At 42.1% G+C, this 576716-nt stretch overlaps 8 protein-coding genes, 2 long non-coding RNA genes, 1 other non-coding gene and 1 pseudogene across 25 annotated transcripts in view; 8 read left to right on the plus strand and 4 right to left on the minus strand.

The window, feature by feature from the left end:
• The first annotated feature begins 2316 nt into the window (after positions 1-2316).
• WWC1 (WW and C2 domain containing 1) lies at positions 2317-158502 on the plus strand. Of its 2 annotated transcripts, none has more exons than XM_069590031.1 (23): positions 2317-3002; positions 79130-79239; positions 87050-87253; positions 98099-98175; positions 99758-99837; positions 106654-106783; positions 108268-108414; positions 109579-109652; positions 114384-114626; positions 121987-122076; positions 122805-123340; positions 126365-126473; positions 126813-126893; positions 127544-127630; positions 128447-128639; positions 134322-134474; positions 135208-135299; positions 143118-143238; positions 144526-144690; positions 151145-151237; positions 153931-154164; positions 156492-156613; positions 157719-158502. In XM_069590031.1, the coding sequence occupies exons 1-23, from the start codon at positions 2884-2886 to the stop codon at positions 157783-157785; spliced, it is 3327 nt and encodes a 1108-aa protein (XP_069446132.1). In that variant the 5' UTR covers positions 2317-2883; the 3' UTR covers positions 157786-158502. The 2 variants fall into 2 exon arrangements, with proteins under 2 accessions (XP_069446132.1, XP_069446133.1); XM_069590032.1 differs by lacking the exon at positions 2317-3002 and adding an exon at positions 20526-20701.
• On the plus strand, positions 59239-59310 carry TRNAW-CCA (transfer RNA tryptophan (anticodon CCA)). The gene has a single exon. It is a non-coding gene; the product is annotated as a tRNA-Trp (tRNA).
• Positions 158503-168039: 9537 nt separating the features above from the next.
• RARS1 (arginyl-tRNA synthetase 1) lies at positions 168040-196788 on the plus strand. Its single transcript, XM_069590047.1, has 15 exons — positions 168040-168144; positions 169506-169640; positions 172576-172764; positions 173849-173957; positions 174501-174601; positions 177047-177168; positions 178779-178899; positions 180626-180755; positions 181746-181850; positions 185309-185487; positions 185867-185976; positions 190058-190163; positions 195210-195382; positions 195521-195768; positions 196568-196788. The coding sequence occupies exons 1-15, from the start codon at positions 168100-168102 to the stop codon at positions 196675-196677; spliced, it is 1983 nt and encodes a 660-aa protein (XP_069446148.1). The 5' UTR covers positions 168040-168099; the 3' UTR covers positions 196678-196788.
• LOC138440480 (uncharacterized) lies at positions 169935-227929 on the minus strand. The gene is made up of 2 exons (XR_011257044.1): positions 227345-227929; positions 169935-171894 (listed from the first exon to the last, which is right to left on the minus strand). It is a non-coding gene; the product is annotated as an uncharacterized lncRNA (long non-coding RNA).
• On the minus strand, positions 174683-176912 carry LOC138440614 (large ribosomal subunit protein eL20 pseudogene; annotated as a pseudogene).
• On the plus strand, positions 209237-210563 carry FBLL1 (fibrillarin like 1). The gene has a single exon (XM_069590051.1). The coding sequence runs from the start codon at positions 209479-209481 to the stop codon at positions 210475-210477; it is 999 nt and encodes a 332-aa protein (XP_069446152.1). The 5' UTR covers positions 209237-209478; the 3' UTR covers positions 210478-210563.
• Positions 226661-289819, plus strand: ZFYVE16 (zinc finger FYVE-type containing 16). Of its 11 annotated transcripts, none has more exons than XM_069590036.1 (20): positions 226726-227171; positions 230208-230331; positions 245246-245354; positions 245982-248245; positions 250060-250156; positions 252911-253072; positions 256358-256500; positions 256622-256744; positions 258326-258701; positions 259889-260011; positions 263685-263840; positions 265233-265457; positions 268395-268477; positions 270895-270999; positions 271367-271514; positions 272667-272747; positions 279789-279951; positions 281517-281622; positions 282530-282697; positions 287881-289819. In XM_069590036.1, the coding sequence occupies exons 3-20, from the start codon at positions 245285-245287 to the stop codon at positions 288043-288045; spliced, it is 4758 nt and encodes a 1585-aa protein (XP_069446137.1). In that variant the 5' UTR covers positions 226726-227171; positions 230208-230331; positions 245246-245284; the 3' UTR covers positions 288046-289819. The 11 variants fall into 11 exon arrangements, with proteins under 11 accessions (XP_069446135.1, XP_069446134.1, XP_069446140.1 ...); XM_069590035.1 differs by having other exon boundaries at positions 226959-227451; XM_069590034.1 differs by lacking the exon at positions 230208-230331 and having other exon boundaries at positions 226661-227451.
• Positions 289820-295094: 5275 nt separating this feature from the next.
• Positions 295095-329581, plus strand: FAM151B (family with sequence similarity 151 member B). 2 transcript variants are annotated; one of them, XM_069590049.1, is made up of 6 exons: positions 295095-297222; positions 302066-302191; positions 312575-312740; positions 319434-319651; positions 322007-322142; positions 327532-329581. In XM_069590049.1, exons 1-6 carry the CDS (start codon positions 297198-297200, stop codon positions 327689-327691), a joined length of 831 nt encoding a protein of 276 aa, XP_069446150.1. In that variant the 5' UTR covers positions 295095-297197; the 3' UTR covers positions 327692-329581. The 2 variants fall into 2 exon arrangements, with proteins under 2 accessions (XP_069446150.1, XP_069446149.1); XM_069590048.1 differs by having other exon boundaries at positions 297058-297222; positions 312557-312740.
• A 13760-nt stretch (positions 329582-343341) lies between these two features.
• Positions 343342-355437, minus strand: ANKRD34B (ankyrin repeat domain 34B). 2 transcript variants are annotated; one of them, XM_069592907.1, is made up of 3 exons: positions 355297-355358; positions 353062-353144; positions 343342-345181 (listed from the first exon to the last, which is right to left on the minus strand). In XM_069592907.1, exon 3 carries the CDS (start codon positions 345157-345159, stop codon positions 343621-343623), a length of 1539 nt encoding a protein of 512 aa, XP_069449008.1. In that variant the 5' UTR covers positions 345160-345181; positions 353062-353144; positions 355297-355358; the 3' UTR covers positions 343342-343620. The 2 variants fall into 2 exon arrangements, 1 of the variants encoding a protein (XP_069449008.1); XR_011257446.1 differs by lacking the exon at positions 343342-345181 and having other exon boundaries at positions 353062-353147; positions 355297-355437.
• Positions 355438-395990: 40553 nt separating this feature from the next.
• LOC138440481 (uncharacterized) lies at positions 395991-397358 on the plus strand. Its single transcript, XR_011257045.1, has 2 exons — positions 395991-396273; positions 396552-397358. It is a non-coding gene; the product is annotated as an uncharacterized lncRNA (long non-coding RNA).
• A 384-nt stretch (positions 397359-397742) lies between these two features.
• Positions 397743-413099, minus strand: DHFR (dihydrofolate reductase). The gene is made up of 6 exons (XM_069590052.1): positions 412498-413099; positions 412079-412128; positions 409464-409569; positions 405264-405390; positions 402878-402993; positions 397743-399168 (listed from the first exon to the last, which is right to left on the minus strand). Exons 1-6 carry the CDS (start codon positions 412581-412583, stop codon positions 399090-399092), a joined length of 564 nt encoding a protein of 187 aa, XP_069446153.1. The 5' UTR covers positions 412584-413099; the 3' UTR covers positions 397743-399089.
• The window catches only part of MSH3 (mutS homolog 3), a 194903-nt gene continuing 30552 nt past the window's right edge, over positions 412366-576716 (plus strand). The window contains exons 1-20 of one of the 2 annotated variants that reach the window (XM_069590046.1): positions 412366-413055; positions 414782-414899; positions 424579-424799; positions 426088-426294; positions 428534-428650; positions 429056-429173; positions 430994-431139; positions 434354-434520; positions 462612-462724; positions 465522-465636; positions 471109-471193; positions 474285-474394; positions 504098-504230; positions 516655-516842; positions 517715-517883; positions 529887-529951; positions 532826-532942; positions 538822-538929; positions 547514-547625; positions 566945-567102. In XM_069590046.1, coding sequence (XP_069446147.1) covers positions 412852-413055; positions 414782-414899; positions 424579-424799; positions 426088-426294; positions 428534-428650; positions 429056-429173; positions 430994-431139; positions 434354-434520; positions 462612-462724; positions 465522-465636; positions 471109-471193; positions 474285-474394; positions 504098-504230; positions 516655-516842; positions 517715-517883; positions 529887-529951; positions 532826-532942; positions 538822-538929; positions 547514-547625; positions 566945-567102 — 2771 coding nt within the window. In that variant the 5' untranslated portion in view covers positions 412366-412851. Of the gene's footprint in view, positions 413059-414781; positions 414900-424578; positions 424800-426087; positions 426295-428533; positions 428651-429055; positions 429174-430993; positions 431140-434353; positions 434521-462611; positions 462725-465521; positions 465637-471108; positions 471194-474284; positions 474395-504097; positions 504231-516654; positions 516843-517714; positions 517884-529886; positions 529952-532825; positions 532943-538821; positions 538930-547513; positions 547626-566944; positions 567103-576716 lie in introns of both variants that reach the window. The other variant, XM_069590045.1, reaches the window with a different exon arrangement.

The following is a 576716-nucleotide window of genomic DNA, read 5'->3' on the forward strand; positions in this document are numbered from 1 at the left end:
AGGGCATGGTGTTCTATCTATGGCACTAGGAGAACCCAGCAATGATGGCATACAGTGAAATGTCAAGCCCCCTACATTTCTCATCTGTAGCCCTTACAACAAGCCCTACAGAGTCTATATGATTACGGTATCCTTCAGACCTAAGACTGAAAATTTGATCAAGTTAGTCAAGGTCACACAGTTAGAAAAGAGGGAGAATTTAAGACCCAAACAGACTGATTCCAGAGCTTTAGCTTCTCAGCCAAATAATGATGAAGCAAGCATCCAAAGAGACAAGCAGTCATCAGCATCTGTAATATTCCAGACTCAGACCCTGGGTAGGTTCAGGAGTTTCAGAGTAATTAAACCTAAAGAAAGAATAGGTTAATGGTGGAGAGCATGAGTACTGAAGTCAGACCTAGGTTCACTTATTTGCTTTGTATCCCTGGTCAACAATATAGCATTTTGGAGCATCAGTTTTCTCATCATGGAAACGGGTATAATAAGTAGCATTCCTTTATTCCAGAGTGGTGGTGTGAGCTTATGTGAGATCATGCTTGTGAAGCAGCTAGCACAATGTTGGCTTTAATTCTGAGCTATTGCCCTCATTGGTAGTTTCCCCAGTAGTTCAGACAGTAAAGCGTCTGCCTACAACGCGGGAGACCCGGGTTTGATCCCTGGATTGGAAAGATCCGCTGGAGAAGGAAATGGCAACCCACTCTGGTATTCATGCCTGGCAAATCCCATGGACGGAGGAGCCCGGTAGGCTATAGTCCATGGGGTTGCCAAGAGTCGGACACGACTCAGTGACTTCACTTTCACTTTTCATTGTCCTCATCAGGGCTTCCCTGGTGGCTCAGAGGGTAAAGCATCTGCCTGTAATGAGGGAGACTGAGGTTTGATCCCTGGGTTGGGAAGATCCCCTGGAGAGGGAAATGGCAACCTACTCCAGTTCCCTTGCCTGGAAAATTCCATGGACGGAGGAGCCTGGTAGGCTGTAGTCCATGGGGCTGCAAAGAGTCGGACACGACTCAGTGACCTCATGCATGCACAAACACATTGCCCTCATCACTAATGGGAGTATTTTGCACCCAGCGAAGTTGAGGAGTGAGTTGTAGAGGGCTGTGGGAATCTCCCCATAAGAAGCAGTAGGGTGAACTCCTACTTCTAGGTATTCTGAGGCCAGCCTGAGGTCTGTGTTTCTGGACTTTTGTGCATGGCATCTATGGAATGAGGGAGGGAGGGAAAGGTCAAATACTGAGTCAATGGGCCTGGCTTTAGGGAAGTAACTGGCTTAACAGAAGGCATCTGGAGGTGAGGAGATGCCACCATAAGTCTTCTGTACCAAGAGCAGAGGAGACCAGAAACATGGGATTCTCCCCTATGCTCAGCACACCCTGGCCCATACAGCACAGGACACTGGCTCCTCTGGGAGGCTGTGGGACTCAGACAAAGGATACAGCAGGCTGGGCTTCATCCCTGCAGTCCAGCTCCCTGCTATACATCCAGGGCAAAAAAAAAAAAAAAAAAAAAGTTAAAGACATTCAGGAGACACAGACAGCTGATTAACTGTAATTAAATAATCACAAATTTTTGATTTCTCAAGAAATATTGATTTTTAAAAGTTCTCATTTTTTAAACATGGAATTTTGCTTTGTTTGCTTCCTTCTTTTTCATAACCCCTATCCCCCCAAAGCCATGACAGATCAATTAATATCTCGAAGAGGACAGGTGAAGCTGCCTGGAACAGGTTACATATTCAATTTAATGAACAACAACATCATAACTATTACAAAGGGCCACCTCGACACCCACTGGAGGTCCTTGGGGGCTGAGGGCAGGAGATGGATGCCTAGCACTCTTCACTTTAGGGACCCGGGGAAGAGCCAGTTACACTTGCAAGTACGAGGGGTGGGGGGATGGGTGAAACAACGCGCGGAAAGAATAGAATAAGAGGGAGACAGATGGTGTGTGTGTTGGGGGAAGGGATCAGAGATCCTGGAAAACTTATGTTCCCCTATTTGCAAGAATGTTTCCATTTAACCACTTCTTGCCTGACTCCTGATTCTACAAGAGAGAAGCCGGGAGTTATAAGATTGGGGACACCTGTGCCAAGAACTCGGCCGCTCTGGGTGGAGACAGCCTGGAGCGCCGGGAAGCCGAGGCAGAGCGGGGCTTGCTCGCGCCTCCCGGGGCTCCAGCCTGGGTCCGGGACCCAGGTGAAGGGCGGGCTCCCATTCCTCCCGGCAGGAGCCGCGAAGGGGCGGCCGGCAGTTGGGACTGTCCCACGAGGGGGCGCGTCTCGGGCCCTAGGACCCGCCCTCGCGGCGCTGGGCGCGGGGAGGGGACGCGGGAACCCTGGCGCCCGGCGCTCCGCCTCCAGTTTCCGGGGCAGCGCGGTTACCTGCACAGCCCGAGCCGCACCTGGCGCAGGCAGGAGTCGCAAACCAAGCGAGCGCTGAACGGCGGAGGGAGAGCGGGGACAGCACCCGGCTCGGGGGAGCGAGAGGCGGCGGCGGCGGCGGTGTGGAGGCTGCAGGGCGCCGCGCGCCGCGGAGGAGGACAGGCGGCAGCTGCGCTTGGCTCGCTCTGCCCCGCCGGCCGGGCGCGCACCCGGGCCCGCACCGCGCCGCTGCGGGCGCACATGGCAGCGTGAGAGGCCGGCGGCCGGAGGAGCGGGAGGCGCCGGGCCGGGGCCGCAGGGCCGCATGGACAGCGCCGCCACCCCGGCCGGCCCTCACTAGGGGCCCCCCAGCCCGCGGGCGCCACCTTCCCTCCCCACCACCGCGACCATGGTGCCTCGGCGGCCGCCCGAGCCGAGAGAAACCGGCCGGAGCCGCTGAGCCGGGGGGCCCCCGTGGCGGCCGGGAGCTGCATGGGGGAGCGCGGGCCGCGCTCGAGACGATGCCCCGGCCGGAGCTGCCCCTGCCGGAGGGCTGGGAGGAGGCGCGCGACTTCGACGGCAAGGTCTACTACATAGACCACACGAGCCGCACCACCAGCTGGATCGACCCGCGGGACAGGTAGGATTCCGCGTGCACCCTCATCCCGCTCCTGCCCCGGGGGCCACAAGCCGGGACGGGGCGGCGACCCTGGGAGCTCTGCGGGCCTCTTGCGCTGTCTTCCGTGTGCCCCCCACCCCCGTGCCCTTCCGGACCGCCGGCTCCCGCCGGGCGGGCAGCTGGGAGGAGGGGTCGGCCGGTGAGTTGGCCCAGGCTACCCCCTCACCCCGCGCTGTCCTCTGAGGGGGACTCAGCCCCCCGCCGGCACCTGCCGGGAGTTTTGACCTTAAGCTCTAGCCCCGCCTCCCGCCGTTCCCCTCCCCCTTAGTTAGGTCCGGCGGGGGCTGGGGGAGCGATCTAGCCGAGTGATGCTGGGGCTTCCCGGGGAGGCTTTCCCCAGCGTTGGGGGGGGGGGGAGGGGGGATGGGAAAGCATCTGGTTTGGAGGGGGTGGTAGGCACCCAGGACTCAGCGGGAGGCTGCTGGAGGAAGGACACTGCGTCCCGGGGAAGGCAGCCCAGGGTGTGAATTTTGACAGGTGCCTCCCAGGCTCGGAGAGACGGGCGCAGCGGCGTTCTGGGGGCCGGGAGGCCGACAGTGGGAAGGAGAGGAAGGAGCGGGGGAGGGCTGATCGGGGAGACTGGTTCCCCAGGAATCTCACGGCAACTTGGAAGCTGTTAGGATGTAGATGGAGGTGAGAGGCCGCCGCAAAGCCCTGCCCATCGCCTCTTCTCCTCCCCGCCTTCCTCTCCTCTGGGGACGGGGGTTCCTCAGTGCTGCACCAGCGCGTCCTGACCTTGGTGGGCACCACGCCGGTTGGAGCACCGGATTTTTTTTTTTTTTTTTTTTGCTGAGGCAGGTGGCGTGTGAGATGGCTGGTGTGGCTCTTAAGCATCCAGACTTTCTCCTGGTTTTGGCTGCTTGGCAATTTTTTTGCACACAGCACCTTCTCTCCATGAATATCCTGGGGGGGGGGAGGGGGAAGGACCACCCTCTGGGACCGCTGGTTGTCCTTTGCTGTCATCTCTGTGGTCAGTGTCCCAGGAATGCGGAGTTTTCACCTGGTAATTGTGACCTTGGGTGTCAGGTGCTTGTAAAGCAATGAAGCTAAATTGTTTGGCTGGGGTGGGAATGGAGGTTCCAGAAGTCTAGGATGGGGTGTGTAATCAAGATGAGAGTTGAGAAAAAGAAAAAGCAAGAAAGAAAATGTGAGCTGAGATTGCTCATAGTTTCTGTGAGCACTTTGATTCATTCATTCAGCATGGACTGGGTGTCCTCTCTGAGTTCAGTACTATGCTGAACGTCTCATCAATTTAATCCGAAAGAGACGTTTTTAATGCTGAAGAGCTCAGGTCCCACGGGCAAGCTGCTTTAACTTCTGAGCCTCAGTTTGCCTGTTTGTCAGACAAATGATTTGCTTGGAAGGGCAAGGGTGATAGTGGAACTCTTGAAAGTGGAAGGGATATGGAAGGTCAGGGCCCAGCTCCCATTTTCAAACATGAGACAAACTTTGAGATCCTGAGGTAGGATGTGCTTGGGGATTTTGATCTTCTCACCACTCTACCTTTTGCCAAATTCTCTGCCTGCTCTGAAGTTCTAGCCTCCACAGTCCCTTGTCCTCGCCTAAAACAGACACAAGTTCAAGTTTGTGTGTCCTCCCCCATTTTAGGTCCCAGCAGCTACGGGGCCCAGTGTGCTGTCAGCAGTTGAGTGTAGAGGGCATTGCTAACTCACCCCAGATCCTGAATCTGGGAACTTCTCTGGGGCACTGAGAGGATAACACAGCTGCCGAAATCTGCTTAAGGAGCGGTCATTCATTACCCTTGGAAGAGGGCAAGCAGTATAGCTTCCATGGAAAACTGACTTGGCTACGGCATAATTTCCCGAATTTCAGTATTATGTAGACCACCTTTTTTGCTGTATCACCTGTGTTATTGCTGACTTAATACTTGACACTGAATCAACCCAATCTGAATTTTTTTTAGCCACTTTTGCAAATGGGAAACTAGCAATATCTATTGCTCCAAAGAGAAAGGAACCTTTAAAAAGTACAGTGGAAGGGGGGAAAAGGTGCCTTTCTGTTTGAACTCACTCCTGTGGCCAGTCCACGGCTCCAGCAACAGGCCTCCGCAGCCTGTGTTTTTAGGCAGATTGGCAAGCAATGGAGAGGAATTAAAAAGATAACTGGCGCTTAAGGAACTGCTCACTTTCTCCGCCTTGCTGTTCACTGGTTTTACCCTGTGCCTTTGTATCTCCGGTCAGCCCACCTGCATCGGCCTGGGCTGGGGCCCCTGATCTTGGGACGCTGAGGGTTTCTGAGCTCACTCTTGCAGTGAGCCAACTTTGAATATTTGGGGAAACAGCTGAACAGAGGGCATCCACCTCTGCCTCCCTGGAATTCCCTGCCGCACACCCCAGAAGAGAGTTCGACCTCACTCTATCTGTGTGGCCTCAGGCAAATCTCCTGACCTCTCTGAGGTGCAAGCGCTCCTTTGGTGAGAGATAAAAGTTGATGAGATGGTCTCTGAGGCCCCCTGCCAGTTCTCAAATATGATCTCATGGACTCCGCTTTGGCCTTACCTTATCCCCTGTGATTCCATGGTAGAATTGGGAGGAGGGCGGTAGGCAGGAAGGTGAGGGAGCTGTAAGGAGGAGGAAAAAAATGAGCAAAGCTAAAAAAGAGCCAGACTTCTTTGGGGTGGTGGGGTTTGGTGGGGGTGGGGGGGAATTCTGCCAGGGTGGTTATATCTCTGCAGCTGGTTAATGCTATGAAACAAAATATCACATAAAAGAAAAAAGATTCTGCTGGGTGTGTGTCTGTATGTCTGTGTGTGCATGCATTTGTCTTTTTCTTTTTCTTATCTGAATCAAGGAGATATGCCTGCCCATTCCCCTGAATTTAAAAGAAGTAAGTCAAATGGTCCTTCAGTTAGAAAAGTGATTTCTTAGCCACCGAGAACAAAATAGCGTCTCGGGTTACCAACCCTGAAGAATGTCTTGGCACATTCTTCCCTCCGGGCCTGAGCTGTTTTGTGTGTGTCCGCCATGGAGGCTGCTGGGGGTAGGGAATCCAGTTTTCAGCTTCCCCTTTCACCAGGGGGTTGGAAGAGCAGCCAGGCAGCCAGCCTTGCCAACTCTCTCCCCTTCTCACCCAGGGGAAGACTGGGAGGCCGAAATTCCTGAGGACGGTTGTCCCAACAACCAGAGAGGGGCCAGTGGGCAGCTCGGGGCCCTGCCGACTGGGCCAAAGGCTCCGCCAAGCTCCGCGGGCTCCTCCCGAGGTAGGGCTGGTCTTAGAAGGTGCCAAGTCCATGGGGAATCAGGTGCTGTGGATCTGGCCATGGAGCAGTACTCCTTCAGCAGAATAACCCCAGATTCTTCTGGAAGCTTCCAGTCAAGGGCCAGCACTCCGGGTATATTTAACTTAGTGGTATGCAACAACAAATGCACTGATTGTTCTCTGAGGAAGAATGGATTGTTGGAACTGGCCCTGCCAGAGAAGGTTCCTGAAGCCTAATTCCCGCTCCTTGGTGTGTGTGTGTTGGGGGAGGGGGGGACTGTGTTCAGACTCTTCACCTGGGAGCTCTGTGGGAACAGTTTCTGTGTCTGTGTGAGCAGTGCTGGAGGCCCACGTGGCTGGCAGGCCTTGTTGAGAGAACCCAGCAACTTCTCTCATGATATGCAGAGGAATTTTTGCCAACCCTGTTATTACAGGAACAATTCATAGTTTAAGATGTTGGGCTTTACAGCAGGCAAAAGATCTTAATCTCCTTCTGGTCACAAACCCTTAGAAGCTTCCAACAGAGGTTAAGGACGTTTCTCGAAGAAAAGCATGAACAGGGCTTTTGGCACATCATTTCAGGGGGTTCACCGACCCCAGATTCATAACCCCTGCCATGGATTAGCTTAGAAACTGCTCATCACTACCTGTATGCCCTCCTGTTTAGCTGAGACCTAATGATTGAGCACTGACTGTATTCGGGCAGTCTGCTGAGCACTTTACATGGAGGATTTCTTTTAATCCCCCTAACAACCCTGGGAGTAGATTATCTACCTGAGAAACCTCGAGGCTTAGGGGGCCTAAGTTCGGAGAAAACCACTCAGCTTCTGAGGAGCTGAGATGTGATTGTGAGGCGTGTCGACTCAGAACCCACATTTCTGACCACTCAGCTGCCTGGAATCCCTTGCAGAATCAAAAACCTCTGCTCTACTGCCTAAGGAATTCAGCCTTGGGGAATGGAGCCCGGACAGGCATGATTTCACTTACCTGGTGCCATTCTGGTGTGGCCAGGCCACAGTTATTCAGAGAGCAGTGTAGAAAATGGGAAGAGGGGACTTCCCTAGTGGTCCAGTGGTTAAGATTCTGCACATCCACTGCAGGGGTTGTAGGTTCAATCCCTGGTTGGGGAACTAAGGTCCTACAAGCCACATGGCGGGACCAAAAATAAACAAATAGATAAAAAACAAAAGAAAATGGAAAGAGTCTTTGAATCCTGACATCTTTGATCTGCTGCTTATTACCTGATTGACCTTGGCAAGTTATGTATTCTCTCTGAGCCTCAGTTTTGTCTTCTTTAGGATGGGATGATATACATCAGCTGTCAAGAGGCATTTTGAGCATGAAATAAGTTAAATTGGGCAGGGAAACTATCACAGAGCCTCATATAACAGTAGACTCTTGGGAATGTCAAATCTTTTAGCTTTTACAAGGAGGTCAGTAAAGAATCTGCCTGCAATGCAGGATCTTCCAGGGTAGGCAATACACTCCAGTATTCTTGCCTGGGAAATCCCATGGACAGAGGAGCCCAGTCAGTGAGGTCACAAAGAGTCGGACTGACTAAGCGACTAACACTTTCACCTAGAAAATACTTAAGTCAAATGGAGACCAAGTCTCCATCCAGTTCTGTTCAGTTCAGTCATTCAGTCGTGTCTGACTCTTTGCGACCCCATGAACTACAGCACGCCAGGCTTCCCTGTCCATTACCAACTCCTGGAGTCCACCTAAACCCATGTCCATCGAGTTGGTGATGCCACCCAACCATCTCGTCCTCTGTCATCCCCTCCTCCCACCTTCAATCTTTCCCAGCATCAGGGTCTTTTCAAATGAGTCAGCTCTTTGCATTAGGTGGCCAAAGTATTGAGTTTCAGCTTCAACATCAGTCCTTCCAATGAACACCCAGGACTGATCTCTTTTAAGATGGACTGGTTTGATCTCCTTGCAGTCCAAGAGACTCTCAAGAGTCTTCTCCAACACCAACAGTTCAAAAGCATCAATTCTTCGGTGATCAGCTTTCTTTATAGTCCAACTCTCACATCCATACATGACTACTGGAAAAACCATAGCTTTGACTAGATGGGCCTTTGTTGGTAAAGTAATGTCTCTACTTTTTAAAATGCTGTCTAGGTTGGTCATAGCTTTTCTTCCAAGGAGTAAGCATCATTTAATTTCATGGCTGCAATCACCATCTGCAGTGATTTTGGAGCCACCCGAAATAAAGTCTCTCACTGTTTCCATTGTTGCCCCATCTATTTGACATGAAGTGATGGGCCCAGGTGCCATGATCTTCGTTTTCTGAATGTTTGAGTTTTAAGCCAACTTTTCCACTCTCCTCTTTCACTTTCATCCAGAGACTCTTTAGTTCCTCTTTGTTTTCTGCCTTAAGGGTGGTGTCATCTGTGTATCTGAGGTTCCAAATTGGGAAAGGAGTACATCAACACTGTATATTGTTACCTTGTTTATTTAACTTATATGCAGAATACGTCATGCGAAATGCTGGGCTGGATGAAACACAACCTGGAATCAAGATTGCCGGGAGAAATATCAATAGCCTCCAGCTCTGTAGCAGTTTGCAACTGGTATGAACCTTTCTGGCCATGTCTAGCCCTCTCATTTCACTTGATGAAACTGAAACCAATGTCTTGCCCCAGGTTGCACAGCAAATGTCAACCTGAGTCTCTGGTGAAAAGTGAAAGTCGCATCCAACTCTTTGTGACCCCATGGACTATACAGCCCATGGAATTCTCCAGGCCAGAATACTGGAGTGGGTAGCCTTTCCCTTCTCCAGGGGATCTTTCCAACCCAGGGATCGAACCCAGGGATCAAACCCAGGTCTCCTGCATTGCGGGCGGATTCTTTACCAGCTGAGCCACAAGGGAAGCCCAAGAATACTGGAGTAGGTAGCATACCCCTTTTCCAGGGGATCTTCCCGACCCAGGAATTGAACCCGGGTCTCCTGCATTGCAGGCGGATTCTTTACCAACTGAGCTACCAGGAAAAGGTCTACTTTCTTCTTTCTCTTATGTAAACTTTTCCTTGAAAACCAGACCCCGTTTCTTCTCATTCACTGTAATAATTTGAGAGTATTTTATGCTTGTGGTTTATCCTCTGTAATCCTTTTTGGCTATGCTGATGACCAGCAAGTTTCTTTCATAGCGTCACAATCATGTGTGAGTTGTGTCATAGGAATGTGTTATGTGTCGAGCAAAGTACAGCAATTGCAAGTGCACTACTATTTTTATAATCAATTTAAATAGATTTAAGGTTATTGTCTGACTAATGTCACTTTCCACCAGTTTACATTCTGACATGCTTTCTTAAGCGGGAATTATAACCAGCCTGCCAGGGAATTTACCCAAAGCCTCTATTCTCCATGCTTCTGCTCTTAATGATCCACTAATACCTTTAGTTTGGGCCTTTACAATTATGAGAGGGCTTTTCTTCTCTTTCCAAGGCCTGAATTTATGATCTACACGTCTCGTGGGCATCTGCAGTGCATGGGAGTATCTTATGCCATTCATTAAGAAAGAAATAAGGTTAAAAGGCACTAGTCTAGCTAACAGGAAGAAGTAAGAGGCTTTAGAACCCACAGATGAATAATAATAAATGTTAATATGTACCCTGGGCTGCACGCAAAGTGTTTTATATTATGATCTCATTTAATCCTTTTGCCAACCATATAAGGTAAATAGTGTTGGTCACTCCATCTTCAGATAAGGAAACAGAGACTTAGAAAGGTTATGAATTTGTATTTGCTCAAGGTCACCACCACTAGGGGATGCACCCAGGATTGGGGCCCAGGTGGTTGAACTCCTGAATCCACACTTGGATTGTGCTGTGCTTAGTCGCTCAGTTGTGTCTGACTCTTTGCCACCCCATGGGCTGTAGCCTGCCAGGCTCCTCTGTCCATGGGGATTTTTCCAGGCAGGAATACTGGAGGGGTTGCCATGGCCTCCTCATTGTAGTCATTTTAGAACTCCAGATGCCCTGTCAACAAACTGGGCTGGAAGGTTACCATTCACTCCTAAAATGAGGCCAGCCTGCTGTGGATCTCAGGGAAAGATGCTGGCAAGGAGGCTTGATCAGAAAACCCAGTGAAATCCACATGGTGGCTTGGGACGCCAGCGGGCACAAAGGCTACCCTCTGGGAGCTGCCAGCCAACCAGAGCTCTGGGAGGGAGGGAGAGAACAGAGACGGAGGCAGGGAAACTCTGAAGGATGCAGTCAGTGTGTGGAGTTCAAAGCCATTCCCAAATTGCTTGGGTAAATGCTCCCAACAGCCAGGGATTTAGTAACCACTAAGGCAGCTCTTTCCTGTTATTGCCCCTCCTGCTTTTGGCCTTGACAAACTGACCTGATTCCCCACTCCCCTGGGAGCCCGGGGAGCCTTGCAACACCGCCCTTTTGAAGAGAGGAGAGTCAGGTTGCCTTAGTTACTGGGAAGGTTGGAACGCTAAGCTCAGGTGCACAGAAGGAGAGACGAGGCTAGAATAAGTGGGAGTTGGAAGGTGGCCGGCCTGCTGCTGCAGAAGCCTTGGTCAGATTTTGGCAGCATCTGCAGGGGTGCCAACTTCACAGCACTCGCCTGTCCATGCTGAGCATGCCTGGAGCTCTCTCTCCAGCCACATCTGCCTTTAGGCGATGACGATCTGCCCCCAGCTCAGTGAGGGGCCCAGGATAAGAGAAGCCCCCTTCCCTTGGGGAAATGGCCTGGGTAGCATCTCCTTCTGCTTCCGCTTGGATAGGGCAGAGGGCTGGATAGGGGCTGAGTCTGGGTGAAAAATACATGCCCTGCCTCTCCCAGCACAGAGGGTCCAGCCCGCCAGCCACACACCCTTAGGTGGAACAGCTAGAGGCTCTGGTTGCTGCTGCTGACAAGCTTCTCAGCTGCCCTGGATCCCTGTTTCAGACTGAGATAAAAGAAGAGAAAACTCAGAAACTGGATACAGTGGCGTTTTGTTATTTAACCTTCACCAGCGGGCCATTAAGCCTCTGGCTCCTGAGCAGCAAAGCTCCTGCCAAAATAACGGGGCCGGGGCAGGGGGTGGTGGGGGCATTCACTGTTGCTGTGTGGGAAGAACATAGAAAATTCTATAAAGATGCTGGACCAGGGAGAGGGGGTGGAGAAGAGAGCAGGGGCGGGGGGAAAGGACTAGTGCAGTGGGTTACATCCCTGCTCCACCACCCCCGCCCCCTCGCTTCTTCAGTGCTTCTACCCATGACATCTCACCACTGCAAAGAAACGGGATCTTTCAGTTTCAAATGTCTGCCAAAGAAAAAGGACCGAGGCTTAAGTTCTCCTTCAATGGTCGGCCAGGAAAAAAAAAAATGAAGCTGCATCAAGATTAGGGACACCTTTGTTGGCTTTTTTTCTTCCCCTGCTCCATTCATCACTCTCTGGCAGCCAAGACACCAGGCCAGCGGCAGCTGCTGACTTTCCCCAGCCGGCTGCCTGCTGTTGCTGGGCCCGGTTTGATGGTAGCCCGGGTGTCCCCAAGCTGGCTTCCTCCTCACCCAGTGGCAGTTACTTGTTGGGTTTGTCTCTGGGCTGCCCTTAGGATCCACTGACTGGTGCCTGACTAGAGAGGATAAAATATCAAGATCCGGGCATCAGGTGGCTGTTAGGATGAGATGACCCCGGGACAGCCTTCTGATCCTGCATCTGTCGTGGTTTTTCTTGGATAGTTAGGGCTTTGTGAGCGTGGCACTGTGTAGTCCAGGAATTTCTTCCACGTACATTTGTATCATAACTGGTCCCTGGCGATCGCAATGATAATGGTTATATTTAGTCATCTTTATCTAGTACCTGGCATGTGCCAAGCACAGTCTTTTGCACATAGTATTTTTCTGACTTAATGGAGAAACTGAGGTTAAGAATGGCCAAGGGACAAATTCAAGGTTGCACAGGTAGAAAGGGGCAGAGCTGGAATCTGAATCTAGGTCTGTCTGATTACAGAGCCTTACTTTTTGCACCACTGCAACCTTTTCAGTGCATTTGGAGAGAGGAAGGGAAGAGGGGAGGAGAGCAAAGGAAAAGGGAGCTTTTTAGCTATGGAGATAACACACCTGTTAGCATATATACCTTTTTCACTAAGGAGGAAAATGTTTGTGTGGCTCCAACGCAATGCTGGTTTGACATATCGCACAGTTCCCTGCAGTGGATAAGGTCTCCATAAGGATCTCCAGACACTATCAAGTCAAGTCCTGCCTCTGTCATTTCCAGGTAGTAGGTCACCTTGAACAAATCCCTTCTCAACTGTGTAAAGCACAGGTAAGAGGAGGGCTTACCTACCCCCCGAGGGTTGTGGGTAGAGGAAAGGCGGGTCTTACCCAGTGCCTGCTACACACCAGATTTTCACATGGGAGCTGGGACTAGTTAGGCGAGTTTACCCTTCTTTACCTTGGTAGAGGAACAAGAACCATTGTCACCTCCTTTCCAATTCAAGTTTCTTCCTGCTGAACCAGGGTTCACTTGAGCCACGTTGACATCAGAGTTTGCAAACCACCTTGGGGCACTCACTGTATAAATAAACCAATAAATTCTTTTTCCCCTGGTCTTATCAGAGGCAAGCCCTTCTTTGGAATTTCTGGAGTGAAGTGACTCTTGCCAGGGAGCTGGCACCAGGGCGGTGTGTGAGGCAGGGGTAGTGAATCGCAGTGGTCACGGCTGAGCAAAAACGGCTGCTGTGGGAACTGGGGTGGGGAGGAGGGGCGCGTCTCTGGAATTCGCTGATAACTGCTTTGATATCCTGGTCCTTCACTGAGGCTTCCCCGTGCCCTGCTGACGAGCCGTTTGAGAACCTGCTGATTTTAGCGTGGAGGTAGCACAGAAGGGCATTGGTATTTATCGCGTCCCACCCAGCTTGGGGTTGGCCATTCATTCAGCAGGTATTTATTGAGTGCCTGCTGGGCTTCTGGCTCCGTTGCCCTAGCCGAGGATCAGAGCAAAGTCCCTGTTACAGTGGGGTGTACCCTCGGGTGAGGGAGATGGGCAAACAGTTAAACAGGCAAATTACATTATGACCAGGGGCTTGGTATTTGCTACAGTTTGACCCATCTCGGGAAGGTGGAAGGATGACCCTGTCTTAGACACCAGTTGGTAGTTGTGGTGTGAGCTTAGATTTGGATCTGAGAGACCTTTGTGGCTTCCATAGATAGGGTGTTACCCAGAGCCAATGAGGATGAGCTGGTCACCTGGCTAAGTGCTAGGAATGCAAGGGTAATGCAAGACTGTGTCCAGCTCATAACATTTACTACAAATTAGAGAGAAACTGTCATCAGTCTGTGCAAATATAAATCCCAGGCTCTCTGAACCTTGGTTTCTTTCCTCTCCTGTTTCATCTGGACTCAGTTTAAAAATATTTATGGAGCGCCTGTAAATGGATAGAGTATCTGAAATATTCTGGACATTGTTCCAGCACTGGGGATTTAGCAGTGATTAAGCCAACAAAACTCCTGTCTTCATGGAGTTTGCATTCTAGAGCAGTGGTCGTCATATTTGGGGAAGCCTCAGAATCACCTTGAGGACTTGTTAACCCCAATCCCACCTCTACACTCCCATTGCTGCCCCTAGTTTGAGTCAGCTGTTAGTTAGTCACTAGGTTGTTGTGACTCTTTTGCGACCCCATGGACTATATCCCTCCAGGCTCCTCTGTCCTTGGGACTTCTCAGACAAGAATACTAGAGTGGGTTGCCATTTCCTTCTCCGGGGGTCTTCCTGAACCAAGGATAGAACCTGCGTCTTCTGCATTGCAGGAGGATTCTTTACTGCTGCTAAGGGGCCCGGAAATTTGAGTTTCCAATAGGCTATACTGCTGGTTTGTGCCCTGTGCTTTGCACACCACAAACAGTTGATTTATTGACTCCTCAACAGTAACCTGGAAGTGGGGAGAGTAGGGGAGCACCATCTCAATCCCTGTTTCACAAACAGGGAACCGAAGAAGGCAGATGAGGTAGCTTGGCCCTCCTTTTTATGCTAAGTGGGCTAAAGAAAGTAACTTCAGGAGCAAGCCCTATTTACCTGTATCCCTACGATGCTACGAGCAGTTTTGTTCTGGTTCTTTTGACCCGAAGCCTCAGTGGTGGCACAGCCCAATAGAGTTTTCTCCTACATTGTGAAATACAGCACAGGGAAGCAAGAGGGCTGAGCAGATCCAGGGAGGACATTTTCTTTATCCGAGAATATGTGGAGTCACATATCCATGGTCACAGAGAGGAGCAGAGGAAACAGTCTTCCTGTTCCTCCCTGGGCTGAGCCAAGGTACCTGTGCCAAGCAGCTCTCCTATCCAAAGTGTAGAAAGTGCAGGGGCAGGGAAGAGGCAAGGTCCACTCCCCCCCCACCCCCAACCATCTCAGCCTTGTCAATGGCTAGTTCACCAATCTTGGTTAAGCCCCGGAAAGCCTCTTGAGGCTCAGTTTCTTCACTGACAAGATGGGAATACTGTAGAACCTACCTTGTAGGCTTGGTCAGAATCAAATTCAATGTCACCGTCTGTATAGTTCTAAGTACGGAGATTAAGGTCTCCTTGATAGCTTTATCTATAATTTGGTAATTTCTGCTCAGTTCATGTATTTTGAGAACCAGAATTTTTTTGGACATAAGCCATTTCTCATTTCTCTGGAAAAAAACGGATCATACTTAAGCATATACACATCTTACTGGTCAACAAAGACTGGGAGGGGTATCTTAATAGTTCAGAACATTTCAAACCAGCTTGAGTGGTTTATTCCCACTGCTGATATGAAACAAATATTTGCCAGCTGCTAGTGGAGGACTCTGGGTGTTCCTTCAGCCTCCTGACTGGTCACCAGGCTTGTCAGTCAGTCAGTCAGTTCAGTTGCTCAGTCGTGTCCGACTCTTTGCAACCCCATGAACCATAGCATGCCAGGCCTCCCTGTCCATCACCAACTCCCAGAGTCCACCCAAACCCACGTCCATCGAGTCGGTGATGCCATCCAGCCATCTCATCCTCTGTCGTCCCCTTCTCCTCCTGCCCTCAATCTTTCCCAGCATCAGGGTCTTCTCAAATGAGTCAGCTCTTCGCATGAGGTGGCCAAAGTATTGGAGTTTCAGCTTCAACATCAGTCCTTCCAATGAACACCCAGGACTGATCTCCTTTAGGATGGACTGGTTGGATCTCCTTGCAGTCCAAGGGACTCTCAAGAGTCTTCTCCAACACCACAGTTCAAAAGCATCAATTGTTTGGTGCTTAGCTTTCTTTATAGTCCAACTCTCACATCCATACATGACCACAAGAAAAACCATAGCCTTGACTAGACGGACCTTTGTTGGCAAAGTAATGTCTCTGCTTTTGAATATGCTATCTAGGTTGGTCATAACTTTCCTTCCAAGGAGTAAGCATCTTTTAATTTCATGGCTGCAATCACCATCTGCTGTGATTTTGGAGCCCCCCAAAATAAAGTCTGACACTGTTTCCCCATCTATTTCCCATGAAGTGATGGGACCAGATGCCATGATCTTCGTTTTCTGAATGTTGAGCTTTAAGCCAACTTTTTCACTCTCCTCTTTCACTTTCATCAAGAGGCTCTTTAGTTCTTCTTCACTTTCTGCCACAAGGGTGGTGTCATCTGCATATCTGAGGTTATTGATATTTCTCTCAGCAGTCTTGACTCCAGCTTGTGCTTCCTCCAGCCCAGCATTTCTCATGATGTACTCTGCCCAGGCCTGAGTGATTCTCAAAATGTGGTCCCCAGTCAGGACATCAGCTTCACCTGGGAACTTGTTAGATCTGCAGACTCTCCTGTCCCATCTTGGACCTACTAATCAGACACTGAGGGGGGGGGGAGGGGGGAGGGGGGGAGGGGGGAGGGGGAGGCGGGTGATTGGGAGCCCTGGGAGCTGTCTTTCAAGGAGCATCCCAGGGGACTCTGCTGCCCCCTGAAGTCTGGAAACTACTGGCTGAACATTTGTAGCCAGAATGCTGTAAGGTATTTTGTGCGTGGTCACTGGCAAAATCTGGCCAGGTTTGAAGAGCCTGCCGAGTATGGGTAGATGCAGCCCGTTGAAATGGTCATCAGCCTGAGAACATTTTTATATCAACCCCTAAACTCTTATTTCTTCTTAAAAATATTTATTTGTATATTTGGCTATGCCACGTCTTAGTAGTGGCCTGTGGGATCTAGTTCCCTGACTAGGGATTGAACTTGGGCCCCTCTTAGCCACTGGATCATCAGAGAAGTCCCCCCACATGCTTATTGTCCGAGCGGGACCTCTGCATTTCTTGCGCCAGGTGTCACCGTCACTTGACATGTTTGCATCAAGATTCAGCTCACATTCCCCTGTCCCTGGTGGTGATCAGCATCTTTGCTTTGCCTTCCTCACAGACCATTGTGCCCAAGGGAGCCCCATCTCTTGTTACTTCAGCGTGAAAGACTTATCAGGAAATCAGATTCCCCTCGGACACTTTGGTGTCTGAAGGGCCTATGGGCTTGGACTGCAGCATTCTTGCTTGCCCAGTGGCACATCCATCAGGATGTTTGGGGTTCCCTGGAAGTCAGTTGGGTCGTCTCAGGTCTGAAGTGGCTCCAGCTGTGCATGAATTACCTTCCACTTCTGTTGCATGTTGGCTAGAATGGAGAACAAAGAATGTATTACCTTGGTTTGTTTCATTCCTGGTGAGAATGGTGCTAAGAAGCAGGCACAGCAGTGACCAAAGACAGACATCATTCCTCGTGAAGCTTGTAGACACGTAATGAGAACATGAACCAGATCCTTACAGGTCGGGAAAATAAAGAGGATGTGGCGTTCAAAAATAATAGGCCTTGTAAATGACGCCACACGTCAAGTTATAGATTTTAAAAGTTCTGTAGTCAGAAAAACTGTTTGCTTTTAGCTTTAAGTAAAAAAAAAAAAAAAAAAAGATGGATCACTATTCAACTGAGTTTTCTTAATTCTAGTCCGAAGAGCACGGCACTCACTGTAGTGGCAACAAGAGGTGCTTTTCTTTCTTTCTTTCTTTTTTTTTTTTTTTTGAATGAAAGGTTCTTTCAATTCTTTAGCACTTTACAGTTTTCAAAGGTTTCACACATGTGGTTTCATATGGTCCCCTAATAACCCTCGCTTCCTACATTGTCCGTCTCTTCTTCCCTCTCCCTGCTTGTAACTACTAGTTTATTCTGTATACCTGCGAGTCTGCTTCTTTTTGGTTTTATTCACTAGTCTGTTGTATTTTTTTAGATTTCACATGTGAGTGATATCATCATTCTTTCTTTGTCTGACTTAATTCACTTAGCATAATGCCCTCTAAGTCCATCCATGTTGCTGCATATAGTAAAATTTCATTCTTTTTTGTGGCTGAGTGGTAATCCATTGTACATATATATCACGTTTTCTTTATTCCTCTGTTGATGGGCCTTTGATACCATCCTAAGTTTAAGAAGCGATGATCAATAGACTTGTCCCAAATCATTCTAGAGACTCAACCAGGACTAGAATCCCTTCAGCCTCTCCCCATAACCTGGCCTACTTCTCAGTCCTCACATCCAAAACATTTCTTCCTTTCTTCAGGCCTCTATGGACGTTCCTAGTGCTCAGGTGTTCTCTTTCCAAGAGTAAGTCTTCAGTCTGACCAAAGTTCCAGAAGTGTCAGCAGGCGACATGCATGGCACCTTCCTTGACCTCCCTGTAGCATCTAGCGGTGTTGCCAACTTCTGCCTTTACGGTGGTCTTTCTCATCCCTTAGCTTCTCCCTAGTGGTGGCCTGTGTCCCCAAGCCTTCCACCACCTCCTGTGCAGTGAAACCTCCGGTGCCCAGTTTCCTGCTGGATATCACTTCTCTGCCCAGACAAGCATTTCAAACTACCGTGGATCTAAAGTTGAATCTAGTCTCTGACTCAACCAATGGCTTTGCCCACTGGGGTCCATCAAAGCCACCCACCGGTGTCTACTGAAACCCCTCCTTCACACAGGCCACACCCACTGGTGGCCATTGAAACCACGCCCACCTTGTCCTTTGAAGGGCCACCTCCCTCACTGGCCACTCGGGATACCACTTGCTTCATGAAACCTTCATCATGTGCCATCTCCCCCTGCTGCTCTGCTGGAGGGAATCTACTTTAAGTCAGGCCTGTTCTAGTCAAAAGCAGCAGAGGCCCACATGACATGGCTCCAAGAAAGAGGCTACTGTGAGATTAGAGGTTTCGCTGGAATTTAAGGAAGGTCATAGCGACCCCCACCACCGGACTGGTGGGAGCTATAGCTGGAGTCCGTGAAAAACAGTGCCCCTCCTGTCACAACTCCAACCCCCCACCCACCCCTAGAGTTATGGTTTCTACCATAACTACCTCCTGAAACCTTTATACAGACTATACAAATCTAAAGTTTGTTCATACATTCGTAAACCACGTTATGAGTTAGTTCTGCTTCGTACTTGCTGTGTGACCCCCAAGCAAGCTACTTAATCTGTGTGAGCCTCAGTTTCCTCTATACAAATAAGGCTAAGAGTAATAAAATAATAGCTCAGATTTTATTGAGTGCCAAGCCCCTCGCTAAGTGCTTTACATTTATTGGCTCAATTAACTATCACACTAACTTTCTGAGGGAGGTACTATTACTATCCTCTTTATAGATGAGGGCGTGGAGGCACAGAGAGGATAAGTAATTTGCCTGAGGTCACACAGCTAGAAAGTCTGGAAGCTAAGATTCAAGCTCAGGCTCTCTGGCCCCAGAGCTCCTGCTATTAGATTGCCATTCATTGTGAGGGTTACTGTGAGAATTACAGCACAAATTCTCTTATTTAGGACACACAGCCCAGGGCAAGGCCCAGAACAATTACTAAAGAATGCTAACAGTCATGACATCATCACAGCATTAGCTTGCAGGTGACCCATCTGACCTTCACAGCGCCAGCCAGTCTCGTAATTCTCCACCTCAGCAACCACAGCTAACTCCGTGTCCCCAGTTCAGATTCTTGCGAGACACTCATTTGGAAAGATGACAGAGCCAGCCTTGAACTGGGCTCATCTGGTTACAAGGAACCGCATCAGGGTGCAGGGGTCATGTACCCCCCACGGGAGCTGTCCACTCAGGTGAGCCTGTGGGCAGCTGGCACCCCGAGGCTGTGCTTTCTCAGAACCCCCCAGAGTCCATTTTTTTGGAATGCGGTGGCAGTTCGAGGACCCAGTGGTTACTCTGAGCACATGCTCGATTCTGAGCCCCACTTCTGGCCTCATCCCCCTTGTGACAAGTTCCCATTCATTAGTGTGACCCTGACTTGTGCTTCTGGAAGTGGGGACTGTGGACCAGCACACCAGCATCTCCTGGGAGCTGGTTAGAGACGCAGACTCTCAGGCTCCACCTCAGACCCCTTTTTGACAAGATTCCCAGTGGTCCTTCCACAGGTTAATGTTTGAGTAGCACTGGCCGGTCAACACAACTGATGTTTGCATAGCCCTGTTTTATTCTTTTGTTCTGTAGCTGACTCTGCCTCCAGACACAGATAGCAGGTAGTATCAGTAAGCAGTGGGTTCTCACATCCAGATATAAACACCACCAAGGACTAGGAGCTTCTCAGCCTGATCCTGGAACTCCACTTGGGATAAGGGATCGAAGCTGGATCCGGAAATGGGGGTGGGAGAGGTCCCAATGGAAAGAGGATCACACCTGCTGAGAAAAAGGCCTTGAGAGAAGGTCTTGAGCCTGCAGCATGCCCACTAGCAGGGTCAGAGGTCAGAGCCGATGCAGGCTATAGGGCAGTCCACCACTGTGGCCCCCAGGGGGCAAGGGACAGTCAGAAGATGGGAACTTTGGTGGCAGGGGCAGTGTCCTTTGGCTGTAACAAGGAATGAGGAGGTGGCCTGGCAGGCAGCTGGCAGAAACCACAGAGGCAGGATTCCAGCCCTTAGACAACAGTGGCAAGAGCAAGTCAAGGAGGTCTGGGTCCCAGAGAAGCTTCCCGGGCAGGCGCATGAGCCAGCGAAATAGATGACAAGTTCCGCGCAACTCTGTCCCTGGAACTATCTTTGAACAGGGTGAGATACTGCCATGTAGGGACTAGCAGAAACAGTGCGGATGGCCAAAACTGGGGGCCAACTGAGCCAGGGCCCATCACCCCCTCCACACACATTTCCCCCGACCCCCCGACCCACCCGGTGCGGCCCTGGTCCCAGCCAGGGGCAGCCTGAGTGGGGTGGCGCTGGGGCTGGAGAAGGCAGTCTTCTTGAAGGGCCCCCAGGGGTGGGAGGGGCAGGGAGCCAGCCTATGGCTACAGAGAAGTCTGTACAAGGCCGCTGAGGACTGCCTCACCTTCCTGGCAGGAGAGTGGCGGGGAGGTGTGGCAGGATCCCAGAGGGCTTTCCCATCGCCGCTCCCTGACCCAGCTTCACCTGTGGACAGCGTTCCTGCCTAAGCGTGGACCTTGCCCTGGCGCATTCCTGAGATAACCGCCCACCAGCGTCCTGGGAGCACAGTGCCCAGTGCCTCCGGGTGAGCGAGGCCCCTGACGCCCTCCCTGCATTCATTTCCAGTTTGTTGGATGTTGTCTGTGTGTCTGTGTAAGATGACTGAAGAACGAGTCATTAGTGAGCTGTCCAAAGTCCCTTTGGGGACATTCCAGAAAAATGAACCAATATCCCATCAAAGCCATGGATGCAGCATTCCTTCAAAGCAGAGTTTCTCAGAGTGTGGTCCACAAATCTCCCTGCCTTACGCCCCTGTGAAGCTTATAAAACCCAGATTCCTGGGCCCCCACCTGAAAACAACTGAATTCGAATCTCAGTGAGGTTTCCCAAAATTTGCATTCTTAATAGGCTCCCCCAGCCAATTCTAATCCACCTTAAACTTGAAAACTTGAAAACCTCTCCTCCTACCGCCCTGTGAGGCACTTTCTTTCCTTTGCATAAACCAGATCCTCTCTCTGCCTGCTGGTGGTACTCCCTTCCTGTGCTGCTATACCCAGATGTGGGGTCACCTCTTCCTGGGAGCCCACCTTGCTATCTTTGTCCCAGATCATCTAGGGGGGCCATTGTGCCCCCTTCTAACATGGCTCTTGCCACATCGGTGTCATTTTTTTCATATCTGTGTTCTCTAATGAATGATAAAGCACTCTGTCAAATCTCCTAGGCTCAACACAAAGTTGTGTACATAATTAGGACTAATAAATGCCTGAATATACGTGAAGGCAGCTGAGAGGGATTGATGAAGCCACAGAGCAGAGGGTGAAGTCAACGCTTCCCAATAGCAAGCTGCCGCATTCCGATTCTCCTCTCAGTCAATCTGAAGTCCTCAGTTAAGTTTTGGAGCCAGAGAACAAGTATTGGACCCAAGGAGAGCGCAGGGGCTGGCCTGGGGCACAGCCCACCCGTGTGGGCCTGAGGTGTCCCCAGTGGAAGCCTAGCTCCCTATCTACATTTTAGAAAAACTCCAGCAGGTTAAAAAGAAAGGGAGGGGGGTGATGCAGAAGAAAAACGACTCAAGGATGGTTCGCCAGCCCCAAGCCTGACCCCAAACCCCAGACCTCTAGAATGTTCAACACCCCCTCGCCTTGTCAGGCAGGGCGGGTCAAAGAATAGATCTATCAGACCATGAAACGCCCAAGAGTCAGTCCTTTCCCCCAGCCTTTCTCAGAGATCACTACCACGGTTTTCAGTGTGAGGCTCCAAACTGCCATTTGCCAAACTGGGAAATGTCGACCCAGCAGAAATTGCACAAAGATAGGAGAAGCCCGGGACCGGCTGCTTTCATGGAGTCGGTGAAGGGAGAGCCGGGCACCTGTGAGCTGAAGAATGTGGCTCATCTCCTCGCTCTGAAAAACAAAATGCATTTCCTTATTTTTAACAACTTGAGCACCACGAAAACCTGCTTTACCAGTCCAGGGCACCTCCTCTGATCTCTGCCTTTCTGTGTATATGTGGGGTAGGGAGGGGAACAGGGTGGCTTTGGAAAAAGGCCTGGCCTGGTGAGACTCTAGGGTCAGCCCAGACGGCTGTGACCTCAGCCCTGGAGGCACGGTCCAGTCGGAACTTTCTTTGAAGGGAAAGGATTGGCTGAATTGTAGGTGACTGGGCAGAGCAGCTGAGGGGGAGCACCCAGTGTTAACTGTGGGCTCTCGGAATACTTCAGACAGTTGCCGATGAGACACGGAGGATTTTCTGCCATATCAGTCAACAAAGATGTCCAGTCGTCAGCAATTGCGTCCCTCAAGTGTGAGCCGTTGAACCCTAAGGGGACACAGAAAGGAAAAGAATATCTGCCGTCTGGCAGCCATCAGACTATGGCCATTCCCTTCGGTGAGCCCCGAGGAAGCTCAGGATGTGAAAAATACAAGATACTGGCCCCAGATAGCCGGGATGCACATCAAAGGAATGGTTTCGTGTGCACCTCAGCCCAGATTCTTGCATCTTCCCTTGTGAAAAGCACTCAATTCCTTAATCTGGGTTATCTGGTTTTCTTTAGTTAACAATAATCTTTCAACATTCAGACTACCTGTTCCTTGTCATAGAGCTTCTATATAACCTGGCTTCTCTCCTCACTTCATGCAGAAGTTCTCTCAGGGTTACTTGAGCTGTCGTCCTCCGGGCTTGAAGTCCTAAAAATTCCCGCCGAATGAAACATTACTCTCAACTTTTAGGTGGTAAATATTTTTTTAAGTCGACACTGAAATTCCATGAGGGCATCAGTATGATAGGATTTTTAGGCCATTACTGAATTTCTTTCATACTTTTAAAAGAATGTTATTTATCTATTTGGCTGCACTGCGTCTAATTGCGGCACACAGGATCTTCTGTCTCCCTGTGGCATGAGGAATCTTTTGTCAAGGCATGCGAACTCAGTTGCAGCGTGTGGGATCTAGTTCCCTGAGCATGGATCGAACCCAGCCCCCCTGCATTGGGAGCACAGAGTCTTAGCCACTGGACCACCAAGGAAGTCCCAGAAGGATGTTATTTCTGAATCCCCTCTCTGTCTCTTCTCATCTCCTCAGATTACACTGGGATAGCTTCCAGGAAGAAGACAGGATGATGTTACTGTTTGTTCACATTCAAAAAATGATACAAGTTCAAAAATCTTGTTTGATGCTGCAGGAATCGCTACACCTGCCGCTCCAGCTGGAGGTTGTGACGGCTGCCATTTACTAAGGAATTTCACTGATTGACTTGTGCCTCCCTTCCCGAGGAGGCAGCTAAGGCCCAGAGAGGCTAGGGGATTTATCAAGGTCACACAGCAAGTTGGCGAGAGATTTTAATGCAGGCATTGTGACTGCACAGCCCCAGGTGCTTGTCATTGCTTCGTGGTTGTTTCATTGAGGTCATTGGTGCTTGGGGATGTAACATCACTAATCATTTCTCCACCATTTCTCAGAGCATCTTGTGTACACGTCCTGGTTAGAGGGTTAGTTAAGCTCTCACACTCTCCAGGGAGCAGTGGCTAAACTCCTTGCCTCCTTCCTAGAGTCCATAGGCAGTCAGATCCCATAGACCCTAACTGGTAGGGTGGTGAGGATGGGAGACCTGTGCCTGTGGCTGGGGGAGCCAGCAGCCATGTCATGATGACCCACAGGCCACATGCTCCCTGTCACTTCCCAGGTACCCTCCACCTCCCAGCACCTCCTCTCCTGTCTCTCTCTTTGCCACCTGCCCTCCAGGGTTTGACAGCTGTTTGGAAAGGTGAGCACAGAGAACTTTTCAGAGAGAATCCAGTTCTCCCAGTGTCCTGGTAGCCTAGCTCACTCAAGAGAAAGAGAAAGAAAAGCAGGATTGTGTGGGAGCGAGAGCCAAGTGTATGGGAACAACTTAGACCCGATTGTTCATCATCCTAGAAGAAGGTCTGTCTCCCGAACATCCCCATTTGCAGTCAGGGGTGCCACCTGCCTTTGTGAGGGGCCACGCCATGCTGAGTGATGTGTTATCGGTGCAATGCAATAGCCCAATGACATCATGAAATCCAGCTTTGGGAGAGAACATGTTCACAGGCAAGAATACAGCGATGAGGAGATGGAAGGGCCTGGTTACCTGGTATAATCCAGGTTTATTGTATAACCCCGAGTTTATCGGCCCCTTGTTCCTGTTCTCTTTGACATAGAATGATTTTTTTTTTTTTTTAGACTTTCTGATTAACAATCAGTAGTTTAAGCCTGCTAATCACCTCTTTAGCTTGGCATGTGAAACAAGGAAAAGCCATGGCTTGTAATCTGTTCTCTCAGGTCCAGAAATTCAAGTGTTGTCAGCCCCAATTTTTTTTTTCAAAAACTAGACTATTATTCAGGATAATTCTTATCATAATTATAATAAACATTCTGAGGTTTGTTATGTAGAGATTTGTTTTAGTTCACTTAAAGTTTTTTTTTCTTATTCTTTTTTTTCCAAAAGTTTTCTTTTTCAACTGCGTAAAGCATACATAACAAAATGTCTCATTTTAACCATTTTTAAGTTCAGGGGCCGTACGTACATTCCATCGCTGTGTAGCCATCACTACCATCGGTCTCCAGAACTCCTTTCCTTCTTGTAAAACTGAAACTCTATCCCCATTAAACACTAACTCCCCCCTTCTCTTCTCTCCCCCAGTCCCTGGCAACCACCTGGCAACCACCATTCTACTTTCTGCCTTCACTGCTCTAGGTACCTCATGTGAATGAACTCATACAGGATTCTTCCTTTTGTGACCAGCTTATTTCACTTAGCATAATGTCCTCCAGGTCCATCCATCCTGTGTGTGTGCGCGCGCACGCATTGTGCTCAGTTGTGTCCGACTGTTTGCGATCTCATGGACTGTAGCCCGCCAGGCTCCTCTGTCCATGGAATTTTCCAAGCAAGAATACTGGAGTGGGTTGCCATTTCCTTCTCCAGAGGATCTTCCCGACCCAGGGATCGAACCCGGGTCTCTTGCCTCTCCTGCCTTGGCAGGCAGATTCTTTCCCACTGCACGCTGTAGCATATGTCAGAATGTCCTTCCTTTTGAAGGCTGAATGCTATTCTGTTGTATGTTTACACCATGTTTTGTTTATCCAGGCATTTATTCATGGACACTCTTTCACCTTTCGATCAGCATGAATGATGCCACTATAAATATGGGTGTGCAAATGCCTGCTTTGCATACTTGCCTGCGCATCCTGCGTGTGCGCACCCAGAAGTGGAACTGTCGGATCGTATGGTGGCTCTAGTTTTCATTCTCTGAGGGACTGCCACACGTTTCTCCGCAGTGGCTCACCGTTTTCCACTCCGGCCGGCAGTGTTCAGGGTTCCAGTGTCTCCATACCCTCACCAACACAATTGTTAGTGTCCATTTTGGTTTTGGTTTTGATAGTAGCCATCCTAATGGGTGTGACATGGTATCTCGTGGTTGTGATTTGCATTTCCCTGATGATTAGTGATGCTGAGCATCTACACAGATATTGCTTTAAAAAACTAACTTCTCCTATCATTTCAAGACTGTGCCTGCTTAGTCACTCAGGCAGATTCTTTACCTGTAGCCCACCTGGCTCCTCTGTCTATGGGATTCTCCAGGCAAGAATACTGGAGTGGGTTACCATTCCCCTCTCCAGGGGATCTTCCCAACCTAGGAATTGAACCGGGGTCTCCCACGTTGCGGGCAGATTCTTTACTACCTGAACCACCAGGAAAGCCCAGTATTTCAAGGCTAAAGGCAGTAAAATGTACAGTTCAAGCGCTGAATCTGAGAAGCCGTGCTGCCTGCTTTAATGCTGGCTCCACATCTTTCTGACCGTAACCGCAGGTCGCTTGCAGTATGTCTCTCTGCTTCAGTTTCTCATCTGTGAAATGGGGTGATCAGCAAGCTGTCTCTCAGGGCTGCTGGGAGGATTCTGTGATCTAATACCCATCAGTCTCATGGGAAGTGCGAGCCTGGCTGAAGGTGTCTGCTGAGTGCTGGGCTTCGTTGCTCTGAGTGAAGAGCAGCATCTGTCGCTCATCCCTCCTCCAGGGCTGGTTTTCCTCTCTGCCTAGTCTTTTCCAAGTGGGAGCCTTGGGAGTCTGAGGGGAGATGGCAGCTGGAATTTGAGGTTGGGCATGTCAGGGGGAAATCCATCCTGGAACTCGGCAGCATCTGGTTTTAAGAGTAAGTGTTTGCAGATCTGGAGGCCAGGAAATGGGACTGTTCCTGGGAATCCAGTGCAAAGGTAGCTGCTCTGGTTCCTTCGGCCAAGAGCTATTAGAGCTGATAACCATGTGGACGAGGAATGGCTCCTCGCCGCCTTGAAGTAAGGCAGCTGCCTAAGGGTTTGTATTGCTGCATGTGTCCTCGTGGTGTACCCAGACCACCTGGAGAACTGTCCGCAGATATACATACTTAGTCCTCCCCGGGTTTTGGGCCTCCTTGCGGTGCCCCACCCACACGACATCAGCCTCCTCCCAGAGAGATTAGGGCTTCACCTGTCCCTGGGGTAAATTCCAGGAGTGTCAGAAGGCCCCTGGGTTCCGCTTCCCAGGACAGATCTCTGACTTGGTCACTCAGCCCAAGGGAAGGAGTCATGGGAAAGTAATACTCATCTCTGAGCCTTCTCTGAAGCCTAACCCAGCTTCCTTAGGAAACACACTGAAGGATGGGGGGCTTCCACCTCTCCTGCTAGTTTACCTGGTTAACTCCTTCTCAGGGCCCAGCTTCTAACATCAGTTCCTTAAGGGGTCATCCTCTTACTCCCCAAGTGGGGCCAGTGTTCACATTTCCTCACAGAGCAGAATTCTTTCCCTTGAAAGCAAAGGTTCAATTATTATTAGTTAAGATCTCACCTTTTTTTCTGTTTAATGTCGGCCTTGGAGTTTTCTAGACCAGCTATTCTTAAAGTCGGTTCCCTGAAGGTCCCCAAGATTCTCTCAGAAGGTATGCAAAGTCAAAACTTCATAATAATCCAAAGAAGTCATCTGCCTTTTTAGCTTTCCACCTGTCACGAGAGGACTATGATGTTTCCTGGAGGCAACATGGCATGCTGTTTTACAACAGACTGATGCAAAAGCAGCTCTTAAGACCCAATTGTCTTCTGTTATTATTTGTTTAGTTGCTCAATTGTGTCCAACTCTTTGCGACCCCATGGACTGAAGCCCGCCAGGCTCCTCTGTCCATGGGATTCTCCAGGCAAGAATACTGGAGTGGGTTGCCATTTCATTCTCCAGCGGATCTTCCCAACCCAGGGATCGAAGTCAGGTCTTCAGCATTACAGGCCAATTCTTTACCATCTGAGCCATCAAGGAAGCCCTTGTCTTCTGTTAAATCATACATTTAAAAGATTTGCAAAAATGTGAAATAATGACACTCTTCTCACAATGTGGGAGAGGGGAGCTTGGAGAATATAAGAATCTGATTTGTGTTAACGTATGATAGGTTTATTATTTTTATTTTCAAAGAAATTAATATTTTCAAGTTTTCCCTGTTTTCAATTCTAGTATAATACATACTGATCAATAAAACCCATATAGGGACTTCCCTGGTGGTCTCAGTGGCAAAGACTCTGTGCTGTCAAGCCAGGGGCCTGGGTTCAATCTCTGGCCGGGGAACTAGATTCCAATGCCACAACTAAGAGTTTGCAATATGCAACTAAAGATCCCAAATGCTGCAATGAAGATCAAAGACCCTGCCTGCTGCAGCTAAAATCCAGCACAGCCAAATCAACAAATGCATAAATTAATACTTTTTTTTTTAACCCATATAAACAGGGGGAGCCTGGTGGGCTGCCGTCTATGCGGTTGCACAGAGTCGGACACGACTGAAGTGACTTAGTAGTAGTAGTAAACAACAACTCTTTGGAGTCCTCAAGTTTTAAGAATGTGAAGGGATCCTGAGACCAAAAGGTTTGAGTGAGAATCGCTGGCCTAAACAGGGATCAGAAACTTTCTTCCGTTAGGGACTAGAGGACCATACCCTCTCTGTCTTAACTGTTCGATTCTGTAGCATGAAAGTGACCATAGATAATGTGTATATAAATAGGCATGGCTGTGTCCCAAAGAAAACACTCTTCATAGAAACAAGCATGAGTGAGTCTGGCCCATGGGCCATATTTTGCCCTCTTCTGCTTGAGACCATAAGCTCCAAAATGCCAGGAACCACACCTAACCAGTGAATTGCTTGATCCGCAACACCTAGTACAGGGCCTACTACTTAGTAGATGCTTAGGGATTGTAACAGAAATAGTATTTAGTGGCTGGTCATCCAAGTGAAAAATAAGTGACTTATTGAATTTAATAACGTCAAGGTATGTAGGTCTTGACTTCTTTAGCACATTATTTAAAAAAAAAAAAAAATCAAGAGGCAGGCCAGTTAGGGCCAGAGTGATGGCTCCAGGGACCCAGGTTCCTTGTACCTTTCTGGTACCCCACTCTTAGCATGTGACTTCCTTCATTAAACTCACCTCATGGCCCAACCAAACTTAAGGACCCTCAAGAGATTAAGCTGATCTGCCAATAAATGAACTGCCCATCAGAACAAAACTTAACATTCTTTAAAAAAAAGAACATAAAATCCAGATATTTGTCAACTTCACATTTAGAGGGTCTAACATCTAATAGAAAAGGTACTAGACTTCAGGAAACATGATAGAGACCCAGGAATGGCAGAGTTGTTGACGTTAGTGGAAAATGAATTTAAAATACTTATTACAGATATGTTTAAGGATTTTTAAGGAAAATAAGTCAGTAGGGAAATGGAACCAAATAACGATTCTAGATGAAAATGACAATATCTGAAATGAAAACTTCACTAGATGGATTTAACAGTTGATCAGATACTACAGGAAGAAAGATCATTGAACGTGAACTCAGAGCCACAGGAGCTATCCAAACTGAATCACAGAAAGGAAAAAAAAAAAAGTTGAAAAAAAAGTGGTCAGAACCTCAGTGATCTGTGAGATGTTATTAATCAGTCTAACAAATGTATATTTAGATTCCCAAAAGGAAAGGAGAGAGAATGAAAAAGAAAATACGCTTGAAGACATAATGGCTGAAAATTTCCAAATCTGGTGAAAAATATTGACCCATGGATCCAAGAAGCTCAGTGAACCCTAAAGCTCAATAATCATGTGGAAAATTAAACGTAGATACGTTGTAGTCACCTTGCTGAAAATGCAAGAGAAAGAGGAAAATCTCCCAGAGGATAAAAAGATACTGGATGTAGGAGAACAGTAAGAACTATTGTTCTCTTATCAGAAACAATGCATGCCAAAAATTAATTGAATAATAACTCTAAGGTGCTGAGATATGGAAAAACAGCTGGTCTGCAATTCTATATCAACAAAAGCATCCTTTAAAAATGAGAGTAAAGTCAAAACCTTTGTTTTCAGATAAAGGCTGAGAGAATTTCTCACCAGCAGACTTACACAATAAAAAATGTCAAAAGAAATTCTTCAGGCTGAAAGAAAATGCTATCAGATGGAAACTTGGATCTACATGAGAAATTAAGAGCACCAGAAATATAAAAGACTTAAATTTTTTTCCCTTAATTTCTTTAAAAGATAATTGTCTGTTTAAAGCAAACATGATAGTATTATTTTTATTGAAGCAGGAAAAGAGAATGAAGAGACAGATAAAACAAATAGAAAACAACTGGTTAGCTAGTAGACTTTAGTCTAGCTGTATTAATTATTCATTAAAAATAAACAGGCTAAACAGGCCAGTTAAAAGATATTGTCAGGCGGTGGGAAAAAAACAAGACTGCAGCTTACAGCCTGCCTACAATAGATGCACTTTGATATTAATACACAGGTAGGTTAAAAGTAAAAGGATGGGGACTTCCCTGGTGCTCCAGTGGTAAAGAATCCACCTGCAGTGCAGGAGATGTGGTTCAGTCCCTGGTTGGGGAACTAGGCTCCTGCACACCATGGGGCCGCTAAGCCTGTGCACTGCACCTAGAAAATCTGTGTGCCTCAACGAAAGATCCTGCGTGCCTCAACTAAGACCCTACGCAGCCAAATAAATACATATCTTTTTTAACAAAGAAAGAAACTTTCCAAGGGAAGCCAGTTTGCCAACCACTGGGGCTTTGTTCCTCTTGTGATTTCCTTGGTATTTAAGAGGTGTGCAGATCCTAGAAAGCCTGAACCAACTGTTTTGAGCTTTTGTTGCTGTTGTTTAGTTGCTGAGTCATGTCCAACTCTTTTGTAGCCCACCAGGCTCCTCTGTCCGTGGGATTCTCCAGGCAAGACTGCTGGAGTGGGTAGCTGTTCCTTTCTCAAGAGGATCTTTCCGACCCAGGTCTTCTGTGTTGCGGGCAGATTACCATCTGAGCCGATAGACTGTACTAAAATAAATATTTTTTTAATAATGTTTATAAAAAAGGTAAAAAGATGGAAAAGGTATAATATACAGATACTAATCAGAAGAAAGCTGGAATGGCTATAATGGTGGCACACAGAGTATACGCAAAATGGGAGAATTAGCAGAAAGAGAGAGCTTTTATAATAACAAACCCATTCATCAGAAAGACATAATAATCCTAGATGTGTACACACGTAATAGTTGAGTTCAAAATACACGCATAAGTAAGTGACTGGGTCCAGCAGAGCAAGTCTGCTGGCTCTTCGCAAGGGGAAGGGCTGATGGAGACACTCCCTCATTCCCGGCCTGTCTCCTCCGAGTCAGTGATGGGACAGAAGTGGGCAGGAGCAGGCTGACTCCACAGCCGGTTCTGCACTCAGCCTGGTGCGCACGTGTGTCTCTCGGATGCCTCTGAGAATGCAGGCCTGGGGCTCTCCCCCTGGGAGTCCCTGCAGAGAGTTCCCACAGGCTCCTTCACCTCTTCTTGCCATAAAGAGTTTTCTGGAACCTGCTGACCTCACATGGGATGCCAGCCAGACCTAGAGGCCTTGCACCTGAGGTTGGAGAGGACTGGGGTCCTGGAGTGATGGATGGGGTCAGGCTTGGTCATGGGGAATGAAAAGGGGCTGAGTCAGCACCAGGTGGGGCAGGGGACAGGATTAAGGGAATTTTTCAGCAATAACGAAATGTTGCCTGGAAGGGGAGGAGGAGGAGGTTTCCAGATAGGGTGTGCCTGGCTGGCAAAGAAATTGCATCATTTTCAGTCCCATTTGCTGACAGTCCAGCGATAATTTTTCTCTTTCCCTCTCTTTCCCTTCCCTCTCCTTCCCTTTCTTCCTTCCTTTCAAACTTTAAAAAAACAATTGTGGCAAAGTACACAAAATATAAAATTTATCATCTTAAACATTTTCAGGGTACAGTTCAGGGGCATTAAGTATTATACATTCACATCGTTAGGCAACCATCACCTCCATCCATCTCCAGAATTCTCTCCATCTTGCAAAGCTGACTCTCTGTACCCATGGAAACATTAGCTCCTCATTCTAGCCGCTGGCTTCCACCATTCGACTTTCTGTCTGTGTGAATCTGACTCTACTAGATATTCTTACAAGTGGAATCATGCGGTATTTGTGCTTTGACGACTGGCTATGTCACCCAACATTATGCCCTCCAGGTCCATCCATGCTGTAACCTGTATCAGAATCACCTTTTTGAAGGCTGAGTAATATTCCACTGTATGCACATATCGCATGTCTCTTATCCATTTATCTGTCAGTGGACGCTGGACTTGCTTCCGCCTCTGGGCTATTGTAAATATTGCTGCTCTGAACATGAGTAGACAGCAATGATTCCTTTTTGTGTAATTTTGCTTTGTGTTAAGGTAATGAGGTGAAGGCAGGGATAGAGGTTAGTGGTTCAGGAAATTCCCTGGCAGTCCAGTGGCTGGGATGCTTCCACTGGAGAGGGTGTAGTTTCGATCCCTGGTTAGGGAACTAAGACCCCAAGTGCAGTGTGATGTAACCAAAATATAGAAAAAAATAAAAAAATTCAACACCGTTTCCCCCTCCTTACCCTATCTTCTTTAAAAAGAAAAATAAGAAATTAGTGGTTCAGAACACTTGACAGCCCTATTTCATACCGGGAACTTAGAACAAAAATGCGCACCCTAGAGAGTCTAGCCCCGCGAATCTGTTTATTTGATGGTGCAGAGCTGCTGACACTTTTTGCTAGTTGAGGGCTTTAAAGTCCATGCCCACTCTTCCAGCAGTCCTTTGCGCTTTGTGGTCCCTGTGGTCACAGTTAAGGTGTCATGTCTTGCTTTGGCTATTGTAACAGGATGGCCAGGTTCCAAGATTATTTTCCCGCAACTCATGTTGCAACTACTTCTGGAATTTTGTTCCGCAGGGTTTTCCAGAACAAATTGCTACCCTTCTCAGAAACTTCTTGTGGTTCTCCAGCACCCATAGAAAACCCCAAAACTTCTTAGCATGACTCAGGGCCCCACTACCCTTCCGAGGCCCTTCCCCTCTCCCTTCTTCCATTTCCCTCATTTATTGATTGGTCTATTTGTTCATCCTGTGACCTGTATTTTAGAATGTTTCCAATGTGCATGTCTTATGTTGACACATTGAAATGATGTGTTAAAGGGCCCAGTACACAGGAAGTGCTGGAATGTTTCTGATGAATGAGTTTCACCTGGCGTCTTATTAGCTCTTCAGGGATAACCTTGTGCGGTAAATTGTCTCATTCCCCAATCGACTAACCAGGAAATTGAGCTTCAGAACTGTTGAGAAATGAATTGCAATGTTGGTCCTTGAATTGAATTCAGAATCAGAACCATGCCGTTCCTCTGAGAAAGACTGTGGCTTTATGAGATCCTGGAAAGCCCAAGGCAGCAAGAATAAGGGTACTCAGGGGCTCTGGGTGCATTCTTTCACTAAGTAAAGATGAATTTTTCCTGGGGTTGAGTTTACCTGAAGAACCATGAGAGGTCAGTGCTTGTAGACATCCGCTTAGTGAAAGCCTGAGTATAAAATCGCCTAGTGGAGCATTAAGTCGGCTGCTTTTCCAACTTTGGAAGGATATATAAAGAGAATATAAGCTCATGTTGGAAAGAATATGCTTCTCCCTTTATAGGGAACCCGGGAGTAAGGAAAAGTCTTACCAAAATAGATTGCATTCATGCTGGTAAAATTCTGAACGCTCAGCTGGATGGGTGAGGAAGTTGGAGCAAGTGGGTGGATGCTGACTCCTTCCTCCAGTGGGGCCCCCTGCAGACATGCTGCAGCTGAGGACAGAAGAGAAATCAGAAACACCCACGGAGAGTTGGGGTGGGGGGGATGTTGAGGCACTTGCTCAAGGTCACTCAGCTAAAAAACTGCTGAACTGGGCCATCCACAATTTAGGAATCTAGGTCCAGTGGTTCTGGTGTTTCATGCAGGCTGCTTTTAATCCATGTCTTCCAGTTAGAGGTCTGTAGTACAGTGCAAAGAACACGGGCTTTTGAGCATCACTTGCAGTCTTGGCCAGGTGAGCCAGCTTCAATGCCCTCACCTGCAGGGCATATATAAGAACCCTTATACCCTGAGTAGCGTTGAGGACCAGAGAGCAGTCAGGTTAAGTAGCTGGCAGGTGCCTAGGACAGAGTCAGTTGTTAATGCTGCTGTTTCCTGGTGATTTCATGCTTCATCTGCCCTTCCTTTGCTTGATGTTTATGACCATCACCTGGGTCTGCCTCATGTGGTCAAGATTCTTGGTTGATTACACCTTCGATGTGTGCTCGCTAAAGGAATAAAAGGTTCTGATTGGATACAAAGGCCAAACAAGTGCAGCCTCCTTGCTTTTCTTGGTAGCACTTTTTCAGTGGTCACACCAGGCAGTCGTGGGGTGGGGTAGGTATAGGGAATTTTCTCACTTCCTTTCCCCCCAAAGTATCTGCATGACCTCATGTTTGCCAAGGCATTTGGCGCTAACTCCGTCAGCTCAGCCAGCATCCACCCTGGGCTGGCCGTGCCCCAACCCCTCGCCCACCTCCAGTAAACCAGACATGCCTCATTGAGAGCATCAGGCTTGTCTGGAGCGAGCAGGTGTACCTCAGGCCCCTTCCTGCCTAGGAAATTGCCTTGCCTTTGGCTCCCCCTTCATAGGGTACCCTTTTCTTCTTCCCTCCTTGGTGGTATCTTAGGAAGAAAGTCCTACCCTAGAGTTTCCAGGAAGCCACTTGATTGATAACTCCATTTACCCTGGAGCAGAGGGACCCATAGTTCTGAGTTATGCTCAGAATTTACCACGTGCTGACGTCAAGGCCCAAGTGAAAAATTGAGAGGGTCTGGTTATGCAGAGTGCCTGTCAGACACGCTGGAGAAGGTTTTGAGGTCTCTTATTTTATATATATTTTAAAAGGGATCCTTCTTTTGAGACAGAACTTCAAAGGAAACATTCCAGGCCACACTTCCTTTTGGTAAATCTTAACCAGTGTAAATGTTTGCTTTGTGTTGTAAATCCTAGGAGGTGAGGTGGAGGTGGGGAGGAATTTCAGAAGCAGGTGTCCTGCCAGCCAAAGTTAAAACTTAATCTGCTCTTTAGGGTGTTTGGGGAGACGGGTGGCTGCGGAGCAGAGCATTTATAATTAACGAGCCATGCTAATGAACAGGGATTTGGAGACAGAAACTTTTTGCCAAGTTGTGCAAATTCCTGGACTTTGTGCCTGTGGTCCCCTGGAAAGGGAGAGAGTTTAGGAAAGCAGGACTCACAGGTGGAAACATCTGCTGGGGAGGTCAGTGAATGAATATGGGAGGAACAGGGCAAAACAGGTTAAAAGGGTAGAAAGATAAAGGGGAAGGTGAAATGATATGGAGCCATAATTGTTAATAACTAGCATAGTAGCTCAGTTGGTAAAGAATCTGCCTGCAATGCAGGAGACCCGGGTTTGATCCCTCGGTTGGGAAGTACCCCAGAGAAGGAAATGGCAGCCCACCCCAGTACTCTTTCTTTCCTGGAGAATCCCATGAACAGAGAACCCTGGTGGGCTACAGTCCATGGGATCCCAAAGAGTTGGACACAACTGTGCAACTAACTTTCTTTCTTTCTTCTTTGGTTGAAATGTCAATTCTTCCAACAGTTATTAAAAGAAGTATCCACTTTCCTGCCACTCCTGCCAAGTCCCCCTCACCACACACAGGAACATAATACACTGAACAGGAGGGTCTGGGGAATTGGCCTGGGACCCACACAAGGGCTTCCCTTGTGGCTCAGCTGGTAAAGAATCTGTCTGCAATGTGGGAGACCTGGGTTCAATCCCTGGGTTGGGAAGATCCCCTGGAGAAGGGAAAGGCTACCCACTCCAATATTCTGGCCTGGAGAATTCCTTGGACTGTATAGTCCATGGGGTCACAAGGAGTTGGACACGACCGAGTTATCTCCACATTCTCCAGGAAAAAGACTTCAATTTGCTGCTTTAAATCTGGGGTGGGAGGGAGTTTGGGGGAGAATGGATACATGTATCTGTATAACTGAGTTCCTTTGCTGTCCATCTGAAACTGTCACAACACTGTTAATCGGTTATACTCCAATACAAAATAAAAAGTTGAAAAACAAAGGCCAATTTGCTGCCTAAGATATACCCCCTTGGAAGAAGCCCTTGAAAACCCAGGCCATTGTGTGGAAGGAGGCCACGTGTACCTTGTACAACTTGGGCAAAGGCATTCACCTTCTCCTGAACTCAGTCCTCCTGTCAGTGAAATGGAGAGCTGCTGACATGTGCAGAGCCATGAGGATTCATGATGATTGTGGGTGTTTGCTCCAGCATTGAGTAATCATGATTGCTACCCTCACCGCTGCAGAGTCCATCCTGCGGGTGGGGGATGTGCTGGAGAGGGTGGCTTAGCCGGAGAGGCTTCTGGGGACCTCCCTCCACCTCCCCGTGCGCGCACACTCCCTGAGACCCCTTTTGCCTTTCTCTTTCCTCTGTTCCTCTAGAAGGAGTTGGGGCTGGTAGGGAGGGAGAGGGACAGAGCACAGGGGGAAGGGTGCCGTGAGGTTGTTGGCAGGCAGCAGCTGGTTTGGGGGACTACAGGGCTCTGCAGTTCCGTAAGAGGAAGATGGGGAAAGAATGGGGTCCCATCCTGGTCTTCTCCCCAAAGCTGCTGAGTCCTCACTAACTCTAGGAAGCAGCTGGTGCCTCCAGAATCCTGTACCTCCAATCCCTCCCTGCTTCCCCCAGAGCCTGCAGTTGACCTCAAGGCAGAGCTGCCAGGAAGTGAGCTGGGTGACTCACTGCCTTCCCTAGTTTGGGGCCATCAGAACCCCTTCTCCCACACGGGGGGGGGGGGGGGGGAGGGTCATGCGTCAAACCACAGCTTTGCCCCTTCCTCGTTTAGCCTTGAGCCTGAGAGCAACCAGGAAGCGGACTAAACATCTCACGCTGGGCGCTGCCTAGTAAGCTGCGGAGCATCCACACAGTGGGGCACCTACAGTTAACAGTGAGACAGAGCTATGTGTGCTGTTATGGAAGGAATTCCAGGATGTATGGTTCAGCAGACTGCAAGATTCAGAAAAGTATATTTTGTGTTTAAAAATGGGGTTAAAGATACACATCCATGTGTAGTTGAGTCTTATAGAGGGGCTCCAAGGCATCATGTATTCCACAGAAACACTGGGCCCACACAGGGTAAAAACACAGCACTGTACGTAAAATAGGTAACTGATAGCACCTATTGTAGAGCACAGGGATCTCTACTCAATACTCTATAATGGTCTCTATGGGGAAAGAATGTAAAAAAGAGTAGGTGTATGTATACGGATAACTGATTCACTTTGCCATATGCCTGAAACTTAATATTGTAAATCAATTACACTCCAATGCAAATTTTAAAAATCAAATTATTGAGAACCCCTGCCCTGCCCCCCAGAATAGCCGCAGGTCCAGCATCACCTTTCGAGCATCACTGCCTTGGAACCACTTTGTATTCCTACAGCCTCACCTTTCCCACTTCACTCAGTTCCCTGCCTGACTCATGTTGTAATCTGAGTTTGAGAAAAAGTGGAGGGAGCTTGCGCAGGCACCTGCACCGCAGTGTGGTCCATCTGTTCCAAGAATGGCTTATTTTTGTTTGCTTTACAAAAACAAAATGTTAACATCTTCAAACGTTAACATGTTGCCGCCTTCAAATTGGGGATGAATCTCAGAAATGTTGGCGTGGTCATTGCCGACACGTGCAGAAGCTCTACTTTTCCTATCAATGTAGCTGGTACCATGACTCCTCTGTTTCAGCCCCAAACCATTTAAGACCTCTTGTGGATGGGCCCTTGTTCTTATCAAAAAATCTGTCTTTGACATCGTCTGGTAAAATCACGAAAGCATCAGAACCCAAACTCAGGGTAATTTTCTGTAGCTTGGAAGAAGAGCAGAGGCATTAGCAGACAGTGCCCAGCACTAACAATGGCGCCATGAGGAGGCCACAGGCGCAGGTGGCCCAGAGCTCAGGAGGGTTCAGTCTATCAGTCCCTGAGCTAACATCATTTGCTTGCGTTTTTCCTTTCGTGTATGGAAAGGAGAGCCATATAATTAAGTCCACATCTGAAGAAGCTAAATGAGCGTTTTTAATACATATAAAGTAAACATTCCGAGATAAAGTGGTGGGACCATAGTTGACTGGCGGTGCATTTCTTTCTTTGCTGTTTACATAATAAAACTTTTGTTAATGAGGCTTGCTCTCTTAGGTGTGATGCGGTCAAGTGGACGTGTGTTGTGTGTTTGCTGGGTACACACACATGCTGGTATGTCGATGAAAATATTTCTGGAAGCACATTCAGGAAATCTTTCTTTGAATTGAGGATAATTGACATACAACATATGTTTTAGGTGTACAACATAGTGACTCAATATTTGTGTCTATTGCAAAATGATCACCACAGTAAATCTAGTTAACATCTATCTCCTACATAATTTTTTTTTTACATGTGATGAAGACTTTTAAGTTCTACTATCACAACTACTGTATATAAAATAGATAAACAAGTACTTACTGTATAGCACAGGGAACTATATTTAATGTCTTATAATAACCTACAGTGGAAAAGAATATGTATTTCTATATGTATAGCTGAATCACTTTGCTGTACACCAAACTAACACATTGTAAGTCAACTATGTCAATTAAAAAAATGAAGATCTAGTCTTCAGTTCAGTCGCTCAGTTGTGTCCAACTCTTTGTGACCCCATGAATCGCAGCACGCCAGGCCTCCCTGTCCATCACCAACTCCCAGAGTTCACTCAGACTCATGCCCATGGAGTTAGTGATGCCATCCAGCCATCTCATCCTCTGTCGTCCCCTTCTCCTCCTGCCCCCAATCCCTCCCAGCATCAGGGTCTTTTCCAATGAGTCAACTCTTCGCATGAGGTGGCCAAAGTACTGGAGTTTCAGCTTTAGCATCATTCCTTCCAAAGAAATCCCAGGGCTGATCTCCTTCAGAATGGACTGGTTGGATCTGCTTGCAGTCCAAGGGACTCTCAAGAGTCTTCTCCAACACCACAGTTCAAAAGCATCAATTCTTCGGCGCTCAGCCTTCTTCACAGTCCAGCTCTCACATCCATACATGACCACAGGAAAAACCATAGCCTTGACTAGACGGACCTTAGTCGGCAAAGTAACGTCTCTGCTTTTGAATATGCTATCTAGGTTGGTCATAACTTTTCTTCCAAGGAGTAAGTGTCTTTTAATTTCATGGCTGCAGTCACCATCTGCAGTGATTTTGGAGCCCCCAAAAATAAAATCTGACACTGTTTCCCCATCTCTTTTCCATGAAGTGATGGGACCGGATGCCATGATCTTCGTTTTCTGAATGTTGAGCTTTAAGCCAACTTTTTCACTCTCCACTTTCACTTTCATCAAGAGGCTTAGCAACTTTCAAATATACAATATGGTATTGTTACCTATAGTCACCATGCTGTACATTATTTCCTGTGACTGTTTCATTTTATAACTGGAAGCTTGTACCTTTTGACTCCCTTTACCCAATTAGTCCTCCTGCCCCCACCTCAGGCAACTACCGATCTGTTGTCTACACGTGTATAACTGGGAAGGAAATCTTAACTTTCCTGTTATTTGGGGGGCTTGCATTCATGGGTGAGGAGGGGAAAGGTTTTCGTTTCCTGTGTTCGCAGGTTGTTTTGTTTTAATACTTTCACTATATTTTCTCTGGCTTTTTTAGTTTTGTTAATTTTTTTTTTTTTTTTTAACTAGCAGTACCTCTGAAGTCTCAAGGCCCATCTCAGACCTTCTGACCTCCTGATCTCTGGGGATGGGACCTCAGGGGCGGGGGAGACAGCCAGGTTCAGTTATCCATCTAACCAGGCTAAAAGCCAGTATTTCCCCCTACCTCCAAGTCAGGAGATCAAGCATCCCCTGAGGCTCATCAGGGTTTCAGAGAAATCACTAATTAACTAACTTGTTGCCTTTCCCTTCTGTCTTCCCCCTTGCTTCCTCAGATGTTTTTTGAGCACCTCTCCTGTGTATAGCCTCAAATAGGCTTCTACAGACTCTCTCCTTCCAGACTTCCTTGTAGAGCTGGAGAGGGATGTTCATTTTGCACTAGAGGTGCCTGCAAAACGTGTTTGTCATTACGATCCTTGCCGTCTCTCTAGAGCCTTTCAGTCTGAGGATGTGCCTCAGACTTAGGTGCCTCAGGTGCTGGGACCCCCACCGCCCCGGCCCCTGCCCCCAGTGTGGAGGCTTCTCCTCCCTGGAGTGATCCTGATGCATGGATGGCCAGGGCAGGTTCATCAGTTATCAGATTCCAAATGCCTGGCAGTGCCTCTGTGATCTTTGCAACCCAGAGAGGCTGCTCTGATGTGATGTCAGTCTAGAAGGACTAGAAGGAGATCAATGCTGGTGTGGCTGCCAGGGCTTTCCAGAAAGAGAGGGACATGGAGGAAGAGGACAGCCCCTCCCCCACCTGCACAGCCCCCAGCTCCCCCTCCCCCGCATTAGCCCAGGTCCATCATTTTGCAGACTTGGACACTGCTACTATAGTTCCCAAACTGATATATCTGCTTCTCTCCCCTCCTTACTCCACTGTCCAAGATAATCTTAATATATAATATATATATAATGTAATCTATAATTTTTTATAGAAACTCAGTCTGCTCATGCCATCCCTGCATTAAAAGCATTTTGGTGTGGACTTCCCTGGTGGCCCAGTGATTAGGGCCCTGAGCTCCAAATGCAGAGGGTCCCCGGTCGGGGAAGATCTAGCATGCTGCATGACACAGCCAAAAATAAAAACAAATGGAAAGAAACAAGACACGCTGATGCTCTACCATGCATGGCACATGGAACAAAAGTCTGACCCTGATTTTGCCTCTCCTGCCCCCTCCTGCTCCCCTCCACCCCGCCTTGTACTCTGACCACAGATATGCCAAGGCCTGGCGACTCTGCATTACTTGCAAGCACTAGTCCCTCTACTCGGACTCTTCTTCCCTCCTCACTTCACCTTTTAATGCCTGCTTACCCTTCGGCTCTCTCCTTAATTGTCACTTACTCAAAGGAGCCTCCTCTAACATTGCTGAGTAGTTCAGACCCCCATAGACAGTCATCGACTCATGCCACTGCATGCTACAGCTTCATAGACCTGCTCACAGTATTTGTGTGACTGACTGTCTTCTCTGAGGCGCTTGCAAGCTCCCCGAGGGCAAGGGGTCAGGCTGCGTTTCTATAGAACTCCATCCTCAGTGCCTGGCCCTGATGAGCTCTGAACACACGTGTGGAACAAATGAATGGCTGACCCTCCTGCTACGCGGTGATGCTTCTCCCAAGAGCCAGTGGCTGGCCCCGCCCCCAGCAGGATGTGACCGAGGAGGCTGATTGGTGGGATGGAATGCGACAGGTCCCTCTGGTATCCTGGATACGTGAGAGGGTGGGAATGTAAACTGGGCCCAGAGGCTGCATTCTTGAAATTTCACTTCAGCCCAGGAGGAGCCTGCAGGGAAGTGAACCTGACCTTGAAGTTCTTGCTTGTATTTTTTTTTGCCCCCTCTCGCTTAAAAGAGGCAATCATGCAACACATTCTTTCTAAGGGAGCTGCGAGGTGGGAGCTTTTAAGTCACGCTCCATTCATCACCCAGAACTACTTCTTTCTGGTACAGGCGTGCCTTCCAAGACTTATTGGCCTTGCACAGCCTGGAGGAGGTAAGGTTGCAGGAGCATACTCCCTGGGCACTTGCAGAACATCTAGCTGCAGTTTCCCAAACGAGATATCACAGACGCTTAAAAAAAAAAAAGCAGGCTGATAACAATGGCAGGTGTTTGCTGTCCCCAGGAAATGTGCTAAGCACTTCGCCTGCTTCATTTCATCTGGTCCTCCCAGCACACCTGTAAGCGAGAGATTATTATGCCAGTTAAACAGATGAGGAATTAGGTCTCAAAGAATTGAAAGACCTGCCTTCGTCCACACAGGTGGGTGTGGAAGTGCCCGTATGCGAACACAGCTTTGTGTAGGAGCTTCCACGCCTCTGTTCTAATGCCTGTGCTGTCTCCAAGTTGCAGCTAGCACCTGGCCAGGTATAGGTATAGTCTTCCTAGTACTTCACATCCATTCACCTAACTTCACAAAACTTGACGAGGAAGATATGATCACTCGCACTTCTCCAATTACTTAGCTGAGGCTTAGAGAACTTCATCAGGCAACAGAACCAGGATTCAAACCCAGTTCCATCCACCTGCGAAGTCCTTGATTTCCTGCCCCTAGGGGACCTGGGAAGTCTGTATGTCTTAGATCAGATCACTTTGCCTCTCTCCGCTCCTCAGTTTCATCATCTTTAAACAAGGACATTGAACTCGCGTCAGGGGTTTTCAAACACTGTTTAGTCATGGAGCCCTATCTTCAGATGGAATCTTGCATTGAATCCCGGCGTGTGAACTCTTAGTTGTGGCATGTGGGATCTACTTCCCTAACCGGGTATGGAACCAGGGCCCCTTGCATTGGGAACATGGAGTCTTAGCCACTGGACCACCCAGGAAGTCTTACCCCGTATATTCTTATGTGTGGCGGTAAACAGCCCTGCTGAGTATCCGAACACCCTGCTGTCAAACCATATGGCACTTGAGATGAATGGTTTTTATCTTTACTTTTGACTTCCGTCTTTCAACAGCTACATCAGTGATTCGTAACTAGAGAAGATTTTGACAGCTCTTCCCACCTGTCCCGGGGAACGTTTGGCAATGTCCAGGGACATTTTTGGTTGTCACAGCTGTGAGTGTGCCTCTAATGGCTAGAAACCAGGGATGCTTCCAAGCATCCTATAATGCACAAAGCAATTCTTCCCATACCATGAAGAGATATCTGGGCCCAGATGTCAGCAGAGGCTCCAGGTGAAGGCCAAAGTCAAGAAACCCTGTTTAGAAGGATGGTAATGATGACCCTATATGCAATAAGTTAAAAGGGACACAGACATAAAGAACAGACTTTTGGACCCTGTGGGAGAAGGCGAGGGTGGGATGATTTGAGAGAATAGCATTGAAACATGTATATTACCATATGTGAAACAGGTCACCAGTCCTAGTTCGATGCATGAAACAGGGCACTCAAAACCAGTGCTCTGGGACACCCCTGAGGGATGGGATGGGGAGGGAGGTGGGGGGGGGGGTTCAGGATGGGGACACATGTACACCCGTGGCTGATTCATGTCATTGTATGGCAAAAACCACTACAATATTGTAAAGTAATTAGCCTCCAATTAAAATAAATTAATTTAAAAAATTAAAGAAACCCTGAAATCTATGTTAAGCACCCATGATGTAGGCCTGGTCCCTGCCCACATGGATCAGGTAGTCTAGTGTGCGTCATGGGGAATTTAGGGGTGGGGAACAGGGATTAAATGACCAAACAAAGAAACAGGCATATAACTGCCCATTGTTGTAAGTTCTGGGAAGAAAATAAAATGGTGCCCTGGTGGAGAATTAATAGGGGGACCTAATTAAGATGGCTCTGGTCAGATAAGCCCTCCCTGGGAAGGACAGTTAAATTGGGGTCTGGAGACCCAGGACCTAGCCAAGCAGAGAGAGGAGGAGTGATTCCTGAAGTGATCTGAAATGTGCAGGGTGGCAGAGTAGAGGGAGCCTTGGACAAAGTGGCAGGAGCTGGAGGAGGCTGGGGAGCCAGCCAGGAGGGGTCTTCACACCTGGGCAAGAGGGGGGTGGATTTCATTCTAAACACAGTGAGAAGCTGTGGAAAGCCTGTAACAGGGAAGTGGCATGCTCTTGTTTATTTCTCTAAGATTTATAAAGTGTGAATTGGAAAGGATTTTTCCAGTTTTAAAAATGTTGAGGGACTCCCCTGATCCAGTGGTTAAGACTTTGCCTTTCAATGCAGGGGGCGAGAGTTCAATCCCTGGTTGGGGAGCTGAAATCCCACCTGCTCTGTGGCCAAAACACCAAAACATAAAACAGGAACAATATTGTAGAAAAATTCAATAAAGGCTTTAAAAAAGTGTTGAGAGGTGCTAAGAAACTGATCCTGGGCCTCGGAAGGTCCAAGGGCTGCAAGGAATCCTTGACCAGAGTGGCTGGGCAGGTGTAAAGACAGCTGGAGTTACACGAACAGAGATGCTGTGAGAGCGGGGGGAGCAGAGCAGGTCCACCGGGCCCCTGGCAGAGACCAGACTCCCCCAAACAGAGGGCTGGGGCTGGGGCGGAGGGCCCTGCCCCACAGCTAGCTGCCTACAGGGGAGAAGGCGCGAGCGAGTAGCTCTGAGGGCCTGCAGGGCTCTCATCTGAAGTCAGTGCTGTTAGTTTTTGCCAAGTGGCTTCCCACTTCAAGTTCAGGGAACCCCAGGGTTTGGGGAGCCTTGCTCTGTCTGTATGTGATGGTGTAGCACATGGGTTTTGCCTGCTTCTGGTGCTTGCCAGCCACGTAAGGTGAATTACTTAATCTCTGCGAGCCTCAGTTTCTTCATCTGTAAAGTGTGTGAGCATTTTCTTAAACTGAGCTGTGAGGTTGAAACAATGTACTCTTGGTAAAGTGCTTAGCATATAATCAAGGTTTAATGAGTATTAGTTACTGCAGTTAGTTTAGGTAACACTTTCACAAGTAATACATTTAATCACCTAAACAATACTATGATAGTATCTATGATTTTTTTTAAACAGCTTTACCAAGATATAATTCAAATGCCATGCAGTTCAGCCATTTAAAGTGTGCAATTAAATGACTTTTAAAGTGTTCATAGAGTTCTGCAACCATCACCGAGTCGCTTTAGAACATTTTTTATCACTCCAAAAAGAAACCCAGCTTCCCTTAGTGATCACCCCATCAATTTCTTCCCACCCTTTCTCCAAGCCTGGGCAGCCACTAATTTACTTTCTGTCTCTACAGATTTATCTATTTTGGACATTCCATATAAATAGAACCATATGTGGATTCTTGTGTCTTATTTCTTTCACTTAAAGTTTTCAAAGGTTCATTCAAATTGTTAAATCCTGTGTCAGTGCTTAATTCTTTTTATTGCCAAATGATATTCCTCTGTTTGGATTTACATTTATCCATTCATCAGTTGATAGCTAGTTGGTTATTTCAACATTTTGTCTATTATGAATAATGCTGCTATGAATATTCATTTACAAGCTTTGGGGTGTATATAAGTTTGAATTTATTTTGGATATGCGGTAGGTCCTACCCCTTTTCTTTGGCTCTCCTGGGTCTCTGTTGCAGCCCGCAGGCTTTCCCTAGTTGCAGGGTGTGGGCTCTCTGGTTGTTGCACGTGGGCTTGGTTGCTCTGCAGTACGTGGGATCTTAGTTCCCAGACCAGGAGTAGAACCTGTGTTCCCTGCATCGGAAAGTGGATTGTTAACCACTGGACCACCAGGGAAGTCCCTGGTAGGTACCACTCTTACCTCATTTTACAAGTAAGGAAACTGAGGCCTGGAAAGGTTAAGTCACTTGCCTAGGCCCCACAGCTAGGGTATAACAGAGCTGCAACCAGAATTCAGGCACCCGAGCCCCAGAGGAAGCTCCATGGAGAGCTTCCTATGTAGCAACGACTATGAAAGGAGCCAGGAGAGCGAGAGAGACCAGGAGAACAAAGCGGACAGACACACCTCTGCCCTTATGAAGCTTACTGGGAGACCGCAGTGCAATAAAGCAAAGATGCACAGAGCAGCTAGTGTGACAGCTGGCACAGTGGAGTTCCGGGTTCTGGTGGGTGGGCTGGCAGGCCCTGGGATGTGTCCTTGCTGGGGGTTAAGGCTAAGGCTGCATGCCCTCATAGGCTGAGAGCTGCAGGAGGCAGAGGTGCTAACCAGGCAGAGATGGAGGGAAGGGAAGGGCAGCCTTGAATGGGTGCAAGCCCTCCAGGGTAGGGCCAGTTGAGCATATATCCTTCAGAGGCCAGGCATTTACTTAGCTTTTATTTAGCCCTCTTAGTCAGCTCAGGGCTCCATGGATGTCAAGTCCCAGGGACAGTGCTGACTGAGAAAACTCCCTCCAGCTCAAGCACCAGGCGTGAACACATCCCGCTGTCGGATAGTACTGCTGTCTCACTCAGTCGGGGAGACCCAGATTTCAGTCCCCACCTCTCATCTGAAACATCAAAAGGCTGAGATGCTTCAGATCTAAACCTGGGGTGGTGGTTTTCATCTCCTCCTCTCCCAATAACTGTCCTTTCACGTGGGGGAGAAGAGCCATTCCTCTTCAAAGGGGTCCAGGGGTCATGTGCTGATGAGAACTGGGTTGGGGAAAAAAGAACTTGTCAGTCACCAGATAAATACGCCTGCTGAGGGTTTGGCCAACCAGGTCCCCCCCAACCCCTTCTTAAGTGAGCCGAGAAGAAAACGGGTGACTCACTCACAGGCGGCAGAAGAAAGCCCTTGTCCTCTCTTACTCCTTTTTTCCAGGTGGGCAGAGATTACGTGGGATTAGTTAACTGTGACCACCAGGCTCATTCATAGCCCCACTGCTCCCTGCCAGGGTCGGACTCCAACCTGTGTAATGGGAGGAAGTCCTGGAGGAGGCCATGGCAACCCACTCCAGTATTCTTGCCTGGAGAATCCAGGGACAGAGGAGCCTGGTGGGCTATATTCCACGGGGTCACAAAGAGCTGGACCCAACTGAGCCACTAAGACTAACTGATGGGAGGAAGCAGCTCCCTGTTCCCAGGGCACTGGATCCAAGTGCTTCATCAGACTATGGAAGGGACCCCTCTGCATGAGGGCGTGTCGGTGGAGGCGAGTGGGGAACCGTGGGGGTCTGCTGTGAGCGACTTTCAGATGTGGGGAAGATCAGACGCAGCTCCAGTCCAGCTGGCCTGCTTTTCCTCTGAATTGTGTGGAGCCGAGGAAGGGAGAGGGGAAACAGATCATGCTAATAGTTTCTAGGGCTGATGGAGCTCAACCAGGGCACAGATCTTGGAGGGGAGAATCACTGAGCCAGACTCAGGGCATCAGTAGCTGAGCAGGCACGTGGCAGGCACTCGGTGGGGTCTGAGTCACAGTTTTAGGGACTGAGGGTGAACCCCAGAGGCAGATGCCACAGGCCCTGCCTCAGAGGTTCTTGCAGTTCAGCCAGTGATGCACAAAGTAAAATTAGGTATGGGCTTCAGTTTGTGCTGACAGGTTCAGGCAGAAGGAGATTCCCGGAGACTTAGTGGAGGCACTGAAAGTTGCACAGCTTCTGAAAAGGCTAACCCTGATGTGGTTGCCGGCAGGCCAAGGGTTTGGGGAAGGCTTTCAGAGGTCAAGACACTGAGGCAGGAAAGGGACACAGGGACCAGATTCTGCTGCAGGGAGGAGGGGCCTCTGGAAGAACTCAAAAGGGTAGATGAGGAAAAGCCCAAGAAACTCAGCTAAGGAAACCAGTGAGGGATGGGAAGCCGAGAACAAGTGGGTGCAGGCGTGGCCAAGAGCTGACCATGCTGTGCATGGATCGAGGGCACTGTGTGGAGCCCCTGAGCACTGCCGCCCTCTGGACAGTCAGGCTTATTCAGGTGCCCGCTGCCAAGAACCCGTGCCCCGGGCCAGGCAAGAAGCAACGGCGTTTCAGTTCCAATGCTGAGCAATTTCTCCCTGTTGTACCCTCCAAGGAATGACTGGTTCTCTTGTTCTGTGAACAAGGGGCCCTGCATGTACCTCCCACTGCAGGGATGAGACTCCTGTCCCTGACTTGCCCAATCTTAATCCCCTCTTCTGCTTGCACAAACCTGTAGTCATGGTTTTGAAGGTCATGGAGCCCCCTTGATAGGGGACATAGAAATACCTTCTTGGTGGAGAGGCCTAACATTTATCGAGTGCTGTCATCTGCCCGGCACGTGGCTGTGGTCATGATCAGCCTCTGTGCTTTGAGCTTTTGCTACGAAGCTAGCACGGGGCTCACTGTATGTCTCATGTTATCTCATATGCTTTTCAAACAGGTGTGAGTGTTGATCCCCATTTCATAGATGAGAAAAACTGAGCCTCCCAGGGGGCAGTAACTTTCCCAAGGTCACAGAGCCAAGGTGCTTGTTAGCAGCAGCACACAACTGGTTGCAAAGATGTTGGTGACCAGGTGTGTTTCTTCCTCGTCCTCAGAGGTTTTGCCAGCACCCAAACAGAAGACTCAGTCTTCCACTGGTGGGCATTTCTTAATAATTCATGTGCTTCTCCTTTGGCATAGCTAGGAATCTGAGAACACTGCTACCTTTGCCTGCAAGTGGCTTGCAAGGCCCCTGCGTCCTAAGCATTTCCTTTCTTAACATATATATTTTATTGAAGTATAGTTGACTTACAATGTTTCAGGTGTACAGCAAGGTGATTCAGTTATACATGTACACATATATTATTTTTCAGATTATTTTCCACTCTAGGTTATTACAAGATACTGACTATACGTCCCTGTGCTATACAGTAAACATCTGTTGCTTGTGACATATCTATTTTTTAAAATTAGAAATCTGACGTTGTATTCACACCAAGTCAAGCAAGTGGAATCAAAGTGTCATAAATTTCTTAGGCAAAAATTCACAAGTTTTCTAAAATATATACATTATACATACTGTTTTTACATATGTATACAAAAGTTTTTCTACTATGCCTGTTAAAGGCTTGAGAAAGAACATAAAAAAAAACAACAGAGATGGAAAAATTGGAGAACAGGAACTAAATGAAATGGGAGCACTGAATATGAAATAGAAAAAGTGAAACAACCTAGAGAAAAGTAAAAGGTCATTGTAGAGTCCAGTTGTTTTTAAACATGGCTGCTCATTAGAAACACAGCTGGAGCTTTGGAGGAAAAAAAAAGCAATACCTGGGCATTTGTATTTTTCAAAAAATTCCAAGGTAATTCTGATAAGCATTTGAATTAGAGCTCCTCTGGTTCTTTTTTTTTTCTTCCACCTGGAACAGTCCCTATAAAGCAGTGGCAATGTGTTCATTGTCACTGTTCTGCTTTAAGACTTTGGGCTGTTTCTGTGAAAGGAAAGGAGATATGTCTGGGTGTTCTAAAGCAGATAGTTTCTCAAAAGACTTCTCTGGCCTGAAACACTGTTCATTAGCCAGCAGAATTTTCACTTGTCCTTCTAAGTTTGCGAGAACCAGGTGTCATGTGGGAAAGAATAAGAGGTTTAAAGCTGGATTTTCATCCTGAAGCTGTCACCGGTGAGTTAGGGGACCTCGAGCATGTTCTTTTGATCTAAACCTCCATTTCTCACGAGTAATGTGAGTGTTATTTTTGCCTGGCACAGTGTTCCTGTTGGTCAAGGTGAGATTGTAGGAGTGATCCGTTTTGTAAACTGTGAAGTGGGTATATGCGTGTGGAGTACCAGGACCCAGTTTACTTTGTTTCTGGGGTTCTGGAAGGCATTCGATGAGACAGTTGATGGGAAAGTTCTCTGAAGAGTGAGGCGCTCTCTGCCTCTCTGAGGCTATGAGATTATTGCTCAGCTCTTGGCGATGGGTCTCCCATGGCAGGAGGTCAGCAGGGCTTGACATAGGAGCACAGGGATTCCTAGTTCAAGGAGAGATTTCACTTAGAAGAGAAACTACTTAAAACAGAGATTAAATTTATAGTGGATATTGAGGGGGAAAGATTTTAGTAGGTCTTTATTTGGACAAAAAACAAACAGTCTGGACCATAAGTGGATTTTATGTTGTGGTTAACAAAATTTAAGTTGCAGCTGCAACCATGCCCCAGTTCTTAGTACAAATAAAGTGTTGATTTATTTTTTATGTAATTGTTTCGACATGGTTAACAATAGCTATAAGGCACAGCTTTCTCCTCCCATTTAACTTTCCCGGCAGATGTATAAGAAAGCTCATTTTTGCAAAATATTGGTAAGAGCTCCAGCAATTTCCCAAGAGTCTCATCAGATCCCTATTGTCATCCAAGCTCTCCTGTTCTGAAGAACCTGTTGGATATTCCCCTTCTTCATCCTGCTGGATATTCCGCTCACTTGTTAACCCAGGGACTTTGCCATTCCTTGGGTGTAACTCTGCTAGTTCTTCCAAATCCCTTTCACTGACGTCATGAAATGCTGCATTATTCAGAATAGTAGTTATTTCCCCTTCAGATGCTGTGTGGTATATTTGCATCACTTTGTCAACATCCAACTAACCCAGTAGGTTGCTGACTTGAAATGTTAAGGTCTGTGCTGGACACGGATGTTAGGTGGGGAGTGATATTTGAGTAGGGACTGATTTTATAAGTGCTCAGTTCCTGGGTTAAATGTTCAGATCATGATGACTCTTGCTTCCCAAATTGGCCTTCTACATACCCTGCCCTATGCTGTGCTCCATCATGTCCAACTCTTTGCAACCCCATGGACTGTAGCTTCCCAAGCTTTTCTGCCCATGGAATTTCCCAGGTGAGAATACTGGAGTGGGTTGCCATTTCCTCCTCCAGGGGATCTTCCTGACCCAGGAATTGAACCCACATCTCTTGTGTCTCCTGCACTGGCAGGCTGGTTCTTTACCACTGAGCCACCTGAGAAGCCCCTCTGTGTGCAGATATTGAGATAATATCCAGTTTCTCATGATTAAGAGTGTGGGCTGTGGAGTCAGAGCACTTGTATCTTTGGGGCGGGGGGTGCTGCGCCACATGGCATGTGGGATCTTAGTTCCCCAACCAGGGACTAAACGTGTGCTCTCTGCAGTGGAGCACAGAGGCTTAACCACTGGACTGCCAGACATGTGCCCAGCATTTGAGTTAAAATCTCAGTATTTACTGGTATAATTTGTGTGACCTTTGACAAGATCATCGTCAGAGTCTCAGTTTTTCCCACCTATGTAAAAGGACAATGTTATAACCCCTAACTCATAGGGTTTTTAATGAAGCTAAAACGAGATAGTTAAGGTAAGGAGCTTGGTTTAGTGCCTGGAGTTTACTGTAGGTGTTGCTGTTATTACCGAGTACTGCTGTTCATGATTTTCACCAGAATTTTTTTACTCATCTGTGGCTGAGTTTTCCCATGGAGCTGCATGCAGTTCACAACGTTAATGACACTCCACATCCAAGTCCAGGGTCTAACGTAAACAAGGTTACAGCAGAAAGGAGAACCACCTCAAGGTTGGGAACAAGAGTATTGCCAGCATTCAGGACTCTGTGGTGTGAGAGACTATCCCAACAGCACCTTGGCAGGGAGAAATGACTGACCCATCTCTTAATAGAACCCCGTGGCCAAGGGAGGCACACACCTTCAAGAGCCTTGGACCTGAAGGCTTAGATGCCACCACCCTGACTCTCCAGTTCCCTTCCTGAAATTAATCAGGTAGGTGCCTTGTGTCCTTTGTAAGCAGAAAGGAAAAGGGCATGGGAAGGACAAGTTCTAGTGGACTGATACCATCAGGGCTCCAGTTAGGCTAGGAATCTATATTTTGGAGGTGCAGAAACACTGCAAAGAGGCAGCACACACACCTTGCATGCCATGGGCATGCCCGGAATCCTTGTCGTGAGAATCAATATACCCAGAATGCACTGGAATTCCTCCTGTTTGGCTCTGAGCAAAGGAATTCAGCTGGCTTCAAAGGGCTTCGTTTTCCCATTGTTGAGAAACCTGTGCAGCAAGTTAGAATTAGTTAAAATGCTGGGGACCTCCCATGGCCTAGGTTTGCTATGCTTTTCAAGTGACTGTTCCATAAATTGGTGGTGGTTTAGAAGTGATTGCCAAACGCACCTAATTTTTTTAACGTGACAATGGATGGTGAGTCCCTCTAAAAGGATTTTAGCGGTGCCGTGTGGTTAAGTCAGACACTATGTCTCTCCTGGCCCCAAATGCTTTTCCTTTGACTGGGGGGCACTGGCCACACATTCTAAATGTTCATGGGAGTCCCAGGGCAGCAGCAATAGGGAGTGGAGATGTAGGGTAAGAGGTGCTGTGCAGAGTGCTTGGATCTGTGACACTGGGCTTATGTTCAGAGTGCTCCTTCCTCTCCTGATGGGGTCCTCTGAAATCACCCCCAGGCATTGATCATTACCCCCAGTTCGCTGGACCAGCTACTGAGTGACAAGGGTCCTCCCTAAGGGCCAAGGCCAAGTCCTCCCTAGGTCAGATGGTAGCTTTGGAGCCCTGGGCTGAGCATTGTTTCCTGGGACCTGGGATGCGGGGAGTTCTTGATTTAACAGGTTTGAGCCACGCTCCCTCTGGGGCAGAGGGAAGCAGTTCCACGGGGACTGCATATTCAGCCCACCATGTTGGGGTACTTTCCCAACTTCCCATTTGCCTCCCCCAGTGCCCACCTTTGTCTTGCCTGGAGAGGGAGCCTAGACTTGAGTGCCCCGGATTCCAGGGTCTCCATACACCTTTTGTTGAGATGCTACTGATGAGATAAAGGTCCTGTGAAGTCCTTGCACACTCTGTTGGGACCTGTTTGTGGGTCCCCTGCTAAAGTAGATCTAAAAACCCCCTTTTTGCCATGCTGTCATTTTGTGGCCTGATTTGAACATAGGCTTCATTTCCCCAAGTACACCCTCCACTCAAGCATCAAGGCAGGGCAAAGGAATCCACATGGGACTCCATTTCTTTTATTAGCCTGGGTGAAATCTGATGGCGATTTTTCAGTAAAGTCATTGCCAAGCAAAATCAGTCCCCAGATCAAATCCCTATATATGCATAGTCACCATACACTCCAGCCTCACTCTGGGCACTGTCTGCTGGGGATATTGCAGCGGTCTGAACTGTCCTGGCGCCTACCCCTGGGGAGGTCACCATCTCCAGGGGAACACTGTGAGTCACTGAAATTCAGGCTGGGATCTAACCTGGTCTGGAGCGTCAGAGGAGTGATGTTCAGGCAGTGGTGACTTAAGCATTCAACATACCTCTCACCAGAGAGTCTTGAGCGCCTGCTGTATCCAGGCATGGTGCAGACACATGGCAAGCCTGAGCTCCTTTATCCTCATGAGTGAGGTCCTCCTGTCGCCACATGGGACAGACGGGCGGTGCTGTAATGAAGGGATGGGTGCCGGGCACACTCAGGACTGCAGGGCTGGTCCTGAGCAGAAAGGATGTGACTGCGCTGTTGGGATGGGGTCGGGGGGAGGGTGCTGCTCAGGGAGACCCAAGCCGTCACCGTCACCCCCTCTCTTGTCTTCCTGCCAAGGAGGGGCACGTCCCCAGGATGTTTGCAGGCTTTATTCCGCCTGGGCACTTACCCAGGTTCCTTTAATCCACGGCCGGATGGGAAGAGCTGCTGGCATTGCTGGCAGAGGGAAGGGCCTCGCAGCTTTGTCCCTCTCATGGAGTACACCTCTCAGCAAGTTCCGGGGTGGGGTGGGAGCTTGGCTGGGAGCACAGGCCAGCCTTTATCCCACCTCGACGTCAGATGGCCAGAGGAGAGCGTCGCCGACTTGCCAGCCAGGGGTGACAGCCATCACAAACAAGGGCTTCTCCAAGGAGGAAATAGCAGAGGCTCCCCCGGAGAGCTGGGCGCTGGGAGGATGGAGGAGGAATTGCCTGGTTAGGGTCCACTTGGGAAACACAAAGAAAGACAGAACTGACCCACTCAGGAAAGGGCCCTTCCTGAAGGTGGCCTGGAAGGAATCTGGTTGGGAGAGGGGCTGGAGGTGACTAGTCCCCAAACTTCAGTTTGGATTCTTTGCTTGGGGATGTGGGAAGGAATTTCTTTCCTGGTGGAAGGTTCCTGAGTAGTCTGAAAATTCTAATAGCTAACGAGCCTCAACTGTTTCCCAAATGCCAGACCTAATGACCAACCCAGACAGTGTATTGAAAAGCAGAAACATCACTTTGCCAACAAAGGTCTGTATAGTCAAAGCTATGGTTTTTCCAGTGAAAGTGAAAGTGAAGTCAGCCAGTTGTGTCCGACTCTTTGTGACCCCATGGACTGTAGCCTATCAGGCTCCTCTGTCCATGGGATTTTCCAGGCAAGAGTGCTGAAGTGGATTGCCATTTCCTTCTCCAGGGGATCTTCCCGACCCAGGAATCGAACCTGGGTCTCCCGCATTGTAGGCAGACGCTTTACCGTCTGAGCCATCAGGGAAGCCCTGTGGTTTTTCCAGTAGTCATGTACAAATTTGAGAGTTGGACCATAAAGAAGGCTGAATGCTGAAGAATTGATGTTTTCAAACTGTGGTGCTGGAGAAGACTCTTGAGAGTCCCTTGGACAGCAAAGAGATCAAACCAGTCAATCCTAAAGGAAATCAACCCTGGATATTTATTGGAAGGACTGATGCTGAAGCTAAGGCTTCAATACTTTGGCCACCTGATGCAAAGAGCTGACTCACTGGAAAAGACCCTGCTGCTGGGAAAGATTGAAGGCAGGGTAAGAAGGGGGCAACAGAGGATGAGATGGTTGGATGGCATTATCAACTCAGTGAACATGAGTTTGAGCAAACTCAAGAGATGGTGAAGGACAGGGAAGCCTGGCGTGCTGCAGTCTATGGGGTTGCAAAGAGTCAGACATGACTGAGCGACTGCCCAGTATTATATATTCTGTGTCCTGTGAGCCTCCCAGTCCTCCCATGAGGGGGGGACTACTGTTATTCCCATTTTACAGAGAAAACTGAGGTATGGAGAGGCTAACAGACATGACCTGAGTTCTAGGACTGGTGACTGGAGCAATGAGCTGGCTCCTCCTCTCAGCTCTACCATCGAGTGACCATAGCCAAGTCACTTTCACTCCCTCTGTCGTTTTCCTCTTCTCCACAGTGGGAGGCCCGGACATGATGCTTTCTAAAAGCCCTTTTGCTTCTGAGGCCCCATGACTGTCACAGGGCCCTGCAGAGTCATTCATTCACTCACAGAGGGCAGGTGCTCTTAGCCGCCTAGGTTTCTGGCACCCCTGCCCAGGTCTTCCCATGCACACCTGTTTCTGAGCCAGCCTCCTGACCGCTCCTTCTGTATACAGCATCTCCTACCTTACAAAACTGGGGAGGTGTTTTGCTTTTTTTTAAAAAAATATGTATTTGGCTGCACCAGGTCTTAGTTTAGCTGTGGCATGTGGGATCCAGTTCCCTGACCAGAGATCTAACCTGGGCCTCCTGCATTGGGCGAGCAGAATCTTAGCCACTGGACCACCAGGGAAGTCCCTAGGGAGGATATTATTTTCATTTTGTTTGCTCTGGTTTAAATGTTTTCCAACATGAAGCTCAAAGACCCCCTTTTCCTCTTCTCTGTAAAAGCTTGCTGCCTCCCATTCCACTCTGCCAAGCAGCCTTGCCCCCAGCACAGGCCTGTAGCTCAAGGAGTGTGACCGCTGCCCCCACCCCCCACCCCCCACCCCCGCAGCCACCGCCGGATTTAACTGGCTCTTCTTTCCTTTGCTTCTGTTTGCAGACAGAAGGCAGAGCAGGGAGTGGGGTTGACAACCTCCTACCCACTGGGCCAGGCTCTTCCAAACCCTCCTGCTTTTGGAAGAGTTGGTCTGGACCAGGAGCTGCACCAGCCCTAACTCGGTGACCAGAAGCATCCTCCCTAGTGCCTTTGCTTCCTCAAAGCAGTAGTCAACATTTAACCTGCAGAAAGGACACAGGCCCCATCTTGCAAGCCCCTCCAAATGTCAGCTCTTCACCTGTGCTGCTTAATACCTGCTTCTCCAGGTCGGTCTTCCAGGAGGTGGTGGCCCTCAGCCGCGCTGGACATTAAATACTATAGGGGTGGATTTGGGATGTACTGGGAAGGTCCAGGAGGAGAGGCTGTCAGCTCCAAGGCTCCGGTACTGCCCTCAGGTCTTGGGTTCTATCTGTCTCCTGACTGCATTTGCTACCCTCTTGACTTCCTTGTCAGTTTCCACATGACGGGCTTCTAGGATTCAAGACAAGTACAAAAAGAATCTTCTTCCTTCATGGCTCAGACAGAAGTCCTGGGATCTAATCATACTGGCTCATAAAGAAGGGTCACTTGCCTGCCTCTGAACCAGGAGTCAACATTCAGGGGCATAGAATGGGGTTTGGTCAGGCCCACATCAAATGTCTATCTCTAGAGCTCGGCTGAAATCAACTCCCCAACTAAGTACACGGACTAAGAATCCTGGAGAGGTGATTTCCCCAGGAAATTTGCAATACACCCACTAAAAAGGCAGAAATGGGTGCCTGGTGGTAAAGCTCCCACTGTCCTCCATGCCTTCCCCTGGGGGTTCCCAGGGCCTGGTCCTTAAGGAGGCTTCCTACATGGAGATGGGCACCTGGACAGAAGCTGAGAGTTCTCTTCTGGACTGACTTTCCCACGTCCCCTGATACCTCCTTTCCAGCAAATGCTCTCCTCTCATCCACTCAAAGACGAATCCTCTCTGGCCAAGGACAGAACAGGAGGTAGGGAAGTAGAGGAGAGCCTGTCATTATGATCATTCACTCATCCATTCTCTCATTCTTCTGCCCGTCGGATTTCTCAACTATTCGCTCAACACATGTTTGTTAACATCTAAGACATCTCAGGCACCAAGTTCAATCGGGGTTTCTCAAACTACAGTCATGAGCCTGCTGTCTTTCTAGTTTGCCGTTCACATAGGTGTGCTCTCTGCCGTTTCCCACTTCTCAATTGTTGGCAAAAGCCAATGGAAGCAAAATTATGTTATCAGTCCCTAGCTGATAGGTTTGAACCTGTACCTGATCTCTTTTTCTTAAAAGGGAAGCTTGCCAGGTATTGGAGTTGTGAAAGACACTGTATCATCAGACTGAGACTCTATCTTTTAAAAATTTTTTTGGAATATAGTTGCTTTACAATATTGTGTTACTTTCTACTGTACAGCAAAGTGAATCAACTATACATATACGAATATCTCCTCTTTTTTTAGATTTCCTTCCCATTTAGGTTACCACCAAGCACTGAATAGAGTTTCCTGAGCTATACAGCAGGTTCCCATTAGTTATCTGCTTTATACATAGAAGTATATATATGTCAATCCCAATCTCCCAGTTCATCCCCCCCCGCCCCCGCCCTTGATGTCTGTAAGTTTGCTCTCTGCAAATTAGTTCCTCTGTACCATTTTTCTAGAGTGCACATGTAAGTGATACTATATGATACTTGTTTTTCTTTCTGACTTACTTCACTCTGTGTGACAGTCTCTAGGTCCATCCATGTCTCTGCAAATGACACTGTTTTTTTTTTCTTTTTTATGGCTGAGTAATATTCCATTGTCTTCTTTATCCATTCCTCTGACAATGGACATTTAGGTCACTTCCATGTCCTGTTTATTGTCAATAGGGCTGCAGTGAACATTGGGATGCATGTATCTTTTTGAATTGTGGTATTCTCAGAGTATATGCCCTGGAAGGGGATTGCTGAGTCATATGGTAGCTCTTTGAGGCTCTATTCTAGATCAGTTCTGGAAAACTGAAAGAGGATTGACAAGGAGTTCACCTTCTCACTGAAAGAGCTGTTGCCTAGTCCTGCCTTTTATGTATGCCACATAACACTGTCCTGTGTGCCACCGAAAAGCATCATATTCACATGGGAAAAGTGAAATACTGGTGGACTTCAGAAGGGAATCCAATGCAAACTGTGCCCTGAAGCAAATTCCAGTCTAGTGGGAGAGAGGGCAGGTACAAAGCAAAGTGCTCCAAGGCAGGGCGTGACAGAAGGAGGGGTTCAGGTGATGTGCTGTGGGAGCTGAGAAGAGGGTGTGCCCCTAGGAGTCTGGGGAGGATTCTCACCCCCAGAGAAGGGGGCGGGACATCGCGGGCGGGGGGGTGGGGGGCAGGGGCTGGAGAGCAGCATGGAGGCCCACCCACAGGCGTGCTATGCCTGCGTCCGGTGCCACCTGGCCGGTCGTGTGTCCTGTCTGAGTTTGTCCTGATCCTAATGGTGCTGTTTATCAGCTCTCCCCTCACAGCTGAGACCAGGGTATCTGCCCAGTGACTTGCTCTTTCCTGCATGCTCTCCCCAGGACACCCGGGCTTGCTCCACATGCTCTGCCCAGGCGTTCTGGAGGGGCCGCTGGTGCACGTGCTCTGCCCAGGCGTTCTGGAGGTGCTGCTGGTGTAGCTACAGGAGCCCCTGTGGGTTCAGACCCCGCAGCTGTGGCTTCCCAGGGCCCCTCTGTCCCGTGCGTTGGGGTCATCCGAGTACCCACCTCGGAGGCTAGCTGGCAACGTAGAATGAGACAATGCTCACAAAGCGCTGAGCACATGGTCTGGCACAGGCAAGCACTCAATAAACATTACCCAACACGGCTTGAAAAATAACATTCCAGATGCACTTACAGTGGAGACACGGTTGGCCTCCCATTCCTATTGCTTCCTGACTCTGGGACCCTAAGCAAGATAACCTCCTTGAGCCTCATTTTCATCATCTGACAAATGGGATATTCTCCCAGCCACTGAAATAACATTTATTTCAGAGAACCACACAGTATCCCTTGGCAGATATTTCCTTTGACCAGGCCTTACCTGGGTTTTGGGTTTATCTGGTGATTGCTTAAGTATCACTCATTGAGCTCCAGCTTGATTCCTGAGTCTTCCAGACTTTTTTTTTTCTGATTGTCAAAATAACTTTGCAAGGTATTCATATTTTCACTCCCTGATTTACTCATTGGTGTTATGAATGGCCCGGGTTCAGCTCTGCTGCCTTCCTGCTGTAGAACCTCAAGTAACTGGCTCTAGGTCTTCATGCCTCAACTTCCATCTAAAATACAGACAATAATCCTTAATGACACCGAATAGTATCTTCTCACTGGATTGCTGGGAGAATTAAACTGAGTTCGCACTTGGAGCTCATAGGTCAACACCTGCCAGACAGTTATGCTGTATTAATGAGAACTGTTGTTATTATGATGGAGGTGACTGACTTACCAGTGGATCAGTGAGTTAACTTACACTTGAATCCAGGCCTGTGGGCTCTGACAGCCACGCCCCATCCATTCCGTCAGCAGCCTCGCTCCCATGTGGAAACCCTTCTGAGTGTTTTGGGCCCTTCTAGAGGGCTCAGGGCAGCCCCCGCTGAGCGGCCTCTCACCCCTGGGGCACCGCAGGTGCACCTCTGCGGGAATGCTCACCTCCCTCACCAGCCTTTCCTCCTCCTCCCTGGGCTTCCCTAGAGCAGCCCCGTGACCAGCCTGGCTCTTCCTTCTAGAATTTTCTTCCAGACCCTAAGGTAGGTCTTGCCCTTTGCAGGTGAACTCCTTAAGTAAAGAGACAAGATGCTATTGATGTGCAAACATGCGACAGCCTTGTTCTTGGCATCACGCTGCTCTGACTTTGCTCCATCTTTCCAGCCCAAAGAATTAGGGCTGCTGCACCTCCCCTACAGAAGCCTCCTGGCCTGGGGGCTGTTCCTCTTTAGCTGTGTGCCCTCGGGCCAGCCTTTGTTTCCTCTGCTGCGCTGCCTGTCTCATTGTGAAGGCTGAAGATCTACTCTGTTATTTACTTGTGCCTACTCCAAGTGCTGCCCTTCAGGACCCAGGCTACTTCCTGCTTCCTTTTGGGAACCTCCTTGGAGCTGCCAGCCTGCAGGGCTCTTCTTTCTTTGAATCCTGTGGCCCCTTTCATGAAAGTTTCATTTTAAACAATGTCTTCGTTGTTTTCATGCCTTCATATATATTATTGTGCTTGAATGAACATTTGTGTTTATTTCCAGCTGGCTGTAAGTTCATATCCCTGGAGGAGGGCATGGCAACTCACTCCAGTATTCTTGTCTGGAGAATCCCATGGACAGAGGAGCCCAGGGGGCTATAGTCCATGGGGTCGCCAAAAGTTGGACATGACTGAAGCGACTTAGCACAACACACACGTAAGATCATATACAGTATTCAGTGCTGGGCACATAATAACTGTGTAAAAGGTATTTTACACACATTAGTTCAGGCTCCTCCAAAGGCTAATGTGTTTTCTTCTGTTTTTTCAATATCAATACCACCAGCTTCCCTGGTGGCTCAGAGGTTAAAGCGTCTGCCTCCAATGCAGGAGACCTGGGTTCGATCCCTGGGTTGGGAAGATCCCCTGGAGAAGGAAATGGTAACCTACTCCAGTATTCTTGCCTGGAGAATCCCATGGACGGAGAAGCCTAGTAGGCTACAGTCCGCAGGGTCACAAAGAGTCGGACATGACTGAGAGACTTCACCTTCACCGTCGAGGAGACATAAGTCAGGGTTCATTGTTGAATCCTTTTACGTTGGTTTGCTTGTTCTCTAGGGAAAAGTAACATTTCAACTATTTCAATAAATTTCTGAAATATATTTTAGCTTGTGCACTCAGTTACTCCGTCATGTCAGACTCTTTGCAACCCCATTGATTATAGCCCCAGGTGGCAATAGTGGTGAAGAACCTGCGTGCCAGTGCAGGAGACATAAGAAACATGGGTTCGATCCTTGGGTCAGAAAGATCCCCTGGAGAAGGAAATGGCAACCTGTTCCAGTGTCCTTGCCTGGAGAATCCCAGGGACAGAAGAGCCTGGTGAGCTTCGGTCCATGGGGTTGCAAAGAGTTGGGCAGGACTGAAGCGAAGTAGTATGCACACAGACTATAGCCCGCCAGGTTCCTCTGTCCATGGAATTTTCTAGGCAAGAAGACTAGAGTTGGTTGCCATTTCCTACCCCAGGGTATCTTCCCAACCCAGGGATCAAACCCACGTCTCTTGTGTCTCTTGCACTGACAGGTGAATTATTTACCACTGCACCACCTGGGAAGCCCTACTTTAAAAAAAAAAACAACACATTCTTTCCTCCATCCTGTGAGAGCCCAGGGTATGCCCAACATGAGCAGTAGGTACAGAAATAAACCACAATTCCTGAAGTCTATAGGACCCTCAGGTATTCATCATGGACCCAGTTCAAGGATCTGACTTCTGCCAGTCCACAGAGAGATGTTTCCAGAGGCCCATGTCATCCCCTCCATCAGCGAGTTTCTCCCTCATACGCTGTTCTGGCCCCCTGTCAGTTCAAAGCCTTCTCAAAGAGGGTTCTCGGGCCTGTTCTTGGGCAATTTCCAGTTTGCTATGGGCTGTGCGAAGGGCATTGAGGTTCATGGGTAAACCTCTAACACCCTGGAGTGGGCCCTTGTGCTTGGAGGCCCTGGACTCTGCTGGAGTCCCGGTGCTGGCTTGGTAAGTGTTGGGCTCAGGGACTGTGCCTCTGGAGGGAGGGTAAAGGAAAACAAAGACAAAAAAATAAACTCGAAACCTTTCCCCTTGGGGAGAAAGGGGTACTCACAAGTCCTCTGTCTCATTCATTCAGCAGACAATAGGGCCATCAGCTAACTCTGCTCCACCTTAGGGAGCCAGTGGTGAGCACAGACTGGCTCTGTGGGAGTGGGACAGACAGACAGTCAACAAGGCTGCCTGGGAAGGCATCTTAGAGATGGTATTATGGCTGAGAGCTGATGGACAGAAGGCAACAGCCATGCGAACAGTGGGCAAACAGTGGACAGACTGTGGACAGGGACAGGCAGTGGCATCCTGGGCAGAGGGAGCTGTGTGAGCTGAGGCTGAGGGGTGGGAATTAGGCTGTTGAGTTCCAGGAACTGAATAAGGCTGGAGAGATAGGCAGGGGGCTGGGCCACAGCCAAAGTTAGGGTTTCTTTCTAGTTTGGGTTTCTTTCTAGTTTGGGTGGCCAGACTTTCTAGGGATTGAAGCAGTAGACGGACAAGGTTGGACTTCTTTGGAGTTTTCTATGGGGTAAAGGGTGAGCAGGAAGGAGGCAGTAGAAGAACTGAGGAAGCCAAAGCTGGAGGAGTGAGGAATGGGGACTGCAGTGTAGGAAGGGCAGAGGCAGGGGGTGGGTGGGGAGCTAAGGGCCAGACGAAAGAGGGACAGCAAGAAGGTGATGGTTTCCTTGGAGACCCCAAAGAGAACAAATGGGCGCCATCTGGGGACTTTCGGAAATCCAGCTGCCGAAGGATTGTGGTCATGGACTACTAGGTCATGGACTGTGAAAAGCTCGAAACTCAAGGATGAGTGTCCCCATCCGTGTAAGACATGGAGAGTGAGCCAGAAGGGAAGGAGCCTGGTTCTTCCACTGGTACATGTGTGCATGCGTGTTAAGACACTTCAGTTGTACCCACCTCTTTGAGACCCTGCCAGGCTCCTCTGTCCATGGGATTCTCCAGGCAAGAATACTGGAGTGGGTCGCCACGCCCTCCTCCAGGGAATCTTCCCGACCCAGGGATTGAACCCAGGCCTCCCACATTGCAGGCAGATTGTTTCTCATCTGAGCCACCAGGGAAGCCCTCTTCCACTGATACTAGACCCAAATATGTTCTTTTTCCACCACGAAATCTTGCCGCATGATTTCTACTGATCAGACTTGTTAAATAGCTTAAAAAGCATATTTCTTGGAAGGCTTCACTCAGGAGAAAAAGTAGAGAGAAGCGATGGAGTGCATACTTCATGAGCCCTGTTCTGTGCAGAATGGTGGGGAGCCAGCTGTGTGCAGCCTGCAGAGGTGAAGAATCTGGCACAAGATCTCACAAGTGGGGACCCAAGCCTCTGTGGTCCCCAAACCCTTGCCCGCTCCCCTGACCTAATTAAGGCTCTGGGCCACTCTGTGTTGATGTCTGTGGAAAAGTAGTTGAAGTGCTTGAGTATCAGGCAAGGGTCTTCTAAGTCAGCTGATGGGAACATTCCCAGGCCACCCCCCGCTCCGCCCCTCACCCACCCACCCCCCGCTCTGACCTGGGGAGCTTGTGTAGTGATGGAGTCAGCAGAGGCTCCTGAACAGCCAGTCCTCAGAGATAATCCCCAAGGGTTGTTTCCGCCCCCGAGGGTCACCTCCTCCTCCCAGGACTTCTGAGCAGAGCCCTCCAAGGCCTGCACGTGTCAGGGGCAATTCCACTTCTGCATGGTGATGATTACGCTAGCGAGAGTGGCAGGGAGTAGGAGGCGAGCCCCCCTCCGCTACCCAGGGGGTAATCCACGGCCCGGGAGAAGGAGAATTGCCCGTTGCCACGCGTCTCCAGCTACCAGCTGGGAACGAGCGGAGGGAGCTATGCAACAGTTCAGGGTGGAGGGGACTGAGCGGTGGGCCAGGTCCAGTCCCGGCACAAACCAGGGTCTTGGGAGCCCTGTCGGCTGAGGAGCGGCTCTGAGTGATGGTTTGCTCCTTCGTAAAACGGAGGAATAGTCAAGACAATAATGATGCTGCTTTTGTGATGGTTATTTGAGAATCAAATAGGGTCAAGAATGCAAAGGCACTCTGAGGACCAGCTCACAAATTCTTTTGTTGAGTCAAGCCTGACTTGGAACCTGGCGAACCTCGCTCTGAACCCTGCGGGGAATTCCCAGGAACCATTTCCCTCTTCTTGCTCTTTTGTAAGTACATTTATTCACTCAGTGAACATTCCCTCAGTGTCTACTCATGTAAGATGCTGAGGTTACGGCGATGAGTAAGACACCGCTCAGATCCTCATGAAACTTCTGGAAGTGGTGGATATATAAACAGACAAAGAAGTACATATATTGTTTAAAAAGGAGGGGGCAGTGGGGAAGGGAGGGAAAGAGGGTGGAAGGAAGGAGTGTTCTGGGCAGAAGGAACAGCGATGACAAAGGCACGGATCACATGAAATAGCGTGCAGTTTGCACTGGGTGATCTGGGAGTTGTGTCCTTACCAGCAGCAGCAGGAAGCTGCTACCATTTTTTCCTCGGCCAGAACATTCTCGGGGCAGAGAGACTGGGGTGAGGGTTGTTTTAGCAGCCCCTGCTGCTGAGTATTCTAACCATGGTCTTATCACAGGTTGTGGCCTGATCTCTATCAACTTTCTATTCGACACACAAAATATTCCAAGCTGCCCCCTGTTTATTATCCTCTACTAGGAAATGGCAACCCACTCCAGTGTTCTTGCCTGGAGAATCCCAGGGACAAGGGAGCTTGGTGGGCTGCTGTCTATGGGGTCGCACAGAGTCAGACACGACTGAAGCGACTTAGCAGTAGGAGCCCTCCTCCAGCGAAACTTCCTTTGGGGTGATTGGTAATGGTTCGTTTTTTTCCCAAGGTTCTTCATACCCAGGTGTTGGCAGGGAGAGTATCTAGTAATGATTTTCCCATATCCTCAGGGCCTTTCCCATCAGTCTCTAGACGAGCTCCCAGGCTGGTCCCTTCTGGGGTCTCCAGCTTTAGAGAGGAGACCCAGGAGGCAGCCTCTGTTTCTCCCCTGGCAGATAGACTACGGCTGTGCTGGGGTGACTCATTGGCTTCCATGCTGCTTCATGGCCCCACTTTTTCTTTTCAAAAAATATTTGTTTGACTGTGCCGGGTCTGAGTTTTGGCATGTGGGATCTAGTTCCCTGACCAGGGGTCAAACCAGGGCCCCTACATTGGGAGTGCAGAGAAGTGACCCCGCTTCTACACAGGAATCACAAAACTACCATTTAGGCTTGTCTTCATTCACTATTTTAGTGCTTTCCTATACTCTGAACTTCTCTATAAGAGGAAAATTAGGATTCATTTTCAAATGACTTTTTTTATAAAGAGGGAGTAAGAGGTTCTGGATAGCGGGGCTGAAAAATATACTTGGTGGTTTGGGGTTTTTTGCCTTATCACTGGTTATGAAAGCAGCAAAAACAAATGAACAAACCAACCAACCCCAACCCCATCCCCACCAGTGAAAGGCAAACACTGTCAACATCTTGGCGTTTTTCCTTTTTAGGTGCAGGCAGGTAAGATTACGCTGCACGCACAGTTTTGTATCCTGCTTTTAATTTCTTTTCAATTCTGTACTATAAGCCTTCTCCCTTTTATCATTCAGAATGCTTCCTGAGCATATATTTCAAACAACTACTTGAATGATTGTAACCGAAATTTTCTACCTGTTCATTCCCTACGGATGTTGAGGCTGTGCACATTTTTTCCCTCCTATGATAACTAATGTTGCCTTGAGCATCTTTGAGTGTAAATCTTCCCGCCTGGGTCGGGTCAGAACAGCAGCTGGTCACTGGAGCATTTGTGCATTTGTCTTTAAGACAGCGGGTTAAGTTTGTAAGTTTTTAAAAGGCCCCTTGTCTTTTAGGAACTGGGTGCTTCTGACTGCTCCTGTCCTTTGTCAGCTGTGACTTCTGCTCCTGGGTTGTCTAAACTTTTAGAAGTTTGTCTAAAAACTTTGACTGAAAACTTGTTCTCTTTATCTTCCCCAGACAACCACCCCCTCTCTCATAGCCTCACCCACAGCATTCCTAATAGCCATTCCTAATATTTGTAGCCAGGGCAAAAATAGCCCCCTAATTTTCCCTTCTTACTAGACTTTATAGTTTAAAGCTATAGAGGGTAGTTTTCAATTCCATGGTGTTTTAAAAACTCCTTCTGTCCTCCCAATTATGTAGAGTCACTATCTCCACTCACTTTCTGAGTCATAGTTAAGTCCTGAATCCAAATTCTCAGTCATTCTCTTAACATCTCTCTCTAAGGCTCCATGTACTCATGTGTACGATGGGAGATCATCATGGGAACCACTTAACTGGACTGTTATCAGAATTGAGTGACAAGTAGCTCGTGTAAAGTACTGTGTGTTAGTATTCTTTAAAAGCTTTGACTTGCTAAAGGGTCAAAACAGGAGCATGCAAATCATCTCTGCGATGCTCGATTTTTGGGACAAAATGGTACCATGAAATGTCAAACCTGGAAGGATCAGTTAAGATGGAGCTCATATCCCTGCTTTCATTGATGGGGAAGCTGAGGCCCACAGAGGGGAAGGGACTGGTCCAAGGTCTCCTGCATGGGTATAAGGTATGAGATCACAGCACTGCTTCTATGATCAGGCAGCAGGAGGGGACTGATGGCTTCAGAGCCCAGACAGAGCCCCTCCACCAAGCCTGGGGGACTCCTCCTTTATGTCCAGACCTTGGGTGGGCTCAGAGTGATGCACAACTAATTGTCCGGATCCCACCCATTGCCTCCTGAGTCCCCAAATCAACCCCAGAGCAGCTGGGAAGCTTGTGAAGTATTAGAAACACTGTGTGCATTCTCTCTTGTTCTGCACAGGTGATTGCCTGTGACTCACTCCCCATGCCATATGTGCTTGTGTGACCACACACACACACACACACCCCTCTTGAGCCAATTGGAAATTCATATATTCTCCCCTGGCACGGGAGCTGAAGGTGTCTGCCAACCTGTGGGTTTCTTTTCCATGTGGTTCACCATCTGGAGTAGCCACCTGGCCTCTTTGTGGAGGACACGCGTGTGTGTACGTGTGTGTGTGCGTGTGTGTGCGTGCACACACATGCGCACACACTCGCTCGGCGCCCATGTCGCAGGGCAGGGTATTGTGTCCCCTCTCTGTGCTTGAACGGCTGAATGAACAAGAGCAAGAGAACCATAGCACAGAGGACAGTGCCCAGAAGTCATCCTGGCAGCGTGAATGAATAATTCATATTGTATCTGCTGCTTTCCAAGGCTTCCCAAAATAGCTATTTTAATTGCTTATTTGTTTCGCTGCTGACTTTAATTCAGCCGCCTTCAGCTCTGAAGGCGCCTTCCTCCTCTGGTGTTGAACGCTGACTCGCAGGTAGGGCTTCCCTTCAGGGAACAAGGGTTTATTTTCTTCTTTAGAAGGAAACGCTAGGAGGAAAACATAAACCCTTCCAGTTGTACTTTTCAGAGGTGAAAACCATTTTCTCTTCAACTCCTGTGCAGAGCTCCCTTGTAATCAGCCACCGTGGGCCTCTGCGGTCTTGGAGAATAAAGAAATAGCAGTCAGGTGGACAGGCGAGGCGAGCTTCTGGGCTGGGTCCACCAGCCGCTGTGATGTAGTCAGCAAACACTTGGGCATCTGCAGGTTCTGAGATCCTTAGACATGGCCCGGCTATGCCGCCGTGTGCTTCCCCCACCGCAGCATCTAGGGAAGGTATTAGGAAGGCCCTGCCTGCTTGCATGAATAACCTGGGCCTGCCCTGCTTCTACAGCCCATAGAGTAGTAGCGGGTGCAACGCCGTGTCCTCTGCGGGGCTCTGGCACAATTCCTTCAGTGTGAAAGGCATGGCTCAGCTTTGAAAGGGCTTCTGCTGGTGGTCCTAGGGGAATGAGAAGGGGGATTGGGAGACTGCGATTGGCGTGTGTACACTGCTATGTGTACAGCACAGAAAACTCTGGCTAGTGCTCTGGTGACCTCAGTGGGAAGGAAGTTTAAAAAAAGAGGGGTCATATGTATACGTATGACTGATTCACTTTGCTATCTAACTAACACAAGATTGTAAAGCAACTATGTGCATTTTGCTCAGTCAGTCATGTCTGACTTTGTGACCCCATGGACTGTAGCCCACCAGGCTCCTCTGTCCATGGGATTCTCCAGGCAAGAATACTGGAGTGGGTTGCCATTTCCTCCTCTAGGAGATCTTCCCAACCCAGGGATCAAACCCATGTCTCCTGCAGCTCCTGCATTGGCAGGCAGATTCATTACCACTGAGCCATTATACACCAATAAAAATTCACTAAAAAAGCGAAGAATAAAGTTTCTGAAATTATGAGATAGGGGATGTGGTACACTAGTGGGTCCTGAGTAGGGTGCTGGGACCAGAAGCATCGTTATCCCCTGGGAGCAAGTTGGGAATGCAGATTTTCAGTGCGTCCCAGATTCAGAAACTCTGGGTCACAGCTCTCTATGAAGCTCTGTGTGAGTTAACAAGCCCTCACTCTCCAGGGGATTGTGTTGCAGCTCAAGGCTGAGAATCACTGCTGTATACAACAAGGGGGTGTCAGAAGGAGTGTTCAGAGAACAAGTACCTATGAACCAGGGGATCGAGGAGAGTCAGAAAACCTGGGTGCCAGGAGGAACCATTCCTCTGTGGCTGTGTGACCTTGGACAAGTCCTCAGGTCACAGTGTTAGAAGCCCAGTACTGAAAGGTCCCTTAGTGATCAATCACTGTGTCATCACCTCATGATGGGAATGGAGTGAGGAAGGGACTTAGCCACAGTCACTCAGTGGCAGAGCTGAGGCTTGAAGCCAGTTAGATTTGCCCCTTGACAAACTGAGTGTCCCAGCATGTACCAGCTTGCCTCCCTATGCCTCAGTTTCCACATCTGTAAAATGGAGCTAATAATAGTATTTAGATTATTTTAAACAAGATAATATGTAGCATCAAAACATCAAATATGGGATTTTCTTTTATTTTTTTTTCTTACAACAGTGTTGAGGAATTATTAAAGCACACCAACTTGTATGTATTTAAAGAGTGTAATTTGATGACTTTTGACAGGCACACATACATCCATGAGCCTGTTTTCATAATCAGTATAACAACTATTCCCATCACCCTCAAAACTTTCTTTGTGCCTTTAACCCCTCTCTCCCTCTACCTATCCCCAGGCAATTACTGATCTGCTTTCTGTCCTTATAGGTTGGTTTGTATTTTCCAGAATTTTACATACATGGAATTGTACAGAATAGTCTCTCTCCCCCGCTGGTTTCTTTTGCCCAATATGTTTCTGAAATTCATCTGTGTTATTGTTTGTGCTAATAGTTTGTTCCTTTGTATTACTGAGTAACATTCCAGCGTACACTGAGTAACATTCCAGTGTACACGTGTACTGATCTATGTATCCATTCCCCTCTTGATGGACTTTTGGACTGTTTCCAGCTTGGGGTTGTTAACACTAATCAACTTAGCACTGATTTTAAGATGTACCATTATTTTATCTTAGTGAAGAAAGGAAAAATGCTGCCATTTAAATTATGGCCCAATGTTTTAAAATTAACTAGAATGTTTATTTCATACTTCTCAAATCTTTCAGATTTTTTTAAAACTCACATACTGCTTTTTTCATACAAAAATAAAAAGGAATCCCTAAAAAAAGGTAAAACTCGAGTGTTCCTAATCCATTTTCTCACTTTGAATCAAATTCTTTGGAGTCATTTTTTAACTCAGAATTATTGATGTCTGTGCTTCTGATATCCTTGTCCTCGATGCCCTTGAGCGTTGGTGATGCAGCCTTGTTAAAGGACCCACAGAGCAGCTCAAAAGCTGTGGTGCTGGGCTCTGTGGCCAGCAAGGCAACTATGCAGAGGGAGCCTCCCTTGCACGCCTGCTTTGGGAATGTTGCTAAACATGTCTGTTCACTGCCTCCTCCACCCTTCCCCACAACCATGTGGTTCCTAGGGGTTAAAAGTGCTCCACTGTTTTCTCTGGGATTTCATCCCAAGCCTGTGACACCTTTGATGTCTGTGCACACATGGGCAGTGACAGCTCCATCAGGACCGCAGCCTGGTTGACACTGTTGAAAGATGTCCGCAGTGCTCACACACATCCCAGTCTCAGAGATGCTAAAATGTATTTTAAAATGTGCAGCTTAGAATCACTGAGACAGAGTCTGTGTGTGCGATCCTGAACTGTGTCTGTACTTTGTAAACACTCAGGGAGATTTAGCTTGTATTATCATTATTACATGACACTGAAACATCAGTTTCCTGGTAGTCAAATAAGGGTGGCTCTATCTGCCTCACAGAAATGTTGTGAAGATAAAAGGCTTGATTTATTTCACTTAGAACACATGGTCCAGTAAGATGTTTTGTTTCATTGCAGCCTCACAATGCCCTTGACTTTGAGGACTGGCGAGATAAAGGGGGCCTTAGAAACAGGACATTTCGACTCCTTTGTTTTGCAGATGGGAAGCCCAGAGAGGGTCGGTGCTTTGACTAAGGGCCTGGTTCATCTAGTGGCCACATCAGGATTGAAACCCAGATCCCCTTCCAATGCTCTGCCTAAACTATGTAGTCATGGAATGAGCCACAGATCAGGATCCCAGAGAACCCTTCACGGCCATTTCTATTTCTGGAAGGACCAGCTCCTCAGGCTGCATGGCTGGGGTGAGGGTCAGAACTCAAGGAACAGGAAGGGCCAGATTCCGGGGAAGGGTGGCGGTGGCCTTTGTCCTTTGAACTGGAAGCTCCTGGATAGACCAGCACCTGGGAGGACCCCTTGGACACCCAGTTCTTGAGACTAGAAAAGGGCAAAGCTGGGGGTTGAGTGCCCTCAGGGCCCTACATTCATAAAGGAGGAGCTCTTGTGGCTTCCCTGGCAAGGGTGAATATGGTTTGATCCCTAGTCAGGGAGCTAAGATCTTGCAAAAAATTTAAAAACATCAAAAAGGAAGAGCTCTGCATGCCTGCCCAGCATCATATGCCAAGCGCTCTGCTGACTTGTTCCCAGGTACTAACTCATTCAACACTACTAGAGCCCTGTGAGCAGATTCTCTTGACTGCTTTATTTTAGACCTATGGGGAAACAGGCTTAGAACTGGAGAAGGAACGCCTAAGATTATATGGCTAAGGAGGATGGAACTGGGAATTCCATTTGGTTCTCTTGGCCTTTTCTATAGGGCCAGAACCTCTTTAGCCTAATTCCCAATTTGGAAATGAGTGGAGTTGGAGAAGCTGGATGAGGGGTGAGCATGTATGCCCAGTGCTTTGTTCAAGAGAATTGCCCTTCAGTGAGGAAGCAAGCAAGATGAAGGGCCCATGTCCCAGCCTTATCTATCCATGAATGGGAACTCCATAGTTTAACATGGGCTCTGGCCCAGCGATCATTCTCCTTTGAGTATAATAGGGCAATACTACCAATAGCTGTTTCTTGAGGGCTGTTCAGGTGATCACTGCATCTCAAATGGAGCTAAACTCAGCACCAGGCTGACTCTATCTCTTGGTGTCACGAGTGATGCAGGCCTGAGGTTGGTCCCCAGGTTTTAGTCTCAGCCTTGCTGCTGGGTCCTTGGGCAGCTCAGGTCTTTCTCTCTGTGCTTCAGTTTTCTCACCAATGAAACAAGGATTTGACTTGTCAGATCCCAGATATCACATTCAGTTTTAGCATTCTTTAATACTCCTGCATCAGGCACCTCATTTGAACAGCAGTGAAAATAACAATGTGTTGCTGACATTTGTTGAGCACACACTGTGTACCAAAGTGCTGTTTCATCCATTAGCTCATCTAATCCTCAGAGAACACTGTAAGGTGGGTCTGAATGGCGTTGGTATGAAGTCCAAGTGAGTCAATATATGTACAGGGCTTAGAACAATTCCTGGCACAGAATGCGTGCTCCATCAGTATGTTATTATTTCTCTTGTTCTGCAAGTGTGAAAACTGAGCCCAAGAGAGTTTAAGTATCTTGCCCAAGGTCACTGGCAGTCAAAGCCCAGAGAGTCTGGCTCTAAAGTACTCCTAATGACTTCTCTGTGCTGTTTCTTGTTGGGTTTGCTGGGTGGAATGGTGGTAGAGAATCCTCCTGCAATGCAGGAGACACAGGAGGTTCGAGTTTGATTCCTGGGTTGGAAAGATCCCCAGGAGAAGAAAATGGCAACCCACTCCAGTATTCTTGCCTGGAAAATCCCATAGACAGGGGAGCCTGCTGGTCTAGTCCATGGGGTTGCAAAGAGTCAGACACAACTTAGCAACTGAGCACGCACATAGGCTGCCTCTTGATAAAACAAGATGCAGGAGAAACACGTTAGAGAGCAGAGGGGGCTGTGTGCAACTAGTGAGGGGCTGACTTCAAAAGGCAGGCTAATTCCATTCTTAAAAGTGCAACATTATAGTAGACAAGCAAACATATCTATAGGCCAGACTTGGCTCTGCTAACCCGTAATTTGCTTCTCAGAATCTTAATCTTAAATTCCAGCAAGTGAGATTTGGAGGAATAGCACAGTCACCACCGTGTCAGTGAGCTGGAGGGTGTCTGGGCATGAGTAGGCAGAGAGGCATGGGGATGGAGGCGAAGGAAGGAAACAGACCCAAGGCTGGGGTGCATGATCCCAAGAACTCAGTGAGGGGTAGGGCAGAGTGAAGGCTAGATTTATCAGGGGGAGGTGAGCCACTGGTTTGTTGAAGCCTGGGTTGAAGACTAGAGCGGGTAGGGGGAACAGTCTGGAACCTCCCCTCCCCATAGAATTCCAGGAATGGGAGGGAGTGTCCAGAGCAAGAAAGCGTCTGGATAAACCAGCCCAACCAAAGGAGGGAAGGAAGGAAGTCTGGGGGTAGGATAACCAGAATGTCAAGACAGGTGTCTGGGGAGTAGAGGGAGGGAGGGGTTTAAGAGAAAGAGAACTTGGAAATTGCTGGTGTGAATGCTTTCTTTGGAGTACACAATTTGAGAGCCAAAGCCAATCCACCTGTCACCTCAACTTTCTCTGGTTTAATTTCCAAAAAACCAGGGAGTTTAATCAACCCCAGCTCCTCTAGGGAGGGAGGTGGTGGAATACAGTTCAGGATTTAACGGCTATTAGCATGGACAGGTTTTTGCCTCATCGTAGAAAGGAATATAAAACCTCTCAGGGAACTCTACTCTAGTGCTATGTGGTGACCTAAATGGGAAGGAAATTAAAAAATGAGGGGATATGTGTACACATATAGCTGATTCACTTTGCTGCACAGTAGAAATGAACACGGCATTATAAAGCAAATACACTCCCCCAAAAAGTTAATTTTAGAAAAGGATGTAAAACCTAACTGGTAAGAAAGTGAATGTGGGTGGAGCCCTGTGTGCCCAGGGCTCAGCATAGCTCATTTTAACCAGGTAGTCACTCTGAGTATCCGCACTCTACAGATGAAGAAGCAGGTTCAGGCAAGTTAGGGGTTCATGCCCAACGGGACAGAGTGAGTAAGTGAGGCCGCCTGCCTTGCAACCCAGGTGGCTGACTCTAGAGCTTGTGAGTTTTAACCACCACTCATATCTCTTGAGATGAAAAATGGGGACAGCGATGATGAGAATGGTGATAGCAAGCATATCCAACAAACTGAAGGTGAAAGATAACACAATTCTCACAGCGGGGAGGACGGAAGTCTCTCCGCTGTTCACGTTAACAGCCCACATTTACTGAGGGCTTATTACATGCCAGGCCCTGTACCAAGCACTTTGCATGGGTTGTGTCATTTGATTCCCACAACACCCTTATGAGATTGGACCTTCTAAGTTTCACAGAGAAGGAAACTCCTAACAAGGTTAGGTGACACGCCTGTGGCTGTGGAAGAGGCAGGGTGTGGGTTTCACCCCAGCATCAGTTCCTCAGCCTTGGTGGGAAGCAGCTACCCTGCCTCTTAATTAGCCCTGGAGCTGACCACCGTCCTCCGTGGACTGCTTCCTTCTTCCAGCCTCCCCTGACTACGCCCCGTCCTCTCAGTCTCTCCCTTCTCCCACCCCTTTGCTCTTTCACATGTGTACAGCGGACCTGGCATCTTTTTGTTTTAAAATTAATTCATTTTTATTTTTGGCTAAGCTGGGTTTTGGTTACTGCAAGGGCCTTTCTCTGGTTGTGGCGAGTGGGGGCTACTCTCCCGTTGCTTCTCATTACAGTGGCTTCTTCCATTGTGGACCAGGGCTGTAGGGCACGCTGCTGCTGCTGCTAAGTCACTTCAGTCGTGTCCGACTCTGTGTGACCCCATAGACGGCAGCCCACCAGGCTCCCCTGTCCCTGGGATTCTCCAGGCAAGAACACTGGAGTGGGTTGCCATTTCCTTCTCTAATGCATGAAAGTGAAAAGTGAAAGGGAAGTCGCCCAGTCGTGTCTGACTCTTCGCAACCCCATGGACCGCAGCCTACCAGGCTCCTCTGTCCATGGGATTTTCCAGGCAAGAGTACTGGAGTGGGGTGCCATCGCCTTCTCTGGAGGGCACGCAGGCTTCAATAGTTGCGGCACGTGGGTTCAGTAGTTGCAGCTCCCTGGTTCTAGAGCACAGGCTCAGTAGTTGTGGCCTATGAGCTTAGCTGCTCTGTGGTAGGTGGGATCTTCCTGGATCAGAGATTGAACCCTTGTTTCCTGCCTTGGCAGGCAGACTCTTTACCACTGAGTGGCCAGGGATGCCTATGACCTAGCATCTTATTATTAACTATCTCTGCATCCTCTCATTGCCCATGGTTCGCAGCCTAAGGTAGCATAACCACCATACATACTGTCACAGGGATAAGCTACTCCCTGCTTTAAGGGTAAGCCTCAGCTGCTTGGCCAGGCCCTTTGCTCTCGAAGGCAGAAACAAGGCTTATTCAAATGTCTGAGCTCTGGTCGTGCCTAGCATGGGGCCAGGCTATTGTGTCCAGGGAATAAATTCTTGTTGCTTGGAGGACTGATGGAAAGCAGAGAGAAAGGAGATGAGGATAGGGTGACTCAGAGAGCCTCTCTGGGCCACCCTCTGCAGCTCAACACTAGGATGGCTCTCAAAGTCTTAACAGGGACCCCAAAGTCCTAAAAACCCAGCATCTGCCCCTGTCTATCTCTACTCCATCACTTATGACGTATGTGGCTCACATGTGGCTTTCTTTTCTGTTCTTCACATCAACATCATCCCACCCCAAAGCCTTTGTACTGGCTGTTCCTGATGCTTCCCACCATCTGGTCGCCCCTCCAAGATTACCTCCTCCGAGAAGCCTCCCTTGATTGCCCCAACCTACCCCACCATTCTACTTAATCCCACTACCCTGTTGTATTTTTCTGAACAGCATGAATCTCTGAAATGATCCTGTGGATTCACTTTCTGGTTGGGATGTCTCCCTGCCGGGGGTGTAAGGGCAGGGTCCTTTTGTCTACTTCTGTAGCTGGAAGTTTGCTCAGATTCTGCTGTGGTTCATGTGCTCAGCCCTCCTAACCAACTATGAGACAGTGATTACTTTCATCCCCAGATTTGTTTAAGGAATGAATGAAGGTGTTTGAACCAAATGGAATTCAAAGAAGAAAGGAGAGCTTCAAAGATTGCACTTTCGTCCAGCCACCCCAGCCTTGCAGGTGTGGAAGTCGAGGGTCTGCGTGGCCTGGGGCTCTGCCGCAGTCCGGAGATGGCTGCATCTCCTCAGGAGCTGTGCAGTCCTGAGCTATGGGAACCATGCGTGTGAAACACCCCAGGGCGGGAAGAGCTGGCCTGGCCATTGTGCCTGGGGTTGAGAGGAGAGGTTCAGCTGAAAGTTTGGACAGTTCTTGGCATGTGGTCCTCAGGGCCCTTTAGAAAGCGATCCCTCCCAGCTGGCCCTGGCGAGAGCCCGGTCGGGGGCCAGCCTCATGCTGGCTGGCCATAAAGAGGTTACTGTGGGAAGCATTCAGATTGCTCGGGAAGCACTAGGAACATGAAAGATATGCTACGCGTTCTTCAGGCCCAAGAGAATCACCACCCAGTGTTAGACTTGGCAGAAGGCTTTCCGCTCCTCTGAGCTGCCTCCTTAGAAAAGACGCACTGTCTGAATACCGAATGCCAGCCAGTCGTGGGGACATGGAGCTGGACAGAGGACAGGGGCCCGCGTTCCCGGACAGGTAATCCCACACAGCCCTACCTGTCTCCAAGGCAACACATCCGGGCCCCTTCTTCCAGGAGAGCCTGTTGTGAAACATTCAGGAATGTTTGTGTTCCTCCAGAGATTGGTAATTAAGAAGAGGCAGAACTGGTTCTCTCTTGGTGCCCTCCCTCACTCCCCCTCACCCCTTCAGCATTTGGGTCATTTGATTTCACAATCTGGGTTTTCAGCAGCCCAGGACTTGGAGCCTGGAGGCAGGGACCGCACCAGACAGGGTTGGTGTGAATCATGTCATCAGAGGACGGGGGCTGTGAGTTGCAGGCAAGCCCCCAAGTCCAGGCTGCGTCTGAAAGCAGACATCTCTTCCCAGCTCACATTCTTGGCACTTGCCCAGGGGGAAACACTGCAGGCCAGAGGAGCACCCACAGTTTCCCAGAGGGGACTGGTTTAAATGGACAGTTCCTGTCTCTGGGATGAGGGGTGGGTGCACATGTATATATACATGTGTGTGTGTGTATTTAAATCCTTATACAGCTAAAAATACTTCTCTTCATCCTGATTCTCTGAATGACACGTCCCTGCACACTGAATAATTCATCCCCCTCTTGGCATTTGTTCCAGAGAAGCTTGCTGTCCAGATTTCTTGTAAGTTGTGTAGTCTTCCAATAGAAGCTTTTCTCTTTCCCATGGAAGAGCTGTAGGAGTCAAGATGTCAGGCCTCTGCTTTTTTCTCCATGATCACTTTTAAGGGAAGCCCGAATATCAAACCCAAAGCCTTCCTGTCTCCCCTTGCCCCCTCTGGATAACACTGGATCCTCTTGATTCCTCTTCTTTATACCTGTTGAGCACAATGTCCATGTTTACCATAAGCGGGAATCAGCGTTTCAGCTTTGGTAGGAGATCCAGTGTCAGGTACATGACTGATGCTTGTAGCTAACATTTATTTCAGGTCTGACTTTTTGATGTCCAAGGCTGGAACAAGCAGTAAAGTTCATGGTTTTCTGGAAAAGTGATGCATTTTGGTGTTTTAGACCTGCCTCTCCTCCCTCAATCTCCAGCCTCACACAGAGAGCTCAGTGAATCCCTTGTTACAATGACTTTAGAACAACTAATCGTCTGTCTTTTCATGAAGCCGTTGTGCATTATCCAAATATATTGAGTAGCTTTGCACCGAGACGTAGAAAACTGAAGGTGTAAGCAGGCTGCAGCTCAGGTGCCTTCTGCCTGCTTCCGATTTTCCCCCAGCCCAGCTTTGACATCTGTATCTCAGGCATAGCTTCCAGATCATCCTGAGACTCCCTTGGTCTTGTCAGTTTTTATTAGCAAAGCTCAGGTTCTGGAGTGAGGCGGTGGGGCTTCAGATTATACCTCTGGTGTTTTCCAGCTGCAAGATGTTGGGTGTGTTTTCTCACTGGTCAAATAGAGGAAAAACACCTGCTGCCTAGAAAGGGAACAAACTTGTTTTCTAGGCCGTGATTTAGCCATCATTAACTATTTTGATTACAGTTGAGATAGAAATATTACAGAGAAACTAATTTTAAAAAGCTTAAAAAGAAAAAAATTAAATTGTTAAAATCCCTCTACCAGGATAGCATTTTAATGTGTATCTTTCCAGCTTCTCTTCTACAAACGCACACAAATTGCAGGCAAAAATACTGTATTAAAACAAGATCCTAAAGCGTTTCTTGTTCAACAATGTCATTTTTCTCACAGTATGTTAAGAACATTCTTCCATGTTAGCAAAATATAAAACACACCATTATTTTTTGTTCTTAGATATTCATTGTCGTATTCACTCATTCCACAAATATTTATTGATCACCGTGGGGGACATAAGATTCTATTGCTTAAATGCACCATTGATGAAATCATTTAATTCATCCCCACGGAAGATTTTTGTTTATCTTTTTCGCCTGCCCTGGGTTTTCATTGTGGCACGTGGGCTTAATTGCCCCATAGCATGTGGGATCTTAGTTCCCCAACCAGGGATCAAACCCGTGTCCCCTGCATTGGAAGGTGGACTTTTATCCACTGGGCCACCAGGAAAGTTCTCCTTCCTCTCCTCCCCACCTCACCCCCACTCCGCCCCAATCCTGGGAGGGGGGAAAGAATTTTGATCCACTCATGGATTCAGGGAGCTGTGGAGAGGGAATATATCTTTGTCTTCTTGGTTTTCTGGGTTGCAAAGTGTAAATAACAAGATTCCTATCTTCATCACCAGGCTGGTAGGTAGGGCTTCTCAGGGCTGCACCCAAGGAAAGGAATGAACCAGAAGGTTCTGACTGTGGTTGGCCCAAGCACTCCTGTTCCCTCCCCAGATATATCTGTCCTCTGTAAGAGAGTCACTTGCTGTGACACAGGGTAGGCCTGTGTGCAGAGTTTTCCTTCAGAGACCCTTTCAGTAATGTGTTAGGTGAAATGACGTTGGATGAGATTTCACTGTTGGTCACTGGTCTTCATTCTCCATAAGGAAGTGGGAATGAACCATTTTACAGGAGTTTAAGGAGGAGGAGGAACTGAGGAACGTGGTCTCTTGCTTCTGAAGTCTTGGGGTGGGCAGGGCTTTCCGGCTAGTGGCGGATTGCGCCGAAGACAACTCTTTAGAAACTTTATCCAGGTTGGCATAAGTGCTCCCAAATGAAGGGCCTTCTGGCCTAAATAAATCACCTGTGTCTTCCCCATCTCTTCGCTTTTTACTCTTAAGACAGTGGCTTGAAATTTTCCATGGGGCTCAGCTGAAGATGTCAACTTTCAAGGGAACCGTTTGATTCACAGCAAGGGCTCTGAAGGCAGAGTGCCTTGCTTGAATATCATTGGTGTAGCCATTGAGAGTGTTATTTCATCTTTCTCTTCGTCTCTGTTTCCCCTTCTGGGAAGTGGAGAAGAATGTTCTTTCAGCATTCATTCGCACCAGGATCTAAATGTTTTTACAATCATGACTTTATTTAACCTGACAACTTGGAGAGTTATTATCCCCACATTTTAGATAAAAATACTGAGGCTCAGAGAGGGACACTTAAGTTACCATACTTAAACAGATAATAAGTGATGCCTACTGAATCCTAATTAGACAGGGCTTAGTCTATTTTATATCATATAGACCTCTGCCTCATCCTTGTCTCCCATAATACAGCAGTATGATTAACAGAGCTTTGGTGCTATCCACTCCTTCAGTCGGTAGCTGTGTTCTCAGTCTACCAGACCCCGGATGTATAGTGGCATGTGAACACACTAGGTCCGTCCACCAGGGGCTCTTTCACTGTTTCTTTTTTCCCCACGCATTTTGCTTTTCTTTCTTTTTAAAAAATTTATTTGGCTGTGCTGGGTCTTAGTTGCAGCAGACAGGATCTAGTTCCCTGACCAGGACGGGACCTGGGTCCCCGGCATTGGGAGCACAGAGTCTTAGCCACTGGACCACCAGGGAAGTCTCAGCACATATTTTGCTTTCAGCTTAATTTGGGGTGGGTTTAAGAGAGGAGGAGATTGCATGGGCTAGGAGAGTCATCTCCTATGGCTTGGAGGGAAGCTCTTGACCAGGAATTCTAGACCCCATCCCACTCATCTTTCCTCCTGTTGCATTGTATCTCAGTTTGCCAGTCTGTCGAAAGAGTGTTGAAGCACAACAGTCTTCCAGAAGTGGGAGGGGGCGGGAACAGACAGGAGAGGGAGAAGATTGTTGTTGTTCAGTTGCTAAGTTGTGTCCAACTTTTTGCAACCCTGTGGACTGCAGCACGCCAGGGAGAATATTATGTTTGTGTATTTTAGGCAGATGCAGTGATGGGGAGAAACTAACCGGGCCATCCAAAGTGGCCACTCAGGCTGACCTCAGTGTTTCCAGATTCCCTGCATGCTGGCTAAAGTGCTGGACCAAGGGCTTGTGATGTTTTTGAGCCTTGACAAACCTTCATCTGTTTAGTTGGGTGGTCTGTCTATCTTACATAGTCGCCGAGACTGAGTGGTTACCACCACCTCACTCCCCATTTGGGAAGTCCCAATATGGGGACTTTGAGGGTGGTTATGGCTAAAAAATCAGTTTGGCCTGGATTGTAGAGAGGACAGCAGTGGGTACAGGCATTTGGGAACCAGCCCAGGAAGCAAAAAAAAAAAAACCAAAAAACTGCGTTTGGCCAAACTCACAGGGAGGGAACATCTGTTCTTCTAGATGCTGCAGCGAGCTAGCTTTTCAGAGGGGAAATAGGTAAGACAAACATGGACAGAGCCTGAAGGACAGCTGGGGCTGGAGTGGGCGAAGTGCCCTGTGAGTGGAGAAGCCAGAGAGAGATTTGAGTCTGAGTCCAGAAGTCAGGCTCGACCTTCGAGCCCTTCCCTGTGACCCCTCACTCAGAGACGTAGCAGTGAGGCCCAGAGAAGGCAGGCGACTCGCTCGGAATCCCTTCCCAGTTGGTGGCAAAGTTGGCACCAGAGCAGATTCCCTGCCTCCCTCCCAGGTGACCTTATCCTGTTGCTCCGATACGCGTTCATCTTCCTGGGGATGACGGGGCCGGGGCGCAGAGCTTCTGCATCTGGTGGGCCAGCCCAGAGGGGCAGGGAGGCTATAAGCAGCCATGAATGCAGCTTTCTGGGGACCATAGGCTGACGGAGTCTTTTTCTCCTCTCCCTTGCCAGGTACACCAAACCGCTCACCTTCGCTGACTGCATTAGTGACGAGCTGCCACTGGGATGGGAAGAGGCGTACGACCCACAGGTCGGGGATTACTTCATAGACCACAACACCAGTAAGTCCCCTCCACCCATCCCTCCACCTCCTGGCCAGCCCCCACGTCTGGAAGAACTACCAGCAGGGGCTTGTGAAGCCAGATTGTGTTTTGTTTCACACAGAGTTGGATAGAGATGTCAGTGTAGATATAGATAGATAATGTATGCTCATATATAAATAACAGTTTAGAAGAGTTTTAAATAGAATCTAGAACTCTGTGTCTCACAACCCATCTCCCCAATTTTACAGAAGTAACCACTGCTAGCCATTTCTTGTGTATCTCTCCAGAAACTTCCCAGTCATGTGTGCATACATATATATATATATTTTTTTAACATATATTGATTTCCACAGGGCTTCCCTGGTGGCTCAGATGGTAAATAATCTGCCTGTAATGCAGGAAACCTGGGTTTGGTCTCTGGGTTGGGAAGATCCCCTGGAGAAGGGGATGACTACCCACTCTAGTGTTCTTGCCTGGAGAATTCCATAGACAGAGGAGCCTGGCAGGCTACAGTCCATGGGGTCATAGAGAATCAAACATGACTGAGCAACTGACACTTTCACTTTCATTGATTTCTATGCACCATACGTAAAATAGATGGCCAGTGGGAATTTGCCATATGAGTCAGGAAGCTCAAAACGGTGCTCTGTGACAACCTAGAGGGCAGGGATGGTGGGAGGGAGGTTCATGCGTACACATTGTTTTCATAGAAGGTAGATGTGTCTGTGTCGTCCCCAGATTATTTTTTAGCAGCCACTGCCCCTGAAGCAAGTCCCCAGCAGCATACAGCATGTGTCTATAATGGTCTGAGTGATGTATGTATGTATCTCCAGCCCATCACACCAGTCAGCCCACTTTCATTTTGTATCTGTGGTCCAGATATCCTGATCCAGAATGAAGATTCCTAGCGTCTTTGTCTCTGGGACTTTGATGGAAGTATAGGTTAAGAAGGGGAGAAGCATATTGTCTGACAGGTGGAAGAACCCAGGTTGAGGTCTTCCAGGCAGGGAGAGTTGATGCGTTCTTGGGCCTCATCCACTGTGCACCTTTTTGGCCAAGACTATTCTTGTCCTTGGGAATTTGCTGCCCTATTTGTTCATGTATAATAGAGGAAAGAGGATTTTTCTGTCTCGATCTCAGCCTTCTGAACTGTGGGATTCCTCTTGTCCTTTCAGGCAAGAGGAGAATGGAATGCAGTGGCACATGTCTGAAGGTTGAGATTAGGGCGCTGAATCCTAGTAGCCCTTGTTTCCTGAGCATGCACTCTGTGCCATGTCCTGGACAAGGCACTTGATTAGGCATCATCTCATGCAATCCTCGCAACACCCCCATGGGATGCTAGGATGATTATGTGTGCGTGCGCAGTCATGTCCAACTCTTTGTGACCCCATGGACTATAGCCTGCCAGAAGGGAAAGAGCCTGGTTCTTCCACTGGTGCGTCTGTGTGCGTGCGAAGACTCTTCAGTTGTACCCAACTCTTTGAGACCCTGCCAGGCTCCTCTGTCCATGGGATTTTCCAGGCAAGAGTACTGGAGTGGGATGCCATTTCCTACTCTAGGGGCTCTTCCCTACCCAGGGATTGAACCTGAGTCTCTTGCATTGGAGGCAGATTCTTTACCATTGGTGCCACCTGGGAAGCACTAGGATGATTAAGTCTGTCTTATGAATGGAACTTAGAGATAGAAATTGACTGCGCAACTCTCAGAGTCAAAGCATGGCAGGGCTGGGATTTGAACTCGTCCTGGGAGTGGAATTAGGCTTCTCCATCCACTTCCTCTTCTGGGTTTCTGTGGCACCTGGTCAAATCTCTGCTGTGCCCCTCACCATTCTGTAGTATAACCATTTACCTGTCAGGGCAGGTTCCCCAGACTTTTTGCCTGGCAAGGCACATTGTAGGTGTGTGTTTGACCTTTGCTACGTAGAAAAGGTTATATGTGCATGAATGCATGGCTAAATAAATGGATGAGTGAGCAGACATGGCACCAAAGCAGAGGAGCGTTTCTGAGAGACAGCTAATGGCACTGATTGCATTGTTGGGGGTAGCAAAGGTTTTTATTAGCACTCATGATTGCGTATTGGGGAATGAGAAGTAAATGTGCCTAATTGAGTGTGTATGGGGAAGGAGGCTAATGCTTGGAGGACTGCATGGTATACTGGGTTAAACACTGATGTACAGGAACCCTCACTAGTCCTTTCCTGTCTCTAACTGCTGAGTGAATCCCCCTCATGGAAATCTGATGGCAGGAGTGGGATTTTCTGGTGCTTCTAGGAGTCGTTGAAGAGATGGAAAGTGTGTCATGCAATGGTAGAGTGTATTCTTGAGCGGATGGCAGCAGAAATGGGGGTGTGTATAGGAAGGTGAGTAAATGAAAACCACAAAAGGAAGAATTCTCTCTGGTAGTTTTGCCAGCAGTCAGGCTGCAGGGTTTCCTTCGGCTGAAAGGTGCTCTTATTGGATGGAGGGTACCACTTCTAGAGGACGGAGCCAGTGATACAAATGGTGGTGTGCACAAGGCCCACTCATTCAGAGCTGTGGACTCGGACCAATCCTCTGTGAGTGACTGCAGTTATGGTTTTGTCTTGTTTAGTAATTTTATTTGTTTATTTTGGGCTGTGCTGGGTCTTCATTGCTGCAGGGGCTGCTCTCTAGTTGTGGTGAACAGGGGCTCCTCCCTACCTGTGGTGAGCAGGCTTCTCATTGAGGTGGCTTCTCTTGTTGCGGAGCACAGACTCTAGCATACAGGCTTCAGTAGCTGCACGCAGCTCCTGGGCTCCAGAGCACAGGCTCGATAGCTATGGCACATGGGCTTAGTTGCCCCGTGGCATGTGGGGTCTTCCTGGACCAGGAATCAAGCCTGTGTCCCCTGCACTGGCAGGCAGGTTCTTTACCACTGAACCACCAGGGAAAGCCCCTGAAGTTACTGTTATAGAGTTATAGACACGATAGAATTGAACAACAAATTAAATCCACCATCAAGCGTTCATTCATTCAGCAAATATTTATCGACCTCCTACAATGTTCTAGGCACTGTACTGGGAGCATGGGGTACATGAGAGTGCAAGATGGCAATGATCCGATCCTTGCCTTCATAGAGCTTTCATTTTGGCAGAAGCAGCAGAAGATAAACAGAAAAAGTAAGCCAATTGTGTAGTGTATTTTTAAATTCTCAGGGTTATGAGAAAAGGGAGAAGCAGAGCGTGGGGCTGAGGTGTGGTGTGTGTGTTTGTGGGTGGCACGGGAGGGACAATGTTGAGAAAATGCTCTCTGAGCTAAGACTTGAAGGAGGTGGGGGGAGTGTTTCAAGTAGAGAGGGTTGATCGAGCGAAAATGCCAATGTGTGATCACATTTTGCTTCTCAAGGCGTGACAGGGAGGCAGGTGTGCATTTAGCAGAATTTGTGAGGAAGTGGGGAGGAGGGCATCAGGCCAGGTGGTAGCAGGGCCTGGATGGGGCAGTGACCCACCTGAAGGGCTCAAGCTTTTATTCCACGTGATGGGAGCCATTGAAGATCCCCTAGAGGAGGAAATGGCAACCCATTCCAGTATCTTTGCCTGGAGAATCCCATGGACAGAGGAGCCTAGTGGGCTACAGTCCATAGGGTCACCAAGAGTCAGACATGACTGAAGTGACTTGGCATGGAGAATTTTAAAACAGACGCATGGTGTGATCTGTTTTGTGTCTTAAAAATGGTCATTCTGGCTGCTTTGCTGAGAGTAGACAATGGAACAAGCATGGACATAGGGAAACTTGTGAAAGAATGTCGCAGTAGTCCAGGTGACAAAGGACAGTGGCCCGGACCAAGGCTATAGTGGTGGAGGTGGTGAGAAGTGGCCTGAGGCTGGAGGAAGCCAACAAGGCTTCCCGATAGATTACATGTGGGGTGTGGAAGAAAAGGAATGAAGGAGCCTCTCCGAGCAGGTGACAGGATGGAGTTGCCATCCATTGGATGGAGAAAGCTGCAAGAGGAGTGATGTGTTTAGGAAGGAAGAACAAGGGTTTGCTGTGATGGGTCACATCTTCCATGCCTGTTATCCATCTGAGAGGAGATGTTGGTCAGTTTAATGTAAGAATCAGGTGTTTGGAAAAGAGAACTGGGCTGAAGGTTGGCATTTGGGAGCTGTTGGCATAAAGAGAGTACTCATTTATTTATTAAATATTTATTTGTTAATTTGTGGGCATTTATTTCTCAAATTTACAATGATTGTAGCTTCATGTTCTGGCATTGGTTGTATTTATCATGATTAGATGGTTTTAATCAGTGATCAAATTGTGTTTTCTGTTTTCTCTTCACCCTATGTCATGAATATTTGAGAGATGCTACACAGTCTTCATATTTGCCATTTTTAATGTATCAAACAGATGCATCAATACATTGTGACACATAAAATGAGTGTAGCATAATACCCCTTTCAACTGACCTTTTGGGTTCTTTCCATTTGTTTGTTATAAAAAATAACACTGGAGGGAGAGTCTTTAAGCATATTGCTTTATTCTTCTGTGATCCTTTCCTGGAGTCGCACTCCAAATGTAGGATCGCCAAGTGAAAGGTTGTGGACGCTTGTGAGACTTCTGGTAGCTCTTCCTAGTTTGATAATATTTCTAAAAGATCGAGTCAATCTGTATTACTACAAGCAATGAGAGTACTGTTTTCCTCATGCCTTGATCAGTATATGACTAATTTCACTTCTTTACTTTTGATACATTCATCACAGGTTTAAACTGTTACTTCATTGTGTTTCATTTGCATTCCTTTGCAGAGCAACAAGGTTGGAATTTCTCCAGATGTTCAGCTGTTTTTAAGACAATTGTAATTCAAGCCCTTGGAGAATTCAGTAGTGTTAGTCACATGGGTGCTCGTGTGGTACATGTAGAAAGCAGGCGTGTGGTGGGGTGAGGAGTATGTGAAGCCCGTGAACTGTGAGCTGTATGGAGAGGGAGCGGTGTATTTGTAGGTAGAGGTTTGGGTCCTGGGGGAGGAAGGAGGACTGGGTCTCAATGATGGTTGTATTCAATCAATTAAATGTTTGTTGGAAGTAGCTACCTTTTGGGGAGAGAGCGAATGAAGGGGAAGGGGATGAAGGAATGATTTTGTATGGAGCTGATTTTGTGACACGCTGAATGATTCAGCTATGTCCATGTTTAATAAAAACAAGAACTGAAAAATAGTTGACCAAGGACTTCCCTGGTGGTCCGGTGGTTGGGAATCTGCCCTGCAGAGCAGGGGACACGAGTTCAATCTCTGGTGGGGGAACTAGGATCCCACATGCCGTGGAGCAGCTAAGCCCACGTGCCACACTGAGCCCTCAAGCCAGAGTTAGAGAGTCTGTGCCCACAGCGAAAGATCCCACATGATGTAGCCAAGAGCTGACACAGCTAGATAAATAAACAAGGAAATAAATAGTCAACCAAGGGGGTCTCTAAGAACCTGCCCTGGTGTAAAGTTATCTATTCTGGTGAGATGGAAGTTAAGGAAGGAGAGTGAGCATAGCAGGGGCTGGGCGTGGGAGGATGTCCTCTGAGTGTGATTAGTTCAGGACAAACAGGCCATTTTCACACCTTGTTTTCTTTCCCAGAAAAAGGGAGGAGGAGAGCTTGCAGAATAGCTATTCACAGATAATTCAAACACTGGCCTCAGTGAATAGTGTTGGCTTTACTCTCACCGTTGTTTGTTTACTTTACCTGGGTGCAAGTGCTCTTCAGCTTCCAGGGAAGCAGTGAGGCGGGGCCCCTTACTCTCTTTAAAAATCAGAAAAGTAGATTCAGAGAGGCTAAGCAACCTGCCCATTGTAACACAGTGACCACTGGCAGGCGTGAGAACGTGGCCCTGCTACCTCTGTGATCATTCTCCCAGTCTCTTCTTTCTTTCACTGGAAATGCTCACTGGGGCCTATAAGTGACTGAGAGTGAAAGGACCTGTGAGAGGAGGCTCTAACTCAGTTCCCCAGGAGCCAGACACAGGACATTAGTGAAAGACGCAGATAGATTGTGGACCCGTGGTGGCCAAATCTTCTGAATGTTCAAGAAAAACCAGAGATCAAGATTGTAATGTATAAATCTCCTTGTTAATCTAGAAAAATGGTATGATGAACCTATTTGCAGGACAGAAAGAGGCCAAGGTGCAGATTTGTGGACCCAGTAGGGGAAGGAGAGCTCGGGATGAATTGAGAGAGTGGCACTGACGTGTGTACACTACCGGGTGTAGAATAGACAGCTAGTGTGAAGCGGCTGAATAGCGCAGGGAGCTCAGCTCAGTGCTCTGTGATGACCTGGAGTGTGGGGGTGGGAGTTGACAGGAGGCTCAAGAGGGAGGGGTTATATGTATACATATACCTGATCCGAAAAGAGTTGGACACAACTGAGCAACTAACGCTGAAAACCTGATTCACTTCATTGTACAGCAGAGGCTAACACGATATTATAAAACAATTATGTTCCAATGTTAAAAAATTAAACATGAATTTTAAAAAATCTCCTTATTTTTATATGCCAGTAATCAATTCAAAATTACTAAAGTTGTTTGGGCTAAGCAAAACTTACCTGCAAGCTGAATTTACCATATGGCTGTGATTATATAATTTCTGGAGTGTCAGTCGTCCCATACCCCACCTTCCAGCTGGGAAATGACTGAGGAGTTGGCAGTCAATGGGCATTGATTCTTTGACATTAACATTGCTTTGACCTTTTCCATATCTGCTCAGCTGCCAGCTACCCTTTTAAAAACATTTTTTTTGTCCTATTACTTTTTTCTAAATTATCACTGTGTATTTTTATTGGATACATAATTTAAAAAAATAAAAAAGAATGAAGAAAAAGCATCCTACCAACAAGACATATCTGCTGTTGATAATTTGCTGTTTCCTCGTAATCTGTTTGAGAATGTACATATGTATTTTGATAAATACAAAACTATTTATGCAATTTTGCACCCAGTTGTTATTATTGTTTAGTTGCTAAATTATCTCCAGTTCTGTTGAGACCTCAGTACTTACATCCATCCTTTTTTTCATTGTAAGCACCTTTCTGGTTTTTTTTTTTTCCCCAAAGACATTATTTTTTAATGGCTGTTTTAATGTATTGTGTAAATATAGCATATGTATTTGAGCAGGAATTTCTTGTGTGACCTTGAGCAAGTCACTTAACTTCTTTATGTCTCAGTTTTCTCTTTTGTTTAACCAGAGTAATAAAAGAATTTCCTCTATAGAGTTAATGTGAGGATTAGAGGAGTAAATAGATACAAAGTAAATGAAATAGTGCTTGGCATAGAGTAAACATTAAATAAGTGCTTGTTTATGATGAAGATGATTTTATACAAATGCATCTTTGCCTGAATTTATTACTTTTTGTAATAAATTACTGTGGGAGGATTTATTGGATGAAGGGTATTAACATTTTAAGTCTCTTGATTTTCGTTGCCAGATAGCCCTTTAGGAAGGCTGTTCTAATTTACATACTGTGTGGACACAGTACGTCTATACATCTTTTGAAATATCAGTTATTTTATTTCCCTTTACTATTTACCAAAATGAGTGACTTTAACTATCTGTAATATTGTTGAACCTCTCTGTCTTACGTTAGAATTCATATCTGTTCATTCTGGCTATTCTCTGAGTAACTGCAGGTTTGGAAATTGATCCTGGTTTTTTGTGTATGTTTGTTTGCTTAATCCAAATGAAGATTCTCTGCTATTCAAAAGGCAAGTTTAACCCATTTACATTTATTGTGATTTTATATTTATTATACTTTTTGTTCTCTGGTAGATTCTATAGGCCACCAACTCAACAGACATTTTTGAGGTGCTAATCTAGGATCTCTGGGGTCTGTTCCAGAAACCACTCAGATTGAGGATCCTCGGGTTCAATGGCGGAGGGAGCAGGAGCACATGCTGAAGGATTACCTGGTGGTGGCCCAGGAGGCCCTGAGTGCACAAAAGGAGATCTACCAGGTGAAGCAGCAGCGCTTGGAGCTTGCACAGCAGGAGTACCAGCAGCTGCACGCCGTCTGGGAGCACAAGCTTGGCTCCCAGGTCAGCTGTGAGTACCTCCCACCACCAGTACCCCCACCAGCATGACCTCAAGGAAGAGGAAACGGACACACTGAGTCCTGCATGTGTGGCCTCTCGATGCTTCTCAGATCTACCTGGGTTCTTTCCTCTCCACTCCTTGTACAGACCACCACCCTTTTCCTGCTCCTGCTTGTGCTTTGCTATGATTCATCTGCCATTTTCATTCCATTTCCTTTCATTCATTTTTCATCTCAGAATGCCAGTTGACTTACCTGTCTCCTTATTTGAAGCCCTTTAGTGGCTGGGGGAAGCGGGGGTAGTTTTTGATTAATGTACAGAGTTTCAGTTTGGAAAGATGAAGATGTTTTGGAGGTGGATGGTGTTGATGGCTGCACAACAGTGTAAATGTATATAAGGCCTCTGAAATATATAGTTTGAAATGGTTAAAGTGGTAAATTTTATGTTATGTGTATTTTTTCGCATCACTCTTTCCATGGCTTACACAGACCCATGTGATCAGACTCCTGCCAGCCACTCCCACCTCCACTGATGCTCCCGGTCACTAGGATCTAGATGTGCTAAGCACACCCATTCTGCTCCCTAGCCTGCCCTGCACCTTTCTACCTCGGGGCTTCTGTCCTTGCTGCTCCCCTGCCTAGAAAAATTTTCTATTGATCCATTTGCACGGCTGGCTCCTTCTCACCCTTCCAGTCGTCTCCTCTGAGAGGCTTGCCTCTGAAAACTCCATCCTCAGATGCCCTTCCCCAGCATTAGCCTCTGTAATGGCTGTTTATTTTGTTCATAGCACTATCACAGTACATCTGCTTATACATCTGTTGGTATTTCCTAGTGGAGGAAATTTCCTGTTTCCCTTGTTCACCCTCATATCTGCAGGAGGAGAACAGGCACCCCAGTCCTTCATTCTCAGTGTAGGGAAATGCCAGATCCGTAGCTCTCAAAGAGCCCATTGACCTTTTCTGATGTTTTGGGGTTTGGGGTTTTTTTTTTTTTTTTGGGTCTTCTGCCACTATTTTTAATAGCTAATCCTTTTCTATGTTTACTGAGTGTTTACTAAATGCTCACCTACAGTCTGAATATGTTATTTCAGTTAATTCTCATAACAGTTCTGTGGGGGAGCACAATTAATATCTTCCTGTAACAGATGAAAAATCTGCAGATTAGAGAAGACTAATAGCATACCCAGGGTCTTACAGCTGGTAAGAGATGATAAGTTACAAACACAATTCTCTCCCCTAACATCTGCAGTTTGGGCCAAGGGGCCAGCTTTAAGCCATGGTGTCAGGGTTTTCATGCCTTGGCTGGGTAACCAAACACTCCCCCTGTGTGAAGGCCCCACTGTGAGAAATTTGGTCTGGGACGAGGACAGTGAGTAGGTTACTCAATGTCCCAACCCTGCCCTTTTCCTTGGCAACTCAGGGAAAAACTCAGAATCTCAGATTATAGAAAAGAACTGCATTATACTCATTAGCTGTTTCTAGGTCAAATAATGTCCTAGAGACCATCATGAGGGTTTTAGCACTTAATCTGTCTTAATCAGCTGGGACTGCCATAACAAATTACCACAGACCAGGTGGCTTTAACCACAGACACTTATTTTCCCACAGTTGTGGCAGCTAGAATCCTGAGATCAGGGTGTCAGCACAGCTGGGTTCTGGTGGGACCCTCTTCCCACCTTCTCACTGTGTCTTCACATGGCAGAGAGAAGAGAAAACAACAAGCTCTGTGCTGTCTCTTATAAGACCACTAATCCTATCATGAGGGCCCCATCCCTATAACCTCATCTAACCTTAATTACCTCCCAAAGGCCCCCTTCTCCAAATACTATTACAATAGGGGTTAGGACTTCAATATATGAATTTCCAGGGAACACAATTTAGTCCATGGCATTATTTTTACCAGAACCCTGGAGGGAGATGTTAATATCCCTAGTGAAATTCAGATTCAAAGAGATTTTTTTTTTTCGTTCTGTAGTCTGAAATAGTGACAAATGTATAGAAAAACAGACCTTCCTATTTTGGAGGTCAGGATGTATACAGGGACCCCAAGTATCACACCCTGAATAACTTACTAACTTTGGGGGGTAAAATGTATTTTTTATATTGAAGAACTGCAGCCACAGCCATCTTACACAGGGGTTAAATTAGCATCACCAATAATGAGACAAACTGACATTGTATACTTTCTGTTGTGATGCAATAAAAAAACATCACTGAGGATTCTTGACAAAAAATGTTTACTCTCAATCGAATTCATGAAGAAACAACCAGACAAATCCATACTGCACAGTATCCTACAAGATAATTACCCTACACACTTTCAAAAAATAGTGCTGTGAGAAAAAAGCAGAAAGAGGGGCAATGTTGCAGATTACAAAATGAAAAAAGTCTAGGGAGGCATAAGTGCAATGAAGTGTTTGCACCTTGGCTAGACCATGGATGGAGGGGAAAGCAGCCATAAAGATATTCTCAGGCAATTGGAAGATTTTCTTAGATATAATAATGACTTTGTAACTGTGTAGGAGAATGTCCTGTTCCTAAGACATTCACGTGACATCATGTCTGCAACTTAATTCCAAAAAAATCCGGGGTGGTGAGGGCAGTGGGCGTGGGGATGGTAAATGAAAAAACTATGATGTCAGTCTAAGTGAGGTCAATGACTCATTGATGGTTTTGGATATGGGATGGGTTTTTCCCAATAATCATTTATTGAGGGATTTTATGATCCAGGCAGGCATCCGACTGAGAGAATAAGAGTGAAGGGTGGGATAGACAGAACAGATGTGGGGAAATGCTAAAAGTTGGTAGATCTAGATGAAGGATCTATCAATATTCATCACATTATGCTTTCAAATTTCCAGTAGATACAAAGGTTTCAAAATAAAAATTTAGGGTGGGGAAAAGAGCCAAGTGGCAGCAGTGACACATTCTTAGTGGGAGCTGTCCTGTGTGTTGTGGATATTTAACAGCATTCCTGGTCTCTGCCTATAGCGTCTCCCACCCAGGGTTGCGATAACCAAAAATGAGTGCAGACACTGCCCCAGGGTGGGCTAAATTGCCCCCATCCAGAAACCACTGGTCTAGGTAAATCACTTAGCACAATTCCCTTAGAATGTATTAAAAGCTCAATAAATATTCTTTTGATAAGAAATACATTACATAATCTTTTGAGAACGTGGACTCTGTAGCTGGACTGCTGGGGTCCGGCCCAGGATATGCAACTTCCTAGCTGTTCAACTTTGTACAAGTGATGCTGCTTCTCTCTGCATGAAGTTTTTCATCTGTAAAATTGACAGGGACTTCCCTGTGGTTAAGACTCTGTGCTTCCAATGCAGAGGGCAGGAGTTTGATCCCTGGTTGGGGAACTAAGATCCCACATGCTGTGTGGTATGGCCAAAAATAAGTATAAAACTGACATAATAATAGTGTTACCTTCCACAAGTGTGTTTGCACTTGGAATACTAGTTATCACATTCTTAAACTCACAATAGATAATATCAATATTTATTTGATATCAATTCATTGGCATTGAAATGACCACGATTTTTAACCAATCCCTGGAACCAGTAAGAATAGAAGTGAAGTGAAGTCACTCAGTCGTGTCCGACTCTTTGCGACCCCATAGACTGCAGCCTGCCAGGCTTCTCTGTCCATGGGATTTTCCAGGTAATAGTACTGGAGTGGATTGACATTTCCTTCTCAAGGGGATCTTCCCAACCCAGGGCTCAAACCCGGGTCTCCCACATTGTAGACAGAGGCTTTACCGTCTGAGCCGCCAGGGAAGTCCAGTAAGAAGACAATTCCTTATAGAAAGTAATTAAGGCAGTCCTATCATATGACTCATATGACTTAAGAGCTACTACTGAGTGCTCCATCAGGTTCAAAGACACCATCATTTTGAATGTTAAAGAAGAAATCAATAGATAGCTAGTGGGAAGCTGCTGTATAGCATGGGGAGCTCAGCTCTGTGACCTGTGATGACCTAGAGGGGTGGAATATGGGGATGGGAGGGAGGCTCAAGAGGGAGGAGATATATGTATGTTATAGCTGATTCACGTTGTTGTACAGCAGAAATGAACACAACATTGTAAAGCAATTATCCTCCAATTAAAAATGTTTAAAAAAGAGAATCATCTCAGATCACTAGTTCTAAGATACAGATCAGCAAGGGATGGGGGGTGTCCCTCAGCCCAAGCATCCTAGTGAAACAGGCATGACCCAAGGCTCCTCATGACTTTCTTAGGGTTTGACAAGCCAGGTTTGCCTTCCAAGTCAAGCTCTCTGGCAAGTTGATAGACCGGTGAGGTCACATGCCTCCCTCTAACGCAGATGGCCTGTCAGGGCTTGTGAGAGTTTTGCCACCTGGCCTCGACTGCTGTAGGGCTTGGCTACAGGTAGGGCTCTGCCTTGGGGATGGAGGCTTTGTTGTCATCACTGGTACAGTTTCCCACCCCGTGGGGAATGACAGAGAATTCTCATTTAACATGCATCTATTGAATTTCTGCAGGGCAATATGGTGGCCACTGTACATATGTTGTTTCAAATAACCGTGCTACACACACACAATCTTACAAGATACTGTTGTTCCCATTTTACAGATAAGAAAACTGAGGCCTAGAGAGAAGCATCTGACTTCAAAACCAATTCTCTTAATTTAACCCAAGTCAGCCAGTCAAATTCTAAGGTTTGAGGGCTGCACTGGGGTTCTTCCATCCTCTGAAAGATGAGAGCTCAGGACAGCTGGGTTCTTTGGGACCTCACCATGCTCCTTCCTCCTCCAGGCCTTGGTTTCCCATTTGGAAAATCAGTCATTGGGCGCCTTGCTGCTAAAAATGCCAGTTGAACCACCTACGTGCTTTCACTCATTCCTGAAACTAAGAAAATATCAGATAAGAGATTTTTAAGGCATATATGCACAAGGACAGGGAGACTTGGAGGAAAAGGCAGCAATAAAATGTGGAGACTTAAAGGTGGAAGGACAGATAGCAACCTACCCGATAGACCAGAGAAAAGAGGAATTGGGCTGACAGTGAGAAAAAACAGGCCTCTGGTCTACCTGGAGCACGTGCAAAAGCGTCAGGAATTGGAGGCAGTGGCTGTCTCTGTGGAATGGGAATGAAGTTAGGAGGCCCCCAAAGAAGACCAGAGGAAAGTTGTTTCTGAGACACAGACCACGAGATCTCTTCCCCAAATCAGCAAGACCCAGGCCAGTGCCCATCTCCAACCTGATGGAAAATTGGAGGTTTATTTTTAGGAGAGAGTAAAACAGAGTCTCTGGACCACAGGATACCAGGCAAGTTCAAAACTGAGGTGCACCATACTGAAAACATGGTATTCGAGTGAACATGAACTTTAGGATTGAGCCCCAGCCAGCATGTACCACTTGACTCCCAGAAGAGTACCAGGCTATTGCCTGCCAGGCTGGACAGTAGAAGAATCTGGGGAATCTGAGTCTCTTCTTTTCAGAGAAAAGGGATATGAACAGAAAAGGTGAGATTTCCCTAGTGGCCCAGTGGCTCAGAAGCTACCTGCCAATGCAGAGGACATGGGTTCGATCCCTGGTCCGGGAAGATCCCACATGGCGGGGAGCAGCTAAACCCATGCGCCACAACTAGAGAAGCCCGCGAGCCCTAGAGTTTGTGTTCGCAGCAGGAGAAGCCGCCGCAATGAACAGGCCGAGCACCACAACTAGGGAGTAGCCCCCTGCTTGCCACAACCAGAGAACAGCCCAACAGCAACAAAGACCCAGCACAGCCAAAAGTAAGTAAATCAACAATATTAAAAATAAAGAGAAAAGTTGTAAAAACACTGACTGTGAGGATTCTTGGATGAAACAGTCCAGATAAATCCTATATGCCACACAACCCACAGTGAATCATGTAACCTATCTCCAACAAACCCTGCTCCAGCCAGCTTTTTGGGTCCCTGGTTTAAGTGTGAGCTGACGGCTGGGTTTCTGGACATCTATGGAAAGCCTCTTACATGAACAGTAGAGATGAAACAAACACCTGGCAGTGGGGAGGCCTTGTAGGAAATGGAGAGAGTGCGTGGGGAAGAAAACATGGAGAAAAGCTCACAACCGTGAAAGTAAAACAGGATGCTACATTTTATAAATAGGAGCGTGCAGAGAGCACAGAAGAGCCTTTGGAAATTGAACTACGAGAGTAGAAATGAAAAATCCACAGGAAGCCTGGAAGATAAAACTGAGGAAGTTTTCTAAAAAGCAGAACAAAAATACAATGAGATGGAAAAATAGCATCAGGCCAAGAACTCTATCCGAGTAATGAAAGCTCCAGATAGAGCAGAAGAAACAGAGGGAGAGAAGCATCAGTGACATAATTTAGAAAAATTTCCCAGAACTGATAGAGGAGATTGAAAGCGCTCAGTGAGCACCCAACACAGAGGATAAAAGTTAACTCACACCAAAGACATATCATTGTGCCACTTCAAACACTGGGAACGATTCGAGATTCTAAAAGCTTTCAGAGAGGAGAAACTAGGTCACACAAAAATGATCAGGACTCAGAATAGCTCCTGGCTTCTCAGTAGTAACACTGGAAATCTAAAAGACAATGGAGCAATGCCTTCAAACATTTAAGGAAAATAACTTCTGCCCCAGAATTCTATATCCAGCAAAACTACCCTTTAATCATGGATGTTGTCGCTGTTGTTCAGTTGCGAAGTCATGTCTGACTCTACACGCATGTTTTCCAGAAGTGTTATTTCCTTCATGCTTCCTTTCTCAGGAGGTTCCTGGAAGCGATATTCTACCAAAATGAGGAGGTAATCACAGGGGGGAAGACATGGAATTTAGGAAGGAGGAGAGAGGGAGGCAGTGGAGGTGGTGGTGGTGGGGGGTGTCCCAGGATGCCAGCCAAGCAGGGAGAATACAGACACACACCCAGCAAGACAGAGCCCAAGAAAGGAACTCAGGGAGAGGAGACTTAGATAACTGGCTGAGTGTGAGGTTGCTCAGTGATAAATTTGGGGAAAGTAAGCACACCTGCTGGGAGGGATTGAGGGCAGGAGGAGAAGGGGATGACAGAGGATGAGATGGCTGGATGGCATCACCGACTCGATGGACATGAGTTTGAGTGAACTCCGGGAGTTGGTGATGGACAGGGAGGCCTGGCGTGCTGCGATTCATGGGGTCACAAAGAGTCAGACACGACTGAGCGACTGAACTGAACTGATGCACACCTAAAAATGATAATTATTAACTTTAAGAAAAGTAACCCCAAAAATGTGCTGGAAAGAAAAAGTAAGCAAAGTTGGCTACATGCCTGGGCCCTGAATAGTGTTTACAGAGTAAGAGTAATACAAACACTGAAGGTGTCTCTGGCCAGAGTTATCTGTAAGGAAGATGAGGAGCTGAGAGGGGGTGCCCTGTGTAGGGTAGGGGTTGGGAAAGGGAGTGAGCCTAACCCTCCATCCTCCAGAGAGAAATGAATACATGATGCCTAAAACAGAAAAAAAAAAAAATCAAGAAACAGTGATGCTTGCATATTATCAAACACACAGGGTTGGATGCCCAAGAAACTGGCTGAACCCGCTGAAATGGTTCCTTTTTTGCTAGTGAGATAAGCGGATTGGGGAATGCTCTTTTTTTATAGCAAATCTGGGATGTGTAAAATATGTAGCATTTTATATAGACTGTTAGAGTATTCATACATAACTTGAATAAAAACTAAAAATTAAAAACTAGAAAAAGATGTGATCTTAAAGGCAATCTCTACGGTCCTGTTTGAATATGAGATTCTTTTGTTGTGAGTAACTGGGGGGACCCGGACACAGAAAGGAAGCTCATGACCTGTTTCTTGATTGGAGTGCTGGTCTTGATTGGAGTGCTGGTCACTTGAGTGTGTTTCTTTTGTGAAAGTCCACCAAGCTGCACACATACGATGTGTGCGCTTTTCCATTCCTATATGTGCTTTTTTACTTCAACAAAAAGATAGCTTAAAAAATAACAAGCCACATCCTATTTCTGCAGCTTTGGACAGAAACAGTACATGTCACAGTGATTCTCGAGGGTGATAATTCCAGCCCCTGGTGGCCCCTTGGCAGAGTCTCATCCTTCTCAGGTTCTCCCTTGAGGGTTTCTGAGTGTTCCCTTGGAAGAACTCCTGCCTTCCACAATCTGCCCTGGCAGCACTGGTCTCCACAGCCACCCTCTGTTGTTAGGGTCAGGACTGGCCGTGTTTCATGGGCTCTCCCAGGCTGCTACCACGCTCCCCTTAATACTTCCCCCGGTGAAGGCCAAGCCCAGCAGCTTGGGTAAACAGGCTGGTTGCAGGATCGGGTGCTCACAGAACAGGCACACTTCTTTTTCGGTGTATCTTGTTTCCTCACTGATGACGCTCATCTTTACACCATGTTTTTACTAACCATCAGTGGGTAACAAAGATTGTCAATGACCTTAAAATTTTGTCCGGAAGTGACTATCTGGGCAATTGCCTAAGTCAGTGTTTCCAGCTTTGTATCCAACCAGGTCTCTCCCTTGAAACTCCCAGTTCCAGCGGAGTTAAAGGAGTTAGCGCACAGTAAGTGAAAGCGTCAAACTGGCAACAAAATATGTATTCCTGTTCCATGCTCACAACAAGGGCTGTGCGGTCCTTCCTATCCAGGTGTTCCTGCCACTCATCTCTTCTGAGAAAGTCCAGGCTCAGTCACCGTCATCCTCATCATCACCATCATTCCAAACTCAGCAGCGCGAAATGCTGCCCATGGTGCAGGACATCTTGTCAGTTTCTACACAGAACAGTTTTATTTCTCAGACTTCCCAGTGTTTCATCTTAACTTTCCTAAAGCCTAATCAGAGGTTTCCCCGGTGGTGGAGTGGTAAAGAATCCACCTGCCAATGCAGGAGATGCAAGAGGTGTGGTTTTGTTCCCTGGGTCGGGAAGATCCCCTGGACAATGAAATGGCAACCTACTCCAGTGTTCTTGCCTGAGAAATCCCACAGACAGAGGCACCTGGTGGGCTTCAGTCCATGTGGTCACGAAGAGTTGGATGCAACTGATCACACACTGCACAAGCATAATCAAAAGGTCCCCCTGGTGGTTCAGATAGTAAAGAATCTGCCACAGGTTCAATCCCTGGGTCTGGGAAGATCCCCTGGAGAAGGGAATGGCAACCCACTCCAATATTCTTGCCTAGGAAATCCCGTAGACAGAGGAGCCTGGCAGGCTACAGTCAGTGGGGTCACAAAAGAGCAGGACACGATTTAGCAACTAAACAACAGCAGCAAATCAAAAGATCCACTCCAGTATTTAAACCAGGTCCAAAGAGCAGAGCAGCAGCCCCTTCATGACTGTTCCTTCCAACTCCACACACTGAAAATTGCCCGCAATCTCCAAATAAGCCTCTTTAGCCTCAGAAGAATCCAGGTCCCAGCAAGTGACGTTAAACAGAAAGGGGAGGTGATGAAATTGCTCAGACCATAAGATTAAGGACTCAGGAGAAACACTTCTCTGGCCTTTTCCTGAACAGTGCCTGTCCCTTTCCTGAACAGTGGGGTTGTGTTTAAAGACACCACGAGTCGTACACAGGGCCCATTTTCCTCTTCAGATCAGCAGGTAGGAAACTCAGAGCCAGGTCTGTGGCAGCGGCGGGTCAGAAATGGGACCTCATGGCATGCAGTGAGCCCAGCTTCACGCCACTGGCTCCTCACTCTCGCTGTTCATTTATTTCATTTTCCTTCCTTTTAGATGGATCACTCTGTGTCCTTTTTTGTAAGCCTTAAAATCCTTTATCAAGACACAAAGAAATTCTATTTTTAAAATGCACTAAGATTACAGCTGCAGGCATACCTCGTTTTATTGCACTTCACAGAGACTGTGGATTTTACAAATTGAAGGTTTGCGGCAACCTGGCGTTGTCAGATGATGGTTAGCTTTCTTTAGCAATAAAGTATTTTTTTTTATTAAAGTATGTACATTTTTTAAGGCATAATGCTATTGCACATTTCATAGATTGCAATAGTGTAAACATAGCTTTTATAGGCACTGGGAAACAAAAAAATTCTTGTGATTCACTTTATTGTGATAAACCATTTCTTTCGATAATCCCTTTATTATGGGAGTCTGGAACCAAACCCAAAATATCTCTGAGGTATACCTGTGCATGATAGAACTGTAGGTAAACACTGAAAGGTAACTTGAAGAGAAGATAATTGTATTAGGATGATAGGGTTACAGGTAATTTATTTTCCTTTTCAAATGTACATTAATATTATAAAGTACATTAAATGATATTTTTAGTAACTTCTGATTAGAAAATTATGTTTGTGTTAGAAATTGTAGAAAAGATAGAAAAATACAAAGATGAAAATTAATTTTATTCATCAACCATATCTCTAAATGTAAATATTATCTTTCTTGTCTCCTTCCACATATGTGTGTGTGTGTATGTGTTACCTCTGTATATTTTCAAACTTATTCTTTCTTTGTAGTTTTTCGTAAATTACTATTTTTTATTTAACTGTAAGTTTTGGGCATCTCCTGAATATTTAGTATCCTTTTACACCATCATTTATTTGTTTGCTTGTTTTTGCCATGCACATAGCATGCAGAATCTTCATTCCTCCACCAGAGACCAAACCCGCACCCCTGCAATGGAAGTGCAGAATCTTCACCAAGTGGACCACCAAGGAAGTCCCTCCACCATCGTTTTAAATCACTTATGTTGTACAGTCCTCACTTTATATGTATACCCTATTTATTTAACAAATTCCCCTTTGTTGGGCATTTAGGTTGTTCACTAATAGCCATTCCTTTCTGGGTTTATCTAGATGGCCAAGTAAGCCAACTTGACCAAAATATGTTTCATCTACAGAATTCCTTTTTCTCTTTTTGCAGTGGTCTCTGGTTCGTCATCCAGCTCTAAGTATGACCCTGAGATTCTAAAAGCTGAAATTGCCACAGCAAAATCCCGGGTAGGTCTTCTCTGCTTATGCTATTGATGGGGGTCCCTGAGGCAGCTCTTGGCTACTAGCCTACCCACAAGACCAGAGTAGATGCTTCCACCAGGCAGTGGCAGCTGGTAACGAGTGGTGCTGACTAACGAGACCCTACATAACAACAGCAGGAGCTGTAGTAGCCCTCGTTTTACTAATAGCAGTGTTGATAGCAGCTACCCTTTCGCAGGCAATCACTCTAACCAGGCGTAGTGCTAAATGCTTCATGAGTAATACCTCATGCCCTCGCGATAACCCTGTGAAATAGCCACTGCCACTATCTGCATTTTAAAGATGAGCCAACAGAGGCTTGGCGGGATTAAGTAACTTGCTCAAGGTCGCAGTGGACTCAGGCTTCCCCCAAATTTCTTCATGGAAGGTGCTCTCTTCCTAACCACTGTGTGTTCTGCGTTATCATATTTAATTACTTCCTGATTACCTTAGGGGACAGATAGTTTTATTCCCCCTTTACTGATGTGGAGACTGACTGAAGAGCAGCACTTAAATGACCTGCTCAAGGTGAAGTCAGTGCTGTGAACATGGGTTTACTACAAAGTCAGATGCCCATGAGAGAATGTGAAAGGGGAGAAGCGGCTGGAGATGAGGCAGCAGGGGCTGTGTAGCCTAGAAGGGTCTGTCTTATCTAAAGGGTAGTGGGATTTTAGCTCTGTGCTCTTGTGCCCATGCTGGAACGTGGGCTCTGCATTGGCACATCTTCAAGTATTTTCATAAAAGAACTGTGTATCTAGGCCTAGTATACGAAATAGTTCAATATTTAATTATTAGCAACTCATTTTTAAATTTATTTATTTATTTATTTTTGGCTGTGCTGGTCTGAGTGGGCTTTCCTGTAGTTGCAGCGAACGGGGCTACACTTTAGTGGTGGTACACGGGCTACTCAGTTGTGGGGCTGCTCTTGTTGCAGAGCATGAGCTCTAGGGTGGACGGGCTTCGGTTACTGTGGCACGTGGGCTCAGGAGCTGTACTTCCCAGGCTCTAGGGTGCAGGCTCGATAGCTGTGGTATACGGGCTTAGTCGTTCCCTGTGTCTCCTGGCTTTGGCAGGTGGATACTTTACCAAAGTAAAGCAAGCCAAAGCATTTCGGCAGACTGAAGCTGGCTCCCCGGCCAGGGCGTGCATATAAAGTTACTACGTTGCCTCTCTGCTCCCTGCACTACACTAGCGAATCCAGTACCTGCTTTAAGTAATGCCCAGCCCAGGAAATTGCCATTATCTTCATCCTTCAGAAACAGGAAGGGGAGGCTCACAGAGGCAATGGCATGGCTTGAGAGAAGCCAGCCAGGCGTGAGAGAAGCCAGCCAGCTAGTCAGGGGGAAGGCCAGACTCTAGCCCAGGTCAGCCAGGTCCTGTCGACTTCCTGTTTCCGCAGAGCAAGGGCTGGCTGAGAATGACCTACAGGACCACCAGACTGGGAGGCCGACCCCAGCAACATCAGTGAGGGGTACCCAGGGGATGTTGACCTGAGTCATTAGGCAGGGCCAGTTGGGGGCTCTGGGGTCATATCAGCCTCTGACCCTCTGTGTGGTCTTCTGCCATCCAGGTTAACAAGCTGAAGAGAGAGATGGCTCACCTCCAGCAGGAGCTACAGTTCAAAGAGCGTGGCTTTCAGACACTGAAGAAGTAAGTCTGCCTGGTGGTGCAGGCTATGGGGATCCCCCTCAGCTGTGCTCTCCTCCCATCCTCTCTGCCCCCCTCTCCTTCATCTTCTTTCCACCCTCCTTGAAACGAGGCTTTCTAATCGTTCAGTTCCAGTTCTATTCTACTGAAGACCATTCCCCAAGGTTGAGGTTTAGGAAGAGAAAAGGGGACTCATTTCCGATTCAGGTTCTCACGGTCCTCTGAATTCCAGAAGTCATTAAAGTCTGTTCCATTCAGTTGAGTTTTGCCAGCCACAGAAATGAGTATCACCGGGCATGTCTATGCACCTGACTCCTCCCCTCCTGTAGATGGGGGAGAATCTGATACGCACGCGGACAAAACCAGCTCTTTCCACGGCCCCTCGAAGTGAACAATGACCCTGGCTTGTACGCTCCCAGAAGAAACAAGGATCCCTTCCACAACAAACGGGTTTCTAGAAGAGTGGGCTCCATGCTATGCACACTGCCCTTTGGAGGTGGCTGAAGAGATTTCCAGAACTTTGACCGAATGTAGTTTTCACTTCTAGAAGCTGACTTGCAGCCACGAACATGCAGTTCTCTTGTTTCCTTAGAGAAGATGTGCTCCTTGTCACTTTTATGATTATACTAACAGGGATTTATTGAGCAGGTAGTCCTTGCCAGGGAGCACTTCCAGTGTTTCTATCTGGGTGACCCTCATGACAACTCTGTAAGGAATGTGCTGTTAGCTGATTCCATTGAATAGATGGGAAACTAAAGCCCCTAGTCCATGTTCCTGAGTGTTAGCTTATTGTTGTTTTTAAACCACTCATATCACTGAGACTGTGGCTTGAGTCATGTTCAGTATGTGTGATGAGCTCATGGGACAGTCATTACAGTGCCTCATAGCCCTCCTGGAAGCTCCAAAGAGGACGGTCAGTAGATATCTCTGTTCTAAGGGCTATCTGCTTAGATTCCCAGTGAGGTCACCTGTACGCAGACAGCATCTTCTCTAGACACTACTGTCTCACTCTCCTTGACTGTACCTTCTCTTCATTCTCCAGACCTCAAACCACTCTCACTACTCTCTGCCACAGCCCCAAGCCTTTGGGTGTTTATCTCCAAGCCCTATGAATCGAGGGGAGTTGTTCAGTTCAGTTCAGTCACTCAGTCGTGTCTGATTCTGAAACCCATGGACTGCAGCACGCCAGGCTTCCCTGTCCATCACCAACTCCCTGTCCATCACCAGCTCCCAGAGTTTACTCAGACTCATGGCCTGTCAGTGATGCCATCCAACCATCTCATTCTCTGGTGTCCCCTTCTCCTCCCACCTTCAATCTTTCCCAGCATCAGGGTATTTTCAAGTGAGTCAGTTCTTCACATCAGGTGGCCAAAGTATTGGAGTTTCAGCTTCAACATCAGTCCTTCCAATGAACACTCAGGATTGATCTCCTTTAGGATGGACTGGTTGGATCTCCTTGCAGTCCAAGGGACTCTCAAGAGTCCTGTCCAACACCACAAATCAAAAGCATCAATTCTTTGGCGCTCAGCTTTCTTTATAGTCCAGCTCTCGAGGGGAGTTGACCACAGGGGCTGGTGGGTTCCTATTCACATACCCCCACTCCCCAGACCCCTGTTGTCCAGATGAGCCACCAGGATATAAGGCAACATGGCTGTGTGTTATAGACTGCATAGAGTGCCTTTTTGTGTTATGTGTGTGGCTTTGTGTTTATATAGATATATATTGTTTAGGTGTGTATCTATACATAGGCCAGTCCTGCCTCTCAAGCCGGTTTCTAGTCTCATCAGGACAAGAGGCTGCGCTTTATGCTTCTTGGTAGTCTCCAGTGGTGCCAAGGGCAGCCAGGGGCAGTAATGTGAGTTCAGAAAATTCCTGTAAAGCAAATAGCCTCATGAGTCTTCCAAGGCAGTGGAGCAGGTTCTGAGCACATAGTTTAAGGGAGCACATACTCACTCTCAGAGCAGGGGTCCTCCCCCTTCTTTCCCTTCTTCCCCTCCCCCCTTCCTCCAATGCCTGCCTCACCATGGTCCCCCCCCACCCCACCCCACCCCCGCTCCCCCAACTCCTAGGTGCTCTGGAGCTTCTGGTTAAAACACTTCCCATTATTCTCTGAGCCACCACAAACCTGTTTTACCACTTTGTCACCCTGTAGCAGCAGTGATCATTCTTGTTGCTTGGTAAGCTGAGGCTGAAACCCCAAGGACAAGACTCCTTTTCTCCCCCTTCCTCAGCCTGCCCACCCCCACCCCTTTGATATCAGGCCCAGATAAGGCCTCTCGGGGCTCCTGGGCCGGAAGCCACCCCCGTGTTCCCTGTGGAGGAAGGTTTCTGCTCTGATGCGCACCTTGGCAGACAGCGTTAGGAATGTCGCTGCCAGGGGTGGATGGCCTGGGCTCGAATCTTAGTTCCCAGGGAACATGAAAAAGTGTTTTGCTTCATCCCCTTGAGCTTCTGTTTCTTTATCTGAAAAATAGGGTATTGTAAATATTGAACTGGAAAATCCACGTCAAGCGCGTGACCGTACCTGGCACGTAGGGAAAACCTGGTGAGCTGAAGGGGGTGGTGACCTCTAGATAGTTGGCTGTTTGGACTTGGAAGGAACTCACATGAACTGTGCCTTCGCCCTGGGCACCAGTCGCCTCCTTCCATTGTCTCTACTCAAGCAACTTTTATTCTGCTTCCCTTTATAGGCCAGGGTACTTGATGGGGCTGTAAATAGACCCGAGCTCAAGAGTGTTGGAGCTAGACCTGGGACTCTTGGGTTTTGAAACTCATGTCCTTATACCTGCCTTCCTGGCATCATCCCAGATAAACCCCCCCAGACCCCGAAAAGATCAGGCCCCTTTCCCTCTCCCAAGGGACTGCATTCAGTGCCCACTGGGGAACTGTCCAGTCACTTCTTAGCATCCTCTCTGTGGAACCTGGAGGAAGCTAAAACTCATTTGGTTCATGGTCAGCAAGGGGCTTCCCAGGGGGCACCAGTGGTAAAGAACCCGCCAATGCAGGAGGCACAAGGGACACGGATTCAGTCCCTGGGTCAGGAAGATCCCCTGGAGGAGGGCATGGCAACCCAGTCCAGAATTCTCACCTGGAGAATCCCATGACCAGAGGAGCCTGGTGGGCTACAGTTCATGGTGTCACAGCATCAGACACGACTGAAGTGACTTAGCACACACACATGGTCAGCAAACCCAATTTTAAAAAGAAAAAAAGATTGCTGAGGATGGAAGCAGACCTCTCAGAAAAGACTAAAATGAAAAATCAGGACCAAAGCCAGGGATTTGGCCCCGTCAGCTGCCTTGAGCCCTTGTAAATGAGGAAGACTAGGTATACCATCCCTGGGGGCGGTGGGCAAGACAGCATCTCTCTGCTGGTCCCCAGAGCCACCCTGCCCAGTGAGAATTGGCTGGACAAGACCCAGAGGAGCTGGCTACCACCAGAGCCTTTGCCCTGCTTCTCTGTGGCTGCTGGGTGTGACTGTCTCAAGTGCTTAGAGAAAAGACAGCCGTGTAATTTGGAAATCCTAAAACACACGCGTCCCGCTCCCCACCCCTCCCAGGACATACACACCCTCTCCTTCCCACCAACCACACAACTTTTCTTTCCCTAAAAAAAAAAAAGGATTCATTCACTGAGTACATAATGGTAACCCTTTGTTCTGCTCCCCCCACTCCCCAGTCCCTGAGAGTCCGAGTTCCTCTCTGGAGCCAAATTCCAGAGCCTGGGTTGCTAAGGCCCCTGAGAGCAGTCAGGTAGAAGAAGCCATGTGAGGCACCCGAGGCCCTGAAGACAGACCACTTCTGTCTCTTCCTGCTGAGGATTCAAAGCCACCCTCATCTGGTTGGCAGGGGACAGCTGGGCACAGCCCCTTGCCCAGAGCCCCCAGCCCCTGGCCAGGTTCAGACAATACAACATCTCCCCTGACCCCCTTTCCATTTGGGACAGGGCCACCTCCGGCCCCAGGACATTCAGCTCTAGGGGGAGCCTTCTCTCCGCCAAGCATGGTGGTCAGGCCTCTGCTGGGAAAGCTCCCTGTAGGTGAAGTTTTCAAACTCGATCTGAGAACAGTCTTAGACGACCTGGCAGGCTCACCCAGGCCCAAGTCCTCGAAAGGCATAGACAGGCTATTTTTAGCAGGGAGACATAACTGGGGCTTTGTCTTCCTCCTCCAAGGAGGCTGCAGGGATGGGGCCATGAGACAAGTCTCCTTACCACTCCCCGCTTGCAGACAAGGAGGCCAGGGTGAGAACCTGTGATTCCCCACACAAGTTATTTTTAGCCCAGGACACTTCGGCCTCTAGAAGGCCAGAAAAGCATGCCTTGGAGTGGTTTCTCATCCTGAAATAATGGGTTTGTGGTGTTCCCTCAGACTACAAAACTTCCTTTTCTTCACTGGGCACTGAAACCTCCTCCCTGGCTTTTGATGAAAGTGTGAAGCAGTTAAAATTTCTCTCTGTGCTCTCTCTGAGCCTTGTCCACAGCACAGCTCTCCTTTTCCAAGAGGGCTGGGCCCACCACCAATAGGATTCGTTTGACCTTCAGAAAATGGCCTCATGCCCCTTCACCTCCGTCTTCCTCCATCAAAATGAACCTGTGTGTAGGGCCTGGATGAGCCGGCAGACTCCCCAGCCTGAAAGTATTATAACCCGTCACATTTGTCTCATACTTCCTAACTCCCCACCTCATGTTCCAACCTTATCCCTCTTAACATGGCTCACAGCTTGGTGAACATGGGCGAGGCATATGGCATTATCCAGGTTCTTTTCAGAGGAGGAGGCTGAGGCTCCGTGTGCACAAGGGCCATCCCCAAGGTCATGCTACTAAGTGGTAGCAAGGGGTTTCTTCATCCTTCTAACCTTTCCTTCGTGTGGCCCTTAACTTCCACAAATGCTTTTTTAATTATTATTATTATACTTTTAAAAACAGTAGACTTATTTATTTACCTTTGGCTATGTTGGGTCTTTGTCGCTTCACTGGCTCTTCCATTTCGGTGGCAAGCAGGGGCTACTTTCTAGTTGCAGTGCCCAGGCTTCCCATTGCAGGGGCTTCTCTTGCTGCGGAGCACAGGCTCTGGGGCGCCTGGGCTTCAGCAGTTGCAGCTCCTGGACTCTAGAATGCAGGCTCAGTAGTTGCAGCATGTGGGCTTAGTGGCTCCGTGGCACGTGGGATCTTCCCAGACCCGAGAGTGGACCCACGCCTCCTGCACTGGCAGGTGGATTCTTTACCACTGAGCCACCAGAGAAGCCCAGCAAATGCTTGTTAAAGGCTGTGGTTCCGCCCAGCGGTGACTTTGCTCCTCCCATCCAAGGGACGTTAGGTAAAGTATGGAGACATGTTTTTGGTTGTCACAACTCAAGGTCCAGATGCTGCTAGCATCTAGTGGGCAGATGCCAGGGGTGCTACTGAACATCCTGCAACGCACAGGACAGCCCCGACAGCAAAGAATGATCCCGCCCCAAGAATCCGGAGGTTGAGAGACCTGAGTTAAGGAACACGAAAAGATGCTCAACATCGCTCATCTTCAGGGAAATGTGAAAGTATCACCTCACACCAGTCAGAGTGGTCATCGTCAGAAAGAACACAAAACAAATGTTTGGGAGGATGTGGAAAAAGGGGAATCCTTGTACACTGCTGGTGGGAATGTAAACTGGTACAGCCACGATGGAGAACAGTATGAAGATTTCTCAAAAAACTAAAAATAGAGCTACCACCTGACCTAGTAGTTCCTCTCCTGGATATATATCTAAACATCACTAACTGAAAAAGATACACACACCCCAGTGCTCATAGCAACAGTGTTTACCATTACTAAGATAGGGAAGCAATCTAAGTATCCATCAACAGATAAATGATAAGGAAGACGCGGTACATACATACAATGGAATATTAGTCATAGAAAAGAATAAAAGTTTGCCATTTGCAATGACACCAATGGACTTGGCATTATGCTAAGTGAAATAAGTCCAACAGAGAAAGACAAATCCTATGATATCACTTACATGTGAAATCTAAACCATACAACAGACTTTTGAGCATAACAAGAAAGAAGCAGATTCACAGGTATAGAGAACAAACTGTGGTGTCCAGTGGGGAAAAGGAAGGGGGAAGGGACGTATAGGGGTAGAGGGCAAAAGGCATTATTATGAGATTATATGAAATCATGTGTGTGAGTGAACCCTTTTGAAAATTGTAAAGCACTATAGAATTGAAAGACTTTCATTCAGTAAAATAATGTTAAAAGGGGGAGAAATAAGGGACTACCCTGGTGGTCCAATGGCTAAGACTTTATACTCCCAGTGCAGGGACCTGGGTTCTGTCTCTGGTCGGGGAACTAGATCCCACATGCCTCAACTAAGACCCAGTTCTGCCAAATAAATAAATATCTGGGAAAGAAGATCACATTAAAAAAAAAAAGTGTGGCTCTGTGCTATGTAATAAAACTACTCAAACATATTCAAGATTATCAGATGATACTACCACATAAATTATTGATTATAACACAGCATACCAAGTGCAGTGTCAAGCTCTACAAGATATGTCATGAGAACATCTAGCCCAGCCTGGAGACCCAGGGAGATGATCAGGGAAGGCTTCCACTAAGAGCTGACTTCAAGAATGGTGTTGCTTCTGCAGCCTAACACTGACATTTGCAGTCTGACAGGGACCTTTTGTGCTTTATCCAATAGCAGGACCTGAGGAAGAAGGGACAGCGAGGAGACTTCTTTCAGGACTAAAGCACTGTGGTCTGTGTTTTTTCCCTGGGGGAACCCCATCCATCACCCTATTTTCGTCTGACCTTTCCCCTTGACTGTCTCCTAGAATCGATAAGAAGATGTCAGATGCTCAGGGCAGCTACAAACTGGATGAAGCTCAGGCTGTCCTGAGAGAAACAAAAGCCATCAAAAAGGCCATCACCTGTGGAGAAAAGGAAAAGCAAGATCTCATTAAGGTACAAGACCTCCCAGTGACGGGGGCCCCATCCCCGTTTCTCCCAAGCACCTTTCTGTGCCAGGCAGGACTCAGGTGGGCTGTTTCCATATGCTGCCAGATCCCTGAGTTCAGAGAAGAGACTGGAGGTTCAGAAGCATGAAGTGACTTGCCTAAGGTCACACAGCCAGTGTCAGTGGCAGAGCCAGAACAGAAGCCCTCTGGTCAAGATTAAAGGTCACATCCTGGCCACCAGCTCTAGCTGTCTGCTTTATAGAACCAAATGGTGGGAGCTGGCTTCAGCATCACTAACCTTGGCATCAAAATGTAGCATCCTTGTAAGCATTTCATTGCGTGTTCCGACTCTGTGCTGGGAACCGACAAATGGTGATAGCTGTGATGTACTGTGCCAGGCAGTTGTGCCAAGCACTTGGCCCACACCATGCCTCACTTTCCCCTTATATCAGTGCTAAATTATCCCCAGCATACAGCAAAAGACTGCACAGATCAGAGAGTAGGCACTAGAGCCAAGATTCAACCCCGTCAACACCTAACTCAGAAGCCCATGACTTGATGAGGGAAGCTTTACACTCTGTGATAAACAGAATAATTTCAAAGCTCCTATCAGGACCGCAGCCCAGCGAAAACACTGAAACCGGGCATTAGTGGACAGCGAGGCATGTTCCATTCATGCTTAACAGCTAAGCATGCTTAGCAACACCAAGCTTAGTGTGCCAAGCCTTAAGTCAGATAGACCAGGACCAGATCCTGGCTCAGTCAGTTGCCAGCTTCTCCACATAACAGCTCACTCATGGATAAAATGGGGGTGCACACGTGCCTGCTCAGTCACTTCAGTCGTGTCCAACTGTTTGCAACCCTATAGACTGTAGCCCATCAGGCTTCTCTGTCCATGGGATTCTCTAAAGCAAGAATACTTGAGTGGGTTGCCCTGCCCTTCTCCAGGGATTCTTCCTAACCCAGGGATCAAACCCGGGTTTCACTGCAGGAGATTCTTTACCACTGAGCCGCCACCGGGGAAGCCCCAGGTGGGGATAATCACAGGTTATTCCTCGGAAGATTGCGGTCAGGATTAAATAAGATCATGGTAAAATGGACAGTTATTAAGTATTGACTAAACCAGCGCTTTACACTGGTCATCTTATCTAAACAATATGATAGTCAATACGATAGTCAATGGGATAGTTATTCCCATTTTGCAGGAAAAGAAACTGAGGCACAGAGAGGTTAATCAACAAGAGCACACAGCTAGGAAGTGGCAGAGCACTGAATCCTGACTCAAGACTGTGCAGCTCCGAAGCCATTGTCCACACTGGTTTCTCCCCTGTAAAGGGCCCAGCGCAGTGCCTGGCACCTAGTTGATACCCACCCACTGGTAGCTGTTTACAGAAGTGGGGTGTCAGGGCCCCTAGTAGATTCCTAGAGAGTGACAGACCCAGAGCACCCTCCATGGAGGGGGTGTTGCTAAGCCTGCCCTCCCTGCTTCAGAGCCTCGCCATGCTGAAGGACGGCTTCCGCACCGACAGAGGCTCCCACTCCGACCTGTGGTCCAGCAGCAGCTCTCTGGAGAGTTCGGGTTTCCCACTGCCGAAACAGTACCTGGATGTGAGCTCCCAGACGGACATCTCAGGAAGTGTGAGTACACCGCACACGCCACCGGGGCCCCAAGAAACAGAGTACCCTTCTTGTTACTTGCCTGAGAGCCCAGGGCACTCTCTGAACCTGGGTGCTGCCCCAGCCTTCTCTTGCAGACCTCTTGGCCTCCGGATGACATGAGATGATGATGTGGAGGGGTAGCCAGCTCGGACTTGCTGGTCCCAGGAATGCATCTCTAGGTGCTGCACAGAAAGCATGTTTCAAGGGTCTTTCTCAGGTTTCCCTGTGCTGATGAGCAGTGCCATTCTGTTTCCCTCTCACCAGCTGAGAAGTGGAAGATAGTTCCCTCCTGTTCACCCCAGAACAATGCACGTGGCTTTCAGACAGCTGCTCACCTCCCAGTTCAAAAGCTCAGCCCTGGTTAGAGTAATGAATAGTGCAAGTGCTGTCCAGACATCGCTCCTGAAAGTCTCAGAGCAGGACTGACCCAGGGCAATCCATAACTTAGAAGAGCTTTTGTTTTCTTGGAGCAGGTGACATTGAACGAACGAGCCTCCATGCCTAAATGCTCTTCTATGTGGTCTCTACAGTCGTATTCCCACTTGTGAGGAGAAGCTCCATTCATGTCTGATGGGGTGAGCCTCACAGTTTTTTGATAGACTGGCATGGCCAATGGGGCTGCCTCCTCCATCCTCACACCACCCATTGTCCAGCCACAAGCCACCTGTGGTGAAGCATTTGTGAAGGAACCGTGTGCCTTCTTCCAAGCTCTAGGATGCTCTTGTCCCTCGCTGTTACACTGCTGGCTGCAGGCTCCCTGAGTACGGTGGAGCCCTCCCCAGGGCGCCCAGAGTGGCTTTCTCGTGTGGTGGCGGTGCCTATTTCCTCCTGGCCAGCTGTCCGCCACGCTCCTGCCACCTGGATGAGCTCCAAGCCTTTTGGGGCTGCAAGATGATATTCCGAGCCCTCGGCTTCTCTTCTTGAAGTGATAAATGTGTGCTTTGGGGGCTCTTCCCAGGCCTGAAGGAAAGAAAATGTTTTTCTCCTAACTAGCTTCCCTGCGATTCACGCAGCCAGCTCAATAATTGGGTACTATTTTTAGCTCCTTCCCACACAAGCTGTCAAGTCTCTCAGGAGCCCCTGAAACCCAGCTCAGCCCTAGCCACCATAACCATGTAATTCCTGACCTGTTCTTTCCTCCAGTTTGGTACCAGCAGCAACAATCAGTTGGCGGAGAAAGTCAGATTGCGCCTTCGATATGAAGAGGCCAAGAGAAGGTAATTAGAGGCTGGAGCCTGGGGGCAGGATGGTCCCACAATAATAACTGGTTGGCCAAAACGTTTGTTCAGGTTTTTCTGTAAGTACTTAAAATCCAAACACATTTTCTGGCCAACTCAGTACTACTGTAGCTTTTCTGCCTCTGTGCCTGCTTTTTGCACATTTCATGATGTTTAATCCTCACGAAGATTGTGAAGGTGAGTATTATCATCTTCATACTTTAGTCTTCTCTGAAATTCTAGAAATGATTGAACCAGGGACACTTAGATAAAGAGTGCAACTATGCTTTGAACCATACTTTAAACCTCAAACCTAGTAATCCTTCCGCTTGCCTGCCTAAAAATCAACCTCTAAAATCAAGGCTTACCAACAATCATGTAAATAGTTGTGTACGAAAGAGCACAACTGGGGCTTTAGCAACAGGATAAAAAGACTACTGATACTACCCATTTCAGTGTCTCCTGCCCAACTGGGAACAAGCTCTTTTTTAAACTGTGTAAACACCAGGAACTTTAGATATTCTGTGACTTCACAGAATCCTAGGCAATTGGGTTCCACTACTGCAAATAATAGTAATCAAAGCTGACATTCTTAGAGAATCTGTAACGGTCCAGACAGTGTACTAAAACATCTGTATACTCATATCTCACTTAATTTTAAAAGCAACCTTATAGCATAGCTTATCTCATATTCTCTCCATGTTAAGAGAAAAGTAAGATCTAAAATGTTTCATGACTTTTCAAGGTAGATTCAGACTTTGAACTGGACAGTCCATGGTCCTCCTATACACTGAGCCTGTATTTCTAAGAAAGAACTCACAATGTCTGATGGTAAATGAAACCAAGCACGTTGCATCCATTCCTCCTTAGGCTACATTGCCCAGCCCATGGACATTCTAAGTCAGGCCAGGGAGAGTATGGTGGTACCCAGCCCTGCCCCTCTACCAACAATGAGTGAGCAGCAGAAACCCTTGGCAGCAATGGCAGGAATCCTGTAGAAATTGGAAGCAAGAAAGGGAATTCATAGGCTTATTGAGCTCCAAAGTGCAGGGGTAATCTAGCTTCGGGCACAGCTGGGTCCAGAGTTTCAAATGATGTTACATAGCCTCAGTCTCCTTTTCTTCTTCCTGCTTGCCTTTGTGTTGACAGGTTTTTCTGTCAAAGCAAAAAATGACCCCTGCTCTTCTAGACTTACATACTGACAGGCTAGCAACCCCAGCAGAAATAGGACCTACCTTCCCCATACAGTTTTACAAAGCTCTGGGCTTCTCATTGGCTTTTTTGGGAGAGCCAGTCATTGTCGCAGGGTGGGAGGAATTGGAATTCTCTGAAGGTCCAGACATGAGTCATGTACCCGACTATAGGAAGGGGACTGAGGTCAGCTCTGTGGGAACCAAGTGACCTGAAAGTATGGGAGGACATGTCTATTTCCCAAAGAAAACTTGGAATATTGTTGACAAAAGAAGCAGAGAGTGGATTTTGTTCAGGTGGGGAAAAACACACCCTGTGCACTGTTTCAGCTCCCCCTAGAGATCCAGCAGAACAGCACGGCTTCCGCTTTGGACAACCACTTCTTGGCCCCTCTGAACTCTGTATATATTCCAGTTTGCAGTGGTGGCTATCTTAGATGATCAGTTACGGAGAAATGAAAGGGCTGGAATCTTTCCTTTAGGGTTGCACCACTAAACTTCTCATTACAGAGCTTTCTGACTCATCTACCTTTATCCAACTTTGTGCCTCCTCTTTCACCTAAAAGTAGTTTAAGGACAAAGAATAAAGTAGCCTGCTGAATGGGGAAGCAAAGGCTGTGGGACTTGAGGCGGGGAGGGTCGGTGGCTGTAAAGCAAGGTCTGATTGCTGCCAAGTTTTGTCATGTGGGCCCTTCTTGGGGATTTCTTCAGATTCTCCTAAGGATGTGTGGCTCAAAGTTAAGGAGCAGACATAGGGAAAGCACCACCAGAAAGTACATTCAAGAAAACATCAATTAGCAACCTAAAAGGGAAGAAAAATTTTAAAAAACCAGGGGATATGTGTATATGTATAGTTGATTCATTTTTCTATATAGCAGAAACTAATGCCACGTTGCAAAGCAACTATACTGAAATTAAAAAAAAAAATTTTTTTAAAGGACTTTCCTGGTGGTCCAGTGGTTAGGACTTTGCCTTTCCAGTGCATTGGGTGCAGCTTTGATCTCTGGCTGGGGAGCTAAGACCCCACATGCCTCTTGGCCAAAAGATAAAACATAGAACAGAAGCAATATTTTAAAAAAAAATTCAATAAAGACTTTTAAAGCATGTTTAGAAAATACAGAGATCGGCTCTGGTGGGTCTAGGACAAAAAAAAAGAAGCATCAGTCACCCCTTCAATGTCCTATGTGTAATAGAGCCCCCACCCCCACCCCCGACTTGGCCATGGCACCTTGTTCTCAAGCAGTTGGCTGGATAACAGCTACAGTTATCCCAAAGCCAGTTTTGGTGGACTGCTGTATATGTGAGTATGGGATTAAGATTAATTCACTCTAAGAGTCCCTGCTGAGACACTTGGCTGCTGCTGCTGCTGCTAAGTCGCTTCAGTCATGTCCGACTCTGTGCGACCCAAGACGGCAGCCCACCAGGCTCCCCTGTCCCTGGGATTCTCCAGGCAAGAACACTGGAGTGGGTTGCCATTTCCTTCTCCAATGCATGAAAAGGAAAAGTGAAAGTGAAGTCGCTCAGTTGTGTCTGACTCTTAGCGACCCCATGGACTGCAGCCTACCAGGCTCCTCCGTCCATGGGATTTTCCAGGCAAGAGTACTGGAGTGGGGTGCCATTGCCTTCTCCGAGAGAGACACTTGGCTGGGAAGAAGCAAATGTATATGTGGTTCTCTGTGAACTTCTCACTACACAGCCTGGAGGTTTCATTTCCAACAATGTTTTTGGTAAAATAAGAATTTGGCCACACTGTTTGCAGGTAAGATTGACCTGAGAGTCTGGAAGCCTGGGACCCCAACAAATACTGGTCGTGTGTATGACCTGCAGTCGTAGGGGAACTGCATCCCCTCTGGCTACCTGTCCCACAGGATTACCATTAGGTCCTGTCCACCCCAGGGTAGGACAGCGAAGGGGCTTCCCTGGTGGCTCAGATGGTAAAGAATCCACCTGCCACGCGGGAGACCTGGGTTCGATCCCTGGGTGGAGAAGATCCCCCTGGAGAAGGGAACGGCTACCCACTCTAGTATTCTTGCCTGGAGAATCCTATGGACAGAGGAGCCTGGTAGTGATAGCTATTAATAAAAACACTTTGCAAAGACTAAATCCTGAAGAATCACATGATTGTTTTTAACTATTTTAGCAATATTCTTAGCAATACTGTGAATTTTAATTTGATCCAATGATAATTATACTGAATATCTATGTAGGGCTTGGCCTTGTATAAAAAGCTCTTTTTTTCTTTTTCAAGTCCTCTTTAAGGGAATGGATTGTTCCAATTTAAAAAATATATATATTACTTTTAAAAGGGTTCATGTACATCTGTGTAAAGAGCTCTTAATGATACGTTTTCATTTGGTCCTCACAACTCACCTCTCAGGTACCACTATCATCCCCACCTTACAGATGAGGATGCGTGTGTGTGTGCTGTGTCGTGTCCGACTCTTTGTGACCCCACGGACTGTAGCCCATCAGCCTCCTCTGTCCCTGGGATTCTCCAGGCAAGAATACTGGAGTGGTTGCCATGGCCTCCTCCAGGGGCTCTTCCCCACCCAGGGACTGAACCTGTGTCTCTCAGGTCTCCTGCATTGGCAGGCAGGTTCTTTACCACTCCTGCCGCTTGGGAAGCCCACAGATGAGGATACTGAGGTTCAAAGCAGTAAAGGGCTCCCAGCTCCTTCCCGTTAACACTTCTTAATGGCCTGCAATGTATCAGGCACTGTGCTAGCAGCTTGTGTTACCTAAATGATTTCTTAAGAAAGTCAGAGCCAAGACTCTAACAGGCAGCCTCTGACCTCAAGTCTGCCGTTGTTCGCAGGGTGCTGCCACTACCCTCTGGACTGAGAAGACCACGGTAGCAATGGCAGTGTTTGCTGTCATCATAGAGGGCCCGTGACTGCCACTGTTTCAGCACTTACATGCCAGACACACACAACACATAACTGTTCATTTTCACACCAATTCTGATGCAGAAGCAACTGTTTTCTTCCATGCAAGGCTCAGGGAGTATGCCCCACATTACACACGTGAGAAGTGGTTAAACCAGGGAGCGAGCACAGTAGCAGCAGAAGCATTCACTGAGTGCTGGTTTAGTGTGTGCCAGATACTGCACTTGGACATTTTATGAATTATGTCCTAAAACCTGCAAACCGTTACCCCACAAGGAAAGGAGGTGTTGTTATTCCCTGCAGAGTGACGAAGCAACTTGCCCAAGGGCACATAGCTAGCGGTCGGAGGCAACTGCCTGGTGATGGATCCACTTCTGTTCTATCGGGCTTCGTGTCCCTCAGGGCAAGGACACTGCCTCTACCCACCATCCCTGCTGAGCCGGGATTGGCATGTGGTAGGCACCGCCTGTGTTCGTTAGATAAAAATCTGTTCTTGAGATCACACGCTGATCAAAAGGAAGCCAGCCAGGGTCAAAGAAGATACTCTGAGAACACCAGTGCTCCTCGGACCGTGTAACCTTGGCAACACAGTCTGTCCCACTGCTCCTGGGTTGCCACTGAGCGCACCGGTCAATGCCCACCCTCTTGGCCCGCAGGATTGCCAACCTGAAGATCCAGCTCGCCAAGCTTGACAGTGAGGCCTGGCCTGGAGTGCTTGACTCTGAGAGGGACCGGCTGATCCTCATCAACGAGAAGGAGGAGCTACTGAAGGAGATGCGCTTCATCAGCCCCCGGAAGTGGACCCAAGGGGAGGTGGAGCAGCTGGAGATGGCCCGCAAGCGGCTGGAGAAGGACCTGCAGGCGGCCCGGGACACCCAGAGCAAGGCGCTGACTGAGAGGTGAGGCTGGGCTGGGGGCATGGGGCCCTTCCCTGCTGCTGGTCATCCTCCAGCCTCGCAGTGAGAGGGACAACCAGGGACGCCCGGGTGCCACTCTGAGAGCACAGTTTAGAGAGCTCATCACTTTCCAGAATAGCAAATCTAGGGAAGTGACTCACCAGCCAACCATCCCAAAATTTTACCAGAGGGAATCACATTACCAAAACGTCTGCTCACATGCAGATTTTCAGAAATTCTCTTCTGAGATAAGCTCTATGTAATTTACAGCGGTTGTTCTCCAGCTTTGTGACAGTGACTCACATATTATTACCGAATAGACAAAAGTTTCACAAAACAGTGTGTAGTCTTTCTGTGTGACAGTCCTCTGTACTTTCTTTCATAATGTGTCTCCCTTCACACCGGTCATGACCCACTAAATTGGTTTTGCCCCGTGCTAAGGAACTGCAGTTTGAAAAACACTGGTTTAGATGGGGCTTACAAACTGAGATACTGATAGGGGTCAAGCAGGTGATATAAATGCCAGAGGCCACTTGGCCATGGGCCATGTTAGACTGCAGTGCACAGACCCCAGGGGTTGTCTGCAGCCTCCAGGAGGTAAGTACAGGCCCCAGGCTGCTAGAGGCCCCATTTTTCAAAAGAGTTCTTTTGATTTTTTTTTTCAATATTGGCAACTAATCCAAAACCATTTTTAACACCCTAGAGGCTAAATTAGCTTCATCTGTGGGCTTGATTTAACATGAAAGCCACTGGTTTACATTCTCCGGTTTAGATTGTACAGTGGAAGTCGCTCATTTGTGTCCGACTCTTTGCGACCCCATAGACAATCCATGGAATTCTCCAGGCCAGAATACTGGAGTGGGTAGCCTTTCCCTTTTCCAGGAGATCTTCCCAATCCAGGGATCAAACCCAGGCCTCCTGCGTTGCAGGCAGATTCTTTACCAGCTGAGCCACAACAGACTTTAATCCTTTGGTATCTCACCAGCCTCCACACCCATACTACACAGAGCATATCTCTGTGTTCACAGAGTCCTACAGGTGGTCCTTCGATCCCCAGCTTCTCCATTCATGCAAGAGATGTTTTGTGGCACATATTTTGCATGCAAGGCAATCTGGAGAATTCAGAAGTGAATAGGTCATGATCTCTGCTCTGATACTCTTAAAGTGTATTCAGTTATTTTCACTGTTTTTTTTTGGCAGCAGACTTTATTGGACAAAGTCCCTGCCCTTAATCTCGTGGACAGAGGAGCCTGTTGTTTAGTCGCTCAGTCGTGTCCAATGTTTCGCCACCCCATGGAATGGACTGTAGCACACCAGGCTTCCCTGTCCTTTACCATCTCCCGGAGCTTGCTCAAACTCATGTCCATTGAGTTGGTGACGTCATCCAACTGTCTCGTCCTCTGTCGTCCCCTTCTCCTCCTGCCTTCAGTCTTTCTCAGCATCAGGGTCTTTTCTAATGAGTCAGCTCTTTGCATCAGGTGGCCAAAGTATTGGAGGTTCAGCTTGAGCCTCAGTCCTCCCAGTGAATATTCAGGAATGAATATTCCTTCCAATGAATATTCAGGAATGTGCAGCATCAGTCCTTCCAATGAATATTCAGAGGAGCCTGGCAAGCTACAGTTCGCAAGAGTCGGACATGTCCTAGTGACTAAACCACCACCACCTGCCCTTAAGGAGCTACAGTTGAAGACGGGCTGTGCTTAGTCGCTCAGCCCTGTCCGACTCTTTGCGTCCCCATGGACTGTAGCCCACCCGGCTCCTCTATCTGGGGGATTCTCCAGGCAAGAATACTGGAGTGGGTTGCCATGCCCTCCTCCAAGGGATCTTCCCAACCCAGGGATCAAACCCAAGTCTCCCACATTGCAAGCAGAGTCGTTACTGTCTGAGCCACCAGGGAAGCCCAGAATTGAAGACAGTGGTTTTCAAACTTGTTGTGGGGTGGACATGGGCAAGAGGGGAAGGGATGAGCAGGGGCATTCCTCTTTCCAGTGTACTCAGAGGCAGAAGCCCAGTTTATAAAGCAGATGAAGCTGGCTGGGCCAGTGGCAGCAGGCCAGGTGTCCTAGGTGCCCAGCTGTGCTCTCTGTATCACCCTGTGATGGGGGCTAGGATGCTTTCAGGGAGCCTCCTCTGTGCTAAGGCACCCTGCTTGCAGCCCCACCCTGGTAACTGTGAGTGAGCTCTATCTGCATATGGCAGGGTGCCAAATGGGTCAAGTTGACCCGCCTCTGCCTGGCCTCCTGTAAGCACATCAAAGAGTCCATTGACTGTCAGTGGTGGGAAATCTTTCCCCACCAAGCCCCTTGTCAGAACTATTCGCAGGGATGTGTCACTTTCCTCACCTTTTCCTTCTCCTGGGAGGAGTGGCTGATTGCTGACACACCACCAGGCAGGTGGGAGGAGGAGGAAAGGGCTTCAGTAGCTGGTGGTTTATAGCCCTAGGAAGCGCCTTCTAGAAATCTCCTTTAGTACCAAGACCCTGCCCTACTTCCCCCATGGCTGTGCAGCTTGGGGACGAGGCCTCTGACATGACACCTTTTGGCCTTTAGTGTCATTTGAAAGAATAAATGGTTAGCCAACCTGAGTAGACCCTTACAGACCTCTGCATGTATCTCCTAATGTGTCTGCCGGTCCTCTGGGTTCCTGACTTGCTCCCAGGCCCTCCAGCTATCACTGGGACGCCCTTAGCTATTCATCATGCTCACAGCAAGCAGCTGAAAAGAACAGATCCGTGACAGCCTTACTCCTTGGTGCGTCAGTAGAAATACCCTTTCTACCACTGACCTTGAGCAAGTCGTTGACCATATGGACTTCAACTGCCTAATATGGGGGCAAAAACAAGATAATTACATTATATACAAATATTTATATATTCTGAAGGCCGGTGGTTAGACCAGATTGTGAACTGAGGCTCTTCTCTAATAATTTCAGTTTCTTGAAATTAGGATTGGATATGCTATTAGAACTCCCTAAAGTGAGTGTTTGTCGCTCAGTCATGTCTGACTCTTTGAGATTCTAGAGCCTGTTGCCCGCCAGGCTCCTCTGTCCATGGGATTCTCCAGGCAAGAATACTGGAGTAGGTTGCCATGCCCTCCTTCAGGGAAACTTCCCCACCCAGAGATCAAACCTGCATCTTAAGAGTCTCCTGCATTGACAGGTGGGTTCTTGACCACTAGTGCCACCCGGGAAACCTATACTGCATGCAAAAGGTACCATTATGTGCCAGGTTCTGTAGCCTACATCGTCTCATCTAAGCCTCCCAGCAACCCTGAGAGTAATCTTCGCTTCATAGATGAGGAAACTGAGGCTCACCCGATATCACCGAGGCACAGAGCCGGGATTACTACCCAGGCTGCTGCCCACTTAGAAGACCTTTTATTGTTGCCTTCAGCAGCATCTTTCAAAGGTCTGACTGCTCTCCTGGAACAGTGAGTTCACACAGCCCCTCCAGGGAAGCCAGAACCTCCAGTCCATGGCAGCTGCTGAGCGGCTGACTCGAGGTCCCAGAGAGGAGGGTGCCCTGGGTCATGCAGAGAGAAGCCAGGGAAAGCCTTGGGAAGGACGGGAATGATGGCTTGAGCCCCTGCAGGAGAGAGAGGAGAAAGCCCACCCATACGTCTTCATCTGTGTTCTTTGCCTCCAGCGCCCTGACTGTCTGCATTCATCTTCTGACTCTCTTGTTCTCTATCTAGGTTTCTTTCTCTTTTTGTCTCTCAGGCATGCATGCTCAGTTGCTAAATTCAAGTCCGACTCTTTGCAACCCCGTGGACTATAGTCCACCAGGCTCCTCTGTCCATAGAATTTTCTAAGCAAACTGGAGTGAGTAGCCGTTTCCTTCTCCAGGGAATCTTCCCAACCTGGGGATTGAACCCATGTCTCTTGTGTTTCCTACTCTGGATTCTTTACCGCTGAGCCTCCAGGGAAGCCATGCTCCACTCTTTCTTCTCTCTCTCTTTAAGTGGGACAGAGGGGACTTCCCAGTGGCTGAGACTCTGGGCTCCCAATGCAGGGACCCTGGTTCGATCCCTGGTCAGGGAACTAGATCCCACATGCCACAACTAAGAGTTTGGATGCTGCAACAAAGATTGAAGATCCCACATGCCACAACTAAGACTTGGCACAGTCAAATAAATTAAATAAATAATTTTTTTTTTTTAAGTGGGACAGAGGATGAAATGGTTGGGTGGTGTCCCTGACTCAATGGACATGAGTTTGAGCAAACTCTGGGAAATAGTGAAGGATGGGGAGGCCTGGTGTGCTGCAGTCCATGGGATCACAAAGAGTCGTGTACGACTTGGTGACTGAACAACAATTGTACTCCTCACCTGCACACAACAGTCTCTCTGTTCAAGGTGGCTTTGATTAGGCCAGAAAGAGACACATCCAGGAATAGCACACCACAGGGCCTGCCAAACCCCAATCAGGAATCGGTGAGAAACACAGACCTCCCCCCAAGACTCCCTGTCCTACCCCTCCTCCCGCCTCCCTTCTTGTGGACCCTCCCCGCCACTCCAGAGAGCTGCAGTGCCTGTTAGAGTGGGGTCTCTACCCCCCCTCCCCCAAGGACCAACTCCCCAGACCTGAGACGCAGCCCAGGCTCTTGCATTTTTAACCAGCACCCCAGGTGCTGAGCTACAGCTTGTGGGGATTCCAGCCCCATCCCCTGGGTCCTCTGTGTGCTTCCACGCTTGATGTGCCCTTGGCCCCCCAGCATGTGCTGAGCATCACACGCAAACGCCATATGGCCACCGAAGCCCGCTGCCTCTGGGAGGTGGCCTCAGCACCTGCATGCTGTTACTGGTGGCAACACCCCTGTGCTTAAGAAGTCCAGGCCACCTGGCTCCCAGTCCCCTAAGCCTGCGGTTGGGCCTCCAGGGGGGCGGAACCTGCGTTTACTTCTAGTGCAAGTGCTGTGGTCTCCTCCCAGAGGAGAGGAAAACAGAGGTAGAAATGGTGACCCCCAGCTGTGCCTTGACCCCCGCCCCCCCCCAAAACCTCACACCCTTTCAAGGTCTTGCTCTTATAGAGGGTCACATTCCACAGTCCTGTCCCTGCCATTGAAAACTGGGCTTTTGTTCATTACTGGCTCCATCTGCCGGCCTGCTGTCTGCCCCCGCCCCCAGCCCCTGGCAGGACTCTGGAATCACAGCGTCAGGGGTTGAACCTTCCAAGAACCATGCCGAGGCCACTGCGCCCGCTGGGCCCATGGTCTTTTCTGTAATTTCACAACCCAGATCCCCAGTGACAGATCCCGCCCGTCTCTCATCACTCTCCAGTTGTGTCTCTGGTCTTCGTGGCAGGGCCTGTGTTGGGGGCCTGGGGTATGTCGGTGGAGGGATGGCATGGCTAGCTTTTCAATGGGAATGAACTCTTTCAGGCCCCAGGCTGGGTTGGCTGTGCTTTGGGAGCAATGAGTCAGTCATTCCTCATCCAGTAGGATGGCATAAGGGGATATGGAGATCCTTCCATGGGAGATTATTTTTTAATTTATTATTTACTTTTTTGGCTGTGCTGGGCCTTCACCGCTGCACCCGGGCTTTCTCGAGTTGCAGTGAACAGGGGCTGCTCTTCGCTTTGGCTTCTCACGTGGGCAGCTTCTCTGTACTCTCGTTGTGGAGCACAAGCTCTGTCTAGAGCCTGGGCTCAGTAGTTGTGGCACACGGACTCAGCTGCTCCACAGCGTGTGTTCTCTTCACAGACCTGTGTCCCCTACATTGGTGGGTGGCTTCTTAACCTCTGGGCCACCAGAGGAGTCCCAGGAGAGATCGAATGTCTGGGTCTTTTCAGGAGAGCAAAGGAGCTTTCCCTGTGTCAACTGGGGAGGAGTCTTCCCTTCAGTGATGCCTTTTCAAACATGTCCATGTTGTGGGTACTGTGCTCGGGGCTGGGAGAGTGAGGCACAGCTCCTGCCTTACAATCCCCAGCTACTGAAGCTACTTGGAAACCGCAGTGTGCCAAAAAGTCACCTGGGATAGGTAATAACGATGTAGATTCCAGGGAATTCCCTGGTGGGCCAATGGTTAGGACTTGGCACTTTCCCTGCTGAGGCCTGGGTTCAATCCCTGGTCAGGGAGCTAAGATCCCACATGCTGAGTGGCTTGGCCAAAAAAAAGAGAGATGCATATTCCTGAGCCCAGGAGTTCCCTGACTGTTCAGTGGTTGGATCTCCACGCTTTCACTACTAAAAGGTTCTGGATTTGATTCCTGGTCAGGGAACTAAAATCCCGCAAGCCACACTGTACCGGCCAAAAAAATAAAAATAAATAAAAACCCAAGGATTTTGCCCTCAGGACAGGAATTGCAGAACTGAGCATTGTTGTCAGCATGCCTGGGCGCAGCAGGCCTTTGCTCCCGGGCCCTGTGATGCTCCATCACACTCACCAGGATCTTCCCCAGGTGCTCTGGAACCGTTCTCTCAAGCTCCTTTGCTGACTGCTTCTTGCCTGTTCAGCCTTGAGATGCTGTTTAGACTCAGAGCTTGGTGGTGGACCCTACCTTTTTTTGTCCCCTTTATATTTTGCCCTAAGATGGTGCATTTGTTTGTTAGGGCTGCCAAACCAGCATACCACACATGAGGTGACTTCAACAACAAAAATGTATTAAATATTTCCGCTGAGTCCTGGAAGCCAGAAGTCCAAAGTCAAGGTGTTAGCAGGGTTGTTTCTTCTGAGGCCTCTCTCTGTGGCTTCTGGGTCTGCACATGGTCCTCTACACATCTTCATGTGGTCTTCTCTCTCTGCACACCTGTGCCCAGCACAGGAAGGGATGGTTGGGTGGAATCTTAACTCTGCCATGAACTCTTTAGCTTTAAGTAAACTATTTAGCTCTAAGAGCCTCAGCCTCCCCATGCATAAAGTGAGATGATAAAATTCTTACCGAGAAGGGTTATTGTGCAAATGATTTAAGGCAGTATCAGGGTTTCCCTGGTGGCTCCTCAGTGAAGAATCTTCCTGCCAATGCAGGAGACACAGGTTCAATCCCTGAATCGGGAAGATCCCCTAGAGGAGGAAATGGCAACCCTCTCCAGTATTCTTGCCTGAGGAATCCCATGGGCAGAGACACCTGGTAGGCTACAGTCTATGGAGTCGCAGAGTCGGACACGACTTAGCGACTAAAGAACGACAACATGAGTTTCCTAGTCAGCCCCTGGTATATAGCAGGCGATGCATATAGCAGTTACTATAACATTGTACATAGAGACCATATCTCTCCAAACATCATAGTATAATGCTCCTAGGATGTTCCCGTGTGTGCGTAGGTCTGTGGACATCTTCAGGAGTACATGCCTGCGATGCTTCTCTCAGGGAGATGGAGGCTGGATCCCCCAGGGCTTCCCCCTCATGTCTTCTTTCACTCCCTTCAGGTTGAAGTTAAACAGTAAGAGGAACCAGCTGGTGAGAGAGCTCGAGGAAGCCACCCGGCAGGTCGCGGCCCTGCACTCCCAGCTGAAGAGGTGAGTGGTGGGCAGGGGGGTAAGTATTCCCCGGGGAATGGCCAGATATGCTTGAGTGCACAGCAGGTCCATGGATGGTCCAGTGGGGCATGTGCTGGGCCAGGTGTGGCCCAGGGCAGGGTCCTTCACCTCCCCAGACCGCAGCCTCCTCAGTCCTGACAGCGCACAGAAGGCCCCAGTCGGGTACTACTGAGTCTCGTTCACATCCCTTACCCCTACCAGCCAACTTGCACAACACAGAGGGGGTCGGCTTCAGGCTGGGGCCTCACTGGGCAGTGTGGGCAGAATTTTATCACAACATTTTGTTTTCATCAGATATTTTTATCAGTTGACAGGGCTTTTCAAATTACACTTAGGATATAAAGGCTCCTTTTGAAGATAACTATGTTAATGTTTAAAAAGTGAGTTGATTTGGAGAAAACTATTAAGCCTCATTACTTGGCATTGAATTCAGTATGGAAAAATAGGAAAATGGAGTGCAGCTGGTGGAGGTTTGAGAAACAGAGGAGGAAGTGGACTCAGAAGGCAGCTGGCTTGGGTTCGAATTCCAGCTCTGCCGGCTCCTAATGACGTGGCCTTCTCTGGATATCCCCTTCAGAGAGGTGGGGGTGCTCGATCCGCCCTGGACACCATCAGGGGGTCCAGTGAAACAGTGTGTCCTGAGTGCTTTCTGGGGGAGCTTCCGGGCGGCCCACCTGCTCAGTGTCCTCTGCTCCCCCCAACCCCAGCCTCTCCGGCAGCATGCAGAGCCTGTCCTCCGGCAGCAGTCCTGGGTCCCTCACGTCCAGCCGGGGCTCCCTGGCCGCCTCCAGCCTGGACTCCTCTGCCTCGGCCAGCTTCACCGACCTCTACTATGACCCGTTCGAGCAGCTGGACTCAGAGCTGCAGAACAAGGTGGAATTCCTGCTCCTGGAGGGGGCCACAGGCTTCCGGCCCTCTGGCTGCATCACCACCATCCACGAGGACGAAGTGGCCAAGACCCAGAGGGCAGAGGGGGGCGGCCGCCTGCAGGCCCTGCGCTCCCTATCGGGCACCCCCAAGTCCATGACCTCCCTGTCCCCCCGGTCCTCGCTCTCCTCCCCATCCCCACCCTGCTCGCCTCTCATCGCTGACCCCCTCCTGGCTGGGGATGCCTTCCTGAGCAACCTGGAGTTTGAAGACCCTGAGCTGAGTGCTGCTCTCTGTGAGCTGAGCCTTGGCAGCAGCACGCGGGAAAGGTACCGGCTGGAGGAACCCGGCCCGGAGGGCAAGCCGCTGGGCCAAGGTAGAGAGCACCGCATCCCAGGAGGGAGGGAGGTGGGACTGTGCTCAGGACCAAGTTCTGACCCCAGTGATAATTGTGACAGCTACGGGCAACAGTTACTGCTTTCTACCTACAGATCTGTACACGGTGTATCGATTTATTCATTCATACAGTAGGTATTTATTACATGTTTACTGTCATCTAGATCCTGTGCAAAGGGTTTTTCCATGGTGGATTCATTCATGCAACAGATATTAAGTACCTATGGAAACTATGTCTTAATGGGTGGACATGGATTCATTCATTCTTTCATTGGACAGATAGGCCATGTGGGTTAGTTAGAGGACACAGTGTGGAGGACAGATAAGGTCCTGGTTCCATGAAGCCTGCATGCAAATGAAGGCACAAATAATAACTGTACGAGCAGATCAGGAGAAAGCACTTAGGAGGAAAATAAAACAGGGTGTGATGGAGCCTTTCAGGTTGGAGTGGGGCTGCCATTTCAGGCTGGGTGGTGAAGGAAGGCGACATCTCAACTGCGACTTGAACAGTGAGAAAGAGCCAGCCTTGAGAGAAGCAAGAGCAAAGTGTCTGAGGCTGAAACAGGGGCTGCAAGAGAGACCAGAGGGAGGGGGTCACCAACAAGGCAGAGAATCAGGCAGAGAACAAATTGTGTAAGGTAAGGAGTTTGCATTTTATGTTAATTGCAGCAAGGATCCATGTGATTGAAGCCAGGGAATGACAAAAGATCACTCCTGTTATGAGGTCAAAAAGGGCGTTGTAGTCTAGACTGAGATTTAGGTCAGAAGCTTCAAAGTAAAAGATGATGCCGATAATGACAGCCAAGGTTTATTAGAAAAATTTTCATCTGTAACAGCAACCACATGATAAATTATAATGGTCAGTATTTATTGGGGTGCATTGATGTGGTGGGAAATGCACTTGATATGGTGAAATAGACTCCTTCTATTATACCTATTTCACAGATGGGGAGACAGAGGCTCAGAGAGGTGCTATTACTTGCCAACATGTGGGGAAGGGGGGACTGGAATCTGGGTTTTTCTGACCCCAGTGCCCAACCTCTTTATCACCACGCTCCCCTTAGGACATGAGGCAGCTCTGTGTATTTATTCCTAAGATACCCCTGACAGTCGCTGACCCCATCTCGCATATGGTATGAAAGTCAGGACTGAGCAGGATGATTTATTGAGTTCAGGTGTACAGTACAGGCACTGTTGCACATATTGATTCATGTATACCTCAAAACGACACTATGAGGTGGGTGTTGATTTTATCCTCATCTTACAGACTGAAAGGTGTGAGACTCAGTGAGGTTAAGTGACTTGTCTGAGGTCAGTGTCACTGCGGTAAGGCAGGAGAGTCAGGACTGGGCTCAGGACCACCTAGTCAGCAAAGGTCTCCTGCCTCTGACCCCCATGAAGCCAGCCAGAAGCTCAACCCCTCTCAGCTCCAGGAATGGGGGCGGGGGCAGCTGCAGCACCCAGGAATATCAGTTCCTTCGTATACAAGGGCCACTGGGAGCAAGGGAGAAGCAACACGATTTCCTGGTTAATTAAGGGCTCTGCTAGGTGCATGCCAGCCACTTCCTTAGAAGAGCCGGGAGATCCCTGGGGCTCCCTCATCAGGAAGGCAGTCTTGCCGAGTCCTCTCAAACAAAAATAAAAACAGGCTTCCTACTGCAGAAGGTGGAAAGCTTCAGAAAATTGTTCCCTGGATAGAAGGGGGTGCAGGCAGAACCTCTAATGAGGCTCAAGAAGGGTTCCCAGTGCTCCCTGTCTAAGGGCTGTGATCAGCTGGATCAGGGATGCTGGGACTCCAGTGGGGTGTGGGGAGTGAACCCTCCCCTACCCCCCCACCCCCACCCTACCCCACCCCCACCCTACAGCGTCAGTGCAGCTTGGGAGCCAGGGACCGCTCACTTCCCAGGCCAGCATTTCTTCATGCCATCTCCAGAAGCCTTGCCAGGCTGAGCTCAGACGCTAAGCAGGTTATGCGATTAGTGCCACTGTTCAGTCAGCAGACAAATTAATCTCCTTAAGTGGTTTCGTGGAGGGTGGAGCGGGGTGGGTCTGAAGGCAGGAGGACTCCAGGGCTGCAGATGTGGGATGCAGTCTGGGAAAGCCACGCCCAGATGGCCCCTTGGCCTCTGCCAGGCTCACGGTCACCATCCCCTAGCCCAGCCAGTGCACCCCCACCCCCACCCCTGTGCCTGGCACACAGCAGGTGCTCAGAAGTGCTGGCCCTGAGGTTGGAACCCCTGAATCTGTCCTCCTTGTGCTGCGTGGAGGTCAGGAGCTGTCCTATTCATCTTGGCAGCTCTGAATTTGGCAGTGGCCCTGGCACACTGTCAGCACCGATTACTTGGGGAGGGAAGGAATGTGCAGCGTGTGCTGAGTCTGAGTCCCGGGTCAGAGACTTCAGAGGGCCTCTGTCAAGGGCAGGAGAGATGAGCTGACTTAGGAGTGCAGTGGGATAGGCAAGTAGGAGAGCCAGTGCTTGAATCCTTCTTCCCCTTCTTGTCCTCCCGCAAGGGCCCAGGGTCTCTGGTATTGTCCCAAGTGTGTAGGAAGTGATCTGGAAGGCATCACTATAGTGATGGGAATGGTAGTCATAGTAACTAAGGATAGCAGTATGGGTTTCTAGGGCACTTCCCCTGCCCCAGTCTCTATACTAAGGATTTGCCTATGTCATCTCCTTGTGTCCTCCCAACAAAGTAGGTGTTATTATCCCCATTTTACAGATAGGGAATGCAGGGCTTAGAGGGAATAAATCAGCGTCCCAGTGTCACAAAGCAGTGTGTGATTTGAACCCCAGTGGTTTGCCTATGGAGTCTGAGATGTTAGACACAGACTCCTCTGCCACCTTTTCCTTCACCCCAAAACATGCAGGACCTTGCTGTAAAGGTCAGAGGTAGTAGGATTTTGGTGTGACCATCTTAAAACAACAGGGGATCCACAGTACCTGTTGGGATGACAGTATCCTGATTTCTGAAGCCCGCCTCTTCCCCCCCGTCTCTTCCTCCAGCTGTGAATACGGCTCAGGGGTGCGGCCTGAAAGTGGCCTGTGTCTCTGCTGCTGTGTCAGATGAATCCGTGGCCGGGGACAGTGGTGTGTATGAGGCTTCCGTGCAGAGGTGGGTCCCTGAGTCCCGGGCCCCCTCCAGCGTATGGGAGGAACTCACAGGAGGGTGGGGGCCTAGAGATACTTCATGTCTGGGAGACTGCTGATTTCCCCGAGTGCCGTCAAGGGGTGTGTGGCCAGGGAGCAAGTACTGGGGAAAGAGCAGCCCCCTTGAGAGAGGGATCTAAAGTCTTTGTGGGCAGGGTCCACAGGGAGGCTCAGCAGACCCAAACCTTCCTCCTCGAGAATGCTGCTCCCTCCCAGAGAGAACCCTGTCTCTGGAAAATGACTTTGGCCCCAGGTCACTGCAGACCAGCCTGACCCTCTCTGTCTTCCCTGTGTTGCCTTCCAGGGTGGGTGTCTCGGAAGCCGCTGCTTTCGACAGTGATGAATCAGAAGCAGTGGGTGCCACCCGGGTTCAGATCGCCCTGAAGTAAGTGGCAGGGAGGGCGGGGCAGAGCGGTGTGGTCTGCACTGGGTCCCCTCCTCCCCCTTCTGCAGTGTGTCCAGCATTTACCCTCCTCCAGAACCAGCAGGCCCCACTGACAGCTGTGGGCTCCTAACTAAAGGTGGGGGTCTCTTTCTATGCCTCCCAGCTCCCCATTTCACAAAAGAGAAAAAAACAGGGTTTGAAGACTGTACCTTGCTCGGTGTCACTGAGCTGGGCAGGGGCCAAGCCGGGCAGGGACCGAGACCACCTGCCTCTTGGTGGGTTTGGTCATCATCGTTACTACAGCTTTTTTCTTATCATCTCATCTGGACTGAAGTCAACCCCTCGGGGGCTACAGCCTAGATTTCCTGTTGTTGCTCATCTCTTGATGGGGAATGGTCTTGATTATTTTTAAATAGGATTTCATTGCCTACATTTAGCTCTCAGGAAATTTTACACAACCTCTGGCTTCCCTTTAAAAAATCAGACTGACAGCTCTGGACCTGTGTCCCTGCAAGGTGGCAAACACTGGGTCAGTGATCTCCAGCTCACCACGGTCCCAGAGCCGTCAGCAGCTCCGTCCGTGATGATTAAGGGAGAGAGAAATAAATGTGTTACCAACAGGTGCTCTGTATGCCCCCTTTTCATTTCAGGTATGATGAGAAGAATAAGCAGTTTGCAATATTCATCATCCAGCTGAGCAACCTTTCTGCTTTGTTGCTGCAGCAAGACCAGAAAGTGTGAGTGTGTAGCTGATGGACTGTGTATCATCCTCTCGCCCTCTGCGTCCATCCCAGGGGACACTCTCCTTTCTGCCCTGCTCCGACCACGGGCCCCCTAGACCACTGTGGGTGGTTAGTGCAGGTGACCATGAGGCGTGGTCAGGGCCACGAGCGTGGATGCAGGCAGGGTGGCAGACACGCTCAGTCTAAAGAGGAGAGCCCCAGACAGCTTACCATGTGTGTCCTGAGCCCCGACCAGGTGCCAGCACTAAGAATGGGGTGGTAAGCAAACCCCTGTCCTGTGAACTGTAAGCCTGGTGAAGGAGGATGTCACGGCCCCTTTTGTCTGCTCTAAGCGCTAGTGTTTCGTGCAGAAAGAGCCAGGCCTGCCTTTCTCAGGAGCCAATTCCCATCAGCATGATTCTGTGGGCAGGTTGTGATGGGTGTTAACTCTACAGCTAATAATACAGCAGAGACCTGCACTGTTTGCCTCTCGGCTCTGCCTGGTACAGACGGGTTTCTGTTTCATTGAGCTCATCTGCCTCCATGCCCCTCCTTTGCTAGACCGTAGGCCTTGAGGGCAGCAGTATGAGCTTCTGTCTCTGTGGTCTGTACCCGGCCAGCGCCTGGGGCATGACATGTGGGAAGGAGGAAGGCAGGCCCGAAAGTAGGCAAAACAGAAGGCAGACGAGATTGGACACAGCGACTGGGGAAATAACAAACTCTTGTCCTCTGTGGCTTCCTGGGGGATTTGCAGCAGCTGTGTAGCCTAAGGCCTGAGCCCCCGACCCGGGCCGACCTGACCCCGGCTGTCGTGCGTGCCTGCCCCTCTAGGAACATCCGAGCGGCTATCCTTCCGTGCTCCGAGAGCACCACCTGCCTCTTCCGGACCCGGCCCCTGGATGCCGCGGACACCCTGGTGTTCAACGAGGTGTTCTGGGTGTCCATGTCCTACCCAGCCCTACACCAAAAGACCTTAAGAGTTGATGTCTGTACCACCGACAGGTGCCACCTGGAGGAGTGCCTGGTGAGAGCTCTATCTGTCTGTGCAGCCTTCTGTCCTTCTTGATCCACCTTTGCACTTCAGGGAAAAGGCTTGAGGCAAACACAGCTTGTACTAGCCCAGCTCTTCGTGGGTTCTAGGTAGACTTATTGGGAGCAGGGGAGAGAGAGAGCAGGGAGCTCCTTTATCTGCTATGGAATTGCGGGGCCTCATCCCTTCCTTGTGCCTGAAGCTGAGCCACCTGCCTTCCCCACCAGGTGGCCTGAGATGCTTTAATTGTCTCAGTTTCCTTATCTGTAAAACCAGCTAACCCTGACTACTTCATAGGTGGTTCTCTGGAGACTGAATGAAGCGCTCAACCAGCGCCCCTCGAACTTTCAAGTGCACACAAGTTACCTGGTTAAAATGCAGATTCTGATGCATCAAGTCTGGGCAGCAAGATTCTGTATTTCTCTCAAGCTCACAGGCGATGCCGGTGCTGCTGGTCCCTGTAGCAAGGATGTAAAGAAATGAAGTGTGTGCACACACTGGTTCTCACTGGAAATCAGTTCCCATCACCTTCCTGCTCAGCTGGGATTCATAACAGCTTCATTGCCATTTATATTGTTGTTATTATTACTGGCAGTAATGAAACAGCTTGTATGAATTGGATGCAGTTTATATGGTAGGCTCTGAACTGAACTCCATACTTGTATTATTTCTGTTGATCTTCCCTACAAATCTTATAAACTAGGTACCATACTATTATACCAGTGGGGAAACTGAGGCACAAAGAACTTTCTCAAGGTCAGAACAGAGTTAGAATGCAGGCAGGTCCACTCATGTCAGACCCTGGAGTTTTCTCTGGGTCAGCACAGTGCTCCCTGGAGGAACCCAATACATGAGATGGTGACTCAAGGATTTGGTAACCAGAATGGGTGTTGCTGAAGGATAGAGCAGAAAGCTTTTCCTAATCCAGCCTCCAAGAAATCCCCCGGTTGCCTACTGGTTAGGGTTCTGGGCTTTCACTGCCATGACCCAGGTTCAATCCCTGACTGGGGAACAGGGGTCTGCAAGATGCATGGCATGCCCAAAAATATACATCTTTATTTATTTCTATAATATTAAGTCCTATTCTAAAGGATAGAATATAAATTATATACAAAAAAAATCCAGGCTCCTCCAGTGAAGCATTTCCTCAGTCCTGAGCATTCCTAAATGAGAAGAGACTCAACCCTGTTTTATCCTCCTAATTGGAGGCCTTTTATTCCTCCTTCCTAATTGAAGTCTGGCCATTGCTGGTTGCCATGGCAGCAGCCAAAGTGCTCATCCCAGCGTGGCTTGTCTCCATCCATGGCCAACCGGAGCCTCCGTCTCCCATATCCCGTGGGGACGTGGAGTGTCAGGCTGTCGTGTTTCAGTGGCTGGAGGAGGCATGGAAGGGAGACGCGTGGAGGAAGGGCTGTCGGCTGCCACACGCTGCCTCCCCGCACTGCTGAGTTGGTGGCACCCCGGTCTGTTTTGAGCCACGTAACCAGCTGGGCAAGGACAGTAGTACTCATCCTGAGCAGCGTCTGTGTGTCTAGTTCTGGACTAAGAACTTTGAGTGCAGTATCTCATTTAATCCTCACAACAGGGAAGCAATATTAGCATTAGGTCCATTTGGCAGGTAAGGAATCAAGGCCCAGAAAGGCTGATTAACCAGCTCAGGTCATCCAGTAAGTAGGTAGAGAAGTCTGGATTTGAACACAGATTCCAACTTCCTTATGTCGCCATCACACTGTGTGTGTGATCAGTTGTTCAGTCAAGTACAACTCTTCGACCCCATGGACTATAGGCTCCTCTGTTCGTGGAATTTCCCAGGCAAGAATACTGGAGTGGGTGGCCGTTTCCTTCTCTAGGGGCTCTTACCAACCCAGGTATTGAGCCGGTGTCTCCTGCATTGGCAGATGGGTCTTTACCGCTGTGCTACCTGGGAGCCATCACACTGCCCTACTGGATTATGGGTTTGGATGGAATATGTGTCTTGCCCTCCCCAATATCATGGGCAGCAGTTCCACAGTCACTTTATGGTGGTATCTCAGGGTCACAGGCTTTCCAGGCCGGTGCTGATTGCTCACCCTTCAACTGTGCAGCTTCTGTAAAGGTAGCCCATTGCCCAGGCCCACTGATACCCCAGAGCTAACCATTATAACCCTCCCTTGCTCCTTTTTTCACTTTGCCATCCACACTTGGCAAAAGCCTAGCTCTGTCAAAGTGAACTGTCCCCTCCTGTCTGCCCACGCAATTGGAGAAAAATACACACAGCACCAAATTCTCATCCTCTCCTTTCTCCTCACCCTTACTGTCCCTCTGCTGAGGCCCTTGCTTTATACCCAATCCTGGAACAGTAGAAGGAACCAGAAGAGAGCCCCCACAGCTGCCCCTGCCCCATCTTTTGCAGGCTCTGTGGTTCCTCCCAGAGCTCAGGGTGGGCCCTCCGCACTCCCATCCGTGGCCATCCTCGCTCAAGGTCATCATGCCAGCCCTCACCCTTCTGCTCTGTTTTCTGTCTCCAGTTTCCCCTCCTCCACTAGATCGAACTTCTCAATATACCTCTCCATATATATGCTGTTATTAATCCCATGTTGTAAAAAAAAAATTTTTTTTACCCCATTTCTTCCTCCAGCTACTACATTACTTCTTTTGTTTTCTCTGTAGCAACACATGAACGAGGTGTGTATGTTTTCTCTGCATCTCAGACCAACGTGGGCTCTGGCCCTCATCGTTCCACCAAAAATGTGTTCATCAAGGTCATCGGGGGCCTCCTCGTTGCTAAATCCAGTGGCCAGCTCTCTCCGTCCTCGTGTCTCTTGGCCTGTCTGCAGTGTTTGGCTCAGTTGCTCACTCCATCTTCTTCGACATCCTTTGCCCTGACTTGGCTTCCTGGACCACTCGCTCTCTTGGCCACCTTCTCCCATCACTGGCTTCTCTGTCTGTCTGCTCTGTGGATTCTTGCTCATTTTCCTGACCTCTCCCTGTCTGAAGGCCCCAGGGCTCAGGCCTTGCTCTCCTCCCCTTTCCTACTTGCATGCACTGCTTCAATGATCTTGTCCTATCCCGACTTTCAAACACCGTTCCATGTAATAGCGCCATCCTGGGCCTCCCCACTCATCTCAGTGCTGTATGTCCGCTGTCTCTTCCATCTTTTCTTGCATATCCAGTCGGCATCACCAATCATGTGTCCACAGCACACTCCTGAGCTTTCCTTCCATGTCTTCACTGTCTCAGCTGAATGCAACCCCATTCATTCATCCACTGCCCAAGCCAGAGACCACAGGGTTGTCTTGGACCCCTTTCTTCCTCTTGTACCTCATGTTCAGTCCTTCAGGAACTCCTAGCTCCGCCTTCAGAAGATCTCCAGATTCCAGCCACTTCTCCCATGCTCCTGACCACCACCATCTCTCACCTGATAGTTGCAGAATCCCCTCCCGGGTCTCTCTGCTTCTGTTCTTGCCGCCCTTCATCTCTTTCCAACACAGTCGCCAGGGTGATCCTATTAAATCGCAGATGAGTCCATCCAGTTCTTTCCTTAAATCCTTAGGAAGGCTTCTGTCTCCAGCCAGAGTCAACACCTGGGCCTTTGCCTGCTCTCCCCAGGTCCTCTGAGGTCTGCTCCTTGCCATCTCTTGGATTTGATCCCCGAGACTCTTCCTCCAGCCCCCTTGTGCCCCTTGAATATACCCCACACCCCCTTCTCTGGCCTTTCTCACTGCCATCCTTTTCGAATGTAATTCTTTTCTCCTGGACATTGATGGGCAAAAGTCACTCTCTTGCCTCATTCTGTTCTTGGCCCAGATGTCACCTTCTCCGTGAGGACTTCCTTCCACCCTACGTAAAGCCACATTGCCCCCTCCACCCTCTTATCGCCACCTCTGCACTTTGCCTGTATCACCTTCTCTGCAGCACTTTATATCACCTAATATTTCTCCATATCGTAGGTATTAGGGCGCAAGTTATTTTCACATTTTTGTCATCTCTGAAATCAAGATGCAGTGTGTACTAGCTGTCAGGTCATCTTCTAATTGGTAACTATTTTTCTTTCTTAGTGATACATGAAATAATAGTACACTCTATACTTGATGGCATCTTAGACTCTATGAGACACAATATAGAAGTTACTTACTGATTATCTGATTCCCCCAGACTGGAATATAAACTGAGGAGGGCAGGGATTTTTCTCTGCCTTAAATCCCGCTGTGTTCCCAACACCCAGAACAGTGTCTGACACATAGAGGCAACTGGGCAAATGTGTGTGTGTCAAATAAATGATTGAATGAATGCGTTGATGCTGTCGAAGTACATCTGGTTTACTGAGGCAGACCATTCACACCTGTGAGGCAGCCCCAAGTAGTTGTTGTTGTTGAGTCACTCAGTCGTGTCCGACTCTTTGCGACCCCACGGACTGCAGCACGCCAGGCCTCTCTGTCCCTCACCATCTCCTGGAGCTTGCTCAAACCCGTATCCATTGAGTCGGTGATGCCATCCAACCATCCTGTCCTCTGCCATCCCCTTCACCTCTTGCCTTCAACCTTTCCCAGCTTCAGGGTCTTTTGTAATGAGTCGGCTCTTCACATTAGGTGGCCAAAGTATTGGAGCTTCAGCATCAGTCCTTCCAATGAATATTCAGGATTTATTTCCTTTACCATTTGACTGGTTGGATCTCCTTGCAGTCCAAGGGATTCTCAAGAGTCTCCTCCAATACCGCAGTTCAAAAGTATCAGTTCTTCAGCACTCAGCCTTCTTTATGGTCCAACTCTCACATCCATACATGACTACTGGAAAAACCATAGCTTTGACCATACGGACCTTTGTCGGCAAAGTAATCTCTCTGCTTTTTAATATGCTGTCTAAGTTTGTTGATAGCTTTTATTCCAAGGAGCAAGAGTCTTGTAATTTCGTGGCTGCTGTAGACTGTATCTTATTGGAATTAGACTGGATCTTGTTGGACAACTCTCTACATCAGTGCCTAGAAATCTTCCTTATTTTTTGTACATAGCTATGGAATAACTACAGATATAGGTTACAGTTTATTCTCCCAGTCTCCTGTTGCTAGAGCTTTGAGTTGTTTTACATCAGTCTTGGTGATTATCTTTCTCAACTCTAACACCTAAAGCAAAAAACAACATGTGCAACTACCTCAAACTAAAACGCTTCTGCACAGCAGAACTTTCGTTTTCACCAATAAAGTGAAAAGGCAACCTACTGAATGGAAGAAAATATTTGCAAATTGTATATCTGATAAAGAGTTAATCTCTAAACAACCCATGAAAGTACAGTGTTAGTCACTCAGTCGTGTCTGACTCTTTTGCGACCCTGTGGACTATAGCCCACCAGGTTCCTCTGTCCATGGGGATTCTCCAGGCAGAGTACTGGAATGGATGCTCATTCCCTTCTCCAGGGGATCTTCCCAACCCAGAGTTCAAACCTGGGTCTCCCCCCATTAGAGGCAGATTTTTTACCATCTGAGCCATCAGAGAACCCATCCTTAAAATTAACATCTAGATAGATCTTAACCTATACAACTCGGTGAACAAATAAGTCAGTGAATGAGTGAGTTATTAGAAAACAATACCCAGCCATTTCTTCCTCCCAGGAAGCTTCTATCTCACCTGGAGTGGTGTTTTATCTACTTTCCCCAGAATACCTTGTCACTCCCTGCTTCTGCTTTTTTCCCATCCTCCACAGGGAGGCGCCCAGATCAGCCTGGCTGAGGTCTGCCGGTCTGGCGAGAGATCGACTCGCTGGTACAACCTCCTGAGCTACAAATACTTGAAGAAACAGAGCCGGGAGCCCAAACCAGCGGGAGCCATGGCCCCCATCCCAGGGCCTGAAAGCACGGTGAGCTGGACCACAGCTTTGCATCCTTCTCCTATAAAAGGCAGCACCTGGTCGGCTGGAAGGAAAGCCTCTCCCAGAGTTGGAGATGGCTGGACATCAGAGGGGTGTGTGTATGTGTGAGTCACTCAGTCACTCACTGTCTGACTCTGTGCGACCCCATGGACTGTAGCCTGCCAGGCTCCTCTGTCCATGGGATTCTCCAGGAAGAATACTGAAGTGGGTTGCCATTCCCTTCTCCAGGGGAATCTTCCCAACCCAGGGCCTGAACCAGGGTCTCCTGCATTGCAGGCAGATTTTTGTACCCTCTGGGCCAGCAGGGAAGCATGGACATCAGAGGTGGAGTAATTATTAGAGAAGAAACCGAGTCTCAGAGACGTTAAACAATTTCTTGAAGTCACAGAGGCTTTCTCAGTGTGGACACCACTCAGTGGGACAGTCTCCCTGACTACTTGATGATCTCCTTGCAGCTGTAGACCTGTAATTCTGTCTCATGCAAACACTAACCTCATCTTCCAAATTTTGTCCATGTATACAGAGGTTATTTTCAGTAGAACTGCCAGTTAGAAGAACTAGGGACCGTATTTCCAGTTGGTGTAAACTTATGGCAAGATGCTTGCCCACTCTGGTCTTCGGTTTTGCCCTCCATTCACTGGGAGGGTGATAGGGTCTGATTCCTGCCAGGTGGGGCTCTGCCTGCCTTGCACAGAGGACTCATCGGCCTTTGTCTCTGCAGGATGCTGTGTCTGCTCTGTTGGAACAGACAGCCGTGGAGCTGGAGAAGAGGCAGGAGGAAAGGAGCAGCACGCAGACCCTGGAAGACACCTGGTAAGTGAGGGTGCCCCTGGGAACTGACCTGGCTTGGACCTGAGCCAAGGGATGAGATCCCCAGACACCAGGGCAACCAAGAGAAGTGTTCCCTGTGAAAACGAAGATCCTCTCTCAATGGGTCTCTATAGGCAACAAGGCAGTATATAGCCTGGTACGGTGTTTCCCAAGTCCCTTCCCAGTTTGTGATTTTATGTTCTAGCAAGTATTCATACTGGTTCACATGTTAGTGTTTATTGTGATGCACTTACATTTATTTTGGTTTAGAAAAATTCCTAAGAAGCTGTATATTACTAGAAGTGGAAATAAGCATGAAAGTGAAAGTTGCTCAGTCGTGTCTGACACTTAACCCCATGGACTATACAGTCCATGGAATTCTCCAGGCCAGAATACTGGAGTGGGTAGTCTCCAGGGGATCTTCCCAAACCAGGGATCGAACCCAGGTCTTCCGCATTGCAGGCAGATTCTTTACAAGCTGAGCCACAAGGAAGCCCAAGAATATTGGAGTGGGTAGCCTATCCCTTCTCCAGCAGATCTTTCCGACCCAGGAATAGAACTGGGGTCTCTTGCATGCAAGCAGGTCCCTTACCAGCTGAGCCAAAAGGGAAGTGGAAATAAGTATAATTTGCCATAAATTGAAAATTCCTCAGTAAGGAATTGCAATTGGAGAAGGAAATAGCAACCCACTCCAGGGTTCTTGCCTGGAGAATCCCAGGGACGGAGGAGCCTGGCGGGCTACCGTCTATGAGGTCGCACAGAGTTGGACACGACTGAAGTGACTTAGTAGCAGCAGCAGCTAGGAATAGGGAGCAGAAATAACAAGCTTAAACAAGATAGAATTTTACTTCTTTGTTACTTAAAAAAGAAGATTTGGGAAGAGGCAATCCAAGGCTCATCTGTCAGCCCCATGATGTTATTGGGAACCCGGGCTCTTTTTCTTATTCTGTTTTGCTGTCCTTACTGTGTGACCTCCATCATCAAGGCTGCTAAGCACAGAATGGCTGCAGAGTCACCAGCCATCAGGCAGGCATCAGGAAAGAGGAAAGACAACAGAGTCTGCCTGAGTGCCTTTTAACCAACGAGCATTCCTGAAAGTCCCACCCAGCAATTTCCACCTGCTTTTCATGGGCTGAGCTTAGGTACTTGGCCTACCCAGTAGCTAAAGGAAGCTGGGAAATGAGGTCTCTTAGTTGGTATAAAATTCAGGATTCTGTCATTAAGGAAGAATGTCAGAGTGGATACTGAGTAGGTCATGAGCCAAGCCTGCCTTAGAAGATAACTGTGGAAGATTAAATGTAATAAAAATACAACAAGAATGTTAAAATCTACCTGGATATATTGCTTGCCAAGGTTCTAAGACTAAGATCTCTCCTACTGTTAAAAAGGAAGGTCATACCTCCTCTACTTCTGTGTCTCTATTTCTGCTTTGCAAATAAGTTCATCTGTATAGACACAGGCGTAGAGAACAAACGCAAGGATACCAAGGAGGGAAGGGATGGGGGGATGAACTGGGAGATTGGGGTTGACATATATGCTCTGCTGTGTATAGAGTGAATAACTAACGGGAGCCTACTGTATAGCTCAGGGGACTCTACTCAGTGCTCTCTGGTGACCTCAGTGGGAAGGAGATCTGGCTGCAGTCTGTGGGGTGGCAGAGAGTCGGACACGACAGGGTGACTGGACAGCAATAGGTGATACACTTTGCTGTACAGTGGAAATCAACATGAAATTGTAAAGCAACTACACTCCAGCAAAAATTTTAAAGAAGGTCCATGTGTCAGCAATGTTAAAGACATGCTACTGCCCAAGAGAGACGTCCTTGTTGATGTAACCAAGTCTGAAGCAGAAGTGGACAGGACACAGCTTTTCCACTGTGTGATCAGAAACTTTAGTCCCTTGACTCCCCACAGAAAGTCTCATCACACACTTTAGGAAACAGTGATGTAGACTAGGGTTCAAACCGTAGCTTTATCTTTTTTGGTATAACCTTAGGCAATGCATATTTTAACTTTTTATTGCAACATCCTGCACATTCAGAAAAGCTGGTGTGTGTGTCTGGCTCAGTGAATTTTCAGAAGCCAAACTATTACCCATGGGTCCAAACTGAGGAGCATCACCAGCTCTCCGGAAGCGCACACCACATTTCTACCGGTCACTGCCCGCCCCCTCAAGAGCAGCCACTGTTACTCAAGAGAGCCACAAGTCGTTCTGACCCTGTCTGATCCTTGGCTCAAACGTGGGGACATCACACTGACTGTGAAGGATCATCAGAAGAGACTGAAGGATCAGCCACTGATGAAGTGAAAGTGGAACGCTTGTAGTAGACACGCAAGAGACAATAGGGATTCTTATCAGGAAATGGAGGAGGAACACAGCTTAAGTACCAGCTGGAAAGGGAGACAGCAAATCCCATCTCGGAAATGAGCACAGCCTCGGAACCTTGCCATTTGTGCTTAAGTGCATGTGCTCTGAATCCAGACAGATGTGAATTCACAAAATCTCACTCAGCCAACTCCTTGTGGGATCCTAGGTCTGGGTGAGGCCTAAGCATCAGTACATTTAAAGCATCCTGTGGTTAAGACTCCACCTGCCAATGCAGGGGACACGGGTTCGATCCCTAGTCTGGGAAGATTCCTCATGCCCCCGAGCAACTGGGCCTGGGCACCACAAGTACCAAACCTGCTCTCTGAGCCCACAAGTTGCAACTACTGAAACTTGCACACCTAGAAGCTATGCCCCTCAACAAGAGAAGCCACCACATTGAGAAGCCCATGAACCGAAACAAAGAGTAGCCCTTGCTTGCCACAACTAGAGAAAGCCCAACAAAGACCCAGGGCAGTCAAAAACAAATTAATTTGGGGTTGAGGGGGAGAAGCATCCTAGGTAATTCTAAGGTGAAGCCTGGGCTGAGAACCAAGCTCCAAACCCAGTTTCTCCATCTGTGACATAGAGATTTAAGAAATAGCCATTGCACATGGGGTATTTTGTAGACTCTGAAAATTATGCATGGTTAGCCCTTAAAACAGACCCTGACCCACAGACAGCACGCAGTGACTCTTCTGTTACAGCCCTAAATTCTATGTTTGGTCTGACAAGAAGTCTCTCCTTAGTACCTTTTACTCCAGGGGTCAGCAGGTGCTTTCTGGAAAGGGCCAGATAGTAAATGTCTGCTACGCGGGCCAGGCAGGGGCCAGGCAGGTTCTGTTGCATCCACTCAACTCTGCCATCGTGGTGTGACAGCAATCACAGGCAGTACACACACCAGCCAACCATGCCTCTGTCCTTGCACCTTCATTTACGGACACAGAAACTAGAATTTCACATCATTTGCTCATGTCGTGAAATATCACCCTCTTTTTAATCTTTTTTTCCCCCAGCCATTTAAAAATATAAAAACCATTCACAGCCTGGACCTTGGACTGTCCAGAAACAGGATTTGGCCCCTAGGCTGACTCCTCTGTTCCTGTTGTCCTTGACCCTTCCTCCATGTGACGAAGAATAGGGCCAGGTTCCTGAATTCCTGTATGTTCGTTTGCTTTAGGGTTCTCTCTCAACTGTCTCAGTTTCTCTTCTCCGTCCCACCCCCCTGTTGCTCCCCACTCTCCCCTCCCCTCCCTCCCTGCTTCCTCCCGTCTCCCCACTGCCTCTCTCCTTCCTCCCCTTCCTCCTCCTCCCTCCTCCCTCCCCTACCTTTCTCTTCTCCATCTCTTCCCCTCCCTCTTCTCTCTCTCTCCCTCTCCCCCTTTCTCTCTCCCTCTCTTCCCCTCCCTCTGACACTCTGCAAAGGTCCCAATGCCGGAAATCGGCCCAGGACCTGTCTTCCAAAACCCTGGCACAAGATCAGTGGTTTTTCACCAAATTCCAAGCTTGTGTTGAGGCTTTCACACTGTCTCCTAGCAACCACCTTCTGTTCTCTCACCCTTTGTGGCCCCCTCTCTCCCCACCCTTGGCCATTCAAACTTCCCGAGACACTGACTTATAACGAGGGCTGGGAGTCCCTCCCCCCGCCCCCCGAGCTGCTGTGGTAGTGGGGTGGCTCCGTCTGCAGCCGCCTCCCCCACACTAGAGGCTTCTTTTGGTCCTGGAATGTTAACTAGCTCTGCTTTGCCCGTTCAGCTCTGGAGTGGAGGGCTCCGCAGACTGGTCCTCTGTTCTCATCTCCTCTCCTCCCTCCGCACCCAAGGCCCAGTGGAGGATGCCGCTGTTGTTCCCTCCTTTCATTTGTTCGGGTTTCTTTAATGCGTATAATCAGAAGACTTGATCTTTTTTTAAGATCCAGAAACAAAACAAAACTCTCAGAGGATTAGAAAACGCAGGAGAATATAGGGGCTTCCCCGGTGGCTCACCGGTAAAGAATCCGCCTGCAATGCAGGAGCTGCAGGAGATGAGGGTTTGATCCCTGGGTCCGAAGATCCCCTGGAGGAGGAGGAAATGGCAACCCGCTCCAGTATTCTTGCCTGGTAAATCCTATGGACAGAGGAGCTGGCAGGCTACAGTCCATAAGGTCGCAGAGAGCAGGCTACAGTCCATAAGGTCGCAGAGAGTCGGACACACGTGCATGCGGGAGAATATAATCACAATGCTAGAGTGAAAACCCTTGTATTTACCTCCTTGGGAGCTTACGTGTATTTGTCTAGGACAAAGGTTGAGAAGTGGCCTTGCTGGGTCCCAGGGCATGTGTGGTTTATATTTTACGAGGTCCTGCAGCATCCTTCTCAAACAGGATTGTAAATGCTCCCGCCAGCAGTGACTGAGAGTGCCCCTAAAGCTACGTCCTCTCTGATACAATATAATCAAACAGTATTTAATCAAGAACATGTACCTGTTTTTTTTCTAGCAGGTACTGCTGAATTGACTTCACAGTATTCATTGGCTGCTCTAATTAACACTCCCCACAGGGATACACCTTTTTCCCAAACCCTCACTTGATATCAAATACATATTACAAATATCAAATACATATTTTTAAATTTTTATGGATTTTTGGCCACTTTTCCCAAGGGTGAAAAGATGTGTCTGATTATTTTCCTCTTTACAATTGAGGGTTGGTTTTTTTTTTCCCCCTTTCCCGGAAAATATGTCGATCAGCTTCTTAGTCACAAAGAAGAGACTTCCCCAGCAGTTGAGCGCTTCATGGAGCGGGAACCTGGCTGCACCGCTGAGTGGCCTGTGACACTGAGGAGGCCTACTCACTCTCTGAGACAAGAGGGGCTTTCGGTGTTGTTGAAGGGCCTCAGCATGGCACCCGGAGGTCATCGAGGCCATGTTTGAAAAGTGAAAGTGTTAGCTGCTCAGTCCTGTCTGACTCTCTGAGGCCCTATGGACTGTAGCCTGCCAGGCTCCTCTGCCCATGGGATTCTCCAGGCAAGAATACTGGAGTGCGTTGCCATTCCCTTCTCCAGAGAGTCTTCCCGACCCAGGGATGGAACCCACGTCTCCTGCATTACCCTCTGAGCCACCAGGGAAGACTCTGGTATCCATGTTTAGTGGCTCTTTCATGAGTGGATCAAGAGGCAGAGGAGGGAAAGAAGAGGCCCTTCCACAGCGAGAGTCCCCGTCTAAGTGCCAGGGAGGTTTTCAGCACAGGGCTGAAGGTGGAGAGCCAAGATCTGTTTTCCCTGTTGGGAAAATCCTAAGGGAGATTTTGTGTTTATCCACAGTCTCACTGAGCCAGCTAACGAGATGTCAAACTCTCTGCTTTTGGCTGAAATTCCTTCAGCTCTGTATGGAAATACTGCCTCATGCTGATCAGAAGCCTGGCGGTTATGTATGTCTTTGAAAAGTAAAGATGGGAATGGAGATAAATTACTAATTAACAAATGCCATCCATTTGTCACACCAACTCTTTTGAGGCTCAGAGTCTCAGCGGAGAGGATAATTATGAAGAGTATCACCAAAAATAAAGTCTCTTCAACAAATGATGCTGTAACCCCATTGGATATCCATACAGAAAAAAATAAATGTTAGGTGCCATGGACAAAAACTAATCTGAAATGGATCATAGTATTAAACATAAAAGCTGAAACTAAAAAACCTTTAAAAGAAAGTATAAGAGAAATTCTTTGCAGAGACTTCTTAGGTACAACATAAAAAGCACAAAGTGTTAAAGAGGAAAAGGGATAAATTGGACTTTGTCACAATCAAAAACTTCTGTCCTTTGAAAGACACCATTTAGAAGAGGAAAGGCAAGCCACAGACTTGGAGAAAATATTTGCAAAGGATTCCTATCTAGAATATATAATGAACTCTTGCAATTCAGTAATAAAAAGACAACCCATTTTTCAAATGGGCTAAAAATTCTAATGGAAACCTTGCAAAAGAAAATCTGAATGGTCAATGAAATTCTCGACAGGAAAGTACAATTAAAACCACAATAGATATGAGTACTCTTCAGGTGAATGACTAAATTTAAAGATGGATGTTACCAAGTACAGGTGAGGAACCAGAATTCCCATAACATTATTGTGGAAACATAACATGGTATAGCCATGTGGATAAACCAGTTCACCACTTCTTGTCTGACCCAGCAGTTCTGCTCCTGAGTGTGTATACGTATCTTATGGTCTGAATTATGTCTCCCCCAAAATTACAGATACTGAAGCTCTGACCATGCATGAGAATGTGACTGTTTTTGAGGACAGGGTCTTCAGAGCTGATTAGGTTAACACGAGTCTGTTAAAGTTAGGGTGGGCCTTAGTCCAATATGACTGGCGTCCTTCTAAGAGGACACAGAAGAACACCGGGGACGCAGACGCAGAGGGAAGACCACATGGGGACCCAGCATGAAGGTGGCCGTCTATAAGTCACCAGCCTGCCCGCACCTTGTTCTTGACTTTTACTAGCCTCCAGGACCGTGGGAAATAAATTTCTGTTGTTAAAACCACCCAGTCTATGATATTGTGTTATGGCAGCCCTAGCAAACTAATCCCAGAGAAGGCAATGGCACCCCACTCCAGTACTCTTGCCTGGAAAATCCCATGGATGGAGGAGCCTGGTAGGCTGCAGTCCATGGGGTGGCTAAGAGTCGGACACAACTGAGCGACTTCACTTTCACTTTTCACTTTCATGCACTGGAGAAGGAAATGGCAGCCCACTCCAGTGTTCTTGTCTGGATCCCAGGGACGGCGGAGCCTGGTGGGCTGCCGTCTCTGGGGTCGCACAGAGTCGGACATGACTGAAGCGACTTAGCAGCAGCAGCAAACTAATCCAGTGTCTTAAGACAAATGAAATCCTGTTTCTACACAGAGTTGTAGGTGAATATCTACAGAAGCTTTATTCATAATTTCTAAGAAATGGAAGCAATCCATATGTTTATCACCTGATGAGCAAACTGTGGTCCATCCATCCAATGGAAGATGACTCGACAATAAGGAGTAAATTATTGATACTATGCGCCACATGTGATGCTGAGAGAATGAAGCCAGAGACAAAAGAGCATATATCATCTGATTCCATTTCTAAGAAACACAAGAAAGATCAGATTTAATCTTTAGTCATGAAAAGCTGATCAATGATGGGCTGAGGGTGGGGGCAGATTAACTGGGAAAGCATATAAGGGAAACTTTGAAGATAATGGAACATTCTTTTTCTTGAGTGTGGTAATGGTTACATAGGGGAACACAGTGGTCAAAACTCATCAAACATTATAGGAAATGCAGTTTGTTATATGTAAATATACCTCGTTAAAATTGATTTTTTTTTTTTTTTAAGTGTCCTCAATCCAGAAAATGCTTGGAGGCCCTGCCCTGGATGCACTTAAAGGCACATGAGCAGATGAGAATGCGTGCTGTGGGTAATCAAAGTGTCTTGTCATCACAGGAGGTATGAGGAGGGGACAAGTGAGAACGAGGCCGCAGCCGAGGAGGAGGAAGAGGAAGAAGAGGAGGAGGAAGGGGAAGAAGAAGCCTCCCCTGACATGGACGGGTGCCCAGCGATAAAGGTAGGCAGGGCTGGGACATGGGAAGGGCTGTTTTGGGGAAAATAATCCTCAATTATTGAACCCGGGCAGTCAGAAAAGTCTCAGGGCTAAGTCTCATGCCCCGGCATCAGGGGACAGGCTTTCAGAGTGGGGTGACCTGCAGAAGGTTGCATAGGGGTGTCCCTGCCTGGAATTGGAGTCATTTCAGTGACAGAAAATCAGGAGGAGTTGATTGACCCTCTCATCTCTCCCACCCTCTGTGGTTCCCAGTTCTCTGGGCAGACCCCAGGCTGTGCAGTCAGCTGGCCTGGATTCACTGGCTCTGCTCCTACCTAGCTGTGTCACCTTAGACCAATGACCTCATCCCTCTCCAGCCTTGGCTTTCTCATCTCTAAAATGGGCGCAATAATGCCAACCTTGCAGATGGGTGGATTTCAAAGCATGAATTTCTCCATTTGGGTCTACTTGAAGGGCAGTAGGAAAGGGGGTCTAGTTGAGTCACTATCACCTTCTGCTCCCCTGCTGCACTTGGGTGACGTGTTGTAAGAGGCTTCATGCTCCGTAGAGAGAGATCCCCGTATTCTTTCACCTGTGGGACTTCTGGGCGTGTAGTGCATAGGGGTGGAGGCACAGGTTGCACACTGCACAAAGGTGCCTGGCCGCCAGGCAGGGTCAGGGGAGGTAGGGGTATTGGAAAAGAATCTGGGCCTGCCTTCTAACTACTCCACACCAAGAGGAAATCTTGCTGCAGTTTCTCCAGCCAAAAGGGGTGCCTTTTCCAAAAGCACACAAAGGCACTGTTTAGGCTAACCAAGGCTTTTCACTTGGGTGTTGATCTCTACTGGTAATTACTGTGAAAGGACAATAGAAAAGCTGATCACCTAGTTTTTAAAAGACGAGGTTTGCTAGTTGCTTCCATAACTCCAAAAAAAATCTGCAGTTCTTGGCTAGGGCAATGGAAGCCTTGGGTGTGGCTTTGTCAAAATATGGTTGGCACATTATTCTTGAGGGTGTGAGGCCCAGGACATCCGTGCCTGAGGTACCTCTACTGCTTATGTGAGCTTGTTAGGGGACTGAGTCTCTCCCACTGGCCCCAAGCACGGTGTCAGGGAGGACTGGGGGCCGGCATGCGGGGCCTCGGGTGCCATACTGGCCAGGCTGGGTCTGCGGAAGCCCCCGGCTGTGTCTGAGGGCCAGGGGTGAGGTGATTGGAGTGGGGAGCAGCTTCAGTGTTCACCCCGTGAGTCTCAGGGTGGGTGGCTGAGACTCTGGATTCTCCCAGCCTCACACGTGTGACTTCTTCCTTAGGTGGACAAGGAGACCAACACAGAGACCCCAGCCCCATCTCCCACGGTGGTGCGGCCCAAGGACCGGCGGGTGGGCACGCCCTCTCCAGGGCCGTTTCTTCGAGGGAGCACCATCATCCGCTCCAAGACCTTCTCGCCAGGCCCCCAGAGCCAGTACGTGTGCCGGGTAAGCAGCCGCACAGCCGTCCTCCCTAGAGTATCCGCTTCTCGCCCTGCAGCTGAGACCCCTGGGCCTCGCAAGGTTCTGGGTCTAAGTCCTGGTCCCGCCCCTGTTGTCAGTCATTCTTGGCATGTTACACCTGTTTCCTTATGGAGTTAATAGACTAAGTCTATGGGGTTGCTCTAAGGACTGAATTGGCTAAAGCATGGGAAAGGCTCAGTAACCAGTACATGGCCAACGCTTTTATATGTGTGTGTGTCTGTTTACTTACTTATAATATATATATATTTATTTACTTGCTTATTATCTAAATATAATATGTATATATATTTACTTACTTACCCAACCACATGGCACGTGGGATCTCAGTTCCCCAACCAGGGACTAAACCCATGCTCCCTGCTGTGAAAGTGCAGAGTCCTAACCACTAGGCAACCAGGAAATTCGCAGCCAAGGCTGTTTATCAGTTCAATTCAGTCGCTCAGTCGTGTCCGACTCTTTGCGACCCCATGGACTCCAGCATGTCAGGCCTCCCTGTCCATCACCAACTCCCAGAGTTCACCCAAACTCATGTCCATTGAGTCGGTGATGCCATCCAAACATCTCATTCTCTGTCGTTCCCTTCTCCTCCTGCCTTCAATCTTTCCCAACAGCAGGGTGTTTCCCAGTGATAAAGTCTGACACTGTTTCCACTGTTTCCCCATCTATTTGCCATGAAGTGATGGGACCAGATGCCATGATCTTTGTTTTCTGAATGTTGAGCTTTAAGCCAACTTTTTCACTCTCCTCTTTCACTTTCATCAAGAGGCTCTTTAGTTCTTCTTCACTTTCTGCCATAAGGGTGGTGTCATCTGCATATCTGAGGTTATTGATATTTCTCCCAGCAATCTTGATTCCAGCTTGTGCTTCCTCCAGCCCAGCATTTCTCATGATGTACTCTGCATAGAAGTTAAATGAGCAGGGTGACAATATACAGCCTTGATATACTCCTTTTCCTATTTGGAACTGTTTATAATTCCAACCAACTCTCCACTGTTTACGCCCGGCCCTGCCCTTCTGCATCCCTTGCTGAGATCAGACTGACTCTCACCTTCCCTGATGGACAGTTCCTCCCCCTCCAGGGCAATGGCAGCATGCAGCCTGAGGCTGCAAAATAGCAACAGCCCTGGATTACTTAGCCATGGGTTTAGGAGCTTTTGTTCATTGAACTTTTTGGCTACCATTGAAAACTTAAGAAATTCAATTAAAACTAAAATTTTAAATGCAGCCATTTCACTTAAAACTCCAGTTTCTCTGGGAGGGGGACGGGAGACTGTCTGGCCCAAGGGCTACACGTTCTGTCACAGTGATGAGTGGCTGGAGCTCCACAGTGGGGGCCGCTGCCCTCAGAGGAGGGACTGGCGGGCCTTTTCAAGTTCACTGTGGCCTCCACCTGGCCCTCTTTAACCTATTTGACTTGCCGACCTGCTCTTGCAGGCCATGGAAGATTTAGAAGCCATGCGGTGGTCTTGGCTTCCGGATTCCCTTGCCTTCTATCCGTGACCCCCATCTGAGGGGCCAATTGCTGGGGCTATAGAACCAAGACGTTGTTTTGAGGTTCATATTACATGTCGACATCCTTCCTTATCTCTAACCATACAAAATGAGCAAGCAATAACTAGAATAATAAACAGAACCTTCCTGTCTCATGTTCCAGTAAGTTGGGCAGGAGAGGCCCCTGGAACCCACCCCACCTCATCAACCTGACATCCACTTGTCTATTGTTATAGAGGGAGGGGCTATGGGGGGATTCAGCATCTAATATCTGGTATCCAAGGCCTCCAGTTATAAGCTTGAGTGTGTGTGTGTGTGTGTGCTCAGTTACCTGGTTGTGTCCAATTATTTGCATGTTCCTCTATCCATGGGATTCTCCAGGCAAGAATACTAGAGTGGGTTGCCATTTCCTTCTCCAGGGGATCTTCCCAAGCCAGGGATCGAACCTGCATCTCTTGCGTCTCCTGCATTGCAGGCGGATTCTTTACTGCTAAGCCAGTAGTAGTGAAGTTAATTTTTTCATAACGTGACAATTTTACAAATGCACCAGCTACTTTTCAAATTAGTGTCCACCCCAAAACATTCCCTGCAGTACCTCCCAGAAATAACGTAAACCTCTCCTCTCCTCTCTGTGTCGTCTCTACTTAATGTTTGAGCTTGTAAACATCTGAAAAGAAAGTGTGGGTACACATGTAATATAGTTGTGTATCTTGCAAAAGGTACAGGGTTTCCTGCAGTCACTGAGTGTGATTTTAATGCAAGGGACTTCCTGAACCACAAGGGAAGAATCCTGCTTAATCCCAGCTCACAGCTGAGGAAGAGAAAAACCCAATCCATGTTTCAAATGTGAATAACTTGAAGGATTTAGAAAAGCCCTCAGGATAATGGATAATCTGTCTTTGGCAAAATTACCGCCTTTATGAACGTGCAGTGGAAATCAAACACAAAATGAAGGATGTTACTTGTTGGAAAAATCACAGCAAAAGAAATGAATGTTTGATTTATCCTTTGTCATCAGGATTTAGAATGCAGTTGTAATTTTGTCAAATGGAAGATATGAAATATAAAACTTTTGAAAAGTGTTACTCTTTTCCAACTAAAAACTCAAACTTTTACCCCCCAAAGTTTACTATAGAATTCTGGTCTCCTATGTAAATGGATTCACTTTAAATGGCCTTTTCCAGAACTGGCATTCCTGATAACAAAGAGGTCCAGTCCCATTTTTAACATTCAAGCATTTTTAACACAACTAGCACTATGCTGTGGAGAAGGCAATGGCACCCCACTCCAGTACTCTTGCCTGGAGAGTCCCATGGATGGAGGAGCCTGGCAGGCTACAGTCCATGGGGTCACACAGGGTCGGACACGACTGAACGACTTCACTTTCACTTTTCACTTTCCTGCATTGGAGAAGGAAATGGCAACCCACTCCAGTGTTCTTGCCTGGAGAATCCCAGGGACGGGGGAGCCTGGTGGGCTGCTGTCTGTGGGGTCGCACAGGGTCGGACATGACTGAAGCAATTTAGCAGCAGCAGCAGCAGCACTAAGCTGAGCCTGTCCCACATTTTATTACCTGGACCAGTCTCCAACCTCAGGGCTGAAGGTAAAGAAATTCCCAGTCTGCATGGATCACCTGCCACAGGCAAAAAGGGCCTTTATTAGCAAAGATGTGTATTTTTTCTTCTTTTGCTTTCTGACTACACTTCAGCCCAAGCTTATCTGTTTCTGGTAGATTCTCACTTAAGGCTACAGGAAATAGCCAATGGTACAACATCCTAAATTTTTTTTCCTGTCATTTCCCTTAAAACTCTATAGGGGTGTGCAGTCTGTCTCTTGAGATTCAACAGGTAACAATAATGTATCCCTCTGTTTCTCACCCACACAATCCATTCTCAAATTCCCAGCAGGGAATATGTGTCTGTGCTGTGCCCTCTTCTACCTCCAATACACAGCCAGCTCCCTGTCTTCCAGCCTGTGGTTTATAGTGCTCCACTCTAGTACCAAGTCCTATACCGGTCAGGGTTCTTCACAGCAAGCAGCAGAAACAGACCGGGGGCAGTATATGTGGGGAAGAAATGTTTGAACAGGAAAGTGAGTAGTTCACAGATTCATTAGGAGGCTGTAGAAGCGACCTCAGAAATCAGGCAGGAACAAGGTGGGCCAGACCACAGCCAGAATCGCACCATAAGGACAGGCGAGGACACAGTGCTGCTGCAGACCACGGCCCCAGCTGGCCCTGCAGCTGCCTTTGGGGTTCAGCACTGATGCCCCCACCAGACTCCTGACACTGCAGGAGGCCAGGAAAGCTCCAGCTGCTGCTGCTGCCACTGCTCACCACTGATGGCTGCCTCTCCCTGAGAAACCAACAAACGCAGATGCAACCAACCAACCAACCAATGAACACGGCACGGAAGAGAATGGCCTGGCTGAGTCCAGGAGGCCCAGCGACCGAGATTTGGTCCAGCTGACCAGGCTGTGACTCAGAGACCAGGGCGGTTGCATTTAACTCTCATAGTTGAGTCCTGTGCCGGCTTCTAGCTGCAAGGGAGGCCATGAAAGCAAGACTCTGGTACTTTTGCCTCATGAGTGGAAGGTGGGCTTGTCTCCCACTGAGAGTCATAAGAGGATGGAGTTTCATATGCTAATTAGGTTAGCACCACACACACACACCCCCACAAAAAAAATTCCCTGTTTTTCCTGTGTCATCTAATCTCACAAACAGCCCTGCAAGGCAAGTGGCGTTAATCCCATTTCATAGATGCCTCAAGTCAGGGCACTTTGTTGTGAGCACAGTCAATCCCTTCTCCTGGCCTGACACCACATCAAGAGCCCTCTGCCAGGTGTCCCCTCTTTGGTCCTCAGCACAGTCTGCATCACCTGGTGAGCTTCCTGGGCTTGGGCTTCCACTGGACTTTTAAGTCATGAGGGGTGGGGACAGTGTGTTATACTCTCCACAGCTCCCCACAAGCCCTGTGTCTCTGACACCTATGTACTTACCAGCAGCACCGTCACACGTGTCGGTTCGCTCACTTTGACCTGAAGGATACAGTTCTTCCAAAATTCTCATTTTCAAGTAGACCCCTCTGACTTCCAGTTATTTCACCTCTCTGCTCCTCAATCTCCCTCTAATGGAGGAAACAAAAAGGCAACAATATTCTCTACCATGTCTGAGATCAAATGCACTAAAACATCTTTAAGAAAAAAATTCGAGGACTTAAGGTAACTTTCATTGCTCTTTTATAACATGGTCTTTAACACACAAACAACTATGACTTAAGCATCAATCGTCCTGACATGTATTTCTAGTTGGTATGACATATATTCTGGAGTGCCACTTTGGGATCGAAACAATGCAGAATAAAGCCCCCTTCTGAAATGATACCCAGCCAGTCCGTTTGTATGAATCCACTGCAGTCAAGATGGTCCACCCCTCTGTCTTTATATTAGTTTCATCTCTGAGCATTACATGCATCCTGAAGAGGACGTGGCCTTGGATGGGACCTTGAACTCTTGTTCTGATGCTTACCAGCTCTATGGTGTATAAAAGTGTGGTAACCTCTCCCGACCTCAGTCCCCTCACTTAAGATAGTTTGAGGATTAAATGAAACTGTCAGTAAAGCCCATGGTGCATAATAGGGGCTCCATCCATAGGGCTGTTGCTCTGTCTGTCTGTCTGTGTCTGGCCACACCAGACTGTATTTGTGGCGTGTGGGATCTTTACTTGCAGCCTGTGAACTCTCAGGGGCTCCATCCATAGGGCTGTTGCTCTGTCTGTCTGTCTGTGTCTGGCCACACCAGGCTGTAGTTGTGGCGTGCGGGATCTTTACTTGCAGCATGTGAACTCTCAGGTGCAGCACGTGGGATCTAGCTCCCTGACCCAGGATTGAACCCTGGTCCTCCGTGTTGGTAGTGCAGAGGCTTAGCCACTGGACCGCCAGGGAAGTCCCAGTGCGGCTTCTGTTGTTACTGTCGTCTATTTCTCATTCTGGTTGACACTCTGCCTAGTGCAGTAGCTATTTCATCAATGTAGCAGGACTATTAATATCATTATAACTGATAATTATTAATAACCACAAACATGACAGTGTGGACAGCTTCTCAGAGAAGACCCACCTCAGTGAGCTGACAGCTGCCAGAATAAATAGACCCTGGAGCATCAGCCTGTGACGATCCCACTGACCTGGAAATATGACTCCAGAGAGAGACCACCATCTCCCCTCCGTCTCCCATCCTCCCGCTGGGGACACGAACTGTCAGTAGAAAAGCATCCGCTTGACCGTAGCCCTGATCTCTGGCCACAGATGAGGAATGTTAGCCCTCCAGGGAGAGTCCAGATAACTGCAGGGTTGAATGGGTTCTGATGAGGAGAGAGCTGTAACCAGCACAGCCCTCACAGAACCTGTCTGCCCCATCTTCTCCAAGGATACAGTCCTGAGGTCTGGCCTGTGGGCTGCCTTCTCACATATGTATCAGTCTCGACATGGGCTCCATTCGAGCCCTGAAGGTGGGCTTTGTGGGTGACAGGAAAGAGTTGGTGCAAAAAGGCCTTAGCATAGGAGGCCAGGGGGCAGTGTGTCCTGGAGTCATCCGCCAGGCTGCACCAACTCCAACCTTGAGCAAGTCGAGTAGCCCCTCACCCGCCGTCTTCTCATTAGTAAAGTGGTGATGTCCTCTCCCATGGGGCTGTTGGAAGGATGAATGGGGCCCTGTGGTTGGCATACAGGGGCATGCACTGTTGAGGACCCACTCAGTGAGTGCTCACCCAGAGAGAAAAGGAAGGTCAAATGAAACCTGCCTCCTGCATGCAGTCCCCATGGGGAAAACAGAGAGGAAGGACTGGGCTGGGGACCACCACCCTCCTGGCCCCAGTGTGCCTTTTGCATGCACTCGGACCTTCATGAGTGTCCCATGCCTCTTCTTTTTTCAGCTGAACCGAAGTGATAGCGACAGCTCCACCCTGTCCAAGAAGCCACCTTTTGTTCGAAATTCCTTGGAGCGGCGCAGTGTCCGGATGAAGAGGGTAAGACAGTCCCTTTGTTTCCCCAAGCCCCATGTCCTTCAGGCACATCCCCTGACGCCTGACCGTTTCTCCTCAGCCACTGGTTAGAAGAAAGCACTTGAAAGCATGGTGGTATTTGCAAATGGAAGTCGGTGAACTGTAAGGCCTGGGTAGGCACTGGGGAAAATGCCAAGGGGTAAATGTAACATAGTTTTTGTGACCAGTAAGTTAGATCAGGAGTGGGCATACTTGTGTAGAAATCAGAGTCACAAAGAACCAGTCAACCCAAGACGTCACGGCTACCGATGGGAGCTTGCCTCGTGCAGGCCTCTGCTCCCTGTGTTGTCCAACTGATGGAGCAGTTGAAGGTCCCTTGCAACAGCCTCCTTGCGGGAAGAGAGGCCAGGTGCCCCTGCCCCCCAAGCCTCCCCACCGAGAGCTGACCTGGAAGCAAGAAGGTGCGAATGGGACTCAGTCCAGCCGGAAACTCCCAGGGAAGAGGCCCCAAGCTGTCCCTGCAGAGCAACCTGGCCTTTCCTTACAGAGAGCATGGCTGCAGGATGGGGGTTGGCAAGAGGCCTTAGGCCAAGGCCTGACTCCTGCTAGGGACTTTTCACTAGTCAGGGCTGCAGGAGGGGCAGGGGGCCCTCCCCACTGTGGGCTTTCAGTGTAGACTTGACAACAGTTCTGGTGAGCTTACAGAACTAGAAAAAACCCAGGAACCAGAATGTCAGAAAGAGAAGTGGAGAGAACAAAGCAAAAACGCAGAGAAAGGAGAGCATGCTGATAGCCGCATGTAGGGGCAGCCCCTTAGCATCTCTGGCAGGCCTGCTGCTGACCTCCAGCCTTGGGAGTGGTCCTCTGCCTGGCCGTACCCTGCCCCCACAAGTCTCCAGAAAGAACTAGAGACAGCAGGAGCAAGAAGGCACTCCAGAAAAGGCTCCCTCTGGGAAAGGAGAGGGTGCTGGCTGCAGGAGAATGTGGGCATGGCCGCAAGTGACAGGGGGTGCGTCCTCCCCCACCCCATCTGCTGTGGCTGGCTGGCACTCCAGTCCCTGGGGCACCGAGTCACCTTGGGAGCTTGTTGATGATGCAGATTCCCAGGCCGCACTCCCAGGCCGCCTCATCCAGGCAGCTGTGGTGTGGCCCTGGAAGCAGCATTTTTATAGGCTCCTCTTCAGAATTCTGGAGCAGGTGTTCCGTGATCCACTCCTGGAGAAATGACACCGAGGAGCTCCTACTCAGTACCCCCTGCATGTCTTACAACCCCACCACCACCACACACACATCCCCTCCCCCCCCCGCCCCCCCGCCGCAAGGCAAGCCCCACAGAAGTTCCTGCTTCTTCACTTCCTCTTCTGCTCAGCCAAGGGGATGCCTTGCAAAGGGGACCCCTGATAGCTGGTCTGAGCCCATGTTCCCTTCAGGTCCTTTCTATGTCCTGAGGCACAGGGGTGTCCAGAGGCTGGGCCAAGACCCGTGCACACTGCAGACCTTCCTCCACTAGCTGCCTGAGCAATGCATGTTGTGGAGAGGGCCACCAGGCAAGGGCCTGAGAGGACCTCTAGTAGCTGTGAGCAGCCCCTGGTCAGCGGCTGAGTGAGAAAATGCAAGGAAATGAATTCTACCCAGGACCTGAGGGAGCCTGGCTGCAAATCATCCCTTCGTCAAACCCCCGGATAGGGATGCACTCAGTCAGAACCTAGATTTCAGCCTCATGAGACCCTGAGCAGAGGATTCAGCCAACCTGTGTCTGTCTAAACTCCTACCTACTGAAAATGTGGGATAGTGAGTTTGCATTACATTCAGCTGCTAGTTTGTATAATTTGTTATGCAGTAATAGAAAACCAATCCAACGCCCAATAAAGTGATTTTTTAAATGGTATTAATACATAAGACATTAACTATGAGACCTGTCCTCACTTCAGGCTGGCCAGCATGCTTTTAGGAACAGGAAACCACTCAGTGGAGTGGTTCTGTGCTTTTCTAGGGTGACCATTGTCTAGTCTGTGCTTATAAATGAGCAAGGCGGGGAGATCCAGCTGAGTGATCTCGGTGACTCCAGGTCTCACCTGAAGATGCTTTTGCTTAGCTCTGCTGCCCCTGTACTATCATCAGTCATGTCCTGCTCTTCATGACCCCGTGGACTGTAGCCCGCCAGGCTCCTCTGTCCATGGGATTCTCCAGGCAAGAATACTGGAGTCGGTTGCTATTTCCTTTGCTCTGGCCCATGTCCAGTCTCAGAAACTTGTCTGGATATGTTGACGCAGAAAGAGGCAGAGCTCAGGCAGTAGATGGAAGCCAGTGAGAGTAAGGGAAGCAACTGCCTGTAGGGAGTGCGTGGGTGGGATCTGGAGCCAGCTGCTTGGGGTGGAATCTCAGCTTCACTGCTTATAACGTGTGTGATTTAACCTCTGGGAGCCTCATCTGTGCACATGATAACAGTCAGGACCTCATAGGGTTGTGAAAATGAACTCAGGCAATGGAAGTAAAGCACCCAGCACCATGCCTGGGATATAAAAATGCTCACTAATATGAGGGGTAGACCTGGAAAAAATCAAAACAGGCTCCCAGGGGTTGGGCGAGCCTCACTTTTGGAATGGAAGCCCTCTGATGAATGAAGGAGGATAAGCTGACCTCCAGAGCAGGGGAGAGCACAGAGTCAGTGGACCCGGCCTTGTACTAACCGGTCCAAACCATCCCCACCCCCGCAGCCTTCCTCCGTTAAATCCCTGCGCGCTGAGCGCCTGCCACGCACCTCGCTGGACCTCGAATTGGACCTGCAGGCCACCAGGACCTGGCACAGCCAGCTGACTCAGGAGATCTCGGTGCTGAAGGAGCTCAAGGAGCAGCTGGAACAAGCCAAGAGCCACGGGGAGAAGGAGCTGCCGCAGTGGGTGCGGGAGGACGAGCGCTTCCGCCTGCTGCTGAGGATGCTGGAGAAGCGGGTGGGTGGCGAACCGCGGGAACACAGGGCGCGCCGCTGCAAGGGAGGGCGGCGAGGGCCCTGAACGGGTCCTGCAGTTCTGTGACTCATTGAGAGGATGGCGAGGACCCTGAATGGGTCCTGCAGTTCTGTGACTCACTGAGAGTGCTCCCAGAGCCCCTCAAGCTCATCAGCAAAGGAAGCCAGCAATCCCTCCCCCAGGAAGCTTGATTCACTGTTTACTGCTGCCAGGTCCTTTTGCTGCATTCCCGTGTATGTGTGCAAGCCCTTATTACTCGCACGTTTATTCCAGCAGCTGGTCCTTCATCAGGCATATTGGGGGGCACTTTATCTACGCTGGGGCACACACTTGCACAAAGGAAATAAAAACGCTGACCTGCCCTCGTGCCTGCCTACCCAGTCCCACAGAGCACGTTTCTCCAAAGGGGAGAGGAGTGGGTCCTGGCCGGGTTTTATCCTGATGAAGACGCCTGAGGATACAAGCCTGCTGGCGTCTCATCCGTAGCGTAGTGAGCTGGGGAGATCTCAGCGTTGCTCAAGAAAAAAGATACAACCACAAAGGGGCCAGAGCATACGATGAGTTGAATTTGGGTGGCTGCTGCTTTCACACGTGTGTATTTGGGAAGGTCTCACACTGCATGAGACGCCCCCACCCCCAGCCTCCAAAGGCAGCTGTTTTGGCTCCACTACCTAGAGGGGACTCCAGGAGTTGGTGATGGACAGGGAGGCCTGTCGTGCTGTGATTCATGGGGTTGCAAAGAGTCGGACACGACCGAGCGACTGAACTGAACTGACTGACCTAGAGAGGAGGAGACCAGGCGAACTCCCAGGGAAAAAGGGAGCTGGAGAGGGGACCTAGACTTGGAGATGATGTGGCTTGGAGCACCATGAGAAGTCTTGGGTTGGAGAACAAAGCAGCAGGAGTTTGGAGTCTTTTATAGTCCTGGGGTTTAGCACATCTAGACTAGCAGATGTTGGGTGCACTTTTAGGGGGTATAGGTAACAGGCAGGTTCTAAAAGGCTAAAAAAAAAAAAAAGAAAAACCAAACTGCTATTTGAGCTTCATTTAAAACAATTGGATGGGTAAAAATTTGTCTTTGACACCAGTGGGCTCTTAGCTAACAGATCCCAGACTGTGGTGAAGAAATAAAACACCATAGGGTTAACACACAGAGGCCATCTCTGCCTCATTCCTTTCATACCTGCCAGGATGGCTGTCCATGGCAGAAATGACAAGCTTTTGCTAGTTTTCTCTGCACACAGCCAAGCAATGCAAGAGCGCCTTCCAGAGGGTGCCTCACTGGATTGTTGGGAGGGCCATTAGCTAAAATTCCGACTCTCAATTAAGGTGATAACATAAAGCAGGAGGTGGTGCTGGGCTTCCTACGTCTGGACTTGTGGGAGCCTCAAATTGACTCTAGTAAATCAGAAGTTCCCCAAACATTTCTTTCTTTCTTGTTTATTATATCAGAGTTATAATAACAGCATTAAGAGAAAATAGAAAATTAGAGAAAGTTTTAAGGAAGAGAAGGAACTAAATATGTCTCTAATGGTAGCTGTCTATTACATTTATCTTGGAGCTTCCTAGTAGCCAAGGCAAAAAGAGGTAAGCAAACAAGTATATATGTGTCCTGCCTTAAGAAAGCACCTACCAAGAAAACCTGACCTTTCAAATAGTTTTTTTTTTTTATAGTAAATCTATGACTATCTGATGATGGTTCTGTTAAAGAATCATTTAAATGGTATAGCTTCATTAACCAAAATACTGTCTTCATGCTATGTTTTCAAGTATGTAGAACATGGATATTTGAGGGCTCTCTGGTTTGTTCTCTAAAGTGCTTCCTTAGGTTTGTGTCAGGAGGGAAGGATGTATTGGTCCTCAAACCCTTGACCATAATTGCATGATTTGAAATTGGGTTTCTACGATTTCTTAGTTGTTTGCTGTTAAAGCAGTTTTCTAACATGCCTGAGGCTTCGTTTCCACACCTGTAATATAGATTATTATAAAGCCTGCCTTCCTAAGTGGCCCCCAGGAGCAGTGAGGTGACATGCATTTTACCAGGTAGCCCTTGCCGTGTTACTTCTGACAGGTGCACGTAGGTATTCAGTTCCCTGGCCCTGAAAACCTATCCTGTCTGACACATGCTGGGATCACTTCCCCTCATCATCATTCACAATAAAGAGGAACAGGAAGCATCATGGTGCCTGTCTGGTGACCCTCAAACCTTTTAACCACAGTAGACTCCTCGTTTATGCTAGAAGGGTCTCCATGGCTGACCCATTTCTAGAGACCCTAAGTACTCTCTACTACCTCATTCTGCCCTCCAGATGGACCGAGCAGAGCACAAGGGAGAGCTTCAGACAGACAAGATGATGAGGTCGGCCGCCAAGGACGTGCACAGGCTTCGAGGCCAGAGCTGTAAGGAGCCCCCGGAGGTGCAGTCTTTCAGGTCAGCAAATGGGCGCCTGGGCAGCCGGCCTTTCCCTTCCCACCCTGCCCTCCCAGCCTCGGCCTCTTCATCTCAATGCTCCCTGTCCGTACTCCCTGCTGTAGCGGAGCCCCAGCCCTCTGTAGCAGGTGTTCGTCCTCTGCCAGGTCTTCCCCTGTGATCTGTGAGCCCCGTGGTGCTCCCCCCCAGCTGTCTTTATCGGTCCCCACACAACTCGACCTAATTTGTTAGATCCTTTTGTTTAATGGGTGAGCCACCTGCTCCGGCCTTTCCTCTTAGCATTCCCATCACCAGTAACTGCGGAGGATTGGCCGAGGGATAAATCAGCCTGGCAGTGGAAAATGCTTGCTGGGCCTCCCTAGCACTGCCTGCCACCTGCCGGGATCTCGGGGAGATTTCTTCTTGTCACCCTCGGACCCAGGCGTGTCCTGGGCCTCCCCGTTCACAGAGGGTTTTGCATTTAGGTTTGTGCTTTCCTCTCGGAAAAGGTATTCATGTTTGTGTATGTGCTAAAATGCATCCCTTTGAGGAATTTAAAGATGTAAAATATACTGTCATTTGTCTAACCACACTTGGACATCTTTTTATTCTTAATCAGCAGAGAATCTAAAACAGACCACCAGTGGAAATGGCCAAGGGCCCTTTGAGACTTCAGAGGCCCCTGATTGGAACTGGAGGTGGTTGTTCCTGCTGACGTTCCCCCAAGGCAGAGATTCTCAGCCAGGGGTGACTTGAGCCTCCGGGGAGGGTATTGCGCAGTGTCTAGGGACATTTTTGATTGTCAGAACCAGAGGAGGGCTGGCAGAGATGCTTCTGATGTTTTGTGGGTAGAGGCCAGGGATGCTGCTAAAGACCCTACCTGCACAGGATTAGCCCCATAATGAAGAAATTATCCTGCCCATAATATCTATAAAGTGAGGTTGAAAAGCCCTGCTCTAAAGGGATGGCCTGGGACTTGCCCGGTGGTCCAGTGGTTAAAAGTCCACACTCCCACTGCAGGGGCCATGGATTCAATACCTGGTCAGGGAACTAAGATTCCACGTGCCTCATGGTGTGGATGGAAAAAAGGAAAGAGAAATACATAAAGGAATGGCCTTTTTTACAGGGAGAAGATGGCATTTTTCACGCGGCCTAGGATGAATATCCCGACCCTCTCTGCAGATGACGTCTAATCGCCAGAAAAGTATTTGTTTTGTCCCACTGATCACGCTGTGAACCTGGACTGTGGCTAAAGTTATTTATGTGGTCTTATATGAAGGTACCAAGTCACGAGTCCTCTAGCACTCTTGTCCATTTGAAGATAAACAGAATTTTTTAGTTTGGGTTCTATTATTATTAAAAAAACAAAAAACAAAAAAAAGTCAAAAAGACAAAAAAAAACACACAAAAAAAACCAGCATTACAATGACAAGATTGTATAGTTTGTATATTTAGGAATGTATTTTTGAGAAAGAAAATTTAAATGAACTAAAGCAGTATTAAGTTGCTGCTCTTCTTAAAGTTGTTTAGATTTTTTTTTTTGTACAGATCTACCTACTAGAGGTTTCACTGCAATAAGAAGTAATGTTTGAGGGACAGTAATCCTCAAAGGATGTCCTGAAGGTGTCACAGCACAGCTGACCTTTCCTACTTAACGTATTTTGTACAATGTTTTTAAAAAGATGCACGGGAACTGTGCAGGGATTCTGAGGTGCGTCCGTGAATCTTCACGAGCTGTGATGTGTTTTTATGTGGCCGCCTGACGTGGAGCGGGCAGCGTGGGGCTGGCTGGTGACAGGCCTGCCCACGCTGGTCTCATGCCCAGTGAAGCCACTGACACGAGTGAGGGAGGGCTGTGGAGAAAACCCTTCAGTTTCATCTCCATCAATAAAGTGGCCTTTCTGAACAAACGTCCTCACTCGCTTTTTCTCCCCTACCCCTCCCTTCATCAGTGTTCCCCTGGTTTTTGAATCTCCGCTTCCCACTCATTCCCTCCCAACCCATCCCCAGGCCAGGAAAGTTGTGGGGTTTTTTTCCTTTTTGTTCGCTCATGTGCTCATTAAAGGAGCAAATGTCTGCTGAGCGGGGACTGCTGCAGACATCAACGTGTGTGACTTCAACACTCAAGTCACAGAATCTCTTCCTCCTCCCTTCCTCTGAAGTGAGCACTGCAGCTGTCTTCAGAGTAGGTCTCACTACCAGCCGCACCAGAATCTTGGGCCAGCAGACTTCCCTGGGGGTCCAGTGCTTATGAATCCACCTTGCAATACAGGGGACACCGGTTCCATCCCATCCCTCAAAGCAACTAAACCCACGTGCCATAACTACTGAACCCAGGTGCCGCCAGTTGGAGAATCCATGCACCTCAACAAAAGACCTCTCACGAGACAATGAAGATCCCTCATGCTGCAACTAAGAACTGACACAGCCAAATAAGTAAACAAATATATTTTAAAAATACAGAGGTCTTCCCTGGTGGTCCAGCGGTTAAGAATCCATCTGCCAAGGCAGGGGCCATGGGTTCGATCCCTGGTCCAGGAAGATCCCACATTCCTTGGGGCAACTAAGCCCGAGCTCCACAGCTACTAAAACCTATTTGCCCAGAGCCCGTGGTCCACAAGAGAAACCACCGCTCTGAGAAGCCTGCATACCACAGTGAAGAGCAGCCCTGCACTGCTGCTGCTGCTGCTAAGTTGCTTCAGTCGTGTCCGACTCTGTGCGACCCCATAGACAGCAGCCCATCAGGCTCCCCCGTCCCTGGGATTCTCCAGGCAAGAACATGGAGTCGGCTGCCATTTCCTTCTCCAATGCGTGAAAGTGAAGTCGCTCAGTCATGTCCGACTCTTTGCAACCCCATGGACTGCAGCCTACCAGGCTCCTCCATCCATGGGATTTTCCAGGCAAAAGTACTGGAGTGGGTTGCCAGTACTTCGGGTTTGCCTTCTCCGAAAGAGTAGCCCTAGCTCACTGCAATTAGAGAAGACCTGTGCAGCAATAAAGGCCCAGAGCAGCCAAAGATAATAAATTATAATTAAAGAAAATACAGAGGCCTGGACCCCTCTCTCAGCCATCTCTGGATGGCCCAGAGACCTGCTTTTATCCACATCCCCACGTCAGTCTTACACACAGTACAGTTCGAGGAACCCACTGGCCTAATGTGGATGAGACAGAGGTAAAGTGGCACAGCCCCACCCTCTAGCAGAAAGTCACGCAGGGGACAGTAATAGGAGTGACCCTCTCCAGGCCACTGAGGACCACTGCTAGAGAGGTGATAGAGTAGAGAGCCCTCCCCCTTCTTGACTGCAGAGACTCTCCCCCACCTCCTTACTACATTCCTTACCTGGCTGTTCCTTGTGTATTATTCCTTATGTAGGAGGAAACTTTCTGGTGGCTCAGATGGTTGAGAATCTGCCTGCAATGCAGGAGACCTGGGTTCAATCCCTGGATTGGGAAGATACCTCAGAGGAGAGCATGGCAACCCACTCCAGTATTCTTGCCCCGAGAATCCCATGCAAAGAGGAACCTGGCAGGCTACAGTCCATGGGGCTACAAGGAGTGGGATAGGACTGAGTCCAGCAAAGTCCAAAGGGCACTCAAGTACTATGGCAGCAAAGCCTTCCACTTCTATAGGTGTTGGCATGGTCCTGAAGCTTTACTTATTTGTAACTCATTTATCTTTACAGTAGCCCTATCAGGTAGATAGTATCATGATCATTACTATTTTAGATCATTCCAACTTAAGTTACTTGCCCAACATCACACAGCTGGTAAGTGGTATAGCTGGGATTAAACCTAGAGTGTACTCTTAAGACTCCTCACTACAATGACAAGTCGTCTTCACATTTCTGTCCCCACCAGCTAGTTCCCTCCCTGAAGGCATCATATATTGCAGTTTTTCCTGTCTTTCCAGAGATAGGCAATGCATATACAATCTTACACATGTGTTCTTTTTTTCCCACCTGAAAGGACATACTAACCAGACTATTTTAAGCCTTGCCTCTTCTCACTTAGGACGATATCTGTAAGCCATTTCGTTCTTTTTAACAACCACATAGTATTCCGTTGCTTGTTCAAATGAATTGAGGGACATTTATGTTATTGCCAAGTCCTTGCTTTTACAGCATGTAATTACTCTCTTTTCCATTCACTCTTTCAGAAGAGTATGAGAGTATCTGTAGGTTAATTACCGCCTATATTCTTATCTTTTTAACTTTTTAGTTTATATTGGAGTGTACTTGATTAACAATGTTTTGATAGTTGCAGGTGGACAGCAAAGGGGCTCTGCCATACATATTCATGTACCCACTCTCCCCTGAACTCCCCTCCCGTCCAGACTGCCACATAATGTTGAGCAGGGTTCACTGTGCTCTACAGGAGGTCCTTGTTGGTTATATCCATTTTAAATATAGCAGTGTGTATGCATTCATCCCAAACTCCCTAACTGTCCCTTCCCCGTCATCCTTCACCGCCTGGAAACCATAAGTTCATTCTCTACATCTGTGAGTCTGTTTTTGTTCGGTAAATAAGTTTATTTGTATCATTAGTTAGATTCTACATATAAGTGATAACGTATTTGTCTGTCTGATTTCACTTAGTATGATAATCTCCATCCATGTTGCCACAAATGGCATTATTTCATTCTTTTTATGGCTAACTAGTATTTTGTTGTAAGTATGTACCACATTTTCTTTATCCATTCCTGTGTTGATGGACACTGAGGCTCCATGTCTTCTTGCCTGCATTTTTCAAATGCTCCACGTAAAACTGTAAAAGTGCCTCTCAGTCATTTCTTCTCAGTATGTTTGCTGGCTTTATTAGGTGGCCTGAAGATCAAGGATGTCATACGTTATAGGCACTGAACAGAATTCGGTCATTAATGAATGGTAGGGAACGTGTTATATTCTAGTAGAAATTATATTCTTACTATATTCTAGATGCTCCTGGGAATAACTCATGGTAGAAATTTGTCCTACACCACCAGTAAGGCTTCTCCCAGGGCCCTTGGGACTGGTTTTACATTTATCTAGGAGAACATGGTGAGTCATATATTTATAAGACTTCCCAACCATAAATATACATGAAGCTGATCAGAAGTAACAAAATGACCTCAGCTTAACATTATAAAAGTTTTTACCACTTGCATTTACGTAGTTCATGTTTTGGTTTTGAATCTGTGATCATGACGGTATTGGACACCTAGGAGCAGGCATCAGGCCTGTCTTGTGCACCCAGGGCCAGAGCAGTCCTGACAGATGGCAGAGCCTTTGTTTGTTGGGGATTTTTTGAGTTTTGTTTGTTTTTTCAGGGGTTTTTGACCTTTTGACAGGCTGTCTTGATAACCAATGATTTCATGCAGAGTTTTCCAAAGCAAAGTACAGGAAGTACTGTTAGAGGGTACCTCGGTGGATTTTGTATAATTATAGTCATATGTTTATTTTAACTTGGCTATCGAACTCATGAATTCACAGCTACTACTCCTGAGGATGAGGATAAGCAAGCATTTAAGTTCAGAAAGAAATCGATTAAAAGATTGATTTAATTTAATTTCCTATCTTAGGAAATTCCCTGGCAGTCCAGTGGTTAGGATTCTGTGTTTTCACTGTCGAGGGCAGTGGTCGAATCCCGGACAGGGAGCTAAATTCCTGCAAGCCTTGTGGCATTGCCAAAAAAAAAAAATTTTAAAAATCACATAATCAACAAAGAAACTTATCTGACAGTGATTGAGTCAATATGTCTAGAATGGTGCTAGGTATCTGTAAGCTACTCTTCAACAACCACATAAGCATTCCACTAAATGAAATAAATAACTTGAATTAGTTGATGGATATTTATGTTATTGCCAACCCCTTGCTTTTTCACACAGTAAGATGCCTTCCTATTGGCTTAAGGCTGGTGTGACACTGGGCCCACGTGCTATACAAGTGGGAATGGTAAGGGCCAGGGACCCTGGGGCCCTCGATGGCTTCCCCACCATCTCTCTGACAACAGGGGGAAGACAGGGAGAGGCTTTCACCTCCTGCTGGGTCAGAACTTTGTCTTGGTCCCCTCCTCTCCTTTTCAGAAGTCACTCACTCTGTGCTTGGGGCAGTCCTCACTGGGAGCTGGAGGCTAAGAAAGAGGGCCTGCCCCCCTAGAGTTTCAGTATGCTTGGTGCCTGATTTTTTTCACTTTAGAATTTGTTTTCAGTTTCTATATAATTATAGGTATTAAAAAAAAAAAACCTCAGATGCTACAGAAAGATATAAAAGAAGACACCCTACCCTCTGGAATCTACAATTAATAACTGTTAATCAGGTGGTTTCCACTTAAATAATTGACCTTTATTCCCTGTTCATCATCTGCAGGCAAGAGCTGTCCCCTCCCTGCCATAAAGATGAGGAGATTCTGCCACATATTTCCCTTTCTCCTTAGCAACACCTAATTTTTGTTAGTTACATGGTTATTTTTTATGTAGTTTAAAACAGACAGTCCCATTTACATGCTCCTCTGCAATGATCATCCAGCTTCCTATTATGAGTTGATTTGAAAATTAAGAACTGTTAACAGCATTTACAGTGCGATGGTTGAAGTAAATATTATTCACTATGGAAACAAAGTGTGTTGGGTCATTAAACTTTTGTTCCGGGAAGGAAAAGTCAAAGATTCCATCATCTTTTCCTTCCCTATATTACCTTCTTCATTTCTTTCGCTCATGCTTAGTTCATTATTTCTCATTCCCCATGTCTTTATTTTTGGATTCCTAGTCTGAGAGCGAGTTCCATCAGTTCTACCTCCAAAGTGTATCGTGAATCTATCCATTTTATTTTTCCCTGTTACAACTTTGGTTCATTATCCCTCACCAGGATCACTTGCAAACCTTCTGTATTAGTTTGCTAATGATGCCATAAGGGTCTGTCAAAGACTGGGGGGAGGCGGGCAGTGAGGGAGCTTCACCAACAGTTTATTTTCTCACAGTCCTGAAGGCTGCTGCTGCTGCTGCTGCTGCTGCTAAGTCGCTTCAGTTGTGTCTGACTCTGTGCGACCCCATAGACAGCAGCCCACCAGGCTGCCCTGTCCCTGGGATTCTCCAGGCAAGAACACCAGAGTGGGTTGCCATTGCCTTCTCCAATTCATGAAAGTGAAAAGTGAAAGTGAAGTCGCTTAGTCATGTCCGACTCTTCGAGACCTCATGGACTGCAGCCCAGCAGGCTCCTCTGTCCATGGGATTTTCCAGGCAAGAGTACTGGAGTGGGGTGCCACTGCCTTCTCCATCCTGAAGGCTGAAAGTCTGAAACCAAAGGGTCTGCAGGCAAGGATGATTATTTCTGAGGCCATGCCCCTTGACTTATAGATGGCAGTCTTCTCATGTGTCTGTACACAGTCTTCCTTCTGTGTGTGTGTGTGTGCGTGTGTGTGCGCATGTGTGTGTCCTGTCTTATAAGGACACTGAACATATTGGATTAGGCCCCACGCTCACGACCTCATTTAAATTAATTCCCTCTGTAAAAGCTCTGGTGGTGGTTTAGCTGCTAAGTCGTATCTGACTCTTGGGACCCCATGGACTGCAGCCCACCAGGCTCCTCTGTCCCTGGGATTCTCCAGGCAACAATACAACAGTGGGTTGTCATTAACTTCTCCAGGGGATCTTCTCGACCCAGGGATGGAACCCGGGTCTCCTGCATTGCAGGCAGACTCTACCAGTTGAGCTACAAGGGAAGTAAAGGCCCTACCTCCAGATATAGCCACATTCTGAGGTACTAAGGGGTCAGGCCTTTGACATATGGATTGGGGAGAGAATACAATTCACCCTGTAACAGCTCAATTTCCTTTTGAAAGACAGAAATCTGATTTTTCTGCTACCCCATCCAATGGTTCACACTCTACTTAGAACTAAATGAAACCGGCCCCCACCCCCATCGCCTTCACTTACAAATTCCTCTGTGGTTTGGTTTTGCCAATCTTTCCATATCCGCTCACACCCAATCCCTCTTTCTGCTTTCCAGTAAACCTAGTTCCTGTCCGAGACCATTTGCGTTTGCTATTCCCTCTGTCTAGAACCCTGCTGACTGAAGGAAAAAAAAAAAAAAAAACCGGCACGAGGGCTTTCCCTGGTTGCATGCGGCACGCGGGCCTTCCCTGGTTGCATGCGGCACGCGGGCTTTCCCTGGCTGCATGTGGCATGCGGGCTTTCCCTGGCTGCATGTGGCATGCGGGCTTTCTCTAGTTGCAGAAAGCGAGGGCTGCTGTTGGTTGTGGAGGGCAGGCGTCCCACTGTGGCGGCTGCGCTTGTTCCGGAGCGCAGGCTCTTGGCGAGCGCTCCAGTAGTTGTAACACAGGGCTCAGTAGTTGTGGCCCTCGGGCTTAGCTCCTCTGCGGACTGTGAAATCTTCCTGGACCAGGGATTGAACCCATGCTCCTTGAATTGGCAGGCAGATTCTTATCCAATTATACCACCAGGGAAGTCCAGTTTTTAGGTTTTATTTAAACTTTTTTTTTTGGTCGCACGGCATCTTCACTGTGGCATGTGGGCTTAGTTGCCCCCATAGCATCTCAGATCCTAGTTCCCTGACCAGGAACAGAACCTGTGTCCCCTGCATCCTGAGTGCCCTCAGGGTTCACTGTCCAGGGTGGCTGTCCTGTGATGGCAGCTGCAACATTCTTTGCTTACTGATATGGCAGGAAACATTTTTCGTGCACAACCCTCCCATTCATTACATTAAGAAACAGTTTATAAGCAATGTCCTGTGACAAACTGGGTCATATGCAATTCAGGGTGTAGGAAGACATTCTAAGAGGGGTTAGGGCCTGGACACATGAGAAGAATCTATTTACAGATTGTTAATTTTTGTACATTCTTTCCTAAAAACTTTTTGCTTGCAAATTCAGTTATCCGATTCTCTTTTTATAGCTCTCTTTCCACAGAGAAAGGCATAACACTCCTCCCACTGCCCCGGGTGTAAACTAACAGGAACTGAACTAGGTATCCTTTGTCAGGAGGAGATTTTCCTCTACCCTCGAGGTTCTCTGGGCTTCCCTGGTGGCTCAGCTGGTAAAGAATCCGCCTACAAGGCAGAGACCTGGGTTCGATCCCTGGGTTGGGAAGATCCTCTGGAGAAGTGAACGGTCCCCCACTCCAGTATTCTGGCCTGGAGAATTCCACGGACTGTATAGTCCATGGGGTCGCAAAGAGTCGGACACGACTGAGCGACTTTCACTTCACTTCTAGGTTCTTTGAGCTGGCTGGCCTAAGAATTAAATGGACATGAGACAGTTTAGCAGGAGAAATCACAGGAACGTTTAATAATATGTATACACGGGAAAAACTCAGGAAAAATGAGGAACTCCCAAAATGGCCCAAACCCTCACCTTAAATACCACCTTCAGCTAAAGACAAAAGAGGCTATTAGGAGTAATGGTTTGGGAGTTCAGAGAAAAGCAATTCACAAGGAAATAGAAAAGCAAGTGTTGGGTAAGTAAACATTTGAGATAAGTGTGGACTGTGATCTCTAGGCCCTGCCAGGTTTCCCCCAGCACACCTAGCCCATAATCTTTGCAGAGTTCGCTGGAGGTAGCTCTGTGCCAGGAACAGGCCCTTTATCTAAATTCCTTAGGGAGCTGGGGACATCTCTGATGGTCCAGTGGCAAAAACTACATTCTCAATGCAGGGGGCCCAAGTTCAATCCCTGATCAGAGAACTAGATCCCACAGGCCACATCTAATGATCCCACATCCTGCAACCAAGATCTGGCACAGCCAAATAAATAAATATTTTTTAAAAAATAAATAAAATTCTTTAGGCAGCCAGTTCAATTCAGTCACTCAATCGTGTCCAATTCTTTGCCACTCCATGGACTGCAGCACAACAGGCTTCCCTGTCCGTCACCAACTCGCAGAGCTTGCTCAAACTCATCTCCATCAAGTCGGTGACACCGTCCAACTATCTCATCTTCTGTGGTTCCCTTCTCCTCCTGCCTTCAATTTTTCCCAGAATCAGGGTCTTTTCCAAAGAGTCAGTTCTTTACATCAGGTGGCCAAAGTATTGGAGTTTCAGCTTCAGCATCAGTCCTTCCAATGAATATTTAGGACTGATTTCCTTTAGGATAGACTGGTTTGATCTCCTTGCAGTCCAAGAGACTCTCAGAGGCTTCTCCTATACCACAGTTCAAAAGCATCAATTCTTTGGTGCTCAGCTTCTTAGGCAGCTAATGGGGAGGTAAAAAGAAAAACTTCCTGAGTTTCCATTTCATAAAGAATAATCAGCCTAAATAATCACCGAAAAGATACATTTTGAGGTGGCAAATTTTGCTTCTCTACAACTTCAAGAGTTTTCCCTGAGGGTAATCCCTTTAGCACAAAATAAATTTGTTTAGAAGATGGCCCTTTTTCCTGCTTTGTTTCGAAGGTGGACATCTGTCTGTCCATTGATTTGACCATCCACCAATTCATCCATCCTTCCCTCCATCCATTTTTCTCTCTTAGAGAAGTAAAAAGGTATTACAGGAACATATATTAACACTTGTGTTTGGGTTAAAAATTTTTAAAATGAAGTAAAAATGATATGAATTATTTGACTTGACAAAGAGAACTAGCTTTGCCAATTAATATAGTGGAAATTTTTCATAAATTGGATGAGCTAAATTCACAGCTCCACAGTTTTGATGAAAAAACATTAGCACTTATAAAAGAAACAACATGCCAGAAAATAGTTCATCACAACTATTCAAATTTGTGGAAAGAGCTTTCAGATGTCAACTTTTAAAAGTCTATAGGCTAGAGTATGAATTTTAAAAATTCTTATATGGGCCACAGAGGCAAAAATGTTTGGAGACAACTGTTTGAAGCACTGGGGCTCCTGGGAAAAGTGAACAAGACAAAGGCCTCTGGCTTCTCAGAACTTAATCCCAGATTAGCTGTTTAAAATTTTAATTCAAATGTTACCCGCTCAGAGAGACCTTCCCTAAGTCACCCTATCACATTATCTTCATGGCAATTAAAACTGAGATTATTTATTTTTTTGTCTGGTATATCTATTTACTCTAAAATGTAACCTCCATGAAAGCGGGAACCTTGTCGGACTTGTCCAGATGGTGTTCCAGCGCCTGGAATAGTAGTAATGGCATATTAATGTGCATAATAAATGCTATTGGGGAAATTAATTTTGTTGGTTCTGTACCCATTTCACGGAGGGTTAAATGAAGCCCTTCTTAAACGCTGGCTTTAGTTAAGTTCCTCTGTCTAACTCCATTGAGCACAGAGCAGCTCTGGTCGGATTCCCCTCAAATTCTTTGCCGTCCTCCCAACGTGAGACTCTGAAGGCTTGCAGCCCTCATCCAGGCAGAAAATTCCCGGCGAATTTTCCTCGCAGTTTCTCCAGAATTCCACCAGGGGGCAGCAGAGGGGGAGGTAACGACACCCAGCCAGCCAAACGTGGCTGGGCGGGGCTGGGGAAGAAGGGGAGGGGTTCCGCTTCCGAGGGGGCTTACTGCTTCCGCTTCCGGCGACTTGGAGGTTAGGACGCTGACGCGAGGATGGACGCCTTAGTTGCTCATTGCTCCGCGAGGCTGCTGCAGCAGGTAGTACCGCATGGGGCCGGTGGGAAGGTTTGAAAGGGAGGTCCCAGGGCCCGGCTCCCGCCCGGGCAGCACCAAAACAACGGCAGCGAGGCGGGGACCGAACTGCTCCCTTGCGACAGGGGCAGCGGAGTCCCCATACACGGGCCTGCGCTGCCTCGGAAGTTAATGCCCTCCCAGGAACGCTTTCCAAGAGATGGGAGAGGAAGAACCCTGGGTTCCCAGACCCGGGTGACAGTGACGTCCAGCGAGGCGGAGTGTTCCCCTCTCTTTGACACCCGCAAGCCAGCATCTACAGTGGGGCTGGAGCTTGGCGTGTCGAGTCCCGCCTCGACCAGTGCTCGTCCTTCCCCGAACACGCGTGCTCTGTCGGGGGAAGCGCGGGAACACACAAAGAGGAAAGTGGAGGGAGAGCAGGAGCCCTGGGCCCTGTTTGCAGCTCAGCACCCCATTCTGTCCGTGATACTGTGCAAGAGGAATCCTGAGATTCTTCTCAGTCCATGCAGGGGCTGATTATCAAGCTGGGGTTTGCTTCTTGCTTTCAGTATTCGTGGGGAAAGAACTGCAAGAGCTTGTCGAGAATTGACAGTTTCCTTACATTCTAGGTGCAGGTGGGGAAGGGTGGGAGGATGGGGACCGCTTCTTTGCTAAATCCGTCACGAGTTGGTCAAGTAAATTGTCACATTCTTTATTGTTTCGAGTCATATGGCGTTTTTCAGTGTGGGGACATAGGTATACTCTTTGGGTTGTGATAAGAATGGAGATGATTTCTGAAAAGTGTTGAGCTCTGTGCCTGGAACACAGTATGCTCATTTATGGCACACTATGTTTTTTGTCTTTGCTGTAATTATGCCCAGATAAACAGTCAGATTTAAAGTGAGGAATCTCTCCTTGAATAACGCAGTTAGTTAGGTAGCTTTATTTCTTTTGGTAGCTTTATTTCTTTTGAATTGACCTGTCTTTAGTTTTGGGTATTAGAGTAAAACATCTGTTCTAGGACTTAAGACACTGGAAAGAAAGAGAGGATAAAAGGGGAAAGTCCTTTTGTCTCAGAAAAGGCAAAAGCGGAGGGACTTGAACCAAAGAAACAAGCCATCTGAAGGTGATCCCATTGCAGGCTTAACACTCCTGTTCCTCCCCTCCAACACATACAAATACTTTTTTCTTGCCAAGGATAGTATTGGTAATGTCATCAAAAAACTCAGAGAAAAACCACAACTTACCAAAGGCAAAGTCCTTAATTGCTATCACCTCTACCATGCTCAGGTGGAGAGGAGGGGAGATGAGGAAGTAAGTTTATGGTTCAATTTATCACATCTGGGAGTTATCAATCATGATGGACCAAGGTGGCTGTTCTTTCCTAGGAAAAAGAGATTAAGTTTCTGACTGCTGAAATTGATCGGTTGAAAAACTACAGCTGTTCAGAAGCTTCTGCAGATTTGGAGAAGTTGCGGGAAGAAAATTTAAAATTAAAGTATCGACTGAATATCCTTCGAAAAGTGAGTACTCTGGGCTTTGGTTTCATTCTACAATTTAAATTATTGTGTCTTTTTAAAAATCCTTGTTAGCGAAGATACTGAAAGAAATTTGGCAAAAGGACTTAAACCCTGTCCTTTCTCCCTGCATTAGACAAGTTAGGAGTAAGTTGTTGGTGCAGATAATGGAGAAATTGCTGTTTTCTCTCTGGGGCCCTTGAAATGTTTTCATCATACTGATGTTTAGCCAGCTTAATTTTCAGTAATCGCTTATATCAAATCAAAATATTTTTAACTACACCCACAGTCCTTCTCTGCTTTAAGTTGGTTATTTTAGTTTTATTTTTTGTATTTTACAGTGTCATATTTGTGGGAAGGTTCTTTTTCCGTTAGTATTTTGGTACATTTTTTCCCATGAAGCTTGTGTTGTATTGGTTATTTCATGACTTCATAATCTTAACAGTGTTTATTGATTTTGTCAAAAAATTGAGCTTGCTTCCGTTGGGGCTTTAATTTCTTGGCCTGCTTTTCAGGTCTACTGATGACACATCCTGGGCGATGGCCTCACTCCCTTGATTGTTCTGCTCTGTGTGTTCTCTCCTACTTTCAGGCAGGTTGCACTGGCATTGTACCTTTTTTCCAAAGCTTACTCTTATTTATTCATCTTAAACTCGCCTGCCCGACTGCCATGAAGTCTTTTTTTATTGCCTACTGTGATCTCTTATGCTTAAAATAGCTTTGAGTCTTCTAAAATTAAAAAATTCCATTTCCAGGGAATTGTCCCCAAAATATCTCAACCTTTCTGATTACCTCATTCATTCTGCACTTACTTATATTCATTTCTCTATTTATTTCAAGTCGAAACTACTGTTAAATACCTGATATGTGCTGGAAGCTAGGAGGGAAAAGATACAAAAGGAAGTGTATTCTTTTGTTGTTGTTGTTGGAGTGTAATTGCTTTACAACATTGTGTTAGTTTCTCCTTTACAACAGCTGTGAGTCAGCTGTATGTGTACACATACACCCTCTCTCTTGGACCTCCTTCCCCCCCCTCTGATCCTCTGCTACACAACACGTGTTATATCCTTCAAAAAGTGAGTACTCTGGGCTTTGGTTTCATCCTACAATTTAAATTATGGTGTCTTTTAAAAAAATCCTTGTTAGCGAAGATTCTGAAATTTGATAAAAAAAAGTCTCAAACCATCTGTTCCCCCTGCATTACACAAGTTAAGAGTAAGTTGTTGGTGCACATAATGGAGAACTTGAGCTCCCTGCGCTGCGCAGCAGGCTCTCACTAGCTGTTTTACCCATGGAGGTGCGTTTATGTCAACCCTGATCTCCCGGCTTACCCCACCCTCACCATCCCATGCTTGCACGTCCGCTCTCTACCTCTGCTTATCTATTCCTGCCCTGGAACTAGGTTCATTTTTCTAGATCTCACATACGTGCATTATATACAGTATTTGTTTTTCTCTCTCTGACTTACTGCACTCTGTTTGACAGACTTAGATCCATCCACATCTCTACAAATCTCCCATTGAGCTGTCTTTTTTTCCCCAAGATTAAGTCTTCCATTAGTATTTATTAGAATGACAGGTACAGCTTTTCATCAGTGACAATGTTAAGGTTGCTATGTGATGGTGCTCTTGTTACAAAATCACAGATTTTGAGTTATCTCCTGATGCTAATTTTCTTATTAGTTCTGTTGATTTAGGAGAGTTTTTTAGTTTGTTTGTTTGTTTGTTTTGCATAATGTGATGTTTCAGAATGCTTATATTGAATTGTAGCAAAGATGCTTGTACCATATGTAACATTTCTTCACCTCATGGAAGTTAACATTTTAAGGGAGAAGAGAGTATTCACCTTGAATCCTGGCTTTGCTTCTTGCCTTTATCGTTTTTGGCAAGTTAGTTAATCTCTAACCCACAAGGAAATGGTGATAGTAGTCACAAGCTCCATTTTTGTTATGTAGGTGATGTAAGGTAATGCACATCAATAAAGCACTTGACTCCGCTCTTAAATCACTCAGGAGTACTCAGTTCAGTACTGCCCGAATAATAGTTTTCATTATTGTTGCCACTCATGTTACGTATCGACATTTTGGCTGATGGAGACTCATGGTTCGTGTGTAGGCAGCACGTTCATTTGTGTTTCTTCAGGAGCATGTCCGTAGTCGCCAATCGTCTTGATCAGCTGCATGGCGGGTACGGTGCTGGCTCCAGAACTTTCATTGCTTAGTTGCCGTGTCCAACACTTCTGCAGCCACGTGGACTGTCACCTGTCAGGATAGAACCATAAATAAGACACTTTCTTTGCAATCAGAGTACTTGGAGAAATTTCAAACCTGTCCAAAGACAGATAATTTGGAGAAAGTATGAAAAGTGCAATAATGGAGGTAGTTAATTAATTATATACCATCTTAAATGAGTGCATTCCACTTCTGAGAAGGTGAGAAATAGGAAGTACCACGGGGTTATTTAGCAGTAAGACAAAACAATCTGTTACTCTGATACATTAATATTACCCATCTGTATTTTTGACCTGTTTCATTTCATGCTTGAAAGGGTCAGCGTTTTAATGGAGAGATTAAATGTTTTTATTGTTTTTGTCCATAGAGCTTTCAGTTCCAGCATTTGATAGGAAGTTATTTAGGATTGATTTTATATTATTTTCTCAGTGCTTTAGGAAGCTGAGAAAATCATCAGCCCCTTACTCCCTATTGCTGGCTTCTGTAATATTAAATAACTGTAGAAAGAAAGTACATGGGCATTTTTACATGTATGTCTTAGATGCTGTGGGATAGACTTGTCCTATTAATGCTTCTCAGCACATCCTAAATATGAGAGTGTTACACTATGAGTGTGTGTTACCTTTCAGTTTCAAGATACTTGAAGGCTTCTTAAAATATTTGGGCAATTTTTGTATAAAGTTTATTAACATTTACATTCTTTTCTTACAGAGTCTTCAAGCAGAAAGGAACAAACCAACCAAGAATATGATTAACATCAATAGCTGCCTAGAAGAAGTCTTTGGTTGCGCCATTAAGGCTGCCTATCCAGTTTTGGAAAATCCTCCACTGATAGTGACTCCAAGTCAGCAGCCCAAGTTTGGGGACTATCAGTGTAATAGTGCTATGGGCATCTGTCAGGTAATTATATTATTATAAAGCATTCTTTGTGGTTTTATTTTCTTAAGCATTACAGTTATCATTGTGCACGTGCCTGCGTGCTCAGTCATGTCCGTCTCTTTTGCAACCTCATGGACTGTAACCTATCACGCTCCTCTGCCCGTGGGATTTCTCAGGCAAGAATACTGGAGTGCATTACCATTTCCTTCTCCAGGGAGCTTCCTGACTCGGGGATCAAACCATCAGCAGGCAGATGCTTTACCACTGAGCCACCTGGGAAGCCCATAATTATCATTATCATTTACATAAATAATAGAGTGTTGTATCCTCAGTGAAAGCATTTTCCACAGTTCTGAAAAGCTTGAGGAAAGGGAATGTGCGTTTTTAATTTTTTTAAAGTACAAATTTTAATATTTAGATTATATATACTCAGTATTTAAGGAAATAGCTGATACTGTTTTGTTTTGGCACATTTCTCCTTTTGTGTCCAGGATAACTGAGTTATTGTTGAGGGATTAGAAGTTAGCTAATTAGCACCAGCATTCCCATCAAATATTTGATGGAGCTGTGTCTTTGAGATAGGCTTCTGTATTTCATATTCAGTCAGAGGAGTTCCCTGTTTTTAATAGCTAATGTGTTATTAGTTTATTGCCCTTTATTTGGGACTTTTTTGATTTCTTTTCATTGCTGAATAGAAAGGCTTCGTCTAAAGAGATCAGATTTTTTTCTAGATAACTTTTCTGTGTCTGTGCTGGAGTTAAGTTTATAAGGATGCTATTTACTACTCAAATCTGAATATTGCACACTTTGATGATTTGAAAATTAGAAATGTAAATATCCTGGAAATGGGCATTATAACTAAAGTCTTCATTGGGAAGTTCTAGATAGCTGTGGCAGCTCATTCTGGAAAGAGGTCCTTTGGTTGGGCACTTTTCCTTTCCCCCCGGCACTGTTGCTGCTTGACTCTCTCTCTTCACAAGGGCACTGGGCTCTGCTCCTACCTTGTGACGAGTCTTGTGTCGGGTGAGTCTGACGCTTTGTCAGCCATGTGCTTCCTAGGAATTTGCTGAGACCTGTTGTGTAATCAATCATTTCTTTTTTATAGATGCTTAAAACCAAGGAACAGAAAGTTAACCCAAGAGAAATTGCTGAAAACATTGTTAAACACCTCCCAGACAATGAATATATTGAGAAAGTTGAAATTGCTGGTCCTGGTATGTTATAATTACTCTAAAGTAGTCATATTGATTGCTGAGTCCTTTTGAAATAAGAAAACCATTTTAAATATAAACATAAGGTTAAAACTCATGTACTGAGCAAGATGATGAACGCACCTTGGATTGGGAGTTAGGAAACTGCGGTTTTAAACTAGACCTACTCACCTGGTTGTGGATGAGTTACTTTATTGCCCTGTTGCTCAGTTTCTCTTCAGCAAAAAGGAGATAAGTGATGGCAGATATTCTGTGGCAAAATGATCGTTTGTTTTCTGTGAAGAGTTAAACCGTTTGTTGGGAGTGGAGGGGTCGTGCATTCAGTAGGAAGCTTTCAGGAAAGTGGTGAAACTAGATGTAGAAACAGCGAGCTTATAAGAAGGCTCGAGCCAAGGCCCCAGGTGGTTTAGAAGCCGGAAAAGTTTCACCAGAGCCACACTAGGGTTCTGGAGCCAGCATAAGTGAAATTGAGAAGTCCTTTGGGAGTGAGCAATCTTCAAGTTTGGAAGCTGTCTGATTTTTTTTTTCTTCTCTGTTTTTCTTTAGGTTTTATTAATATCCACTTAAGAAAGGGCTTTGTATCACAACAGTTGACCAATCTCTTGGTGAATGGTGTTAAAATACCTGCCATTGGAGAGAACAAAAAGGTATATGTATATATTTTTTGATAGATAGCATAATACATTAGAATTCTATTAGCTGTAGCTAAGAATGGCTTTCACTTTTTATATTGAGATTTAATCATTCATATTTTGAGATTATGAACATAGCTGTGAGGTAACCTTTCCACTGGGTCTTTTTTTTTTTGAAGTATGGGATCTTCTGCCAGCGTTCAGTAGGGGATCTGTAGGAGTTGCTCCACGTGCAGATGTGGTTTTGATGTATTTGTGGGGAGGAAGACGATCTCCATATCTGTAGTTCAGTTCAGTCACTCAGTCGCGTCTGACTCCATGAATCGACCCCATGAATCGCAGCATGCCAGGCCTCTCTGTCCATCACCAACTCCCCGAGTTCACTCAGACTCAGGTCCATCGAGTCAGTGATGCCATCCAGCCATCTCATCCTCTGTCGTCCCCTTCTCCTCCTGCCCCCAATCCCTCCCAGCATCAGAGTCTTTTCCAATGAGTCAGCTCTTCGGATGAGGTGGCCAAAGTACTGGAGTTCCAGCTTTAGCATCATTCCTTCCAAAGAAATCCCAGGGCTGATCTCCTTCAGAATGGACTGGTTGGGTCTCCCTGCAGTCCAAGGGACTCTCAAGAGTCTTCTCCAACACCACAGTTCAAAAGCATCAATTCTTCAGTGCTCAGCCTTCTTCACAGTCCAACTCTCACATCCATACATGACTACTGGAAAAACCATAGCCTTGACTAGATGGACCTTAGTCGGCAAAGTAATGTCTCTGCTTTTGAATATACTATCTAGGTTGGTCATAACTTTCCTTCCAAGGAGTAAGCATCTTTTAATTTCATGGCTGCAGTCACCATCTGCAGTGATTTTGGAGCCCAAAAAAAATAAAGTCTGACCCTGTTTCCCCATCTATTTCTCATGAAGTGATGGAACTGGATGCCATGATCTTCGTTTTCTGAATGTTGAGCTTTAAGCCAACTTTTTCACTCTCCATTTTCACTTTCATCAAGAGGCTTTTTAGTTCCTCTTCACTTTCTGCCATGAGGGTGGTATCATCTGCATATCTGAGGTTATTGATATTTCTCCTGGCAATCTTGATTCCAGCTTCTGTTGCTTCCAGTCCAGCATTTCTCATGATGTACTCTGCTTAGAAGTTAAATAAGCAGGTTGACAATATACAGCCTTGACGTACTCCTTTTCGTATTTGGAACCAGTCTGTTGTTCCATGTCCAGTTCTAACTGTTGCTTCCTGACCTGCATACAGATTTCTCAAGAGGAGGTCAGGTGGTCTGGTATTCCCATCTCTCTCAGAATTTTCCACAGTTTATTGTGATCCACACAGTCAAAGGCTTTGGCATAGTCAATAAAGCAGAAATAGATGTTTTTCTGGAACTCTCTTGCTTTTTCCATGATCCAGCGGATGTTGGCAGTTTGATCTCTGGTTCCTCTGCCTTTTCTAAAACGAACTTGAACATTAGGAATTTCACAGTTCACGAATTGCTGAAGCCTGGCTTGGAGAATTTTGAGCATTACTTAAGTCCCCCTTCCCCTAGGTCTTTTTTTTTTTTTTTTTTTCGGTTTTCCCACTTGAGTTTGATTTGGGTAGACCCGGGGACAGAGAGGGCCTGCACCTAAAAGAAGGTCTTGGGCCTCTTGGTGGCGAAGCGTGGCTTGTGCTGGTGATGGAGGGCCTGGTGCAGCAGTGGGAACCTGATCTTAGAGTCTTGGAACTGCTTGACCGCTGGTTGATGGCACTTGCTGGCTGCCATCTCCTCTGAGTGGGCCCGGGCTCGGTGCCAGTGCCCATGTCTTGGTAGCTCTGGGTGACGGCGCCAGCTGTGGTCAGGCCCCGGCACTCCCGGCCGTGGGTGTCACTGTGGGAGTCACAGTGAAGCCAGATGCCAGAGTTCTTCACCCGCAGGGGAGGTTTCTCGAACACCTGTCCACAGTAGACCATTTTCCCCAAGGATTTCTTCATCGTCTTCAGTGGAGACACAAAAGTACCAGAAGCAGGACTTGGCAACAGCGTGATTAGGCGCAAAAATTCTCATACAATAGAGGGGTGGCATGTGGTGTTTGTGGGTCGGCAGGCAGCACCCCACCATGTTATATTCGCAAAGGGTCCCTGAGGCCTTCGTGGCACTCTGCCCACAATCGCCATCACCCTTGAAAAAGCTCCCCTGGGTCTTAATTGCTATGTGATTTTTGTTTTCATTCCCCAAGGCATTTGAGGTAGCCAGCTGTTATTTATGAGTTGTCTCTGAAATAAAGAAAAGATAACTTATTTAAACAGATTTGATTATTTTTCAATTAATGATGGACAAGTTCCATCAGAAATCCTAACAGTTGAATTAGAATCCAAGCTAATGTTTAAGCCTTGTTTATTATTAAATGTTATTAATGAATGTGTTACCAAAAGAAAATGTTTATACCCCTCTCTAAAAAATCTTTATTATTTATCCCAGGTTATAGTTGACTTTTCCTCTCCCAACATAGCTAAAGAGATGCATGTAGGCCACCTCCGGTCAACAATCATAGGCGAGAGTGTATGCCGCCTCTTTGAGTTCGCAGGATATAACGTGCTGAGGTATGTACTCTTGCCTTTCTTTGAAGATTTCTATAGAAAAGAAAGTTATCACTAGAGAAAGAATCTTTGATTCAATCAGTGATTCTTAAGTGTCTGCTTCATAATGACCCATTAGGCTTTTAAATTATATCTGTGGCCCATCCTCTGGACTAACAGCTATTAAGACTTGGGGTGGGTGTAGAACCAAGGGGAAACCCCCTCATTTGTTGCACAGATATTCCTTGAGTGCCTTCTGTATACTGCTGCTGCTGCTAAGTCTCTTCAGTCGTGTCCAACTCTGTGACCCCATAGACGGCAGCCCACCAGGCTGCCCTGTCCCTGGGATTCTCCAGGCAAGAACACTGGAGTGGGGTGCCATTGCCTTCTCCAAAGCATGAAAGTGAAAAGCGAAAGTGAAGTCACTCAGTCATGCCCGACTCTTAGCGACCCCATGGACTGCAGCCTACCAGGCTCCTCCGCCCATGGGATTTTCCAGGCAAGAGTACTGGAGTGGGGTGCCATTGCCTTCTCCGTCCTGTATACTAGAAGTTTATATTTTAGTGGGAGAGGTAAGCAAGAAACAGATTGTACTGGACCTTGTAGGCCATGGTAGGAAATTGCCGTTTTATTAAATGCAGTGGGAAGCTTTTGGAGAGTCTTAGTAGGGCATATAATCTGATTAGAGATTGCCCTGGTTTCTTTGAATAAACTAGGCAAAAAAGGGAAAAAGGACTATAGTAATTAGAAGTCTGTTTTAATAATCCAGCTAAGAGATGATCTGATGGTTTGAGGTTAGGTGAAAGCAGTGAGGAATGAGAAGTGATTGGATTGATACATTTTGAAGAATTTCGTCCATTGATATTTGGGAACTACTAAATTATACTCAAATAATCGGTTGAAAAGTTACATTTTCATAAAATTATGGTAATGACCAACATTGACCTGGCTGCCACTCTCCCAGTTAACTACGCAATAAACAGATCACAGTCCATTCATAGGAACTTCATTCAGCAAATCCTGTAGGCCAGGTGTTTGCAGGGTCATTACTGGGTATCTAATGACAAACATAACAGACATTGTCTTTGCCTCTCAGACCAGATGAGGAAACACCTCCATAAAAAGAACACTACTAAACGTGATGTGCTGGCACTTAATGTTTGTGGTTCCTAATGGAATTTCAGTTCAGTCACTCAGTCGTGTCCAACTCTTTGCAACCAACCTCATGGACTGCAGCCTGGCAGGCTTCCCTGTTCATGACCAACTCCCAGAGCTTGCTCAGACTCAAGTTCATTGAGTCGGTGATGCCATCCAACCATCTCCCCCTCTATCATCCCCTTTTCCTCCCATCTTCAGTCCTTTGCCAGCATCAGTCTTTTCAAGTGAATCAGTTCCTTGCATCAGGTGGCCAAAGTTTTGGAGTTTCAGCTTGAGCATCAGTCCTTCCAATAAATATTCAGGACTGATTTCCTTTAGGATTGGCTGGTTTGATCTCCTTTCAGTCCAAGGGCCTCTCGGGAGTCTTCTCCAACTCTACAGTTAAAAAGCATCAATTCTTTGGCACTCAGTCGTCTTTATAGTCCAGTTCATGTTTATCATTTTTAAGTGGTTTTATGTTCTGTGTTTGATATTAGATTAAACCATGTAGGAGATTGGGGAACCCAGTTTGGCATGCTCATAGCACACCTGCAAGATAAATTTCCAGATTACCTAACAGTTTCACCTCCCATTGGGGATCTTCAGGCTTTTTATAAGGTTTGGTGCCATTTATTTTTGTATTCTTTGTGTGTCTATCAATTATCATACTTGCTTTCCTTAGGGAGTTTTAAGTGGTATTTGAAGCTATTATGGGGTTAAATAAAAGTTGCTCCATTCTCTCTTCCTCCGTATAGCATGTTTGCTTTTATTGGTGGATGTTAAAAATTTAAATCTACCTCATTACCCATTCTTATAGGAGTTTGTTAGTCAAAATAAATTTTAGTATTTAAAAATTGTGATCTTGCTGTTGTCTTCCTGATTCTGTATATTTTGAAAGCATTATTAAGTATAAACAGTTTTTTAAAGACAAATTTATCATAAACCATAATTTTAAATAAATCACTGTAGTAAGCAGTCTTTGACTCTTTCACTTATCCATATATAAACTTGTTATATCAATTGTGGTTATAATATCATTTTTGTATTGTACCTATTTAAAGTTTTATTATACTCTTTCATGTTACTTTGTGACCATGTCTTATTTTGGAGTTGTGAACCAAAGTGTATGCTCCTTATTATTTGTTTTTTTCCCCCCATTTTGGGGATGCTAGTAAGTAACTTCATGTTTTTACTTGGAGGTTTACTTGTAGGTTATACCTACATGTTTCTACATGTAGGTTTTCTCGTTTTTAAAAGTGTTTTCTTATGATAGAGTCCCAAGAATAGGATTACTGTATTAAATAATATAGTACTTAAAACTTTTCTTGGTTGGTTGGTAATTGGCTTTTTTAGAGGCTTTTTTTATCTTTTGGTATGTATTTTCTAATGAAAAGATTGAAAATTGTGTGCTGATAACAGGTGAAATAGCTGTTATAATCTGCTGGGATTCTGTGCACTGAATACAATGGGCAAATCTATTAATGCCCCAAAATATTTAAAATACTTTGCTGAATTTTAATACCAAGGATAAAAGAAAAACCATATATTAATAGTTTTTAAAACATACAGATCTGTGATTGCAAAGAGATATCTAGAATTTTCATCAGAATGTTATTGCTGGTTAGTTTGGGATAGGGTTAACAATAGTATTTTTTTTTAATAAGCACATATTGCTTTCAAAGTAGATACGAACCAGTGAAAGCAATTTTCTTTTTTTGGTTGCACATGGTCTTTGTTGCTGCACAAGGGCGCTCTCTAGCTGCAACCAGCGGGGTCTCCTCTCTGGTTGCTGTGCCCCGGCTCCTCTTGTTGCAGAGTCCACACTTCAGGCTCTTGGGCCTCAGTAGCCGTGGCGCACAGGCTTAGTTGCCCTATGGCATGTGGCGTCTTCCCAGACCAGGGATCAAACCTGTGTCCTCTGCACTGGCAGGCAGATTTTTATCTACTGTGCCACCAGGGAAGTCCATGGTTTTATTTTTAATTACCCCCCCCCCCAAAAAAATTATTCGGAATGGAAAATAGAGCCTGGAAAATTCAGCCTCATGTGTTAGCTATACATTGTAATTCTTCTGGAACAAGCACTAGTGTGAACTGGAAAGGTAGAGGTAGCATTGTGATCAAATGTTACATTTTTAAGGAAAATTATTTCAGAAGCAATAATTGGATTTTATTAGCATGTTAATATGTAACAACATTCTTTGACTGTTAGGATAGAACACTTGTTCAACAGATCTAAATTTTTACTTCCTCTGGTTTTATTGTGGGATTATTTTATTTTTTAGAAATGTGTTTTATCTAGAAATATGGGGCTGATTGTTTACAAACCTTACCTTTTTAAATATAGGAATCCAAGAAGAGATTTGATACTGAGGAGGAATTTAAGAAGCGAGCATATCAGTGTGTTGTTTTGCTCCAGAGTAAAAATCCAGACATCATAAAAGCTTGGAAACTTATCTGTGATGTCTCCCGCCAAGGTAAGCTTCTGGGCTTTGTTTATTTATCCAGCAAATACTACTGCATGTAGTTTCTTGAGTATTCAGCATTGACTTTGAATGATGTATTAAATTTTCAAGGGCTAACAAATAGATTTTTTTTTTCTTACATATTTTCTGAAATTGAAACTACAAAGAAAGTTTACAACACCTGCACAGGCAGGTGCAAAATTTAATTTCTTTACAAGTCGGGAAAAATTAGTAAGAAAAAAAGTAGAAAGGAAAAAGATGCTATTCATATTAAGCATCCAAAGCTATAAAATCCTTACAAATAAATCTATCCGGAAATGTGTAGGGCTAAAATGAAGGGAAATACACACCAGGGTGGAACAGAATGTTTGGGTAGAGTGTCACGCCGCGTCCCCTAGTTCTCCATACTCATTTGTGGTTCAAGACAGTTCTGAGTGTTCAGACTTGCCAGTGTTATTTGAAAGGTCACTTTGAAGAACAGATGAACATGAATAGCCAGTAGATCTTTGGAAAAGGCTGGTGGCTGTTTTGCCACACGAAGCAGTAAAATGTATTGTGTTACTGTAGGTTATCTTGTGTCACTAATGTGCAGCTAGACAAAAAGATAAATGGTACCAATTAGGAAAAACTGTAAGAAAATTCAGTGAACAGTTGATCTCCAAATAGGAAAGGCTTTTTTTTTTTGCCTTATCGTTTACATTTTCTAAGTACATTTAAAAAAAATTACATGAGGTGTTTCTTTGGAGGGAAAAAATATGTAGACAGGAAAAAAGAAAATAAGTTAGCTGTATTCCTACCCTCTGTTAATAATTTTGATATGTATCTTGCAATATTTTCTTCACATTTTGAAAATGGCAATATGTATATAATATTCTATATCATACATTTTAATGAAATTAATTTTCTTTCAAATGTTTCAATTAATAAATTTCCTTGAAGGTAAGAGGCATGTTTTCTCTTTTTAAATTATACATTCTCTTTATTTTATGACTTTTTCCCTAGAGTTTAATAAAATCTATGAGGCATTGGACATCTCTTTAGTAGAGAGGGGAGAATCCTTCTATCAAGATAAGATGCATGATATTGTAAAGGAATTTGAAGATAGAGGTAAGCACTCTTTTTTTTTTTAACTTGATTATACAAATTTTCAAACATAGGCAAAAGCAGAGAGAATATTATAGTGACATCCCAGCTTCATGCACTTGTCACCAACTTAATTATGAACACAGGCAGACCTTATTATGTCTGTTACCTTCCTATGTACACTGCTTATATTATATAATTTCTTCTATAACTGCTTTGGTTTGTCTCTGAAACAACAGACCCTTCATCCCACCCCAAAACCATGAGAGCATTATCATGATAGCATTATCGCTCCATGACAATTAATACTTCTTTCTTTCTTTTTTTGTTACTTGGCTACCTCAGGTCTTGGTCACATCATGTGGAATCTTTCATTGCAGTGAATGGACTCTTTGTGGCACATGGGCTTCAGTAGTTGCTCTGTGCTCTGGCCTGCTGGCTTAGTTGCTCTGTGACCTGTGGGATCTTAGTTCTTTGACCAGGGATTGGATCCTAGTTCCCTGACCAGGGATTGAACCCATGCCCCTACATTGCAAGGCAGCTTCTTAACCACTGGACCACCAGGGGAAGTCCCAATGATTTCTTAATAGCAAGTCATGAGTTCACATTTCCTAAGCTGATTTCATAATTTTTAATTATAAGTATTTTTTCAGAGCCTGCACATTACATTTGTTTAATATAAAATTTGTTAAGTCATGGGTTTCTCTCCATAGCCCCACACTTTTTTCTCATGTATTATTGAAGAAACTAGGCCATTTGTCTTACAGAGATTTCCATATGGTGTTGTGTGGCATAATTCCTCTATCTGTATTTTCTAAAGAGGCTAGATTAAACTCTGGTTTGTGTTTTCTTTTCTTCACTTGTTTTGTCTTGTTTATTTGTGAGAATGCCACTTTTTAGTTGACTCTCTTGTTACGATGTTAAGATGAACTAGTGGGTTCAGGTGTTGTCAGCCTGATCTACCCTTTAATTTCCCCACTAGACTTTCCTGTGGTGGCTTTAGCAGCTACTGATGGTCATGGCTTGGTTCTGTTATTTTATTAGAGGTTGGGAAATGCAGCATTCTGTCATTTCTTTGTTACCTGGAATTCCCTGTGCAGAACTTGGTCACATAATCGTTTTGGTTAACCAGAAGTACGGTTCATGGGAGGCAAACAGTGTAAATGCTTGGTTCTTTCTTTTTTATTTACCAGTTTTCGGAATAGTAAACTAGTTTCTTAATATCTTCCAGATGTAACAGCTGGATTATTTTTAGCATTATTGTAAATTAGGTTTAATATATTTTATATTTTCCAACTGTTTACCTTTATTTTTTTAATATTCAAATTGTCTTATATTTTGCTAATGGTAGTCTCCAGTGGCTTTCCTTTTTTTCCCCCTCAACCCTTACAGTTTTTGATGGTTTACTTGTTTTCTGGACACAATATTTTAGGATAAGTTTGTACATTTCCTGCCTTAATTGTGGATTCAGCCATTCTTTTAGCCCCAGGGAAGCTTAGTTCCCTGAATGACAAATGATACTTATAATCACATTCTGGAAACTGGGGACCATACTTTTAAGATAAGGACTTTTAAAAAATTGTTTTAACTTGAGATATAGTTGCTTTACAATTAATTTCTGCCTCACAGCAAAGAGACTCCATTAGATATATAAATTTTTTTTTGTATTGTCCATTATTTATCACAGAATATTCATTTTAGTTACCTATGCTATCTGACAGAACCTTGTTTACCCATTCTATTTATAATAGTTTGGAACTGCTAACTCTAGACTCCCTTCCCTCCCTCAGCAACTACAAGCCTGTTCTCTGTGAGTCTGTTTCTGTTTCGTAGATAGATTCATTTGTATCATAGTTTAGAGTCCGCATAGAAATTAGATCATGATATTTGTCTCTGTCTGACTTCACTCAGTATGACAATCTATCCATGTTACTGTTAATGGCATGTCACTCTCTTTTATGGCTGAGTAGTGTTCCGTTGGATGTTTATGCCACGTCATCTTTATCCACTCATCTGTCCATGCATATTTAGGTTGTTTCCATGTCTTGGCTATTACAAATAGTGCTGCTGTGAAGACAGGGGTGCGTGCATCCTTTTGAATTACAGTTTTATCCAGATATATGAGCAGGAATGAGATTGCTGGATCATACAGCAACTCTAGTTTTTGTTTATTGGGGAACCTCCATACTGTTTGCCGTAATGGCTGCACCTGTTTATATTCCTACCAATAATGTAAGAAGGTTCCCTTTTCTCTACATCCTTTCCAGCATTTGTTATTTGTAGACTTAGGTTAAAAAATTTTAATAATGAGAAAAGAAGCTGGCCGTGTTAGTCATGCTAGCAGAAAGGAGGAATTCAACAAAGCAAGGCAAAGCAAGTGTGGGGTCCTTAGAAATGGTTTAGGATATTGGAGGAAAACTGTATTCCTTGCTGTGAGGGGAAGATGAGAATCCAGGTTGTCATAATGTGAGAAACCCTTTAATTATGACATTATTTTGTACTCATAACAAGAAAAGTAATGTCCATTAAAGAAAGAAAAGCACAAGGAAGTTAGTAACTTCCCAAGGTTACATAGCTAATAACTACTAAGTCAAGATTCAAACCTGGGCAGTCTGGCTTCAGAGTTTGTTTTTAACCAGGATTTTATACTGTCTTCACCCTACCAAGCATCAGTTTTCTAAAATGTTTAAAAAGGAAAAAGACAATAGTAATAGTATTTACTGCATAGAGTTATTGTGAAGGTTGAATTTAAGACGCAATATAGTGTTTAGCATATAGTAGCACACACTGAGGAGAAGGATATGGCACCCACTCCAGTACTCTTGCCTGGAAAATCCCATGGATGGAGGGGCCTGGTAGGCTACAGTCCATGGGGTCGTGAAGAGTCAGACATGACTGAGCTACTTCACTTTCATGCACTGGAGAAGGAAATGGCAACCCACTCCAGTGTTCTTGCCTGGAGAATCCCAGGGATAGAGGAGCCTGGTGGGCTGCCATCTATGAGGTCACACAGAGTCAGACACGACTGAAGCGACTTAGCAGCAGCACACTCTGAAATATGGCTGTTTTTACCATCATGTTCCTTATTGTCCCTTCTTGCATCCAAGAATTTTGCCTTTTTCATCATGAGTGTATGAACATGATTTTATTTTTCCATTTCACTAGTCATTCCAGTGCTGAATCCTGCCATGTTTGTGCCCTGAACTCTGTTGTAGCTGTAACTCAAAAACTGTAAATGGATGAATACATTTTAAGAGGTAATGATAGAAATGGCATCTTTCTCCCAAAGGAAGCTATGGCTCCTGCTTGAAAGCAAAGCACAGATTTCCATGTTTTGTGTCTGCTGAGCAGGTGGACGACTCCTCATAGAATCAAATGCTCTATGAAGAGTTTGAGAGCCAGGTGTCGTGTTACTTTGGGAAACTACCAGGAACACTGCCTGGGTGCCCAGACACAGCTTTCTCTTTTTCTTTTTCTTCTAGGATTTGTGCAAGTGGATGATGGCAGAAAGATTGTGTTTGTTCCGGGATGTTCTGTACCATTAACCATAGTAAAATCGGATGGAGGTTATACCTATGATACATCTGACCTGGCTGCCATTAAACAAAGACTGTTTGAGGAAAAAGCAGATATGATCATCTATGTGGTGGACAATGGACAGGTAAGTTTGTACATTTGTATCAACTTGCATTGTCTGTTTGGCGGTAAGGCAGTATGGTGAAGCATTTGGCACTCAAAAACCCTGTAAATTTTCCTCAAAGACAGAAATTCAGAAAAGTGATATGAGAGAGAGAGCAGGGTTTGAATTTGGCCAAACTTGTACACTTCTCAGTTTTCCCACTTGTCTCTGTAAACTAGGAAGGATGTTCCCTTATTCTCATATATAAGGAATAAAGAAGAGCTTCTATAACTTTACTTGCCTTAAAAGGTTAGTGAGTGATTTGAATTTTACAAATCTTTATTCCTAAGTAGAAGAGCTTTAAGTCATTTTTTAAACTAGAAAGCTTAGCAAGTAACTTTCTCTTTCTATTTCTTTATAGTCCTTACACTTCCAGACAATATTTGGTGCTGCTCAAATGATTGGTTGGTATGACCCTGAAGTAATTCGAGTGTCTCATGCTGGATTTGGTGTGGTGCTGGGGGAAGACAAGTAAGTCTGGAAATGTGAAGGTGGTAACAACATACCCGCCCCCAGAATTCTTTAATGGAGATGATGTCATTTGATACCATAGTCTATATATGCTGTAGTATGTACGCAGCCAAGCTGTTTTGTACCTGTGTCTTATCACTGCCAGAGAGTGTAGCCTTTTAGGAAGAATTGAGAAATTTTTACATCTTCCATTTAATATTGTCTTAGGATCACTTAGTTATTTCATTACCACATCATTTTTGATTTGGTGACATGGTCTAAATTCTGCCATCACATAAAAGTGGGTGATGTTTCTAAAAGCTTCATGAAGTAGCTCAAGATGCTTAACACACCAATGTGCAAAAGTCCTAAGTAAGCATATAAAAGGCAGGCTAAGCATATAAAAGGCCTAGCCCCCTACCCAAGTAAATGTCAGGGTATTTACTTTAGATGTAAGGTTACATGCAGACAGAATACCTTAGATCAAACATAATTCTGTATAGCTGTACTTATTTTGTGATTGGAAGACACCTGGTCCTTAAGGTATTCATGGTCCTAAGAAAGTGCTAAAAATCAAATGCATGAGTTGAGTATTGCTTTATAGTGTCTTATTTTCCTGTTTTGTTTTCTTTTGACATTTAGATGATTATTCCTACAATTGGAAGAAAATTATCACATTTACTTTTTATGTCTGATATTTATCACCAGTAGTTATATGTTAGCATTTGTTTACCATGTAATGGCTAGAAGATTTTTTTCTTTTTTTTTTTTTGTTTTGTTTTTATATAATTTATTTTTTTATTGAAGGATGATTGCTTTACAGAATTTTGTTGTTTTCTGTCAAACCTCAACATGAACCAGCCATAGGTATACATATATCCCCTCCCTGTTGAACTTCCTCCCTTCTCCCTCCCCTCTAGGTTGATAGAAAGCCCCTATTTGAGTTTTCTTAGCCATACAGCAAATGCCTGTTGGCTGTGTTACTCTTTCCATACATCTCACCCTCTCCCCATGTCCACAAGTCTAGTCTCTATGTCTGTTTCTCCATTGCTGCCCTGTAAGGAAATTCTTCAGTACCATTTTCCTAGATTCCATATATATGTGTTAGAATACGATATTTATCTTTCTCTTTCTGACTTACTTCACGCTGTATATAGGTTCTAGGTTTATCCACCTCATTAGAACTGACTCAGAGGCGTTCCTTCTTATGGCTGTGTAGTATTCCATTGTGCATATGGACCACAACTTCATGTATTTACCTGTCGATGGACGTCTAGGCTGCTTCCATGTTCCAGCTGTTGTAAACAGTGCTGCAGTGAGCAATGGGATACACGTGTCTTTTTCAGTTTTGGTTTCCCCAGGGTATATGCCTAGGACTGGGATTGCTGGGTCATATGATGGTTTTATTCCTAGTGTTTAAAGGAATCTCCATACCGTCCATACTGGCTGTATCAAATTTACATTTCCACCAACAGTGCAAGAGCATTCCCTTTTCTCCACACCCTCTCCAGCATTTATTGTTTGTAGACTTTTTGATGATGGCCATTCTGACTGGTGTGAGGTAATATCTCATTGTAGTTTTGATTTCTCTAATAATGAATGACGTTGAGCATCTTTTCATGTGTTTGTTAGCCATCTGTATGTCGTCTTTGGAGAAGTGTCTGTTTAGGTCATTTTCCCACTTTTTGATTGGGTTGTTTGTTTTTGTGGTATTGAGTTGTATGAGCTGCTTGTAGATTTTGGAAATTAAACCTTTGTCAGTTGTTTCATTTGCTGCTGTTTTCTTCCATTCTAAGGGTTGTTTTTTCACCTTGCTTATAGTTCCCTTCGCTGTGAAAAGCTTTTAAGTTTAATCAGGTCCCACTTATTTACTTTTGTTTTTATTTCCATTACTCTAAGTAGGTGGGTCATAGAGGATCTTGCTTTGGTTTATGTCATTGAGTGTTCTGCCTGTTTTCCTCTAAGAGTTTTATAGTTTCTGGTCTTACATTTAGCTCTTTAATCCGTTTCGAGTTTATCTTTGTGTGTGGTGTTAGGAAGTGTTCTAATTTAATTCTTTTACATGTAGCTGTCCAGTTTTCCCAGCACCATTTATTGAAGAGGCTGTCTTTGTTCCGTTGTATATTCTTGCCTCCTTTGTCAAAAATAAGGTACCCATAGGTGCATGGGTTTATTTCTGGGCTTTCTGTCTTGTTCGATTGGTCTTTATTTCTGTTTTTGTGCCAGTACCATACTGTCTTGATAACTGTAGCTTTGTAGTATAATCTGAAGTCAGGAAGGTTGATTCCTCCAGCTCCATTCTTCTTTCTCAAGACTGCTTTGACTATTCGGGGTCTTTTGTGTTTCCATATGAATTGTGGAATTTTTTGTTCTAGTTCTGTGAAAAATGTCATTGGTAATTTGATAGGGGTTGCATTGAATCTGTAGACTGCATTTGGTAGTATAGTCATTTTCACAATATCGATTTTTTCTACCCTGGTTGTATTGTTTTAGATATCTGCATTCATATAATTATAGTGTCCTACACCATAAAAAAGAAAAACTATCAGTGATAGCTAGCCAGTGGCATCCTACCATGTCTTAAACATTAATATTAAAATGCTCAAATTCAGACCTCCCTGGTGGTCTAGTGGTTAAGACTCCGAGCTCCCACTACAGGGGCGTGGGGTTCAGTCCCTGGTCAGGGAAGTTACGCGTGCCGTGGAGTGTGGCCAAAAAAGATAAAATGCTCAGATTCTGCCATCTGTTTTTTTAGTGAAGTTTTCTTTTAAGGCTTTTTACAGTAAATAATTTTATCATTATTTTGTCAACTTCCTGTGTATTGAGCACCCACTGTGCATGGCATTGGCTGGGTGCTGCACAGCGTGTACATGAAGATAACATAAAACACGTCCTCTTTCCTGAAGAAGCCTGTCCTCTAAAGCAGAGCAGTTCCCTTTGGAACCTGTTAAAATACACAGGCCAGGCCCTCCCAGAAGAGCTAATGACTTTCTAGGTCTGCAGTGGGTATTAGGCATCTGTTTTTGAAAGCTCTTTTTGATATTCAGCTGTGCATCCCTCTCATTAGAACCACTAGTGAGAGGAGAAGACCCACACACATGAAAAATAAAGATTCAAGGCAGGCACAGGTAGGGAGTAACAGAAAAGACCAGATTTTGCCAAGTGGAGACATTAAGGAAGGCTTTCTTAGCATTTTGCCCAGGCTTTATGATGGGTATCATTTCATCACACAGAAGATTTGGAAGCTGTTGAACTCTCAAGGATGGGCGGCGATGACATAAGGAAAGCCTGGGAAATCATGTGGTTTTGGAATAATAAAGGAATTTAATTCCATAATAAAGGGCAAGATGATCCCTTTTAAAGGCAACTCTGAGCATACAACTTTAACAGGAAGTATCACAGGCACTTTGGCAGACTTTGTGTTCGATAGAAAAGCATACTTCCTTTGTATCATTGTTGGGATTGAACAGTGTTTTTAATTTAAAAGAAAAAAAAGATTAAGTATCTTGCAAACTCATTTAATAGGTAAAATTCAATTTTCATGAGATGTTTTTTAATAGTGCAGTTGCCCAGGGCAGTGCTTATCTGCACTTTTGCCCCATCCACGAAGATTCTGATTTCAGTGGTTATGAATGGGGCCCTGACATCCAGTTTTAAAGTTCTAAGGCTGATTTTAATATGTTCTTAGGGTTGGCTACTGCTAAAAAGGTGGAATTACTAGTTAGGAAAATGCAAGTGAGATTCCAGTTAAGAATTTCCTCCCAAGCAATTCTAGAAGCAAAAGTATTATTAATTAATAAGGCAGAACAACTGACCCAAACTTCGTGTTCAGGAAAATGAACAAATTAACAGATGCCTTCTTTTTTCCCTTTAGGGACTGTATTAAAAATGGATATGTAGAGAATGCTATTAGGAGCCTAGAGCATAGAGTGCTTGGGGCTGAGGGTTACAGATGAGAGATATTTGGAAGTGTCTGCTTTCTTTTGTCGTCCGCCCTGGTTATCAGCTGAATAAGGTGGTGTCAGACCTCAACTTTCAAAGATTTCTAAGTTGCAAGGTCTGCTTCAAAATCTGTTTAATCAGGACATTTAAATTTTATTAGGAAGAAGTTTAAAACACGATCAGGTGAAACAGTGCGCCTCATTGACCTCCTGGAAGAAGGACTGAAACGCTCCATGGACAAATTGAAGGAAAAAGAAAGAGACAAGGTAATCCAAAGACTGACTTGTATATTGTGTAGCGTTTTGTTGTGGTTTTTCATTTTTGTTTTTATTGAGAAAACTGGGAAGGTTTATAAGCAGTCAGTCAACTTCTGACAGGCTTATACCTCAGGTTTATTGCAGTTTGTTTCATGAATTGCTGAGTGTTTATTGTGAAGATATAGTTCTTAGCTATTACAAAAGACCGTGGCCTTTTCTTCCTTTGTTAATGTGGCATAGAATCTCTGCTGCTTCTTGGCAGTTCACCTGTCACTGCTTTGAACCAATGACAGGAGAATACTGAAGACTGAGGCTGTTTGAGTGAATAGCCTACATTAGAGTGTACATCTGCTGAGCTCCTTTCTCTGGGAGCATTTGAAGAGTCGTCATTAGCAGTAAACACCGACCACTCGAGGCTTCCCTTGAGCCCACAGAGTAGGCAACATGATGGCCTTTCATAGCACCCTTAGAAAGGACTGTGGTTGGATTTGTGTGAAATTTGGATGAACTGCATCAAAGTGGGGAAAAAAATTTTTTTTAATATAGAAATAGGTAGAGGTCAGAGATTGAGTCAAAGGATCTTAGGTCTTTTACATTCCAGCAGTCAAATGGAATGAACATAACTACTGTAAACAGAAGAGGAAAACTACAGAAAGAGATACAGAATAGGATTAAATGTAGACATGAATGAGCAAAAAAAAAAAAAAAAAGGTTCTTTGAGGACATACTCTGGTTTGGTTTGGGTAGATCACTGATAATCCAGAGAGCATGAAGGCAGGTTCTCTAAGGGAACATTCTCCCCACCTGTTCCATTTCCATTGTTCGCAAAGTGAAACATGAAATTGTTTTCCATTCTGTTTCCAGTTGGTGGTTGTCAAGTATACCCAGTTGGTATCTCCAGAATGGTTTTGCTATTTAGTCCTGGCCTAGGTATAAGTGGCACAATCAGATGAAAAGTGGAAAATTTAGTCACTAATCAGTTTGTTTAGCCTGCATAGTAACAAAAATGGCTTTAACTCTTTATTTGGCTGTTTCAGCTACTATTTTTTAATCTACATAGAGTAAAATGTAAAGCTTGATGAATTTTTACACACACATATATACATGCTGCTGCTGCTGCTGCTGCTAAGTCGCTTCAGTTGTGTCTGACTCTGTGCGACCCCATAGATGGCAGCCCACCAGGCTCCGCCGTCCCTGGGATTCTCCAGGCAAGAACACTGGAGTGGGTTGCCGTTTCCTTCTCCAGTGCATGAAAGTGAAAAGTGAAGGTGAAGTTGCTCAGTCGTGACCATGCTAACATCAATCAAGTTATATCTCTTCCACCCCAGAAAGTTTCCTGTCACTATAGGTCATTTTTGTTTATTTGAGGACTTTAAATGAAAGCATAAAGTATGTGCTGTTTTCCAGGTATATCAGTAGTTCATTTCTTTTTACTGCTAGATAATAGTAGTAATGTGTTTCTTCAACAGAAGGACATTAGGGTTGTTTCTGTTTGTTGACTGTTACGAATAAGAAGCATTAATAATTTCAGCATTACTGTTCAAGCCACTTGTTGGGTACATGCACTTTTCTCTTGGATGTATATCTAGGAAATTGCCAAGGAGAGGTTACAAATGTTATATATTCCCATCACTAGTACAGTTGTTCCAGTTGCCCTGTATCTTTCCACATAACTGATTTTGTGAGTCTTATTCAATAGCTTTTCTGGTGAATATGTATTAGCATCTCATGGGTTAAAATTTGCATTTCTCTAATGAGTAATTACGTTAACTGTTGCTTATTGGTCATCGGGGTCTCTTCTGAATATGTTCAAGTCTTTTGTGTAGTGTTTGTTTTAGACCATCCCTTTATATTTATCCACATATTTACACTTTGCTGTGAACTTTATTCCTCCTTGCAGTTTCTAATTGCCTAGGTGTGGTTTGGAGAGGGAAGTAGTATTTCCTTCTTTCCTTTATATTTATCTTGCTTAGAGTTGCTGAGTTTTCTGAGGGTTGGGTTTCTCATCAGTTTAGGAAAATTCTCAGTCATATCTCTTCAGACATTGCATCTTTGCCCCATTCTGTTGTAGAATCTAAGTACATATATTATGTTAGAACTTTTGACTGTGTCCCAGAGTGTTTTTCACATTTTTTTTTTCACTTTTCTCCTCTATATGCTTTATTTTGGATATTCTAAATACCTTAGTCATAGTTTTCCATTTTGAAGTAATTTCAGATATAAGAAATTATAAAATAGTACAGAGTACTCCCGTGTCAGCCTCCCCAAATGTTAACATCCTATAGATGTAGTGTGATTTCAAAACCAGGAAATTAACACTGCTATAGTACAGTTCACTAATCTGCAGACCGTAGTCAAATTTTGCCATTGGTCTTTTTCTAGTCCAGGATCACGTGTTGCATTTAGTCTTCATGTCTCCATAGTCTTTTTTAATCTGGGCAGTTCCTTGCTTTTTCTTTCTCTTTCATCATCTTGACACTTTTTGTCAGGCTTTCTGTGGACTGTCCTGCAGCTGGGTTCATCTAGTGTATCTTCGTGATTAAATTCAAGTTACACAGTCTTAGGGAGATAAGTTTCCTTCTCATGTCATTATTTCAGGAGGCACCCGATGTTGATATGTCTCATGATTGTTAACATGAATTTTGATCACTTTTGTTACAGTGATAGTATCAGTTTTCTCCATTGTGAAGTTACTGTTTTTCCTCTTTGTAATTAATAAGTATTCTTTAAACGATTCCAGACTTTTAAAAGCAGTATCATTAATTTTATTTTTGGCTGTGCTGGGTCTTCGTTGTGGTGCGTGGGCTTCTCGTTGCTGTGGTTTCTCTTGTAATGGAGCATGGGCTCTAGGGAGCGTGGGCTTCAGGAGTTGCTGCGCAGCCTGTGGGATCTTCCCGGACCAGGGATCCAACTCATGTCCCCTGCATTAGCAGGCAGATTCTTAGCCACTGAACCACCAGGGAAGCTCCAGTTGCAGTCTTTAAAGCTGCTGTGTTTCTGTTATTTGTATTGTCTTGTTCCCCCTCCCCCTGCCTCACCTCCTTGGTTTTAAGTCATTTCATCTGACGTGGTGGGTGAAAAGTTGTAATAGTTCTAGATAATGTCATCTTCCTAGTTAAGTTTTCTGGCTGACAGCACACAGCTAGTTGTCTTAATGATGTCCTTGTGTTGATGCTGTCTGGAGACTTCAAACAGTTGCTTCATATAATCTATTCAGCTTGTAAGTAGTCTATTCTGGTGGAAGGGGTTAGTCTGCTTCAGGCTGCTGCATCATGTCCAGATCGGAATCCTCACCTACTTACTTGACCTAATAATGCTTCAGAATATGACCCAATCTACCAAGACACTGTTAGTTCTTTTCCAGTTCTTGACAGCCTGTTTTTATTCCAGTTAATTCAGTTCAGTTCTGTCACTCAGTCGTGTCCGACTCTTTGTGACCCCATGAATTGCAGCACGCCAGGCCTCCCTGTCCATCACCATCTCCCGGAGTTCACTCAGACTCAGGTCCATCGAGTCCGTGATGCCATCCAGCCATCTCATCCTCTGTCATCCCCTTCTCCTCCTGACCCCAATCCCTCCCAGCATTAGAGTCTTTTCCAATTAGTCAACTCTTCGCATGAGGTGGCCAAAGTACTGGAGTTTCAGCTGTAGCATCATTCCTTCCAAAGAAATCCCAGGGTTGATCTCCTTCAGAATGGACTGGTTGGATCTCCTTGCAGTCCAAGGGACTCTCAAGAGTCTTCTCCAACACCACAGTTCAAAAGCATCAATTCTTTGGCGCTCAGCCTTCTTCACAGTCCAACTCTCACATCCATACATGACCACAGGAAAAACCATAGCCTTGACTAGACGGACCTTAGTCGGCAAAGTAATGTCTCTGCTTTTCAATATGCTATCTAGGTTGGTCACAACTTTCCTTCCAAGGAGTAAGTGTCTTTTAATTTCATGGCTGCAGTCACCATCTGCAGTGATTTTGGAGCCCCCAAAAATAAAGTCTGACGCTGTTTCCACTGTTTCCCCATCTATTTCCCATGAAGTGATGGGACCGGATGCCATGATCTTCGTTTTCTGAATGTTGAGCTTTAAGCCAACTTTTTCACTCTCCTTTCACTTTCATCATTTTTAGTTCCTCTTCACTTTCTGCCATAAGGGTGGTGTCATCTGCATATCTGAGGTTATTGAGATTTCTCCTGGCAATCTTGATTCCAGCTTCTGTTTCTTCCTGTCCAGCATTTCTCATGATGTACTCTGCATAGAAGTTAAATAAGCAGGGTGACAGTATACAGCCTTGACGTACTCCTTTTCCTATTTGGAACCAGTCTGTTGTTCTATGTCCAGTTCTAACTGTTGCTTCCTGACCTGCATATAGGTTTCTCAAGAGGCAGTTCAGGTGGTCTGGTATTCCCGTCTCTTTCAGAATTTTCCACAGTTTATTGTGATCCACACAGTACCTGACCCTAATTTTGTTTCCTATAACCTACATCAAAATATTCTATGGAATGAAGCAGATAAAAACTAATAAATGGTGCTTTCATTTCATATCTACTGAATATACACTGGGAAAAAAGTATTCAAGCTGACACTTCATAATTTATAACTCAGGTTTCTCATGGAAGCATTCTGTTATGCAGAGCTGTTGAGTTTTATTTCCATATTCCCTTCCCTGTAGATTGGCCTGTTTTCCTACCTCAGTGTTGATGTTCATTGCAGTTCACTGATTAAAGACCGTTAGATGCTCCTTGTGCTGGGTGTGCTGTGCTGAGTCATGTCCAGCTCTGTGCAGCCCCGTGGACTGTAGCCCACTAGGCTCCTCTGTCCATGGGATTCTCCAGGCAAGAATCCTGGACTGGGTAGTCAGTCCCTTCTCCAGGGGATCTTTCTGACCCAGGGGGGCGAACCTGCATCTATTGTATCTCCTGCGTTGGTAGGCGGGTTCTTTACTAACAGCGCCACCTGGGAAGCCCTAGATGCTTCTTACCACCATCTTTTGTCTATGAGATGGTGGAACAAAACAAGGATTGGTAACTTCTGAAGTATTTTTTGTTTTTCCAAAAGGTCTTAACCACAGAGGAATTGAAGGCTGCTCAGACATCTGTTGCTTATGGCTGTATCAAATATGCTGATCTTTCCCATAACCGGCTGAATGACTATATCTTCTCCTTTGACAAAATGCTGGATGACAGAGGAAATACAGCGGCTTACTTGTTGTATGCCTTCACTAGAATCAGGTAATTGGGGTGCAGCATTTTTTGTTTTGAGTCAAATGATGATTTCTAGTTGGGATCAGTCATTCCTTATTACATGTTTTCAACAGAGAAGAATATACTTAACAAAGGGGAATGATGGCTGTTAACCTGATTTTTCAGGTCGATTGCACGTCTGGCCAATATTGATGAAGAGATGCTCCGGAAAGCCGCTCGTGAGACCAAAATCATTTTGGACCATGAGAAAGAATGGAAACTAGGCCGGTGCATTTTGCGGTTCCCTGAGGTTCTGCAGAAGATTCTAGATGACTTACTTCTCCATACTCTGTGTGATTATATCTATGAGCTGGCAACTACTTTCACAGAATTCTATGATAGCTGCTATTGTGTGGAGAAAGATCGGCAGAGTGGTAAGTGGCTCATCCCGTCTTCATATTGGGGATTGGGCACCAACAGAGGCATTCATTTGAGTTAGATGTGGGTAATTTTCAATTTATTTATGGAAACCCCCCACACCCAATTTCCCCCTAGTTACACAGTAATCCATATCATATACAACAGACAGAATTGCACTGGCTCTAATATAAGCATAAATGGAATTCTTAAACAGACTCATTTCCCCACCCTCAGCCACATGGGATGGAACCATAAAACCCCAAAGGAACAATTGGAAGGTCACTAGGAATAGGACATTTCCAACAATAGCAATGTGACTGATAGTCAGAGAGTGAGTCTTTGGGTTCTTGATAATGAAAACTGTCCTTGGAGGAAAAAAATAATACCTCTTTTAGGCTTTTTGTTCTATCATGTTACATAGTTAATGAAATAGACTGAACTAATGATTAATAATACAGCAAGTAGGCATTTCTGAGAGTCATGCTTCAGAACTTAAAATTTCATTAGGAAAAAAAAAATCATTGTGTTTAAAGTTCATTCAGACCATGAAGCCTAGAACAGAATTTAAAAAAAAGAAAAAGATAAAATTACAGTCTAGTAGTGCAGGCTCTATATCTTTTAAATAGATTTCTTGAACAGAACACCTTTATTTCTTAGATTCTCTCTCTACAGTGTAGGTAAAGATGATTCTAGTTAAAGCCCCCAGAACATCTGAGTTAGGCTATTTACTTCTCAATAAAGTCCAGAAATAGCATAGGTTTTTTAACAGTGATTTGTAGAAAAAGTAATTACTCTCTTTCTCTGTATTCTCAGGAGAAGTCCTGAAGGTGAACATGTGGCGTATGCTGCTGTGTGAAGCAGTTGCTGCTGTCATGGCTAAGGGGTTTGATATTCTGGGAATAAAACCTGTCCAGAGAATGTAATCCTCCTAAGGTTTGAACACTGTGTGTTTTCACCAAAGCAGCCATTAGCATTGTTTGCTTTTTTACAATCATGTGGATACAAAAACAAGTAAAAGGAATTTATCAACTATCTATAGAACTTGTGGTTGTCTCTCTCAACTAAACTTCTGAAAAGTACTTTCACTGACTTTAATTAGATAAGGAATCCCATTTATTGAGCCCTAATGTAGTCCCCAAGAACAGAACTTTCACTGCCATTTATTCTGGAGAAACGAATGCTTAATATACATGAATGTTACTGCACTGTGCTGCTTCCAAGGGTCTCCACGCTCAAAGGAGCCATAGATATGATCTTAATGAATTATGACCATAGCTACCATTTACAAACTGGTCTGTACAGCACGGCATAAAGGATACCTTGGGAATAAATATCTAACCAAATAGAGAATAGCAATAAGAAGACAATTACGAAGAAGCCAAGTAGAAGTTCTAGAGGTGAAAAGTATAACTGAAATGAAAGATTTGCTAGAGGGGTCCAACAGCAGATTTGAGCAGATAGAAAAAGGAACTTGGAGGGAGACCAAATTTAAATTATACAATCTGAGAAAGAATTACATCAGTGCTTAGAATGAAATTTTTGAAAAATGAAAAGAGACTAAGATGACCTTTAGGACACCATCAGCATTACCAACATATGTATAACAGGAGTCCCAGGTGAGAGGAGAGAAAGAAGCATAAAATATTTGAAGAAATAATGGCTAAAAATTTCTCAAATTTGATGAAAAATTTTAATGTACATATAGAAGAAGCGTAGTAAACTCCAAGTAGGATAAAAACAAAGCCTTTTTAAAACACGATCTGGAGAGGTAAATTGAAAACTTTGAAAGCAACAAGAAACAAATCACAGTAATTATTTTTTCTAGGAACTGCCACATTTCGCACAGAAGCTCTACCGTTGTACATTCCCACCAACAGTGCACAAGGGTTCCAGTTTTTCTGTTTTTGTCAACACTTGCTGATAGTAGCCATCCTGTTGGGTGTGAGGTGGTATCACAGTTGTGATTCGCATTTTCCTAATTAACATTTTGAAGACCGAAGGAAGGAAATAATAAAGACCAGACTGGAGAGGAATGAAATGGAGAATAGGAAAACAATAGAATCGAAAGAAAATCTGGTTCTAAAGATCAGCAAAATTGACAACCGTTTATAGCTAGACTGGTAAGAAAAAGCTCAAATCACTAAAATCAGAAATCAAAGTGGGACTGTCACTACTAACCTTACATTATAAAATGTGTTATAACTGTACATAGTCTAGTTGCAAGCCAAAAAAATGACAGACTGCATAGGTGAAATTTTAAAAATCTGGAAACAAAATACCAAAGCTGATTGAAGAAGAAATGTAAAATCTGAATAGACCTAAAACAAGAGATTGAGTCAATTATTACCAAAAAAATTGCAGTAAAATTCCAGGGTCAGGTGACTTCTCTGATAAAAAGAATTAACATCAGTTCTCAGACTCTTACAAAAAATAAAGAAGAATCACTACCTAACTCGTTCTATAAGGTCAGAAGCCCAGCATTACTGTGATGTTGAGTTGTTCAGTTGTGTCTGACTGTGACCCCATGGGATTTCCCAGGCAGAAATTCTGGAGTGGGTTGCCATTTCCTTCTCCAGGGAATCCTCTTGACCTAGGAATCAGACCTGGGCCTCCTGCGTTGGCAGGCAGATTCTTTCTGCCACTCAAGGGCTTCCCAGGTGGCACTATGGTAAAGAACCTGCCTGCCAGTGCAGGAGATTCAGAGACTTGGGTTCAATGTCTGGGTCAGGAAGATCCCCTGGAGGAGGGCACAGCAACCCACTCCAGTATACTTGCCTGAAGACCCCAAGGACAGAGGAGCCTGGTGGGCTACAGTCCATAAGGTCGCAGAGCCGGACCCGACTGAAGCAACTTAGCACACATGCATGCACCCTGATACCGAAGCCAAAAACATGGCAAGAGAAGAGAAGCACAGATCCATACCCCTTGTGAATACGAACGACAAAGAAAACCTCAAAAGTACTAGAAATCAAATGGAACAGTTTTAAAAGAATTATATGTTATGAGCAAATCCTCCCACAAATACCTCGAAAATCCATTTACAAATGGATTCTCACAGAACACCCACTAAACACCAATGGACGTCCTCAAACACTGAAAGGATGAGAAAGATCTCCACATGACTGGGCAGGAAGGGGTGGGAGGAGAGAGGAAGTGGGAGGGAGCTGAAGAAGGAACGTTCCCACACCCTAGGAGGACCCCTCAGCTGTGGAGAGAGCTGGGACAGAGAAGGAGCTCCAGTGGCTCACAGGAGGGCCTGGTGGGTAGAGGCAGGCAGGACAGAGGTCCGGGCCACCGCCCTGTGAGCCCAGCCTGACGTGCATCTGCTGGGAAACAGGGTTAGAGGACAGGCCTGGGGAGAGGACGGGTGCTGGCTGCTTGGAGACACCCTGAAGGGGCGGGAGTATGGAACAGCTGAGCAACCAGGGGGGCAAGCCCGGCCCGCCACAGAAGTGAAGCTCCAGCGGTAAGGGGCCCGCTCCAGCCTTTACATCCACACGTCAGCCCCGTCCACCTTGGGCTCCGGGGGCGTGTGCCCCGCCTGGGCAGGCTTGCAGGTCCCACCTCGGGAGCAGACGCCAGCGGGTCTGCTTCCACCGGCCAGAGGTGTGGTGGAAAGCACAGCTGAACACGGAGGGCCTGAGAGACACCCGAACAGAGTGGGTGTCCCGAAGCTGTGGGCTTTGCAGGTGCCTGCACGAGGGGCTGGGCCAGGCCAGGATCTAAGCTGTGGGCTCCCGCGTCAGGCCCAGGTGTGGGACTTCTGCAATCCTGGCTGATGGCCAACACACCCACGGCTGAGGTGGGGCAGAGGGCAGTGCCCGCAACAGTGAACTTTGCGGGGGGAAAGGTGGCACAACAGAGCACACTCCGCAGGGAACAGCTCCAGCAGAGGGACACTCAGCGGCTCCCTTCCAGCGGGAAAGCTCCCGCCCCGTCTACCCCACCGCTCAGAAGCCTATCTGGGGACGTCTGCTCCAACGACTAAAGAGCAGACCCTGCCCCTAGCAGGTGGTGACAACCACGGGGCAAAGAGAAGGCCCCGCTCCACAACCAGGGCAGGGTCTGCTCACCACAACACCAGCCACACCTCCAGTCAAGGGGATTGACAGCCAGTCCACACGAAGAGGCGGCAGCCATCCATACCAAAACAGCCCTCACACCCAAAAGGTTAAACCTACACAGGCTACACAGGGATGTCCCCACATAAACACAGACCTCCAAGACCACAGTAGATAACTGTTTTTCCTAAACTCAGAGCAAGAGAAATATAAGTAAAATGAAAAAGCAGAGGGATCTTTTATATTCCCAAATAGATCAGGAGAACTTCCCTGAAAGAACAAACAATGAAACAGACCTCTTAAGCTTAATAGACACTGAGTTCAAAAAGGGTATAATGAAAATACCGAAGGAATTAAGAAAGGCTATTGGGAGAAATTTGCGTGAAATATTCCCTTGGTATCTCCAATTTTCTTGAAGAGATTTCTAGTCTTTCCCATTCTATTATTTCCCTGTATTTCTTTGCATTGTTCGCTTAAGAAGGCTTTCTGATCTCTCCTTGCTATTCTCTGGAAGATTACTGTAAAAAGGAACTAGAAACTATAAGGAGGAACTGGGAAAAATTAGAAAATTTATCATGAGCAAATGAGACTATCCAGGAATGTAAGGACGGTTCAACATATGAAAATACAGTATACATCATAGTAATCAATTGAGCGTGTGGGAAACCCCCCATGAGCATATCAATACATCGGGAACACGACAGGGAAGTCTGCTTTGGTCTGAAGCTCTAGCCAGGGCAGTTAGGCAAGAAAAAGAACTAAAGGACATTTAGATTCGAAAGGAAGAGGTAACATTCTCTTCTCACAGATTACACGATTTTATATATTTTAAAAATCCCTAAAGAATACACACACATATATACAAAGACAACTAACAGAGCTTGTAAAAGCAACAAGTTTGCAGGACATGAAGTCAAAGTACCAAAGTCAGTTGTATTCCTGTTTTGTTTGTTGTATTGCTTACAACAAACAATACAAAAATTAAGAAATCCATTTGCAATAGCATCAAACAGAATAAAATAATTAGGAATACATTTAGCCAAGGGAGTGTAAGACCTGTACGCTGAAGTAAACTACAAAACGTGGAAAGAAAATTTTTAAATGGCTAAAAAAATGGAACATTTCATATTCATGGTTTGGAAGACTTGTTAAGATGGCATTACTTCTTCCCCAGTTAATCTACAGATTCAGCCTATTCATGATCAGTAGAATCCTAGCTAACTCCTTGGAGAATCTGACAAGCTGATCCTAAAGTTCATATGGAATTGAAAGAGACCCTGATTAGACAAAAGCTTGAAAAAGAACAGTTGGAGAACTCACAATTCCCAATTTCAAAACTTGGTACAAATTAACAGTAAACAAAACAACATGGGACTGGCATTAAGGATAGACACAGATCGATGGAATCGAACTGAGTCCAGAAATAAACCCATATTCTACAGTTAATTGATTTTTCAACAAGCGTACTAAGACCATACAATGGAGAAAAGACATCTTTTCAATAAACGGTGCTGGAATAACTAAATTGTTCTTGTTGTTCAATCACTAGGTCATGTCAACTCTTTGTGACCTCATGGACCATAGCATGCCAAGCTCTTCTGTCCTCCACTGTCTCCCAGGGTTTGCTCAGATTCATGTCCATTGAGTCAGTGATGCTACCTAACCATCTTATCCTCAAACAATTAAATGCAGAAATACCATATAATAATGCTCCTAGGAATATATTCAAGAGACCTGAACACATGCTCACTCAAGAACTTGTATACCTGTTCATAGCACTGCAGCACAAGTCAATATTCATAACAGATAAAAGTAGAAACACCCAAGTGTCTATCAACTGATGAATATATAAATAAAATGTGATAATCTATACAATGAAATATTATTTAGCCATAAAAGGGAATACTGATACATGCCGCAAGATGGAGAAACCTTGAAAACATTATCTAAATGAAAGAAGCCAGACACAAACTGTATGATTACATTTATCTTAAATGTCCAGAATAGGCAAATTCAGAGACAGAAAGGAGATCAGTGGTTGCCAGGGTCTAAAAACAGGGAAAATGGGAAGTGGCTGCTTAGTGGATATATACTTTCTTACAGGGTGATAAAAATGTATTGAATTTAGGTGATGGTAAAGCTGAAACTCCAGTACTTTGGCCACCTCATGAGTTGACTCATTGGAAAAGACTCTAATGGTGGGAGGGATTGGGGTCAGCAGGAAAAGGGGACGACAGAGGATGAGATGGCTGGATGGTATCACCGACTCGATGGATGTGAGTTTGAGTGAACTCTGGGAGATGGTGATGGACAGGGAGGCCTGGCGTGCTGCGATTCATGGAGTCGCAAAAAGTTGGACACGACTGAGCAACTGAACTGAAATGAACTGAACAGTCACTTTAAGAGCTCTCTAGTCTTTCCCTTTCTGTAGTTTTCCTCTATTGCATTGCATTGTTCATGGGAAAAGGCCTTCTTGTCTCTCCTTGCTATTCTCTGGAACTCTGCATTTAGTTGGGTGTACCTTTCTCTTCAAGAAAACTGGAAATATCAAAGGAAAATTTCATCCAAAGATGGGCACAAAAAAGGACAGAAACAGTAAAGACCAATTAGAAGCAGAAGAATTTGGGAATGCATGTAAGAATTAAAGATTTTAAAATTAAAAAAAAAATTAAAAAATTAAAAAAGAAAAAGAAGCAGAAGAAATCAAGAAGAGATGGAATGAATACACAGAAGAACTGTACAAAAAAGATCTCAGCGACCCGGATAACCACGATGGTGTGGCCACTCACCCAGAGGCAGACATTCTGGAGTGTGTAGTCAAGTGAGCCTTAGGAAGCACTGCTGTCAATAAAGCTAGTGGAAGTGATGGAATTCCAGCAGCGCTATTTAAAATCCTAAAAGATGACTATCAAAGTGCTGCACTCAATCAGTCAGCAAATCTGGAAAACCCAGCAGTGGCCACAGGACTGGAAAAGGTCAGTCCTCATCCCAGTTCCCAAGAAGGGTAGTACTAAAGAATGTTCAAACCACCAGATAACTGCACTCATCTCCCAAGCTAATAAGGTTCTGCTCAAAATCCTTCAAGCTAGGCTTCAGCATTATGTGAACTGAGAGCTTCCAGATGTCCAAGCTGGGTTTAGAAAAGGCAAAGGCACCAGAGATCAAATTGCCAACATTCACTGGATAACAGAAAAAGCAAGGGAATTCCAGAAAAACATCTATCTCTGTTTCATTAACTATGCTAAAGCCTTTGACTGTGTGGATCATAACAAACTGTGGAAAACTCTTAAAGAGACAGGAATACCAGACCATCTTACCTGTCTCCTGAGAAACCTATACGCAGGTTAAAAAGCAACAGTTAGAACCCTGTATGGAACAACTGACTGGTTCAGGACTGAGAAAGGAGTATGACAAGGCTGTTTATTTAACTTATACCAGAGCACATCACACGAAATGCCAGGATGAGTTACAAACTGCAATCAAGATTGCCGGGAGAAATATCGACAACCTTAGACATGTGGATGATATCACTCTAATGGCAGGAAGTGAAGAGGAACTGAAGAACCTCCTGATGAGGGTGAAGGAGGAGGATGAAAAAGCCAGCTTAAAGCTAAATATTAAAAAAACTAAGATCATGGCATCCAGCTCCATCACTTCATGGCAAACAGAAGGGGAAAAGGTAGAAGCAGAGACAGATTTCCTCTTCGTGGGCTCTAAAATCACTGCAGATGGTGACCACAGCCTTGAAATTAAAAGACGATTACTTCTTGGCAGGAAAACTGTGACAAACCTAGGCAGTGTGTTAAAAAGCCACTCTTCCGACAAAGTCCATAGAGTCAAGGCTATGGTCTCTCCAGCAGTCACACACGGTTGTGAGAGCTGGATCATAAAGAAGGCAGAGAGCTGAAGAATTGAGGCTTACAAACTGTGGTGCTGGAGAAGACTCCTTAGAGTTGCTTGAACAGCAAGATCAAACCAGTCAATCTTAAAGGAAATCAATCCTGAATACTCATTGGAAGGACTGATGCTGAGGCTGAAGGTCCAATACTTTGGTCACCTGACGCAAACAGCTGACTCATTGAAAAGATCCTGATGCTGGGAAAGATTGAAGGCAGGAGAAGAGGGTGACAGAGGATAAGATGGTTGGATGGCATTACTGGTGCAATGGACATGAACTTGGGCAAACTCTGGGAGATGGTGAGGGACAGGGAGGCCTGGAGTGCTGCAGTCCATGGGGTCGCAAAGAGACACTTTTCTCTAGAGAAAAATCCATGCAGCAACAAAGACCCAGCACAGCCAAAAATAAACAAATAAATAAAATTATATATTAAAAAAGAAGCTGTTACACAGAAGAATATTATTCAGCCATTACAAAGGAACTCTCTGGGGGGACTTCCCTGGTAGTCCAGTGGTTGAGAGTCTGCCTTGCAATGCAGGGGACATGGATTTGATCCCTGGGCTTCCCCGGTAGCTCAGCTGGTAAAGAATCTGCCTGCAATGTGGGAGACCTGGGTTCGACCCCTGGGTTGGGAAAATGCCCCGGAGAAGGGAAAGGCTACCCACTCCAATATTCTGGCCTAGAGAATTCCATGGACTGTATAGTCCAAGGGGTCACAAAGAGTTGGACACGAATGAGCAACTTTCACTTTTCACTTTCAGGGAACTAAGACCCCACACGCAGCAGAGCAACTAAGGCTTCAGAGCCACAAATAGAGGGTCCATGTGCTGCAATGATCCCCTGTGCTGCAACTAAAACCTGATTCAGTCAAATAAATTAATTTTTAAAAAGAACAAAGGAACCCTTGGTTGACACATAATCCAGCAATCTCACTCCTGGGTCTCTATCTAGACAACACTATAATTGGAAAAGATACATGCATCCCTATGTTCACAGCAGCACTGTTCTTAAGAGCCAAGACACGGAAGCAAACTAAACACCAACAGAGGAATGGATAAAGATGTGTAATGGAATACCACTCAGCCATAAAAAAAAGCATGAAATAATGCCACTTACAGCAACACGGATGGATCTAAGAGGTTATCATACTAGTGAAATAAGTCAGAGAGAGAAAGACAAATACCATATGATATCACTTATCTGTGGAATCTAATGTAAGACACAAACAAGCCTATCTACAGAACAGAAACACACAGACATAGCGAACAGGCTTGTGGTTGCCAAGGTGGGTGGGGGTGGGGTGGGGAAGGATTGGGCGTTTGGGATTATAAGATGCAAACTATTGTTTATAGGATGGATAAACAACAAGCTCCTACTGCATGGCACAGGGAACGACATTTAATATCCTATGATATACTGTAATAGGAAAGAATATGAAAAAGAATGTATATATGTGTAACTGAATCACTTTGCTGTATAGCAGAAATCAACACAACATTGTAAATCAACACTTCAATAAAATAAACTGAAAGAAAAAAGAGATGCCAGAGAGCTTATTTTCCCTCCCTACCAGCTAGGGACACAGTGAGAAGGTGGTCATTTGCAAGCCAGAAAGAGACAGCTCTCTTTCTGGTGGTCGACCAGAAACCGACCATCGAACACACTGGCACCCTCATCTTGAACTTCCAGCCTCCAGAACTGTGAGAAAACGTGCTTCACTAGAATAACACTGAATAAGCTTTTTGAGAATTTCTCGAGTGTCAGTCACTAATTCTGTAGGGGGAATGGAGTGAGAGGCGAGCACCTCACCCAGTGAGGTAGTGCGCAAACGTCAATGGAATCCCAACTAAGGGAACTGGACCATTCTCCAAGGCCCAGATACTAAAAGAGACCGTTCTCTTTTTCACTTAACATGCTATATTAGATATGTGATTGGGAATTGAGTACTACTTTGGGTTTTAGTCATGTGTTAGTAAAAAGGTATTACATTTTGCCTTGAAGAATACATTTATATATATGCACACTGAACGGTAAATTTTGTCTGCGATGTTTTGTAGGTACATTGATCCAGGTGTACCAGACTGACATTCTGCAGTAGACACCTGTGGCCAAAGGGTTTCCCATTCACCAACGACCCCACCCAGCAGTTAGGGCATGTGATTAGTCCTGGCCAATGGGCTGTGAGAAGAAATGACTGTGTGAAGCCCTGGGACACAGCACAGAAAAAGGGAAACGAGCTCTCCATGTCGGTTCTTCCCTCGTGGTAGTGTGGTAACAATGGGAACCCTCTTGTTTCTCATGTTACAGCCACAAGATGTTGGTGCTGGGCCTTGCAAGCGACTTTGTAGAACAAACCTTCCATAGATCTTCAATGGACATGAAATGCAGGCAAGCAGGAATAAGCTATTCAGATGTAACTGCAGACCTTTGTCATATTGTGCACCAGAGGGGAACAATATTAATGCTTATTGATGAGAGCTTCGTGTTGCTAACTTGAATGCCTATTTTACCGATAGTACATTTATAGTATCTCCTGATGAGATATGAGGAGTCATATCTTTATGAGTCATGTATTTCGCCCAAGTTCTGTTTTCACAACAAACTTCTGGCTGTATTTGAGATGCAGTGGCCAACTGAAGCAGGTACTGTTGATGCCTAATATTGCCTAGACTCACCTTGGAGCTCACCTGCAGCTGTGGGTGGTAAGCAGCTTCCAGTATGGTTGCAGCTCCCCACTCTGAATGCCAGCTCCTCAACCTGAGGGCTGTGTGAAGCATCAGGGGAATCTGCTGAGCCATGCACAGGAGCAACTCAAAGGATAAGACAGTTAATGCCTCAGAAACGACTCCTGACAATGGGGGAAGGAAGAATGGTGGATGACTGCCCCAGCCTCCCAGCCTGTGCTGGAACAATTCTGAGATGACCTGTATAGCTCTTTAGAGGGTAATCAGAACAATTGAGCTCTAATCATGCACCGTGCTAATCTGCTCAATAATGACTCCTTTCTGGACTTCCCCTGGTGGCCCAGTGATCGAGACTCTTCCTCAACTACCCATGTAGGGGACTTGGGTTTGATCCCTGATGCAGGAAGATTCAATGCGGACAAACGGCCCTTGTGAGAAGAGTAGGAACCTCTAAGCAGAGTGTTTCATGTGAACCATCCAGCTCAGGAACCATACATTGCACTCCCTGACTCCTTGTCCACATTTCAACACACAGACTTCTAGCCCACATTCAGCAGGCATTTTGGCCAGAAGAGAAAACCAGACCTGATGCTGCTATCCATGAATTTGAATTATGAAGACTCCTGGTCCAGGATGAAATGAAAGCTTTGCTGTGTGCACCCTGCCTGACATTTGCCTTAATTTTCAGGAACAATTCGTCTCTAGCTGGACCAAGCATTTAGTCCCACTCATAGAGAGGTCCATTTGTTGCTTACACCACCTACCTACGCCATCTCCCATGGCTCCCTGTTGAGCCCCATTGGTGTTGCTGTCCATGGTTCTGACAGAAAGAGTATGCCTCTGTATTGACACCTGTTTTGCTGTCTGTGGTAATGCCTAATGGTTCTTTTTTATGCTCAGGAAGAGGCAACATTTAAAGAGCAGATTTTTGAGATACAGACTAAAATTCAACTACAAACATGAGATTTTGGCTTTTGTTGATGTATTATAGGGGCTTCCCAGGTAGTACTGTCGAATGAAGGAGACATTAAAGATGTAGGTTTGATCCCTGGGTTCGGAAGATCCTTGATGGAGGACATGGCAAGCCACTCCAGTACTGTTGCCTTGGGAATCCCATGGGCAGAGGAGCCTGGAGGGCTACAGTCCATAGGGTTGAGGCGGACACAACTGAAGTGATTCCGGACAATGTGTTATAAGATTTAGGACTCTGGCCTATGTGTCCCCATTCATGCTGAAGAGTCAATATTTTCTTGTTGTCCCATATTCTCAGAACAGGCTTTAGGATTTAGCACAGCTGATGGAAAAAAGCAGAGCTAAATAGAGAGAAACCAGGGCTGTAGCTTGCAAGCTATTAATCACACCAGGGGAGCCACTATTCCTTTGGCAATCCCTGGCTTGGAACTGTCCTCTTTTTGACTTCCTATGTCCTTTCTAGTAGAAAGTCCTGTGGATTCCATCTCCTAAACAGCTCTTAGGTTAGGTTGCTTCATTTCCTCCACCAACACTTCCATGACAATGAAGATCATTCCAGGACCATCACCACTCCTCTGCTTCTGCTTACCATCACTTCTTGGTGGAATCATCCCTCTAGGATAAAAACTTCCAAGTGGAACAACTAAGTGGAAGTATAGGTGTGTTGTCTAAGGATTTGACAGTTGTACCAAGGAGCATTTCCATCAACCTTGTAAAAGTGGGCCAGAGCCACTTCTAGGTGGCTAAAGCACTACCAGCAATACCGTTCAATTAAAAATTGACCAAAAGATATACTGAGTTGGCCACAAAGTTGATCTGGATTTTCCATGTTACTGAAAAACCCAAATGAACTTTTTGGCTAACCCAGTACACCGAGAAACTAAACAGGGAGTTCTCTGGTGATCTCTGGTTAGGATTCCACTCTTTCACTGCAGTAGCCTGGATGCAATCCCTGGTCAGGAAACTGAGATCCTGCAAGCTGTGCGGTGCGCCCAAAAGTTTTTTTTTTAATTAAAAAAAATGCTAATGCTGGACTTCCCTGGTGACACAGTGGATGGGAATCCACCTGCTAGTGCAGGGCATTCGAGTTCAATCCCTGGTCAGGGAAGATTCCACTTACCTGGGAGCAGCTATACCCACGTGCCACAACTGAGGCCGTGCTCTTAAGAGCAGGTCTGCAGTAGCTACTGATGCCCCCATAGTGTCTAGAGCCTGCGCTCAGCAACCAGAGAAGCCACTGCTCACCGCAACTAGAGAAAGCCCTCGCAAAGCGGCAAAGCAACGAAGACCCAGCACAGCAAAAATAAAATAAACAGTAACTTTAAAAAAGATTTTAAGAAAATGCTAATGCGTATATAGGGCACTTAATACATACCATAGCTGAGGCAACGGTATGCGGTGCTTCAAAACAAACCTTTGAGGCAGGTTCTGCTTTACAGAAGGAATAATGAGACCCAGGGAAGTCAAGACACTTGCTCAAGTTCAGATAAGACGCTCAGAGAAGGTCAGATAAAGCTTTCGGAGACGACACAGCAAGCGAGTGTCAGAGCAGGGACAGAAACCGATGTTTGTCTCCCCCTCTCCTGCCAAGGAGATTCCCCCTTTCTTACACCCTGGAGAACTGCCAGGGGTCCCTGAGAAAGCAGAGCTGGGGAAGGGCGAAAGGGACGCCTAGGGTAGCAGGCAGCTGGAGAGGGCTGGGAAGAGGGCCTTCTGGGGCTACCGGGTCGCCATAGCGAGTGTGATGCAATGACGCCCATCGCTGCGTCAAAGGGCGGCTCCAGGGATGCGGGCACTGCGGCAGAGCCGGTCCCCACCGCCCGCGCCCACCTCGCCCCTGCAGCCTGCCGCGGCTAAGCCAGCAGGCAACCGCTGCTGCTAACCTTCCTCCGGCATCAGGACCACCGCCTGGAACCCCCAGTGACCCCTGAAAACCTCTCTCTGCCACAGGTGACCCCTGACAACCACGCCCAGGTACCGGCGGCCCCTGACAACCACTGCCAGGTACCGGCCGTCCCTGACAACCGCTCCCAGCCATCGGTAACCCCTGACAACCGCCGCCAGCCACCCCCACCCCCCACCCCGGTTCCGGAGCGCCCAGGGCGCACCATGAAGTCGGCGGTGGGCTTGCGTCGTGGCGGGTCTGGCGGCCGTGGGGGTGGCGGCTGGAGCGGAGGGCGCGGGGGCGGAGGCGGAGCGGGCAAGGGAGCCGGAGGCGACGGCGGCGGCCCGGGAGGCAAGGGCGGCTTCGGGGCGCGGACGCGCGGCTTCGGTGGCGGCCGGGGCCGGGGGCGCGGTGGCGGCGGAGGAGACGGCCGGGGGGACCGCGGAGGCGGCGGGCAGCTGCGCGGCGTGGCCAAGAACAAGAACCGCCGCAGGAAGAGCGTTTTGACGGTGTCGGTGGAACCGCACCGGCACGAGGGCGTCTTCATCTACCGCGGGGCGGAGGACGCGCTGGTCACGCTGAACATGGTGCCGGGCCAGTCGGTGTACGGCGAGCGGCGGGTCACGGTGACCGAGGGCGGCGAGAAGCTGGAATACCGCACGTGGAACCCCTTCCGCTCCAAGCTGGCCGCGGCCATCCTGGGCGGGGTCGACCAGATTCACATCAAGCCCAAGTCCAAAGTGCTGTACCTGGGTGCCGCCTCGGGGACCACCGTGTCCCACGTCTCCGACATCATCGGCCCAGACGGCCTGGTCTACGCGGTCGAGTTCTCCCACCGCGCCGGCCGCGATCTCGTCAACGTGGCCAAGAAGCGAACCAACATCATCCCGGTCCTCGAAGATGCGCGGCACCCGCTCAAGTACCGCATGCTTATCGGCATGGTGGACGTGATCTTCGCCGACGTGGCACAGCCGGACCAGTCCCGCATCGTGGCTCTGAACGCCCACACCTTCCTGCGCAACGGGGGCCACTTCCTCATCTCCATCAAGGCCAATTGCATAGACTCCACCGCGTCCGCTGAGGCGGTGTTCGCCTCTGAGGTGAGGAAGCTGCAGCAGGAGAATTTAAAGCCTCAAGAGCAGCTGACTCTGGAGCCCTACGAAAGGGACCACGCCGTGGTGGTCGGGGTCTATCGGCCCCTTCCTAAGAGCGGCGGCAAGTAGCCATCCAGCTCGGGCTGTCCCTGAGATGTGCCCAAGGCTGTACTGTGCTCCGTGTTACCGTACATTTTCTTCGTGCAGTTTTTCTATTAAATGACATAAAGAAACAGTACCCAGGTGTATCAGTGAGGCCACATTGAGTTATCCCCACATCTCCAAATCTGCCAAACCCTAAAATAGCTAAGATACCTGGTGAAAGGGGTCCATCAAGGAGTTATAGCTTGGGGACTGTGCTTCCTCCAGCTAGGCAAAATCCTGACTGTTCAGGGCCCCTCTTCACATGTACTTCCTCATCACAGGGGCTGGGGAAATGAGCTTATAAAATCATCTTTGGAAGGCGGGGGTGGGGGGGCAGGTGGAGCACTTCCTACAATCGACACATCAGGTGACCAAGCCTGACTCCAGGGAGTGGCACTGGGACTAACACCCCATCTGTCTGACTCCAAGCCAGAGTTCTAATCATAATAAATAGTCAATACTTTTCTCTTCAGGCTTCCCTGGTGGCTCACTGTTAAAGAACCCACCTGCCAATGCAGGGGACGTGGGCTCAATCCCTGAGTCTGGAATATCCCCTGGAGAAGGAAATGGCCGTCCAGTTCAGTATTCTTGCCTGGGAAATCCCATGGACAGAGGAGCCTGGTAGGCTACAGTCCATGGGGTTACAAAAGAGTTGGATATTACTAAGCAACTAAACAAGTTTCCTCTTCAAGTAAGACCTTTTGCATTTGCTGGTATGTGTAATGGGGCTTCTTAGGTGACTCAGTGGTAAAGAATCTGCCTGCCAATGCAGGAGACCTGGGTTCAATCCCTGGGTCAGGACCATCCCCTGGAGAAGGGAATGGCAACCCACATGAGTATTCTTGCCTGGAAAATTTCATGGACAGAGGAGCCTAGTAGACTGCAGTCCATGGGGTGGCAAGGAGTTGGACACAACTGCGTGACTGAGCACACAGTATGTATAGTGAGACCGCCAGCCCCAAGATGGCTTTGTTACCATTACCCTTTTACACAAGAGGCAACAGAGCTTCTGAAGGTAAACTGGTTGCTCAAATTTGCACAGCCAGATGGAACTCAATTGCCGGTCTTTGGAGCTCATAATCCATTGCCATTTCTTGTACACCAGTAGGATCTTACCCCTCCCCCACAGGGCCCATGCCAAAGAGACCAGACAAGTCCTAACAAAGACATGGATTAGGACTCTCTTGACCTCTCTATGTTCTTTCTCTCCCTCCTGATGCTACCCTTTACTTTTTTTTGGCCATGCCACGTGGCTGGTGGGAATCTTAGTTCTGTGGCTATGGATTGAACCTGGGCCCTCAGCAGTGAGACTGTGGAGTCTAACCACTGAACCACCAGAGAATTCCCCTTTTCTTAGATTTCAAAATAGTAATACAGGGTATGAAGGTAGGCTGTGAGTCCACCTAACAAAGTATTCCCAGTGCAAGGCGTAACACATTCAAAGTGGCATCACCAAGGGTCTGAGAAATACCAGGAAAATGACTCTCAGAAAGTATCTGTCTCTGAGAGGCAGTTCCTGCAGACCCTGAAGTTCAGTACATCAACTCTGGCTCTCCACACCAGCCCAAAGGGAGCAGGAGAGTGAACAACCCGAGGAGAGCTGTGAATGTTCCAAATCAGGCTTTTAAAATGGCTTTTGTTTATTCATTCACTCATCCTTTCAAGAACTCCCCACTGCCAATTGCTAAAGTCCTGGACATTTCATCCGGGAATGACTGGTCCCTAACACGCCATTTGGAAAGCGGGTCCACCTCCCTAAAGGTGTTCCCGCACAGAGACTATGGGTGGTCTGTGTTTTCTGAGGATACACTTCCTTCACACAGGAAGAAGATAAATCAGATTTGTAAATGGCCACCCCTTCTGCTCCTCCCCTCCACTTCCCTATCACTCACTCACACACACACACACACAAGCTACAATGCAGGGGGGAGAGCTACCGTTCAGATTGTTGGCCAGACTGACTCAGGAAGAAGAGGGTGAATAGAGTAAATGTCTGCAAAATCCCAAACCAGGCGTTTCCATAAACAATGTGAACTCTTCATTAAAACCTTGCAAAGCCAGGATCATTTCTACTTAACAGATGAGGAAACTGCAGTTTGGAGAGATGACATGACTCGCTTCAGATCCTCCAGTGAGACTCACAGCCAGAAACCAAACCCACAGGAGTCTGACTTTTCAGACTTTCTCCAATCCTAAGCTAATGAATTCATGGCTGAGATGAAATCTGGAGGCTGGAAAAAAAAACAAAAACAAAAACAGAGGGGGAAAAAAAAAGAGGACTTCCTTGCTGGTCCGGTGGGTTAAGATTCTATGCTTCTGCTACAGGGGGGACAAGTTCAATCCTTAGTCAGGGAACCCCACATGCTGGGTAGAGTGGCCAAAAATTTTTTTAAAAGTGAGGAAAAACTCTGAGGCTGAGAAGGACTCCCAGGAAACAGGATGATTACTTCCAGAATCTTAAGGGATCCAATCCTTCCTCAGAGTCAGCTCAGCCTCAATAAGGAGCTTTTGGAGCCTCCATACAGGGTTTCTGTCCTTCCAGATTGAGGAGAAGGCAGGGGAACCTTGGCCTCTTTTTTTGGTGTGAGCATTCCCACATAAACACAGACAATTTATAGTTCATGTGTGAAGCTGCTTGACGTGGGACCATCAGTGGAGAAATGGCATTTAAAAAAAAAAAACTCATAAAGAATGTCTCTGAGCTGTAGATGGGTCTCTGGGCCAATGGGATGAGATGGTATATCCCAGGAGAAATATGGGAATAAGGACTAAGGGAATGTAGGGAGGGAAGCTGAAACCTGGTTTTGGAGGATAATGGCAGGAAGGAAGTATGGAACTGCAACTCCCATGGGCGGCAAGGTTCAGGACACAGGTAGCACCTGACTGCTTGGGTCCCCAGAAGGCGTTAAATTTGGGGTGCTTAGGTGTCTGAGACTGTTGAGGCTGTATAACAAAATACCACGGTCTGCGTGGCTTCAATAGACATGTACCTTCTCCCAGTTCTGGAGGCTGGACGTCCAGGGTCAAAGTGTCAGCAGGGTTGGTTTCTGGTGAAGCATCTCACCTAGCTTGTCAAGGGCTGCCTTCTCCCTGGGTCCTCACATGGTCTTTTCTGTGTGTGCACAAGGGAGATGAGAGAGATAGGGGAGGAGGAGGGGATCTCTGGACTCTTCCTCTTTGTAGAAGCACTCCAGCCCTGTCAAACTACAGCTCCACCCTTATGACCTCCTACAACCCTAATTACCTCCAGAAAGTCCCCATCTTCAAATACAGTCACATTTGAGGGTTAGGGCTCCAAGGTTTTAATTTGGGGAAACACAATACAGCCCATAACAGTAGGAACTGGATGGGAACTTTCTGCTAAAATGCCCGTCTTATTGGCTTCTGGGAAATGACTGCGAAAAGCAATGTACAACTGAAGTACCTGTACGGAACGCTGCACATCATCCCTTCCTCCCATCTTTCCTCCTGTTGTGAGTGTAAGATAACTGAGAATTAACAGTTAACATAAAGGCTGTGGGTTGGAACAGTGCTGGTGGCTGGGTGGGGTGGGAGTGGTGGGGAGGGAAATTAGTTGAGCTTCCAAGAGGGATTGGTTTAAGCTGGAAGCTGGGTAGAATCTAATGCTGAGTTTCAGAGAATCAGGAGTGACGAGAGCCATGGTTGAGCCTAGCCCAGCAGATGCAGTGAGGCTGAGGCTGATGCTCAAAGACCAGGTGAGATGGACCCTGAGTCACACAGTGTCAGCAGAAACCGTGGGAAGAACCCACAGACCTCAGCCTTCCACACACCCTCACTATGATGTCCGTCAGCTTCCTCCACCCTGATGCCTCTGGGGATGAAGGGAAGAAGAATGAGGAGGGAGAAAACCTCTGTCCAAAAGGGGCTGTTTTAAGCCAGAAGAAACCAATTTCAAGTGGTAGTTTCCCTCCCAGCTTCAAATTCTCAACCAAGCAAGATGCTTTAACTCCATCTGAGCTGCAGTGAATATGTTTAAATTCTACTACACTCGTATTTATCAACCACTTATGATGTCTCAGGCATAAAGATAAAGCACTTATTTGATTGCAAAGTGTTGTTTTTAAATTAATCACGAGAACAAACATACCAGAAAATACTGAAACGGAAATGTTCAGATTAATGTCGGCTGTAAAATGAATACTGGTGTCGGAACCACTCGAAACGTCTGTGTTGCTGGAGTGAGAGAGCGTGTAAGAGCCCCTGCCCCTTTTCCTTCCCACCCCTGGTTCTGCCCCCACACCCTGAAGGAATGCACACATATGTCTGTAAATAGACTGCTGCTGCTAAGTCGCTTCAGTCGTGTCCGACTCTGTGCAACCCCATAGACAGCAGCCCACCAGGCTCCCCCGTCCCTGGGATTCTCCAGGCAAGAACACTGGAGTGGGGTGCCGTTTCCTTCTCCAATGCACGAAAAGTGAAAAGTGAAAGTGAAACCACTCAGTCATGTCCAACCCTCAGCGACCCCATGGACTGCAGCCTTCTAGGCTCCTCTGTCCATAGGATTTTCCAGGCAAGAGTACTCCCAGCTCTCAAATCCAAGATTTGATCCTGCCCTTCAAACAGCCTCCTTTAAGCCCCTTGGGACTGGAGTTGCAAACTGGGAGGATGGTCCCCTCAGGAGGACTGGCCTGGGGAAGACTTGGCCCCAGTGCATGATCTAGAAGGTGGGGGTGTGGGCTCCTGGGGGCACGGCACTCGGCCACTATGGACTCCTTGCCCTGTGGGCCAAGGTGCAGACAGAGGAAGGCCAGAGTGCAGCCCTCAATATGTGGGGCTCTGGGCTGGGGCCCTGACTGCTCAGATCCAAGAGTGGCCCCTCCACCCAGTTGAATCTGTGTTCCTCCTTAAGGAGGTAAGTCTAACTCTTTCTTCCTAGTAGTCTTTCCTGGCTCTTGGGCTCACAGGAAGTTCCTCCTGATTCACGTTCTGATGGAGACAACATTTATGGTGCACACAGTGTGTTCCAGGTACCTCTAGACACCTTATTTCACTTAATCCTCATAGCATCCCCTGGGAGGCAAGTGTTATCATTCCTGCATCACAGATGAGGAGGCTGAGGGTCAGGAAAGTGACAGGAATCACCCAAGGTGCAACAGAGCTGGAGAATATGAGATCTGGGTTGTTGTGAAGAACTGTATTCTTTCTCTAGGCCAGTGAAATTAAAACCAGGCCCTCTAGGGGAAAGAAGGCCTGACGTCTGTTTTCGGTTAAGTCCCCCAGCTGATTCTACTGTGCGTCCAGGGCTGACATGACTATTTTATCCCATACTGATCTTGCTGTTGATTGGGAAGGGCAGAATAAGGACAGCACTTTGAATCACTAGAAGATGACAGCTTTTCTGCAGGGTCTCTATGACAGGCCAGGACACCCCTTGAGATTCCCAGGAGGAAGAGGGTTGAGGTCTGTGAATGAAGTTACTGGTGTTCCTGCCTCGTTAGCCCCTGACTGAGAACTGCCCGCTAATCTTGTTTGTAAGGAGCTCAGCTGAGCTGGGGGAGAGAGCTGAGCTGTGAGCTGCGGGAGGAGTTCAAAAGGCAAGGAGGCAAAAATGAGACTTTGGTCTTTAATCACTTACTGTGATGGAATGGGCACTCGTGGTAAAGAACCTGCCTGCCAGTGCTGGAGATGTAAGAGACATGGGTTCATTCCCTGGGTCAGGAAGATCCCCTGGAGGGGGACATGACAACCCATTCCAGTATTCTTGCCTAGAGGGCCCTGGTCCACAGGGTCGCAAACAGTCAGACACGACTGAAGTGACTTGCATGCAGTGTGATGGAATAAGCAAGCAGATAAAATGGGAGAAAGCGCCAACTCCTCTGTTCCACATTCCCCCATGGAAAGGCACCCCAGCTGAGTCAGTGGCATCAGAGCTACGTGGGGATGTCTTACTGCTGAAGGCGCCCTGGAACCAAATGCTCCAGCGTTTTATGGATCCTGACGCCTCTGGTGAGGGGATGAGGGGGAAAGGCTCGGAGTGGAAAAGTTTTCAAGATTCTCCCCTTCACGCATAAGGAAGCAGAAGTCCTCAGATAGAAACCTATAAGGGACTTACCTCGTGGTCCAGTGGTTAAGACTGACACTTCCACTGCAGGGGCAAGGATTCAACTCCTGGTTGGGGAACTATAAGATCCCACATGCCACTCACATTAAAACAAAACAATAACAACAACAAAAACATTTTGGAATGAAGGTGACGGATAGGAATAGCCCTGAGTCCTTGACTGCAACCCCCTTCAGAAACAGAAGTTCGCAGGCTGTGCCCCAGGTCTGGCGCAGGAAGGGCAGCTTCCCCCCTAGTCCCACCAGGTATTCTGGGTAAAGCCTTCTTAATTGCCTGTGGTCAGGCCCGAAAAATCAATCACACATTGATCCTTAATCAGAAGCTGATTCTGCAATGCCTATATCCTCATCCAAGCTCTGAATAGTGTTCCCAGTTTTTCCTGTCTCTTGAGCAAAAAATTTGTTTCTTTTTTTACCTTTCTATTTTTCGTTTATTTCTCATGTGTTCCTTTTCCGCTCCCTGGGGGCCAGCAAGCCCCACATCGTCAGCTATGGCTCCAGGCCCACTGCCTCCAGCCGAGCCTCTGCCTGGAGAGCTTGGGTGCCTAAGAATGTTACACAGGAGTTCTTGCTATGAGCAGTAGCTGTTGAGCAAGGCAGAACATGAGAAGAAGAGCTGAGATTGCTTTTATGGAGCACATTTGTCTTTCTTTCTTTTCATGTGACTTTAATCTTCCCCCACTTTTCCTCCCCACTTGTTTGCCCACCTCACTGCCTTTAGGAACCCCAAGTCCAACAATCATTCAACCCCTGAGGACTTCCAACTATCTTGTCTTTTTACCACCCTTTCAACTCCCGTGCTCAAGTCTTCACTTGCCTCTTTACTGACTTCATGGCCTATAGCCACTTCCTTGCTCAATGTTCTGTCCCCGTCTGTCTGTCTGCATTTGTTGGCAAACTGGCCAGTTGTTTTCTGAACTGTCTGTTTCTCATAGTAAATCATCAAATGAAAACAGTTGCCAGTATACGCTACTAACACTCTTTTCCAACTTCTCCTAAGGTCACATATTCAATGCTACGTTACCTACCTTCCAAGTTGTCAGGTGACCAAAGTTACACTTCTTCACAAGATGAATCACCATCCTTCCATCCTCTGATCGCAGTTTCTTTGCCACCTGCTGCCAGTCCCTAATCCAGGGCCTCGAGTTTTATTTAGGTTTCTGTTCAATAGCATTTGCTGCTGGTACCAACATTTATATCAGTTGGGATGGGTATATCAGATGGCTTATGTCATGGTAACAAATGTCCAAAGTCTGTGCCTAAATGACCAATTTGTTTTCTTCCTCGTACTACCTTCGTTATTTTGTGGGAGGAGGTGAGGGAGAATTTTAGAGGGGTGACTAAGTTAATTTTAGTCACTTAGGGATCTAGGCTAAGAGACCAGCCACCATCTTGAATGCTACTGGCTGTCAAGAGAGAAAAGATGGCTCCAGAAGGTCTCAGACCAGCGATTACGTGTTCTAGCCATGACGTGGTAGTTCCAAGCACAAGTCACTCCCTAGTGGGCTAGAACCAGTCATATGAACCTCCTCAACCACAAGGGAGCCATATTGGTTGACAGCTGAAGAAATGAAAGCCTAAATAGTATGATTATAAGCTATAATAATTTTTTTGTCTTAATATGGCATACAGTTTATGGTTTGCTGACAAGCTCATATGTGTTTTAAAATTTCTGTGCCTTCAGATGGATAATAACCAGCTCTGGCTAGTCAAGTACAAGTTACTTGTTTGCTCTGACACTGAAAGAAAAGGAAGATACTGCAAAACAGAATAAAGATCAAATTACAGACAGAGTTTTGGGGATCTGCAACACATGTGATAATTAAAGCCAGCAATAGATGAGTTTGAGAAGGACTTAGAACTGAGCTCTTAGGAGATCCACCGTTTTGTGTTCTGATAGAGGAGATGTACACAAAGCTTCTGGAACAATGTTGTGTCATGAAATCCAAAGGAAGACAGCATTTCAAGAAAGAGGAAGTGTCGGCTTTGCCAAATGCTGAGAAACCAAGGAAGAGGACAGAAAGCACCCAATTAATTTGGCTTCATGGGTCACTGTTAGTGTTTGCAAGAACAGTGAAGTAGTCAGGGACAATCCATTTTAGAGAAGGTTGAAGATTAAAACAGGAGGCGAGGAAGTGAGTCAGTGAGAGCAAACACTCCTAAAAATGTGATGGGGGAAAAAATACAGTGAGGGGCGGAGGGACAGGTTTTGTTTTTTGACTTTGCATTGACAATGTAATTATTAATAGTGAGTCCCAGTGTGGTTGAGAAGTCAGCCTTTATTCTGGAGTTGTAGTTATCATGCAGAGACTGTTCAGATCAATATTATTTGATGAATCTGTGTTTTTGCAAGAAGGGAGCTCCCAATGGCACCATGGTTCAATTAGAATGTGGCAGAAATTGCTATTTCCTCCAAATATCCATTTTCTCAGGCAGGTTAGAATTTTCAGCTAGGCACAGGGCCTCCCAAACTAGAGACAATTTCTCAGTCTCCCTTGTAATTATATATGACCAGGGGAATAAGTCCTAAACAATTCAAATAAGCAAGAGTATCCTGTAGCAGGGCTTCCCAGGTGGCTCAGTGGTAAAGAATCCCCCTGCTAACCAGGAGACGTGAGTTCGATCCCTGAGTCGAGAAGATCCCCTGGAGAAGGAAAGGGCAACCCACTCCAGTATTCTTGCCTGGGAAATCCCATGGACAGAGGAGCCTGGCAGGCTACAGTCCATGGGGCTGCAAAAGAGTAGGACACGACTTAAGTGACTAAACAGCAACAACAACATCCTGTAGCAACTTCAGAGAACCTTCCTTAAGGAACAGCTTACATGAGTCATTTGACCCACTATGTCACTTTCTTCTTCCTTGCCGGTTGAAATATGGACACAATAGTTGGAGCTGAAGAGCCATATTGGACCATGAGATGACCTTGGGAATAGAGGCTACAGTTGACAGAGTAAAAAGCTGCTGCTGCTAAGTCGTTTCAGTCATGTCCAACTCTGTGCGACCCCATAGACGGCAACCCACCAGGCTCTGCCGCCCCTGGGATTCTCCAGGCAAGAACACTGGAGTAGGTTGCCATTTCCTTCTCCAATACATGAAAGTGAAAAGTGAAAGTGAAGTCGCTCAGTTGTGTCCTACTCTTTGCGACCCCATGGACTGCAGCCTACCAGGCTCCTCCGTCCATGGGATTTTCCAGGCAAGCATACTGAAGCTAGAAGAATCCAAAGTCTGTGTTGACTTGATAAAACAGAGTTCTATGGCAGCCCTAGACATCTGTATCTGTTAATGTTACAAAATGTAACATTAGGGCAAATTTTGTTAATGCAAAAGGAAAATAAGCATCTAGTTAAAGCCTTATATTTTGCAGATTTCTAATATCCTTGCTGTGTGCTCTGCTTAGTTGCTCAGTTGTGTCCAACTCTTTGCAACCACCTGGACTATAGCCCGCCAGGCTCCTCTGTCCATGGAATTCTCCAGGCAAGAATACTGGAGTGGGTTGTCATGCCTTCCTCCAGGGGATCTTCCCAACCCAGGGATCAAATCCAGGTCTGCTCTGGGCAGATTCTTTACCATCTGAGCCACCAGGGAAGCCCAAGAATACTGGAGTGGGTAGCCTATCCCTTCTCCAGGGGGTCTCCCCTACCTAGGAAGCATCTCCTGCATTGCAGTTGGATTCTTTATCAGCTGAGCTACCAGGGAAGCCCACTTAGTCAAATCTAAATCTAATGAATATATACAAGGTCACCAATAAAAGTGCAGACTGTAATAAAATTGACAGTCCATCGCTGAGATGAAAACAGATTAAAAGTCACTGAAGAAAATTCTATTTAGGAAAAATAATAGTGTTAATTTAAGACAAAGGATACTGGTCAGGAGGCCTTGATGCTAAGAAGGAAATTAAGAATAGAAGTTTCCCATTTGCAGCAACATGGATGGACTTGGAGAGCATTATGCTAAAGTGAAATAAGTCAGATGGAGAAAGATAAATACTGTATGATATTATCTATATGTGGAACTTAAAATATACATGAACTAGTGAATACTACAAAAAAGAAGCAGACTCATATACAGAGAACAAACTAGTAGTTACTAGTAGGGGGGAACTGAGGTATGGGGGAGTGAAAGGCACAAACTGGTAGGTGTAAGATAGGCTACCGGATGTACTGAACAACACAAGGAATCAAGCCAGTATTTTTAAATAACTATAAATGAAGTGTAACAATTTTTTTCTAAGAAAGAAAAAAATTACAATTTTTAAGTTTTAGAAAATTAAAAAAATATATAAAAATAAACTCGAAGTTGATTACAGATCTAAATGTTGATTACAGATACTATAAAACTGCTAGAGGAAAGCACAGGCAGAACAATCTTTGACATAAATTGCAGCAATTTTTTTGCATCCATCTCTTAAAATAATGGAAATAAAAGCAAAGATAAACAAATGGGACTGAATTAAACTTCAAAGCTTTTGTACCAAAAAGGAAACCATAAAAAACAAAAGGACAACCTGTGGAATGGGAAAAAATATTTGCAATCAATGCGACTGACAAGGGATTAATTTCTCAAATATAAAAAGTTTGTACATCTCAATATCCAAAAAACAAACAATCCAATTAAAACATAGGCAGAAGACCTAAATAGATGTTTCTCCAAAGAAGTCATACAGATGACCAACAGGCACATGAAAAGATGCTCAACATCACTATTAGAGAAATGCAAATCAAAACTACAATGAGGTATTCCTTCACATCAGTCAGAATGACCATCATTAAAAAGTCTACAAATAACAAATGCAGGAGAGGATGTGGAGAAAATGGAACCCTCCTACCCTGTTGACTGGAATGTAAACTGGTGAAGCCACTATGGAAAAGAGTATGGAGCTTCCTTAAGACTCTAAAAATAGAGTAACTATGTGAACCAGCAACCCCATTCCTGGGCATATATCTGGAAAAGACAAAAACACTAATTCAAAGAGATACATACATCCTGATGTTTATACCAGTACTATTTACAATAGTCAAGATATGGAAGCAACCTAAATGACTATCAACAGATGAATGGATAAAGAAGATGTAGTATAAAAATACACAATGGAATATTGCTCAGCCATTAAAAAGAATGAAATACCCCATTTGCAGCAACATGGATGGACCCAGAGATTTCATATGAAGTCAGTCAAAGTCAACTATCATAGGATATCATTTATATGTGGACTTTAAGAAAATGATACAAATGAACTTATTTACAAAAGAGAAATTGACTCACAGACATGGAAAACAAATTTATGGTTACCAAAGGGGAAAGGAGAGAGGATAAATAAAAAAGATAATGAGAAGGAGATGGGAAATGACCATAATAGGAAGAAAATGTCACATGAGGAAATGTGGTCTGATATTATCCAGTTTTCCAAATTTGCTGGCATATTGAGTGCAAAACTTTCACAGCATTATCTTTCAGGATTTGAAATAGCTCAACTGGAATTCCATCATCTCCACTAGCTTTGTTCATAGTGATGCTTCCTAAGGCCCGCTTGACTTCACATTCCAGGATGTCTGGCTCTAGGTGAGTGATCATACCATCGTGATTATCTGGATTGTGAAGATCTTTTTTGTATAGTTCTTCTGTGTATTCTTGCCACCTCTTCTTAAAATCTTCTGCTTCTGTTAGGTCCATACCATATCTGTCCTTTATTGCATATCTGTCCATCTTTGCATGAAATGTTTCCTTGGTATCTCTAATTTTCTTGAACACCTCTCTAGTCTTTCCCATTCTATTTTCCTCTGTTTCTTTGCACTGATCACTTAGGAAGGCTTTCTTATCTCTCCTCGCTATTCTTTGGAACTCTGCATTCAGATGCTTATATCTTTCCTTTTCTCCTTTGCTTTTGGCTTCTCTTCTTTTCACAGATATTTGTAAGCCCTCCGCAGACAGTCATTTTGCTTTTTTGCATTTCTTTTTTTTTTTTTTTTGGAGATAATCTTGCTCCCTGTCTCCTGTACAATATCACGGACCTCCATCCATAGTTCATAAGCACTCTGTCTAATACATCTAGTCCCTTAAATCTATTTCTCACTTCCACTGTATAATCATTAGATATTTGATTTAGGTCATATCTGAATGGTCTAGTGGTTTTCCCTACTTTCTTGAATTTAAGTCTGAATTCGGCAATAAGGAGTTCATGATCTGAGCCACAGTCAGCTCCCAGTCTTGTTTTTGCTGACTGTATAGAGCTTCTCCATCTGTGGCTGCAAAGAATATAATCACTCTGATTTTGGTATTGACCATCTGGTGATGTCCATATGTAGAGTCGTCTCTTGGGTTGTTGGAGGAGGGTGTTTGCTATGACCAGTGTGTTCTCTTGGCAAAACTCTATTAAATCTATGCCCTGCTTCATTCTGTCCTCCAAGGCCAAATTTACCTGTTACTCCAGGTATTTCTTGACTTCCTACTTTGGCATTCCAGTCCCCTCTAATGAAAAGCACATCTTTTGGGGGTGTTAGTTCTAGAAGGTTTGTAGGTCTTCATAGAACTGTTCAACTTCAGCTTCTTCAGCATTACTGTTCAGGGCATAGACTTGGGTTACTGTCTTTTGAATGGTTTGCCTTGGAAACGAACAGAGGTCATTGTATCGTTTTTGAGATTGTATCAGAGTACTGCATTTTGGACTCTTTTGTTGACTATAGTGGCTACTCCATTTCTTCTAAGTGATTCTTGCCCATTGCTGCTGCTGCTAAGTTGCCTCAGTCATCCGACTCTGTGCAACCCCATAGACGGCAGCCCACCCGGCTCCTCTGTCCCTGGGATTCTCCAGGCAAGAACATTGGAGTGGGTTGCCATTTCCTTCTCGAATGCATGCATGCATGCTAAGTTGCTTCAGTCGTGTCTGACTCTGTGCAACCCTATGGACAGCAGCCCAGCAGGCTCCTCTGTCCACAGGATTCTCTAGGCAAGAATACTGGAGTGGGTTGCCATTTCCTTCTCCATTTCCTTACCCACAGTAGTAGTAGATACAATGGTCATCTGAGTTAAATGCACCCATTCCAGTCCATTTCAGTTCACTGATTACTAAAATGTCGATATTCAGTCTTGCCATCACCTGTTTGACCACACATTGGTGAGTAAAATATCCAGGCTAGGAAGACACATGTCATTTCACACAGTTCATCAGTCTGAATCAGTCACCCGGCCCTATTCAACCACAAGGGAACCAGAAGGTACTCTGCCATCACATGTCCAGAAGAGATAAGAACTAGAAATATTTGGCAAAGAATTCTGACCCCCTCAACAGGAAAGCCTGTGTCATGATGTTGAAGCTGTATCAGACTTGAGCTCTGGGCATGACTGTACCATGTATCACCTCTAAGACAGTATCCAAATACAAGTGCTCATCAGTCATTTGGGGTATATTTCTCTCTGATGATTCACAGTCATGCAATATATTATATGCAGAGATTGCATAATGAATAGAAAGTAATTGGTTGGCTCAGTTATGAATTCAGCAATTCTTTTTAAAAGGAATGATTCCATTTTTCCTCTTGGATTATTAAAAAAAAAACTTGGAAAATAATGGAATACTCGAAAGAAGAGGGAGAAATCATCGATAATTTCACCTTCCAAAAATAGAGTTAATATTTTAGTGGAATTTCTTCCAAATTTTTTCTATGTATTTTTAAAAACTAGCTGGCATGGTCACCAAAATGACAACTATTTCTTCATTGGTTCCCTTGTTCTGAATAGCTGATCTAACTGGCCCTAACTAGCCGACAATTTTTTTAAAAGATGTTTCAGCTCTTTTCCTTGTAACACTGGTATTTTAGCATGGCAATATAGCACTTAAATGCTAATCAGTAACTAACCATTGCAGGTCACATTCTGTAATTTGGAGCAATGAATCCATAGTTTAAAAATTGCTTGTTAGTCTCAGACCAGCCATACAACAAGTGAATAATTATAATAGTTATTTTTATATTTTTCTGGTATTTTCTCCACCTAGTTTACTTATGAAAAGGGAACAACTTTGGAAGTTCATATTACAATGAAATTTAAGCCACTTAAAATAATCAAGATTCTAGTTACCTTTCAAAATAATAAAAACTGCTGATGATCCAAGGAATGACTAGTCTAAGGAATAAATTAACCAAATATGTTAGAACTAGGATGATGGCTTTTCCGGAGTCCATTTAAACTAGACTCTTTAGGTGAAAGATAATACATGAAAATATTTCAGTAACTATTACTCAACTTTTTCCAAGGACTCTTCTTCCTTAATATTTTTTCTGGCATTGCATTTGATGTGTAGATTTATTTCAACCAACAAAGAAATGTTGGCCAAGCATCTACACACAGCTCTTGTAATTTTACTATACTGCAGCAATCTTTCAGCTGTTTATGTTAATAAATGAAAGAATAACACAATGGATTGTGAACTTCTTCAGGGAAAAAAATCATAAATTATCCATCTTTATAGTCCTTACAACTCCTAGCAAAATGCACTTTATAGAGGAAACACCCACAAAAAAAAATGTGATACAAAGTACAATCTGTATGTGAAAGGTATTTGAATTTTTGATATATTTTCCTTAGTGTTAGTCATCTAAATCTTTGTATTCTGAAACATATCCTTATAATTTCCAAAAGAAAAGCTACTTAATTAGGTCATGTGAAGATTTCTTGAAATGAGTTTACAAGTAACTTTACAAAATCTTTGTCCTCATTTATATCCCCAACAGGGCATGAGTGCTCATTTCATTCTACGCTCACCAATGGAGTTTACTTACGAAGTAAACAAACTAATTAGATCCACAGGACATGTCTCTTTTGTCTTCTCATTATTAATGAGTTTGAATATTAGTAAAATATGCAGTACACATTTCTTATTTTGTGAATTGACTGTTTATGTCCACACTTTTCCCATTTATCTGTTTAAGGTCTTAGTGTTCTCTATTTCTAGCCTTTGTCCTCACATTGTACAATACACATACTTCTATTTCAAATAGGCACTTGTATACATGCATCTCCGCTGTAAGACTGTTTCTATAAGGGTTCCGTTTAGTTCAGTTCAGTCGCTCAGTCGTGTCCGACTCTTTGCGACCCCATGAATCGCAGCATGCCAGGCCTCCCTGTCCATCACCAACTCCCGGAGTTCACTCCAACTCACGTCCATCGAGTCGGTGATGCCATCCAGCCATCTCATCCTCGGTCATCCCCTTCTCCTCCTGCCCCCAATCCCTCCCAGCATCAGAGTCTTTTCCAGTGAGTCAACTCTTCGCATGAGGTGGCCAAAGTACTGGAGTTTCAGCTTTAGCATCGTTCTTTCCAAAGAAATCCCAGGGTTGATCTCCTTCAGAATGGACTGGTTGGATCTCCTTGCAGTCCAAGGGACTCTCAAGAATCTTCTCCAACACCACAGTTTAAAAGCATCAATTCTTCCGCGCTCAGCCTTCTTCACAGTCCAACTCTCACATCCATACATGACCACAGGAAAAACCATAGCCTTGACTAGACGGACCTTTGTTGGCAAAATAATGTCTCTGCTTTTCAATATGCAGTGACTTTTTATTTATCTGGGAGCAACAGCATACACACAGTAGAGAAAATGCACACTGCACTTCCTAGAATTATTCTTAAGATTAAATGAGATAATCTAAGCAAAGCACTTAAAGCAGTTTTTGTCACAGCAGATGCTCACTAAACTATTTTAAGAAATCAATACGTTTCACTGTTGAGCTAAACCCACACAATTTCATTTCAAAGTTTAGGAAAATCAAGATGAAGTAGCTTTGAAAGATCACAAACTATACGACCAGGTTGTAGATTTGGATCCTGATTCTCAAATCTTTCGCCACCAATTTACATCAGACTGAAATACTCTTGAGATACTAAAGCTCTTGAAATTTCTGAAAGACCAGTATGAATTGTGAAATTTAAAACCTTTTGGCCACCGATGGATTATTTTCCCTAGTCTGTAATACTCTGCACCCACATAGATGTCTTTTCTTCCCTCATTTAAATTTATAGGAAATTGGTGGTGAAAATAGTAAAGCTCAAAGAAACCCAAATATACATCACATGATTGACGTTTACTTCTCCAGATTAGTTAGCTTTTGTTTTCAGACATTAGAGGCAGCTGCTCGCGTGGCCACTGTCAGAAAAGCAGAACTAAAGCAACTCAGAGGCAAAGACAGAGCCGTTGGGAATGGCCAGTCAGCTGGAGGGCTTAAGGCTTGGCAGTGGGTTAGGAGCACTTCTGTTGCTGCCAGGAGGAGGCGGGTGGGGTGGTTGCAAAACTAGTCTGAAGCAAAAAAAAAAAAAAAAAAAAGCGAGGTTTTCCGGGATAACAGCCGCGCCGGGGGCGGGGGCAGCAGGCCGGGTTGGCTGCCCAGCCGGCGGGTGTGTCCAGTACAGGCCGGAGGACGCAGGAGGCTGAGGGTGGGGGGCGGGGGGAGCCGCGTCTAGGTCAGCGAAGGACGAAAGAAGCCGGACAATGACGCCGGTCGCCACCGGATCCCGGCTCGAAGGCCTCTAGTGAGAAACCGGCTCCCCACCTACGGCCGGTCATCCCGGCATTCGCGAGACCCCGGGGCCTCCTCAGGCATTTCCGGTAAGAAGCCCGGGGCCCGGGGCTTAGACCCCTGCATCGCAGCGCGCAGGCGCCTTGCGATACTGGAGGCCGCGGACGCCGAAGGAGGGGGCGTGCGAGTCAGAGGAAAGCCTCTTCTGCGCCTGCGCTTTCTGTTTTACCCGGGTCGCGGAGGATAGGGGTTGGAAACAAACCTTGAGCCGACGTCTAGTACTCCCTGGACTCCGGGCCGGGGCCGCCCTCCACTCCTCCGCGCGGCGTCTCCGTAGGCCATCCGAGAGCTCCGCAGGGGTGTGGGGAGGTAAGAGTTCCCTCTTACAGGCGTCTTGGCTTCTCCTCACTCCTGTTGCCTCACGGAGGGGGCGGGGTGGCCGCTGGTCGCGCTGCGCTGGGCGCTGGGTCTGGCCCTCCTGCGCCTCCAGGGTCCGAGCCTTGGGGCCCCAGGAGTCGTTCCTTTTCCGAGTCCCCTGAAACTGGCTAGGAATTCAGCACCCTCAAACCCAGCGGCCCCCTCGGTAAAGCCTGGAGGGCCGGACCAGGCTAGGGTGGCAATCACGGCGACTGTTTGCCGGGTCCCACCCACTTGGGCCGCCCGGAGTGCTCGGCGCTGCCCCGGGGAGCGACCCCCTGGGGCCGCGGCGGGTGGAGGGAGAAGCGCCCCCCGTACCCCCGGGCCGCTTGTCCAGCCGGGGTTGGGGTGCAGCGCCTCCCGGAGGGGCTGCCGCTCTCCGGAAGAGAGTGGCAGCCTCTGCGCGGAGAGGACTCGGCCCCCGCAGACCGATCTGTCATCACCGCCCGAGCTCTAGCAAAGCCCGTTCCCGCACCCAGGCATTCTTTTTCTCGTCGTTTTAGACCCGAAGGACGCGGCCGTTTTTCTTCCGTCTACGTTTTCTTTTGTATCTTTAAAAATTATAAAAGGTGATCTAACTTTTAAACTGTTAACTTCATTTGTACGACTGTGATTGCCTATTATTATATTCCAGACTGAGGGTGTTCTTGCACCCTCTAGCCCCCACATTTGATAACTATCTTTTTCTTTGACAAAATAGGCAGCTTGTTGATCGATTTAGGTTCCTTAATTTGTTGTTTTGAGCTTGTCTTTTGAATTGGCAGAAGTTCAGTGGTTTGATCTAGTAGAACTGATTTTTCACCTAATTTTTTTCCTTTTTTTCTCCACCGGATATTAAACTGCATGTTTGGTGTAAATATTTTTAAATATTAAAATAAAGGAAAAGGGAAAATAATCAACTATGATTCCACAGTTAAGGGTAATCAACAATAGTTAATTTTTTACCTGAGTCTTTTCCCCATGGCATTTTCTTAATGAAGATATTTTATATACAGTTGGATTACCCACTTTTCTTGCTTAAAATTATATTTTGAGCATTTTCCCATATTTAAAACAAACTTCATAAATATAACTTTATGATTTTGATTACACTACTGCTAACATGAACCAACTATCTTTTGAAATAGTTATATTACAGGTGAAACTAAATTCCCTGTTAACTATCATCCCGTATGCTAGATGATATGAAAGTATCACAGTTTATTTAATCCAGTGGGTCTCAGGTTCCCTTTCTACACTTAAAAATTATCGAGGAGTAATAGAGTTTTGTTTTTCTAATGAAGTATATATACTACTTTAGAAATTGAAACTGAAAATTAAAATTTTTTATTTATTCATTTAAAATTAACAGTAAACCAGTTAAATATATATTAAAAATAATGTTTAAAATAGCTAAAGTATTTTTTTAAATGTTTTAGTTTTTTTTTTTTCATTTTACATATTTTATAGTTCACTTTAACATCTGGAGTTATAGGAGACAGGTAGAATCTCATTTGGTGTGCTGCCTTATTTAAGCTGAAGCATATTAAGAAAATCCACCCTTGCACAGATGAATATTTGGACAGGAAGGCCCTCATCCCCCCAAAAGATTTGGGTTTTTTAGGGGCCCTCAGACCACAGTTTGCAAAAGCTGATTTAATCGTTCTCATACTGATGAGCTGTTAGGTTCTTTGCAGTTTTCACTATTACAAACACTGCAGCATTGAAAGTTCTTTGTAATGGTTTTTTTTTTTTTTTTGTAATGTATTCTTGAGCATAGTACTAGTGTTTCTCTAGAAGCAGAATTGCTAGGTCATAGAGTATGTACCTAAAAAATCTTGATATAAACATCACTTTTGATGTCTACATAATTTTTTGTGTTCTGATGTTGGTGTCTAGATTGTTTTAATTAATGATCTGGCAAAATAGTTTTAGTTGTTTTGAATTATTTTCTTGAATTTATGAAATGAGAATTATTAGATCAAATCTTAGGAATCTTTCTTAGGTCTTTGGTATATATTGTCATATTGTTCCCCTGACTGAGTATACCAGTTTATTTCTTATCATCAGGGTCTGTGATGCTCTTTTTATCAGACCCTTACCAACCATGTGTGCTTCTATTATTAGAAAGATTGTTTTCGGATTTAGTAGGCAGCTAAAGGTATGTATTTTAATTTGTGTTACTTTGATAGTGCAGACTGTACACTGAATTTTTTTCAGAATTTTACTAGTTTGTTCATATTTTTTGCCTGTTTATGGTCCAGTGTCCAAGTGTTTTTCTAAAAGATTGTAATATCTTTTTATATTATAAGGATACATGTTATCATTTTTTGAAGGAAAGGAACAAAATTAACTTTTTTCCTATTTATAGTAGTATATTTTTATTAAAAAATACTATAATGACATATAATATAGATATGAAAAGCTTACATAATCTCAGACACCATTATTAATAGTTTGGTCTTTGCTTCTCTGTATTTTTTTTCATTGTGTCTTTGCTAATACTATTATTTTTTTTTACAACTTATAAAAATGAGTTTGTACTATGCATGAGGTTTTATGATTTGATTTTTTCTTTTTTTGTCTTTTAACATTATATATTGGATATTTTTCTATAGAAGTACATAGAACTCTGGGCAGAGTTCTTTCAGAGTGGCTTTAGGAACACCAGTTGTGACCTTTAGTTATCTGATGTCAGGCTCCTGTCCTCTTCTGTATTCTCTTCCTAGGTGATTTCATCTGTTAACAGCTATGTGCTGCCAATTTCCAAATCTGTATCTCAGACCTCCCTCCTGCATTCCAGATCCTTATATTCAACTACCCATTGGACATCTCCCCCAGGACATTCTCAAGGTACTTCAAACACCAGTCCAAACGTAAACTTGTTTTCCCTCAGTCCTGCTCCTCTTTGTATTGCCCGTTATGATCAGTGGTACTGTCGGCCACCTAGCTGGTCTTACGGCTCAGAGGTTAAAGTGTCTGCCTGCAGTGCGGCAGACCTGTGTTCGATCCCTGGGTCTGAAAGATCCCCTGGAGAAGGCAATGGCAACCCACTCCAGTATTCTTGCCTGGAGAATCCCATGGATGGAGGAGCCTGGTGGGCTACAGTCCACGGGGTCGCAAAGAGTTGGACACGACGGAGCGATTTCACTTCACTTCACTTCACTGCCAGCCACCTACTCACTTGTGATGGCAACCTAGCTAATCCTACCTTTCTCCCTTGTTTTCACTCTCCAAAAGTCACCATTCTTTAGCCACTTTTGTATGTTTCCTTTCTGTCTAATCTGTCTCAGTTCAGGCTCTCATCATCTCTCACTTGAACCATTTTAGGAGCCTCCTTACTGTTGTTTTTTGTTCTCTGACAAATCTTCCATGGTGTTGCCAATTTGGTTTCACTCATGAAGAGATTTTTTAAAATCATTTTTGTAAAACTAAATAGTGTAAGTACTTGTTTGTAAAACTATGTGTACTTAAATAACCAAGTGAGTAAAGGTACTACTTACAACAGGTTATTATGCACATGTAAATAAAATTCCTTAGAATAGGCAGTATATCTTGTATTTGTTTTGTGTCTTCTCTACAAGGTAGATTACTGGCACAATAAATAAATCTTGATTGAAATGGAAGTATGTGCAGTTTAATAACATTTCATGTCAAAAGATTTCAGTATCACACTTCCTTTGTGGCTCAAATGGTAAAGAATCTGCCTGCAGTGCAGGAGACCAGGGTTCAATCCCTGGGTCAGGAAGATCTCCTGGAGAAGGAAATTACAACCCACTCTGGTATTTTGTCTGGAGAATTCTACAGACCGAAGAGCCTGGTCAGATACAGTCCGTGGAGTGGCAAAGAGTTGGACGTGATTGAGCAACTAAGCACACACCCATCATACCTTTTATAAATTATTAGATTATGATTTAATTATCCTACTCTTTTTGTATCTTTTAGGTGCTTTAAAGAACATGGTGCTTAGAAGTACAATGTTATTTAGATAGAAATACTTTGTAAGTAGAAACACTTTATTGAGTATTACTTAATAAATTCTATATTCTTTAAGAAAAATTATCTGGCTTTTTCTAATGAGAGTTGTTTCTTTCAGTTCTGCACTTTATTTTTTTAAATACATTTTGTATTCAAAGTTCCTTTATTACTTTTTGCTGTTTATTTTTAATGTAATATTTATCAAAAGGATACCTGTACATAATTTAAAAAGTCAAGTAATACTACAAGACTTATAATGAAAAACAGCCCTCTGCCCTCATCCTCTCCCATAAATCCCACTCTGCAGAAGCAAAAGCAGAAGCAACTTTTCTAAGTGTTCCTCATCGGAATCACAAACAGAAATAATTTGACTAACTGTTTTCTCAGTTCTGCCAAGGGTGATTTATAACTACAATTGACCCTTGAACAACTCAAGTTTGAACTGCAGGTCCACTTATTCATGGACCTTTATTTTTTTCAGTAGTAAATAAATACTATGGTACTACATGATCCTACTTGGTTGAATACATGGACACAGAGGAATTTCAGACACTGAGGAACTGTGGATATGGAGGGCCAACTGTAAGTTATACACAACTTCATGAAGAGTCAGCTCCTGTAGCCCACTGTTAAAGGGTCAACTGCAGTAACACTAGATGCATAGGAGAGGTGTTAATTCAGTACATAAAGTGGATACCTCAGGGCATTAAGGATTAATTATCTCATAGAACCTTTATCAAGAAATGTTGCCCCATAGTCAGCCATTATTCAACTCTTTTTTCACCTCTAGGTTTTTAAATAACATGCTTTCTTATACAGCTCGCTCTCTCCCCTACTTCATCCTGCTGCTGCTGCTGCTAAGTCGCTTCAGTCGTGTCCCACAAAGTAGACAAACAAGTTTTAGATACTATTTACCAACTTCCTATTACAGAAGATGGGAGTTTAGTTTTGTTATACCAACCTCCACATTTAAACACTGCACTTCTCTCCTTTATGTTTGTATATTATATGTTAATTTTTAGGGGCTTCCCAGGTGGCTCAGTGGTAAAGAATCTGCCTGGCAGTGCGGGAGACAAGGAGCTGCAGGTTCCATCCCCAGGTTGGGATGATCCCTTGGAGGAGGGCATGGCAACCCACTGTAGTATTCTTGCCTGAAAAATCCCATGGACAGAGGAGCCTAGTGGGCTGTAATCCAAAGGGTCCCAAAGAGTTGGACACGACTGAGCACATCGTTTAGCCATGTGAATATTTTGTACAGCTGAGCTAGGTAGTATATTATAATGATATGTTCTTATATAATTTTGTGTTTTTCCTATAGTTAAAATTATCTTGGTTTTTTAATGTATCTTTTTTTATCTTTAATATGTTAACAAACTTTCAGCCAAGACGTAATCTTTTGGTAGATTCACACATATCAGATACTCTGTTTACTTTATAGCGTCTCTTCTGTCACCCTGCCTCCATCTTGATGGGTAGCTCTCTAGACCTGATGCACAGCTGTCTTCCTGAAGTGTCCTTTGATGGTCATCTGTGAATTTCTTTTGTCTCTCACCTGTGGTGGATAGCTTGTTTCCAGGATGTCAGGTCTTTCTTCCCTGGTGTCTATTACCTTCATGTTGGCAAAGTACATTTTCCAGTAGTTCCTGAAAATGACCGAGTGGGAGGCACATTTTGACATACCTACTTCATTGTTTGTGTGCAACGTATGTGCACATGCATTTCCTTACTTTCTGGCATTATAAGATGCTCCATGCTCTTCTTGTATATTTCCTGTCCCAGTCTTAGTATCAGCCATTTCTGTAGGAACCTTGGTTCCTTTTGTTGAAGAAACACACTGGCACTAGTGTGTTTGTTGCCACTAGGATTGTCTTGCTTTTAGGCCCTTTTAGCTGATGGAGCAAGAGATAAATGGGTTTATGATAATAACTATAAATATTACAAGTAAAAAATTATTACAAATGTGTAACCACCTGTGTCCATATTAAGGTGAACATGAGTTTATTCTGATGTCTCCACCTCAAATTTGTTACCATATGGATCATATTCTAGCTTCTTCCCCTTAACTTATCTATAACCTTTAAGAAGAGATGGCAAGAATATACAGAAGAACTGTACAAAAAGGATCTTCACAAACCAGATAATCACAATGGTGTGATCACTCATCTAGAGCCAGACATCCTGGAATGTGAAGTCAAGTGGGCCTCAGAAAGCATCACTATGAACAAAGCTAGTGGAGGTGATGGAATTCCAGTAGAGCTATTTCAAATCCTGAAAGATGATGCTGTGAAAGTGCTGCACTCAATATGCCAGCAAATTTGGAAAACTCAGCAGTGGCCACAGAACTGGAAAAGGTCGGTTTTCATTCCAATCCCAAAGAAAGGCAATGCCAAAGAATGCTCAAACTACCACACAATTACACTCATCTCACACCCTGGTAAAGTAATGCTCAAAATTCTCCCAGCCAGGCTTCAGCAATACATGAACTGAGAACTTCCTGATATTCAAGCTGGTTTTAGAAAAGGCAGAGGAACGAGAGATCAAATTGCCAACATCCGCTGGATCATCGAAAAAGCAAGAGAGTTCCAGAAAAACATCTATTTCTGGTTTATTGACTATGCCAAAGCCTTTGACTGTGTGGATCACAATAAACTGTAGAAAATTCTTCAAGAGATGGGAATACCAGACAACCTAACCTGCCCGTTGAGAAATCTGTATGCAGGTCAGGAAGCAACAGTTAGAACTGAACATGGAACAACAGACTGGTTCCAAATAGGAAAAGGAGTATGTCAAGGCTGTATATTGTCACCCTGCTTATTTAACTTATATGCAGAGTACATCATGAGAAATGCTGGACTGGAAGAAACACAAGCTGGAATCAAGATTGCCAGGAGAAATATCAATCACCTCAGATATGCAGATGACACCACCCTTATGGCAGAAAGTGAAGAGGATCTAAAATGCCTCTTGATGAAAGTGAAAGAGGAGAGTGAAAAAGTTGGCTTAAAGCTCAACATTCAGAAAATGAAGATCATGGCATCCGGTCCCATCACTTCATGGGAAATAGATGGGGAAACAGTAGAAACAGTGTCAGACTTTATTATTTGGGGCTCCAAAATCACTGCAGATGGTGACTGCAGCCATGAAATTAAAAGACGCTTACTCTTTGGAAGAAAAGTTATGACTAACCTAGATAGCATATTCAAAAGCTGAGACATTACTTTGCTGACTAAGGTCCATCTAGTCAAGGCTATGGTTTTTCCTGTGGTCATGTATGGATGTGAGAGTTGGACTGTGAAGAAGGCTGAGCACTGAAGAATTGATGCTTTTGAACTGTGGTGTTGGAGAAGACTCTTGAGAGTCCCTTGGACTGCAAGGAGATCCAACCAGTCCATTCTGAAGGAGATCAGCCCTGGGATTTCTTTGGAAGGAATGATGCTAAAGCTGAAACTCCAATACTTTGGCTACCTCATGCGAAGAGTTGACTCAGTGGAAAAGACTTTGATGCTGGGAGGGACTGGGGGCAGGAGGAGAAGGGGACGACCGAGGATGAGATGGCTGGATGGCATCACTGACTCGATGAACGCGAGTCTGAGTGAACTCTGGGAGTTGGTGATGGACAGGGAGGCCTGGCGTGCTGCAATTCATGGGGTCGCAAAGAGTCGGACACGACTGAGTGACTGAACTGAACTGAACTGAACTTCCTTCTAAAGGTGGGAGACCTTGCTCCCACCATCAGCCATCCATTTATTTAATTTCATTTCTAGCATATGTGTATGTTGGTTTCAGAATTAACCCATACCCCCGTGAGAAACAGTTTTATCAACTAGAGCAGCGGTTCCCAACCTCTGGGTGGTTTGCCCCAGGGACCAGTTTTATGGAAGACAAGTCTTCCATGGACCGGAATGGGGAGGGTGCTTTCAGGATGATTCTAGTGCATTACATTCATTCTGTACTTTATTATTATATCAGCTCTACCGCAGAGGCATTAGATCCCGGAGGTTGGAAATCCCTGAACTAGAGTATAATGCTTGTGTTGCTTTTAGACTCCACTCATTTCCCAAGGTCGAACTTTTATTTTTCCATCCTTTTCAGCATGTTTGTTTTATATATTCATAATGCATTTACACTTTTTTTTTTCCAAATTCTGTGTTCCATCTGAGTTATCCAGCCTTCTAAATATTTTTTAAATTTGCATACATTGAGATTGTTCTTTGTATTATCAAGTTGTATGGGTATTAACAAACACTTAATGTTTTGTATTCACTATTATAGTATTATACAGAATAATTTCACCACTCTAAAAAATCCACTTTGCTTTACCTGTTCAGTCCTCCCCTAGCCCAAAGCACTGGTTCTCACTGATGTATTTACTGTCTCTCTAGTTTTACCCTTTCCAGAATATCATAAAATTAGAAACCTATAGTAGTACATAGATTTTTTTAGACTGACTTCTTTTACTTAGCAATACCCATTTAAAATTCATCCATCTTTTTTGTGGCTTGATTGTATATTTCTTCATATCACTGAATAATATTCCATTGCATGCATGTACCAAGGTTTATTTATCCACTCATTGAAGGACATCTTGGATGCTTACAGGTTTTGGCAGTTATGAGTAACATTGCTATAAACTTTCACATCTAAGTGCTTGTGTGGACATAAATCTTTAAATCAGTTGGATAAATAACTAGTATTACTGTTGCTGGATCATACGGTAAGACAATATTTAGTTTTATAAGAGACCATCAAGGTGTCTTCCAAAGTGACAGTACATGTCACATTCCTAAGTGAAAGTTCTTGCTGCTTGGCATCCTTGGGGCGTTTGGTATTGTCAGGGTTTTTTTTTTAAATTTCAGCCATTGTGATAGATATAAAATGATATCTTCTTATTTTAATCTGTAGTTCTTTAAAGACAAATGGTGTTCAGCATTTTATCATATCCTTGTTTGCAATTTTTATATCTTTTTTTAAATTAAAAAATAGTTTTATTTATTTCCTTTTTGGCTGTGCTGGGTCCATTGCTGGGCAGGCTTTTCTCTAGTTACCGTGAGCGGGGCTCTTTTTTGTGGTGCGTGGGCTTCTCGTTGCAGTGGCTTCTCTGGTTTCAAAATACGGGCCCAGGGCGCGTGGGCTTCAGTGGTTGCGGTGTGTGGGCTCAGTATTTGTGGTTCCTGGGCTCTAGAACATACCCTCAACGGTTGTGGCGCAGACTTAGTCGCTCCATGACATGTGGATCTTTCAAACCAGGGGTCCATCATGTGTCTCCTGCACTAGCAGGTGGATTCTTTACCACTGAGCCTCCAGGGAAGGCTTTTAACTTTTATTTTATATTGGAGTACAATTAACACAGTTGATAATTGTGTTTGTTTTGGGTGTACAGCAGAGTGATTCAGTTATACATATACATGTATCCATTCTTTTTAAAAATCTTTTCCCATTTAGGTTATTACAGAGAATTGAGCAGAGTTCCCTGTGCTATATGTTGTTCAGTCACTCAGTCGTGTCTGACTCTTTGTGACCCCATGGACTGCAGCATGCTAGGCCTCCTTGTCTTTCACCATCTCCCGGAGCTTGCTCATACTCATGTCCATTGAGTTAGTGATGCCATCCACCCCATGTTATCCTCTGTTGCCTCCTTCTCCTCTTGCCCTCAATCTTTCCCAGTAACAGGGTCTTTTCCAATGAGTTGGCTCTGCATCAGGTGGCCGAAGCATTGGAGCTTCAGCATCATTCCTTCCAATGAATATTCAGGATTGATTTCCTTTCTTATTTGGAGATATAGCTGTTCAGAACTCTTGCCCATTTTTAAATTGGATTGTTTATTATCTATTGGGTAAGAAAGCTCATTCTAGGGAAAAACCCAAATGAACTTTTTGGCCAACCCAATAGTTATTGAATTTTAAGAATTTTTGGAGGATTTTAGATACAAGTCCTTTATCAGTTATGTGTTTTGCAACTATTGTCACCCACTCTGTGGCTGGTCTTCTCATTTTCTTAACAGTGTCCTTTTCAGAGCAGATATTTTTAACTTTAATAAGGTCCAGTTACCAGTTTTTCTTTCATGTCTCATGTCATTGGTCATCACCAAACCCAGGGTTTGGGAAGTTTTCAGCTATTATGCTTCAAATATGTTCTCTGCTCCATTCTCTCCTCCTCTCCTGAAACTCCTGTAATGTAAAGTTAGTACATTTAATGTCGTCTCAGAGGTCTCGTAAGTTGTCTTTTTATTTTTTTTCCTTAATTCTTTTTTTTTTCCCCCCCTGTTCAGCTAGAGTGATTTCTGCTACTCTGTCTTCCAGTTCACGGATCTGTTCTTCAGTATCATCCTACTGCTGATTCCTTCCAGTGTATTTTTTTCTTTCAGTTATTGTATTCTTCAACTCTGTTTGGTTCTTTATATTTTCTAATTCTTTGCTAGAAACTAATTTCTCACTGTTCATCTCTTCTTTTACCAAGTGCTTTGAGCATTTTCATGATTATTACCATGAACTCTTTATCAAGTGGGTTGCTTATCTCCACTTGGTTCTTCTTCTGGGGTTTTTATTCCTTCATTTGGGACATACTCCTCTGTTGCCTAATTCTGTGTTTTTGGTAGGTTGGTTACACTTCCTGATCTTGGACTCGTGAAACCTGATGTAGAAGATGTCCTGTGGTGCCCCGCACCCGCTCCCCTCTCATCCCCAGACTTATGTGCTCTAGAGAGCGTACTCTAGGTGGACTGCAGGGGCCCTTCCTTTGTGGTGGGATGGCTGCTGTGGGCACCCTGGTAGGTGTGGCTGACCTCTTCTTTGGTTTGGTTGCCAAGCTCTAAGTAGTGTGAAGGCTGCCAGCTGCTGGTGGGAGGGGCAGGTCCTGGCATGGCTGGCTGTATGGCTTGGGGTGTTCCAATCGTGATGCTGGGCTACTGGTGGACAGGGCTGGGTCATGAGCTGATTGGCCCAGAACTAGTACTGGCTCATTAGTGTGCGAAGCTGGGTCCTGAGGCTGGTGTTGGCCTGCTGGTAGGTGGGGCCGTTTCCTGACATGGGTGGCTTTGAGGTCTGGGATGTCCTGGAGCTGATGCTGGCCTGCTGTTGCTTGGGTCCATATCTTGTGGCTAGTAAGCCAGAATGATGCTTATGATCACAAGTGTCCACATGGTAGAATGAGCTCCTCAAAATCACCGGTGCCAGCATCTGTGTCCCCAGGGTAAGTCCCAGTTGCCTCCTGAAATCAGCAGTGAGTCTGACACAACCTCCTTTCAAATTACTGCTTCTGCCCTGGATCTCAGAGCATGTGTGATTTTGTGTGAACTCGTAAGTCTCTTATTTCTCGCAGTCCTCTGGCTCTCCTGAGTGTAAGCCTAAAGCCTAATGTTTTAGAGGGTTTGTCCTCTGTTGCAGGACCTCCAGGCTCGGAAACTTGCTGTGAGGCTCAGGCTTCTCATTCCTTGGGCAGAACCTCTGCAATCGTTTATGCTGTTTATGGTTCATCCACCCAGGGGTATGTGTCTTGACTATACCATGTCTCTACCTTTCCTGCCCATCTTGTTGTGGGTCCTTCTTTATATTAAGTTATAGAAGATTTTTTCTGCAAGTTCTCGTCAGTGGTTGCTCTTTAAATAGTAATCTTGGGACTTTCTTGGTGGTCCAGTGGCTAAGACCCTGCATTTCCAAAGCAGGGAGCCTGGGTCTGATCCTTGGTCAGGGAACTAGATCCCACATGCTGCAACCAGGTTTGCCCGCAACAACTAAAAGATCCTGCATGCCACAAGAGATCGAAGATAACCACATGCCAGAGCTGAGACCTGGCACAGCCACAATAAATAAATCAATACTTTAAAAATAAGTAGAAATTTTGATGTGTCCATGGAAGGAGCTGTAGGTATTTTGTAGATATTCTTTACCAAATTGAAGAAGTTCCCCTCTAATCATAATTTGCTGAGAGTTTTTATCATGAATGTTGGGTTTTGTCAAATGGTTTTTCTTTTGCATCAGTCAGTATGATTGTTTGATAACTCTTCTTTAGTCTGTTGATGTGGTACATTACATTGATTAATCTTCAGATGTTGAACCCACCGTGTATACCTGGATAAATCCCATTTGGTGGTTGTGTATAATTCAGTTTATGCACTATTGGGTTCAGTTTGGTAATACCTTGTTGTAGATTTTTACTTCTATGTTCATAAGCTACATTGGTCTGCAGTTTCCTTTGCTGTAATGTCTTTATGGTTTGGTGTTACAAGTCATGGTGCTCTTATAGAATGATTCAGGAAGTGTTCCCTCTGCTTCAGTTTTCTGGAGGAAACTTTGGAGAATTGGTATCATTTCTTCATGAAATGTTTGGTAAAATTCACAAGTGAAGCTATCTAGACTTGGTGATTTATTTTGTGGAAGGTTATTAATTATTAATTCAGTTTCGTTAATATATGTAGGACTTTAGGCTAATCTATTTCCCCTTGTATGAATTTTGGTAGTTTGTGTTTTTTAAGAAATTGGTCCATTTCATTGAAATGATCAAGTTTGGGGGTATAGAGTTGTTCATAATATTCCTCTATTTTTAAGTGTCCATGATATCAGTAGTTATGACCCCTCTTTTATTTCTGATGTTGGTAATTTGTATCTCTCTCTTTTTAAAATTAGCCTAGTTTATCAACTTTACTTTTGTAAAGAGTTTTTGTTTTCAGTGATTTTCTTCATTTCTCTATTGTTTTCCTGTTTTTAACTTATTGATTTCTGCTCTAATGTATTTAATTTATCTTTTCTGCTGCCTACTTTGGCCTTAAATTGCTCTTTTTCTGATTTTCCAAGATGGAAGCTTAGCATATGGATTTTTAGATCATTCTCCTTTTTTAATATATACACTAAAACTATTAAAAACTCCTCTAAGCACTGCTTTTACTACAGCCTGTAATCCTCACTTGAATTTTTAGATTTCTGCTATCAATTTCCATGAATACTTTTTTCTTCATATATTCCTTATGTATGGCTTCCTATTGCTGTTTCATAGTTGCATTGCTTTTTTTCTGAGAATGTAAGTTTCTTTGATGTTTTCTTCTTCCTGTATTATCTCTTCCTCCAAGTTCCTTTTATTTCTTTTGGTGTCTGTGTGTTTTCATGTACTTTTGTATATGTATGGTATAACCACAATTTAAAAATGGAGATAGAAGTAATACACTTAAATGAATTAGGATGCCATACCATTGTTACTGAGAATTTTTCTGAACTTTGCCTTGTGCTAGCATAATTAATTGTTCCTTTGAAGATGATCCTTCTGTCTTCAGAATTCAAAGTTTCACTATAGAGTAACTGTGGATTCCTCTTTGCAGTCTGTTGAACCATGTGAGGGTTAGGGATGCTGACCTTCTCTGCTGTTAAAAATTGTTCCATAACCTACAGTCAGTCCTCCGTACCCATGGTTCTTCCATATCCATGATTCCACCAACCCTGATTGTGCAGTGTTACAATATTTACTATTGAAAAAAATCTGCATGTAAGTGAACTGTGTAGTTCATACCCATGTGGTTCAAGGATCAACTGTACTTAGGTTGCTTGGTAATGGGTTCCCTGCATCTGTTGTGTCTTTAATCAGTTCTGGAACTCCTGGCATTATCTTTACAAGCATACTTGTTCCATGCTCTCTAGTCTCCTTGTAGGGCTCCATTCTCATTCTGTCATCCGTGTTTCTTAACTTCTTTTTCATATTTTCTTCTTCCCTATTTCTCTGGGCTTCGTTTGAGGTTATTTCTTCAGATAGGTCTTCAGCTCTTTGATTCTGTATTAAGCTCTGTCTAACCTTTTTAATTCCGTCTTTATGATTTTTTTGAGCCTCGTGTCCCCAGTTTGTGGTGACTATCATCAGTGGCTCTAGTAAAGCGCTCTCATTTGTTGATTGTCTCTTATCTTTCATTTCCCTCTCCTTTTCCTTACTCCAGGCCACCATTCACATGTGTTTAATAATATATATCTTTCTGTTTGTATATTATTGCAAAATTTTTATTGTGTTTTATAAAAGTAACAGTTTGTAACAGGCTGAAAGCTTAAAAACTCATTCACTATCAACTATTTGAGGAACATTGCTGGAAGTGTTCCTCCTTCTGCACTTAGTCTTAATTGCTTTCTTAAGATGTCGTTTAACTTGTCCCTCTATGCTTGAATTTCCTGTAAACATGCAGTTAGTGCTAAAAGCTTGATTAGATTTGGAGTCAGTTACTGTTTTTGTTTTTGAAGGCAAGAATATTTTGTATGTGATTCTGTGTCTTCCACATGAAGCATATAATGTTTGGTTTTTTCACATTTATTGATGGTGAAACAGCTCAACTGGAATTCCATCACCTCCACTAGCTTTGTTCGTAGTGATGCTTTCTAAGGCCCACTTGACTTCACATTCCAAGATGTCTGGCTCTAGATTAGTGATCACATCATCATGATTATCTGGGTCGTGAAGATCTTTTTTTGTACAGTTCTTCCGTGTATTCTTTGCCACCTCTTCTTAATATCTTCTGCTTCTGTTAGGTCCATACCATTTCTGTCCTTTATCGAGCCCATCTTTGCATGAAATGTTCCCTTGGTATCTCTAATTTTCTTGAAGAGATCTCTAGTCTTTCCCATTCTGTTGTTTTCCTCTATTTCTTTGCATTGATTGCTGAAGAAGGCTTTCTTATCTCTTCTTGCTATTCTTTGGAACTCTGCATTCAGATGCTTATATCTTTCCTTTTCTCCTTTGCTTTTCACCTCTCTTTACACAGCTGTTTATAAGGCCTCCCCAGACAGCCATTTTGCTTTTTTGCATTTCTTTTCCATGGGGATGGTCTTGATCCCTGTCTCCGGTCACGAACCTCATTCCATAGTTCATCAGGCACTCTATCTATCAGATCTAGGCCCTTAAATCTATTTCTCACTTCCACTGTATAATCATAAGGGATTTCATTTAGGTCATACCTGAATGGTCTAGCGGTTTTCCCTACTTTCTTCAATTTGAGTCTGAATTTGGTAATAAGGAGTTCATGATCTGAGCCACAGTCAGCTCCTGGTCTTGTTTTTGCAGACTGTGTAGAGCTTCTCCATCTTTGGCTGCAAAGAATATAATCAATCTGATTTCGGTGTTGACCATCTGGTGATGTCCATGTGTAGAGTCTTCTCTTGTGTTGTTAGAAGAGGGTGTTTGCTATGACCAGTGCATTATCTTGGCAAAACTCTATTAGTCTTTGCCCTGCTTCATTTCGCATTCCAAGGCCAAATTTGCCTGTTACTCCAGGTGTTTCTTGACTTCCTACTTTTGCATTCCAGTCCCCTATAATGAAAAGGACATCTTTTTTGGGTGTTAGTTCTAAAAGGTCTTGTACTCAATATGCCAGCAAATTTGGAAAACTCAGCAGTGGCCACAGGACTGGAAAAGGTCAGTTTTCATTCCAATTCCAAAGAAAGGCAATGCAAAAGAATGCTCAAACTACCGCACAATTGCACTCATCTCACATGCTAGTAAAGTAATGCTCAAAATTCTCCAAGCCAGGCTTCAGTAATACATGAGCCGTGAACTCCCTGATGTTCTAGCTGGTTTTAGAAAAGGCAGAGGAACCAGAGATCAAATTGCCAACATCTGCTGGATCATCGAAAAAGCAAGAGATTTCCAGAAAAACATCTATTTCTGGTTTATTGACTATGCCAAAGCCTTTGACTGTGTGGATCACAATAAACTGTGGAAAATTCTGAAAGAGATGGGAATACCAAACCACCTAACCTGCCTCTTGAGAAATCTGTATGCAGGTCAGGAAGCACCAGTTAGAACTGGACATGGAACAACAGACTGGTTCCAAATACGAAAAGGAGTATGTCAAGGCTGAATATTGTCACCCTGCTTATTTAACTTATATGCAGAGTACATCATGAGAATCGCTGGACTGGGAGAAACACAAGCTGGAATCAAGATTGCCAGGAGAAATATCAATCACCTCAGATATGCAGATGACACCACCCTTATGGCAGAAAGTGAAGAGGCGCTAAAAAGCCTCTTGATGAAAGTGAAAGAGGAGAGTGAAAAAGTTGGCTTAAAGCTCAACATTCAGAAAACGAAGATCATGGCATCTGGTCCCATCACTTCATGGGAAATAGATGGGGAAACAGTAGAAACAGTGTCAGACTTTATTTTTTTGGGCTCCAAAATCACTGCAGATGGTGACTGCAGCCATGAAATTAAAAGACGCTTACTCCTTGGAAGAAAAGTTATGACCAACCTAGATAGTATATTTAAAACCAGAGACATTACTTTGCTGACTAAGGTCCATCTAGTCAAGGCTATGGTTTCTCCTGTGGTCATGTATGGATGTGAGAGTTGGACTGTGAAGAAGGCTGAGTGCCAAAGAATTGATGCTTTTGAACTGTGGTGTTGGAGAAGACTCTTGAGAGTCCCTTGGACTGCAAGGAGATCCAACCAGTCCATTCTGAAGGAGATCAGCCCTGGGATTTCTTTGGAAGGAATGATGCTAAAGCTGAAACTCCAATACTTTGGCCACCTCATGCGAAGAGTTGACTCAGTGGAAAAGACTTTGATGCTGGGAGGGATTGGGGTCAGGAGAAGGGGACGACCGAGGATGAGATGGCTGGATGGCATCACGGACTCGATGGACATGAGTCTGAGTGAACTCTGGAGATGGTGATGGACAGGGAGGCCTGGCGTGCTGCGATTCATGGGGTCGCAAAGAGTTGGACACGACTGAGCGACTGAACTGACCTGAACTGATGGTGAAATTGCTGGATTCATATATATTGGCCTGATCCCATATTATAAAGTTTCCCACCAGCCTTTCATCCAACAGTTTTAACATCCATTGATAGCCATTGCCTAGTACATTTATTGCATTAGGGACTATGAAGAGATGATTTTTAAAATGTTAATATCCTTCTGCATTTATCAACTGGAATTCTTATCTAAAGAACTCTTCCTTAGCAGCTATTTTGTTATCCTAAAGTACATTTTGTAAATAAAGTGCAAAATAAATTCTTAGTTCTTTTCTCTTAATATATCAATTTTCAGAGTAATGAGTTACTGCCCTAGCATCCCTCTAGTGAATGGTGGTTTTTGTTTCTGTTTTTAGTATCATTATGATCTCTTGGTGTGTGTGTGTTTTAATCCATTTGATTTGTGGTCAGGCCTCATTTATTTGATGGTCACTTGTTCCATTGAAGCCAGTGGGATCACCTTCAACTTAGCCCCTGTGTTCTTTTATATTGTCTCATTAGTCATTGATAGATTCCTTCAATATCTCTCAGGCTTATTTGGTGTAGTTCCTGCCACAAATCAAAAGTTCATCTACTTTATTCATAAAGTTAATTTTAGCTTTCTTGTACCTCTCTTGTATGCTTATTTTCTGTTTCTTTAATTTCTGCTCTTAGCTTATTTGTTTTCATTCTTTCTTTCCTAGTTTAAGCATCTAAGTCTCTTCGTATCTGTTGAAGTGCCACTTTTACTGATTCTCACAAGTTTATACATGCAGTATATTTTATATTATTTGATACATGGTACTTATAGCTATTTTTAGTTTTCAACTATGAATGCTTTGACCCATGAGTTATCTGGATGAGTGTTTTAAATTTGACAGTAGTTTATGTGTACATGTTATATTGTTAAGAGTTTGTTTTCATGTCATTTTTGTATGTATAGAGGAATTTCCCCAAATATATCACAGGTTCTTCAAAGCAATACTCTTAAATTTTATTTGTGTCTATTCCCTGACTATGTTTCTTGGCATGCAATACATTGAATTAAAGGAATATAAGGAATTAAAGGAACTATCATACTTTGTATTTTTTAGCCACACAAGAATTAAATTCTGAATAAGTCTACAAGTAGAATGGACAGTTATTTTAAAGCAGCAGTCAGTGACTTGGACAGACTTCTCGATGATTTCGAACAGAATCCAGGTTTGTACTATTAATGTAATTTTAAAATGTCAGTAATTAGTACTCTTAGCAAAATATGGTTTCAATTTTGGTCACATGGTTATCTTCTGTAAAACATTCACATATCCCGTTATAATGAATTAGTATATTCTTATACTGAATAGAACCAATAGCCAGACATAGAAATAAGAAAACCAGAAGTTTCTTTCCAGATATAAACTTAGGTAAAAGAAAGACCTTTAAAACCAGCATATGAACCAGCTAAAAGCAACTTGAGAGTTCTTCATAAAGTTGGTATTTCATTACTATGAAAGAGAGTGTTTTCCCCATCTTAGGATGAAGACAAGGAAACTGGTGGGCAGCACAAATAAGTTAGATTGTTTTTCAGCTCTTCCTTAGTCTGGTTTTTATAGTGCAACAGAGTTATTTTAAGTTTCTATCATATTATGACATCTACATAAATAAAGGTAAAAACCCCAAATAGTTTAAATCCAAATAAAAATAATTTCTGAAATTATTGCCATTCTGCAAGAGAGTAATCTATCTCTGGTCTAAAAAAACAAGCTTAGAAGTTGTAGAAACCATAACATCTTTGGAATAGTTTTTATTTGGGTCTCATCACTAACATTGTATTCCTGTTTTAATTAGATGAACAAGATTATCTCCAGGATGCACAAAAGGCATATGATTCTAAGCACTATTCAGTCTCTTCAGAGCTGACTGCCTCACAAGGAACTTCATTGCTACCAAAGGATCAACAGTGCATTAATTGTGTCTCATCAGAAACAGGTTATGAGACAAATCAGATTGCCCTGAGTGAAAAAATACTTGAGGGACTAACTTCTTTACAAAATGAAAAAAATGTAACAGGGCTTGATCTCCTTTCTTCTGTGGATGGCGGCACTTCAGATGAAATCCAGCCTCTGTATATGGGACGGTGTAGTAAACCTGTCTGTGATCTGATAAGTGACATGGGTAATTTAGTTCATGTAACTAATAGTGAAGAAGATATTAAAAAATTATTGCCAGATGACTCGAAGTCTAGTGCAGATTCCTTGACGGGACTGGATTTATCTTCAGTGTCAGAAACTTTCTGTGTGTCTTCAGCAGACCATGGTAATAATGCAGTCAGAGAGGAACAGAGTGATGTCAGCTCTGAATTACAAAACAGAGGAATCAGTGAAACTACAGAATTTGGTGTAAAAGTAGATATAGCACTTTCAGATTCATGTACTTACAATGAAAAAGAAAATTTAGAGGATAAAAAGATCTCTAATCAGTCAGAACCAGTTGTTGATTTTAACATGCCATCTGCTTTGACTCAACAAAGTTCCAAAGTGTTTGATGCCAAAGACCACCCACAGCACAGGAACCAGCCATGTGAATTGGTAAAAGCTGCTGGGTGTTTGGTAAAAGAGGAGGAAGAGATGCCAGTTAAAGCTGCCACAGAATGTTTAAAAGAAGGAGGCAGCACAAGTGCTTTGTCTTGCAGTCTTCCAAAAAATGGAGGTTTATGCTTAAATGATTCAAACTTAAGAGATGAAAATTCCAAGTTACCTGACTTTTCCTTTGAGGAAGATAGGACTGCGGTATTTATAAAAGAATCTGCAAAAGGAGACTCAAGAAATTTAGATCTTAATGATAATAAAGATGTAATCCAAGATTCTGCTTCAGCTTTACATGTTTCAAGTGAAAATGCATATTCCTCATTGTCCTGTCTTCCAGTACCTGGGTCTTTGTGTGGATCTTTAATTGACAGTAAAGGTCATGGTGATTTTTTACCCCAGAATGAAAATAAAGACAATGCACAGAATCCAGTGACTGTACATGAAGAAATACAGAAGAAGGTTACTTCAGGTAGGGAATCTTTGAAGGAGACTGATATTTTGAAACAGGATAAATGTAAAAACATACTTCATCAGCCATTAACTGAAAAGATGGGAGATAGAAAGGTAGATTCTAACCAGATGGTAATTAGAGTTGAATCTATGGATTACCCTAATAACAGCAGTTCTTATACAGCTGCAGAGTCTCAAATAGAGCTTTCTGGTGCTAGTGCCCCAGAATCTCCTGATCATTGTGAAGGTCTTACTTTTTCAAGCAGTGATATTGATGGACAAGACTTAGATTACTTTAACATTGATGAAGGCATGAAAAGTGGCACACCAATTAGTGATGCTGAACTTGATGCCTTTCTCACTGAACAGTATCTTCAGACGAGTAACATAAAATCATTTGAAGAAAATATAAGTGATGCAGAATCTCAAATGAATCAGGTAGATATGAAAGGCCTAGATGATGGAAATATTGATAATATATATTTTGATGCTGAAGCAGGAGCTACTGGGGAAAGTCCTGGTATTAATATGACTTGTGAAACAATTGATAAACAGAATACAGCTGAAAATGGTAGCCTTTCTTTAGGCGAAAAAAGTACAGTTGAACAAGGTTTATCTAGCAGTAAGTCTGAGATTACGAATGAATTATCAGTCTCTGATAGTAACAGTCAATCTGTTCATGTTGGAGGGGCCAGGCCTAAGCAATTGTTTAGTGTTCCATCAAGAACAAGGAGTTCAAAGGAACCAAATAAACTGGATGTTCCAAATATGCCTGAAAGTAAACCCAGGACAGCAAATACCATTGTTCCAGCCACTTGTACTGCAGATTCTGTGACTGATCCTCAGGTTAGCTTCGATTCTAATTACATTGATATAGAAAGTAATTTTGAAGGTGGGTCCAGTTTTGTAACTGCAAATGAAGACTCTCTTCCTGCAAACACTTGCAAAGATGGCCTTGTTTTGGGCCAGAAACAACCTACTTGGGTTCCTGATTCAGAAGCTCCGAATTGTATGAACTGCAAAGTCAAATTTACTTTTACGAAACGGAGACATCATTGCCGAGCATGTGGAAAAGTAAGCTATTAAAATGTTTGTCTTTTATTCTTTTGAGGCATTTTAAATGAAATATTATGTGACAGAATAACTGATTCATAGATAATTAAAAGATTCAGTTAATTTAAAATTGTTTTTCGTTTATGTGGAAACATATAAAGCCCTGCCATTTTTATAGATGAGGTTTGAATAAATATCACACAGTCATGGGTATTACATACTGGGAAATGAGGAACACTAATTTTTGTGAAATCAAACAATATGTGTCATTTTCTCCCTGACATTGACACATCAGATGTACGGAATTCAGTTAAATTCCAGTTTATCCTTGAATACTTATTTCAGGACTATTCTGCAAGCTAGTGTTACGCCTGATACCTGAGGTAAACACTGAGAAAAAAAGCAGATTGACTTGCACGAGGTTCAGAACACTGAAGATGACTTCATTTGTGTTCTGTCTTGTCTGTGAATTCTAAGGCTTGCCTATAGAAATGACATTGCATTTTTTCCCCAGCATTTTCAGCTTTTCTTTAGTTGCAGCAAGTAGGGGCTACTCTTTAGTTGCAGTGTGCAGGCTTCTCACTGCAGTGATTTCTCTTGCTGTGGCTCGTGGGCTCCAGGGTACTCAGGCTTCAGTAGTTGCAGCCCATGGGCTTAATAGTTGCAACTCACAGGCTCTAGAGCACAGGCTTAAGAGTTGTGGCACACGGGCTTAGTAGCTCTGCAGCATGTGGGGTCCTCCTGGATCAGGGGTGGAACCTGTGTCTCCTGCATTGGCCAGCAGATTCTTTACCACTGAGCCACCGGTGTGTGTGTGTGTTAGTCGCTCAGTGGTGTCCAACTCTTTGTGACCCGACGGACTATAGCCCCCCAGGCTTCTCTGTCCGTGGAATTCTCCAGGCAAGAATACTGGAGTGGACTGCCATTCCCTTCTCCAAATGTAAACCAGCTGCTGCTAAGTCGCTTCCGTTGCGTCCAACTCTGTGTGACCCCATAGACGGCAGCCCACCAGGCTCCTTTGTCCCTGGGATTCTCCAGGCAAGAACACTGGAGTGGGTTGCCATTTCCTTCTCCACCAGGGAAGCCCTCTATTTTTGTTGTTTGTTACAGTTGATTTACAATATTATGAAAGTTTCAAGTATACAACATAGTGGTTCCCAATTTTAAAAGATTATACTCCATTTGTAGTTATTATAAAATACTGGCTATATTTCCTGTGCTATACAACATATCCTTGTAGTTTATCTTATACTTGTTAGTTTGTGCCTTTTAATCCTCTACCCCTGTCTTGCCCTTCCCCACTTTCCTCAGTGGTAGCCACTAGTTTGTTCTCTATAAATCTGAGTCTGTTTCTCTTTTGAATAACATTCTACTTTTAAAAGTTAAAGGAAAAAAAAAAAAGGAAGGAGACTTCCCTGACAATCCAGTGGTTAAGACTGTACTTCCACTGCATGGAGTCTGGGTTTGATCCCTGATTGGGATTCAAAGATCTCACATACAATGCAGCACAGCGAAAAAGTTAAAAAAAAAAAAAAGGTGGGGGGGGGGGAGTTGTAAAGGATGACAGAAAGCTTTTAAAATTGTGAACTTATTAATTAAGAAAGTTTTTTTTCCTTCTAATTAGCGTAATTGATTTAAAGGAATTCTCATCAGTAATTTTAAATTGTAGAAACCTTATTTAAGTAAAACAATAAAAATAAAAAGAATCATTTTAATAATTACCTATGACTACGATCATTAGAAAAATTGTCATGTAATCAGAAAACTGGTGTTTGCCTCAAGTAGGTATAACCATGCTTGAAACAAAATCAAATTTGCTATTTTATTCTCTTTAGGTATTTTGCGGTGTCTGTTGTAATAGGAAGTGTAAATTACAGTATCTAGAGAAGGAGGCAAGAGTATGTGTAGTCTGCTATGAGACTATTAGTAAAGGTGAGTATTAACCTGACATATCTTCTTCCAGTAATTGAATATATCTTAAAAACAACTAGATTGTGACAAAGATAAACTTCTTTATTTTCTTAAGGCGAGGACCTAGTGTTGACTTATCTGGCTTAGTTGGGACATCCCAAGGCTTGGTTTCTCTTCTTTTTGTTCCACTCTCACAATTATTACTACCAGTCTGGAAAGGAAGCATTCAGTTTCTGGAATGGCAGTTCATTAACTTTTAACAGGTACCAAGTCCCTAAATGCTGCATTTCATCTGCTGTTTGTTTTTGTCACCATCATTGTCATCCTCATCATCTTAATCTAAGCATTTATAGAATATCTAGCAGTAAATATTATCCAATCTTATATATTAATAGCATAAGGCAAGGTAACAGTTCCCACCTTATAGAAAATTACAACCTACATTGGGAATGAAAGCTAAGGTAGTAATATTTATAATTTTTATATAAATTCATAGGACTGTTACACTATTTGTACAGTTTCATCTTTTACATATTTCTTTCCTTTCTCAGTTTTATAATTTTGTTTGTACGTTTAGCTAGTTTACTGTTATCAGCAAAAATCTTGGTGGTCTTACTTTAGCTCTCACAGTTGTGTATGTGTCTATATATGTGTATGTTTGTTTTTTTCTTCAAATACACTTTTGTTCTTTTGAGTACTTCTTGGCATTTTTAAAGATTTGTTGACAGTTTAATTCCCAGCAAATATTACTTGGGACTTTTAAGACCAGACCTGTGCACTAGCTCAGGTACTGCTTCCTGTTAGCCAGGAGAATAAATACCTGATAATAATTTGTTTTTCTCTTTTGAATGAAGATAAATTTTTTCAGCAATTCTTCAAAAAGCTCTGATGTGAGTCTGTTAGCCTGAGGTAAGCTGCTTTACTCCCTGCTGTTGACCTCTGCTCTGGAAGATAATAGAGTGTAAATCTTTTAATATTTCCATAGTACCACCAGTCTTTATGAAGACTTTAAGTACTTATATCTTTTGCTTATGCCATTTCAGTAGCCTTTAAGACTACTGCTGGTGAAAAAAAAAAAAAAAGACTACTGCTGGTGCTGTTAGCCAAGCAATCTGCTAGAATTAAGAAATCTTAGAGCAAGCTCCAACATGATTATCTCTCCCCGGTTAAAAATAAAGCAGCCATGAAGATTTGAAACATTCTTTGAGTGGACAAGTCAGATATTTAGGTGAACATTAGAACATATTCTGACTCTAAGGATCCAGGAGAGAAGATACAGTCATTAAAGAAACCAGCTAGGAAACTGAGATCAAGCATTGGTTTATTAAAGAAAATATTTTGAATGGATTTGTTTATTTAGATATCTGTTTTATTTATTCTGTTTTGATATAACATGTAATTTCATTTGTAGCTCTGTTTATCATTAATTTATACACCACAAGAAAACATAAATAAATTACTTTAACACCAACGTTAGGGTTGAAAATAGTAGACATGATCATTTAAAATAATGTTACTAATAGGAGGTAAATGACTCAAGGACTCTTTTAAGACAAATTCCAGGAAGAAGAGAAGATAGTTTTGTTATAGACTAGATAATGAGGAAGTGCTAAAACTGTAAGTTTTAAAGAAGCATGCATGTGAGTGCCATTACATAAACTTAGGGCAGGTTGGAAATTACTTTGAAACTCTGGTATTATGTTTGGATTTTTTTGGTTAGTGGAAGTCATTGCATGAGGGTGCGAATTCAGTGGCGCTTGAAGGGGTTATTGCAGCAGTGGCAGCATTTGTAGCAGATCAGTTTGGAGAAATGCTTACGGGAGAGCTGCCAGTGCTCTTCCATGTTGTTGGGATGAAAAATCATTCAGCAGTGTTCAGGCACTGTTCTGTGCTTTGGAGATCCAGGTGAAAACAAAACACATTTCCTGTTCTTATGGAACTTTTTGATCTCATAGAGCTTATGAATGTGGGGAGTGATGGATAGGATAGCAAAGAGAATATCAGATGGTGATAATATTCTAAATAAAAATAAAAGAGTGTGAGAGGGATAGATGGTAACAGATTTAGGGGCAAGAGGTGGTTATTTTAAAAGGTGGTAAGAATAAGGGTTTATGATACTATGATATGTTAAGCAGAGACTTGAAGGAGATAAGAGAATAAAGCTATATGGAAAAATATGCCAGGCAGAGAGAACAGTAACAGCAAAGACCCTAACCTAGAAGAGTGCTTGCTTCACTGTTGAAGAACAAGGAGGCCTCAGTGGCTGTATCATGATGAGTAAGTAGGATATTAGTGAGAAATGATATCAGCTAACTAGGAAAGCAGAGGCAGGATTAATAGAATGTAGACTAAGACAGGGTCTTGTGGGCCACTGTAACAACTTAAATTTTCATTTTAGTAGGGAAGCCATTAAAGGATTTTAAGCAGAAGAATAATGTGATACGATTTATGTCTTAAAAGAATCACTAGGAACTATACTGGAAATTGACTCTAAGGGTACAAGGGCAAAAACAGATGGTCATATTAAGTAACAATGATTTTCTTCAGTAGATACCAAACATAAGCCAAAATTATATTGAATTAACTAATTGGTATCTTATACTGAAGTAGAATGCTGCCAACTAAAATAAGGAAGTAAGAATATTATCTTTCCCACGTGCCACTTACTGTTTAGCCATTTGATTTCTTTCTCCTTACAACTTGAAAAACAGAATATTTATCTTAACTTACTTTGAAGTTTAAAAACATCTGAGATGAATTTTTTTCCCTTTATAGCTCAGGCATTTGAAAGGATGATGAGTCCAACTGGTTCTAATCTTAAGTCTAATCATTCTGATGAGTGTGCCACCGTCCAGCCTCTTCAGGAGACTCAAACATCAAGTATACCTTCACCTACAACTTTACCAATCTCAGCACTTAAACAACCATGTGTTGAAGGTAACTAGAAGAAAATTCTGTGTCTAATATTAAAGATAAATTATTAAAATAGAAGTTTTCTAGTATTCAGGAATCTAGTGAGAATAGAGAACCTAGACTAGCTGCCAGAAGGAGCTTAATACAGGGAACTGGTTAGAAGGGTATGTATGTTAGAAGGGCAGAAGAACAAAACGGGCATGCTCAAGTGACGCTCAAGGGTGGAAAAAAAGCTATGACAAACCTAGACAACGTATTAAAAAGCAGAGACGGTACTTTGCCAGCAAAGATCCATCTAGTCAAAGCTGTGGTTTTTCCAGTAGTCATGTATGGATGTGAGAGTTGGACTATAACGAAAGCTGAGCACCGAAGAACTGATGCTTTTGAACTGTGGTGTTGGAGAAGACTCTTGAAAGTCCCTTGGACTGCAAGCAGATCAAATCAAACCAGTCAATCCTAAAGGAAAGCAGTCCTGAATATTCATTGGAAGGACTGATGCTGAAGCTGAAACTCCAATACTTTGTCCACCTGATGCGAAGAGCCAACTCATTGGAAAAGACCCTGATACTGGGAGAGATTGAAGGCGGGAGGAGAAAAGGACGACAGAAGATGAGATGGTTGGATGGCATCACCGACTCAATGGACATGAGTTTGGGCAAACTCATGGAAATGGTGAGGAACAGGGAGGCCTGGTGTGCTGCAGTCCATGGGGTCTCAAAGAGTCAGACACAACTGAGTGACTGAACAAGTGACTCAGAGAATAGTAAGTGCAGGAAGCAGCTGCTATCCCTAGGGTTGGGAGAATGAAAGGGGAGAGTCTGTGTTACTAGAACTCAGTACAGGAATACCAGGAGATGCTTGGTTCTCAGACTTGGTGTTCATGGATTAGGGTACCACATCATGTGGCTGCTGCTGTTGCTTCTAGAGGAACACCAAGTGGCAAATGCTGGGGCCATTGAGGAGCCTCAGGATTGATGTTAAGATGACTGAAGGAGTGTTCCCAGCTTGACTGATTGATTGATGTAAGGAGTACTGAAACTCACGGGACATGTTAGGTATATCTGGTGGTGGTGCTGCTGCAGAGATCCTGGCAGAAACTAGAAACAGAAAGAATTCCCTTCTCTTCCCACCTTTCAGTCTTCAACCAGTGCCTGTGACCAGAACCAACTAGCAAGGGGGTCTGGGAATTGCACTTTTCAGATGTCCAAAGAGTATCAAAGAGCACCATATAGAAGGGTGGGCTTGAATTTGAAAGACAGTGGGTAAATAGTCGGCATGTCTCCCTTTCCTTAAAAATCTATTTTTAAATGTGTATTTCACCACAATAAGAAATGTTTCTTATATCTTCTAAAAAACTTTTAAAGATTTAAAAACCTTTGGGTGCTCTGTTCTTTTTTACAACCTATTGTAGTTTAGGATCTTGAGTAAAACCTGTATAGACTTCTAATTTTCAAATTGAAGTATAGTTGATTTACAATGTTGTGTTAGTTTCAGGTGTATGGTACAGTGATTCAGTTATATATGTATATATATTCTTTTTCAGATTCTTTTCCCTTCAGTTCAGTTCAGTTCAGTTCAGTTCAATCACTCAGTCGTGTCTGACTCTTTGCAACCCCATAAATCGCAGCACGCCAGGCCTCCCTGTCCATCACCAACTCCGGGAGTTCACTCATTCACGTCCATCGAGTCAGTGATGCCATCCAGCCATCTCATCCTCGGTCGTCCCCTTCTCCTCCTGCCCCCAATCCCTCCCAGCATCAGAGTCTTTTCCAATGAGTCAACTCTTCACATGAGGTGGCCAAAGTACTGGAGTTTCAGCTTTAGCATCATTCCTTCCAAAGAAATCCCAGGGTTGATCTCCTTCAGAATGGACTGGTTGGATCTCCATGTAGTCCAAGGGACTCTCAAGAGTCTTCTCCAACACCACAGTTCAAAAGCATCAATTCTTCGGCGCTCAGCCTTCTTCACAGTCCAACTCTCACATCCATACATGACTGATGGAAAAACCATAGCCTTGACTAGACAGACCTTAGTCGGCAAATTAATGTCTCTGCTTTTGAATTTGCTATCTAGGTTGATCATAACTTTTCTTCCAAGGAGTAAGTGTCTTTTAATTTCATGGCTGCAGTCACCATCTGCAGTGATTTTGGAGCCCCAAAAAATAAAGTCTGACATTGTTTCCACTGTTTCCCCATCTGTTTCCCAATATTGAGTGTAGTTCTCTGTGCTGTTCAGTACTGTGTATGGTTTTTAACATAAACTATTAGTCTGTAACGTGCTAGAAGATAACTGATTGTCAGACAAATTCAAGTATTTCTGTCAACTATTTTGAGTTTCACTTCTCTCTCACTTAACAGCTATTTTCTATTTATCATTGTAACTTACATAATGAGGTTCAGCATGTATGGTTATGTATTCTAACTCTAAAAATGATGAGTCTGCTTTTTAAAATATTTATATATTTTCCTATATTGACTTTAAAATTATTATATTATGAAGCATTGCAAATACAAGAAAGATGCCTTTTAAAATATATCCACCCATGTTGCAGAAATTATATATGAGTCCAATTTTTTCACTGTTATTTGTATTATGCTATGGAAAGTTGGTCCTTTTGATGATTGTATGTTCTAAAATCTGGTAGGAATTTTCATAACCTTCCTCCATAGATGCTTTTTAACAAAAGAGAACAGATATTTATGCTGACATCTAGTTATTTCCTCCAAATCTGAGAGGAAAATATTAATTACTATTAAGAAATATAAATTAATTATATTAAAAAATGTAAATATCCAACATTATAAGAACAAAACATGTGCTTCTGTTAGAAGTAGAAATTGACCTCCAATACACAAGTGATCCCATTTCTTTTTTTTTAGATTTTTTTATGCTTCTTTCTTCTGCTCTTCATACTTTTTTTCCTTTGCTTATCTACCATGCTCTGATCTGTTCCATTTTCCCTCCCTGTGCCTTAGTCCCTAAATTTTATTTGGTCTCCATACTCACAAAGTTAGCCTTAATGATAACAGGCTTTAAATCTGCATTCAATGTCCTTAAGGTATAATGTCTCCTGTCTATTCTTTTTCTGACTTCAGGATTCCTAGGGCCAGCCCTGCCTTTGTAGGAATTAGGAAAAAAAGTATTCCAGGTAGATGAATCACAAAAAGCCATTTCTGTAGGCCTTGAAACCCTGAAATGCAGGGCTTGCCAAAAGTTATAAAAAGCTTTTGAAAACTTTTCCTGACCTATTTAATATTAAATCATTGCAATATCAAATTAAAATGCTTTACTTTTTTGAACTGATTCTAGGATTATGCTCCAAAGAACAGAAGAGAGTATGGTTTGCAGATGGTATATTGCCCAATGGTGAAGTTGCAGATACAACAAAATTATCATCTGGAAGTAAAAGATGTTCTGAAGACTTAAGTCCTCTCTTACCCGATATGCCGTTGGTAAGGAATCTAAAGAATGATTTGATAATTTAGTAAAATTTTATTTTATAGGTAATTCCTTGCATGATTATTAGAGTCATTTAGTTGCTAAGTCATATCTGACTCTTTGGTGACCCCACAGACTATCACCTGCCAGGCTTCTCCGTCCATGGGATTTCCCAGGCAAGAATACTGGAGTGGGTTGCCATTTCCTTCTCCAGGGGATGTGCCTGACCCAGGGGTTGAACCTGTACCTTCTGCGTTGGTAGGTGGATATTTTACCACTGAGGCACCAGGGAAGCCCCTGATTTACTAGAGTACTTTTTAAAAAATTCTTTGAGCTTCATTAAATGAGAAACATATGATGTAGTGAATATATTTTAGATTTTATTTTTTAATGTCAGTTTAAGGCAGTGATTCTTAAATTTTTTTTTTTTAATCTCAGGACCCCTTTATGCTCTTAAAAATTATTGAGAACTCAAAAGAACTGTAGATTATGTGGGTTATGTTTATTGATAATTACTGAATTAAAACTGACAAAAATTTTAAATTAATTAAAAATAAACTCATTAATAGTAATAATACTTTTATGAAAAGTTTTAAAAATAAAAGTTTAGTGAGAGGAATAACATTGTTTTATATTTTGTGTGAATTTCTTTAACATCTGGCTTAATAGAAGATAGATTCTTACATCTACTTCTAAATTCAGTCTGTTGTGATATGTTATTTTAGTTAAATTAAATGAAGAAAATCGTGGGACCTCACTGACTTCCTGAAAGGGTGTTGAGATCCCTGGACCACATTTTGAGAACCACTAGTATGGGGAAATAGAACTGAGATTTAGTAAGGCAATTTAGACTAATTTGTTTAATGATTTTCAAACATTCAGTGAAGTATCTGATGGTAGTATATATGTTTATATTTACACAGAGGTTACTAGGTGTTACATAGAAGACATAGAATCCAAACCCACTAAGAACTCTTAATTGTAAAATAGTAATATGCTTACAAAAGCAAGTATGAACATATGAAGTAGAAATCTTGTTTATTCATTAAACAGAGATTTATTGAGCATCTCCTCTGAGCCGGTTACCTGGTTTATCCAGGGTACATACATTAGACAAGATGCACATGTATCCTCTCTTCAAGTTCCCATACCATATAAACTTACGTCGTTTGTCAGTAAGAGTTCAGGAGCTAGGTTTTACAAGGAGCTGTAATTACCAAAATTATGTTCCTTAGCTAGCACCTACCCTCAATCAATATTTTAACAAAATGGAATTTTTACAGAGGCTAGTATTACTTGAGTTCTTAAATAGTTCTCTATTGACTCAGGTTTGGCCAGTCTTAAAAAAAGGGGGGAAGGGGGGCTTAATTGAAGCAGATTTGATGTATAGTTTATTCCAGATGGCTACTGTTGTGGAATATATCTACCATTTTGCTTCCTAACCACTCCCCTCTCTGCCTTCTCCCTTATTCCTCTCCCTTGCCACCTCCCAGCCAGGCTTTTTTGTCTATTAAGAGGAAGAGTGTCTTGGGTTGAATTAATAAACATCCTGACTTTGTGGCATGGAATAGGATCCTGAAGTTCTCCTTGCCTCCTTTTTCCAGACTATAAAATTAAAGTCATACTTACCTGAGCATATAGTAAAGCTAAACCTGTGTACTTGAATTTAGAAGCAAGATGGTACTGTTTCTTGGGAAATTTGGCTTCTAAAGAATTTCTGAGCCCGTTTTGATTTTATTTATTCTTTTTCAAAAGATATCTTTGACTGTCTACAATCAATATTTCACATTTGAGCAGAGACCCTGAACTGATTTGGGCTTTTTCCTCCATATTTCACAGATGGTAAACACAGTGGATCATGCCCATTCTACTCCAGTGGAAAAACCAAACAGTGAGACAGAAGATACAATAAATGAGATAATTCAAAGTCCTATTTCTCAGGTTCCACCTGTGGAAAAACTGCCTACAAACACAGGAACTGAGGGGTTCCCTACATCTGCTGCTTTTACACTAGATGATGATGTTTTTGCAGAAACTGAGGAACCATCAGGTCCCACTGATGTCTTGGTTAACAGCAAGCAACCTGTTGCTTGTAGTTCAGATTATAGGCTATTATGTAGTATTGATGATAATGTTTGCAGTAAGGTTAGTCTTCTACCTGATGATGAGGACAGCTTGCCCCCTCTTCTGGTTACATCTGGAGACAAGGGGTCAGGTAGGAGAGCAGTTATTTACATTTAAAAAGGAGTTTTATTGTTGTTGTTTTTAAAGAAGAATATATCGATGAATTTTGTATCTGATATATGAAATGTATTTTTTTAAACTTACTGTGGTTGAAATATGTATGATGGCATGGAACACTTAGTTTGCAAAAAGTCTTAACTATATAAAAACAATTCTAAAAATATCTGACCTCTTGAGTTGATTTGAATGTGATTCACGTATCTGAGTCCCTAATTTAAAGTCCGGTACAACAGAGAAATTCATAGCCTTTAAGTCTTGTATTAGTTTTGATTCCATATCATTTTTTGTTTTAAAGATGCATAGTGCCTAAAGAAAGGAATATTGGTTTGGATAACAGAAATTTTAGTTCCTCATCTGCTACATAATATACCTATGACTTGAAGCATAATTTAATCTTTTGGGCCTCAGCTTCCTTTGTAAAAGAAGATAATTTAGGTGGTCTCTAAGGACCTTTCTAAGCTGGAGATTCTGTGGCTATCTCCCACCTTGGAATAGTTCCCTAAGAATACATCCGTGTAACTCCAGGCATTATGCTACATCCCACATGAAATGATTACGTTCTGTGCCTGATAGTGTAGGAGAATGAAGCCTAGGATCTCTGTTCTGTAAGAAGGAGCTATTTTCATGATCCTAGTGATAGTGGCAAAAAAATACCGTAAGCCCTGTTCTTTGCATTCCATTGGTATATTTTCCTGTTGATTGTCAAGTTTTTTCTTAGCCACTTATCGCTGACCTAAGGCATGTCACAGCAAGCAGTATATACAGTTTGGGTCTAGACTACTTTTATAGTTGCAAGTTACAGAATTTATAATTGGAGTGACTGGCAGATTGGAATCCACTTTAGAAAACTGTCTTAAAAGCTTAAAGGTGCTGAAATTACATCAGTATGCTGTTTAATCAACATATTTGTGCATAGACTATATATATAATTGATCAGAATTTATATGTATTCTAATATTAATATATTCACATAAATTGAAAAGTAAAAATTAGTAGTATATAACAGTTGTCTGGTTGTTGATTGATTTCATGAGATGTGTTTTTGCTTTTTAACTGGGATCAAGTCATTGGTGGATTTATAAATGTGGCTTTTTTGTGATAGGCATATTTAACAGGAGACATATTTATTCAAATTAATATGTTATTTTCATGTTTTAGTGCCTGTAGTAGAAGAACACCCATCTCATGAACAGATCATTTTGCTTCTTGAAGGCGAAGGTTCTTGTCCTGTTACATTTGTCTTAAATGCTAATCTACTTGTGAATGTCAAGTTAGCATTTTGTAAGTAACGATTTATTTTTCTTTGCCTAATTGGTAAGCAGGATTTCTAAATAATTAATTTGTCAGGTTAAATTTCGATTGATAACTATAAAAAATAAGCAGTATTGGATATTGATTTTTTAGTCAAATATTACATAAATAAATTTTGCAGTTTTACATGCAGTGATTTTTAAAGTAATAGTTTAAAGATTTTTACTCAGTTCAGTCGCTCGGTCATGTCTGACTCTTTGTGACCCCATGGACTGCAGCACACCAGGCCTCCCTGTCCATCACTAACTCCTAGAGCCTACTCAAACTCATGTCCATTGAGTCGGTGATGCCATCCAACCATCTCATCCTCTGTCATCCCCTTCTCTTCCTGCCATCAGTCTTTCCCAGCATCAGGGTCTTTTCAAAAGAATAAATTCTTCACATTAGGTGGCCAAAGTATTGGAATTTCAACTTTAGCATCAGTTCTTCCAATGAATATTCAGGACTGATTTCCTTTAGGATGGACTGGTTGGACTTCCTTGCTGTCGAAGGGACTCTCAAGAGTCTTCTCCAACACCACAGTTCAAAAGCATCAATTCTTCGGTGCTCAACTTTCTTTATACTCCAGCTCTTACATCCATACATGACTACTGGAAAAACCGTAGCTTTGACTAGACAGACATTTGTCAGAAAAGTAATGTCTCTGCTTTTTAATATGCTGTCTAGGTTGGTCATAAGTTTTCTTCCAAGGAGCAAGCGTCTTTTAATTTTATGGCTGCAATCACCATCTGCAGTGATTTTGGAGCCCAAAAACATAAAGTCTGTCACTGTTGCTATTGTTTTCCCATCTATTTGCCATGAAGTGATAGGATGAGATGCCATGACCTTAGTTTTCTGAATGTTGAGTTTTAAGCCAACTTTTTCACTCTCCTCTTTCACTTCTTGAAGAGGCTCTTTAGTTCTTCACTTTCTGCTATAAGGGTTGTGTCATCTGCATATCTGAGGTTATTGATATTTCTCCTGGCAATCTTGATTCCAGCTTGTGCTTCTTCCAGCCCAGCATTTTGCATGATGTACTCTGCATATAAGTTAAATAAGCAGGGTGACAATATACAGCCTTGACGTACTCCTTTTCCTATTTGGAAGCAGTCTGTTGTTCCATGTCCAGTTCTAACTGTTGCTTCTTGACCTGTATGCAGATTTCCCAGGAGGCAGGTCAGGTGGTCTGGTATTCCTGTCTCTTTCAGAATTTTCCACAGTTTGTTGTGATCCAGACAGTCAAAGGCTTTGGCATAGTCAATAAAGCAGAAATAGATGTTTTTTTGGAACTCTCCTGCTTTTTCGATGATCCAGCAGATGTTGGCAGTTTGATCTCTGATTCCTCTGCCTTTTCTAAAACCAGCTTGAACATCTGGAAGTTCACAGTTCATGTACTGTTGAAGACTGGCTAGGAGAATTTTGAGCATTCCTTTGCTAGTGTGTGAGATGAGAACAATTGTGCGGTAGTTTAAGCATTCTTCGATGTTGCATTTCTTTGGGATTAGAATGAAAACTGACCTTTTCCAGTCCTGTGGCCACTGCTGAGTTTTCCAAATTTGCTGGCATATTGAGTACAGCACTTTCACAGCATCATCTTTTAGGGTTTGAAATATCTCAACTGGAATTCCATCACCTCCACTAGCTTTGTTCTTAGTGATGCTTCCTCAGGCCCACGTGACTTCACATTCCAGGATATCTGGCTCTAGGTGAGTGATCACACCATTGTGATTATCTGGGTCATGAAGATCTTTTTTTGTGTAGTTCTTCTGTGTATTCTTGCCACCTCTTAATATCGTCTGCTTCTGTTGGGTCCATACCGTTTCTGTCCTTTATTGAACCCATCTTTGCATGAAATGTTCCCTTGGTAGCTCTAATTTTCTTGAAGAGATCTCTAGTCCTATTCTATTGTTTTCCTGTATTTCTTTGCAGTGATCACCGAGGAAGGCTTTCTTAATCTCTCCTTGGTGTTCTTTGGAACTCTGCATTCAGATGCTTATATCTTTCCTTTTCTCCGTTGTCTTTTGCTGCTCTCCTTTTCTCAGGTATTTGTAAGGCCTCCTCAGACAACCATTTTGCCTTTTTGCATTTCTTTTTCTTGGGGATGGTCTTTATCACTGCCTCCTGTACAATGTCACAAACCTCGGTTCATAGTTCTTCAGGCACTCTGTCTGTCAGATCTAATCCCTTGAATCTGTTTGTCCCTTCCACTGTATAATCATAAGGGATTTTATTTAGGTCATACCTGAATGGTTTAGTGATTTTCCCTACTTTCTTCAATTTGGCAATAAGGGGTTCATGATCTGAGCCACAGTCAGCTCCCAGTCTTGTTTTTGCTGGCTGTATAGAGCTTCTCCATCTTTGGCTGCAAAGAATATAATCAGTCTGATTTCAGTTTTGACCATCTGGTGATGTCCATGTGTAGAGTTGTCTCTTGTGTTGTTTGAAGAGGGTGTTTGCTGTGACCAGTGTGTTCTCTTGGTGAAACTCTATTAAATCTATGTCCTGCTTCATTCCGCATTCCAAGGCCAAATTTGCTTGTTACTCCAGGTGTTTCTTGACTTCCTACTTTTGCATTCCAGTCCCCTCTAATGCAAAGGACATTTTTTATGGGTGTTAGTTCTAGGAGGTCTTGTAGGTTTTCATAGAACTGTTCAACTTCAGCTTCTTTAGCATTACTGCTCCAGTCATAGCCTTGGATTACTGGGATATTGAATGGTTTGCCTTGAAAACAAACAGATCATTCTGTCGTTTTTGAGATTGCGTCCAAGTATTGCATTTTGGATTCTTTTGTTGACTATGATGGCGACTCCATTTCTTCTAAGGGATTCTTGCCCAGAGTAGTAGATGTAATGGTCATCTGAGTTAAATTCACCCATTTCAGTCCACTTCAGTTCACTGATTACAATGTTCACTCTTGCCGTCTCCTGTTTGACCACTTCCAGTTTGCCTTGATTCATGGACCTAGCATTCCAGGTTCCTTGCAATATTGCTCTTTATAGCATAGGACTTTACTTCTATCACCAGTCACATCTACAACTGGATGTTGCTTTTGCTTTGGCTCCGTCTCTTCTTTTCTTTCTGGAGTTATTTCTCCACTGATCTCCAGTAGCGTATTGGGCACCTACCGACTGGGGGAGTTCCCGTGGACCACATTTTGTCAGACATCTCCACCATGACCTGTCCGTCTTGGGCAGCCCTAGAGGGCATGGCTTATAGTTTCATTAGACAAGGTAGACAAGGCTGTTGTCCATGTGATCAGATTGGTTAATTTTCTGTGATTGTGGTTTTCATTCTGTCTGGCTCTGGTGGAGAAGGATAAGAGGCTTATGCCAGCTTCCTGATGGGAGAGACTGAGGGGGAAACTGGATCTTGTTCTGAGGGTGGGGCCATGCTCAGTAAATCTTTAATCCAATTTTCTGTTGATGAGCAGAGCTGTGTTCCCTCCCTGTTATTTGACCTGAGGCCAAAACTATTGAAGTAATCTTACACAGTTACACAAGTCATCTTACACAGTTCAGTTTAAGTTTTGTGAGAACATTGGGGAAATAAGGAGTTTGAAAAGTTGTACTTCATGCAAAGGACAATTAGAAGTTGACATTTTAAAAAAAAATTAAAAAAAAAAAAAGAAGTTGACATTTATAGTTGTATGGTTTTGTCACTTAAGATTCCTCAGACAAATACTGGTACTTCTCAACCAATGGATTGCATGGCTTGGGACAGGCAGAAATTATTATTCTATTGTTATGTTTGCCAAATGAAGATACTATTCCTAAGGACATCTTCAGACTGTTCATCACCATTTATAAGGATGCTCTGAAAGGTACAGTATTTTATTTTTAACTGTTCAGACCAGGGGATGGATAAATGAGGGGCATTTTTGCTTTTAGCAGTGCTAACTGTACTAAAGGTTTATTTTATGAAGAGATTACTGATTACTTAAAAGAGCTTAGTCATCATTTTCAGTCTCCTTAAATCTAGCATTTTATGTAACTAGGGTCTTTATTGTTTTTTTTTTCTATTTTAAAAGGTAAAATATATTTACTTTCTTGATCTTTTTATGCGTCTACACAGTAGTCCCCCTTTATCTGCAGGGGATAAGTTCCAAGACCCCAGTGGCTGCCTAAAACTGGAAATGGTACTGAACCCTATTGTACTATTTTTCTGTAGTATATATATACTATATGAAAAATAGCATATATGTATATATACTATAAATATATATATATGGGTGCTGTGCTTAGTTGCTTAGTTGTGTCTGACTCTTTACGACCCTATGGACTGCAGCCTACCAGGCTCCTCTGTCCACGGAGATTGTCCAGGCAAGAATACTAGAGTGGGTTGTGATGCCTTCCTCCAGTGGATCTTCCCAACCCAGGGATCGAACTCAGGTCTTCTGTATTGCAGGCGGATTTTTTACTGTCTGAGCCACCAGAGACGTCCAAGAATACTGGAGTGGGTAGCCTATCCTGTCTGTTCACAGGAGGGCTTCCCGACCCAGGAATCGAACCAGGGACTCCTGCATTGCAGGCGGATTCTTTATCAGCTGAGCTACTGGGAAAGCCACACACACACCACACACATACTATTTTTTCATACATATCTATGATGAAGTTTAATTTATAAATTAGGCAGAGTAAGAGAACATCTGAATTGCCAACATCACTTCTCTTGTGCCTTGGGGGCAATATTAAAAAAATAAGTGTTACCTGAACAGAAGCACAGTGACTGTTAACAGTTGATCTAATAACAGAGACTACTGCTGAGTGACTAATGGCCTGTAGCATATACAGTGTGAACATGCTGGGCAGATGACCCAAGGTGTGGTTCACATCCCAGTGGGGCAGAGCAAGATAGCAAGAGATTTATGTAATTTTCCAGTTAATATTTTTGGACCACAGTTGACCAGAGGTAACTTAAACCATAGAAAGGCTGTATAAGATTTGGGGAACATGATGACTTTTCACTTGACCTTGAAGTAAGGAGAAAAATTTAAAAACACCTATGGTTAGAAACATTCTCAAATTTTTGTTCACAATTTCCAGTCCTCAGAAATAACTGAACTTTGTGCACACAAGGTATTTAATGCTTCTTCAAGAGTGAGAGTAAGGAAAATATATTGCTTTTCTTTATGAAAGTTTATATTGGGACATTCAGACTCAGACTGCCACTTGAAAACAATTTAAAGTCTTTTTATTAATGATTTTATTTCTAGGAAAATACATAGAAAACTTGGACAGTATTACCTTTACTGAGAGTTTTCTCAGCAGCAAGGATCATGGAGGATTTTTATTTATTACACCTACTTTTCAGAAACTTGATGATCTCCTATTACCAAGTAATCCTTTTCTTTGTGGAATTCTTATCCAGAAGCTAGAGATTCCGTGGGCAAAGGTTTTTCCTATGCGTTTAATGTTGAGATTGGGTGCAGAATATAAAGGTAAGTTTTAGAATAATAAATTATGTAGGTTCATATACTGACTGTAAATAAGAATTTAACATATCATTAAAATGAATTTTTAATGTATTAATGGGACTACTTTTGTTTTGATGTACTTTTAAAATTCTAAAACAGCCCTCCTCTGGTATAAGATTAGTCTAGACAACCTTGATATGTTATGAGTTTCTAGATGTTCCTAATTATTATATTATTAACTTACCTTAAAATTTTTTTTGAACTTCAAAACAAAACACAGAAAACCTTGAAAAGTTTTCTTGAAAGTATTTACTGTAAGGAGTTCATTTTGTTATGTTGCTTATATATTAAGAAGGTAAATCATTGTGCCCCACCCCAATTTGTACATACTATAATGACAGACATAAATGGTTGTGAAGTAATGGTCAAGGCTTATGTATATTTCTAAGGTTCTCTCTAAGCTAAAATAATTTCTGTGTTAAACTTTTTTGAATTCACACTTTTCTTTATCCCTCACAAAAAAGAATAATTTATTTCTTGCATGTAAAGTATATCACATATAAGGAAAATTTAGGCATTTGCTTCTAATTTAATGGATATTTTCTTGGAGGAAAATGAAATGTAGAGAAGTTATAAAAGTGACCATTACTATTTCAAAATGGACAAATTCCATGAAAGAGACATACGTTTAAATCTATTTGGCAAATTTATTAAACTCTAATTTGAGGGGGTGGTCCTTACCATTTAAGATTTAAATACATGATACTATTAAATTGTGTTATAAGAAGTAAAAAATTAACTTTCATCTCAGGTTTTGTACTGTGAACCAAAGAGCTTAAGAGAGAGCATTCTGAGCCACGTGTTTCATCCATTCAGGCTCATGTTTTGTCTCTGATACTAATATTTGAATGTTATTTTTATGGAAAGTTAGGTCAGAATGCTGGCTAATCTTACATCATTATGGAACATAATAATCTATAAATTTGGCCAGTATTTTTGCCAGTATCACTTCTATATACTAAATCTGTTTTTCTTATACTGAAAATAGGAAAATCACAGAGTAATATTTTGAGAGACTTCTCAAAATCTCAGATTGGAACTGGAAAGCTATGATAGCTGTTTCGTGGTAATGAAAAAAATTACCAGTTATACACAGAAGTTAATTAGTCTCTGTTTTCTGAGTTCTTTGTGTCTTGCTGGATTTTAGATAGATCAGCATTTTGATGTTACTGGTGTTCATGCCACTTTAGACTAGAATTTGAAATTGTGGGGTGTGTGTGTATGTGTGTGATTATTTTGTTTTAGAGATAATATACCTATGGAGAAGTTCATGGCAAAAGTTAAGAGTCCCAAGATTAAAGACTGAAAACTGTCTGAAATTAGTAATTTTCCAATAGGAATTTCCTGCACTTTTATGTTGACACTATTTGGAATATCATTAAATGTTGAATTAGATGATTTATAAAGTCCCTTTGTAACTGACAGAATGTCATTCTAAGTTATAACCTTTTGAAGATTAATTTTTTAGGTAAAATTACCTCTATCAAGTTGCAAAGGATGCTCCCTATTCATATAAAATGAAGTAAAAAAATCAGCCTTTACCTTAATCATATTGTTTCCTATTTTAATGTGTTTTACCACTAACTTTTTTCTGTATTCTCTGTCATCCAAATAACTTAGTTGTCATTTTTTAAAACTAAAAAAATATGTTTGTATGTAGCAAAGATGTAAGTTGCCCTTAATTTTTTTTAAGTAGATAATGTCAGGTGTGTTTTCTTAGAATCTTAAGAAAGTACATTTATATAATAGGTATTAAAGAGGTTTATTTAAATCTGAGCTGAGGACTGAAATTCTCAGTTTAACATGTCTGATTTTTACCATCATAGAAATAGTCTTATCTTCCTGTTCTTACTTTCCTTTTCTTCCAGAAGTCCTGCTGCATTGCCACCTAGGTACTTTTCTTTTTTGGTGTGCAGTGTTTATAGTGTCCTAGAGAAAGAGAAAAGTAGTTAGGTGACAGATTCAACGTCACTTCTTTGCACTGTCTTCCTACATGTTCCTTTTATCATGCTGATCCAAGAACTATATCATCCATAAATTAACACAATTGAACATTAATTACAATTGCCTTAAAAATCTTGAATTCTTCATACTTTGTTTTAAATTTTCAGAATGTTTCTTTTTAAATTATGAGAATTTTATAGAGGTCCAGCCAGTTATGGTAATTTTCCAGACATTATAATGTTTGTAAACAACATGTATGATGAAAAGATTAAGTGCTTTGGAATTGGGCAATCCTGGTTACATATCTCTTTTACTAGTTACTAGCTTAGAAACCACAAGCAGGGTTATTAACCTCTGTCTACTTCCCATTTGTAAAGTAAGTGTAGATATACTTGCCTGATTGGGTTGTTAATGCGATTTTTTTTTCTTTTTTCTTTTATTTTTAAATTTTATTTTTTTACTTTACAATACTGTATTGGTTTTGCCATACATTGACAGGAATCCACCACAGGTGTACATGAGTTCCCAACCCTGAACCCCCCTCCCACCTCCCTCCCCATATCATCTCTCTGGGTCATCTCCGTCCACCAGCCCCAAGCATCCTGTATCCTGTATCGAACCTAGACTAGCGATTCGTTTCTTACATGATAGTATACATGTTTCAGTGCCATTCTCCCAAATCATCCCACCCTCTCTCTCTCCCACAGAGTCCAAAAGTCTGTTCTTTACATCTGTGTTGTTAATGCGGTTTAAATAGGAATCTGTATATAGAGGTCCCAGTTCAATGTAGCATCTAGTACATACACAGTATGTGTTAATGTTACCTCTCATTCTGCCCAAAGATCCAAATAAGTGGTATTTGTTCATAAATTTTGAAAAATGAGAATCAACAGTAATAAATTCAAGGCTTCTTTTGTTTTTTGTTGATGGTAATCTGTTTTCTATTCTTATATATAGCGTATCCTGCTCCTTTAACAAGCATCAGAGACCGAAAACCTCTTTTCGGAGAAATAGGACACACTATTATGAACTTACTTGTTGTGAGTAATTGAACTATTTTATCAAGTATTCTTATATTGTTACTTAACAAATTAATTTAGCAATTTTATATATTTATTTTTTTCTCTTTTAATTTGGCATATTTGGTATAATGAAAGTTCATTTATAATAAATCCTAATTTATTTAATATAAATGAGCTTTTTTGATGAAGTAGTTTTAGAACACATTTCTTCATGTATACCTGATTTAGATTGCCTATGATTCATTCAGCTGCAGTGCTTACACATTTAGGTAATGTGAGATTTACACAGTTGTTGAAGTTTTAGCATGGACCTAACAGAAGCAGAAGATCTTAAGAAGAAGTGGCAAGAATACACAGAAGAATTGTGCAAAAAAGATCTTCACGACCCAGATAATCACGATGGTGTGATCACTCACCTAGAGCCAGATATCCTGGAATGTGAAGTCAAGTGGGCCTTAGAAAGCATCTCTACGAACAAAGCTAGTGGAGGTGATGGAATTCCAGTTGAGCTATTTCAAATCCTGAAAGATGATGCTGTGAAAGTGCTGCACTCAATATGCCAGCAAATTTGGAAAACTCAGCAGTGGCCACAGGACTGGAAAAGGTCAGTTTTCATTCCAGTGCCAAAGAATGCTCAAACTACCACACAATTGCACTCATCTCACATGCTAGTAAGGTAATGCTCAAAATTCTCCAAGCCAGGCTTCAGCAATACGTGAACCAAGAACTTCCTGAGCTGGTTTTAGAAAAGGCAGAGGAACCGGAGATCAAATTGCCAACACGCACTGAATTGTGGAAAAAGCAAGAGAGTTCCAGAAAAACATCTATTTCTGGTTTATTGACTATGCCAAAGCCTTTGACTGTGTGGATCACAATCAACTGTGGAACATTCTTCAAGAGATGGAAATACCAGACCACCTGACCTGCCTCTTGAGAAATCTGTATGCAGGTCGAGAAGCAACAGTTAGAACTGGACATGGAACAATAGACTGCTTCCAAATAGAAAAAGGAGTACGTCAAGGCTGTATATTGTCACCCTGCCTATTTAACTTATACAGAGTACCTCATGAGAAACGCTGGACTGGAAGAAACACAAGCTGGAATCAAGATTGCTGGGAGAAATATCAATAACCTCAGATATGCAGATGATACCACCCGTATGGCAGAAAGTGAAGAGGAACTAAAAAGCCTGTTGATGAAAGTGAGAAATTAAAAGACGCTTACTCCTTGGAAGAAAAGTTATGATCAACCTAGATAGCAAATTCAAAAGCAAAGATATTACTTTGCCGACTAAGGTCCGTCTAGTCAGGGCTATGGTTTCTCCTGTGGTCATATGTGGATGTGAGAGTTGGATTGTGAAGAAGGCTGAGCGCCGAAGAATTGATGCTTTTGAACTGTGATGTTGGAGAAGACTCTTGAGAGTCCCTTGGACTGCAAGGAGATCCAACCAGTCCATTCTGAAGGAGATCAACCCTGGGATTTCTTTGGAAGGAATGATGCTAAAGCTGAAACTCCAGTACTTTGGCCACCTCATGCGAAGAGTTGACTCATTGGAAAAGACTCTGATGCTGGGAGGGATTGGGGGCAGGAGGAGAAGGGGACGACAGAGGATAAGATGGCTGGATGGCATCACGGACTCAACGGACGTGAGTCTGAGTGAACTCCAGGAGTTGGTGATGGACAGGGAGGCCTGGCATGCTGCAATTCATGGGGTTGCAAAGAGCTGGACACGACTGAGCGACTGAACTGAACTGTACTGAAGTTTTAGTAAAAGCATAGTCAATCAGTTTGGTGATTTTGAGCAAACTGGCCTAAGTCATCTCATTTTTACTAGGAACTATTGGATTAGATGATTTCTAGTTCCCTTGTACCTCTAATTCCTCTAATTTTGTGTTTACCTTTTATTGTAGAAAAGTATTTCAGTGGACTTGCTTTTATTTATAAATGTTCAGTTAAAAGACCTATTTTGCAAGATGGAAAGAGGAGTGAAAGTGTTAGTCACTCAGTGGTGTCTGATTCTGTGACCCCATGGACTGTAGCCTGCCAGGTTCCTCTGTCCATGGAATTCTCCAGGCAAGAATACTGGGTATCCAGTTCCTTCTCCATGGGATCTTCCCAACCCAGGATTGAACCCAGGTCTCCCACATTGAAGGTAGATTCGTTACCATCTGAGCCACCAGGGACACCCCAAAGAAAAGAGTAGAACACCCTCAAAGACTACAGAGTTATTCCTGAGAATATTTTTTATATTATTATAAAGTAGCTAGAAGGATTAGTTGGTTTGTGAAGTTGGCATTGCTTTCTGGATGGCATTTTGATAGTTGTGTATAACAAGTTTAAAAATCACAGATACTCTTTAAAAAAAGGATTTAATGAATGGGTAAATGTCCATGGATAGTAGTTTCAGTTTTATGAAATATCATTGTTTTATGTAGGACCTTCGAAATTACCAGTATACCTTGCATAATATAGATCAGTTGTTGATTCATATGGAAATGGGGAAGAGCTGCATAAAAATACCTCGGAAAAAATACAGTGATGTAAGTGTAATTACTTTATTCAAGTTTTGAAAATAATATTGAACATTAGATTTGTGTAGAAGTGTGTTAAATTTCTTGTTCTGAATTGGACTAATATATAATGGCAGGAAAAAGTTATTGTTGAAATTTAAGGTTTGCTTCCTAGTAAAGGATATGTTTAATCCTATTTTTTGTTTTTCTTACTATTTTTATCTGTTTTTTAACTGAGGTAATTTTATCTTAGAACATTTGTTTCTGACTTATTCTCAGGGAGTTGTCCAGACTAAAAGCTTGATAAAGGTGGTCAGACATATGACTCTTTGAATTATTGCAACTAATAAAGGCATAAAATGTTAAAAATGTTTCTAAATGAGTATTTTTTCCCTAGGTAATAAAAGTAATAAATTCTTCTAATGAGCATGTCATTAGCATTGGAGCTAGTTTTAGTACAGAAGCAGATTCTCATCTGGTCTGTATACAGAATGATGGGGTTTATCAGACACAGGCCAACAGTGCTACTGGCCATCCTAGAAAAGGTGAGTATTGGTTCCTAGTGTTCATCCATAAAACCATCTCGAGAAATAGAACTCCTTTCAAAGGGGAAATATATATATATATATAGACGTTTTACTTATTTGCTAAATTGATGATGATGAAACATTATGCTTTAAATATTTAGCTGTAGAAACAGAAAAAAATTGCTTCTAATGTGTGTGTGTGTGTTTTATCTTGGGCAACATTAGGTTTAAAGACTTGGAGTACAGTATTTATTTTGATGTCTTCAGGTTTAGTGTGTCTCATATAGTGGGTTCTCTGGAGTGTTTTTGCCAGTGTTTTGCAAGCTCTGCTGCAACACCTATTAGCAGGAAGCACAGGGTAGATAAGTGTAAGAATGAATTATAAAACTCTTAAGTGTCCAGGAATGTAAAAATGATAAAGATTACATTACTCAGCTGAATGGTCTCAATGACTGCTGCGATTACCAAATCCTTGTGATACAGATCCTAACAAATTGAATTAAGTAGAAGTAAGTATTCCATAAAATTAATACATTATTATAAAATAACATTTAAACTAGACATTCTGACTGCTAATAAAATTTTTTCCTCTGTTTATAAAAGTATGTATGCTTATTTGTAGTAAGCTTGGAAAACATGTTTCAAGGAGTAGTAAAAAGTGTGAGATACGGCCTTTGTTGACATTTTAAGATATTTCCTTCTTATATTGATATATATGTTAATTAGATGATTTTATGCTAGATACTTTATATTGTGCCTTTTTTAACATACCATTGACATTATTTTCATTTAAATTAATGTTAAGTTAAAATTTAAGAATTTAACATTTATTTGATAAATACTTATGTAGTACAGAATTCACAAGGTATAAGTATTTACACTGCAAAATCTCCTTTCCTCCCTAGACCCCCAGACTACCCTTTTCCACTCCCTATAGGCAACCAAACCATCATTATCAATTTTTGGTATATCCTTTCGGAGACTTCTTGCTTGTGTGTATATTTAAGCAGTACCCCTGCATACATACACCTTTCTTCCACGTTTTTTTCCCTTGGCTGCACTATGTGGCATGGTGGAACTTCTCTGACTATGCATTTAACAAGTATCATATACCATAAAAAGAGCAGTTTAAAACGTAATTATTATTGTTGTTGTTGTTTTTTAAATCAGTGACAGGTGCAAGTTTTGTGGTATTCAACGGAGCTCTAAAAGCATCTTCAGGATTTCTTGCTAAGTCCAGCATAGTTGAAGGTATGAGTTTCTTCTTTAAGATTGCTATAATGTAAAGATGTTTCCATCTCCTTTTAAAAATGTATTTGATACTTACAAAAGAATATATGTAAGTTACAAAGCATAATACCTCAAACTTACGTGAACCATCAGTCAGCCAAGAACTAGAACATGTCTAATATTCGGGTCTACCTCAAGCCTGACAACTCTGCCTTAACCTGCATTTCTTGTCTGTTTATAGCCTAAAGGTCAGTCTGAGGTGAGAGCTTAGGGTCTTCTCAGGTCTGGTCTTAGCATACACACACCCTGGGCGTGCAGTCAGTATTGCACATGCATGAGGCCTCCTGAACTCCCAGATATATGTTAGAGCCTTTCAAAGTACTTATGGACATCTCATTCCCCAGATTTTCCTGTAAGTGTTTGCTTGGCCTATTGTTTGCCTCTACCATTATCTGCTGCCACAGGCAGCTATGATGTTGATCACTGGCCGCTAATTGTTTTTGACAGATGCTCCCTGAGAAAAGACTTATTTTCCACCAGGCAAGCTTAAGAGTCCAGTCAAATAAAGACGTTGTATACAGAGCCTCCTAGGGAGGAGTCTTCCAGAAACCACCTGACCAGTCAAAAAAATGACAGTTCTCCAGTAATGAAATTTTGAACAGACTGGTTCCAAATAGGAAAAGGAGTACGTTAAGGCTGTATATTGTCAACCTGCTTATTTAACTTATATGCAGAGTACATCATGAGAAACGCTGGGCTGGAAAAAGCACAAGCTGGAATCAAGATTTCCAGGAGAAATATCTATAACCTCAGATATGCAGATGACACCACCCTTATGGCAGAAAGTGAAGAGGAACTAAAGAGCCTCTTGATGAAAGTGAGAGTGGAGAGTGAAAAAGTTGGCTTCAAGCTCAACATTCAGAAAACGAAGCATCCGGTCTCATCACTTCATGGGAAATAGATGGGGAAACAGTGTCAGACTTTATTTTTTGGGGCTCCAAAATCATTGCAGATGGTGACTGCCGCCATGAAATTAAAAGACGCTTACTCCTTAGAAGAAAAATTATGACCAACCTAGATAGCATATTGAAAAGCAGAGACATTACTTTGCCAACAAAGGTCCATTTAGTCAAGGCCATGGTTTTTCCAGTAGTCATGTATGGATGCTAGAGTTGGACTGTGAAGAAAGCTGAGCACGGAAGAATTGATGCTTTTGAACTGTGGTGTTGGAGAAGACTCTTGAGAGTCCCTTGGACTGCAAGGAGATACAACCAGTCGATTCTAAAGGAGATCAGCCCTGGGATTTCTTAGGAGGGAATGATGCTAAAGCTGAAACTCCAGTACTTTGGCCACCTCATGCGAAGAATTGACTCATTGGTAAAGACCCTGATGCTGGGAGGGACTGGGGGCAGGAGGAGAAGGGGACGACAGAGGATGAGATGGCTGGATGGCATCACTGACTCAATGGACGTGAGTCTCAGTGAACTCCGGGAGTTGGTGATGGAAAGGGAGGCCTGGCGTGCTGTAATTCATGGGGTCACAAAGAGTCGGACACGACTGAGCGACTGAACTGAACAGTATAAGAGTGTTTCCTTTTCTTCATACCCTCTCCAGCATTTATTATTTGTAAACTTTTTGATGGTAGCCATTCTGACTGATGTGAGGTGCTATCTCATGGTAGTTTTGATTTGCAGTTCTCATAATTAGCAGTGTTGAGCATCTTTTCATGTGCTTGTTGGCCACCTGTATGTTTTCTTTGGGAAAATTGTCTGTTTAGGTCTTCTGCCCTTTTTTTGATTGGGTTGTTTGTTTGATATTGAGCTGTATGAACTGTTTGTATATTTTGGAAATTAACCTTTGACAGTTGGATCATTTGTAAATATTTTCTCCTGTTCCATTTCATTTTGTTTATGGCTTCCCTGCTGTGCAAAGCTTTTGAATTTGATTAGGTCCTGTTTGTTTATTTTTGCTTTGTTTTCTTTGTCTTGGCAGACTGACCTAAGATGTCTAAGAATGTTTTGCCTGTGTTCTCTCCTAGGATTTTTATAGTGTCATGGCTTATTTAGGTCTTCAAACCACTTTGAGTTTTTTTTTTTTTTTTGTATATGGTGTGAAGGGAGTGTTCTAGTTTCATTGATTTACATGAGGTATCTGGCTTTCACAACACCATGTCTTAAAGAAACTGTCTTTTCTTCATTGTACAGTCTTGCCTCCTTTGTCAAAGATTAATTGACTGTAGGTTGTGTGGGTTTATTTCTAGGCTCCTCTCTTTCGTTCTCTTGATCTGTATATGTGTTTTTGTGCCATTACCATATTGTTTTGATTACTGTAGCTTTATAGTATTGTCTAAAGTCTAGGAGGCTTATATCTCCCGAGATTGTTCTTTTTTCAGGATGTCTTTGGCAATTCTTAGTCTTTTGTGATTCCTTATAAATTTTAGGATTATTTGTTAAAGTTCTGTGAGAAATGTGATGTGTAATTTAATGGGGATCACATTAAATCTGTAGATTGCCTTGAACAGTATGGCCATTTTAACAATATTAATTCTTCCAGTCCAAGAGCATGGAATATCTTTCAGTTTCTTTGAATCATCTTCAGTTTCCTGTATCAATGTTTTATACTTCTCAGTGGATGAGTCTTTCACCTCCTTGGTCAGGTTTATTCACAGGTATTTTTTTTTATGCAGTTTTTAAAGGGATTTTTTTTTTTGACTTTCTGATAGTTCATTGATAGTTTAAGGAAATGCAACATATTTCTGTATGGTCATCTTGTATCCTGATACCTTGTTGAATTTATTTACCAGTCTTAATAGTTTTTGTGTGGAGTTTTTAGGATTTTCTATATTGAGTTTCATGTCATCTGCATATAATGATAATTTTACTTCTTTCCTTCCAATTTTTATACCCTTTATTATTTTTCTTGTATGATTGCTGTGGCTGGGACTTCCAGTACTAAATTGAGTAGAAAGTCAGTGGAAGTCAAAGTCTCTCAGTCGTGTCCAACTCTTTGTGACCCCATGGATATACAGTCCATGGAATTCTCCAGGTCAGAATACTGGAGTGGGTAACTGTTCTCTTCTCCAAGGGATCTGCCCAACCCAGGGATTGAACCCAGGTCTCCCACATTGCAGACAGATTCTTTACCAGCTGAGCCACCAGGGAAGCCCAAGAATACTGGAGTGGGTAGCCTATCCCTTCTCCAGTGGATCTTCCCAACTCAGGAATCGAACCAGGGTCTCCTGCATTGCAGGCAGATTCTTTACGAGCTGAGCTAAAAGGGATGCCCAAAGTCGCTCAGTTGTGTCCAACTCTTTTCCACCCCATGGACTGTATGTAGTCCACCAGGCTCCTCTGTCCATGGGACTTTCTAGGCCAGAATACTGGAATGGGTAGCCATTCCCTTCTCCAAGGGATCTTCCCAACCCAGGGATCAAACACAGGTCTCCCACATTACAGGCGAATTCTTTACCAACTGACTTACCAGGGAAGCCCAAGAATACTGGAGTGGGTAGCATATCCCTTCTCCAGTGTATCTTCCCAACCCAAGAATCAAACCAGGGTCTCCTGCATTGCAGGCAGATTCTTTACCAGCTGAGCTGCCAGGAAAAGCCTGCCAGCTTTGAGTGGAAAAGCCTGGCATATTGAGTAGAAGTTAGGTTTATTCCTAGGTATTTATTTTTCAGCTTTTTTCTTATTGTGAAGGTGGGAGTGACAATTTTCACACTTTTTACATATTGGAGCAGACACCAGAAGTCTTTAGTATTTTTTGTTGGCAGGCTTTCATTTATCTAAAATTGTCTACCTCTCATTTTTCTGAAACTGTTTTTATTTCATTTGCATTTTTAAGGGTATTTTTGCTAGATATAAAATTCTGCTTTGAAAGTCTTATTTTCTTTAAAGATGTCACTTCTCTGTTTTTTGGCCTTCATTGTTTCTAGTGAAGTCAATAATAAGTTCAGTTCAGTTGGTCAGTCGTGTCCGACTCTGCAGCCCCATGGACTGCAGCACACCAAGCCTCCCTGTCTATCACCAATTCCTGGAGTGTACTCAAACTCATAGTCAGTGATGCCATCCAACCATCTCATCCTCTGTTGTCCCCTTCTCCTGCCTTCAGTCTTTCCCAGCATCAGGGTCTTTTCAAATGAGTCAGTTCTTTGCATCAGGTTGCCAAAGTATTGGAGTTTCAGCTTCAGCATAATTTTAAATTTTTTCCTTGTATTTAATGTGCCCTTTTCCTCGTCTGTTTTCAGGATAGCCTCTATTTTTGGTTTTTCACCAGTTTTACTGTGATGTGCCTCAATATTGCTTTCTTTGTATTTATCCTTTTGGGGATTTATTGAGCTCCATATTTGGCGTTTGTTGAGTTCTTTGGATGTGTGTGTCAACACACACACACACACACACACACGTCTTTGATACTCTTTTTTATTTTCCTCTTTTTTCTCTTGGTTCTTCAGATTTGATGATATTTGTTGACCTTTATGTTCTCTGATTCTTTCTTTTGCCATCTTCATTGTACTACTAAACCTGTCCATTAAGGTTTCTATTTCAGTTGGATTATACTTTTAAAGTCCTAGAATTTGGGGGGAGGGTTTCCCAGTTTCTATTTCTCCATTAAGATTATTTAAAAAACTATTCATTTAGCTTATATTTGCTTTTTCATTCTTTGAATGTATTTTCCTTTAGCATTTGAATATATTTTAGAACAGATATTTCAGTAATTAAGGTTTTTTTTGTATTTAATCCAGTGTTTGGGCCATCTTGTGGTTAATTTCAGTTTTTTCAGTTCAGTCGCTCAGTCGTGTCCTACTCTTTTTGACTCCATGGACTACAGCATGCCAGGCTTCCCTGTCCATCACCAACTCCCGGAGCTTACTCAAACTCATGTCCATCAAGTTGGTGATACCATCCAACCATCTCATCTTCTGTGGTCCCCTTCTTCTCCCACCTTCAGTCTTTCCCAGCATCAGGGTCTTTTCCAGTGAAACAGTTCTTCACATCAGGTGGCCAGAGTATTGGAGTTTCAGCTTCAGCATCAGTCCTTCCAGTTTTACAGGGGTTTATAGTGTCCTGTCACTGTCTGGTCATCGATATGCTCAAGAGACTTTAGATTGTTAGCTTTTGCTGAAGAAGGCTTATTTATATTTAAGCTGGCATTTCCATGTCTGTTTACCTTAAGCCTGTGTAGTCTTTATTTTGTATTTTTGTAGCAGATGAGTCTGTGGATATCCTAAGGTATTTACAGTCTGGCAGGAGTCATTTTCAGAATTTCTTTTGCTTGTAGATTTTGTAAGGGCTTTCTCTTGGCTTTGCATAGTTCAGGTTAATGAGGTTCTATTGTCTGTTTTGGTTGGTCTAGACTACCAGTGTTCAAGCTGGTTTTGGAAAAGGCAGAGGAACCAGAGATCAAATTGCCCACATCCACTGGATCATCAAAAGAGCAAGAGACTTCCAGAAAAACATCTATTTCTGCTTTATTGACTATGCCAAAGCCTTTGACTGTGTGTCATAATAAACTGTAGAAAATTCTTCAAGAGATGGGAATACCAGACCACCTCACCTGCCTCTTGAGAAACCCATATGCAGGACAGGAAGAAACAGTTAGAACTGGACGTGGAACAACAGACTGGTTCCAAATAGGAAAAGGAGTACGTCAAGGCTGTATATTGTCACCCTGCTTATTTAACTCCTATGCCGAGTACATTATGAGAAACGCTGGGCTGGAAGAAGCACAAGCTGGAATCAAGATTGCCGGGAGAAATATCAATAATCTCGGATATGCAGATGACATCACCCTTATGGCAGAAAGTGAAGAGGAACTAAAGAGCCTCTTGATGAACATGAAAGAGGAGAGTGAAAAAGTTGGCTTAAAGCTCAACATTCAGAAAACGAAGATCATGGCATCTGGTCCCATTACTTCATGGGAAATAGATGGGGAAACAGTAGAAACAGTGTCAGACTTTATTTTTGGGGGCTCCAAAATCACTGCAGATGGTGATTGCAGCCATGAAATTAAAAGATGCTTACTCCTTGGAAGGAAAGTTATGACCAACCTAGACAGCATATTAAAAAGCAGAGACATTACTTTGCCAACAAAGGTCCATCTAGTCAAGGCTATGGTTTTTCCAGTAGTCATGTATGGATGTGAGAGTTGGACTATAAAGAAAGCTGAGTGCCAAAGAATTGATGCTTTTGAACTGTGGTGATGGAGAAGACTCTTGAGAGTCCCTTGGACTGCAAGGAGATCCAACCAGTCCATCCTAAAGGAGATCAGCCCTGGGTGTTCTTTGGAAGGACTGATGTTGAAGCTGAAACTCCAGTAGTTTGGCCGCCTCATGCGAAGACCTGACTCATTGGAAAAGACCTTGATTCTGGGAACGATTGAGGGCAGGAGGAGGAGGGGATGACAGAGGATGGGATGGTTGGATGGCATCACAGACTCAACGCACATGAGTTTGAGTAAACTCTGGGAATTGATGATGGACAGGGAGGCCTGGCTTGCTGTAGTTCACAGGGTCACAAAGAGTCGGACTCGACTGAGTGACTGAACTGAACTGAACTGAGACTACCAATATCCCCCAACAGTGCTTGAATTCTAGTATCTCTATTCTGTTCCCAACTGTATAATAGCTGTTTTCTGTTGGGCCTCATCTAGGGTCACTTTTGTGTCCTCAGTTCCAGTCCATGGACTCAGAGAGACCCTTGAACACAGTCTGCAGGTGCTCCCCGTTTTAGTGTCTTGACCACAGACTTCAGTCCTCCCTAAACCCTTATCTTTGACCTCTCAGCCCAGAAGGACCATCGTAGGTTTAATGGTAACCGTGCAGAAGTTGTCCTCAGAGAGCTTGGACAGTTGTGGGCTTACATACTGAATATTCCTATAGGAACCATGGTATTGTACTTCCTGTTGTCCAGATATGTTTTCTGACAGAAAACAATCATCAGAATGATTTAAAATGTGATTTAAAACTTGCGTGGAACATATTTTGATAGCAAAGTTTATGGCATAGACATATAAATTTATATTAGTAAAACAAATGTGAAACATAACTCTCATTTTTAGATGGCTTAATGGTACAAATAACTCCAGAGACTATGGATGGCTTGCGGCTAGCTCTACGAGAACAAAAAGACTTTAAAATCACATGTGGGAAAGCTGATGCTGTAGACATGAGAGAATATGTGGACATCTGCTGGGTAGATTCTGAAGAAAAAGGAAACAAAGGGTAGGAATTTTTTGTTATCAAAATGTAACTGATTTGATGGAGGAGAAAGGATAAAACATACTGTTGAGAAAATTAAATATTTTATAAATATAGAATTGTACCATTAATTTAAATGCATATACTTTAGTTACTAAATGCAGTATTTTTTCCAGAAATGTACCTAACCAGGATCATGTGTATTTCTTTATCTAGCATGCTGTAAATTATTAAAGGGTGGTCAGTTTGGGAGGGGGCCAGTGATACAATGTGCATTGTGTAGCACTTTAGGCTTGATGCCAGCTCTGAGAAAGACAAGCTACTTTGTCTGCTGTATGGCACCTTGAGACACATACATATTTTCACCCCAAACTACCTTTTACCAATATGTATTTCTGTGAAATTATTTCACGATTTTTTAAATTAATTTTTTTATTGAGGGATAATTGCTTTATAGAATTTTGTTGTTTTCTGTCAAACCTCAATATGAGTCATCCATAGGTATACATATATCCCCTCCGTTTTCAACTTCCCTCCCATCTCCCTCCCCATCCCGCCCCTCTAGGTTGATACAGAGCCTCTGTTTGAATTTCCAGAGCCAAACAGCTAATTCCTGTTGGCTATCTATTTTACATATGGTAATATATGTTTCCATGTTACTCTTTCCATACATCTCACCCTCCCCTCTATGTCTGTTTCTCCATTGCTGCCCTTTAAATAAATTCTTAAGTACCATTTTTCTAGATTTTGTATACATATGTTAGAATACAATACTTATTTTTCTCTTTCTGACATAGTTCAATCTATATAATAGGTTCTAGGTTCATCCACCTCATTAGGACTGACTCAAATGCATTCCTTTTTATGGCTGAGTAATTCCATTGTGTATATATACCACAACGTTTTCATCCATTCACCTGTCAATGGACATCTAGGTTGCTTCCATGTTCTAGCTATTGTAAATAGTGCTGTAATGAACAGTGGGATACACGTGTCTTTTTCAGTTTTGGTTTCCTCAGGGTGTATGCCTAGGAGTGGGATTGCTGGGTCATATGGTGGTTTTACTCCCACAATCATTTTTTGTAAGTAATGGAATCCTTTGGATGTTTATTCTGTATTACGTTGATCCATTGTAAATACAAACAACTGAATTCAATAATATATGTTTACATTAGAGGCCTTATAGAATATTACTGCCATTCCCTCTTACCCATTTTCTTTCTCTTTTTGGAGACTGGCTAAGGGATCTGGAGCAAAAAAGGAAGAGGGCTAATGCTGAAGGATTCCAAAATAGAGTTTTTGAAATACATGAGATAGCTTTTCTGTTAGGAGACTATTTAAGGTAGTTTAAACCTTAGGTCTGAATTGGGCATTTGAAAAAGTAGATATAATTTGCTACACAATTTAAAAAATCTTGGTAAATGAATGTGAACTACAGTTTTAATTATTTTGTCTATAATTGAGATGTCTTAACTGCTGCTTTAAATTAATAGCTTTCATAATTTTTATCCTTATTCCATTTCTTCAAGTCTTATAATTCACTTCATAGAAAGCACTTTGGTTAATAATTCTATTACTTTTTTCTGCAGTGTTATTAGTTCAGTGGATGGAATGTCATTACAGGGATTTCCAAGTGAAAAAATAAAACTGGAAGCAGATTTTGAAACTGATGAGAAGATTGTAAAGTGTACTGAGGTATCTTGGAAAAATGATCCCTTCTGTTTACATGTTGTATTTGGATATATCTTTGTTAACTTGGAGATTTCACAGTATTCAACCTCTGAATGTTTCAGTGCAGCTTATTACACTTTACATTACACCTTGAGACACACATATCTCCACCCCAGACTGCCTTTTATCCACCAGATCTGTATCCCCATAGGATTATTTCAGTTTACTATATGGTGATACTGCCTGTGAACTCACAGTTAAGTTTTGGCAGCATTGCCATCTTTGTGCAATAACATGTTATTTGACCATAGTGTTTTCATTTTTCTCTTATTTTACAAAAAATGAGATATTTTATAGATATCAGTTTATAATCAGAATTCACATATGGAAGTCATTTTCACTTGTTCCAATTTTTAAAAATATGATTAAAGATAATATGAAACTATTCCCTCCCAGCCTGTTAGTCTACCTGCATATTCCCCCCTCATTCTACCTCTTGGGTCAATCAACGTTACTAATTTCTTAGGTATTTCTGATTTTAGGTATGTACAAGATACAGAAACTATAGAGGATACCAAAATTACAGAATATTATTTCTTTGATCTTAACTTCATTAAGAAGTCTTTATAAGATGGGTATCTTGTAGGATGGACTCATTAATACTCGTCTTTAAACTGAGTTAACAAAGCTTTTGTTGCTACAAGTTAACTTTAGGCAAAAACAGCTAAGTCATTCCTGTATCCCCTAACCTTTTAAGTTTTAAGTTTTTACTTATAGATCAGCCCAAATATGGAGAATGTTCTTAACTAGTGAATTTCATGGCACTAACCTTGGAATTTTATTCATAAAGTTTAATTGAAATTAGCAATTGTATTTTTAAAGCTACTTTTAGTGTTAATCGTGATTTGTTTCCTAATTGAATATATTTCAGGTGTTCTACTTTCTAAAGGACCAGGATTTATCTGTTTCAGCAACTCGTTACCAGTTTGCAAAAGAAATCGCCATGGCTTGCAGTGCCGCACTGTGCCCTCACTTGAAAATTCTAAAGAGTAATGGAATGAATAAAATTGGCCTCAGAGTTTCCATGGACACCGATATGGTGAGACATGTTTTTCTGATATATTTCTGAAATGAATATATCTTATATTAAAATAATCAAAAGTTTCTTAACCTTTTACTTTGGGATGACTGGAAAGAACTAAAATTTGTTGAACATTAATATTTGGTATGTACTTCATGTACATCCATCTCCTTTACTGTCCACAGCAGGGGCCCACAAATTTTTTTTTTTTTTTTTTTGGTTAAAGGCCAGACAGTAAATAATTTAGGCATTGTGGGCTATCTGTTTTCTTTCATATCTACTTAACTCTGCCATTGTAGTGTGAAAGCAGCTATAAACAGTATATAAATAAACTTAGCTGTGTTCCAGTGAAACTTTGTTTTCAAAAACAGTGGGTGGGCCACATTGACTCACAGGCCGTAGCTTACTGATCCCTGCACTACAACATTCCTGCGTGATAAGTAGGTTTTTTTATTTATGCTGGCTAGATTCTATATTTATGTGATTTAAAATCATGAAAGTCTAAAGTGTTAAAAAGGGGGAAATTTCAGTTTTTTCCTCCTGTGTAGGGAAAAACCATTTCTTCCCTACTATTTCTTTCCAGTGTGTCTCTTTTAACTAGTCACAGAAAACACTTGGTCACCAGATGTGTAGAGGCTTTCCCCACCGGTAAGCAATTCTCAGACACAAGCAAGGTATCTTAAGAATTCAACTTAATTTTGACTGATCTACTCAGAGAGGGACTTCCCTGGTGGCTCAGATGGTAAAGAATCTACGTGCAAAGCAGGAGTCGGGTGGCTACCCACTCCAGTATTCTTGCCTGGGAAATCTGGATCACGGACAGAGGAGCCTAGCGGGCTGTGGTCCATGGGGTCGCAGAGTCTGACATGACTGTCACTTTTTTCACCCAGAGGTAGCATCAGAACCTCCAGGTCTTACCAGACTGCCTCCTCCCCTTCTTCATATGCCAGTCACAGCTATCACCTGTGCTTTTGACCAACCAGTTATGGATCGGAAATTCCAATGACCCCCACTCCTCCTTGGGTTTAATTAATTTGCTACATTGGCTCACAGAACGCAGGAAAACATTTTCTTGTGTTTGTCAATTCATTAAAGGATACACAGATGAAGACATACATAGGGCAAGGTCTGGTGGGATCCTAAGCAGGAGTTTCCAGGGATATTATCTCACAAATGTGTGTATATATATATTTGGGGCACCTCATTAAACATTTTCAGAGAGCAGCATTCACACAATTCTCTAATTTAATTGATGACCTCTAGAGGTACTAACTCCAGGCCACAATGTAAACGGTTTTGTTGCAGGAACGCGGACCCTTTCCAGGGCCCGAAACCGGGCTCTTGTCTAACACTCGGAAATGAACTGTCCGGGGAGACACATGTGCTGACAGAGCAAGATATCTTATTGGGAAGGGCAGCCGGGTGGAGAGCAGTAGGGTAAGGGAACCCAGGAGAACTGCTCTGCTGCGTGGCTTGCAGTCTCAGGTTTTATGGTGATGGGATTAGTTTCCAGCGGATCTTTGGCCAGTCATTCTAATTCAGAGTCTTTCCTGGTGGCGCACACATTGCTCAGCCAAGATGGTTGCTAGCGAGAGGGATTCCGGGAAGTGGACAGACATGTGGTGTCTCCTTTAGACCTTTCCCTAACTCTTCTAGTTGGTGGTGGCTTATTAGTTCCGTATTCCTTATCAGGATCTCCTGTCATAAAACAACTCAAGCAAATAGTTACTATGGTGCCTGGCCAGGGTGGGCGGTTTCAATCAGTGTGCTTCCCCTAACAGTTTCAGTAGAGTTGCTGGGATAATAGCCCTGGAAGGACCTCCTACCTGCCCTTGACTCCTAACACTTTAGACGACTTCTATACTCTGCTTCATCCTCCCTTCCTAATCAGGCAATCAAATGTTATCCATTTCTGTGTATTCCTTGTAATTTACATGTATGAGCAAGTAAGTTTGTATGTCCTTTTTGTTCTTTTTTCACTTTTTTAAAAAAGCAGTTCTTTATAAAAAAAAAAGCAGTTCTTTAACTTAATATATCTCAGGGAGATTTCATATAAATTACATACTCTCTTTAAAAGTTGCATAGTAGCTGACTATATAAATGTACCATAATTTATTTAGTTCTTATGCATGTTTAGTATGTACTGCTTGATATTTAAGGTATCCACAATATTTTGCTTTTGCTTAACTGTGAGTATATAACATTCCTGGAACTCCCAGGTCCAAGTGTGTACTCAGTAGATATGACCATATTGTCTCAAATAGAGGTTATGACAATTTATACTTCTGCCACAATTTATGATAGTATTCTCTCACATTCTTATCAAAGCAGCATATAATCAAACTTTCGAACTTTACCAATTTACTAGGTTAAAAATTGGTACTCCAGTAGTATTTTAATGTGCATTTTTAGCTGCTTCCAACATCCAATAATATAGATTTCACTCCAGGTTTTCATTAGAACAGTCAATCTTTTTTTATTTTTTTGGCTCTGCTGTGCAGCATGTGATATCTTAGTTCCCCAACCTGGGATACAGCCCATGTCTCTTGCAGTGGAAGAGTGGAATCTTAACCACTGAACCGCCAGGGAAGTCCAAGAATGGTCAGTCTTCACATGAATAATTTCATATGCTAAAGGTTTGCTTTTCTTCAGGCAGGATGTGTTACAGTTCTTATTGGAAAAAAGAATATTTGAGTAATTACTGTTAATTTTTTTAGTCATATGTATTAAAATATAATTTTCACCAGCAATATTCAATTCAAATATTATTTTACAATAAATTAAAAGTATTTTTAAGCAGATATTTTTAAAAATACCATGGGGTTTTTGCTTAAGTCATATTGATAAGTATTCAGAACCTTGGTCCGCCATGTGTTTTACATGTTCAAAGAGAAGAGACCTACAGTAAAGTAGTGGCAGTTTTATTTTCATAATAAGAGTGGGAGGGACAATTATAATTAATGTAGTAGATGGGAAAATAAAAGAGAATATAAAACATTATTTTATGAATGAAAATATGAAGTATTCAGTTCAGTTCAGTCGATCAGTCGTGTCCAGCTCTTTGCGACCCCATGAATCACGGCACGCCAGGCCTCCCTGTCCATCACCAACTCCCAGAGTTCACTCAACTTGATGTCCATCGAGTCAATGATGCCATCCGGCCACCTCATCCTCTGTCGTCCCCTTTTCCTCCTGCCCCCAATCCCTCCCAGCATTAGTCTTTTCCAATGAGTCAACTCTTCGCATGACGTGGCCAAAGTACTGGAGTTTCAGCTTTAGCATCATTCCTTCCAAAGAAATCCCAGGGTTTATCTCCTTCAAAATGGACTGGTTGGATCTCCTTGCAGTCCAAGGGACTCTCAAGAGTCTTCTCCAACACCACAGTTCAAAAGCATCAATTCTTTGGCACTCAGCTTTCTTCACAGTCCAACTCTAGCATCCATACATGACCACTGGAAAAACCATAGCCTTGACTAGACAGACCTTTGTTAGCAAAGTAATGTCTCTGCTTTTCAATATGCGATTTAGGTTGGTCATAACTTTCTTCCAAAGAGTAAGCGTCTTTTAATTTCATGGCTGCAGTCACCATCTGCAGTGATCTTGGAGCCCAAAAAATAAAGTCTGACACTGTTTCCACTGTTTCCCCATCTATTTCCCGTGAAGTGATGGGACCAGATGCCATGATCTTCGTTTTCTGAATGTTGAGCTTTAAGCCAACTTTTTCGCTCTCCTCTTTCACTTTCATCAAGAGGCTCTTTAGTTCCTCCTCACTTTCTGCCATAAGGGTGGTGTCATCTGCATATCTGAGGTGATTGATATTTCTCCTGGCAGTCTTGATTCCAGCTTGTGCTTCTCCCAGTCCAGCGTTTCTCATGATGTACTCAGCATATAAGTTAAATAAGCAGAGTGACAATATACAGCCTTGACGTACTCCTTTTCCTATTTGGAACCAGTCTGTTGTTCCATGTCCAGTTCTAACTGTTGCTTCCTGACCTGCATATAGGTTTCTCAAGAGGCAGGTGAGGTGGTCTGGTATTCCCATCTCTTGAAGTATTTTCCACTGTTTATTGTGATCCAAACAGTCAAAGGCTTTGGCATAGTCAATAAAGCAGAAATAGATGTTTTTCTGGAAGTCTCTTGCTTTTTCCATGATCCAGCGGATGTGGGCAATTTGATCTCTGATTCCTCTGCCTTTTCTAAAACCAGCTTGAACATCTGGAAGTTCTCTGTTCACGTATTGCTGAAGCCTGGCTGGGAGAATTTTGAGCATTACTTTACTAACATGTGAGATGAGTGCAATTGTGCGGTAGTTTGAGCATTCTTTGGCATTGCCTTTCTTTGGGATTGGAATGAAAACTGACCTTTTCCAGTCCTGTGGCCACTGCTGAGTTTTCCAAATTTGCTGGCATATTGAGTGTAGCACTTTCACAGCATCATCTTTCAGGATTTGAAATAGCTCTACTGGAATTCCATCACCTCCACTAGCTTTGTTCGTAGTGATGCTTTCTGAGGCCCACTTGACTTCACATTCCAGGATATCTGGCTCTAGATGAGTGATCATACCATCGTGAGTATCTTGGTTGTGAAGATCTTTTTTGTACAGTTTTTCTGTGTATTCTTGTCACTTCTTCTTAATATCTTCTGCTTCTGTTAGGTCCATACCATTTCTGTCCTTTTATCAAGCCCATCTTTGCATGAAATGTTCCCTTGGTAGCTCTGATTTTCTTGAAGAGATCTCTAGTCTTCCCCATTACGTTGTTTTCCTCTATTTCTTTGCATTGATCGCTGAGGAAGGCTTTCTTATCTCTTCTTGCTATTCTTTGGAACTCTGCATTCAGATGCTTATATCTTTCCTTTTCTCCTTTGCTTTTCGCTTCTCTTCTTTTCACAGCTATTTGTAAAGCCTCCCCAGACCACCATTTTGCTTTTTTGCATTTCTTTTCCATGGGGATGGTCTTGATCCCTGTCTCCTGTACAGTGTCATGAACCTCAGTCCATAGTTCATCAGGCACTCTATCAGATCTAGTCCCTTAAATCTGTTTCTCACTTCCACTGTATAATCATAAGGGATTTGATTTAGGTATTAACATGCTTAAATAGAATGATACTGTTAAGTAGTTATTTTATATTCATTTGCTGAACTAAAACAAGATTGCTCACTTTGTAGGGTTGACTTACCAAGATATTTTTTTTTTCCCCAGGTTGAATTTCAGGCAGGATCTGAAGGCCGACTTCTTCCTCAGCATTATCTAAATGATCTTGACAGTGCTCTAATCCCTGTGATACATGGTGGGACCTCCAACTCTACTAGTTTACCATTAGAAATAGAATTAGTATTTTTTATTATAGAAAATCTTTTTGAGTGAAAGAACTGAGTTGTATTCTATATTACAAATTGATTTGTTAAAACTAACTCCAGCACTAAGGCTGAAATGCCACAAACACTAAAAGAAAATATGTTTGATGTTTGAAACTTGTAAGCTTTGCTTTTTAGGCAGGAATGATCTTTTAAAAATCATTAGCACAATATTTAAATCTCAAAAGAATGGAAGAGATCCGCAGTTTTTGAAGCTTTACACTTTACAAGTACTGGAAAAGCAAGGATTTCTTTTGTCCTTAAGAAATTTGTAGCATTTACTGTAGTGTTTAAATGCTAAAGCCAAAGTATCTGCACTTTTATGCCAAGAACGATTTTAGTGAAGGCTCCTTTCAGATGCAACCTTATGAGGGAAATACCTGTTTTGTTTATATGCCAGTTAAATGACTGGTTTCTAAAGTCTGTTAAAAATGTATTTCAATGGCACAGACCAGTTTCCAGATCTTACACTTACATGATAATTCTTTGAACAAGGCAGATTAGCTTATTTGTTTAATTGGAGTGGAGACCTACCTCCATGATTAGATAAACAGATTATTTGCATTAAAATCAGAATTTTGCCTTTTTTCTTTTCAAATTATTATTTTATATATATATATGACTTTCCGTTGATTAAATGGGTATTCTTAAAATAATTGTGGGTGCTTCAGGATTTTGTGCTTCTATATTTAAGTATATTGTTTTTATAGCGAGAACATGTGATTTGGTATGTGTTTTATAAATCTTTAATAATTTATAAATAGGTGATATTTTTGTATTGCAGTGCATTATTTTTCCTCCTTTCCTCCCAAAGTATACCACTGTATATACCACTTCTGAGAGTGATTGACGACAGGCCAGATGACCCTTGAAGTAGTCATTATGTAGCAATAAATGAAGCCTGAAACAGGTGTTTTTTTAACTTATCCTTGAAACCTTAGCAGTTTCTTGGCAAGTCTGCATATTTTCATTGACACCAACGTATTAAATATAAATTTAAATGGAACTACTTACTTTTGCATACTTTAAATTCTTTATATGGTAATTATTTTTTATAACAGGATACTACCATAAGTTAAAGTCTGTATTTGAAACTGTTACATAACTTTCTTTACTTCAAATAGCAAAAAAAATTTTAAGTTCATTGTATTAAAAAAATCATATTTTAGTTAAGCCTGTCATTTGTTATATAAAATATAATCATTATTTTAATTTTTTTAAAAAAATTCTTATGTGGAATATATATGTTTTTGTATCAAAAACACTCCAGTGTCTCATGAAAAAGAAACTACACTAAATAGCCCTGTTTTAAGAAAAGTATCTATGAAGCATCTCAACTTGAAGACAAAGTCAGGGTTGTAATAACTCAGGATCTTAGGTCTCAGGCTAGGAAAGACAGAATTTGAATCAGTTTGGTCATATGGTTCCTACTAAATCACATCTGTAGTACTAGCCAAAGACATGGCATGAAGGAAAATATCAGTCTTCTGGAAGTAACTACTTCATAAACAATGTAAAATGTTGCAGATATTAAATAAAATACAACATGTAATAACTTGTGAAATTTGTTGACATCATGTAAGATAAAAACAAATGCATATCAAACTCAGTTTGTTTTCTTTATATATTTGTTGTTTATTTTACAGTATAAGTTAACTGTACAGTCTGTGAATACTGAATTTACTTTAAAATAACCGGAAGGTAGAGGGTTCTTCCCATGATGGGATAGCTTTGGATTTGTTTCCATAAAGTCTTTACATTTAATAAAAATTGGAGTTACTGTATCTTTGGAGGCACTAAGGTATTCTTTGTAGATAGATGTTTCTGAATGCATTTGTCATGTTCTTCATTGATACTTAATTTAAAATTTTAACTTTTTTAAAGATGAAGAAATAGAATGGTTCTTTGTACTCAGTCTGCAATGATCTATTTTTGGTCTCTGCCTTTTAAGAGTACTGTTTTTCTCTGAATTTTGAAATACGAAGTAGAATTTAGCCCATTTGTTTTTTGCAGCCATCTGGCAGACTTTCTGTATCTATATGCTTGCTATACACACAGCACTTTATTAAACTTCATTGATTGAAAGATGAATAAACTAGTTCTTTCCCTCTTGGAGATGAATGTGTAAAGCAGATAATTAACAAAGGAAAAGTAATTTGCTAAAATAGCAATACGACTTTTGAGTAGCTAGTTGGAAAACAATCCAGGAGGATAGCTGTACCCAAAAATGAGAAGGCATGGGCATTAAACTTGCCTTGGCAAGAGTTGAACATCTGAAGAGTAGATAATATGTCAAAACATTGAATTTTCCCTCTAAAGGCAATTTAAAGAGTCTTCTGTGTTGTGTGAATATCTTACCTTATAATTTAATCATAAAAGAAGTAGCCTGACTATGGTGTTTCAACAGCCTAGATTTAAATATTGTTTTATAAGAATACAACTTTTTTTAATAGCAAGCATAACTTTGATAACTTGACTCAAATTTTAAAAGAAAATATCTTGAAATAAACCAGAAACCTCTGAACAATCTTAGGTTTTAATTCTTTTGTGGTTAAAATAATGGTTCATATATAATATATAAACATTAAAAAGTCAGAAATGTTAAAAACTTATCAATATAAGTTTTCCTGCCAACCTTGTATGCATCTGTCTTCTCACTCTGCAACCTCAATAAGAAGTGATTTTTATTACTGTGTATCTTTCCAAGGTTTAGGTACAGTAGAAGCAAATAGGAATATATATTTTTATTTTTTCCTCTCATTTTTTATACAGAATATAGTGTGCTGTTTACAGTGTCATCTCCTCAATTACTTTTGATTTATGTGGCTTCTACTTAGAATCTTAAAAGTTTCACTGCTTCTCAAACCACTAATTGTGGAAAGGCAAGAAGAATATCCATTATTGGGATTATGTTTCAGTTAGGAGGACAATTTTTCTCATAACAAATTTTTGCAAAAATACTTGCAGGGTTATTTTTTATTTGAGCTACATTTAAAACCTGTTTTTTTTTCTCCTATTCAACACTAAGCCTCACCATCTAAATTTATCTTTTACCACTTAATTGACACATTGTTTTTTTGTTTTTTACATCAGATTTTTAGTATGTTTAAATCTCTATAGCCTGTGTTTTGGATTTAGCTTAGCTTGGAATGATACACAATATTTAATACCATTTGGAAAACATCTGCATTCGCATTGAGAAAATTACAGCCATATTTTCATGTTTTTACAAATGAAGAAATAAGTCTAATTCAAGTGCTTTATTATGAACCTCTGAATATAAAGTTGTTTTTTCTTTCCCTTTTGGTAAAATAAGATGCTAGCCAGCCTCCAAAATAGCCCACAGAGATCCCTGCCTGTTGGTATTCACACCCTTGTGTAGTCACTTTCCACATTGTACCACTGTTGGTGTTTGTGACTAATAGAATATGGAAGAAGGGATGGGATGTCATTTCCAATATTATAAGAGTTCTGTGGCTGCCACCTTTGGTGCATTTCTCCCCACCTCTCCCTCCCTGTCTGTCCCTTTCTCTTTCTCCTTCTCTATTAAGTCACTCATTCTTGGGGAAGTCAGCTGCCAGGAAAGTGGAATGGGATCCCTCCAACCCTAGTCAAGACTTCAAATTGCAGCCCCAACCACAATTTGACTGTACCCTCCCAAGGACCACCCAACTAAGCAGTTCTTAGATTTCTGAATCTCAGATATAAATGTCTGGTTTTTGTTGTGATTTTATTTTAATTGGAGGATAATTATTTTACAATATTGTGATGGTTTTTGCTATACATCAGTATGAATCAGCCATAGGTATACATGTGTCCTTCCATCCTGAACCCCGCCTCCCCCTCCCTCCCCACCCTCTCCCCCTAGGTTGTCACAGAGCACCAACTTTGGGTGCCCTGCTTTATGCATCAAACTCACACTGGTTATCTGTTTCAAGTATGGTAATTATATGTTTGAGTACTATTTTCTCAAGTCATCCCACCCTTTCCTTCTCCTACTGTGTCCAAAATGTCTGTTGTTTTAAGCTGCTACATTTTCTGTTGGTTGATTACATAAAGCAACTAATATTAGGTAACTGAAACAAAATACTGATATCTTACAGCAGCTCTAAATGAAAATTTCTAAAAGAAAAAAATTGCTCTGACAAAATTAAGCATAATTCTTATCATTTACGGATTGCATGCCACAAGGAGTATGTGCTAAGTGCAGAAAATACCACGAGAAAAAGTAGGTTTGGCCATGTAGGAACAAAGATGGAACTGTGGGAAAGTTTCTCTTTCTCCAAATTGCTTGTTAGGATATTTAGAGTATGCCTTTGCTAAAAACAACCAAAGCTGATTAAAATACAAAAAGAATCTTAAAACTTCAAAGAGATTTTAAGAGCGCACACAGTGAAAACAAAACACACACACACAAACTGAAAAGGCACATGAGGGAACCAGATTCCAGAAGCAGGAATTAGTAGAAACAGGTAAACTCGTATCATCTTAGATACTAAATTTATGCTTTCTGTGTTTAAAGAAACTGTCAAGTACCTGTAGACAATGGGAAACTAAAAAGTGATGGAGCTAATTTGGGAAATATAAATGTTGCAAGAATATATAAACATTGGTAAATAGGTTTAATGGCAAAATGGAATATGGCCAATTGGAAGGCTTTATAGTCTGGAGTGTAAATCAGTGGGTGGCTCATAATCCCAGCCAGCGGTTTGATCTGTTTCTATGTCAGCTGCCACGTGCTCTGCTTCAAGAGGGGAGCTTGTCTTCTGTGAATTTTTTGTACATAAGTATTTGTTACAGATATCTTAGCAGATGCTTTCTATTTCTCTTGCTTGTGCATATCTTGGCTGGTGTTACAGAAAAATAGTGTAAACATTATTTCCTTACTGGGGAATGAGGGTTTTTTCTTTTTTTTTTTTTTGTGGTGTGTGTGGGTGGGTGGGTAGGGGATGGTTTATGTTGAATGTTTAGTTTTTCTTCTGCACGAAACATCATGTTGTGGGATCTTTAGGAAACTTCATACTGTATGAATAAGAAAATAAAATACTTGAAACTTGAAAACAAAAATCAGGAGAAATTAATCAGAATCACAGGTCATACTTCCACAGTCAGCTCATCTCATTCCACTCCTAGAGGAGGAATACATATAATCTCACCACCTCTACCCAAATTGGGTTAATCAGAACTTATCTTTATACCATTTATTCCTATTTAAATATTTAAATATGTCATCCAAAGCAGCTCCAAACTATCAGGTCAGTGCCCATTTTTCACATTCTAATCTTCATAAAGCCCTGTACATCATCTTTCTTCAATGTATCATGTACCCTTAACACATGAAACCCTTCCTTTGTGGGAACAAAATGAAAATAATCACACATATTTGTTATAAAATTTTCCAAACACTTAAAAGTAGAGGAAATTTTAATAAATTCCATGTACTCTTCCTATAACAATCCTCAGATTCAAAAGTTAATCAAGATTTTCCACTTTTGCTTCATTTATCTTGATTTCTTTGCTGGAGTAGTTTCAAGATAATCTCACACATCATTATCTCATGCCACTTAGTCCACTCGCTGTGCTGTGCTTAGTCATGTCCGCCTCTTTGTGACGCCATGGACTATAGCCCACTAGGCTCCTCTGTCCATGGGGATTCTCCAGATAAGAATACTGGAGTGGGTTGCCATGCCCTCCTCCAGCGGATCTTCCCAACCCAGGGATCAAACCCAGGTCTCCTGCATTGCAGGCAGATTCTTTACATATTCCACTATATAGTTATAAAAAAATGGACAGTGAAGAGTAAATTTGAGCCAGTTACTATAAAAATCTATAAAAATATTGCCCCAATATGGTGATAAACAGGCCACAAAAACTTTTGTACTACAGCTGGTATCTGCTGCTGCTGCTGGTAAGTCGCTTCAGTTGTGTCTGACTCTGTGTGACCCCAGAGATGGGAGCCCACCAGGCTCCCCCGTCCCTGGGATTCTCCAGGCAAGAACACTGGAGTGGGTTGCCATTTCCTTCTCCAATGCATGAAAGTGAAAAGTGAAAGTGAAGTCACTGAGTTGTGGTCATCTCTCAGCGACCCCATGGACTGCAGCCTACCAGGCTCCTCCGTCCATGGGATTTTCCAGGCAAGAGTACTGGAGTGGGGTGCCATTGCCTTCTCTGACAGCTGGTATCTAGAAAGTGAAAAGACAACCTGCGGGACTTCGCTGCTGGTACAGTGGATAAGAATCTGCCTGCCAACGCAGGGGACACAGGTTTGATCCCTGGGTTGAGAAGATTCTGCATGCTGTGGAGTAAGCAAGCCTGTGTACCACAGCTGCTGAGCTCGAGCTCTAGAGCCCTTGAGCTACAACTGAAGCCAGCGTGCCTAGAGCCTATATTCACAATGAGAGAGGCCAGTGCAGTGAGAAGCCTGCACAGCACAACTACAGTAGCCCCTACTCTTTGCAAACTAGAGAAAGCCCACATGCAGCAAAGACCCAGGACAGCCACAAATAAATTACTTTTAAAAAGCCTGTAAAATGGAAGAGAATATTTGTAAATCCTTTCAAATAAATTTTACAGTTCAACAAAATCTCCACAAATAACCTAATTTTTAAAATGTGCAATAGACACTTCTCCATAAAAAATATGTAAAAAGCCAATAAGCACTTGAAAATAGTTCAGCATTATTAGTCACTAGCAATACTCAAAGACCACAATGAGATGTTACTTCATATTAATTTCCATGACTATAATTATATCTAAGTATTGGCGACGATGTGGAGAAATTGGAACCCTCATAATTGCTGGTGGGAATGTAAAATGTCTTATGTAGGTGCTTTGCAAAACAGGCAATTCCTCAAAAAGATAAACAGAGTTATATGAAACAGCAATTCCACTCCTATGTATATTCCTAAGAGAAATACAACCACATATTATACTGCCACACAGAATTTTGTAGAAGAGTGTTTATAGCAGTCAAAATTCACTAGTAGTCAAAAAATGGAAACAATGCAACGGTCCATCCATTAATTGATGAATGGGCAAATAAATGTGGTATATGCTAACAATGAAAATTTATTTGGCCACAAAAAACAATAAAGTACATGCTTCCATAGAGATGAACCTTGAAAACCTGCTAAGTGAAGGAAGCCAGTCACAAAATACTGTATGAGCTCATTTAAATGAAATGTCCAGAACGGGCAAATCCATAGAGCTGGAAAGCAGATTAGTGGGTTCCAAATAGGAAAAGGAGTACGTCAAGGCTGTATATTGTCACCCTGCTTATATAACTTCTATCCCGAGTAGATCATAAGAAATGCTGGGCTGGAAGAAGCACAAGCTGGAATCAAGATTTCCAGGAGAAATATCAATAACGTCAGATATGCAGATGACACCATCCTTATGGCAGAAAGTGAAGAGGAACTAAAAAGCCTCCTGATGAAAGTGAAAGAGGAGAGTGAAAAAGTTGGCTTAAAGCTCAACATTCAGAAAACGAAGATCATGGCATCTGGTCCCATCACTTCATGGGAAAATAGATGGGGAAACAGTGGAAACAGTGTCAGACTTTATTTTTTGGGCTCCAAGATCACTGCAGATGGTGACTGCAGCCATGAAATTAAAAGACGCTTACCCCTTGGAAGAAAAGTTATGACCAACCTAGATAGCATTTTGAAAAGCAGAGACATTACTTTGCCAACAAAGGTCCATCTAGTCAAGGCTATGGTTTTTCCAGTGGTCATGTATGGATGTGAGAGTTGGAGTGTGAAGAAAGCTGAACGCTGAAGAATTGATGCTTTTGAACTGGTGTTGGAGAAGACTCTTGAGAGTCCCTTAGACTGCAAAGAGATCCAACCAGTCCATTCTAAAGATCAGTCCTGGGATTTCTTTGGAAGGAATGATGCTAAAGCTGAAACTCCAGTACTTTGGCCACCTCATGTGAAGAGTTGACTCATTGGAAAAGACCCTGATGCTGGGAGGGATTGGGGGCAGGAGGAGAAGGGGACGCAGAGGATGAGATTGCTGGATGGCATCACTGACTCGATGGACATGAGTTTGAGGGAGTTGGTGATGGACAGGGAGGCTTGGCATGCTGCAGTTCATGTGGTCTCTTAAGAGTCAGACATGACTAAGCAACTGAACTGAGCTGAAAGTTCGGAAGAAAATGGGGAGTGACTGCTTTGGATGATGAAAACGTTCTAAAATTGTGGTGCTGGCTCCACAATGCTATGACTACAGTGAATTGTAAATTGTACCCTTTAAATGTGTAACATTTTGTATCATTAGGAAATGCAGATCAAATACAAGCCAATCAATTATTTCTCCAGAAAGATTTTTCCTTAAGATAAGTGAAGTCATTGAAGTTTAGTGTTCTCTGAAACTCAAGAAATCTTTTGATCTTGAGAAAATCCACCCTAATTGAAGACACAGTGAGATAATTACAACTCGTCTGGACTTAACGTATGTTAAAATCTGAAGAGTTGGGCGAGAAGGACTGCCATTTGTCCTTTGTGTAACGTGTTCTATTTGTTATCCTAATTTTACAATTGACAGAGTACAATTAGTTACAGTACTAGAATACGGCAGTGATACGTTGTTAATTCTCATCAGTCTGATTCCACTGGCGCTTTTTCCAATCCCAGTTTGGTTGTGGAAAGGAGTTAAAGAGGGCAAAGGCGCTGGGTGGGAGACTCTGATAGTATTTCTAATGAAAACCGTCAGCGAGAAGAGGGGAACAGAAAAATTTTGACTTAGCATTTCAGCCTCCTCATGCAGAAACACTCATTTTTATGAAGCTATGATTTCATGTCATTTTTCAGGATATCAAATTAAAAAGAAAAAATATATCGAACTTTGGAAATTCGTACTCCACTGCAGCAACTTAGCGTCTCAACCCAGCCTCCGTCTTCCCTGACGAGACGTTCTACAGAACTACTGTGACTACTTTTCAGAAGAGCAAGTCGCGCGACACTTGGACGCGAACAACAGGACCGCGCACCCGCGAAACTCGAGCTGCAGCCTCTGCGCGTGCGCATTGCTCCTCCGCCGCTTCCGCCTCCGTCTCGCAGGCCACTCCTCTTAGTCTGTCGAGTCGGGTTTTCTCGCCACAGGTGACGGGTCATCAGCGGTGCCCACCCTCGGCGCCTGCGCAGACTGAGGCTCACTGTCACCATGACAGCGACCGCCGGGGGCCCTGGTAAGCGGGGCTCCCCAGGCTCCGAGTCTGAGACCGTGCTCCACACTGTTGGCTTGCAATGAGTGGACATTTTCTCCGGCCCGGTGCCGTAGTTGGGGGCCTTTGAGAGTCTCCTCTGGTGGCACTCCTTCCTATTTTGGATCTTCGTGGTTCGCGTTCTCCACGTGTGCCCATAATCAGCTGGCCTAGAGTCTTGGTTCTCAGTGTGGGCGTTAGCAAAAAGCTTTTGGGGTGTTCAAGAATGGCAAGAATATTGTGCCTTTTTGTAAAGGATTTCTTTTTTTCAAAAGAGCAGTTTTAGTTTCTTAGGAATACTAAGTGACGGACCTGGAGGTTCTCCATTCAGCCCTACCTGACATAGGCTCAGTTGTGTTGGACTCCGCGAACCCATGACCTGGGATCTTGCAGGCAAAATTACCGGAGTGGTTTGCCATTTCCTACTCTAGGGACAAATCCATAGCTTCCCATTATCAGCCTTCCTCTTCAGAGTGGTACTTTTGTTACAACTCTGAGCCTGCCTTGATGTATCACAATCACTCAAAGTCCATAATTTACATTGTTCACTCTTGGTGATGCAGGATCTGTGAGTTTAGACAAATGTATAATGAATGACATGGTCCATGGTAGAGTATCATACAAAATAGTTTCACTGTCCTAAAAATCCTTTGTGCTTTACCTACTTATCTTCTTCCCCCCAACCCCTGAAAATCAGTGATCTTTCTATTGTATCCATAGATTTTTTCCTTTTTTTTTTTTTGGCTTTTCCAGAATGTCATGTAGTTGGAATCATAGAGTACATGGGCTCTCCACATTGGCTTGTTTTCACTTAGTAATGTGTGTTTAAGCTTTCCCCATGTCTTTTATAGCTTGAGAGCTCATTTCTTTTTAGCAAACAATAATTCTGTTGTGTGAGTGAACCACAGTTTATCCATTCATATTCTGAGAGATATCTTGGTTGCTTCCAAGTTTCGGCAGTTGTAAATAAAACTGCTATAAACCTAAGTGTGCTGTAAATAAAACTAGTAAAAACATAAGTGTGCAAGTTATTGTATGAACATAAGTTTTCAACTCCTTTGGGTAAATATCAAGGGGTGATTTCTGGATTGTATGATGGGAATATACTTAGACTTGTAAGAAACCAGCAAGCTTTATTTTAAAGTGGCTATACCATTTTGCATTCCCACACAATGAGTGAAGATTCCTGTTACTCCATATCCTCACCAGCATTTGATATACTAGTGTTCTGGATTTTGGCCATTTTAGTATGTGTGTAGTTTTACCCTGTTGTTTTAATTTGTGTTTGATGAAAAGTGGAGCACCTTTTTATATGGTTGCCATCTATCTTCTTTGTTAAGGTGTCTGTTACGGTCTTTGGCCCCCCCCCTTTTTTTTTTTAATGGGATTGTTTTCTTATTGTTGAGTTTTAAGAGTTCTTTATATATTTAGATTAATACTTTCATCATATATGTTTTTTGCAAATGTTTTCTCCCAGTCTATGGCTTGTCTTTTCATTCTCTTGATGTTATCTTTTGCAGAGCACAAGTGTCTCATTTTAGTGAAGTCCAGCTTATCCATTATTTCTTTCATGGATGGTACCTTTAGTGCTGTATCTAAAAAGTCATTGCTGTACTGAAGGTCATCTATATTTTCTTCTATGTTATCTTGTAGGAGTTTTATAGTTTTGAATTTTACACTTAGATCTGTTATCTATATTGAGTTAATTTTTTTGAAAGTATGAGTTCCGTGTCTAGTATTTTTTTGTGTGTGTGTGTGAAAACAAAAAAGTTTGTTGAAAAGGCTGTCTTTTCCCCCATTGTATTGCCTTTGTGCCTTCATTGAAGATCAGTTACCTCTATTTATGAGGGTCTATTTGCGGGCCTCTCTGTTTTGGTCCTTTGATCTATTTGTTTATTCTTTCACCAAACCAACACTGTCTTAATTGCTGTAGCTTTATAGTAAGTCTTAATGTTGGATAGAGTCATCACTTTGTTCTCCTTCAATATTATATTGACTATTCTGAGTTTTTGCCCTCCACATATGGAGTTTATGCCCGCTACTGGTTTTGGACCAGTTAGTTGATAGCCACAAAATAACTTGGTGGGATTTTGATTGGAATTGCTTGAATCTATAGATTAAGCTGGGAAGAACTGACATCTTGATAATATTGAGTCTTCCTATCCATAAACATGGAATATCTATCCATTTGTTTAATTCTTTGATTTCATTCATCAGAGTACTTATCCTCATGTAGATCTTTACATATTTTGTTAGCTTTATACCAAAGTGTTTTGATTTTGTGGTTTAATGTAAATGGTATTGTGTTTTCAACTTCCACTTACTCATTGCTTTGTAAATAGGAAAACAGTTGACTCTTTTGGGGGGATGTTCTGCACTAGGTCTTCATTGTGACATGCAGACATATAAAACTAACTCTTAAGTAACATTCTGGTTGCATCCATGTTGCTGCAAATGGCATTATTTTGTTCTTTTTATGACTGAGTAGTATTCCATTGTATATATGTACCCCATTTTCTTTGTCCATTCATCTGTCCATGGACATTTAGGTTATTTCTATAACCTGGCTATTGTGACTAGTACTGCTATGAACATAGGATGAATGTTTTTATTCTTGTTTCTTTGTTTGTTTTCTACACCACACAGCATCTTTAGTGGGATCTTTAGTTTCCAACCAATGATCAAACCTGTACCCCCTGCATTGGAAGTGCAGAGTCTTAACCACTGGACTGCCAGGGAAGTCACATATCTCATAAACTTCATTTTTAACAGCCACATCAATTACATATTTTATCATGAGGATAAACTGTGATTTAATTACTTCCCATTGTTGGACATTTCTGTTTTAGCCAATAATTACTGTGCCTTTTTAAGATGCATAAGTTAAACATTTTAAAAATGATGACCATATATTTTCTTTCATCTGAGTCTGAAAGGTCTGTGACTATTGCATATGCTAAAAAGGGACATGTGTGTTTCTATAAGAGACTGCTTAGGGGATAGTGGCTATCACAATTAACTCTCCCCTTTCCTTATTCTGTAACCCAATACACAGAGTGGTCACTAAGTTCCATGAATATTACTTAGAAATTATTTTTATATGCCCTTCCATTCTCTTATGAAATTTTATTTTCTTTCAATGTCTTGTCAGCAGTTTATAATGGCCATCATTAAATTTTTAAACTGTTGTTATATAGAATTAATAAACAATGGAAGACATACTCTTATGCATAGGGAATTTATAGTTATTTGGTAGGTACTTAAATGTTCAAAACAGTGAACAAAAATTGGGGAGGTAAGGTTATAGATAATTCCTACTGTTTTTCAACCTTTTCTCCTTGTTATGGGGGCTTTCCCGGTGGCTCAGACAGTAAAGAATCTGCCTGCAATGCAGGAGACCAGAGTTCGATCCCTGGGTTGGGAAGGTCCCCTGGAGAAGGAAATGGCAACCTCCAGTATTCTTGCCTGGAGAATCCCACGGACAGAAGAGCCTAGTGGCCTACAGTCCAAGGGGTTGCAAAGAGTCGGATACAACTGAGTGACTAACACTTTCTCTTTCAGTGGGATATGGCATTATATGGAGTAGAACTGATTCAAGTATTTTAGTCTTAACTAAATTAACTCACACATTTTAATGCCTAATTAAAAAAAATCTGGTCTGCCAAAAAGTAGTCGAAAGATACAGGAATTATGCATGTTTGTACATGCTAGAGAAATCTAGAAATACTAACTCAGAATTTACTTTTCATAAGTATTGCTGACACTCGTAATCTGAAGGCGAATATGCTTAAATGTTGGGCTTCCCAGGTGGCGCTAGTGGTAAAGAACCTACCTGTCAATGCAGGAGACATAAGAGACAGTGGGTTTGATCCCTGTGTGGGAAAGATCCCCTGGAGGAGAGCATGGCAACCCACTCCAGTATTCTTGCCTGGAGAATCCCATGGACAGAGGAGCCTAATGGACTACAGTCCATAGGGTCGAAAAGAGTCAGACACAACTGACGCGATTTAGCATGCATGCATGCTTAAATGTATAATTTAAAATTCTAATGGTTAATATAAATATAGAATGGAGCCTCAGGTGGAGAGTTTAAGTTCTACAAAATTTTGATGTTTTTAATATAGCTTTGGCTTTACATACATTTTACTTAATTATGGGGCTAGAATTGGAGAAGATACCATGTGAAAATTCCTGCATTAAAATGTCTGCTGCTTAACAGTTTTTTTTTCCTTCCTGCATTTTTCTTTACATGTCTGAGGCTCAGACTATCCTAAATGTTTACTGATTATTACTTACATCATATATAGCATGCATGTGTGTGTACTCAGTTGTGTCCAATTCTTTGTGACCCCATGGACTGTAGCCCACCAGGCTCCTCTGTCCATGGGATCCTCCAGGCAAGAATACTGCAGTGGGTTGCCATTTCCTATTCCACATTTATAGCATATTTATATATAAATATATATATATATCTTTATATTTGTCATATCTGAATGTGTGCTGAGTCGTTTCAGTCATATCTGACTCTTTGTGACCCTATGGACTGTAGCCCACCAGGCTTTCCTGTCCATAGGATTCTCCAGGCAAGAATACTGGAGTGGATTGCCATGCCCTCCTCCAGGGGATCTTCCCTACCCAGGGATCGAACCCTCATCTCTTGCATCTCCTGCATTGGCAAGCAGATTCTTTACCACTAGCGCCACCTGGGAAGCCCATCTTGACTTTTCTCAGTTTTATTGCTTTATTTTTCTCCATCAACATATGCTGTGCCCTTTTTATTAAAAAATACCCTATAAAATTATTTTTTATATCAATGCTGTCATTTTAGGATCTTGGAGTGAAAATATACTGGAATATTTTCTGAGAAATAACCAGATCACAACAGAAGATGGCGCCCAAATCATCTGGTATCATGCAGCTAACCACAAGATGCAAGTGAATGAGGCACTGAGAAGTAAGTCAGTATTCCTTGTACTTGGATGAATTCAATTTGTTTTTAAAAATCTGGTTATATTTGCAGGTACCAGAGTCTTAGATGATTTTAGTGTAAATTCTTGGCTAACGTAAACATTCTTATAAAAGATCTCATTTTATTTACAAAATGAACAAATTTTCCTAATGGAAGAACCTCCTCATTTTCCAGAAATGATTTTCCTTTACTATGCCTTATTTAAAGTTCTCATGTATTATTGCAATTGCTTATATATGCTAAGTTGCTTCAGTCGTGTCTGACTCTGTGTGACCCTGTAGACGGAAGCCCACGAGGCTCCCCGTCCCTGGGATTCTCCAGGCAAGAACACTGGAGTGGGTTGCCATTGCCTTCTCCATTGCTTATATATAGTAGTGATTTAAGTAAAATGTTTAAGATCACGATTGTATGTCACACGTATTTCTGTGTCTTTCACAGCTTGCTCAGGAGAGGCTCAAAAATATTTGTTGAATGGATGAATGAAGCCATTAAATGCTAATTTATAATGCCCTGGGCAGTATTTATGCCTGGGCTAGAAACCAAGCTTTTGGGTTTGCTAACTCCATCTGTAATCTTATGTAGATGAACACTATAGCAGTTTAGTTAGCCTTTTCCTGTGAAGTACCCCTTTTGGCTACAGCAGTGTGGGAGAATGAAGGTGTATCATGAGAGGGATGGGGCATAGCTTGAAGTGCCCTGTTCCAGCAGAAAGATTTTCTTGTAATCTCATGCTGCTGCTGCTGCTAAGTTGCTTCAGTCGTGTCCGACTCTGTGGGACCCCATAGACGGCAGCCCATCAGGCTCCCCCGTCCCTGGGATTCTCCAGGCAAGAACACTGGAGTGGGTTGCCATTTCCTTCTCCAGTGCATGAAAGTGAAGAGTGAAAGTGAAGTCGCTCAGTCGTGTCTGACTCTTAGCAACCCCATGGACTGCAGCCTACCAGGCTCCTCCGTCCATGGGATTTTCCAGGCAAGAGTACTGGAGTCGGGTGCCATTGCCTTCTCCGTGTAATCTCATATTTTATTGTAAAAATCTACAAATTTACTCAATTTACACATCCAACTCAATTGTGTATCTGGATAGTGTATCTGGATAGTTTCTTTTATTGAAAAGATATTATTTTTAGTTGCTTTTCAAAGGGAAGAAATTTGTCTTCTAATATTTAATACCTTATAATTAAAACAGTGCCTAGCACATAATAACCTAACTGTGGTTTTTTCATAAATAAATTTTAGCAGAAGCAATGCTTAAGGAAAACATTGATTAATGGCTTCCTGGAGCTGAAATGAATAGGGGCTGGGGAGTAAATGCTAGTGGGTACAGGTTTTGTTTTGGAATGATAAAATTTTTCTGGAATTAGATGGTGCTAGTGGTTGCACAGGGCTTTCCAGGTGGCTCTAGTGGTAAAGAACGGCACTGCCAGTGCAGGAGGTGTTAGAGAAGTGGACTCAATCCCTGAATCCGGAAGATCCCTGGAGGAGGGCATGGCAACCCACTCCAGTATTCTTGCCTGGAGAATCCCACGGACAGAGGAGCCTGGTGGGCTACAGTCTGTAGCGTTGCAAATAGTCGGACACGACTGAAGTGACTGAGCATGTACGCACGCATGATGGTCACACAACCTTCTGAATATTCTGAAAACCACTAAATGGTATGCTTTAAAAGAGTAATTTTATAGCTTGTGAATTATATATCAATTTTTAAAGATAGAAGAAAATAGGAAGAAATATATCTATTATTTGCAGACAATATAGTTTTATATTTAGAAAATAAAAAGACTTTACAGCTAAATGATTGTAATTCATAAGTTGAGATAGACAGTCTCAACCTTTTTGACAATATAAAAATCAAAGCAGAAAATAAATTGGATTTCTCTGTAACAGCTAAAAATTTAGAAGCAATCTTTAAATTTTATTCTTTGTAATAGTAAATGTAGAAGTCTCAGACCTAGAAATAATTTAATTAAATATGACTACTTCTAGCCTTATTTTAAAAATAATCAATGGAAGTCATTTCCAGTTGCTGGCAGTTTGCTGTTGATCTGGGAATTTTTCATAGGTTACTTAGTTTTCAGATAATATCCTCTTTACTTTCTCCTAGTCAACCAGAACCCCAAGTTTTATACTTTTGGGTGTTCAGTTCAGTTCAGTTCAGTCGCTCAGTCGTGTCCGACTCTTTGCGACCCCATCAAGTCCCTTTTTTCAGTCCTGGCTAATCTTGAAATTTCTTTCAAATACAGAGGAAAGAAAACAGGTTCCTGGAGACATGTATTACACTGCTTCATTTCATTTCTTCCAGAATATTTAAATTTAGTACAACTGTTATTAATGAAGCTGTTTCTGTTTTCATTAATATGTGATATTGGATTTTCAACAATGTCTGTGATTTAAAAAAGCAAAGTACAGGAGGAACAATGTACAAGTGCCATTTGTCGACAAAAGAGTTGCATTGTCAACACAGCTGATCTCAGAATAGGCAAAATTGTTTACAAAAGTTATTACATATAATGTTATTTTTCGTTATAACATTTCTGCATGTAGATTTTTTAAATGTACATTAAAAGAAATGTTGGTTAAAAATAGAAATTATTAAATCTCTTTGAGAATAAAAAATGTAGTTTTTTTAAAAAAACCTTTGTAACTTATTTAGGAAAAGTGTGACTATAGTCACAACTAAATGTATTAGTAAAAATATAGTAAATTGCTGCATTAGGAATGTAAATAGTATAAGCAAGATAGATAACTTTAAATTGATTTCTATAAACATATTTCTTTGAGTTTTGTTTTAGTGTAAGTAGCGTCTGTTTGGGATTTTCTTGTGTAGAAAATCACAAAAAAACCCAAAGCTGTTTTCTATTGTCTGGCTCTTGTCAAAAGTTGGGGCTCCTGTGGTTGGAGTGTTAATCTTGATGTGCAGACTTCTTCCTGTGACTCTCCCTGAGATGGGAAACATGGTGACCAGGCAGTCTCCCAAAGCAGAGGCATACCCTGACCTTCAAAAGCCTTCTACCCAACAGCCATTGGTGGGAGAATAGGGAGAGAGGCTGGGCAACTCACATACATGTCTCCAGGCCAGGCTTCCCTCTCTTCTGAGCACTAGTCTCTCCAACTTCTTATTTGCTGTTTTCACTTAGAGAGTTCTTGTGCATCAACAGAAAATTGGATTAAAGATTCACTGAGCATGACCCCACCCATCAGAACAAGACCCAATTTCCCCCTCAGTAAGTCTCTCCCATCAGGAAGCTTCCATAAGCCTCTTATTCTCATCCAGCACAGGGCAGACAGAATGGAAACCACAATCACAGAAAACTAATCAAACTGATCACATGGACAACAGCCTTGTCTAACTCAATGAAACTATGAGCCATGCCCTGTGGGCCAGCCAAGACAGATGGGTCATGGTGGAGAGTTCTGACAAAACGTGGTCCACTGCAGAAGGGAATGGCAAACCACTTCAGTATTCCTGCCTTGAGAACCCCATGAACAGTATGAAAAGGCAAAAAGACAGGACAGTGAAAGATGAACTCCCCAGGTTGGTAGGTGCCCAATATGCTACTGTAGAACAGTGGAGAAATAGCTCCAGAAAGAATGAAGAGATGGAGGCAAAGCATTTAACAACACCCAGTTGTGGATGTGACTGCTGATGGAAGTAAAGTCTGATGTTGTAAAGAACAATATTGCGTAGGAACCTGGAATGTTAGGTCTATGAATCAAGGCAAATTGGAAGTGGTCAAACAGAAGATTGCAAGAGTGAACATCAACATTTTAGGAATCAGTGAACTAAAATGGACCGGAAGGGGTGAATTTAACTCAGATGACCACTATATCTACTACTGTGGGCAAGAATCCCTTAGAAATGGACTAGCCCTCATAGTTGACAAGAGTCTGAAATGCAGTGGTTGGATGCAGTCTCAAAAACGACAGGGTGACCTCTGTTTGTTTCCAGGGCAAACCATTCAGTATCACAGTAATCCAAGTCTGTGCTCCAACCAGTAATGCTGAAAAAGCTGAAGTTGACGGTTCTATGAAGACCAACACTACCTTTTAGAACTAACACCCAAATAAGATGTCCTTTTCATTATAGGATACTGGAATGCGAAAGTATGAATTCAAGAGATAACTGGAGTAACAGACAAATTTGGCCTTGGAGTACAGAATGAAGCAGAGCAAAGACTAACAGAGTTTTGCCAAGAGAATGCACTGGTCATAGCAAACACCCTCTTCCAACAACACAAGAGGAGACTTTACACACGGACATCACCAGATGGTCAATACTGAAATCGGACTGATTATATTCTTTGCAGCCAAAGATGGAGAAGCTCTATACAGTCAGCAAAAACAAGACTGGGAGCTGACTGTGGCTCAGATCATGAACTCCTTATTGCCAAATTCAGACTGAAATTGAAGAAAGTAGGGAAAACCACTAGACCATTCAGGTATGATCTAAATCAAATCCCTTATGATTATACACTGGAAGTGAGAAATAGATTCAAGAGATTAGATCTGATAGATAGCCTGAAGAACTATGGACGGAGGTTCCTAACATCGTACAGGAGACAGGGATCAAGACCATTCCCAAGGAAAAGAAATGCAAAAAGGCAAAATGGTTGTCTGGGAGGCCTTACAAATAGCTGTGAAAAGAAGAGCAGCAAAAGGCAAAGGAGAAAAGGAAAGATATACCCATCTGAATGCAGAGTTCCAAAGAATAGCAAGGAGAGATAAGAAAGCCTTCCTCAGTGATCAGTGCAAAGAAATAGATGAAAACAATAGAATGGGAAAGACTAGAGAGGTCTTAGAGATACCAAGGGAACATTTCATGCAAAGATGGGCACAATAAAGGAAGAAATGATATGGACCTAACAGAAGCAGAAGATATATAAGAAGAGGTGGCAAGAATACACAGAAGAACTATACAAAAAAGGTCTTCACGACTCAGATAATCACGATGGTGTGATCACTCACCTAGAGCCAGACATCCTGGAATGTGAAGTCAAGCGGGCCTTAGAAAGCATCACTACGAACAAGGCTAGTGGAGTTGATGGAATTCCAGTTAAGCTATTTCAAATCCTAAAAGATAATGCTGTGAAAGTACTGCCCTCAATATGCCAGCAAATTTGGAAAACTCAGCAGGGGCCACAGGACTGAAAAAGGTCAGTTTTTATTCCAGTCCCAAAGAAAGATAATGCCAAAGAATGTTCAAGCTACCACACAATTTCACTCATCTTACATGCTAGTAAAGTAATGCTCAAAATTCTCCAAGCCAGGCTTCAGCAATACGTGAACTGTGAACTTCCAGATGTTCAAGCTGTTTTTAGAAAAGGCAGAGGAACCAAAGATCAGATAGCCAACATCCGTTGAATCATCGAAAAATCAAGAGAGTTCCAGAAAAGCATCTGTTTTATTGATTATGCCAAAGCCTTTGATTGTGTGGGTCACAACAAACTGGAAAATTCTTAAAGAGATGGGAATACCAGACCACCTGACCTGCCTCCTGAGAAATCTGTTTGCAGGTCAGGAAGCAACAGTTAGAACTGGACATGGAACAACAGACTGGTTCCAAATAGGAAAAGGAGTGCGTCAAGGCTGTATATTGTCACCCTGCTTATTTAACTTCTATGCAGAGTACATCATGAGAAATGCCTGGATGAAGCACAAATGGAATTAAGATTGCCGGGAGAAATACCAGTAACCTCAGATATACAGATAATGCCACCCTTATGACAGAAAGTGAAGAAGAACTAAAGAGCCTCTTGATGAAAGTCAAAGAGGAGGGTGAAAAAGTTGGCTTAAAACTCAACATTCAGAAAACTAATCATGGCATCCGGTCCAATCACTTCATGGCAAATAGATGGGGAAACAAGGGAAACAGTGAGAGACTTTATATTTTAGGGCTCCAAAATCACTGCAGATGGTGACTGCAGCCATGAAATTAAAAGACACTTGCTCCTTGAAAAAAGAGTTATGACCAACCTAGACAGCATATTACAAAGCAGAGACATTACTTTGCCAACAAAGGTCTGTCTAGTCAAAGCTATGATTTTTCCAGTAGTCATGTATGGATATGAGAGTTGGACTATAAAGAAAACTGAGCATCAAAGAATTGATGCTTTTCAACTGTGGTGTTGGAGAAGACTCTTGAGCGTCCCTTGGACTGCAAGGAGATCAAACCAGTCAATTCTAAAGGAAATCAGTCCTGAATATTCACTGGAAGGGCTGATGCTGAAGCCGAAGCTCCAATACTTTGGCCACCTGATGTGGAGAACTGACTCGCTAGAGAAGACCCTGATGCTGGGATAGGTTGAAGGAGAGAGGAGAAGGGGACGACAGAGGATGAGATGGTTGGATGGCATCACTGACTCGATGAACATGAGTTTGAGTAGGCTCAGGGAGTGGGTGATGGACAGGGAGGCCTGGCATGCTGCAGTCAATGGGGTCGCAAAGAGTCGGACCCAGCTGAGTGACTGAACTGAACTGAATGTGCATCACATTCTTAATTGTGTCTGCTAACCTGCATTTCCTATGATCCTTCCTCTCTCCGTAAATGGCACCATAATCTGCATATATTCTTAAACCAGTAATCTGGGAGTCATCTATTCTTTGTTTTTTGTTTTTTCTTGTATCTACTCTATTGGACATTATAATTCTATTCCAAAATACATTTTGAATTAGTCCACATCTCTCCATCTCTTTTGTCTTCACCCTAGTCCAAGCCACCGTGATCTGTTACCCTTACTACATAGCTTCCATTCTTATTCTTAAAAGAAACCATCAGGAACATAATTTACATGGAGCCTGAGACTCTTGACACTGCCGTTTAGCGATTTGTTTTTCTAACCCCTAGGAAATGAATGGAGTTGATAAATGGAGAAACTGACTATTACTTTTAAGGAATTCCAAAGCCTATGTATTCCTTTACAACAACACTGATAGACAAGATGGAATGCCTGCGTATGTTATACTAAATACCACTTTGCTGAGAAATCATGTTTGTGTGACTTATAAAATTAGGCAGAAGCTTGACCTATTTCATGTTAAATATAGCTCTCTTTAACTTTTTTTGAGAAACTGCCAAGCTTTTCTGAAGCAGCTGAGTGGGTTCTTATATTTTCACCAGCAAAGTGAATGATGTTTCCAATTTCCGCATGTCCTTGTCAAAATTAGTTATTGTCTGTCTTTTCCATGATGGTCGTCCTAGCATTTGTGAGTTGGTATCTCATTGTAGTTTAGATTTGCATTTCCCTGAAGATTAATGATGTTGAGCATCTCTTCATGCACTTATTGGAAAATCACCTGTATGTGCAGCTGAGCAACTTTTTCAGCCTATTTCCTGCCTGTAGAAATTGGAGAGTTCATAGACTTCTTTTCAAAGTCCTTCAAGTTGGGCTTAAGCAGTATGTAAACTGAGAACTTCCAGATGTACCAGCTGGGTTTAGAAAAGGCAGAGGAACCAGAGATCAAATTGCCAACATTCCTTGGATTATAGAGAAACCAAAGGATTTCCAGAAAAAACATCTACTTCTGCTTCATTGACTACATTAAAGCCTTTGATGGTGTAGATCACAAGAAACTGGAAAATTCTGAAAGAGATGGGAATACCAGACCACCTTACCTGCCTCCTGAGAAACCTGTATGCAGGTCAAGAAGCAACAGTTAGAACCTGTCATGGAACAACAGACCGGTTCCACATTGGGAAAGGAGTATGTCAAGGCTGTATACTGTCACCCTGCTTATTTAACATCTCTGCAGAGTACATCATGTGAAATGCCAGGCTGGATAAATCACAAGCTGGAATCAAGATTGGCAGCAGAAATAACAACCAGATATGCAGCTCATATGACTCTAATTGCAGAAAACAAAGAGGAATGAGAAAACCTCTTGATAAGGGTAAAAGAGGAGAGTGAAAAAGCTGGTAGAACTCACCATTTGAAAAACTAAAATCATGGCAACCAGTCCCATCACTTCATGGTAAGTAGAAGAGGAAAAAGTGGAAGCAGTGACAGATTTTATTTTCTTGAGCTCCAAAATCACTGCAGATGGTGATCGCAGCGATGAAATTAAAAGATGCTTACTTCTTGAAAGGAAAGCTATGCCAAACCTAGACAGTGTATTAAAAAGCAGAGACATCACTGCTGACAAAAGTCCATCTAGTCAAAGCTATGGTTTTTCCCGTAGTCATGTATGGATGTGAGAGTTCCACCGTAAAGAAGACTGAGTACTAAAGAATTGATGCTTTTGAACTGTGGTGTTGTAGAAGACTCTTGAGAGTCCCTTGGACTGGAAGGAGATCAAACCAGTCAATCTTAAAGGAAATCAGTCCTGAATATTCATTGGAAGGACTGATGCTGAAGCTGAAGCTCCAATACTTTGGCCACCTGATGCGAAGAGCTGACTCATTAGAAAAGACTTTGATGCTGGGAAAGGTTGAAGGCAAAAGAAGGGAGTGGCAAAGGATGAGATGGTTAGATAGCATCACTGGCTCAATGGACATGAATTTGAGCAAACTCCAGGCAATAGTGGAGGACAGAGGAGCCTGGCATGCTGCAGTTGATGGGGTTGCAAAGAGTCGGACATGGCTTAGCAACTGAACAACAGCAACAACAGACCTCTTTTCATTTTAACTCTCTCTCTTTGTTCAGGTCCAAGTCTATAACAGCTCTATTAAAAATGTACTGGGATTTTTATATATCAAGTTATAAACCATCCCTTTAGTCAAAAGCCTTACTGCCAAATCTCTTTGAGGCAGGTCTCTCTCTGCTTTGGTTTGCTAGTTAGAGTGCTATGGGATAACACCCTTAAGATTCTATAAATTCTTTTATCTAGCTATATTGGTATCCGAGGCTCCATATTTCTTAGGTCTTAATAAAGTGTCCTGTCGTTGTATCCTTGATTTGGCCTTGATCCTGAGGCTATAGTTTCCTAGCAGCATCCTGGACTTGACTTTTGGACTGAGGCTTTCTCTTCCTTTGAGAATCTTTCGCCAGATGGAGAGAGTGGTTTTATTTTCTAACTCACATGAGTTCTGAGCTGGAAATATTTCCTCTTTATGCTGCTTAAAATCTAAACAGCTAATTATTTGACTCAGCTCTTTCTTCCCATCCTTTATCATAGGAACTAAAAGAAGCCAATTAACGCTTTCAACATTCTGCCTGGAAACCTCCTTAGCTAAATCCACAAATTCATTAGGTATCCTATCTATCTTCCACCAGTTGCTACAAGTGCCAGTGTTGCCAGAAGTTTCACCACGATGTAAAAATAATTTTCTCACTGCTCGTCCAACCTCTGTTGACAGTGCCTTGCTAGAATCTGCTGGATCCCAAAGTCAGTGTCACACATTTCAGTGCCCCGCGTCCAGATAACTATTTCTGCATGTTTTCTATTACTGTGTAATAAATTACCTCCCAAACTTAGTGGCTTCAAATAACAGTGACTTATTTTTGCTGATTTTGTGGGTCAGATAGTGGTTCTTCTCTTCCATGTGGAATAGGATGAGGACATGTTGCTGCACTTGGCTGTTGCTCAACTAGGCCTGGAAATTTTGCAGTGGCCTCACTCACGTGTCAGAGACCTAATGCTGTCTGTCAGGCATGAAGCCTTAGTTTTCTTCTATATGACTTCTCTCTCTCTCTGTGTGTGGTTTCTGAGTCTTCAGAATTCTTACCTGAACTTCTTTACGTGGTAACTGGCTTTCCAGAGGACAGAAGCAGAAGCTGCCAGACCTTTTAAGAGCTAAGCCTAGAACTGACAGTTTTGTTTCCACTTTCTTTTGTTGGTCAAAGCAAGTCACAAAACCAACCCAGACTCAAGGGGAAGAGAAAGAGATGAGAAGATAGATAGCAGGAGTTGTTGTCAGACATCTTTGAAGTTAGTCCACCAAAGCCTGCTAAGTCACACTAGGTGGCTAGTGAAGCTTCTTACCCATTCCAGGGATGTGTGCTTTTACATAGTAGCTAAGCTTTGGGTCAAAGAATTCAATCTATAGCATAGAGTTTCAAACATAAACAAAAAACTTCTGTAGTTTCTAATTTCAGGAAGGAGAAGATAAAAGTACTCTTTGTGTTCTCAGAAGCTTCAACAAATACTTACGAAGCCTCCTCTTGAATACTCACTTTGCTGTGTACTGGGAAGAAATTAAATATTAGGACAACAGTTTGAGTGTGACCTAGGCAAAGATATTTAACTCCTAACCACCTGTTTGCTCATGACTAACAAACAAGGGCAACGTGCAAGGCCTGACATAGTACCTGGCACTTAGTTATTTCTCAGTAAATATTATTTTCTTTCCTCCTTTTTATCTTCCTCAAAAGGATACTGGACATGCCGTCTGCTGTAGTCTCTATTAACACTAACATAGATTCTTTTATGTGGACAGGTACTGCTCATATGATAGAGGCTGATGTCATTCTTCCAAGTGAGAGATCAGAACATGGCCAGCCAATCATGGCCCATCCTCCAGAAATAAACAGTGATAATACATTACAGGAATGGCTGGCTGAAGTTATTAAAAGCAATAAAGGCATAAAGCTGGATTTTAAGAGGTATTTGTACAAACATGTTCAGTCTCCTGGTTGTTATAGAATAACAATAAGGGGAAAAAATCAGTAACTTCATATATTTGTACCTAAGTAACTTTATACTCTAGCTAAACTGAAAATGGAATTGCAAAGTAATATTTTTCAGGAATGGACCAAAGATCCACAGAGTTTTCTGCTAATATTGTTTCTTGGGAACGTTTTGAGGTTAAACTTAAGTTAATTTTTATAAAGGAATTTATCATAACTGACCATTGTAATAATAGAACGGTAAATTTTTTTTCTATGTGAATAACTCCCAATACCTTTTAAAATTTTTAATTGGAGGATAATTCCTTTACAATGTTGTGTTAGTTTCTGCTGTACAATGAAGTGAATAAGCTGTGTGTGTGTGTGTGTGTGTATATATGTATGTATCCCCTCTCTCTTGAACTTCCCTGTCCCCCACCATCCACTCTTCTAGGTCATCACAGGGCACCGAGCTGAGCTCCCTGTGTTACACAGCAGCTTCCCACTAGCTATCTGTTTTGCACATAGTATTCTATATATTTCAGTGTTACTCTCTCAATTTGTCTCACCCTCTTCTTCCCCCACTATGTCCACAAATCCATTTGAAAGAAAGTGGAGTCGCTCAGTCGTGTCCGACTCTTTTCGACTCCATGGACTGTAGCTCGCCAGGTTTCTCCGTCCATGGGGTTTTCCAGGCAAGAGTACTGGAGTGGGTTGCCATTTCCTTCTCCAGAGGATCTTCCCGACCCGGGGATGGAACCCAAGGCTCCTCCTTTATAGGCAGATGCTTTACTGTCTGAGCCACCAGGGAAGTCATTGAGCAATACAAGTTCACAAGTCCAGAGAACAATACATTTAAGATGCTACTTTCACTAAGAAGTAGTCTGAGACAGAGTTGGCAGTAGTTGGGTTAGTTAATACATTTCCTACTTGATTTGTGTTATTATATTTGGGAAATTATTTAGAATTCTTTAATTACTGAAGAGTTTCTTAAAAATAATGTTTTAGAAACATTGATAATGAAGAGAGCAAGATTAAGTATCATTTCCTTCTCTGTGACCATCACAGAAAGTTTTACTTTTGTGGTATTTTGGCAGTGTAAAAATTATAGGTAGAGCCAGGGATTTATTGTGACACCATAAAAGCTCTTCATGAGACCCATGAAGGCAGCTGCTATGAGAATCTAGGATGTGTGGTAAACTTACTTTATCTTTGAACAGTATTTTAAAATTGAATCACCTCAAGAAAAGAATAAGGATTGGAAATCTTATTCATAGGATTTTTAAAAACCTAATAAGTATTTAATCATTAATGCTCAGCGAGCAAAACTTTAGATCTCCTTGCCTTTTCATTTGTTGTGGGGCTAAATATACTAGTAAACCTCTTTATACTGTGAATGAAAGCTATTGTAAGATCTTAAAGCTTTTAGAATGGTGAATAGTCCAACTCCATTTTATTGACAAAGGAACTTAGTCCAACAGAGGTTATGTGACAACAGCTAAACTTGAGAGCTGAGCTAGGACCAGATTCCGGGTTTCCTAGAACCAGTCCAGTGTTCCTTTGATGGTGGTTTAGTCACTCAGTTGTGTCTGACTCTTCGCAACCCCATGAACTATAGCCCACCAGGCTCCTCTGTCCATGGAATTTCCCAGGCAAGAATGCTGGAGTGGTTGCCATTTCCTTCTCTAAGGGATCTTCCCAACCCAGGGATTGAACCAGCATCTCCTGCATTGCAGGTGGTCTCCTACATTACAAGTGGATTCTTTGCCGACTAAGCCACCAGGGACCATGAAATAAAGTATTTAATCCTTAATGCTTGGCAAGCAAAACTTGAGATCTCCTTGTCTTTTCACATGCTCAGTTTTCTTTTTTTTTTTTTAATGTTTACCATTGCCTATAGACTTGTTCTCTATGAAATATATACTTTGACTCCTCACCAGTCAGATCAGCTCATTCATTCCTAAATGCTAGCAGTCACCAGTAAAAGGCTGTGCCACTAGAAAAAGACTGCATGTTTTTTGATCATGCATATTTGAAGGGGAATTAACTTAACTAACAATTATGTAAATACATACTGTGTGTCAGACACAGTTCTAAGAGTAAGAGTGTGCTCAGTCACTCAGTTCTGTCTGATTCATTGTGATCCTAGGGACTGTAGTCTGCCAGGCTCCTCTGTCCATGGGATTTTTCCAGGTGACAACACTGGAGTGGATGCCATTTCTTCCCCCATGGTCTAAGAGCATTGAATGTTAATTCGTTTAATCTTTACAACAGTCCTAAGACATAGGTTCTTCCTATTCTCATCTTCCAGATAAAGGAACAAAGGAATTTATAGATTAATTGGGAGAGAATTGTTATTTTAAATATTTATGCAGTGAGTCTTCCAGGGTAGGAATATAGTATATTATTCTTTGTAGTAAATATTGTATTTTGCTGTTGGGCAAAAGTTTATCCTCAGTCTTTTTTTTTCCCTCCCCAAATATGGTGTTTCCTCCACATTTACTCTTCCAGAAGAATTTTGTAATTATTTTGTAAATTTCCAGAAATTAAAACTTAATTTTTTCCTAAGTAAGATTTTGTGTTTTTCTTAATATAGGTTTTGTTTTTCTTAATGGAAAGGGAAAGTGGTGGTACTATAGTCTTTTGTATTAGTGATAATTAAAACATTTACCTGTAAAAGAATATTAAAATATTAATAGTTAAATATTAAGTTATAATATTTCATTATTAATGGTTAATAATTAAAATATTAAACAGTTAAATATTAAAAATATTAAAAAGTATATTAAAATCTTACTTCATTATGTTCTGTGTCATAGGTCTTTATGTCTAACTGTGCAGTGCTTTGCACGTGGTAGACACCTAATATATGCCATTGCAATGTCAGTTTGGGGGAGAATGTGTTGAGACTAGATATCAGATGGTGAGCCATCGTTGAACAGCCTAATGTCAGTTTACTAAATTGAGAAAGGCTAAGAAGCTTCCTGTTGAATATAAACGGGAAGTTAGTGATTAACCCAACTCCACAGACACCAGATTTCTTAAGAAAGCAGAATCATTTCTAGAAAAGGAGAGGAGGTCAGCTGTGAAACATGTGTGGCTTAGTTTAAGGTTTCCTTCTACTCCACTTCTGAAGAGCAGAACCCCACCGGCACTTAGCTGCTGCGGTGGGACTTGCAGACGAGCCAGCTTTGGAGTAATAGGTATAAGTTACTTAAGTACCTTGTAATAGGTACAGGTAATAGGTAAGCAAGCTTCAGAGTAATAGTACAAGTTGCTTAAGTACCTTGTAATAGGTACAATTCCCTAAAAATGAGGGAATTTTGTAGGAAGTACAGTTGGCCAGATCTCAGAATTGTGGTTTTTAACACAGCGTTGATATCATTCAAGGCAGAAAGCATTTGAGACAGAAATGACAGCATCTATATTAGAATCTGTTAAGGTCCTGCATTAGAGTTTATTAATCCGCTTTAATCTAGGGCCTGAATTTCAGGGGTATAAGAATGAGAAAAAAAGCAGCTTATTACATGGGAGCAGAGTTAAAGAGAGGCTGATTTCCTCTGGTTTTAGTGAACAGTATCCTTGCTCACTAATAAATATGACCCTATAGAAGCAGAAGAGATCAAGAAGAGATGGAAAGAATACACAGAACTGTACAAAAAAAGAGTTTAATGACCCAGCTAATGACGATGGTGTAGTCTCTCACTCAGAGCCAAACATTGTGGAGTATAAAATCAAGTGGGCCTTAGGAAGTGCTGCTGCCAATAAAGTCAGTGGAGATGATGGAATCCCTGCAGAGTTATTTAAAATCCTAAAAGATGATGCTATGGAAGTGCTGCTCTCAATATGTCAGCAAATTTGGAAAACCCAGCAGTGGCCACAGGACTGGAAAATGTCAGTCCTCATCCCAATTCCAAAGAAGGGTAGTACTAAAGAATGTTCAAACCACCAGACAGTTGCACTCATCTCCCATGCTAGTAAGGCTATGCTCAAAATCCTCCAAGCTAGGCTTCAGCATTACATGAACTGAGAGCTTCCAATGTCCATACTGGGTTTAGCAAAGACAGAGGAACCATAGATCAAATTGCCAACATTGCCTGGATCACAGAGAAAGCAAGGGAATTCCAGAAAAATATCTATCTCTGTTTCATTGACTATGCTAAAGTCTTTGACTGTGTATATCATAACAAACTGTGAAAAACTCTTAGAGAGATGGGAATACCAGACCATCTTACCTGTCTCCTGGGAAACCTGTATGTGGGTCAAGAAGCAAAGTTAGAACCCTGTATGGAACAACTGAGTAGTTCGGGATTGAGAAAAGAGTACGAAAAGGCTGTTTATTGTCTCCCTGTTTGTTTAACTTATACACAGAGCACATTATGCAAAATGCCAGGCTGGATGAGTTACAAGCTGGAATCGAGATTGCTGGGAGAAATATCAACAACTTCAGATATGCCGATGATACCACTCTAATGGCAGAAAGTGAAGAGGAATTCTTAAAAGAGTCTCCTGATGAGGGTGAAGGAGGAGAGTGAAAAAGCCAACTTAAAACTAAATATTAAAAAAACAAAGATCCTGGCATCCAGTCCTTTCACTTCATGGAAAATGGAAGGGAAAAGCTGGAAGCAGTGACAGATTTTTTTCTTCTTGGGCTCTAAAATCACTGTGGATGATAACTACAGCCATGAAATTAGAAGACGATTGCTTCTTGGTGGGAAAGCTATGACAAACCTAAAACAGTGTGTGAAAAAGCAAAGACCAAAAAAAAAAGCAAAGACAGCACTTTGCTGACAAAGGTCCATATAGTCAAGGCTATGATCTTTCTAGCAGTCATGTACGGATTTGAGAGCTGAACTATAAAGAAGACAGAGCGCCGAAGAATTGATGCTTTTGAACTGTGGTGCTGGAGAAGACTCTTAAGAATCCCTTGGAAAGCAAGGAGATCAAACCAGTCAATTTTTAAATTATTATTTATTATTATTATTATTTTACTTTACAATATTGTATTGGTTTTGCCATACATCAACATGAATCCACCACGGGTGTACACGTGTTCCCAATCCTGAACCCCCCACCCATCTCCCTCCCCGTACCATCCCTCTGGGTCATCCCAGTGCACCAGCCCCAAGCATCCTGTATCCTGCATCGAACCATGATATTATACATGTTTCAATGTGGCATACACACTGAGGAAACCAGAATTGAAAGAGACATGTGTACCCCAATGTTCATCGCAGCACTGTTTATAATAGCCAGGACATGGAAGCAACCTAGATGTCCATTAGCAGATGAATGGATAAGAAAGCTGTGGTACATATACACAATGGAGTATTACTCAGCCATTAAAACCAGTCAATTTTAAAGGAAATCAACCCTGAATACTCTTTGGAAGAACTGATGCTGAAGCTGAAGCTCCAATACTCTGGTCATCTGATGTGAACAGCTGGCTCATTGGAAAAGACCCTGACGCTGGGAAAGACTGCAAAGGCAGGAAAAGAGGGCAACAGAGGATGAAATCGTTGGATGGCATCACTGATGCAATCGACATGAACTTGGGCAACCTCCGGGAGATGGTGAGGGATAGGGAAGCCTGCTGTGCTGCAGTCCATGGCGTTGCAAAGAGCCAGACATGACTGGCGACTGAACACAGTGAACAGCAATGATGACATTATCAGTTTCTGCTCATAAAGTAGGAAGCCCAAAAGGAGTGAGGGAAGAGTGGTGGAAGCATAGGCAGAAGGACTCCAGTCCATTAAGAGGAAAAGTGGAAGACCCACAAGGGGTGCTGCATGTTCTCCCTCCCAATATCCACCTCCCAGACTCTTAGTCCCCCCAATCATTGTGTTCCTTAAAAGCTAATTTTCTGAGAAATATGCATAGGCCTCAAAGATTCAGAAGCAATTCAAGATTGCATGTACTGTAGTTTTCCAATAAAGTTTGTTTGTATTTTTTAAAAGTAAAAATTATATTGGCGGTTCAAAGCCTTATTATTTCAAAATGTATTCGTCCAAGAAGACGTCAGGAAGTAAAAGGAGTGAAGTTGCTTTTTAGTTTAAAAGTAACTAAAATATAGTTGTCTTGAGTTCTCAGAAAAGATGTTTACAGTAGAGGAGAAAAATGAAGTTTATAAAAGCTTTAAGGAAATATTTTAATGTTACATTTTGCAGTCATTTTTAGAAGTGTGTTTGTGCATCCAGACTCTCACAAGAATACATACAGGGAAAGAGGCTCTTTTTCCCAAGGTCATTAGCCAGTGTTAGAGACATAGTGTCTGAGTGCACTTTGGGTATTTTCATAAACTGGAATTTGCAGGTTGTGAGTATGTTTAATTTTTAAATCCTATTTATACATTCTTTGATGAGTGAATGTTTGTGTCTTTTCTTAAATTGTTTTTATACTGAGTGATCATAATACAGGGTTTTGAAACTTCTATCTACAGGTAGTGGCATTATTCATACATTAATAGAACCTTTTAAGTACCTTCATGAATAATAAGTATAAATCAGTATTTTAAGATATGGCATATGTTAACTTTCCCCTCTGGTGATATCTAATCTTTGATTTTATTTAATTCAAGCATTATGATGTTATACATTTATTATGAATTTGAGAATGTTAAAGCCACTAGTCTAAAAGAACCTTTTACTTTTACTTTAGGAATGTATCTCATTGACAACAAATTGTTTTTAGTTTGGCAGCTGTAGAACCATCCATGATGCTCTTGGAAAATATCAAGAGGTATCTGAAGCGTCCAGTGTGGATTAATGCTGATGTTCTTCCTGGTCCAAATGGAAATAGCAGAGTAGTGGATGCAAAGCCTTTTATAGACACTGTGACATCCTTCTTTCCAGATGTGACATTTTCTCTGGGTTGGACAACAGGATGGCATCCTGAGAAAGTCAATGAAGGTGATAATTTAAAATATGTGTTCCTTTTATACATTCAGATATAAAAATAATACCTTTACTACAAAACCAAAACCATGTTCTATAAATCCAAGAGCCTAATGGAGAGAAAGATCTGGCCCTAAAGATGTGTGTATGACTCTTCCTTCTGTTATTTCAGATCGATCTCATTCACTGGTGACATTTTGTCACCAGGCTTCCACAGAAAATATTTATTTGCAAGGTCTAGAATAACCAAAGCTGCCTCTATACATACTTTAAGCAAATTCTGAGTTGGTCTCTTTGTACTTGTAGAGCATTCTATGCTCTTTTTTTTTCTTTTATTTTGAAGCAAACTCTCTATGTTGGATGAAAGATAAAGAAGTGGTAATAAAATCTTTTTAAGTGATGTAAGGCCAGAAGTAGGCGATGTGTGGTTGAAGAGCATAGATTCTGCTCCCTTGATATTAGACGGTCCTTGAAATGTAGACTGCTAGAAAAGAAGCTTGGTGCCCTCACGCCCTCTAGCTAGACAGAGGGTGTGGGAGGCCACGAGACTTTCCTCTCTGGGAAATTTCTTCTTTTTCTTCATGTACTCTTTTCGATGGACCTGATATTCAGCTTCTTTTTCCTGGATGAAACTTATTATGCTATATGGATTCATCTTTTTCTTCATACATCCCTATTTAATGATTGTCCAGTAAAATCACTAATTAGGGATCCTAAATCAGGGATCCAGTAAAATCAGATGCTCTGGGACACCTGAACACATGGTAAAAATAATTAACCAAGAAGATATTTAGAGTTTATGGAAATGTTAGCCTTTATCTTGTGTTTAGGGCGTTTTAAAATTTACTTATTTGCTATTACTGTCTTTAGATGTAAAGTTTTAAAATCTAACATGAGATCAGAGTAACTGCTATCTGGTTGCGTAGTGACATTTAGGTTATAACCCCTGGGCCAACAATTGATATAATCGAGAGAAAAACAGTATACTTTAAATTTGTTCTATTTTAATTTTCTAATCATTTTATTCGTGTCAGTAAAGGATATAGCCTATAATTCAAAGTGTTTAAAGAAGGTAAACTAGAAACGATTTAATAGCTTCCATACTGCTTCTGATCTCTTTTTAGTCACAGTTTAGTCTAACTCTGACTTTAATCTCAGGCTTGAACTGAATTAAACCATGTCTGGTTCTTTAAGTCATGTTGGTGTTGAATGTTTCCAGGCTACTTTTCCCCTGCTGGCCGATGGTCATTACCACCGTGTGTTTTATCTTCCCTTACTTCTTATGCTACAAATTTTAGGAAAGAGAGTTTATGTTTGTAGTAATGTAAGTAATAGCTTATGTTAGCAGCCCCTTTTTCTAATTAAAAAGATACAATTTTCTAGATTTTAAAAGAAAACAGACCTTTCCCTTCTTTCATGAGGAATTTAGCTGCTATAGGCTTTTAGTAAATTGTTCCTTTACAGACCAATACTTTTTCAACCTACTTTTGATAGAGTTTAGGGGTTATTTTTTAAATATACATTTTTTTTCTGAAGCTGTTTATAAATAGGCAGATATATTTTCCACAATGTCTAAACTTGATTTAAAACAGAAAACACACATATAAAAGCCAATTCAAATACTATTTCTATTTTAGATAAAATGTGTAAGTAATTTGGACTAGCCCCCACATTTTTAAAAAAAATTGAAGTTAATTATTACCTAAATAGCTTGTAAGTACCTAGCAACCATCTTTTTCCTGGAAAGGAAAGCTTAACACAAGTGGAAAATCTAAGTTTATAGAGTATATGAATGATGCAGAGCCTTAGAATTTTAAATTATATATATATAGTGCCAACATTTCCTTTTTTGTACTTGATAGATTAATCAATTCTTTTGTAAGTTTTCAATTTTTTTGCTTGATTTGCTCTTGTTCGCTTGTGACATGACTTTAGATGTAATTTTTTTATCTGCATCCCACTCAAAATATTTTCCTGCATGAAGTGGTATACTACTTTCTCTGAATCCAAATGAAAATTTTAATGAATTACCTATGAATTTACATATTTCATATATAATTTAATTTTTATCCTTTCCTGGTGGCTCAGATGGTAAAGTGTCTGCCTGCAATGCAGGAGACCCGGATTTGATCCCTGGATTGGGAAGATCCCCTGGAGAAGGAAGTGGCAACCCACTCCAGTATTCTTGCCTGGAAAATCCCATGGTCGGAGGAGCCTGATAGGTTACAGTCCATGGACTTTTTCTGAACCCAAATGGAAATTTTAGTGAATTACCTATGAAGTTACATATTCATATATAATTTAATTTTTACTTAATTGACTTTTTAGGATTCTGGTGAGAAAAGTTAAATTTCTTTCTTTTCACTTCAGGTTACAGTTGGACAATGGTGAAAGAGATGGAATATATATGTAACGAGCTAAATCAACCTGTAACATTTCCTGTCAGAGCAGCATTAGTCAGGCAGTCTTGTTCTCAGTTACTTTGGCTGTTGAAGCAATCACACAGGTATGTGTAAGTTTGACAGTGTAGTGTGTACATGTGAGTGTGTGTGAAAGATGAAAACTGATCATACAGACAGTGTGTGTGAGAGAGAGACAGAAGATGGATGCTGATTCTTGTCAGTGCTCAGACTTCCTCCCTGGAATGAAGCTCCTTGATGAATCTTAATATCAGGTCTTTCACCTCTATTCCACACGAAACCTTTTGCCCATAATAGGTACCTAGTTTGTCATTTTTTTCAATATACTACACATTCACAAAAAGTTATAAGTGAATACAATAATTTCCCTTTGAATTCTGTCATAATTCCAAGTCTTTTCCGCATAAAAATTTTGTTATTTTAAAAATTAATTTTTTTTGGCTGTGCAGCTTGTGAGATCTTAGTTCCCTAACCAGAGATTGAATCTGTACCCTCGGCAGTGAAAGTACCAAGTCCTAACCACTGGACTGCCAAGGAATCCCCCAAATTTTGTTATTTTATCCTGTCATAAAAATTTGTTGGACCATGTATTAAATATTATAAAGCTACAGATAGTGAAACAGTTTTGATACTATGTTTTTTAATAGGCTAGTCAATAGGACAGCAGGGAAAGCCCAGAAATAAACTCAGCTCTATCATGGAACTTAGGATAGGAAAAGGCTGGTATTTCAGATCACTGGTGCAAAAGTTCAATAACTTGTATAGGGACAGGCAACACTGTAGGAAAAACAAAGTAAATGACCTTCCTTAATCTTCCTCCAAAATAAATTCCGGATGAATTAAAGACTTGAATGCCAAACAATAAATGCATAAAGAAAACACAATTGATGATTTTTTTTTGTATATGTAGTTTCAGAATGGAGAAGACCCTTCTTATAAGGCACAAAACCCAGAAGCAATAAAAGGAAATTTTGATACATTTGAATACGTAGAAATGAAAAGATTCTGGTAAAACTGCCCTCAACACATATGTTACATGGTTGTAAACAATCCTAACAAGCAAATAATTATCACAAATCATCCAGAAAAGGACCCAGTTTGATAATTCACTATATTTTAGAGAGTAAGAGAAGCATATACCCAAATATTAGAGAAATATCCATATTCCTGTGGGTAGAGTTTTTACTAAATACTTTTTCAGTTTTTAGGAATATAACCCTATTTTCTCACATTATATATTAATAAAATAAATTATATTAGTGTTTTATATATTGAATCATCCACACATCCCTCTTGAGATTTATCATTCTTTTATAGTCTGCTGAATTTTATTGCTAATATTTTAGTTAGAATTTCGGCATTTGAAAGTGAGATTGGTCTGTAGTTTTTTCTTTCTCAGTTTTGGGTATCAATATCATGGGCATTTCATTAGAAAAAAACTAAGGACCTTTCTTTTTTACATTTCCTAAGATGTTAAAAATAACATTCAAATAGCCTGTACTTGAGTTTGAATAAACTCAATGTTGAAACCAACCTGGTGCTTAGTGTTAGAGGCTCAGTCGTGTCTGACTGTTTGTGACCCCATGGATAGTAGCCCACCAGGCTCCTCTGTCCATGAAATTCTCCAGGCAAGAATACTGGAGAGGGTTGCCATTCCCTTCTCCAGGGGATCTTCCCAACCCAGGGATCAAACCTGGGTTTCCAGCATTGCAGGCGGATTCTTCACCATCTGAGCCACCAAAGAATATAAATATGATTTTTATTTTATTTTTCATCGACTGTTTTAAGGGTGACTAACAGTTAGAACTGGACATGGAACAACAGACTGGTTCCAGATAGGAAAAGGAGTACGTCAAGGCTGTATATTGTCACCCTGCTTATTTAACTTCTATGCAGAGTACATCATGAGAAACTCTGGACTGGAAGAAACACAAGCTGGAATCAAGATTGCCAGGAGAAATATCAATAACCTCAGATATGCAGATGACACCACCCTTATGGCAGAAAGTGAAGAGGAACTAAAAAGTCTCTTGATGAAAGTAAAAGAGAGTGAAAAAGTTGGCTTAAAGCTCAACATTCAGAAAATGAAGATCATGGCATCTGGTCCCATCACTCCATGGGAAATAGATGGAGAAACAGTGGAAACAGTGTCAGACTTTATTTTTGGGGGCTCCAAAATCACTGCAGATGGTGATTGCAGTCATGAAATTAAAAGACGCTTACTCCTTGGAAGAAAAGTTATGCCCAACCTAGATAGCATGTTCAAAAGCAGAGACATTACTTTGCCGACGAAGGTCCATCTAGTCAAGGCTATGGTTTTTCCTGTGGTCATGTATGGATGCGAGAGTTGGTCTGTGAAGAAGGCTGAGCACCGAGGAATTGATGCTTTTGAAGTGTGGTGTTGGAGAAGACTCTTGAGAGTCCCTTGGACTGCAAGGAGATCCAACCAGTCCATTCTGAAGGAGATCAACCCTGGGATTTCTTTGGAAGGAATGATGCTAAAGCTGAAACTCCAGTACTTTGGCTACCTCATGCGAAGAGTTGACTCATTGACAAAGACCTTGATCCTGGGAGGGATTGGGGGCAGGAGAAGAAGGGGACGACCAAGGATGAGATGGCTGGATGGCATCACTGACTCGATGGACGTGAGTCTGAGTGAACTCCCGGAGTTGGTGATGGACAGGGAGGCCTGGCGTGCTGCGATTCATGGGATCGCAAAGAGTCGGACACAACTGAGCGACTGAACTGAACTGAACTGTCATAAAAATAATATTAAACCTACACAGAAGTTGCAACATCTCCTTTACCCATGTTCCCAAACTGTTTATCCATTCTTTCTTCCTCTATCCTTCTCTCTCCCCCATCTGCTTTTCTTTTTTTCTGTTTATTTTTCTGTTATGATGTCTCATATCCTGAAGTCCTCCAGTGTAGACTTAACCCACACAAGAATGCACTTCTGTATTTCTACTGTGTAGCCTCCCAACCAGGAAATCAGCATTAAGGCAAAACTGCCCCTATAGTCTCCAGATCCCATTCAAATTTAGCAGCCATTCCAACAATCCTTATTTCCTTGTGGTCTATGAAACTCTCTAAGAACAAGCACTGCGTTTAGTTTGCATCAGTCTCTTTCAAAATTCTTCCTCAATTTTTCCTTTCCTCTCCTACATGTAACAGTCTTAAAGACTACAGGCCCTTTATTATGAAAAATATCCTCAGTCTCAATCAGTTCAGTATTTCCTCATGCTAGATCTCAGGTCTTGCATTCTTGGCAAGCTAATCATGTTCTTGTCCCAATTCCCAAATCAGTCACTTCTTCAAGGATCCCTTCTTGATTATAGTAGCAGGTGGTATTTAGAAAGCAAAATCTGGGATTTTAGTATAATCATTGCTCCTAGAGTATCAATGCTTCCAGGAGTGTTAGGGATAGGAAAGAATTCTTAAGCAAGACACAAAAATCATTAGCCATAAAGGATATGTTTGAGTAATTTGAACACATTAAAATTTGGAAATTCTTGCCATCAAAAAACACCATGAAGAATATGAACAGGTTAGGCAGAGTTGGGGAATATTTTTGTATATCAAAAGGGCTCTAATCAGAATTTATAATGAATTCTGTATTCTACTGTGTGCACATCAGAGTTCATTTATTATTGAATGATATTTGGATTATTTCATGGTTTTGTCTATTGCAAAAATTGGTGGTGTGAACATTCATATATATATATATATATATATGTACATATACATAAATGTGAGCACACACATACATCCTGGTGCAAATGTGCCTAAAGATTATGTAAGGAAGGAATTTCTGGAAATAGAATTTCTAGGTCATAGGGTGTTCATATTTTCAATTTTAGTGGATACTGCTAAACTATTTTCCAAAGAAAATGAATAAACTGTGGCTACATGTTTCAACTTGAATACATTTCACAAAAAATATTCAGCAAAAGATGCAATACCAAAAATATTACATTCCATGATTCCACTTATATGAAATTTATTAACAGGCAAAAATTAAACTGTGTTGTTTAGGATGAATATACAGGTGGTAAAGAAGATGGCAACTGAAAAGTCTAGGTTGTGAGAACTCCCGGGGAGAGGTGAGGCTATGATGGGGCTCTGATATCCAGGTGTCTCCTAAGGTGCTGGCAAGGTTCTTTTCTTGGTTTGTGTTGTGTTACACTGGAGTTCACTTTATAATAATTTGTCAAAATTTATATTTATGCTTTATGCATCTTTTCCTATATGTGTTATTTCACAGTGGAAAGAGCTTTAAAAATGAAACCTGAGAGGTGATTTGAATGAATGCAATTTAAAATACCCTTAGGCAATTTTATTTTTCCTATTTTAGTTTGTATACCATAGTGGGAGGATTAAAAGAGGCAAAATAACACTGGAAAGCTCTTCTTTTAACCTAAATTCATATCTGTCTTTTTATAAGGTTTGTCTCTATGGTGCTTGAATAAAGTAATAAAAATGCCATTTTAGCAAAAATATGTTTTTAGAGTAATTCTTATTTTTTTTCCTGTGTTCCCCACTGTAGTTTAAAATTCTTTTGGGTTCGTCACATAATACTCTTATGGAGCAAAGTCCAAAGTACTTTCCTTTGTTACATTTCCAGAATGATGTTATCATCCTTAAGGACAGTAATGTGTCAGTGTAATAACAAGAATATATATATTGGTTAGACAGTTTTCCCATCTTTAGTAGAACAACTGCTTTGGAGATTTTCTCCTGGAATCTGACATGCTTATGAGGAAAATAAATATGAAAATACTTAAAGAGATTTTCATTTCTCTAAATTCTAATAAGAACAGTGTAATAGTAATGTCACCGGAAGAAATGAAAATATATGATTTAAGTAGCATTTGAATTTCTGAGCATATTCTTACATCCATAATCAATCTGCATATATTATTATTGTTTTTTGACTGCAGAAATAGATCTAGGTTTATTCTCTTTGGCGTTGTTATATCTCATACAGAAACCCCCAGAAGGGATAGCAGGGCCCCTTAGAAGTGGATATGAATGTTGGGAATGTCAGTGACAATTGTATCTCTTCACTGTCCCTTCCAGTCATGCTTTTAACTCTGGCCTGGCTACTGAAGAAACCAGGTTAGAGCTGCGGTTTTGTGTAGGGAACGGATTCCTTGATCAACAACACAATCTCCTCTGTTCTTTTGTCCAAAATTGGGCCTATTTACAGTGCTAACCATTCTGGGTTTCCAAAGTCATATGAGGGTTACCTAATTTAGGCAATAGCGATGTGAATTTTATTCTCTCTAGCCCTTTGATGTTGATGAAGAAATGAAACAGGAAAATACAGTTCCACCAGTGCTAATTAATTTTTCTTCTATGTGAATTTGGGTTAGAGACAAATGAGGGTGACTGTGTTTAGGCTTGTTGGAATTCTTCATCACTGTTTCTTATCCTTCTGTATTAACTATATAATTCTGTTTTGTTTTGATGCAGGTACAGCCTGACCATTTGGACTGGAAAAAATGATAGCTATTCTATTGAAGATTTACTTTTTATTAGAGATCATTTTGACAAAAAACGAGTTTTCTATGACATCTTGGAACCACAAAACCATGAATTTAAACAAGCCATTGGAATCAAAATTAATCTCTAAGATGAAAATTCTGCTAAATTATTTCATGTTTCGCTTTTGCAATCCTTCCTTGTCTGATCTGAATTAATTACCATATAAATTATGATGACTGATTTATGTTCCAGTTCATCAAATCAAAAAATACTTATTGAACGCTTACTCTGTTAGGCCTCTGTCCTTATAATACTGTACCTACCTACAAGATTTGGAAAGAAGAGATTTCATTGGGCCTCATATAATAATGATTTAGGAAAATGAATCTTTAAAAGCATTAATAAAAATATTTTGGTATTTTGAAAATAATGGAAAAAATCCACGTGTCATACAGATACTAAATTACATGTTGGTGTTAGCATTACAGAGATTCCATAAAAATATGCCATCCTCTTTTATTTTCCCTGGAGAACTAATTATTTCAGAGACTACAAAAGAGAAAGAGGGCTTTAAAGACGTTTTTAACTTTCACAGGGTTGAGCAGTTTTCTTATAACAAGATCAAGTCTATTTACTGAAAGCAATGAGGATTAAATTAGGATGTATCTAGAATTTCCTTATTGTTCAGAGCATCCTGACAGCCATATATTAATGTGTTGTTTTGTATTCTTTGTTTTGATCATAGTATCTTATCTAGAGTGAGCAAAATACTATTGGAGAGCAGAATTTTAATCCTGGTAATCTGTTGTTTGTTTTTCAAGATTTTCACCCACACCACCTTGTCCCAGGCCCTTGTCCCACTACTAGAATTTTAAAAATTATTTCCTCATGGCTTCATTCCTCACATTACTCAAAGAAACGCTGGATAATTCTGCTGAAAAAAAAAAAAAACTTTAAAAACACCTCTTTCTTTATGCCAAATCAAAAACCTCTAGGGGCTTCTTAAATTCAACTTCATTGAATTTTACTCTTTCAATACCCTTCCTAATATAGTCCCACTCTAAAAGTTAATTCAGTGTCCTCAGTACAGTGCTTTGTTTCAAAAATGCTTACACCATCAGTAATCTCCAGATTTTACTTTAACGATTACTTTTAACTGACAGTGTTCGCTAATTGTGTCAGACATTGTCGTTATGTCTCCTTAGCTAGACTATGAAGTCCTTCATGGGGAGAGAACATTCTTAATTGTCTTTACAGTATCTGGCATAGTCCTGAGCAAGGTATTCAGAAAAACATGTTGCTTCTTTGATTTATTGAAAAGTACTGTAGCAATGAATGTCCTAAGATATGTAATTTGTCTTTTATCAACCATTTCCCCCCAAGAGAATAAAATAGTGCTGGGCAGAGAAAAGAGCTTGGGTTTTGAATTCAGATAGACTTCCCTTACAGCCCCACTTCTGTCCCTTACTAGCCATGGATTTGAGGAAATATTTAACCTCATTGAATCTTGATTCCTTCCTGTATAAAATGGGGGCAAGGGGCAGGGTGGAGGATGAGGATTCTCTTGTAGGGTTGTTGTGAAGATTAAGGGAGAGTCTTGCAATGGAAGCATGTAGCTCAGTGTTTGTCTCATAGCAAGCGCTCAACAGATAGTCCCTTTTTATTAGACTTACCATGTGATCATACCCATTGTAGATAGATGGCAGTAAGAGATATAACGTGAAACATTGTACACATGCAATACTTAAAGAAAATGATCACATTCTACTTTAAATTTTAGCTACAACTGAATATGCTGCTATTGGTCAAATAGCAACTAAAACTTCACTTTCTATGGTTGTTTGCCAAAAGCAAAAGGTGCAATTTCGTAATTATAAAATTATAACAATTGTAGCAAAGAATAACTCTTTTAAAACTATGGTTAAAAGTATTGTTTACATCATAAATGTTCTAAAATGACCCTGCTTAGCTTTCACAAAAAGAGTTGAATTTATAAATGAACTACATTTAAGTTTAAAATAAAATTCATTTGCCCAGATTATTTTTACTATTTATCTGGTCCTCAATAATATTTTTTAAAGTATTAATCTTAAAGCCAAATGCTTTTGTATTGAGAAATTTATCAACTGAGTGTTATTTAGATTAAGATTTAAAACTATATTTTAAAGTGTTCTTGGGAATAAAAGGGCTTCCCAGGTGACTCACTGGTAAAGAATCCACCTGCCAATTCAGAAGATGCCAGAAATGCTGGTTTGATCCTTGGGTGGGAAAGATAACCTGGAGGAGAAAACAGCAACCTGCTTCAGCATTCTTACCAAGAAAATCCCATGAACAGAGAAGCCTGGTGGGCCACACTTCATGGGGCCCCAAAGAGTCGGACGCAAGGGCACACACAGCAGCAGGAATAAAAATTATATAAGAGAATTATAAAATTTACTCTGTTGAAAGTAAAATTTAAATGGATTATGGTCCATATGGGAAAAAAGGATGACGATTCCTCCTTCACGCCCTACACAGATAATAATTTGAGTTGGATCTTAGGCCTAAAAGAGAAAGCTAAATCTATAAAGCATTTAGAAGAGAATAAAGGAGAATGTTTTCATGACTTAAGGTAATTCTTTCTTTACTTTTTTAAATTTCAGCTTTACTGAGATAAATTGACACATAAAATTGTAAGGTATTATTATTAAATATTTGGTAAGAAGTTCACAGACACAAGTAAATGATTTAGTAACACCTTTTTTTCTCTCCAGATTCTCTGGTTTAATGTATTAAGATCCCATAGCATTCAAATACCGTTTCTCAAGCCTGCAGAGCAATCCTCTCCCTAGAAAATGCTTTTGTACAAGATCCAATTGTTCAAAAAATCAGAGCTTTTAAAAGAAGTGTGCCTTATGGCCCTGTAACAGTGATTTGATTGCTGAGCAACCAGATGCGTACTTATTTATCCAGTGGGAAATTGTTGCAAGTTATTCAGAACAGGTTGTTCATTTGCTTGTTTGTTGGAGCTAGGATTTTAGATTTTTCCTTGTAACTAAAAACAACAACAACAACAACAACAAAAAACAAAACCAGCAACAACTGAAATACCTAGTGAATATATAGAAAAATGTAATATTTCTCATTTTGAACTTTAAGATGGGAGTCTACTTAGTATGAGCTTACTATCTTCCAAGTTCATGAATCAATGCAAGGAACATTGTGTGTTAGAAAGATGAGAATAGTAGTGCTGAAGTACTTTTTAATCTAGAAAATGAGAGTATAATGAATCAGTGAAACCAAGAAGAACTGATCACAGGTCTTGAAGAAGTGGGCAGCATCCGGGAGCGCTTGGCGGCCTCAGCAGCAGGAGTTCAGCGGCCTTGTTCCAACGTCCCACCTCAGAGTCACTCTTCTAGTCTTCACTGTGATTTCCTCGCTGTTCCTCGTACATCTGGACTGCCATGCTTTGGTCCAGAGACCTTAATTTGTTCAGTCACTTGTGTCTTTCATGAGGGAGACATGTACTTTAGGGCTCAGTAGGAACTTGGGTGAGGCCGGTGCGGTGGAGGGAAAAGGGACACCTAATTGATGTTTGATTTCCTGAAGCAGGGCAAATAATTCAGAAATTTCTATCCCAAGGCTCTTATCGTCTAGTAGGGGGAGCAAAAGTGAAAGCGAAGTCAGTCAGTCATGTCCGATTCTTTGTGACCCCATGGACTGTAGCCTATGAGGTTCCTCCATCCATGGAATTTTCCAGGCAAGAGTACTGGACTGGGCTGCCGTTTCCTTCTCCAGGGGATCTCACTGACCCAAGGATTGAACCCAGGTCTCCAGCATTGCAAGCTGTCTGAGCCACCAGGGAAGCTCGAGCTACAAAGGAAGCCCAGTAGGGGGAGAGAGACTTGTAAATAGTATGTTGAATATTTGCTGTAACTCTTGTAATGGAACTATACTCCAGGTTGTGGCAAGAGACAGCAGTCTGTTCTAATTTGGAGAGAATACTTGAGTTGTGTTTAGTAAGATTCACCATGTAGACAGAGGGAATGGCCTTTCTGACAGAAGCACATGAGCAGAGGAACTCTTAAGGAGGAAAACCTTGTTCAGAAAAGTTTTTGTGGAGGCACTAAGGAGTTTGTTCCTTTTCTCTCAAGCTGTAGGAGGCATCATACCATTTTAAGCAGGGATGTGTTATCAGTTTTGAGTGTTACAAAGATGATTCCAGTGGCATGAGAAGGAAAAGGAGATGACGCCTTGAATTAAGGTGGAAGCAGAAGGGGATGGGAAGGCTCAAGACATAGAGGAAAGGTTAAGAAAGAAGAACTTTTAAGACTGTAAACTAGTTGACTGAGAAGTATGGGGGAGAAGGAAGAATCTAATAATACATATTTTGGGCTCGTGTAACAGAGGTTCAGGAGGAGCCACTGACCCAAACAGGACAAGACAGACGATAGATACTGCTATATTTCTCAGTGATTTGTTGACATTGCTACTTGATACCAATTTGGAAAGAAAAATAAAAACCCCATCTTCCTGCCTCTGAACTCACCTCCCATCTATGGTCATACCACACTGAACAGACCCAATCTCATCTGAACTCATCTCCCATTTTGACTTTAGGAAGAATGCTCTTTAATTCAGGTTTCCCAGGTAGCACTGGTGGTAAAGAATCCATCTGCCAGTGCAGGGATGCAAGAGTGGAGGGTTCAATCCTCAGGTCAGGAAGATTCCCTGGAGTAGGAAATGGCAACCCACTCCAGTATTCTTGCCTGGAAAATTCCATGGACAGAGAAGCTGGTGGGCTATAGTCCATGGGCCTGTAAAGAGTTGGATGTGACTGAGCTCTTTAAATCTACCAGTTTCTTAACTACACCCACTCCCCAGTAACTGCTACTTTACTACATATATTTAGATTATGTCATAATTTTAACCAACGAAAGCTACCCCATGGTCTAACCATCAGAGGAGAGAAAACAGGCAAACCTTGGAAACTGCTCACCCAACCGCCTGTCCTCGAAGGGAGGCTCTTTTGTTTCTATGTTTCTGCTTGCAAAAGGAACCAGTCTGACTAAATCAGGCAGTTGAGTTGTTCTGGGTTTGATAGAGATACCAAGGGAACATTTCATGCAAAGATGGGCTCAATAAAGGACAGGAATGGTATGGACCTAACAGAAGCAGAAGATATTAAGAAGAGGTGGCAAGAATACACAGAAGAACAGTACAAAAAAGATCTTCATGACCCAGATAATTACGATGGTGTGATCACTCACCTAGAGCCAGATATCCTGGAATGTGAAGTCAAGTGGGCCTTAGGAAGCATCACTATGAACAAAGCTAGTGGAGGTGATGGAATTCCAGCTGAGCTGTTTCAAATCCTGAAAGATGATGCTGTGAAAGTGCTACACTCAATATGCCAGCAAATTTGGAAAACTCAGCAGTAGCCACAGGACTGGAAAAGGTCAGTTTTCATTCCAATCCCAAAGAAAGGCAATGCCAAAGAATGCTCAAACTACTGCACAATTACACTCATCTCACACGCAAGTAAAGTAATGCTCAAAATTCTCCAAGCCAGGCTTCAGCAATACGTGAACCGTGAACTTCCTGATGTTCAAGCTGGTTTTAGAAAAGGCAAAGGAACCAGAGATCAAATTGCCCACATTCACTGGATCATTGAAAAAGCAAGAGTTCCAGAAAAACATCTATTTCTGCTTTATTGACTATGCCAAAGCCTTTGACTGTGTGGGTCACAAAAAACTGTGGAAAATTCTTCAAGAGATGGGAATACCAGACCACCTAACCTGCCTCTTGAGAAATCTGTATGCAGGTCAGGAAGCAACAGTTAGAACTGGACATGGAACAACAGACTGCTTCCAAATAGGAAAAGGAATGCGTCAAGGCTGTATATTGTCACTGCTTATTTAACTTCTATGCAGAGTACATCATGAGAAACGCTGGGCTGGAAGAAGCACAAGCTGGAATCAAGATTGCCAGGAGAAATATCAATAACGTCAGATATGCAGATGACTCCACCCTTATGGCAGAAAGTGAAGAGGAACTGAAAAGCCTCTTGATGAAAGAGGACAGTGAAAAAGTTGGCCTAAAGCTCAACATTCCGAAAACGAAGATCATGACATCTGGCCCCATCACTTCATCGGAAATAGATGGGGAAACAGTGGAAACAGTGTCAGATTTTATTTTGGGGGGCTCCAAAATCACTGCAGATGGTTATTGCAGCCGTGAAATTTTAAAAGACGCTTACTCCTTGGAAAGAAAGTTATGACCAACCTAGATAGCATATTCAAAAGCAGAGACATTACTTTGCCAACAAAGGTCCATCTAGTCAAGGCTATGGTTTTTCCAGTAGTCATGTATGGATGTGAGAGTTTGACTGTGAAGAAAGCTGAGCACCAAAGAATTGATGCTTTTGAACTGTGGTGTTGGAGAAGACTCTTGAGAGTCCCTTGGACTGCAAGAAGATCCAACCAATCCATTCTGAAGATCAGCCCTGGGATTTCTTTGGAAGGAATGATGCTAAAGCTGAAACTCCAGTACTTTGGCCACCTCATGCGAAGAGTTGACTCATTGGAAGAGACTCTGATGCTGGGAGGGATTGGGGGCAGGAAGAGAAGGGGATGACCGAGGATGAGATGGCTGGATGGCATCATGGACTCAATGGACGTGAGTCTGAATGAACTCTGGGAGTTGGTGATGGACAGGGAGGCCTGGTGTGCTGCGATTCATGGGGTTGCAGAGTCGGATACGACTGAGTGACTGAACTGAACTGATAGAATCTTCATAAAAGCTGGTCATTGCCCCTTTCTTCTTTATCCCTTGTTGGGGTCACATAATGTAGTAAGAATTTAGAAAATTTAATTGAAGTATTTAGTGTGAGAGTCTGTTTCCACTTTGTGAATTCAAGAGCTAATCAAAAAATTCTGAATTAAAGTTGAAGGGTGTGATCTCTTCATAGAGCCTATTGAGCTCTGTCCCTAAGCCAAGGTTTCTATAAGGTCTTTCATGACTTTCCCAGGGCTTTCTCCTGGTGCACATCCTCTGCTAGACTGACTATTTTATGGGTTTGTGTTTTGCCCTCAACTGTGCTGTTGGGGGAGAGGTTATTCATCATTTTTGTATGATACCTGGTCAGAACAGGCCCTTAACAAATGATGGATGAATGGTTGATGGATGACACAAAACCTCAGCAATTCTCTTAGATCAGTGGTTCCTAATGTGTGGCCCACAAACCCCTCAGTGTCCCTAAGATGCTTTTAGAAGGGAGATGAGATCAAAACCATTTGTGAAATTGCCCGTCTCACTGTGTTGACATTTGCACTGATGGCAGAAAAAAGAATGTTAGGTCGAGCCATTGATAGCTGGTGTGCTGTACTTAGTCACTCAGTCGTGTCCAACTCTTTGTGACCTCATGGACGGTAGCCCACCAGGCTCTTCTTGCCCATGGGGCTTCTCCAGGCAAGAATACTGGAGTGGGTTGTCATGCCATCCTCCAGGGGATCTTCCCAACCCAGGAATCAAACCCAGGTCTCCCGCATTGCAGGTGGATTCTTTACTGTGTGAGCCACCAGGAAAGCCCCTAGCATGAATCAAATTCATGGCATCGACTATCAGTCATAATCTCCACTGCCCCACATGTGAAAACAAAAAGAACACAGGAATATCATCGATGATTCAGCAATAATCAGTCATTTCAGTAAATTTTGATCCTGAGTACATATCTTTTTAAGATTCCATGTGATGGAATTGAGGTAGAGTACAGCTCTGTTGTACTGAAGTTTAGGACTTATTTTAAAGAAAAGCCCTTGATGCAAACTGAACCAGCCATTTTTTTCATGGAAAAAATATTTACTTGAAAGGACATCTGACAGCCCAGTTACTTAGTCTTGGGTAATTGGCAGATATTTTCTCAAAAAGGAACAAAGCAAGCTTGTCACTTAAAGGAAAACAACTGACAGTATCTGCCGCCAGTGATAAAACCTGAGGTTTTACACGTAAATCAGAATTTAACTAAACTTGAACCATCGTTGTGAGCTTGACAATTCCCAATACTTAAGGACTTTGATATCAGTGGTGATATTAATAAATGTTATTTCTTTTAATGTTACATACTGCAATGGGTCAACACTTAGAATATCTGCATAACTCAACGAATCATTGTTTTACAAATTACTAGTGCATGATATTATAAGGTCTTGCTTGGATAAGGAATCCATTCAAAGTGCAAGTCAAAGCAGGGAAATTTAATGTAATAAATGAAAATGGTGTGGCTTCAGATTCTATACTACAACTAACTATTTAAGAAACTACCACCTACTCAACAAGTATGAGTACAGTATCAAGAAAGATGATCTACAATTATCTGAAAAGGATATTAAGTTATTCCTTCCTTTTATATATATCTGCATGATGCCATATTTTCCTCATGTTTCCACTAAACATTTTACAACAGACTGAAGCAGAAACACAGTTGAGAATCCAGCTGTTTGCTATTAAGTCGAACATTAAAGAGACTGCAAAAGCATGAAACACTGCCACTCTTCTCACTAAATACATTTTGGAAAATGTAGTTATTTTTCATAAAATATTAATGCTAATGTGTAATGGGTTTGGCATTTTAAAACAATATTTTAAAATGGCCCAGTTTTAAATTTTAATGTAGTAAATATTGATACACATAACCCAGATATACAAAATAACAATGAAAACCATTTGAGGTTCTAATTTTTTATGTTGTAGAGTTCTAAGAACAAAATGTGTGAATGTCTCAAGGTGTTTCATGTGTTCAGCATTTGTGGATAAAAGGTTCATGCCATTTCTGCTTGATAATTCTAGCTTTGTTTCTTAAAGCTGTAAAATCTATGTCAGTCAGTCAGTCATTTCAGTCACTCAGTCGTGTCTACTCTGCGACCCCGTGAACTGAAGCACTCCAGGCCTCCCTGTTCATCACCAACTCCCAGAGTTTACTCAGACTCATGTCCATTTAGTCGGTGATGCCATCCAACCATCTCATCCTCTGTCGTCCCCTTCTTCTCCTGCCCTCAATCTTTCCCAGCATCAGGGTCTTTTCAAATGAGTCTTCGCATCAGGTGGCCAAAGTATTGGAGTTTCAGCTTCAACATCAGTCCTTCCAATGAACACCCAGGACTGATCTTTAGGATGGACTGGTTGGATCTCCTTGCAGTCCAAGGGACTCTCAAAAGTCTTGTCTAACACCACAGTTCAAAAATCATCAATTCTTCAGCACTCAGCATTCTTTACAGTCCAACTCTCACATCCATACGTGACCACTGGAAAAACCATACCCTGGACTAGACGGACCTTCGTTGACAAAGTAATGTCTCTGCTTTTTAATATGCTGTCTAGGTTGGTCATAACTTTCTTTCCAAGGAGAAAGTGTCTTTTAATTTCATGGCTGCAATCACCATCTGCAGTGATTTTGGAGCTCAAAAACATAAAGTCTCTCACTGTTTCCACTGTTTCTCCATTTATTTGCCATGAAGTGATGGGACTAGATGCCATGATCTTTGTTTTCTGAATGTTGAGTTTTAAACCAGCTTTTGCACTCTCCTCTTTCATCAAGAGGCTCCTTAGTTCTTCTTCACTTTCTGTCATAAGGGTGGTGTCGTCTGCATATCTGAGGTTTTGATATTTCTCCCAGCAATCTTGATTCCAGCTTGTGCTTCTTCCAGCCCAGCGTTTCTCATGATGTACTCAGCATAGAAGTTAAATAAGCAGGGTGACAATATACAGCCTTGACGTACTCGTTTCACAATTTGGAACCAGTCTGTTGTTCCATATCCAGTTCTAACTGTTGCTTCCTGACCTGCATATAGGTTTCTCAAGGGGCAGGTGAGGTGGTCTGGTATTCCCATCTCTTGAAGAAAAACCACAGGTTTTTGTGATCCACACAGTCAAAGGCTTTGGCATAGTCAATAAAGCAGAAATAGATGTTTTTCTGGAACTCTGTTGCTCTTTTGATGATCCAGCGGATGTTGGCAATTTGATATCTGATTCCTCTGCCTTTTCTAAAACCAGCTTGAACATCTGGAAGTTCACGGTTCATGTACTGTTTAAGCCTGGCTTGGAGAATTTTGAGTATTACTTTGCTAGCGTGTATTAGTATTACTTTGCTAGATGAGTGTAATTGTGCGGTAGTTTGAGCATTCTTTGGCATTGCCTTTCTTTGTGACTGCAATGAAAACTGACCTTTTCCAGTCCGGTGGCCACTGCTGAGTTTTCCAAATTTGCTGGCATATTGAGTGCAACACTTTCACAGCATCACCTTTTAGGATTTTAAATAGCTCAACTGGAATTCCATCACCTCCACTTGCTTTGTTCATAGTGATGCTTCCTAAGGCCCGCTTGACTTCACTTTCCAGGATATCTGGCTCTAGGTGAGTGATCACACCATTGTGATTATCTTATGAAGATCTTTTTTGTATAGTTCTTCTGTATATTCTTGCCACCTCTTCTTAATATCTTCTGTTTTTGTTAGGTCCATACCATTTCTGTCCTTTATCGAGCCCATCTTTGCATGAAATTTTCCCTTGGTATCTCTAATTTAAATGTATTTTGTGTCTAAACATATTCAATCCTTGAAAAATAGTTTTATTAGTCTTTATTTTTTTATTTCTTGGCCGCACCACTCAGTTGTGGAATCTTAGCTCCCCAGCCAGGGATTGAACTCTGCCATTGGCAGTGAAAGCTCAAAGTCCTAATCACCAGACAATCAGGGAATTCCCTATTAGCCTTTAAATTGAAATATATATACACAAGCAATTTTAAGATTCAAACAGTACAGAAGTATGTTGAAGTTGTTTTTTAGTTAAAGGATGTATAAAATAATGACCCATTTGTAACATTGTAGGGGAAAGAGAATAATTATAACCTTTGTCTTACCAACTTATCAAATGTTTTCTAGTTTTTAAAATTCCCTTATCCTTATATTTATGATAAGCAGTAAAAATGTGAAGTGTGTACTATATGCCAGGCATTGTACTAAAGAACCTCTGTGACATGCTATGATCACTGATAAAGATATTGTCTCCTGATACACTCTTCAAAGCTGAAGCCTTAGGTGTCAAAGCTGCCTTATAACTCTCTTGGCATGAAGCATGAAGTCCTTGTTTTGATGATTATCTTCTTTCTGGACCATATTTTCCATTTTGATCCAACTGATACTGCTTTAGGTACTGTCTTGTTCTGAAACATTTTGGATGTATTAATAGGATCCTACCCAAATTAACTCAAATAACTGAGGCTAGGGAAGAACTTACCATAAGAGAAATATCCAGAAAATTCAGAGAAACGTTGAACACCTAGGTGGCAGGAAGGGCAAAAACTAAGACCACTGTCCTAAGCAACTAAGACAAGGTCCTCAGCAGTGGGAGGTCACAAACTCCAGTGTGCCACAAGACAAATTCAGATTACTGAGAGAAAACTCCCACTGGTTCATCCCAGTTTGTGCCTTTGTTCCTTTGGGTCACTTGTCCATCTTTCATCCAGTTTACTGTCTGGGAGTAAGGGAACCAATGGGATGATATGATACCTTAGGCTGCCCCTTCTAACAGAAGGGCAGAAACAGCCAAGAATGTACCTGGTGGTGTACTCCCATCTCTTCATTCTTGAGAATTCTGATGCCTCAATGCTCCATTTGTGTGTAACTGGGATAACCTACATTTACCACTGGCTAAGAGGAGAGTGAAAAAGTTGGCTTAAAGCTCAACATTCAGAAAACTAAGATCATGGCAACTGGTCCCATCACTTCATGGGAAATAGATGGGGAAACAGTGGAAACAGCGTCAGACTTTTAGGGGGCTCCAAAATCACTGCAGATGGTGACTGCAGCCATGAAATTAAAAGACACTTACTCCTTGGAAGAAAAGTTATTGACCAACCTAGATAGCATATTCAAAAGCAGAGACATTACTTTGCCAACAAAGGTCCATCTAGTCAAGGCTATGGTTTTTCCAGTGGTCATGTTTGGATGCGAGAGTTGGGCTGTGAAGAAAGCTGGGTGCTGAAGAATTGATGCTTTTGAACTGTTTGGAGAAGACTCGAGAGTCCCTTGGACTGCAAGGAGATCCAACCAGTCCATTCTGAAGGAGATGAGCCCTGGGTGTTCTTTGGAAGGAATGATGTTAAAACTGAAACTCCAGTACTTTGGCCACCTCATGCAAAGAGTTGACTCTTTGGAAAAGACTCTGATGCTGGGAGGGATTGAGGGCAGGAGGAAAAGGGGATGACAGAGGATGAGATGGCTGGATGGCATCACCGACTCAATGGATGTCAGTTTGAGTGAACTCCAGGAGATGCTGATGGACAGGGAGGCCTGGCGTGCTGCAATTCGTGGGGTTGCAAAGAGTCAGACACGACTGAGCGACTGAACTGAACTGAACTGATGATAATGCAAGGGGGTCCCCAGTGAATTCCTCATATTCTACCCATATTTATTCCAACCAGTGTCATGAAACCTTTTTCTCCTGTGAAGGAACCAGGAATGATCAGATGGTTATCACAGTTTCCATTTTGGTGGACTGTGATTGAATCCCTTGGTGGAATTGTTCTTCCCTTGAATATCAGATTCCTCATATTTATAGGACCCAAAGCTGTAGGGATAATACAGAATTTTTTTTTTAAGAAATTGAGAAGAGCCTTTTTGAAATGTGTTGCCTGACAATCAAAATTTATATTTATGCCACTAAAGCTAACACTGAATAAACACAAAAATAAAGCTAAGAAGTTGCATGGATGACTGAAATTCAAAAAAGTAATTTCAATCATTAGTTTTCATCTTGTCCCAGTGAATCTAGAATTGTCAATAAGTAAAGCCTTTCTCAAAAAATCTTCAAGGTTGATAAGACTTTGGTGGTTAGTCAATCAAAGGAATCTCTTGTTAAATCTTTGATTAACATCTATCCTCAGCCTATTTCCAAAAGTGACTGTTATCTTCCTAGGATAGGTAAAATATTTGAAATATTTTTGTAACTTCAATTTTCTGGCTTTAGTTGTTTTTCTTAATCTGGAGGATTTGGACCAAGTCAGTCATCAGTCCTTTCAGGATTAAGGTCAGCTGTCTAATCTCAATTGAGTCCCACGGGATGACTTTACAACCAGGCTCAAACAACCTCAGACCCTAAAATGTTCCTAGGATTGACAGAAGACTAAAAACTCTTCCAAATATGGCCAAAAAAGTTTAATACTATTAAATATTATTTTCATGTTGGGATAAGAGTGACAACAAAAGTTATTCTTTCTTAGTTTTCTATTTACTCAAAGAAAATGTATATGGCACAATTTCTTTTCAGATTATGTTAATTTTTATCATTAGTATGTGTACTAAATACTGAAAAGTAAAAAACAGCACTGATACTCAAAATGACATTTAAATCTTTATTGATATCATTTTGGTTATGAACTAATCAAACTACATATTCTTCCAAACTGTATTCTTACAACTTAAAGCCAAGAACTTTTCTCAGTATTAAAACTTCCAAAAAGGGTTGAGTTACCTATAAACATCAGGCACGATTCTAAGTTCTGAACCAAAAAATACTTTTAATGCAATTAATATTTTTCAAAATATTAAATGGAAAACTTCCAGTTTCCATTTATTTTTCAAATAAAAGCCACAAGAAATTAATTACTATGTTATACAACTTGCTTATATCAAGTTATAAAGAAAAGCATCATGTCAATTGCTAGGACCTCAAATTAATACACTTTAATTTTTTTAGGTTCTGTATAGTTTGATTTACTCTTTGTTGTAAAACTGCTAACTTGAAATAAGGACTCTGTATAGACACCATATTTTGAAATCATGTAGCTAATATATCCATAATATTTTATGATAGTAGCATCACATTCATTAATTGTTAGAAATTATTCACAGGTCCTAAATACTAGATGATTAGAATGTCACACTAAGGAAATTACCCTTATTATTCTAATTATATAAATATCTAATAATTATATCTCAGAAATAAAAAGATATTCTTTAATATTGACCAAATACTTAATACATTTTGTAATTAAATTTCTACTGGCTTTCTGTATTTTAGCTAACCTAATATAATCTAATAATCAGTTTTTCTTTTTTACAACAAAGCAAGCATTTAGTTTCTCTTGTGATAAATCCCAAACTTTTTTTTTTGGTTATCTTTAGAAAGACAAGAATATAGTTTGATACAAGAAAACAAGAAATGTTTTTAACAGTTGTATTATCTTGTCATTGGGAATCTACGACTAAGCTTCAAAAAACAATAACAGGGATGAAAAGATACAGAGAAAGAATTCCATAAAATAACATTAAAAAAAAAAAGGCAAAAACTCACTCTAGTAGTTTTGCCTGGAAAATTCCATGGACAGAGGAGTCTGGTGGGCTACAGCCCCTGGGATTGCAGAGTTGGACGTGACTAAGCATGCGCACACTGAACTGAACGGCACTGCACTAAGATATAGTAATAGGTAACCGAACTGCAAGTAGATAAAGCAGTGGATTAACACACTGGAGAAACACGTATCAGAAACATTCATCAGATTCACAAACACCAAAAAGAAGAGAACATCAGCACACAAAGATGAAACTCATCAAACTACAAAAGGAAAAACAAAAATTTTTAAAAAGGAACAAAGAAGAAACAAAAAAATTACCTGGAAAACAAGGTTTACAAAGGCAATAAATACACACCTATCAGTAATGACCTTAAATGTCCATGGATTAAATGCTCCAATTGAAAGATGCAGAGTGGTTGATAGGATAAGAAAACAAGAGCTTTCAATATGCTGCCTACAAATGACCCGTCTGGGGGGAAGGACACACATAAATTTAAAGTAAGGGGATGGAAAAAAGATATTTCTTGCAAATGGAAATGACAAGAAATTGGAGGCAGCAATACTCATTTCAGAAAAAACAGACTTTAAAACAAATGTCATAAAGATAGATAAAGGACATTATATGAGGATTAAAAAAAAAATCTGGATCCACATTGAGTTTATGGACTAAAGAGTTAATATTATTCCAAAATTCCTTCATGTTTTAAAAAAATCAATACTCTATTACACTGTACATATGAAGGCTCATTGAACTATTCTACTTTTGTGTGATTGAAAATGTCCATAATATGAAATAAGAAAAAATGTTCTGTCAACAGCAAATGAACAGAAATGTTCCTTTGACTAATAATCCTATAAATTCAATACTGCAGAAGCTTAGTATCTGGAAGAAGTTTCAGTAAACTCTGTCACAATGTCAAGCAACAAACTAACGTTTTTGTTGTTATAATTTCTTTTCACTGCCTCTAATATTTTATGTATTTTAAATGTATTTTATTCTTGCTTTAGTCTTACTATATTTGCTCTTGGGAAATAGAATAAAAAGCAGAAAAGGTCCTATTAAAAAAAAAAGGCAAAGCAAAAAATAGCACACAAACATTTGGCATAGATTATAACTAGCTTATAAAACTCAGATCTGCCATTTTGACACTGATTAAGCTGACAACACATATTAGCTGCCTTGTCTACTATATTGGTTGACCATTAAAAATATTAATTAGATTGTCACCTACCTGGAGTCAAGATTTTTCAGGAATTAGTTCATTCTTTCTTTGTAGCTTAGGCTTACTGATCATAGAACTTTATAGCTGTTAATGTTTTCTTTTATGATGTTGGCATCATGGCAAATTACAATCTTGAAATGCTTTTTAAAAAATTACTGATTTGAACACAATGTTTCCTAGTAAAATTTTGGCAAAATTGAAAACTCTTAAGTTATCTCCAACATATGTAACCTTCTTTGTTTGCTTATTTTTGTTTAAATTAAAAACTTGGACCACGTAAAGTTTGTTAACTATGGAAGGTTTTTAAAAAAAATTGGTTTAATTTTATTTGAGAGAATCTCTTTTCAAAAATTATCTATTATTTGTATATCTACAGTGCATAGTATGATGGTACACAGTACATTTTGATAACCCCTAACTATTATGAACTATCCAATTAAAAGTTTTAAAAGGATGAACATTTGAATCTTCTAGTTCCGTATTTCTCTGATAAAATGTGAACAAAAATGTATTTTCTAGCCATGTCTTAAAAATTAACTAACTGCTTAATTTGTTCTGTTTGCAATGATTGTCTCCTTAACAACATCTTTTTACTTTTGAATTCTTTGGGGAAAATAGGAACTGTTGGCATAAGCACTTTTTGACCACAAGAAAGAAGGCTGGAAATCTTGTTGCTGACATTGATATCTGATATGGGAGGGTGAGGGTTCACATTTAAGGGTGGCAGGAATCCTGGTCTGGTTTGTGTACTGTTGTGATCTAAAGGGAAAGCTCCTGAACCATGCCTTTCTAAAAGGGCATGAGTTCTCCTGCTCAGGGGACCTGGGGGGATACTCTCCAACAATTCTTTGGACCCTGATAACAAGGAAGAAGATGGCGAGAGAATCTTTTTCTTTCCTATAAGTGCTTTGCCTTCGTCTGAAGCTGCAGGGGTAAGACCAGCTGAGAGCTGGGAATCAGAGCTGTAGTGATTTGCTCCTGAGTTTCTTTTTTGAACTATACTTCTTAGGGTGGAAGCAAATATTGTCTGGTTAGAATCTGGGTCCTGATCCACTGGGATGTCAATGCATTGCTGATTTCCTTCCGAAAAAAATGACTGATGATTTACTTCATCAAATGACATCTTTCTTGAGCTGGCCTGATCAAAGGCTCTTAGCAAATGCGCGGTGTCTTTTACGTCAATACTTTGGTGCCTAGTAATGAATCGCTTGGAAAGTGCCAGCCGGTTGGCTTTGTAAGATAATTCTTCCTCTGGAGTAATATCCTGAAGCTCCTCTTGTAAGGAGGCCACTCTGTGCATTAATAAAGGAGGACTCCTGATCCAGTGAGGAGCCTGAGGGAGCTTGGGCCCATTAGGGGTTAGAGCAGGCTTCCTCACAGGGGAGCCTCGATCCCCAGTATCATCACTGCTTCCTGCAGGCTCCAGATCTTTAAAGCCAAAAAGTGTCGTTTCAGTTTCAGAAGAATGTGAAAGTGGTGATGAGGCTGTTTTTAAGTCTATTTCTGAAGGAGTGGCACAGGTGGCTGGAGTATGACACCCATCCATACCCCCAGGAGGCATATTTAAGTACTGTTTGGTGGTGTGCCTGCCAGAGGGCGATTTTGCTGTCGTTATGATAATGACCTCTTTCCCCTTTGCCTTGCAAGCACTAAGGAGAACTTTCAGGGTCTCTCTATCTTCTGAATTTATAGCATAAACCAGGGCCGAGGAACTAGAATGATCTTGCAAGCTGAGGTCAGCCCCACTCTTTAGGAGCAACGAAACAACTTCAGGACCAGCTTTTTCTAAGCAAGCATGCATTAAGGCAGTTTTCCCAGATTTGTCCTGTATGTTGGGATCAGCATTGTTTTCTAACAGGTACTTAACCATTTTGGCTTTACTGACACTCTGGTGATCAACATGTTTGGTCTTACAAGCAATCATTAAAGGTGTTTCCCCACGGTCATTGCTCTCATTGATGTAGGCGCCGCCTTCCAACAAGAGTCTTGTAAGGCGAAGCCGGCTCTGATGGACCGCTTTAATTAGGGAATTTCCATCACTGGAAATTTCTACACATTCATCCATCTTCAAAAGTCAGAATCAATACCTGGTTATCAAAGAAGATGAAGAACAAAAGATTAGTTGGAATCAATGTCTCAATTTATATTCATGTTGTTATTCACAATTTCTGAAATATGTCTAGGGAAAGAAGACATAAATAAGACTCTTCTTTAATAAATACAGAGCAAAATAGTGAATTGCAAAATTTAAAAATAATTTTAGAATAGTAACAACCTTTAGGGCATTCAAACTAAAATTTACTTTAAAAATCTTCATTGAATATTTATGATATAACACTAGCCTGGTATTTCTCTAAATCCCACATTAACTAAATAATCATCATCTTATTTTCTACTTGGAAAAAACATTTTAAAAATAATATTAAAATGCAAATTTAAGCAAAAAAGCCAAATTTCTGTGTAACTGCAACTGAATCAACTAAAATAGAGCATGTTTATGATAGCTTAATATAAAATACTTCTTAGCATTAAATTACTTAAACATGCTCTTCAATTAAATAGTATAATTAAGATCTAGATTTCCAATTTGAGAGGCATTTTGATGTTTCTTTTAAAGGATGAAAAAATATCTGGACTACAAGATGTTAGAAGAACTGACGTGTCTGACACTGAGATAGGAATGATGAGCATGTGATTATGCATTTTTCTTGATTCCATTATTTAAATCACATACTGACTAGGTTACGGGATTAGCAATGTACTACTGGGTTAAATTTTGACAGCACTCCAAAGGAGTTTTCTAGGCTAAAACAAATGAAGACATGTAGACTTCATAAACATTTTATTGTTATCATTAAAACAGAAAATGATTTATGTTTAATTTATTTAAATCATTTAGATTCAAACTCACTCAACAGATAATTTCATTAGGTGGTAAGAATTATATCTTTATCAAGAGCCAAGGAAATGTTAGTTTTACAACAGTCCTTGAAGCTAGGGATAAAAAGCAAATAAACGTTTATGTAATATTTAAGTCTATTTCATTTAAATTGGTAGCTCTGATAAATTGAGAAGGATTATTTATTCTACTCATTTACTTTTAAGATTAAGGATATTGGACATGAATTTCTATTGGATAGTAAAACAGATAATATATATGACTTCTCAAAAGAAAGAAGAGATGAAGAGAGCAGAAAGAAAGTGAAGAAAAAAGGGATCGACATGTACACAGAAATTAATTCAGTGATAAACAGCTATAAGCTCTTAATATTGTGATGGGCGCTGAGCTATAACGGTACAGGCCCCAGCCCTGAGGAGCTTATACAGCTGTTTGGAACACAGCTGTATATAAAATCATGAGAACACACAGACTTTAACAGTGTGAGGATGGAATGGGGGCTTCACAGAGACCAGCCATTTGAGCTAAGCCTTGCTGACTGTGAAAGAGTTTGGCAGGCAGAAAAAGGGGGAACGGACAAGTAGAGACCACTCCTGTGCAAAGACCTGAAGACTTTAATTAGCACAGTTATTTATCACAGATCAGGCTTTATACCAATACAATAATCAACTTTAGGAAAATACTTCAGCAGATGATTATGTTTAGGGTCATATGGCAGAACAAACACATCTAATTTTTAAACCTGCCTGAAACCCCCTGAAAGTAAAGTTTTGGTTTTGTTTTTTTTTTTTCAGAAAGACATAAACTCACAAAGATAGCAGGAAAAGGACAGAAGATGACAGCAACGTTTTGGAAGCCAGAAAGCAAGCGAGCCAGCCGTAACTGACTCAGCCAACCTGAAAAGGCTGTGTGCCTCGAGTCATCGGGGCAGAGTTGAGAGCTAACCCACGTACACTACAGGATCCTCGGAAGAGGCAACAGTTGGAGGCTCTGGAACTACTAGTGAGCAAGTGGAAAGTACAGCCCTCCTAGAGGGTTAGGAGAAGGACTGTGAGAGAGGCAGTTAGATCCCTGGGACTTGCTACAAGAAGCGTGGTGGTCCTACCTGAAACTTGTTAAATGTGCAAAATCTCAGGCTCCGACCCCAGACCTTCTGAATCAGAGCCTACGGTTCAACTAGATCCCCAGGTGACTTGCATGCACAGTAAAGTTTGAGAAACACTTAGCTACTCCAAGCCACTCGGAGACAGAAGACTGTCATCTCCCACCTCAAAAGATGTCCAGTTTATTCTCCACACACGGTAAAACGGAGAATCTCTGGACTGCGAGACACTGGGTATATCTGAGGACAAGAAAACAGGAGAATAAGTGACTGTATGCTTCTTGTTTAGTCACTAAGTCATGTCCGACTCTTCTATGACCTCATGGAGTGTGGCCTGCCAGGCTCCTCTGTCCATGGGATTTCTCAGGCAGGAATACTGGAACAGGCTGCCATTTCCTTCTCCAAGGGATCTTCCCAGTTCAGGTACTGAACCCTTGCAGACCCACATCTCCTGCACTGCAAGCAGATTCTTTACCACTGCGCAACAACAACGATGGTATGCCTACTGACCATCAATATGAAAGGACTCACAGCACTGCCCCCCTACTCAGCTTCAAGAAGGACCGCAGCCGTATCTTTATTCTTCAGAAGAAAACAGAATAGGCTTCTCTCAAGAATGTGACCTACCAAGGAGAAAATACCTCGAGTACTGATCACGGGATTCTTCAACATGCCGCCCAAATCATCCCACAGGGTGATATAAACGTCACACACATGCTCAAAGCTTCACATTAGCTTTTTAACCCAAGCCCTTTAATCACGAGCCTGCAAACAAAAATGCCTCTTACATTAAAGGTAGAGACCAGAACAAATAGAAAATGTAACCTGGAGAAGTCCAGAAAATGAAAATTTCCAAAACTCATTATCCTCAAAAGGATAAAAAGATACTGTAACCATGAAACAGGGATACCAGTCTATTAAAAAGAATATTCAGAGACCATAAAAAGCTCTCAAAAGATAAAAACATGATACAAACTGCAAAAGTCAATAGAAGGGTTGAATAATAACGTTGATAAAATCTCTAACACAGTCAAGCAAAAAGAATAAAAAGAAAAAAATGAGAAAATTAGAGGACTAGATCAGAAAATCCACGATCCAACTAACAGAAGTTCCTGCTAGAGAAAATCGTGGGGGTGGAGGAATGGGTGAGCAGGAGAGGAAATGATGAATAAGATCAAGACAATTTTCTAGATGTGAAGGACACAAGTTCTTGAATTTAAAGGGCCCAATTAGAACACAGCACAATGGATGAAGACAGACCCTGACCACAGCACATGGTTGTAAATTTCCAGAACACTGAGAACAGAGAAGATTCCACAAGTTTGGAGGCAAGTAAGGGGAGTGGAATGGATAAGTCACCTTGTAGAGGATCAAGAACTACAATGGACCCAGATATATCAACAACAATAATGAGAGACAACAGAGGATATCTTTTTTTTTTTTAATGTGAAGGATAAATGATTCCCAGGTTAGAATTCTCTACTAGCTAAACCACTAGTCAATAATTAGGAATCACTTTCAGTTGAATCCCAATTCACTTTCAAGAATCTACTGAAGAATACTTTCTATCAAGATGAAATGGTGGAACAAGAAAGAAGAAACGAGATCTGGAGATCATCAGAGGAGAAGCAACAAAGATCCCCAGGAAGATGGTGAGATGCCAGGATAATGAATGTGGACAGGCATCCTCTTTGAGATCATACTGCCATTTTACCATCTTGTTAACTTAGGACCAAATGCCCAGGTGAGCCTGACCCCAGTTCTTTACCCAGCTTGCTTTTTCCTCACCATATCTCTGCTCTCCCCTCCATGCTCTGCTTTCTGGGGCAAGCAATGACGCTCATTTCAGCCCTGCTCCAATGTTCTGCTTTGACCTGCTCTGAGATCTGAGGATAAGTCATGGTGTGTGTGTGTTTATGTGTGTGTGTGTGTTAGTTGCTCAGTCATGTCCAACTCTTTGAGACCCTATGGACTATAGCCTGCCAGGCTCCCCTGTCCATGGAATTCTCCAAGCAAGAATACTGGACTGGGTAGCCATGCCCTTCTCTAGGGGATCTTCCTGACCCAGGGATCAAACCTGGGTCTCCTGGACCACAGGCAGATTCTTTACTGTGTGAGCCACCAGAAAGCCATGAACTCAGGAGGAGAAAGACTCAAAACCCACTGCCTTTGGATATCCAGTATCTGGTCGACACTGAAGCCTGCCAGAGGCCTTGTCATGGTAAACCCATGTTTCCCAGGATTCACTCATGACCTTGCCCAGAAGGGCTCTCGTAAACACTCAGGGATGCTGAGCTGAACTGAGATCCAGAGACTGTTCAACTTATCTTCTCCTGAGAACTTTTTGCCATTATTTTGGCAATACTGATCTTCCTTTATTCAACTAATTTGTGCTTGCTACCTAGTTTACCAAAAAATAGTCTACTTAAGGATTATATACAAGTGGGAAACTGGGAAAAAGAAGCAAAGGGAATGATCTACATAATAGTTAAGACCAAGTGACCTCTTGGGAATCAGGAGAATAAATGCACTTTGGGAGGGACACGGAGAGGTTTTTAATATTCACGTGATGTTCTGTCTCTCAACCTGGATGGTGTGTATATAGGTGTCCATTTTATTTTTATTCTTCAAATAGTATATACTTCATATACTCCTCTATACGATACTACTATTCTCTATTGTAAAATGAGACATGTATACAAAGAAGAACATAATATTTATGTAAGAATGTCTCATAATTAAAATTTATAAAGGGCCATATTAGGTTTCAGTTTTCACAACATAAATCACTTTTTGTGGTGTTTTCAATAGTATTTACACCTAGACTTTCAAGGTATTTCAGCTAGTCAGCTCCTATAAACAGTATTCAAAAGGATATACTTATTCATTTCCACTTCAGTTTCATTAATGATGTTAAGCAAAGAACAACCACTCAATATATGTATCTATAAATACAATGAAAGTAATACATAAAATACATCATTTTTGTCCTCTGTGCAACCTTCTAAAAGAGCTATTCCAGAGCCAGATGTACCTGCAACCTAGGAATTTATGGTTGGCTGACAGATTGGGGCCCAATTCAGAGGTCTATTCAGAATGTGAAACATCTGAAAAGAGCTCACATGAGACAGTGATCACAAAAATACCTTCTTTTAGCATTTTTCATATATTTAAATGGATTTAATAAAGCAAAGCGATTTATAGAAATGAGCTGGAACATAATATAAAATATAAAAACTACTCTGTAACTGCCATTCAAGAAGAGGTAATAGTATCAATCATGTAAAAACACCTCTGACCAAAAGTAGCATTTGAGAGAGATATTCAAATGAGAACCAGTTGCCAGATACCAGATTTCAGTATTAAATATAGTTTCTAGTATTGGAGCCAAACCTCTTTTTTTTTTTTTTTTTAAAGTTTTAAAAGAATCTTTTGGAACAACATCCAATTTTTTCACCTATCCTCATGTACAGACCTTTCTTCACAGTGCTAAACCTGGCCACTTCCTGCCATAACTTTCTCTCCCACAGGGAAAGTTTCCCTTTCAATGGGAGAAGAAGGGGAGCTGGCTGGGATGTCTAAGCCAGGCAGTGGTTCCGCCATGGTCCTGTGAAAAGAGAAGATGCTGTGGGCTCCAGGGCTGGAAGTGGCACCACTAGCTGGCGGCAGCTAGCAAGGATGGCTATCATGCGGCTGTAGGCAGATCCCGCCCCTGAGTACTGCCGGCTGTCAAAACAACAAGGCCTAACTTGCTCATTATAAAGACTTCTAAGCTACTGGATCATCGAAAAAGCAAGAAAGTTCGAGAAAAACATCTATTTCTGCTTTATTGACTATGCCAAAGCCTTTGACTGTGTGGATCACAATAAACTGTGGAAAATTCTGAAAGAGATGGGAATACCAGACCACCTGAACTGCCTCTTGAGAAACCTATATGCAGGTCAGGAAGCAACAGTTAGAACTGGACATGGAACAACAGACTGGTTCCAAATAGGAAAAGGAGTAGGTCAAGGCTGTATATTGTCACCCTGCTTATTTAACTTATATGCAGAGTACATCATGAGAAACGCTGGGCTGGAAGAAGCACAAGCTGGAATCAAGATTGCCAGGAGAAATATCAATAACGTCAGATATGCAGATGACTCCACCCTTATGGCAGAAAGTGAAGAGGAACTGAAAAGCCTCTTGATGAAGGTGAAAGAGGAGAGTGAAAAAGTTGGCTTGAAGCTCAACATTCAGAAAACGAAGATCATGGCATCTGGTCCCATCACTTCATGGCAAATAGATGGGGAAACAGCGGAAACAGTATCAGATTTTATTTTTTGGGGCTCCAAAATCACTGCAGACGGTGACTGCAGCCATGAAATTAAAAGACGCTTACTCCTTGGAAGGAAAGTTATGACCAACCTAGACAGCATATTCAAAAGCAGAGACATTACTTTGCCAACTAAGGTCCGTCTAGTTAAGGCTATGGTTTTTCCAGTGGTCATGGACAGATGTGAGAGTTGGACTATAAAGAAAGCTGAGTGCCAAAGAATTGATGCTTTTGAACTGTGGTGTTGGAGAAGACTCTTGAGAGTCCTTTGGACTGCAAGAAGATCCAACCAGTCCATTCTAAAGGAGATAGGCCCTGGGGGTTCTTTGGAAGGAATGATGTTAAACCTGAAACTCCAGTACTTTGGCCACCTCATGCAAAGAGTTGACTCATTGGAAAAGACTCTGATGCTGGGAGGGATTGAGGACAGGACTGTAGCCCCCAGAGGAGCTGTCCACAGGGATTCTCCAGGCAAGAATACTGGAGTAGTTTGCCATTTCCTTCTCCAGGGGATCTTCCCGACCCAAGGATCTAACCCAGGTCTCCTGTATTGCAGGCAGATTCTTTACCAACTAAGCCACTGGGGAAGCCCGCCATATCTCTAACTCACAGGCTATTTAAATAACATAAAACATTTGAAATGTTGTTTTTCTAGAATCTATAAATAATGTTTGCAAACATAAATGGAACTAATAAGTGAACTATGGAATAAGATACCCCTTTAAGGGCATTTTCCTTATAATTTCCAAATACAATAATTTCAGCATTAAAGATATGAGTAACATAAGGTATTAATTATTAAACAGCTGGATAAATTGCTTTTATTTTAAAATTAAATTATCTTTAACAAGGCTCATGATTCATCATGGCATATTTATTCTACTCTTTAACAGCCTCACTCAATCTTCTCCAGGGGATCTTCCCAACCCAGTGATCGAACCCAGGTCTCCTGCATTGCAGGCATATTCTCCACCATCTGAGTCACAAGGATGGTCTCCATCTCCCAAGGCCCTTCTAAAATTACCATTAATTTTTTTTAAAAGATATCTATTCTGAAGAACAAAGAAAACTGAAAGAGGGTAATATCAGATGATCAATTTCAAACATGCTGAGGAGGCAGAGGTGCGGGTGGCATGGTTAACTGCATTAACATAGTAGAAGCTACATTGTAAAGCCCCCCAGGGAGATGGCCCCAGCGAGAAGGGAACCAGTTTACCAGCAGGACCCCGGAAGCTTAGGACATGGAGGTTCCAAATGACACAGAAATTGGCAATGAGGCACAGGGCTGAACATGACAGGATGGTTGGATAGAACAACTGGACCCCCAGAACTTTACACCACCCCAAGTAGACAACCACTCTCCTAGGCAAGAAGTGAAGAGTTGTTCTCTAAACAGTTGGTCAGGAAGGCTTCAGCCTTGGAAGCCACGTGCTGAAAACGGAAGAAACTCAGAGTCTATAGGCTACATGGTGCAATTCCCAGCTCGCCGCCCTGACACCAGGGTACTGGGAGGTAGGAAAAAGAAGTAAAAGGCATTGGATCTCAGAATTATGAGCCCTATTAAAAAATCTCTATAGATAAATGAAGCAATTCAAATCATAACCACATTCGCCCCTCCAGACACCCACTCTAAATGGAAATAGAAAGTTACCTGAAAATGTTATTCAAAATTTCATACTTCACTTATGTCTTTTCTCTCCTTGGATGAGTTTTCTGTCAGCCAGCTGTCAGTTCCTACTAAAGGAAATCAAAGCTATTCAGAGCTACATAAATACCAATAATTTGTTCCACACATCTCTCCCATTTGGAGTCTAGTTTTTTAATTCCCTGTTAAGGAAGACATCCCCACAGTGTTTGTGCAGTTAATCATGTTTCACTGATTATAAATCTGTTAAGTGTTAGGAGTGGATTCTACGCAGGGCAATCCTGTGTGTGTGCATTTTCGCACACACACACACACGCACTCACGCACACAGGACGCAGCCTGCCCTGCAAGGACTGTTGAGCTCTGGCATTTACCTGGTCTGCCCCATTCTGTGCTGAGGTCTGCCCCATTGATGTGGCTGAGAGGGGAAAGGTCAGAGAACTCCCAGAGTTACTTCTCTTACCCTCCTGCTCATCAGGACTTAATAGATGTTCCCATGTTCCTTCTCTTATGTCTCCTTGTATCTTAGATACCGGCTTCCCCCACTTTATCCCCACTTTAGGAATGGGGAAACAGAGGAAAGTAGAGTTCTGTTTTGAGTACCTTATTTGTGTGGTATCTACGGACTTCCCTAGTAGCTCAGCAGTACAGAATCCTCCTGTAATGCAGGAGACGCGGGGTGGGGGTTCAATCCCTGGGTCAGGAAGATCCCCTGGAGGAGGGCATGGCAACTCACGCCAGTGTTCTTGCCTGGAGAATCCCCACGGACAGAGGAACCTGGCAGGTTATGGACCGTAGGGTCGTAAAGAGTCGGACATGACCAAAGTGACTGAGCACGCACAACCTTCATTGCCATCGGGGCCAAGGTGCTTTAGAAGTCATCATGGAGATAACAGGCTTCGTCTTCCCTGTGGCATTTTTCTCCCCAAGCCACCCCTAGTTTTCCTGTCATTCAGGAAGAAATTTTACTTTCCTTTGAGCCTCTTAGTCCACCTCCAAACAGGATCTATGCTTCCTCCCAAAAAGTTATTAATATTTATCTGGCCATGGTGAGGAAGGGCAGCAAGGGGCGGGGGTGGGAGGGGTGTTGGAAATTAACAAATGGGTTTCAAGCAGGAAACTCAGTCCCTCACCTTTGCCCCAGGTTACCCTGTCTTTGTGCTGCGTGCAGGGGACCAGAGCATGCTCAGAGGGGGCAGCAGGCAATGTGTCAAAGCCTGGGGCTCTGTCTCCTCCCAAGTTACCAGCCCTGGAGAAGCTGTTCCTCCGAGCCTCTGTTTCCCCATTCCTAAAGTGGGGATAATATTTACTGACAACGACTGTGAGGGTTTTATAAGATCCTTATATATTTGCCACTTAGGAATTCAATCATGACAGTTTCTTAACGTGCATCACTAAATGTGAATGAATGCTCTGGGCTAGGGGGTCTGAGAATGGGAGCTAATAAGGTGCCTATAACCAACAGGTCCTCCAGCTACTATGGGCCTAACATGGAGAGCTTGCTAATTAGATCCCAGGCTCCACTCCCCATAGGGGGTGCTTCTTGTATACACTTGGAAAAAATCTGCCACAAGCTGGTCCCCCAGTCCCACTTCCTATTAGCTATCAGTCCCTGCCCGAGGCTCCCCACCAGGCTGTCTCCATCATTCTACCTCCAGGGCATCTGAGGCTTAACTCTGCTGCAGGAGCGAAGGGCAGAGACAACTGCCCTGCCTCAGAGTGGACAAAGAGAGCCCACAGGTCTAGAGAAGAGTACAGCCTTGAGTTACAGCAGCCGAGGTACTGGAGGCCTCCTGCCCTACCCTTCCCAGACAGGTCTGAGAAAGTCCAGACTTGCAGTGGGCAACCCAGGCCAGGATGTGGAGGCCAGCTGCACCTGGAATGAGGCAAGCCTGCCTGCCACCAGCAAAATACGTGTCTCCTTCCCTATGCAAGGGAAGGGACAAAGTTAGAACAAAAGACGCCACTGAGATTGTCCCAGGGAACACCATGACTTGCCAGGTAAAGTGTTCTCTGGCACCGGGCTCCTAAGAAATATTTAGAAACGACCCAAGCTGGTAAGGTTTGCTGTCTTTCCCACGCGCACCCTCAAAGGGCTGGTTACTTCTACTACGGCAGGCGACCCCAGGTCTCTGGTGCTGGGCCCTAGGGAAGCTGCACCCCCACACCCCTCTGCAGAACCCTCATCCCCGCCAACCCCGCCTTCCCAGCACACACACATAAAGACATGCAAACCTATACCTCCAAGTCTCAGGGAACCAAGGTGATGGGATTTCCAGGCTGCCGAGGATTCTGGCGGCGTCTTCACAGTCCTCGCGGCCTCCGGAACGGAGTTGTTGCCTCAGTTTTTCCCGAGAGCGGGGAGGGAGCGAGCCCGAGGAGCTGTCGGAGAAGGGCACAGGAAGGTGACTGGGGCGACAGCGTCGGGACACCGATGGGGGCGGGGTGCGCGTTTCGTCTCCTCTGCTCCGAGCCAGGGCACAGCTGGCAGGCTGAGGCGATGGCCATCCACGAGAAGGGGTTCTGACCAGAGTCGCTGCGGAGCTGTCCCCGCACCGCCCGCCCGGGGGACACGGCCCTCCTTCTGGGAAACAGCACGCCCGAGAGGAGAAGCCATTGCCCCTCTGCTGGGGACAGGCGCACCTCTGGACCCCTGTTCTCCGACAAGGGGCCTGGGGTCCTGGTGCCAAAGCTGTATGGCCCCAACAGGCTCGGGGGGCCCGGCGGCCGGCCCCTGTGCGACTCGCATTTGTGAAGACAGCGACTGCAAACGGCTCCGCAGCCCCAGCTAACCCGCGCCCCGCGCCCGGCCCGCACCTCCCACAGCCAGGCGGCCGCAGGCACCTGCGGAGACGCGCCCAAGTCTGCCCCTCCGACCCGCGCGCTCTGGCAGTCGAGCGCGCGCCGTTCCCGCTGCGGCGCCGACCCGCGCCCGCGAGGCCCCTGCCCGAATCCTCTCAGATACCCTGCGGCCGCCGGCTGCCCTCATCACTTCCCCAGCGCTGCAAGGCCGGGAAGGACGCGAAACTCGCTCGCCCGCGGGGTCCGAGCCCGCGCCGCCGCAGAGCCCCCGCCAAGAACGGGCGGGGACTGCGGGAGGCGCGAGTGTGGGTTTGGCGAGTGCGGGTTCCGCGGAGCGCGCCCGGCTCGGCGGGGCAGGGTCTGTGGAAAGGACCCTGCGCTCCGGCGGCCCTCGGTGGGCGCCAGGGCTCCGCAGTGTCAGGGCGCGGGAGATGCCGGCTCCCAGGGCCCAAGTATACCCGGCGGGGCGCACGGAGGCCCTGGGCCCGGGCTGCGCGCTCCACGCCCTCCTCCCGGCAGCCGACACGCAAACCAAAGTTTTCCTAAGTGCAGCCCGCACAGCCGGCGCCGCACACTGACCTGAGACGCGCTGTCGAGTCGGCGGGGCGCCTCCCGCCTTCCCGTTCCGCTCCGACCCTTCGCGCCGGTGGACCCAGGGCGCCGTCCGGGCTGGGATGTTGTCTCCGCTGGCTGCACCGCCGCTCGAGTCGCAGATCCCGGTAGGTGCAGCTCTGTCCCCGACCCCGCTCGGCGGAGAGATGCGGGCAGCGGACCCGGAGCTGCGAAGCGTCGGGGCGGGGGCCGGGAGGCGCGCACCTCGCCAGAAGCCCGGGCTGCGCCTCGTTTCCGCTGGGAGTGACGCGCGGGTTCTGGGCTGTGCTGCAGGTGGGGGCGGCGGGGCCAAAGTCTGTTCCGGCCCCGGGGGCCGAAGTGTGGCCTGTGAAGCCCCGCCTTTTGTCCCCTCGAGTATCCTCCACCCGATATCCTCACACCCCAACCCGGCCACCGCGCTTTGGCTACAGCGATCTTTGGCTCAGAGCAGGGGAGGCAGGGTTTTTTCCACTGCAGGGCGTCGGTCTCCCCGACATAACTGCTCTTGGTTCCCCCTGTCCATATCTGCATCCCTCCTTCTAGTTCGTATCCACACGGCTGGTCCACGCGTCCGTCCCCCACGGGTCTCTCGTCCCCTTTCCCGTCCCTGTCCCCTGTTTTGGTAAAGCCAGAATCTCACTTCAGGTTGAGGCATTCATGGGAGCAGCTGTTCTTTCGTTTTTGTGAGTTTATGACTTGATTCTAGTGTTATCAAAACATTAATACATATTGACGTATATTTTACCTGTGAAGCGACTCTATGGAATTAAAAAGAGACGAATTTTAAGAGAAGCAATGATTTGAAATCATTTATCAGGAATCACCTGGTGGAGAAAGGACCGTGACGGTCTTTTATGGTTGTTCAGATGACATCAGTTAAACATAATTTGTAGTTTAGAGTTCTTAAAGGGGGAAAGTAGGTTTAACTCTGAGCGGATTATTTAGAAAAATAATCTGCTAAAATTGGCCCTTTGGTAAGTATATGTTAAGTTCATAGGTTATTTTAACCTAGAGTTGAGCTCTACGGAGCTGGAGTCCTAGGTTTGGATTGTCCGTTGCCCACATCCATTTGTTTGCGGAAATCAGAGGTCACAGGAAGGGACTGGGCAAATTTGCATGAAGGCACAGGTCTCCTTTCCCCCGTTAAAAAAGTTTTTATTAGTGTATAGTAGATGCTTGGAAAATACCCTGATTCTGGGAAAGATGGAAGGCAGGAGGAGAAGGGGACGACAGAGGATGAAATGGTTGGATGGCATCACCAACTCTATGGACATGAGTTTGAACGAGCTCCAGGGGCTGGTGATGAACAAGGGAGGCCTGGCCTGCTGCTTCCATGGGGTCAAGTAGAGTCAGACACCACTGAGGGACTGACCTGAACTGAACTAAACTGATAGTAAATATTTAATAGGTATGCTTTTCACAGTTTCAATGATTTTACTTATACTAATGCATCATTACGGAGAAGGCAATGGCAACCCACTCCAGTACTCTTGCATGGAAAATCCCATGGATGGAGGAGCCTGGTAGGCTGCAGTCCGTAGGGTCGCGAAAAGTCAGACACGACTGAGTGATTTCACTTTCACGCATTGGAGAAGGCAATGGCAACCCACTCCAGTGTTCTTGTCTGGAGAATCCCGGGAATGGGGGAGCCTGGTGGGCTGGTGTCTATGGGGTTGCATAGAATCGGACACAACTGAAGCGACTTAGCAGCAGCAGCAACGCATCATTAACATCCAGAGACAGACTATTGCCAGTTCTCCAGAAGACTGTCTCTTTTTTTCTCTCTTCTAGGGGGCAGGGTAGTGACTTCAACCAGCGTAGATTACTTTGGCTTATATTTACACTTTATAGCAGTTGAATCATGAAGAATATACTGTTTCTGGCTTCTCTCTCTTAAGACTATGTTGAAGAGGTGCATACTATCTATAGATTTAGCTTGTTCATACTTTTATTTATTTATTCATTTTTGACAAGCAGTACAAGTGAAGAGTCTTAATCACTGGACTGCCAGGGAAGTCCCTAGCTTGTTCCTTCCTTTTGCTGTATAGTATTCCACTGTGTGAATGTCCCTCAGTTCACTCATCTTATTACTGATACACATTGGGGTAATTATTACAGATAATGCTGCTAGGAATGTTATAGCAGATGTCTTTGGTGAACATATATACACATTTCTGGTTGGGTATGTACCTAGGAGTGGAATTGTGAGTCATAAATAGGCATATGTTCAGCTTCTGTAAATATTGCCAAATAGCTTTTCAAAGTAAATTATCTAATTTTCACACCTATCTTATTAGTTTCTTATTGCTGCAGGGGTTCCCGACCTTCAGGATTTAATGCATGATGATCTGAGGTGGAGCTGATGTAATAGAAATAAAGTGCACAATAAATGTAATGTGCTTGAATCATCCCAAAGCTGTTCCCCTCAACCCAGTGCCTGGAAAGACTGTCTTTCAGAAAACCGGTCCCTGGTGCCAAAAAGATTGGGGACCACTGCTGTAAGAGCTAATCCACTTCCTTGCCTTTTCCTCTTTCTCGAGGCGGCCTGCATCCCTTGGCTGGCGGTCACTTCCTCCCTTCACATCTCAGTTTCTCCCTCGACTCCGCTTCCACTGCCGCACAGCTTTGTGTTCCTCTGCTTCCTTCTGTCCTCTTGCTTCACTCTCAGAAAGACTTTTGTGATAATACTGGGCCCACTCAGATAATTCAGAATAATCTCCCATGTCAAGATCCTTAGTTTAATCACATCTTGCAAAGTTCCTTTTGTAACATATTCATAGATTTCAGGGATTAGGATGTGCACCTCTTTGGGAAAGGCATTTTTCAGCCTACTCTACCTGTCATCAGGGTATTAGAACAGATGGAGAGAGGCTGGACTTGAGGAAAGAAGGATAGTGAAGCCTTGGGATACACTTCACACCTCCCTTCGCCTTGGGAGGATTGGTGCTGTTGACTTGGGTACTGTGCCAGGGCTGGTAGGCAGGAGAGGAAGGCTGATGCTAGAACATCACAATCCTGGACCACCAACATGTCTGAGGCAAGAGGCTTTCATACAAGGAATGAGAGTGCAGGTCAGTAGGCCCAATAGTCTGGGCCTGGGTACCTCGCTGAGTGAAAGGTTGGGAAAGGCTGACTCTCCTCTGTGGGATCTGGGAACAGGAAGATAACAATGGAGAACTGATCATATTTTGCACTGTGGTCAAGATCGTGTCAGTGGACAGTGCCCCCAGCCCATGCCATATCCCCGTCCATCATCCAAGCCATGCAGACTGACCTGTTTCGGGGCTGATGGTGGAATTATAGGGACTGACTTCCCATAGTAGGTGAAGTGAGGTGAGGATGAGATGGGGTGAAGAAGAGTCTGTTCATCTAGGCAAGCATGCCCTGCCTTCATTGTAACTTGAATATTAAAAGGTGAAGACTTTAACAGTCAAGGCTTGAGGATGAGAACATATAGTTTCTACCTACTCCTGGTCTCATGTTAGTTCAGCAAGTGCAACTTGAAGGAAATAGGACAGATGTTATAATCTCCACTTTACTGATGAGACCAGCAGGGCTCTGAGAGGCCCTCTAATTTACTCAAGGAGCCTCAGGAATGGAACTAAGAACAGAATGAGTCTTGCAGTTCTTCCTGTTGTCCTTGGTGCTCTTCCACCTCCCTGCTGTGAGAGATTCACTGAGATCCAGAGGTGATGAGAGCCCAGAGGCAGAATTGACCCAAGGTGTGCAAACCAAATTAAACACATTGTATTTTGTGGGTGATAAAATGGGATGATCTGGAATATGAAACATGTTATCTTCATGGTTTTATACCCTTAATAATATGTTTCGATGGGGTTTTAGGAATAAGTAAAAGTAAATGCCTGTGTTTGAAAAGCATCTTGATCCAAAATCCTTCCAACTATTTTCTGCCTCCCAGAAATAAGCTGAACACTTTGGTCCACTGATGGAACCCCTCCAGTTCTCCTCAAAATAGTGGTTTATAATTCACTTACTATCTGTTTAATTCAGATCTCAAGACAGAGAGGAGATGTGTGGTTATTCTGCCATTTTGAGTTAAAAATCCCATGGTTATCATTATCATACTCATCATCATTATTCATAACTATTTCCTTTCTTGAACAGCTGTTTTTCCCCTGGACTTCTTGTCTTTCTTTCCACCATGCCCCTCTCCCCTTAAGCTTTTCTGTCTTGGCTGCTTACTTAAGTTGTTCCAAGTGCTCAAGGATAGTGTCAAGCCTTTGATATCTCCTTTTACTTCACTCTTTTCAAGTTTTAATTGGCTGCTTTCTGCTTGCTGTCCCCTTAGGATTCTGTGATTCTCCTGGATGGTTCTATATCTTTCTTTTTCTTAACTTCCTCTATTTGTTGATACATATCCCCAGTAACTTCCTAGAAAGTATATATGGAAGGTAAATTTTTGAGTTCTTGCATATCTGAAAATGTCTTTATTCTGCCTGAACACTTGTTTGATAATTTTTCTGGGTATAAAAATTTCAAGTTGAAAATGATTGTTCTTCAAAAGTCTGAAAGCATTCTCTGTCTTCTAGTTCCCAGAGTTATTGAGAGAAAATCTGAAGCCATTCGGATTTGCGATCTTTCAGTGGGGATGTTTTCTTCCCTCTCTCTTTACAAATATGCGGCATTTACCCCCCTTTTTTTTTCCTACAGTGGTTTAAATTTCACTATTGTTTGCCTTAATCTGTGTCTATTAATATTTTTATGTAATATTTTAGGTACTTAGTAAGCCCTTTACCTGGGCTTCCTAGGTGGTGCTAGGAAGCCAATGCAGGTAGATGTAAGAGAAGTGGGTTCCATCCTTGGGTTGGGAAGATTCCTTTGGAGGAGGGCATGGCAACCCACTGCAGTATTCTTTCCTGGAGAATCCCATGGATAGAGGAGCCTGGCAGTCTGCAGTCCATAGGGTCCCACAGAGTTGGACACGACTGAAGCGACTTAGCACACGTGCACACACGAGCCCTTTACATCTGGAAACCCATGTTGTTCAGTTCTGGGAAATTTTCTTAGAAAGCAGTTATTAAACGGTGCAGTAAATATTATATGGGCAATTAAGGTGGTAGGAACACTTACTTGATTTTCAACTGTGAAGGCAAAGCACAGAAGACTTCATATGATGGTAGGGAATTCCTTGCCAGCCTAGTGATTAGGACTCTGCACTTTCACTAGCACGGGTACCAGTCAACCCCTGGTGGAGGAATGGAGATCCTACAAGTCATGTAGTGTGGCAAAAAAAAAAAAAAAAAAAAAAAAAAAAATATATATATATATATATATATATAATTTCAGAATAGAAAAACTTTTGTCAACTTTAATAATACAAAAATTACAGATGACAGAGCACAGAGTTAGGAGAAAGTGAGTGAGAAAGCAGAGTGTGGCTGGTGAAAAGACTATGTTTGATTGAACAAGAAATGATAGAGGTACCCACTGGAGACACTTGAAACAGTGATACCTATTAGGGTATCACTAATAGGTACATTAGTGATATACCTATATCCCCTATATCTCCTAATGGGATATTCCCCTGTTAGGGGAAGCTGTGGTAGAATGAGGCTTTAGCACCACGGGGCCAAACCAGGATTGGTGGGAGAGGGCGTAACCTGTTCTGGAGATGGATGAGGGAGCTAGGATTTAAACAGGTAACCTTCCTTGACTATGTTTTCTGCTCATCAGTTCACATTAAAAAAAAAAAAAACTTTTTAAAGGAAAAAAATGTTGGAGATAAGATTCACGTAACATAAAATTAACCATCTTAAAGCCAACAATTCATAGTTTTTGAAAGCCTTAAGTGCTCTGTCTCAGAGCAGTTGTGGGAGACAAAGGACGACAGGCAACACTGTGTGATTGGCTGTGGAGATGGAGGAGTTGGCCGGGGGGCTCCAGAAGCCCTCCCCCCAACCTCCATCCCCAGGTTCCTGGGCCCAGGGGGCTGCTGGGCCCACCAGGAGGGTTGTGGGGGCGTTCTGGATCCAGTTCAGGGAGCATGGAGCTCTCTTCCTCCAGCCTTGACAGCCCGTGGCCCCTGACCTTCTCACCAATACAGGAGAAATATTTAGTTTCAGCTCTTGAGATGCAAATACATTTTTCAAGGCTGTTTTCACTTAAGATTCAAACACACTGAATATAATCTTTGGGGGAGGGTTCTTTTTGGGACAGGAAGGGCTGTAGGAAGACATTAAGCTAAGCTTCTTGTCAGACTGAGCAAAACAGAGCGTGTTTTGCTTCCTCTGTTTATCATTTTCTCCCCCCTGGTTCCTTTCCACTCCTGTCTTCAAGTTTCCCTCTTTGCCCACACTGTCCTAGCACACAGGGAGGCCCCTGGCTGAGCATTCCCTAACATTTTCTAAACCTTAACAGCTGAAAGTAGAGAAAGGCTGCTGTTTCCAAGCTGCCAGCAGTGTTCTGATTCATTTTTGGAGAAAATTGCTTTCCTGTTCTGGGGTGGGGGGTGGGGGGGGGGCGGAATGCTTCTAATGTGCTAAAAAGATAAGAAGTTAGGGCTAACAGCTCCATTTCAGAGTTCATGCTTGAAATCCATGAGCCTTAGACCTGGATGTATTTAGTCTTCCAAAGCCCTGGCTGTCCACAGACAGGTGCCACACACCGTGCCCTACCTAATGGGAGGAAAGAAAAGAGGTCACAAAAGGAGAGCTTCACCATAGTCTTTGAACGTTACCAGTGAAATAGCACAACTCAGATGGGACTTGAACCCACCATCTGTTAATTGAAATCACACACCTGGTCTCAGGACTTATTGAAGCTCAGGTTCTTTATGTCTCAGCACAGAAAGAATTTGGTGAGAGGCAAAATGATAGTTAAGAAGTAGATTTATTAAGAGAGAAACACTCCATAAAGTGTGGGTCCTCTTGGAAGGTGAGAGGCCCGGACATATGAGGTGGTTAGTTTTTATGGGCTTGGTAATTTCATTGGCAAATGAGTGGGAGGAGAAGTCCAACTATTTTGGAGAACGGATGGGGATTTCCAGGATTGAGGCCACCTCCCACTTTTTGGCCTCTTTCCCAGAACTGTCATGGCACCTTTGGGTGTGTCATTTAGCACATGCTGGGAGATCCAACCAATCCATTCTGAAGGAGATCAGCCCTGGGATTTCTTTGGAAGGACTGATGCTGAAGCTGAGGCTTCAATACTTTGGCCACCTCATGCGAAGAGTTGACTTATTGGAAAAGACTCTGATGCTGGGAGGGATTGAGGGCAGGAGGAGAAGGGGACGACAGAGGATGAGATGGCTGGATGGCATCACTGACTCGATGGACGTGAGTCTGAGTGAACTCCGGGAGTTGGTGATGGCCAGGGAGGCCTGGCGTGCTGTGATTCATGGGGTCGCAAATAGTCGGACACGACTGAGCGACTGAACTGAACTGAACTGAACTGAGTGTGTTACAATGAGTGCATAATGAGGCTCAAGGTTTACTGGAATCCAGATCTTTTAATCAGTTATGTTGCATCCTCAAGGGCTAGGTTATTCTTTTTAAAGGTTGTGCCCTGCCCCCTTCCCTTCTGTTTCACCGGGTACCAGTTGAATATGCTTTCTGTCCAATCCTTGGTTCTTAAGCCAGGCTGTCTCTTCCCTGAGGGTAGGAGCTGGGCCTTTGTATTTGCTCCATAAGGAGCAGATGAATGTTTAATATGGCACTTCTGGATTGAAGATTGAGCCCTTCAGAGTTGAGAGGTCCTTCTGCATATTGGCTTCTATGACATTATAAAAAGGCTGGAATCTTCCAAATATTAGAAGATGCCTGTGATTCTTTTCTTGGACTTTGTAAGTGGCTTAGCAAATACAACTGCAGGGGCAGCAGTGCAAAGGGGTCACCCAGTTTCAGGACTACTTCCCCAGAACCTAAGTGGGTAGGTCCAAAACCCTATTATGCAAGTCAGAAGCTCAGGACCATGAGGAGAGGCTGTGCATTGTGACGGGAAAGGTTGACTGCATTGGAGGTAGAGTTGGTATCAGAGCTTGACGCAGAGAGAATGAGCATTGGACTCTGAGAAGAGGATCCAGGGCAGGCATGATAAAGGAGAGGCTAACTGGAGGACCCTTAAAAAGGGGATAATTGACCTAGGGACTTTGGGGCAATCAAACTATGATCTAGATTTAAATACCAGTAAAGACAACAAAGGTCCATCTAGTCAAGGCTATGGTTTTTCCAGTAGTCATGTATGGATGTGAGCGTTGGACTGTGAAGAAAGCTGAGCGCCAAAGAATTGATGCTTTTGAACTGTGGTGTTGGAGAAGACTCTTGAGAGTCCCTTGGACTGCAAGGAGATCCAACCAGTCCATCCTAAAGGAGATCAGCCCTGGGTGTTCTTTGGAAGGACTGATGTTGAAGCTGAAACTCCAATACTTTGGCCACCTCATGCGAAGAGTTGACTCATTGGAAAAGACTCTGATGCTGGGAGGGATCGGGGGCAGGAGGAGAAGGGGACGACAGAGGATGAGATGGCTGGAAGGCATCACCAACTCGATGGACGTGAGTCTGAGTGAACTCCGGGAGTTGGTGATGGACAGGGAGGCCTGGCGTGCTGCGATTCATGGTGTCGCAGAGTCGGACATGACTGAGTGACTGAACTAAACTGAACTGAAGGATAGCTTTGGGCCCAATTCTTATCTCATACAAATCAGGCTATATATATATATATTTTTTTTTTCACATAAAAAGGAAGTCTAAGACTGTTTCCTTCTTTCTTATTTCAGCTTCAGTTTTCATCTCATGACCACAAAATGGCTGCATAACTTCCAAGTATCATGTCCACATTCTAGACCAGAAGAAGGGTAAGGGTTAAAGAACCAAAGATGAATGCCACCTGTATCTCTCCCTTTTGTTTATTTTCTCAGTATAGCAATAGTTTTCCTTGGTGTCTGCCCCAATGATTTCCCCTTACATTTATTAGCTTGAATTAGGTCATACCTCTACTATAAGGAAAGCAAAAAAAAAAAAAAAAAGGGTTTTTTTCTGTCCAAGGATTGGACAGAAAGCATATTCAACTGGTACCTGGTGAAACAGAAGGGAAGGGGGCAGGGCACAAGGGCACAACCTTTTTTTTTTTTTTTTTACCAAGTTCAGGAAACTAGCATAGGTTTTTAGCTGTGGCCTGGACAATCACTTAACCTCTTTGTGTTCTAGTTTCCTTGTCTGTAAACTGGGCACTGGACCATAACCGTGCTTATTTCAGAGGGTTATTTTGAAGATTAAATGATTTAATTTTTTTATAAAGCACACAGAACATAGCACCATTAAAGTGTCTTTTAAAAATAACTATGTATTTAGTTATTTTTGGCTGCACTGGGTCTCCATTGCTGTGTGCAGGCTCTCTCTGGGTTCAGTGAGGGGGCTACTCTCTAGTTGCAGTGGCTGTGCTTCTCACTGGACTGGTTCCTCTTCTTGTGGAGCTCGGGCTCTAGGGTTTGTGGGCTTCAGCATTTGTGGCTCAAGGGCTTTAGAGCACAGGCTTAGTAGTTGTAATACATGAGCTTAGTTGACCCATAGCGTGGGGAATTTTCCTGGACCAGGGGTCAAACTGGTGCCCCTGCATTGTAAGGTGGACCCTTAATCACTGGATCACCAGGAAAGCCCTAAAGTGTTTTTAAAATATATTAAAAGGGAAAAGTATTCACTGGATGGACAGTTAGTAGGGCCCACCATTAAGCATGGCTCTCTTGCATGGTGATTCTCTTTTGTAACAACAGTCTATTGAACATTATAACCTAATATTAGCTGTACTTTGGAGGATTAGGGGAATGGTTGCTGTCCTCACTGGGCATAGGTGCTTGACAACAGCTTCGAAAAGCATTGGAAGGGGATTTGTAGAGAGTGGGGTAAGGGCTAGACTCCTTAAAGTAATGGGACATAACGGCAAGAGTTATGGCAGAGCTGAAGCTTGGCTATAGCTCCATTTCCTGGCTTCCCTTGCAGCTAATGTGGCCACGTGACTAAGTTTTTGCCAGTGGAGAATGAGCAGAAGTGAAGTGTGCATGAGGGAAAACCCTGGCCTCTGGCCTTTGTGCCTTCTCCCATCTGATGGCAGGAAGGGCAGTGACTAGAGTGACTTCGTGAAGACAGCAGAGCTGCTAGGAAGCCTGGATTCCTGAATGACTTCGTGGTACAGAGCTGCCCACTGACCCTAGACTGTTAAATGAGAGAGAAAGAAATTCCTGTTTTGTTTGAACTATTGCATTTTGGATATTCATTTCAGCATTTTACCCTCAAGTAGTAAATTATTTCCATAATTTAAAATAGTATCCATGAAAATATATTTGCTAATAATATGCATAAAATATTTCTAGAAGCGTATTTAGGCTACCCATAGAGGAGGGAACTGAGAGGTTGGGTATTAGTAGTGGGAGGGAATTTTGTCTTCTTTAGTTTCATTCTGACTCCATGTTGTTGTTCAGTCACTCAGTCACATCCAGCTGTTTGTGATTCCGTCGACCACAGCATGTCAGGCTTCCCTGTCCTCCACTGTGTGTAGGAGTTTGCTCAGACTCCTATTGATTAAGTCAGTGATGCCATCCAGCCATCTCATCCTCTGTCTTCCCCTTCTCCTCCTGCCCTCAATCCCTCCCAGCATCAGAGTCTTTTCCAGTGAGTCAGCTCTTCACGTCAGGTGGCCAAAGTATTGAAGCCTCAGCTTCAACATCAGTCCTTCCAATGAATGTTCAGGGTTGGTTTCCTTTAGGATTGACTGGTTTGTTGATCTCCTTGCTGTCCAAGGGACTCTCAAAGTCTTCTCCAGCACCACAGTTTGAAAGCATCAGTTCTTTGGCACTCAGATTATGAGCTCCTTATTGCAAAATTCAGGCTTAAATTGAAGAAAGTAGGGAAAACCACTACCATTCAGGTATGACCTAAATAAAATCTGATTCCTTATCTATTTATAGTTGTTGAAATTTTACCCATATAAATGTAATACTTATTGAAAAAATTAAAATAAAATTAATTCATTAATTAGAAATGTTGATATTGCACCACTGGCCTTTGTGCCAATTCATCACTGATTGGCACTCAACCAGCATGTGACTCCCTCATTCACTAATCCTATGCCCAGGGAAAGGAGAAAGGTGATGAATAAAGCTGGCAGAAAGGAGCAGCTAGGTGAGTTCCTTTTAAAAAAAAATGTTGTTTATTTCTTTGGCTGTGCCAGGTCTTAGTTGTGGCATCCAGGATCTTTAGTTGTGGCGTGTGGGATCTAGTTTCCTGACCAAGATCAAACCTGGGCCCCCTGCGTTGGGAGCATGGAGTCTTAGGCACTGGGCCACCAGGAAAGTCCCCTGGGTGGATTCTTGAATGGAAGGCAGAGCTGTGGCATTTTGCCTGAGTCTCTGGCCAAGACAGTGCATCTGGGCGCCAGCAATTGGACTCCTCACCTCTCATCAGATTGTGCGTTAGTGTGAAGGAGATGGTCACTGCCTGCAGATTAATGTCACTTTCATTTCCTGAGCATCCTATGTCCTGAGATGGTATCTTTTAATAGAGGGCACTCCAGGAGACTCGCTCTGAATTTTTGGCTGCACGAGGAAGGTGACTTTTTATACAATTGAAGCAGAATTCAGTTTCCATCTTTGTAACTTGAGTTGATTTTTCCTGCTTTCTGTATTTTATGTTGGTATGAAAAGATGATTTATTATTTTCCTATTCATGGTTTCCAACAAGACTCCCATTTCAAAGCCAAAAGGAAAAAGACAGTATAATATTGAGTAATTTTCTTCCTGGGGACAAAATGGGGGTTTCTTCATTAGTATGGAGCAAGGGAGGGGCTTGTATAATAGCTCAGAGTTTTCCCAAAATCTAATGAATATTTGAAATTATCATTTTATCCTCATTTTATATTGTATTTTATTGTGCAATGACTCCTTTTATAAACTCTGGCTCCTGGGAAAACACTAACCCTCTTTCCTGGTGGACACTGATGGCATTTTTGCCTGCTAGGCATTCTTTTACTCCGTGTGTTTTTCCCAGGAGGGTTTGTCAGATGAAATATTTGGTAAATTAGTAACAGAAAAGGAGATCAAATAGTTTCAGAGATCACTTTTTCATTATTTGTAAGTTAGAACATCAAAAAATGAATAACTTGATTACTACCAGTTTAATCTTCCCCACTGGTTCTCAGTTGCCCACTAGACTAATCTTTATGCTGGACCCTGAAGGTTCCTCACACAACCTGATACAGCTCCTCCCAGGCTGACTGCCCGAGATCCCCTGAGGGATTCATCTGAAGTCACAGCCAGACAGAGCTGCTGGTTCCTGGGTGCCTGGCCCATGCCTCACCTCTCAGATGCCATCTGGTCATGAAATACTTTCCTCCAATCAGAGGCCACAGCTGCTTCTCCAGGGGACCAGTACCCCCAGCCTCATGTCACAGTTATTGGGTCCATGTTGCATGCCCTTGGATACAGAAAGCAGGTCCTAACCATCTCTGCCTCTCTTGAGCCCCTGGCCCAGAGCTGGGCACATGATAGGTGCTTATCAGTGTGAATTGCACTGAACGGGTAGAGTGCAGCTACAGAAATGAACAGAAGTGTACTCTCTGAGGTTGGCAAACCAGACAAGCCAAGTGTGGCAAGCCGAGTCTTAACCTAGGGCAAGCCCTAACCCTAACCCTAACCCTAACCCTAAGTGTACTCTCTGAGGTTGGCAAACCAGACAAGCCTAGTTGGCAAGCTGAGTCCTCTGCTTTCTCATTTTTTGATAGTTGAAGACAATAAAAAGATGACTATTTCATGACATATGAGATGACATGAAATTCACATTTCAGTGTTCATAAACAAGGTCCTGTTGGAACCCAGGAATCATACCCAAGTTTACACTTGGGTTGTGGCTGCTTTCCTCCTCCCAGGGCAGAGCTGGGTAGTTGCAGCAGTGATCATATGGCCAGCAAAGCCAAAAACATTTACTATCACTTTATAGATAAAGTTTGTCAGCCCCTGCTGTATAAGCTGAGGTCTTTCAACTGGAAGTACACACTTTTGCTCTTTTCCAAATCTGCTATTGTGCTGGGGACATAAATGGTTCCTATTTCCCTGTTGTTTTTGTTAATACTATTTACTATTTTTGAAATCTTCTGAGCAATAGTCCTATGTATGATAAACGAGAAGTATTCAATTCCTGCTAACCTCAAGAACATTCAAGAAAGGTATATTTGGTACATCAAATAAGTACCTGTGATACACAGGTAGGAGGTGGCTCTTTGGAGATAAGATGATAAGTGAGATAAACACAGCCCCTACCTTTGTGTTGCTAATTTTTATGTGGGAAAAAGCTGAAACAAACCCATAACACATTTATGGGTTTTGTTTGTTTGTTTTGGCCATGCTGCCTGTAGGATCTTAGTTCCTTGACCAGGGATTGAACCAGGCAGGCCGTTGACAGTGACAGCACGGAGTCCCAACCACCAGACCGCCAGGGAATTCCCTTATAATACATTGTTTTAATAGAGAGTTCTAAGGTGCTCAGGAAACAGAGAGCAGAATACTATAATAGGTGGCATCAGGGAAGGTTTCTCAGAGGAGGCGACATTTCCAGTGATGCCTGAAGGACAAGTAGATAGCATATCAGTAAAGAACAGAGGGGACTTCTTCATGGAGAGAAACGTACTTCTCATCTATTTCAGCCTTGGTCTTTTGAGGATGGCTGTTACATGCATCCATTCCTATTTCGTAATGACTACATTCTTTGTACAAGAACAAAGGATGGACTGATGTCAGGAGGTACTTTGTGTTCCAAGATAAAGGACTCTGGATTGCTGGCTGCTTATTTCTCTTTAAGGAGGTTTTCTTTGCTTGGCCCCTGAATATCTTAAAAACATAACAAAACCCAAAGGCCTCATATAGGCTGATCCCCTGCGGTTCCTCAGACAGGCTCTCTGAGCTTACCACATATTCTCAGTCCTTGAGCCTGTGGACAAATCTCTCCTCTATTATGCTGGCCTTGGGAGGGGTGCCACTTAATGATAGCCGTCCTGTGCAAGCCTTCCTGCCTTCTTGTTCTTAGGGTGGAAGAACTGTTTTGGAGTCTGAGTGGATTTGTTCTGGAAAGAGACAAGCTCTAGTGTGTCTTCCAATACATGTAGTCTATTATAGATTCCAGGTACCTCAGACATTCCAACTGATGTATAAAACCAGGACAGTGCAACATCTTAGGGAAACTAATATCAGCTCTGTGAAGAACTTTGGGAGAGAACTAAATACCAGACAGTATTATTTTTACTTGAAATCTCAATGGACAGCCTCTATTCAGAATGAAGATGTGTTTTATCTTTTTTTCCTTCTGGTGACTCATTCTTCATTCCAAATACTCATTTTGTCATATAGAGGACCCATTAAATATGAATAGCCAGCCCAATAAATTAGTCAGCATACTGATGAATATGTTTTCATTTACAGGACCAACTACTGATTCACGTAAATCAATAAAGAGACGAAGCAATGCTGGTATAATTAATCAGATGTAAACCTCTCCAAAACATGATTGACCTCTTACATGTGCCTTCAAGATGTGTTACGTTTATAATCATACGTGAGAAAGCTATGTGTCATTTTGCGTTGTTTAGCATCCAAATACCTTTTCTGTTTAGGCAGATCCAAGATGAGTGGAGGCCAGGATCTGGCTTCCCACTCTGGAACCTGAAGCAAAGCAGGTAATCCCCCTTTGAACCCCTTAGACCTGTGTGTGGACATTTGGCCAAGGCTCAGCCAATCAGAGGCTCTTTGGTGAGACTTTGGGTCTTCAGGGAGTGATAATAAGGCTAGAGACAGCCATAGGTCGTTCATAGTGGCTGGATGGACTTGAGTCTTGGGTGTGTTAGGTAGTTAGAATAGGGAACAGGAGTCCAAAATGGCAATGGCTAAAAGACAAGGAAGGGAAAAGCCCTCGAAAATAGAACAAAGGAGGGTCTGAGGACCGGAGTGAGGACCTCAGGTAGAACAAACAGCATTCCTGGCTAGCCCAGTTTACACAGGGCAGGCCCGGGGGAGGAAAAAGCATATAAAAAGAGGAGCCAAAGGGCCGGGGGGCTCTCTCCCCCCCTCGCACACTCGTTCTCTCTCTCTCTCTTTGAGTCTTTTGGGTCGGCATGCCCTCACGCCTTGAGTGAGGATGTATTTTCCTTTTATTTTCTAAATAAAACTGATCTATCTGAGATCTATAACACGGACTGTCCAAGAGCTGTGATGCGCTTTAACGTCTGTCGCTTCAAATCTTTGCTGTGACGAGACAGAACCGAGTAGATTACACTCCCCTGACAGGGATGGTGACAAGTGTTCAGGGAAGAGATGCTGGGGCCCAGCACCCTACGCTTACTGACCCTCTGATGGAATCTTGATTTTGCAACACAGCCCCGAGTTCCTATTTCCAAGGGTGATTCTTCAGTTTCCCTGAAGTTCTTTGGGGTATCAGGTATCTTTCAGGTAAATTTCTTTTCTGTATAAATTAGTCTGTGTTGGTTTTATTATTTGCAGTAACACTGGCTGTATATACTCTATGTGAGAGTACGATACAATGTTTTATTCTGTACCTGGTCCAATTTTGGGCCAGGAAGGATTAATTAAAAAAAACGTTACAGTTGCTTTTAGGGTCCAACTGATAGGAAGGCATGTATTTTACAAAGGATGTTGTTTTCTAACATGTTTTCTCAGTGCATTTAATTGCTGCTCAGCCTTTTAACGGACAAAGGACTGATCAGGGACAGGCCACAGTCTTCAAGAGCCTGACAGAAAGGTAGTGGTATTTTAGAATTCGAAAGCATCTTTGAAACCATCTCATCCAAACCCCTCATTTTGCAAATAAGAAAACTGAGGTTCAAGCTGGCTAAATGATTCACCCCAGATTGCATGGTCAGTTAGTGGACGTGCAGGGGTTATAATCTGACACCATTCCTGGAGGAAAGATGGGCAGGGTAGGGAAGGGAGTGGCAAAGACAAGTATCCAGTTAGCAGAACTGAGATCAAAAAGTGTGTGTAGGTCGCTATAAGCCGTGATGACGCTGGGATTCTTGGCCTCCAGAGGAGAGGAATTTGATCTTGGGGCCAGTGACGAGGCCTGATGGCTCAGAGCTCTTGTGTAATAAAGTTTTATTAAAGTATAAAAGGGATAGAGAAAGCTTCTTACATAGATATCAGAAGGGGGCAGAAAGAGTGTCCCCTTGCTAGTTTTAGCAAGGTGTTATATACCTATGAAGTGAAGTGAAGTCGCTCAGTTGTGTCCGACTCTTTGCGACCCTGTGGACTGTAGCCCACCAGACTCCTCCATCCATGGGATTCTCCAGGCAAGAATCCTGGAGTGGGTTGCCATTTCCTTTTCCAGGGGATCTTCCCGACCCAGGGATCAAACCCAGCTCTCCCACATTGCAGGCAGATGCTTTAACCTCTGAGCCACCAGGGAAGCCCTATATACCTATTAGCAAGCTGCTAATTAGAGAAAGGAAATAGCTCAAAACTGAGAGAGTGGCACCAGCCCCTCACCCACAACATGCATTTTGAGATAGCGTTGGCACAAGGTGAGTCATCCCGGGCCATAAAACAATTGACATGAATCTTGAAGAAAGGCAAGTTTCCAAGCAAATACATAGTTTCATTAACATAGCTTAAGAGAATATTTCCATAAGAAAAACGCATTGGTTAGCTCAAGGTTTGAGAAAAGTTAAGTTCAGGTGGAACCAGGTGTCCTTGTGGCAATATGGAATTTGAAAGGAAACCTCCTTTTAATTTTGTATAGGGAAGGGAAAAAAAAGCCTTGACACTTGCAGTCTGTTTCCTTCCCTTGGGGATCCCTAGCCTTCCTGACTGTTACCCTTTCATTTGGTTACAAGGCCAGTTCAGTTCAGTTCAGTTCAGTCGCTCAGTTGTGTCCGACTCTTTGCGACCCCATGAATCGCAGCATGCCAGGCCTCCCTGTCCATCACCAACTCCCAGAGTTCACTCAAACTCATGTCCATCGAGCCAGAGCAGTCACAAAATCAGGTTACAAAATCAGAGAAAAGTTGAGTAAGTGTTGAGTTGCTGGGGGCATGCCGGGATGGATGGAATGCAGGGAACAGGACAGACTCAGAGACAGGTCCATACCTGAATTTCCTCTCTTGTCCCAGGGATGTGTGGAGAAGGAGCCTAAGCATTTAAGCAGTTTTTCTTTTCCACCCCTGTAGAAACTTGTCACCTTGCTGAAACTCTTGTGATTCCAGCTTCAGCTTCTGGAACTTTGGTCCCTTCTTCATTTGGTCATGATATTGAGAAGCATAGTAGAACTTTACTGCAATTGAACTCGTCACAAGTTGGTGACGCTATCTGGCTATTAGGGAGAATGATTCCTTCAGTTTGAGGTGTTTGCTTTACATGTTGGGCAGATATTACTTGTATGTTCCCCGCTGCCAAAAAAATTAATAAATCATTTCAAAGGACAGAATTTATCTCATTTAGGCTTGAAAATCAGTAATTAAAACTGCTTTCTCAGGCGTTACTACCATGTAGCATGCTTCAATGTTACATTTTTGACAGATGGGATATATTGAAATCTTGATGTGCTTCAGGATAACTCATCTCTTCTGCATACTATTGCCATTTAGAGTTGCTTTTTGTTTATTCTTTGATTTATGCCCAATATAGGTCTTCTTACTAATTTTTTTTTAAGTTATATTGTTGGATGAGCAAAAGTTGTGCAATGGGAAAACAAAACAAAACCTGTCTCCAAACCAAGATGGTGACTCTGTAGGGGATGGAGGTGTCCTGGCACAGAGAAGATTGGAAAACACAAGCAAAACTGGGATAAACTTTTGCGTGGGAAAAGTCCGCTCCAGGAAAAAGAGAGAGTTCAAAGAAGAACTATTTCTGCAAGGCTAAGGCTGTAGCTCCTGCCTGACAAACACGTAGAAGGAAGAAAACTAAGAAATGATCACCTGATTAAGATACAGTATTATTGGGATGGCCAAAAAGTTTGTTTGGGTTTTTCCATAATGTCATATAGAAAAACCTGAATGAACTTCTTGGCCAACCCAATAAAATTTTTTTCTTTTTTTTTAAACTTTGAAAATATTCTGTGAGGATTTTTATATAGCAGTGTAATGAAAATAACTGCTATATTAAGTATTAAAGTAATGTTTAGGTGGTGATAACTAATCATTGAGTAATGAATAATTTTATAGGTTACGGATATAAGTCAAGGATGTGCTATTTCCTAAGGAATGGGGAGGTTAAAAACTAGATAAATTAAGAATTAGTGTCACTTTCAGTTTTGCTTCTAACTCAAAGGAAATCATTTTAAGCATGAAATGTAATAATAGATTATGAGGTTTCATACTACTATCATATAGTCCATGTCGCAAAGTTCTATGGAAAAATACCTACCTGTCAAGATTTCTTGGAAAACAAAATCACTTTTTTTGTGTATGGTTTTCTGGTGACTGAATTTTAAGTGTTCCTTGATCCCAGTAAAATTGATTACGCTTGTGATTAGGTAAGAGAGTTCACCCAGGGTATTACCAAAGTCATATTCTGTGAGAGCAGTTTTCAAGATCTTGTGCAACTGTAATTTGAAAAGAATTGGAAGATGTTCTTGTAGTCCCAGTAGGTTCTGGTATACCACTCTGACCAGCGTTTAGTAAGGAGTTCATTAATCAGTATGGATAGAGTCACCTTGCCACTGGTCAAGTCATTTCTTGGAAGTGGTCTGGATGCATTCTTTCTTCTGGTACCTTCCTTGCTCATTTTGTCCTTTCAGTCCCCTCTTTTCCTCTCTGCTTTTCTAAATTTCATATCTCTTTGGAAACCCCCCTCACATCCTCCATGGAGCCTTGGCCAACCATCCCAACCACCATGGTGTAGCCTTTTTTAGATTCCCTGTGATACTTACATAGTAGCAGTCATTTGGTCTTTAGTTTGTGTGTAGATTATTCTTTATATGCCTTGCCTTCTTAGCAAAATTCTAAGCTTGTTAAGGTCCAGGGTCATGTCTCCAATCTCTGAATCACTGACAGTACCACCTCAACACAGACAATGAGCACTGGATGACTGATCCACAGATCCACTCAACATGATGGTTCTTTTTTTTTTTTTTAAGAGTAATTAAATTTTCTTTTTATTTTTAAATATATTTTTAATTGGAGGATAATTGTTTTACAATGTTGTGTTGGTTTCTGCCATATGACAACATGAATAAGCCATAATTATAAATATATATATATATATATATATTTATCTCCCCATCCCACCTATGGGTTTCTCAGGTGGCACTACTGGTAAAGAATCCACCTGCCAATGCAGGAGATGCTAGAGATGTGGGTTTGATCCCCAGGTCAGAAAGATCCCCTAGAGTAGTAAATGAGACCAGTATTCTTGCCTGGAAAATCCCACAGGCAGAGGAGTCTGGCGGACTAGAGTCCATGGGGCTGCAAAGAGTCGGACATGACCGAGCAGACACACACATCCCGCTACTGGGCATATACCCTGAGAAAACCACAATTGAAAAAGACACATGTACCCCAGTGTTGGTTGCAGCACTATTTGCAATAGGTAGGACATGGAAGCAATCTAGATATCCATCAACAGATGAATGGATAAAGAATATATGGTACATATATACAATAGAGTTTTACTCAGCCATCAAAAAAGAATGAATTTCAGTCAGTTGTAGTGAGTTGGATGAACCCAGAGCCTATTATATGGTGAAGTCAGAAAGAGAAAAATATTGTATATTAATCCATATATATGGAATCTAGAAAAATAGTGCTGATGACCTATTTGCAGGGAAGGAATGGAGATGCAGACATAGAGATGGTTCATTTTAAACTCTGCAGAGAGATGAGACTAGCATGCAGAGAAGAGGGCTGCCTTCAGATTTCCAGCCTAAAAGTCATGCTGGAGTTCATGAGATATCCCCATAGCCTCATAATAAATGCCCCCTTAAGCTTAAGTGCTCATGAAAAAGCTTCATTTGTTTGCTACAGAGACACATGGAACTTACAAAAGGAAATTAGGTCCTGGAATGTAGTTGTAAAAGGCAATGTACAAGTTCTCAGGTGATCTTTGACGACATCACTCTTGGGAGCAGGAAGCTTTGAGAGTCATTGGAAGAAATTCAGTGACTTGGAAACTTTTACTGAGAGTCTTCGGAGTATGGGGCACGATTCTAGGTATGAGTATAGCAGATGCTTTCAGTGCCGCATATCACATCCCCTTGGACCACCTTAGTTTCAGCCAGGTCCCCATTACCTAATAGTGCCTTTGAGATACGTGCCCTTTAAATACTTTTCCTCCTTTCTTGCTTTATTCTCTCATTTCTGCTCCCAAGGATCGCATCCCAAATAAATGACCTGTTCCCAGACCTTATCGAGGGGAAACTTAAACTAAAACAGAGAGATATATAGGATACAGCATTTACATATCAGGGTCTCATAAGTTTAGATGGAGTATTTGGACACACGTTCTTGGAAAATCACAAAATGAAAATAGACAGGTTTCAATTAAATAACACGTAGTACAGGTTCTAATTCTTTATGGTTAATAAAGACTTTATTAATTTTATCAATAATTCTTATAGATCTGATAAATCTAACTAGGGAGATTTGGTTCTTCCAGAATTATTATTTCTTTTGTTATTTTATTAATCTCACATACCGTTGAAGCACTGTTCTTAGCTAAGTATGAAGAGGTGGGATCGGGTACATTTTGTACTGTATTCTTAGTGATCTGTAATTATATCCTGCCATTCAAATGCTATTCTGTTCAACTTTACAGAGCTTAAACATCCCTTAACATTTTACTTCTCCTAATACTAAATGGAACTGGGTCTTCACAAAATTATCTCGGAACATGTCTTGAGAATAATCAAAATGAATCAAAGTTATCATTTTGTACTTGGGACCAATTGTTTTAAAGGAAAAAGAAAAGGAATTTAATTTTTTGTTGCCAAACTAACAATATTAAGAAAAATCTAATGAATAAAAACATCATCAATAGAAACATACTACCAAAACTTGTTGGTTTGATTTTATAGCTTTTTGTGCTCAGCCATACTACAGATATTCTTTTCACACAATTGTAGCAGTCATAAAAATTTATATTCAGTCTTTTATTGAGATAATTTTAGAGCATTAAGAAATCATCTTGAGAGATTTATTAGTTACTTGTAGTTTTCTGTGATTATATACAGTCAGGCAGGCCCTCACTATCAAGGCTATTTTCCTGGTAAGCTTTATGAATCAGCTACTCTGTCTTCTAGTCTCATTTAGATCAGGGAATCTTGGTTTCCATATTTACGAGAGTGGTCTCTACAGAATTCCTCAAAATATCTTTTAAAATGATTTTTTTAAAAGCTTTTAAAATGTTAAATCTTTTTAGCTTTGTTGAAGAGAAATATATATTACGAAAGCAGGGCATTGTTTGGCTTTGCACTTCAGAGTCTGGGCAAGACCCTTCATTACTGCTGCACTTTGATTTTTGCTTTCTTCCAAGCCTTGTGGTTATAGGGACTTAGCATCAGAGACAATGAAAATGTGCCTTACTGTGGGTCTTTAAAATTTATTTTTGCTGTGCTCTCAGTGGCAGTACCTTTTACTATAAACACTCCTGTCCTTCAATTCTAAGAATTTTTATTTGATTATTTCTTTGACAACTTGTTTCTGTCTTCTCTATTTATCAGTCTTCTATTTTTATCCTGTTAATATTGGATTAATCATACATATATAATTTCTCTTCTAGCTTTCATCCCTTTGTCCTTTTTTACTTTTGGTAGGATTTATTTGTATTTGTCTTTCAACTTCATAAGAGATTTTTTTCAATAATAGTATATTTCAAATTTTTATTAATTTGTTTTTAACAACTGAGAAGAGTGTACTTTGTATTCACAGTTGTCAGTAGAATCTAGGCAGCTGGTTGGTATAATGAAAGGTGGTTTCTTTGGCAGTCTGTTGAAGGGAGATGGTGCTAAGGATGTCTGAGCATAGCCTTGGTACATTGATCATTGATTTGTGCCTGTGTTGTATCAGAAAACTATCATCATATACTTTAATTTCCAAGGACTCTTTTTCTGAATATTCTTTTTCTATAGCATCATCCTCTTGTTTCTCAGATATATTATCTTATTTAATCTCTAAGGCTATTAAATGATCCTTTTGAAATTTTCTTCTCTTCATTATTTCCAGTTCATATTTTCCATACCACATTCTCACATTTTGAATCTAATGGAAGAGAGTCTTCAAAAGTGTAAGGAATATCCCCACAGTTTGGCTGATTGGCTCAACTGGGTTATTTTCTTTTTCTTGAACCAGTCACTATGAAGGGTGACTACAGTTTTCCAGTTGATTGGGAGGGGGTCAGTGTTTGGCTCAGTCAGAAGTGAGAGTAAGATAAGAGTGAGCCTTCAAAGAAAACTATGGGGCTGTTATAGGAAAAGAGCAAAGGAATATTGGATGGTCACAAAAATAGCAAATACGCTTAACGTAGCACCTGGCATAGGATTTCCTTTGTTACAACTTGGCCTGGAGCTCAAAAGGTAGTGTCAGAATTCTTGCAGTGATCAACTATTCACAATTTCAAGACAACCCAGTCTATTCCCAGATAATATTGCTTTTTAAAATATTGAGGTTTAGTTGATGTACAGTATTATATAGGTTTCAGATGTACAACATAGTGATTCATATTTTTTAAAGGTTATTTTCCACCTATCGTTACTATAAAATATTGTCTGGAATCAAGATGGCCAGGAGAAATATCAATAACCTCAGATATGCAGACGACACCACCCTTATGGCAGAAAGTGAAGAGGAACTAAAGAGCCTCTTGATGAAAGTAAAAGAGGAGAGTGAAAAAGTTGGCTTAAAGCTCAACATTCAGAAAACAAAGATCATGGCATCTGGTCCCATCACTCCATGGGAAATAGATGGCGAAACAGTGGAAACAGTGTCAGACTTTATTTTTTGGGGCTCCAAAATCACTGCAGATGGTGATTGCAGCCATGAAATTAAAAGACGCTTACTCCTTGGAAGGAAAGTTATGACCAACCTAGATAGTATATTCAAAAGCAGAGACATTACTTTGCCGACTAAGGTCCGTCTAGTCAAGGCTATGGTTTTTCCAGTAGTCATGTATGGATGTGAGAGTTGGACTGTGAAGAAGGCTGAGTGCCAAAAAATTGATGCTTTTGAACTGTGGTGTTGGAGAAGACTCTTGAGAGTCCCTTGGACTGCAAGGAGATCCAACCAGTCCATTCTGAAGGAGATCAACCGTGGGATTTCTTTGGAAGGAATGATGCTGAAGCTGAAACTCCAGTACTTTGGCCACCTCATGCGAAGAGTTGACTCATTGGAAAAGACTCTGATGCTGGGAGGGATTGGGGGCAGGAGGAGAAGGGGACGACAGAGGATGAGATGGCTGGATGGCATCACTGACTCAATGGATGTGAGTCTGAGTGAACTCTGGGAGTTGGTGATGGACAGGGAGGCCTGGCGTGCTGCGGTTCATGGGGTCGCAAAGAGTTGGACACGACTGAGCGACTGAACTGAACTGAACTATATTCCCTGTGCTGTACAATATATCTTTGTAGCTTATTCATTTTATACATAATAATTCAGTTCAGTTCAGTTGCTCAGTCATGTCCGACTCTTTGTGACCCCATGAACCACAGCACGCCAGGCCTCCCTGTCCATCACCAACTCCCAGAGTTCACTCAAATTCATGTCCATCGAATCGATGATGCCATCCAGTCATCTCATCCTCTGTCGTCCCCTTCTCCTCCTGCCCCCAATCCCTCCCAGCATCAGAGTCTTTTCCAATGAGTCAACTCTTCACATGAGGTGGCCAAAGTATTGGAGTTTCAGCTTTAGCATCAGTCCTTCCAATGAACACCCAGGAATGATCTCCTTTAGGATGGACTGGTTGGATCTCCTTGCATTCCAAGGGACTCTCAAGAATCTTCTCCAACACCACAGTTCAAAAAAACAACAGAATGGGAAAGACTAGAGAGCTCTTCAAGAAAACTGGAGATACCAAGGGAACATTTCATGCAAAGTTGGGCTCAATAAAGGACAGAAATGGTATGGACCTAACAGAAGCAGAATATATTAAGAAGAGATGGCAAGAATACACAGAAGAACTGTACAAAAAAGAGCTTCACGACCCAGATAATCACGATGGTGTGATCACTCACCTAGAGCCAGACATCCTGGAATGTGAAGTCAAGTGGGCCTTCGAAAGCATCACTATGAACAAAGCTAGTGGAGGTGATGGAATTCCAGTTGAGCTATTTCAAATCCTGGAAGATGATGCTGGCACTCAATATGCCAGCAACTTTGGAAAACTCAGCAGTGGCCACAGGACTGGAAAAGGTCAGTTTTCAAATGAAATGAATTTCATTTCATTGCCTTTCCCTAAGAAAGGCAATGCAAAGAATGCTCAAACTGCTGCAGAATTGCACTCATCTCACACGCTAGTAAAGTAATGCTCAAAATTCTCCAAGCCAGGCTTCAGCAGTGTGTGAACCATGAACTTCCAGATGTTCAAGCAGGATTTAGAAAAGGCAGAGGAACCAGAGATCAAATTGCCAACATAATAGATAGTACCTCTTTATTCCCTATCCCTAATCTAGCCCCTCTCCTCTCCCCTCTCCCTACTGGTAACCACTGATTTGTTCTCTATATCTGTGAGTCTGTTTCTTTCTTGATATATTTACTAACTTGTTTTATTTTTTTTTAGATTCCACATTAAAGCGATATCATATAATAATTATCTTTCTCTGATTTTTTTCACTTGGCATAATACTCTTCAAGTCCATTCACATTGTTGAAAACTTCATTCTTTTTTATGGTTGAATAATATTCCATTGTATGTATATGTATATATGTATATGGGCTTCCCTCGTGACTCAGATGGTAAAGAATCTGCCTGCAGTGCAGGAGACCTGGGTTCGCTTCCCGGATTGGGAAGATCCCCTGGAGAAGGGAATGGCTGCCCACTCCAGTATTTTGGCTTTGAGAATTCCATGGACAGAGGAGCCTGGCAGCCTAGGGTACATGGGGTTGCAAAGAGTTGAACACAGCTGAGCGACTAACACGTTCACTTTCATGCATGTATGTATCCATTTCTCTGTAGATGGACACTTATGTTGCTTCTGGATGTTGTCAATAGTCAATAATGGGGCCATGAACATTGGAGTGCATATATCTTTTTGAATTAGTGTTTCATTTTCTTTCAGTATGTACCCAGGGTCATATGGTACTTCTATTTTTAGTTTTTTGAGAAACCTCCATACTGTTTTTCACAGTGACTGCCCCAACTAACATTCTTGCCAGCAGTGCATGAAGGTTCATTTTTTTCATATATTTGCCAACATTTGTTATTTCTGTTCTTCTTGATGATAGCCATTCTGACAGGTAAGAGGTGATATCTCATTGTGGTTTTAAGTTGCATTTCTGTAATAATTAATGATGTTGAGCATCTTTTTATGTGCCTGTTGGCAATCTGTATGTCTTTTTTTGGAAAAATATCTATTCAGGTCATCTGCTCATTTTTTAATCAGGTTGTTTGCTTTTTTGATATTGAGTTGTATGGGCTATTTGTATATTTTGGAGAGTAACCGCTTACTGATCACATCATTTGCAAATATCTTCTCTCATTTAGTAGGTTGTCTTTTCATTTTGTCAATGGTTTTCTTTGCAGTGCAAAAGCTTTTAAGTTAAATTAGGCCCCATTTGCTTAGTTTTGCTTTTATTTTCTCTGCTTTAGGAGACAGATCAAAAATATTGCTATGACTTATGTCAAAGAATGTTCCACAGATAACGCTGCTTTTTAAGAAAAAATTTTATACTGCACAAAATCTAGCTTCCTTTAGCTGTAATCCGTGACTCTAGCTCTGCCCTTTGGTGTACCCTTCAATTATGTGAAGACAGCTCTCACCTTCCAGGTCTTTCTTTTCAGAATCAACATCACCTGTTGCTATAGCAATTCCTAATCTGACAGCCTTTTGAATCCTTTCTCCATTTTCAACCCTTTCTTTTTTCCTTTAGGTTTGTGCGTTTTGGAACAGCATGGGTGGCCTAGATTATAGGAGTATTATCATTTAGTAAATTCGATTCAAATTAGTTTCTGCATGTAATTTAAGAATATGTAAAGAGTTTATTTATTCATTCAACATATTCTGCGCTTCTACTGCAATAATTCCAAAACCTTTGTTGCACAAAGGAAACTTAAGAATCCTGACTGAGGCTACACCCCACACCAAAATTGCGCTTTCTGGGGTTGGGGGCTGGAAACTCTGGCACCAGTGGTTTTTTTTTTTTTTTAAGATCCTCAGGTGTTTCTAACGTGTGGCCCAAGCCAGAACCACTGCTCTACTATGCGAGGGACCTCCTTAAACATGCTTCAGGGCTTATAGGTTTCTTTTTTTAATAGCTATTTATTTGTTTGGCTGCACCAGGTCTTAGCTGCAGCATGCAGCAGCTTTTAGTTGTGGCATGTGGGATCTAGTTCCCTGACCTGGGATCAGACCCAGGTCCCCTGGCTACTGGATCACAGGGAAAGTCCTGGTTTTAGATTTCTTTAAGGTATGCTTTTAAGAACATGCATTTGAGATTTATCTTCATTGTTTGCCTCTGGGTAATCTTGTTCACTTTTTGTGGAGGATTATTCATCAAGTCACATCAGAGGAAGCAACCTGGGTTAAAGCAGTGATTTGGCCATGTGTAATTATTGAAGTTTCTGGGAAAAGTGGTTATATTACTCCTAGGTGAAACCATGATTTTTATGTAATTTTCTCAGTTTGATTGATAACTCCTGAAGAATAGTGTCTGAGTTTATTCAACTGACCTCATGCAGCATCCAAAGTAGCATTATGTTCTGGTGGGAACTTAAGAAGAGCTTTTGAGATTATTTTCAACCAAAAAAATGTAGTCTTGTCTTTTATGAGTATGGAGTAGAGGCCATCTGTGTAGCTGCTGTTTTACAGAAAAGCCTTCATTTAGACTGATATTTATTTTGTAATGTGGTAGTAGAAAAAATTCTGAAACATTTGCAGAACAAAGGTTAAGGTCAAACTTTCTCACTGTCATGTTTATAGAGCATAAATCTGCACAGAAAGGGGTAGATTTATTATTTATGTTCTAATACAGTGTCTATTTGTTTAAAATTTCCTATTATATGGAATCTAACATATGACACTAATGAACTTATCTATGAAAAAGAGATTCACAAACATAAAGAACAGACTTGTGGTTGCCAAGGGAGCAGGGAGTGGGGGAGAGATTGGGGTTTGCATTTAGATAGATTAACAGATTAACAGATGCAAACTATTATGTATAAAATTGATAAACAACAAGGTCCTACTGTAGCGCAGGGAACTATATTCAATATCCTGTGATAAATCATAATGGAAAAGAATATGAAAAAGAATGAATATATGTGTATGACTAAATCACATAGCTATACAGTAGAAATTAACACAATATTTATACATCCATAAAAAAGTTTAAATCTCATATTAAAGTAGATTCACCAAGGAAAAAAGGGAAAGAAAGGAGATTGAGAAAAAGGGAGGGAAAATAATCTAGTGGATCTTCATAGGAACCTTCTTTGAACTGTTTCCTGATACTTCCTGACTTCAGAACATTTTCCCCAATTTTTATTTTGAATATTTTCAAACATGTAGAAAAGGTAAAAGAATATTGCAGTAATATCAGTGTATCCTACCATATCCTGAAAGCCGAGAACCAACAGAGCTCATGGCATAGTTCTTGTTCAAAGGTCAGCAGCTTTGAGACCAGAAGAATGGATGTATCAGTTTGAGTCTGAAGGCAGGAAATAAAGGTGCTGCTGCAGTTCAAAGGCAGTCAGGCAGAAAGAATTCTCTTATTTGGAGAAAGGTCAGCTTTTTTGTTCTGGTCTGGCCTTCAACTGATTGGATGAGGCCCACTCACATTAGGGAGAGCAATCTGCTTTACTCTGTTAACCTATTTAAATGTTAATCAGCAACATTGTAAATTAACTATACTCCAAATAAAAATGAATTAAAAACAAATAAATGTTAATCTCAACCAAAAACACCCTCACAGAAACATCCAGAATAAGTTTGACCAAATAACTGGGGACCTTGTGGCTAAGTTGACAAAATTAACTGTCACACCTTGTATTAATTTTCTATTGCTGCACAAAAATGTCCTCACAAATTTAGCACTTTATAACAACATATATCTGTTATCTCACAGTTTTTGCAAGTCAGGATCTTGGCATGGCTTAGCTGAGTCCTGTTCTTACATCTCACAAGGCTGCACAATGTGGTGACCAGGGCTATAGTCTCATCTGAGGCTCCACTGGGGAAGGATCTGCTTCTAAGCTCATTCAGGTTGTTGACAGAATTCAATTCTTTGCAGGGCTCAGTTTCTTTCTGCTGTTGGCTGGAAACCATCCCCATATCCTGGAGGCTACCACAGTTCCTTGCCACGTGGGGCTTCCACCATGGCCACTTGCTTCCTCACAGCTAGCAAGGGAGAGAGAGACTCCACTAAGACAGAAGCTGCAGTCTTATGTAACTTAATCACATTATTATGAACACATAAACGTGGGCATCCTGCACTTTTGCAGTATTTTACTGTCTAGAAGCAAGTCACAGGTCCTGCTCATCGTCAAGGACAGGGAGTCTCACAAGAGGATGAACTCCCGGAGATGGGGATCACGGGAGCCACTCCAGTTGTCCAGCACAACTCTATCTTTAGATTCAAGACTTGTTAATATTTTGCACATCTGCTTTTTGTCCGTCTCTCTCTCTATACATATATAGATACAAATTTATACACATGCATACATTTTTGTTGAACTATTTAAAAATACTTGTCATGATTAACAGTACTCTGTAAATACTCAAACATTTATCTCCTCAGAGTAGTACATTTTAAAATTACTAGCAAGGCTCAGGGGGGTAGAGAATCCATCTGCAGTGCAGGAGACACAGGAGACGTGGGCTTGATCCTTGAATCAGGAAGATCCCTTGGAGGAGGAAATGGTAACCCACTCCAGAATTCTTGCCTGAAAAATCCCATGGACAGAGGAGCCTGATGTACAGTCACGGGGTCACAAAGAGTCAGACACAACTGAGCATGCCATGACCACATCATTATCAAACTGTTTTCAAGAAAATTAACAATAATTTCATTTAATCATTTAATATTCATGTTCAAATTTGCCAATTGTAAAACACATCTTTTGTAAATATTTTAAGACCAAAATTTAATAAGTTTTCATATCGTACATTTGGTTATGTCATTGTAGACTCTGTTAGCCTAGCTCAGTTATGCCACTAAATTTAAAATTTTGAATTATATTGTACATATAGTAGGGGTTCCCAGGTGGTGCTAGCGGTAAAGAACCCATCTGCCAGTGCAGGAGACATAAGAGATGCCAGTTCGATCCCTGGGTCTGGAAGATCCCCTGGAGGAGGGCATGGCAACTCACTTTGTATTGTTGCCTGGAGAATCCCATGGACAGAGGAACCTAGTGGGCTATAGTCCATGGGGTCACAAAGAGTCAGACATGACTGAGGCAACTTAGCATGTATGCATATAGAAAAATATAAAAATCTTTAGATGTTGTACCCTGCTTTATGAAAAAGAAATAAACAGGTATAAAGTTTGGAAAGGAAGAAAGAAAACTGTCTTTACTTACAGGTAGTATGATTGTATACAAGGCAAAACAAAATAATCTGTAAACTATTAGAATAAACAAAATCAGCAAATAAACAAAATCATCAACACCAGAAGATCCCCATCTTCCTGGTGTTCAAATTTAACACCTCTTATGTCTGCTGCACTGGCAGATGGGTTCTTTACCACTAGCACCACCTGGGAAGCCTTACTATATGTACAATATAATTCAAAATTTTTAAATTTAGTGGCATAACTGAGCTAGGCTAACAGAGTCTGTAATGACATAACCAAATGTAATATATGAAAACTTATTAAATCTTGGTTTTAAAATATTCACAAAAGATGTGTTTTACAATTGACCTTGATATAAGGTCACTGCAAAAATAATTTTTATATATAGCAGTAAAAATTCAATTATAATACTATCAAAATGCACAAAATTTCCACAAGTAAGCCTAAAAAAAGATGCAAAAGAGTTGTCCTCTATACTGTGTGTGTGTTAGTTGCTCAGTTGTGTCCAACTTTTTGTGACCCCATGGGGTGTAGCCCACCAGATTCCTCCAACCATGTGATTTTCCAGGGAAGAATACTGGAGTAGGTTGCTATTTCCTTCACAAGGGGATCTTCCTGACCCAGGTATCAAACTCAGGTCTCCTGCATTGCAGGCAGACTCTTTATCATCTGAGCTATCAGTGTATATACAGAAACCATGGTTTGCTTTCAGGGACTAGCATTTGGGTAATTATACTAAAGCTTTCCAAACATACTAAGAAGTATAAAATAGTTGATGAGAAAAATTAAAGAAGACCTAAATAAATGGAAAGATAGTAAGTCTACATAGTTAATCTTTAATAATAATTCCAAATGAAATGGAAATTGACAAGGTGATTCTAAATTTGGGTGGAACTGCAAAGCACCTAGAATAGACAAGGCAGTGCTGAATATGAAACACATTTGGAGTATGTGTAATATAAGATTTCCAGACTTTCTATAAAAGTAGAATAATCAAGACGCTAGAATATTAGCACAAGCAAAGACAAATAAATCGATGCAATAAAACAGAGTCCAGAAATAATATATGCAAACACATACTGTCCCTTGCTAAATGATAAAAACATTGCTACAGTCATGTGGGGGAAAGTATCAATGTTACCTTTTTAATAGGTGGCCTTGGAGCAATGGGGTATTTATATAGAAAATAAAATAAAATTTGACCCCTACTTCAGACCACATACAAAAAGTAACAAGGTAGATCACAGACCTAGATATGTCAAGTGAAACAATAACATTTCTGAAAGAAAACAAAGGAAAAGGTCTTATTGACTTTAGGCAAACAAATGTATCTAAAATAGTAAACAAAAGCAATAACATTAAAAGAAACAAAAACCCCCCTGATATATTTAGCATCATTAAGATAAAGACCATCTGTTCATCAGAAGACACAACTAAGAAAGCATAAAGAAAAGAAAGCCACACATTGAGAAGACAGCTTCAGTGCTTATATTTGACAGCGTTCTCAGAGTTCCAGAATATACAGAACTACTACAAATCACTAAAGTAACAAAATAAAACCCAAGCTTTGAAAAAATGGGCAAAAAAGCATTAACAAGCATCTTACAAAAAAGATAGCCAAATGACTAATAAACATATGAAAAGGTGTTAGACATCATTAGTCATAAGAGAAATGCAAATTAAACCCCAAAGAGATACCATTATTCACTCATCAAAATAGCTAAAATTAAAAAGATGACAAATCCGAGTTGAAGAGGTTATGGAAGTATTAGAATATCTCAAATATCTCATAGATTGCTAGTAAGCAGAAGGTTGGCACAACCGCTTTGGCAAATTGTCTGCCAGTATCTACTAACGCTAAACATAGGCTCACTTGATGACTAGGCAAGTCCACTCTTAGATTTATAACCAAAGAGAAATGAGTACCTGTGTCTACCAAAGATAGGTAGAGGAACTGTTCATAATTCACTGCTTTAGAAACAATCCAAATATTCCCCAACAGGAGAAGAGATAAACATAATGTACTATATATTTAGACAATGGACTATTTCCCAATTTTTAAAAAAACCATTGACACACGCAACAGTCAGGAGGAACCTCGCAGGTGTTATGCTGCAGAAAGGTCTGACACCGAAGCTGGATGGAATCCAGTGTGTGAAAGACTAATCCAGTGTGAGGGGGGTCAGAATAGCGTGTGTGTGTGTGTGTGTGTGTGTGTGTGTGAGTGTGTGTGTGTGTGTGTGTGTGTGTGTGTGTGAGTTTTAGATGGGGAATGGTCATCATGGAACTTTCTGGGGTGTTGAAAATATTCTATATCTTGATCTGGATGGTGGTTACAGGGTGCATATAATTATTAAAAAATCTACTTTACAGTATGTATTAAGATTATTACAGGTTATGTCTTTCATTATGTCTTTCATTTGACTGAGCAAAGTGAAAATTGCTCAGTCGTGTCTGACTCTTTGCAACTCCATGAACCATGGAATTCTCCAGGCCAGAACACTGGAGTGGGTAGCCTTTCCTTTCTCCGGAGGATCTTCCCAACCCAGGGATCAAACTCAGGTCTCCTGCATTGCAGGTGGATTGTTTACCAGCTGAGCCACAAGGGAAGCCCAAGAATACTGGAGTGGGTAGCCTATCCCTTCTCCAGTGGATCTTCCCAGCCTGGGAATCAAACTGGGGTTTCCTGCCTTGCAGGCAGATTCTTTACCAACTGAGCTATCAGGGAAGCCTCACTGAATATATTACACCACAATTTAAAAAAAAAAAAAGAAAGGAAAGAGGAACAGATTTTAAGTTTATGACTGAATTTTCACAAGGTGAGCTGCCCTGATCTCTTCTCATCACTATCCCCCAAGAGTAACCAGAATGCTGACTTCTTACACCATAAATTAGTTTTGTGTGTTTTTGAACTTTATATAAACTGAACTCTGGTATATTGATTCTTCTGTTTCTGTTTCTTTTACTTTTTACATTATATTTGTGAAATTTATTCTTTTGTGTGTAGCCGAAGTTCATTCATTCTTGCTGTATTAGCATTCTAGTGTAGGATTGTACCAAAATTTATCCATGCCACTGTTGATAGACATTTGGGTTATTTCTAATTTATAGCATTGATGTTTTTCAAAGTCTAGTCTGGTTTTGTTTTTAAATGTTCAACACTCTGCTTTTATGATGGGGCTATTTGACTTGTTCCTTTATCCTCTATATTTCTAATAAATTAGAATTTGGGTCTGGTGCTTGATTCAATTCAGATTCAATTTTTTGGCAAAAGACTATATAGGTGTGCTGTGTACTTTGTCCAGTTTTGCTCCATAGGGGTTGTACCAGAGTATGCTGTCAAGCTTTTTGGGTGCAATTTTAATTTTTCTTATTTTTAGTGATGTGAGCAGCTTTTCATATATGTAGGAGCCATTTGTATTTTTCCTGTGCCCTTTTTGTTCTTATCTTTTGAGATTTTCTATCAGTCCTTTGCTTCTTTTCTCCTCTATCTTCAGGACTTTTTATATATTGTAGAGACTGAAACTTTCACAAAAAGTGCTTGATTTCCCAAAGCTCAATAAATCCCTGTGTTTTCTCTTAGTAAGGTCTGTGAATTGTTCTGAGTTTATTCAAGGAGAAATGATGACTTCCCTGGGTCCTTTTCTATTTAAAACTGGAAAGAATGAGATACTCACTTTCATCCCCAGTTATACGTGACCTTGACAGATACTGTATACACTTTACTGCAAATATGTGTTGGTTTGTTCCTTATGTGGGCTTCCTGGTGGCTCAGCTGGTAAAGAATCTGCCTGCAATGAGGGAGACCTGGATTCGAATCCTGGGTTGGGGAGATCCCCTGGAGAAGGGAAAGGCTACCGAAAGGGTACTAACTCCAGTATTCTGGCCTGGAGGTTCCATGGGGTATAGTCATTCCCTGGTATAGATCATGGGGTTGTAAAGAGTTGGACACGACTGAGCGACTTTCACTGACCGACAGGCTGTTCTTTATGTATTTGTGACCCCTTGCCAGCTCTGCCACACAGCTGTCTGTTCTGCATCCCACAGTGCATAAGCACGTGGTCCCTCTCCTCAGAAAAGTCTTGCTCTGTTTCTCTGTATTCACTGGGATTTCAGCCTGGCATGTGAACTGTCTTCACTTATGCATTGAGTTCCTTTCCCTTCACTTAGCTGTGAGCTGGGTTGCTCTTCTGACTCCTTCCTTCTTGCTGCCTCCTCTCCAGGGCCAGCCCCTTACCTCTGCTTTTGAACCCCCAGGGGGATACTCCTTCGTCATCATTTTTCTCTTGTGCTTTTGTCTATCTTCAGTCTTGGCTTCATTGACACCTTTCCTTTCAGCGAACGTATAAGTACATGTTTCTACCCATCATGAATCTTTCCCCAGAATATGTTTGCCAGTACAGTTTCTCATGTCCGTGATGGGAATAGCCAAGTATATTACTATCAGAGCAGTGGAGTTCTAGACTGGGTCATGGCCTTAGGGAGAATAAGAAAGTTTATCACTGTGCCTTTTGGAACCCTAATACTACATAAACCACACACACACACACACACACACACACACACACATACACACACACACACTGGGTCACGGCCTTAGGGAGAATAAGAAAGTTTATCACTGTGCCTTTTGGAACCCTAATACTACATAAACCACACACACACACACACACACACACACACACACACACACAAATGCACGCACGCACACGGTTGAAACTTTGAAACTACAGCTTATCCTTATCCTGGTCCAGATCAAATTCCTGTTTAAGGCAAATGCCACTAATCTTTGTAAGGGAATAATGATTTGTTCTGTCTCTGTCTAGAACATGCTCCTGAATGGTGGGATGGGAGTGAGCTGCTCGTCTTAGGGACGGTGGGGTGGGGTTTTCTTTTGATCACAGTGAGTCTCCCTCACCCCTGCAGACATGGGTCCACCCATGGTCCCCACATGGACCCCCACACTCACACTACACCTTCTCTTGACCCATCATCTCAGATGCTTTCATCTTTTGATGTCTCCACATCTGGATCTCCATCACAGTTTCCTCTATTGAGCAACAGGCTGGAAAATCCAGCTGCAGAGCCTCTCAACATCTCTGCATGTTCAGAGGCACCTCAAACTCCACCTACCCCAGTGGAGGTAGCACCTCCCTTCTTGGTTCCTTTCTGAACTCCTTCTCTGGGGTTTAATGCTCCTCCTCTCCCTAGATGCTCGGGCTAAAACCCCGTCCCGCCCCACTATGAGAGGTGGTTTCATTGAGGGTTTGTTCCTTGCAACTAAGGTTTTGAATGGACATTCACGTCGAAACCCAGGCCTTCTCTCTCTGCCCAGTGCTCCTTCCACAATTTCAGGACTAGGGCCATTGCCTTTGTGCCGATTTTAGCAGAGGGCCATGCAAAAATGGTACATTAATGACAATGAAAAGAGCTGTGATTGTATGAGTGGGAGGAAACAGCCAGTGAGGCGCACCAAATCCCCTCTCAATTTAAGCTAGACTAGTAGGAGGGTCCTGAAACCAGAAACAGGCCTTTGACAGAGTGCTTATTTGTACAACGCGTCTGCCTTATCTCCTCTTTTTGGACCTAAATCACTGTGTTTGCAGCCACCCCCTCCCACCACGTCCACTTGCCGCCCACCTTGCCAGGCAGGTGGGTAGACAGGTGGTCACCTGAGCACGTGGGCTTCTGCCCTTGAAGTCTCAAGGCTGCAGAGTACAAAGAATGCGAGATCATAGTTTCTATCCACGTGTGGCCTTTTGACACACACGCTAATGAATATATTCCAGGTGCAAATTGTTCTTTCCCACGAGCTGTTTCTGCAGGTCTCCAGCGAGACAACTGCTGGTTCCACTTAACAGGGTGACTCAAGGATGGAGCTGAGATGAAGCCTGGCTGTTTTCCTGCCCTCTTCCCTGGCTTTAGAATTTGTGTTGAAAAGTTAAAATACAAAACGCTGAAGCACCCCCCCACACCTGCCTGTGGGGGCAGCAGGCTGCACTCTCCTGGTGGGCGCTCAGTGCTGCTTTTCAAGGGCTGAACGGGCAGGTTGCTGAAGCTGGGCAGTGACAACACAGGCCCAGAGGGGTTCGCTCACCCCTGCGTTTCTCTGAAAAGATGTCTCTACTTGACGATTACCTACCTGGGGGTCATCTTTTGAAACCGGCTGAAAAGAGCTTATTTTATAATCAACATTTCCCAGAAATCACTCACAAGCTACAGGCTATGGAAAGAAACAGAGTTTTGACAAACTGCATTCAGTGCACATATTGTCAAAAGTTTGCGGAGCTGAAGGCCAGCCCTTCGAATATTTTCAGATTTGGTTTTCCAAAGGAATGTTTTTTGAAGCTGCAAATATCTGGAGGCACGGATAAAAAGCAAAAGTGAGATGTTGTGTTGGAGCTGGATTTTCAGGGACAAGGGGCAACTTTTCATAACTATGAAAAGTTATAGTTCACTTTTTATTTTTCATCTAAGCTTGAAACATCATTGAACAATGGAGGAGGTGATAATTAAGACCCAATCATAAATCAAAACTCTCCAATCTGGTTGATATTCCATTTAGACTAACCGCAAACTCTTTAAGAAGAAGCATCCTGGTAGACCAAGTGTGACATTAGTGCTTAAGAAACTGTTGCCTTTATTTCAAAAAGCTCTCTGATGTGTAAAGGAAATAACTGCAAGGGGCATACAGCACAGTCACATTTTCGATTACTCTGATTACTGCGATGCTAAGTGTTCTGCATTAACTTGACCAGGCTGTAGTACTTGGTAATTTAATTAAACATGAATCCAGGTGGTGTTGTAAAGGTATTTTGTAGATACAGTTAACACCCACAATCAGTAGACCTTAAGTAAACGAAACAACCCCTAACAACATGGGTGGGTCAAATGTGATCAGTTGAAGATCTTAGTAGCAAAAGCAGGTTTCTCTTTTTCCTGCCTGATAATTTAAAAAAATTGAAATGTAGTTGATTTACAATGTTTTTTCAGGTATACAGCAAAGTGACTCAGTTACATACATATATAATATTGTATACATATATATATATATACACATACATACATATAGAGATGCGGGTTTCATCCCTGGGTTGAGAAGATCCCCTGGAGGAAGAAATGGCAGCCTGCTCACATATTCTTTTTTTTTGTAAATTATTTTTTATTGAAGGATAATTGCTTTGAGAATTTTGCTGTTTTCTGTCAAACCTCAACATGAATCAGCCATAGGTATACATGTATCCCCTCCCATCTAGGTTGATACAGAGCCCCTGTTTGAGTTTCCTGAGCCATACAGCAAATTCCCATTGGCTACTTTACATATGGTGCTCCTGTATTCTTGCCTGAAAATTTCATGAACCAAGGAGCCTGGTGGGCTACAGTCCATGGGGTTGCAAAGAGTTGGACATAACTGAGCAACTAAGCACAGTGCAGCATATGTATATATACCTACACACACACACAGAGGTTATTACAAGTTATTGAATACAATTTCATGTGCTGTACAGTAGGTCCTTGATGCTTACCTATTTTATGTACAGTAGTTTGTATGTTAACCCTACTTTATCCCCCCTGCTCCTTTCCCCTTTGGAAACCATGTTTTTTTCCTATGTCTGTGAGTTTGTTTCTGTTTTTGGAAATAAGTTCATATATATTTTTAAGATTCCACAAATTGCTATCATATGATATTTGTCTGTCTGTCTGACTTCACTTAGTATGATAATCTCTAGGCTCATTCATGTTGCTGCAGATGGCATTATCTCATTCTTTTTTATGGCTAGTGTTGCACTGTATATATGTACCACATCTTTATCCATTCATCTGTCAGTGGACACTTAGGTTGCTCCTACGTCTTGACTGTTATACAAAGTGCTGCCATGAACAACAAAAGTAGGTTTTTTAGAGAAGAAATTTTGCCTCAAGACTGCAGTGTCGACTGCTGGTTGAATTTCAGCCTGCTGGCCTCCTCTGCAGACTTCAGACTTGTTAGCCTTCACAATTAACTGAGTCAATAACTTAAATCTCCTTATATATATACATACACACATACATACACATACATACATGTATGTATGTATGCTAAGTCGTTTCAGTAGTGTCCGACTCTGTGCAACCCTATGGACGACAGCCTGCCAGGCTCCTCTGTCCATAGGATTCTCCAGGCAAGAATACTGGAGTGGGTTGCCATGCCCTCCTCCAGGGGATCTCCCCGACCCAGAGATTGAACCCATGTCTCTTACAGCTCCTGCGATGGCAGGCAAGTTCTTTACCACTAGCGCCACCTGGAATTGACATATATATTTCTGATTCTATGGAAAATCCAGAGCAATTCAATCACATTGTGTACTTGAGTACTAGCAGTAGTTTTTAAGATAGAAATTCAGAACCATTCAATCTGGATGGACCTTCTTCCTGCTCCTCTGAGTTTGTACTAAGTGAACTGACAGCACTCTTAACTTCAATTCAAATGTGACAAAATGCTGTCTAGGGAAGTGAGACAGATGTTTGGGTTGTCAGGCTGCCTGGAGATACACAAAGAACTCTAGTGGGTAAGAGCCAGCAGAGAGCACTCAGCAAATGAGACCCATAGGCTTTCCACTCATGACTTGAAACAAAGACCTACAAAGGAGTAAGCTTTGAGGATAGAATGTGAAGAAATCTATGCTGTTAAGAGCCTGTTGGGGAAGGACAGGTTTCCTAATCAGATGGAAAAGTCAAACAAGAATATATCCCACAATAGAAGAACACTTTTTACTAAATAGAATGACATAGGCAATGAGAATACAGGTAATATGCAATTAAAATCCAAGCCCAACATGTAATGTTAAACAAAGGCTCTAAATGACAAAATTACCGCCATGTGCAAAGAATGGTATTACTCTTTCCATTCTTTACCAGAGTCATCTAGTCTTTGCCCGTGAATGAGTCAGTTTCCTAAAATACAGAGTTCTTTCCTAAGAAGACCTGCACTCTGCTTACATTTCTCACGACCACTAAAGAACAATTAGCATTAACTCTTTCCAGTCTTCTAGTTTCAAAAAACTCAACGGCCCGTACTAGAAGTGATAGGGATAAAGCGACCAAGTAGGTGAATAAACAGTTAATCCCACTTGGGGATTTTAAGTAAAAAAAAAATATGGGAGACCCTTGTAAGTTAATGATTACTCAAGAAAGCAGGTGTTCTTAACCACAAAACCAAGCAGGCTTGCTTGGTAACAGAACCATGCAACAGAAGCACGGGACAGGCCCCCAAACAGCAAAACAATGGTGGCTTGAGACCCACATCCTGCTATTGAGTTCAATAAGTTAATGATCCCTTGGATATGCTCTCTGCACACATAAAAAACAATAACTTGTGGACCTAGCTTGACCACACAGGAACAAGAAAACCCCCCTGCCCAACCTGGAGGAGGAGCGGATGATGGAATCATGTCTACTCAAGAAAGACAAAGTTCTTCTCCATCTCCTCACTTTTCCTTTGATTATAAAACTATAGCCCAGGAAGTTCTCTGTGCATGGCACTGCCTCACCCATCCTCTTGTAAGCCTCACAAGCATCCTATTCTTATCTCTTTTCCTCTCGCTGAATTCTTTCTGCACTGAGACATAAAGGACTGTGGTACCAGAGCTTTTCGGAGCCCTCTGAAACAACACAAAATGATTTTCGAAGCAAGATGCATCTCCAAACTATTTAAAGATTCAAAAACAGAAAATTGGAGGCGTACGTCAAGTTATAATCCTGATCTTTCTGTCCCTGTCTGGCTAACTGCTCACCCAATCTGTGTGTTTTTTTTTTTTTTTTTTGGTCTTCCAGTTAGACTACATTTCCCAGGGTTCTTGCAGTTGGATGTGGTTATATGACAGTTTTGGTCAGTGGAATGTGGAAGAAAGTCACGTGTAACCAGTTCCTGGACTGCCCTCACGGCCAGACCTCCCACAAGTGATCCTCCATGCTTTTTCCTTTTTGGCAACAATCCTGGAAATGTCTAGTAGAAGACAGACACCACAAGGTGGAATGAACCTGGCTCCCTTTATCACCACCTGGAGAGCTACCAGCTGACCGGAAACACCTGTGTTAGACTTCATCTGAGCACTAAACTTCCATGTGTTAAGTCATTGTGATTAGGGTTTTATCTGCTAAGGCAGTGAATTCTCAATCAACATGGTGAGTGAACAGCATTACTTTCACTTTTAATGTACTGGAGGGGAAGGGCACATGTTTGCTTTAATCTACTGATTGGGAATGTCATTTATAGCAATGTGGTTAATATAATTAAATGCCAAATCAGCCCCAAAGGTGGATGCCACATAGAATTTAAAATTGAATATATGAAAGAAGTGACTTAGCACAGATTTATCAGTTAAAAATAATTTCTCAGAATTTTAACAGCATGGTTCTATTATTTCAGTTTTTCTTTCCTTTTCCTTTTTCCTTCCTTATAGGTATTTCAAATTCAGTAGGTCCACAGCCAAAATCCAGTACCACCAGAAAATCCTGCTACCTCCAACTTTAAAATCTATCCTGAATCAAATTTTTTACTGCACCCAACTCTCCAGTCTGAATTACCATCATTCCTCTCCTGAACCTGTAATTAATTGGTCTTCATGCTGCTATGTATTTTAAAATTGTAAAATACTTTAAACTATCTGTGCCTTTATACTCTTTACTATATAAATTAGTATGAAACTGTACATAATCATAAATATGGAATTGTTTTCAGTGTTTACATTTGCTGGTCCTGAGCATATCATACTTTAGCCACCTGATGTGAAGAACTGACTCACTGGAAGACTCTGATGCTGGTAAAGATTGAGGGCAGGAGAAGGGGACAACAGAGGATGAGATAGTTGGATGGCATCACTGACGCAATGGACATGAGTTTAAGCCCGGGAGTTGGTGATGGACAGGGAAGCCTGCCGTGCTACAGTCCATGGGGTCACAGTCGGACACCAATGAGTGACTGAACTGAACTGAGCATGTCAGCAGCCTTATTGCAAATACCTGGGACTCTGTCTAGTAGTTAGTTGGAGTAGCCCCATCAATGAGTGATGGATAAATCGATAAATACTCCAGCTTTCCTCCCCTCCATTTCCCAGATATTTCAGCAGTACTGAGTTTGTAACCCAGTGGGAACCTGCTTGCTGACCTTGAACTGGCCTTTTTACCTTCCTGGTTTTACTTTTCCACATACGAACTGATGCTTTCTGATATCATCTATCAAATAAATTGGTATTAGTGAGAATACCCCATCTGATGTGTGTGGATGGTACCCTGCTGTAGCTTTAATTTGCATTTCTCCAGTTAGGCAGGGACATCTTTATATATATTTCTGGTCATTTGAGTTTCCTCTTCTCTAATCAGCTTCCTTCTTTTTCGTGTCAGTATCTAAGATCTATAAATTCTGGATTCTAATAGTTTTCTGGTTATGTTCCTTGCAGAGAGCACCACTGTTTTCTTGTGGTTTGTAAGTCTTCCTTAGTATTGGTTCCTATTTTTCTGTGTGATCTGTCTTTTCCCTCTAGGAAGATTTTAGGACATTTCTTTTTACTTCTGATGGCCTGTATCCTAATTTTACTGCTAAACATAAAGGGCTCTATTTATTAAGTCATTTTTTAAATAAAAATGAGCACATAACACTTCAAAAAGTTTAATCACAACAGACATACCTAATGCAGAAAATAACACTCCAAACTGGTACTATCAATAGTTTGCGGCATGCTTTTTCCCACACATTAACATTTATTAAACATTTTGAGTTGATACATAAGTTGCTTCTTAGCAGTTTTTGGCATCTTTCAGTCAATCCTTTTTTTTTTTTTTACTGCTGCAGATGTTACATTTTATAGACATTAAGTAGTTCTTATTAATCAACATTTGGGTTCTTTCCAAGTTTAAAACAAAATTTTGCAACAAATATTCTTGGACCCATCTCTTTGTTCAGGAATAATTTTTAGAAGTGGAAGTTCTGGGTCCAAACCCAGAATATTTTGAATTTTAATTAATACTGCTAACTTACACACTAAAAAGGTTGTACCAATTTATAGGCAGAAAATGCTATATTTTTATATTAGTAATCTAAATCTTTGCTAATAAGATGGGTAAAACATGGTTTAGTTTTCATTTTTTAATTCTGTGATGTTTAGTTTCTAACTTACTAATTTTGGTTTCTAGCAATATTCACTCTCAATTTATTACCTTTTAAAATTTAAGCCATTTTGCATGATTTTAGGTCATCCTTTTTTGTAAAGAGCAGCCACTTCTTGTTCTATCATTGTAACATCCTGTGAAATCTCACTGAAGGTCGGAAACAAAGTTTTTAAAGGTCTCAGACGTTCTCTTAACTCAAAAGGTAGTCTTGTGCCTGTTCATCACTATCCTTGTGGAATGGTCTGAGTGAACAGAATTTTTTTCAGTAGTGTGATCTATATGGAGTAATTCTTAGTCCCTCTTTTGATCTAATTTGATAACTGGATGCTAGTTTTTCTGTTTATTGTCCATTTCTGACCTCTGAACTTACCCCCTAGCTCTACAGGCTCTGGTTTCAACTCTTGCCACCAGGGGACTCTCCCACTTTGGACTGTCTTGATAGATATATTCTACCCTAGGTGGTGCTGGTAACCTATTCCTGGCCCTTAATGGGAATTCAGACAGTTATAGCAAGAAATGTTTTACAAATGGTATCTGATATAGTCTAGTTAAGATTAATGGGGAATATACAACTAGGTAAAAAACAGATAACTCATGAGAACCTACTGTACAGCACACGGAACTCTACTCAGTGCTCTGTGGTGATCTAAGGTAAGGAAATCCAGAAACGGGATATATGTGTATGGATAGCTTATTCACTTTGTTCTACAGCAGAAACTAACACAACATTGTAAAGCAAGTATACTCCAATAATAATTAATAAAAAAAGATTAATAGGGAATAAAAGTACATTGCTTAGAAAGGCTTGAAATAGATCAGAAAACATTTTCACATTAATTGTTCTTTTCATATACTTCAAATTTGTACTTAATGCCTTTTTCCTCCTGGACATCCAAAGGAACACCTGGATATCTGTAAAAGAAAAAGATGTCTAATTAAATATTATGCAAATACATCACACATGCAAACAGTAAGAAAACTTCAAACTCTATAGAAGGTTAGAAAATGAAATGTATAATTCTTCCTTTCCTTCTTACTCCTAATTCTTCACCCCCAAACTAACCACTATTAGCAGTTTGCTTTATCTTTCCACTTTATTATCCAGCTAATATGAAATTTCTTAAGGACGTTTTGTAAGTCTTAAACTTGGTATCAAATTTCTTGTGTGAGCAAAGGGAAAATAAAATTCAACCTTTAGCTGTCAGAGTGGAACTGAAGTTATATGTAATATATGGATATTCTTGATTTCTGTTTAATTAGTAGACACGGCACTGCTCTACTTCCCCACTGTGTGGCTTACTGCAAATCCTTTACTAGAATCACTGTTTATTTTTTCTGTGCCCTAACACTCACTTAGGTTGGTGTTCCCACCAGCTTCTAAGTCAAAACTCAGGCCCTCCTTTGGGTATATACTTAGAAGTGGGATTGCTGGATCATATGGTAGTTCTACGTTTAGTATTTTGAGGAGCCATCATACTGTTTTTCATAGTGGCTGCACCATTTTACATTTCTATCAGTAGTGTGCAAGAGTCCTAATTTCTCCACATCCTTGCCAACACTAACTCTCATTTTTCTGGTAAGTAAGTGACTTAGTAAGTGAAGTCTGGTAAGGCTCTTGAGATAATTGCATTTCCATATTCACTACAACCAAGATATGGAAACTATAGCAACAAATGAATATATAAAGAAAATATGTATACATAAAATAGACTATCATTCAGCTTTCAAAAGAGAAGGCCATCCTGCCATCTGTAACAACATGGATGAACTTGGAGGACATTATGCTAAGTGGAATAAGTCAGTCACGGAAGGACAGTATTGCATGATTCTTCTTAAATGAAAAATCTACAATGGTCAAATTCATGGAAGCAAGAGAGTACAAGGGTGGTTCCCAGGGGTTGGGGGAAGGAGGAAACAGGGAGTAGCTGTTCAAAGGGTATATACAATTTCAGCAGGATAAGTAAGTCCTGGAGATGTTCTGTGTGACACTGTGCCTATAGTTTACAATACTGTATTGTATTGATGAGGGTAAAGGAGCGTGAAAAAGCCAGCTAAAAACTCAATATTAAAAAAAACTAAGATCATGGCATCTGGTCCTATTATATCATGGAAAATAGAAGGGGAAAAGGTGGAAGCTGTAATAGATTTCCTCCTTCTGGGCTCTAAAATTACTGTGGATGGTGACTGCAACCATGAAATTAAAGATGACTGCTTCTTGGCAGGAAAGCTATGACAAACCTAGACAGTGTGTTAAAAAGCAAAGACATCACTTTGCCAACAAAGGTCCGTATAGTCAAGGCTATGGTCTCTCCAGTAGACACAAATGGTTGTGAGAACTGGATCATAAAGAAGGCAGAGTGCTGAAGAATTGAGGCTTTCAAACTGTGGTGCTGGAGAAGACTATAGTCCTTTCGAGAGCAAGGAGATCAAACCAGTCACAACATAGATGACCTTACAAATGGAATACTAAGTTAGAGACTTCACTTTATATGACTCTGTTAATATGAAATATCCAGAATAGGCATATCTATAGAGATAGAAAATAGATTAGTGTTCCCTAGAGCCAAGATGGGAGGGGAATAAAGAGCAGCTGCTAATGTGCACAGGGATTTTTTGGGGTGGTGGCGAAAATGTTCTGAACTTGAGATTGTGGTGATAGCCACAAAACTCTGAATATACTAAAAATCACTGAAGTTTATATTTCGAATGGATGAATGTTGAGATGTGTGAATCATTTCTCAGTAAAGATGTTCATTTTTTTTTTTCTAAGAGTCAAAAAGCCAGCCCTGTATTTAAATTATAAAGAATTCTAAAGGGTCACAGCTTTGTAAGATGTCCGATTCAGAGCAACAGGGTTTAGAAAGGTATTTTAAAGGTATTTAATATGAAGCTGAGTCACACAGTAATTTATTCTTTTTGTTAGTTGCAAAAAAAGAAATGTAAAAAAGAGGGACAGCAGAGATCAGTATCCACAGAAGGTGAGAATCAGCAATCTAAGCAGTACAAAAGAAAATAAAGCTGGGAAAAAGAAACACAGTTTTTAAAAACTGTATATACGGTGGTGGTTTAGTCATAAGTTGTATCCAACTCTTTGCGACTCTGTGAACTGTAGCCTGCCAGGCTCCTCTACCCCGGGATTTCCCAGGCAAGAATACTGGAGTGGGTAGGCCTATCCCTTCTCCAGCAGATTTTCCCAACCCAGGAATTACACTGTGTCTCCTGCATTGCAGGCAGATTCTTCACCAGCTGAGTTACCAGGGAAGCCCCAACTCTAGAAAGCAATATACTTTACTCTAAAGCTTTACAGTAAATATATATATTTTACCCTGCAAAAGTATGACTTAATTGAGACTGGCCCTCATCATCCATTTATACAGACTCTGCTCTGAATGTTGCTTTTAGGAGGAATTTCCAAAATCAAACTTGCACTCAAAGGAAAACTGCTTTCAACTGAGAATGTCTGAAAGAATGTGTTAAGAGCTAGTCTAAAAGTGTTGGTATAATTAATCTACTCTCCATAGCCCACAGCTGAAAAGTGCTTTTAAACTGAAATGTTTAAAATGTTTAAATGTTTAAAACAATCAGTTTCATGCTAAAAGCACAAGTACAGAGTAAATCAAATGTAACCTCCTCTTCCACCTCCACCACTGCTAAGGTCCTTCGTCTTTCACCTGGACTGCTGTAACCGGCCTCCCTCCTTCACTCCTGTCCCTCCAGCCCACTTCCCGTAACAGAACAGTTAAAGTGAAAGTTGCTCAGTGTCTGACTCTTTGCGACCCCATGGACTATACAGTCCATGGATTTCTGCAGGCCAGAATACTAGAGTGAGTACCATTCCCTTCTCCAGGGGATCTTCCAAACCCAGGGATCAAACCCAGGTCTCCCACATTGCAGGCGGATTCTTTACCAGCTGAGCCACAAGAGAAGCCCAAGAATAGTGGAGTGGGTAGCCTACCCCTTCTCCAGAAGAACAGTATCACTCTCTATTCAGAACCCTCTAGCCTCGCCCTTGGTCTGATCCTTCGGGCCCCTCGTCACTCAATGCCCACCGTGGCTTTCAGGTTCAGGGAACACGCCAGGCTTGTTTCTGCCCTCAGGTCTCTTGCACTAGCTACTTTTGGTTTCTGGAATGCTCTTCTCAGGTCTTTGTGTGGCTGGCTTGTTGCTGTTTAGCTCTCAGTGTAGGCATCACCGTTCAGAAAGGACTTCTCAGACTATACAGCATCTACCACATTGCAGTATTTCAATTCACCACACAGCAACTCTTTGGATGCTTACCTGTTATTCACCCCCCTCCTCCTATTATGAAAAATGTGATCTGGAGCATAGTGATAGTACATCACCTGTCTAGGTAAACACTGTATCCCCTAAGGCAGTGGTCTGATCCTGAATAGGCAGAGATCTCACAGAACCAACTAAGGCCGACTCTCTAGATTTCAGCAAAATCATTAAAACCTGTACCTTCCCAAGTGTGTTAAAGCAGATACCCAAAATTCCTATAGCATATGTCTATAAAACACATTACTACCTTGAATTCTATCTGAAGACACACTGTCTTTTTTATAGTTCTTAAGCAGGAAAGCCAAAGTTGCTTCAGACTAATTGATAACATTTTACTTACTCTGGAAGAAGTTTATATTTTTCAAAATCAATTTCTGGGAAAAACACATCACTTTCAAATTCTTGCATGATCCTTGTCACAAATAGTCTAAGATGGCCTGGCTTGTTCATGGCTTCCTTTGAAATAGAACAAAAGGCATTAATTTCCTTATTTATCTGTGTCTAAAGCTATAGAAACTCTAATATTTTTAATTACTTCCAAAGTATACTATAATTATCCTATTCTTCACTTTGGGTCCCTGCTAAGTATGGGTCTCATACTTCACTCTGGGTCTCAGCTAAGTATGACTTAGCTGAGAATGGCCCTAATCATTTATCAATAATTACAAGGGTGAATCAAATATACTCTGGGCTCTAGTTTGCTTGCATAAACTCTTTTTGCATCTAAGCATTCAATCTGTCTTTCATCTTTGGTTGTTTTTTAAGAATTAAAACCCCCAGATTATCTACTTTCCCTCCATGGAAAAAACTTACATATATATATATATATATATGTATATATGGATAAGATAGCAATTTCATGAAACTTTGACTAATGAAAATCCCAAGGGCATACTTAGCACCTTTACATAAAATTTAATAATGTTTCAATTTCTCAGCAGATAGTCACAATGCTAGTAGGTAGCACATTCTGTCTGCTGTTGCCAATGATTGCATTTGGTTTTATGGAGACAGTGGCACTGCCTATAACACTGTTGTTAGTTTCTACAGAAAAAACTTCCCTGGAACAAATATCTTAAAATTTGAATATAAAGTCAGGAGTCAGTCCCAACTGTAGCTCTAGGAAAGCAATAACTCTTGATTTTGAAATAGCTTACAGAGGTAAAAACAAAACAAACCCACAAAACCATATACATATAAATTCAAGTGTTTGTAATCCTTAAGATTCCACCTAAAGGTCATAGAACAAATTTTACTTTTTATTTTCAATACTATGGCTTCCATTAAATCAGTTTTTCTCTTGCCCCAACCAAATCAATTCAACTGTACCAAAAATTAGAAAAATTGAAGGGACTAATCACAGTAGCATTTGAAGATCTATGTCAAAGTTAATGATATTTGTACAAGTATATGTATGACTGAGTCCCTTCACTGTTTACCTGAAACTGCCACAACATTGTTAATTGGCTATACCCAATACAAAATAAAAAGCTCAAAGTTTGGGAAAAAAGTAATAGTTAATGATATTTGGTCCACTGTTTCTGTACAGAGTCAGATGGTAAATATTTTAGGCTTTGTGGGCCATACAGTTTCTTACCTTTGTAGCAAAAGCAGTCATAAACATCAATAAACCAATAGGCATGGCCATGTTCTAATGAAACTCTGTTTACAAAAACAGGCTGGTAGATTTGAATATTCTACAAGTCATTGTGATGTGAAGTAATCCCTAGTGAATTATCACCTAGGGATTCTACTTCTTTATTTATATGCATTTAGATATATCAAATTATATAAATGTATTTAAGTACTTATATCGTTTAGAATACATTTTCAAGTGACTGCAGTATTGAATCATTCAAAATATGATAGACACTGAAGAAAAGAAAGGATTTATTTTCTTAAAAAATTCATACTTGGCCAAAAAGACCAAAGAAAAATGTCCATTTTCCCCCTATTACAAATGGAGGAAATAAAGGTTGTAGAAAGAGGAACACAAAAAACAAGAATTTTTATAATCCCAACTGGGATCTTGGTATACCTCTTCTTTCTAAAATAATTTGTGTTCGTATATTACCACAAGCCACCAAAGGATAGGGGCTGACTTTTTTTTCTCCCCATAAATGTTCATCTTTCATCAATGTTATAAAATTCTATTTATTAACCTCAGCATTTTCTAAAGCTGGAGGTCTTCTGGTATCCAGCAACAGGAATTATTTTCTATTTTACATACTGTCTTCCTTTATGATATGAAATCATGTAACACTTTCTCCCTATCATTTTAAATGAAAACTGTTGAGGGAGTCTTCTGTTTTTAATTAGCTCATATCCACCTAGTCACTATATATCAATGGACAGCCACAGCCTTTTCTCAGTAAGTAACGTATTTATCCTGAAAAACAGATGATAACTCAGTGTCTGCCAGGCACATACGGAACAGTAAACAATGCACACAAATACAGTTCTCAGGCAGGGTTTAGAATGTTTTTAAAATTGGAAACATCAACTATTTTGAATTGAAAATAAATTGGTATAGACCTAAAAACTTATTTTAAAAATTTCATTTAGTTTGTGTGATAGTGTCAAAAAATGAGTAATTCAAACTGACAGTATGTCTAATTTATAGAAATAACATGCTTTGCTCATGGCTTATTTTTTCAAAGTTCAGATGGCAGGGAGGCTGAAAGAGGGTAGACTATTTCTTTATATTCACAGATAATTTTACTTACCTTATAAACAGAACTGCCTCCCACTATCCAAACCATGTCTACTTTATTTGTTAATTCTGGATCTTCAATAAGTTCTAAGGCATCATCCAGACTTTTGGCAAGAAAATGAGCTCCCTTTGGAGGTTCCCTGAGATTAACAGAAAGAATTACACATGATATCTACAAACACCATTCATATTAGTAAAATAATCTGACTAGGAAGCAGTAATTATAAAGTAAAAATCATCATAAACATAAAATCTTTCAATAAAAAGCATTTAGCATCAGTATGGCCCATGGCCAATAATTTAACCCTTATTTGTTTATGTACAGTCCACAATGAATCAAAACCAAAACCACCTGTGATATCGCATGATATGTGTGGAGAAAGATAAGAACAGTGGTTGTTTCTGGAGGGAAGGGGTAAAGATTCACCAGTAAGGGACTTGAGGCAGCTTTCTGGGAGTGACAGTAACGTTCTCTACCTTTGATATGGGGTTATACTGGTGCATGTTGTTGCTGAGTTGCTAAGTCATGTCCGACTCTTTGTGACCTCATCGACTGCAGCACACCACGCTTCCCTGTCTTCCACCATCTCCCGGAGTTTGCTCAAACTCATGTCCATTGAGTCGGTAATGCTATCTAACCATCTTATCCTCTGCTGCCCTCTTCTTTTACCTTCAATCTTTCCCAGCATCAGAGGCATAGGTGCATACATTTGTTAAAATGTAGGAAATGTACACATAAGACAAAAATGCACATTTTGTTGTACATAGTATGTATTTCAAAAGAAAAACTATAAAATAATATTAAACTCTAGTTTTCCAAGTTTATTTATGTTGTAGCAGGTATCAGTAATTCATTCCTTTTATTGTGGAATAATATTCCATAGCATGGATATAGCACATTTTGTTGATCCATTCATCAGTTGATGGACATTTGGGATGTTTCCATTTTTTGGCTGCTATGAATGATGCTGCTTTGAATATCTGTGTACAGGTTCTTATGTAATTATGTTTTCATTTCTCTTGGGTATATATACCAAGGGGTGGGATTGCTGGGGCATATGATGATTCTATGCTTAATGTTTTGAGAAAATACCTGTTTTCCAAATGTGGCTGCATAATATTTCTTTTAAAGCCACAACTGGATTGTCTAGAAAGCTTTGCAAAGGCATTTTTTTCCTATACCTCATTAAGGAAACACTTACCCAAAATGACTAATATCTGGCAGCAAATTTTGGGGCTACTTTGAGGATTCAGTTTCTTTTTACACTGGCGGGGGCAGGGGGCTGGTAAGAAAGTGAATCTATCTAAAAGCTTACATGATTTAGAGATTTACCTGTGTGAATCTCCCCATTTTTATTTAGGACCTAGCAGTGCCTGGCACACAGCAGGTGCTCAGGATATATGTGGAACTGACCACAAGTAGGGAAGCAGAAGGAAGGACAAAAAATAACTCTAAAATTTTTCCCTAACTGGTATCCTTATTTCCTTGGTGTGCTTGGTAATAAAGATTTTAAATTTTCTTTCCGCCTTATTAAAAAAAAAGTGAAAATACACCAATGAATGTTATATATAAATGCATAAGAAAAAACCAAATCCAATCAGATACACCACAGGGGGGTCATAAGGAAGAAATTGGAGATATGCTTCCCCAACTGAAAATCTCCCGCATTGAGATTTATGTTCGTTTTAGCTCAAGCTGGCCATAGATAAACTTCAGTAGTATTCAAGAATATGTTATTAAAGAATCTCTGGGAATGGCAATACAATCAGTGAGTCTCAATGCTACCAAGTAAAGAGATAATCAGAATATCCTTGCAACCAGGAGAGACCAGCATGAATACGGGGGCAGATGGCAAGATGCATTCCCCCACCCAAAGGCGGTCAGTGCAAATATTCTGGTACACTTTCTTTCATGTTTTTAACCTATGCCATTCTAGGAGGGATTTGGGAGAAAATCTATACAAGCCTGAGTCCCCTTAGGCTATAGTTATGCAGTGTTTTTTTCCTTCCCACGGTCTTTGATATATTCACTTGGCTAGGCTACAGTACTCAGTTATTTAGACAGCAATCTAGGTGTTGTTGTGAAGGTATTTTGTAGGTGTCATTAAGGCTGATAATTAGATGACTTTAATTTGGGCCTAGATCTGATAGATAGAGTGCCTGATGAACTATGGAATGAACTATGGAACTATGTTCGTGACATTGTACAGGAGACAAGGATCAAGACCATCCCCATGGAAATGAAATGTAAAAAAGCAAAATGGCGGTCGGGGGAGGCCTTACAAATAGTTGTGAAAAGAAGAGAGGCGAAAAGCAAAGGAGAAAAGGAAAGATAGAAGCATCTGAATGCAGAGTTCCAAAGAATAGCAAGAAGAGATAAGAAAGCCTTCTTCAGCGATCAATGCGAAGAAATAGAGGAAAACAACAGAATGGAAAAGACTTCAAGAAAATTAGAGATACCAAGGGAACATTTCATGCAAAGATGGGCTTGATAAAGGATAGAAATGGTATGGACCTAAAAGAAGCACAAAATATTAACAAGAGGTGGCAAGAATACACAGAAGAACTGTACAAAAAAGAGCTTCACGAACCAGATAATCATGATGATGTGATCACTAATCTAGAGCCAGACATCTTGGAAAGTGAAGTCAAGCGGGCCTTAGAAAGCATCACTACGAACAAAGCTAGTGACATGATGGAATTCCAGTTGAGCTGTTTCAAATCCTGAAAGATGATGCTGTGAAAGTGCTGCACTCAATATGCCAGCAAATTTGGAAAACTCAGCAGTGGCCACAGGACTGGAAAAGGTCAGTTTTCATTCTAATTCCAAAGAAAGGCAATGCAAAAGAATGCTCAAACTACTGCACAATTGCACTCATCTCACATGCTAATAAAGTAATGCTCAAAATTCTCCAAGCTAGGCTTCAGCAATACGTGAACCATGAACTCCCTGATGTTCAAGCTGGTTTTAGAAAAGGCAGAGGAACCAGAGATCAAATTGCCAACATCTGCTGGATCATGGAAAAAGCAAGAGAGTTCCAGAAAAACATCTATTTCTGCTTTATTGACTATGCCAAAGCCTTTGACTGTGTGGATCACAATAAACTGTGGAAAATTCTGACAGAGATGGGAATACCAGACCACCTAACCTGCCTCTTGAGAAATCTGTATGCAGGTCAAGAAGCAACAGTTAGAACTGGACATGGAACAACAGACTGGTTCCAAATAGGAAAAGGAGTACATCAAGGCTATATATTGTCACCCTGCTTATTTAACTTCTATGCAGAGTACATCATGAGAAACGCTGGACTGGAAGAAACACAAGCTGGAATCAAGATTGCTGGGAGAAATATCAATAACCTCAGATATGCAGATGACACCACCCTTATGGCAGAAAGTGAAGAAGAACTAAAAAGCCTCTTGATGAAAGTGAAAGAGGAGAGTGAAAAAGTTGGCTTAAAGCTCAACATTCAGAAAACGAAGATCATGGCATCCGGCCCCATCACTTCATGGAAAATAGATGGGGAAACAGTGGAAACAGTGTCAGACTTTATTTTTTTGGGCTCCAAAATCACTGCAGATGGTGACTGCAGCCATGAAATTAAAAGATGCTTACTCCTTGGAAGAAAAGTTATGACCAACCTAGACAGCATATTCAAAAGCAGAGACATTACTTTGCCAACTAAGGTCCATCTAGTCAAGGCTATGGTTTTTCCTGTGGTCATGTATGGATGTGAGAGTTGGACTGTGAAGAAGGCTGAGCACTGAAGAATTGATGCTTTTGAACTGTGGTGTTGGAGAAGACTCTTGAGAGTCCCTTAGACTGCAAGGAGATCCAACCAGTCCATTCTGAAGATCAACCCTGGGATTTCTTTGGAGGGAATGATGCTAAAGCTGAAACTCCAGTACTTTGGCCACCTACCTCATCGAAGAGTTGACTCATTGGAAACGACTCTGATGCTGGGAGGGATTGGGGGCAGGAGGAGAAGGGGACGACAGAGGATGAGATGGCTGGATGGCATCAGCGACTCGATGGACACGAGTCTGAGTGAACTCCGGGTGTTGGTTATGGACAGGGAGGCCTGGTGTGCTGAGATTCATGAGGTCGCAAAGAGTTGGACACGACTGAGCGACTGAATTGAACTGAACTGAAACCTCTACCATTAAGAAATGGAACACGATTTTCTTGCAGTAAATTTGTTACAGTACTTACTTGAGTTCTCTACTGAGAACTATATTAATTCTGTCCTTTAAAGGTCGATTCTTCTCTGGAATGGAGAACCAGGTCTTCCTACCCATAATCACCAAATTCTGTTTACCTTTAAAATCACATGGAAAGAATAAATATATTTTGGGAGCATATATATATATTTTTATATACTTATACATATATGCATAGATGATGGTCATAGTGACACCTAGTGGATCTGCTTTAAAAATTAAAATTAAAAACAGCTTTACCAAAATTTATCATGTCATCCATTATCTAAATCTAGTAACTATTATTCCCTTTGCCTTTAGCCAATTTATAACCAATATATAGCTTTAATCAACTGTAATCATGTACATTATAGTAGTTAAAAGCAAAGATACTGGGATGAAGTGCTAAAATCGAATGTATTCTGTCATCTACTGAGCTAGTCATGTGTATTTCCTGTGCTTTATTTTCCTTACCTATAAAATGGAGATAACAATGGTTCCTTGTAGAGTTGTTATGGGTATTTAAGACTTATTTATTGTTATGGGCAATTGAGTTCTTAAGGGTATTTAAGTTGTTAGGGGTATTTAAGGGCTTCCCTGGTGGCTCAGATGATAAAGTGGCTGCCTACAATGCAGGAGACCTGGGTTTGATCCCTGGGTTGGGAAGGTCCCCTGGAGAAAGAAATGGTAACCCACTCGAGTACTCTCGCCTGGAAAATCCTATGGACGGAGGAGCCTGGGAGGCTGCAGTCCATGGTGTTGCAAAGAGTCGGACATGACTGAGCTACTTCACTTCTGGTGGCTCAGCTGGTAAAGAATTCGCATGCAATGTGGGAGACCTGGGTTCGATCCCTGGGTTGGGAAGATCCCCTGGAGAAGGGAATGGTACCCACTCTGGTATTCTGGCCTGGAGACAGTCCATGGGGTTGCAAAGAATTGGACATGACTGAGTGACTTTCACATATACACATTATTTATATTTGCATACTTTATAGATTTAAATTACAGTAATTTTTCTTAAATTAGACTTCCCTGGTGGCTCAGATTGTCAATCCCCAGGTGTGGAAGATCCTCTGGAGAAGGAAATGGCAACCCACTCCACTCTTGCTTGGAAAATCTCATGGGAGGAGCCTGGTAGGCTACAGTTCATGGGGTTGCAAAGAGTCGGACACGACTGAGCGACTTTACTTACTTAATTTTTCTTAAAGATAGCTGCTTTATATTCTAAGCAATGAGCTTAAAACATTATCAATTGTGCCTCTATGCTTCTCTTTCAAGTATACTGCTTCTATAAAAACTTTACATATGTAGCTTCCATTTTTGTTTAATTACTTAGGAGGGAAAAACCTTGGGAGCTGCATATCTGGATCAAAGGAACATATACATTTCTGATTTTTGACATGTTCTGAGAGACTATCAAAGGAGTGCATGTGTCTGTTTTCTTGAAGAATCATCATTAGTTCGATTTTTTTCAAAACAAAAACATGAAATTTACAAACTGCAAAAAATTTTATTTTCCTCCAAGAATAAACACCCCCCCCCCCCCGTAATTCAGAGAACCCTTATACAATATGCACTATATTTTCAAGGACAGGACTTTATGTGTTCAATAAGGAGATTATCAACTATTAATGGAGCTAACAGGTGAGGAATTCTGATGAGGAAAATGGCACAGACCTAACAACTAAGGTAGAAGTGATGAATGAAGGACGTAGGGAGACAGCCAAGACATCCTTGGTACCCTTTCATTCATTCATTCATTCAAGAAATACTATATTTACCGAAAACAAGCAAACAGGCAGAGGCTGCTCTTATTAGCAGGCCATACTTAAGATTCTTGACAGCGTTCATGTCAATCCTTTGCCTTAAAGCTCTTGCCATCTTGTCTCCACCAGTGATTCAAGGGCCAAATCCAAGGACCTTTTATCCCTGCCACTACAGTTACGCTGCATCTGCTCCTTTCTGATTTATGGTTGCCCTGTTTACGCTGCTCCTGCTCCTCCAATGAACAAAGATACACTCCTCTTAGGTTTTAAATGGTCCTATCCCTCATGCCCATATTCTTTTCCCTGGTTATCCTCTTCTTGCCAGTGGCTCAGTTCACCTCGTTCCCTGGGCCTGAAGTTGTCTCGAATATCCTACAAGCACTTCAAAATCGTCATCATTAGAGCTGCTCACTATTCCCCATGTCACTCAGACTATCAAACTGGAAATGAGAGTTCATCCTTGCCTTACTGCACCACCTTCAACTTTCGGATCTCCAAATCGAGCATCTTGTAACCCTTTTTTGCCCTTTGTCCTATCCACTGCCATTCAGACATCTTACAGCAGCAGCGATTTCAAAAGCCTCTTCCGTTCTCCTTTGCGAGCACTGACCTCCACAGAAGCCTTTACCTAGCTTCCAATTTTGCCCAATACCTGAATTGTACGCGCCCACATCAAATTTCAAATAAACTTTTTTTTTTTAAGGAATGTTTAATGAGTCTTGGGAACTGTATACACACTGATGTTAAGACAAAAGGTCCAAGACTAACATGAGAAACTTTTCACTTAAGTAAAATTTGCACTGGTAAGCTTCCTCAGGCAAGACCTTTGGCAAACTTGAAGCACTTAAAAATGCCACATTACCTTCTTCTGAAGAGACTGTAGTCATTCTTTGGAAATACTTGAATTCATTCCTACAAGTTAAGAGAAACACGCAGTTCCTCAGAATGTGATCCCATGGGCTTAAGCTCTAAAGCCCTCCGACAAACGGGGCGCTGGTTGCGGGGTGGTGGTGAGGACTTTCAGGGCTGGGATTTTGCTCCCGGGGTAGGAGCCGGGAGTAAAGGTCTAGCCCGGCAGCTGGAGCGGGACGTAAATCAATAACTTGCAGCCAAGCTCCGGAAGCAGAATGAAGCCCAAGCCTAGCTCTCGCCAGCTCAGGTCACGAGACCGATCCCTCCTCCTCCCAGCGTCGGCGCGACGCGTCCCAGCTATCCCGACCAAGGGCCGTTGGCGCCAGCTTCCACTCTCGACCCATCCACCTCCCCGGGCTCAGCAGATACCTGAGTGGTGGCCAGGGCAGGTTCCCGTTCTTGCCGATGCCCATGTTCTGGGACACAGCGACGATGCAGTTTAGCGGACGAACCATGACAGCTGCAGGAAACACTTTCTAGCTATCCGTGAACCGCGGTCTCCGCACAACCAGCTTGGCGCGAAATTTTGGCCGCCCCGCCCCTCCAGCCCTATTTGTGTAGGCGAGACCGCACCCCCGTCCCGCCCCCCGCCCCGGCGCACCGCCGGGTCACGACGTGCTCGCGCCCGCAGACACCCCGGGAACTGCGGCCGCGGGCCCGCGCTCCCGGCTAGGCCCGGCTCTCGGGCTGTTGGCTCTCGGGCTGTTGACTCCCGGCCTTGCGATGTCGCGCCGGAAGCCGGCCTCCGGCGGCGCCGCTCCCGCCAACCCAGCGTCTGCAAGGCAGGCTGTTTTGAGCAGATTCTTCCAGTCTACGGGAAGCCTGAAATCCACCGCATCCCCAGCGGTTGCAGCCGAGAAGGCGGACCCTGACTCTGACTCCGCGGCGCCCCTAGCGTCCACGCTCCCGCCGCAGTTGCAGCCACACGTGGTGGGTTCGGTCCAGGACGGGGCGGGGCAGTCGGGGAGGGCGGGGCCAGATGGGCGGAGGCTGCGCATGTGGGTGGGGCGGGATGAGGCGGGGACTGTGCGCGAGAATCGGCGAGGTGACTGGGCCAGACGGGAAAGGGGCAGGGCTCAGGAAGGAGGCGGTAGGAAGAGGTAGGCCCGCCTCCATCCTAGGTGCCCTTCGAACCGGGCTTCCCTTGTGGCTCAGCTGGTAAAGAATCTTCCTGCAGTGCTGCCTGGGTTCGATCCCTGGGTTGGGAAGATCCTCTGGAGAAGGGAAAGGCTACCCACTCCAGTATTCTGGCCTGGAGAATTCCATGGAGAAGTCCATGGGGTCGCACAGAGTCGGGCACGACTAAGCGACCTTCACTTCACACTTACACTTGAGGTATTAGTTTTGAGGTTACGGTCACACCAACTCTTAATGGCAGCCCTGAGACACAAACTCAGGTCTCCTGACGCCCATTCTGATGAGTAGGGTCAGAGGATACCTCTTTTAATCTCCATTCTACCCGCCCGCCCCCCCCTCCCACCTTTTCTTTCCCCCCTGAATTAAGGGTTGAAGAAGAGCCTTGTTCATTTTAATCTCCATTCTACCCGCCCGCCCCGCCTCCCCCCGGCCCCTCTCCCCCACGGCCCCCCTCCCCCGCCCCGGCCTGAATTGAGGGTTGAAGAAGAGCCTTGTTCATTTGTATTTGTTTAGTTAGGTGACTGGATGAAAACTGGCGTTAAAACAGCCTTGCCCAATGTTTCGGGTGATTACCAGTAAAAGTCATGATTTCTGTGCGGTTCCCTGGTGGCTGTACCTACCCCTTGTGGTTCAGATTATAAAGTCTGATACACGATATGAGTGGATAAAAGTTTCTTGAGACGATACAGATGTGCTAGTCGTTGGGTCCTTCCTGTTGCTTGCCATCCTTTGAGTAAAATAGTTTTGTTGCGTTTTTGACCAGAAACACTGCCACAAAGGAAAACCTAAGGGTGAGCCCTCATTGGGGCTCCCTGGTACAGCATTTCTCGAACTGAAAATGTGGAAGGCAGTTGTAGATTGGCTTTTAAGTAACCCTCCAGGTTTTGAAGCAGGTGACAGCTTGGCTGCTTCAAAATTTTGTTCCCTTCATTTATATTTCTTCTATAGAGGATTGTACCTCTCCTGTCTTTGTTTTTTGACCATAGTGTGCATTTCCATGAATTCACCAAGATTTTATTTTACACCTACTGTTTACAGGTCATTTGGTGAAGGAGCTAAGTTTTTGACAGTTTTTCTGTCAGCATACAGTCCATAATCTTGTGGCATCTTCAGTGGTAAAACAAGCCAAGTTTGGCTATGAAAGAGTTAAATTGCAATGAACATTTCAAAAATGATACCATTCTTTAATTATCTAAATATTAGTTTTTTTTCTTGAAGGTACTCTATTTAACGTAGGTAAGTAGTGTGATTCATAATCTGAGCTAGGACAAGGCTGATTAAGTGAAGAAAATTAGCAGCCTTGGTTCTAATTCTAGGACTGCTTGAGATGCCGAGGCTCGTGACCTGACCTCCTGCTTATCTTTGATGATGGTAGAACAGTTCACCCATAGCTCTAAGTAGACAATTCTATGAAGGGTGGATGGCAAGAACCTACTGTCATTCAGAAGTAAAGTTTAAATTATTTTGCGTACATCAAATTTTGAGAGTAGAGGTGACACAACCTTTTCTAACATAGGTTGCAGAAATTGACAGAAGTAAAAAGAGAGCACTGGAGAGTGATGGGCCTGTTAAAAAGAAAGCGAGGAAAGTCCAAGAAAAGGAAGGAAGTGATTCTGTAACGTCTGGAAACTCTGGTGAGTTCTGGGGCAGTTTTTCTTCGTTCTCACAAGTCATGGCTCTGATATTCTTGTGTTCTGAGGGAAGAGGAGGCTATAGGAGAACTGAGCCATTTTTTTCCTTTGTGGAGAAAGGCTTCCATTGTGCCTAAGCAGATTGGCACCTTCTTAAGTGGTGGTGTGTGGGTAGAAGGTTGGAGAAGTAGGGGTAAAAGCTGGAGTTCTGCAATTTGGCTGTAGTTCTTTCAATTTTCTCTTTTATTGCCTTTAGCAAATTTTGATCTTGATTATAAAAGTAAAACATTCTTATTATAAAATTTTCAAACAATTCAGAAACGTAGAAGGTAGACAGTCAAAGACCTCATAGTCTTTCTTTCAGTAAGCCCTACTGCTGATTTTTGGAGATGCTGTATATTCTTCCAGATTTTTCTACTTATGCACATCTATATGTATAAACATATACCACAAAGTAGTTAACGAATAGTATTTCATAAATTGTAATATACTATATATACTAATTTGCAACAATTTTTCCCCTCTTAGAGCTTTTTGAACAACATTCAGTGTTAGGACGTGTAGATCTAGCCTGTCCTTTTTAATCATGGAGCTGTTTCTTCTGTATGTGAAAAGATTTTGGGTAAAACCACCATTCCTGAGCTCCTGGACTTCTAGCGGAGGTATTGGATACAGATACTTGAGCAAATTTTTCTTTAGTTAAGTGGCCTCAGACAGTTTATGATAGGAGAGGACAGAGAATGCTTCTTTCTTCATTATTCTCACGAAATTATGTAGGGAAAATGAAGTGAAGTGAAGTGAAAGTCACTCAGTTGTGTCTGACTCTTTGTGACCCCATGGGCTGTAGCCTGTCAGGCCCCTCTGTCCATGGAATTCTCTAGGCAAGAATACTGGAGTGGATAGCCATTCCCTTCTCCAGGGAATCTTCCCAACCCAGATCGAACCCAGGTTTCCCGCATTGCTGGCAGATTCTAAACCATCTGAGCCAGCAGGGAGGCCCAAAACAAATGAGTCAAAAACAAAAAAGAAAAGTGTCAGTTTGGTGGATCAAGAAGTAAAATTTGAATTTATGTGTGAAATAACTGTAGAAATGGAGATGCATGATTAAAGTGAAGGATAGGTCTGATGATACCCTTTTCCTCTTCCTACCTGAATGGAGGCGTGACTCGACAGAATTTGCATTTTCCAGGGCTGTCTACTTTTCTTTGCTTCATTACTCTGCATCAGTTCAGTTCAGTTGCTCAGTCGTGTCCGACTCTTTGCGACCCCATGAATTGCAGCACGCCAGGCCTCCCTGTCCATAACCATCTCCCAGAGTTCACCCAAACTCATGTCCATCAAGTCGGTGATGCCATCCAGCCATCTCATCCTCTGTTGTCCCCTTCTCCTCCTGCCCCCAATCCCTCCCAGCATCAGAGTCTTTTCCAATCAGTTAACTCTTCACATGAGGTGGCCAAAGTATTGGAGTTTCAGCTTTAGCATCAGTCCTTCCAATGAACACCTAGGACTGATCTCCTTCAGAATGGACTGGTTGGATCTCCTTGCAGTCCAAGGGACTCTCAAGAGTCTTCTCCAATACCACAGTTCAAAAGCATCAATTCTTGGGCGCTCAGCTTTTTTCCAACTCTCACATCCATACATGACCACTGGAAAAACCATAACCTTGGCTAGACTGACCTTAGTTGGCAAAGTAATGTCTCTGCTTTTGAATATGCTGTCTAGGTCGGTCATAACTTTCCTTCCAAGGAGTAAACGTCTTTTAATTTCATGGCCGCAATCACCATCTGCAGTGATTTTGAAGCCCAAAACATAAAGTCTGACACTGTTTCCACTGTTTCCCCATCTATTTCCCATGAAGTGATGGGACCAGATGCCCTGATCTTCGTTTTCTGAATGTTGAGCTTTAAGCCAACTTTTTCACTCTCCTCTTTTACTTTCATCAAGAGGCTTTTTAGTGCCTCTTCACTTTCTGCCATAAGGGTGGTGTCACCTGCATATCTGAGGTTATTGATATTTCTCCCGGCAGTCTTGATTCCAGCTTGTGCTTCTTCCAGCCCAGCGTTTCTCATGATGTACTCTGCATACAAGTTAAATAAGCAGGGTGACAATATACAGCCTTGATGTACGCCTTTTCCTATTTGGAACCAATCTGTTGTTCCACGTCCAGTTCTAACTGTTGCTTCCTGACCTGCATATAGGTTTCTCAAGAGGCAGGTCAGGTGGTCTGGTATTCCATCTCTTTCAGAATTTTCCACAGTTTATTGTGATCTACACAGTCAAAGGCTTTGGCATAGTCAATAAAGCAGAAATAGATGTTTTTCTGGAACTCTGTTTCTCTTTTCATTACTCTGCATAGACCTGATCTGTTTAGTTTTTCAGTAAAGTCTTCAAGCTGTTAATGAACAGCATCTGTTTGCCTGCTGTTGTTCTGGAGGCTTTTTGTAGTTCTTTTATTGTATCCCTTGTTATTCTCCTTTTATAGAAGAAGAGTTTGTGATATGTGAGGTATGAGGGTTACCACACTTCAGTAACTTACCCTGGCATCCAGGAGAGATGAGGTAGAAATGGGGCATCAGACTTGGAATGTTATGATATAAAACCTTTGTTACTTGGTAAACATTGCTCTCAGGAAGAAGAAAGAGTTTTCACCAGTCAAAAGCTGGGTAATTACTCCACCTCATTTTTTTTTTTTAAGTATCAAAATGATTAAGATATAGTTGCAGGTTATACAGTTTACCCATTTAGCATGTACAGTTCAGTGACTTTTAGTATATTCACAGAAATGTGCAGCGCTCATTAAAGTCAATTTTAGAACATTTTCATCACCCTCAAAGGAAACAGTACCTGGTAGCAGTCACTTCCCATTTTCCCCCAACAGCACTCCTTCAGACCTAAGTAAGCACAGATCTATTTTCTGTCCATAGATTTGCCTATTCTGAACATTTCATATAAATAGAATCTTACAGCATGTGACCTTTTTGTCTGTTGTACCCCTTTCAAAAGTTTTTAAAAAAATTTCTTGTTGTTCATCTTCTTGTGATTTAATTATGTTCTCAGAGGGAGAGGGAGAGGGTGGGATGATTTGGGAGAATGACATTCTAACATGTATACTATCATGTGAATTGAATCGCCAGTCTATGTCTGACGCAGGATGCAGCATGCTTGGGGCTGGTGCATGGGGATGACCCAGAGAGATGTTATGGGGAGGGAGGTGGGAGGGGGGTTCATGTTTGGGAGTGCATGTAAGAATTAAAGATTTTAAAATTTAAAAAATAAAAAACTAAACTAAAAAAAAAAAATTATGTTATTTTATAACAGAGAATTTGGTTAAATTTTAACCAAAACTTTTATTTTATATGGTTAAATTTATATTTTAGCCATTTTAAAGTGTACAGTTCAGTGGTATATACATGTGTGACTACCTTTGAAGATCTCCCCAAATTCAGACTTGCTTTAATTACAGATAAACATAGTGTAGAACGCTGTCTGAAAAGCATTTTGAGAAATACAGATATCCATTATCTTAATGCTATATAAATTTGGACTTTACAAAATCAATTAAGGATACAAAAAAATATAGCTAGGGTATATAATAATAGTATACAATTAAAAAAAAGACCTGGAAAATGTATCAGATATTATGCCTTCAAACTGTACCCAGAAAGTTCAAATTGAAATTTGCCTTCAGTTCAGTTCAGTTCAGTCGCTCAGTTGTGTCCGACTCTTTGCGACCCCATGAATCACAGCACGCCAGGCCTCCCTGTTCATCACGACTCACGTCCATCGAGTCAGTGATGCCATCTAGCCATCTCATCCTCTGTCGTCCCCTTCTCCTCCTGCTCCCAATCCCTCCGAGCGTCAGTCTTTTCCAATGAGTCAACTCTTCGCATGAGGTGGCCAGAGTACTGGAGTTTCAGCTTTAGCATCATTCCTTCCAAAGAACACCCAGGGCTGATCTCGTTCAGAATGGACTGGTTGGATCTCCTTTGCAGTCCAAGGGACTCTCAAGAGTCTTCTCCAACACCACAGTTCAAAAGCATCAATTCTTCAGTGCTCAGCTTTCTTGAAAGTCCAACTCTCACATTCATACATGACCACAGGAAAAACCATAGCCTTGACTAGATGGACCTTAGTCGGCAAAGTAATGTATCTCTGCTTTTGTATATACTATCTAGGTTGGTCATAACTTTTGAATATGCTATCTAGGTTGGTCATAACTTTTGAATATGCTATCTAGGTTGGTCATAACTTTTCTTCATATAATTGCCAGGTTATCCTTGAACCATTTTATAAAAGACATCAATCAGTATTTATAATTATTAAACACTAACATCCTAAAGTTAAAGCTACTTAATAAAAAATTTTTTAAGTAAAATATTTTAAATCAAAGGATAGTTGATTTAGATTGCTAGATTTTGGTGTACAGCAAAGTGATTCAGTTATATATATATGTGTGTATACCTATATATATTTCAGATTACTTTCCTTTATTGGTTATTATATAATATTGAGTATAGTTGCCTTGCTCTACAGTAGGTCCTTCTTATTTATTATATATATAATATATAAAATATATATTATATATATATACACACACACTATATATATATATATATATATATATCTATATATATATATATATATATATATATCTTAGTTTATATCTGCTAATCCCAAACTCCTAATTTATCCAACCCACATCTCCTTTGGTAACCATAAGTTCGTATCTATGTCTGTGAGTCTTGTTTCTTTTTTTGTAAATAAATTCATTTGTACCATATTTTAGATTCCACATATAAGTGATATCATATGATACTTGTCTTTTCTGACTTTCTTCATCAGTATGATAATGTAACCACCTTTGTTGCTGCTAATGGCATTATTTCTTTTTTTTTTTTTTTAATGGCTCAGGATAAAGCTACTTAGCTTTAATGAAAAAAATCAAATTTGTCCATGAAATTAAATATACCATTCCCCAAATTCCCATTTTTGTATTCTCTAATGACTATACTTATTATAGAAGGTAAAAAAATTTGTCCAATGAACTTTCCATGTTTATTTTATACCATTTAAAAAAAAATCACCTGTAGAAGTTTAAAATAACATGCCTCAGTTTGGAATGAATATTTAAACAAAGGCACTGAGATTAAAGACTAAGTTTTTTAATTTAAGAGAAAGTTCTACTGCTTACCTGAGTTTCTGCTGTTAGACAGGATTTGAAACTGGCTCTTAAATTTGTTTATTTTTCTTTTTAAGACCTTATCCTGCTTGACTTGTATATTATTTTTTGTCTGCCTAAGTTTAAATATCTTATTTCCAGCTTAAACACTGTCTTTCCAGACAGTTCTTGACACCCTGAGATCTGTGATGGATTTGTTGTTGTCATTAGTTCTTTATAGATGTTTAAGATATGTAGAGAATTATAAGCTTGATAAATTTCACAAACTGAGGTCACCTCTATATCTCTTAGATCAAGAAGCTGTATTACTAGGACTCCCAGAAATCTCTCTCTGCTCCCTCCCACTGCAGCCCCTTCACCCGACCCAGGATAACCGTTATCTGACTTAGTGTAGAATGGTTTTGCCTGAACGTTGTGTTTAATTTAACCAACTTAAAATATGTTTGTAATATTACAGAGATTTTTCTTATTTTCCTTTTTTTAAGATGAATTATCTGTAAAACAGGTTCTTGTACAGATTTTAAAAAATATGTTTATAATGGCGTATTTATATTTTAGCATCTATTCTGTGCTTCCTTCTAGATTAAAATTCTTCATTTAAAATATAATTCTTCTTCCTCCTTGATCATTCATAACCTGTCTAGAAGAGTAGTCTTGAGGAAAGTAACTATTATGTATTTCCATTTTATGGCACAGAAAATTTAAAGCTCAAACAGTGATTTAAGTGTTAATTTCAATGAAAGATTTTTAGCAAGGAATTTTTGGTCTATTTAATGTCTTGGGACAGCAACCAGTGGCCTTATTTCTAAGGTATATCCTCTTAAGGGGCTCAGAGACTAGTGATAATGCTGCGAAGTCTTAATCTCATATTATGCCAGTTTGATGGCTCATTTCATGGCATCTTCAGAAAACGAGATAGTATAAGTGAAGTTTTAAATATAGGAGCAGAATATAGAGGTTGCTAAGGTTTGTTTGGGTCCTGTTAACTTAAAACAGTAAAAACAACCCAATTATTTTACCAGCAAAATGGCTTTATCTGGGGGGCAGCAGAAAATACAGGACATGCAGCTATAGCAAATAGCATGCAAGTTTGGCAAAGCTAAGGAGGGAAAACTTTATAAAGGAGAAGGGGAAGTTGGGAGGGTTTGTTATAAACAGAAAGTTGATTAGAGGAAATTGGGAGTTCAGAATATAGAGGGTTTTCTTTGAGAAAATCTTCCTCCTCCTGGTGGTAGTAAAGTAGTATCACTTCTGTAGGAGATGCAAGGTAAGTCTCTTCTTGTTGGGATCTGTACTGACACTGTGTGTGCAAGAGAGCTCCCCCTGCTGGCCTCCCAATTCCATTTTCCTTTTAATTTTCATAGTATACTGTACTCACCTGCAGAGACCTGGGTTTGATCCCTGGGTTGGGAAGATCCCCTGGAGAAGGGAACGGCTACCCACTGCAGTGTTCTGGCCTGGAGAATCCCATGGACTATACAGTTGCAAATACTCGGACACGACTGAGTGACTTTCACCCACACACTGTACTCAGGGGCTTCCTTGGTGGCTCAGATGGTATAGAATCCACTTGTCAGTGCAGGAGACACGCAAGATGTGGGTTTGATCGCTCGGTCCGGAAGAGCCTCTGGGGAAGGGAATGGCAACCCACTTGCATATTCTTGCCTGGAGAAGTCCATTGACAGAGGAGTCCAGCAGGCTGCAGTCCGTGGGGTTACAAGGAGTCAGACATGACTAAGCATGCGCACGCACACTGTACTGTTTTTGACCAGTCAGGTGTTTCACAGTGGTTACAGTCTTCCTCAAGCCTAATGGAGGAACTGGGGCCTATATCTATGTCTCCTCTGAGGCATAAGGGTTTTAGAGCTCTTGGGGGCTTTTTATTTGAGAGGGCTTCCATTTAGTTTTTTCCCTTGAGGGCCTTATAAGGTGTAAAGATCTCTCTTAGATATCTGTGAGAAAGGCAATGAAAGATTGTGGCTTTCCTCTGTAAGCTTCATTCTTCCCACAGATAAACGTGTTCATATTTCCTTCTGGTTTTCTTTTAGATGGCTCAAGATATGATGGCCCTAGGAGCATTAGGGAAAAATTATAACTTTGCGTCATTTCTTATGTACCAGTTCTTTCCCTTATTTTATAGTTCAGGAATCATAACGGCTTGATGTAAATGAATAAGGGTGGATGTCTTCTTTCCTGTCTCTTGAGTGGAGGTGTACCCATAAAAGACATTCTAGCCTAAGGATGAAAGATAGCTACACAGAAAAAGGAAAGAACAAATTTTAAGAGATGTGGAAGGGTGGCAGAGAGATTATACAGAAAAACTGGTTCAATCCAGGATCATATCTGAACCAACATAACCTTTCTGAGTTGAGTATGACTCAGGGATGGAGCTTCATGAGGGAATCTTCTCGGCATGATGAGAGTGGAGTAGGGGGCTGGGGAAGGATGGAAGGAAGAGGAAATGGGAAAGTCAGCCATCAAGGAGTCTAACCACATGCATGCTAAGGCCTTGCTGTAGATTCAGCCAAACAGCCTGAAGTTTGTGGAAATCAGGCCATAAACATGGAATTTTGAAAAATATGAACTTTACTTAAAACATAAATAATGTGAAGAAAAGAACAGAATATTCAGTAGTCAGAAGAGTCCCTGGCTCCTTCACTGCAGTTTTTAACACTTCAGTTTCAGATACTATTTTTTTATATAAGTACAATTCTAAGACTTATACCCTACCCCCACCCTGGGAAAGTGTTTTTGTATAGACAGGAGAAAAGTTCTTATATAAAAACTTACAGTATATATCTTTGAAGAGTGATTCAAGTATACGTCCTGGAAAGGGGAGAATAATCGTAAATAAGATGAATATATACATTTGAAAAGAGATTTCAAATATATATTTTTCTAGCTATAAGGTTAACAGGAGACAGGATAAAGCATATGCCTAAAAAGAGGTTTGGAGATAAATATGAGACAATTTAAACTTTTAGAAATAAGTGCAGCACAACTCTTGTCCTCAGAGTATTTTGCTTTAATGGGAAAGGTAAGAGATGATAAAGGCAGTCCCATTTCTTTATTTTTAAAAGTAACTGCCGAATTTTATTGCTCCGAGGGGTAAAAAATGTACTCTGGCATGTATTATTATAAATACCCAATATGTGAATAGTATCCCTTATTTTATGGATTGCTTGCTTCTTAGTAACAACTAATTGGTAGAGTGTGATATGGGCTGTAGAAAGATGTGCTTTTGTTATTGGAACATAGAGGAAAGAAAATATGACTTTTAACTGGGAGAATTAGCAGAGTTTCTTGGAAAAAGTAGTTTTGAGATGGGTCTTGATAAAGTGAGTACAATTTGACATGTGGAAATTGGGGTCCAGGGCATTTCAGGGAGAATTGCATGAGCAAAGCTGTGGAGGCAGGAAGGTAAGTACAGGCTTTTCAGTTTCCCTAGTCAAGAGTCTTCTGTGCTCCTGCCTGGAGGGAGAGCTCTGGCTCCCGGTGTTCTGAGAGCTGGTGAGAAGAGGCTGGTTTCTCCACGTGCAGTAAACCTATATTCCATTATTCTTATGACGCAGGCACAGTACTGCGTCTCACCTGTGCCCGCTTTGGTTTTTCCAGAGAAATTGCCAGTCTTCTGAGGGAGGTGGAAGACAGCTATCCTTGAGCTTGGAGGGGCATAGAGGTGTAAGGATTTCATTTTTGAACCAGTCCTATTTATTTGATTTTACTTTATTTACTTGTTAAACTATTTTATATGGGTGAAAGTGAAGTCGCTCAGTCGTGTCCGACTCTTTGCGACCCTGTGGATTATAGCCCACCAGGCTCCTCTGTCCATGGGATTCTCCAGGCAAGAATATTGGAGTGGGTTGCCATTTCCTTCTCCAGGGGTCTTTCCGACCCAGGGATCGAACCCAGGTCTCCTGTATTGCAGGCAGACGCTTTAACCTCTGAGCCACCAGGGCCAATTAGCAATGTTGTGATAGTTTTAGGTGAGCAGCGAATTGACTCAGCTATACATGTACATGTACATGTATCCATTCTCCCCCAAGCTCCCCTCCCATTCACAGTCCTCTTTGTTTTAGAACCTCCCATTTTTCCATTTCCAGAGCTACTCTTGCTGTGATTCTCGACTCATTTCATTTTTGTTGTGAATAGGATTGATTCTTGGTTTTATATATTTCTGACTTAGGATTTAGCTTTCAGGTGTACTAAATTGGTTATTGGTCATCCATTTTTCCTTCTAGCTTCAGATACTTTGTTTGCGGTTGTCACCTCTTCTTTCTGCCCTATTGTAGTTTTTAATAAGGTTTCAGGACCAAGTGAAATTAGATGTGTGTTTCATTATGCCATCTTCACCCTGAACCCAAGATTTCTTCATTTCTTTATAACTTTATAGTTAGAGTCTTGCCTTAAGTGAGAAGCTCCTTCTGTAAAAATCGTATGCTGATTATGAATTGACATACTGACATAAAATACTGTTGTTATATTTTCGTCTGATTTGCTAAGAGCCCAAGAAACATCTGAGGACCAGGACTGTTTTAAAGTCTCTGGAAAAACTGAAAGAATTCTGCTGCGATTCTGCCCTTCCTCAAAATAGAGTCCAGACAGAACCTCTTCAGAAGAAGTTTGCAGTTCTGCCAAAATGTACTGATTTTGAGGATATCGATCTTCTACGTGCAAAGAATGCTGTTTCTTCTGAAGATTCCAAATCCCAAACTAGCCAAAAGGTATGTGGCTCATATGGATATGCAGTTGCTTAAAATGGTAGGTTCTCAAGTGCCATTAGGTTCTGTGGGTTTACCTGGGGCAGGGGTTCCCAAACCTGGCTGATCATCTAAATCAGCTGAAGGGAGCTTCTGCTTCTTAGTTGTTTTTTTTTAATTCCTGGAGATTCTGATTTACTATTAAGGCAGGATAGATTGGTTTTATTAAAACAACACAAAAGAAAACCTCCCAGCTGATTCTGATATACAGCCTAGGTTATGAGTCACTAATTTGGGAGGGAATTCTTTATTAATAATTAATAGAAGCACAGTTTCTTATAGTCCTTATAGTTTCCATGAGTCTAGAAAATCATGGTAAATAATTTATAGAGATGTTTTGAGGTTTTTAGTTGAAAGCTTGGCTGATATAATAAATAGAAAAGTTAACTAAATACATGGGTTCCTTACTTCTTCTACTGTTTTGTGACTATCAGTGTTTTTCACCATTGCAAAATCAGGGAATTTAACTCTTGATCCATCATTGAAATCTATAACTCAGAATAGTGGTGAAGCCCAGCTTTAAATGAGATCACCTTACTGTAATAATTTCGTATGGTGACAATTGGTTACTGGACTTGTGATCATTTCATAATATATTTGATTGTCAGATCACCATGTTGCACACCTGGAACTAACATATTGTGTGTCAACTGTATGTCAACTAAAAACAATCACCTGGAGAACAGAACTTTGCAAAAAAAATCTATAATCAGAACCCTTTCTCAGAATCATGTTTATTTGGTGTTCATGAAAAGCTGGACTTGGTTATCATTTAAAAGCTCTCATTTTAATGTGTAGCTATGGTTGAGAGCTACTGAATTAAAGAAATAGTTCTTTACTTTTTTTTTGAATCATTTAAATCTAATGAAACTATGGATTCTTTACTCAGAAGAATACTCAGACCAACACAATTTTGTATCTGATTTTCAGAAGTTCCCACTCCTTTCTGCAAAGTCCAGATTCATGAACTAGTCAAAAAAAAAAGTAAATGAAATTGTTTTATTTTAGGCTTTCAAAATTTGTTTAAGATACTAAGTAGTTATCTACTTTGGCTCAATTTTTTAAAGTCATTTACTTTGAAAGAATTCCAAATGTGCAAGAAAATTTGCCTAAATGTACAATATACTCCTGTAAACCTTTCACCTGGATTCACCAATTATTAGCTTTGTGCCAAATTTACATTCTCTCTTTCTCTCTCGAACTATTATTATGGTTAATACTTTTTAAACTATAAAAATCTTTCGGTTGCCAGGACAAGACATTCAGCCATTTTGGACCATCACAAAGGAGTTATGAAAACCTACAGAAAACTTCTGATTCTAAACCATCTAACAAACGGACTAAAAGCATCTACACACCCTTAGAATTACAATACTTAGAAATGAAGCAGCAGCAGAAAGATGCAATTTTGTGTGTGGAATGTGGATATAAGTATAGATTCTTTGGGGAAGATGCCGAGGTAAGTTATTTTCATAGGCATTATTTCATGATTTTCTTGTCCAGCCTTAAATATTTTCCAGTGTTTTCACTTCGCTTTCTGACCTTATGAAAAAGCTAATGTAATCAGTTGCCTTTTAAAAATGCTTTCATTTAAGTGAAGTAAGTGAAAGTTGCTCAGTCGTGTCTGACTTTTTGCAACCCCATGGACTATAGAGTCAATGGAATTTTCCAGGCCAGAATACTGGAGTGGGTAGCCGTGCCCTTCTCCAGGGGATCTTCCCAACCCAGGGATCGGACCCGGGTCGCCTGCATTGCAGGCAGATTCTTTACCAGCTGAGCCTCCAGGGAAGCCCAAGAATACTGGAGTGGGTAGCCTATCCCTTCTCCAGCGGATCTTCCCAACCCAGGAATTGAAAAGGGGTCTCCTGAATTGCAGGTGGATTCTTTATCCCTGAGCCACCAGAGAAGCCCCATTTAAAGCTTTCATTTGAAGTAAACACTACATATAAACAGAAGCAAGCTTGGTGGATGCTAAATTTGTGGAGAAGGAAGTGAGTGGTTCTGATTGGAATGTTCACGCTTATTCTCCATGGTGCTTACCTAGTGTCTTTCATCCATCAAACATGTGAGTATTCCTAATGAAGACTCACACCAAAAAAAACTGAGATGTATGAAATTCTTCTCTTTACCTTTACTTTGGGGCTTCCCTGGTAGCTCAGAGGTTAAAGCGTCTGCCTGCAATGCGGGAGACCTGGGTTCGATCCCTGGGTTGGGAAGATTCCCCTGAAGAAGGAAATGGCAACCCACTCCAGTATTCTTGCCTGGAGAATCCCATGGACAGAGGAGCCTGGTGGGCTACAGTCCACGGGGTCCCAAAGAGTCGGACACGACTGAGCGACTTCACTTTCACTTTACCTTTACTTTATGAATTTTCTTAGCCAGGAACATAGTTACATCTTAAAGGATGGGCACATTAACTCTGCTAGCCTTCCAACCGGAGAAGGCAATGGCGACCCATTCCAGTACTCTTGCCTGGAAAATCCCATGGATGGCGGAGCCTGGTAGGCTGCAGTCCATGGGGTCGCTGAGTCGGACACGACTGAGCAACTTCACTTTCACTTTTCACTTTCATGCACTGGAAAAGGAAATGGCAACCCACTCCAGTGTTCTTGCCTGGAGAATCCCAGGGACGGGGGAGCCTGATGGGCTGCCGTCTATGGGGTTGCACAGAGTCGGACACAACTGAAGTGACTCAGCAGCAGCAGCCTTCCAGCAGGTGTGTGAAGTCTTATAGGTCTCTGTATATCAGTCATTTTGCTATCTTAGTCTAAGTTGTGTTGCTGTTTGTTGAGATGCAAAAGCTTCTTATTGCAGAGGAGCATGGGCTCTTGGCAAGCAGGCTTCAGTAGTTGCAGCACATGGACTCACTAGTTGTGACATCTGGGCCCTAGAGCATAGGCTCAGTAGTTGTGGTGCATGGGCATAGCTGCCCCATGGCATGTGGAATCTTCCCAGACCAGGGATCAAACCCAGGTCCCCTGCGTTGGCAGGAGGACCTCAGCCACTGGACCACCAGGAAAGTCTGCCGTGATGCTGCTTAGAAAGAAGTAGGGAATCAGGTGGTGCTACGTGTTTCCACGTTCCTGTCACTTGTGCGTCATTGATTAGCTAACCAGACCAGGGGGTTTTCTTTTCGCTTTCTCAAAGATGCCCTCTGTCCAGGGAGGTTTATCATTTATGTATACTGTGTAATATCTCCTAATTTTCAATTATTTGCATGTGCTAAGTAGCAGATTCTTATTCCATTACACTCTCATGCTCTCTGTTTTGCACAGGGAAATGTTCAGCACTTTAAAGTTTTGACCAAGGAGCCTGGTAGACTACAGTCCATGGGGTCGCAGAGTCAGACTCGACTGAGCCACTTCGCTAATCCATGATAATCGCTAATAAGGACATAAAAGAAAACGTGTCATATTTTTCCAAGTTGTTCATAGATATAGATGTTGGCCTTTAGTTTAGGCCATGGACACTGTTAAAAAAAAGATGAAACCGTAGGCTTCTGCACAGGGAATGTCTTTTAAACATTTTATTGACCTACCACATAGATAGCTGCTGCTGCTGTGCTGCTAAGTCACTTCAGTCCTGTGCACAAATCCTAAATATATACCTTGGTGGATTTTTAACAAAGTGAACAAATACCACACAGGGAATCTTTAAATAGAAATTTACTGATATATATTAAAAAAATTTTTTTTTAGATTGCAGCCCGGGAGCTCAATATCTATTGCCATTTAGATCACAACTTTATGACAGCAAGCATACCTACTCACCGACTGTTTGTTCACGTACGCCGCCTTGTGGCCAAAGGATATAAGGTCAGCTTTGGCTTCAATTTGTGGGAAAAGGGGGTTGAAGTCTCTTCTGGGAGAGGGAGGCGTTTCTAAGGTGGGAGGCTGAAATTGGTTTTGGAATTGGGCATTTTGGAAAAATTAAAGTTTGTCATAATTATTAGGACTTTATTTTCATGAGTTTTTAACATATTAGATATTTAGGGTAAAAAATTTTTTCAACTGTGTGTTGGAGTGTTTCTTAGTGATTTATCCACACTTGTAAGGTCCTGTGTTAACTTATTACTTAAACTTAGGTCCTACATCTGGATGTTGTGGACTAGTTTGTTATTTTAAATGTTTCAGAATTAAACTTCTAAACTCTAGAAATAATGTCGTCTTAACAAATTTTCCATCATATTTAACATGCAGTGTTTATTACTTTTGTTGAAGGTGGGAGTTGTGAAGCAAACTGAAACAGCTGCTTTAAAGGCCATTGGGGACAACAAAAGTTCACTCTTTTCCCGGAAACTGACTGCTCTTTATACAAAATCTACACTTATTGGAGAAGATATCCTTTTTGAGTAGGAATTTTTTTCTTAAATGTTACAAGGCCTTTGTTTTAAATAACATTTTTAAAAACTGTTATTTGATTGGGTACTTTTTTAAAAAATAAACTTTGTATTTTGTATTGGGATATAGCTGATTAACGGTGTTGTGGTAGTTTCAGGTGAACAGCCAAGGAACTTAGCCATATATATATACGTGTGTTCATTCTCCGCCAAACTCCCCTCCCATCCAGGCTGCCACACAACACAGTGCTGAGTTCCAGGGGTACTATACAATAGGTCCTCGTTGGTTATCCATTTTAGATATAGCAGTCTGTACATGTCCATTCCAAACTATGATCGGGTACGTTTTTGATGAGATGAGGCAGCATGGTTACTTGGACCTTTGATTAGTATGATAACTGAAGAGAGAAGCGTTGGTTTTGGCTAAAAAGAGGCATTTTTCAAATGCCGCAGTTACAGAAGAGGTCATCATATTTTAAGAGAAAAAAAGAGAGCCTGGTAAATGATGACAGCAAGTCAGCAACTGATGTGAAATTACATCTTCCCCAGGCCTGTGTCGTTCGTGGTTAGTTGCTTGGGCTTACAAACTCCTGTGCATCTTCCTAAGTGAGACCTACGAAATAACTTACTAACTTCACAATGTGAAAACTACAAAGTTAACACACAGTTAACTGCTTATAGTAGGCCATCTTCATTAATTGTCAGTGTCATAAGAATTTTACTACTTTTGAAAATGGATTGTAAGCTTTCTCACTTTGTAAGAATCTTCAATATATACGGTGATTGCCCCTCAGTTTTTGGTTATTTATCAGTTCAGTGAGTTACTTGAAACCAAATGATTTTAACAGCAGAGTCATAAAGTTTTGTCAACTTAAAAAAACAAGTAATTACATATAAAATATGATAAGGAAGCGCTTTGTTTACTGTGGGATGGGGTCAGGTCTCTCATAATAAAAGAATGTAGGGATAAAGTCTTAAATGACACTGTTTAACAGTAGTATTTCTGTTATGATTTATTACAGATCTGCTTATTTAGATCTGCTTATTTAGAGTCCTACGTAGCTTCTACCCACATTCTGAAAGCTGTTTTGTTCTGTTAATACCATGAATAGGGAACAGTTATCACTCAGAATGGACCCCAAACTATTAACAACTCTGTATTGTTCTAAGCTGATCAGGCTGTAAGAACTTGGTAATTCTGTTGTTTCTTTTGCCCAAACTTGAGTCTCTTTTTTAAAGCCTGCTTCTAAAACAGCACCCCTTCCCGCTTCTCTTTTACTGTCTCATCAGCTGATGCCCAAAGCGGATGTTCCCAGGCTTACCATGTCCAGAGACAGCTTTCATCCCTGATAATTTATTTAATGGACTTATTACACACACACACACACACGCACACACACACACAAGTATGTTTCTGTTTTCTTTTTTTGTTTTCTCACATTTTAAAAAATATTCTCTTGCTGTGTCTGAGAGTTGTTAGGCACTTAAGCAGGGGGAAGTAATTTACACATTTGTGCTGTGATTTGTGGAATTAAACTTTATGGGATTGTTAAGGATTCAAGGATTATGTTTGGGCTTCCATAGGATCTGAGGTATATTCCAGGCCTTTTGGAAGTGAGAGGATAATAGTTGTCTGTTCTCATGAATCTTACATCTTAGGGAAGATACTGCCTTGTAACTATAATCAGAGTAAATCAGAAGAATGAATGCTGTATGGAAGATTTTGTATAGAGCAAAAATATCCAGGAAAATAAACTATTATTTTAAGGAGGAAAAGCTCATGGGACTGTAGCATTTGTTTTTCCTTAATAATTATTACATGTGAATCCTCTGGTCAAGCTGGATGATGCTGTAAATGTCGATGAGGTAATGACTGATACTTCTACCAGCTATCTTCTGTGTATCTGTGAAAACAAAGAAAACGTTAAAGACAAAAAAAAGGGGAACGTTTCCATTGGAATTGTGGTAAGTACTTTGTAGGTGAAGAACAAATGATATGTTCATGGTATCTTTAAATATGTGTAATGATGTATGGTTTATGAGACTATCTGATGGGTTGTGTCTTCAAGTAATTGTACTAGAAAAGCATTTCCCTGCTGGTTTTATATGTTAAAATATAAATTTTCTTACGTGACTGTTCGGCACTCTGTGCTTTGGAGGGATCCGGGTAGTTTTCTGTCCATGTGCTCTAGTAGTTTACAGCGGAAGACAGGCACAGTGATGGGCATGTCTGCAAACAGTGTTCAGATAGCAGAATGAAACGTTTAAGTCAACACATGCATGGATGACAAAGGCTTTTACAAATTTCCTCTAGATTTGAAGTTAAAGGCAAACAATTATGGGTTTGTCATGGTTAGTTTTAGAGGAAAGGGTAGTTAAGGGTTATAACTGGCCAATTCAAAACTCCATTTTCAATAAACATTAGGAATATTTATAACCGGTATTCCAGGTGAGTATAGTTTGTGAATCATAGTTTTATTGATCTTGCCTTTTGGCAGTTTATGAACAGATCTGCCCATTTAGAGACCTATTTGGACTCTAAATCTTAGACTTAAGTGCCTCTTGGAACTACTGTTAGACTCCATTGTTCTGTTAAGCAGAAGCAGGACTCCTTGCCTAAGTAATAACACATTCTGTTTCTATTTTTGAACTTTTGCAACCAGCTACAATATCAGTAAAAATTCCTACAGCCCAGTTGTCTCCAAAATACCTTTTGATACCTCATTTTGGCTGCATAACTTGGTACTAACTTTGATGTTTGCTTAACAGTAAGCCATTCTCTCTGGGAGTTAGCATTACTGTTGGGGACTCTAAATGATTTTTTTTTTATCCTTGAGAAGCACTTTTTATCTAGCTGCAGGCAATTGAACCTATCTATAAATAGTAAAGTTATTTGCTCTTAAGTTTTAACAGATGTAATGTGCTATTTACTTGGAACTCAGTCTGAGGAGCAGAGCTGATTGTATATACAACTCCTATTTCGTGCTTTTAGAAATACTCTTTGGCATCTTGCCAAAGTGAACATAGTGTATAAACTGGCATGTGAAAGAAATGAGAATTGATAGTTTCCATCTCAGTCATTTTCTTGGGACTTACTCTTTTTTTTTTTTTTTAACTTTGTATTCTTTGTATTTTTAACTTTGCATCGGGTATAGCTGTGTTGTGATCATTTCCAGTGGACAGTAGAGAGCCTCAGCCATACATGTACGCATGTCCATTCTCTCTCAAACTTCCCTCCCACCCAGGCTGCCAGAAACACTGAGCAGAGCTCCGTGTGCCATGCCCAGCTCTTCACTGGATGAGGCCCTCACATTCAGTGTGGCTGAAATGGAGCTCCTCTTCCTGTACCCTGCTCTTGCTGGGTTTTCCCCTGTTGTGATGGGTGTCACTTGTTCCCCAGTCACTACCTAGGAGTCATCCTTTGGATACTGGTAGTTAGTCTGAAATCAAAGGCTTTACTGTTGCAGCGCCAATGCAATCAGACGCTCTATCTATAGACTGCCTGTGGGCTTATCAGTGTCACGTATCACACAGAGTAGCAGGCGTTGCAGGGTTTATGATATAGACCATTTCTCTGATTAAAATAGCAAAGAGGAATTTGGCCAATATACTTATTACTTGAACTCCTGGAAATAGCTTTTGTACAAGTTTGGTTGTAGATTGGGAGATAAACCCAACTGTAGATTGGGTTGTAGATTGGGAGTAGTTTGTATGCTAATGTACTTACAGTTCAGTTATCTGGCCACTAGAGAAGGCCTATGGGCTAGAATTAAGGAACTTCCTTGAGCCAAGAATGAGTGATTAAAAAAAAAAGTCAAGAAAAAAATGCATACATCAAAAATTACCAGTGTGATGTGAGACAGCCCCCCAGGTTAGAAAATATAACACCATTCACAGAAGGGCCCCTTGGCTCCAGAGGTAACCAAAATCCAGACTTCAAGATAATAATTCCCTTGCTTTTTGATCCAATTTTACCACCTTAAGCAGTGTATTCATATAAATATGTTGTATTTACTCCTTTTGGGTCTTGCTTCTATGTTTACCATTTTGTACAAGAGATTTATTTCCATGTGTTACCATAGTAGTTCTTTTGTTGCGACATTGTATTTCATTTTACAGTTTATTCATTCTTCTGTTAAGGGACAAGTGGATTCCTCCCAGTTTTTGCTTGTACAAAGTATACACTATAGACATTTTTGTATTAATGCATGGCTTCTGATATGCACGTGCCTGAGTTTCTTAGCTCAGGGGAGAAATTGCTGAGTTACAGGATATTTTTACAGGATGTTTTCAACTTTCCTAGAAAATGCCAGACTGTTTTTCGAAGACGTTGCGTCAGTTGACTTTCCGCCAGCTGTGTTTGAGTGTAGGGAGGTTATTTTTCCCCCTGTTCACTCATGCAGTCTGTAGCTGGCCCCGTGCCTTTCTTAATTATCAGTAATGAGTAGGAATGTGACTTTTGGAGTCAGACTATGTGAATCTTGCCTCCACCACTGTATCGCCTCTCCACCTATGAGTAAATGACTTAATTTTTTTCTTCTTTTCCAGACTGTAATCTTTTCCAGGTTTTCTTTGCTGTTATTGGCTTGGGGTGATGCAAGTGGCTTTCAGTTCTCATGGTTATTTCCCTGGATAGACTGTGCACATGGGGTTTAGTCAGAGTTTGTTATATTCAATTTTGTTTTTTGCAAAAGATGCACTTTTTATTTATTCATTTTATATAACAAAATAGTAACTTCTCCTTTGGCGGCCAGGGTGCTAGGAGCATATCACTTGTTACTTTTAGCAATAACATCTGCTATATGTATAGCACTTTACAGCTTACAAAGTGTTCATTTGTTTTCTGATTTGACCCTTCCAGTAACTTTGTGAGGGAAGTAACCTGGCTGATTCCCACTTACAGAGGAGGGCCCTGAGGCCCAGGAGGGTTTGGTGACTTGTTATTGTCGCTTCATCTTTTGTTGTATATCCAGGATTTGGCTGGACGCAGGATGTTGATAGCATAGTTTAAATATTGGTGAATCTGACTTCTTATGTAAGAGTCTTGGAAAGCAGACAGGTTTTCAAACACTTTAGAAATTCGAGTACATGCTCTTTACTATTTCCATGTTTATTAATCCTGTGCCATAGTTACAATGGGGAAAGATATATTTTCTGTGCTGTATGTTTTTGTCTTTAGGGAGTACAGCCCGCCACAGGTGAGGTTGTGTTCGACAGTTTCCAGGACTCTGCTTCCCGTTCAGAGCTCGAAACTCGGATACTGTGCCTGCAGCCGGTGGAGCTGCTGCTTCCGTCAGACTTGTCGGAGCAAACAGAGACGCTCATCCACAGGGTCACGGCTATGAGGTGAGTTGGCACATTGCTGGAAAATAATGTGGATTCTGAAACCTAGATCTGATTCCCAAGTGAATGGGTATCAAAGTCGTTAAAAATTGTTTTTATGTATAAAAATATTTCATCATAGTAGCAGAAATTTCAAAAATCAGAAACAGAATTACCTATAATGTCACCTTAATGTAGGCCTTTAGAAGTTTCTCTTTTTAAAGGGGTTTGTGATATTTAATGGTATTATTTGATAAGGAAAGAAGAAGTGAAGTAGCTCAGTCTTGTCAGACTCTTTGCGACCCCATGGACTGTAGCCTACCAGGCTCCTCCGTCCCTGGGATTCTCCAGGCAGGAATACTGGAGTGGGTTGCCATTTCCTTCTCCAGGAGATCTTCCCAACCCAGAGATCAAACCTGGGTCTCCAGTATTGCAGGCAGACGCTTTACCATCTGAGCCATGTCTCTCCTACTAGTAGACAGTTACTTAATGGCAGGGACTGTATCCTATTCATCAGTGGAATCTCAGTATACCTGGTTCCGAGTACACAGCGAGGGTTATGGTATTGTTTAATGAGATTATCTGGTAGCTGATCTTCAGTTTCTGGAGGTAATCATTTCTTGGAAAGTTTATGTAATTTTGGAAATGCCTTATTTTTGCCTCAAGTTTCAATTTGTGGCCAAGTCGAATGTACTAGATCCGTGGTCACTCCTCTTATTGATGAGGCCGTGTGCTAGGCCCCGTGGCCTGTAGAGGAAGATGTGCTTGTGATATGTGTCTGCAGCGTCTATAACCCACCGGGAGAGGAAGATGGGTACAGACCTGACTGGATTCACAAAGCGTGGTGTATGCAGGACAGACGTGAAGGTGCCTGGGTGGGGCGATTCTGCGCTGCTCCCCGAGGAGTTTGGTGGGAAGAGACTGGGAAGTTGGGCTGGGGCTCCAGTGAGGAGGACATTATGTACTGCGGAATTTGGACTTCAGGCAGGTGAGCCCACGAAGATTTATGTTTAATAGGTTGACAAAGCAGTTAGAAGGTCAAACTGAATGATTCAGTGAAGTTCTGTGTGTTTCTTTGTTCTTTGAGTTGAATGTTCCTTTTCCCTTTGACTTAAAATTCTTTCAGAGTAGCTTTCATAATGTGTTTTTCTGATTAGAACACTAATCCATATTCATTCAGGAAAAGTTAAGAGTTATTAAAAAAAAGTCCCATAAACATAATAGTAAGCTGTAACTCAGATAACTACTGTTAAACATTTTGGTATATTATTTCTGTGTATATTTATCCTTTTTCTTGTTGTTTATAAATTTAGATTCATATTGCAAAGTCAGTTTTGTATCTTTTTTTAATTTTTAACTTAAAATTTCCTATGTATTTTTTTCCTTGGTAGCATGGGAAGTGATCACTGAAATAATTTCTGCCAATTGGATAGATGAAAATTTTGCATGAATTCCCTGTATTTTGTTCTTTTAAAAAAATTTTATTTATTTATTTTTTCGTATTTTGTTCTTAATCCTTTTCTGACTGTGTTCAAACTTGAATAATCAAAAGTTAGACAAGTGGACTGATAAGGGATGCTGCATTTGGAGAGCTAGAAAAATTAATAAAATCTCAGAAGTTTTTAAAGATAGTCTTCTAAAACTGTGTTTCCCATATTTTATGTTTTTGATTTTAATTTTCCTTCATAACTGAGTGTATATTTGATTAATTTAGATGTAAGCCTAAAGTTGATCAGTTGAATCAACAGTTTCATTTTTCTGATTTTCATTTATTTTTATAAAACAATAAAGGCAGAATTCAATAAAACATCAAACATTCCACAAAGACATTACCAAAACTGAATTTTTTGGCTGGTAGGCAGCATTGCCTGAGGATGTTCATAAATGTTTACTCATTAGATGAGATTCAAAAGCGATTTGGCATACCAAAGATAGTATGGGTGTCATATGTAGGTTTTACCAAATTTGATAACTGCCTTTGTTTTAATTTGTATTTCTCGGGTAGCACTGGGGGCATGTAATTTTTCCTGTGTTTACTAACCACATGTAATTTTTATTTTACTCACATAATGGACTAAACATAGTCAACAGTTAATCCACATTTTTGTTCAGTCTAAAGCTGATCTATATCTATGGACAGAATGGAGTAATAGACATTCAAAAGCCAAGCAGTGAAACAGTGTGATTCTTGTGACATAGGGTTTGGGTTGAAAAAATTGACTTTCCCCTTAGTGGCTTTGGGTGAATCACTCAATTGTGGTGTTCTTAGGTTTCCTTTTCTTTAAAATAGAAAAAGTAAGAGCATTTATCTCTTAGGATTGTTGTGAAGAGTAAATATAAAAAGTTTATCTAAAGTGCTTGAAGCAGGGCCAGCACAGAAGGCTCTGTATAATGGAAGCTGTTCTTTTTATTCTCCCTGTCGGCCACTGTCTTCTGTAATATTGCCTCTCGTCTACACTCCACTGAAACTCCTATTGGAAGTGTTTTGGAACTCACACTCTACTGTCTGTGCATGGTCCTTTATGGTGTCATCTCCCACTTGCAGCTGTTTCCATATTGGTTTTGCTCCTTGGGGATTTCCTTTTTATTTTGACTCTTGAAAAAACATTTTTGTTTATATTTTAATCACTTTTTCTTTCTATTTTTAGTATACTGCCTAAACCAATTAAATTCTCCATACTTACTGGAACATTCCATTACTTTTATATGTAGAAATATCTCCTTATTCTAACAAGGCTTACATAATTGTTTATATTTTGTTTTAATTTATTATTAATTTTTTTTTTTTACATTTGATGTCTAACTCATTTTCCCTTTGTTTTCCTTAACTGTGTAGGTGTGGTTCTACCTTAATTTCTTTCTGAATGCTAGTGGGTCCACTTTAACATCCATAAAATTTAGCCTTCCTAGCCTTGTTTTTTAAAAAAAGTTAGCAATGGGGATAGGGATGCTTTTAATTAGGGTGTGAAGAACATAGCTTGCCAAAAGTCTGTTTCCTGTTTACTATCAGTAAATAATATAGCATTGAACTGTCAAGGAGAAAAGTTTGTGGGGTTTTTTTTTTTTTGGTATCATCTTTGTTTTAAGTTTCCTGGTGGCTCAGATGGTAAAGCGTCTTGCTTACAATGTGGGAGACTTGGGTTCTATCCCTGGGTCGGGAAGATCCTCTGGAGAAGGAAATGGCACCCCACTCCAGTACTCTTGCGTGGTGGGCTACAGTCTATGGGGTCTCAAAGTGTCAAACACGATTGAGCAACTTCACTTTAAGTAGTGAGGAGTAGTTTCTTGTGTCTCAAATTCAGAATTCATTCTTTTTCTTTCGCTTTAAACCATAAAGTAAAACCAGCAGTTTTTGTCAGTTAATGGTTGATATTTTATTAATACAGATGAAATAATAAAGCTTTGTGAGAAAAACCAGAATGGCTTGAAATTACAGAATATCCATTTTAAGTATGTATTGGGGGGTTTTTGTTTTCTATTTTTATACTTTGACCACAAGAGGGCGCCAAAAGCACTTCATTTATTATGTATTAACCACGTAAACGGAGAAGGCAATGGCACCCCACTCCAGTATTCTTGCCTGGAAAATCCCATGGGCGGAGGAGCCTGGTAGGCTGAGGTCGCTTAAGAGTCGGACACGACTGAGCGACTTCACTTTGACTTTTCACTTTCATGCATTGGAGAAAGAAATGGCAACCCACGCCAGTGTTCTTGCCTGGAGAATCCCAGGGACAGAGGAGCCTGGTAGGAGGCTGTCTATGGGGTCGCACAGAGTCGGACACGACTGAAGCGACTTAGCAGCAGCAGCAGCAGCAAAGATGTAAAGACCACGGAAAGCTTCACTTTCTGTGTGTCTAGGTAAAGACTTAATTACTTTGTATTGTATGATAGTTTGGAATGAATTCTAGTCAAAGGTAGTACAAATATAAAGTTATTATTTCTAAATAATGTTAAACTATTGATTTTTCTTCAGAGTTATCTTTTATAGATAATTTATATAAAATTTTATAGATCATGTCTGTAAAATGTGTTTTTAAGATTTCAGTTTGGTTCTTAGGAAATAAGTCTCAGTCTTACTATCTTGTTATCTTTTCCATTTGTTGTAAGAATGTACACGTTCTTACATTTTCTCTATAGAGAGAAGCAAAGGAAAAACAATGATTTTTAAGCACTGTGTTAACTGCAGTTAAGATCACTTTAGCTTAGGGATATTATATGGTTATAAAAGAAGAAAGCAATAAACAAGTATTAATATTAATGCATTAATTAATATTAATCAGCACATTAATTAATATTTACTAGTTCTCAAAGAAACTGATTTTTAAGGCAAGTCAGATGAACAGAGCAGATGATGGTCGATTTTGAGTACGGTGAGGGAGAGCTTCCTGGGTCCTGGCACAGCCAAGGAAGGCCTGTGGAGGAGGTGGGCTGGGTCGGGGACCTTTGCAGGATTGCGGGGCTTCGAATTGGTAGTGGGGAGGATGGTATGTTGTGTATGTGTGGAAATGACATGAACTATGAGACTCACAGGCTGGAAATATTAGAAGAGGTGTGAAGACAGAGGGGAAACTCTTCTGATTGGAGGAGAACTTTCATGTTGAGAGTAGAGTTGGTGAAAAAGAGAGTCAAGGACCATACGGTCCAGCCACGGGCTGTGGACTCTAGTGGAAGACAGTTGGGTCTCTGGGTAAAGGAATGGAGTGACAGAAAAGAGGCCTCCACGGGAGAGTTGAGTGAAAAGCAACAACAGTTCCCATAAAGGAAGAACGTGTGCAGAGAAAAGGAGGAGACCGAGGAGTTTGGAGCATGTCAGTAGCTGGGAGTGGGGGGAAGAATCGAGAGCTGCAGAGAGGGCGGGGATAAAGAGCCAGTCAGAGAACCAGGAGGAGGCAGGGAGACACGGTTGTAGTCCATCTGCTGCGAATGGTGGGGTCTGTGCTGTGTGTTGATTCTTTTATTTATTTATTTATTTATTTATTTTTTTAATTTTTTTTTTTAATTTTTAGTTTTTTATTTTTTAAATTTTAAAATCTTTAATTCTTACATGCATTCCCAAACATGAACCCCCCTCCCACCTCCCTCCCCAGAACATCTTTCTGGGTCATCCCCATGCACCAGCCCCAAGCATGCTGCATCCTGCGTCAGACATAGACTGGCGATTCAATTCACATGATAGTATACATGTTAGAATGTCATTCTCCCAAATCATCTCACCCTCTCCCTCTCCCTCTGAGTCCAAAAGTCCGTTATACACATCTGTGTCTCTTTCCCTGTCTTGCATACAGGGTCGTCATTGCCATCTTCCTAAATTCCATATATATGTGTTAGTATACTGTATTGGTGTTTTTCTTTCTGGCTTACTTCACTCTGTATAATCGGCTCCAGTTTCATCCATCTCATCAGAACTGATTCAAATGAATTCTTTTTAACTGCTGAGTAATACTCCATTGTGTATATGTACCACAGCTTTCTTATCCATTCATCTGCTGATGGACATCTAGGTTGTTTCCATGTCCTGGCTATTATAAACAGTGCTGCGATGAACATTGGGGTACATGTGTCTCTTTCAATTCTGGTTTCCTCGGTGTGTATGCCCAGAAGTGGGATTGCTGGGTCATAAGGTAGTTCTATTTGCAATTTTTTAAGGAATCTCCACACTGTTCTCCATAGTGGCTGTACTAGTTTGCATTCCCACCAACAGTGTAGGAGGGTTCCCTTTTCTCCACACCCTCTCCAGCATTTATTGCTTGCAGATTTTTGGATCGCAGCCATTCTGACTGGTGTGAAGTGGTACCTCATTGTGGTTTTGATTTGCATTTCTCTAATAATGAGTGATGTTGAGCATCTTTTCATGTGTTTGTTAGCCATTCGTATGTCTTCTTTGGAGAAATGTCTATTTAGTTCTTTGGCCCATTTTTTGATTGGGTCGTTTATTTTTCTGCAGTTGAGCTGCAGAAGTTGCTTGTATATTTTTGAGATTAGTTGTTTACAATATTGACGCTGTTAAAATTTTCTGGAACTGCATGGCATTTAGAAATATATATTTGGCAAAAAACTAACCCTAATCCGTTGATCCCATTTATCAGTCTGGTGAGAAAGGCAGTCTAGGTTCCCCCCTCGGCCTTTGCTAGTATGGATGGGGTCGGATCGTATTTTTTCTGTGGTGTTTGACTGCAGTAGGGTGGTTATTGTCTAAGAATTTTCAATCTTGTTCGGCTAGGCCTTTCCCGCGTGTTTGTCTGGGGAGAGCAGGCTTGTTAGAGCCTTTGTGTGCTCCTGTTGGAGACTGTCAGCTTTTTCACCTCCAAAGCTGCAGTGTATGTGCAAAAGTAAATCCAGGGGGCTCCCCTCCACGCCACTCCTCAGGTTCCCTGCTGGTCTGCTCTCTGCCCGTCTTCCAGAGTTGGCTTCTATTCGTTTTCTGTGTAATGTGCAGGGAATTGTACTTCTGAAGAGAGGGGAAAGAGCGTGTCTGCACTTTCTTCCCAGAGCAGAAGTGCTTCTAGTCAGGATCTTATTCTAAAGATTCTTCTGAGTATGAATGAACATTGCTTCCTGGATATTATCTTAATAAAATAAAATTTTAAAGCCCTGAGATTATGTTAATAATGCCATTGTTCAAATCTTTACTGCAGTTTTGTACATGGGTGAATCTGATTAAGGGAAAAAGAAAACTTTCTTTTCAAATTTTCTCTAATTTATTACTCTTTGGTATCGCCTAAACTTTATGCATGTTAGAATATTTTTAAAAACGCAGCCAATGGGGAAAGTCCACCTTCCATTCCTGGGTGAATTAACAATCTGTGTCTGGAGATCTGCTGCTTGATGAAGGGTAATTGGCCGTATCAGAGGTCAAAAACAAAATAACATATTGGTTGACATCCATTTCGTAACCTCAAAATAGTCAACCGTAAGACTTCCAACTACCAGGACAAGAGTCTGTTCCCATGGGCAGGGGAGCCTTGTGGGCTACCATCCATGGGGTGACAAAGAGTTGGATAGGAGTAAGTGGTAACAGCAACAATAATTTGATTTAATATACTGAGGTTGATGGCATTTCTACAAGCTTGTTTGGGAGCCCCGCACATGATAGCAGCTCAGAAAATTCTTGATGAGTTCTTAGGACTCTTTTCCTCAGCACCGTCATGAGCTCTTTCTCTTAACGTTGTACCTTCAGCTCTGATGAGCTCTTCTTGGCCAGGCTGAGCTGGGCTCTCCATCTCTTGGGAGTGGACATGGGCCCTGGACAGGCTGTACTAGATTGTGTTCTGGATTGCCCCTAGCCCTAACAGGAAGGCTGGGCGGGAGAAGAATGGGTGATCAGTGGATCTGCGTGTTGAACCATGGCCACACTGCAGGGTCAGTCCTTACCTGGGGGGGCCGTTGAGACCAGGGGAGGGCTGAGTATCACCTGGCATCTTTAAGATGGTTTGTGTCCCACTGGGGAGGCCAGCACCTGCCACATCAAGGAGGTGCTTTTTGAACTGTGGTCAGAAGTCATTGGTGGACTATGAAAACTATTTTGTGGGTTACAGTTACCATTAGAAAAAAAATGAAGTACAGTAGTGTAGAGTCAAAGGTAGATGGGTGTGAGGTATGTGATAAGCTAAGAATTGTTTTAGGAAACTTCTTTTTTTAAAAAATTTATTTATTTTAGTTGGAGGCTAATTACTTTACAATATTGTAATGGGTTTTGCCATACATTTACATGAATCAGCCATGGGTGTACATGTGTTCCCCATCATGAATCTCCCTCCCACCTCCCTCCCCATCCCATCCCTCAGGGTCATCCCAGTGCACCAGCCCCGAGCACCCTGTCTCATGCGTCAAACCTGGACTGGCGATCTGTTTCATATATGATAATATACATGTTTCAATGCTATTCTCTCAGATCATCCCACGTCGCCTTCTCCCACAGAGTCCAAAAGACTGTTCTATACATCTGTGTCTCTTTTGCTGTCTCGCATATAGGGTTATTGTTACCATCTTTCTAAATTCCATATGTATATGTTAGTATACTGTATTGGTGTTTTTCTTTCTGGCTTACTTCACTCTGTATAATAGGCTCCAGTATGAAATTTTTCAATTTGCTTATATCCTAATTAATCCTTTAACCCAAGAAAAAGTTGCATCAAAGACAGATTGACTTCTGGTCATGCCAGTTAACAATAAATTAAATAATATAGACAAAACACATTAGCTAAATAATGCTTCCTTTTCCATTCAGCTTCCCAAATGTTTATTGTACAGTTACCATGGATCGATCTTCTTGAGATTAGAAGATCCATGACCTTTGTCCCTTGTGTGTGTTAGTAGCTCAGTCGTGACCGACTCTTTGTGACCCATGGTCTGTAGCTTGCCAGGCTCCTCTGTCCATGGAATTCTTCAGGCAAGAATACTGTTATTGGTCGCCATTCCCTTCTCCAGGGGATCTTCCCAATCCAGAGATTGAGCCTGGGTCTTCCACGTTGTTTACCGTTCTGAGCCACCAGGGACGCCCTTGCCCATTAAAGGCTACCAGTCTATTTGAAAAGCCAGCATATATGCAAATCACTGCAGTACAAAGCAGATTATACAGTGTGTGTGGTAGGAAAGCAAACTAAATACTAACAGAGTACATGAGAGGGCGAGGATAATTCTTTGTGAACCAGCATTCCTTAGAAGGAAAGTTATGACCAACCTAGACAGCATATTAAAAAGCAGAGACATTACTTGGCCAACAAAGATCCGTCTAGTCAAGGCTATGGTTTTTCTAATGGTCATGTATGGATGTGAGAGTTGGACTATAAAGAAAGCTGAGCACCGAAGAACTGATGCTTTTGAACTGTGGTGTTGGAGAAGACTCTTGAGAGTCCCTTGGACTGCAAGGAGATCCAACCAGTCCATCCTAAAGGAGATCAGCTCTGGGATTTCTTTGGAAGGAATAATGCTAAAGCTGAAACTCCAATACTTCGGCTACCTCATGTAAAGAGCTGACTCATTGGAAAAGACCCTGATGCTGGGAAAGATTGAGGGCAGGAGGAGAAGGGGATGCCAGAAGATGAGATGGTTGGATGGCATCATTGACTCGATGGACATGGGTTTGGGTAAACTGCAGGAGTTGGTGATGGACAGGGAGGCCTGGCATGCTGCAGTTCATGGGGTCGCAAAGAATTCGACACGACTAAGCAACTGAACTGAACTGCTTGGTAGAAATATAATGTGAGTCACATATGTAATTAAAAATTTTCTAGCAGCCACATTGAAAAGTAAAAGAAATAGATGTAATTAATTTTTAATAATTTACTTTTTAAATTCAGTATATCCATAATGTCATTTCAGCATGCAGCTCTGTTATATTCTGCTTTCTGTATTAAATCTTTACATTACTTTTTACAAAATTTTCGAAGTACAGTGTGTATTATACACTTCCAGCACATCTTAGTTCCGACCAGCCACATTGCAAGTTCTCAGTGGCTGCATGTGAGTAGTAACTGCTATATTAGACAAATGCAGTTTTTTTGTAGTGTAGGGGGAGCTTCATGCAACACTTAATTAGACATGTGTTGGGGAAATATATTCCACAGTGAGAGAAAAGTTTAAACAAAGATGAAATACGAGTTTGTAAAAAATGTTGGGTGAAGCTCTTACTCTACACCAAGTATATTTGGTGACCATTGCTCATATTAACTCATGTAATCTTCACAACAGCCCTTTGTGGTAATTACTATTATTATATAGTAATCACTATATAATTTATAAAGTACAAATTTGTATATGAGGAAACAGGCGCCGGTGGTCTAGTAGCTACCAAGTGGCATGGTAATGCTTACATGTATCTGTTTGTCTGTCTCCAAAGATCCGGTGTCCCGAACCCAGGATCTGGATCTGTGAGTATGTGAGGTTAAATGACAAAGGGAAGTTAAAATTGCTCCTCAGCTGACTTTAAGGTAGGGAGAGTACCCTAGATTCGGCAGGTGGGCCCAGTGAATCACCAGAGTCCTTTAAATGTGGACGAGGAGGCAGAGGAATCAGAGTGATGTGATGGAAGTGTTTGACCCACTCAGACTGGCTTAGAAGATGGAGGAAGAGGCCAGGAGCCGTGAAGTGTAGACTGCCGCTAGCAACTGGAAAGGGCAAGGAGGTTCTCTTCTCGAGACTTCAGAAAGGAGCTCAGCCCTGCTGATGCCTTGATTTCAGCCCAGTGAGCTCAGTGTTGGAATTCTGACCTACAGAACTGAGGTAATAAATGTATGTTGTTTTAATCCAATAAGTTTTTAGTAATTTGTTACATATTAATAGAAGAGTAATACACTATCATTTTGTGTGGGTACTGGGTAGTCATGCAAACTATTTTACTTCTCGTGGCTTGTAGCTTTAACGAATTTTTTGTTAATTGGTAGCTGGTTACAGAATTAAGTCAAACCATTGCCTCTCTTCCTTGAATGCCCAGTTCCTTTGCTTCCTTTTTCAAACTAGCTGACAGTTGTTTAATATTCTTGACATCGACATAACTTTTACAAGTAGGAATGTAAAAACTAGCTGGCTTCTGACTGAAATATTAGTAGTTTGGAAGCACTTGATAAAATGATTACTGTCCTTTTAAGGCTGAGCAATTCCTACTTGCTAAGTCAGGCAGTCATTGATGTATAAGTTACCTTGTAGGTAAGGATCCTTGGCAGTCTTTTATGTAACTTTTAACTATCAACCCCCAGAGACCACAGAATTTACCTGTGGGTGATTAAATTGAGTAAGACAATTGATTGCTCACCCATACAGAATAAAATCCTATTTCTTCTACCTACTGGAAAACCGTGGGAACAGCCTGGTCTACAGGTTGATTGTCACATTCTGCCTCCTTTCCGCCTACTTATTGCTACGGAGAGAGACAGAACTTAGCCTCTCAACGAGTTTTGTCATTTTCCTGCAGCTGCTGAGGAAAGGGCGTCCTTAGGTTACTGTGTGCTGTGCCCCTAGGGCCCTGTGTACAGTGAAATACATGCCCCTGAAAGAAGAGGCGCTTCTTGTTTGCTTGTTTCGTTTACTTTGTTTCGTTCCCCTCTGTACTGACAAAGGGGACATGTGTTTTTTTCAGTCCGTTATGCCATATACTGCCTTTGTCAAAGTGCTGGTATTTCACAGTACTCTGCAGATACATAGATGAAAAGGATTTTTTAAAAAAGAACAATTCCAGAGTTAATTACTGGCTAAAAGTTGGAAATAGTCATGGGATTCATTCATCCCCTGGGGCCGTGATGATGTGAAGTGTTTGTGGATGTCTTCCCTCTAACTTTAAAAGTAGAAAACTTAAAAATAAATAAATAAATAAATAAAAAGTAGAAAACTTTGACTTTTCCTGCTTGGTGCTGCCTTTGTCCCAGGAGCTTAGTGAGTGCCAGCCTTATCTTCCAGAATTCTCTTTGTGGCTTAGGGAATGTGTGTGATTCTCCAGCATTCCTTCTGAGAGGCTCTAGGCTGTGCTGATTGCTCCTGAGAGAGGACAGGTGCTTTTTGCCTGCTCGGCAATCCTCATCTTATGTCTAAACCTTATTTTTTACACATAAGTAAGGAGATAGTGATGTTGTTTTATAGAGAGAGTTTTAGTTTTCACTTGCATACTCTTCTACTTGATTCGACCTTTTTAAGCAACACGTTATACAAAAAGGTTAAATTAATTGATTTTACCAGAGTTTGAGTTGCAGTGGGCTTCCCTGATAGCTCAGTTGGTAAAGAATCTGCCTGCAATGCAGGAGACCCCGGTTCAATTCCTGGGTCAGGGAGATCCGCTAGAGAAGGGATAGGCTACCCACTTCAGTATTCTTGGGCTTTCCTTGTGGCTCAGCTGGTAAAGAATCTGCCTGCAACGTGGGAGACCTGGGTTCGATCCCTGGGTTGGGAAGATCCCCTGGAGAAGGGAAAGGCTACCCACTCCAGTATTCTGGCCTGGAGAATTCCATGGACTGTATAGTCCATGAAGTTGCAAAGACCACATTTGAGTTGCAAACCCATTGCTTATGTAAGGTAACATGAGGCCAGGAATATGGTGCACTTTCTCCTGTCTGGTCCCTTGTCCCTCTCTCTGGTTGCTCTATGCTGATGGTCATGTTCTAAACATGTCATATATAGTGAGAGATGGCCTGGACCATGGTCTGAGTGTAGAGTCTGGAGCCAAACAGCCTGTGTGTGAATCTTAGCATCTTAGCTTCCCTTTTTTTTTTTTTAAAAAAAAAAGCTATGGATCTTGTTAATCTCTTTTTGGCTCTGTTTCCTTATTCAAAACCAGGTATATAATAATAGAACTTTTCATAAAGTAGTAGTGACGATGAAGTTAGTTAATACAAGTAATGATTTAAAACAGTACTGGAGCCGATTATACAGAGTGAAGTAAGCCAGAAAGAAAAACACCAATACAGTATACTAACACATATATATGGAATTTAGAAAGATGGCAATGACGACCCTGTATGCAAGACAGGAAAAAAGACACAGATGTGTATAACGGACTTTTGGACTCAGAGGGAGAGGGTGGGATGATTTAGGAGAATGGCATTCTAACATGGACACTATCATGTAAGAATTGAATCGCCAGTCTATGTCTGACGCAGGATACAGCATGCTTGGGGCTGGTGCATGGGGATGACCCAGAGAGATGTTATGGGGAGGGAGGTGGGAGGGGGGTTCATGTTTGGGAACGCATGTAAGAATTAAAGATTTTAAAATTAAAAAAAAAAAAAAGATTAAAAGCAAAAAAAAAAAATTTAATTTTATGTATACCTTCATAAAAAAAGAAAACAGTACATAGAACATAGGAAGTGTTCAGTAAGTGTTAGCTCTTTTTTTCATTCTCTGCTTGTTTTCTTTTTCTTTTCTTTTTTTTTTTTTTACCATTCTTAAGTTATTCTTATGTGGTACGCTGGGTTTTCTCCTCATCTATCTTCTAAAATAGCCTGTATTTTCACAGTCTTACGCCTTTATGAAGCTGTCCTACAGTTTTCAGTTGGGGTTCTAACCTTGGTTTACATTGAAGTAATCTGTAGATATTAAGGGCTTCCTTGGTAGCTCAGATGGTAAAGAACCCGCCTGCAGTGCAGGAGACCTGGTTTGTTTGATCCCTGGTTCAGAAACATCACTTGGGAAAAGGGATTGTAGCTATTAGATTCTGATGCCTGTGTCGTTGGTCTGTGCTAGATCTAGGTTGTAGAGGCTTGTGAGACTGGCCAATTAATTATGTTCTCATGGAATTTTCTTTCTGGTTGTTAAAGCCTTGGTAGCTTAAAATCAGCCATGGTGAGCATACTGACACTTTTTAAATTGGTTGCCACAGCATGCCTCTCAGTGTGCTAGGTATTTCAGTGATTTGTTTATAAGCATCTCTGAATTGGTGTTGAGCCTTTCAGTGGGGTTGTGTTATTTTGCTGGGACTGATGAAAGTACCACAAACTGGGTGGCTTAAAAAACAGGAATTTGTTTTACTTCTGGAGGCTAGAAATCTAACATCAGGGTTCCAGCAGGGTTGGTTTCTTCTAAGGGCTGTGAAGCAAGGCTTTCCCAGGCCTCTCCCCTTGGCTTGTAGGTGGCCATCTTCTTCCTATGTTTCTTTATATTGTCTTTCTTTTGTGTGTGTCTCTGTGTCCAGGGGCTTCCTTGGTATCTCAGCAGTAAAGAATCCACCTGTCAGTGCGGGAGATGCTGGTTTGATTCTTGGGTTGTGAAGATCCCCTGGAGAAGGAAATGGCAACCTGCTCCAGTAATCTGGCCTCTGTTGTGGGATTCTCCAGGCAAGCATACCGGAGTGGCTTGCCATGCCCTCCTCCAGAGGGTCTTCATTCCCCAAGCCAGGAGAACGCACATCTCTTGAGTCTCCTGCATTGGCAGGCGGGTTCTTGACCACTTGCCTTGGGCTTCCCTGTGGCTCAACTGGTAAAGAATCCGCCTACAATGTGGGAGGTCTGTGTTTGATCCCTGGGTTGGGAAGCTCCCCTGGAGAAGGGAAAGGCTACCCACTCCAGTATTCTGGCCTGGAGAAGTCCATGGACTGTATAGTCCACGGGGTCGCAAAGAGTAAGACACGAGTGAGCGACTTTCACTTACTTATGTCTGCCACTGGGAAGCCCTGCAGAGTCAGACACGATTTACCAACTGAGCATGAACCTGAGCTGTGTCCAGATTCCCCCCTTTTATAGGGACACCGGTCATTCTGAACGGGGGCCCACCTAATGACATCACTTCAACTTGCTGACCTCTTTGAGCACTCTGTCTCCCAATAAGCTGACATTCTGAAGTACTGGGGTCAGGACTTCCACACTGGGCCTCTAGGAGGACACAGTTCAACCCATAACACACAGCAGGGACCTCGTTTTCTCTTTTTTTCCCATTTATTCCTGTAGTGAAGATTTGTTGCATTGAAAAGGAAACATCAGTTAGTTATTCATTGTACTATGAATTGCAGATTGTCAGCTTGTTGATTTTTTTTCATTTAGGTTTTTTCTTAATTTATTTTTAATTGAAGGATAATTGCTTTACAATATTGTGTTGGTTTCTGCCGTACAACACGTGAATTAGCCATAAGTGTACATATGTTCCCTCCCTTTTGAACCTCCCTCCAAATGTTTTTTTGAAGCAGCCATTTCTGGGGATAATATCAGAGTTTGGTATTCGATGAGGAAAACATTAGTTTAGGAAGATTGCTTGTTTTAGGTTTTCTCAGGCAGGCTTGAGCTTGTTAATGACCTCAAAAGGCATGTGATCTGCGTGAAATTGTCTTGATTTTATGTCTGTCACTGAGAGAATGTTTTTAATCATGCATGAAAAAAATTTGAGGTGACTTTCCACTAATCTGAGATTGTAATGCTGATGAGTCTCTTCAGAATTCTGTAAGATGACTGAGTTCTCAGAAAGTAGGGTTTTGTTTGCTTTTCTTAAAGGCATATAATATCAGATAATGATTTTGTGATTTTTGTGACTGCAAAAAAATGTCTTTCAGTCACAGGAAATGTAAATTAATTTGTAAAAATTTGCTTGGTATTAGGATGATTGTATATATGTAAAATAGTGGTTGACATTTAAACTGTGATCATCTCAAAGCATGTAAATATGGAATGTACTTTTTAAAATTAAATGTTTCTTTTCAAAAAGAAGTTCTTTGCACCATGGTTTTTGCTGAATAAATTCTAGAATTAGGATCTTATTCCAAAAATGTATTTGAAATACACATTTGCATAGGAATTTGTTGGTCTAAATGTTGAGTACAGTTGCTCAGTCGTGTCTCACTCTTTGCAACCCCATGGACTGCAGCACCCCAGGCTTCCCTGTCCATCACCAATTCCCACAGCTTGCTCAAATTCATGTCCATTGCTTTGGTGATGCCATCCAACCATCTCATCCTCTGTCGTCCCCTTCTCCTGTCTTCAGTCTTCCCCAGCATCAGGGTCTTTTCCAATGAGTCAGTTGTTTCCGTCAGGTGGCCAAAGTACTGGAGCTTCAGCTTTAGCATCAGTCCTTCCAATGAATATTCAGGACTGATTTCCTTTAGCATGGACTGGTTGGATCGCCTTACAGTCCAAGGGACTCTCAAGAGTCTTCTCCAACACCGCAGTTCAGTAGCATCAATTCTTTGGCGCTCAGCTTTCTTTATAGTCCAACTCTCTCATCCATACATGACTATTGGAAAAACCATAGCTTTGACTAGACGGACCTTTGTTGGCAAAGTCATGTCTTTGCTTTTTAATATGCTGTCTAGAGGTTGGTCATAGTTTTCCTTCCAAGAGCAAGCCTCTTTTACTTTCATGGCTGCAGTCACCATCTGCAGTGATTTTGGAGCCCAAGAAAATAGTCTCTCACTGTTTCCATTGTTTCCCTGTCTATTTGCCATGAAGTGATGGGACTGGATGCCATGATCTTACTTTTCTGAATGTTGAGCTATAAGCCAACTTTTTCACTCTCCTCTTTCACTTTTATCAAGAGACTCTATAGTTCCTCTTCATTTTCTGTCATAAGGGTGGTGTCATCTGCATATCTGAGGTTATTGATATTTCTCCTGATAGTCTTGATTCCAGCTTGTGCTTCATCCAGCCTGGCATTTCGCATGATGTCCTCTGCATAGAAGTTAAATAAGCAGGGTGACAATATACAGCCTTGACATACTCCTTTTCCTATTTGGAACCAATCTGTTGTTCCATGTCTGGTTCTAACTGTTGCTTCCTGGTCTGCATACAGATTTCTCAGGAGGGAGGTCAGGTGGTTTGGTATTCCCATCTCTTTCAGAATTTTCCACAGTTGATTGTGATCCACACAGTCAAAGGCTTTGGCATAGTCAATAAAGCAGAAGTAGATGTTTTTCTGGAACTCTCTTGCTTTTTCGATGATCCAGTGGATATTGGCAATTTGATCTCTGGTTCCTCTGCCTTTGCTAAAACCAGCTTGAACATCTGGAAGTTCACGGTTCACATATTGCTGGAAGCCTGGCTTGGAGAATTTTGAGCATTACTTTACTAGCATGTGAGATGAGTGCAGTTGTACGTTAGTTTGAGCATTCTTAGGCATTGCATTTCCTTGGGATTGGAATGAAAACTGACCTTTTCCAGTCCTGCGGCCACTGCTGAATTTTCCAAATTTGTTGGCATATTGAGTGCAGCGCTTTCACAGCATCATCTTTTAGGATTTGAAATAGCTCAACTGGAATTCCATGGCCTCTACTAGCTTTGTTCGTAGTGATGCTTCCTAAGGCCAATGTTCAGATTTCTTAATAGAATATTTTCAGCTATAAATTATAATGGCAAATATCAAAACTTTAATTTTTAATCAGCTTTAATTGAGTATAATTTACATGCAATACAGTTTACACAATTTAAGTGTATAAGTCAAATCAATTTTGAAGAAATATATACATCAATGTAACCACTGCCCCAACTAAGATATAGAGCATTTCCCTCTTTTCAGAAAGTTCGCTGTGCCTCTTTGCATTCTTCTCCCTACCTCCTCTTCCTATTCCAGACAAATACTGATCTGGTTAGACTGTTACAGAGTTTCACATAGATGGGCTCATTACAGTATGCATTGTTTTGTGTGCAGCCCCTTATAGCGTAATACCTAGGAGTGTGTCAGTAGTTTGTTCCTTTTTATTGTTCAGTGGTATTTCCACAGAATTTGTTTATCCATTCACTTGTTGAACATTTGAGTGTTTGCCTATTTGCAGTAAAGCTGCTGAGCACATTGATATTCTAGTCTTCTTATGGACATATATTTTCATTTTGGGCTAATACCTAGGAATGGAATCGCTGGGCTGTGTTGGTAAGTATATATTTAACTGTATAAGAAACATAGCCAAACTTTTAATTTTATTTATTTTTGGCTGCACTGGGTCTTTGTTGGTGTGCATGAGTTTTCTCCAGCTGCAGAGAGCAAGAGCTACTTGCTCGTTGTGGCGCACAGGCTTCTTGTTGCCAGGCTTCTCTTATGGACCGTGGGCTCTGGAGCATAGGCTTAGTTGCCTTGCAGCATGTGGAATCTTCCTGGTCCAGGGATCAAATCTGTGTCCCCTGTGTTGGCAGGTGGATTCCTAACCACCGGACCACCAGGGAAGCCCAACCAAACACTTAGTTACCCAATTAATGCTGTCATCAGCTGGATATGAGAATTATAGTTGCCCTATATCTTTGCCAGTCTTTGGTGTTGACATTGTTTCTAACTTTAGCCATTATAGTGAGTGTGAAGTCGTGTCTCATTTTTGGTTTTAACTTACTTTTTCTTTTTTGATCACCAATGATGTTTTCATATGCTTCTTTTGCTTGTTAAAGAAAAAAGAGGGTTGCCCTCCTACCGTATTGGTGGGAATGTAAATTGGTGCAGCCACTATGGAAAACAGTATGGAGATTCCTTAAAAAGCTAAGAATAGAATTGCGGTAAGATCTAGCAGTCCCATTCCTGGGCATACATCTAGAGAAAACTCTCATTTGGAAAGATACATGCTTTTGTTTTTAGCATCACTATTTACAGTAGCCAAGACATGGAAACACCACTAAATGTCTATCAACAGGTGAATGAATAAAGATTTGGTACATATACAGAGTGGAATATTACTCAGCCATAAAAAAGAATGAAATAATGTTATTTATAGCAACACAAATGGACCTAGATTATCAGAGATTATCACCGTAAGTAAAGTCAGTCAGACAGAGAAAAACAGACACCATACGATGCCACTTGTATGGCTGTGCAGTTGCTAAGTTGTGTCCAGTTCTGCACCTCCATGGACTGCAGCATGCCGGACTCCCTGTCCCTCACTATCTCCTGGTGTATGTGTCTGCTCGATCACTCAGTCATGTCTGTCTCTTTATGACCCCCGTGGACTGTAGCCCGCCAGGCTCCCATGTCCATGGGATTTCTGAGGTAAGAATACTGGAGTGGGTTGACATTTCCTTCTCCAAGGGATCTTCCTGATTCAAGGATCAAACTCACATCTCTTTCATCTCCTGCATTGGCAGGTGGATTCTTTACCACAAGCGCCACCTGGGAAGCCCTCACTATCTCCTGGAGTCTGCTCAAGTTCATGTCCATTGAGTTGTTGATGCTGTCTAACCATCTCACCCTCTTGCTCATTATATGTGGAATCTAAAATGTTGTATAAATAAACTTATTTAAAAACAGAGAAAGACTCACAGATGCAGAAAACAAATTTATGTTTACTAAAGGGTGGGAGTGGAAGAGGGATAAATTAGAAGTTTGGGATTAATGGATGCAAACTGCTATATATAAAATAGATAAACAACAAGGTCCTACTGTATAGCACAGGGAACTATATTCAGTATCCTGTAATACACCGTGATGGAGAAGAATATTGGAAAAGATAAGCATATATGTGTGTGAGTGTAGGTACTCAGTCATGTCCGACTCTTTGCAACCCCATGGACTGTAGCCCGCCAGGCTCCTTTGTCCATGAGATTTCCCAGGGAAGAATACTGGAGTAGGTTGCCATTTTTGACTCTAGGGGATCTTCCCAACCCAGCCTGGATCCATGTCTCTTGTGTCTCCTAAATTGGCAGGTGGTTTCCTTACCACTGTGCCACCTCAGTTCAGTTGAGTTGCTCAGTCATGTCTGACTCTTTGTGACCCCATGGACTGCAGCACTCCAGGCCTTCCTGTCCATCACCAACTCCTAGAGTCCACCCAAACCCATGTCCATTGAGTCGGTGATGCCATCCAACCATCTCATCCTCTGTCGTCCCCTTCTCCTCCTGCCCCCAATCTTTCCCAGCATCAGGATCTTTTCCAGTCAGTCAGCTCTTTGCATCAGGTGGCCAAAGTATTGGAGTTTCAGCTTCAACATCAGTCCTTCCAGTGAACACCCAGGACTTATCTCCTTCAGAATGAACTGGTTGGATCTCCTTGCAGTCCAAGGGACTCTCAAAAGTCTTCTCTCAACACCACAGTTCAAAAGCATCAATTCTTCGGTGCTCAGCTTTCTTTATACTCCAACTTTCACATCTATACATGACCACTGGAAAAACTATAGCCTTGACAAGATGGACCTTTGTTGACAAAGTAATGTCTGCTTTTTAATATGCTGTCTAGGTTGGTCATAACTTTCCTTCCAAGGAGTAAGCATCTTTTAATTTCATGGCTGCAGTCACCATCTGCAGTGATTTTGCAGCCCAGAAAAATAAAGTAAGCCACTCTTTTTCCACTGTTTCTCCATCTATTTGCCATGAAGTGATGGGACCGGATGCCAAGATCTTCGTTTTCTGAGTGTTGAGCTTTAAGCCAACTTTTTCACTCTCCACTTTCATTTTCATCAAGAGGCTTTTGAGTTCCTCTTCACTTTCTGCCATAAGGGTGGTGTCATCTGCATATCTGAGGTAATTGATATTTCTCCTGGCCATCTTGATTCCAGCTTGTGCTTTCTCCAGCCCAGCGTTTCTCATGATGTACTCTGCCTATAAGTTAAATAAGCAGGTGACAATATACGGCCTTGATGTACTCCTTTTCCTATTTGGAAGCAGTCTGTTGTTCCATGTCCAGTTCTAACTGTTGCTTCCCGACCTGCATATAGGTTTCTCGAGGCAGGTTAGGTGGTCTGGTATTCCCATCTCTTTCAGAATTTTCTACAGTTTATTGTGATCCACACAGTCAAAGGTTTTGGCATAGCCACCTGGGAAGCCTGAAATCATTTAAATATGCACATATATTCCACTCTTTTTCAGATTCTTTTTCCATATAGGTCATTATAGAGTGTTGATTAGAGTACTCTGTGCTGTACAGTAGGTCCTGATTAGTTATCTATTTTATATATAGTGTGTGTATATCGGAGAAGGTGATGGCACCCTACTCCAGTACTCTTGCCTGGAAAATCCTGTGGACAGAGGAGCCTGGTGGGCTGCAGTCCATGGGGTCGTGAAGAGTCGGACACGACTGAGCGACTTCACTTTCACTTTTCACTTTTCACTTTCATGTATTGGAGAAGGAAATGGCAACCCACTCCAGTGTTCTTGCCTGGAAAATCCCAGGAATGGGGGAGCCTGGTGGGCTGCCGTCTATGGGGCTGCACAGAGTCGGACACGACTGAAGCGACTTAGCAGCAGCAGCAGCAGCAGTGTATATATCGAGGTTATCAGTTTTAGAGTTGAGCAGCTTTTGTTAAATTTTCTAATGCTTAACTTTAAAATTAATCTGTATCTTTTGTTTTCTCATTTTTAAAATAAAAAAAAATTGATTTATTGGGATATAGTTGCTTTACAGTGTTGTTAGTTTCTGCTGTACAATGAAGTGAATCAACTACATGTATATACATATATCCTCCTCCTTGGCTCTCCTTCCCACTCCCACTTCTCATCCCACCTCATCTAGGTCACCACAGAACACCCAGCTAAGCCCCCTGTGCTGAATAGCAGATTCCCACTGGCTATCTATTTTACACATGGTGGTGTGTATATATGTCAATCCCAGTCTCCCAGTTCATCCCATCCCCTGCCTGTCCTGTGTCTCTTCTCTATGTCTGCATCTCTGTTCCTGCCTTGCAAATGGGTTCATCTGTACCATTGTTCTGGCCTCCACATACATGCATTAATATACAATATTTATTTTTCTCTTTCTGGCTCACTTTACTCTGAAGACTGGTGTTTAAGTGACGCTTCAAGTGACTTCTTTTGTTTCTCCCTGTTGAATGAAAATGGTTTGTGTCTATTTTGGAGAGTGGCAGTAGTTCTCTGAAATCCTACCTTAGCTTTTCCTCAGCTTCATCCCTGGAATGAAAAAGGTGCCGTTAGAAACACATCTTGGGAGCTACTGAGAATATTTCTCATTGCTGACGTGTTCTTTCCTTTGCGTCTGTCCTGCCCAATTCCATCTGTTTTTAAAGCTCTCTTTTTTCCCCTTGAGCACATGACTACTGCTATCTTTCATTCTTAAGTAGCAGTGAGAATATTAATAATAATAGCAATAGCTAACAGTAGGTATTAGGTACCTATTCTAAGGGCTTTATATTTATTGACTGAGTTAATCTTCACAAACCCTATGAGGGAGCTACTGTTCTTTTAATACAGATTTCCAGGAAACTGAGGCCTAAGGCTATTAAGTCTAGGTTATTGCACTAGTACGTGGCAGAACTGGGATTTGACCCAGACTTCCTGGTTCTGAAGCACAGGCTCGGAACCACTCCATTATACAGCTTCTCAGGAAAAACACACAGAGAAGCAACCATTCCCTTCCTTCACCTCTGCTGCTTCTGGATTTCAAAAGGAGTAATGTTTTATAGCACAGTTGACATTATTTTGGTTAATATTCCATGAAATTTTCATTCCTTTGTAATGCATATTACGGTTTGTATTTCTCTCTCTGGCAGTAAAGTTCTTGACAAAAAGCATGTGGGCTTCAAACAAAGTAACTTTATTTCTGAAGGTATTACTTTACAAACCTATTTCTGAAGGTATTACTTTACAAACCACAGTCCCGCGGGTCCGGTAGAAAGCACAGGTCATCCTGGCGTGTGGTTATTCTTCTGGGAAAGCTGCTTAGAGGAGGTGAGTCCTGGCTGGCTTGTTAAGTTAGAATGTGTGCAGAGGCCTGCGGCTGTGGTATGTGGAGATGGGTGGTAAAAAGATTCATGATTGGGATAGACTGAAAGATTAAGGAGGTTCTAAAATACTGTTCCATGGGAGTTCATCCTTGGGGAAGATTTCCAGGGTCAGGGAAGAAGAGCTAGTTATGACTGTAGACAGAAATGACACCTCTAGGCCCCTGGACTTTCTGCCCCCTTTTCCTCTCCCTTCATCTTCCCCTTCCCACTGGCTCCCCAACTTTGATCACTCTAATTCTCTTTATTTTCCTAATCTCATTGCAGATAGAAGTGCTTTCCTTCAGGTTAGCAATTTCCAGACAGATTAGCAATTTTTTGATGGCCTGTTGCCTGCCCCCCCCCCCCCCTTAAAGTAAATACTACTGTAAAAGAAAAAGTAAAAACCAGAAGATTTTCTTGGAAAGACATGACTTTAGCTAGTGTAGATGTCTTCCCTTAAAGTAAGATCTCCTATCTTAGTCTTTTGAACAGCAAGCGCAGCTGCCAGCCTTGGTTACTCCCTGGACCTTAGGCCTTCTCTCCGCCTCAGGCCCCATGGGGTTTACACAGTGAGTGAGGAAATTCTCAGTCCTTCCCCTTGCTCCCCAGCTGGGCTGTCCTCTGGGGCCACATCCTAGTGTTTGTTTACCTCAGCTCTTTCTAATCCTGCAGGGGCTTGGCCCTAAACCTGCTTTTACTTCCTAGCCCCCAGCAGTAACTTGGCAAGGGTCCTTCTCGCTCTGCATGGTGGGGAAGGGGGGTCGTCGTGGTCTCTAGAATCTCTGACTTATCCTCTGTCTCCCTCTCAGCTGGGGCTGAAGCAGGCTCACCACCTGAAATCAGACTGGGTTTTTCTCACTTCCATTTGTTGCCATCTTTAAGACGTTCTCTGTGAGATTGTGTCTGCCTCCTTCTCTGGACAGTGAAAGACTCCTTTTTGACTTTTCTAAAACCCTATACTTTCTACTGAGTTCTTGCTGAATTTTTAAAAAGTAGAAAATGAGCATCTTGGTTCACATCAGTGAAAAGCTTGAAGGTAGGCTGGAATTAGGCATGGCTGGGCTTACGAGCTGTCCTTTGTCTCCCACTCTGGTGCTGGCCAACAGCTCGTGTTCCGCAAGGTAGCAGGATGGCGGCAGCCACTCTGTCTCCTGAGCTCCTAGCCGTCCAGGTTCAAGTCCGGGGAGATGGACAGACGTCTTCTGAGAGCTCCTGTGTAAATCCAGTTTCCTTTTTTTCTCTCTTCTTAATAAACAACTAAATTTTTAATAAGTAGTATATTCTAATGGTTCAGAAATTTAAAATTCTTAAAAGAATATGGAATGAAAAGCGTTTCTTCTATCCTGTCCTTTTTATCTTTAAGTAGTTTTCTTTGTCTTGTTATAATGCTTTTGTTCCTGAATTTTACCTTGTCTGATAGCAAAATCTTGTCCCATGCTTTTTTAAAAAATTTGTATTAGCCTAATATATCCATCTGGGCAGTTTTCCCCATCTATCCATTTCTACCCTTTCTGAATTATTTAAAATTTTGTTCCTATTGGTGGTGTTAGAAAGTTTTTCTATCTTGTAATCCAGTCTGAGATTAATTTTCTTTAAATAGGTGAGTTTAACTCACATTTGTTGTCATGGCAGATATATGTGATATTAGCTTGCCTGTATTTAATTTTCTTTTTTTAATATCTTTCAAAGAATCTTTCACTGTGTGGTATGTTTTCCTTGCTTTTTTTCTGGGGTTATTCTGATCTTTTTGTTCTAGTGGTTGTCTTTATAATTTGGCATTATGCCCTCTGTCTTTTAAGAAAATGATGATAGTTCCCTATTATGAGCAGTGATAAAATTAATGAATTTCATCCTAATATGGAGACATCGTAACTATGTTACATGGTCTGTTTTATTTAATCTCAACCTCTATTGCATTCTGTTTCCAGAGGACAGAATTTAATCACTCAGCAAACTTGGAACTCAGTCTGTACGTTATTATCAGTAAATACACTGTCAGAGGAGGCCTTGAGTTTTCCTAGAGTAGATTATCAGCCTTTAACAAGGCTTTTTTAATATATAAAAATGGTAGTTTCCAAAGTCAGCATAGATCATAAAATTGGTAAGCTGACATTTGGTCACATTTACATTATCAAAACCTTTGTAGGTAGTCTGTTACTCAACACCAGAAAATTACCAGTTTTACATCCAAGTTGACTTTAAAAGTTCCTTGGTCTAAAGCTCCCCCTCTTTTTTAGTATAGAGTCCGCGCTTGTTGAGAGTCTTATCACCGCTTAACTTTTCAAATACAGTATATTTGGCAACTGACAGGCATGTAATATACAAAAAGGAATTTTTAAAATTGGAAACTTAAGACAGTCCAGCTTTGCCTACCCCATGTAATGACTGAGACTTGTCGCATGTTGACATTAGTCCTCACATCCAGCCCAGAGGGGTGGTTGCCTCCCCAGGTCCCTGGAGGAACATAGCTTCTGCGGCCTCTTTTCCATTCAGGAGGCTTCAACCCCTGGTCACAAACAGCCTCTTAAGAGGGAGGGAAGATGTTTTTTTGTTTCTGTTTTTTTAAAATCATTTTTAAAGTTCTGTGTCAATTACTTGACTATAGTTGACTTCCATACTGGTTTTTTTTGGTGAATAGATACTGACTGCCCACCTCTAACAGAGCAGCTAAAACATGGACTGCCTTTGGAGAAGATTTACATTTCCACTTTGTACTCAGTCCTGTGATAGTCACTAATATTTTTCATATAGATGAGTGTTTGTGGTCTGCACATTGCCTGTGGATCACCCCCAAAACGCTGCTGAAAATACCCTCTCTCCCCCAGCTTCCTGCTGAATTCAGATTGAACACATTTGGGGTGTAGCACCTGTGCTTTTAAGTTTGTTGCTGGTGTTTCCCACCCAGGTCTTTCCTGGGTGCAGGCTGCAGTTTGAAGAAACCAAGATCGACTGTTCTCTGTTGAATATAGAAATTTTACTAATATCCAGTTTGACAAAATTCTCTGGCTGGATATTACTCTTTATGTATACAGTGTTTCAGGAAGGCTTTTGTTTCGAAGATACAGTGATTTGATTTTGCCATAAAAAGAAAAAAATCTAGGAAACCACAGATTAGAGATTTCACATATAACTCCAACCAGTTTGTGGGGGGGGAAAATGTAGGAGGATATTTAACATACAGATTGCAAAATGCTGAATTTAACACTCTTGTAATGCTTCCATGGAAAGCCTCAAGGATAACTGACAAGTCATTTTTTATCAGATTTAATGGGTTTCTAAATTCTTATCTGCTTCTCGAACAAAATGTTAATTAGAACAGTAATTGAGTTACCAGCTGCCTCGTGTGTTCACTCTAGGAACTTGTACAGAAACATTGTGGGACTCATGTAAGGTCACTCATTGCTCTTTGAGTGGCTAAATAACTTTGCAGCAGGCTTCTAAAAATTCAGGTATTAAGGGTGTCTATAGGAAGATAAAAATTGACAAGAGATTTGCAATAGTTAGTCTGATACTCTCTCCATTGGATTAAGGTGGAAAAATCCTCTTCAGCACCACAGATGGGGGAAAATCCTCCCTTTAAGATTTCTTTCTGAAGCAGCTGATGCCTGTCTAGGTTTATAGTAGAACAGAAAAAGCCTTTGGAGCTAGGTATGCTGGCACAGACATTCTGGGGGAAAAAAACTAAGAAATCAAGTTTATAACTTTATTTAAGCAATACAGAGCATCATTACAAGTATAATATATTCCAGGAATGCAGGGTTCATTCAGCATTAGAAAATAAGAATAATATGAGGTTAAGTGAGAGGAAACCATATGATCATTTTAACACCTGTAAAAAGAATATGAGGTAAGATTCAGTAATCGTTTTACCAAACCTTCGGCTAACAAGTCATTTACTCCAAAACCCACAGCAAATATCATACTTAAGAGTTGAAACTTTGGAAGCATTCCCATTAGCTTCAGTAAGAAACTAAGGATGCCTGTTGGCATTACCATTGTTCAACGTAACCCTGAAGGTCTTAGCTAGTAGTATAATGAGATAGGAAAAAGAAATGAAAAATAGAAAATTTCCTCTTGTGGGTGATATTAATATATACACAGACAATATAAGAAAAAAGTGTTTAGCATAGTTGCTACATATAAGAATTTGGGTTCATATACACCAGTGATAAGCTTTTAGTAAATATAATAGAAGAAAAGATTCCCTTCATAGTATTATTAATCTAAGAGTGAGCTCAACCAAAGATACATATAATATGGAGAAAATAATGGAACAATATTGTTAGATATAAAAGACATAAATAAGTAGAGATCTTATGCCATCTTTAACAGTAGGCTCTCTTAATTTGTTAAGATATCATTTCTCTCTAAATTAGTTCATTGCAATCCAGTCAAAAGCCCAATAAGATTTTTGTGAAACTTGACAAAATGAACCTAAAATTTTAAAGAAAATCAAAAGCCCAGGAGTAGTGAAGACAGTCTTGAAAAACAAGGTGGGGCCTTGCCACAGATATTGATACCAAGCCATGGAAATTACAATAGTATGGCCCTGATACAGAGATAGACAAAAAGATCAGTAGAATAGGATAAAAGCTAGAAACAGTGCCAACACATATATAGAAATGTGGAGGCAGCATTATTAAGTCAGTAGTAAAAGATGGAATGTTTTATAAATGGTGCTTGGTCATTAATTGATGATCATATGGAAAATAAAAGTGTATTTTCAACTTCACACCATCCCCCCAAATAAATTCGGATTAATTAAATTTGAATGACAAATCTTAAAAGTCTACTCAAATATAAGAAATAATTGAAAATATAAAAAGAAGCATGTCTAGCTTTATGTACAAATCTTGGAAATATAGTACTGAGTGCAAAAGCAAGTTGTAGAAGTGTATGTATAATAAAGTATTGCTTATATAAGATTTAAAACATGAAACAATACAGTGTATTGTGTAAAGATGCTAAAATATGTTGTAAAATATAAAAACATACATCGTGAGATACACCAAGTTGATGGTAGCATTTACTTCTAAAAATGGTAGATTAATATGACTGAAGAGGGACGTATGCAGGATACATCTGTATGTATAATTGTTTCAGATAAAAATATTCTAAAGTAACATGGCAAAACATTAACATCAAGTGAATGTACAATAGTAAAGAAATGGTTGCATAAATTATGGCTTTTACATACTATCAGAAATTTTTTTAGCCATTAGAAAGAATGAGTTGTATCTAGGTCAGTTTATATGGAGGGAATTCCAAGAGTTATTACTTAGCAGAGAAAACAAGATACAGGAAAGTTAGTATAAAGCCGCTCCATTTTTATGAAACAGTGTATGTGTGGTATATATGTGTATGACATACTTGTGTATGACCATATTATCATGAAAAAAATGAGAAGGGATTCCTCCTAGGCTGTTACCATGGCTTGGGAGTGAGGTGATTAGGAAAGGAGAAGAGGGAGGGGAAGGGGGAGTCAAGCAAAATCGGAAACGGATGAGACAGTGTACTATCAGCATGGATGGTGATTTGATGACTTTGTTCATTTACTCAGGTGAGCATATATACATACATACATGCATATTTTTAAAGACATGTAGAACCACATAAGTAAAGAGTAGGAGTTGACCTAAGAGGAATTTACTGAATTTGACTGGGGAGGCTCTGGGAGAAGAAATGGACTTAGCACAGAGCCAACCAGACAAGGATGCCTTTTCGAGGAAAGAAATACTCAGTGGTGTGTTCTCTTGTTAGTGGGTTTAAACAAATAATGCAATTGATTGCTTTTCCGTTTTTTCTCTTTCTTGTTTATTAAAGTAACTGACCGTAATTTTAATAAGTTCTTGATAATAGTATGTTTAGAGTGCTCATTATGAGGAGGTGATATAAAATACCAGTAGTTAAAGTAATAGTATTTTATGAAATGTAGACTTTTGACAGGGAAACCTTAGATCTTTTTTTTTTTTTTCATCTTGGGGAAGAATAATGAATGAGTATTTATTTTCATCAGGTCAGGGCCTGAATATAGATAGTTCAAGATTATGTATAATTATTTTTTAAATTTTCGTTTTTTTTCTTTCAGTGTGCGGGATGACAGAATTCGAGTAGAAAGGATGAAGAATGTGTATTTTGAATACAGCCATGCTTTCCAAGAGGTTACAGAATTTTATGCAAAAGATGTAGTCGACATTAAAGGTAAATGTTTTATACATGTTAGCCATATGTCCGCAAATGTAACTGAGTTGAGATTTGGATAAAGGTGCAAGTTTGACTTAAAGGCTAGTGAAAGCTAGGTAGTTATTGATAAACAACTGGAAGAAGCAGAGGAAAGCGTTCACTGTTCTTACACTTATCAGAGGCGTAACTGCAGTTGCTTTTTGTAGTTATGACCATTTTAGTAATGTGTTATTTTTGACGTATTCATGGAGTGTAACAAGTTAATGACTGAGTCATCTTCCTTCTTCCTTCCCTCAAAAGGTGGCCATGATTTTCCTTGCAGTTTTATAAAATGTGTGGATAAATCTCCTAAGGAAGGCTAGCACTTCTAAAAATTAATGCCCAGAATTAAAATATCAGAACATTATTGACAAGGTCTTAGTAGGTTGACTCCATTATTTGTCTAGTTCACGCTTCCTCAGCCAAGTGTCTGATTTGGTCTGCACCCCTCATTCTTGCCAGTCCAGCTTCTGTTAAGATCCGTTTTTATCCTGTTGCAAAGCTTTCGCCCTTGGACCAACCTCCCCAGCTCCCTCTTAGGCATCAGTGTCTTATTGGCATTTTCCCCCCATCCTTTTTAATCTCATGGTGTCTTGGCCAGTGCCAAGGAATCATCAAATTATGCTCAACTAAAGACAAGACTAAGTCATGAAACTATCATAAGCCATTCTTGGCATCCAATTCACCTAGAATCACATAGGACAGAAAATCCAGTTTGCTGGCACAGCACCGTTTCTTTTAGTGGGAGGAGTCCTCTCTGTCTTTGCAGCAGTCCATAGAGCCACTGGGTGCTGAACTTCCCGGCATCCTCTAGTGACAACTCAGCTGCAAAGAAAGCAGGTGGATGCAGGATCTACCCTACAGGAAACCTCAGCTCTTGCTGGAATTTCTCCAAAGGACATACCAAGTTCAAAGAGTCAGTGTACTGAAGGAAGGCCAAAATTCTAGAATCAGGTAATTCCTCTCCTAGTCTGGATGCAATTTCCTGATTTCAGGTCATTTCCGCCATATGCAATGCTACCTCATAACACATTGGCATTTCATCTTTATCAGGTTTCCTGGGGAACGGAGCTGGGCGGTCAAAAGATGAAATTCTCAGTAGAAGAGAAAAGACTTAATTCTTCATTTATACCTTGTTTTTACAAAAAGTTATGTTGAAAGTAATATATTTTATATTACAGATTTGTAGAGAGTATTTTATAATTTTTTCTAAAGGTATTAAATACCTACTGCAAAAAAAAAAAGATTAAAACATAGTTGTGTAGAAGGTAAAAGTCCCCCTTTCAGATTCTTAAGAATTTTTTGATGTATAGGTCTATACATGAACATGCATAATTCCTTATTTTTATTAAATATGACTTTGATTTATTATTTCAACTAATTTTTATTGAATGCCTATTAAAAGCATTGTTCATACTTTAAGAAATTAGACCAAAATTCCTGCCCTTCTGGAGTTTTTTAGTCTAGTGGGAGGAGGTGTACAATAAAATAGTGTTTGAAGGTGATGAGTTCTTTAGAGAAAGGCAGGGAAGGTCTTCGCTGGTAGCTCAGTGGTAAAGGACCCACCTGCCAGTGCAGGTCCTACGAGTTTGATCCCTGGTCTGGGAAGATCCCACATGCTGCAGAGCAACTAAGCCCCTGCACCGCAACTGCTGAGCCTGTACTCTAGAATCCAGGAGCCGCAACTTCTAAGCCCATGTGCCTCAACCCTGGAGCTCGTACTCAGCAACAAGAGAAGCCGTCGCAGTTGAGAAGCCTGTGCCTCACGACGAGTTAGCCCCTGCTTGCAGCAACTAGAGAAAGAGCCCACACAGCAGCAAAGACCCAGCACAGCCAAAAATAAATAAACAAGATTTTAAAAAGAAGAAAGACAGGGAAGAGGTGAATTTTTAAATGTAGTGGTGAAGGAAGACCACACTGAGAAAATGGCAATTGAATGAAGATGGAACAAAGATTAGAGGGGTTAAGGGGGAAAATTATATGGATGAGCGAAGAAAGTTTTTCAGGCAGAAACAACGCTAAGTACAGCATATCTAAGTGCCTGGTGTGTTTAAAGAATGTCAGGGAGCCTGGGTGCTGGTACAGAGTAACTAAGGAAGAGACTATTAGGAGGTAAGCTCAGAGATAAAAGGAGATGGAGAGCAGGTTTTTAGGGACTTTTAGATCCTTATGAGCTTGAGCCACATCTCTCAGTGAGTTGAGTGATGTTGCAGGATTTGAAAGCAAAGTAATCTAATGATATGATGTATATTTTAAAAAGGATTCCTCTGCCTGTTCTGTTAAGAATATCCTGTAGGGCACAGGGATAAAGGTGGGAGACCAGATGGAAAGCTAATGGGAAAGTCCTTCCCAGTAGTAGGTGCATACCAATCTAGAGGTACTGAAATTTATTTATCTATTAATAATACCTTATTGATGTTCAATTAGGTTTTCTGTAATTTTTTACTACTATGAAAGATTTTTCAACTCACTTCCTTGTATACACATCTTTAGCAAGCATTTTGGAGTACTTTTGGGTCAAAGCAGATGAGCGTTTTATACTTTGAAAATACTTGCTCCCTTGCTTTTGAAAAAAGGTTCATCCACCATGAGAAAATTGCCCTTTTTCATACTCTAGGTATTTATAATCTTCTGTATTTTTTCAAAGGATAAGTTTAGAAGTTAAGTGTCTAAATGATTATTTCAATAATTACAAACAAAATTTTATTTCACTTAATGTTTGTTTTAAAAAATGATGAATAATAATTTTAATGAAGGTATCTATTCTGTTTTTTAGATTCTCAAAGTTTTTCTGACATCATTAACTTGGAGAAGCCTGTGATTTGCTCTTTGGCTGCCATAATAAGATACCTCAAAGAGTTTAACTTAGAAAAGGTGCTTTCCAAACCCAAGTAAGTGGTTTCTGAAAATTTTTAAGAAGGGTGGGGTTATATTAAAAAACATTTCTTAAATTGAATTTGGTAAGTACTATACTCAGTTACCTGCTCTTGATGGAACACTGTATTCTGCGGCAAGAGTGACCTGTGTGGTATTGTTGCTGAGGAGTATTAAAAATGTTAGTTGACATAAAAAATTAATAGAAGGCTTAAGAATTGGGTCAGTTTGTATTCATGATTGCTATTGAATATATTTTAGTGTTGAGTACAGGACTGTGCTTTATATTAAAGCACAGTTACTTCACAAGTAGTATTAAGAAGGGGTATTTAAGAGCATTCATAAAACTTCATCTCCTTTCTTATTCTTGATTTCAGTCCTTATTTCACAGACCATAAAGTTGAAGATAAAGAGGACAGCCACTAACATAAACAGCTTTTTAAAAGAGTGATTAACTGTAGAGTTGAGAGATTTAAAAGCTGGCAATTGACCTTCTAAGAAAGTGCTAGCTTAAAAGCTAGTGGGGAAAAAAAGGGTAACAGAGTAATTTTCTTGCCTTTCCATATTTTACCTTTACTGGCCTCTTACCTTTGGCTCTGTGAAGAATTATCCTGTATCATATTCATCCTGGGTAAGTAAGCTGCTTCCTCTTCTGCAGAGATGGAGTGGACAGATAGGAGCTGTCTCAGCTTGCAATGCAGGAGACCCGGGTTTGATCCCTGGGTCGGGAAGATCCCCTGGAGAAGGAAATGGCACCCCACTCCAGTACTCTTGCCTGGAAAATCCCATGGACGAAGGAGCCTGGTAGGCTACAGTCCATGGGGTCACAAAGAGTCGGACACGACTGAGTGACGACACACACCAAGACTGGGAAGTCCTTGTCTTTGTCTATTTTAACCCCACCCCTAAAGCAATGCACTTCTGAGACTTCTACCCAGTGTCCCAAGTATTTTGAGGTATTTCTATTCTCATTTGGAGAAGGCAATGGCAACCTTCTCCAGTACTCTTGCCTGGAAAATCCCATGGACTGAGGAGCCTGGGGTAGGCTGCGGTCCACGGGGTCGTGAAGAGTTGGACATGACTGAGTGACTTCACTTTCACTTTCATGCATTGGAGAAGGAAGTGGCAACCCACTCCAGTGTTCTTGCCTGGAGAATCCCAGGGACGGGGGAGCCTGGTGGGCTGCCGTCCATGGGGTTGCACAGAGTCGGACACAACTGAAGTGACTTAACAGCAGCAGCAGCCATTCTCATTAGTCAGAGAACAAACTATAGCAAGCCACATGTGAACCCTGGTCCTGTTCATCCTACTGTTTCTTATGATCGCATGTGACGTGCTCCACAATTTAGGGATCAGGGCTTGGCCACAGCCTTGAGCACACCCTTCTGCATCTCTCTTGTGTGCATCTCTGGCATTCTGTCTCACAGCTTCAGCTTCCCTTGGTCTCTCCAAGAAGCTAGTCCTAGTGTTTATCTCTTTTTTTCTTCTCTCAGGCACCACAGTTCTATGCTGCCTGATGTTCAACTGCCTGAAAAACAATTTAACATACACACACAAACACACAAATATATACATATGTGTCTGTGTATATATATGTGTGTGTGTGTGTGCATAGGTAATGTGTCCAGTTTTCTAATTGTGGCTAAAGAGCAATGTTCATGCATTTAATCTTTTTATGAATAAAAGCAGGTGAGGTTCCATGATTAAATACCACACAAAAACAACAGAAGTGGGAGATGTATAAAGTAGCAGCAGCTTTCCTAAACAGTGCCTATGTCCTGAAACTTACGGAAAACAAATTGTCACTTAAAAATTAGCAAAGAAAATTGGGAAAAGAACCAAATTGAAAATCCCATATAAAATTATAATAGAAGAGAATGGGGAACAGGATAATATCCTTATAGAAAATAAATGCATACCAGAAAGACATACTCACAGATGAAATAAAAACTATAACCTTCTACTTCAAAATGAGCTAAATGACGTTAAGGAAATGATGCTAAATGTGAAAGAACAAAGGAGAATAGATAAGAAATAGGAAGGCTTTGAAATGAGATGATAAGATTTAAGAATGAACTGTATGTACAGAAAAGATCAATTTAGGAATAAAGAATAAACTAGAAGGAACACAAAAGAATATAAATATAACACTGATATTAAAAACAGATTAACATGGCAAGCCAGATGAGACATTTATCCTTAGAAAACCTTACATCAGGCTTGACTCTTGACTGGCATCTGGGAATTGCGTTTGGGGCTGATCTCCAGCATTCTCTGATAAGAATGACTCCCTGTGCCTAAACCATTTCTGCAGGTAGTATGGTTTATATTGGACAACTACTTACTTTCTGAGAGCTGTAATTTTGGCACCTGCTCAGGAGCAGGTGCCTTTTTAAAAACAGCCCCCCATTGAAAAATCCTGGGTGCTGAGTCTCAAGTGAGCTTCTCTGGTAAACATTTCACACATATTGCCACAATTCACTCTGGGGTGGTTAAGTGCATCCTGGGTATTTTTGCCAGGGAGGACTCTTGGAAGCTTGCCCTTGGTTTCCTCCAGGCTTTGCCTTGTATACCTTTTTGCTTTTCTGATTTTGTTTTGTATCCTTTCACTGCAATGAATCATAGCTTATGACTGTATGCTGAGTACTGTGTATTCTCCTAGTGAATCCTTGGGGATCTGTTAGTCATCTTTCTTATTATTCTCTTCTCTAATATGCTTACTGGCAGCATTTAAGAATGCAAAGATGTTCATTTTAATTGCAAATAAATTAGAAGTGAATTTACAATAAAACTGAATTTTTGTAATATGATATAATTTCTAATTTCTAAGTTAATCAAAAGTTAGACTAATAGTGAATGTATGAACTCTGAAAACTATATAGAGAATTATTTTATGCTATGGATTTCATGTGTAAGATGGTGTGTATGGTAGGGTTTTTTTTTCTGTTTTCATTTTCAAATAATATTAACAGTATTTAAATAGAATCTTTGTAAGGGATTGATCTTTCACATAAGGTCTGCACCTTTGCTGCCTTTGTCTGAATCAGAAAGATTGGTTTTCATTTTTTTTAAAGTTGAAATGGGAGTGATGTGGAATCCTAAACTTCTTTGGCAGTTTTTAGCAGGAATGTTTTTCTCCCGTTATAAAACAGCATGCTATGTATTATTGTTGTCTGAAATATTACTGAAGTATTTTCCCATGTTACTTGGAAGATTTCTGTTGAAGTTCACACAGCGTGAATGCTAGCCAGGCCTTGTTTATAAGGTTTATTTCAAAGCATATCAAATTTGGTTTCTTCCAAAAGGATAAATAATTTAGAGTTGCTTAATCAGTGATCATTCCTGTCATATTCCTAGGGAATGCTGGCAGACACAACCCTGAGTTCAAAAATATATATATATAATTCCTATTGAAAATAGGCAGTGCCAGAGGACATTTCCTTTGCATCTGTAAGGAGAGCCGCAGCTGCAGAGTACTTTATCACCCAAACGTGGTAAACGTGAAAGCAGAGTGGGTTCTTTCAGGTGTTTGGTGGTTATTGTGCCGTAGGAATCGCTTTAACTTAATATTCCTGGTGGCCGATCTCTTACTAAGATCAGTGCAGATGTCAGTGCTGCCGGACTGTGGGTTCCTGATGCCGGCTAAGCATCCTTCAGTGTCTGAGAATGATTAACACTTTATTGACGGGGGCATTTTTGTCGAAACTCATACCCGTGGCATTAATACATCTCTGGTCAATAATATGTTAAGGTACTCAAGTGTTCATTAATCACCCCTAGGACATAGTTTAAACCTGTCCGGAGAGGGGGAAGTAAATGACTTTATTTAAACCTATGAGACCTGGTTGGATACCAACTCGGAGGCCAGGCTAGCAGTACTTGCAACTATTTTTCACCATGAAGGAGTATGGACATCTGATGTATAGCAAATCACTGCACAATTGTTTCTTCCTAAAAATAATGTTTTACATTTTATTATTGTCTCTGGATGTTTCACATATATTTTTGGGCTTTATGACTCAAAGGAAAACAAAGAAACCCAAACTGGCCTCCCCATCGAAAGATGACAGACCTTTGCTGAGCATCTGCTTTCTGCTAGGCTCTGCAGGTGCTGCAAAATGTGTAAGGCATAAATAACCCATGCCTCCACGGAGCTTAGATCTATTAAGAAGGATCACCACAGAACATAAATTTCCATAATGCAAGGCAGATTAACAGTTACAAGGAGAGACTGGCCGCACATATCTGCTGTCAGTGTTGGAGTTGCTTCCCTCTGAAAATCTTTAACAGGTCATCTTTTGGAAGCTAGGTAAACCTGTCACAGGTGTATTACACTGCCGAAGGACAGTGTTCAGTCACTACGTCGTGTTCCTCATATGCAGCAAGTTATTTCTTTTTCAGGGCTCTGGGTCTTAGCTGTGGGAGTCATCTAGAAGTCAAGGCATCTCTCAGTGAACACTGGCTCCTTGGCCATGATTCTAGGCTCTAGATTCCTAGATGAAGGCTTTCTTCCATCACTGGCTTGGGAAACTGGATTTTATTTCTATCTTATTAGGGCCATGATGAGTGGGATTGGTTTTATGACGCAAACATTCATGCTTTCCCTCCAAATAGCTTAGTGACCTGCTGTTATTTTCCTTGCTTTGAAAAATGAGCCATCAAGTCTATAAGTGCTGTGGATAGAAATGTCAAAGGACTGACTTATAAAAGCCATTAATTATTGAATTAGTAATGCATTGATTAATATACTTTTTAACATGAAAGACTAACAAGGATGCAGTTTGAATTGTGCATGTATTTAGTAATCACACTGAACTCAATACTCAAGCTTATTTGAAATTTACTGAACTTTTAATCTAGTTTGGGGTACTTAGAGGGGCATAAGCAAAATGTGAATTCTTTGAACTTAAATAATTTTTACTTTTTCAGTTTAGACTCTACTAAAACATTAGCCACATGCATGTGTGGTCTTGATTATAGAATAAATAACATTTGCATGTATCAGAATGTTGATTAAAAGTTTTTAAAGTGTTTATCAAGATGATCTCATGCCAAAGAACAGGGAGGACATTTTAAAGCACCTTGACATATTTTTCTAGCAAACTGCATAGCTTTTCTTGAAGAGACCCCCACTTGCTTTCCCGATACTAAAAGACTATGCTTGATTCTACTACTGGAAATTAAAAAACTAAAAAGCTGTTAATACCATTACTTCCCTTCCTTGTTTTAGTTTTTGGTGTGAGAACGGCTGTCCTTTCACATCAGTTTACCTAAGAGCACCAGCACTGATGGAAGACAATCTTCTAATGAATATTCTTCTGGCTTTTTTTGCTTTGATTTCCTATCAGAGGGCTAAAACTTTTGTTGTAAAATTGGAATATTTTACATGTTAATATTTTCCAGTGTTATTGGAATATTTCTAATGGGTGAATGTGTTTTTCTGTTTCTTTATGCACTTGCCTCATGGCTTTTATTTCATTCCTTTACAGGAATTTTAAACAGTTGTCAGGTGAAATGGAATTTATGACAATTAATGGAACAACATTAAGGAACCTGGAAATCCTTCAGAATCAGGTCAGCAAACATAAGGGCTATTTGATTCAAAATGGTTTTGAAAAGAAATTTGGGATGAAGCAGCAGTCTGTTCTTAGTAGTGCAGGTGAAACAGTATTATTTTTAGTTGGTTGGCCTGCCTCACATCTCTTGGTAATTGTACTGCTTACTTTCTTCTTTGGGGATTACATTGGGAGCTTTAGAGCATGCTTTTTAATGATTGAAGCAATATGGCCATCCTGATAATTTCTATTTTAAATATTTCTTTGGAAAGGTATCATCTTTAGAAATTAATATACAGTGGATTTTTTTTTGATCTGCTTGGTTATGTTTTTCTACGTATGTTTGTTTTCTATGTAACTTTTTGTTAAAATGTCCATAGCCTTTCTTAATTGTCCAGTGTATAAAACAAGTTTCTCTGATACTCCATTTAACTGTAAGATACATAATATGTCATTTCACAAACTTTCATCATTGCTTACTTGTCCTTTATTGATGAATGTGAAGGATAATGAAGATATTAAAATTATTGCTTTCATTCATAAATTATCATGTGAAAGAGTGAGCTACTATATTGTAAAAATAATGTTATTATAACATAAAGTCACAAAAATATAAGGTAGTTCCGAGTCATTTGAGTAAGTAGTGAAAGAGCTGAACCATCTGCTGTGAATCACTGCTATTGCTGTGAATTAAAGTAAATACTGAATTCAGTCTCCTGACTCTTGGATTTGTATATTACTGTCTGATTTCTCTCATTCAGGTTTCTCCCTCTGCCAGGCTGTCCTTATGTACTGAAGTCAGCCTTCCTGTTATGCATGAGCATTTTTATCATATCATTTTGTTATTTGGAATTTGAGCATCTTTCCTGCAGGTCTTTCTCTTCACTGCTATATACATCCCCAAGACAGGAAACAGTGGTAGGAGTAGAGCCCACAGTCAGAGCCTCCAGATGCAGCCCCAGCATTCCAAGATTTCCTTACTTCTTCTACATCCTTCCTGTTCGGGTCCTATCACAGTGGCGTCAGTTCCAAAATCAAAGTCCTAAGGCAAAAATCATCCATCATCAAAATACCCTTTAAAAATCCCTTTATTAGGACTTGGGCCTTTGTAGAAGTGGAAGCTGAGAATTAACATCTTCTGCTTGTCTTTGCACTTCAGCTTTCTCCTCCTTTACCATGAATCAGTGGAAAAGGGTCATGGGGAGAGGTCTAACTAGCAGAGAGAGCAAAGGTGTAACAAGCCTCCGGTCTCCCCCACCTGTCCCTCTCCTGCCTGAATGTGCTTCTGTAGTGCTCCATGCTCTTCCTGGGACCCTTCACTGTGGTCCCAGCAGTTGGGCTTTTGTCTCAGGATGGGCTGGTGCAGTCACCTATGTGGATTCCCCTCATAGGTCAGCTCTGCGTGCCCAGCTCGTCCTCAGGGAACCTTCCATGACCACTGTCGTTCCCGTGTGTGCTCTGCTTTAAACTCCTGAGGTCTGGAGAGGTTGTAGCACACCTTTTATGGTTGACTTCTGCCAGATGACGTCGTGTCCTCACTAGGAGTCTTTCCTCCCACACTTGAATATAAGTGCCCTGAGTGAAGTGAAAGTGAATTCGCTCAGTTGTGTCCGACTCTTTGCGACCCCATGGACTGTAACCTATCAGGCTCCTCTGTCCATGGATTTTCCAGGCAATAGCACTGGAGTGGATTGCCATTTCCTTCTCCAGTGGATCTTCCCGACCCAGGGATCGAACCCAGGTCTCCCACATTGTAGACAGATGCTTTACTGTCTGAGCCACCAGGGAAGTCCTAAGTGCCCTGAGGGAGGGACCATGTCTTAATATACCTTTGCCAGTCATTCTGCTGAGCACACGGGAGGTGTTCTATGAGTACCTGTTTGTTGATATGAAGGAAAAGGAAAAAGCAAAAAAAAAAAAAAAAATCAGATGAAAATTGTAACTCTGTGTTCCAAATAAAACACACCTATTAATAGACATTTTGTATTACAGTGAAACCTTGGTTAAAATTAAATACAATCTCTAGTTAATTGTAAATTTTTTCAATGGTTTAACTTTAAAGTAGCAAAGCATAGATAAATTTTTGCTAAGGATTTAATAAAACAGGCTAAAATCAAACCCTCCAGGGTACAGTCCTAGAGTGCAGTGCACATTCACTTCTTTCCTTAAGAGAGAGAGTGTTGTCATGAGACTGTCTTTAGAATGGCAACTCTTAGGTAGTGGGAGATACTGAATTGCCAAAGGAACATGAAATTATTTTCACTGTGCTTTCCTAAGGCAGGAAAGGATGCAGTTATATTTTTAAGGTGTTTAGGACAGATGTTTAATTTTTATTTTTTTATTTTTTTTAAATTTTAATTTTTACTGTATTTTACTTTACAGTACTGTATTGGTTTTGCCATACATTGACATGAATCTACCACGGGTGTACATGCGTTCCCAAACATGAACCCCCCTCCCACCTCCTTCCTCATATCATCTCTCTGGGTCATTCCCATGCACCAGCCCCAAGCATCCTGTATCCTGTATCCTGCATCGGACATAGACTGGCGATTCATTTCTTACATGATAGTATAGACTTCTCAGTAATTTATTGTTAGTTAAAAACTACACATAAACTGTATCTTTCTTATGCAAAATGTCAATACTTTGTGTGTGTTTATGTGGATGTGTGTATATGTGTGTGTGTGAAGTTGCTTCAGTTGTGTCCGACTCTTTGCAACCCTGTGGATCTTAGCCCACCAGCCTCCTCTGTCCATGGGATTCTCTAGGCAAGAATACGGGAGTAGATTGCCATACCCTCTTCTAGAGGATCTTCCTGACCCAGAGATTGAACCTGTGTCTTTTATGTCTCCTACATTGGCAGGCAGGTTCTTTACCACTAGTGCCACCTGGGAAACAGAATGTGTGTATATATGTGTGTGTATGTATGTATATACGTACACATTCATTCATCTAATGTATGAACTCCTGTTTTGAGCATAAAAGCTAAGCATGTGTAACATTATCATTGGGATATATAGAATAATTAGGGCACATGAACAACTGGCAATTTTGGTCCGAATACAATCATTAAGTTAATAAAACATGCTTTCTGGTCTTTTTTTTAGACTGATATGAAAACCAAAGGAAGTTTATTTTGGGTTTTAGATCATACTAAAACGTCATTTGGGAGACGCAAGTTAAAGAAGTGGGTGACCCAGCCGCTCCTTAAATTAAGGTAAAAGGAATTCTTTTTTGTGTTTCATCTGAAATTATATACAATTATGCAATTAAAGGTACATCAGCCTCCTTAAAACCAAGGTCACCATGGTTTATAAGAACATCATTTTCAATTGGGGAAGATGTCGCTTTGTAGCTGGTGATAGACTGTCTAATATCATGAGGATTTTTTCCTTGTTCCCAAGAATGAGTCTTTGCAGTTGAAAGACATGGGATCTACCTGGGGAGAGTGAGGTAATCAGTTGGTTTGGGTCATCAGTAGCATAGGGTGTAGGGAGAGAGGGGCTGGGAAGATGGGGCACTGCCTTTTGTTGAGGGCTTTGCAGGCTGGGCTGAGGAGCTAGTAGCCAGAGGAAGTTAATCCAGTGGCTCTGCACACGGGAGTGATGGATCAGAGCTGGTGGGTGTAGGGGGATGCAGAAAGTAGTGACAGGTAGGGGACAAGTTCGCAAGTTCACACAGAGGACCTGTGAACCTGAGCTAGAGAAGGAGCAGTAGGAATCTGAAAGAGGGCTCAGGTGTGAGATGTTTAAGAGAGTAGAATGAGTAAACTAGGAGAGCTTTCAGGAAAGGTAGGTGAGTCTAGTGCCTAAGCATAGTGGTCTCCAGGCTTGTCTGCACATTGAAGTCATTAGGGAAGCTTCGAAATACTTACACCTGTGTCCTGCCCCCACATATTGTGACTTATTAGTGTGGCCTAGGAGTTGGAATTTTTAAAAGCTCCCTAGATGATTCTGACATGCAGATAGATTTGGGAGCTGTGACCTGTGCCTCTCACTTAGTAGGAGTCCCAGGAATGTTGACTGAATGACGAATGCTGTTATCTACTGTGCTTTTGCTCTGACCCAGTATTTAATATTCAAATCATCTTCTGAGGTAGATCCTTGAGATGAGTAAAGAGATTCAGAGAGTTTCAATAACTTGCTCAATGTTTCACGACTAGGTGGAGCCTAAAGGTAAGATCAGCATTGACTCCATCCTGAACAGCTTCCCATATGGACTGAGCAGAGAGGGGCTGGTGCTGGTGCTATATGAGTGGGCTCTGTCAGCTGAGTCAGTCTCACTAAGGCCATAGCCCATCAGCCCCGGCATACCGCGTTCTCACTTTTGCAGTAGTACAATACCTTCTCACAGGGCTGCTGTAAGGAACAGAATAAGACAGTAATCCTAACTGCCGTTTTTGAGCTCTTTATCATATAGCAAGCACTGTGCTGGGGCTTTACATGCATCGTCTCTTTTAAACTGCACAACCACCTCACTCATGGCTGCATTTTATGCTGGCTTAGTAAATAGCCATCTTTGGCAAAGGATAGCAGATGTTGTCACTGTTGGTCATAGGCTTTAAAATACTGTTTTGATGATGATAATTACTAAATCACTTCAGGTTTTAGTGGGTTATTACGATTTCTTTTCTTGACCATAAAGACCTTCAGGTAGTGAAAACTGACTAGGTAGAGATGAAATTCTGAAAATGGAAGTCTCTGCTTTGGACCAGCATTTGTATGAGATAAAGAGGCTTCATGGAACAAGAGCAGGCAGTCTATGGACAGCAGTGTAAGAAGCATTGCCTTCTGGCTGAGCAGCCACACCGTTCTTACTATTTTTTTTTTTTTCATTGGTTGAAATATTCAGCAGAAACAGACTTACTAGCAGACTTTTTCCTGTAAATGAAAATTTTTGTTTCTGTTGTTAAACTTGTTTTGTATAAAGAGGATTAATTTGAGATGAATTCAGTAGACCATGTTGTATGTTCCTTGTGGGTTGATCATATTCTTTCTGGGATCCTCTCTTTCCAGAAAGGCTGAGAGAAAGCACTCCATGCATTGAGCTCCAGTGCTTTCAAGTACGAACATTAGACCATCCTAAAGTGTATATAGCTGAAAACAAGCACACAAAGCTTCTTCTTTTGCTCTTTTTATTTTAGGTCATAGTTTTGAAACTGTAAGATGTCTAATCAATTAAAACTGACTTCAGAAGAATTCCAGTTAAATCTTAGTTGCGCTTGCAACCTATTCCAAATACCTAGAGAAAATCTTTAGCTGATTAGTCAGTTGTTCAGCTGAATAGTCGTTGTTGTTTTAATGCTAACATTCGGTGCCATGGTGATCATGTCAGTTGTTTATCCAGGCTAATATTCTGTCTCTGACATTGGCAACCAAAGGTTAGTTTAGGGCTTAGTTTTCTTCTATCGTGAGATCATAGGAAAATTATTGGTGGCAAGGGAATTCAGCATGATGTAAGGTGGGTTTCCCTAAGTTTTTCAAGAGCCCGTTATTTGTCAGTCATCCATGAATTCTCTTAAATCCCTTTATATTTTTATAAACATATATATTTTATATTTTTAGTCTATTTGAATTCCCAGCACAATCACAGTTCATAAATTCAGGACCAGGTCTTTCAAGTTTCCGAGGGTTTTCCACTCCCACTACTTCTTATTCTGCAAAATGACTTCTTTGGTGCAGGATTTTCTAGTGACTTTCTAGAAAGTATAAATGGCTTTGACCCTATTCTTATTGACTGATTCAAAGAATTCACTTGGGTTGTTGAGATCAGATTTTACTCTATTGAAACCACATTGGCCCGTATAAATAGGTTATGCTTCTTATGTGTGATGACTTATGCTTTTTATCAGTTCTCTAATTTAGGCAGGAAGCTTCTTCAGTGTAGGTCTCTGGTTTCTTATAAATGAATGTCATGTTGGTAAGCCATTATTCCTAAGACCTTTTAAAATTAAATAAATTATATTGAATTCATTTTTTCAAGGTCCAGTGTTTGAATTTTTTCTGTTTCTTTTCGTTGATAAGTTGTGTCAATCTTATATATATATACCGTATGTACCTTATTGGTTTTGTCCACAAATCCCAAAATGCAAATTCTGCTTGTAAATACAGTAATGATTGGGCAGGTAGGAGCAGGGGAAAGAAGACTTTGAGAAATGTGGCATGAGTCTCTAAAATGATATTTTAGGCAAAAGATTAGTTTCCAAGGCGGATCTGGTCATCATAGAAGTAGTATTAAAGATTCAGTAAAAACTTACTCTGTATTTTGAAATATTAACAAAAGTAAGTTCTGAGCTTTCTCCATAAGTACTTCTTTTTCTGTTATTATTTAGTCACTAAGTTGTGTCTGACTCTTTTGCAACCCCATGGACTGTAACCCACCAGGCTCCTCCCTCTGTGGGATTTTTCAGGCAAGAGTACTAGAGTGGGTTGCCATTTTCTTCTCCAGGGGATCTTCTTGACCCCGTGTTCAAACCTGCATCTCCTGCTTGGCAGGTGGATTCTTTACCACTGAGCCACCAGGGAAGCCCACCTCTTTTTTGTTCCTGCACCTTATCTGTTGTTGTTACCTGTGGTTCTCTTCCGGGGCATCTTCTCACTTTCAGCGCTACTTAGGGTCTTACCTGTGGCCGTGGCACCTCCTGTAGCTTCATGTGCTGATGGCTTTGTCACCATCCTCTCCCCCAGTTCCAGACCCACACATCCGCTAGCACGTTTCTGCCTCAGGAAACGTTCCGCATGAGTTGCAAAAGAAATTGGAAGTAAGACCATTTCCTTCAGTGAGAGAGTGATCTCTTGGAAATGCAGCTCTCGTGTGTGTGTGTGTGTGTGTGTGTGTGTGTGTGTGACTGCATGCCCATACAGGTGTGCATACACACTTATAGAACAGCAGATTATTGACCACAAAGGGAACCTGCTCTCGTGTGTGTGTCTGTGTGTGTCTGTGTGTGTGACTGCATGCCCATACAGGTATGCATACACACTTATAGAACAGCAGATTATTGACCACAAAGGGAACCTGAGAAATCAGTTTCTCCACTCTTAGTGGAGGAATTATTTTGACCAGTGATGAAAATTGTCTGTAAGAAGTAGTATTATATCATCTTGCCTTTTTGTAAAATCACTTTTAATGAAAGACACTCAGATGAAAGCCTTTTTGTAAAGACTTTGTTTATCAAGAAGGCTAAGTATCTCCACCGGTCTGGTCTTGCCCTTCTCTGTTTCTGTCTGCACTACCCAAAGATGATTAAAAAAGAAATGTGTATCTGATTATGTTTTGCTTTCCACTATTTACAGTCCTCACAACACACTGAGGTGTAATTTATTTCTGGACCTTTGTACAGTCTGTTCCCTTTTTCTAAAATGGAAACTACTCATTTTTGTTTCCCTCCTAATTTCCTGGCTGCTTCTTCAAAGTTTCCTTTGCTCTCCGTTCATCTCTGTATTTTTTTTTAATTTGTTTTTTAAAGATCTTCTCTTTTTTTTTTTTGATATGGACCATTTCCAAAGTCTTTATTAAATTTGTTGCAATATTGTTTCTGTTTTACATTTTGGCCCCTTTTGGCTGTGAGGCATGTGGGATTCCAGCTCCCTGACCAGGGATCGAACCCGCACCCCCTGCATTGGAAGTCGAAGTCTTAACCACTGGACTGCCAGGGAAGTCCCTTTCTCTGTGTCTTTAAATGTTGGAGTTCCTGAGGCCTGAATCTTAGGAGCTCAGTTTTCTTCCTTCCCTTTTCTTTCCTTCCCCTCCTCTCTCCAATGAACTTACCGAAACCAGTGACCCTAAGTATCAAAATGTCAGTGATTCTCAAATTTATGTCTTTTGTCCTTAACCCTCCTCTAATCTCCAGGCTTATATTCAACTTAGACTCCTAACCACATAGGTGTATCACAAGCATTTCAAACTTAACATACTTAACCCTATTCCTCCTTCTGGTTTCCCTGTTCTAGGAACCAGCTCCTCCACCTCGTGAGGTTCTTGGGCCAGAAACCTGGGAGTTACTCTGGACGTTTTCCTTTTGACAACCACATCCAATCTAAGTCCTTTTGTTTTTATCTCTAAAATATATCCATAGTCTGTATGTGTCTTGCCATCTTGACCACTATTAGTCAGTTCAGTTCAGTCACTCAGTCGTGTCCAACTCTTTGCGACCCCGTGAATTGCAGCACACCAGGCCTCCCTGTCAATCACCAACTCCCGGAGTTCACCCAAACTCATGTCCATCGAGTCGCTGATGCCATCCAGCCATCTCATCCTCTGTCATCCCCTTCTCTCCCTGCCCCCAATCCCTCCCAGCATCAGAGTCTTTTCCAATGAGTCAACTCTTCACATGAGGTGGCCAAAGTACTGGAGTTTCAGCTTTAGCATCATTCCTTCCAAAGAATACCCAGGCCTGATCTCCCTTAGAATGGACTGGTTGGATCTCCTTTGCAGTCCAAGGGACTCTCAAGAGTCTTCTCCAACACCACACTTCAAAAGCATCAATTCTTTAGAGCTCAGCTTTCTTTACAATGCAACTCTCACATCCATTCATGACCACTGGAAAAACCATAGTCTTGACTAGACGGACCTTAGTCGGCAAAGTAGTGTCTCTGCTTTTGAATATGCTGTCTAGTTTGGTCATAACTTTCCTTCCAAGGAGTAAGCGTCTTTTAATTTCATGGCTGCAATCACCATCTGCAGTGATTTTGGAGCCCCCAAAAATAAAGTCTGACATTGTTTCCACTGTTTCCCCATCTATTTGCCAAGAAGTTATGGGACCAGATGCCATGATCTTCGTTTTCTGAATGTTGAGCTTTAAGCCAACTTTTTCACTCTCCTCTTTCACTTTCATCAAGAGGCTTTTTAGTTCCTCTTCACTTTCTGCCATAATGGTGGTGTCATCTGCATATCTGAGGTTATTGATATTTCTCCCGGCAATCTTGATTCCAGCTTGTGCTTCTTCCAGTCCAGCGTTTCTCATGATGTACTCTGCATGTAAGTTAAATAAGCAGGGTGACAATATACAGCCTTGATGTACTCCTTTTCCTATTTGGCAGAGAGTATTTGTCTTTCTCTGTCTTACTTATTTCACAAAGCATAATACTTTCTAGGTCCATCCACATTCTTGCAAATTGTAGAATTTCATTCTTTTTTATGGTTGAGTAATATTCCATTGTGTATACATCACAGATTCTTTATCTGTTCATCTGTTAGTGGACACTTAGTTACTTCCAGTTGGTTTTTCTAAATAGTGATCATGTGATCGTTGGGGTACATGTATCTTTTTAGATTAGTGTTTTTGTTTTCTTTAAAGGTATATCCAGCAGGAGAATTACTGGGTCATATGGTATTCTATTATTAGTTTTTTGAGAAGCCTCCATACTGTTTTCCATATTGGCTGCAACAGTTTACAGTCTCACCAATAGTGTGTTGTTGTTCAATCACACAGTCCTGTCCGACTCTTTGTGATTCCCATGGACTGCAGCTTGCCAGGCTTCCCTGTCCTTCACTGTCTCCCAGAGTTTGCTGAAATTCATGTGCATTGAGTTTGTGATGCCATCCAACCATTTCATCCTCTGTTGTCCCCTTCTTCTCCTGCCTTCAATCTTTCCTAACCCCAGGGTCTTTTCCAGTGAGTCAGCTCTTTCCCTCTGGTGACCATAGTATTGGAGTTGTAGCATCAGTCCTTCCAATGAATATTTAGAGTTGATTTCCTTTAGGTTTGACTGATTTTATTTCCTTACTGTCCAAGGGACTCTGAATGGTCTTCTCCAGCACCACAGTTCGAAAGCATCAATGCTTCAGCACTTAGCCTTCTTTATGGTCCAGCTCTCACATCCCTACATAACTCCTGGAAAAACCATAGTTTTGACTATATGGGCCTTTGTCAGCAAAATGATGTATCTGCTTTTTTAAAATGCTGTCTAGGTGTCATGAATTTTCTTCTAAGGAGCAAGCATCTTTTAATTTCATGGCTGCAGTCACAGTCCTCAGGGATTTTGGAGTCCAAGAAAATAAAGTCAGTCACTCCATTTTTCCCCCTATCCATTTGAAGTGATGGGATCGGATGCTAGATACTCAGTTTTTGAATGTTGAGTTTCAGTCTTTTTCACTCTCCTCTTTCACTTTAATCAAGAGGCTCTTTAGTTTCCCCTTTGCTTTCTGCCAATAGGGTAGAGTCATCTGCATGTCTGATATTTCTCCCAGCAGTCTTGATTCCCGCTTGAGCTTCATCCAGGGTGGCATTTCACATGATGCACTAGGGTTCCGTTTTCTCCTCTCCAACATTTATTTGTTGACTTTTTGATGATAGTCATTTTGACTGTTGTGAGGTTATAATTTTAATATGGTTTGATTCACAGTTTTTGATAATCAGCGATGTTGAGAATCTTTTCATATGCCTGTTGGCTATCTGTGTATCTCCTTTGGGAAAATGTCTATTCAGATCTTCTACTCATTTTAAAAATTGTTTTATATTGAATTATATGAGCTATTTATGTATTTTGGATATTAACTCCTTATTGGTCATGTCAGTTGCAAATAACCTCCCAATCAGTAAGTTGTATTTTTGTTTTATTGACAGTTTCCTTGACTGTGCAAAAGCTTTCAAGTTTAATCAGACCTCATTTGTTTAGTTTTGCTTGTTTTTCTTTTGTCTTGGGCTGCTGCTAAGTCACTTCAGTCATGTCCGATCCCATAGATGGCAGCCCAACAGGCTCCCTGTCCCTGGGATTCTCCAGGCAAGAATACTGGAGTGGGTTGCCATTTTCTCTTGGGAGACAGATTCAAAAACATATTGCTATGAGTTATGTTGAAGAATGTTCTGGCTATGTTTTCTTCTAGGAATTTTATGGTTTCAGGTCTTACATTTAGATCTTTGAATCCATTTTGAGTTTCTTTTTTCTATGGTTCAAAGGTGTGTTCTGATTTTATTGATTTACGTGTCACATCTAGTTTTTCCAGCATCACTTATTGAGGAGACTGTCTTTTCTTGCCTCCTGTGTCATAGATTAATTGACCATAAGTGCATGGGTTTATTTCTGGACTGTCTACTCTGTTCCATTGATCTATACATCTGTTTCTGTACTAGTACCATACTGTTTTGATTACTGTAGCTTTGTAGTATTATTATTAAGTGGATATTTATTATTCATTGAAGGAATAATTAAAAGAGTAACTCATTCAAGATCTAATTCAGATCCTGCCTCTGAGAAGTCCTTCTCCCTCAATCCCCACTTCATCCTTGTAGAAAGGTGTCTTCCCTCAATTTTGTTCTGCTTCTTACTCCTCCACCCCTGACACACACACAGAATGCATAATGGGGCTAATAGTGCTTTTAATGTAATAGGTGATCAAGAAATTATGAACAAATGAATCCATTTAAAAATCTTAGGCTTCTAAGTAGGCTTTGAAAATAAAAGCACATCTATGTAAGGGAAGTTTATTTTTCTTGGAAAAACTCCTTGATTTAAAAGACCCTTAGAAGCAGTTGTTTCTTTTCATGTGATTCCTTGTTTTAGTGCCACAGAATTAGTTCTGAGAAATTATTTCTTCCCTTCTAGTGGAATAGTTGTTTGGTCTGATGTGAAAAGGTGGTATTTAACCATGGAAGAAATGGTGTTGCAACATCTTGCGTTCTTGTCAAACCCCTCATAGGATTAGAAGTTACTCAGAGAAAGTCATATGACTTAGTAAGGAATCCAGGCTTGGTGATAAGAATCAGGCATAGCTAGTTTTAAGTATCATGTAAAAAAATCTAGCTTATAAGTCTAAACTCATCTGAGTCAGACTTTATTTGCTTAGAAATATTTAGGGTCATTATGATTTTCATGTATGGCTTTTTAAAGTCCATATCAATAGAATCTGAAGTACATAATGGGTCTGTTAGTTTATTATGGGTGCTGAAACGAAGTACCAGAAACTAGGTGCCTTAAACAGCATGAATTTGTCTCACAGTTCTGGAGGCTAGAAGTCCAAGATCAAAGCGTCTGTGCGTCTATGAAGGAGAATCTATTCAGTGTCTCTCTCCTAACTTCTGGTGGTTTGTTACCAATCTTTAGTGTGTCACTTGGCTTATAGATGTGTCTTTTTTTTTTTTAAAGGGATAATGCCTTTTGTTTTTTTCCTGTGTGTGTTTTAAATTTTATGTATTTATTTTTGGCTGTGCGGAGTCTTCATTGCTCTCCACAGGCTTTCTCTAGCTGTGCCGAGTTGGGGCTACTTTCCAGCTGTGGTGCACACACTTCTCATTGCTGTGGCTTCTCTTTTGCAGAGCATGGGCTGTAGGGCACGCAGGCTTCAGTAGTTGCAGTTCACAGGCTCTAGAGCATGTACTCAGTCGTGGTGGTTCACGGGCTTGGTTGCTCCACAGCATCTGAAATCTTTCCAGACCAGGGATGGAACCCATGTCCCCTGCATTAGCAGGCGTTTTCTTACCCATTGCACCACCAGGGAAGTCCAGTGAGTCATACTTATCTCTGCCTTCATGTTCGTGTGGTGTTTTCCCTGTGTGCTTCTCTCTTCATACGGCATTCTTTCAGCAAGAATATAGTCATATCGGATTAGGACTGTTCCATTATGACCTCATCTTAACCAATTGCATCTACAATAACCTTACTTCCAAGTCAGGTCACATTTTGAGGCACTGGGGGTTAGGTCTTCAACACATATTTTTGGAGGGGACACAGTTTCATCCACAACAGATAGGCTTAGTTATTTCATATTTTTCCTTCTCTTGGCACAGACAGATCAAGTGTTCTCCTCTCTTGAATGGAAACAAGTATTTTGATTATCATTTAAATGTGTCATACATTTTTATTCAACATCTGAAGTGAGATGGTAGAGAACACTGAATTTGTAAGTTGCAAACATTCTGTATTTTTATGCTTGTAGTACAGGACTCTGAAAAATCTTTCATCTTCCTTACCTTTGAAAAACATTCTGGATTGTGTCTGTCCAGGTGTAGGTATTTATGCAAAATGTTTAGATTGATTTTAGAGATGAAAAGAAAACTTTATATCTTTTAAAAAAGAAAGGAAAATATTTTGCTAGGAAGGAGAAGATGTTCAGATCTAAGAGTTGAGGAAAGAAGAGTAGCCAAGGTGGGAGGAGGGAAGTGCTGAGGCTTGAGAGCTGAGTTCTGGTCTGTTCCTCTCTGTTCCAGTGTCTATGTGGGGGAAGTAGGAGATGAAAACTCAAAAGGATCAAATGCATAGAAAGAAGATGGCAGGGGTTACTGCTTCTGTTTTATAGATGAGAAAAAGTGACATTCAGGTTCATTATCCAAGATCATCCAGCAAAGCATGTAGGCGCATATCTGAAAGCACAGTTTTGGAGTAAATGAGACACTAGAGCTTGAGTCCAGATTTGCTCACTCATTTCTGTCACGTGGGACAAGTTATGAACTTTTGAACACTTCAGTTTCTTCACTTGTAAAATGGGAATTGCACCACCTACCCTGTAGTGATGTTGTGGGGACCAAATGAGATGGTCTGCATAAAGGGTTAGTATGGTTCCTGGCACCAGTCACACAGTCAAGAAGGTGGCTGTGGACTTTATAATACCCCCAAATTGGAAGCAACCTGGTTATTAGGAGGGGAGTGCTAAAATAGTTACCTGGTCATACATTAGAATACGGTATATCAGTTAAAATGAATGACTCAAGTCTACATCTTTCAACATGGATAAATCTCATAAAAGTAATGTTTATGACATAAGACACGATAACCCATTTATCTAAATTTTGTAACACACAGTAATACTGTGTGTTGTTTATGGTTTCAGACATACGTGGCAGAAATACAAGAACAGTAAGTAGAAAGAATGTTTAATAACATGAGGAAAATGGTTACTTCTGGGAGAGAGGAAAGGGAAGGAAAAATGGGTGGGGGAGTGTTTTCTGTGTGTTTTATTTTTAGAAAGTAATAATATAGAGAAAGTATACATACACACATATACATATATATTTGTTAAATGGTACCGCTACCACCCTTCATCACCATCCTGATTAGGTGACAGTGAGATGCAAACTCAAGCCCATCTGTCTGGAAAGCCCATGTTAGACTCCAGAGCATTTATTTTTCATCATCTTGTTTTAGAAAGATGGGAAGTCAGTCTTGACTGGTGAGATGACCTGGCCGGGGGCTTCCAGTGGTGAAAGGAAGGAGGCTCTGTGCCCATGTTGTCAGTTGTCCAGTATATGTCCCCATCAGTTCTCCGGAATCTGGCACTTCATGTGCTGTGTCTTTTGCCTGTAGCTATAGTCAGGATTTTGGAGAATGTGCAAGGGCTACTGGTGAGTAAGTGGAGTCTCTGTGTGAGTCTTTCTCGGAATCATACAACCATAAGCTGTTGAGCATTGTCATTGTATGTGGCCAGGCTTGAATCACAACCTTTCTCTTATTTAATGCTTTAAGTTGACCCAGTCCTGGGGATTTAGGAAGCTCAGCTTTCTGTTCTGATCAACCAAGTGCCCATTAACACTTAGTAGTATAAGACAGGTTTTTAAAATTTTCATGTTTGGGAACGCATGTAAGAATTAAAGATATTAAAATTAAAAAAAAAAAAAGGAGTAGAACTGAAAAAAAAATAAATAAAAAATAAAATTTTGTATGGTTTAATCTCAATGACAAGACAGCGTTCCTATTCTCAAGGAGCTTCTAATCTAATTTGACCAAGGTATAATCTTCTAGTGAGGAGGAGCTGAAAGTGAAGGAAACCAACACCTAAAATAAAATGCTTGTTCTTCACTGTCTAGCTCAATAATGCAGTTGGAACAAATGAAGAATGCTTTTATAATTCAATTCAGTTTTTAGAAAGCTGCTTAAGAGAATTAAGCATGCTAAGTTTATTCTTGGAATTTAAATCACATAAATATTTAAGAAAATTGAAGCTTGTTGGTATTAGGAAGTAGGTCCGGGACTAGATTTCTGTGTAATTTTCTAGAGCACTAAGTATATTTTACTGATGTTAATTCTCTTGAATAATTTTTAAAATTTATTTATTTTTAATGGAGGATAATTGCTTTACGATATTGTGTTGGCTTCTGCCATACATTAACATGAATCAGCCATAGATATACATGTTCCCTCCCTCTTGAACCTTTTCTTGAGTGATTAAATGAGTTTTATTTTGGTAAACCCTTATGTTTGGGGTATTAGCGTTTGTATCTCTAATTCATATGCATACGTGCATGCTAAGTCGCTTCAGTCGTGTCTGACTCTTTGTGACCACATAGACTGTAGCCCGTCAGTCCCCTCTGTCCATGGGATTATCCAGGCAAGAATACTGAAGTGGGTTGTCATTTCCTACTCCAGGGGATCTTCCCCACCCAGGGATCGAACCTGTGTCTCTTAGGTCTCCTGCATTGGCAGGTAGGTTCTTTACCGCTAGCGCCACATAGCCCTAGTCTAAGTGACAAAGTAATAGAATATTATACGTTTGCTCCACTTAACATTTCATTTATTTTAGCAAGACTAAGTGCCATTTTTAACTCTGGAACTTCCTGAAATTAACTGCACGAGAAGGCCCTATTTATTCTTTGTGGTTTCCCATGATCCATGAGTCTGCTTACAAACATTCACCTGTGGTGACTCTAATCTTACTCAGTACAGTGAGACACAGTACTGCTCACAAATGGGATGGAAGAGTGGTGGGTGAAGCCTGCCTGGGGGCTGTGATTGATGGGTGTTGACCCCCTGCCTCTTCGCCTTTACTGTGTGGATGTGAGTGAAAGTGGAGAGGGGTTCTGCTGCCACCAAGAAAGAAGTGACCCTAAAAGCCTCTTACCCAAATGTCTGCCTTGTTATTGCATATGGTTTAACCAGCATCTTTTGGGATGCTTCTGTGCAGGAACCCTGAGCTGGTCTCTGCTTTGTTCTGTAGTTGCCAAGTTTCTAAGAATATGTAACAGGCCAACCTTACACCCAGGTTCATTATTCTGATTCATCTTATCCCTGTGGTCTGGCAGTCTCCAAATTGTGAAATTTATTTATAATTGTCCCCTTGTGCCTTATGGTTCCTAGTAAAAGCAAATACAGATCCTCCCAGAAGGTGTACACTCTGATCTAGGCCTCCTAGGAATTTCAAAGAGAAAACTCTGCCATAAGTTCATAAACCATAATTACAAAAGACGTGAGGAAACAAGTACCCATGAGTGTGAGTTAGTGGAAATTATAAACACTAGACATAGAATCCCAAGACCTTCAGATAGTGAGATTAGAAAGGAGAATATTGAACCACGAAATTAAAAGAAACACAAAAGGGAATCAAAACAGCACAAAAATACCATCCGAAGAAATCAGGTTGATTTTTAAAAACAACTCCATGTAGCTTTTATTAATATAAACAGTGGGTAGGATTGAGGCCTGCGCAGGTCCCAGCCTGTCCATGGTTTGGGATTGCTACCTGCCTCATAAAGCAAAGGAAAGGGTTTTTCTTCTGGGAGGACAAAAGTCGTCTCCTCCTCTGAAAAAACCTTTTACATAGTTGGTTTTGGCATTTTCCAGGAATAGAGGGGCAGGGATTGAGGCCTTATGAGTCTGGGTTTTCAGCTGAGGTATTACTGGGAAGTAGGTTCTTGTCAAATTGCAGAAAGAATTCAGAGACAAGACAGAGAGGTCAGGAAAGCAAAGTGAGGATTTATTAAGTGGAGAGTGGGCAGCCTCAGGTGAGTAGCTGCACTGAGTTTGTTTGGCAGTGTGGTTATATGAGGTATAGAAATGAAGGAGCAGAATATTCATTGGGGAGGGAGGGGTTTGGAGTTGTATACTCTGATTTTCATCCCAGCTCCACCTTCCTGAGGTGAGGGGGGATTTTTGTCCTTATTTGTCGGACACGACTGAGCGACTTCCCTTTCACTTTTCACTTTCATGCATTGGAGAAGGAAATGGCAACCCACTCCAGTGTTCTTGCCTGGAGAATCCCAGGGATGGGGGAACCTGGTGGGCTGCTGTCTATGGGGTCACACAGAGTCGGACACGACTGAAGCGACTTAGCAGCCGCAGTCTTGATCAGGAGTATCATGGTATCAGTGCATGATGGGAACTTCTTATCTTCAAGGCTAATTTTACTGTAATAAGAACATGATGAACAAAAGATTACATTCAGATGCCAGAGATTCCCTCCTTTTCCCACCTTTCTTTGTCGGCCTCCAGGACACTTATCACCCCAGAATGTGTGATTTCATGTCAGTCCAGAGGTTCCTTCTTTTCTTTGTATGCCCAAGGACTCCCATTGTTGATAAGATGTATGGTCTCCTGCAATTTGGCCTGCACCCCGCTTTCTCTGTTCATCTTTAGCTACCTGCCTGCTCAGAGGAAGAGAGAGAAGGTCCAGAGTGGAGTGTCATTATCTCCAGAACTCATCACTGTTAACTCAGCCTGAGCTTCATGAGTCATGGAAGTGGATTCCTTACCAAAGTAATAGTTTCCAAAAAAAAGAAAAGAAACAATTGGTGGGTTAGACCAGAGTAGGTGAAATAACTGAAATCCAAGATATTATCTAAAGAAATTACCCAGAGTGTAGCACAGAGAGACAGTGTGAGCAAAGTAAAAGAGACTAAAAGACAAATCAAGAATTAGGTGGTCTAACATAATCCTCATCAAATTTCCAGTAGAAGGAAAAGAGAGTGTTCAAAGAAATGAAAGATGAGAGTTTCTCACATTTCATGAAAGATGCGAATCTTTAGGTAGAGAAAGCACAACTGAATCCAAAGTGCAATTGAAAACAAACAAGAAATCCACAATTTCCTAAACTGCAGTGAAACTCTGTATGATTCTAAATGAGAGATAAAAATCCTATAGAGGTCAAGGGAGCAAAGAAAGATCACCTGTAAAGCAATGGAAATTAAATAACTGATTTAAGTTCTAATTTCCCTACCTGTTCTGTTCTTCATCTGCTTTCTTTTGACAATGTCTTTTGAATTTTTTGTGTATTTTTTTAATCATTCAGGCCCATACCCCACAAAGCTTGGGAGTTTTTTTTTTTTTTAATTCATGTGGTTTTTTTTTCTTTATTTAAGCATTTTAATTGGAGGCTAATTACTTTACAGTATTGTGGTAGTTTTTGCCATACATTCACATGAATCAGCCGTGGGTGTACACATGTTCCCCATTCTGACCCTCCCTCTAACCTTCCTCCCCATCCCATCTCTCAGGGTCATCCCAGTGCACCAGCCCAGAGCACCTTGCCTCATGCATCAAACTTGGGACTGGCGATCTATTTCACAGATGATAATAGTTCAGTTCAGTTCAGTTGCACAGTCATGTCCAATTAATTGCAATCCCATGAACTGCAGCACGCCAGGCTTCCCTGTCCATCATCGACTCCTGGAGTCCACCCAAACCCATGTCCATCGAGTCAGTGATGCCATCCAACCATCTCATCCTCTGCTGTCCCCTTCTCCTCCTGTCCCCAACCCCTCCCAGCATCAGGGTCTTTTCAAATGAGTCAGCTCTTCTCATCAGGTGGCCAAAGTATTGGAGTTTCAGCTTCAACATCAGTCCCTCCAATGAACACCCAGGACTGATCTCCTTTAGGATGGACTGGTTGGAACTCCTTGCAGTCCCAGGGACTCTCAAGAGTCTTCTCCAACACCACACTTCAAAAGCATCAATTCTTTGGCATTCAGCCTTCTTTATAATCCAACTCTCACATCCATACATGACCACTGGAAAAATCATAGCCTTGGCTAGACAGACCTTTGTTGGCAAAGTAATGTCTCTGCTTTTGAATATGCTGTCTAGGTTGGTCATAACTTTCCTTCCAAGGAGTAAGCGTCTTTTAATTTCATGGCTGCAGTCACCATCTGCAGTGATTTTAGAGCCTAGAAAAATAAAGTCAGCCACTGTGTCCACTGTTTCCCCATCTATTTGCCATGAAGTGATGGGACCAGATGCCATGGTCTTAGTTTTTTGAATGTTGAGTTTTAAGCCAACATTTTCACTCTCCTCTTTCACTTTTATCAAGAGGCTCTTTAGTTCTTCTTCACTTTCTTCCATAAAGGTGGTGTCATCTGCATATCTGAGGTTATTGATATTTCTCCCGGCAATCTTGATTCCAGCTTGTGCTTCTTCCAGCCCAGCGTTTCTCATGACGTATTCTGCACAGAAGTTAAGTAAGCAGAGTGACAATATACAGCCTTGATGTACTCCTTTTCCCATTTGGAACCAGTCTGTTGTTCCATGTCCAGTTCTAACTGTTGCTTCCTCACCTGCATACAGGTTTCTCAAGAGGCAGTTCAGGTGGTCTGGTATTCCCATCTCTGTCAGAATTTTCCACAGTTTATTGTGATCCACACAGTCAAAGGCTTTGGCATAGTCAATAAGGCAGAAATAGATGTTTTTCTGGAACTCTCTTGCTTTTTCCATGATCCAACGGATGTTGGCAATTTGATCTCTGGTTCCTCTGCCTTTTCTAAAACCAGCTTGAACATCTGGAAGTTCACGGTTCATGTACTGCTGAAGTCTGGCTTGGAAAATTTTAAGCATTACTTTACTAGCATGTGAGATGAGTGCAATTGTGTGGTAGTTTGATTATTCTTTGGCATTGCCAGTCTTAGGGATTGGAATGAAAACTGACCTTTTCCAGTCCTGTGGCCACTGCTGAGTTTTCCAAATTTGCTGGCATATTGAGTGTAGCACTTTCACAGCATCATCTTTTAGGATTTGAAATAGCTCAACTGGAATTCCATCACCTCCACTAGCTTTGTTCATAGTGATGCTTCCTAAGGCCCACTTGACTTCACATTCCAGGATGTCTGGCTCTAGGTGAGTGATCACACCATTGTGATTATCTGGGTCGTGAAGATCTTTTTTGTACAGTTCTGTGTATTCTTGCCACCTCTTTTTAATATCTTCTGCTTGTCTTAAGTCCCTACCATTTCTGTCCTCTATTGAGCCCATCTTTGCTTGGAATGTTCCCTTGGTTTCTCTAATTTTCTTGACGAGATCTCTGCTGCTGCTGCTGTTGCTTCTATTGTTTCCCTCTATTTCTTTGCGTCGATCGCTGAGGAAGGCTTTCTTATCTCTCCTTGCTATTCTTTGGAACTCTGCATTCAAATGGGTATATCTTTCCTTTTCTCCTTTGCTTTTCGCTTCTCTTCTTTTCACAGCTATTTGTAAGGCCTTCTCAGACAGCCATTTTGCTTTTTTTGCATTTCTTTTTCTTGAGGACTCCCCAGGTCGATAGGTGCCCAATATGCTACTGGATATCAGTGGAGAAATAACTCCAGAAAGAATGAAGGGATGGAGCCAAAGCAAAAACAACACTCAGTTTGAACGGGACTGCTGATGGAAGCAGGGTTTGATGCTCTAAAGAGCAATATTGCATAGGAACCTGGAATGTTAGTTCCATGAAAGAAGAGAAATTGAAAGTGGTCAAACAGGAGATGACAGGAGTGAACATCGACATTCTAGGAATCAATGAACTAAGATGGACTGGAATGGTTGAATTTAACTCAGATGACCATTATATCTACTACTGTGGTCAGGAGTCCCTTAGAAGAAATGGAGTAGCCATCATAGTCAACAAGAGAGTCCAAAATGCAGTACTTGGATGCAGTCTCAAAAACGACAGAGTAATAAACTCAAAATGGATTAAAGATCTAAACGTAAGACCAGAAACTATAAAACTCCTAGAGGAGAACATAGGCAAAACACTCTCCGACAGAAGTCACAGCAGGATCCTCTATGACCCACCTCCCAGAATACTGGAAATAAGAGCAAAAATAAACAAATGGGACCTAATTAAAATTAAAAGCTTCTGCACAACAAAGGAAACTATAAGCAAGGTGAAAAGACACCCTTCAGAATGGGAGAAAATAATAGCAAATGAAGCAACTGACAAAGAACTAATCTCAGAAATATACAAGCAACTCCTTCAGCTCAATTCCAGAAGAATAAACGACCCAGTCAAAAAATGGGCCAAAGAACTAAACAGACATTTCTCCGAAGAAGACATACAGATGGCTAACAAACACATGAAAAGATGCTCAACATCACTCATTATCAGAGAAATGCAAATCAAAACCACAATGAGGTACCATCTCACGCCAGTCAGAATGGCTGCTATCCAAAAGTCTACAAACAATAAATGTTGGAGAGGGTGTGGAGAAAAAGGAACCCTCTTACACTGTTTGTGCGAATGCAAACTAGTACAGCCACTTATAGAGAACAGTGTGGAGATTCCTTAAAAAACTGGAAATAGAACTTCCTTATGACCCAGCAGTCCCACTGCTGGGCATACACACCAAGGAAACCAGAATTGAAAGAGAGACGTGTACTCCAGTGTTCATCGCAGCACTGTTTATATTAGCAGGGACATGGAAGCAACCTAGATGCCCATCAGCAGATGAATGGATAAGAAAACTGTGGTACATATGCACAATGGAGTATTACTCAGCCATTAAAAAGAATACATTTGAATCAGTTCTGATGAGATGGATGAAACTGGAGCCGATTATACAGAGTGAAGTAAGCCAGAAAGAAAAACACCAATACAGTATACTAACACATATATATGGAATTTAGAAAGATGGTAACGATAACCCTGTATGCGAGACCGCAAAAGAAACACAGATGTATAGAACAGTCTTTTGGACTCTGTGGGAGAGGGAGAGTGGTGGGATGATTTGGAAGAATGTCATTGAAACATGTATAATATCATATATGAAACGAATCGCCAGTCCAGGTTTGATGCATGATACAGGATGCTTGGGGCTGGTGCACTGGGATGACCCAGAGGGATGGTATGGGGAGGGAGGTGGGAGGGAGGTTCAGGATGGGGAACATGTGTATACCCATGGCAGATTTATTTTGATGTATGGCAAAACCAATACAATATTGTAAAGTAATTAGCCTACAATTAAAATGAATAAATTTATATATATATATATATAAAACGACAGAATGATCTCTGTTTGTTTCCAAGGCAAACCATTCAATATCATGGTAATCCTAGTCTGTGCCCTGACCAGTAATGCTGAAGAAGCTGAAGTTGAACAGTTCTATGAAGACCTACAAGACCTTCTAGAACTAACACTCCCCAAAGATGTCCTTTTCATTATAGGGGACTGGAATGCAAAAGTAGGAAGGCAAGAAACATCTGGAGTAGCAGGCAAATTTAACCTTGGAGTACAGAATGAAGCAGGGCAAAGGCTAATAGAGTTTTGCCAAGAGAATGCACTGGTCATAGCAAACACCTTCTTTCAACAACACAAGAGAAGACTACATGGACATCACCAGATGGTCGACACCGAAATCAGATTGATTATATTCTTTGCAGCCAAAGATGGAGAAGCTCTATACAGTCAGCAAACACAAGACTGGGGGCTGACTTAGGCTCAGATCATGAAGTCCTTATTTGCCAAATTTTCTTTCTTTCTTACTTCGCTCAGTGTAATAGGCTCTAGTTTCATCCATCTCATTAAAACTGATTCAAATTCATTCTTTTTAATAGCTGAGTAATATTCCATTGTATATATGTACCACAGCTTTCTTGTCCATTGATGGACATCTACGTTGCTTCCATGTCCTGGCTATTATAAACAGTGCTGCAATGAACATTGGGGTACATGTGTCTCTTTCAATTCTGGTTTCCTTGGTGTGTATGCCTAGCAGTGGGATTGCTGTGTCATATGGCAGTTCTACTTCCAGCTTTTTGAGGAATCTCCACACTGTTCTCTATAAGTGGCTGTACTAGTTTGCATTCCCACAAACAGTGTAAGAGGGTTCCTTTTTCTCCACACCCTCTCCAGCATTTATTGTTTGTAGACTTTTGGATAGCAGCCATTCTGACTGGTGTGAGATGGTACCTCATTGTGGTTTTGATTTGCATTTCTCTGATAATGAGTGATGTTGAGCATCTTTTTATGTGTTTGTTAGCCATCTGTATGTCTTCTTTGGAGAAATGTCTGTTTAGTTCTTTGGCCCATTCTTTGATTGGGTCGTTTATTCTTCTGGAATTGAGCTGAAGGAGTTGCTTGTATATTTTTGAGATTAATTCTTTATCAGTTGCTTCATTTACTATTATTTTCTCCCATTCTGAAGGCTGTCTTTTCAAAAGCTTGGTAGTTTGTAGCCTCTTTCTATTGTCTGTTGCTTCTATTGATTCTTACTCATCTGGCTTCTTTTATACATGAACGCTTGATTATCTTTGTGTACTAGTTCTATTATTTGAAAATTTGTTTTTAACAATAACTTGAGAGAGCAATACTATTTACAGTAGCCGAGATATGGAAACAGCCCAGATGTCCAACAACAGATGACTGGCATAAGAAGATATGTACGTACACACACACACACACACACACTTACTTGTGCTTGTGTTTGTGCTTAGTCACTCAGTTGTGTCCAACTCTTTGTGACCCCCATGGTCTGTAGCCCCCACCAGGCTTCTCTGTCCATGGGGATTCTCCATTCTCCAGGCAAGAATACTAGAGTGGTTGCCATGCCATGCTCCAGGGGATCTTCCTAACCCAGGGATCAAACCTATGTCTCCTGCATTGCAGGTGAATTCTTTACCATCTGGGACACACACACACACACACACACACACACACACACACACACATAAATAATAGAATGTTACTCTGTCATAAAAAGGAATGAAATATTGTATTGCCATTTTCACCAATATGAATGGACCTACAGAATATTATATGTAGTGATAAATACTTTATGATGTTACATATATGTGTAATCTAAAAACCATACAAATGAATCTCTATATAAAATAGAAACATGTGTTTGTTAGCCATCCGTATGTCTTCTTTGGAGAAATGTCTATTTAGTTCTTTGGCCCATTTTTTGATTGGGTCGTTTATTTTTCTGGAATTGAGCTGCATAAGTTGCTTGTATATTTTTGAGATAAGTTGTTTGTCAGTTACTTCATTTGCTATTATTTTCTCCCATTCAGAAGGCTGTCTTTTCACCTTGCTTATATTTTCCTTTGTTGTGCAGAAGCTTTTAATTTTAATTAGATCCCATTTGTTTATTTTTGCTTTTATTTCCAGAATTCTGGGAGGTGGATCATAGAGGATCCTGCTGTGATTTATGTCTGAGAGTGTTTTGCCTATGTTCTCCTCTAGGAGTTTTATAGTTTCTGATCTTACATTTAGATCTTTAATCCATTTTGAGTTTATCTTTGTGTGCGGTGTTAGAAAGTGATCTAGTTTCATTCTTTTACAAGTGGTTGACCAGTTTTCCAAGCACCACTTGTTAAAGAGATTGTCTTTATTCCATTGTATATTCTTGCCTCCTTTGTCAAAGATAAGGTGTCCATATGTGTGTGGATTTATCTCTGGGCTTTCTATTTTGTTCCATTGATCTATATGTCTGTCTTTGTGCCAGTACCATACTGTCTTGATGACTGTGGCCTTGTAGTAGAGCCTGAAGTCAGGCAAGTTGATTCCTCCAGTTCCATTCTTCTTTCTCAAGATTGCTTTGGCAGTTTGAGGTTTTTTGTATTTCCATACAAATCTTGAAATTATTTGTTCTAGTTCTGTGAAAAATATGGCTGGTAGCTTGATAGGGATTGCATTGAATTTGTAAATTGCTTTGGGTAGTATACTAAGAAGACATACGGATGGCTAACAAACACATGAAAAGATGCTCAACATCACTCATTATTAGAGAAATGCAAATCAAAACCACAATAAGGTACCACTTCACACCAGTCAGAATGGCTGCGATCCAAAAATCTGCAAGCAATAAATGCTGGAGAGGGTGTGGAGAAAAGGGAACCCTCTTACACTGTTGGTGGGAATACAAACTAGTACAGCCACTATGGAGAACAGTGTGGAGATTCCTTAAAAAATTGCAAATAGAACTACCTTATGACCCAGCAATCCCACTTCTGGGCATACACACCGAGGAAACCAGAATTGAAAGAGACACATGTACCCCAATGTTCATCGCAGCACTGTTTATAATAGCCAGGACATGGAAACAACCTAGATGTCCATCAGCAGATGAATGGATAAGAGAGCTGTGGTACATATACACAATGGAGTATTACTCAGCCGTTAAAAAGAATTCATTTGAATCAGTTCTGATGAGATGGATGAAACTGGAGCCGATTATACAGAGTGAAGTAAGCCAGAAAGAAAAACACCAATACAGTATACTAACACATATATATGGAATTTAGAAAGATGGCAATGACGACCCTGTATGCAAGACAGGAAAAAAGACACAGATGTGTATAACGGACTTTTGGACTCAGAGGGAGAGGGAGAGGGTGGGATGATTTGGGAGAATGGCATTCTAACATGTACACTATCATGTAAGAATTGAATCGCCAGTCTATGTCTGACGCAGGATACAGCATGCTTGGGGCTGGTGCATGGGGATGACCCAGAGAGATGTTATGGGGAGGGAGGTGGGAGGGGGGTTCATGTTTGGGAATGCATGTAAGAATTAAAGATTTTAAAATTAAAAAAAATAAAAAACTAATAACATGTATATATAAAAAAAAAAAGAGACTCATAGAAAGCAAACTTATGGTTACCAAAGGGAAAGGTTTGATAGCACAGTGAATTATATTTAAAATTTTGTAATAATTTATAATGAAACATAATATGAAAAAAAAAACCTGAATCACTTTACCTGTGAAACTAACAAATGTAGTTGATGTCAACTGTACTTCAGTTAAATAAATAATATGAGTACTAACGTGAAGGTACCTTCTCCTGAAGAATATTTTTGTTCACTTTTGCCAGATTCTTGGTGGTATTACCAGTCTGGGACTGTCTTAAATCTAAGTTCAGTTTTGACATGTTTCAGTTCATCCAAATGATAATAACCAAGACTACAAATTTACCCTTACTATGAGGCCAGCTCATTTTTGCAGAAGATTCTTCTGGCATATCTTTTTAGTGCAAAAGTTGACTGCTGGATTATTTCTTTGGATTCTTGTTTTCATTTTGATTCTCATATAGTTTTTTCTTACCATTTTGTTAGTCCTTTGATACTTGTGACAACATATTTTTATGTTTTGTTTGGCTTTTTAAATTGTCCCCAGTGGGAGGGATGGTCTGGAAGTACCCATTCCCATTATTGTCAAAAACAGAAATCACATTCATGCTCTTTTCAATTACTTAGGTTTGTGGCCTGAACCAATAGTGGAAGGTAGCTGTCAGGAAATTTTTCTAATATTCTGAAAGGGGTAAATTGTCTCTCGGTAAAATGATGCCTCTTTTGAATATGAGTAATAAAAATCCTTAAAAACTGATTGGGTGATTTACAGTTTGCAATTAAGTAAATATTCAGAATCGCTGTTTACAATGTAATTTCATAAATACCTCTCATTACCTCTCAGAAAGAAGTTATTCCTTCTTTTCTCCTCTTTCCCTCCCTTGTATGATCCATCACAACTCCTGTTTACTTTACCTGTGTAATATCTTTTGAAACTATGTGCTCTTTACACTGGTATATCCTCTGCTTGGGTTCAGATCATCAGTGCCACTCCCCTGGATTCCTGAAGCTGCCAATTAGCCGTTGACTCCCCTTGCTTTGAGGACTAAGTCAGAGCTCCTGTGTGGCCTGCATTATTCACGTGGCCAAGTTCCTGTTCCGCTTTCTAGCTCCTACTGTTACACTTTCACTCTCCATCTTCTGTTTTTTTTTTTTTTATTGGGCATGTGGGATCTTCAGTCTTTGTTGCAGCGTGGGGGCTTTAGTTGCAGTGTGTGGGGGCTTTAGTTGCAGTGTGTGGGGTCTTTAGTTGCAGTGTGTGGGGTCTTTAGTTGCAGTGTGTGGGGGCTTTAGTTGCAGCGTGTGGGGGCTTTAGTTGCAGCATATGGGATCTAGTTCCCTGACCAGGGATCAAACCCAGGCCCCCTGTGTTTGGAGCGCCAAGTATCAGCCCCTGGACCACCAGGGAAGTCCCTCCTTCTTCTGTTTATGCAATTCGTGCTTTATAAACACTCAGTAATTGTTCATTGAGTGAATAAGTGAATAGTGTATGTGAAAGGTAAAGCTAGGTAGATTCAAGAAATGGTTAGGCCCTAGAAGAAGGCCTATGGCTCATATTTCTTTCTACCAGAAAGCTGTTTAGGTAGTTGATTTAGCCATATTGTATGACCAATGTGTTAATGTCTGAATTTAATTTACTCATTTTATATTGTCTTTAGAGCTAACCTTTCAGTAAAAAATCAGAACCAACTACCAAAACACCCCCAACTTTTCCCCAGTAGTTTATCTCTTTCCCTCCAAATAAACTTATATTAGAATAATAGAGTCATCTTCCACAAGTAGCAACGAGTAGGTACAGACTGATCACTTGTCCTTACTGTGGCAGTGGCTGTAGGTGACACACTGTGTTTCAGTGACAGCCCCACGCAGCAGATACTAACGTCATCACTCCATTGATTTTCAAATGTGAAGGACTCTGGTGACACCCACATTTAATTGTTGGATCTTTGGTGATAAAGGAGAATCTTTGTCATCTCCAGGACCTTAGATTCATTATTTGTTTTGTCATATGGAATGAAATGAATGACCCAGGTGTTCTCTTTTTCATTTGTTTAGAATGTATTCTGTGGTATGATCAATTGTAGAGTACCATAGGACATCTTGGAAGAATAATGTATTTATCATCATTTAATTGGCAGTGCTATTTCCTGTTTTGTTGATCTCTGTCACTGACTGGTTCCCTGATAGCTCAGCAGTAAAGAATCCACCTTACAACGCAGAAGACACGCATTTGATCCCTGGGTCAGGAAGATTCCCTGCAGGAGGAAATGGCAATCCATTCCAGTATTCTTGCCTGAAAAATCCCATGGTCAGAGGAGCCTGTTGGGCTATACAGTCCAAAGGGTTGCGGAGAGTCACATGACTGAGCGATTGAGCACACTCATTGACTGCACCAAAATAATTGTTTTCTATTCTGGTGGTCTGACCTATTATTTTATTACAGTTATTTAGAAAGTCTTATACCCACCAATTAGAGAACATTTCTGAGATACACCAAAAAACTTGATTGGAAGTAATTTTTACTGATTTGCCTTCTGATCTGCTTATTGGAGTTAAAAGTGGAATATGGCCTCCCCAGTGATGAGAAATTCATGATAAATAGTGCCTCACACCCTCTCCAGTTCTCCCTGACTGGGTTAGACATTTGTAGTTGATTATGGCATTGTTTCTCAATGTACCTCCTATCAAGTCTCAGCACAGTATTTCAGGTCACTACTACCAGTCAGATTTAGCACTTAAGATGCTAGGACTGGCCTTTCTTGTGTAATCCTTTCTTGTTCGCTTTGCACAAAATACCGTTTTGTATCTATGCCTAGAGGCTTGTCTAAACATAGTTATATCCCAGCTTGTGTTTTGGGTGTTGTTTCTCCCTCCCCTGTGCTGTTCTTTGTGGTACCTACCAAACAAATTTCATAACCAAATAAAGGTGTCTGTGGCTTCCCTGGTGGCTCACTTGCCAAAGAAATCTGCCTGCAGTGCAGGAGACTGCCTACAGTAGAGGAGACCAGAGTTCAATCCCTGGGTCGGGAAGTTCCCCCAGAGAAGAAAATGGCCACCCGCTCCAGTACTCTTGCCTGGAAAATCCCATGGACAGAGGAGCCTGGCAGGCTACAGTCCATAGGGCTGCAAAGAGTAGAACAAGATTGAGTGACTACATCACCACCAAGGTGTCTGTAACAATAGTGGTGGTAACAGCTAACGAGTATTGAGTAGTTATTGTGTGTCAGGCAGTCTGCTAAGTGCTAAATATGTATTATTTCATTGAATTCTTATAACAATTCTATATGAGTTAGGGACCATTATTATTCTCATTTTATAGAGGGAGAAGCTAGGGCAAGTCTATATAACTGGTAAATGAAAGAACCTGGATTTGAACTGAGGTTATTTCTCTTAGCTCAAGCTCTTTACCTCTGAGCTGTTAACCTCCCTAACAAGTGAAGGCTGGGTTAATATGAAAAAGATTCAGAACAAGGTTTTGTCTGTGCTATCACAATGCTAAAATAAAAGCCACTACCTGTATATTTTCCAAGAAAATATTATTTTAAAAAGTCTTTTGGAAGACTTCATAAATATGATTTAAGTTTTTATTAACCTCTTTTGCTTTTATCTTTCCATATCTCAGACAACCTTTATAATTTTTGAGAGAGGAGCTCTCTGGCTGTCTTATACATTCACAGATGGCATTATTTTATCTGTCCTCATACCATCTGCAGCATCAACTTAGTCTGTTTCAACTGGTGTCTTCTTTCATTTGTGCAGGAGTGAGCTATTAAAATAAAACTTTATATTTCTGTAGCATTTGGGGGTAAATGTTGTGATAAAATACATCAATGTTTTACCCTAACAATCTTAATTTAATTTTTTCACCTCATCTTGATTTATTTTATATGTAGTCTTCGAAATTCAGTTGATTTCAGCAGCTACTTATTGATTATGTATCATGATCAGTTACTCTATTGGGGAAATGATCCCCATTCTCACAGAGCTTAGGACTTCCCAGGTGGCTCAGTGGTGAAGAATCTGTCTTTCAATGCAGGAGACTCAGGAGATGTGGGTTCTATCCCTAGGTCGGGAAGATCCCCTGGAGGAGGAAATGGCAACCCACTCCAGTATTCTTGCCTGGAAAAATCCCATAAGTAGAGGTGCCTGGTGGGCTACAAGTCGATGGGGTCGCAAAGAGTAGGATGTGACTGACCACAAACAGACTCTCACACTCACTGAGCTTACTGTCGAGCGGTGAAGACAGTCGAGAAGTAAATACGGTTGTAAGTTTCACTATAGAAAGAAAACAGAGTTGTATGGAAAAGGATGGCAAAGGATGAAATCTAGTTCTAGTGAGTCTAGAAAGCCCTTTCAGAGGAAGAATGAGGAGGAGTTTGCAAAACAGAGTGGAAGGTGGTAGGCAGGAGGAAAAGGGAAACCAGTCTTCAAGGCAGAGTGAGGAGTAGGTGAGAAAGCCATGATGTCAGAGAACTTGAGTGACCAAGATGTTGGAAGAAGATCAGTCCGACTGAAACTTAGAGTGAGAGGAAGAGAGGAGCAGGTGATCTCAGATGAGACTTGTGAGGCAAGCAGGTCATTTAAGGATACTGGATTTGAATCTAAGATTAATGGGAAGTCATTGATCAACATTCAGAAAACGAAGATCATGGCATGTAGTCCCATCACTTCATGGGAAATAGATGGGGAAACAGTGGAAACAGTGTCAGACTTTATTTTAGGGGGCTCCAAAATCACTGCAGATGGTGACTGCAGCCACGAAATTAAAAGATGCTTAACTCCTTGGACGGAAAGTTATGACCAACCTAGATAGCATATTGAAAAGCAGAGACATTACTTTGCCAACAAAGGTCTGTCTAGTTAAGGCTATGGTTTTTCCTGTGGTCATGTATGGATGCAAGAGTTGGACTGTGAAGAAAGCTGAGCGCCAAAGAATTGATGCTTTTGAACTGTGGTATTGGAGAAGACTCTTGAGAGTCCCTTGGACTGCAAGGAGATCCAACCAGTCCATTCTGAAGGAGATCAGCCCTGGGATTTCTTTGGAAGGAATGATGCTAAAGCTGAAACTCCAGTACTTTGGCCACCTCATGTGAAGAGTTGACTCATTGGAAAAGACTCTGATGCTGGGAGGGATTGGGGGCAGGAGGAGAAGGGAACAACAGAGGATGAGATGGCTGGATGGCATCACCGACTCAATGGACGTGAGTTTGAATGAACTCTGAGAGATAGTGATGGACAGGGAGGCCTGGCTTGCTGTGATTCATGGGGTCTCAAAGAGTCGGACATGACTGAGCGACTGAACTGAACTGAACTGAACTGATTGATGAGCTTAAGGCAGAAGTAAGGCATGAACAGGTTTGGGTTCTAGGAAGACTGCTCAGGCTGTGCTGTGGAGAATGGATTGGGAAAAGGAGCAGAGGTGGGCGTGAGGAGAAAAGTTCGGAGGCTGTTTTGGTAGAACACTTCTCTTTGTTTTCACAAAGAGAGAGAGTCATATTTCCTTAGACTAGTGTAGAGGCAATAGAATGGAAAAAACTGAAGAGATTTAAGAGGGCACAGCATTGAGAATGGAAGAATTAGCCTGTGTGTCTGCAAAATTCTGGCTTGTTCTACTTTTTCATGCAAAACCAAATGCCTGTTCTACGCAGCAGAGGATGAACTAGAGAAAAATGGAACAAAAAATGATAGCTGAAGTTAGCCTCTGCTTTGTGAACAAGCTTGACTTCACAGCATAGTTATAGGGATGTGGTGGTGTGTTCAGTCACTTCAGTCATGTCTGACTCTTTTGCAATCCTATGGAGTGTGACGGCATCAGGCTTCTCTGTCCATGGGATTCTCCAGGCAAGAATATTGGAGTGGGTTGCCATTTCCTCCTCCAGGGTGTCTTCCTGACCCAGAAATCAAGCCTATATCTCCTGTGTCTCCTGCATTGTAGGCGGATTCTTTACCCACTGAGCCACCTGGAAACCCCAGTTATAGGGGTAAGAAAGATAAAAACTCTCAATTAATTGTAAAACAGTTTAATAGTCATCTAGGCAGGATTCTGATGTCAGGTTGCCCTTTACATCAGTGCATGTGATAGCGAAAGAATTTTGATAGAGTGCATTCTGTAGCTGATGTCCCCATTTTCCCCCAAATGTCAGTTCGTTTTTTTATTTGGTTGCTTGTTGTCATTCATTCATTGATCGAAAAGAACATTTACTGAGGGCCCATTTTCTACTAGTTATGTTTACTTATTTCAGTTTTTTCACATATGGCCATTATACCTAGTGTAAGCCTTTGACATGTATAGGTGCTGGATGGGTTTTATCTCATTTGGGACACATTAGTCAAGTTTCCATGTTGAGTTGACAGTCTCACCATTTCTTTCCAAGTGACCCATCACTTAAGGTGTAGCCATTGATAAAATGCTGCAATCCTGGTCTCCTATGTCTCGTGATGTTTTTTAAATTTTTTTATTGTAGTTGAATTACAATATAGAGTTAATTATTGCCGTACAGTAAGGTGATTCAGTTTATATATATATATACACACACACACACATTCATTTCATATTTTTTTCTGTTATGTAATTTATCACCTGATATTGAATATAGTTTCCTGAGGTCCTAATGTTTTATCCTCTGACCTTTCTATTACAGCTTCCAATCTCTGCCCAGGCTCAGTGTGCCTAAGTCCCATTTCAATCAAACATATGATCAATTCAGCTACCACCACTGAGACTTCTCCCAAAGCAGCTGATTGGCTGAATGAAGTGATTTTTGACCAAGATGGTCAGTTATTTCAGTCAGAGTAGAAAATCCACTGTAGATTTTTTGTAGCGAGCGAAAAAATCCATTTGCTCACTGTAGATCCATTATATTAGCCAGGTAATAAAAGCAGTAGTAGCAAATTCTCCATCTCTTTGGTTTAAATACAAAAGAAATGGTTGTTTTTTGCTAATGAAAAGTTCATTTGATAGAGGATGTGGGGTGGAAGGTTTTCTGCTCTACTCACAGACTCACGCTGATGGAGTCAACAGGTGAGGTGGCTCACAGAATAGCCCTGGGCTCAACATCTAGTTGGCAAAGGAGGAGAGAGTGAATGTGAAATACTGCAAGAGGTTTTATGGACCATGACTAGAAGTGATATAATCCTTCCTACATGTATTTCATTGGCTAGAACTTGGATACGTGGCTATACCTCACTGCAGGGGAGGCTGGGAAGTGTAGTCTGTGTGTTTGTTCTGGAGGAAGGAAAACTTACGGAGCCTGTCTTTGCCCCATCTGTTTAATGACTTCCCTAGTGTGGTACCTGGTCTTTGATTCCAGTGATAAGGGGCAGAGAAGGGCTGCAGGTATGGATGAAATCTCCTTTGTGCTTTTCTAAGTGGCTGCTGTCACAGTACTGGGCTTTAGAGTGGGAAATGCCTACATTCTGAGTTCCTAACTTATCTGATAATTGCCATTTCTCTGTTCCCACAGGGAAATAAATGCTCGACTTGATGCTGTATCTGAAGTTCTCCACTCAGAATCCAGTGTGTTTGGTCAGATAGAAAATCATCTACGTAAATTGCCTGACATAGAGAGAGGACTCTGTAGCATTTATCACAAAAAAGTAAGTGTGATAGAAATCACATCTTTTAAAATTGTTTATTTTCTTCAGCTTGAGGATAGAGTAAAGTTGCTCAGTTGCATCTGACTTTTTGTGATCCCATGGACTGTAGCTTACCAGGCTCCTCCATCCATGGAATTTTCCAGGCACGAGTACTGGAGTAGGTTGCCGTTTCCTTCTCCAGGGTATCTTCCTGACCCAGGGATCAAACCCAGGTGTCCCTCATTGCAGGCAGACGCTTTACCCTCCAAGCCACCAGGGGATACCAGATATTAATAGGAAACATCACAGAGCTTTATTATTATTTTATTTTGTAAAATCTTACAGATAACATAAGAGAATCCTTAGAGATTTTAATTGCACAAACTGAGGTTATTCCAATTTTTGCATTATTTGCCCACTTCTGTTAACCTCAGCAACATATAGAGGCTGTTCTAATACAGGATATTCTCCTATTTCATCCTCAAAGTATGGACCATCATCAAAGTAAGGAGTTTACTTAGACTAGCTACTTTAAGAAGAGATGCCTTACTTCTTTTGACCTCACAACAACTTCTTATTTGACTTAACCAAAGGAAAAATCTGCTTGTAAAATATTTGTGGTATTATTAATATGCAGACAAGTTTGGATATTGAAGCTAAGTAAAACACATTATTATTTTGATTTTCATCACCTAAGCTTTCCATTTTAAATCATAACAGTAACAAGTGAGATTTGTTAGAGAAATAATTTATCTTCAAAATATGCCTAAAATTAAAAAAATTATCAGTTGGTGATATTTGTAATTGTTAATAAACTTTTTATAGTGTCTTACCTACTACAGAAGTCATTCACATATGTTAAACTCTTTGTTGTAAAAAAAAAAAAAACTTTGTGAGGTTGAGAAGATTTATTACTTTCTTACTGGTGGGAAATTATGTATATTGCTGTCTTTATATAATGCTATGACAACTTGCATTACCTTGGCTAAAATGATGCTAAAAAAAAAATAAAAAAAAATAAAATGATGCTAAGAGGAGGTTAATAACTTGCTCATAAGTGATGGAATTCATATTTAAACTAGGGTCCTTGACTGGGTTTTAGTGGCTTACATTTTTGGACACTACCATTTTTGATGTAGCAGCAGTTTTGAATACTATTAAATCTTTTTTCCTGGTTGTCCCTATGTAAGCAACTTTTATTTTTTGCCCAAATGTAAATCCTTGCCAATTTAATAATTTTTTTAGAACAGTTTTTATAAATTTATTTTATTTATTTTTTCTTTTCTTTTTTTTTTACTGGGCTTTGGTGATGGACAGGGAGGCCTGGCGTGCTGCGATTCATGGGGTCACAAAGAGTCAGACACGACTGAGCGACTGAACTGAACTGAACTGAGGGGATGGAATGGGGAATACCTCTGTTAACTTATGCCCCACTAGGAAGATGTCCATTCTAACTTTCTGGGGATAGCTTTCAGAGCTTTTTCTTTTTCTTGGAGCCGCTGCTCTTGCTGGCAGCAGCCTCTTCAGGTCCACTGCTGAGTGGCTCCTCTTTGGAAGACAGTTTCTGCTTTTTCTTGGGGATCCTCTTTTTTTCTGACTCATCAGGGTCAGTAACTTGTTTCTCTTTGGGAAAAGATTTCTTCCTCTTGGGAAGACTTCCAGTACCAGCTGTCTCTTCAAGATCACTACTAACTAGCTCTTCCTTGGAAAAAGATTTCTCTTTCTTGGGTTTGGGAAAAGAGACAGATTCTCCTGAAGAGCCTCCTGGGGCTTTTGCTTTTTCTTCTTTTTGGCTCTTTCACTGGTCTCCTCACACTCCTCCGGGGCACTGCTATTTTCTGAAGAAGCCAGGGCAATTGCAGCCAGCCTTTTCTTTTCCTTCAAGCATTTCTTCTGTTTCTTGAGCTTCCTAGTAATCTCAGCAGCCGCTTCCTCTGCCTGAACCACTGCCTCCTTCATGACATCCAGATTCTTTTGGGGAATCTCTCCAGTCTCACAGAAGGACAGCCGCTCCTCAACTTGTTCTCGAAGCTTCTCCCCAAAAACACTGGTGGGCACCTCAGGGAAGCAATCGATTCGTGAGGCAATACTGCATTTGTTTGCCAGGTATTGGGAGATGTGACCTTTGTTTTAGAACAGATGTTATGTGCCCAAACTTTTAGTTCAGTTCAGTCACTCAGTTGTGTCCGACTCTTTGTGACCCCATAGATTGCAGCATGCCAGGCTTCCCTGTCCATCACCAACTCCTAGAGCTTACTCAAGCTCATGTCTGTAGAGTTGGTGATGCCATCCAACCATCTCATCCTCTGTCATCCCCTTCTCCTCCTGCCTTCAATCTTTCCCAGCATCAGGATCTTTTCAAATGAGTCAGTTCTTTGCACCAGGTGGCCAAAGTATTGGAGTTTCAGCTTTAGCATCAGTCCTTCCAATGACTATTCAGGACTGATTTCCTTTAGGATGGACTGGTTGGATCTCCTTGCAGTCCAAGGGACTCTCAAGAGTCTTCTCCAACACCACAGTTCAAAAGCACCAGTTCTTCAGTGCTCAGCTTTCTTTATACCCCAACTCTCACATCCATACATGACTACTGGAAAAACCTTAGCTGTGACCAATTTTCTATTAGTCTTTACCTTTTTAAGCCTTTTTCCTTTACAGTGTTTTACTGGAATAATAACTACTGCTTCTGAAAATACTTGCAGTGCCCAGGAGGACTTACGTAACTGTTCCATATGCTTCAGCTAAATTTGAAAAGAAAGAAAAAGTCAAAATTGGGAAATACTGATCCCTAGGGAAAAAATGTATGCCTTGGTTATGGGGTTGGCATCTACTGTTCCATTGCTTGATGCACTGTGTTCGAGTTTTTTTTTTTTCCCCCCCAAGACTTTTAAAAAAACCTTTATTTATTTATTTTTATTTTGCAATGTGCTGGGTGTTCCCTGCAGCATAGGCTTTTCTCTAGTGGCCGCAAGGAGGGGCTGCTGTCTAGCTGCGGTGCCTAGGCTCTCATTGCAGTGGCCTCTCTCGTTGCAGAGCAGGGTGCGTGGGCTTCAGTAGTTGTGGCCCCTGGGCTCTAGAGCACAGGCTCAATAATTGTGGTGCATGGGCTTAGCTGCTCTGCAGCATATGGGATCTTTCTGGATTAGGGGTTGAACCCGTGTCTCTTGCATCAACAGGAGAACCCCTCACCACGGAGACACCAGGGAAGCCCAAGATTTTTTTTTTTTTGATGTGTACTGTGTTTAAAGTCTTTACTGAATTTGTTATGATACTGTTTTTATCTTTTGGTTTTGTGGCCATGAGGCATGTGAGATCTCAACCCCGCAACCAGAGATCTAGCCCATACCCCCCGCTTTGGAAGGTGAAGTCTTAACCACTGGCCTGCCAGGGAAGTTGCTGAGTTTCTGTTTTGCTGGCAAGAGTAGAGGCTGTTCCGGTAGTAGGAAGTATTATGGTTGGCATTTTTGAGGTTACAGAATGGATGACATACCATCTGTTATTTTGTTTTTGACCTTGACCCAGTGGCTGCTAATCCATGCTTGTTACCCTTCATTAAGCAGCAGATCTCTAAACACATTGCTTTCACTACTAACAAGGATTCACTGACAGATGTTAGAGATTTTTGTTTTTCTCAAAAGAAGATAGGAGCAAAGCTGAAAAATTATCAATGGCTAATCAAAAGAGCTGAATCATAGTATCCATGGCATTAAGATGGCATCATCATTTATTACTGTGGTGATTTCTATTATGCCTTCCTGCTTCTCTTTAAACTGCACTTTATTATTTGCATTTCATAAAGTTTGTATACTTATAAAAGTTTAAAACTCTGGTAAATGTCAGAATCTAATTTTTTTAACTGAGGTATAATTGATGTCCAACGTTATTTTAGTTTCAGGTATATAACATAAGGATTCAATGTATATGATCACCACAGTCTCTAGTTAGCATCCTTTACTACATAAAGTTGCAAAGCTTTTTTGTTGTCTCTTGATGAGAAAGAGCTCTTAAGATCTATTCTTCAGCAACTTTCAAATACACACAATTCAGTATTAGTAACTGTGGTTGCCATGCCATTACATCACCAGGACTTATTACAACTGGAAGTTTGTACCTTTTGACCATCTTTACCCATTTTGCCTACATAACCATGTTCCACAACCCCTAATATGTGCTCTGTATCTGTTAATTCAGGTTTTTTGTTTGGTTTTTCAGATTCCACATCCAAGTGAGATCATGCAGAATAGAATCTAATTTCTTTTAAAAGCAACCAATACGCAGAACAGGAATGACTTTTTAGACTTTCAGCTTATACTGATGAAACTTGTGACTCACTCAGAAGTTGTTTCTTTCTTGCTGTTTTAGTGTTTGTACAAGAATATGCCTAAGGATTGATTTGAAAAGTGGAGATTACAAATGATTTGGTATAGACCAACTTTAGGAAGTCTGAATGCTTTAAACCACATTTTTATAGATTAGTTAGCTGGCTCTTGGAACATACCATAAAACACATATCTATTCTTTATCATTAGATTACTCTAAATAAGCTTCTGCTGTATGCACCAAATGGTGAGTGATATCCTGGGTACAGATTGTGCCAACTTTGTGAAATTCAGAAAATGTTAAGGAACATTGTTTGAATATTGTGGAAGTGGTAGGCTTAGGCCATCTGGCTGTGTGGAAAGTGCTGTGGAATAGGCACAAATAGGTATTTTTATGATGATAATAATAGAGGATACCAAGTGGGCCAACTCTGAAATAAACATTTCTTTTGATAGTAAGACTTCAAATTTAAATCTTAGAAAATAGTGCTAGTGATAGGAGTTCACATTAACTGCTCAATAACTATAATAACTTTTGTAAGAAAATGATACATAACTGCTAAGGGTGTAGCACTTAGTAAATGTTGAAAGGAGAGGGTTTCCAGACTTTGTAGGTTTTATAGTTAATTTCTTAGCTAGACTGCTGGAAGCCCAACTCCATGTTTTCAGTGTGGAGCTTAGGTTGGGGTTCTTCCAGTCCTGTGATCCGCCTCTGCACTTGCGCATGTATTCTTAAGCACTTCCACAGAGAAGCTTGCTGCCAGAAATGGGGTTGAACATGAGTGACTTCAAGAGCAACTGTTTTACCCTTATTCTCAGCTTTCTTGTGACTCCGCTGAGTCATTTTGCTTAAGAAGTTTGAGAGCAGCCTGCCCTCGGCAAGCATTCCTGGCTTTCACCTTATTTCTGTTGCTCACTTAAACTTGATATCATATCTAAGCCTGAACAACCAATTCCTTTTTTTTTCCCTTTTTTGCTTATCAAATTGCAATAATTATGAGATGATTATTCAGAAATTGTATTGAAAATGTTTATTTTTGGCCCTTTACTTTTACTAGAATATACCATTAAGTGACTCGAGTTCAATTCTAGGCTATAAATTATTTCCAGGCTCCATATTTATACAAACAGTGCAGTTTCCTGTATGTATCTTTCCCAGTGAGCCACGGCCTTTCTGGAGATGAGGTGCTTTATGATACATTCTGAACTCACCATTTGTTCAGTTGAACCTAGTTTCCTTTTTTTTTTTTTGGTCCAGTTTTCTTCATTTCTTATAAGTAATTATCTTTCTAAATATGTTCTTAACATTCATCCATTATATATATATATATACATATGTATACTATTTATGGTGTGTACTTACCATTAACTTAAACTTGCATTGTCCTCTCATATCAAGGTATTCATTTTCATCAAATATTCTTGTTCATTTCATGTTCTTGAGCCTTCCTGCCTGATTCAACCTGGACTTGTTGCCTGCTATACCCGTTGAATAGCTATCTTTTTAGATTCCCTTTATTTCCCTTGAATTGAATCTTCTGTTTTCTGTACTTCATGACTTCCTCTTGGTTCATTCCTCCATTTTGGTGGGGTACATTCTCTGGAGGCATCCTGAGAGAGGGTATTAGGAGTAAGTTTTGAAACACTGATGTCTGGAAATGTCTTTGTTTTGCTCTCACATTTGATTAGTAGTTTGGTTGAGTGTAAAATTCTAGGTTGTAAATTATTTTCCTTTAGAATTTTGTGCTGTCTTTTTAAACAGCTTCTACTATTATTTTTAAACAGTCTGAAGTCGTACTGGTTCTCAATTCTTTGTGTGACATTGTTTTGTTGTGGTGGTTGTTTTTTCTCTCCTAGAAATGGAAGATTGTATCTTTTGTCTCCAACGTTTTAAAAGTTCATGATGATCAGCTGCGATTTGGTTCTGTTTTAATTCATTGTATTGGAGCTTTTCAATCTGGCAACCAAGTTCTAGGAAATTTTTCTGAATTATTATTTAAAGTTTGGATGTGTAATTCTAAATTCAAAATTATTATTTTTTATTGAAGTATAGTTGATTTACAATGTTGTGTTAATTTCTGCTGTACAGAAAGGTGATTCAGTGGTATATATACTCATTCTTTTTTTATATATTCTTTTCCTTTATGGTTTATCACAGGATATTGACTATAATCCCTGTGCAATACAGTAGGACCTTGTTTTTTATCCATTCTACATATAATAGTTTCCATCTGCTAATCTCAAACTCTAATCCATCCCTCTTCCAGGCCCCCTCCTCCTCAGCAACCACAAGTCTGTTCTCTACATCATGAGTCTGTTTTTATTTCATAGATAAGTTCATTTGTAGGCAATGGCACCCCACTCCAGTACCCTTGCCTGGAAAATCCCATGGATGAAGGAGCCTGGTGGGCTGCAGTCCATGGGGTCGCTAAGAGTCGGACTCGACTGAGCGACTTCACTTTCACTTTTCACTTTCACGCATTGGAGAAGGAAATGGCAACCCGCTCCAGTATTCTTGCCTGGAAAATCCCAGGGACGGGGGGAGCCTAGTGGGCTGCCGTCTATAGGGTCGCACAGAGTCAGACACGACTGAAGCGACTTAGCAGCAGCAAGTTCATTTGTGTCGTATTTTAGATTCCAGATAAAAGTGATATCATACGGTATTTGTCTTTCTCTTTCTGACTTAGTTCACTTAGTATGACAGTCTCTAGATCCATCTGTGTTGCTGCAAAGTGGCATTATGTCATTTTTTTTAATGGTAAGTAGTATTTCATTGTATATATATGACATACCTCTGAATTACTTTTTTGATAATTTATCTCCTTTTTATAGCTCTGTTATTTGAGTTCTTGAATCTTCTGGACTGATTATCGATCTTTCTTTTGTGTTACCCATCTCTTTACCCTTTTGCTTTACCTTCTTGGAAATTTTATTACCTTGATTTTCTACCTCTTTTTAAAAAATTTTCATTTCTACTATCATAGTTTAATTTATGCAATTTTTTGATTGTTTTCTTGTTCTCTGAATGTTTCTTTTAAAATAACAACATACCATTCTTAATTCATGATTCTCTCTTTATTTCAATATTCTCTGTTTAACAGGATATTGGTAACTTTTTCTTCTACCTGTATAGGTTCCATTCCTTCTGGTATTTGTTGGTTGATTAATTAGTTGTTTATTTTAGTGTTTACATTTCATGTTAGAATCATTTCATGCATCCAGGTTCGATGCATGAGACAGGGTGCTCGGGGCTGGTGCACTGGGATGACCCAGAGGGATGGAATGGGGAGGGAGCTGGGAGGGGGGTTCAGGATGGGGAACACATGTACACCCGTGACGGATTCATGTCAATGTATGGCAAAACCACTACAATATTGTGAAGTAATTAGCCTCCAATTAAATAAAATATATTAAAAATCTTTTTAAATCTGTCTGATCGTTTTTAAAGACTAAGAAACTAAAACGCTGGTAGTAAGCTCTGTGTAGTTGGATGTGGCTTGCAGATTATGAGGTAAACTGTTGTGTGAACTTGATGGTCCATTTATGGGGAGAATTCCTGCTATATGCTGTCTTTATAATTTTTCTCTTGGGCTTGTGAGATTCCCCAGGGACTCTTTCCACTTTCTGACTGGCTAACAATGTTCTGTGAGTTCAGTGAGGACAGCTGGGAATTTCAACATTCAGTCTGGAATCATTCTCTAAATCCTTTGCTTTTTGTGGTACTCTCATCCGTCACTGTGCCTGAAGCTGATTCAGATAGCTGTGTTTTACCTTCTCCAGAGACTAAAACTACAGTTGACCCTTGAACAGCATGAGTGTGAATTGTGCAAGTCCTCTTACAGTAGATTTGTTTCATAAATATGTACTACAGTACTACGTGATCCATGGTTGGTTGAATCCATGGATATAGAAACACAGATATGAAGGGCTCACTGTAGAGTTCTATTCAGAGTTTTGACTGTGTGGAGGGTCAGCACCCCTAACCTCCACACATTGTTCAAGGGTCCACTACAGTCTTTGTAGGGTAGGAGAATGGTGGCCCTTTAGTGACATGAGTGCAATTGTGTGGTAGTTTGAGCATTCTTTGGCATTGCCTTTCTTTGGAATTGGAATGAAAACTGACCTTTTCCAGTCCTGTGGCCACTGCCGAGTTTTCCAAATTTGCTGGCATACTGAGTGCAGCACTTTCACAGCATCATCTTTTAGGATTTGAAACAGCTCAACTGGAATTCCATCACCTCCACTAGCTTTGTTTGTAGTGATGCTTTCTAAGGCCCACTTGACTTCACATTCCACGATGTCTGGCTCTAGATTAGTGATCACATCATCATGATTATCTGGGTCGTGAAGATCTTTTTTGTACAGTTCTGTGTATTCTTGCCACCTCTTCTTAATATCTTCTGCTTCTGTTAGGTCCAGACCATTTCTGTCCTTTATCGAGCCCATCTTTGCATGAAATTGTTCCCTTGGTATCTCTAATTTTCTTGAAGAGATCTCTAGTCTTTCCCATTCTGTTGTTTTCCTCTATTTCTACCGCACAATTGCACTCATCTCACGTGATAGTAAAGTAATGCTCAAAATTCTCCAAGCCAAACTTCAGCAATATGTGAACCGTGAACTCCCTGATGTTCAAGCTGGTTTTAGAAAAGGCAGAGGAACCAGAGATCAAATTGCCAACATCCGCTGGATCATGGAAAAAGCAAAGAGAGTTCCAGAAAAACATCTATTTTTGCTTTCTTGACTATGCCAAAGCCTTTGAGTGTGTGGATCACAATAAACTGTGGAAAATTCTTCAAGAGATGGGAATACCAGACCACCTAACCTGCCTCTTGAAAAATCTGTATGCAGATCAGGAAGCAACAGTTAGAGCTGGACATGGAACAACAGACTGGTTCCAAATAGGAAAAGGAGTACGTCAAGGCTGTATATTGTCACCCTGCTTATTTTTATGCAGAGTACATCATGAGAAATGCTGGACTGGAAGAAACATAAGCTGGAATCAAGATTGCCAGGAGAAATATCAATAACCTCAGATATGCAGATGACACCACCCTTATGGCAGAAAGTGAAGAGGAGCTAAAAAGCCTCTTGATGAAAGTGAAAGAGGAGAGTGAAAAAGTTGGCTTAAAGCTCAACATTCAGAAAATGAAGATCATGGCATCTGGTCCCATTACTTCATGGGAAATAGATGGGGAAACAGTGGAAACAGTGTCAGACTTTATTTTTGGGGGCTCCAAAATCACTGCAGATGGTGATTGCAGCCATGAAATTAAAAGACACTTACTCCTTGGAAGGAAAGTTATGACCAAACTAGATAGCATATTCAAAAGCAGAGACATTACTTTGCCGACTAAGGTCCCTCTAGTCAAGGCTATGGTTTTTCCTGTGGTCATGTGTGGATTGAGAGTTGGACTGTGAAGAAGGCTGAGTGCCGAAGAATTGATGCTTTTGAACTGTGGTGTTGGAGAAGACTCTTGAGAGTCCCTTGGACTGCAAGGAGATCCAACCAGTCCATTCTGAAGGAGATCAACCGTGGGATTTCTTTGGAAGGAATGATGCTAAAGCTGAAACTCCAGTACTTTAGCCACCTCATGTGAAGAGTTGACTCATTGGAAAAGACTCTGATGCTGGGAGTGATTGGGGGCAGGAGGAGAAGGGGACGACAGAGGATGAGATGGCTGGATGGCATCACTGACTCGATGGACGTGAGTTTGGGTGAATTCCAGGAGTTGGTGATGGACAGGGAGGCCTGGCATGCTGCAATTCATGGGGTCGCAAAGAGTCCGACATGACTGAGCTACTGAACTGAACTGAACTTAGTGACATGAAGAGAAATAGGGGATTGAGGGATTTAATTGCTGCATAAGTCACTTTCAGTCAATTGTTTTCTCCACTCCCAAAACCCCAGCTTCCACTTTCAAAGATAATTTGTGCCCCCAATTCCTGAGTCTTAGGATTCTGGGTGTAACTCAAGTCGAGTCCTAGTTTTCCTCATGGGAAGCTTAAGATTCAAATACCTAGAGTCTTCTAAGTCAAATAACCGTTAGTCTGTTTACTTTGTAGCTTCCAAGAGATTATTGTCATTGTTTTTTTTCCTAATTATTCTTGAAGTTTCATGTCTTTTAAAACAGTCTTGGACTATAGCTTCAAGACAGTGAAATTAGATGCACTTGTTTAGCCCACTTTTTTTATCCAAAGCTCCAAAAGTATAAATTATTCACATTCATATTACAAAATTACAACAGTATCAGTTTAGTCAGTTCAGTCGCTCAGTCATATCCGACTCTTTGCAACCCCATGAATCGCAGCACACCAGGCCTCCCTGTCCATCACCAACTCCTGGAGTTCACTCAGACTCACGTCTATCGAGTCAGTGATGCCATCCAGCCATCTCATCCTCTGTCGTCCCCTTCTCCTCCTGCCCCCAATCCTTCCAAGCATCAGGATCTTTTCCAATGAGCAGGAGTATAAATAAAGAGTAAAAAGCCTCCCTTTATCACCCTTTGGCATATCCACTATCCAGAGATAGCTAGAGAAAGTTAAATTATACTTGAACTTCTGTAGAATAACATATATAATTTAAAGAATCACAAATGAAATTTTACTATGTAAAATAGATAAATGGTATATAGTGTAAAAATATACTATATACAGTTATATGTTGAAATTATGAAGTTCCATATTAATCTGTACATTAGTATTTACAGATGTGTTAGCTTTTTAACTGTCTTATAGTTGTACACTGAATGAATTTTCCCTGATATCTCAATTTCTGGTTGTTTTTTATTCATCTTTTTAATGTTACCAAAACTACTACTATAAATATTCAGATACAAACATTTTTTTTACTACTGTGAGAAATATTCTAAAATTCTCTAAAGTGAAGTTTTGTAGTCAAAGAGTGTTGCACTCTGTATTATAAATACACGCCAGATTGCTTTTCAAGAAGGTTATGCCTCTACTGCTGCTGCTGCTGCTAAGTCGCTTCAGTGGTGTCCGACTCTGTGCGACCCCACAGATGGCAGCCCATTGGGCTCCGCCGTCCCTGGGATTCTCCAGGCAAGAACACTGGAGTGGGTTGCCATTTCCTTCTCCAATGCATGAAAGTGAAAAGTGAAAGTGAAGTTGCTCAGTCGAGTTCGACTCTTAGTGACCCCATGGACTGCAGCCTACCAGGCTCCTCCGTCCATGGGATTTTCCAGGCAAGAGTACTGGAATGGGATGCCATTGCCTTCTCTGATGCCTCTACTAATAGTATATAAAAGTATCATTTTTCATACTCAGTGTGACTTGGCTCTTATCATACTTTTAAATCTTTGGCATTCTGATGAGTGAAAAATGCTATCTTGTCATTTTAATCTGCTTGTCCTAATTATATGTGAGGTTAGTTAAGTGCTTATTGTATATTTTTTTTCCTATGAGTTTATTCAGATCATTTAGCCACTATCCTTTGAATTATTCTTTTCCAATTTGTAAAATCTCATTATACGTGAAAGAATTTTGACCTTTATCTCTTAAATATTTTGCAGATTTTTCCCAGAATTATCCTTTTTATTTGTGACATTGTTTACTATATTTTTGTTATGTGATCAGCATATTTTAAAATGAAAAAATACTGAACAAGCATTGGTTTTCCTATCCTTGCCTCAAATTTTCTTTATAAGTACTTATAAAGTACTTAAACTATTGATTTAACATTTAGGACATATCAACAATACTTTATTTCAATTAACTCATTTATGGAAGGGGAAGGCAATGGCAACCCACTCCAGTACTCTTGCCTGGAAAATCCCATGGACTGAGGAGCCTGGTAGGCTGCAGTCCATGGCGTCACGAAGAGTGGGACACAACTGAGCATCTTCACTTTGACTTTTCATTTTCATGCATTGGAAAAGAAAATGGCAATCCACTCCAGTGTTCTTGCCTGGAGAATCCCAGGGATGGGGGAGCCTGGTGGGCTGCCGTCTGTGGCGTTGCACAGAGTCGGACATTATTGAAGTGACTTAGCAGCAGCAGCATTTATGCAATAAATTAAAATGTTCTTTTATTCTAATTTTAAAAAGACCACTAACTGAATTTCATTTTCATGTATCTTATGCTATTTAGGTAAAAGATATTTCTCTTTTCAGTGTTCTACGCAAGAGTTCTTCCTGATTGTCAAAACCCTGTATCACTTGAAGTCAGAATTTCAAGCACTAATACCTGCTGTGAATTCCCATGTTGAATCAGAGTTGCTCCAGACATTTATTTTAGAAATTCCTGAACTCCTCAGTCCAGTGGAGCATTACTTAAAGATACTCAATGAACAAGCTGCCAAGTAAGTAGCGGACCCTTAGTTCTTCCTTTCTAGTAGTGAAAGTAATGTATGGCATTTGATATGTGGATACTTAAGCTTCCCTTAGAATTAATAGTAGAAGTTACATATAAAACTAGAAATGTGATTGAATACTAAAGGCTCTGTATTACAGCTGGAATTAACCCTTAGCATTTAGTCAATTCTGTCATACAGAACAAATATGGTATTTCCTCAGGTATCAGATGATGAAGTCCAGGCTGAGCAAGTAGTAGCAGTTTATTAATCCAAAAGTAGATGGCAGATGGCATCTTGTGCTTATTTGCTAGGTAGCCAGAGATGGTCTGCTTTATATGTAGAAACTGCAGAAGTAAAGTTATCCTTTAAGGGGTAGTCATTTTACATTTTATCCCACAAAGAACCTTATGTATAAGAAAACAGATTTGAGAGTATTTTCATTTGTATTTATTTTCTGAATATACAACAAATGTTGAATTCCATCTCCTGGTTTCATCATGACAATCATGAACTTCCAAAATGAAAGTGATGTTAGGGTAATTTTATCTGTCTTCCAAGAAGTTAAGATAGAAGAGCTGGGATTAGAATCTTGTTCTCCTGACTTCCTACCCTTTGGTCTTTCATTATGTTTTTTAAAAAATATTTATTTATTTGGCCATGTCAGGTCTTAGTTATGGCATGCAGGCTCTTTTAGTTGAAGCTTGTGAGGTCTAGGTCCCTGATCGGGAATCGACTAGTGGGCCCCCTGCATTGGGAGCATGGAGTCTTAGCCAGAAGACACCAGGGAAGTGCCTTCTATTATGTTCTGAAAAATAATTGGTAATTAGTATGAGTAATATGCTTAAATATATGTATTTGCATTTTTTCATTTTTTTTAGGATTGGGGATAAAACTGAATTATTCAAAGACCTTTCTGACTTCCCTTTAATAAAAAAGAGGAAAGATGAAATTCAAGACGTTACCAACAAGATCCAAACACATTTGCAAGAAATACGAAAAATACTAAAAAATCCTTCTGCACAATATGTGACTGTATCAGGACAGGAGGTAATATTGCAATACTTTTCTTTTACATTAATTTTCTTTAATTGGAAAAGCTATTTTATTTTTTTTTATTTTTATTTTTTTTAGTTTTTTTATTTTTTAAATTTTAAAATCTTTAATTCTTACATGCGTTCCCAAACATGAACCCCCCCTCCCACCTCCCTCCCCATATCTGATGATAGGATGAAAGGTTTTTTTTTCCCCCAGATTTTCTGTTTTATTCTTTGGAAATATATTGTAAACTTTCTTGTAATGGCAGTATTTTGTTTGCTTATTTAGTTTCTTGGTAGAATCATGGATCTTAATGTTAAATGTATTTTAGTATTATCTATTGAAATTATATTACAGGAAACCTTGACTATGGTAAATAATAACTTTAAATAATTCATTTCCTCTAGAAGAGAGAAGTTAGTCTTTGACTCTCAGTCTGCAGATGATAAATGATACAAAGTGAACCATCTACACTAATTGGATCTTATAGTAATTAAATGACGAGGCTTCTATTTGAAGGAGTATAGCTACTAAAAAAAAAAAATAGAAAAACAAAACTATAGCAAACACCTACATTTCGTGAATCTTCCATAAGATTATGGTGCTGTGTAGGAAGTGTTTTTTAGTATGTGTGTTTCTGTTTAAAGTTTAATATTAGTACCTGAATGAGAACCAGGAAGAAGTACACTTTTCAAACTGTGGCTATATCCATTGGTCCTATTCGCAGTCTTGAGGTATTGCTACCTTTACATCTTATGTTTAATAAAATATAAAGATTCCAACTGAAGCAATTTGAAAAAGTCTACTTTTTTAAATAGCAAATTGGGAAATTTGTGAATAATTTCTATAGGATGAACAATTTATTCAGAATTTTAAAAATAGATATTTTTCTAATGGGGAAAAACTTAATTTTAGATCAGTTTTAAACATATTTGCATTGCTTTATTTAGCCAAAAGAGTGTTAATTTACATGATTATTTGAAGAAGACACTCTATAATAAATTATAATCTTTTATTAAAATGTTTATTAATACACTGTTGATTAAGTCAGCCTGTCTTCTAAATGAAATTAAGATGTTATACACATTGCATAATGGATTCTAAATAGAACTCTGTATAACAAAAAAATGATTTCATAATGTGTATACTTATTTTCACTCCTCCCCTGAACTGGCAAATACCAAATACTTAATTTTTTCTCTTGGTTTCACTATATAGTTGAGTTCAGTCACTCAGTCATGTCTGACTCTGTGACCCCATGAACTGCAGCGCACGAGGCCTCCTTGTCCATCACCAACTCCCAGAGTTTACCCAAACTCATGTCCATTGAGTCGGTGATGCCATCCAACCATCTCATCCTCTGTTGTTCCCTTCTCCTCCTGCCTCCAATCCCTCCCAGCATCAGGGTCTTTTCAAATGAGTCAGCTCTTCCCATCAGGTGGCCAAAGTATTAGAGTTTCAGCTTCAACATCAGTCCTTCCAATGAACACCCAAGACTGATCTCCTTTAGGATGGACTGGTTGGATCTCCTTGCAGTCCAAGGGACTCTCAAGAGTCTTCTCCAACACCACACTTCAAAAGCATCAATTCTTCTGGCTCAGCTTTCTTTACAGTCCAACTCTGACATCCATACATGACCACTGGAAAAACCATAGCCTTGACTAGATAACTTTTGTTGACAAAGTAATGTCTCTGCTTTTTAATATGCTGTCTTGGTTGGTCATAACTTTCCTTCCAAGGAGTAAGCGTCTTTTAATTTCATGGTTGCAATCACCATCTACAGTGATTTTGGAGCCCGAAAAAATAAAGTCAGCCACTGTTTCCACTGTTTCCCCATCTATTTCCCATGAAGTGATAGGACCAGATGCCATGATCTTTGTTTTCTGAATTTAGAAATTTAAATTTAAGCCAACTTTTTCACTCTCCTCTTTCAGTTTCATCAAGAGGCTCTTTAGTTCTTCACTTTCTGCCAAAAGGGTGGTGTCATCTGAGGTTATTGATATTTCTCCCAGCAATCTTGATTCCAGCTTGTGCTTCCTCCAGCCCAGTGTTTCTCATGATGTATTCTGCATATAAGTTAAATAAGCAGGGTGACAATATACAGCCTTGATGTACTCCTTTTCCTATTTGGAACCAGTCTGTTGTTCCATGTCCAGTTCTAACTGTTGCTTCCTGCCCTTCATACAGGTTTCTCAAGAGGCAAGTCAGGTGGTCTGGTATTCCTATCTTTCAGAATCTACAGTTTATCATGATCCACACAGTCAAAGGCTTTGGCATAGTCAATAAAGCAGAAATAGATGTTTTTCTGGAACTCTCTTGCTTTTTCAGTGACCCAACGGATGTTGGCAATTTGATCTCTGGTTCCTGTGCCTTTTCTAAAACTAACTTGACTATCTAGAAGTTCACGGTTCATGTATTGTGGAAGCCTGGCTTGGAGAATTTTGAGCATTTTTTGCTAGCATGTGAGATGAGTGCAATTGTGTGGTAGTTTGATCATTCTTTGGCATTGCCTTTCTTTGGGGTTGGAATGAAAACTGACCTTTTCCAGTCCTATGGCCACTGCTGAGTTTTCCAAATTTTCTGGCATATTGAGTGCAGCACTTTTGCAGCATCATCTTTCAGGATTTGAAATAGCTCAACTGGAATTGCATCACCTCCACTAGCTTTGTTTGTAGTGATGCTTCCTTAGCCCACTTGACTTCGCATTCCAGGATGTCTGACTCTAGGTCAGTGATCACACCATCGTGATTATCTGGGTCATGAAGATCTTTTTTGTACAGTTCTTCTGTGTATTCTTGCCACCTCTTCTTAATATCTTCTGCTTCTGTCAAGTCCGTACCATTTCTGACCTTTATTGAGCCCATCTTTGCATGAAATGTTCCCTTGGTATCTCAATTTTCTTGAAGAGATCTCTGATTTTTCCCATTCTATTGTTTTCCTCTGTTTCTTTGCATTGATTGCTGAGTAAGGCTTTCTTATCTCTCCTTGGTATTCTTTGGAACTCTGCATTCAAATGGGTATATCTTTCCTGTTCTCCTTTGCTTTTCACTTCTCTTCTTTTCACAGCTATTTGTAAGACTCTTCAGACAGCCATTTTGCTTTCTTGCATTTCTTTTTCTTGGGGATGGTCTTGATCCCTGTATCCTGTACAGTGTCACAAACCTCATTCCATAGTTCATCAGGCACTCTATCAGATCTAATCCCTTGAATCTGTTTCTCACTACCATTGTAAGGGAATTGATTTAGGTCATACCTGAATGGTCTAGTGGTTTTCCCTACTTTCTTCAATTTCAGTCTGAATTTTGCAATAAGGAGTTCATGTTATAAGCCACAGTCAGCTCCTGGTCTTGTTTTTGCTGGCTGTATGGAGCTTCTCCATCTTTGGCTGCAAAGAATATAATCAGTCTGATTTCGGTGTTGACCGTCTGGTGATGTCCATGTGTAGAGTCTTCTCTTGTGTTGTTGGAAGAGGGTGTTTGCTACGACCAGTGCATTTTCTTGGCAAAACTCTGTTAGTATTTGCTCTGCTTCATTCCGTATTCCAAGGCCAAATTTGCCTGTTACTCCAACTGTTTCTTGACATCCTACTTTTGCATTCCAGTCCCTTAGAATGAAAAGGACATCTTTTTTGAGCTTTAGTTCTAAAAGGTCTTGTAGGTCTTCATAGAACCGTTCGACTTCAGCTTCTTCAGTGTTACTGGTCAGGGCATAGACTTGGATTACCGTGATATTGCATAATTTGCCTTGAAACGAACAGAGATCATTCTGTTGTTTTTGAGATTGAATCCAAGTACTGCATTTCGGACTCTTTTGTTGACTGTGATGGCTACTCCATTTCTGCAAAGGGATTCCTGCCCGCAGTGGTAGGTATAATGGTCATCTGAGTTAAATTCACCCATTCCAGTCCTCCTTAGTTTGCTGATTCCTAGAATGTCAATGTTCACTCTTGCCATCTCCTGTTTGACCACCTCCAATTTGCCTTGATTCATGGACCTAACATTCCGGGTTCCTATGCAATATTGCTCTTTAGAGCATCGGACTATATAATTATGACCTTGCAGTGTGACAAGTGACCTCAGCACCACTGTTTTGGTGTATTTGTTGGAAATGAGATGATCAAAGTTGCTTAATATATTAATGAAAATGTGTAGTAGAAAAGTGGTTACCTGATATTATAGTGGCGAAATCCTCCAGTTCTACCGCTTACATGCTCTGTGACCATGGAAGAGTCACCTCTGAAGTGAGACTACTACAAAGACCAAATGAGTTAAAAAGCATGAAAGTACTTTCTAATCATAAAGCACTCTGCAGGTATTATTCATTTAATAATAGCAATATAGTTACCATTTGTTGTGCACCTGTTAAAGTTCAGAATGGTGCAAAGTGCTTTATTTATGTTACTGACTCCCTGTAACAACAGAAAAGGGTTTTTTCCAGTTTTTCAGGAAAGAAAACTCAGACTTGACATAATATAGTGCGATAAGTTGCCCACGTGAGAACCTTATTTCCAGCCCAGGTCTCCCTCTTCCTGATCTTTATACCATGTTGTCATTTCACTCAGCTCACAAACAGTGTTAACACAAGGGGTTATCAACATCATAGATTTCATTTGATAAAATCCAGGCATTTTAGAGCTTGTACTATTCCAATTGAAATAAAACGTAAGGTTTTGAAAGACAGCCCTAGATTCAGTTGGAGTTTTAAAGTTAAAATGGGGAAAACTTATCAAAAATTCATAATGGTTAGTAGATTAGCATTGACAGTATAGCATTGACATTTAAGAAAAAGCACAGCATGGAGATCAAGTAACTGGATTACAGAAGATTATCAAGGAAGGTAAATCATCTAATTATTCTTAACTTTTACTAAATTAAGGTGATGAGATTGAGACAGGAAATTTTTTAGTTTTTAACAAAAGGATAGATTCTTTTTTTTTTTTTTAAAACCTCTGAAGTCTTGATAGTACTTCATTCGAATTGAGTGTGTGCTCAGCTTTGTCTGACTCTTTGCAACCCCATGGACTATAGCCTATCAGGCTTCTCTATCCATGGAATTTTCCAGGTAAGAAAACTGCAGTGGGTTACCGTTTCCTTCTCCATAGTACTTCATTATAGAATCACTTTTATAACATTTTTTTTGGAATTAGTGATGCTGTTCATTCAAACATCAAATAAATTCTAAGTAGCCAGCATTGTTATAATCAAATTTTGTTTAAATATTTGTACTAAAGGTATCAACAAAATTTAGAGATATTTAAAGGAGTAGAACCGACTTCATCAAATATGATTACCTCTGAGAAGTGAAGGAGCTGGGAGGGAAAACTCTTGTATTATATATATGTGTTTCTTATTTTATACCCTTCTGTTCTAGCTGAAAGTTTATTTCCATACATACAACTTTTGTAATATATGTTAAAAAACCTGTTGTAATAGCCTGTGGGGTACGTGAGTTTGCTAGTAAAAATAAACTGTCAAACCAGTGTTACTTTTTGCTCTATTCATTTTTTTCACTTTGTTCCCAGTTTTTATGTACTCATGAGAATACTAAGCCTTATTGCCGATGGGGAATTATTGTGTCTGACTCTGACAGTATTCCTGAAGAAGGGAATGGCAACCCACCCAAGTATTCTTGCCTGGAGAATCCCATGGACAGAGGAACCTGGCAGACTACAGTCCATGGGGTGGCAAAGAATCGGACACGACTGAGTGACTGTCACACCTTCATCTGACAGTATTGTTTTAGAAAATAGTGAAAAAAAAGAATCCTGGAAAGAAAATAATGAAAGTAGAAATTTACATGGCTTTATCTAGTTCATTGTTTCTGTGATAGTGTCTCTCATGTTTTATGTGTGGGGAGAATTATATCTCAAGATTGAATCAAATATGGAATAGGCATGGGGTGATACTTAGATTTGGGACAGTTTTGATTAGTAGTTTTCTTAAAGGAAAAGGAAATAAATATTATTGGAACATCTTTAGAAAAAAATTTATTAATTTACAGCATGCAGCATATCCAGATATCTGCTTAGCATGATTGACACATGAAAAGCATCTAAATAAAAAATATTTGTGAATTCTTAAGAAACAATGAGAACGAGGGGAGAATAGGAATGGGTGAAGTGTGGCCTTGGAGAGAAAGAGAGCAGTTTCTGAAATGAATGAAGAATTTCAGGAAACTTAACAATGATTCCAGCCCAGTGATTCCATGGGCCATAGTTTGAGTAACAGTATCTGACGTTTAACCGAGACAGAACTGGATCCCAGCAGAAGAATATGAGAGATTGTTAGAGTGAATCTGGACATACTTTTCACATCAACATCTAAGAAACAAAGTCACAAACCATAGAGCAAGGAAAGTTTCTATGAGAACCCTCTAAAATTTCTGAAATACATGTTAATTTCCAATTTTTTGTTAGTTTCCTTTAGCAGTAAAGTCTCTAAACAAAAGACTTGTCTGCTCATCCTTAGAACGTTCATTGAAAAGAAATAGAAAATTTCCTATCCCATAACTAGGAGCTAGTTGGTGACAATGCTGAGGAGAAACACAAGAGGACACATAGGACCAGCACCTGAGAAAGTGACCCCAGGAGTTTAACAAATGGGGTCCACGTGGCTTTCCTGATTCTCACTGTTTTCCATCCAGTATTGATTCTGTAAATGGCTTGCTTGAGGAGCTGTGGTCCTTAGAGTAGACCCTGGATACTTTGAGATTGAACAGTTACGGTCTAAATGAGCAGTTCCCAACCTTTTTGGCACCAGGGACCCATTTTGTTGAAGACAGGTTTTCTGTGAACCAGGGTAGTGGGTGGTGGGTGATGGTTTCAGGATGATTCAAGTGCATTACAATTATTGTGCACTTCATTTCTGTTACTACTGCATCAGCTCTACCTCAGATCATCAGGCATTAGATCCTGAAGGTTGAGGACCCCTGGTCTAAACTGTTCCCAGGGTGCTCCAAAGGAGTGTGACCAGTGGTGGTTAGTAATGTGTATTCAGTTCAGTTCAGTCGCTCAGTCATGTCCAACTCTGCGACCCCATGAATCACAGCAAGCCAGGCCTCCCTGTTCATCACCAACTCCCAGAGTTCACTCAGACTCACGTCCATCGAGTCAGTATTGCCATCCAGCCATCTCATCCTCTGTCGTCCCCTTCTCCTCCTGCCCCCAGTCCCTCCCAGCATCAGAGTCTTTTCCAATGAGTCAACTCTTCACATGAGGTGGCCAAAGTACTGGAGTTTCAGCTTTAGCATCATTCCTTCCAAAGAAATCCCAGGGCTGATCTCCTTCAGAATGGACTGGTTGGATCTCCTTGCAGTCCAAGGGACTCTCAAGAGTCTTCTCCAACACCACACTTCAAAAGCATCAATTCTTCGGAGCTCAGCTTTCTTCACAGTCCAACTCTCACATCCGTACATGACCACTGGAAAAACCATAGCCTTGACTAGATGGACCTTAGTCGGCAAAATAATGTCTCTGCTTTTGAATATGCTATCTAGGTTGGTCATAACTTTTCTTCCAAGGAGTAAACGTCTTTTAATTTTATGGCTGCAGTCACCATCTGCAGTGATTTTGGAGCCTAGAAAAATAAACTCTGCCACTGTTTCCACTGTTTCCCCATCTATTTGCCATGAAGTGATGGGACCAGATGCCATGATCTTCGTTTTCTGAATGTTGAGCTTTAAGCCAACTTTTTCACTCTCCACTTTCACTTTCATCAAGAGGCTCTTTAGTTCTTCACTTTCTGCCATAAGGGTGGTGTCATCTGCATATCTGAGGTCATTGATATTTCTCCCGGCAATCTTGATTCCAGCTTGTGTTTCTTCCAGTCCAGCGTTTCTCATGATGTACTCTGCATATAAGTTAAATAACCAAGGTGACAATATACAGCCTTGGTGTACTCCTTTTCGTATTTGGAACCAGTCTGTTGTTCCATGTCCAGTTCTAACTGTTGCTTCCTGCCCTTCATACAGATTCTCAAGAGGCAGGTCAGGTGGTCTGGTATTCCCATCTCTTTCAGAATTTTCCACGGGTTATTGTGATACACACAGTCAAAGGCTTTCTTCTTCTTCTGCATAGCTTCAGTCGTGTCCGATTCTGTGCAACCCCATAGATGGCAGCCCACCAGGCTCCCCCGTCCCTGGGATTCTCTAGGCAAGAACACTGGAGTGGGTTGCCATTTCCTTCTCCAATGCATGAAAGTGAAAAGTGAAAATGAAGTCGCTCAGTCGTGTCTGACCCTTAGCGACCCCATGTACTGTAGCCTAGGGGAAAATCCCACCCATGGGATTTTCCAGGAAAGAGTAGTTGAGTGGGGTGCCATTGCCTTCTACGTCAGAGGCTTTAGGATAGTCAATAAAGCAGAAATAGATGTTTTTCTGGAACTCTATTGCTTTTTCAATGACCCAACGGATGTTGGCAGTTTGATCTCTAGTTCCTATGCCTTTTCTAAAACCAGCTTGAACATCAGGAAGTTCACGGTTCACGTATTGCAGAAGCCTGGCTTGGAGAATTTTAAGCATTACTTTACTAGCATGTGAGATGAGTGCAGTTTTGCGGTAGTTTGAGCATTCTTTGGCATTGCCTTTCTTTGGGGTTGGAATGAAAACTGACCTTTTACAGTCCTGTGGCCATGGCTGAGTTTTCCAAATTTGCTGGCATGTTGAGTGCAGCACTTTCACAGCATAATCTTTCAGGATTTGAAATAGCTCCACTGGAATTCCATCACCTCCACTAGCTTTGTTCGTAGTGATGCTTTCTAAGGTCCACTTGACTTCACATTCCAGGATGTCTGGCTCTAGGTGAGTGATCACACCATCGTGATTATCCGGGTCATGAAGATCTTTTTTGTATAGTTCTTCTGTGTATTCTTGCCACCTCTTCTTAATATCTTCTGCTTGTTTTAAGTCCCTACCGTTTCTGTCCTTTATTGTGCCCATCTTTGCATGAAATGTTCCCTTGGTATCTCTAATTTTCTTGAAGAAATCTCTAGTCTTTGCCATTCTGTTTCTGTCCTCTATTTCTTTGCACTGATCGCTGAAGAAGGCTTTCTTATCTGTTCTTGCTATTCTCTGGAACTCTGCAATCAGATGCTTATATCTTTCCTTTTCTCCTTTGCGTTTCGCTTCTCTTCTTTGCACAGCTATTTGTAAGGCCTCCCCAGACAGCCATTTTGCTTTCTTGCATTTCTTTTCCATGGGGATGGTCTTGATCCCTGTCTCCTGTACAGTGTCATGAGCCTCATTCCATAGTTCATCAGGCACTCTATCAGATCTAGTCCATTAAATCCATTTCTCACTTCCACTGTTAATCATAAGGGATTTGATTTAGGTCATACCTGAATGGTCTAGTGGTTTTCCCTACTTTCTTCAATTTCAGTCTGAATTTGGCAATAAGGAGTTCATGATCTGAGCCACAGTCAGCTCCTGGTCTTGTTTTTGTTGACTGTATAGAGCTTCTCCATCTTTGGCTGCAAAGAATATAATCAATCTGATTTTGGTGTTGACCATCTGGTAATGTCCTGGTGTAAAGTCTTCTCTTGTGTTGTTGGAAGAAAATGCACTGGTCATAGCAAAGAGGGTGTTTGCTATGACCAGTGCATTTTCTTGGCAAAACTCTCTTAGTCTTTACCCTGCTTCATTCCGTATTCCATGGCCAAATTTGCCTGTTACTCCAGGTGTTTCTTGACTTCCTACTTTTTCATTCCAGTCCCCTATAATGAAATGGACAGCTTTTTTGGGTGTTAGTTCTACAAGGTCTTGTAGGTCTTCATAGAACCGTTCAACTTCAGCTTCTTCAGCGTTACTGGTCAGGGCATAGACTCGGATTACTGTAATATTGAATGGGTTGCCTTGGAAACGAACAGAGATCATTCTGTTGTTTTTGAGATTGCATCCAAGTACTGCATTTCGGACTCTTGTTCACCATGATGGCTACTCCATTTCTTCTGAGGGATTCCTGCCCGCAGTAGTAGATATAATGGTTATCTGAGTTACATTCACCCATTCCAGTCCATTTTAGTTTGCTGATTCCTAGAATGTCAACGTTCACTCTTGCCATCTCTTGTTTGACCACTTCCAATTTGCCTTGATTCATGGATCTGACATTCCAGGTTCCTATGCAATATTGCTCTTTACAGCATCGGATCTTGCTTCTATCACCAGTCACATCCACAGCTGGGTATTGTTTTTGCTTTGGCTCCATCCCTTCATTCTTTCTGGAGTTATTTCACTGCTGATTTCCAGTAGCATACTGGACACCTACTGACCTGGGAGTTCCTCTTTCAGTATCCTATCATTTTGCCTTTTCATACTGTTCATGGGTTTCTCAAGGCAAGAATACTGAAGTGGTTTGCCATTCCCTTCTCCAGTGGACCACATTCTGTCAGACCTTTCCACCATGACCCACCCGTCTTGGGTTGCCCCGCGGCATGACTTAGGTTCATTGAGTTAGACAAGGCTGTGGTCCTAGTGTGATTAGATTGATTAGTTTTCTGTGAGTATGGTTTCAGTGTGTCTGCCCTCTAGGGCATGGATTTGAGAGCTGCCAATCTGCATAGTTATGCTGCATAACTTAAGTATACTATTCTAGCTGGCTGCCCAGAGACTTCACTGAGGCAGTTTTAGCTTCTTTTCAAAATTTCCACTATCATTTAGGCAGTAATTTCTATGGAGCTGTGTTATATGTATTATTCCCAAATGTTAGTGGTCTACTGTGGTCCTGAATTTTGCTGTTTGCCTTTGGCTTATCTCGTCTCACAATTATTGTATAAAAACACCAATGTGTTTTCTTATAGAAGATTTCCAAATATTTAAGCAGAATATTTTTTAGCATACTCTTAGAGAGACTTTATCTTTCTCATTAGAGATATTTATTTTGTTATTTTTTCCCCCTCAGTTACTTTTCTTTTTAGCCAACGGAAAGAATTTTTAAAATTCTTTTCTTTAACTGGATATGTCAGATTTGAAATTGTATTAATTTCCTCTATATAAGAGGACATCATTAGTTGCAAAATCATTGCTAAGAATAAAAATTCTTAACCATTGATTCCAATTATAATGAATAGAAAAGCTAAAGTGTTTCTATTAACAGAAAAGTAAATTCAAAAGCCAGGCTGGTACTAGTAATAATATGCATGTTGTAAATACCTAAATGTTGTAAAACATGTGGCTAAGTTCCTGTAGTCATCTCAAAATTAATGGCAACTACAGAATTTCTGGGTCCCATCCCATACAAAATAGGTGTATTTTTATTTAAATGAAACATTAAATTTCACTGTAATAATACAGAAATGTGAGCAGGAAGAGGAGATGATATATAGTTTATGTGAAAAATGGAAGATGTGATAGAAGTAGTGATTTCATTTACTTCCTGGCTGATTTCAGAAAAGCCTGTAGAGTACAGTTGGGTCTGTAATAGTTCATATAAATGAAAACTTAAAGAAAATACTCATGTGAAGAAATCTCTTCCTTCCTTAATTGCTGAGGGGTTAAGTGCTTTGTGTGATGATACTTTTAAAGGACTTAGGTTTCTTGGATAAACGCTATTATAATAAATCCTGTTCCTTTCAGATTAAGGGATTGGCCATATCTCAAGTTGATATAATGTCTAATAATAAAATATTCTAAAATTTTATGTATTTAGAGGTTCAGTCTTATTACCGAGTCATAGAATTCTGAAGATAAATGCTACTAATTAATGAAATGAATGAAAAAGATCATTAAGGAAAAATCATCATTTGTAGTATAAACATAACAGTGTTGCAGGTATTAAATCATCAGGCTATTTTTTTAGTACAACCTTTTTGCTCAGTACAAATTGTACTTTTTCCTAAGTGTTGAAACCCTAATTATTAATAGTGGTTGTACAGACATATATGAACTCTCCCAATAACACTGCTAGATTTATTTTGAATGTTTAGAATGATATTTGCTAGACTATCACAGCACGGTTTTGTGGAAGATTTAAAAATATAATGGCTAATCTTTTAAATATCTAACCTTTATTTGTACTTATTTTAGTTTATGATTGAAGTAAAGAATTCTGCTGTATCTTGTATACCAACTGATTGGGTTAAGGTTGGAAGGTAAGTTTAAAAATACATGTTTTTTATTATTCATGTAGATTATAATAATAAATTACCTTCATGCTTCTGGACTGTTAAAAGCACATCCTTGACATTCTTGCCCTTCAGTTTCCTTGTGGAACTTTTAATTAGAGAAATAATTCTCTTAAACTCTTTTAATCATTGATTTTTTAACATTTTGTCCAAAAGGCATCTTATTTGTATATATTTGTTTTCTTGTTTTGTGAATTACTATTTTATCCTTATACTTCAGAGTACACTTTAAACACATGAAAAGAGAAAGTTGCAGAACCTTCAATTATAAGATTAATTTGGTTGCTTGAACTTCTTGATGAATGCTATACCTGACATTTCTTTTAAGAAGCTGACATTTCATTTTCTGCCTCACTGAGCTCTGCCTTTCTTTATTCTTAATGCTTTCCATGGCGCATAGTTATACTAGTTCTTTACATGTTCTTTTTAAAAGTTATGTCTTGAATTCATGAAAATTATCAGAAACAAAATTAGAGAACCACATGAAACCCTGCCTTTTCTTCTTGGTTAGGCATTAATCCTCAAGAGGTGACTCATTAAAGAAGTGGTTTTAGAGAAATTTATTTCCTCTTGTGTGTGGTACTGTTTCTGAAATATTTATTACTACTGTTAGTATGTTTGTATCAACTTGATATGAAAATGTTACATTTTCCTAAGATAGTAGAATAGGGACTAGTAGCTGGTGATGGTATGAAGGAATGCTATGTTAAGAGTAGAAGGAAATTTCGACATGATTTTGACATGATGTGTGAATGATTATTAATTTATTATTTTAATAAAAAACCCTGTTATCCATGGCTACTATCAAAGGATCCTGAAAGCATAGTCATGGGTTTCTTTAGCTCTGATACCATCTTTTTTTTTTTTTAACCAGAAGCTGTAATTGAGCTTCAGATATTGTTGATTATAAGGAATGTTTTCTTCTTTGGCAGCCATTCTTTCCTTTATCAATTTTTTTCCTATACTACAGCTAATGAATGGTAATACACTTTATGAAGAGAAATTACTAGAAATCGTGTTAATCTCTCTAGAACAACCACTGAAAAGTCTCACTAAATGAGTTTTGTCAGAAGAAAAAGCTATGATTAATATGTTTGCATAGAAATCTAGATAACATACTTTAAAAGCAAGCAAGGCATAAATCAATACCAGCATCTTTTCAACATTTCAGTGATATAAATCAAATGAATAAATGTGGTTGGGAAGGTATTTTTTATCTGTTTAGCCACCAGAGCCTTGACAGAAGTAAGTTAAAATATCATTAGGCAGATTTTGAATGCAAAAGGCTCATTTTCAGTAACTTGCCAAATTAAAGATAATTGTGACCATGTGTTAACAGGAGTGAGTGTGCAGAGATCAGAGTACACTCTGTCATCACTCAACCTTGACCTTTTCTTCTTAAAGTTTCCATCATAGTAACAGCATCAATAAGCAGTAATCACTACCACAGTGGAATGGCTCCTAACATTGAGTTCAGTTCAGTTCATCTGCTCAGTTGTGTCTGACTCTTTGCGATCCCATGAACTGGGATCCTGGGCTCACCAGGCTTCCCTGTCCATCACCAACTGGCAGAAGTAGCTCAAACTCATGTCCATCGAGTTGGTGATGCCATCCAGCCATCTCATCCTCTGTCATTCCCTTCTCCTCCTGCCTTCAGTCTTTCCCAGCATCAGGATCTTTTCTAATGAGTCAGTTCTTTGCATCAAATGTCCAAAGTGTTGGAGCTTCAGCATCAGTCTGTCCAATGAATATTCAGGATTGATTTCCTTTAGGAAATCATTGAGTACTGGTGACATAATTACCCTGCTGAGCACTATCTGATCCTCCCAACAGTACCTATGGGCTTCCCTGGTGACTCAAATGGTAAAGAATCTGCCTGCAGTGGAGGAGATCCTGGTTCAGTCCCTGGGTCGGGAGGATCCTCTGGAGAAGGGAATGGCTACCCACTCTAGTATTCTTGCCTGAAGAATTCTATGGACAGAGGAGCCTGGTGGGCTACAGTCCATGGGAAGATTGGACATGACTATGCAAGTAACATTTTCACTTTTCATGAGGTAGATACTATTGTTATCCTCATTTGATAGGTGAGGAAAGTTTTTAGTTTAGACAAAATCAGTTTTATTGGCCCAGAGTCACATAGATAGTGAGTAAGTGACAGAGTTGGAATCTTACTGTGGATTCTCTGACTGGGGACCCATGGCATCCACCATTGTGCTCTGTAGCTTCTTGATGAGGAAGCAGAGTTTGCAAGCTCAGAAGAGGACTACATGATATTTCTTCCCATCCAGGGTCACTGTGAATCTGCTGTTGGATCATGAACCCTTCTTTGACTGCCTCCTGAATTAATGCATTGCTGTTCATTGTAATGCTTTTTTTTAATTGAAATACTTTAATCATACAGAAAAGTATAAAATATAAAAAATGATATGACCTTCACCAATATATCCAACTCTTTGATTTGTTAGGACTTAAATTTGTTATATTTGCTTCTGATCTTTTTTTTTTTTAAACCAAAGATTTTCATTTTGTATAATTTACAGAAAAAACCTCTTTACTTATGAAAGAGAAATTCTAAACTTTGATTTTTGCCATATGGATATAACTTGAATTTTAAAAGCTTCCTAACAAAGTACTCTGAACTTCAAATACTTTATTTACAATAAAGATCTTTGGAATCAATAAGGTTTAGGATCATAATTAAAGAATGTTCTCTATTTATAGCTATTTACTTTCAAGGTTCATCAGAGAATAGTAAATAACTACTTTAATTTTCTGAAGTGATGGCATTACTGACTTCTTAGTAACCTTGATTTTCTATTTATGTTTTTTCTCCTTTTCTAGCACAAAAGCTGTGAGTCGCTTTCACTCTCCTTTTATTGTAGAAAATTACAGACATCTGAATCAGCTCCGGGAGCAGCTAGTCCTTGACTGCAGTGCTGAATGGCTTGCTTTTCTAGAGTGAGTTTACAATGAAAAATGTAATCTGACTTTTTGCTATGAGAAATAGACCGGAAAATCTTTCCACCAAAAAGAAAAGTAGAGATTACTGCTTGTGACCTGCCATAAAATAGTTGAGTACATGTGTTCTCTGATTTTATTTTTAATCTATTGAAATGTAAACTCATCTTAGTCTTTGGTAAGAGACCAAATATACTTTTTGTTACTGTACTAACATTTTGTTGCTAAGGATGTTTATTAATGTCACTTTGAAATTCTACCTTGGATTTTGTTTACTTTTCTTGTATAAAGGCTTAACATTTTCAGAGTTGGACAAGTATGGGTTAGTTGTTTTATTGCATTGGCCAAAAAGTTTGTTGTTACAGGAAACAAAGTCTGTACGTTGTTCCAGGAAAACTCAAACGATCTTTTTGGCCAACCCACTATCTACATTTAATTTTTTTCTTATATTTTTTGCATCCTTTACCTATTTCCCCCTACTTTGTATCTTGAAAAAATTCAAATCTGTGGGAAGTTGAAATGGTGATCTCTGTACTCTTATCAGTTCAGTTCAGTTCAGTTGCTCAGTCGTGTCCGACTCTTTGTGACTCCATGAATCACAGCAATCCAGGCCTCCCTGCCCATCACCAACTCCCGGAGTTCACTCAAACTCATGTCCATTGAGTCAGTGATGCCATCCAGCCATCTCATCCTCTGTCATCCCCTTCTCCTCTTGCCTCCAATCCCTCCCAGCATCAGGGTCTTTTCCAATGAGTCAGCTCTTCGCCTCAGGTAGCCAAAGTATTGGAGTTTCAGCTTCAACATCAGTCCTTCCAATGAACATCCAGGACTGATCTCCTTTAGGATGGACTGGTTGGATCTCCTTGCAGTCCAAGGGACTCTCAAGAGTCTTCTCCAACACCACAATTCAAAAGCATCGATTCTTTGGCACTCAGCTTTCTTCATAGTCCAACTCTCACATCCATCCATGACCACTGGAAAAACCGTAGCCTTGACTAGATGGACCTTTTTTGACAAAGTAATGTCTCTGCTTTTGAATATGCTGTCTAGGTTGGTCATAACTTGCTTTCCAAGGAGTAAGCGTCTTTTAATTTCATGGCTGCAGTCACCATCTGCAGTGATTTTGGAGCCCCCCAAAATAAAGTCTGACACTGTTTCCACTGTTTCCCCATCTATTTGCCATGAAGTGATGGGACCAGATGCCATGATCTTCGTTTTCTGAATTTTGAGCTTTAAGCCAACTTTTCACTCCCTTCTTTCACTTTCATCAAGAGGCTTTTTAGTTCCTCTTCACTTTCTGCCATAACGGTGATGTCATCTGCATATCAGAAAGTTTTTGATATTTCTCCTGGCAGTCTTGATTCCAGCTTGTGCTTCTTCCAGCCCAGTGTTTCTCTTGATGTACTCTGTGTATAAGTTTAATAAGCAGGGTGACAATATACAGCCTTGACGTACTCTTTTTCCTATTTGGAACCAGTCTGTTGTTCCATGTCCAGTTCTAACTGTTGCTTCCTGACCTGCATATAGGTTTCTCAAGAGGCAGGTCAGGTGGTCTGTGTTCTTTACCTAGGTTTATTTAAAGTGTTAAGATTTTACTACATTTGTTTTATATCTGCTTCACACTTTTTTTTTCTGAAACATTTTAAAGTAAGTTTTAGACATTATAACACTTTGCCCCTAAATACTTAAGCATACATTTTCTAAAAATAAGGACATTTTGCTATATAATTTTGCTACCACTATTATACCTAAGAAACTTTAATTGTTGTTGTTCAGTTACCCAGTCGTGTCTGATTCTTTGCAACCCATGGACTGCAGCTACTAAGTTAAATATTAAATTGTCTCAATTCCTCTTCTCCCCATATTTTTATTGTTTTTATTTTTTATTGAAATTGATTGATTTACAATTGATGTACAGAGTTATGCCAAACTCTGCTGTATATAGCACAGTGACCCAGTTATATACATATAGACATTCCTTTTTTATATTCTTTTCCATTGTGGTTTATCATAGGATATTGAATACATTTCCCTGTGCTATACACTAGGACCTTGTTGCTTACTCATCTATATATATTAGTTTGCATCTGCTAATCCTAAACTCCCAGTCCTTCCCTCCCTCAGCCCCCTCCTCCTTGGCAACCACAAGTCTTTTCTCCATGACTGTGATTTCCCCTCCTCCCATATTAAAAAAAAACCTTTCACATGTTGCATTTTGTCTATTAAGTTTTATTAGTATATTTTAATCTAGAATAGCCCTCTACCTTTATATTATGAAATTTAGAGGGGAGGCATCCATGCCATTGTCTCAAAGAATCTCTCATTCTGGATTTATTAGCAGTCACATGTTCCTCGTAATAGTTTTAAGTTGGTGGTGTTCTGATAAATGGTGAATAGCCAGCTCTCTGGAGAGCAGTAGTGTGTGTTTGATTTCTCTGGTGTCACTACACCATCCAGGACTGATTACAAGCTCCGGCAGGCCTGGATTGAAAAGAGATGTGCACACAGTTGACTTTTATGAGTCCATAGAAGTCAGCTCCAGACCACCAGTCACCTAAGCGCTTTGTTTATTAGCTCATTTTGTTTCATAAGAGCCCTAAGAGTGAAATATTATTATCATCCCCAATTTACAAATGAATAAGGTCAGCGACAGAAATAAAAAATAAGTTGTCCACAATAAGACTGTAACCCAGATTCAACTCAGGGTGTGTGGTGGTAGGGCATGTGACCTATACTGTCAGGCTGTAGAGCCTGCCTATGGTGAATCAATCCATGGGCATCACTGGGAAATCTCTCAGTCTTGCTCTTTAAAAATTTAAACAGTGTATTCAGTGTAGTCTTCAGGGAACTTTTTTCCATTTAAAGTAACAACTCTGAGAAGTGAAAAAGGAGGAACAAAAAAGATATTATGTGACAGTTTTTAAAAGGTGGTAGGTTGGTACTATCTCTTGTTGCCCAGAGGAGGTTTGAATTACAGGATCAGAAAGAGATTTCAGTACACTTACCCCGAATCTTTTGAGATTATCTTGACTCTGAGTCTTGAATCCGGGGATAGAAATTTGGTCTACTGACTTCCTTTTCCAACTTACTTTCAATTAGCCTTGCTAAGGATTTTCAGGGCTCTTTTGAGTTTTTGTTTTCCTGACTTTACTCTTAGTGATATCACTGAGAACATGAAAAGTGGACTGATGTTTTCCCTTTCAAGCTTCAAGGACTGTATTCTAGGGTTCTAGGATTCAATGAGATTGTTCGTCTTCACTGTCTGCATAGTGTACGTGATTTTATAGGTCTGGGTTATGTTCTTTCCTGGTTCTAGAGTAGAGAAAGTTCAGATCTCCCAGGGTAAAGATTTTGGCACTATCCTGATTCTTTATTCCTTTTTTCGCCTTTATCTATTATCAAATTCCTGTTTGTCTTTTTTCTCTTCGAAACATCTCTTTGATTTGCCCCTTCCTCTCCTATCCTCTTCTCACACCCCGCCATTCTCACTGTGTCAGCCCTCTGCCTGGGCCCTTCTACCCCATTAACCCAGCAGAATCCTGCTCTCATCATACTGTGGCTTGGCTGGAGTTGGGAGCTGCTGAGAGTAAGCTAGCATTAAATAAAACATCACAGAAGAATATGATATAATATATTGCTAAGTGAAAAAAGGATGAAAAGTATTAAAAATGTGATGCCAGTTCTGTATGTGTAAATTCACATACATGCACAGCATACACATTTTTGTATTTTAAAATATTGAGTATATATGCTATTATTAATATGCTTACTGACCATATATATGTAAATAACTTCAAATATTAACCTTAATTCTGGAGGGTGAGATTACTGAAAGTTTAATGTACTTTGCAGATCCATGATATCAAAAGTTTCTGTAATATACATATAGTACTTTCAAACAGAAAAATATAAATTTTTTTATCTAAAGAATATTGGCTGAAATTTAGCTACAACATTTGCAGCTAGACCCCCACTTGAGAATAGCAGTGATTGTTAGACATACTATTTATTGAGGTGCCAGATGGTGTGAATATAATGTCATTTCAAAAATGATTAACCTCATTGAATCTGACACCAGAGGAATGAATACCAGCTATACAAGTGTTTTTGTCTCTTACTGAGATACTAAGAGTTGTCCATTAGTTATATTACTTTTATTAAAATATTGCAAGAAATCAAGGCTGTAAGAAAGTGTGAATGGAACCCTCTCTCAAAAAACTGTCTCTTCTTTCATGTTCTAAAAAATGGGCTCTCGATATTGAATAATCTCAATTGAAAAATCTTTAATAATAAGATTATTGAATATTATTCAGTTGAATAAAATTACAGTAGTTCAAGGATTTTAGAAATACATTTGCAAATAGAAAATAAAATATTCTCCTTTTTAATTAACTTCAAATATTATTGAATCACATCGGATGGTAAACTGTCATAATAACTTTAGAACCCCAGTGTCTTTAATCTTCTTCCTGTGGACCCAGCAATACCTTTTGAGATTAAATCACAGTGATTAGTTAAAGTTGTTTTTGGTGGCTTACTGGTAAAGTTGTATGTTGTTATGACATAAACCCAGGTCTATTGGATTGTTACCTGAATTGTCCATTTTTCAGCCTGTCATTTTTCTAAAATGATCTCTTTGAAATTTGATCAAGAATAACAAATAGACAAAGACCAAGAAGTCAAGCAAGGCTTTGTAAGAGTTGTGATGGTGATGTTTAAGGTTTATGATAGCTTAAATTTTTTTTTCACATGCCTTATTTATACAGTTGACATGAAAAGGAACATTGTTGTCCACAGCTAAATAATTTACCTTCTCTCTCCCGCCTTTTTTGTTGTTGCTAAGCTGAAATGGTACTGACCAAGAGTTAAGTCACTCATTTCAATCCTGGAAGTTAGATCATCAGGGATAGTTATCCTCAACCTAAGGCTGTTGGGTAGTGACAAATTAGTGACCTGGACAGGACCTGAGAAGGAAGGAGATTTAAGAAGCAAACAGACTAAATCTCTTAGTTTCTGAAACCCACAGTATTAAATAGAGAAATATTTTTTAAGAGATGTATTCAGTATCATACTCATCTCTTTTGGAGAGGATCATCTTTAGCAGGTTATGAGGAACTCCTGTGATAAGAGATAATGAAAGTATCTAAGCAAAAAAAGGAAAGGAAAACCCCTACATACAGCGTATGTTTCTTCTAGCATAAGTCTTTTAAACTTTTAGATCACCAGCTACCTAATTAGCCAAAGATTTAAAGTGACCTTTTAAAAAAGTCTAATATTTAATTTCTATATGAATTATTAATAAGAAAACTGAAGATCACTAAAAAAAGGACCTTTCTTCTTGCTTGCCTTCAAAAAATTTATTGCAGTGCCAACTCTATCATTAGATGTTAGATAAATCAGGTGGACCTGATGAGCTGTACCATTGAGACACTTCCAGTAAATTTTAGGAGAAGATATTGAAACTGTTTTCCTAGTTTGGACAATGCTATGAAGGATATGTGCAAAGGGAAGCTGATCCATTTGGGTAGTTCGTGATGTCATTTAAGTTAAATGAAAATAATCTCTACATTAGGGTTAATTAGGTCTGAGTTCACGGTAATGGTCAGATAAAATGTGCAATATGGTATTAATAGTAGATGTCTTTGTAAAGAAACTTTTAAAATATATATATATTTTCTTTTTCCAAATAAAGTCTCAGTAATCAAGTTATTAAACAGAAAATAGTTCAATGTAATTTCCACCTTTCTTAACTGCTAGCTGTGTGCCTAGTTATTTATTTATGCTCATCATAGCTACCAAACTGATTACTTATTGTACAGTTTTTATAGATCTAAGAAATCGATTTGCTCACCTTTTTGTTGTTGTTCTTGCTTCTGTAGGAATTTCAGTGAACATTATCACACCTTGTGTAAAGCAGTCCATCACCTAGCAACGATTGACTGCATTTTCTCCCTGGCCAAGGTCGCTAAGCAAGGAGTTTATTGCAGGTAATGTGTTTTGTTTTGTTTACCTCAGCTCTTTTCAGTGCTTTAGAACAGATAGAATTTTTCAATTAATTTAGTGTTCCTTGGTGGCTCAGCTGGTAAAGAATCTGCCTGCATTGTGGGATACCTGGGTTTGATCTCTGGGTTGGGTAGATCCCCTGGAGAAGGGAATGGTACCCACTCCAGTATTCTGGCCTGGAGAATTCCATGGACTGTATAGTCTGTGGGGTTGCAGAGAGTCAGACCTGACTGAGTGACTTTCACTTTCATTATAAAGTATTAAAATTACTCAAATATGTTGAACTCTTGGTAAAGCTGAATGTCATACACATATAGCTTGATTTAAAATTAAGAAATACCTTTCTTGCTCTACCATTGAGTATAATGAAAGCAGATGATGACTATAACTAGAGGGAAATGTTACATATTTCAATTTTTAGGTTTATGTGGGTGACATTTTTTATAGAGGAGCAATCCTTTCATTTGTTAGCATTCACTTGAACACTTATGATATGTTTAACTTTGTAATTATAAAAGTCTTATTTAAACATCATCTAAATCAGATATGGGGGAGACTTAAGGTATGATTCATTTTAAGGCAAATCCACTCAGTTGCTCTCAAATTGCTCTTCCTTAAGACTAAATCTTAAGCTAAAGCTTTGGCTCAGTGCTCTGCCTTCCAGGCCCACTGGGGCACAGAGGTCCTGCTTTCCAGGCCCAAGGGGGTAGTAATCCTGTTCCCATAGCTTTGCTGGGCAGGGGTTAGGCCCCTAGGGCTCCAGGCTGCCCAGTCCCCGCAGTGGTTCGTTGCGTGGCCAAGCTCTGCTTCTGAGGTGGCCCCACTTCTGCTTGGCGTTCTATGCCTGGGCTCATGCCAGCAACTCCCCTAGGCTGCAGTTCTGCATTGGGGGCTCTCTGTGAAGCCCTTTTGGGGGCTCTCTGGGGTCTCTATATAAGAGTAGTAGCCTATTCCTGAGGGCTCTGCCCTTAAGACCTAATCACCTCCCAGCGGCATAGGTTTGATCACCAGCCTGGTTATTTTAACCACTAATCTTAAACTAAGTTTCATAACCTCTGTGCTCCTCAGTTTCTTCATATTCTTCACAAAATAATACCTAGCCCTTAGAACTGTTGTAGAAATTAAATGAGATAAAGACTATGAAATTTCTAAGGAGAACCAGGCAGATGATAAATACTTAATAAACAGCGATACTTACTCCCTGATGTTTATTCAAACATCAGAAAGAATTAAGTATTGTAAAATTTTTTTGCCTATAATAAAAACATCTGAGCATATGGGTTGTTAGTATCTTTCATACCTATCATTATTTATTTTTTTAAAAATCACTTTTTGTTTTCCATCAGTTCACAATCTTTCCTGTGTTTTTGAATGTGGTAAGCGTAATTATCTCAAAGTCTGTGTCTGATGATTCATGTGTCTGTGGTCCTTGTGGGTCTCTTTCTATTGTCTGTTGTTTCTGTTCATTTTCATTCATGCATCTCTTTGAATGCCTGCTTATTTTGATTATCTTCTGGGCTTTATATTTGCAAAGTCATTTGTATAAATAATTTGATGTATATTTCTCCGAAAGGGTCACATCTTAAGACACTAATGTTGTTCTGGCATTACTTAGTCCACATCAGAGCTTGAGAAGGTTCAGAAATTCAAAGGATTAAAGATTCAAAAGTTCAAAGATTCAAAGCCTGCAGTTCTCACTTCAGATCCAGTGTTCTGCCTGGTGCGCAGTCTTTTGGTGTCTCAATCCAGATTAAAGCTGTTTATAGTGCTCAGCATCCCCTCAGAAAGCAGCAGAAATCAGCAAACACCCTCCCTGGCCCTCTATCCTCGGTCCTACCCCGGCTCCTGGCCTGGTAATTCCTTGTTGTCTTGTTAGTTGTCAGGTGGCTTCAAGTAGTATACTTCAAGTGAAGTACAAGTTTTCTATACTTTATCCAGCCTTTTATTTGTCCTCAGTAGGATTGTTCTAAACCACATCTTCTGTCAGTAAGACAGTGTCAGGAAATGTCACATGCTAAAATACTTTCCAAATTGGATACTATAAATATATTTTATAGTAAGAAAATTTCACCTGAAAAATTTTAAATGAGAATTGTGCTATCATCTTTAAGTAATACAATGTCTCTCTCTTTTTTATTTTTATTTTTGGCAGCCATAAAATTGAGTGTAAATAGCCATGAAATAGGAAGCTTTTTTCTAAAATGCATTTAAAACTAGTATCTAAATAATCTGAAGTTTATGCTCTTTTCCCTTAGATTTCCAGCTTGTTTAAAGATTTTTAGGCATTTGAGTTATTGCAGTTAGTTCAAATTGATCATTAGCTTCATAATTATAGTCGTCTTTCTAAATGTTATTAGGACATTTTATTCACTATATTCTAAATTGTTATACAGAAGTTCTTATTCTAGGTCTTTGTATCCAATTTGTGTTCTGGACATTGTACATTTTTACTAATGTAGACTGTTGTTCTGTTTCTCTGGCTCATTTAAAGGAGAATGATGCAGTTTTAAAAATATAAAATAAAATAGGTAAATTTGTTTAAGGTTAGTGTTTCATTCTTTTCAGGCAGCATCCAGATTTTCTCAGTTCTTTCTCTTCAGTGCCACTAAATGCTATCAATATTTCATATTGTTCTACTATCACTGTCCTGTCCTAATAAATCTTCTCAGGTCTCTGAATAATCATTTGCTTCATACTGTACCAGAAAGTGTTGTCATTATGTAGTTTTGAAGGCAACAGAGTAAGTCAGTATAGATTTTAGAGCAGAACAAATCACTCAGATTTTTGTTTTAAAGTGAAAACCTTCCTGGGAAGTCATATCAGTGTCATGAATATGATATGTTGATTTCACTTGGCAGAGCACTTAGAATTTTAAAACTGGTACAACTTAAAGTTGGTTTCATCATTTTTTCTTTACAGTATATTCGTAACCTATATAGATAAAAATTCTGTTTTAAAATTATACTCTAAAATTTAAAAAGTGTCATTTTCTTGTAACTTTAAATGTCCCTTTTCAAAAGGTGATTTCAAATCATTTACTTGGAAGATACTTTAGTAACTTTGTTTTAGAGATGTGAATGTATACTCTCAGGGTTTCGTTAGTCAGATATATTTAAGAAGAATTCAAGTATTCAGGAAAGTATTATTTCTTGGTGTTATGAGTACATTCAGAAATGTGCTTATATGTGAAAGGTCTGAGTCTAAAAACTCGAGATCACTGATAGGACATTAAGATGAAAAAGAAAAGGGGTCAAGAAATTGATGAAAAGATGTCAACCGTATGAAGCAGTGAGTGCATATTTAAACAATGAGATCACACTGTTAAAATTAGAAAGTTTGATAATACCAAATTTACTAATAGGTAAGGGTATGTTTTGGCCTTGGAGTACAAAATGAAGCAGGGCAAAGACTAACAGAATTTTGCCAAGAAAACACACTAGACATAGCAGACACCCTCTTCCAACAACACAAGACAAGACTCTACACCTGGACGTCACCAGATGGTCAATAGTGAAATCAGATTGGAGAAGCTCTCATACAGTCAGCAAAACAAGACTGGGAGCTGACTGTGGCTCAGATCATGAATGCCTTATTGCAAAGTTCAGACTTAAATTGAAGAAAGCAGGGACCACTCAGGTATGACCTAAATCAGATCCCTTATGATTATACAGTGGAAGTGACAAGTAGATTCAAGGGATTAGATCTGATAGAGTGCCTGATGAACTATGGATGGAGGTTCATGACGTTGTACAAGAGGCAGTGATCAAGACCATCCCCAAGAAAAGAAATGCAAAAAGGCAAAATGGTTGTCTGAGGAGGCCTTACAAATAGCTGAGAAAAGAAGAGAAGCTAAGGGCAAAGGAGACAAGGAAAGATATACCCATTTGAATGCAGAGTTCCAAAGAATAATGAGAAATAAGAAAGCCTTCCTCAGTCTTCAGTGCAAAGAAACAGAGGAAAACAATAGAATGGAAAAGACTAGAGATCTCTTCAAGAAAATTAGAGATACCAAGGGGATATTTCATGCAAAGGTGGGCACAGTAAAGGACAGAAATGGTATGGACCTAACAGAAGCAGAAGATATTAAGAAGTGGTGGCAAGAATACACAGAACTATACAAAAAAGATCCTCACAACTTGGATAATTACGATGGTGTGATCACTCACCTAGAGCTAGATATCCTGGAATGCGAAGTCAAGTGGGCTAAGGAAGCATCACTATGAACAAAGCAAGTAGAGTTGATGGAAATCCAGTTGAGTTGTTTCAAATCCTAAAAGATGATGCTGTGAAAGTGCTACACTCAATATGCCAGCAAATTTGGAAAACTCAGCAGTGGCCACAGGATTGGAAAAGGTCAGTTTTCATTCCAATCCCAAAGAAAGGCAATGCCAAAGACATGTTCAAACTACCGCACAATTGCCCTCATCTCACACACTAGTAATGCTCAAAATTTTCCAAGCCAGGCTTCAGCAGTATGTGAACTGTGAACTTCCAGATGTTCAAGCTGTGTTTAGAAAAAGCAGAGGAACAATCACATTGCCACACTGGATCATTGAAAAAGCAAGAGAGTTCCAGAGAAACATCTACTGCTTTATTGACTGTGCGAAAGCCTTGGACTGTGTGGGTCACAACAAACTGTAGACAGTTCTTCAAGAGATGGGAATACCAGACCACCTGACCCGCCTCCTGAGAAATCTGTTTGCAGGTCAGGAAGCAACGGTTAGAACCCAACATGGAACAGCAGACTGGTTCCAAATCGGGAAAGGAGTACATCAGGGCTGTATGTTGTCACCCTGCTTATTTAACTTATATGCAGAGTACATTATGCAAAATGCTGGGCTGCATGAAGCACAAGCTGGAATCAAGATTGCGGGGAAAAATATCAATAACCTCAGATACGCAGATGACACCATCCTTATGACAGAAAGTGAAGAAGAGCTAAAGAGCCTCTTGATGAAAGTGAAAGAGGAGAGTGAACAAGTAGGCTTAAAACTCAACATTCAGAAAACTAAGATCATCCGGCCCCATCACTTCATGGCAAATAGATGGAGAAACAATAGAAGCAGTGACAGACTTTATTTTGGGGGGCTGCAGAATCACTGCAGATGGTGGCTGCAGCCATGAAATTAAAAGACAGTTGCTCCTTGGAAGAAAATTTATGATCAACTTAGATAGCATATTAAAAAGCAGAGACTACTTTGCCAATAAAGGTCTGTCTGTGGGCTGCCGTCCATGGGGTCACGAAGAGTCGGACACGACTGAGCGACTTCACTTTCACTTTTCACTTTCATGCATTGGAGAGGGAAATGGCAGCCCACTCCAGTGTTCTTGCCTGGAGAATCCCAGGGACGGGGGAGCCTGGTGGGCTGCCGTCTATGGGGTCGCACAGAGTCAGACACAGCTGAAGTGACTTAGCAGCACCACCAGCAGCAGCAGCAGCAGCAGTAGTCAAAGGTATGGTTTTTCCAATAGTCATATATGTGTGAGTTGGATGTGAGAGTTGGACGATAAGGAAAGCTGAGCACTGAAGAACTGATGCTTTTGAACTGTGGTGTTGGAGAAGACTCCTGAGAGTGCCTTGGACTGCAGGGAGATCCAACCAGTCCATCCTAAAGGAAATCAGTCCTGAATATACATTGTAAGGACTGATGTTGAAGCCGAAACTCCAATGCTGGGGCCACCTGGTGTGAAGAACTGAGTCATTAGAAAAGACCCTGATGCTGGGAAAGACTGAAGGTAGGAGGAGAAGGGGATGACAGAGGATGAGATGGTTGAATGGCATCACCGAGTTGATGGGCCTGAGTTTTAATTAAAAACCATTTAAATTTTAACATGCATTTAAAAATATGCATGTCCCATGATTTGAAAATTCCACTTAAAGCATTTCCTGTGGCTTAGAGAAACACTTGAAAATACACACATGTATGTGTATATATGGTTGTTCATTGGAGCATTGTTTATAACATTGAAAGTCTAGACAGTCTGGATGTTCAGTAGTGGAGATAGTAACTTGCTGTTCAGCCTATTCGAAAGAATGCCTCCAAGGAATAATCCTTCATCTTCAGTATTCCATACCATCAGGGTTCACTGGACCTATTTTCAGCTTCTGAGTTTTTTAAAGGTTGTATAAAGAAAAAAGAGAAAATTTGTTTTTTTTTAAAAGGAGAATAAAATTTATTCAGTCTAATATTCACCAGATGAGCCCATTGGACCCTTTTATAAATCTGAAATGCATTTTGAGATCTTTAATAATGTTTATCTTGCTTCTGTCTGGCATGTCTTACTATCTCATCATGATATGAATCATTTCATCAGTTTATCAGTATTTCCCAGCATGCTGTAAAAATCTAAAATAAGAAGGAAGTTGGAAATACAGAAATGAGATAGAAGTCACTGTCATATCATTCTTCATTTTTCTCATTGTGTTTGCCAAACAGTGACATCATCTTTCAAGAAGATATTAAAGTAACTTGCGATGCCACTGTTGCAGTTTTGTTTCTGACTTTGAGTGAATACAGTTGAGAATTCAGAATTTTTCTTTTCACTCATAATAGCAAAAAGAAAGAAACTGACAGAAGACATTTCAATTCATTACTAGATTATTCTAAAGATGAATGTGAAGAGAAGGATAGCAGTGCTGTATATACTAATGATAGTAGTGAAATTTCTTGTATAAAACAAAATCTCAGATTATGAGTGTGCAGATAATATATCTTAGGTGTATGAATAATATTTTTGTAAGGGCAAAGTGAAATGGAGTATTCTTAATCCAGTTTGTTATTCCAAAAGATGCACCCATCATGCAGTACTTAGTGACAAAAATTGGAACCATCATGATTTGCTAAAAACACATATGGGAGTATTCTTTTATGATATTTGTACCCTAAAGTTTACTTGATACTGTTTGCTTGGGGATAGGTGCTGAAGCAGGAGAGTGAAAGAAAATAGATGATATAAAATAAAAATACTCATTTGATTGATTATTCGAATTGTCTTTATAAATGTAGGTATGAAAATGTTTTGTAATTATGAAGCAAAGAAGATAGCTATATTCTCTTTATCAAGATTATGAACTTTAAAAGATTTCAAAATGTTCTTCAAACATTGCATTTTCGTTGCAAGTGGGGGAAGAACCAGAAATAAGGATAAGCTAGAACCTGTTAGAAATGTATTGAAGTTTAGAATTAGTATTTATAAGTGAATATTGTCCATGTGCCTGCATGACAGCTGATGCACAGTTACTTAGATTCATAGTGTGTTGCCCATTCTGGGTATATATGCCTGTTGTTTAGTCACTAAGTTGTGTCTAACTCTTCTGTGACCCCATGGATTGTAGCCTGCCAGGCTCCTCTGCCCGTGGGATTTCCCATGCAAGAATAGTGGAATGGGGTTGCCATTTCCTTTTCCAGGGGATCTTCCTGACCCAGGGTTTGAACCCGGGTCTCCTGCATTGGCAGGTGGATTCTTTACCACTGAGCTACCAGGGAAGCCCTATATGTGCTTTAAAAACCTGGAAAATATGAACTAAAATTTTGAAATTTGCTATGTTTGGATTCTTACTAGTTGTCTTGACTTTTTCCCCTCACTGTTAATTTTTTCTCAATTCTACATAGTACTTATAAAATAACTTAGAAAAGATTTAAGGAAATAAAATGACAGAGTCCACTGGACCCACATGGTAAATGGTGAAGTCTGTCTTTTATAGGTATCAAGGAATATTAAGTGGGGGGAAAGTAGTTGTGGAATGATGAATTACAGTATGATTCTTGGTTTTTGTTGTTGTTCTTTGTTTATTTTTAAAGAAGAAATCAGAAAGCGATACAATGAGTTTATGGAAACTTAAATGCATAGAAAAACATTGGGAAAGGTAGACACCAAACTGGAAAAGGTAGATGCCAGACTGCTCTCAGTGGTAACCTCTGGGGAGGAAACTGAGAGAAGGCTGGCACTCAGAGAGCTTGGGTAAATCGATGAAGGTATCGGTGAAAACAGAAATATAAGACCTTAAGAAACAAGCAAGGCAAATAAACATTTTTTATATCGAAAAAAGTAAAAGATACTAAAGACCATAGAAAGATGTTTTGATTAAACAGAATGTGAAGATTTTAGGTCATTCTGTCCCTGAGTCCAACATACAATTTATATTAATGTAATAATCTAGAAATAATTTTGCATGATTTTTAAAATTTTGTTTATTGCTAAAAATATTGTAAGTAGCAGTAATCTGAAGTGTAATTTTTTTTAATGAATATATCTTAGAGAATGGTAGAAAAAGAAAAAAAGAAAAAGGATCTTATAAGGGAGATCTTAGTTACAGAGCCATATAAGACTCTTCTAAAGTTTGTGCTTCAGAGCACTGTAATTATAATAATTGTCTTTCCAATTCTGATTCTGCAGTTGAGTTTAAACTTTTATACTGAGCCTTGTCCTGAGCATATGTTCTTAAAGTCCATGTTTAAGGTTTGGTTGTGTGTCTGACAGACTGTCCACAAAAATCTTCATGCTTTTTGAAGTTTTTTAAAAGTCTCTTTCCTTGCCTTGTCAATTGAAACATGCTTCTTCTCACAGACCAACTCTACAAGAAGAAAGGAAAATCCTAATAAAAAATGGCCGGCACCCTGTGATTGATGTGCTGCTGGGAGAGCAGGACCAGTTTGTTCCCAATAGTACAGATTTGTCAGTAAGTACCACATCGTGACAATAAAAGGTGGAAGATGATAACATTGATCTCAAACTTTTAAATACCATATGATATTTTAAAATTTTACCCAAGTTTTGCCTTTGGCTTTAAGTCAACTAATCCATGGCTGTGGTTTCATACTCAACACCATATATGGAGTCAGTGCTATTTCCAATAAAAGATTATCCATAGAGGGAACAATTTAGCAACTAAAAGATTAGCCTTAATTAGCTGGTAACCCAGCAAAAATATTTTATATTTTTAAATGCCCACAGGTGCTAATGGAGAGGAATCACACCATGGTTTTGCAAATTCCTGTTGGTGTATAGTATAGGCTTTGTCTTGTGGTCTGTTTTGAGATGTTTTGTGAAAGGATCACAGATGCTTCAGCTGATTTCAGTGATAAGAATTTTTGTCATTAAAAAAAAGAATTTTTGTCATATGGACTAGGGTTCTCTTATAGAACATTAATGATTTACAGTATTTATTCATCTAACACGTACTTACTGAGTACCTTTTTAGCACCAGGTAGTGAAACAGAGTATTAGCACAGACAGTGGAAAGCAAGACAGAAGTATGCCCTGCTGGTAGAGAGCTTGTGGTCTAGCAGGGAAGATAGATTATTATAATGTGGCTCGGTCAGGCCAGGATTCAGGAGACCAGGTGTCATAGAGCATGTAGCAGATTGATGTAACCCAGAATTAGGGAGAGTGTTTGGGAAGGTTTCCCAGGGATGAGATACTGACTGAAGAGGGAGTGAGTTAGTGCAGACCAGGGAAATGGGGACGATTATTCCAGGGCAGGAGCCAGGGTGGTAGAGTCTAGGGGTGAAGCAGCGCTGGTGGGCTCAGGGAACTGAAAGATGTTGCATAAGGTTGGGGCATAGAATATAAAGAAACAAGTGTCAGAAATAAGAAAGAGACCAGTTTGTTTAAAGCCGTATTAAGGAGTTTAAAGGGTTTTTTGTTGTTGTTGTTTGTTTGTTTTCTTAAAGGATTGAGAATGCTAGGAAAAGAGTGTTTAAACCTGCAGAAAAAAGTGAACCTGTGTGTGTATGTTTGTTACACTGAGGTACATTGTCCATGATAAACAGAGCCATGCACTAATTCAGGTGATAAGGGTAATTTTACTCAGTAATATTGTTGCATAGGAAAAAGAGTCTAGCTTGAACCGAGTACAGTTTGTGCAGAGATGTTTTTGTTTGTTCAGTCACTAGCTCGTGTCCGACTCTTTGCCGCCCCACAGACTGCAGCACACCAGGCTCCTCTGTCTTCCACTACATCCCAGAGTTTGCTCAAATTCATGTCCGTTGAGTCGATGTTGCCATCTAACCATCTCATCCTCTGCTGCCCTTTCAGAGATGACTAGGTGTCTTAAAGTAAGAATGAGCAAGTAGGGAGGAGGGCTGGGCATGGCCAGGTTCAAGGAAGTGGAAACAGAAAAACTGAGAAAAGGGGTTTGGTTAATGTGAAACCCTTCTGGGTTTCATAACTGGCAACTGTTGCTGATCCTCTCCCATGGGGACTGAGAAGGACAGAGAGTTATCACCATGGATGTTTGCATTTCAAAGAGAGCCTCCACACGCATTTATTTCTAAGTGGTAGAAGACTTACCTCTTAAAGGGGTTAGAGAGGATTTATAACCACAAGATTTCTGAAGTAATTGCTCAAAAAGTAGGTTTGATGTCTGTCTTTCACTAGGTTTTGGCTGGAACAAATACAGATTCTTTCCTGGCACTGTTGTGCTTTTGTAAGCAGAGACTTTAATGGGGACTGGGATCATCCCAAGATTGTGGTCTTGAGCTGTTAAATAGAAACTATATGCTGGCTTTTGTTCTGGTCTCCTAGTGGGGAGTGAATGAAATCATTTGTGCCGAGAGGATTGCAGCTGTTATAGGCCAAAGTTGGAACCGAGTGGGCTCAGAGGAGCCTGACTAGCATTTGATCAAGAAGGGAGTCTCTGTCAACACAGTGAAATTATCTGGTGATGATATGAAAGAATTAACATGGAAGGGGTCGCTAAGTGAGGGAGGCTGTATTGGAGAATGAGGTTCCTGACTTCCAGATTCCAGAGGCAGTGTGCTGGGTAATAGAAAGATTCCAGGGATGGCCATGGAAGGTGAGCAGAAGTGGAGGAGGTCTTTGCCCAGGGATGCCCATGGATGGTGAGTAGCAGAAGTGGAGGAGGTCTTTGGAGATGAGGAGATCGAGGAACAGCTTTTGAGAAAAAGGTATCCATAGGCGTGTTGAAATTGTCCAAACAACTTGATTTGTAGTGGCATGCGAAGGTGGTCCAGGTGTCAGAGATTCCAAGAGATGGAGACTTGATGAGCTGGAGGTAGATGATAAGGCCCTAAAGAAGCAGATATGGGAGAACCTTTGAACCCTGAGATACAAATGAAAGGATATGGCAAAAGGCTCATCCTTGAAATGAGAGAACTGCAGGGGAGTAATAGCCAGCTTTCAGCTCAAGTCAGTGTGTGAAGGAAATGTTAAACAAAGAGGTTAGAAACATAGAAGTCTTGGGGAATTTTTCAGAGGACAGTGAGAAAATTGAAATATAGGGAATCAGTTGGAAATTAGATCACACAAAGGACCCAGGGGGGCAAGGCAGTTGGGACTATCACAGAATATTCCATCTTGGGCTGTGAGCAGGGTGACAGAGATATGAGCCTGCTAAATTTGGCTGACCATAAGGGTGGGGCAAGTAAAAGGAAATACTTTGAATTATATCTAGTTCAATAACACATTTTTGATATTGCTGACAGAAAAAAAAAAAGCACAACGTGAGAGCTGTGTATTAAGTTTTATGTGGGGCACAATGAGGACTATAGCCCAGGAGATAGCATTTCAGATAGCTCTGAGAAACTGCTCCAGAGACATGGGGGGAAGGCCATTGTGATGTATGATTTTAGTGAAGTGGGGAACGTGCAGCTAAGCACACATTTTGGCAGATGCTTACTGCTAGTCACAAGGAGCAGATGTCACCATTAATGATTTTAGTGCTTTTCTAGATATGAGGAGATGCAAGAATTGGGCTCAGAATCTTCTCCGGCAAATAAGCTAACTATCTAAAGACCTGGCTGCCAGTTTTTCCCAAAGCCCAGAGTGCCTGATTCCTGATCTCCACCCTGAACTCCTTTCAGGGTGTGTTGGAGAACAGCAGCTGCAGCGGTTTATGACTTAGTCCTTATAGAGGCAAATGGAAGGTGGCAGTTTTTAGCTGGCAGTATCATACAGAAACTTGGAGTAGTACATAACTAGATCTCTGATGTCTGTAAACATGCTTATTCTCCTTAGAGAATTTGTGAGTTGCTTGATTTATCAAACCAAGTTAACAGGCACTAATGTATTTATTGTCTTTTATAGGAAGTCTCTGTGAACATAAGAATTCCTTTTTCAGTGTCCATGATACTAGTAAGGTGTAGCTTTTCTTGAGAAAATAATACAGCTGTTCCCCTTAGTACCTTGGTTTACTTATAAATCACTTGAAATATCATTTCCTATTATTATTCCCATGCCCCTAAACATCAGTCAACTTGATCTCATGTATGTTATTCTTGACACTGAATTTTTATTTTTGTTTCCTTTTCATTCCCCTCCTTTCTATTAAGTAATGTATTACACTATTTAAAACAGCAAAATTTGAGAAACTAAATTAGCCTAATGACAGGGATGTTTTAAAGAAATGTTGAACTCTTTTATTTAAATTTTTACAAAATGAATGGAGTGATTTATTCCAGCAAGCACTTCAGAATATTCCAGAATATTCATTTCTTTTACATATGCTTTTTCTAACTTGAGTAGGAGTTGATATAGAACTGTTGCTATGGCGAAGTACAGTCTTTTTTGCAGGGTATAAATTTCTATATAGGGATAGTGTTGAAGAAGAACTATGTACAACTCAATTTTAAATATTTTATAGGTGTTAACTATAAAATATACTCTGAAATAATTTCCTGAAAGTCAAGTGGCATTATTGCTTTTGACAGTCATGTAATTTTAAGAAATGGTCTTTTGTACATGTAATTATGAGTGTACTTTTCTGGATCTGTATTATATGAACTGATTATAATGTTTCTAAACGAGCCAAGTTACTGCCCACTTTTCCTCAACCAGTTTTAAGAATACTCATTTTTTTAGATACCCGACACTCAACAAAGGTTTGCCATATAGTACAGGGAGCTATAGTCAATGTCTTGTAATAACCTATAATGGAGAATGATCTGAAAAATAATATATGTGTATGTGTATAACTGAAGAATACTCACTTTTTCACATTTCACAATCTTGCATTGATTTACAAATTTTTTGCTAGCATTTTATGAATATTTTATTCTTATAGATTTTAACACAACTACTTTGTGTCAATATTGTGCTTGAATTTAGGCTCACAAAGAAGAGATATAATATCTCTAATCTGGTGAGAAATTGATCCAATTAAAAACGCCAGTAGAGTACTTATAAAGGCTATGAGGGACCTAATGGACTATCCAGTAGAAAAATTGCAACAGACTTGAACAGGCATAACAAAGTAGAGGATATCCAAATGGTCAATAAACAAACTAACACTTTTTTAAACTGCTATATTGAGTTTCCTGGAGGAGTATTAGCAAAGACTCAAATAGGAACTGTGGGGTACTTGTGGGACGTTTGGTGGAGATCCCAATATGAAGGTGGATATAAAAGCCAGGAGAGAGGGTGAGAGGGAGTTAGGGCGTCAACAGTGATCATGATGCATGTTCAGGGGGTTTAGATTCTGGGTCTGTCTCTCAGGGAGATTGTATAAACCTGTAAAGAAGGCTGAGGAAAAAGCCTTCTCAAGCATTGACATGAAAGGAGTCATTTCACTGAAAGTGGGTTTAAATGAAGAGAACTTTTCAAGTATCTTTTAAATATATCCCTACCTAATGTTTAGCATTTAGTTATTGTTTCATCTGAACGTCAAAAAGATAAAAATACAAAAAAAATTTTTTTAAGGAGCTATTGTATATTTCTTTTTAGCCTTTAAGACCTCGCTCTGCCTCATCTTCTAGGAAACCTTGTTTGACTTCTGCAAGCATAATTGAAAGGAATACACTCTTAAACCCTCTTTTTTTGGTTCGCTTCCCTGACTCCTTACATAATCTGAGTATTTGTAGACTTAGCAGCCGCTGGATCTGCCCACCTCCAGTTTTTTCTCCACTCTGCAGCCACAGGGCTTTTCCTAACCTGTCATATCGCTCCCTCATTCGAATTAACGCTGAAAATTCCAGCCGTGCAGCTCCCAAGCTACTGCTCCTCTAGGACTTGGCAGATGGTCTCCCCTCAGCCTAGAATGTCATCTTCCCCCGCACCGTCCACACCCACCTCCCACACACCCACATCGCACCCCGTCCACCCTCCAGCTCCTGCTCGTTCTCTAAGTGTGGTCTTGGTGTCGCATCCTGACTAAGGCTTCCCTCCCGAAGCTGGGATGGGTCCCCCCCATCGTATGCCCGCAACACTGTATGTTTCTCCCTCGTTTAGTCTTTATCCCACTAAATTGTAATTGCCTTTTTTTGGGTTTGTGGTTGCCAGTGGCTTATAAGCTTAAAGAGAACAGGGGCTTTGCTTCTCCTCTTTAGTTGTAATCATACTGTCAGTTGCAGTTCTCTGGCACATAGCAGGCATCCAATCAGATTTGTTAAATAAAAAAGGATTAGCTTTGAAGTTTTGAGCAGTCGCCAAGTCTTACTTTAAATTTGTGCTTTTTTTCCTTCACAAAATGTTATTTTTCAGGATATCATATTAGGAGTTCACAATTCATACAGTAATTATACTGAAGAACTAGATAGGATATTAGGGATCATTTGGTGTGACTTGGGAGTAAACCAAGGCCCAGAAAGGGGAATCGACTTGCTGGGGGTTTCTAAAGTCAAATAGTCATGACCTGTTTCCCAAAACATGTATTCTAAGGCAAGCCAGTGCTTGCCAGCCCTTTTCACGTGACAGCACACCAAGAAAATGATTACAGTGCTGGCACACTGGAGGAAGAGGTTGCTCAGAGAAAATGAGGTTGGCCCAAGGGCTCTGACCACCCCAGCCCCACCTGCCACTTTGAGGGTCAACGTTTTAGAACACCTGTAACCTTTGAGGCAGTCCAAGACGCCATATGCCAAGACATACTGCTACCAACCAGGGTTCTTGGGCTCCTTAATCGGTAGAAATTGTTAAGAGGCCAGGCATGGCTTTATTGGGGCCCCTGCAGCAGCAGTAGAGAGTGATAAAAAGCAGCTTGCAAGGGAGCTGAGCTGGTTCCTTATATGGGGGAGTATAGGGGTATGTCCAGGGTCAGGCCAGAGGGGGAGCTTAGGTGGTTTGCCCACCCCTTTGTTGGTGTTGTATGCAGGAGGCATGCGCAGTACCCTTGTTTTGCTCCTGGCCTTCAGAAGTGGCAGTTGGATTTTTGGTCTCTTTATACATTATTGTCCATAATTTGCCCCAACTGTATATATATGCTGTTATTTGTGGTCCCTTATAGTTTCTTTGTATTTAACAGAATATAGCACTCAAAGAGATATCTGTCCAGATGCAAGCACTACAGCAAAGTATCCCAGATCCCAGACCCCAGCCTGTCTCAGTACTACTTGGGAACCTCCACCATAACCTACTGTAATCTCAGGAGTTTTCTGCATTTTAAGCCAAATGACTTTGTAATGGATGGATTTTTAAAAACTCTTTATTTTGTAAAGGGGTGTAGCTGATTAACAAACAGTGTTGTGATAGTTTTAGGTGGACACAGCAAAGGGATTCAGCCATTCATATACATGTATCAATTCTCTTCCAAAGTCCCCTCCAATCCAGGCTGCCACATAACACTGAGCAGAGTTCCATGTGCTATACAGTAGATCCTTGTTCTTCATGTAATGGATGGGTTTTTGATAGAAATCAAAGGTGGGGGTTTTAGTTCGTGTTTTTGTAAAAAATATAAATAATATAAACACTGGGAAGGAGAAAGGGGAAGATATAGTTGCTGCCTTGTAAATTTCTAAGGAGGAGAGTTAGTCAAATGCAAAGCAGGAAGATTCCCGGGAAGTACTGGAACCCTGTGTATCTGTGTAACCCAAGGGAAACCCACATCCCAGAGAAGGACAGTTTGTCTGTCCTCCACCATCTCCCAGAGCTTGCTCAAACTCATGTCCATGGAGTAGGTAATGCCATCCAGCCATCTCATCCTCTGTCATCCCCTTGTCCTCCCGCCTTCAGTCTTTACCAGGATCAGGGTCTTTTCCAATGAGTCAGTTCTTCACATCAGGTAGCCAAAGTACTGGAGTTTCAGCTTCAGCATCAGTCCTTCCAGTGAATATTCAGGGTTGATTTCCTTTAGGATTGACTGCAGTCCAAGGGACTCGCAAGTGTCTTTTCCAACACCACTGTATTGTATTAGGTACAAAAATATTAATGAGTGTTACAGCTTCTTCTTGTATTAGTTCCTTTGTCATTGTATAATGCCCTTTTTTTGTCTTTTGTTATTATAGACCTTGTTTCAGAGTCTGTTTAGTCTGTTATGAATATTGCTACCTCCACTCTCTTGTTTTCATTTGCATGAAATATCTTTCTCACCCTCATGTTCAATATGTGTGTCTCTAACTCTGAAGCAAGTCTTCTGTAGGCAGCAAGTAGATGAGTCCTTACTTTAAAAATCTCATTAGCCATCCTGTGTGTTTTGACTGGAGCATTTGGTTCATTGTGATTTAAAGTGATTATTGGTAGGCTCAGTGGGTAAAGAATCTACCTGCAGTGCAGCAGACACAGAGACTCAAGTCTGATCCCTGGAGGAGGATATGACAGCTCACTCTGATATTCTTGCCTGGAGAATCCCATGGACAGAGGAGCCTGGCAGGCTAGAGTCCATAGAGTCACAAAGAGTTAGACACTACTGATGCAGCTGAGCATGCATGCACGCACATGGACTTATTGTCACTGCCGTTTTGTTAATTGCTTTCTGATTGTTTTTGTAGTTTGTTCTTTTATTATTTTACCTACCTTTGATTTGATGATTCTTGTTTAGTGTTATGCTTGTCTTCCTTTCTCTCTAATTTTTGTTTATTTATTGTAGGATTTTGATTTGTGGTTACCTTGGGGTTTATTTGGAGAAGGAAATGGCAACCCGCTCCAGTGTTCTTGCCTGGAGAATCCTGTGGACAGAGGAGCCTGGTGGGCTGCTGTCCATGGGGTCGCACAGAGTCAGACGCAACTGAAGTGACTTAGCATGCATGCATGGGGTTTATTTATGTTGCTAGGTTTCTTTAGGCCTTCCTGTTAGTACCGCTGGCTTTCTAAGCAGCTCAGGGGACTTGTCTTCCTGGTGTTGTACTCCAGGTCGGGATACCCAGTATGTGGCTTGACCGGATCACTCCCCAGGAAGGATCCCTTTTCTCTTCTGTGTCCTTTCCCAGGGGCCTAGATCCTGATCTGATGACTTTTCTTCTTTTCCTACCTGATTCTTTGTGACCTTTCCATTTCTTTTTATTTTTTATTGAAGTATAGTTGATTTTCAATGTTTCACATGTATAGCAAAGTGATATAGTTTTTTTTTAATATCTATCTCTGTATACAGATATAAATGTATATCTTTGTGTTTGACTATCTACAGTTATTAATCCCCACTACCTCTTCCCCTTTGGTAACCATAAATTTGTTGTCTGTGTCTGTGAGTCTATTCTGTTTTGTAATAAGTTCATTTGTATCATTTTTGAAGAGTCTCTTTATGGATCTTTCTTACAGCATTGGTTGTACAAAGTCTTTTCTGCCAGTCTCTAGTTTATTTTCAGTGAGAATCACTATAAATGTGTTTTTCACATAGCATAATCATCAGATATATTGTTAATGACTGAAGGAAACATTAATGGCATTTCAGTGTTGTTTTCTGTTGCTTCTGTCTCCTTTCTTCCTGATTCTGAAACAGTGAGTTAAAGAAGGACATCTTGTATAACTGCTTTAAAAAAAAAATCAATGTTTTTCTCTCACTCTTTTTTAAATTAATTTTTTTATTGGAGTATAGTTGATTTACAGTGTTGTATTAGTTCTGCTCTTCAGCAAAGTGAGTCAGTTATATGTACATATGTATCCACACTTTTTTTAGATTCTATTTTTATATTCTATTCCCTTACTGGTCATTTCAGAGTATTGAATAGAGTTCCCTGTGCTGTGCATTAGGTTCTTAATAGGTTATCTATTCTATATACAAGTGTGTATATGTCAACCCTGATCTTCCAATTTATCCTGCTCTTCCCCCCCGGTAACGACGTTTGTTTTCTACACCTGTGACTCAACTTCTGTAAATAGGTTCATTTGTACTATTTCTTTAGATTCCACATAAAAATGGTATCATATGATATTGTCTTTGTCTGACTTACATCACTCAGTATGACAGTCTCTAGGTTCATTCACATTGCTACAAATGGGATTATTTTGTTCTTTTTTATGGTGGAGTAATATTTCATTGTATATACATACTACATCTTTATCCATTCCTCCACTGATGGACATTTAGGTTGCTCCCACGTCTTGGCTATTGTAAATAGTTCTGCAGTGAACATTGGTGTGCATATATCTTATGGAATTATGATTTTCTCTAGATATTTGGCCACGACTGGGATTGCTGGATCATATGGTAGTTCTATTTTTAGTTTTTTAAGGAACCTCCATACTATTCTCCTAGTGACTGTATCAATTCACATTCCCACCAACAGTGTAGGAGGATTCCCTTTCCTCCACAACCTCTCCAGCATTTGCTTTCTGTAGACTTCTTTATGGTGGCCATTCTGACTGGTGTGATGTGGTACCTTATAGTTTTGATTTGTATTTCTCTAAAAATCGACAGTTTTGACCATCTTTTCATGTGCCCATTGGCAATCTGTATATCTTCTTTGGAGAAATGTCTATTTAGGTCTTCTGTCCATTTTTCGATTGTGTTGTTTGTTTTGTTATTGAATTGTGTGAACTGCTTGTATATTTTGGAAATTAACCCATGTCAGTCACTTTGTTTGCAAATATTTTCTCTCATTCTGTGGGTTTTCTTTTCGTTTTGTTGATGGTTTCCTTTGCTGTGCAAAAGCCTTTAAATTTTATTAGGCCCTGTTTGTTTATTTTTGTTTTTATTTTCGTTTCTCTAGGAGGTAGATCAGAAAAGATCTTGCTGCGATTTATGTCAGGAAGTGTTCTGCCTATGTTCTCCTCTAAGAGTTTTATAGTATCCAGTCTTACATTTAGGTCTTTTATCCATTTTGAGTTCATTTTTGTGTTGTTGTATTAGAGAATGTTCTAATTTAGTTCTTTTACACGTAACTATTTGGTTTTCCCAGCACCACTTATTGAAGAGACTGTCATCATTGTATACTCTTGCCTCCTTTGTTATAGATTGATAACATAAAACTCTTCACAGTTTGAGTGTCAAGGATAATCGCTTTTTAAACTGTTCCGTGATACAGAATGTTCCTGTTTCTTTTCCTGTCTCACTCATCTTCACTGTTTGCACTACTCAGCCTTCAAGGCCCCCAAAATGCTACTGCCTCCTTAAAGCCTTCCCCATCTGGCCAGAAATAATTTCTATTCTAACACTTTCTCTGTTCCTTAAAAAAAAAATTCTCATCATCTACCACTTTTTGGTACATGGGTGTAGTGGGAGAGTGCCTAACCATGATGGGAGAGGTAAATTCAAATCCTACCTTGCTGTTAGTGTACTGTCATCCCTGGATAGGCCACCGTCCTCACTGGGTCTTGATTTCGTCATCCATAAAGTGCAGGGGTTGGGTTAAGTCACCACTAGCTCTCAGTAGGATGTAAATTGGAAAGCATGGAGATGTTGAAAAGATTTGGACTTTTATCTTGGTATCGTAGCATGCAGCCTAAACTCTCTAGCCTCATTCTCCCCCTTTCTATTTGACAGGCACCTAGAGTGAAAAGTATAAAAATTTGGCTGAGAGCTTGCCTGGACAGAGCTTTCACTAAGGAGTCTCTTACTGTAACATGCTATTAAAAAAATTATTTATTATAATTATAATTATTGGTTGTGCTGGGGCTTTGTTGCTGTGCATGGGCTTTCTCTAGTTGTGGCAAGTGGGCGCTTCTCTTTGCTGCAGTGCGTGCCTTTCTCATTGTGATGGCTTCTCCTGTTGCAGAGTAACCAGGCTCTCGGGCTTGCGCTCAGTAGTTGTGGCACACAGGCTTAGTTGTTCCACAGCATGTGAGATCTTCCTGGACCAGGGATTGAACCCGTTTCCCCTGCATTTGCAGGTGAATTCTTTACCACTGGACCACCAGGGACATCCTCTACTATAATGTGCCATTGATTGATGTTTTCAGGGAATAAAACACTTTGAAACTGTCAAACTTTTCATCAGTCTGCAACTATTATATAAATAGTTCTACCATGATTCTTTTTAAAGGATGGATGTGAATATCTGTACCTGTCAAGGAAGAAGACAGTTTTTGCAGAAAACTAGCTGATATTCAAGTCTTGGAAATTAACATTAGACAACTTTTTTTTTCCCCTTCTTTGCATCTTATAACTTCATGGATACTGATTGATCATTACTGTAGTTTATCCAGTGAGGAATCCAAGGATGCTGGCCCAGAGCTAGGGGAGCACTCCTCCTATTTAGCAGTGACTGTGATTTCTTGTCACTGAGTGGAAGTTCCCTTTGAGACATCTGTCAGGATGTTAGCTACTGTATTGGCTCTGCGTTACTGGCCAAGATGCTTAGCTTCTCCAGGCCTTTCTTCCCATGTTACAGGTGAGGAAAGAAAGGCTTGGAGAAGCTAAATACAAAGAATTGATTTCTGTGTATCAGTTGGCTCTGAAATAAAAAATTAAAAGCTTTGCTGTCCTGTATTGAAGGAGAGACGAAGTATTCAAGGTGGTTCTAAATAACAGCAGTTTCTGTGTAGTTAAGTGTAGAAGAAAAATGTCGTTCCTCTTGAAAATAATAGGAAGTACCAGATTTGCTTATCCATTTTTCACTAACTTACATGCAATTTAAATCCAAAAGAAAGTAACATTTCTATTTGTGTACATGCCATCAGTTCAGTTCAGTTGCTCAGTCATGTCTGACTCTGCGACCCCATGCATACACATGCTTATTTTACTTATCAAACTCTTCCAGTAAGTTTCACATTTGACTTTTACATTAAGTCTAAGGCATGTCAATATATGGCAAAACCAATACAGTATTGTAAAAAAAAAAAAAAAAAGTCTAAGGCAAAAAAACTTTCATTGCCTTTTGTTCATTTTTGCTGTTTCAGATACTCTAGAGTGTGTTGCAACTTTTTTCTTCATGTGGCTTAGTTTTAAGAAACAATGATTTACAAAAATTATTAGTGTTTATAATTTTGAAGGACTTTCACATAATTTTTTTCTTATTTAGTTAAATTTCACAAAATTTGTGTAAGGCCAGGATTTCTATTACTCATTCTTACAGATGAGAAGATGAGATTGTACCTTGTTAATGAAAGTCTTTTCATACTGACAAACCTAGACAGCATATTAAAAAGCAGAGATATTACTTTACTGACAAAGGTCCATATAGTTAAAGCTATTTTTCCTGTAGTCACGTATGGATGTCAGAGTTGGATGATAAGGAAAGCTGAGCACTGAAGAATTGATGCTTTTGAACTGTGGTGTTGGAGAAGACTCTTGAGAGTCCCTTGGACTGTGAGGAGTCAAACCAGTCCATCTTAACGGAAATCTGTCCTGAATATTCACTAAAAGGACTGATGCTGAAGCTGAACTCCAATACTTTGGCCAGATGCAAAGAACTGACTTATTAGAAAGGACCCTGATGCTGGGAAAGATTGAAGGTGGGAGGAGAAGGGGACGACAGAGGATGAGATGGTTGGATGGCATCACCGACTTGACGGACATGAGTTTGAGCGAGCTCTGGGAGTTGGTGATGGACAGACAAGGACGCCTGGCGTGCTACAGTCCATGGGATCGCAAAGAGTCGGACATGACTGAGCAACTGAACTGAACTGAATGAAAGCCAGAAACCGATACTGTCTTCTAATTACAAACATTATTTTTCTATTTTATTTTGCTTTATCACTGTATATCTTATTTACTAAATTATTTGGTTATTAAATTAAGATTTTTTAAGATACTCTGTCAAATTATTGATTCTGTTTGGAAGGAAAAACAGAATTGAAGAATAAATATAATTACTTATTTTTTAAGATGTTGAAAAGAGTAAGGTGTCTACCAGATAAAAGGTGTTCATTTTCCTTTGTCTCATAGCTTCCCTAAATTACTGATTTAAACAAAAATTTGACTCCCACGTTTCCTTGGCTACCCTCTTGTGCTAATCGAGTTGGGTAGTTCTGCTTCAGGCAGCTCCATAAACCAGGCCTTCAAGGGGGGCCTTAGCATGGTGGGAGTAACCCTTCTGTGGGCTATCTGCTTTGTGCTGTATTCTTTCATTTTCCACTATGTGCTTTTCTGTAGTACTTGTGTTTTGTGTAATACACTAAGAAGTCCAAATAACAAAATGTTGTTTGAAACTTGTGAATTTTTCGTAAGTTATACTAGTGTCTTTGTAAAGAGTTACTTGATTATTCATGACTGCTGCTGCTGCTAAGTCGCTTCAGTCGTGTTCAACTCTGTGCGACCCCATAGACGGCAGCCCACCAGGCTCCTCCGTCCCTGGGATTCTCCAGGCAAGAACACTGGAGTGGGTTGCCATTTCCTTCTCCAATGCATGAAAGTGAAAAGTGAAAGTGAAGTTGCTCAGTCGTGTCTGACTCTTTGTGACCCCATGGACTGCAGCCCACCAGGCTCTTCTGGCCATGGGATTTTCCAGGCAAGAGTACTGGAGTGGGGTGCCATTGCCTTCTCCTTGTTCATGATTATCCGTGAATAAATAATTAAATCTTAAGGTAATTCACTTAAATAACTTTTAACTACCTGATATTTCAAACAAAGGAGAAGGTACAGAAACCTATGTAATAGATACTCATTTACCCTTCACTCAAATATCATAAAGACTGACATTTTGTAAAAATTTAGGTTTTTTTGAAGTGAGTAAAAGATTACACATATAGCTAAGGTCATATGTAATTAACTGCCATCTCTTTTCCTCCCTCTTCACCTCCTATCCTCACTATTATCCTGGTGTTATTTATTATCATAATGGATGGTTTTTATTCTTTTATTTGATATAGATGTATCTTAATATGATATAATTATTTTTGTATATACTTAAAGTGTACATAAATATACCCCAATACGATTGTATTCTACATTGTAAATAATTGTTTTATTATACAAAGTAGATCAATTCATTTTCCTAATGATAGACAATTAGATTTTTTCCATTTTTTTGTCTATTATGAATACAAACAGTATTACACTGAACAGCTTTATAAATGTCTTTTTGAGTGCTTGTGTACTTTCCTAGATTTCTAAAAGGGGAATCACTGTGTCACGTAGACCAGTGTATGGGCTCTTTAGCTTCAGTAAACATTTCCAAATTGCTCTCCACGTTCTTGCGAACATGCTATGTAAGCAGACTTTTAAACTTCTTGATAGTATGATGAATGTAAAAAGTTATTTCTTAAAAATTGTTCCTTCAGAAATTTTGACCATTGATATTTCTTTTTTTTTTTCTTATATGACTATGAGGAATAGCATGTAGGTCCCTTGAAAAATGCTGCTGATTTCATTTTCCTTTCTCTGATAAATGCTTTTTGGCCTTTGTGTATATAATATATTTATGTCCTTTGCCTATTTTTCCATTGTTTTGATGGTCCTAATAAGTAGGAGCACTACTTCTTTGTTATATGCCTTTTCATTTTGTGTTTGGTGACTGCTTTTAATAACAGAGGTTTTAAAAATTTAATCAAATATATTAGTCTTTTCCTGTATGATTTATATTTTTATATTGCTTACTCTATCTTGACAGTAAATTATTCCCTACCTTCATGTCATTAACTTGTTCTTCCATGTTTTCTTCTAAAAGATTGCTTGCTTTTCATATTTTTTCTTTCATCCATCTGGATTGATTTAGAGGCTGTGTGAGATTCAAGCCTGACTTTTATTATATGAGTACCCAGGTACCCCACCATTGTTTATTGAGCGTGGTATCTTTTCTGCTTATTTGTGATCCTAACTCTCACATATACACGTGCCAATATAGGTTTGTGTCCAGGCTTGCTGTTACTTCTCTGTTTACCTGTTCCTAAAGCAGTGCAGCACTTTTAATTACTATAGCTTTACAAAGTCTCCTCTCCCAGCTCATTCTTCAAAGTTGAATTGACTTAACTCTATCAAAGAAATTTCAGAATTAACTTCTACAGTTGTATTGCATGTAGGTTAATTTGTGAGAATGTATTCATTTCCTTTTGAAGATAACCTTTATTGAAACATAACATACAGAGTTAGGTACAAATCGTAAGTGTACAGCTTAATGAATTTTCACAAAGTATACCCATATAAGTATCCAAAACCAGGTCAAGAAATGGAAGAATAGTATGGGAAGGAACATATTCTAAAATCTCCACTTGTAGAGAAAGGGAGGGCCTCCCAATAACTCCTTCCCTTCTAGAGGGTAACCACTCTCCTGATTTCTTTTACCGAAGAATAATAATTTGGTTATTTTGTTTTCATTTTTGAGCTTTATATAATAGAAACATACAGTATGTATTCTTTGTGTCTGGATTCTTTGATTCAACATTGGTTTTATGTGATTCATCCTTTTTTTTTCCATATTGCATATTTACATTGTCATAGAGAATTTCATTGTATAAATATATAACTTTTCTGTTCTGTTGGTAAACATTTGAGTTACTTCCAATTTGGTACTATTATGAAAGTATTGCTGTGAGCATTCTTTTACATGTTTTTTTTTAATGTACATCATGTACGCTTCTGTTGGACATGTACCTGGGAGCAGAATTATTCAGATATGTGTACTTTCAGCTTTAGTAGACTCTCCCAAGCAGTTTTCCAAAATAGTATACAATTTACTCCCCTAATAATAGTATATAAAAATTCTAGTTGTCCTCCATCTTTGCCAAAGCTTAATACTGACAGTTTTTAGTTTTAACTGTAGCCATTTAATGAAGTAATGTTGTCTCCCTGATTTGGTTTGTGTTTTCTTAATGATTTAAAGTAGACTGTCATCTTACTGGTCATTGGTGGTTTTTTCTGTTGTCACTTAAATTTTTTTTTCTCTACCATGTTTCTTGAAGTTTGTCTTTCTTTTGATTTCTGGAAGTTCATTATGTACACTACATCCAAGGCTTTGGGAAATATATAGTAGTATATCATATATTCTGTAATTTTTTATTCTCTTAATGACATCTTTTGATCAATGTTGTTATTGTTGTTTTGTTGCTAAGTCATGTCCATCTCTTTGAGACCCCATGGACTGCAGCATGCCAGGCTCCCCTGTCCTCTACTATCTCCCGGAGTTGGCTCAAGTTTGTGTTCATTGATTCGATGATGCTGTCTAACCCATCTTATCCTCTGCCGTCCTCTTCTCCTTTTACCTTCAGTCTTTCCCAGCATCAGAGTCTTTTCCAATGAATTGGTTCTTTGCATCAGGTGGCCAGAGTGTTGGAGCTTCAGCTTTAGCATCAGTCCTTCCAGTGAGTATTCAGGGCTGATTTCCTTTAGAATTGACTGGTTTGATCTCCTCGCAGTCCAAGGACTCTCAAGAGTCTTCTCCAACATCACAGTTCAAAAGCATCAAGCCTTCAAAAGCTTTTATAAATTTGTTTTAAAAGAAACCTTTTTTTAACTGTTTACCTTTTTCAATTTCTTTCAATAATATTTTGTAATTTTCTCTGTAGAAATCTTGTTCATTGCATTAGGTTTATTCCTAGATATTTGATTTCTTTTGATACTGTGGTGGTAAATTAGATCATTTAAAAAATTTCCAGTTACTTGTTGATAAAATGTAGAAATAATGTTGACATTTGAAAACTGAACTTGTACCTAAAGCGTTTGCTCAATTCATTTGTAGATTCTAATAATTTTCATAGATCACTTTAGATTTTCTGGTAACATAGTAATGACATATAGGAGTAATGACAGTTTCATTATTCTCTTTCTAATCCTTATATCTTTTATTTCCTTTTCCTACATTTTAAAAAATGAATGGATGTTTAATTTCTTTATTTTGTTAATGTGGTAAATTACATTAACTGCCTTTTGAATATTAAACCAATCTTATTTTCTTCAAAAATTCTAAATGGTTTATATATCTTTGGATTGTCTTATTAATATTCTATTGAGGAGTCTTGTGTTTGTGTTTGTGGATGAAGTTGACCTGTAAGTTTTCTTTCTTTTAATGCTCTTGTCAGGTTTTGATGTCAAGATCATGGTGGCTTTCAGAAATGATTTGGGAAGAGTTCCCTATTGTTCTATTCTCTAGAATGGTTTTTGTAAGATTGATACTATTTTTTTCGATTTTCTTTTTCAGTCGTTCAATCGTGTCCAACTCTTTCCGACCCCATGGACTGCAGCACGCCAGGCTTCCCTGTCCTTATTGGGAAAGTTATCTCGGTTTGGGTTTTTCTTGTTGAAGGATTTTTAATTACAGATATAAAATCTTTAATATATACTGGATTGTTTTCTATTTATTACATTATTTTAATAAATTTTTTAAAAGAACCCTGCTCATTTAATCTGAATTTTCAAAGCATTTCATATGCCAAATGTTTGTTTATAATAGGGTAATTATTTTTTAACATCTGTAGAAAAATTAAAAGATTTTTGATCATAAGTTTTATCATTCAGGGCTTCCCTGGTGGCTCAGACAGTAAAGAATCTGCCTGCAATGTGGAAGACTGTGGGTTCGATCCCTGGGTTGGATAGAGCTCCTGGAGAAAGGGTTGGCAACCCACTACAATATTCTTGCCTGGAGAATTCCATGAACAGAGGAGCCTGGGGGGGCTATAGTCCATGGGGTTGCAAAGAGTCAGACAACTGAGAAACTAACACTTCACTTTTTCAACTTAGAGATGGAATGGGTTTACTTTTTATCCCCTCAGTTGTAAGGCTTTATAATGCTTTAATCTGATATCCCCATTATTTGCCTGAGGCATCTCACCTCCTCTTGGCTCTTCTCTATTTTTTGTTTCCTAATCATTGCTAATTATTCTTTTTACCCATGTCATACCTTTTGGTTCCTCATAACTTCTCATTTACAGTCCCCAGTGCCTTGTAGCTTCATTCTGCCTTTCTTATCAACCTCTCCTCTGGTTATCAATAGATTGATCCTCTCCATGGTTCTTGGGGCTTCTGCACTGGCTCAGTGGTAAAGAATCTGCCTGCAATGCAGGAGCCACAGGAAACACGGACTCCATCCGTGCATCAGGAAGATCCCCGGAGGAGGGCAAAGCAACCCACTCCAGTATTCTTGCCTGGAAAATCCTATGAACAGAGGGGTCTTGTGGGCTATATACAGTCCGCAGAGGCTCAAAGAAATCAGCCATGACTGAAGTGACTGAGCATGCACGCAGGCACTCCATGGTTCTCAATTTCAACTCCCAAGAGATGATTTGATGAGCCTAGTTTCAGAAGACGTTTATGTCTTCTCTTAGGCTGTTGGTCAGTTAATGGATTGGCTACTCTTGACCAGGCAGGTATTGCCAAGGGCGTTGTGTTCACATAGTAAAGCACGTGGATGCCTAAGGCTGACTCCTCTGTAGAGGACTGCATTTGGATGGTTTCTCTTAGGATATACTTGGCAAGTACTAGAATTGTTTAATACAGGTAAGTTCTAGAAATTTAATCATAGCAATTATTGCAGCTTTTCTGCCTTTTTCACTTTACTCTGGTGAAATGTCAGTGAGTAATTAAATGCTGATAAAACTGATACCTAGAACTTGGTATTATCAATCTCTTTACTATCTATATTAAACTCTATAACTGAAAATATCATGTGCTACCAATTCAGACTAGGCCTTCTGCAGTTAGATGTATAATACCTGTAATTTTCAAGATGAACATATGGAAATTGATAGATTTAAATGTAAGTAATATAAAAGACACTCATAAGCAGATTAATGATTATTTAAAGAGAAAACCATAGGGGTTATCTCATCTAGGTTGATTCTTGTTATTTCCTTTTTTATACTGCGAAACAACCTTGTGCACTGCTGAGAATTCACTGTTCTGTAATATCACAGTTCAAACTGAAGACAGAGAGCTTCTTTCCCTTTGTGATGCTTAATGGGTGACATTTAAATACCACAGCATAATCTTTGCCTAATACATTCCCATTTATGGAATAAATTATAGCTATTATATAGAAGCCCCTCTGGTACAATAAGTGAAATTGCCTTTTAATTTTCTAGGGGGACTCGGAGAGAGTAATGATAATTACTGGACCAAACATGGGTGGAAAAAGCTCGTATATAAAACAGGTTGCACTGATTACTGTCATGGCTCAGGTTGGCTCCTATGTACCTGCAGAGGAAGCAACAATTGGAATTGTGGATGGCATTTTCACAAGGTAAAAACACAAATTCTATTTGAATGTATTTCTGACAATAAATCAAGACCACATTGTCACATGAATTTTCTTATGTACATATTTAATTGAACAGATTTGCTGTGTAGGATTTTGCTATTTAGAATTTAGGAGTTTAAAGAAATCACTTCATCATGAAACTAATATCAGAAGAGACCTAGGAGATCATTTTGTCCGATAGTTTCCAAGTTATTTTTAGTTACTGACCTCTTTCTTTAAAGGAAATCATGTGTAGAAGATCAATCAGAGGTAGAGAGCTTGGAGACTTGGTTTCTAGGCTCTGTAGAGAAGTCTGCTATCCATGTTTTATTGGTGGTCTACCTTCCTTGTTTTATAGATGGGGAACTGAGAACAGACTGGAAAAGGCACTGGCCCCAGATAATTTAATTCATATTCCTTTTTGCTCTAAGGACGTAACATGAGGCTAAGACTTACCCTCAACATATAAACCTAAATTATATGCCATATTTGGAATATAGGTGAAATATCCTGGTCCTATGTGTTAAGATTCATAGTTTAATCTACTTATTCAGATTTATGAGTTCTTAAAGTATTATTTATATTTCCTACACTTAATTTTTAGGAAAAAATAAATATAGTCTATAGCACATAGTCAAAGTATGTCTATAGAGTATCTGATTTATTTTCCTGCTTATTTAATATTTGACCCTTGAACACATCAGAATATATCACATGCTAATGTTCATGTATTTGAATAGACATTAGAATACTTTAAAATTTGGTTTTATATCTAAGAATGAGCAAAAGCAAAGCAGCTTAAATTATGTTTTATGCCATATCACCAGACAGATGTTATTTTGATTTCCATATATTTGTAAATTAACTAGGCCTTCCTGATAGCTCAGTTGGTAAAGAATCCGCCTGCAATGCAGGAGACCTCGGTTCAATTCCTGGGTTGGGAAGATCCCCTGGAGAAGGGATAGGCTACCCACTCCAGTATTCTGGCCTAGGGAATTCCATGGGGTCACAAAGTCCATGGGGTCACAAAGAGTCGGATATGACTATCTTTCACTTTCAAGAAATTTAAAAAATCTTCCTTTAGTTTTAAAAATTATAATTAATTTTCTGTTTCCTAAGAAAAATATACTAGATATTTTATTTTGGTTACGTTATTAGGGAGACTGACAGAGAAATTTTATTAGGAGAAAAAAGATATAAAGAACGGAAAATAAAAAGAAAGAGGAAAAATATCTTGGTCCATGTAAGGTAATTTGTCTGGAAGAAAATCTAGTTAGCAGAATATCAGGAGTATTTTTCTAGACAAGTAATAGAAAAGAAAATAGGTTTTACTTTTCTCATTGAGCAAGCAGGCCTGAAGCAGGGGGCCCCTTCTGGTGCTTTAGTGGCTCTGCAGTTGGGTTGTCTTCTGATAGCTGCAAGATAGTTACTGTGAATCTAGACATCACATTGATATTTGCATGAGGAAAAAGGGGAAAAGGAATACAAAGACTTCAGGAAGTCCATACCTTTTTGGAAGCTTCCCAGAAAGCTTCACTTATATTTCACTAACCAGAACTGTGTCTCATGGCGATAATTATAAGGGAAACAAGTTATGAATTTGATTTTGTCTAGTTTTATAATGGAGTTAGGTAAGGGACAGGATGTTCAGGAATAGATTCAGAAGTAACCAGAAAATAGTTTCTGCCACAAGGAATGAATTCAGTGATAACAACAACTAACCTTTATGATAATAACATATTTATAATATTAATATAATAACATTCTTATCAATGAATAGACACTGTTCTGTGTACATAAAATATTTATATAAAGTGCATTCAGTGAGAGCAAACGTAAGCCTTCTGGAAAAGGACAACACATATTAATTTCAACAAACTTGGGTATTTATCCATTTGTTTTCACTTGTTCATTCATCCAACTTATACTAACTTGACATCTAACATGACAAGCGCTCGGAATACAAAGCAACCATAGTTTCTGTTCCCATGAAATTTACCTGATGGAGAAGATTAGCATAAACCAAAAATCCTATAAAGAAATGTAAAACTACAGATACGACAAGTCTACAAAGATTGTGTAAAGAGGCTGTGACTGCCTGTGGTAATGGGATCTGATCTGGTCAGGAAGGTCAGGGGAAGGCTCCCTTTAGCAAGTGATGTGTGTGTGAAGGAGGAGTTAAATTGAAGAAAGAGCATTTCAGACCAAGGAAGCAGCATGTGCAAAGTTCTTTCACATTAAAAAAAAAACCACATAGACAACAGACTAAATGGTTGCTCTCTAGGGGAGCACGTTTTCAATGAAGACATGAAGAAGAAAATAGGCAAGTTACGCAGAGTGTAGGCCATGTTAGGAGTCTGTGTAAAAGCCGTGGGAAACCACTGAAAGGCTTCGCATGATCACCTCTACACTGGCTGCAATGCAGAAGATATTTGGAGAAAGGACACAGTTGATCAGACCAGTGTTATCAGTAGGCCCTTGCAGTGGCCTTGGTGAGAGGTATCAGTAGTTTGAACTGGGTTTGTAGTGTTAAAGTGAAAGGAGTCATAATTGAAAGGCAGTTAGAAGATAAATCAACAGGACTTGATGATAGGTATGAGGCTGAGATAAATAAGTGGAGTTTTCAGAGATGAGAATAGTTTGTGCATCTGGTTGAAGAATGGTGTCATTTCCTGGAAGAGGATGATTTTTTTTTTTTTTCATGGATCCTGACTTCAGTTTTGTTTTTAATTTTATTGGAGTATAGTTGATTTACAATGTTGTTAGTTTCAGGTGTACAGCAAAGTGCTTCAGTTATGCTGTTGCTGCTGCTAAGTCACTTCAGCCTTGTCCAACTCTGTGCGATCCCATAGACGGCAGCCCACTAGGCTCCTCTGTCCCTGAGATTCTCCAGGCAAGAACACTGGAGTGGGTTGCCATTTCCTTCTGCAGTGCATGAAAGTGAAAAGTGAAAAGTGAGAGGGTAGTCGCTCAGTTGTTCCCAACTCTTAGCGACCCCATGGACTGCAGCCTACCAGGCTCCTCCACCCATGTGATTTTCCAGGCAAGAGTACTGGAGTGGGGTGCCAATGCCTTCTCCGGCTTCAGTTATAGATATACACATGTCCATTCTTTTTCAGATTCTTTAATATAGGTTATTATTGAATATTGAGTAGAGTTCCTTGTACTATATAGTAGATCCTTGTTGGTTATTTATTTTATATATAGTGTGTGTATGTTAATCCCAAGCTCCTAATTTATGTTTCCTGTTTGATAACCATAAGTTTGTTTTTGAAATTTGTGAGACTGTTTCTATTTTGTAAATATGTTCATATGTATCATTAAAAAAAAATTAGATTCTACATATGAGTGATATCTGATAGTTGTCTTCTTCTGCCTGGCTTATTTCACTTAGTATAATAATCTCTAGGTCCATCCATGGTGCTGCAAATGGCTTATTTCATTCTTTTTGATGACTGAGTATTGACTTTATGTCTGTATGTGGTAGGCAGAAACAGTCTTAGACCTTTAGAAAGCTGTCATGTAGTCAGTTGAATAGAAAATTTGAGTTCAGAGGGAGAGAGGAAAGGTAACAATATAGATTTGTTGGGAGACATCTTTGTGTAAGTGGGGAGTGAAATCCTAGGTGTGAATGGGATCTTGTTGGCAGGGAGTATAGTGAAGAAGACAGTGTTCCAAGATTGAGCCTTAGAACTGCCAACATGCCATGGCTGAGTAAGAAGAATAAGCTTGAAAAACCAACAGAGGAGGAGTAACCAGAGAGGTAGGGGGAAAACCCAGGACATCACAGTATCATGGGAGCATGGGGAAGAGTGCTTCAAGGAAGAAGTGGTCCACAGTAGTTGAATGAGATGAAGCTTCAGAAGTCCACCTTGGTTTTAGCAAAATGGATGTGACTAGTGAAAGTGAAGAGGAACTAAAAAGCCTCTTGATGAAAGTGAAAGTGGAGAGTGAAAAAGTTGGCTTAAAGCTCAACATTCAGAAAATGAAGATCATTTCATCCGATCCCATCACTTCATAGGAAATAGATGGGGAAACAGTGGAAACAGTGTCAGACTTTATCTTTGGGGCTCCAAAATCACTGCAGATGGTGATTGCAGCCATGAAATTAAAAGATGCTTACTCCTTGGAAGGAAAGTTATGACCAACCTAGATAGCATATTCAAAAGCAGAGACATTACTTTGCCGACTAAGGTCCATCTAGTCAAGGCTATGGTTTTTCCAGTAGTAATGTGTGGATGTGAGAGTTGGACTATGAAGAAGGCTGAGCGCCGAAGAATTGATGCTTTTGACCTGTGGTGTTGGAGAAGGCTCTTGAGAGTCCCTTAGACTGCAAGGAGATCCAACCAGTCCATTCTGAAGGAGATCAGCCCTGGGATTTCTTTGGAAGGAATGATGCTAAAGCTGAAACTCCAGTACTTTAGCCACCTCATGTGAAGAGTTGACTCATTGGAAAAGACTCTGATGCTGGGAGGGATTGGGGGCAGGAGGAGAAGGGGACGACAGAGGATGAGATGGCTGTATGGCATCACTGACTCGATGGACGTGAAACTGAGTGAACTCCGGGAGTTGGTGATGGACAGGGAGGCCTGGCGTGCTGTGATTCATGGGGTTGCAGAGAGTTGGACATGACTGAGCGACTGAACTGGAACAGGAGTGACCTTTGCAAGAACCATTATGTGTGGGTAGTGGGAGATTATAACTTTAACCCTCCAGTTATAGAGGGTTCGACAGTAAGTGAGAGGTTAGGAAATAGAGTTAGTAGATGACACTGGAGCAGATCGGCTGGGAAGAGGAGGTGAGAAATCCAGTAAGGGACTTGTTTTGTATTTGAGTGGTAACTTGAACATGTTTAAGAGGGATGTACAGTGGGGTATGTTTATGTCCATGAATTTATGATTCTAAAAAAAAGATGCATCGGTCACCTTGGAAGATATTAGAATGAATTCATGATATTTAAAACAAGAAGTCATTAGTCACTTTGGAGAATGAGAATTTAAAGATAAAGGGGAGAATCAAGCAGCTACCATGTCTTTCCAAAAGGATGATGAGAAGAATTTTCCCTTTATAGCACTGTTCCAGCTAGCAAAGAGGGAATAGTGGAATTAGAATATCACCCTCCCCCCCCTTTTTTTCAGTCCCTACTGTCATTATATATCTAGGCAATAATTAGAAATGGCTGCTAATGTCATGAAAAGAGAGACAACCAACATTAGGTAAAAGTTTGTAACACAAGCTATGAATTCAGGGCAAACAAATCAAATCTAAATCTATTTGGATCTCTAGATCTGTCTGAAACAGAGAGAGATACTGGTCTTTTATACTGCATGATTGAGCACAGCTTTAAAACACTGGTTAATTAGCAAACTTGTAACTGTGAATCAGTTAAAGAAGTAAAGAAATAAATAGATTATAAAGATTTAAACACATAAATATGGAACATTCTCTTAATGCTTTACCCTTTAAGTAGCTGTTGTTTCATGGACCTCAGGGTCATGTTTATATTGATAGAAGCAGTCTGCCATGGGCCTGAGTGTCTCTGCATGTACCTGCTAAGTATACCAAGAAAACCCGATTTCTCCCTACCTAGGCTTTTGTCAGAGGTGGACTTGCAGTAAGCAATATTGAGAGAAGAGGTGACATCTCCCCTCAATGAGGAAGCTGGTTTCTGTTTGTTGTACAAGTAGTCAGTCCTCAAGCTCAGAGTTTCTGCTTGATTAACGACCCACTACATGCACAGTATCGGCATCCATGGTGAGCCCTTTGCCTTCTCCCTATGGCACTTAACAGCTGATGCAAACCAACATGAGTAATAAGTCCTTTGTCTCTGATTCAGGATTTTTGTGTCTTTTGACAGCATCCATGAAACGGGTACTGGATTAACTTGACGTAAATAGAATAAAACCCAAGACTTTGGCCAGTTCTGGATGGGTCACCAGGATTCTTTTATCTCTTGATAATATCAGTCTAGACAGCATATTAAAAAACAGAGACATTACTTTGCCAACAAAGGTCCATCTAGTCAAAGGTATGGTCTTTCCAGTAGTCATGTATGAATGTGAGAGTTGGACTATAAAGAAAGCTGAGCGCTGAAGAATTGATGCTTTTGAACTGTGGTGTTGGAGGAGACTCTTGAGAGTCCCTTGGACTGCAAGGACATTCAACCAGTCCATCCTCAGGAGATCAGTCCTGAATATTCATTGGAAGGACTGATGCTGAAGCTGAAGCTCCATTATTTTGGCCACCTGATGTGAAGAGCTGACTCACTAGAAAAGACCCTGATGCTGGGAAGGATTGAAGGCAGGAGGAGAAGGGGATGACAGAGGATAAGATGATTGGATGGCATCACTGACTCAATGGACATGAGTTTGGGTAAACTCTGGGAGCTGGTGATGGACAGGGAGGCCTGGTGTGCTGCAGTCCATGGGGTTGCAAAGAGTCGGACACAACTGAGCAACTGAACTGAACTGGACTGAAGATGGAAGTAGATAGGTTAGTATTGGGAAAGGATGGAAGCTTTAGAGCCAGAAAATGCAGGTTTCCACACAAATTAACCAATTTCCTGACCATGCACTAGTTACTTTACCTAGGGCCTTGAAAGAAGTATGGTGTCCTTTTATTTAAAGAGAATAAAAAGATGTGTTATAATTGAGTACAAATCCCACTTTTCCACTTAACAACTATGTGACCTTTACTAAATTACCTGACTTTTCAGTGTTTCAATTTTATCACCTATAAAAATGGAGATTATACTGTGTTGAGACCAGCTCGACAAGCAAGGTTTCCAAAAGCGCTATACGGTGAGAGAATGAGAAACGAGACACAAGAATTCAGAGAAAAGCGAGGATCAGGGGACCAACACCGCTCCAAGGTGAAGGTGCCGAAACTGAATCCAAGCCAGCTTTATTATACTTTCAGCTGTGAATGAAAGAATATGCGGGGAATTAAACTATAACTCATGTGGCCTTCAGGGCCAAAGAACAAAATGATCATTAACCATTGAGTAATTAGGAAACAGTAATCAATAACAAATAGATAACTAAGACTAATATTCTTATCTATAGATTTTTCCACCAGATACGTAAAACATGTGACTCTGAGACGCCAGTTGAGAAACAGTCTGGGGTTGGTTTTCCAACCCCAGGATCATATCTTGTTTTCAAGATTATGAACTGTTCCCTCTGGACTTGTTCCAAGAGTCTCATGCCTTTTAGCATCCAGTTTATCAATAATTCAGTTCAGTCGCTCAATCATGTTCAACTCTTTGTGACCCCATGAACCACAGCACACCAGGCCTCCCTGTCCATCACCAACTCCTGGAGTCCACCCAAACCCATGTCCACTGAGTTGGTTATGCCATCCAACCATCTCATCTTCTGTTGTCCCGTTCTCCTCCTGCCCTCAATCTTTCCCAGCATCAGGGTCTTTTCCAGTGAGTTAGCTCTTCGCATCAGGTGGCCAAAGTACTGGAGTTTCAGCTTCAGCATCAGTCCTTCCAATGAACACCCAGGTCTGATCTCCTTTAGGATGGACTGGTTGGATCTCCTTGCAGTCCAAGGGACTCTCAAGAGTCTTCTCCAACACCACAGTTCAAAAGCATCAATTCTTTGGCACTCAGCTTTCTTTATAGTCCAACTCTCACATCCATACATGACTATTGGAAAAACCATAGCCTTGACTAGACGGACCTTTGTTGGCAAAGTAATATCTCTGCTTTTTAATATTCTGTCTAGGTTGGTCATAACTTTCCTTCCAAGGAGTAAGCATCTTTTAATTTCATGGCTGCAGTCACCATCTGCAATGATTTTGGAGCCCAGAAAAGTAAAGTCAGCCACTGTTCCCACTGTTTCCCCATCTGTCTGCCATGAAGTGATGGGACTGGATGCCATGATCTTCGTTTTCTGAATGTTGAGCTTTAAGCCAACTTTTTCACTCTCCTCTTTCACCTTCATCAAGAGGCTCTTTAGTTTCTTTTGTAGCACTTCCCAGGGCCTGATTTTCTTTTATTCTTCCTGTTTCCTACAATACTGCTTAAATCATAGATTATTGTGAGAAATAAAAATTAAGTATATAAGCCACCTGGCATATAATAGGTGCTCAGTAAATCTGAGTTTTGTTCCTTCTTCTAGAATCTGTGTCATTAGTATTTTGGATTGTAAAGTCTGGCTTCATGTGTATGTTAGTGTAGCACTCCTTTCCTAAACTTTGCTTCAGGTCTGACACCTATAGAACAAAGGTTTGATAATATCTGCTTTACAGGCTTTGAGAATATTTTTTAAAGGATGTGAAACCACTATGAATTTCTGGTCTTAGTTGTGATCCTTGAAAGACGTTAACCAAATATAACCCCCTTGTCACTTACTCTTTTGAAACTCTCAGGATGTGAAACAGGTAAGAATCATCGACCCAGAGGCTCTAGCCCCACAAAATGGAATGGTGAAAGAGCCATTCCTCTTGTTATTCAAGAAGTAGCTGACACGGTCGGAGAAGGCAATGGCACCCCACCCCAGTACTCTTGCCTGGAAAATCCCACGGACGGAGGAACCTGGTGGGCTGTAGTCCATGGGGTCGCTTAGAGTTGGACATGACTGAGCGACTTCACTTTCACTTTTCACTTTCATGCATTGGAGAAGGAAATGGCAACCCACTCCAGTGTTCTTGCCTGGAGAATCCCAGGAACGGGGGAGCCTGATGGGCTGCCGTCTATGGGGTCGCACAGAGTCGGACATGACTGAAGCGACTTAGCAGCAACAGCAGCAGCAGCTGACACGGTGGGTGTTCACATGAGATGTGAGCTTCTTCTTCCACACTGATGGCATGAAGGTACGCCTGGAGCTCAGGAACCAGGGGAAGCCTTAAGGAACTCGAGTAGTAACCAGTCACTGCATAAGACAACACCTGAGCTGTAAACGTTGCCAACACTAAATTCGTTGTTTCAGTATACAACAGCAAAGTTGCTTCAGTCTTGTCTGATTCTTTGTGATGCTATAGACTGTAGCCCACCCAGGCTGTCTGTTCATGGGATTCTCTAGGCAAGAATACCAGAGTGGATTGCCATGCCCTCCTCCTGGGGATCATCCCGACCCAGAGATCAAACCCATGTCTCTTGTGTTTCCTGCATTGGCAGGCAGGTTCTTTACCACTAGCACCACCTGGGAAGCCCAGTATAGTAGTATTCATTCTGATAACTCCTTTAAACACATTAGTTTATTCAGCTACTTGAAGATACATTTTATAGTTACCTGGTCTTGGTGGACCCATCCAGAGGTAGTATTACATAAAAGAATATTTTTGTTAAAATACATGAAAAAGAGCTGGTTACAGAGCCTGGCATTCGGTATGATTCCACTTTTGTATGAGAAATTATATATGTAAATATATGCAGTGCAAACCATCTAGATAGAAGGCTCTGTTCCAAAATCATTGTCAAGAATATGGCATCATGGTGACTTTTTTCCTTGGGTTTATGAATATATTTTAAATTCTGAAATAAACATGTAATTAAGTAAATACCTCCCCAACACCCCCCCCCCCAATTAAGGGTGCTGCTGCTGCTGCTAAGTCACTTCAGTCGTGTCCGACTCTGTGTGACCCCAGAGATGGCAGCCCACCAGGCT

The sequence above is a fragment of the Ovis canadensis genome, chromosome 5 (genome assembly GCF_042477335.2).
Source record: "Ovis canadensis isolate MfBH-ARS-UI-01 breed Bighorn chromosome 5, ARS-UI_OviCan_v2, whole genome shotgun sequence".
In the NCBI taxonomy this organism is placed as follows: Eukaryota; Metazoa; Chordata; class Mammalia; order Artiodactyla; family Bovidae; genus Ovis; species Ovis canadensis.

Excerpts from the sequence above, each read along its gene's own strand:
- WWC1 (XM_069590031.1), top strand. The coding sequence starts at position 2,884 with ATGCCCCGGCCGGAGCTGCCCCTGCCGGAGGGCTGGGAGGAGGCGCGC. Across the intron at positions 106,784-108,267 it reads AAAAGCAAGATCTCATTAAG|AGCCTCGCCATGCTGAAGGA; the intron begins GTACAAGACCTC and ends TCCCTGCTTCAG. Across the intron at positions 114,627-121,986 it reads AGCAAGGCGCTGACTGAGAG|GTTGAAGTTAAACAGTAAGA; the intron begins GTGAGGCTGGGC and ends CACTCCCTTCAG.
- RARS1 (XM_069590047.1), top strand. The coding sequence starts at position 168,100 with ATGGACGCCTTAGTTGCTCATTGCTCCGCGAGGCTGCTGCAGCAG. Across the intron at positions 178,900-180,625 it reads ATCTTCAGGCTTTTTATAAG|GAATCCAAGAAGAGATTTGA; the intron begins GTTTGGTGCCAT and ends TTTTAAATATAG. Across the intron at positions 185,977-190,057 it reads GTGGTGCTGGGGGAAGACAA|GAAGAAGTTTAAAACACGAT; the intron begins GTAAGTCTGGAA and ends AAATTTTATTAG.
- FBLL1 (XM_069590051.1), top strand. The coding sequence starts at position 209,479 with ATGAAGTCGGCGGTGGGCTTGCGTCGTGGCGGGTCTGGCGGCCGTGGG.
- ZFYVE16 (XM_069590034.1), top strand. The coding sequence starts at position 245,285 with ATGGACAGTTATTTTAAAGCAGCAGTCAGTGACTTGGACAGACTTCTC. Across the intron at positions 271,515-272,666 it reads TACTGGCCATCCTAGAAAAG|TGACAGGTGCAAGTTTTGTG; the intron begins GTGAGTATTGGT and ends TTTTTAAATCAG. Across the intron at positions 282,698-287,880 it reads TTTCCATGGACACCGATATG|GTTGAATTTCAGGCAGGATC; the intron begins GTGAGACATGTT and ends TTTTTTCCCCAG.
- FAM151B (XM_069590048.1), top strand. The coding sequence starts at position 297,198 with ATGACAGCGACCGCCGGGGGCCCTG. Across the intron at positions 297,223-302,065 it reads AGCGACCGCCGGGGGCCCTG|GATCTTGGAGTGAAAATATA; the intron begins GTAAGCGGGGCT and ends CTGTCATTTTAG. Across the intron at positions 319,652-322,006 it reads TCCTGAGAAAGTCAATGAAG|GTTACAGTTGGACAATGGTG; the intron begins GTGATAATTTAA and ends TTTTCACTTCAG.
- ANKRD34B (XM_069592907.1), bottom strand. The coding sequence starts at position 345,159 with ATGGATGAATGTGTAGAAATTTCCAGTGATGGAAATTCCCTAATTAAA.
- DHFR (XM_069590052.1), bottom strand. The coding sequence starts at position 412,583 with ATGGTTCGTCCGCTAAACTGCATCGTCGCTGTGTCCCAGAACATGGGC. Across the intron at positions 409,570-412,078 it reads TACAGTCTCTTCAGAAGAAG|GTAAACAGAATTTGGTGATT; the intron begins GTAATGTGGCAT and ends GTGATTTTAAAG. Across the intron at positions 402,994-405,263 it reads GAGGCAGTTCTGTTTATAAG|GAAGCCATGAACAAGCCAGG; the intron begins GTAAGTAAAATT and ends TCTATTTCAAAG.